Here is a 490,412-nt window from a genome sequence, read left to right as displayed (position 1 = left end):
ACTAAAATTGGTTAGGCAGTTATTGTGATACTCCGAAGAATGAGGCCCGGCATGGCCAGGTTAAGGGTGCGACTCGTAATATCAGGTTCGCATCTGTGCCAACATTTCAGTGGCCGAAATGTACATCTTTAATGTAGTGTGCTTCTAACTTTTCGATCTAAGCGATAGTTCGTAAGTATCAGTCAGTAGGCTTAAGTATACATGCAAGGCTTGCAAGCACTATCGCAGAATCTACCTACGTCTTGTACGTAGTGTAAGATTAAGTAAAATTTTCATCACAACAGATTGAACAGAGCATGAAATTCGAAAATATTACTCAAGCGTAAACTAATGTGATCTAGATCTGGCAGGCCATTTGTAGCTTGTAGCTGCATCAATCTTATGTGTATATTGTGCGGTTTTCCTACGCCATTTGTTCTTATGCATGTATAGCCGGTTTTATTGTCGAACGCCCTCTTCTTAGCTGCCGAGGCACTAACCATAGTGTACGTTTAGTGTACAGTTAACGCACGTTCGGGCCGCTCAAATCCAGACGCGCCTTACCCCCCATCCGCTCCCTTTAGTCTGAGCCTCGATTTTACAACAGGGTTCATTAGACCTGTGTTTGTGGCCTCATTAATCCATGAAATTTCAGATTATCACCGCCCTCTAATAAAGGGCTGGAGCTTTATGGTAAGAACAATATATTCTCTTATCATAGATAGTAAAATATTGTATTTTCTTGTATAATTAGAACACAAGAGGAGCGATTTCAACGGCCTGAAGCCTCTACTCGAATTGTATTGCTAGTCTTTATTAAGGTGTTTTTATTTAATAGACGTGCTTATAGACATTTATATCACAACGTGTTTGCCTTTAGATGAGCTTTAACAGGAACATAATATATTTGTGATTGTTTAAGTACTTTTCGAGAAACTTGCAATTACTTGCCAACACAAGTAACTAGCACACATTATTGTCTCAGCGATGCCCAGGCAGTCAATCGGCTCGGCTGTCACTGTGAGGTTCGTGCGTTCGATTAAAATACATTGTACAGTTCAGTCCTACTTCCATTCTGTTCTATCTCTTTTCTTCGTTGTACGTTACAGTTTTCCAATAAAGACTGCCTTTTGAGTCATCTGGGAAACAGATTCCAATTATGACAAGCAAGCGTCTGAAACTTTCCGATATTAGACAGTTCTGCAAGCCAGTTACTAGTACTACAAGTGACAATGCAGATGCAGATAATCCAACAACCTTAAACAAAGGAACAGAAACTTGCCATACAGAGAAAATACCACGTTCATCAGAGGACGAGTCTGAAAATGCTTGTGCAACTATTGCACATTATGAACCACCAGATAGTTGTGAAACAAGTTTGTGCAGTAATGAAAAAATCTGACACTCCACAGATACAGTGTGGAAAATCATGTCATCCAGACGCATAACTAATACCACGACAGAAAGCAACATCTCAAAATATGAACTTCCAGGGCAAGTGGTTTGATGAGTTCCCATGGCTGCACTTCGACAATCAGACTCAAAAGTCATATGCTTTCATTGTGCTAAAGCGGAAAATAGAGGCCTTTTATATAGAAATTGAGAGGCCAGTGGAGTATATCTTCATATCCACCGGTTTTGCAACTGGAAAAAGGCAAAACAGGTATTCGACGAACACCAATCTTCCTCTCAGCACAGATTCTCTATATCACCAGAAGGTTCACTTGATGTAACTCCAGTGACTGTCCAGCTACATGATGGAAAAAAAAGCAGCAGGCAGGAATGCATAAGTCTAGCCACAAATATTCAGAAGTTTACGTTTCTTACTGTGTCAAGATTTAGCATTACGTGGACATACTGAAACGGTGGGGAACTTCCTGCAGTTCGAAGCTCCTGGAAGAGGAAGATCCTGAATTGACGGCCTACTTGTCAAAGAAAACCACATTCGCATCACCCCAGGCTAGGAATGAAATAATGGAGATGTTCAGCCATTAAATACTGAGGAACATAGCACACGAAGTGCAGCAAAGTAAAATCTTTGCATTAATGGTTGATGACACTCAAGATGTTACAGGTGCCGAACAGGAAGCAATATGTGTACGATACGTAGATGAGAACCTTGACGTCCATGAGACATTTCTTGGTTTTGTACAGTGTTTCCAATACAACTGGTGAAACAATATCCTCGACTATACTTGATATACTGACTAGACCAATTTACTCAGGATTAAGAGCACAATTATACCAACGTACAGGATACAGGAAATAAAAAAGAGAAGCAACCATCAGCTTTGTTTTTTCACTGTGGAGCACACAAGGCTAATTTAATAATGCAACATGCAGTTGAAGCTTGTGAATGTGTTCGAAATTCTATCCAGTGGGTACATGAACTTGGTGTCTTGCTTCAGAGGGTCAGGCAGATACAAGACAATCTTTGAAAATATTGTATCGTCAAACAGCCACAATGGTCCAGTTAAATACATCCGCCCACTATAACCAACACACTGGTTGTGCCGCCTTTCTGCAATTACATGTGCTAATGATCACTACAGTGACATTGTTGTTCTTTATTTGAATTAGCAAATGAAAAATCAGATGTCTGCTGGACAGATTTGACAAAGGAAAGACAGTTTAGGATTGTTCATGGCTCAGCATCCATCGCTGCATTAGAGGAACTAAACCATGCATTCAAAGCAAAATCAGCGACAGTATCTGGCATGATTGAAGCATCTGCAATGACAGTTGAGCAATTGCGGGTATTGTGAACAGAGGAAAATTACAAGATATTTGATGAAGCTGAGAAAAAGGTAACTTCCCTAGATCTGGTGCCTATTGAACTACCATGCATTTCGCAGACTCCCAGAAGGATCACAGGTGATGGCTCAGCACACCATTCTGCAACAGCTAGAGAATTTGTGGACACAGTCATAGAACATCTAACCACTAGATTCAATGCAGACAACAATGACTTGAGGCAGTTTCTGGCACTTGCGAAGATGATCACATCTGGCAAGATTAACAACTCGGTTATAAACTTCTCCCCAGAAATCTCTGCACAACAGCTCGAGTTTCAGTTGCCCATGTTTAAAGGAACAGGAAAAGCAGTAACTCTGAAAGGTACGAATGATGTTTTCTGTAAAACGCATAAAACAAGCCAGCAGATGTTTAGTGAAGTGTTTCTTCTCATAAATATTTTGCTTGTATGTCCAGTATCCAGCTGTGAAAGTGAACGCAGCTTTTCTGCATTAAGACTGTTGAAGACGTGGTTAAGGTCAACTATGTCTCAGTGCCGCCTCAACCATGTGACAGTCTGTCACACTCACAAAGATGAGGTCGACAAGATAAATATAGAAGAGCTTATGAAAGAATTCATAAACAGATCATCACGAAGAAGGTCTACGTTTGGGAACATATAGACTAGAGGACTAAATGAATCTTACTTCAATGAAAAGTATGAATAATTATGTGCTACATTGTATTAATGTGTAATTTTCAAGAGTTCGCAAAGATATTTTAATTAGCTTTATCAAACAACATGAACAATTTTTCAGTAGATATAAAGTTACGAAGGGTAATTACTAATTTTATTAATATTTGAAAATGTAATTCATGCAATGAAATTTACTAGTAACCTCGTCAAGTATAATGGCCATCTTATATAATGTGCAGTGTGTAGGAATACATTTATGTGGCAGTTAATTTGTGATACATTTGTCTTTATTCTATTAACATTTTGAAAACTGTTCATAACACCTCACCTTTACAAACCTACATGGAAACCTTGAAATATCGTGGCAACAACACTACTCTGTGACTGCATGTTTACAGCTTTCAGGTTCACGTAATTAGTTTGTTTGTTTGTTTGTTTTTTGGAATTTCGCACAAAGCTACTCTGAGGGCTACCTGTGCTAGCCGTCCCTAATTTAGCAGTGTAAGACTAGAGGGAAGGCAGCTAGTCATCACCATCCACCGCCAACTCTTGGGCTACTCTTTTACCAACGAATAGTGGGATTGACCGTAATATTATAACGCCCCACGGCTGGGAGGGCGAGCATGTTTAGCGCGACGCGGGCGCGAACCCGCGACCCTCGGATTACGAGTCGCACACCTTACGCGCTTGGCCATGCCGGGCCCTCACGTAATTAGAGATCACCTATTTGCAAAATGAACAGTCCACATAAGTGGTTGCAAAAATCATCCCCCCCCCCCCCCCATCGGGTGTAAAAAATCTACGCCCCTGATGTTAACCGTTTATTCCAGAAGAACATGAACCTTATATTACTACCAGAGGATCAGAGATTATGCTCGGTTTCCTTGCACGTTTCCTGATCCCTTTCAAGGCCATATCGATGTAATTACTTAAAGTAATATTTAATATGTCGAACACTCTTTCTCTTTATTCATTGCAAGCGAAAGTTTTGCATATTGTAAACTCTTAAAATTATATAATTACATATTCATCTTTAGTTTTAGTTTGCTTTGAGAGCGTTACACACATATATATATGTATATAAAAACTCTTTTTCAGCGTTTTCGCAGTTAATATAACTGATGATAAAGGGTATATCTACCAAAAGCTGACTTCAATCTATGTCCATTTCTTACGTATTTATCAACTGGAGAGAGGCACCTAGGATTATTTCTATTATGTATACAGTAGCGGTATGATTCAGAAAAGAATTCATTTTTATGCTAATATTTCGCAAAATAATTTCACAACACAGTGTTTGTAGACTTTCATATTTGTGTAAGAAATCTGATGATGTGGATATCAGTAATTTGCAAGAAATTTTGTTTTTATTGTTTATGTGCGTCGGTGTTATGCCTGTCCATATCGGCATGTTTGTTATATTATAAGATATTTATATGTTTTATGCATTTTCACTATGTTTACAGCTGTTTTTCTACCGTTTTTGCGTGTGAAACTCTTGGGGTAGTTCGAGCGTTGTCAAACTTTCGTGTTTTTTATTTAATTAGTTTGTTTTGTGAATTTCGCACAAAGCTACTCGAGGGCTATCTGTGCTAGCCGTCCTTAATTTACCAGTGTAAGACTAGAAGGAAGACAGCTAGTCATCACCACCCACCGCCAACTCTTGGGCTGCTCTTTTACCAAAGAATAATGGGATTGACCGTCACATTATAACGCCCCCACGGCTGAAACGGCGAGCATGTTTGGTGCGACCGGGATTCGAACCCGCGACCCTCAGATTACGAGTCGAACGCTTTAACCCACCTGGCCATGCCGGGCCTTTCTTTAATTATGTGTGCGTTAACCCACGCCCGTTTTGCATTATATTTTAGACCTAAGAATTTTTCCGATGTTGCACTTTGGAGAATTGTACCGTTCAAGCATTGTTTTGTGGGTTTTGTGTGTGTGTGATGAGTTTGAACATCACTTACTTATTACGCCCGGCATGGATAAATGGTTAGAGAGCTCGAATCGTAACTTAAAGCCTGCATTACACCAAACATGTTCGTTCTTTCAGCCGCGGTGACAGTCAAACTCACTATTCGCTGATAAAAGAGTAGCCCAAGAGTTGGCAATGGGTGATGATAACTAGCTACCTTCCCTTTAGTCTTACACTGCTAAATTAGGGATGGCTAGTGCAGATAGCTCTCATGTAGCCTTGCGTGGTATTAAAAAAAATAACTACTTATTTACTTTTTGGTGTGTTTTTTGGCAGTATTTAACTATTCTATTTAATTGAAGTTGGAGATTTGTAGCTGCTATTCATAGAGCTGAAGTATTTTTCCAAATTACTGTATCATCAGCGAATTAAGTTTTTGTGATTCACATCATTAAGGAACATGTTCACAAGTGACAAATCGAAGGAGATTATTTATTCACTTCAAAAGATGCTGATAAGATCTTATTTAAAATATTTTATTCAGTTTTTGCCATCATATTTAAGACAAGGTTTTGAGCTATTTTAAAGTTGAAGTGGTTATTGTATGAAGGTTTGTTGAAATCTTTTTTGACGTGTTAACATTGGGGAGTAGAAGGTCCACTAAGGGGGGCTTATTGCCTTCCAGGGGGCTATCAAAATAGTAGAAAATATGCACGTAATTCTTCAAATGAATATGAAACATTTAAGGAAATATCAACCACACTCTTACCTCACTATTATTTGTGCGTGTTACCATACTAGAAATTACTGTTGTATGGAGAAGATCGCATAACATTTTTTTCTCAGGGCTTATGATGAGTCTTGGCAGTCATGAGGAAAAGAAAGACTGGTGAAGGAGAAAAGACACGGGTTATGTTTTTAGGTTATTAATAGTTTGAAATTAGTAAATGTAGATGACATTGAAAAAGTAAATGGACAGATATTTTTCCACTTGAGGCCATACAATTTTCCTAACACAATAGTCAAATATAGTATTTTGTATTTGAATACTACAACACTAAAGGAATTTGAGGCGCTGTAAGTAATTGATTTTGTAGATTAAGTTTGGTTTGTCTGTTTTGAATTTCGCTCAAAGCTACACGAAAGCTATCTACGCTACCCGTCCCTAATTTAGCAGTGTAAGACTAGAGAAAAGGCAGCTAGTCATCACCACCCAGCTTCAAATCTTGGGCTACTCTTTTAGCAACAAATAGTGGGATTGACCGTCACATAATAACGTCCCAAGACTGAAAGGGCTAGCAAGTTTGGTGCGACGGGATTCGAACCCACGACCCTCAGATTACGAGTCGAACTCCTTCACCCACCTGGCCATGTAGAAGAGGGAAGGAATACTTTGTTTTGTTAATCCAGTTGTGAAGTAAATGAACCAGACCGTGTGGCCCTTTGATGAAAAAAAAGAAAGAATGAGTTAAAACCATAAATGTAACCATGTTAAACAATAGTATAACGAATTTTATTTGTGCACATGTTTGACTTGTTTTCAATACATATATTTTTATAAAACAAGTAGAATGTGTGCTGTCCGTTTATTGTTGAAATTTATCGTCAATAAACATACCTTTTGTAAAGTTTTCTAAGTATTTTGTACAGGCGTGAACAAAAGTTATAACATTTGTGGGATTAGAGTGCGTCATTTCTTCTCACTGCAACAGTTTAAATTATTTTCGTAAGGCTTCGGGTGGTTCGGCATTAAAGTTGAGGGCTTATAACTTTAAATGGCCTGGCATGGCCAAGCGTGTTAAGGCGTGCGACTCGTAATCTGAGGGTCGCGGGTTCGCATCCCAGTCGCATCAAACATGCCCGCCCTTTCAGCCGTGGGTGCGTTATAATGTGACGGTAAATCCCATTATTCTTTGGTTAAAGAGCAGCCCAAGAGTTGGCGGTGGGTGGTGATGACTAGCTTCCTTCCCTCTAGTCTTACACTGCTAAATTAGAGACGGCTAGCACAGATAGCCCTCGAGTAGCTTTGTGCGAAATTCAAAACAAACAAACAATTATAACTTTAAAAATAGGATTTTCGTACTAAGTTGACTGTAAACAACCTATTATATAGCTTGGCCCTCAGTAATCTTTTCTTAAATATAAAATAATTATGGCAAGTGAGAAGGTGAAAGACAATAACTGAACTAAATTTGTTTGTGATTTGGAGATTTAAGATTTGTAAAGTGTAGTGACATAGTTAAGGTTCGTTTACTGCGAGATTTGTTCACTATACTATATAAATTTTCAACACATTTTAAATACAGGTTAACTTTAAAATTTTACTATGTATTTTACAGCAAGATTTCAGCAAAACTTGGATTGGACTGACCATACACTGATCTTGGTAAGCATACTACTATTACGACAACTAGTTCTAGTTGTAACACGTTTTGTTTTGTTAGAGTTAGGCTTAACGTAGAATTCTAGGACCTTCGTTTATATAATTAAGTTATAGTAAATCCGTCTGTGACTTTTTTATGTGTAATTAGAAATTACTGTTATGTATACAAGATTAGTAAAATGTATGGCTGAGTATAAACTATATAAAAGTTACAACTTAAATTGTATGTAAATAAAACATTCAAGAGCTATGACATATATAGAAAATTTAAATATAAAATGCATTATTTAACTAGGAGACTTCATTATCAAGAAGCCGCTACTTTATCTGTACTATTTAAATCTATACATAATACATACGGGAATATATTAAATATAAACTAGAATAATTCATCCTGTTACGTTAAATAAATATGAGGTTTACAAGAAATAAGAATGCAAGCTTTAATGAAATTTTGGGACTTGGGGAAAAATGAGAGAACCATAAGCACTGATACTTATGATACAGGTATGTATTAAGGTACCATTGCTGTTCTAAAAAATTATGGTGAATCAGCTTAAAATTTGTAAGTATACTACATTGGTAATTTAATAATTGGCAACTGTTTCATATTTCATGTGTATCGAGACTCAAGAAGTTAGTGTTTTGCTTGTTTCCAAATGCAAAATGTTCTATTTTGTTGTAGCAGTGTAAACATTGTGGCTGAGGAAATTAGTCTAAAATTAAACAGAAACTTCTTTGACCAAAAAACACTCAAAACTATAAATGCTGCAACGATTCAGACATGATGTAGTGAACAAGATATAATTGAAGATACTGTTATTCATAAGGGACTTTAAAGTTCCCTAAAATTAATAGTGGTTCCATTGTATCCACAATGGGCTTTATAAACATTTAATCCTGTTAGTCTTTGAATTATTTTGTGATATATATTTTTGGTCTTGTGTTAATTTGTACCCACATTGGTGTATAACTAAAGGGAAAATTGCAAATATTTATTTCATATAGTAGAAATATTTTCATTTAATCAATTTTTTATTTAGTTGTTTTTTTGCAGTGCAGACGCAAAGAATCCATAAATTTGTCTAATGCACCAGAAAAGTTTATCTTTTTCTTTCTGTGACTTTTTAAGATTGCTGAAGAACTTTACATGGCTGATGACATTGAAATTATTAGAAACCTCATGCATTATATTGCATGTATTATAATTAAAACCCATCTACCATTTATTTGCCCAACTCTCTAAATGACGTTAATAATTTTGTATTTCAACAGCATTCTCTTCACATCTAGCAACACTAAAGACCTTAATATCATCAACAAAATTAGTTAATTTATTGACCATTTTTTCAACTATGTCACTTGTAATTTAAAAAGAGCAAAGGTTCTAAGACTGATGAACCTTGAGGTATTCCACTTGTGACATTAATTCAGTATGAATGAACTCCATTTGTGACAACCCTCTTCTTACCTCCATCTCTCCACTCTTTTATCAAATTCTCTTACTTATCATCCAAACCTATGGAAATATTTTTTATGCAAGCCTTTGATGTGACACTTTGTCAAATGCTTTCTGTAAAGCCAGATACATCAAATCTATGCTTTTATCCTCATCTACATAAGCAATTTTTAAAGAAGGTCAAAAAATCTGTAAGGCAAGATTTTCACTCATGGAAACCATCTTCACTATCCAATAAAATTCTAAACTTTGTTAAATGACTACCAAGTATCTTTTAACAAACTTTAGAAAACTTGTTCCTACAACTAATGTTAAACTAATAGGTCGTTAATTACTGGAACAATTTGTATCACCTTTCTTAAACATAGGAGTTACATCAGCTATCTTGCAGTCCTCTGGTACCATTATTCAAGCAATGACAATAAAAAATAGAAGCAAGTGGCTCACATACTCAGTCTTTTACTTTGTTTTAAGCCATTGGGAAAATATTATCTTGCCTAGGAGTTTTATCAATCTTTAAACTTCCCAGTTTTTTTCATAACTTAAAATTTTTTTTATTGTTATACTTCTGAAGAATATCTTTACTCTTAATAATAAGTTCTGATATACAATTTCAAACATAGTTTATTCTGACATACTAGGAAACAAAAGGGAATGTTTCTAAGCTATCAACATATGTTATTATGTTCTGTACTTAAGCATCTGTAATTATAGTACTAATCTTTCTATATTCCTCCCATCCAACAAATAACTTTTTCAGTATACTTAATGAGAGAGTCACGTTCGTTTAAAACAGCTATTGGCTCAAATCTCTTAGAGATTGTTACCTTTTAAGGGTTTTTTTTAAAAATAATTTTTTATAGTATTTATGTTATAGTATAATGTATTTATGAAGATTTTAAAATTGCATTACAATCTGTTTTTATAACTAGCCTGCTGTAGCTGTTGGAAATGTAGGACAGCTAACTGTAGACTTGCTTCTCTCAACTTTGGAGGTAGAGCTGGTGGGTCGTCTCCATTCTACAGCATTTCTCCCTCTAGTGGGACCAGATCCATTTTATGCAGAACCAAAAGGAATTGTCACTTCTTGTCAAGGTTTGTGGACATCCTAGCTTCAAGAATATACACTTATAATACAGGTTTATTATTCAGAAGGGTTGATTATTATTCTGCAGTAATATCATTTTGGTATAACTGACTTGTGCTGAATCTTATTAATTACATTTGCTATGTGACAGTGTGTAATTTGACACAAAATTAATGTGAAGGTATTAGTTACATAAACAAATTTGGGAAAATTATACAAGTTATGATTCTTGTACTAAGTTATATCACTAAATTTTTATAGACTTATTAAAGTTTAAAATGATTGCAGAATTAAAAAAATAACATTGTTTTAATTTTATACTTTTGGTTTGGCAAATTCCTAACTAATGTAATGAAATACAAGTAACTTTCTACTGAAAGAAATAGTGGAGAATCTCTCTCTGTTGTAAGTCATAGATATGTGCTTTCACCATCACTTTTTGTTTTATCATTTCTAGGAATTTAAACATTTCTCATCTACTCATTATAAGTATTATAAAAAGCAAAAATTTAATTAACTTCCATAATGTGCAGAAGGTTTATTACTTATCTGTTGTTATATTTTTGCTGTAAAATAAACATGAATAATATATTAATTGGAATATTCCTTAAGGTAATAGTGAACTGCTCTAGTGTATTTAGCACATTAGTTTTACTTTAAGCTATTATTACATATACTTACAATTAATTGCATATAATAGTTCCTTATATAATATGACATTTGGTTGGTAGTTTAGGTATGTTAATTTTATGATTACTTTTTTTATCAAATTAATTCCTGTTATAGCTTTTTTAATTAAAACTTGTTTTAATTGAGCTTTGTATTTTTAGAGGCTCATTGTGTTCATACCAAATGTATTAAAAACTAGGCACAAAATTAAGGTCTATACTATGTAAAAACTACACTGACAAACACATAACACCAACATAATTTATAAAATACAATGCAACATCTGCCACGACTTCTATATTGGAGAAATAAGTAGAAAAATGGAAACCAGATTCAAAGAACACAAAAAGTCACCTTCACACATTTTCGAACACTGCAAATCAAGTAAACAAAACATAACCATAGAAAACACCCAAATACTAAATAAAGGAACAAACATAAAGAAATGCAAAATTAAAGAAGCCTTACTTATACAACAACTCAAGCCCAAAATAAACCAATACAAAGGAATGCTTTTATACCTAATATTAATAAATATATCCAACATCTGAGCATGCCCTCTACATTCCTACACTCAATTATACCGCCTTTAAATGTGTGATCAGCTATCGGTCAGTAACCCTTTCTTTCTTTGTGAACCTGATGATGACCAAAGAAGGTCGAAACGTTGTTCGATCCTCTACATAGAGTTTTCTCTACTCATACCAGCCTTTTTTACATATATAATTAACTGTACACTTGATAATATTCTTCATTTTTGCTTTATGCTCAATTTAGCTTTTGTTTTACGACTTTAATTTTCAACATAAATTTCAAAGGACAATAATTTATATTTTGGTACTTATAGTGTAATATCATACAATACTTTAGGTCATGTTTCTATTGTGGTTTATGGAGGCTCATTGTAGTCATTGTTCATCCTCTTGAATGCTGTCTAATGTTGTAGATGACCACATTCTTGACCATTTGTCAACTGCCTGCTATGATTTATAGCATGTGATGTCTATACCATTGTATTTTATTAAAAAATATAATTAGTGAGTAAAATGGTTTTAAATTTGACAAGAATGTTTCTAAAATTACACCTTGAGGTGATTGCTGTATGTGGTGAGAGGACCTCTTGGGGAAGGTTCTATATTTTTTGTTTACCCTCTCTAGGATCTGAACATTTACCTGCACGTTTGTTGTGTGTGGCAACACGTGAAGAGGAGGAGAGGTTCCTTATGGTTGAGAGGTCCAACCCAACAGATCACTTTGGTCTTGAATTCCTTTAAACAGGTGGCTGTGGAGTGGCCACCCAGAGTCAGTTGGCTGGTCATGTTGGACTAGGGTCAACTGAATACCAATATTGGATGTCCTAAGCACGTGTTGTGGACATTGCATGTGATGATGGTGTTTGGGTATGGTGCTCGTGAGTTCCTAGCATTGCTGCAGAGTTCTTGTTTGGCATTGTAGTGCATCCCCGTAAGGATGGTGAGGTCAGTGAATACTGAATCTTTCTGTTTTCATTATGAATCTTCCAAATTCTCAAAAAAACAGCTGATTGGTAAATGATTGTGTGTTGAAGATAAATTTATACCTCATTCTGCACTTGTACCTCATTTGCTCTTACTGTATTCTTGGTCAGACAAACATAGGACAAATGTCTCTCTCTTTCTTTTTTTTCTTTTATTAAGAAGGGATTAGAGGCTTGCTAGCTCTCCAAACTCAGTAAAGAAGGTATATTCTGGGGACATCTTGGTAAAAACATCTACTCCAATCCACCTCTTGAATTTGTAGGCCATTGTGGATATATTCATTGAGATTACTCCCCATACCATTTTAAGTTCCTCATGAGGAGTTATTGTTGAGAGGGATTTGAAGAACTTTCCTCAGATGGAGATTTTAGCTGGTTTCTCCAACCAAAGAGTTTCTGCAGCAAGACATATCTCTACTCATAAAATGGTATTATGCTGCCTGCCATTGTTCTAGTTTTGGCATATACATTATCATGTTAACTTGCTGCTGTCAAGGCAGGCTGTTTGAACTGTAAAGTGTGGCCATATATTGCCAACCATCTTAGATGTTTCCAATGTAAGCAGTTTGGTCACTTGAAGACATCTAGTCTTGCTTCTGTGATGTGTGCTCTTTGCAGTGGCAAAAGACCATGATGCCTACAAGTGTGAACTGGACCTTACTATTGATCTTGTCATAAGCGAGTGGAGGAGAAAGAGAAAGTGTTAAAAAACACTTAACAGCATCTTTTATCTGGATGTTTGAAAGTTTTTTTGTTTTGTTTTTCCCAATTCCATCACATACATATACTGCTTTACCATGTTTCACTGCTACATTGGGAGTTCAGACAGTGCTTTCTGTACTTCCATCAGTCTTTTTCTCACTTACTATTACCATTGTTTAGATGTCTAATCTATAAATACTTCCTACATCCTCTTCCACCACACTTATATTTCTCTCCCTGAATTGATCTTTCCTTCCTTAGGTTTTTTCATCGCTTGGAAGGTTAACTGTACTTCTTTCCTAGTGACCTTCCTTCTGCTTCTTGTCTGTTGAACCATTCAGATCTGGATCAACTCCTGTGTATTGTTGGGTTGTTTGATATGCTTTATCACAGACCTCTTCCTTTTTGAGTCTCTCCCTTTGCCTGTCTATATCCTGGGTCTCATCATTCCTTTACTAGATTGATCCATCAACTTCTCCTGTTGACATGTTTGTCTCAAGTTGTGGGTGCTCTCGCACTATTTCACATTTCTTATAATTTAGTTTGTCGTCTTTTTCATTCTTTTTCACTGAATCTAGGACAAGCTTCTGCAGGTGGAAATGTGAACTCTGTTTACATATTCTTTTCTTTCTCTACTTATTGTGTCTATTATATCTTCTAATGGTTTTTAGCATCCACAGGTTAAGATTTTTGTATCATCCTACAGTCTTTGAGAAGAATATATATTTCTTCTCTTTCAGAACCCCTTGTCATTCATAGGATTCCCCAGGTGAATGTTGGATACTTACCTAAAATCTTCATTGAGCCAGGATAGTGGAAAGTGTTTATATCATTTGCTCTGCCTCTACATGTGCTTACCATGAAGTGGAATGTACTGCAAGACCACATGTTTGTATGTGTGTATTTATGTATCTTTACTTGTTTATCTGATCAAGACTGTACTTATTTCCTGGACTATAACATAAAAAGTTAGTACAAGAGGAATGTTCTGCTCACATCTCTGGCTTGTACTAGCTGGTTTTGAAAATAGCTTTGTGGTTGCCCATTGCACCATTTTTGGTAAAATATTTTTCCAGACAGAGAGACTGATGGGGATCTGGACACTTGTTTGTGCTGAAAACAATATAATATGTCATTTGGTAGATTGAAACTTTGGCTTTCTTCTGGTTTTAAATAATATAACATTAATCATCAGAGGAACTATTGGCAATTTCAGAAAGAGAGGATGTGATTGGTGGGTGTGGCAGGAGGAGTCTCATTTTATAGTTTGACTCTGAAACCAAATACAATTAGAGGCTATAAAAGTTACACCTTACCTGAGTGATAACAATGTATATTGAATAACTTACATTAAGTTCTAGATTTCTGGAGGAGTGGTAGATACATTACAAAAGAGGGAAGACATAGATAACAAACATTGAAGTTTTCATACTTCTGTTGAATTATTTTATTAATGATGTCAATAAGTTTGGTATCAAATTGTAGAGTATAATTCAAATGTTAGCATTGTGTGCTAGTTAGTTTTAAAAGTAAATATTAAAAACAAAATCCTAAATATTGATTTTTGTGTGCCATATTTTTTGTGAAGGAAACTTTTTCTCATATGATTGTGATGTCCAAGTGTAAAGTCTTTAGGTTCTTGTGAACTAGAAACCCAAATTATCAATATTGACAAGCTAGAATGTGAAATAAGAAGCTCCTATAATTTCTGTTTACTAAAGTGTGATTATATTTAGTGAATCTTGTATAGTGGCCCTGCCTGTCTCTTCCACTTTTGGAAGTTCTTGCTTACATACACCTACTTCATGCAGAATTTCTCTCATGTTGGTTTCTTGTACTATTCCAGATGTGTGTTTTCCAAAGGGCTAAGAGGAAGTGTTGTTCAAAGAACAATAGTTTTTAAAGTGAAATAAAGCTTAATTAGTAAGTCTGATAAATCACAGCAGGATTCTGTAATATTGGTTGAGTAACTTAGAATTTTGTATTTCAAAATGCTTGTATAAAACCCAAGACATTTCTTTTACATCTCCATGTATGAAATTTGTCAAGGATTAGCATACAAGGTACAGCAAGTGGGTACAAATTTATTTACAATCATAAGTAGTAAAGATTGTTGTTTTCTACATTTTTTTATTTGCTGTTCTATGTTTTAATAAAACTTAAAGCTTAAGAATTTATATGCAAGTAGTATTAATTTTTATATGTATGTACTGTATTATAATCAAATGTGTGTATTTTAGAATCCACTAGAATAAAGCAAAGTGTTTGTAAATGCAAGTATTATACTACTGGATATGGTAAGATGGGATGCATGTATGTCATGCTTGCGACTTTTCTCATGTTAGTCATTCACAGTTGAGAAATCGATAAAATAATAAGTGTAAATAGATATACAGTCTTATAAGATTTAAGCTGTTTAGATTAAACATTTATGGTTTCATGTTATAATTTGTAGCCATTCTAAAATGAAAAAAAGCATAATTTAAATCTTGTTTCCTGATGGTTATGAGGTTAGTCATTTTGACCAAACTCACACAAAGACAAGACAGAGAAAATAGCAAATAAAATGTGAAGTTCTTCTTTAAAAACAATATAATATTTATCTGAATTTTATTCGTGAGGATATAAAGATTTTAATATTAAAATCAAAATTACTTTACATGTTGGATAGATAACATTTGAAAAGAAAGTATGCATGATCAAATCTTTAATTAAAGAGCTTTAAAACTTAATTAAAACAATGATATTTTTGTATGAAAGTCTTTTTATATTTAATGATAATATACCAAATTTCATGATGATATGCTTGCTGTATTAAAAGGTATAAGAACTGTATCAAACACAAGATGATTGAGGTTGGTCCCTGTAACTGAACTAGTAGTGAATGGGTTAATGATTCTTAATATCTGTAGAACTGAGGTACTGGTTGGATATACAACTTAAATTTAGTCCCATTTGTCATTTATTCACTAAAGGTGTGGCAGCACAGAAATATGATACAAATATTGTATACAGTGTTGAATACTACATATTGTCTTCATTTCTTATATCAAAAATATTACCTGCAAAGTTATGTAATGAATTAACAATAACAATTAAACAAATATTAACTTTTTTAAATTTTACTTCTATTCCCAACTGCCATTTAATTCAAACCTGAGAATTTGAAAGTGCACTCTAAAGTATGAAGTACTTCAGTGAGACAGTGTTTGTAATATAGGTAATAAATTAAAGACAACTTTTAACAAACCATTGGTAATCTTTTTGTACCTGTATAGGTAGCATATGATGGCATCAATATAAAGATACATATTTTATCAACTACTTACAAGATATGCACCCCTAGTAATTACTGCTATAAACATGGAGTTACATAGCCTAAAAATGGGAGTTGAATTGTTTAAACTTAGAGTAAAAATTATTTTATGGCTAAGCACATTTGAATATCTGAAGTATAGAATATTACACTTCAAATGAGAAAGCCAGATGTCTGTTGGAGATACTTAAATATATATTAAATTTGAATAAATGTATATTAATCATTTTTTAATGGTATGTTATAGCATATATGCATGTAATGAATGGTAGAGTTCTTGTCATCAGAAGCTGCACATTCACTCAGATAAATCACAAGTATGTTATGACACTATATTACATTTCATACATTTACATTTATTTATTATCCTTAGTATAGAAAATGAGTCATTAAAATATTTATGTTAGGTTTTCCAGGTACTATATTATGCTTCTTATAGATTGTACCAAATTTTCTTAGCTTTTTTATTATACTGTAAAATGGCTACAGCTGAGGAATGATAGTAAATGGTAGTGCTTAAAATAAGTAACTACGTAAGTTTGTTTTCAGGCTAGTTCTATGATGTTATTTCCAAGACATAAGAAGTCACTTAATCTGAGGTATCCCATTTTCTTGATTGACTACTGTTCTACAGTATATGAGCTGAAACAATTTAGATAAGAAAGTAACATTGGTTAAGTTAACATGCATTGAACTGAGAACTTTTGTTTTATGTTGCATTTTGGGAGGATTCCATTTATCAATATAATATACCATGTTTCTCAGAAATTAATGTAATATTGTTAATGAAGGACTGCTAGCAAATGATTGCTAATAACCAGAAAGCTTAATTACATCATTATCCTACATAATTTAGAACCTGTTTCAAATTTTGTGGGCTTTTATTGTTACAATAGGTGTTTTATAATATTTCTAAATTACCGAATCTTCTGTTTATTTTGTCAACAGTCTACCACTGCCTTGCACACAAACTTGTCATCGTACAACAAAGAGCACCTATAGCAATGGTGAGTTTAAAACTTGAAATCTTGTAGATTTTTTCTGATATTTTACATACACATACTAAGCTTGAAAATCTTAACTTGAGGAAAATATTTTATATGTAGTTTCTCCCCAATAAAACATTGTTTTTATGTCTATCACTTGTGCTCCTATACTTCCACTAGCTGAGTTAACTTAAACTCAGCAGTATTAACTACAGACATTACCATTTTTAAAATTTGAAAATCAGTTTTAAGAATGCAGTTTTTAAAAGCTATTTATTAAGAAAGTACCTATTTGTAGTTTTTTTTAAAACAACAACTAAACCTGAACTTTATTATCATAGTTTATCCCTTGTTAAAGTTTAGTAGGATATACTGCTACTCAATGTATCACTGGGCACATTAATCAGTTGAAAGATTAGTACAGTGCTCTGGACAATTTTATTTGATTACAGAGCAATAAACTAGAAAATTGGACTTTTCTTGTTATGCCAGCCTGTCATACCTTCTCCTTCTGAAACTGCCACTAGTTCTCTTTGATTTTTAATACTATACTAATTATAACCAATATAAAACCTGCTTTAATTTATCAAATGACATTTCATTTCATTTTTTGGTCTGTGATGTTTAACTCTCTTCACATGGGATCAGTCAATTTGACCAATCATATGACCTTTTTGTACAAGTATGGTTTTTATAGATTTGATACTACTAACTTTTAATATAGTTGGCAGTATTTCAGTAAATGTTATTAGTATTACATTTAAAAAAAAGTGTATAGTTTGTAGTGAAGAAAAAAGATTTGTCCTTGAATATATCAAGTATTTGTTTTGAATAGTCCATTTTCTCTAAAGCCTCCTAAATACATTTCTAATGTTTTTTTTAACACTTTATATTTGATCTCTTTATTTTCTGTACCCTCTAATTTCCTCTATCACAGTTTTTCTGGCTTTTTAGCTGTATGATAACAGTCATTATAAATTTCTCCAAGCTAACTGTTGTGATTCTTGTGAAAGTTAAGTTGAATTGACTATTCTGTGTTCAGAACACATTATGCCATGTTTCATTTGATAAATGAAAACCTTGATTTCTATTGGCTACAGCTAATGTATAATTAAATGTAAGAGAGAATATTAACAAATAATGAAACAGGATGATAGGTTAGTGTGGCAGCAGGGTTCTGAATTTGTATGTGATAGTTCTGCAATCAAACAAAATTGAAGGCTATAAAAATTGTTTGTCTTAGTAATGATGATTCTATGGTGAGTAATTTATGTTTATTTTTATAGTTTCCAGAGAATGAGGGTGGATAAAATAGATATAAGAAGAGACTTAGAGAAAATATGCGACATGACACATTGAGTAAACTTCATGGGTTTATTAAATATTACTTTATGAAATTAAAAACTTGTGGTTTTAATCATGATGTTAGAAAAGAATGTAGGTTCAAAAAGACTTGATAGAAATGAAATAGAAAACCCTGTGACCCAAAGCTATGCTATACTAATTGGTATAACAATATAAAAAAAGTAGTTAAAATTTTGGATGCAAGACACTGAAATCTTGTGTCATGGTGCAGTAAATGATACCCAGGATGAGAAGGTTAACATGATAGTAATTATAATCAATAGAAAGTCAAAGTTTTAATCTGTTAAATTACATATTACATTATTTTCTGTACTTTATTCCCACGGGAAACATATCAACGAGGTTAGCTGAATTATCAGCTCTTATCACATAGTTTCATTGGCAAAAATGTTTGAAATTTATTTAGGAGATTTTAGAGATCATGCTAATGAAATAAAATATGATAATTTTTAGATGATGAAAATATTTTTAATCTTAACATGAAAATCGCTTTACACTTGGAGCAGTCGACTCTATGACTCAATATATTCAGTGAGAAATGTTTAGTGAAAATGTTTCATTCATAATTATAATTTTTTTTAACAAGAAATTGAATGTGTGATGAAAACTTGAGAAATTCTGCAAAAATACATAGAACATATTAGAAGTTATAGTATAAAAGCTATACTTTTAAGATCAATTTGAGGTTATGAACATGGCTAATTCAGCCGAGCCTGTAGCAAGAAAGTTTTTAACTTTTTTATTATACTAACAGTATCCAAACAGGAAGGTTGGCATGGTGTCACTCCTATTTGCTTTGTTGTTGCACTTAAAATGTTTAACCTAAGTGCATGCAACTTGTTACATTTTAGTATATTATATATAGTTTCTGCTTGGATATTTCTTCCATAATTTGTTATAGTATTTGTATCATATTTTAGTTTGTGAATTATCAGAAACTTTATTGAAATTCTGATTTTAAAAACAATAAAAGTATTTTCTTTTATTTTACAATTTCTAATTTTTTTGTTTGCTTAAAATCAAGTAAATGTATCCAGTAGAATTTTTCAATAAAACTGTAAATATGTAAGTATTGTTCTAATAATAACATAACTTTCTTGTCTGTTAATACATTTTATAAGCACGTGTGTACAAAGAAAGTTATTGAAAAATCTAAAAGAAATAAAATTCAATTATTTCATGTTCAGAAAATTCCATTTTGTATAAATGCAGTTAGATTTATATAAATCTTTTATTTTTATCATTTATATTTGTTAATTATCTTTATATATCGAATGTTGAAACAGTTAAGGAGCTGTAAAATTGACATGAAACACCAATGATCAGTAAGAGCATAAACTGGTTATAAACATAACTTTCACTTGTGACCTAGGCTTACACTGATATAAGTGATATTTTGGTCAATCTCAGTTGCTTTGTAGTAAGTATCATTTTTATTTTTCATTAACTAAGGTGTTTATATGTGTTCTACTTAAGTAATAATAAATTTAAATTATTATTACAAATAAAAATACCTTTCATGTTATCTGAGTAGTTTGTTGTTGCATAGCTTCTGTACTGTATTAACTAACCCTAAATATCCTTAACTTATTTATTCTTCTGTAAATAATACAAAGAGAATATCCTGAATGAAAATGTAATTAAAACAAACATTATTAAAATCTCAGGTTCATTGCTTATTTCAAAGTTTTTTATAAAATTTTGCATTAGTCTTTGTTCTCCACTACAAACAACTCAACTGTTTGTTTTTTGTGAAACCATATTAATAAATACCTAAGTGTTATTTACTTTATAGCAACAAAAAACAAGAATGTTTTTTGTCTAATCATATTTAGGCAATGGTTCTATCTTGTATGGTGGTTAAGATTCATTAGTTACTGTCCAACCCATTTGTTGTGGTACCATAAAAGTTTTCTTTAAAATAACCATTGTAGGGAATTTTAAGTCGTGTGAGAAATAAAACCTTGGATACATTTATTTATAAAAGATGCCAGGGTTTGAGTAAATCTAAACCCGTACATTGAGTTGGATATGAAAAGTTTCAAAAGAAATGTGTAAGGGCTCATTTACAGATGATACAAATGGGATCTGCACTGAGATCAAATTTCATACATTATCTGATTTTTGCAATTTACCATAAATCAATTTTGCAAAATGACAAAACATTAATTCCTATATATTCTGAAGTGAAGAAGTTTATTATTGGAAGCTAGCTGCCTTCTCATCATAATAGGGTTAATCAAGTTTATTCTAATTTAAATTTTGATTACTCGGTTGTTTTAAGTAACAGTAATTGAATCTCCTAGGTAATAAATTAATTTAGTTAATTGTCCAGCTGTATCTGTCTTTAATGTTTATTGTTTTTATTTAGCATTAACGTAGTTATCTTGTCATAGTCGCCAAAGTAGCTGACTGTACCTGAATTTAAGATGCATATGCAGAAGAAAATAATGAAATAAGATTATGTTGACTCAAGGAAAAGTTATCAATAAGATTACATGTCCTAATGAATTGTTTTTTTTATTTATATAATCCATGCAATATATTCACTTTCATTTTCGTAACTAAAGAAATATAAGTGGACCATGCATTCCTGATCAAGAAAGCCAACAAAGAAATGAAATTCCTTGGGAACGGGGAATTTAATATTTTGATCCCTGAAATCAGTTTACAGTTCACAAGTACTGGATCATCTTGCTGCCAGACATATAACCAATTTGATCTTTTTATGAAATAGATCTGTACACTTCATTGTTTAATTTATCATTTATCACTTGTATGTTTATTGTATAAAGACAACCTCATATTTATACAATGAAATCCATAACTTTCACATTTCATTGGCATGAAATCTAATTACTGATGTATATTCTGTAATCTCGCCCATCTTACACACTTGATATACACAAATTATTTTTTGTTTACAATATAAATGTTATGTTTAGTGTTTGGAAAAATTCTGTAACAATTAGTCATTCATTTCCATAATTTGATAATATATTGTAAGAAATAAGTTGTTTATGTGCATTTATGTAATTTACATACAGTATATTGAGTAAGCTCACTCTTCTTATGCAATGGATAAGCACATTTTATTTTCAATGAAGTGTTTGGTGATTGAAAGACATTTTTGTAGTTATTTGTATTAAAAATTTGCACATGTAAGAAATTAGCTACTTTTACAATTGACATTGTATACATCTGGTAATACTCTCATTTATCCAATACACATTTAGTGTATTTTATCATACATATACTTGATGTATGAAAGACTGATGGTTCTATATTTGCATAATTCAGGATCCATTTACAAAATAACTTGATTGTTATTGTACATTTTTATGAAACATTTGATTTTTAGTAATCTAAGAGCACCAAACTCCTTGATATGCAGGACTGCACACAAAAGCATGTCACAGTCTCAACACATGTCAGGGGTTCTTTGCTGTTTAATTTATTATCTTGTGGCATGAGAGCAAACATGATGTCTCTGAAAATGTTTGGGGCACATTCCTTTGCTGGAGTTAGGTTCATAAAATGTCCTTTAACTGATCTAGATTCTTCCTGATGTACAACATGGCCTAGTGATGTAACAAAGTTAAGCAAAGCTTGTTTCTTACCAGTTGTTAGTAAGTAAATGTTGAATGCATTTAATATTGACATCTAGGATATGAAGAAAAAAACTTTGATGTACCACCTTTAAGTTTTTCAAACACACAGTATGCAACTAAATAGCATATCACTCATTGACACTTCTCATTTTGTTTATGTATTTTAACATGAATGTGGGCTTCTTCACTTCTTTACCAGGTTAGTGTGACCTCTCACTGTCAATCATATTATCTTGATGGACAGTAGAAAGCATATGCACAGCTCTGAAATAAATGCCATTATAGTTATGAGATACTACTTCACTATTTTTCATGCTTAGTCTTGTCATGAATTTACAATTTGTCTGCACTGTTCCACATACATCTGTATTCTGTTTTCATAAATAATGAAACACTTTCGGGCTACTATACAATTATCACTGTATGATATGTCTTTTACCAGGATGACCTGGAAGCATTGTCTTCATTATGTAACCAGAGATGCCAAGTTCTTCATCTTGTTCTGTCTTAACCTGTTTCCCAGGATGAATAATAAAATCAAGAATATAATCACTTTCTACATTACACAGAACACAGTTTTTCACACCCAAAATAATGCTATTTTAAAGGAACCTATTACTTGAAACATAGCCTTACTTTCTATAGCATTAGGTTCTCATGAACATAATAAATCTTGAATGGACTGAATTTCCTTTGGAAGTTCCCATGGATATCTTAAAGCATTAGCCTTGGTTTTTGCAGTTTATCATCACCTAAAGGCTGGGTAATGTTGGTGAAATGTAGCAAATGTAACACTTTAAAAAAAGTGATCCCTAAACACAAGTTCCATGAATTAATTTTATATCAAATATTTAATTTGTGATCCAATAATGATTTGTTCTCTGCTTCTTGTTATGAGGCATTATCATTATTATACACAAAAGACTATACATTTCACCCATCTCTTGTGAGAAGTTTTTGGGAGTGTTGCCTTCAAAATATTATAAGAGTGATTTGTTTCATTCACTGTTACATTTATCAATTTATTGTCAGAAATCTTGAAGAATCCTAATTCTTCTGAACTATCAGTAAGAGAACAGTTAATTATGAAACTCAAGTTTATTCTTTTACATAAACGTTTGTTGACTTGAATTTGCTGGCAACCCACATTCATGTCTCTGCCCGTGATACGATATAGCAGTGCTGTTTATGCTTTTCTCTGTTGGATGTAGGTTCATCATCTAGCCAATTATCTTTAGCTAGAGAGCTAGCATTCTCTTGATTCATTGCCTCTTAATCACTCACTCACTTTCAGTATCTTCTAAGCTATACGAGTCAAGTGCATTAAGTATATTTGTAGGGTAAATAGGGTTGCTACTTACAAATGTAGTAAAGGTTGGTGTGTAGTTGTTGTATATTTCACTTAGGCATTTTTTTTTATTACTGAAGGGCTAAGTAGGAAACTATATATTAACACTAGGTGGGATACTAATAAATACTTTTCAACTCATTTTGTTCCTGTATGTTACACACAGCAATTTCTCAATAAGAATGGAAACTTTGTCCCAGTCACAGTGTGAAGGGGTGGTAACACTGGGAAATGTATGTCCCACCTGCAGTTAATGAGTTAATCCAGGACTCCAAGTAAAGAAAGTGACAGTTTTTATACTCTGTAATTAAAAGTCTATTTACATGGGCTATTTCAAAACTTACGTAGTTTTAGGCACTACTCAGCTGAAAGTTTTAAAACTTTTCCAAGCAAACATACCCAGGTCTTTATTGGTTATCACAACAGGTAAATCCTGTGAAACTCTGTTTAAAAAGTGAGTTTCAATATTTATGTTTTAGGCAAATATTCAGTATTTTTTTACTTTTTTTTTACCTTACATTTGTCTGTTTTCTAATGTAATACAGAAGAAGAAACTTTCCAAGAGCTTTCTAAGGGCTAATTATTCTTTCTTTGTTTATTCTAAGGAAGGTCTGTCTTCTCAAAGTACTTAATTGACTTGTTTTGTGATTCATATGTATTTTTATTATTTTCTTAGTATAACCATTAATTTTAACATGTTTAATAATTATGGAAATTTTATAATTTGATTAACATTGAAAATTAATAGTAAACATTTCATAAGACTAAAACAATACCAACAGGTATTGTTTTTTTCATTTCTTTTACTGGTTTACTTATGTTTCTTTGTGTGTGTAGTGAATTCTTGTAGTGATTTATAACTAAGTTGGGACATTTACATTTATTCTTTTGAGACAAGTCCTAAGACAAGGGTCATATCAAAGATATTATTACCTCGGAAATCATTTCTAAAATTCTTTTGCGATATTAAAATAATTTCACATAATTTATACTGAAAGGGAGAAGATAGGCTACTACTGTAGTCGATGTGGTTGCAAAATTAATGGTACATATAGTTAAAATGAAGTTGGATGTTTTATATATTTATAAAATTGGGTATATTTTATGTTAATATGAGCAGAACATAAATGTATTTCTGTTTTAGCCAGTGGTATATTACATTACAGATAAATTAACTTGCTACTCATCACAGTACAGAAGTTAGTATTTCTGTGTGAGTGAAATAAGGTGTGATTAACCTGAATTTAATTTAGAATCCTTTAGGACAACAGGTACTACAACATTTGGCTTATTTTATACATTTGCATAGTATTTCATTTTAAGAGACGTATATAATAAATTATCAGAAATTAAAAAAGGCTTTATAAATTTACTTTAACAATTCCAAATTTTTAAAAAATATATACAGTATTTTGTACAATTGCAATGTATACTTTTCATATCATATTAAAATTTCTGAATTTGTATAAACATCTGAAAAATAAAGATCTCTCTTCTTTTTTAGTTGTGAAGCAGTATATAATTGAAATGATATTCTGTAAAAAATAACTGTAATTAAGTGTGATAAATATGTCTTTAGTATGATATATGAAATAATCTGTGGGATATGGTTCATCTAGAACAGGGGGTAGATAAAATATGACCTGTAGGCCAAATCTAGATCATCTGACTTTTTTGTCCTACCTGTCATAACACCTGGAAATTGTAGAAAGAACATAATGGAATTTTTATTCATTTGATGTTAAAGTAATTTAATTAATGTAGTAGAAATCTGCAACTCATGATAAGTTATCAAAATTCTGGGAGTTGTCTACCAGCAAACATTATCGCTCATCCTTGATATAGAATAAAAAAAAGTGTATATAAATAAGATATTTTGGTAATACACTAAACATTATTACAAGTTATGGAAAAATTTGCAGAACCGAAGAAGAGAATTCAGGACCTCTCTCATCCAGTGGATACAGGAACATTATTTCAAACAAGTGATCCTTCTCTCCAGTTGTTTTGCACATTTTCGGACAGATAAAGATTTATTGCAGTAAGTGATATTTTGAAAGATAAAATTAATAGAAAGCTAAAAAAAAATTGTATCATGTATTGCATGTGTGAACATTATATTTTTAGTTTGTACTACAAGTATACTTAAATGAAGATTTTTGTCAAAGCTCACTTCTTCACAAGAAAAATTTTATGAAATTCTCCTAATTGAAGAGTGTTTAGCATCACATGATTTTGCAACAGGTCACTGGTCAAAGGCCATGTCATCTCGTTTGTTGATTAGCATCTAAAATTTTATCAAACTAGTATTTTATGAATTTATGTCAGTGACTTTGAAATCAAATTGTAGATTATAATTCAAACTTTAATATTATATATGAGTTAATTTCTTAATTTGAAAATATTAAAATAACACATCCAAATATAGATTTTAGTAATTCGTATAGTATGTGGAATGCAGCATTGTTTAAAATGAGATATTTGTTATGTCAAAATACTAAGTCTATAGTTTTATATAAATTAGAAACTCAAATTACGAATATTATCAAACTGGAATATAAAATAAGAACTTTCCTTTTTATTTTGCTGATATATGGCTTATATGCTGAATCAAACACAGTGGTCCCATTCACCTCTTCCCATTTTTGGAAATGGTCTCTTATACACACTTACTTCAGTATATGGCTTAAATAACCAATCAACAGCTTAGAACATCCCCAGAGTGGCATTTTCAGCAATTTTAATCTTTGAAAAGCTACCACATTCTTTTGATCCCAGATTTCAGTGAGGTAGGTTGTGTCTTTAGTCTGCTCAAACTTTCATATTTCTTATGAAAATCTAAATACATTTTAGTTACTAAGCTTAATAAATTATAGCAGAATTCTATGGTATGAATGTAGCTATTTATGATTTTTTAGTTGTTCAACGTTATATATAAAAACTGAAAGAAAAATTTGTTTGATATCTTCCATGTGCAAAATTTTAAAAGACTTAGCAAACTATGTCCACAACAACTGATTAGAATATGTTCTAGTGAGAAGAGAAAATTGTTTACTTTGCTTCTTGATTTATTGTTATATATTATTAGGAAAATATCTTTAATAATTTATTTGTAAATTGTAATAAGTTATATATGATGCATAATAATTGAAATGTGACTGTATATTACAAAATATTAGTCCACTAAAACTCAGTCATTACTGGGAAGGCTAAAGGTCAGTTTTATATTACAGGACACGTAACATGAGTTCACATGTACTGCATCAGTGCAAGTCATGTAATGTTAATTAGGCATGGCTGGAAGGTCAGCATAATCAAAAATAATAAATATATATGTAAATATATAGCTTTATGAGACTTTAGCTAATTAGACTAAACGTTTGTATTTTCATGTCCTTTTAATCAAGTAGTGAAAAAATTCAGTTGTTGATCTTTACAAATAATAACAAAGAGTTCAAATTGCTTTTACTAATCAAAGCTGACTTGTATGTACTAATGCAATACAGTTTATAACATTTTTATTACTATCTTCTGCATTAATACAGTTTTAAATATGCATTGAAATAGTAGTGTGATAACTTCTAACCAGAGCAAGTTATGTACTTAGAGTGAAACTAAAACAACTGGCAATCAGTATAGCTATTTAAATATACTTTCCTTGTACATCTACTTATAAAATCATAATGCATTGTTTTATTAGCTGGGCACTGTTGCTGTTATTACTCTTTTCTACCATCATCCCAATGTATCATAAGATTCATCCATCTTAGGAGATTTAGTTTAGTTAAAATACATAGTAAGTTATCAATGCAAAACAGTCTATTAAGTTGTCAAAAAATAAATGTCATTTTTGAACTGCAAAGTTTGAAAAGTATAAACCAGTGTTGTAAAACATGCTTTAATCAAAGTAAGCACTATTTGCTTCAACACACTTTTGCTAATGTGTAATGATGCTGTTTATGTCCCTGCTGTAGAAATCAGAGTTTCTATGGTCAGTGAACTCCCTGAAGGCTTCTTCTGCAGCTTCCTGGTTTATTGTTCAAAAAGTTGTCAAAATGCTTAAAAAAATAATAAATTTGTTGGAGAAAGGTCTGAGGAATAAGGTGGATGAAGCAGAATCTTGATTCCTAATTTGTTCAATTTTTGGAGCATCATCCTTGACAGATCTCATAATGCTGATTTTTTTATCTTCAGCCAGCTCATGCAGAATCCAACTTTTTCATATTTTCAATCACACTCAGATGATTGGCAACTATTGATTTGCTTGTGCCTGGCTTTTCTACAAGCTCACGTACTGTTGAGTAAGGGTCTGTCTCAATTGCTTCCTTTAATGTGTTTTTATCTAAGGATGGCTTCCTTCTACAATGTTCATGGTCTTCAAGACTCATCTCCATGTCAAAACTTTTGGAAACAACACTGAACTGTATGTTCAGTAACAGATCCATGGTCGAATGCCTGGTTGATGTTCCATGTAGTTTCAGTAGCTTTTTTGTCCAAGTTTGAAGTCGTAGAGGAAAATCAGATGAAAGTCCTTCTTGTCCATGATGCCTTGGGGGTTGCAAAACTTAGTCTGAGTAGAGTTGAAACAGCAAACAATTAAGACACCTTGTAAAAGACAAATGAATTAAACCAACCAACCAACAATAGTTACTCAATATTCAGCTTCTAAATGTCATTGTGAGCATTCTGACATTTATTTCTGGACAACCTAATATATGATAAAAGTGTAATAATAAACAAGATTGTAAAAAAATGACTAGTACTGCCAATGAAAATAATGATAAAAAATATAGCATGACTTAAGTGGGGAAAACAGAAATGCTAGTTGTCAACTAAAACTACTGTTATTGTATCATTGGTATAATTTGTCTTAATGAGGTTTGTTATGTATGAAAATTCTGATTTGAAAAATGCAGATTTGCATCTTGTGGACTAAAATTATTTCCCATTGGAATATACTGTAAATGTTAGAATATATGCTGGCCAAAATGTACAAGTGTATCATGAAGTAAAAAAATATGGTCTGCAATAATTCGTATAATGTGAAACATGGTGATTTCAAATGTGGTACCTTACCTTGCTTCTTTTGTTCAGTGCTACTCTCCATACGTGCAATTTCCTCCACTTGTCGCTAGCCTTGAAACTTCCACTTCATTGTGGTTCTAATACATCTTGACATGCAAATTAGCATGTGCCAACCCTCCATCAATAAGTACATGACAAGCTTTCTTGATACAGGTTACTTCTCCTATATTGTATCTAGAGGGATGCACTGAATAAGAGGAGCTGTAATTTGAGAGGAGATAAGTGCCCACTGTAACTTTATATGCAATGTAGGAAGATATTAACTTTTGTGAATGGCATTGTTATAAAAAGGTTCTTTGTTCACTGGTACAGAGTGCTAATTTAACAATTGTTGGTGAAAGGCTTTATCAGTTTGTCAGTGGAAAGACTGGTTTAAAAGTTACTGTGATCAAATGCTTCTATTGCTATAGCTTCAAATTCTTTTAATACTCTCTTTACTTATATTTGCTGAAATAACTGATGATAACAGATTGGTTAATACTTCTTTTCTCTTTGATACTATTGCATTGTATTTTTTAGTGTTATGTATTTCAGGACATTATCAGATTTGAAAAATTCATAGTTAATGTAATTTTAGAGCTGGAAATAACCCTATTATTTATCAAAAGTGCTTTATATACTTTGGAGTCCAAAGTACTTTAAATACAACATTGTTTGTAATCAAATGTGCACCAAACTCTGATAAACCTGAGATGTTTTTATTTGTGATACTTTTTATATTGGTTTGAACATGGTTATAAACCTTTTTACTTGAAGATCATAATGTTTCCAGATTAAACCCCAAATCTTCACATAAAGTTACAAGAAACATTTTTACAAATAAAAATAACATTGTTAGCTGCATTATCTTTGAAAGAGGTAACTTATCTACAATGTAAATAGTAGAAATGGTCAATAACCTTTCTCTTAATCATGGCATGTTCATTGTTTTTAATAGTTAATTATTTTAAGCATATTTATACTGTTATTGAATGTCTTGAAGGTTATCATTGTTATGTGCTGAGTTCCTAATTAAGATTACTGAGACAATTGTGATGATAATAACATTATCATATGTAGTTATGGGTTTATATTGTTATTATATTCTTTGTAATATGATCATTGATTTATAGACATTTTTTATGTTTAATAATAATTTTATATGCATTCACTATCTATCTCAAATAATTACTTCCTTAATCGTATTCAGGATTCCATTAAAATTTCTGTGCACTCCTGATTTAACTGATTCTGTGGGCTCCTACCTACATAGAAGTCTTGGATGGAGATCATTGGAAAGAAGAGACCCCTTTACTTACAGTGAAGATTCAGCTGGTGTTCTTCACATGCCTGGATCTGGAATAACAAGAAGTTTGTTTGAAGAATGGTGTGTATGAAGAGCTTATAATAGGCTGAGAGAAATTAGATTTGTAAATAGAATTATTTTTATCTGTGCTCTAGCAAATGACTAATGTGTGTGTAATTTCAAATAACTAATCTGATAAATAACTGCTGACACACCTTTGACAAACAAATTAACTTAATGTGGACATCCATGTTCAACCTTCAAAACCTTTATTTTCATCCTCTTTTTTTTTCTACAATATTTGTTCAAAATGGGTAAAAATCTTTTATAACCTATAACTTTGAAGGTAAATATATAATTATATTCAATAATATTGTTACGTAGTCTTTGGTACTGTATTCTGGGTGTTACCATAACTATCCAATACAGGTGTTTTGAAATATAATGCATTTGTGGAATTTTGATCTGAATAAATAATTCAGACTTCATTATCAGATTTTATGTCATATAAAATCTAAAGGGAAAAATTAAAGTGTTGACCTATTGTGACACAGAAGAGTAATGAACAGATTTTTTAATATTTGAAATTGAAACTTAAGTTATGTTAGGAGTTGAATTATTAACTATGTTTTGATGTCAATATTATTGACAAGAACTAATAATAAAGTTGTTTAATAAAATTTAGATGTAATCCTTTAGAAAGGTCATGACATGCACACTTTCATTCATCTGTGTATATAGCATTAAAAATTACTTCTAGTATTGTTAATGATAACTACATTCACAGGGAAAAGCTTTGTAGCAAGTTTCTAAATGTAAAAATTGTCTTTGTTAGTGTTGCTTGCAATAAGATAAGTTAATGATACATCACATTAAGTTACAAAAAGTTCTTCTCATTCAGATTAACAGAAATGTAAAATAAAATAGCAAACATAAATTTCATTTGTTTGTTTTTTCATATTCTCCTATTTTTGTCTGTAATCAACATAAATGTTAGATCTGTTGGTTTCTAATGCAATTCAAATTGAAAGATAAGATAATTTTATATTACAAAGTTGACATTACATCTTCCTTAATGGTGAAATAACTGAATCAGCAACATAATTAAACCTAGTGTACTAAATCAGTAAGTATTAGAATTCAGGGGGAGAGAGGCAGAATTTAAATTGATTCTGTTTCCCTCAAAATAATTCTATATGCTTTATAAGTTTAGACACAAATAGCCTAGATACACCTGTTTATCATTAAGTTAAGCATTCTTCAATTTTATTTCAATATGCTAATTAATATAATTTATTAATGTAATTAAACTGAGTTTTGATGTTCAAAAATAACTGAAAAAAAAGCATGATACAGAATATTTTACAAATAAGTTGGCTACATACATATTTATTGACATTTAATTCATGAAATGATAAATTATTACTGTTAGATATACATTACTTTTATGTTTAAAGTGATAGTTATGATACAGGTGTTTTATATAACACAAGTGTTAAATTTAGTTATTTGTAGAAGCAATAGTTTTATTGTAGATCTCTTTATGCATTATGTGTTGTGTAGTTCAAGTTACAAACTGGTGATTGTTATTATTACATTATTCTACTAGAACCTCCTTTGTTTCTTTCAGTTTTAATCTCATGTTATTGCATCAGAAAGTAAGGTAGTGTGCACATACCAGCTTGTGTGTCTAAGAGAGAAATGGTGCTATGGTGAAGATTTTTCAGGGTATATGGATCACATGACACAAAAACTGTTGTATATGTATTTTTTTTAAAGATCTTCTTTGAAACAAAGTAATTAAAACTCGCATATTGGGAGTAGATCTGACACTTAATTGGTTATTTTTCCTTGATCATTTTGTAATACTTAAAAACTGAAATAAAACCACTTGCTCATTTGTTGAATATAAAGTCTAAACTGGTAGCTGTCTCACTTGTATCCTACTTCTTCCCTTAGCAGTTTTATTCATAACAATGTAAACATATGCCATAGCTTCTCCCATGCTGTGACAGTGTCAGTCTGTCGATAACAATCTCAGTTCTGTCTGTTGAATGAGGTTTTCACAACTCTTCTCATGACCTGGATAGCATTGCTTGTGGTAAGCATAAACAGATGAGCAGGAACATTTCTCAACATGTCTCTCTTCTCAGGCAATTGCTTTTGTAAAATCATTTTTTATAGTTTTGTTAACTTACATCACACTTCTCAGTACAAATTATTACTCAACAGTTGAAGCATTTTGAAATGCTGCAAAATGCTTCAGTTGCTCATTTGTTGCAGTTGGAGCCACAAACTTCTCCTATTCATTTCTAGTCCTGATTCTTATTTAATTGTACCAGTTTTCTTTCCAGGTGTTTCTCCTTTTGTTGTTTTATTGAACAATAGTGGTCATTTTGCCATCAGTACTTGTGACTAACCAGAGGGTTTTGAGCAAGGAGGAGCTTGCCTATGTTTTATTGTTACTTTTTGGTGGTCTTTTACAGCAGTTCCATAAGTTCTTTGGATTTTATCAGAGTGACTTGTCTCACTATTTCTTTCTCAACCTCCTTTGTCACTGATATTCTTTTTTCCCACAACTTGACCGTGCTACCAGCTTGCATCTGTCTGAGATGGTACAAGATTTTTTTTTCTCTGTAGGACATTCCACCTGTTCCATCATCATTCTCATGCTTTTATTCCAGGCTGTTTGTTGCCCATGTGCCAATCTTGAGATTTGTGGCCTGAACTAGGATTATCCTGCCTCTTTCTAATTTTCAACCTGTCCTAATTTTACCTTGGAATTGTTTCTCACGCTTAGGTGGGTTTTACTCCAAGTTTATTGATGACAAAGAGAAAAGTCATGAATGATTATTTGTATGTCCTGATATTTAGTTACTTGCTGCTCTTTCTTCTGCTTCTCTGTTTCACAAACTGCCCTTTGGACTTTTTCAAACCTGCATGTTTTTTGGCCATTACAAGTATTTGTTTATCATTTATATGCTCAGGGTTGCACTTTCCTCTTTTTTGGGTCAGTTGGTTACTGTTTGCTTGTTCCAAACATGAATCCATCTGTGTAACCCTTATCAGCTGCTTCTGGAGGTGGCTATAATGATTTGTTATTCAAGTAGGAAAAATTCTTACTGCAACCTATATAATATCTTGTGCATTTGGATGTTTTTCATTCTCTACACACATTTCAGTTGGGTCCACTCTTCTACTCTTGAACTTTGGTGGACTTTCTCTTTGATTACTGATGGTGAAGCTCTGTTGCTTTTGAGGATGTGATTTTCCACTGTGACCCTTACCCCCTTAGGTCAGGCTCATATGCGAGCTCTTTTGTTGGCTTTTCATGACCAGTATAATTTCATATGGGTCCAACTCTTCCTTTTATCTTGTCATAAATCAGTATTGGTGGTTAGATGCAACTCACTTGTCATTGAGTGTCTTGCTTTCCTCCTCCACATTCAGTTTTCCACATTTCAGGGACACATCTCTTTGAGGATTGGTAGGGGGTGTGGATTGATCCAAGTGGAAGATTTGGGGTTTATGGTCTGCAGCTGAGAGGTCTCATGCTATCAACATCCCAGAGCTTTTTGCTGTAGTTCATATTTTGGCTAATTTTCTTTACTTGACCAGAAATCACATGGTAATGATCCATTACAACTTTTTTTCAATGGTTACTTATCTTAATCATTAGAGTGGCATCTGTTCTCCATCTTTTGTATTTATAAGTTATATCTTATTTTTGGGCCCATGCTAAATATATCTATCATTGTGTGATATGTTTTGGGTGATTTTGCTCTTGTTATGGATTGGATTCCTGTACAGACAACATTTATTTGATGGAATGGTCTTTCAATCCTTTTGTTTTCCAGTGGCTTTGACTAAGTGGGATACTCCTCAAATTGAGGCTTTTGCAATATCCCTTAATTACACATTGTTTTGGATTTGGTCCCTGTTTTTGTCTTCTTGATTGGACCTACAAATTTGTTATCCTCACATTCTTCTTCAGGTGATTTCACTGATCTATGATACTACATGTGCTAAGTTTTTCTGGTGGTTTTTTCCTGATTGTCTCAGCTGTGGTTTCTGTGACTTCACCAGCTACAACTTCCATTTTCACTATCTTTTCCTCTGTCTCCATCCAATTTTGCCACCTTTATTCACTAGTGTTTCAAGCAGCTCTTCCCATCTGCACATGTGGTTTTTGCCTGGCATAGTCAGGTGGTTAGGATGCTTAATTCACAATCTGATGGTCACAGGTTTAAATCCCTACCACACTAAACATCCTCACCCTTTTAGCCATGGGGCTTCATAATGTGATGGCCAATCTAACTATTTGTTGTTAAAAGAGTAGCTCAGTAGTTGGCAGTGATGCCTAGCTGTCTTCCCTTTAGTCTTACACAACTAAATTAGGGAACCCTGGCACAGATAGCCTTCGTATAGCTTTGTTTTGTGAATTTTGCACAAACAAACATATCTGGTTTTTCCTCTGGTCAATGGCATAGTGATTTGATTTCTGATAGTTAGCCTCTTTTTCAGGCCTGTTTGCTTTGTTCTTTCTACATGGAAGTTTGTCTTCTGTTTTGGTTTTTTGGAAGGTTTTGTCCCAAATATTCTTAGGCAGGTTTTTTTTGCCTGTGGATTTGTTTCTAAATTTGTGGGTTCATGGGTTTTTGGTCCTACACCTGATTACTCTTTCCTGTGCATTTTCCTTCATTCTCCCATATGCTGTTCTTAGTCATGTTTCATTTATCATCCTATGTTTGTTTCTCTATCTCTTTTGGCTTGTGAGACCTTTGGATGCCTCTGTCCTTGGGTCTTCTGTTTATGTGTTTTGTTATATTGGAATGGTTTCTCTGTCCCATACCTTTGTGATATCCCTCTCCAGTCTTGCAGGTGTTTCTTGCCACCCAATCTGACACCTTGCCTGTGGATAAGTTCTTTCTAAATTTGTCATTGTTTGGATCCTGCCCTGTGGCAAGTGGTGCCTGACTAGATGTGGTTCAATTGTGCAAATCTGTATTGTCAACTCTTGTCAACTTGCATATTTTAATACAAAGCATAACAGAAATGGTTAGCTATCCTCTTCTACTTTACCCATGTATTTCATGGGGATATAGTCATGGAAGGGCAAATTTATAAAGCAGTTGTATCATGAGAAACCTACAAGCAATCTTGTGGAATACTCCATCTTTACAGTGTGTTGAATAATTTGATGTGATCTGCTTTAAAAATAGGGTTTCAGAGTCACCCATTGCAGTCTCAGGTTTTGTGATTTTTCCTCCAGACTTTTTTGTGCTTTCTTCCCCATTTTCTTCTGATAGAGTTTGAGAATCTTTACCACTTTCCAGTTCTAAGCTTCTGTGGTGGTGGTATGTGAAGGCATCATATTGAATGGAGTAGTGAAATACAAACAAATAAATAGCAATATTATGATATATTTTGTTCAGTTAAAAATAGCATGGTGTTCTGCTGGTTTAAATGATGTGATATCCTTCAGTATGAAACATCAAAACAAATGGGAGAGAGAAATAAAAATTGCAGTTCACTCCTTCTGTTAGGATTGCTCATCCTATATTCTTGTGGATGTCAGTTCACAGTGGCCAGGCTTTGGATTTAGAGTAGAACTGATCAAGATGAGTCCTCACACATGTATTTCTACTTCATCAGTGTTGTGGTTCTTGATGGAGGTAATTGTGGATTTTTATGGTTCTTTGCATTCTGCTATGCTTCAATGTTTCATATTCAAAGGCAAAGGATTTTAATTCACTTGGAGTTGTTCCAGTCAGTTTCACTTTTGAAGGAGATGGTGTAAATTATGTAGACATGTTTTGAGCACCAGATATCAGGCTCCCAGATCAAACTGTCAAGTTATCGTATTGACATGTGTCCTGTTTGTGAGTTAGGGGCTACTAAATTTTCTCCAGTACCATGAACTTGAGGGTAAGATAGTATGATCTTTTTTTCTATCCCAGTCAGATGGCTGGGTTTTGGATTGTAGTTGACTTGTCACTGATATAATCTTTTTCTTACACCCATATGGATTTTGATACCCAGTGGCTAGGCTTTGGATTGTAGTTGATTTACTGACAGTATAATCCTCATCCTACTCATGCATAGATGTAATTGTCTTGACATGTATAGTTTATCTCTCCCAAACTACTGCACTCTTAGGGATATATCTTTTTCATTTTACCTACTTTTATAATTTCTGAGATTGAATTTCATAAATATTGCATGGTTCAGATCATTTTATGGCTCTAGATTTCTCTGTTTTCCACCCATGCGTGCAAAATTTTTCTATGATTGGTGAAGAGTATACTTGGTTTAGAAGTGATGCAGTTTCCATCAACAGGTCTTTAGAATCTGACTATCTCATTTTAAGGAGTGTCCTTTGGACACTTTCATAGGATGTTTCTTTTTTTCCATTGCACTGGTCCTTCCACTTTTTCAGTGTGGGATTCTAGTTAGTTATGTGAAAGGAGGTAATGTACTGATGAGAAGTTATACTTTTTCTATGCTGAAAATGTATTTTTGATTGGTATTTACCACTGCTCTCACTCCTTTCCACCTTTCCTCTCTATTGAAAACCAGTACTTCCATCTGACAATACTCAGTGATAGTTTGGTAAAATTTAATATTGGGAATATTGTGCCTCATGAGAGCATGTCACACTGTTATTCTCTTATTGTTGAAGAGTTGAGACATAATGATTTGCATGAGATATGCATTGGAATCAGTTGATTTCAATGGAATGGAGGTAGAAGGCTTATGGCATGCATAAAAGTTTCTTTGAGTGTAGAGGGTACTACTGAACAAGAATAACTACTTATATGAGAGGAAGTAAGTGATTATTGAAAAAAAATAACAACCTTTGAAAGTTAAATCTTCTAAAACATCATTGGTTTGATTTTAAGGGCATTGTATAATAAATACTTTTTACTAGTTAAAAAAATTAATAAATTGCTTTGCTGCAATTTATTAAATGTTTAATTTTTCAACTATAAGATCAATATGAAATAATGCATAAATTTAACAAGCTTTAATATTTTATCTATGTAACTGCTAAAATTGTTTGATAGGGCAGTGGAAGTCTGTACATATGGAAAGATGCTAATTTACATTTGTGAAATATATTTTTATTAATAGAACTTTTTTTTAAGTCTACATGACACACAATGAGTTTGTGTATCAAATACTGACATATACTTTGTTTCTATTCAGTGGTAGGCCTGGAATGTCATGGTGGCTAGTGTGCTTGATTCATAATCTATGGGTAATCCTGTCACCAAAAATGCTCTCCTTTTTAGTCATATGGTGTCATAATGTTATGGTCAATCCCACTATTTGTGGGGGAGGAATAGTGAGAGCTGACAGTTGGTGGTGTTTACTAGGTGCCTTTCCCTAATTTAGTGCTTCAAAATTAGGATGACTAGTGCATGTTGCCCTGAAATAGCTTTTTTTTATAATTTAACAAACAAAATCCTTAGTATATGTATTAATTAAGTTTTCATTACTCTGATTAATAAAACAAATAAGGTTATAAATGTATCTATAAGCTACTTACTATTGTGACTATTATTTTCTATAATGAACTTGTGTATATATATATATTAAAACAATAAATTTTTAAGCCATAAACAAAACACATTAACATGAAACAAAATACACTGCATATTTTAAAAAAGAATTCTAGGGTACAAGCCAAAACGTGGGATTATCTAATGTATCCGAGGTTTTGGAGGTGACTGCAGAAGTAGAATCCACATTGTGGTGGGGATACACTGTCTATCAGTCTTAACCTCCAATTTGCTAGTTTTGCATAAAAAATTTAGAAATTAGGAGAGTGGGATTTGGGTGCCTAAGCCCACAATGTCCCACATCTATATCACCCTTCATTGCCTGCAGACAGTTGTGGAAAAGTGACTGCTCTCAGAAGTTAAAATAAGAAAAAGATGAAAAATAAAAAAAAGAAAATAAGGTACTACCATTTGGGAGTAAGTAAGATAAAACACCTCTTGAAGGTAGCATTCCTGCCCCCAATGTGGTGGAGGCACTAATTAACACGACATAATAAAGCAATAGTCTACTGTGACTGTCTTGCTTTTATATGCGCATATAAAAACTAGTGAATTGGAAGTTAAGTCTTGATAGATGGTGTATCCCCACAGCAATGTGGGTCCTATGTCCTCAGCCACCTCGAAAATCTAGGATACATTTTATAATTCCACTTTGTAGTTTGTATTTTAGAATCTTTTTTAAAAATATGCAGCTATTTTGTTTCATGTTAATGTGTTCTGTTTATGGCTTAAAAATTATGGTTATAATATAATTATTCAGAGGTTGGAATTTGCTCTTTTTTAATGCAGTCCTTCCTCATGATTTTGTTTATTCATTTATACATTTGGATGTAATTATTTATTTCACTAGTGTGTGTGTGTATGTGTGTGTGTCATGTTAACAGTAGTAGTATATTTTAAACTTACTGAAAGTATTAATGACCTTTTATTAATATTAATTTAAAAGTATTAGTTTTTAAGGTTTTGAATAAGGCTTTTATAATATAAGTTAGTTTGCCTTTCTTTTTGTGTTTTGTCTCTAGTTTAAAAGGAAAGCTTGATGTCAATTTGTTAAACTAAAAAATATCAATAATACTCCTACTGTTATTTCAATGTTTTATAACAAAAGTAAATAATACTTCTATATAAAAAAAAAGGGGATGTTAAGTACAAGTGTGTCTGTGTTATTGTCTACACACACATATATATACATAGAGAGAGGTAACAACTTTGTTTAATTCTGTACTGCTGTTACAGGAAATAAGTACCTCTTAAGTTATGTAGATGAAAATATTTTCTTTTGTGTGTGTTTCAGTCTTGCACTTTCTCCCTGTATCTATGTGGTAGTTTTTTGTGATATGCACAGCTTCTGAAAAATTTAACAAATTTACTTCAGTCAGGTTTGATCTTTTGTTCTTAGTTTGATATGTATTATAGGCTTAACAATTAGATGTAGTACATGTAATTGAAACCATGTCTTATGTTTATTATGGATACATATGTCTAAGTAATATAGTCTAAATGACCTATAAATAATAGGGAAAAGTGACTTAATGTCATTTTAAATTAGTTGAAATATGTTAGTCAAACTTGACGTTATTCCACTTTGAATATCAAAAAACTAGCTTGATTACCCATGGTGCCAGTGTTCACTTGGGGTGCCAGCAGTTGGTAGGAATGACAGTGCATGGTGGCTATGAACAATTTGCAGCCTTGTACAGTAATCTCTGTTAAATTCTTTTTTTTTCTTGACAAAAGACAAAGACAAGACATTTAATTAGCTGTTGGTGAGCAACATGCATGGGTAGTGTGCTGATTAATGGTAATTATGCTATATATTACTTTGTAATTCAGTATTTCATAAAAAACAATTAGATCTGTGTGTGACTTATTTGTGATATCATATCTCTACCCTGCATGGTTGTAAACATACAGCACCACTTTGAGGACATTTTTCTAAGTTTTTCTCGATTTCTTTCCACAAAAACCCCCTCAAGGTGGATTCCTGTATGTGGTGAGGGGACTTCCCAGTGAAGGTTCTGTTCTTTCAGATTACTTCTTCTGGGATCTAACCATCCACCCATGATTTTGCTGTGTATGGCAACCTGTGAAGGGGAGGAGGAGAGGATTCTGGTGGTTGAGGTGTCTGACTCCAGCACACCACTTTGTTTTGCCTTGAATTCCTGTAGATGAGTGACCTTGGGATGGGCCCCTCCCAGAATCAGTCAGCTGGTCCACTTGGGCTAGGGTCAACCTTGTACCAGTGTTGGACATTCTTAACAGGTGTTGTGGACATTGTGTCTGATACTGGTGTTTGGGTATAGTATTCATAAAACCCTGGCTTTGATGCAGTGTCCTTGTTTGGCATTGTAGGGCTGGTGGATGGGGTCAGGGGGCACTGAAATGTAGTGCCTTTATTTTGGATTCCACCATTCATGAATAAATAAATAAAGATGAAAAAATAGATAATGGGAAAATGATCATGCATGGATGACTCTGCTGTACAATTAACATTGCAGTCAGATTCTGCACCTTGATTTCTAATTATCCATTCTTTATATGAAAAATCCTTAGGGCAGATGTCCCCCTTTCCCATTCAAAAGGGATGAGAGGGGCTTATTGACTCTTCTAAGTCAGTAAAGAAGTTGTGCTCTGGAGACATTTAGTGGAAACATCTTCACCACAACATACCATACTCCTCCTAAAATCAAGGGTCATTGGAGATATACCCTTAGAGGTTTCTCCCCATGCAATTTTGAATTCTTCCAAAGGAGTTATAGTTAAGAAGGATTTAAAGAACATTCCTGATTCAGATATCTTTACTTGTTTCTCTAGCCAAGGCATGAATGCAGTGTGCTGAATCTCCACAAGCAAATATGGAATTATTATAGTGCCTATGAATGTTATTATATCAAAGCTTACATCACCACATCCTCCTGCCACAGTCAATGCAGGTTTCTGAACTGTAAGGTACAGCCATACATTCCTAACCCTCTCAGATGTTTCTAGTGTCAATGGTTTAGTTACTCAAAAACATCATGTAATGATTCATTAATATGTGCTCGTTGTGGCAGCAAAGACCACAATGCTTACCAGGGCACACTAGAACATTGCTGTGTTAACTGTAGTGGTACACAATCCTTTTATTCTATTTCTTACCCTAAATGAGAGGAGGAGAAAGAGGTGCAATGCTTGAAGACTATAAATAATATCTCCTACCCAGAGGCTCAGAAATTATTGTCCTCAACTCCATCTTGGACATATGCTGCTACACTCTGTTCCATTGCCACAGTGGGAGTATAGGCAGATTTCTCTATGTCTCCAGCAGAGTCATTTGCAAAATGTCTGAAGAATATTTTGCCCTCCATGATTAAAAGAGAGTTGATGAATCTATGTTTATTTCCATCTCTGTCCCTACCACTTCTTTCAGTGACTGCATAGTCCCACATCCTATGGCTTTGAGTTAGATGTTTCTTCATGTTCATCTTCTTCTGCAGCCCTGAGAAGTAAACAACCAATTATATGTGCCCTCAGTCACTGGAATCTTTGTCCAAGACAGAGACCTTCTTACTCAACTCAGGGCAGGATTCATGGAGGTCAATAGATTTTCATCCAATAAAGAAAAAAAAATGTAGTTGAAAACAGAAGGACTCCTCACCATGTTCTCCTCCATGTAAATAAAAATGGCCACCCTGTCCAGTGAAACTGTCTAGGTTTTTGTTCAAATATAGATGACATTAAGGATTTGATTGTATGTTACCATCCCATGTATCTCTCCTTACAGGAAACATTTCTGAAACCTACCTTTGGTAATCACCCTTTGGCAGTTTTCTTTGTACAGAAATAACAGGTTGTGTGATGGACGAGTGCATGGTGGGATAGCACTGCTGGTTGATCAGCATGTGTCTACCCTGTCTTTGCCACTTGATACACCCTTGGAGGCTGTAACCATGCATGCTTCCTTGGGTTATACCATCATTGTTTGTTTTCTCTGCCTAGCTCTTGAAGAGACCTGTGATCAGTCAGACCTTGATACCCTCATTGAGCAGTTACCATCTCCCTTTTTAATTCTGGGGTGGTGCTGATGTTGATGGGAGGGGTCATGCAATAGAGCATATGCTCTTGGATCACAACCTATCTCTCTTCCATACTGGTTCTTATACTTATTTTCATTCCTAGTCAGTCTTTTACTGCTATTGATTTTTCTATCTGCTCCCATTCACTTTCCTTTTACTTTTATTGGAGGGTTGACAGGAACCCATGGAGCAGTGATCATTTTCTATCATTTTGAGAGAGATTGGTCATGGTCAGTACCACCCGACCCTCATGCCTTGATGGAAGTTGGGCCAGACCAACTGGACCTCTTTCACTGTTTTCTCAGAATTTGATCCTACCATCATCTGTAAACTCTCAATAAATGACTGTGTGGCAGCAGTGACTGATTGTATTGTCCAGGTAGTTGCTTAGTGTATTCCTAAAATTTTGACATGTTTCCCACAGTATCCTTATCCTTGATGGAATCCTTCCTGCCACATGGCAAGGAAAGCTCAAAATGGACTTGGGATACCTATAGTAGGTATCCCAAACTTTTAAAGACTTTTAAAGCTTTCAAAGCAGGTTTGTGCACATGCTGGTAAGTCTGAATTCAAAGCCAGAAGGAATCTTTGATTAAATACACTTCCAACATCTCTTTTATCACCATTTCCAAATCCATATGAGACAAGATACAAAAGGTTAGTGGACAGTATACTTCTGCTCCCCTTTTGATCTTCATTTCTGATGGTCAAGAAGTTGCTGATGGCCAGAGCATCACCAGTACTCTCGACAAAAGCTTCTATCATGCATCTAGCACTTCTGTTTCATCCCCACCTTCTTAGCAATCAAGACACGAGCAGATAATTGCCTCTTCTTTTGAGCTGATCATCTCTAGTACTATAATCACCCCTTCATGCTGGTGGAACTCAAGCTTGCTCTTTATTGGTCTGGCAGTACCTCAGTCGGACCAGATGATATTGATTGCAAAATGCTGCACCATCTCTCTCCTGCCTCTCTTGCAATTATTCTGGTTGATTTTAACTGGATCTGGCAGGAGAATATTTTTTCCTGATGCTTGGCACCATGCTATTGCACTTTCTTTTCCTAAGCCTGGGAAGATTCCCAAGATTCTTTTGAACTGCTGTCTAATTGCTTTGATGAGCTGTTCTGTAAGATCTTGAAGAGGATGGGTAATGCTTGTCTTGTTTTTTTGTATGGTTCCTCAAATCAAACAACCTTTTCTAACCCACTTGTGGGTTCCAGTGAGAGTGCTTCACCAGGAACCACCTGATTTGGCTTGAAACATTAATCAGGGAAGCCTTTCTCAAGTGGCAGCATCTTGTTTCTGTATTTTTTGACCTTGAGAAAGCTTATGATACAACATGTAGGTATGGCATCTTGTAAGAGCTCCACTCCTATTGGTTACATGGCTATTTACTCATTTTTATTAAACATTTTTTAATAAACCGACGATTCAAAGTCCACGTGGGTTTGACACTTTTCTGTTCTTTACCACAGGAACTTGAAGTCCCTCAGGGCTGTGTCTTGGATGGTATACTTTTCATTGTAAAGATTAATGTCATCAGTGGACAAGTTCCCCCTATAGTTGTAAATGGTCTGTATGTCAATGACTTCCACACTTCATGTTAGCTGTTGAGCATAAGGTTTATTAAACAGCAGCTACAGACTGACTTCTTCGATTACTTACTGCAGTGGACCACAGCAAACAGTTTTACCTATTCTTGCTCCAAAACTGTTTGCGTGTACCCTTGTTGCCAACAAGGTATCCATCCAGATCCTGAGATCCGTCTTGGAGAAGTTTTGTTTCCTGTGGTCCCTGAGACAATATTCTTGGAGCTTATCTTTTACTGTAAGGTGATCTTTATTCCATACATCAAGCAACTACATGTCAAGTGTACAAGGTCACTGAATATCTTCTGTGTCCTCTCTTCCACCTCTTGAGGAGCAGGTCATTGTTCTTTGCTATAAACCTGTCGTGCCTTTATTTGTTCAAAACTAGACTGTGTGTGTTTGGTTTATGGCTTTCTTAGGATTTCGAACTTGAACATGTTGGACTCTGTTTGCCATCAGGGGCCTTCTGCACTTCTTCAGTCCAGAGTTTGTACACTGAGTCTCAAGAACCTCCTCTGTACCTTTGCCGTTTGCAACTGTCTTTATTCTATGCTTCAAAACCTCGATCTTTACCACACCATGCCACCTGGATTGTGTTTTCCTTTCTCACTGGGCCATGCTTTTTCAGAATAGGCCATCTGCCATTGTTCCTTTTGGCCTTTGTATCCAGATGCAGTTCGATGAATTGTGTCTGTCCTTGTATAACATAGCTGCATTCTCTCATATATCATTTCTCTTGCCTTGGATTACATAGAAGCTATGCAGTACACAAACTGTATATTGGCTCTCTTTTGACCCTAGAATCGCTTCACATTAGTTCTCCTTCTGTTTTTGTCGATAGTCAAAACCAATTAACTCATTTCTCTCTATCATCTACTTCTATCCAATTTTTCTGGCCATGTCAGTATTCCCAGGAGCAAGCTTGTTGACATTGCAGCTAAGTGTGTCTGTCTTTCATTTTATCACTATCATGTCTGTCCCATATATGGACTACAGTCCTATATTCAGATCAAATCTTCTATTGCTCTTTGGTTGTCTTGTTCCTGTAAGTATTGAAAGGAGGAAGTTGTTCTGGCTGGGCTACGCATTAGTCACAGTTTCTTTTATCTGGTACTGTTGCTCCAATGTCCACACATTTTACTGTCATGTCATCATTAGCGAATGATGGCACCATTTTAAACATATTTTTACCATGGGTTCACCCTTGATGTTGGGCAGTGTCATTGGCGATCGTGACACTGTCAACCTCAGTTTTGTTTTTAAATTTTTATGGGCCATTGATCTTTTTAACTCTATTTAAGATTTTTATTTGAAAATTAGACTGTTTTGTTTAAGCATGATTTCTTTTTACATATTTCAACAATTTTACTTGTTAACCCTTTTACCGGTTGTTTGGTGCAGATAGTCCAGTTGCTTTGTGCCAGTAATGCAAAAGAGCCAACCAGCCAGCCACAATTGACAGGTTTTTGCTTGAATACTCAGTAGATACTTGAAGAAAATCATAATACAGAATAGTTTCTGATTCTGTTCATCCCCATATGACTGTGTAAAAGTTGAATTTGCATGTGACCTCTTCACCGTCATTTTGCTTTACTATGTATAGCAATTCAGCTGCCCAATTTTTTTCTGTAAATTTGAATGGAGCAAAATTAATTCTCCATGACAGAAAACACAGGTGAAATCAGAAAATTGTGACCCCTCTTGCCAACCTATGTGCACAAAGGATAAAAATTTGGTGAAGTTGGGGGTTGCATATCATGTAATAAACAAGTTTTTGCAGTATCATACAACTAGACAGGAGTATTCATTATTGTATAATGGTGGGTACTTATGTTTTATTTTGGTTTATCTGGTTCTCTGAGTGTAGCACAAAATCTTTAATTATTCATTGCACTGAATGCTGCCCAATGGTATGAGTTTCTGGTTGTAGGTTGGAATGTGTAGTTCACGTACATAATGTACCAGTAGATGCTTCATACTTTCAATTCTGGGAAGGTTACAAAAGTGATAGGCAATCTCACTGTTCAGAAAAGAGTAGCATTGTAAATGGCTAGTAGTACTTCTAACTGGTTGCCCAACTTTTATATCTTGAATCTCTTACAGCTTTTGTACTAAGATTCTTCATTCTTACCTTCCTTAGATATTTATTGACATGCTTCAGTACACATATCTTTCACCTTAGTGATGTGTCTTCCATTTCTTCCAGTTAAATCAAAGTGGAGAATAATGTACTTTTGCTTGTGGCTGACATTAATTTAAATCATTATAAGTTTGAGGAAACAGACAACAACAAGAATTAAAAGTGTCAAGCAGTTTAACTCTTTCCATACAGGTACCTTTATCTCACAGGTCATGTGGTTTTTGTGAGTTACATTCAAAATTTAAACTGCTTTATTATCAAGGTACACAAATAAACTTGACATAAAACATAGCTAATAACTCAAATTTTAATATTATTTAACATTAAGCTCTTAATTTTATATGAGTTTAAGAAAAGCTCAATTTCTATTATGTGTAAATTGTGACATTCACTCTCTCGGTCTTTCCTCTCATTTAATGTTTTGACCATCCATCTAAGAATTACAGAATTTAATGTACATTACTTATCATAATATTCAGGCAAAGCTTTCAGTCAATTTTATTTTATTACTGAGCCATGAACTAGAAAATCAAATCCCTTTTACCATGTCGACCTGTCACATCCCCTCTCTCTCACACAAATTGTCAGTAGCTCTGTTTCTCATTTAATACTGTATATATAACCAATAGAAAACCAAAGTTTTAGTCTGTCAAATGACATTTTATTTGATATTTTCTGTACAGAGAATTGTATACTTTGCTCAAACTTTATTTTTATGGCAGACACATCAGTAAGTTTAGCTGCATTTTTACCCTTTTGCGAAGGGTCACAGGTCAAATGCCATGAAATTGCATTTGTTGACTTTCAAAAATTTATTAAACTATTTTATGAATATATGTGAGTAAATTTGGAATCAAATTGTAGATTGTGATTCAAAAGTAACACATCCAAATATAGATTTTAGTGATTTGTGTGGTATATGATGTGAATAACCAATCAACAGCTTAGAATATCCCCAGAGTGGTACTCTCAGCAATTTTAATCTTTGAAATGCTATCACATTCTTTTGATCCCAGATTTCAGTGAGGTAGGTTGTGTCTTTAGTCTGCTCAAACTTTCATATTTCTTATGAAAATCTAAATACTTTTTAGTTACTAAGCTTAATAAATTATAGTGGAATCCTGTGGTATGAATGTAGTTATTCATGATTTTTAGTTGTTCAACTGGATATATAAATCCTAAAAAAAATTTTTGTTTGATGTCTTCCATGTGTGAAATTTTAAAAGGCTTAGCAGTCTATGTTCAGCAACAACTGAGTACAAGATAGTAGCGAAAAGAGATAATTGTTTGCTTTACTCTTTATTTATTGTTGAATATATTAAGAAAAGTAAATTTCATAACTTGTTTCTACATAATACTCATCTAGATACATATATCATTTATAATAATTTAAATGTTACTGTATGATACAAAATACTAGTCCACTGAAACACAACCAAAACTTGGTCAGTTTTATATTATTGGATACGGTAACATGAGTGCACGTGCACTGCATCAGTGCAAGTTATGTAGTGTTATGTTAGCATGACTAGAAGGTTAATATAATAAAATTCAATAGTACATTAGTATAAGAAAAGTAGAACTACATTTTATTGACAGTCAACTGTGGTTTCTGTTTTCCATGTGTATTCTTTATTTATTATTATAAAATTACAAAAAAAAATGTTGGTCTTCATTAGATAAGATACAATTGAAATTAGGTAGTTTCCATTATGTTATTGAATAAAGGCTGAAGGCTGCTTGGGCATTACATAAGAGAGAAATATTCTCACATCATTATCTGTGGCTGTCTAGCTTTTGTCTGAATCTGCTTGCAAATTCAAAAGTAAGCAATCAGACAGAAACAAACAAGCAAATCATGAAGTCTTACTGGAAGAAATATTTTTCCCAAATAAGAACTTAAACTTATCTAAATTAAAAACTGGGAAAGTGTAAATTGCCTTAAATTCATTTAAGACCAAGGAATATTTCATAACTGCTGCAAAAATATAGTTGATGATCAAGTTTATTGGGTACAAAACAGGTAGAGTGTTAAGTCTGTTGCAACAAGCAACAGAAGAGAAAGAAATCAACCACAGTTTGAATTGAAAGTTAAGAACAAAATCTGTACACTGTGAGCAGTAGTTGACTAAAGCTAGTGCAAATCATGAAGAAGAAATTAATGAAAATAAACAAACTAAGTGTAAGTGAAATTAGTAAAATGGTGACTCAAAATTATATTAAATGAGAGGTAGGGTGGTGATTCAGTATGTTGTTGATAGTGACTGTTAGTAGTATAAATCATTTATGTTTACTACAGCTGTTAAAAAGTGACAAAAAAGTGAAGTTAAAACCAAAGCAGAATATTCTAGAAAAGAAAGCAACAAATCCCACTGTTATAATTAATTTTGCCGAGCCATGTAATTTTATGTAGAGCAAATGTCTTTAATAAAGAACTTACCAGTGATAAATAGTTGTCTAACATTGACATTGTTTATTACATATACTAGCAATATTCTTGGATTTTGATCTATTAAATAGTAAACAACAAATACAAATTTGTAAGTAAATAATTTTGGAATTTTTATTGAAGATTAATTTATCTAACAAGATATTTGAAATGAAAAACATAAGAATGAGGATAAAACTAATTATCAATCTTCATTTGAAAGATGAAGAGAAAAAAAATGCTTTGATTGAGGTTCCAGTGAACATTGTTTTATCATATTCAATATGTATGTTTTGATAAAATTGTCATTCTCCCTCACTCACAGGAAACACATACACTTAGTACATTTTTTTTCAGTATGCTGACGTGTGACATTTTTCTGCACAACATTGGTCAGTAATTTGCATAATCAGTCTTAATAAAGTTAATTTTTCTGCTTTATTGTTGACAGTACATTTACCATTAATTCAAATGGTAGACTATGCATTTCTTAAAAGTAAAATAATCAGTTTTCCCAATTTAGTGTATTTTATATTTGTCTTTTGTAAATTGGAAGGTTCTTTTGCACACAGTATGGGCTAGCAGGCTCATGTTTGAATCTTTATCTGCTTCAACAGTTTTTTTCTGTCAGTTACAACATTTTTCAGGGTAGCAAGGTAACAAATAAATAAAACACTAACAGATGTTGTGTTAACTTATTAAAAGAAACTTGGGTTAAAGTTTTGTACATCTTTAGTTTTTTCCCTTTTTATAAAGCTCAACAAAGAAAGTGCGTTTGGTGGTCCTCTTATTATATTGCTCAGAAGGAGACAATGTTCCTGATGCATTTACCATGGCAGACCAGCTAAACAGCTGGCTTCAACTGGTAAGTTTTATTCTTTTTTAAATAGATGCTTTACAGTAACAACAGCAACAAATTGACAAAATTATTTATTGCACTTCCATGGACTGGTTTTCAGAATGACAAAAACAAAAAAAGAAAGTCTCTTCTCTGTTTTTAAGACTAAAATAGTCATAACATAAAACTTAATATCAAAGCAGATTTTTTAATTTATAACTTTAAATAACAAGAATTACAAAAACACCAACAACAAATGTATTATTTATTAGTACAATGTATTTCATACATACTGTGTTTTTTTTATATTTTGTTGGTAATAACTAATCATATTTCTAAAAATAAAACTAGGAACTTGTTATACTACTTTCATAGCCATTTCAATTCTTTATTGCCAGTGACTGATTTCTTCACATGAAATATTTTCTTACAGATGTTTGCTTTCTTGCAGAGAGAACTATTATAATAATTATTTTAATGATAAAATACAGGAAAACTTAGTTTTGGTAATTTTAATACATTTGAAGAAAAAGCAGTTCAAAATATACTTCAATTTTTTTTCCAAATATAGATTTATTTTAAGAATATTTTCATTTCTAAAAGTGTGTATTGTTAACAATTTGAGGAAGTCCATTTCTGTGTTATAGACTGAATTTAATCTGCTAGGCTTTCAGTAAAACATCAGCATGAACAGAAGTTTGTCAGTCCTGTAATAAGTGAATAGAAAATATTATATGTAGTGACATGGTCTTTCATAGATCTGCAACAAGTATGGCATAGTAACATGACAGTCTGTGAATTTGAGAGTCCCATAGTTACAAAATAGCACTCCACAATTTGTGTGTCTAAGTGCATTTTAAGGACATTTGTCAATTTCCATTATTCAGTCAGAGTTTCCCAAGAGTGAGCAATGGATGTCATTAACTACCTGTCTTCCTTCTAGTCCAGTGGTTCTTGAATCCTTTTTTCTTTCATGAACTACATGAATCAGGGTGGGTTTGGCAGTCTACAAGGTAGTGTAATTTAATGAAATAAACACATATAAGTCACTATTATATGACCCACAGATTTAGTTTTATATCTTTTAATGTAACATTGTAGGCCTGTTTATGAGAGAGAAGTTCTGTGATGTTAGATGTAATGTTCATCAGTGTTTAAAACTGATGAAAATACCAGCTTGCAAATGCTATCAGAAAATGAATTGCTTTGTCTGAGTTCTGTGTACTCTCCACTTCTTTTAATCCAACATTCTAGTAGTGGATACATTTTTTTAAATTCTGATTTTAAAATTTCATCAGAAGAAAACTCTCACAAGTGCTTTTCTTCTTTCACTGATAAACCAGCAGGCAATTCATAATTTTACAATGTGTGGAAACTCTGAAGTAAAGAATACATTTTCCCAATTTTATTCATGGCCTATATAATGTATAATTTTAGACTTGCTCACTTAATTCATAGATAATCTTCCTGTTTATATATATATTAATTTTTAATGACTCAAGTTTCAGCCTTATTTCCTGAACTACAATATTCCTATAATTATGAAACATTTTTACAGGCTACCTGGAGAGAGATCACAAACCACTAGTGGTTTATGCAAGCAACAGCTTGGGAATCTCTTTTCTAGCCAGTCAGCTTAAAATTATTGACAGCTCACACAGATAAACCCCTGGTGTAATTTGTACAAATATCAAAAACAAACAGTGATAAATTCAGTAGGTGTAAAATATTGTCTAATTAGGAACAGAAGTACAATAATAACATATTTATTCCATTCTCTTTTTGCCACCCACTAACCCTATGGGTGGTCTGTTTGATCCAGTTTGCAGTCTCAATGTGTCTACATTTTTCTTGCATATTCTTCTTGACATTTTCTTGTTTTCTTCATTCTGTGTATCATATTCTATCTTCAAATTGTATGCTCATCCCTTCAAACAAAATGATGGCCCATTTTTAATATATTTGTATCATGATGGCCTTCACCCAACATCTTCACAGCCTGAGGATGTCATTCTTTTTCTTGAAAAAGTGGCTTATATTGGCCTATTCTTTTGTGGTATTCTCTGCTCACACCTACCTTCTATTGAAGGAGGCTACTCTGTTATGGTAGCTATACAAAATATCAAAGTCCTTTCTTATACCACTCAATATTTGGTATTTCTGGACATTTTCTGCATCTCTTGTCTCAGCTGAGTTCATCCTTTCTTTGTCTACAAGCTACAAAGTATCTGGTCACTAGGATTTGGACTTCTTCTGCATTAGATATTCTTTTGCTTTTGTGACCTCTGTCTTCTCTAAAGTCCCTCATTCACCCTAAAGGACTCGTAACTTTTCCTTCAGTGGTCCTTGCAGATTCAAAGAATTGTTTCTCAGGTTCTGTTGCCATTTTTTGTGAACTTGTCCTCTGCTCTCATGGTGACTTGACTCTGCCCATGTTACTTTTTGTGTTGCCTTACCAACTTCCAAACCAGGTCTTTCTCATTACTGAGATGCATCTCTGGATGATGACATGACTTATGACATTTTGATATGAGGTAGATGTTCACTCCATATCAATGTACTTGAACTCCTTGTGGCTTGCTGGGCATGTTTTCGTTTCTGCCCTTTCTGGTAGAGCAGTAGGCCACAATCTTCTCCAACATATCCATGGTTGTTTCTTACTTCTACTGTTAAATGGGCACTCATTGTAGAACGTTTGCTTTTTGGCATTGTGCCCATTCTTCTGGAGTCATTCACATTGGATTTATCTTGTTTGTCATGTGTCTAAAGCTATTTACCTTGTAGAGGACCACCTCTATAATCTGGACTGCTGTTGACCCACAGAATACTCTTTCATCTCCAGGTTTTTTTGCTGTTGGATGATATATCCCTCTTAGATATGTCTTGTCAACATTTTTGACTCCACTCTCTCTTTCAATCTACTCTTCCTCATCCTTTGACTGTCTGTTGAAGTTCTCAGCTAAAGTTGGTCTCATCTTTTTCTGTAAGCTTACCCTTCTCTTCTTAGTTCTTCCTTCAGTACTTGAATTAATATGCAACACTCCTTTTTGAATTGTACAGTCTCACATGTTTGTTTCTTCTTCTTCTTCATTTGGTATTCACATATCATCTTCACATGACTAATACCATCAGTTATTTGTCTTTGCCATTACTGTTTATCAGTTGGCATTTTCCATTGCATTTTGCTTTTCCTGGTACCATAATGTGTGTTCTTTCCCTATCATTTCTAATTTCTTCTGATCCTCCTCCTTGCCTGACTACTGTTACTGCCTGGGTTCCTTATATGGTTTTTCACACACACATGCAAGTGCTTTCTTTCAGCCATTGACTTATTGCTCTTTGTACTACCTTTTTTCTCATGTCTTATTTTCTTTGTTGTCATCATCATTCAGTTGTCTGCACTACTGTGTGAAAGTGATAGAACAAAGTCAAAATTTTATTTCAGGCTACTTTCAAAGAACAATGGTAAATCACAGGTGAAACAACAAAATTTTAATTTTCATATTTAATACAACAGAAACTTGCGAGTCCATCTTTCACTTTAATAACTGTAATCAGTCTTTCAGGTATTGCTGCAATATATTTAAACAAAGTATTCTTTGGAATTTTACTCCATATGTCTCATATACCCTCCCATAAATTTTCTTTAGAAGTATCTGTTGATTTGTCAAGTGTTTGTTCTAACAAATTCCAGATCTGCTAAACTGGGTTGAGATCTTGACTCTGTAGGGACAATTGCATCATTTGAATTACTCCAACAGCTTTTTTATTAGTATAGTAATTCCAGCATAGGTTGGATTAGTGTTTGGGGTCATTAGCTTCTTGATAGGAGCTATGTATTGAGGTATCTTTCACATTTGTTCTACCAGAGTACAAACCCACACTTTAAACCAAATATTTCAAACTTGGACTTACCTGTCCATAACACCCTTTTCCAATCATCAACAGTCCAGTTTTTGTATTTTCTAGTAACTTTCAGTTTCATGACAATATATGGAGATCAAAGTAAAAGTTTTGTTTTTAACTGCTACACAACCAAATATTCCATTCTTATTGAATGTTTTTGATATACCATAGATCTGGACTCCTTTGTGTCATTTGGTACATGGTCTTTTAACTTACACCTGAGATTAGAGGCAGTCTTCCTTCTGTTTCAAAGGCTGCATAAATGATAATACCTAACATTAGTAATATCCATTAAATTTTTGTTCTGTTTCTTTTTTTTCTATTTTTAAATTTCTATCTCACAATATGGGGTGTACTTGACAGTATTTGGGGAGCATTATAAGTCTGCAGCAATTTGTCAGAGGGTCCAACTAACATTATGTAAAGCTTTTATGTGAACTCTCTGCTCTACTGACAATTCTCAACTTTTTGGGCTGTGGTACCAAAACTGTTAAACACTTTTTTTTTAATTTTTAAATCAAGGTTTATTTGAGGAGTGCTATTAAATTGATTTATTGTAGCATATAATACCATGTACTAGCTTCTTTCTATATAGTGAAGATTTTGCATGTAATATAATAACAGTTATTTCATATCCTAAATTTGGTCAACACATTCATTCAAGCCAAAGCTCTTTTAACATGTTATTGGTACAAGTGTAGAGGAATTCTAAAGAATAAAAATTTTCACCTTGACTCATTCTGCTGCCAAAAGGTATCAGTAAAGAATTATCATAGTGTTGAATTTAAATTCGGTAATGCCATGGAAGAATTATTCTCATAAAATGGAAACAAAATTCTAAAATATTATCTTGTTTTAATACTTTTGCACAGTACTATATGCTATTGATGCATCTTGTGTTCTCTTCCAACATGCTTATATACTCCTCTGTCTGGGCTGGTCTTTCCTTCATCAGACAGCTGCCACTTGGAGGTTAACTGTCCTTTTTCTTTTCTCTCATCTCTTTGATTTTCAAACCTTTTTCAGCTCCCATTTTTGGTTTAGGCTATTCAGTGTTGCTTATCATGGAAGAAGCCTTTGGGGTCCCTGTCACTATTTGTTCCAACTTTGGGACTCTTTGGAAGGACCTCTCTCCTTCTACCCTTATAGTATGGATTTATTGTCTCCTCTGGTTAGTATTTTATCTATGGATGTAGATGCTTGCAAGCTGTTTCACATTTCTTAACATTCAGTTTGTTGTCTCGCTTGTTCTTTCTTCTCCTCTTCTTCTTCTTCTCTGGCTGTTTCAGCTTCTGCAGGATTTCAATTTCCGCTGGCACCATACTGGAATTTAAATGGGTACATATGTTTCCTTATTCAGTTTTCTACCTTTTTTTTTTCAATAAAATGATCCTTCCAGGAACCTGATGTTGCCTACCAGGGTATGCTTACTTTCCAAAATCCACATCAAGCCTGGGTAAAGGCAAGATCTCAAACTATCCAACCTGGCAGTACCCATTGCAAGATAAGGTGTCCCACAAATCACTCTGAGGTATTCTCATGGTAAGAAAATTTACTCAGTTATCTAATAGAGACCATTTCTTTGGGTTGTAGTGGAAAGAGCCAAAGAAGTGACTGCCCATTTTTGTGGCTTGTGTTTGCTGCCTTTTAAAAATGGCGATTTATTACAAGCACCCATTACTCTGTCTCCAGTGAAAGACTTCTGGATGATGATCTGGGCACTTTTCTTGGTCTTCCCAGCATGAGTTCCCCTCTTTTCTTCAAGTGGAGCATGGGAGACTGGCCAATAACCAGTTCTTATCTTTTGGAGTGGTGAACCTTGGAGGATCTGCACTGGTAGGGCTTAGCACCATATGGTGAGAAGTTGGATAGTAGTGACACTGTCATGCACTACAAGTTATTCCTTACAATTTTAACACACAACTGTTGTGGCTTCCTGCAGCAAAAGTCTGTTTAGCATAATTGAGGTGAGCACACTCTTTCTAGTCACACTACACATACTGGCTGAGTGCTTATGAGCAAGTGCTGGATAGTCATATTTTCATTGTGCCCATCTCACCAACACTTGAAGTTCATTTGCTGCTCTCCCATCTCTCTACCTTATATTATGGGTGAAGGGTAAACCCTATTCAAAACAATGTGATCTTCAACAGGTATGCCTCTTTGGAGTTCTGTGCTGTTAGGTATCACACTCCATGGGATTTTCCTTTAGGCCTTTTCTAAAGGGACCTTGGCTACGTAAAATTTGACAATAGATCACTCCCCTCTAGCATTTTTATGTGTAGTAATTGATTATTGTCTTGAAAGTTAACATTTTCCTAATATGAAATTGTATTTTCAATAAATGCTTCTCTCCACATTCTCTTTTGTTCTTCTCTTCCAGTGCACATTTTTTTGAGTTGTCTTTTCAAAGAATAATATTGTCATAAGTAGCAAAATTTCTCAAACATGCGACATAAAAATTCATGTTGTCAATTCATCTCAACAACTTATTACAATAAATTACTCCTTGGTAAAATTCATTTTGTTGATAATAATTTATCCATACATTTTTTTAAAAAAGTATAAAATTGCTCTGAATGATTTATCAATAAGTCACATTATAAATCTGTTTTGTTGTTTCTTTAGTTTTTACCAACCTTATTGTTGTGAGTTATCTAGGCCCAGATTTGAGATAAATCTAAAAGAGGTAACACCTAAACAAAATTTCAAATGTAATAAGAATATACCAAAATGATACAAATGTTGGAGGTGTCCTGCACTGTATAAAATTTAAAAAATTCAAGAGACAATTAAAATGGTATAGAAAAAATATATACAATTTAAAAACAACATTGGTACCTGATTAACAGCTACAAAACATTGTTTTAATTTTTTATTCCATTTTAACTAATTTTTTATTTTTAAAATGGGTATGAGGGTGTAGAGTTGTGTTAATAGTTTAAGTTTCCATTTTGTTGATAAACAATTCACATAATTCAACTGACAGAGGACTGCTCATGGTTAGGCTCTCTGTTTGTTCACAAGTTTTAATATGACATGTGCACCATATTTATAGTGCAAAGTGGAACAAGGTATTCAAAACTTCCAGCCTTGAGTTTGTAATGCAATTTGTCAGAATTTTTTGATATAATTTCTAGAGCTAAGTTTATTGCTTCATCTGTCAGTATCATTGTGTACATGAAGTCTTCTTAAAAACTTTACATTTTATGATGATTGTTAATGCTTTGTTGAAAACACTTTGGAATTTCAAGATGTCATTAACCTTGTGTTAATTGTTGTTGTGCAATGGTTTGATAAAAGAAAAAAAAAGACAAACAAGGAATTATTCAAGATCATGATCATAGCTATCCTAAGTTTAAAGGATGGTATTTATTTTTTTGTGGATCTTCAAAGCACCAAACAAATATAGGATAATTGCATTGGTGACTCTTAAGTTGTATCTATTCTGTGATGTCATTGTTCACTATAAACTTTAAAAGTAGGCTATTTAGTTGTATTCTGTAGCATTTTTGAAAGTTTCTTGAATAGTTTATGAATTTGATTGAATCTTTTAAATGTTTTATGTGAAAATGTTTTTGTAATATTCTGTTTTCACAATTATGGTTTTATCCTCCTTTGTCAACCTTTTATGTGATAATTTGTGAACTATTCTGAAATTCTTTAAAGACTCATATTTGGTGTTTTATTATGTTTAGTTTAATTCTTTTGTTTTTAAGCAGGTAACCTTCAGTTCAATACAATATTCCATGAATGAAATTGTTTAGGTTTTAATTGTCATTTAATATTTTAGAAAACCACACTCTGTTATTCTTGACTCGAAATGTCTTTGTAGTTTCATTGTTGTGTACTTGATGATCTTTGTTTGTTTCATTAATTTCAATACATAAGGAGCTCTTGTTTGTTTTCATCATTGTAAGTTTTTCTTTGACTGTTGGGTGGACTAATTTTCTTGTTAGATTTTTTATTCTGAATTTGATTTCAAAATCAGAACCATTTTTGTGTGATATTGCATAATATAAACCTTTGTGTAGAATTTCTTCTTGCATTGGTTGTAAGATTGTTTGATAAATTTATTTGTGCCTTAGTTTTTTATGTTGTCACACTTGATGACTCTTGAAAGCATGCATTGGTCACTTGACATAGTGTTGAAAGTTAGAAGGCTATGTATTCTTGTATATTCTTTTTCAAATTATTAATATCTGTACTTTTGTCATATTGTTGCAGTTAGAATCTTTTCTGTTTCTCTGAGTATGAATGATTTTTTATCCTATGACATATATTTTCCACTTTCATGTAAAAATTTTGATTACTTTTTTCTATATTATTTCCTGTTTTAAATTATAAGAAACATCATGGAAGTATCAGAATGCAATGTGGGAAGGTATGGAGAATCTAGTGATTTCACTTAGTATGGTGAAATATCTATTGAAGAAGAGTTATGAAGTAAAAGAGGACAAAAGCAAAGATAGCTTACAAAATAAAATACTAAGAAAAGTGAAACTGAACAGAAGAATGTTTTTTGTTTCAAGAACAGTAGCTATTATTGTTTTGAATCAAGGAAACAGTGCTTCTCATACTAGTGAATCTTGTATGCTAGTCTTTATGCTAAAAAAATCTTATGAAGGTCCTTACAAGGAGGGGGGCCACTTCCCCAGAAAACGAGAAGCATAATTCTTTCTTTATTCATTCAGTGTATATATATATATATATGACTTTACAAGTTTTTTTATTCACTTCACAACTTATTACAGATAATTTTCAATTCTAATGAAAGTTGACATGTTTGTCAGCAGTTTTACTTAAAATTTCTAGATATCTATCCTGTAGCTAAGTATTGTAAAACATCACTACCATGGTGACTTCTTGGATATTGGATATGGCAATATGGTATTGCTCACATCTCCTGATCTTTGACACAGTGTGAACAAGGTCAACCTGTTTCCACTAGCTTGTAAAAGCTAGTAACAGGTTATCAAAGAGAATGTCATAGTCTTGCAGATATGTCATGACACAGCATGGCTTGGGTCAACCAAACTTTTCTGTTATTGTGTACATGTAGCTGTAAATCTGCAGTTGGGCTTAAATTAACTACACAAATATTAAACCCATCAAATCTGACTGTGGGAGCTTGCCTCTTCTCTTGATTGTAATGGCAAAACCTTTGAAGGCACATTGATTTTTTACTTTGCCTCCTCCCTGAAAAATGTTTTGTGGATGCCTATGCCTCCTATCACATTTTGATTTTTTAAACATGTCACTAATTCTCTTTATAATTGCTGCTTTCCTTTATCAGGCCTGACAGTTATGATCTTATTACTCATTCAACTTACAGTTTCATTCTTTGTTATTGCTGAGTCATCTCAACTAGTTAAAATTATTTTAACCCACTTGAAGCTTAATTACAAAGCTAGTTAAACTGTGAGAGTTATAGGTCATTGTATTTTTTATTTGTGTGTGTTATTTTACACTTGCTGGAGTACCCATCCTTTGAACAGAAGTTATGTAAATTCATCATTAATGAAAAGGGTATCTTAGGACTTCAAAAGTTGCTTCTTTTGTACTTAATTTTAAAAAATGCACATAAAAACTGCAAAACACTAAGTGTGAAACCAGTTTTGCAGGCTGATTATTTTATGTTGATGATATCACTGCATCTTTAGACAATGTGATTAGGTCAATTACTTTTCAGTTATGTAATTTTGGTGATTTCTGTTTGATAGATAACATGATTAGCTCCATTAATTTTTGATTATCTTATGTGGATGATATCTATTTAAACTAAAGGACTCAACAAATCTTTATGTCAAATTTGATGAAGATGTACTTAAAGGAAGTGAGGTGGTGGTGTAAAACAAACAAAAAAAAAAGAACACCCATAAAACTGCTGAAAGCAAAGCTGAAAATCTGTATGTATCTTCCCACAGACCTAATTAACCTACGTAACACATTTGGTGAGGATCCATTCACACACTGTGAAGTAGTTGCATGGATAGACAACAGACCTATTAATCCTATATAGATTCTAAATTAAGTAAAAAATACTTAAAGGCATGCATATGTTGGGAGTGTAGATCATTTAATTTGATCATACAGTTTTGTTAATTAATCATTTGTTTACACAAAATTACCCAGTTGCGATAATTGATTTTGCCTTGCTTAAAGTGTGTCTGTAAAGCAATAAATTTAAATAGCTAGCAGATTTGAAAATATTAGCTTTGGTTGTAAAAGTAAATAGTGTATAATTGTCTGATACAATATGCAGTTATTCTGTAAAGACAGAAAAGGGACAACTAAGATTATTTTGTTGAGGAGATGTGTATGCAGTTAGTGTTAAGGTTGAAATAAGTTTTACAGAAAAAATAATAGGAGGCTCTAAAGGTTATGGAAGTGAACTTTGACAACTGATGAAAAAAGTAGTTTTATGTATAACATAATATTCATCTTGAATTTATTCAAGAGTTAAGAGTAAGGCTGATTTTGTAAATTCACAAGAAAATATCTTAATTTTTTTCTTTCTACAATATATATTAAATGGTTACTGCAGGTTTCCCAGATTGTAGAAGAAGAAACTTAATAAATTCAGAATTATGTATTAATATTTTAGTGCAGGCTTAGTCTAATAAGCTGAGTCCATGTATATAGGGTTAATAATTAAAGAACAAGTGGGGCAGTGTTTGCTATTACATGTATATTATTTGAAAACCTCTTTTTCCAAAATTGCTTTATACATTTAAATATAGTAAATGTATGGAATGTAGTAGGCTTATCAAGTAAATGATTTGCTTGATTTTTTTCAGCTACTATTATTTTTTACTTTGTAATATTATTGAACAGATGTTAAATCTGATAGATGGTATGTTTGTACCCCATTTATTATGTGTATGTTTTACCAATGGAATTTTTAAAACACATCATTCTGTACTGTGTATGGTTCAAATTGTTTGTGAATCCATTGTTAAAAGAGTCCTAATAATGCATTAATCATGTAAGAAATGTAAACAAAATATCAATATTGCAATTAGTTTCTCTAATTTATTTGGTCTGTCGTAGGTACTTTTTGTAGGTAAAAGGTAATGCACTCAGCTGTTTTGTATTTCTTTCTGTACTGAGTGCCATAATAGGCAGAAACATGAAATTATTCAGTATGATGTAGTATATGGATTGCACCCTGCAGGGAATGGTGTAAAATAAAAAAGTAATTTGAGATTTAAATAAAAACTATTTCTTATTTTTTGCAAAGGTAAACTGAGATCTTCATTGTTGTGTCCTGCTAATTTTCTTTCTTTATTGTTCTGGTAAAGCTTAAATGTATTATAGTGTGTTTATAGTAATGAAAGTTTTGATTATACTGTTACACTATTCTCCTTTCAGCCACATAACATTTGGATTATTAATTTTATGTTAACTGTAAATATTTGAAAAAGATGCTATTTAATAGAAGCTTTTTATATAAGAAAAGAGTTTGTTATGATTATACCACATATTTTTGTTTTCTGGAACTCATTTATTTGTGCCTCTTGCTGGTACAGTGGTAAGTCTATGGATTTGCAACACTAAAATCAGGGGTTTGATTCCCTTTGGTGGGCTCAGCAGATAGTTCAATGTGGCTTTGCTAAAAGAAAACACACATGTTTATTTGTATGTTGTTTTTTTACTTTTCAGATTCCTGGAAATGATTCTGAAAAAGGAAAAAGCTGGAAGGTGCCTGCTTCTTGGAACCTTATGTTTGGAAATCATCCTCCTAAAAATATTTATTAGAAGTAACATCATTTTAAATGGTAGAACTTCTTGTACACAATTATTTGACACTGGGTAGCTTGAATGTTTTATGTCTTTACAATTTTCCTGGTTAACTATTGAAGCACCTTCTTTTTATAAGATTTTTCTAAGGAACTGTATGGCAAATTTTTATTTAATCAGTGGTTGTAATCTTTTATAAATTGACCTGAAACTGTTTCATTTCTTTACGCTGTGTGCTCAGATTAAATTATTATTAATTAGGAATTAATCTGCTTTATCATGGTGGTTATGATATTGCTTTTATATCATAATAATAATAATATTTTAAAGACTTTATGATACATAAAATCCTCCAATAAATTATACATATAGATAACTACCACCATGATAAAGCAGATTAAATTATTATTAATTAGGAATTAATCTGCTTCATCATGGTGGTAGTTATCTATATGTATGATTTATTGGAGGATTTTATGTATCATAAAGTCTTTAAAATACATTATTTAGGTTAAATAAAACTACTTTTGTCAAACTTTGTTATTAGGACTTTTTTAGACTGTGAAAAGTAATTTTGGCAGAAGCTTCTGGGGATTTTACATATTGTAGTTAAAATGCAACACATTAGTACTCTTTACTATGAAGATGTTGAATTAATCTTATCTAAGTTGAAGCACGTGTAATTAATTTTTACACTGCATTTCAAGATAATTTGAGTGCAGTAATTAGTTTCTTCTCCTTAGGTAATAATATGACACCAGGTGTTCTGGTTGCAGAAGTATGTAATTAACTTCACTAGTCATAACTTGCATTAAAAATCTTCATTTTTATTTTTCTGTCACTTTCTTTCTGCTGTCTTTGTTTATGACATCTGTGTTTGATAGTGGTTCATTTGGCATTCGTTGTTATGAAATATTATATTATTCTTATGAGGATGTTTACAAATGCATGTTTACAACAGTTTGACATAACGATACTTCATGAGATATAAAGTAGAGCAGTAGCTTCCAACTATGAACCATCTACTAAAACATTTGTTTTGAGAACCCCTTTAATTTGGGTTAATATAAAAATATTCACTTAAAATTACCAGCAACAATATTTACAAAACATACCATCCACTGACATTATAGCTATTTTTTGATCTCCAGGGTTTCCATTTTTTGCCTATCTAAGTATTGAAAATTATTTATTTATTTATTTTAGACTTGACAGTAGTTTTGGTTTTAAAGACCTTAGGGATATCCCTAAGGCAAACCAGGGGTGCTCAGAAACTTTTGTTTCTCTTCAGCCCCACACATGAGTTAGGTGTGATGTGTCGTGTAGGGGGGAATATCAATTTTATTGTTATGTGTCAGGATGTGACTATGATATTTGGTTGGTGAGGAACAGGAGAACCAGGATGATAGGCTTTAGTCGGAGAGTTGGATCACGAGCAGGAAGATCAAGGCTGCAGCGGGTCTTGCATTTTTTCTTGGGACCAGTAACGTAGAGAGAGGCAAGAGTAGTGGTGAAGGGAGAGAGTGGTAGAAGGGTAGCTATAGAGAGTAAGAAAAGTTGAAGGGTGGAGAACAGTGCATGAGAGTGAGGGAATAGAGAAGTGTAGGGATAGACGGACCTTTCAGGGCCTAGTTGCCTGGGATCTGTAGATCCAATGGCAAAACATTTTGGTGTGGGGGGAAACCGGAGTACCCGGAGAAAACCACTTTCACTGGGTGGGCGCCGAAAAATCTACCCACCCAGTACCCAACCTGAAATATAAAAGAAGTGTTAATGGCATGTATACACTTGGTTAGTTAGCATTGGTCACTATGGTTAATGGTCCAATTTAAGGGCGAAGTATACTTAGTCCAGGTAAGAGGGGTATCTGCTATTTGAAATAATTGTCGTGTTTGGCAGTTTCCGTTATAAGCTTTGGTATAATAGTTTTTGGAGAGTTTGATAAATCGGTCCTTAATTGGTGATAGTTGGGTTAGGGAGTTGAGGTAGCTTGGGGGAATGTAGTTGGGAAGATGGTAGGCAATTTTAATGACCCGGTTTTGCAAGTTTTGTAGTAGTGAATATTGTTTTTCAGACATGTTACAAGTGGTTGGGTTACCATATTCGAAAAGAGGTCTTATGAATGCTTTATATATGGTGATTATGGTTTTGGGGGAACATCCTTTGTTGGGTCCACTGATGCGTTTCAAGAAAAAAGATTCTATTGCTTGCTCGTTTGGCGATTTCCTGAAAGTGTGGGGTCCAGGAAAGATTGTTAGTTAGAGTAAGACCTAGAAAGGTTACAGATTTTGTGAAAAGAATGTCAGTGTTATTCAGGTTGAGTTTAATATTTTGGAATTTTTTCTTATACTTGTTGACTTTTCTATGGAAGGTTATAGCTTGAGATTTTGAGGGGTTTAAAATGACACGCCATTTATTACACCATTTGGATACTGCATTCAGGGATGCTTGAACACGTGAGGCTGCAGTATGGGGATTACATGAGGTGCTCCAAATGGTGATATCGTCTGCATATTGTGAGATGAGGGTTGAGTTAAGTGAGGGAAAAGGTATGTCATTAACGTATATATTATATAATAGTGGGCTGAGTACTGAACCTTGGGGGACGTCTGCATTAAAACTGAAAGGGTGTGAGATGGAGTTGTTTATCTTGATACTTGCTTTACGATTGATGAGGAAGCTGGATATCCAGCAAATTAGGATAGGAGGGATGCCGATGGTTAAGGTTTTATGGCGAAGGCCATCATGCCAGACTGAGTCAAATGCTTTTTGGACATCAAGAAAAGTAGCGACAGTTGTTTGTTTCCTATTGAATCCTTTGAATATTGATTCTGTGAGACGTGCGAGGTGATCAGTGGTTTGTCTGTTTTCCTACCAGAATTTTGATTTTCCTGATTAGGTTGTTGGTTTCGAGATAGCAATTAATCCTATTGGTTATAGTTTTTTCCATAAGTTTCCCCAGTGTGTTCAGGAGACTGATCGGCCTGTAATTACTTGGAATAGTAAGATCTTTGTCTTTTTTCGGTATAACTCTAATTAAAGCGGATTTCCATATGTTGGGGTAGTATCCTGAGAGTAGAGAAAGATTGAAGACTGAGACAAGGTGCTTAAGGTTAGTGTCGGAAAGGTTTTTAAGAACTTGGTTACTAATGCAGTCGGGTCCAGGAGCTTTGTTTTTGATTTTCTTAAGAATAAGTTTGATTTCCGTTATTGTTATGGGTCGAGTGTAGTAAGAGTGGGGATGATTGTCTGATTTGAGAGTGATGGGAAAATGGGGGGAGAACAAAGTTGGGTTTGATTTCACTGTTTGGGTAGTTCGAAGATAATGAGGTTGATCGAAGGATGCGATATTAGGGGTGACAAAGGTGTTTGTGAAATACTGGGCGAAGAGTTTAGCTTTGTCGGGGTCGGAGGTTGCTGAGATATTGTTGTATATGATGTTGGGGTAATTGTTGGAGGGTTGGGTGTTAGTAATGGCTTTGATTTTCCTCCAGAATAAGGATGGGTTTGGGTATGATTTTTCAATAGAATTACATAGATTGTTCCAGTTTTCGGTTTGGAGGGTTTTTATCAGGGCTTTAATCTTGTTGTTGGTGCTGTTGATTTGGGTTTTTATGGCTGGATTACGAGAGGATATGAACTGTCGTCGTGAGATCGGCGTCTTTGATTATTGCCTGGTGTATGTCGGGGTTGATTTTCCAGGAGTTGGGATTGTTATTGTATGTTGCAGTAGGTGTGGTATTTAACATGGCTTTTTGGATGGTATTGGTAATTTGAGCTGCATAATCTTCTATATCTGTTTCACACACGGCGGTTGTTTTAACTGAAGGTAACTGTTTTTCGATAAGTTGGTTAAGTTGGTTCCAGTTGGCACAGGTGTAGTCGGTCAGTGGTGGGCGTCGTTAGTTTTCGTGAGGTGTTGGGATAAATTTGTATATAAATTGGGTAATGGTCGCTACCAATGTCATGGAAGACTTGGGAGTTGGTTAAAAATCTAGACTGACTGCTGGGGGCTATTACTAAGTCGAGGATGTCTTCGTTTCCATTGATATGCGTGTGGGTGGTTTGGTTGTTGTTTAGGGTGACAAGATTATTATGTTCTATAAATTGGTGTAAAATGGTTCCGTTTGGTTGGTTGTTTGGCAGTTAAAATCGGTATGTTTACTATTGAGATCGCCAATTATAATGGAGTTTGGAAAGGAATCGTGAATTTGCTGTTGTGTGGTGGTATCGGGTTTTGTTTGTGGGGAGACGTACATAGCGATTAGTGTAATGGGGTAGATAAGGTTTGAATCTGGCAAATGATAAATTAGTTATCGGAGGTATAGTTTAGTTTAGGGAAGGAGATTACTAAGGAGTTGAGGTAAAGTATTGCAATACCTCGCTTATTGTGGTTAACAGGTGAGTGTTTTATGTTGTAGCCGGGAAGACTAAATTTAGTGTTAACTTTTAGAAGGGTTTCATTTAAAAATAGGATATCTGTTTTTGTTTTGGTAAGTAATTGGAATATTTCATATTTTTTATGGTTTAGACCTCCGTGAACGTTAATGTGCATTAAGTTAACCATTTTTAGGAAAGGAAGTAGAAGAAAGGTGAGGGAGTACTTACCAATTTATTCGGTGGAGTCTTGGGGGGTTCCATAGTGTCTTCCGCTGTTTCTCCTGAGATATTCAAGCTGGATCCCCATTTGTACAGGGTTGAGAACATTGTTGGTTTCTAGATATTTGCAAGTACTCTTCCAGGCTTGTGTACCAAGTTGATCCACAGTGAAGGTACCATCAAATAGGTTGGATAAGATATCGGTGACGATTACTGACACAGCTTGTAAAACGTCTAAAAACTGTCTTGGTGAATAACTCACCTTGTTACTGCTTGATCCATGGGTTGCCTCAGCGTAGGTTTTTTTGGTTGTGCGGTTGGGTGCTGGAGTGGGTTGTTGGTTACTTCTAAGTGGTAGAGTGTCCGTTTGTGTGTGAGCCACTGGTGTGGCAAAACGGATTGATTTTTTGGTATTGGTAGGGATGTATGATGTAACAGGAGTTGGTCGTTGCATGTTGAGGATAGCTTGGAATGTGGGGCAGCCCCGGTAGGATGAAGCATGAGGTCCTTTGCAGTTCGCGCTTCGGGTGGCTTCTCTCTCATTTGGGCATGCAGTGACTGGATGAGGTCCACTGCATCTGACGCAGCGGACAAGCGATCTGCATGCATTCGCGGTGTGACCGAAGTGTTGGCACTTGAAACACTGTAAGACTCTTGGGGCAGTGTTTCTTACTTCTTCGACTTGATGGTGGTTATAATACAATATGATTCCTGAGGAGAGAACTTTCTCGGCCGTTTTTTCATTGGGGATACTAATTTTTATTAGAGGTGTTGGAAGGCCAGTTTTGGGTGACTTGATGCGGATGTGTTTGTTGACTTCGATACCTTGTGTTTCTAATTCTTCCTTAACTTCATCCAAGGTTATATCAAAGGGAACACTACGGATGATGACTTCTTTTCCTGGAAGCTGATTACCCGGAATACGCGTTGAGATGTTGGCACCTTTAAAGGCATTATTAGGCCATGGCTTGAGAATTGTTCCGTAGCTATGGGGATCGGCACATTTGATAATAACCCCTCCTCTTGGGAGCTGTCTTAATTCTTTGAAGATAACATGGGGGAACAGTTTTTAAGTTCATTGGCAATTTCGGGAGTTCTTGTTGTGGCTGGGATTCCCTCGATGATTATGGCTGGTGGCAGCTTTGGTTGGACCTGAGTGTTGATAGATAGGGGTGGATTGGTTATGTTCTTCACAGGGGACGAGGTTTGTTGATATTTGGGCTTGGATGGTTTTACATGTATATCGGCTACTTCTAGAACAGTAGTATTGTCTTGGAGGGAAGTACATGAATTGTTATCACTAGAGTCTGAGATTAGCATGTTGTCCGATTCAGGCTCGCTGAACGAACAACAATCTGTGGCGTCTTGAAGGAGGTTAAGCTGCTCAGAACTTGATAGAGCTTCACTGGTTGACCTGGTAACTCTTTTCCTGGTCATCTTGCGTTTGTAGTGGGTAGATCTTCAAATATGGTATTGGTAAACCTTAAGGTGCTTGGACCTGGTTAGTTATACCAATACCTACCTGTAGTCACATAGGCCAAAGAACCTTAGCTAGTATTACTAAAGGAAAAAATCGCTCGGTAAAACGCAGTGACTGAAAAACATGTCTGATTATCTCGGTGTCCGTCTCTCTATCAGTATTGAAAATTCTTTCTCCAGTCTTTATGTACCCCACTCAAATGCTTTAGCAAAATTCTAATTAGTAGATTTCTCCACCAGCTTCAGTATGCTAGGAACTGTATATAAGTACTTCATCTAATCACTTTTAATTGGCACAGGTTTTTGTCAACAGAAGTTTTGTAACTATTTACTCTTTACATTGTACATTTGAACATGGTTGGCATATCTACATTTATCTTTTCATTTATGATTATACATTATTTAATAAAAGAAAAAGCTCACTGACATGTATGGAATTACTGAGTTTATGTTTCTGCTACTGGCATCAACCAGACCTCTTTTCTTCACCTCTGCAATATGGTATTTGTCATCATCTAGGTGAGGGGTCACTCTCTCAGTCGATGCTGTTTGTAATATGATCTGTTGCAAGATGGAGACATACATGCAGACTTAGGCAGCTGTGGCAAATGACCTAGGCACAACTAGCGAGAATGTAGACTTATTTTTGGCTCCTTTTACTTTTTCTTCTTAGTGCTTGGATTAAATGATTATGTCGGAGCTGATTTGCCTCATCTTGGTGGTGGTAATTATTTTTAGCAGCTACTTCCACCCTTTCTTGTCAGTTGGTTACTAAAGTTTGTGATGTTTTGGGAGACTCTTCTGTTATGTTTGACTTTACTCTTTCCTTGTTAGCAGAAAGGATGGTGACTACTTGGTTTCTCCTTCCTCCTCATGATATTACTCTTCATGCTGGGAGATTTGCTACTCATTTACTGACAGGAGAGCTATGTCTTGTCCCCCATGTTTACAAGATCAGCATACATTGGCTGTTTTACTACTACAAGGAGGCCTATTTAGATTCTCAATAGATGAACTCCCTTTTGGACCTGTGGGGGTCTAGACTGGAACTTGTGATCACTTTAAACAAGTCACAGTTTTCTCATATTTGCCTTACTTTCATGATTGTTCTGATTTATTTATCTTCAATCCAACTTTTGTTTGAAGCTTAACAATGTTCTCCTCAGCAGTTTGAGGATTAGTTGAGGATTCTGCTAATGTCTACCTTAATCAGATTTTCCATTTTTTCTTTTGTTTCCTAATCAAAGTGTGTGTCTGTCTCTCTGCCTGTCTATATATATATATATATATATATAACATTATGGTCTGATAGTCTTAATCAACAAAAGGGATGTAGGTTCTATGACCTCTTAATTCCATCTCTGAGTTACAGAACCTTGGCTGATCTATACTGATAGATACTTGTATTTTATTCTACCTTTTCTGTATGGTTCATGCCTGCACCAGTCCCTCCACCTTCTTTATTAATGTGGATTATTGCTATTGTATTAGCATAGATGGTATGTTTTGGAAGTTAACATATTCTTAAATTGAAAATGTATTTCCAGTAATACTTCTGCTGACATTCTCCCACTCCACATTCCAACTAAAAGCTGGTTTATACCTTGAAAAAGTGAGTACATTATTGGGATGAGGTACTTATGTAGAGGGTGCAGTCAAGTTGGTGGAGTAATTTGCCTAAGGCATTTTTGTGGGGTATATAAATAATAACCAAACATTCTTTATCTTTAGATGGGCAAAGTTTGGAAACCTTGGAGATTAAGAAAGAGCTATAACTGTAGTGTCAATGGAGGTAAGTATTACTGAAAATACATTTTCAATTTTGGAAAATGTTAACATTTAAATTTTTTGCATTATTCCAAATATTTTCTTTCTACTCAGTTACTGCTTTATGTTTATTAAATTAGCACAGATGTGTTTGTATAACTTTAAATTTTAGGATCATTATTGCTAAAATTAACTGTGTAAACATGTTGTTTTTTTTTGGGGGGGGCAGTCAAAGTTTAATGTTAGATGTATAAAAGGCTTTGAAAGTGGATGAAGAAAAGAAGAGTTAATGTTACAAGGCAGGTATTTAATGTCCAAAGCTTTTTCACATAAAGATATAGTAAAAAAAATTAGCAAAAATATAACTTTTTTCTAAAAGCAGATGATACTTACAATTAATTTGTAATCAAAAGTTGATTAATAGCTGACTCTTGAAAGCTGTTTTCAATCCCTAATAACCTATTATTTCAGTAAAATTCTCTTGCTTCCTCATGGTCAGTTGATTAGCTGAGTTGATGTTGATTTTGCCAAAGGGATTGTGGTTTGACTTTTCATCTGAAATTGTCATAAAATATTCCCTGAATGTTGCACATTGATTTCTAAGGTGCTCAGTGATATTAGTTTTCATACATTGATTGAACTGCAGCTCATTTCCTGTCAGAAAATCATGAAGGAAACTGAATCACTCAGCTTATTTTTTTCTAAACACATCTCTATGAAGTAATGTTTTTTATCATCGACTTGACTCTGTTTTGGACATTGAAAACTATTCCAATGAAGTTTTGATGAGATAAATTTATGCCAAATGAAAACCACTCAACATTGGTGTGTGTAATTAGAGTAGCATGCAGGCTGTTTATTTCTTCACACAATGACTGAAATAACCAACAGTTGGTTATTAAGCATGCACTTTGCTTTAAGAACTTGTCTGTGAACATTGCAATCAATAAGTCTAACAGGCATTGTGCAGTGTTTTTGATACAAGCAACAAGTCTGGCATTCTTTCCATCATTGATTTAGCCCCATTGATACAAATAGCATAACAGTGAAACTAACTGATTTGATTTTCTTTAAAATATATATTTTTAATTAATAATATTCTCTCCAGTTGTATGTTCCATTAACCCTTTTGCAACTGTTTTCTGCTATTTGCTGGAGCCCAAGTAGAGAATATGTGTGCAACAATACATATGGTAACTCTGAGATTTCTTAATGTATCCTCACAAAAACTGATAAAACATTTTTTGAAGATTCTAAGTATCTTCTACACATCTACCTGGTGATGACAACATAGTACCAGTTTTAAAATAACTGTTTTGGATTATAATATAGAATAAGTTATTTCTAATGATTACAAACATGTGTGTGAAATAAATACATGTGGCTGGTAAATTTCAAAGCTATATATAGAACGTGAGTGTGACACCTGTCAGAGGTCAGATAAATCCTTAGTTTCAGCTGAATTCACCCAAAGAACTTTGGAACATAGGTGTAAATAGGGCAGTTAAATGTACTTATTGTATAGACATACATCTACAGGACTGGAGTTCTCTGATTTGAGAAAAAGAATGCAAATGTTGCAATTTTTTCACAGCTTGAGGGTCACATGACGTAAAACTGAAGTTGAATTATTTTTTTAAGGTTTCTTTTGAAACAAAGGAATTAAAACTTATATAACAATAATTTCAAATTATACTTTCTATGTTAATTTCAATGATACCCATTGATAGTAAAGTTTAATCAGATTTTAAATGTAACTTAATATTTTGTTGCTATTTAACTCTTTAGCAAGAGGTACCCCTTTAAATCTCTTTCCATGTAAATCCTTATCTTATTCTACCATACATACAAATGTATATTGTATAAATACTAGCAAAATGACTGAGAAACACTGATAGACTCATCCCACTATAAGGTACGATATGGACTTGTTACTTTCTAAGGATCTGCTATCCACATATCAGATGTATCACAAATTTTCCAGGATATTGTATTACTGGAAAAAGAAACTGTGTTAATTTCTTCTCAGCATTTTTAATCAACTAAGTCTCTTTGCATATGGAACAATCAAGTTCTCTGCTTTGTTTGGGCTTCCACTGCATTTTCAAATTAGTATCTTACTCAATACAATATTTCAAGTGAATTTATGCTACCATGACTAGCAACTGACACAAAGGAAGCAAAAGTGCTTTAACTCAACCAATTTTTACTTGAAAAAGTCTGTTAGCTTATTGTTTTGCATGGAAGGTTTGTTTTCTAGGAGGTACCAAAGACACAAAAGATCCATACAGATATAAGCACTTCATGACAACCCATCATAGTTTTCTGTGATCTTGATAATCAGTATAAGTAAAACCAGTTTTTTTGTAACGACAAGGAACCCACTTGAAGTAAAATGTATTCTCAAGACTGCTGGTATAGGTATTAGCACTTTAATTAAAATAAAGTACAGAAAAATGTTTCGACCTTCTTAGGTCATCATCAGGTTAAAAAAGAGAGCATTTGCAAGATGATTGCAAATTGCATCTTTGATGACCACCATTCTGTGGTAATTTGGTGTACTTCATATTTAATTCAACACTTGCTACTGGATGTTTGTTTTGTTTCTCAAGGACAACCCTTTTGACACTTCCTATTTTTAACCAATAATCCATTATTAGACTTTAATATTTGTAAATTAACAATAGGTGTTAGTACTTAATAACTGAATAATGTTTATCACATGAGAAATTTATGCACCAAAATACTAAGGAACCACTTATATTTACAACAGTTCACATTAACAAACTAATGGAGGCTAATATAACTGCAATGAAAGTAGTGCACATGCTCTGATTTTGCTGTTTTTACACAGCTGATGCTGTCAACGACATGATAGTAGAGAAAGAAACAAATGCTGTCAACTGCAAGAATAAATGTTACTGAAGCAAAAGAAGCATGATATTTTATGCTCTTCAAAATTTTCTGTTAATTTTTAAAGTACCTGAAAAGTTCTACCATTACTTATTTCTTTTTTACAAACCCTTAGAGGTTCATGAAACATAAGATGATATTCATTGAAATACAGGGTGTTTGGAAAGTCACTGTGCACTTATATATTTATTAACAGTCATGTTTTCATATGGAATACAGGAGGTAAATATGAATGACAGTTATAAACAATGTTGAAAATTACCCCCGTTGGCATCAATACAAGCCTGGATCCTTATTTTGTTTTTAAACACTGCTATCAATTTCTGGATTGAAATAGACTGAATAGACATATGATTACAAAACTGCACAGTGACTTTCCAAATACCCTGTAGAATAAATTGACTCAATTTGGTTTTGTTAAAATCCAGTTGTGTGAAGAACCAGCAAACAATTAAGTTTAACTTTTAAATTTTAAATCACTTTTTGTCCAAGGACTTCATTATGGATGTTGTGTTTGGATATAAAATCATTTAAGTTTATAAACTTTTCTCAATGCTTTTTGTTTTTCAAAGTAATCCATGATAGTACATACACACACAGACTCACTAGTAGCACAACAGTATGTCTTTGACTTGCAGCACAAGAAACCAGGTTTTTGATACTCATGGTGGGCAGGGCAGAGATAGTACATACACACACAGACTCACTAGTTGCACAACAGTATGTCTTTGACTTGCAGCACAAGAAACCAGGTTTTTGATACTCATGGTGGGCAGGGCAGAGATAGCCCAGTGTGTAGCTTTGTGCATAACTACAAACAAACAAAAATACACATTAATAAAATAACTTTCTTCAGACTTTTTACCACTATAAGCTCACAGGGTTTTTACTGAAGTCCAAAACAGTCCTGTCTCATTACCATTAAATTTTGTCCTTTGATGGTGCCTAATGTTTATGGATGAGAGAGTGAGGCAGATGCTGCACAACACTCCAATACTTTAATCCAACTCATGTCTAAGTCATCTTCATCAACATTCTTCTCACACCTAATACCTGGGAAACTTGCCCAATACAAACATGCAGCATGTAAAGCAATAGGAAGAAACCATTGAAACCCACCAGCCCTCCTTGTTGTCTAGTGAAATGAGGGCAAGACAGACTTGGGCTGAACAGAACATTCAAATTAATTGATGATAATGAAGATTATCCTTTTGAGTCATGAAAAACAAACCAACAAGTTATATCTCTTGCCTCTCCAGCATTTTAATATTCAACAGGAGTTCATTAACAGGAGTTATTCAATTTAATGAATAACGTCACAAAAAATTTTCCACTGAGTGTGAATTTTTCCCATTTGGTGAAGCCACTGGCACTATCCATTATGTTAAAGAAAAAAGAAAATCTAAATCTCATTGAGGATCGAATCACACTAGCCTTTTGAAAAGTCTCTGTAGAAGTATTCCACATGTAAGCAGTACACAAAGTTACATTTTATCAATTCATATTAAGTGATAAAGTTGTTAATGTAAGTACCAATAAGCTAGCTTGATCTAGAGGTGTTAGTTTATGACATATATATATATATATATATTGTTTTTTCATTTAAATTTATAATTAACTGACATGTTTTGTTTATTTCTTGAGTGTAACTAGTACTAATGGAAATATAAAGTAGGTTACTAAACTCGAAGATTGGTTGTCTGTTCATGTAGTGACAGAGAAGTTATGCATTTTATCTTGTAGTGATAATAGTTTTGTGTTTTTCTTCAAATATTTAATATGCATACATTTTTATATTTCATTTAGTTTTCCAAACATAAGTGTTTTTCTCTTATATTAAACAAGTAAAAAAATTTTATTTCTCTAATAAAACAAATAGATGGAACAAAAACCAACTATTCTATAAATTGAGTTCATTTTGTAAAAATATTAATAAGAAGTTCAAAACAATTACTTTGTTATACAGTTTTACAGCATAAGAGCATGAAAACTTAAAAATAGAATAATGAGATAAAAACAGAGGTTGGATGTGAAATTTAAAATAATTCTGAAGTTGTTGTTTATCAAAATATGTAGCAAAACACAAAACATAAAAGTGATCCAGCATTAATTTTGGATAAGCATTATAATAAACAGCAAGAACATTATAGGAAATGAAAACAAAACAAAACATACATGCAACCTGTTAGTTTTTAAAAAATATCCTTCATAAAAGGAAGACTGAAAGTTTACAAAATTTTTATTTCTTGTACAACTACCATTATTTATTTTCTTACATAGTCTGATATTTGTTTTGTATTTAAGACATTCATTATTTCTCCTTACATGAACTCTAGTATTTTATTCCAGTATTAACATGCAATCAAATAGCCACATAAATATGTGCTGCTAAATTAGTTATAGAAACCTTTAAAAGATAATTGTAAACCTAGTTTTTATACATAAAAAGAACAAATTTAATACCATCTTTACTGTAAAATCACTGAAACTGCATGTATATGTAATATGTTTGAATTTAAATAAAAATAAAGAATTATTATTCATTGAATATTGAAGACTTTCTGAATTTTAGGTGATTATTTAAAAGTCATATTATTGGAATAGTTGTTTGTAACTTTAAACCCAAAACATTTTTGTACAAGTCCACTGACATTTGTAATTGTGAATAATAATTACATAGATATACACTTTAGAAAGAAAATGCAGCTTGGTTTATTTCATGGTAATGTTCTGCAGGATATTCTTTTGTTTGTAGACAACATTTTGATTATGTAGTCATACCTTCATCAGTACTATTGCTTTTGAATTTCAGACAACCTTGTTATCAGACAAAAGTGTTAGATATACTAGACTGTTTCATTTAAGTTTAATATAGAAGTTCTGATTTAGATAGTTATAAATCATGAGTGTAAAATTTAGCATTTTAGGAAATTATAATATTTTTTGCATTTTGCTTACTTAACTGTTTATGAATCATTTGTTCAGTTGTGAATTCATGTTATGTTACATAAACTTTCAGAATTTTCCTTGTCAAATATAGTGTGTATTGTTACATAATGTCTCATAGTTGACATGTATATAGGGAACCAGATTAGTGAAAATATAAGTAACTTAAACTGTTAGTTTAGGCATAATGGACAACATCTAAAGTGAATTTCACAACTTGTATGTACTAACAGAGGAGAATTTGTGTTGTCAAAGGGTGTTCTAAAGTAGTTGAACTTACCAATGTTGACTCTGTGAAAAACAAAAAAAAACTTTAAAGTTCTGGATATGGTTGTGTTAATTAATAGTGTAACAAATTTTTGTATATATGTTTAAACTTTTTTGAATATATTATTTTAAAACAAGTGGATTGTGTGCTGTCTGTTCATTGTTGAAATTTATCACCAACAAGCCACAGATACCTACTGTAAATAATTTGGCTCCACAAAAAAATAATGAAAAATATGGGAAGATTTGTACACACTTTTATAATGTTAAATTTTCTACATTTAAATTAAGAAATTTTATAAAATGCTTTTCAGAGATATAATAATCATTTATTCTAGCAGCAGCTTTGTGGAATTTGCCTTTCACAAATAACAAGATCATATCTCAATTTTGTATGGTCTTAGTGTTAATGTTTTTTTGTAGCTAAACAATCTTTAATAATGTTCTTTCAAATTACTTTGGTAAGTTGTCTTTTAAAGTAGAATAATTTGAAATTTTCTAGGTTACAGACAACTGTTCAAGCACAACAAAACTAGGCTTCATTGTGTAAAACCATGTGCACAGACATACTATTGTAAATTTTAAGAAATGTAATAAACTTAATACTTGTATAAAATATTGCATTTGTCAACTTCTTTCAGTAGAATGCTTAAAAATTATATTTAAACTTCAGTTAAAAGCTAAACAAAATAGTAAATAAAAGCACATACAAAGTGTTTATTTATGAAATAAATATTTCAAATATGAAGTAAAATATTTTCTGCTGCTTTGTAATTTATTTTCTATCTATTTATATATATATTACCTTAATATTAATTTTCTTGTTTATCAATAAATTAACATTGACAAAAAAGGTTAAATGTTTGCTTAAGTTATTTTTTCAATTGCCTTTCTGTTACTAAATATTTGATGTGCTTCATTTTGTTGGTGTTAATAAAACTGTAGACCCTTAGTATGTTCTTTCATGATTTATGTTGCCCTTGTCAAATGTTTTGATTTTTTTTTCAATTGTATTGATGAATTACAACAATTATAATAGACAAAGTTGGTATTTTTGCAGCCCTTGATGTTTGCATTGATTCATCTCCTTTATAAATATTTGGAGGCAATTTCTCACCATACATTACCACATTAGATTGAATAGTTATAGCTATAGAACCAGTATAATATTGATCAACATACTTCAAGGTTTCCCATCAGTTTATCCTTTAACTTATGGACTGGTTTCTTGGTTTAAGTAAGAAGCTCAATATATTGTATTAAGGCCAAGTTACTTTGGTTTTAAAATGTCTGATTACAGCTTTGTTGTTCTTAGACCTGGTTGGGCTTTGTAACTCATTCTTATGATATTTCTCCATGATTTATTGTTATTTGTTGATTCATCACAGTCTTGGTTGTAATGGTCTCTTTTATCTGACATCTTTTGGAAAGACTTGTCATTCTCTGTAGTTATTTGTCTGCAGTTATTGGTATTACATACTTTTAAGGTACAGTTGAAATGACTATTGTCTTATAGTTTACTTATTCCATTTTATGTAATTAGTTGTTTAGTGATTTTTTTATTTCTTCTGTATCACAATCAGAGCAATAGTAAATTACAAATAAGTTCTCTTATTCCATTTTTAATATCTAATGAAGCTTGAGGTTGGGATGTTTGGGTGTGTATGGAGAGAGATATGGCTGTTTTGATCCTTGTAAATACATATTAATTTTCCAGATGTTTTATTCTATTATTGGTGATTTTTCTTCTATCTTGTTAACTTTGTTGTTATATTTTTAATGTTGCTTATAAATGTCTTTTTTGTACTTCTAATTTTTGGGCTATCATCTGTTTTTGTTTTTTGTTTTATACCTCCAATAGATTAGTTGGACTTTTCTACAATTAAATTTTTTCTTGTAATGAGCTCTTGTGTAAATCTTACATCTTTTATTTATATGAAATTATCTGTTTCTTACTTTTGTTTCCAGTTTTATTTTTTCTTTCTTTATTATGTCTTTTTATCATGGTCAACATTCCACTGTCTTGCTACTTTTATATATTTCCAATTACACATTGAGCACATTTCTTGATCTTCAAGTCTAGTATTGGTTGTTTTATTTCTGTACAAAAAAAGTGGGTGTTTTTAATATTTTTATCACTAGGTGGGTTCTTTGTTATTATTTCGTTAAAAAATGTAAAATCTGGTTCATTTAAAAATAGCAAAGCTTAATGTTTTCCATCTAAAAGCAGAAAAAACTTATACAGCTTTAAAAGTTTATAATCATTAAGTGGTAGAGGTAACTCACAAGTAAAACTAAACAGTCACTTATTTGTTAAATTTTCTGATGTACCTACAGCACAACTCAAAACTGGCTAATACACTCAGTAATCAAGTACTTGTATATGGTAACAGATTAACTAATCACTGTTTTGTTAAATGGGCAACAAAATCTCTGGTACTATCCAGTTTTCTTGCACTACATCTTTAGAAAATTAGGAATGTTGCATTAAATCTAGATAGGCAGTTTCCAGATATTACACATCACTGTCAAACCAAAACTCCCTCTAAACATTAAAATTGCAGAAAAGTATAATATTTCCATTTTGATCTATATTTTAACAGATAAAAGTACAATACCAGTAGGATTTTGTGGAGATCTTGAGCTTTAAAATGTTAAAAAGCTCAAGTATTCCTCAAAACAAATGTTGCTCATTCTTTTGGCAAATAGAGCCTTTGACTGAGCTGCTGCAACTGATTTATTTTATATTTATGTTATTTAGATCTGTAGTTCACTTTAAAATAGATTTTTAGCTGATTGCTAAATTCTTAATGAAGCATTGCATTTGAGATATAGGAAACAAACACCAATAAAGCACATAAATAGTGATCAGTCAATGTTGTAGAATTAAAATATTTTTCTAAATAAACTCTGCCATATATTATTAGAATGGATTTTTTAAAGTAATGTTAAGCTCTCTTAGGGTTAAAATTAAATTTTATTATTTTTTTAATTAAATTTGATTTTGTAGATGGAGTAAACAGTACATCAGTAATCATTACTTAGTGCATATTTTATAACTGATATATTAAGTTTTCATTAATAACAACCATTATTTTGACGTTAAATCATTTCATACTGAAAATAATATGTATTATTAGAATTAAAATACAGTGTCAAAAGCAAAATGTTTATTTTTATTTTAAGATAGTTTTAAACAGTATTACTTTTTATTATTTATTTTGCAGTATAGTTGTTATGATTTTTGTAATGTGAATTAGAAACATTTTCATTTTGTTTAAACCACGTTTTTTAAAACTGTTACAGAGTATTTTGACTAGTTATGTAGAAAGCTAAATATGACTTTAATGTGTATATTTTCAGAATAACTGTAATTTTGAACTTAATAATTTTTCTGCATAAATATGCTAAATGTAGTATCAAACAAATTAGAATTAAAGTTATATTTCATTATTTTCATGATATCTATCTTTAGTTTTTAAAAAAAATATTAATATCTTATACTTTTATAATATTCTAGAATTTCAAATGTTTATTCAATTTTTAAAATTATTCTAGGTATTTGTGAATATTTCTTCCTTCTTAAGAATTTAGTTAGGTTTAGGTTTCCTTTCAGGCAGGCCGGATGTAAGGCGTCAGTTATATGCACAGTAGCTTTGTGATGAAAACAGAAGTATCAGATAGCAACAGCAGTTGAACAAAAAGAGTCAACTGTCAAATATGTTTACATTATCAGTACTTAAACAGTCAGTGTCTAAATCCAGTTATTTCCTGTTCTAAGCATAGATATGGGTCTATCTAGCCAACAGGAAGCTAGTAGTTTCCACTTCCAGGACGTGGATGGTGCCCCAGCGGCCTCACTCTATATATTGCTTGAACCACACTTGTTGCTACATGACTGCTTTAAATACTTATTGTTTGTAGTATTTCTTCAGCATGAATTAAATTATTTTTTTTAAGAACAATGTTACACATTTTACCAGCATATTTGTATTTTTTTTTATGCTGTTCATTTGTTGTAGGTAAGTGTTGATCATTAAATTTTTCTAAAAAGCTTTTATGTTTATTAATGTTTTTTTAACTGACTTGGAAATGTTTTCAGACTATTATGCATTACTGAAGTTAAAATTGTATAAAAAGTTGGTAACATTCCAGGCTTAAAGGTTATTGTTGTAATGAAATGTTTGCCAAATGCTGTTTTATATAAAGATACAGTAATAAAATCGTATTAGTAAATGTATTTTCAGCACTGTTTATATATATATATGTATATATATATGCAGCATAGAAAAGGAAACATACTAGAAACCTCGTACTATTATCACCAAAATTATGTAATTATTAATAACACTTGAGTAACAGTTATTTTGACACAACTAGTTTCAAAATTTGAAAGAAAGATTTATCTTTTTAATATTTTTTATTAATCTAGTGATATTTCTCTTGAAAATAAGAGTCACATTACACAAAATTTGTATGTAGTAAACAGGATTGTAATAGCATAACAGTATACCTCGTGGTTTTTGAGTGTGCAGATTTACAACACAAAAAATTGGATATCCCCGCACATGGCAAATGAAGTAATGTTAATCTGATAGACAGCATTGTGCTTAACAACATTCAAAGCATAACAACATGCCTATGTATGATTAAAGTTTATGATGAAAAGTCAGCTCACTGTTAAAGTAAAAACTTTTTTAAAAAATAAAATGGTAACCCACAGAATTATTGGTTTCAAGTTTGTATAAAAACAACTACTGAAGAATTTGTTTTGAAACGTGTTCTTGGATTAAGATCAGAATGGATGAGATAATAAGTTGATAAAGTTTTATACATATTGTTTAAGAAATTTTGTTGGTTAGAACTTGAGAAAATTAACATGCATTCCATCAGTATGTCATCAAATGATGTAAACAACCATACCAGAATCTTCTCTTGCCAAACAAGGAACCATTAAGATTTTGAAATTTATTTTTTATGATTGAAGATGCAAGATAAACATATTAAATAATTTAAAATTGGTTTCTATCATTGTACTTTGTTGTAAAGGTTTTTTCATATTAAATAAATAATCCAAATTCTTAATGATCTCCATAATAGCTCTCTTGTTTGAGAATTAAAATTTAACTGTTTCTTATCTTAAATCATATCAGTAACAATCATACTTTAAAATAATGTTCTGAAAGAAAAATAACTTACTGTACATGTTCATTTTTAAAGTATAAAGACAAAAATACAATAGAACACTGAGCAAAGTTTTATTTATATTTAGAACTTCCACATTACAATACAGTTGTTTGAATTAACACTAGTTAAATTAAAAATTGATATAGAGAATGCACATACAAGTTGTAATTAATCAATTTGTTGAAAACAGCTTTCCAATGACTCAGAAGCGAGTCTGATGGTAAGGCTTACATTGTTCAAAAAATAGATTCTGATACATATAGTAGGAAGAAAACAGATATTTAGCTGCATGGCTTTATGCTTAATGAAAGCAGTCTAAAACAAAACTATTTAGTGATTAGTTTGAAGTTGTATGTAATATTTTATATATTTAATTCAGATTTTAATCCTCATGTCTACTTCCTGGAACATGTGAATAAAACAGTCTTTCAATTTTGCATGTGTACAAAATCTAGTATATACAAAATATAACCTTGTAATTTATCTCCCTCCATACTGTTACCCAATAATTGTTTTTTTGTTGTGTGTGTAGGTCAATTTGATTCCAATTTTACTCTACAAAATGTTTGGGGGCGGCTTCCATCTGAGACATCTCGTTCTTTAATTCAGTGTGTAAGTAGTAATGGACAACCAGGAAAAATTAAATTTGGAAGAAGTATAGATGTTGGAGAGGTAAATTTTAATGTTTTTTTACAACTTGTGTATTGAATTTCATTAAATGATCCTTTTATTGACCAAATTCTTAATGATCGTAACAACAATTTCCACTAGATGAATTTTGTTTGTGAACCAGTGTTCCAACCTTGCATAATATTACTTTAAACCATTTCCATAAAGAGCAAATAAAGTTTGCTTTTGGATTGCACTACTCACAGGCAAAAATGGTTAGTAATATTTTACTTTTTACAGAAATATTGACTTTGGAGTTCACATTTATTTTGTGTTTTGGTAAAAACTTGTTCTTTCATGCTATAAAAGTTAGAATTAATACAGATTAGTAGTTTAAGTGCAAAAAAGGTTCAATGACTCACCTCTCTGTTTCCACTCAGCTTCCTCTAGACATAGCTAATCTTGATGTAGAGTTTTCTCTTAAGCCTATTATTGAGCATAGAAGCCTTATTGATAACATTCTCATGAGCAATCTTACAGATAAATTTGATTATATAAATTGTTAACATGTATGTTTTTTTATAAATCATAGTGTTATTTGACTTTTTTTTCATATAACACTGTAACTATCCTTTATATATGTATTTAAAGGATTCCTTGATACTTGTGTAGAGCTGTATAATACAAACAATTTTTGTTGTTGTACATGTAAAAACTATTACATTAATACTTCACTTATTCGTTAATCTGTGATTATCACTATTCATATGTTTTCTTATCATGTTTTGATAAGCATATAAGTTAATTTAAACTCTTTATAAACTTGTATGTTACTGAAGCTGTTGCAAGCTCTTTTAGTTCATTCTAAGGCTTCATTAATTATGTGTGTATGTGATGTGTAATTTTGTTTTGGATTATCATGTTGCAATTGTACCAGCAATTTCTTCCCACTTTCTTCTTTATTTCTCGTGTGTGTTGTATTTATCTACTGGGTACAACATCCATTATTGCCTGAACTTGAATTTATTTTAATTTTCCACGTGTATGAGTAGAAATTAAGATAAAGAGGTTTAAATTGGTCAGTAAGATCTGACTGCAGCTACATTCTTTATAAGTTTTATTTAAAAATAATGGATTTTGAAAACTTTTGGTGAATATATGGTGTAAAGATATTGTTGACCCATTGATTGTGACACAGTAAACATATACAAAATTGTTTGCAAGTCATATACCATATACTTAGTACACTTGCATTCATTTGCTTGAGGCAAATCAACAGTCAATGGATTAATAGCAGGAAGATATTAAAGAAAAAAATTTTAAAAACCATAGCAGCAAGTAGTTTAAATGTTTTGTTCAACACCACTTTATCTGTATTCATGCTATATCTTATTTCTGGAGAGAAAACGTTTTGGCTTCACTGCATTGCATATCAAGTTATGTCTTTATTGTAAACATGTAGACTGACAGGGATAGGATTCGACTATACATCTCTTATTCAACGTTGGGAAAACATTTCTTTCCAGTCTCTTACTGATTATCATTTCTTTTTAAATCACAATCCTTTGTCAGTAAGTAAGGTGTCAGCTCCTCTCTTGCCCCATTCTTTGAAGTGGTGAACTTCACCAATTCTTTACAATCTAAACTTATAATGGACATAGCATGTGATATTATAATTACGTACTGAAAGTTATGGCCTTTGTTCACATTGCCAGAACAATAGAGAAGATCAGTTACATATATCTCTTACATCATCAGTACATTAAATAATTATCATTACAATATTACATTTTCTGGTTCTGACTTAGCTTATCAGAATGATATCAAAACAAATGGTACATTGCATTCTGAACTTCTTAGCGAAGTTGATTTTTGCAAGATTCTATATCTGATTTGACTTTTTGGCGTTCATCACACACACACACACACATACACCTGTTTTGGGAACAGATAGTTTCACAAGGTAACTTTAGATAATATGATAATTATGGAAAATACCAATTTGTTTTGTGTCATCCTCTCACTGTTTCTGTTTAATGTGTATATTTAATTGAGAATGGTAAGTGGTAATAAGTACAGGGTTAATTCCAATTGCCTTAAATGTTTTTCCCATAAAATGATAGATAGATTACCCATTGTTATAGACTAAAGCCATGGGAATACCATATTTACAAACAAACTCATTCACTAGTTTTTTTCACAACACATTGGGTGATAATATATATGTAAAAACAGCTGGTTGGGTTGAGAAATTTTTTATGTGGAGGCGTGAACAACGTTGAACAAGGTCGAAACTTTGTTCATTGTTCGCTCCTCCACATAAAAAATTTATCAACCCAAACCAGCCCGTTTTTACATATATATTTCTCTACAAGTGGGTTTTCTTGTCATCACTGAGTGATGATATGCTGTAAGGGGTACAATTCAACCCACCAACTAAAACTGTTAGTCACAACCAGTAAATGTTTCTAGTATTAGACTTGGGATAGTGTTATATTGTCACCACCTAGAATCTTGTCAAGTTCAGATGCATTAGTACTATCCTTTAAACTTTATGGTCTGGCACACATGACACTAAAACTAGAAGATAATAATAATGTTTGAGTTATGGTTGACATACTAGGATCCTGTTCAAAGGCAACGTTGCAATAAAATATATTTAGCAGCTCTGCACCAGCTCTGCACATATTTGGGCTTCATGGTTGTTTTGACAGTATAACTCCATTTTCTGAGAGGCTCACTGTACCTCATGGTCCATTTAAACCATCACTTGATGACTTTTATTTCACCTGCTTGTAAGATAGCTCTTGTTGGTATACACCATCCATCAAAAACACCTCTGGTCTCTCTTGGTTAGTCTACGACAATTTTAACCAGAGCTGGAGTTCGAATTCTTTAATTTGAAAAGATCTAGGAGTCCTGTACAAATCACTCTATTTGATCTCAGACTCACTAGACTCTATATCATCTTGAAGACTGTCAGTTATCTGTACTACCACTTGTACTAAAGTTGATTTTCAGAAACAGTGATAATCCAACCAATCATAACATGCTCTCCACAATACACCAGGACACTATAAAACACCAACAACACCTACATACACACTGGCTTGAAGATGAAAGGTAGAAGACTTTCGAAACTTTGTTCTCTACACTTGTGTCTCCACAACAGGCAGTTTCTGTCCATTCTACAAAGTTTCAACATGCAACATTACAGCAATCCCACCCATGAGCAAGAAAAGGCATTATCTCTAGAAAGTGAAAAAGAAATAAAGGCAACTAGAATAAATTGAACTTTGCAGCTTTCTTGAATGTGTTATGTGAAATCTGCATATATGCACTATAAGTACACTATGAGAAAAATATGTTATATTTGTATGCTACATGATTGCCCCTTTTTTTTCAGTGATTTTAAACAGTTTAAATTCACTAGAGGAAGGGAGTTCCAGCCTGAAATGTTGTGAATATTAAAACATCTGTTTCACATTAGCCATTTTTTGTTGTATAAATTGTTTCATATTTACATTACCATTATTTATTAAAAATCGATAAAACATTTGTTAGAAGATTCTAGAAATTCATAATTACTGACATTTAACAAGTAACAGTAGTTTATTAATGTTTTTAAAATAATACATTTCAAGAACTTAAAGTTTGAAACAAATTTGAAGTTATAATTAAATCTCTTCAATTACCAAATTAACTCATTAACAAATTACAGTGGAACCCCTCCAAGTGGCCACTCCTCAGATTCGGTAACCCCTTGAAGGGGGTCATTCAATCACAGTCCCTTTTTTTGCTTACATAATCCCTAATTATGTACAGTGGAACCCCTCTAATCAGGCCAGTTTGTCTCAGTCCCAAAGGTGGCTGCTTTAGAGGGGTTCCACTGTACTTGAAAAGTGTACTTTCCGCAAAGTAGAAAGTTTTTGCCATCTGTAAGTCGATTTTAATGGAAGTGGTAGCCTCTCTAGCTATAACAATGAATATAGATGATACAGCACTCTGATAAAATGAGTCAATGCAATTTTCTCCCCACCTTTTCTTTTTTAAACCCAATATTATGGCTTGTGAATAGTTTTATTACTTAAAAAATTAGTTAGTAATTGCAGCTTGTGGTGTATTAGTTCACTTTGTTGATGAAAAACTAGTTTTTCACCATATCTTTTGATTTAAAATCAAGCTACATAAGAGTTAAGGGTAAATATGTGGTAGGCAGCTACCACATTTTAAAATCTATAATGTGTATTCACATGTTAGAAACAGTATATATTTTTTATTTACTGCCCTTTATTTCTGAACCATGAAAGTTGTTGAAAGTAGTGCTAAGTTTAGTTTTAGGAAGTATTTTCTATAACATGTTAGTTGTGGATAGTATATTTACTCTTATATGAGGTGGCTGTAGCTAGAATAGTCTGGTTTATGTGGCATGTGAAAGAAACTTTAAGATTTCAAAAGGAATACCCTAGACTCTGTAAAATTTGGGGATTCAGAATCTCACAGTGGACAGAATACTGGTTGACAATTGAGTAGCTTTGCACAAAATAAACAGACTTTTTGATTTGCAGAGTAAATATCTACTATAAATTTTTTTTTTATAATTTGTTTTCATTTATTGTTCTGCTACCAGATGTGAGTCTCAGTTTCAGTGACTTTCATTTTACTAACAGTAACTTTTGGTTAAAGTTCCACTTCAGGTTTAATTTACCATTAGTCTGAAATGAATGCATTATTTTTATAAATTTGAATACTTTTGTTAACTTCTGTATTTTGTAAGTCAATGTGTGACATGTTTATTCATCACAGCATTTCTTTTTAAATATTGAACCACTGTTAATAAAACAGTTTTAATTTTATTTTATATTAAGTGCCACCACACTTAAGTTGGTGAAAAAATACTACAGTTTTTTTTTTCTGCACACTGAGTTCCCCAGTCTATAAGATATTAAATAATTCAGGCATTTGTATTCTTTATATCATTAGTTTTGGAATATAAAATAATATTTGACTAAAATCCCTCTGCATTGAACCTGTTAGTTTTGAAGATTTGCCTATTGTGTGTGTACATATTAATTGGATAGCTTACGTTACTAAAAATTATCTTTCTAATTGTACTAAGAAGATTAAAATTTTCCTCAGTTAACTGGTAAAGATAGCTCACTTATTGCTGCCTTTTATTGGACTGGCTTGATTTGTATAGTGCCAGTCTTGGTATACCAGTTTATTTACTTTCCATTTAAAACCTTATACATTGTTGCTTAATCCCAAGTACCTTGTATTTCCTGCACATCCAAACTAATGTGAAAGTTGAAGAAATGTAAGGAAAATTGAATATATTTCTTGTTGTAGTGCTATAGTTTTAGTAGTGTTGTGCTATATTCTAATCAGCTAATTATCCTGAAAGCAATGAGATAAGTCCTGATTGAATTTATGAGAATAAAATAGACATACTGCAAAATACAAATGAATAGTTTTTATTACAACAAAATTACAGTGTGTGTGTACTTGCTTAGACATTTCACTATTGCTTATACTTGTTCATATGTTTTTCTCTCAACTGTACCATTCCATATCATATACCACATTGTTCAAATCTAATGTTGCTTACTTAAGTGGTAAAGTCAGTTTACCTAGAATAACTAGCACTAATTATGTAGCTGTTCACTTTTAAGTCAAATGTAAAGAAAATTGTAACCCCAACGTGTATTATCTCAGCTATTGTTAGAGGATGAAGGTGTTTATTTTCTTGCACAATGTGCATCATTTTAGCCTAACCATCCATTGACAGAACACGTGTTATTTTTCCAGAAAATGAAAATAATAAATGTACTTTGAAGAAAACCAACTTAAATTTCTTTTACATGTGTTATGTGAAAACTGCATATACACAGGATAACTCTATATTGAATTATAGGGGTAGAAAATGTAATGTGTGATTATATAGCACCATATTCATTTTTTCTTTCATTTTAGGGATTGAAATTACCTAAATTTACCCAGCAGTTCCTTCAGGGTGCTCCAGTACATGCTCGTATTCTTTTCATGCCTGGTGGAGATGAATTATCACGATTTGGAGCTTTTCACTGTGAAGTCACTAATGGTGGGGTAAAAACCAAAATAACAACATTAAAATTACCTCCAGAAAACATTGGTGAGCAAAAGTCACTGGAATACACATATTAGACTGCAAGATTAAACTTAGTTGTTCAATCTTGTAGAATAAATCCATTTGTTAGAAAATAGGGAATGAAGTAATAAAATGCACTTAAATGATGTACATGCAAATCTATGTAACTCCAACTCAAAGGCTTAATTAAAAAATGCAAGTGGTCAAATATTACTCCATGTTACAGGCTTCCCCATATATTATAGTGATAAATTTTTATAATGGGAGTATTTTTATGCCTGAGTTAATATTATTTTTGAAAAGTTTAGACTAAGGGAAAAAAATTAAGTCTCTTGCATTTTCATATTTTACATTTAATTAAACAGAAAAAAACAGTATATTGTTGGATAAATGTTGTATGTATGCTTAAAGTTCAAATTGTTCTATTTATTTAAAAAAATTTTACATGAACAGCTGAATTTGAACCAGAAGAACCTTACATTGTGGCAAATCAAGGAGATGATGTATATTTTGCAATGAAAAAAGTAATAACCAAGAATCTACCACTTAGATGGCGTCATAATGGTGGAAACATAATTGAAAAGTGGAATGATCAATTAAATGTCAGTATTCCATCTGTCACAGTTACTGATGCTGGTATTTATGAATGCTATTATGAAGGCAGGAGAAATGAACATGTTCATGGAATTTTAAGACTTATTGTTCGAGGTAATTGCTTGTTTTGAATGAGTTAACTTATTTGCTTATTAAAGTTAAACCTCAGGTTGATAATATTTATATGAATGTGAATGTTATACTTAGTATAATATACTCTTCAAAACAAGAAACGCAAAAGGGTTAGTTTTGTTATTTTAAAGAGAAATATATGTAATAACGTTACAAGCTCAGAGTATGTGATGTTACACGTGTTAAGGCATTGATTGTCAGACCAAAATGACAATAAAAGTTGTGCACTTTGAAAACGGAGGAAAACATTGGATTTTTCCCCAAAACGCATGCGTGTCCAATAAATTTGTTTGAGAGATCTGCAAGTGCAACATGTGCAAAATCCCCTATAAAAGTGACGGGTTCTTGGTTTCCATAGCTCAGTGTTAAGCCACCGACAAGCAATACAGTTACGCCAAGACTGACTGAAGCACAACGCAACAACGTCATTGGTCGCTTGGAAGCAGGCAAATCTTGATCAGATGTTGCCAGAGCTGTGAATGTCCACCCAAGCACCATCACAAGGCTATGGAAGTATTACCAACAACATGGATCAACTCGTGACCGTCCACGATCTGGCAGACCTCGTTTTACCATGCTCGCACAAGATCGCAATATCCAGTTACGTACGTCACCTTCGGGATAGGACCACCACTGCGACGTCTACTGCCTCAACCATACCAGGGCTGCATAGGTTTTCCGATCAGACTGTATGCAACCGTCGACGAGATTCTTAGGCCCCATGTGCAACCCATCATGGTGAACGTCAACGACGTTTTTTCAACATGACAACGTCCGTTCTCACACCGCCCGACTCACCACTGTCTTCTTGAGACACCACAACATCAACGTTCTTCCCTGGCCCTCCAGATCACCAGATTTAAACCCCATCGAACATCTTTGGGACAAGTTGGACCGACGTCTGTGGCTGCGACAACCTCAACCGCAGACTCTACCTCAGCTTGCAGCAGTTTTGCAGGCTGAGTGGACAGCCATTCCACAGGATGTGATTCATCATCTCATCACTTCCATGGGCAGGAGATGACAAGCAGTTATTGATGCTCACGGGGGACATACTCGTTATTGACGTTGAGTGACGTTAAACTTCACCTGGTGAGCGTGGACTTCACCTTTGCAGACTTTGGATGTTCAGCAGTGAATGTGCAAAGTTTCACACATGTCATACAGAACTACCCAGAATAAACTTGTTAACAATTTGTCTCATATTTTGGCTTTTGCGTTTGTTTTTTTGATGAGTATATAATTATATTAATATTTTTAATGTAGTGTAACAAATATAAATTGTGGTTTCATTCTGTATTTGTAAACATTTGTTCATATCAAATTTTCTGGATCTAATTTAAAATTTATTGCAAATATCAGTATTTAAATCTTAATTAAAGTTATACTAGCATTTGATGCAGATAGAGCAACTGGAAAAAATTAAAATATTTTATGCTATGAGAAGTAATTTCTAAGCATAGGCCACTTTGTTTATTTGAGGCTTCTGTCTATGAGTGAGCAACCTCTCTCTGATATGGAGACTTTGTTCATCATTGGATTTGTCAAGATTTTAAAATAGTATGAATGGAGAATTATGCAAAATCCACATGAGGCATATTCAAATATTCACTACTTAATTGAGGGATTTCAAGTTTGCATATCTTCCCATACTAGTTAACAGTTTTCTTTTAGAAAACTCAGTATATTTTTCCTTCCAACAGGCATAAGTAAATTTATAAACCAAATTAGATAACATTTTTCCCTAGAAATACAGTCCTTAAATCTAAAACAATTGTAGGCAACAAGTAGGATTTAAAACATATTGCAGTTGTGTTTTAGGATAAACCATATAAAGTATATTTTGTAATTGACTTTTAACAGTTAAAGAATATTTATACACATGTGCAAGGTAACAACAGCAGAGTATTTTGGAACTTAACATAGTTAGATGGTTTACTGAAACTTAACATAGTTAGATGGTTTACTGAAACTTAACATAGTTAGATGGTTTACTGAAACTTAACATAGTTAGATGGTTTACTGAAACGTAACATATTTAGATGGTTTACTGAAACTTAACATATTTAGATGGTTTACTGAAACTTACCATATTTAGATGGTTTACTGAAACTTAACATAGTTAGATGGTTTACTGAAACTTAACATAGTTAGATGGTTTACTGAAACTTAACATAGTTAGATGGTTTACTGAAACTTAACATATTTAGATGGTTTACTGAAACTTAACATAGTTAGATGGTTTACTGAAACTTAACATAGTTAGATGGTTTACTGAAACTTAACATATTTAGATGGTTTACTGAAACTTAACATAGTTAGATGGTTTACTGAAACTTAACATAGTTAGATGGTTTACTGAAACTTAACATATTTAGATGGTTTACTGAAACTTAACATAGTTAGATGGTTTACTGAAACTTAACATAGTTAGATGGTTTACTGAAACTTAACATATTTAGATGGTTTACTGAAACTTAACATATTTAGATGGTTTACTGAAACTTAACATATTTAGATGGTTTACTGAAACTTAACATAGTTAGATGGTTTACTGAAACTTAACATATTTAGATGGTTTACTGAAACTTAACATAGTTAGATGGTTTACTGAAACTTAACATATTTAGATGGTTTACTGAAACTTAACATAGTTAGATGGTTTACTGAAACTTAACATAGTTAGATGGTTTACTGAAACTTAACATATTTAGATGGTTTACTGAAACTTAACATATTTAGATGGTTTACTGAAACTTAACATATTTAGATGGTTTACTGAAACTTAACATATTTAGATGGTTTACTGAAACTTAACATAGTTAGATGGTTTACTGAAACTTAACATAGTTAGATGGTTTACTGAAACTTAACATAGTTAGATGGTTTACTGAAACTTAACATATTTAGATGGTTTAGTGAAACTTAACATATTTAGATGGTTTACTGAAACTTAACATATTTAGATGGTTTACTGAAACTTAACATATTTAGATGGTTTACTGAAACTTACCATATTTAGATGGTTTACTGAAACTTAACATAGTTAGATGGTTTACTGAAACTTAACATAGTTAGATGGTTTACTGAAACTTAACATATTTAGATGGTTTACTGAAACTTAACATATTTAGATGGTTTACTGAAACTTAACATAGTTAGATGGTTTACTGAAACTTAACATATTTAGATGGTTTACTGAAACTTAACATAGTTAGATGGTTTACTGAAACTTAACATATTTAGATGGTTTACTGAAACTTAACATAGTTAGATGGTTTACTGAAACTTAACATAGTTAGATGGTTTACTGAAACTTAACATATTTAGATGGTTTACTGAAACTTAACATATTTAGATGGTTTACTGAAACTTAACATATTTAGATGGTTTACTGAAACTTAACATATTTAGATGGTTTACTGAAACTTAACATATTTAGATGGTTTACTGAAACTTAACATAGTTAGATGGTTTACTGAAACTTAACATATTTAGATGGTTTAGTGAAGCTTAACATTTAGATGGTTTACTGAAACTTAACATATTTAGATGGTTTACTGAAACTTAACATATTTAGATGGTTTACTGAAACTTAACATATTTAGATGGTTTACTGAAACTTAACATAGTTAGATGGTTTACTGAAACTTAACATAGTTAGATGGTTTACTGAAACTTAACATAGTTAGATGGTTTACTGAAACTTAACATATTTAGATGGTTTAGTGAAACTTAACATATTTAGATGGTTTACTGAAACTTAACATAGTTAGATGGTTTACTGAAACTTAACATATTTAGATGGTTTGCTGAAACTTAACATAGTTAGATGGTTTACTGAAACTTAACATATTTAGATGGTTTAGTGAAACTTAACATATTTAGATGGTTTACTGAACCTTTACTTATTCAAATAGCAACAAAGTAGTCCATCATTAGTATAAATAGGAAAACCACTTTTCCGTTATAATCTTTGATGTTATCAAATTCTTTATGGAAAGCTTCTTATAGGTAGGTATTTTATATACATGATGGAACAAAAGTTTCAACAAGTTTCCTTTAAACATATTTGGTACAAAATTTCTGAAATTAGAGTTCAAACCATTAAATGTTTCTTATGGTATGCTTCACTTTGAAAGTGAACATTATTTTTGTAAATCAGAATGTTCAGAAAAGAAAGTTTATGATCGTGTAGATATTTGACAATGAATTTTATGCTGTTATGTTTGCTATTCAAGTACTCCAGAAATTGAGAAGCTTCATCAGAATTTCTGAAGATGGTAAGCATGTTATCCACTTTCTGCAGCAGCAGAGTGATTTAAATGATTGCAGGCAGTCTTATTACTACTGTTTTTCATAATAGCACTTGAAAAGATTTGTCATTGTAGCACCATCAGTATGATAAAAAAATTGCTTTGAAGAAGAAAATAAAATTATTATGTAGAAAAGCCCATCAACTTCAATTGTCTTATTTTTTTTTTGTTATTAAATATCAGATCAGCACTTAGCTGTATTAACTTTCTTAATGGCATAGTTGTCATACTGTTTCCCTTCAGAATGTTTCCGTAACTGATATTAATTGGAAAACTTATTTCTAGCTTGAAAAAAATAATCAAAACATCATCGACAAAATAATATACAAAACCATAGTTTCTAAGGTGATTTTTTTTTCAAAATTATTTCATTATATTGTCACCTTCACATTTTTCTGATTATTTATCTTCTAGTGTCATGTTTGTGTACAGTAACTAAATGTCAAAAGAGGCTTAACAAATATTGCTATCAAACTTTGTCCTATTTTGCTAGAAAATTTGAGATTGTTGGAATGCATTTATTGTTAGTGAGAGTTTTCTAAAATTTAACTAAAAACCTGCTAAAGCATGATTATAAGTTTAAATGTTAGAAACTGTTGATTGCAATGGACATCCTTTTCTATGAATTTTAAGACCACTATTTAAAACTCCTGAATGACTACCTGATGGTCTAATGTTTAAATATTGTTTTCAATTTACAGCAACATTGTTTCTTCTCAGTTTAAATAGTACCTTTGTAACTCTGCTTTTATTGTATCAGTAAGATGAAGCTTCAGAAGTATGGTTGAATCACTTAAGTTATCTTCAACTTATTTTAAATATTTTTGTTCAAAATTGCAATACTATGTCCTTTATCAGGTTTAGAAATAATAGAACCATTATTTTGTACTTAAATTATTCAAAGTTTTCAATTCCTTTAAATTTAAATTCAGAATTATTTTATTTTTAAATTATAATTGTTAAAAGACAACATATCTATAATATTAATTTATGTTCTAATAATACTGAATGATTGACCAGAACAAGACCAGTTGACTGATGTGACATTAATTGCAAAAATTGTTTAAATTGTAAAAAATAATCTTCAAGCCTTGGAATACTAAATTTAATCTATTGACAGTGGTTGCTGTAAATGCATACAGAGTTTTTGCAAGCCATACACTATGTATATTGTGCACACACATTTGACTACTGGAGACAGATCATTCCCTATATGTTAAATCAGCAATTAATGGATTAAACTTTGAGCTAATACTTTCTTTTCAGTGTCATTCAAAATGTATTTTAGATAATTGAAAATAACATGAGACTGTTCTGTAAATACATTTGTACCCTGTTGTCACATTATTTTGGATAACTAACATCTATTATTTGTTTTCTATTGAAATATTTAAAATGTATAAAAATCAAAACATCTACTTGGTTTTACTAATCATTCAGATGCTTATATTAATTATCAAGTTAAAGATTTGAAAAAAAATTTTCTTTTGGTTCATTTAAAAATACAAAAGTTCATTTTGTGTTTTGATACTGTTTGGGATAACAAAAAGTGTGGCACAGAAACTTTAAAGTTAATGAATTATTGTCAAATTTTTACATTCATCCAAAAATGGGTGTAAATTTAGCTTCAGAAGATTTTATGTCATTTATCTTCATTCTTAACCAGGGTTGGAATAGGTTTGTCATGTCATTGTCAAATGATACCAGCAATTTGTCTACTTTTAAAAATACTCAAAAGTGATATCAATTTTAAAAATAGATGAAACAATAGCACATAGTGACATTAATACTAGGTGCTATTGAAGACAACAATAATATTCTATCACTAATAATTGTATCCTGCTATGAATCTATATGTGTTCTAGAACTAAGCAAAAAATATCTATATCACAAGCAGTTTATTTATTTCTTTAATTTTTACTACATGTAATGCTAATTAGAATAGTGTAACGAGTGATGGTATATTGTAAGAAGTTAGAATAGGATATTATATGTACATATATCTTATCAATTTAGTATCTGTCCTTGCTCATATTTATATAAGTTTTGAGAAATATTAATTGAATTTCATAAAAGGTTGTCCATCAGGAAAATATGGTCAGCTATGTGACCAAGATTGTCCTCCTTGTTATAATGGTGGAATTTGCCATGACAGGTGGGGAGTGTGTGTTTGTCCTCCTGGCTTCACAGGATCACATTGTGAAAAAGGTAAATGTGTTTTATATTGTATAGTTTTTTTTTCCAAAGTCTCTCTTTCTTTTTTTTTTTACACAGTTGTTTATTGAAGTTAAGGGGCTCTTTTTATCCTTCACCCTTTAACTTAGAAAGTAATTTACTAATTACAATAAAAGTATACATGATAAAAAATACTGAAAATATAGATTTTGTGAGCACAAACTCTAAAAAATTTAAACCTGTCTTTCAAACTCGTTTATTAGTTGTTAAAGTCTTCAAACAGTTAACCAAAAAACCATTTGCAACATGATTATAAGTTCAATGTGTTATTTTTCCTAGTTATCTTTGGAAATAATTGGATTTTTATAAAAATAATAGTGTAATAATACATAATTATAGGACTGATAAATGAAAACCTTTGCATTTAATGACCATTTCCATTGCATTAATTCATTATTTACTTCTGGCAGTGAGGCTTTTCAGGCTTGTGTATGAATACTGTTTTTTTTCACATGGCGAATGTCTGGCCAGGTTACTATTTTGAGTGGACATAATTTGAATTTGATGTGTGATCTACTGATATGATAACTCCCTCTTCATATAAGATTAGCTAATCTCATTCATTGCTGTCCCTTACATGCAAACTTTTTATTTATACATGCCATGAGCCTTCTGCTCACCCTTATTTGAATCAAGTGATTCCAGTGTGTGTCTCATCACACATCACCACACCACCAATAGAAGCATAGAACACTCGTGTAACACGTGACTCTCTCTATACATCTTTACTGATTTATCACTTCTTGTTTGAAAGCACTTGGACTTTTTTTTTCTTACTGTTACAAGTTCCAAGTCTTTGGTTCTTCATTTCCATTGTATATTTTCTACCCTTTGTGGTTATTTATAATGGCTTTTATTCACATTCCTTCATGGACTGTTCCTGTCTTATTTCTATAAGAGTTTGATTGTCTACTATTTGGTATTCTATCAGATGTTGCATCATGCTTCTTGGTCTATCATTTGCCACTTAGTTTGCCAGTTTTGGAAGGATAAGATATTTTACAGTTTTATTGTTAATATTATTATCTGTAATTATTTGAATTCCATAACCTACACTTGTATTATTTAATACCAAGTTACATTACAATTCATAATTAGTCTATTATTTTTCGTATATACCATTCAATTAGGCTTAACATGATACATCTCTCCATTAGTTTAATTATATTATTTCTTTAATTTTATATCATCATTTGATTAATCATCTTTTTCTTCACTTAGTTTTGGTGGAAACCTTCAAATGGGGCCCACCCATACTTCTCTCAGTACTGAGCTTATTTATTTAGTTTTGTTATTCTTTTCATTCCTAGGTTACCCTTTATACTGTATAGTTTGATTAGGCTTAACTAGTTTTTCATTCCTTTTTATTTCACTGCAGTTCTAGCTTAGATTTCCTTGTTAATTCTGCTCACTATCTTGTTTGATTCACTTTCATACTATCTTATGTATTGGTTTGCCCATGATTTTATTGATGGGTTAAAATTTATTTCATTTCCAGTTTTTTTCACCACTTTATCATATGAGATTCCTTCCCCACACTGTTTTCTTCTTATTTTGATATGGTGACTAATTCATTTTGTTTTTATTATTGTTTATTCTCTTACAGTTACTTTTGTTTCATCTCTACTTTATAACTATTACCATTCATTTCATTTAGGTTAAACTTTATCTTCTTTATTATTAATTTTGTTTAGTTTATAATTTATTCTTCTTACCATTAATTAGTTTATTGGTTTCCTGCAGTTTTATGGACAGGTTTATATATATTATGGTTTCAGATTTTTTTCTTGAATCTATCATCATCAGGAATGCATCCCCTACACCATTTTCTTCCCATTTTCACTACATTAATTATTTAATTTTAATTTTCTCTATAGTTTATATACTTTATAGAATTACTTTCATTTTGTCTCTACTTTATGCATCTTACCATTAATTTTGTTTCATTTATAATTTATTATTTGCACCAGTAATTTAAATTACTGGAAGTAGAGTGTACCATATCTATTTCCATTATTGCTCACCTTGCCCATCTTATGGCTGTCCTAAAATTCTTAGTTCTCCATGACTTTATCATGGAATGCCTTCCATACTTCTATTGCAATACCTGTTTCACCTACTTTGCAGATTTTCAACTATGTTTTGCAGGATATTATCTTCATGTCTTCTGTGCTGTTCCTTTTGTCTCTTTTTGTGTTTGGGTACTTACAAGCAATAACTTTTACAGACTTTAATATTTTTCCAACTTTGGTTTGTTCCCTCCTCATATAGCTTTTTTGCTGCTTTTGAGTTATTTTAGAATGTAACACTGCTGTTTGTTTTCCTTTCTATTATTAATAGGGTTTTGTTTGTTTTCCTTTCTATTATTAATAGGGTTTTATGGTTTTTTCCTTTTTCTTTTCTTGTCTGTTTTTGGGGATGTTGTTCCTGTGGGTGGTATCTGTTTGCACTTCATGTCTTTTCACATATAAGATGTGAGCTTCTGGGCTTCCTCGCACAATATTCATTTTCTTCTATATGATATTTCAAGTACTCTTATTTGGATTGCAGTTTGTCTTTCTTATTCTGACACATTCTATCCATCAGAGTGGTATCTTGATTATCTTATTTTCTGGTTGCTTTGTCTTTCATATAGATCTCTCTATTACATCTTTTAACCTCTGTATAGTGTCCAGTATCTCCTCCTCTAACTAGGGCTGTTGATTCCTGCAGTTGGGATTGGTCCCACAGGCTTCTGTATGCCTCTTTCCTTTATTCCCTTACTTCCCAATTTTCTTCTTTTTCCATCTTTAACCTCATCTTTTCTCTGGTATCTTGACTTCATTGGTCATTGAGAGAGCTACAACATCTACATTTGTCTCCTGTTATCTACTCTTTATCATGGTTTCTTCCTCATTTGGTTTTCATCTACCACCTGTGACAATTTTTCATATTTCTGAGTGACTTTAACTTGTTAAGTTCTTATTCATTATTTCTTTCTTTTCAGGGGCTCTTGCTCCATTATTACTATTTGGTTTCTGCTTTGTGTCAAGTAGTGCCTGACCAGATATCCTTCAACTAAAATCTGCACTGTACAGCAGTGTTGAATTGTGCTCTCTTCCATGGCTTTGCAGTGGTAATCATTGAGATGGGATGTTTCACAATAATGTTTAAAGATGAATAACCTTGCAGTGGTTTGCTTTATAAACATGCCCTTTCTGGACCATACCACCCATGGACTGCATGGATAAAGCAGAAGGGGATAGATGCCCATCTATAACATGTCTTGATTGCATAAATTGGTATAATCTGCTTTTTAAAATAGGGTTTCAGGGTCACTTATTACACTGTCTTTATTGATGATTTTTCTCCAGATTATCCACTGCATATTCATCACCTTTCTTTTAGTGAAGTGTGTGAGTCCTTACAACTTTCTGTTTTCAAGTCTCTGGGATGGTGGGCTGTGTGAGGCACTCTCCTGAATTGGTTCCATAAACGTTTCACTATAACCATTCAGTTGAGAGTAGGGCAGTGGTGTTTTACTGATTTATTTGAGACATGGCTTTAACAGGAGATTAGCTATTGAAAATACACTTTACCCCTTCGATTGTGAGCCCTGATTCTTATATACCATTCAATTAAGCTTAACATGATATATCTTTCCATAAGTTTAATTATGTTATTTCCTTAATGTTATATCATAATTTCTATCTTATTTCATTAATAATCTACTGCTCATTTAATTATTGAAATTAATTACTCAATTAATTCACTGTTAAGGGAGTTGATTGCATGAGTTAAAATCATTTCTTTAGTGGATGTCAAGTTTCTGGATTGATAGCTCAGAGTTAATCCTTGTCTTCTACCTGGGAACTGGAGTGGTTCTAATATTCCCCAGTTTTTGGGTTTTAGATGAAGACAGTATGGTTCTAATTCTGCCCTCCAGATGTCAGTACCCTGTGAGTATGATTTTGATGTAATTGACTTACCAAGTATGGTCCATCTCATCCTAGCCATTCTTCATATCTTTTTATGCACCTTTCTCTTTGTGTTACTGAGTTCCATTATTTTGCCCTGGTTAGGGTCACTTTCCTACCACATTCTCTCCAACTTGGATGTTCTCTCATTTTCTGCCCTGATATCTTACGCAAACGTGAAGAGTATAATTGGCTCAGAAGTGGTATGGTTCTCCTCTCAGATCTGACTCCTATCTACAGAGGTATCCTTTGGGCACTTTCAGAAGGTAATGCTGTTCTTCCCTCACATTAGTCCTTCCTCCAAAACAAGGTGGGATTCTAGATAATCTTATGAGAGGAAGAAAGTACTGTATCTAAAGTTATAATTTTTCTACACTTCCAGTGCTTCCATTTTTTGCCAGAGTTGGAAGTAATAGTTTGGCAGATGCAAATAGAGGAAGTTGCATGCATCAAGTGAGTGTACTGTGCTTCTATTAGTGGAAAAGTGCTGCATGATGATTTACATGAAAGAAACATTGGAATCACTTGATTCCAGTAGAGGGAAGCAGAAGGCTTGTGTCATATGTAAATAAAAAGTTTACATTATTGAGGGCAGTACTGAACAACAATAGGAAGGAGGGTGAGTTATCTTTACTCCTTATCATGTAGTTAATAGGGTTTTTAAAACAATGATTTTTAGAAAAGAAACACCTATCGATATGTACTTGAATTGATCATCAGCTCATCGTAAATCTCAAAAATAGAAATTATAAAAAAAATTACCTGCTGTTCCAAAACCTAATTTCAATTCAAAAAAGAGCTACTTAGTACATTATCTGGAAAATGTATTAATTAAGAGGAATGATTTTTCTGTTAGTATCAATAAAAAATACTTTAGTTATGTTGACAGAAAAAGAAAGAGAAAATTTACCCTAATAACTTAGTTTATTGTGTAATTTCTTATCTATGTGGCTTATCAAATATGATAAAAAGAATGTAGAAAGAAATAATATATACATACATATACACTTCCAATTGAAGGTAAATTTATTTTTTTAACCAGGAAAAAATTGAATATAATCTTAACAAATGGAATTTACCAACTGCTGTTGAGATAATGTGGTTTACAGTGTAGAATGTATGGGCTATAATAATTTCTATATAAGGGAGACTGTTAAGATTTTAAGTACTAAACAAGCAGAACATGAAAAAGTTTCACCATGTCTCAATATTGTAAAGGTACAAAACATTGTAGTACAAATAAAATTGTTAAAATTATTTGTTGGAAGCCTAATATTAATAATGTAAAATAAAATAACACATTTTAATAAAGAAATACAAACTTTCAATGAATGAAACACAAAGAGTAGGTTAGTACTTATCCTAAGCTCAATGTTATGTTTGTAGTGTCACTTACTGGATGTATTTAACTGTTGTGTATAACAGAGCTCAGTATCTGATGGTGCCATATTAGCTGTAATGATGCATTGTTTTTAAATTATATATTTGTTCTATCTCATTTTAGCTGTTTTCAGAACTTGAAAATATTGTGATAGTAAGTGCACATGGCAAGGCAGTTTGGGAAAGTGTGATAGTAATTTGACCATGCATGCTGATAACTAGATTCTTTGTTTACATAAAGCCATTCCTCTTTGAAAGGTTTTTTTCACTGTATTCTAAGTGCAGCTGTAAAGCAATAAGTAAAAATTGATCCTGAGATCTGAAAAATATCAGCTTTGGCAGTAGAATAGATGGTGTATAATTGTTTGTTTCAATATGAAGTCATTCTAGAAAGAAGAAAAAGAGGTAACTGTTTTTTTTACCCTATATTGATTATTTCACTACAGTTAGTGTTACTGTTAGGGTATAAAAAATCACAGACGAACTATAAAGATGTTTAACTGAATTATACTTTTTATATTACTCAGTAGGTTATTTAAATGAAATGAAAACTTAAAGATAAAAAAGTGATTTTTCTTAACATAAAAAACCTTTCAGTACATTTGTTTGTCACACTTTCCAAGTTGGTGACCAGATCTGGTTTGGTTGCATTAGTTATTTGACAGTGTATATGCATTGTTTTCTTGCTCCTTCTTAGCCATCAGTCAAAACAGATAGACTTGTTCATTCTGATGCTCAGCAAGATATTTAGGTCAAGTTATCATTGGCAAAGTCTGTGACGTATAAATCATGGTAGGACCAAAATAACCTTGCCAATTTGCTGTAAATTAGTGCCAGGATGTTAGGGTGGTTGATTAATCCTCAGTATGGTTTAAGCTTAATGTGGTGTAAGTAGAAATGCCCATATGAAGTGTAGACATCAATGCTGGAAATGCAGACTTTTTTCTTCTTCAGATTTTTGTGATTTGTGAAAACCAACATATGATAAGCTTTTCCATGCAGATGACACAAATCATTAACTTAGTGGCACTTCTCATCTGAACTTGAAGTTGGTCAGTGCAATTTAGTGGAGTGCATAGTTGGACCACTTAAGTTCATAATATCCATTGGTCTTCCTGCCCCAGGGATTAGCTGTTCCAAAAAGTTACCAGCCTGAAACATATTCAAAAGGGATCTAGATTTTTCCTTTACCATATCTTTGAATATCAGGAACAAACTTTGCTTGGATTCACCAATATGGACTTTTGGTGTTGACTAAAACCACTTTTTGTAAGGTTTTGGACAGTGTGTGTGTGTCACTAGATATATTCAGAAACCTCAACTCTTGGATGAGTAGTTGGGCCTTTGTTCAAGAAGACAAAACAACTGGTTGTTCTCATCAGCTCATCCCTAATCTCTTTATCACCCCATGTTTCTTCATGATCCACAGACACCATGGTAGAATACATTCTGACTCAGAGAAACAACTGCCATATGGTTTGTAATCTTTTCTCATTGGTACCCACTGTCTCACCTGTTGGAGAAACAACTGTGACAGGTACTTCAACTACTATCAGCATGCCTAAACTTCTTTTTTGCTCTTAGGGATCACAATGAGAGCTGGACTTGTGTTAATTTCACTTGAGAGAACTTTTTCTACATTTTAAATTCTGTCTTGTAGCAATCTCTCTTTAGTTACAAATGATTTCTTTTATTAGTGAGCACTTTTACTTAGAAAATCCCATTCCTTAAATCAAAAACTTTTCTTTAAATTCAGTAACATAAGTAAGAGTAATACACATGCTAACAGAGAGATAATTCCACAATAAAATCGTGGAGTTGCAGTACCAAATTTTATTTTTCTTACCTATTGGGTGATATTTACTGATATGCAAAAGGAAGGCTTCCATGATTTTCTCAGGCTCTTTTATTTCTTGGAAAGAGTATTTAATAGGTTTGCTTATTAACGGAAGGATTAAAAAGATAAATTATGAAGTAATACTGAATTTAACTAAATGTGTCGAGTTTAAGTGAATAAATAAACAAACTAGACACACTGTGTGATGAAAATTGAAAACATTTATTATTTATTCAGAGACAAAAATACCTTCATTAAATTTGTCAACTGAACAACTGGCTTTTATTCTCTCAATATGTCTTACCATTGGTCAACTTGCTTAACATACCATGCATGAATGTTTAAATCTAACATATCTTACTTAACAGAAAACTTGACAAACATTAAATATACCTATAGTGATTAGTACTTGCCATATGTCTGGTTATTCTCACTCACTATAGAGAATGCCATAACATTGAGATATCATCTAAATTGTTATTGGAGGACACTGCTCTCAACATTCTTGCACAATGTGCATCATTACAGCTAAACATTCCATGAAAGAACAGGTATTGTTTTCAGAGGATTTTGAAAGAGCAAAAGAATCTAAAATGAAATAAATTTAACATCCTTCTGCACCATATGTTATTTAAGTACTGTATAGATTCAGAATAAAGTTAGGAATTTGAGACATTCTACAGTAAGATAAGAATGTAAGAGACTCATGTTATGTCTGCATATCATACCTTATCTGCAAATCCCTCTTCATTTTGTTGCAGAACTATAATAAATGTCATTTCTTACACAATAAACAAGGTAATTTCATTTCAAAACTAAAATATTCTGAATGTTATTTTTTATACAGTACTGGAAGTTATAATAATTCTTGGCCTGTTAAAAGCTTTCAATCTTCTTTAACATTTTGATTTAATAAGCAAAGCAGAAAATCATGAGAATTAATTTGCTCAGTTATACTTTATTAGCCATAAGCAGTTTCTTTATAATGTATAATGTAGTGTGACCTAAGTAATATACAAATTTTCTCAGAATGTTACTAATATACTGTAATTTAATTTTTGTTATTGTTTCTGTAATTGAATGTAGTCAAGAACATTCTTGACATTGGAAAATAAACTGTAAAATTACTGATTTCTTTTATTTACATTTCATTATATCAGCAAAGATTTATGTAATAGTTTTTTAAATCTTATATAAATAGAAGAATATGGTATAATTTTAATGCTAAAAATAAAATAGATAGGTATTGAATTATAGAAAGAAAAGCTATGTTGTTATGCCCTGGCAGGTTTATCAGCAGTTGGTTCAATAAATGAGATGAACTACATGTAGTGTAGAATTCTTGAAAGCACTTAGGTACATTAACCTTCAAAATTTATTGTGACAATGGTATTCTCTTAAATATACTGATTTCAATTAGGCAAGAATATTAAGTTATAAAATTCATTACTGAGTTAACCTGAACTAAATTAAAGGAAAATTAACACATATTTCATATTAAAAAAAGAAAAATTTAATTACTGTACACAAGTCAACAAAATAAAACAGAAAAATTTAATAAAAATATGAACACAAGATCTTATAATAATACTTCTTTCTTTAAGAACAAAACTTAGCTGAACAAGACTGAAAGAATAAAAGTCTATATACTTATTTAATCTACATGACCTGGAATTCTATTAACAAAAAATTAGGAAGCCAGTGTCTTGAAGTAGCAGAGTCTTTAAGTATGTCAAAACTTTTGCATACTTGATACAACCAGAAAACCCATTAGAACAAACCTGATGTAATTTAACTGGCATAAATTATGGGAGAATCGAGGTACACAAAAAATAGGATTCACTCATAACAATGTTGGAGTAGCGTAATAATATGGCTTAACACTCCTATGAAAAGTGGGGCCTAATGGGCCTAATAGGCCCCACTTTTTGTAGGAATGTTAAGTTACAAGCTGTCTGTTGTCATATGTGCTAGTAATTATAAGTGTTAACAATTTTGAATAACAAGAAATATTCTTTTTTCTAAACTAAAAGAGAAAGAGGCATTTTTTATGTTTCACACATAGCATCATATTATTAATTATTACTTGTGATTAGCTAAATTAAAAAATACCATATTTTATACCAAAAAAATTTTTTTTTCATTTCTTAGTATTTCAAAAACCATAATCATAAATTATATATTTATTTAGATCAGCATTAAATTAAGATTTTATTTATCTACAATAATTATTCAAATTACTTTGTGCACAGGACTACCCATAAAGAAATTTACAACAAATCTTATCCCAACTATGGTAAACACAGTGTGGCATCTTGTTACGGGTGAAGATACATGAACACAGAGATCAGTGGAAAAGCCATCAATGTGTCCCAGACAACATTACACAATATAATCCTCTACACTTTAACTATGTAAACATTAAATCCTCATGTGTTTTCTTTAAATATTGTATCGTATTCAACATGTTATTGAAATGGCTATTCTCATTACACTTTTGCTCTTTTCACTTAGCATGTGGTGGTAATCTATTTGGAGCTGAATGCTCGAAGATTTGCACATCAGGACAGCATGTAGATAGGGGTTGTGCCATTCATCTCTTCTGTAAACCAGACCCTTACGGTTGCTCCTGTGCTCCTGGCTACAAGGGGCCTATATGTGCTACAGGTAACACATATTGAAAACAAAAAGTACATCATTTGCAATATTTGGTTAGCGCTAGTTAATATAGTTTGTCTGCTTGTTCTCAATTTATTAGAAAAATCTATCTGATTTTATATATATATTGACAAACTGAATATTTCATATATTCTTGTAATACGGTTTCCTTTCCTTTTTTTTTTTAAAGAGGTATTGTAGTAAAATTAAAAATTATGATGTGTGATAATTGGGCATGCTATTTCAACAAATGTATATTTTTATGTCATAAATTCTAGATTTTACTATTCTCTCTCTCTCTCTCTGTGTAATATTCTAGTCAGTGTAACAATGTGTTAAATTTAGAAGAAAAAAAACATCAAATAAGAATGAAAGAGGAAGATGTATTAGAATGAGATTAATGGTTATATAAATTTTATGTTGATGTCTCTGTCATGCCAAGCTCAAGCTACAGACAAGACTGGCTCTCCTTTGTTCCTTATTCATGATTATCCTGGATGATGTATAAGTGTCAGACATCTAGACAGATAATATTTTAGCTGCCTAAACTAGTAATAATTAATAAATATATGCTTTAAAATAATCTTAAGGCTAATTGGTGGGAATCATACCAGCTCCATAGCTCTTAATTTCCTTCATTTCCCAGCATGACTAAAACCTTAATTTTATGTGTGAGGCTAAAAAGGAACAACTGTTTTGAAGCACTACTCATCAAACAAGCTCCTTTGAGACTTGTGTGATTTAACACCTTAATTATTGACAAGGCGAGATAGGTGAATCTGTAATATTATTAAATATATTACAGATTTTCTTTTCACAAAAAGTACACTTTAAAATATCTTTTACTCGTTCATTCTTTGCCAGATATTTCAGTTTAAAATAACCAGAGGTGTTCAGAAATCAATCAGTTCTTCTCCACCCAAAATCTCTTCTGTATTGTAGAAGCCTAATGCAGTCCTTGATTGGCCACAATTTTTGCTGTGTACTGCAGTTTCGCTTATTCAAGTCTAATCAGCACAACTTTGTGAAAAAGGAAATAATTCCATAACATATGTATACATATACTAGTAAATATCATGTCAAAATTGGTGGAGCAAGTGCTACTATGCCAACCCCTAGAGTATACCCTAATCTCACACTTTATAGCTAATGAAATAAATAAATTTTGCAAAATCGACAAACAGGCAGAAAAGTGCAGTTGAAGCAGTCAAACATTGGTAAATGCCTTTGTAAGCCAATCTGAATTAAATCATTCATAAATTTCTGGTGTACTTATCAAATAATTAGTGATGAAAATCAGTTAGATTAACAACTTCTAATATAAAGGAAAGCTATGTGTTTTGGTAACACTATGTTCCAACTGTAGCTTTTATGTCATGTTGCTTAGCAACAAAAGTATAACCTAATGTAGTTGTTAGTCTGTGTACTGAAAGTATAAAATGAAGTGTATAAACAACAAAACTGGAAAAATATTTGTTGATTTTTAATTTAGAGTTTCCATTGATTAAAGAGGTTTTTTATATAAACATTTGTGATTTAACAGAAAATAGTGTAATTCAGAAATGATTTAAGTTTAAAATCACTATAACATCCCATAATAGTTAGGAATCATTATATAACATCCCATAATAGTTAAAAACCACAATAACATTCTATAACAGTTTAAAAACCAATCTATAATATTCCATAATGATTAAAACTACTCTATAGCATACTATAATAGATAAAACACTATAATATCCCATAATATTTAAAAAATCACTGTAATTCATGTGATAGTTAAAAATACCCTATAACATTGGATAATAGTTTTTGCTAAACCTTGATTATATTGTAGATCATTATTAAAAAAGGAAACATTAAAACATTTATTAGAATATAATATTATATAATAGTTAAAAACTACTCTATGACATTTAAAAATAATTTCCTCAACCCATACCAGCCGTTTTTAAGTGTATATATTTTTCTCTACAAGTGGGTTTTCTTATAATCAAATAGGAGCATGTAAGTGTTCTGGACTGTATAACATCCCATAATAATTTTTTTAGGCAACAATATATATATATATATATTACATTATGTAATACAAATTTTGTTCCTGGATAGTATGTGTTATTTCTTAATTGCTTATGTTGTAAAAGTACAGAAAATGGCCATTATTCCCTTCAAACTTTGTTTTTGTAACCTGGATACTGAAATTTAGAAATTAACCTATTTTCTATGTAAAAATGGGTAAATTTGCACATTTTCATTTACAAAAGGTATGAATAAAACAACATATAAATCAAGATTTACATGTATTTACACTAAAGTTATACAAAAATGTTTAGAAGTGAATAGTTTTTCAAGATTTACAACTGTAATGTAAATCACTTTCACATATCAGCCTCCAAATATAGTCTCACATCATGTTTTCATTGTAAGTTCCCACGTCACAAAAGCAAAGTTTGAAGAGAGAAATATGTCTTTTCTATTTACTTTAGGCATAAGCAATTGGGAAATAACACTTTCTGCCCAGGAACAAGAAAAAGTAAAAATTTTGTTACATAATGTTATTGAACATTAAAAAAAAAAAAGAGCATGAAAGTGTTCTTGACAGAATGACAAAGAGAATAAGGGTGTTTATAGAATAATTAGTGGTAAAACTTAGTTAGATTAACAACTTTTAATATGTTGTAAACAACTTGATTTAGAAGTGATTTAAGTTTCAACTTGAATTGATATTTTTGCTTTCATGATAACTTTTATTTACTTGGCTCAAGACTACGTAACCTCACACTACAGCTCTACTTTAGACTTATTATACCAAGACTCACTGCACTTATAAGATTTTATGGCACCCCCTAACATTAATCCCTTGCATTCCATTCGTGAAATCATAATGGGCAGGCAGTAATCAGACTATTCTATCTGAATGAATATATTTTGGCTTTTATGTCTTCTTCTATCTTGAGAAATGATACATGGCATGACACACATTTGCTTTTATATAGGATATATATATAACACATATACATAACCATTAAACAGTCGATATGCTGTATAGTGTAGAATAATGAATTTGATGCATTTCCATAATATTCATACACAGTGTTTTCAATTTTACCTTTAATTGAAAGAATAAAATAGATTCTTTGAGTCATGTTTTGAAATTATTGAAAAAGTATAAATACATGAAATTATGATGCTGTTTCTTATGACAGAATGTAAACCTGGTTGGTATGGAGCAGACTGCAAGCAACCATGTCACTGTGCTAATGGCTCAAAGGCTTGTAATAGGATTACAGGGCAGTGTAATGGTAGTTGTAGCAATGGGTGGATTGGAGAATCGTGTCAGATAAGAGGTAAGACCTGTTATGCACTATGATAATAATATCACTTTAAAATATAGATACTTTGAGTACTGGCAGCTTATTTCTTTGCACAATGTTTCATTTTTACTTTGCAAAATTTCATTGTATACTAATCTCCACCCTTTCCCATCTGTCTCATCTGTGAATGATTTTGTACCCATTACCTAGGTTTGTTGTATGGTTTTTTTAACATGTTATGTTTCTGGGTTTACTTCAGTTGAATTGAGCTATTAAATGTGTAATATGTTGTTTACTTATAATTTTGTATTTGTAATAATTTTGCCATCCTATGATTTTTGAGGGTACATTTGTGACTGATGTTTTACTTTTTGTTCATAGTGTTTTATTATGTTATTGCTTTTTTTTTTGTGGTATTTAGAGATTGAGTACATGATATTAAAATGGTTTTGGACCCTCATTACATTGTTTTACTTCATATTCTTAAATCTTTTCAACCTCTGAATACTATGCATCTTTACAATAGCCTTATAATGTAGTTTTCATTGTAAAGGCTCTGTCATGATGTTACCATGTGCAAAGCCTATTGGTTAGATATACATAAATGTTCATTTTAAATTTAATATGAGGGTACTATTTAGTTTATAGTGTGTGAGCATTAAAGTAAGTTGTTTTTTGAAGTGATAGTTATTGGAAATTTGCTTGCTTAACTATTTACAAATGATTTGTTGCATGGTTCAGTTGTGAACTGGTATCATGCTAATCATACCTTCATTTTTTCTTTTACATTGAGCATTGTTCTAAATGTATTATAGTTTGTAGACATTTATAAGCCTCAGTCCAACATTTTTACGTAAATATACTTGACCAAGTAGGTTAGTGAGAGATATGGTCAAATAGATCTACATTTTGTTTGTAAGTTAAGTGGTAAAGAGTGTTTAGTGGCAATTTTTAAAGCATAAATTTCACAGATTGTGTTGTAATGACAAAGTAGAGAAGATTAATTCTTGTCAGGTGTATTATAAAGTAACTGAACCAACTTGTGTGGACTTTTGATAAAAGAGAATTATTTAAAGCTCTGTGTACTACTGTGTAACAAACATTTATATATATGTTTGACTTGTTTTGAACATATGTGATTATAAAACAAGTGGATTGTGTGCTGTCCATTTATCATGGAAATTTATCATCAACAATTCACAGATGTCTACTGTGAAGAATCTGGCTTACAAAACCAGACATCATTATATCCCTCTGTATTTTTTCCATAACCCTATGTAACACAAATTTTGTTCCTGGATAGTATGTGTTATTTCTTAATTGATTGCTTATGTTGTAAAAGTACAGAAAATGGCCATTATTCCCTTCAAACTTTGCTTTTGTGACCTGGATAATGAAATTTAGAAATCAACCTATTTTTCTGTGTAAAAATGGGCAAATTTGCACATTTTCATTCACATAAGGTCTGAATAAAACAGCATATGAATCAAGATTTACATGTATTTATACTAAAGTTATACAAAAATGTTTAGAATTGAGTAGTTTTTCAAGATTTGCGACTGTAATATAAATCACTTTTACGTATCAGCCTCCAAATATAGTCTACCATCATGTTTTCATTATATGCTTCTTGATAGTGGCGTTTAATGTCCAGTATATCTTGGTGGAAGCATTTGTCTTCTTCCTTTGAGTATGCTCCCATATCCTCCTTGAATTTATCAAAATGAGCATCAAAGATATGGACTTTCAGGGATATCCTGCAGTCCATTTTGCTGTAGTTCTTCACCAGAGCCTCAACCAGTTCCACATAATTTTCAGCTTTGTGATTGCCCAAGAAGCTCCAAACCATTGCGACAAAGCTGCCCCAAACTTTTTTCCTTCCTACTGAGCTTCTTGGGGAACTTAGTGCACTCTAGGATCTTCTTTATTTGTGGTTCAACGAAGACATCAGCTTTGACCTTTGCCTTAGACAGCTTAGGAAGAAGTCTCGAAGGTACTTGGAGGCTGCAGACTCCTTATCAAGAGTTATGGCAAATTGTTTCATAAGACCCAATTTTATGTGCAGTGGTGGGAAAAACACCTTCTGGAGGTCTATGAGTGGCTCACCTTGACATTGTGCCTTTCCACAGAGAACTCAGTCCATTATGGGCAGTGCTTCCTGTTGTAGTGCACTACAGTGTCCCTGCTGTCCCAAAGGCAAAGATAATAAGGAAACTTGGTAGAGCCTCCTTTGAGACCCATCAGGATTGCCACCATTTTGAAGTCTCTGATAACCTCCCAGCCATACTCATCATACTTCAAGGCTTCTAGCAAGGTCTTGTAGCTGTAGTATTTCTTTCTGTGGTGCACCCAATGAGCCAAGGGAAGAGGCAGATACTTATTCCCCTTATGGAGCAGCACAGCTTTGAGGCTTCTGGATAAGCTATCAATGAAGAGGTGCCACTTGTTTGGGTTATAGGCAATTCCAGTTGCCTCGCACCGACACGATACATTGTAGCAGAAGCAGAGCCCATCTTGACGAGTGAAGAAGCTTGAAAAAAAAGCTTGACCAATTATTTAACTGCCAGGGTTTCTTTCCTTTGCCTGTCTAAACATTAATGTCATTTTTTCTCATTTGCTCTAGTCTTTTATTCCCCACTTAAATGCTCTTGGTACTATCTATTTTGTCAGTGGTACTGCATATAAGCACCTCCTTCACGTAATATTGGCACTTTTTTCGTGACAAAGCAGTAATCCCTACCATTACTGGTTCTCAACGTTCATTTGCTCCTATAGCTTGTCATTGTTCTACCTCAGGTGTTTCACTCCCAACATCAACCTCCTGGTCCATTGGTATCCATAATAGATTTTACCCTTATCCACAATGTTCTTCTACTCAGAAGAAAGGCCACTAGTGGTAGCAGTGACTACAGTATGCAGTTGTGGTTTGTGGAGGCTCTGTTACAATAATGTCTGAATGTGTGAAAAACCTTTACCATATTTTCATCCATATTCAGGTACTTGCATTAAAATTAGTCATTCAGTTCTTCACGAGGTGAATTTCTGTACATGGTGAGGGGATCTTCCAGAGTAGGTTCTGTAAATTCAGTTTACTTCCTTTTGAATCTGAACATTCATCTATGTGTTTGCTGTGTGTGGTGAACCATCAAGTGTAGAAGATGATCCTGGTGCTTGAGGTGTCCAACTCAAACACACCACTTTGGCCATGATTCCCTCTACACAAGCAGCCTTGGAGTTGCCCCAGCAAGATCAATTGGTTGGTTCACTTGGGCAAGGTCAACTAAGTACTAGTATTGGACACTCTTAAGAGGTGTTGTGGACATTGTGTCTGTTGCTGGTGTTTGGGTACAGTGCTCATAAAACCCTGGTGATGCTTTAATGTTCTTGTTTGACATTGCAGTGCATCCCCTCATAGGGATCTGTGGTGGGTGGAAACAGTAAAAATATTTTTAGTTTATTATAGATACCCCCATTCATGAGCAAAAAATAAAAATGAAAAACAGAATAAAAAACATTATCAGAAAATGACCACGTATGGATGAATTTGTTATACAGTCAACACTCAACACCTTGATATCTCATTGTGCATTCATTGTGTGAGAAATCTTTGGGGCAGATGTTTCCCTTTTTCATTCAAAAGAGATTATTAGAGTGGCTTGCTGGCTACCCCAAGTCACTAAAGAAGCTATGCTTAAGAGACGTCTTGGTGGAAACATCATCACCACTGGTAGGTCAGATGTCAGAGCCAGAAGGAATCTTAGATTAAATACACAGTTACCATCTCTTCTACCACCAGTTCCAAAGTCATATGGGACAAGATTTAGAAAATTAGTGGCAGCATACTTCCACCCCCTTTTCATCTTGATGGCCAGGAAGTTGCTGATACATCACTGATACTCTCAGCGAAAGCTTCTCTCATATATCTAACACTTCTGCATCATCCCACACCTTCTTAGTCATCACGACTTAGACAGAGCAATTGCCTCTTTCCTTTCAGGCTGATTGTCTCCATGACTATAATTTTTCCTTTACACTTGTAGAACTCAAGCTTGCTCTTCATTGGTCTGGCATTAGGTCTGTCGTACATGATGATATTCACTACAAGATGCTGCACTCTCTCTTTTTCTGCCTCTCTTGCTACTTTTCTCTTTGTTTTTAATTGGATCTGACAGGAGAATGCTTTTCCTGATGCTGACACAGGACTATCATCCTCCCTTTTTCCAAGCCCAGGAGGGATCCCAAGATTTCTTCAAACTGTAATTCAATTGCTTTAACAAGCTGTCTCTGCAAGATCTTAGAAAGGATGGTAATGCTCATCTTGCTTGGTTCTTTGAATCAAATGATCTCTTCTTGCTCACCCAGTATGGGTTTTGATGACTTAACCCCACCATGGACCTCTGATTCAACTTGAAATGTCAATCATGGAAACCTTTCTCATGCAACAACATCTTGTTTCTGGTTTGTTTTTTGCCTTTAGAAAGCTTTTGATACTACACACAGATATTGCATTTTGTGAGACCTCCACTCATATTGGTGACATGGCTATTTGCTTATTTTTATTAAAATGTTTTGTAATAGACCAGCAATTCCAAGTTTGTGCAGTTCAGCATCTTCTCATTCTTTCCCACAATAATTTGAACTCCTTCAGGGCTGTCTTGAGTGTCAAACTTTATGTCATAAATATTAATGTCATTTTTGGACAACTCCTCCCCAGTTACTGAAATAGACCACAGCAATTGGTTTTACCTTTCCTCTCTCTAACACCATCTGCATGCACTTTTGTCACCCCAATCCAAAGCTCCATCTCTGTGAAATTTTGCTTCCCATGGTCTTGAAGGCAAAGTTTTTAGGCTTATATTTAACTGTAAGCTGACTTTCATTCCACATATCAACCAGCTATGTGTCAAGTGTACAAGGGTACTGAACATCTTCCATGTCCTCTCTTCCACCTCTTGGGGAGTGGGTAGCTATTCTATGCTCCAGATCTATTATACCCTCATTCAATTGAAACTGGACAATGGGTCTCTGGTCTATGGCTTTGCCACAACCTTTGATTTGAAGATGTTGGACCCCATTCAACATATGGGGCTTCAGCTCTGCAAGGAGGCTTTCCTTACTTCTCCAATCCAAAGTTTTTACACTGAGTCTCTCAAACCTCCTCTATACCTCTGTTGTTTGCAACTGTCTTTACTATATGCTTCAACCTTAGATCCTTACCACAGCATTCTACCTGGAGTTATGTTTTCCTTCTTCAATGGACTGTTTTTTTAAGAATAAATGGTCTGCCATTGTTCCTTTTGGCATTCATATCCAGGTGCAGTTGGCTGAATTGGGTCTGTCCTTGGATGATGTTGCTGTCTTTACTGGTCAGCTCATCCCACCATGGCTTATTACCATCCCCACCTATGACTTTTTTTTGCTGAACATCTTTCAACCTATCCTTTCATTTCCATTTATATGGATGGCTCCAAATCAGGTAGCTGTGTGGACTTTGCTATGGTTTTTTGTGGTTTGGTGGTTGCACCTCTACAATTTCTGTGTTCACTACCAAGTTGTATGTCATTATTCTTGTCCTGGATCATGTAGAAGCTATGAAGTATGCCAGTTGCTCTATTTACACTGATTCTCTTAGCTCTGTAGTGGTTCTGGAATTGCTTCATGTTATTTCTCACCCTGTTCTCTGTGATATTCAAAACTCACTGGCCCATTTCTCTTTATTATCTACTTCTATCCAGTTTTCTGGATACCAGGCCAAGTTGGTATTTATAGGAACAAGCTTCCTGACACTGAATTCATGTCTGTCTGCTATGGTGCTATCACTGCCATACCATTTTCCATATGTAGACTACAGCCCTGTATTCAAGGCTCAGCTCCATGCCAGTTGGCAGTCAATTTGGATAACATACATTACCAGATAAAACCTTCTATTGGACTTTGGCCATCTTTCTCAGTAAGGAATGGAAGGAGAAAGTTGTCTTAACTAGGCTATGTATTGGTCACAGTTTTTAAACTCATTTTCATTTATCTGGGACTGATGCACCAATGTGTGGTCTGTGTAACACTCAAGTCACAATTGCCCACATTTGGCAGTCATGTCATCATTACATCTATGAGTGACATCACCATTTTATACGTTTTAATCATGTGTATACCCCTAATATTGGACAGTGTCATTGGCAATGGTGACACTAGCTACTTTACAAATGTTTTTAAGTTTTTAAAAACCATTGGCATTTTTAATTCTACTTAAATTTTTATCCATTGGCCCACAGTTTTTATTTTAACTTATTTTTCCTTTAAACTTTGTAATACGTTCACTGTTATTTCATTTTTTGCTCCACTTGTTTGGCACAGATAGCCTAGTTACTTTGCACCATAAAACACCAAGTAACAACAGCAGTCATTCAATTCACATCACCATTATCCACCCTACTTTTAGTGTTTCTGTCTCTTGCAAATCAAGGGTATCAAGAGTTTTGTTGGTCAAGGAGACAGTGAAGAGAGTTGTTCCAGTTCTTCTAGGGTTTATTCCCATCTGTTTGTTGTGCATGAAAAGATATTAGATTAGTGTTCAGCCATCAATCTTTCTCATACAAATAAATTCATAGACCCTTCAAAATTTACAATGGAGTTATCCCTAACCCTCTGGTAATATTTTTTTCCATGTCTGTGGATGACCAAGTTCTATGTTGCTGCACATTCCCATAATGGAGTTGACTTGCCACTATTTGCAATATATTGTTTATTTGGGTGTCTTTTTCAGCATGTATCTTGGACAGGCTCAACTGTCTCCCATTTAGTTCCACATTATGAAACAGAAAGTCTAAGTATTACTCACATTTCCTTTTTTCCACTGCATGAATGGTTCTTTCTTTTTTGGGTTTATGGGCATCACTTGAATCTGTCATTCCTTTGGGAAGTGCACTTCAAACCCTTTCAGTGGTCTCTGTATTACCAATGGATCATGAACAGTGATCCACTATTTTTTTTTAGTCACCTTCGCTTCTCTACATAGAGCTTTCTCTACCCATACCAGCCGTTTTTACATATATATATTTTAGTCACCTTATTCAGGATCAAAATCTTTTATCTCGAGTGCAGTTAGTTTGGGCAATAATACACTCAATTTTTCTCTGCTGATACCTCATACTTAGATCTGTCTTTTCATGGATGCCTTGCTTCAGGGATTAAGTGCATGTCTTAGCAGTTAAGAATTCTAGGGCTTATGGGTGGACAACAAAACTTCTTTCTACGTCAGTATTTTAGAACTTCTTGCTGTTCAAAGGATAATGTCTCAAGGTCTGGAATTATTAAGGATCAAAGTTGTCATGCTTCACTATGACAGTTCTGTGGTGTTGTCAAGGGGCTACTCAATCCAGGTATGTTTGCTTTTGAACTTTGGACCTCCTATATTGAGCTCAATTACATTATATGATTGTACTAGCTTGACATATTCTGGGGATGATGAATTTGGTGGTGGATTAATTGTCTCAATCCATTCAGATTCTCCCAACAGAATGGGTGCTTCATCAAGGAGTTTTTCCATTGCATTTCCTCTCAGTTCAAGACACAGATGATTGATGTATTTGCCATTCATTGGAACACTTAGCTACTGGTATTTAGGTCTTTGTTACCTCACTTTAGGGCTTTGGTAACTGGTGCATTCCATAAGGACTGGAATGTATTGCATCTGTATGTCTATATACCAATTCAACTGTTACCCAGAGCCTGAGCAGTGAATTGTTCATCCCATGTTGCATTCTGTTGGTAGCACTAGGTTGGCAGGCTTAAACTGTGTTTTGTATTCTGAGGTACCTACACTAGTGTCCACCTTTTCCACTTTCCCTTTGGCCTTCTCTGTTGAGGGAACCATGAAACAATATCTTCCACCCATCCATATTAGATCTTATACTTTATGTGTGGCGTTTATGCAGTCTTTTGCATGGCATTTGGGTTTAATTTTAAGATAGCCTAATTTTTTTACAGGATTCCACCCTGTAGCAAGTATTTCCTGGTCACTTGTACTTTTATCAAACCACATCCATAGTGGTTACTATGGAACACCTAAAGACGTACTGGTTGGTATTACTGTGCTGTACTGAATCATTACTTATGGACTATCATCAGTAAAGCATAAGGTAATTCTGCTCATCCCTGCTGAACAGTGGATTGAATAAATTGGGTTCAGTTTGCTTTTACAAATATGGTAAACATGGTTCACCTATTCCACTATTTCAAGAGCATTGTTCCTCAGGACTTCCCAGTGTGCATCACCCCCTCCATACTGCATATTCTACTAATGTAACTAAGAGTTCTTACCACAACATGTTTTTTTAGTCGCTGGGACAGAGTTTATTCCTCCAGAGTGTTTGAGTGACTTTTATCCACTTTTGGAGAAGAGAGTGAGGTTGGGAGCTCACCTTCACAGGATACTAAATGTCTCTACCAAATGTAAGTAGGACAGACATCAACCTACTTGTAATACCAGCAGCTCAGATTTTATGCCCATCTGTCCATTTGTGTTGAAGGTGACCCTTCTTGTTGATCAATATCAGTTCAGTATGTTGTTCATGAAAAGATAGCAAAATGTTTTTATCTTTAACTCATCTGAGAAAAGTAGACACTTCTGATTGGAAATACTGTCTGCTATTTACTGAACATCTTTCAAACCATCCTTTCATTCCTATTTATACAGATGGTTTGAAATCAGGTAACTGCGTGGGCTCTGCCATGGTTTATTGTGGTTTGGTGGTTGCGTGTAGAATCCCTCTACAGCTTCTGTGTTCACTGCTGAACTGTATACCATTTCTCTTGCCTTGGATCACATAGAAGCTAAGCAGTACTTAAACTGCACAATTTATACTGACTCACTTAGCTCTCTACTGGCCCTGGAATCACTTCACGTTGGTTCACACCCTGTTCTTGCCAATCTTCAAAACTGACTGGCCCATTTCTCTTTAACATCTACTTCTATTCAGTTTGATATTTGTGGAAATGAGCTTGCCGACACTGCAGCCAAGTCTATCTGCTCTGGCACTATCACTGCTGTGCCTGTCCTATTCATGGACTATGGTCTTGTATTCAAGGCTCAGCTCTTTGCCAGCTGGCAGTCGACTTGGAGTGAGCAATGCAAAAACAAGCTTTTCCAAATGAAACCCTATATTGGACTTTGGCCGTCTTGTTACCATAAGGATCGGAAAGAGGAAGTTGTTCTAACTAGACTACGCATTGGTCACAGTTTTTTAACTCATCGTTTTCTTTTATCTGGAAATGATTCACCAGTGTGTAGTTTGTGTAACACTCAGATCCCAACATGCCACATTTTGCTTTCTTGTTATTGTTATGATTCACAGCGATGGCACCATTTTAAGCATGTTCTCTCCCAAGGTTTTTCCATAATGTTAGACAGTGTCATTGGTGATGGTGACACTGTCCACATTGATAATGTTTTTAGTTTTTTAAAGGCCATTAATCTTTTTAATGCCACTTAAGGTTTTTAATTTATACTTTTATAAATAAAAAAATCACAGTTCATCTAGTTCAATTTGAGATTAGAAACTGACTGTAACATTAAGTAACTCTGGAAAGGCCAACTTCAGGTGACTGACAGTGGTTTTTGTACTTATATGTTAGTCTTCCTGGCGAGTTATGATTATTACAGTCCTTTACAACTTGAATTAGTGTAGTTTTTCTCTTGACATTGTAGACTAGATGTAAACATTGGTTTTATGCTATTTATTTATTTAATTTTTAACTTTGTTTTGTTTTACCTTAATTTCCTTTTATGAATTTTACTAAATTTACCTTTTCCTTTTTTACTGGATGTTTGGCACAGTTAGCCTAGCTGCTTTGTGCCATAAAACACTAAATCAACAAACTAACCAACCAGTCTAGTATCACATAAGAAATAGACACAAATATACTAGAAATTAGGAGAGCTCGATGTGGGTGCTGAAGCCCACAATGTCCCATATTTATATCAACCTTCACTGCCTGCAGACAGTTGTGGGAAGGTAACTGCTCTTCCAAGTTAAAATGATAAGAAAAAGATAAACACAAAAAGATCAAAATAAGGAAATAAGGTACTACTACTTGGGGGTAAGTAAGATGATATTACCTTTTGAAGTTAGCATTCCCTCCCCTAGTATGGTAGAGACACTAATTAACACGACATTGAACCACATCAATATACTAAGTTTACTGTGACTGTTGTGCTTTTATATGAGGCTCAAGGTGTACATCTGCATAAAGTTGTGCCAAGTTTTTAAATGACCTTATTTTTAACTAAAATTAATTATTAGTAAGTTTTTGTAAAATTTCTCTGATTTTTGTTTCTGTGTATTTATTTAGTACATTTTATATTTATTACGGAATAGCTTAATAGTTTTATCTAAAAGTTTTTTATTAAATCCATTAACTATTAATTTTTGTATTAGTATTTGAACATTATTAGTAAAATATTATAATTTATTACAAATTTTACAATATCTGAATATCTACAAAGTTATAATGTTTTTAACAGATGGCTATGGCATATTACTATGTAAGGAGGGTAAACCATAAATTTGAAAGACAGAATCTGTTCTTTTGTCAAAAATATTTATATTGATATCATTTTTATTGAGTACTTTAATTTCTAAATGTAAACAATGTGTATTTGTATTAGAAATTGAAAATACTTCAATTTCTAATTCTCCTGGATAAATGGTGTCAGTAACATTATACATTTGAGAATTACTTGTACTAATTAAATCATCTATATATATCTGTAAGGTAAAGTAAAAATATCTGGATTTGCAGAGTTTACAAGAAATATATTTTCATAATAGTAGAAATAAAAATTCACTATACAAGTTGAATAGTTAACTCCCAGTGGGACCTCAGCTACATGATTGGATCCTGGCCAATAGTGGTTGTGGATTATTACATCAAATTCAACCTGCAATACATGACTTAAGTTTCAAGTGAAGAGCATACTGGTTCTGGATGTAGTATAGCTTTCTGACTAGGGTGCTAATTTTCTCTTGGTATGTCCATGATCTATGCAGATGCATTTTGAATGGATAATGTTATCACTGGCTCCTCCACATCATCATTCTGGAATTCTATCTGTAGTGTGAGGAGAGTTAAGTGTGTTTTAAAAGTTAACAATTTCTTAAATTAGAAATGGATTTCCAGCAATGCTTACCTCAACTCACACCCTTCCTCCTCACTAAAAGCCAGCATAAGAGACTGAGGATTGGGCCAGTTTGAACAAAGTGACAATATTATCTGAAGGAGGTGCTTATATACAGTAACAAGATAGATGGAGAGCACATTGATGTAGGTGGAGAGTGCCACAAGACAGATACTGTCAAGGACAATTAAATGGGGTGAAACTGGAGCAAACAAGAAAAAAATAAAATAATTGCTTAAGTGGGCAAAAGAAAGAAACCCTAGCAGTCACGTAATAGCTGTAGTGTGAAGGCAGTGAAGGGTGATATAGATGTAAGACATTGTGTGCTTGAGCACTCATATTTTGCTGTCCTAACTTTTATCTCTTTTAATGAACATACTATTTTTACGTGTTTCTTTATGTGAGATTGGAAAACAAAGGTCAAGACTGATAGATAGTGTATTCCCACAGCAATGTGAGTTCTACCTCTTTTCTCACCTCCAAAACCCATGGTACATTTTATATCATATATAATAGCTTATACCCTAGGAATTCTTTTAATTTAAGCAGCAGTCTTAAGTTATTCTTCTTTGAGCTTGTTTTGTTCATTAAAATATTATATATGTATATGTGTGTGTATTCAAAACAATAGGTCTAACAGAATGTGGTATTTCCTGGCTCACAAATTTATCTCATACCAGTCAGTACTTGCTAGCTGGACATTATGAAATTGAATCACAAAATATTTCTTTCCAAACTGTGACCAAGTTAATTATACATGAAGAGATGGTATGCAAATGCACAAGTCCATTACACTAATTCAAAACACATTATAATACAAAATAAAATACAAGGGCAAGCAACTTTCAAGTCAATATGTTTAACTGGTAAGAGATATGTGAAAAATCTTTATTAGATTCTCTTACCAGTTCAGTCTACTCCTCCTCATGTTACACTAAGTGTGATATAAGCTAAACATATAACACCACCAAGTTCTGTTGAAATAAGAAAAAAATGCATAAACTACAAATTTAATCAAATCTCAACTCTGTTGAAAGCTAAGACCTACTATTATCCAAAGCATGCTAAAAGCATGTTTGTTGAAAGTAAATGTTAAATTTATATAAAAGTTAAAAAGAAAATTCACTAGCATTACTGAAAGTAACACCGATAAATTATGAAAAGTATAAATCTAACCTTCTTACAAGTCTGCTTACTTTTAGCAAAACTTGGCTTTAATTCAAAAACACTAACATTAAACAAATTAAGACTTCCTCATAGATCTATGTTCTTTCAGCAGCCTATGCATTTACAGCATACTGGCAAACTATTGCTCCCACGATGTTACCGGTTCAGTGGTTAGGATACTTTACTCACAATTTGTGGGTCAGAGGTTTGAATCCAACTCACCAATCATTCACACCCTGTTAGTCACAAGGGTGTTATAATGGTCATTCCAGCAATTCATTTGCTAAAATAGGAACAACTATTAGAGATAGCCCTCGAGAAGCTTTGCACAAAATTTAAAAAAAACAAAGTTTTAAATGTTATCTTTTTTTGTATGAGAAAAATTGATAAGAACCAGTTTGTAAATTCAAGTGTCATGTGCACTAGATAAAGGGTAAATTTCAATAATGTACTTGAACACATCAGTGTGTCCAAAATGTGAAAAATGAAAAAACACAGAAATTGAAAAAACATTTGCTTGTAAGCTAAGTGGGGTAATAAATCTAATGTATGGTACAGTTATATATCATACTACAAGATAAACTTTCTGTGTGGCCTTTTAGAATATCAATCCAGATTACCAGGTTCACAACCTAATGATCTTATAAAATATTGATCCTGTGCCAATATATTTTCCAACTTTTACAGATATCTCTACGACTTTGTTTAATTTTTGTAGGATGTACATGTAATTTCTTAAATTTATTAGTATCCTTTAAAAAATGTTCAGTCTCAAAATTATAATCAGAGTTGTTAAAGTAACCATTTTTGTTGCTGACATAAATTAAGACTAGAGTGATGGGGGGAAGTTAAAGGGGGTTAATTCAGCTTAAATAATTTTGTTAAGGGGCTGAGAAGGAGGCTATAGAATTTTAATATTTAAGTTAGGCTTAAAAAGAAGAGCAATGCATCTAGTGGGGGCAGAATGGAGAACAGAGAAAATTTTATAACCAGGGAGGATGAAAGAATGATTGCTACTTAACAGGGTTTCATTAATGGAGATGATATCAGTGTATTACAGAGGTCAAAAAGTTCATATTTCTTAAAATAAAGGTCACCTTGGATATTTGTATGTAGAAAAGAAACCATTATACTTACCTGGGGTGGCCTTGGTCCTTCTTGTTTCAATTCAGTGATGTATAGTGTATGGATCTGGGTTTTTGATATCTAGGAAAAACTTGGAAGATTGGACTATTCAGGAAAATACTTTGTATGTCGACTCGAATCGTTTTTTGAGCACCATGGTAGCAACATCAGCTACAAAAGTAGCCAGCTGCTCAAGAAAGGCATCATTGAGACCTCTGGGATTATTTGGAGTAGCCTTCAAGGTTTGTTGTACTCCAGTCCTGTTGACTTTTGGGCTTTGTGATTTCAGGGCTGCTACATAGTCGACATGCTGCACCTGGACTGGATTGGTATTGGTTGCAGGAAGGCTGGGGAAATCACTAGAAGGTTCAGCTGAGGGTGCTGGTTTACCGAGCTTCAAGTTTTTCAGTTCTAATACTTGTTGATATTTGGGGCAGCCATGGTAGGGTGCAGCATGATTACCATTACAGTTGCTGCAAGTGGTTTCCAGATGGGGCTTATGGCAGTTACTTACGTGATGAAGACCTCCACAATGAACACACCGTGGAGAAGCTTTACAAGCAGTACGAGTATGACCAAAACGTTGACAGTTGTAACACAGGAGGACAGCATTCACTTACCAGGTTTTAGCTGTCTCGACAGGGTATTTAGCAAACCAGAGAGTTATACCATTACCAACAAGGCTGTTGGCTATAACTTGATCTTCAAGAGCAAGTTTTACAAGAGGGGCAGGGAGGACGGTCTTTAAAGATTTAATCCTTTCTACACTGAGTGCATAAATATTGGTGGCAACAAGTTCAAGTTTTACTCCATTTGTGGTAATGTCTAAAGGGATGCCACGTACAACCACATAAAACTTATTCTGAGGAGCACCAGGAACATGCATCGAGATTTTGGATCCTTTGAATGGGGATCCGGGTCATGGAGATAATAATTTGGCATAGTGTCTTGGATGAGAATACTTTGACTATACCCTCCTTTGGGAGTCTTCTTATTTCTGTGAATTGAATGTCTGGAAAGGTTTTTAAAATCTCTTGAGCAATGTCGGGCTGGAGGTAAGAAGCTGGAACATCTTCAATGATGATAACAGGGGGAGTTTTAGGATTGGCAGACCTGACTGGGGACTTGTTTGTTGGTGACTGGATGGGTTGACGAGTAGGTGATGTCTCACAGACTTCTGGTGGTTCAGTCTTACTAGGAGTGGAGGGGACTGAGGCTGGATGACGAGGTGATGAAGAAGTGGCCTGGGGCTTGTTAAAGTCTACAGGAATGGGATTGTCCGTGGAAGATAATGACAAGTTTAGACTATGGTCTGCAGAGATTTCTTAGCAGCCAGGTGGCATATACACAGTCTTTGTACCACTGAAAACGGTGGAACAGCTGCATTGTTCGTCTGGAGACGTTTTTACTGCTTCATAGCACTAGTCGAAGTCCTAATAAGGACTGTTTGTCAAGAGTTAAAACAAAGCAAAAGTCACACTACATCTAGGAAGCTAAAGAAGAGACATCTACTTAGCTTGAGTGATCAACAAAGAATCAACATTATCTTATTACCTTTTGTGTAGCTCTTTATACTTTCTATTATACCCCTTTTAACTTTTTTTTTGTAGTATCACACTACTATATGACTTTTATCAGCTTGGTGTTTTGCTCTGCCTTATAACCTTCTATTTTTATTTAATATATTGTTACTTACTTTACAACATATTTATGATGTATTATTCTGTATTACCATTCACTTTGTTTTCCTCTAATGTTCTTAGGGTATTGTTTTGTAATCTGTTGAGTGTTCTGACCAGTTTCTCCATCTTCCATTACCCAAATAAATAAAAATGTACTTGTTTTTTTCAGTTGCTTTGTACAACTTATTCAAGTTGAAGTTTTACTTTGTCAGAATGACATATTTTTTTCTTTCAGTAAAAAATATTACTTAATTGTAATTTGAGTCGTGGTATTCCAAGACTAAATAGATCAATGTTATACATAAAGACACATGTTCAGTTGAAGACGTTATTTGTTTGTTATTTTTTATATTTCAGTGTGGGAACTCAGTATGCAGAATGATGACTAACACTAGAAATCTGTTATATATAGCTGTAATTGTTTCCTCAAAAAATAGATTAGAGAATATTAATAGTTGTCTGCTTGTGGGTGTCCCCTTCCAAAGTTTTTATGAAATTTTACACTGGTTGTGATTGCAGTATAATATTATAATTAATTTATTCCTTAATGTTGTGGCTTATTTTGATACTAGGTTTCTGTATCAATTTATTATTTCCAGATCCATCAGTGCCTTTTCTACCAAACATAACATCAATTAATTGCCCTGTTGGTAAGTTTGGAGTAATATGTGATCAAGAATGTCACTGCAGGGATAATGAAGCCTGTGACAGCTTAAGTGGTACTTGCCCTGGAGAGTGTGAAAATGGATGGGGAGGGTCTTCATGTGATGGTATGTAACAAAAGTTATACAGTCTAGGATAGAGTAGATTCTCTTACCATTTATAAACCTACAAAGACTACTTGTCCACTATTGAAACAGAAATGACATATCAACCAAGTTGTTTTAGAATAGTATAATAATAAAGAATTATAGGCTATTAGTAATCCAAAAATTACACCTGGGAAAACAATTTTATATTGCCTAGTTCTGCTATTTTACCATATTACATATGGTGCAAGGCATTAAATTTACATCTTTCACTGGAACTGTACTTATTATATTCCATTTGTAGTCTCCTGTATAACCCAACTTCTTTATAATTTTTCTCATACATTTCAACTAATTTTGCATTATCAGTGTTAGACTGTTAACATGTACAGTTTTGCTTTTTGGAATTATAATGAGGATTGCAGCATGTTTTAGATCATACTGATATTTCATAAGTACTTTTCATGTTAAATGTGAATCCAAGTAGTTTTAGGTATACTTGACTTTCCATTTTATTTTTGTGCAAAAAATATGATGTTTGAAATACTACTGAAACAATTTTAGATTTTCTTTTGTAAAGTCAGTTTCAAACTGTTAAATAGCAGCATGTTACCTTTGGAAATTCCCATACTTCTTCAGGTGTAATGAAGGCAACAGTATCTGAAGTGGAATCTGACTGTACGGTTGAAGACGTATATGCATGAACTTCATCATTGTGATGATTTGTATGACTGGGACCTCGGTCTGACTGTGTGGATGAGAAAGGTTGTGCATGAACTTCATCATAGTTGGAATAAAGTGGATCTGCTTGACTGAGACCTGGTACTGACTGATCACTCCTCACATTCTTTGGTAATGATGTAGCAGAAGCTGTCACAGGTGAACCTGGTTCTGCCGCATCTTGAGTATTGTTATTGTAATACATTTGTCAGGGCTTCATGCCATCCAGCTGTTTGCCTCAGCAATAAACTATGTTTTAATCGGGCCAAAAAGAGACCAATATTGTGGCTGGGTTTCATGATTTGTGTGTGGAGACAGTGTGATAACATGTACTCCATGGTCCTTTTCATACTTCAGAAGACCAGCAAACAAATGACTTTCATGATTATCATTGACTCGAATGACAGGATGTTCCTTGGAAGAAGACTGTGTGTAACAAAATGTTTCATAACTTTTATGAATAGGTCACTGTTTATCCAACCAGACTCAGACACCAATCCTTAGGATTCTTCATGAGCTCCAGTAAGGAAAATGCATTTGTTGTTTTTCCTAGGAAATAACAGAGCTGGGGACAGTGTATAATGTATTACAGTTGTATAAATGATAGCACAAACTGTCACACGCTCACCTCATTCATGCAGTGTCACTTGGCCCAGTTGTTTCTGGCCTTTACTGCTTACAACCTTTGGAACATTTTGCATTGTGGAGATTTGTCCAGCTTATTCTATCAACAATGTTCTTATCATTTATAGTTGTTTCCAAAAAGAAAATGAATAAAGCAAATGCATGTATCAATGAAGTTGTATCAGTAGAATGGATTGTCTGTACATTAAAACAAGTAAACCAATCCTTTCTGGCCATCTTCGTCAGAGCCAGTTCAAAAGCTAGTTGTCTCATTTTGATACGAGTAAGAATACAAAGCATCATTAATGCAGCTGTTAGGTATTCTGCAATATTTTTTCTTCATTTTCATTGAACACTTGACTTTGAGTGTAGTTGAGTGCCAGTCTGGTATTTGGATTACTGTTGTATTTCTTCAGATATCTTGCAACTAAACTTTTTTATACTCCTTTATTTTGTTGTACTTGTATTGATTTGCCTTTATCAACAGTATTCACTACTTCCAGCATGGTATCATGTGGTACAAGTCCCATGCCAATTTTTCTTTTATGATATTCTGGCATTTTTAAGCTTTTTTGAAACAATAAATTAAAGGTACTAGTGAGAAATTGGACACTTTGTCCCAGTTCTCTCTCAGCTATAATCTCTCACAAAATGTTTAGCAGTTTTTTTGTACTTGGAAGTAATTAAAAAATATTCAGGTATTTTACTAACGTTTGATATGTACTTAGCTTTGTTAGTAGACAACAGTAGTTACTCTGTTATCTTAGTCATGAGAAGACATAGTATACCTCCTGAAAATTAACTTTTAACAGGTGAATAATAACGTCTTGATTGCAACACTTATTTCATGCATGTGATTGCCACATTTCTTCTCATAAAATGGATAATCTAAAGGCATGTGCAATCATATAATCTTTTATTTAATTGGTCAATAAACCTGTGAATTGGAGCAGGTGTCACAGCTTTCCCATATAAATATGCACTGAAAATGTAATTTGAAATTCTGATATGGTATATTACCTCTGCTTGAATAAATAGCTATCCTCATTCAATACTGCCCTTTCTATGCAAATAAAAAAACTTTACTCATGCCACAAGCCTTCTACCTCCCCTCAATTGGAATTCCAATGCATCTCTCATGCAAATTATTATGCATCAACCCTCCATCAAAAAGAGTGTGACATGGGACTCTTTATGTTCAATTCTATAGAATTGTCATTTTTTGTTTGATAGTATTCATGTTAGGTAGTTTTTCTTTTGGTGCTCTTCATTTGAATTGTGATTATAATAGTATAATTTCTTCATTATTATTTTTTATTTGTGTAGAAGACATCCATTGACTTAATTTCCCAGTCTTTATTTTTTTTCTCACACATTTTACATCCAATACTTTTTGTTTGATTTACATATTTCTACAATGAATTCTGAGGTTCAAGTTCCCATTTTGGATGTTATACTTCTAGCACTATATTCACAGGCTAGAGGTAGAGGAGACATGTCATTGGATTTCTCTGTTATCCATTATGAGGTTCAATGATATATGAGTCAACTTTCTTCTCCTGAGCTTGTCATACTAATACTCCTGAACTAGCCAAGTTTCTATGAGCCAATGAAGATTTGATAACCTTTTTAAACTATTGGATTATGCCATATTTTTCCCTGTTCCTCCTGTTGAATGAGCTAGGCCTAATATGACATTTTTGACATGATTTCTCAGGTATGTTATGTTTTATTAAATTTCCCAATTTACCATGATTTTTTCTGTATTACCTCCATTTTGGCTCGTGCTTTAAACACGTGGTTTCACTGTAGTTGGAATTTTCTGGATTATGATGTGCCCTTGCTACAGGTACATTTTCTGCTTCTTTCTATCTCTTTGTATTTATGTACATTTTCGTTGGTGATATGTTTTTGATCATGTATCTGAAAATGTAGCCATTTTCAAGCACCAGAATTCAGTAAAACTTTGACTAGTATTTTTCTTTTATTAATGTTCATTGTTTTGATTCAACTCTATTGCAAGTGATGCCTGACCAGGTATTATTTTGCTGTTCAAATTCACACTATAATTAACCTGTTGCCATCATTCATGCTTCTGTGAGATTATGACAATGTAAGTTATCTTTTAATATATACACTTCTTATTTTTGAGGGGCATGTCTCCTTTTTTTTCTTTATAGATCCTACTCTGTGGTAAGTGGTGCATGTCCAGGTATATTTAAACTAATGAAAGCTTAACACTAAGGCCATAATGACTTAACAGTTATAATTCCATGGCTATGCAAGGCACATTGAAGATGTGGAGGTGTTTCACAATATTATTTGTAGGTTTATTCTCACTATAGAATTGTTCTATAAATTTGTCTATCCTGGACCATACCAACCTATGGACTACATGGGTAAAGCAGAAGGGAATAGCAACCCCTTCCTGCTATACTTTGTATTGAATAAACTGTATGGTTTTCTTTTTACAATAAGGTTTTGTTGTCACCCATTACACTGTCTTAGATGTTGTTGCTCCTCTGGATTGTTAACCCATTTTACTCCCTTTTTTTTTCTAGTGGAGTGTGAGAGTCCTTACTACTTCTCAATTCTAAGGTGCTGGGGTGGTGGAATGATTTAATGAAATGTGAACAAAATATAGAAATAATTATAAAACTATTCAGTTAAGGGAAGGGTGGTGATGTTTTGCTGGTGTTGATGGCATGATATCTTCCAGTATCAAAAAGAAAGGGGAATGAGACATGAAAATTGCAGTTCACCCTTTCCACATGGATGTCAGTTTACAATGGTCAGGCTTTTGGATTGGAGTAGAACCAGTCAACACAAGTTCTCATACATGTATCTCAGATGTTTATATTCATCCCTCATTTATACTCCATCAGTGTTATGGGTCATGATGGAGGTAATTGTAACTTGTCATAGTCCTTTCTCTTCTGTTACCCTTCAGTGCTTCTTATTCCTAGGATGTGAATGCACTTGGGGTGGGTTCTGGTCAATTTCACATCTGAAGGAGATAGTTTATATTATGTAGACATCCCTTTAATACTGGATAATCTGAGAGTTTGGCATGCTGGGACAGATAGTTAGGGTGCTCAACTCATAATCTGAGGATTGCAGGTTCGAATTCCAGTCACATCAAACATGCTTGCCCTTTCAGTTGTTGGGGCATTATGATGTGATGATTAATCCCATTTTTTTGGTAAAAGAGTAGCCCAAGAATTGGCATTGGGTGGTGATGACTAGCTGCTTTTCCTCTGGCCATACACTACTGAAGTAGGAATGGCTAATGGAGATAGCCTTTGTGTAGCTTTGCATGAAATTAAAAAAAATGAAACAGCATATCACATTCACATGTGCTCTGTTCATGAGTCAGAGGAGGGGTACTAGATTACCTCCAGTCTCATGAACTTGAGGTGAAGACAGCATGATTCTCTTTCCCATCCCTGCCAGATGACTAGGTTTTGGATTGTAATTGATTTACCAGTGGTATGAACCTTGTCATATCCCTGTGTTGATGTTATTTTCTAGCAACATGGGCTTGGATGCAGTTCATTTGCTATGTACAGTCTGTTTTGCCCTAGTCACTGTATCCTTAGGGGCACATCCCTTTCATTTATATTTTCTGGGATTGAGTTTCATAAATATTGCATAGTTCAGATCACTTTCTGACCAGAGTTCTCTCCCAGTTGGATGTGCTTTTTTGTTTCTGCCCATATATGCTATATCTTTATACAAAAGTATTGCAATTCCACACATCAGATCTTGGAATCTGACTGTCTCATTCCAAAGAGTGACCTTCAGAAACTTTTATAGTAATGCACCATACCAAACGTTATAATTTTCCTAAATTGTAAGTGTATTTCTGATAGCTACTTACTTCCACTCACACTGTATCCCCACTGAAAACCAGTGCTTCAGCCTTCAGCCAACACCTGAAGTTATAGTTTTGCAGAATTAAATAGAAGGAGTCAGGTGCATCATGAAAGTATGTCTCACTCTCATAGGAGAAGGGTTGACAATAATTTGCTTGAGATATGCATTAGAATTCATCAATTTCAATGGAGAGTACATAGGAGGCTTGTGGTATGAATAAAAAAGGTTGTGCATATTGAGGACAGCATTAAACGAGAATAGCTATTTATGTGAGAAGAGATAAGTACCTACTGGAAATAGATATTTAGTGTAGGAATATTATAACATTAGATCTAGACTACATGATTGTGAGTTTAGCCATGAAGGGCATATAGTAATGATTTTTATAGTGAAGCTATCACGTCATGTATAATTACAAATTACAGAATAGAAATGAAATAATTTATCTTGTCAGTTAGTTTCTAAAGTAACTGAACCGGTTCTTGTGGACTTTGAAAAAAAGAGACAATTATTTAAAGCTCTAGATACAACTGTAATAACCAACAGTGTAACAAACATTTGTATACACTTTTGATTTGGTTTAATATATTACTTTAAAACATGTTGATTGTATTGCTGTTTGTTTATTGTTGAAATTTAACATAATATAATGTTTGGGGATGACAAAGGACTTATTGGTCCATCTCAGCTGCTCCACCATCTAAGCTAATGTAAAACTGTTGAATAACTAAAAATAAATTTAAAGCCAGTCCTTGCCATTCATATATCTATCAAATTTACTGCCTCCACAACATTCAAAGGCAACCCATTCTACAGGGCAACCACCCTGTTTGAAAAATAAGATTGCCTTAGCTGAAGATAGTTTCTACCTTGCCAAAATCTATATTTCTATTCCCTAATTTTTTAGTTCTCCTGTTAAATATGAAAAATGCTGATGCATCAACATTATCAATTCCTTTTACCATCTCAAACCCTTCAATCAGATCCACTCTAAATATCCTTTTTTAAAATAAAACATTTTTAAGGATCTTAATCTCTCCTCATATGACAACCTCTCCATCCAGGTGCCATTTTATTAATGTTCTTCTGAACCCTTTCCACCAATTCAGTTTCTTCCCTATAGAAAGGAGCCCAGGACTGAACACATACTCCAAAAGTGGCCCAGCCAGTTTCCTGTACAATTAAATTATGATGTCTTTAGACTTGTATTCTGTGTTTTTGTAAATACAACTAGATACAACTTAAAGTCATGTTTGCACTACCACTAGCAACAGCATACTGCTTGGATGGCCTAAGAAACTGATCAACCATTACACCAAGTCATTTTCTTTTATATGCTGTTAAAAGTATTCCAATCTAAATTATAATGTCCTATGTGCAGCATTTTGCATTTATCATGATTAAAACCCATTTGCCATTTATTTGCCCAGCTCACTAAGTGATTTAACTTCTTTGGTAAAGCAGCAACATCCTTTTCACAGCCAACAACACTTAAAACTTTGATATCATCAGCAACTTTAGGTGATTTACTGAAATTCCTTCATCTATGTCATTAATGTAAATCAAAAAAAGCAAGGGTGCCAAGACTGAGCCCCAAGGAACACTATTTACAACATTCATCCAGTTTGACTGAACTCTATTTATAACAACCCTCTACTTTCTACCATCAAGCCACTCTTCTATCCAATAAGTTAACTCCTGCACCTTCAGAGATAAGTTTCTTCACAAGCCTTTTATGTGGCATTTTGTCAGACGTTTCCTGAAAATCCAGATATACCAAATCTACACATATAACCTCATCTGTATATGCTGTAACATTTTCAAACATATTGAAAGATCTGTTAGGCAAGATTTTAATTTTTAACCATGTTAAATGACATTGCAAAATATCTTTTATCAGACTTTTCAAAATTTTTCCCACAACTGATGTAATATTAATGGGCAATAATTACTAGACAAGTATTATATACCTTGAAGATAGATAGGACATAAATTTCCAGTCTGTTAGTACTAGTCCACCATTCAAGGACTTACAAAAAATTGTGACAAGTGCCTCACATATCCTATCCTTGACCTCCTTTAAAACCCTTGGAGAAATGTTATGTAGACCAGGAACCTTATAATTCTTTAAACTTCCCAGTTTTTTTTTAATAACTTCAGAATTTGTCTTGTTCAAAGTAGTTTTCATATAAATTGCTCAAAATGATGAATACTGCTTAAGTCTTCATAAGTAAAATCTAATGAAAAATCAGAATTTAATAAAATCTAGTCATTTCATGATTATCATATATTAGCTTTCCCCTATCATTTCTCAAGGGTCCTATCTCAATCCCAACAATGTCTTTACCTCTGATGCACTTTGAAAAATCCTTACAGTTAATGTTTACATTTTTTGACAATCTTTTCTCATAAATCCTTTTTTTAATGCCCTAATTTCCTGTTTGATCAACTTTCTTGATCTTTTTATAATCTGCTAAACCTCTTGTCATACAAATGAATTTAAATTTCTCAAATTTTTTATCCATTTCTTTGATTTTATCTAAATCTACTATAATACTAGTCAATTAATTATGGAAATATCTATATGTCTTCAAATTTCCCAATATTTTTGTGGGAATGCTAAATGAATGGGTGTAAAAGATTAAAATGTTCAAAAAATATTATGTTTATATGATTGAAAAAACTATTTTATATTTTAATACAGATAATTTACCATTAATAAATTTATCACTCAAAATTTTTATATAAATCTTTTTTTTTACTTTATTAGTATTCTAATCGAGGAGAGGAAATGTGAGAGAAAACTTTAATATCAGGCTTTTAATAAAGCCTTAAAATGAAATTTCAAGCCAAAAACCTAAAATTGTACTGGAATAGAATATTATCAAAGACTAGTAGAAAACTATAGAAATTGTGAAGAATATAATATAGAGCACATATAGTATACACTTTTACTTGTACAGAATTGAGGATAGACAAGTGCAAAAAAATACTAATTTAAACTTAAAACTGGAAAACTTAACATAAAAGTGCTAGGTGTGTGCACTTAGCAATTATACTTTATAGAGTTTTATTAATCTACTAAGACTTTAAGGTTGGCTACATTTTTCCACAAAAGCCTGCAAAAAAGTTAAAATGTGTAAATCTAATGTTTCTCAAATCATAAGCATAATTTTAGAAACATTTCTTCATATAATACATAATAATATATTGCATCAAGCACTTATTTTCATGCAAATCATTATTAATGTTTACATTGCCAGTTAACTTTGAATTATTTACACAAACCTGTTTCATTTGTTAATACAGTGAAACTGAATTTCGACTTATGAATTTTCAGCATTGAAGACTTACATCAGATTGGTGGTATATATGCAGGACTGTTTTTTTTAATTAAATGAGCAGTTTTATTTCAAATGAATAATATACCAAGTGTATTCTAATTTAATTTTTTTCAGGTATTAAAGTCAAGGAGTTTATAGAACTTATTCTGTAACTATGTAATGTAAATTTTGTCTACTTATAATAAATATTTGTAAATTTCACATATGAATGAAATATGCAATAATAAGAAACTTTCTTTTCATATTAAAAATGCTTAAATACTTATACAAAGAAAATATATCTTGAATTTTGTAATTTGTTTATAATTTTTGATATAATTTTTATACAGGAAATGATTTTTTGGTTAACACAGAAAATATTTCTTATTTTTTTTATATTTATAACTACAGTACAAAGAAACATTAAGTTACTCAAGAACAACTTACTTTCTTCCAGAATGTGTAGAAGGACGGTTTGGAGATCACTGTGACAACACATGTCATTGTGAAGGAGGACATATAAATTGTGACAAGAATGGATTTTGTGTTCGAGGTTGTATGGCTGGGTGGACTGGATTTACTTGTCAGCAGGGTTAGTGTCTAGGCAAAGAATAATAATTATATCATTTCCTCTTTTAAGCTGTTTTTAACTTTTATTGATATACATGAAATAAATAAATAAATCAAATACACTTTTATCTATTAACACATTACAACTTGGGGTAATTTATGTATTTCTGATTAAAAACTAAATTTTTTAAATCTCATTATAAACTAATATTTAGTTTCCATAACACAGAAGTTTTTCTTAACTACAAGTAAATTTATATTCATTAAAACATATAATTTTAGTTGCTTCAGTTTTCTAATTTTGGATTAAAATAACATTCTCCAAATATTTTTGTTTATGACTAATTATCTTACCAAGAAAATACATAGAATATTTCAATTAATCTGTTTTAAGCAAAGTGTTTTTTAATTCAACAACTTTTCAGTCAAATGTGAAAATGTTTGAACAATGACAGTGCATCATTTATTTATCGTGTATGTTAAACACAGATTCTGAAACAAAACAATCCAACTTTATGCAATCTAAATTAAGCTATCTAGAAACAGCAATGAATCTAACCACAAATTTAGCTTGATTAACTTAAAATTGTATATTGTAAATTAAATATTTAAAAACATTAGAGCTGATATAAATTAGAATTAAATACAGTAAACAATATATCTAAAAAAATATTGTAAATGTAGGGCATTAAATGGTTTATTATAAGTAAGGCACCCACAGATATTGGACCTCAGTGAATGAGAATTAACTTCCTTAGCAAATTATTTAAAATTAGACATGAAAATAACAAAACATTGAAGATCTAATGCTTGAAAATAATCTCTTGCACACTAAAATTGTAGCACATTAGATTTACAGGGTCTGTTTTGCTGTTGTTATTTATTATGGATAATCCCAAACATATTTTGAAATATATGGATTTGCTCGTCATTGTTTTCACAGTGTTAAGGTTCATGTGAAAAAACTGCTGAAATATATGTTTAAAATTCAAATTTCTAAACTTCATCATTTAGAATGTAACCTGGGAAGATTTGGACCAAACTGTGCATACTCTTGCCACTGTAACAATGGTGCTAAATTTTGTGACACTGTCACTGGAAACTGCAAAGGAGACTGTGAAGCAGGATATAAAGGCAAAAACTGTCAAACACGTAAGTATATATCAATATAATTTAACTTTAAAGAACAAAGACTATTATCACATTTGCCCAGAGGAGGTTTGCTGAAGTCAAAGTTACCAGAATATGTGTTTTGAGCTTACCTATAGCCCCTGCACCCAACAAAAAGTGCTTACTGCAATAGCTGGTTCACTTCTTTAATACTATAGTGTGTATACCCATAACTTGCAAAATACAAGAATACAACCCCTCAATGTTTTGTCTAGCCTATCTCAACCTCCTAAGTGGGAACAAGTTAGTATCACCCATGAATTTATTAAAAGATAAATTTAACTTTGTTCTTGTGGTACCTCAAACAAGCATGCAAATTGCTGTGTGATCTTTCTGTTTTGACAATTAAGGATTTTTTTTCAAACTGTGAAACATTTAAGAAAATAAATGTTTACAGTTCATTGATTTTTATATTTTGTTGGCATTTTTTGCTACATAGATATCTAATCATTGGAAAATATTTGCCATCATCATTAGTAATCAGATATGAACTTTGATGTAGGTATCAATTTAGATTATGAATATAATAAATTTGATAAACAAAAAAGAGACTTATGTGTGAGAATAAAATCATGCCTTTTTTTGTTTTAAGGAAGCTTTAAAATGTTTGCAAAATCTTAAACCCTTTCAAAAAGTTGTCTTTCTTTCATGAAGAGTATGTCATAACTACATGTTTCTACCTTTATACTCCCTTCATGTGGATTACTCTATGTTGTGAGGGAACCTTCCAGAGAAAGTTATGTACTCTCAGTTTAACTTCCTCTGGGATCTGAATATCAACCCACATATAGGATAGGATCCTAGTTGTTGAGGGGTCCACCCCAACAACATTTTGGTCTTGAATTCCTGTAGATTGGCAGATTTGGGGTGCTCCTCCAGTGTCAATTGGCTGGTTGTGTTGGATTAGGGTCAACTGAGTACCAGTATTGGACATTCTCAATTAGTGTTGTGGACATTGTGTCTGATATTGCTGTTTGGTTATTTTGCTCATGAATCCCTGGCGTTACTGTAGTGTTCTTGCTTGGTAATATAGTGTATCCCCTCACAGGGCCTCATAGTGGATGGGGTCAGAGGATACTGAATTTTTCTTCTCCTATGTTATGGATCTCCCAATTCCCAATTAAATACAGCTTACTGATAAACTACCACATCTTGAAGATTTTGAACAGCAGTCTTCAACTTCTTCAACATCTGTACCTCATTTTCTCATACTACAATCTTTAACAGACAAATTGTTTGGGCAAATGTCTCCTTTTTTAATTCAAAAGAGACTAAAGGGGCTTCCTGATTCTCCTAAGTCAGTCAAGAAACTATATTCTAGGGACATCTTGGTGAAAACACCCACCCCAAAACACAGTGAGTACCTCTTGCATTCAAAAGCCATTGAGGGTACTCCACATGAATTTGTCATGAGGAGTTATTGTTGAGAGGAATTTGAAGAACATCCAAAATCAGAGGTTCTTGCTGGTTTCTCCATCCAAGAAGTTTCTAAAGGGACTTGTATTTCCACTTGCTACGACAGATTTATGGTACTTACCAATGTTCAAATTTTGACATTTACATCACCACATCCTCCTGTTACTGTCAAGGCAGCTAATCTTAATTATAAGAAAACTATATGTTTCCAGTGTCAGTGGTTTGGTTACTTGAAGACATCATGTCATGGTTCCTTCACATGTGCTCATTGCAGTGGCAAGGACCATGATGCCTACAAGTGTGAACTTGGACCTTCATTATGTTAATTGTAATAGCTCTCACTCTTCATACTTTTGTTCTTGTCCCAGGAGGGTGGAGGAAAGAGTAGTACAGCATTTGAAAATGTTTCACAACATTTCTTATCATGAAGCTTGAAAGTTTTGTCTTCATCTTCAATTCAGACACATGCTGCTTCACTACATTCCACTATTTCAGTGGGAGTGCAGACAGATCTTTCTATGCCTTGTACAGGGTCGTTTTTAAACCACAGTCAGTTTTTTGCCCTTTTTGGATAAATGTATTGATGAGTCTGCATCTACTCCTGTCTCTGTTCCCACCAGTGATAACTCAAGTCCACTTCCTTCAGCCCCAGCTTCTGGCTTATGGTGAGGTCCATCTTTTTCTGCCACAAACAGTTATTTGTTCTTGACCTCAGTCTCTGGAATCTACATGTATTGACAGAGATCTGTTCACTTGATCCTGGGCAGAATCTATGGAGGTCTATAAACCTCCTTCTAAAAAGAAAAAATGGTGTGGTCATAAACTGAAGGGTTCTCCACCCAGTTCTTCTTTACCTAGATAAAAAATGGCTACATTGATACAGTGGAACTGTCGAGGTTTCCATTCTAATCTAGATTACATTAAGGCTTTGATTGATTACTATCTTCCTGTGTGCCTTTCCTTACAGAAAATATTTATGAAAACTATCTATACAGTCACTTTATGGTAGTTTTCTTTATACCATAATGACAGGTTATGTGTTTGACGAATGTGCGGAGGGGTGGCAATTTTGGTTGACCAGTATGTGCCCACCATGTCTTTGTCACTTGATACACTGTTGGAGGTTGTTGCTATCTGTGTTTCTTGGGGTCATACCATCACTGTTTGTTCTCTCTACTTGTCTCTTGGAGAGACCTATGATCAGTCAGACCTTGATGATCTCTGAACAGTTGCTGTCTACCTTTTTAATCCTGTGGGATTTTAATGGACATAATACCCTTTGAGGTGGTGTTAATATTGATGGAAGGGGTTGTTCTGTAGAGAGTATGCTCTTTGATCACAACTTTTCTCTCTTAAGTACTGGTTCTTATACTTTTTCATGCACTTAGTCAGTCTTTTATTGCTATTCATCTCTCTATCTGCTTCCCTTCACTTTTCGTGAAGGGCTGACAGTGATTATTTTCTTATCATTTTGAGGGAGACTGGCCTTGGTTAATGCCACCCAACCCACATCCATCAATGGAAACTAGACCAGGCAATTTCTTTTGGAACTTGATCCTGCTGTCATTTGTATGCCATCAGTAGATGACTGCATGTCATCAATGATTGATCATATTGTCCAGGATGCTGCTCAATCTATTCCTAACCCTTCAGCATGTTTCTCATGGTATCTTCATCCATGGTAGAGTCCTGCCTGCCAGCGAAGTATTCTTTCTTTATTATAGATCCCCAAATAAAAATTTAAATAAAATAGTAAAAAAACAATCCATAGATAAATGACCACATCTTGAAGATTCTGATGAGCAATCTTCAACCTCTATAATACCTGTACCTCATTTTCTTATACTACATACTCTTTCAGACAAATATTTAGGGCAAATGTCTCCCTTTTTTATTCAGAAGAGACAAGAGGGACTTGCTGGCTCTCCAAAGTCAGCAAAGAAGCTTTGATCTGGTGACATTGGTGGAATCATCCACATCTCAACACAATGAACTCCTCTTGCATTCTAAATGATTGGGGATATACCTATTGAGGTTACACCTCATGTTACTTTGAATTCATCATGAGGAATTATTGTTGAGAGGGTTTTGAAGAACATCTACAAAGTCAGAGATCCTTGCTGATTTCTCCACCCAAGGAGTTTCTGCAGTGAGGTGCATCTTCACTTGCAAAGATGGAATTATGATGATGACTGATATCCTAATTTTAACATTTACATCACCACATCCACCTGCCACCATCAAGGCAGGTTATCTTAATTGCCAGGTACAGCCATATATTCCACACCCACTCATATGTTTCTAATGTCATCAGATTGGTCACTGAAAGACATCATGTCGTGATTCCTTGGTGTGTGCTCATTGCAGTGGCGAGGATCATGATGCCTATGAGTGTGAAATGGACCCTCATTGCATCAATTACAATGGCTCTCACCAATCCTACTTTTGTTCTTGTGCTAAATGGTTGGAAGTAAAATAGGTGTAGCATTTGAAAACTATTGAAAACAATTCTTGCCTGAGGCTTGAAAGTTGCTGTCCACCATTTTACCTCGAACATGTCCTGTTGCACTTTGTTCCACTACTACAGTGGGAGTGCAGTCGGATTTCTCCATGACTCTGAAAGAATCATTCTCAAACCATATGAAAAGTTTTTTGACCACCATGGTTAAGAAAGTTGATAAATCAATGTCAACATTCATCTCTGTCCCTAACATTCTTTCCAGCAAACCCCAAGGTCCACTTCCTTTGGTTCCAGGTACGGGCATTTCCTCAGGTACATCTTCTTTTTCAGCCCCAAGATGCAAAATGATCAGAGACCTGCCAAATCAACCCAGGGCAGGATACATAGTGATTGATAGACCTCCCTTGAATAAAGAAAATAAAGAAAACAGACGTGGTTGAAAACAGAAGGTCTCTCCATTCAGTTCATTTACACATAAGTAAAAATGGCCACTTTGATACAGTGGAACTTTCATGGTTTACTTTCTAATCTGGATGACATCAAAGCACTGATTGATTCTTACCATCCTGTATGTCTTTCCTTACAAGAAACAGTTCTGAAACCTGCCATTACAGTCAGTTTTTTGCAGTTTTCATTGTCCAAAAATGACAGTTTGTGTGATAGCTAGTTCATTGAGGATGGCACTGTTGATAGATCAGCATGGCCCACCCTGTCTTTGCCACTTGACACACCCTTGGAGGCTGTAGTCATCCATGTTTCCTGGGGTTGTACCATCACTGTCTGTTTTTCTATCTGTCACCTGAAGAGACCTGTAGTCAATCAGACTTTGATGTCCTCATTGAATAGTTACCATCTCCCTTTTTAATCCTGGGGGACTTTAATGGACATATTTCTTTCTGGGGAGATGCTGATATTGAGGGGAGGAGTTGATCTTTAGAGCATATGCTCTAAGATCACAACCTTTCTCTCTTCAATACTGGTTCTTATACTTATTTTTATGCATCTAATCAGTCTTTTACTGCTATTTATCTCTCAATTTGCTTCCCTTCTCTATTCTCCCACTTTTCATGTAGGATTGACAGTAACTCACAAGGCAGTGATCATTTTCTTATCATTTTGAGAGAGAATGGCCATGGTTGATGCCACCTGACTCGCTTGCCCTGGGGTTAGCTGAATCAAACCAACGAACCCTCTTGCACTGCTCTCATGGAACTTGATCCTGCCATCATATGTAAGCCATCGATAAATGGCTATGTGGCAGCAGTGTCTGACTGTATCATCCAGGCAGCTGCTCACTGTATTCCTAAAACCTTGACACATTTTCCATCATCAGTATCCTCATCTGTGGTGGAATCCTGCCTGCCACATGATATTGAAGGCTCAAATATGGGCCTGTGATACCTTTCTTAGATATCCCACACTCTCAAACTGCATCTCTTTCCAGCAGGCCTGTGCACATGCTTGGCAGGTAAGATGTCAAAGCCAGAAGGAATCTTGGATTAAATTCACAACTGGCATCTCTTCTACCATCAGTTCCAAAGTCATATGAGACAACATTTGAAAGGTCAGTGGGCAGTATAACTCTGTCCCCTTTTGATCTTGCTCTCTGATGGCCAGGAAGTAGATGATGTTCAGATCATTGCCGATTCTCTCAGTGAAAGCTGTTGCCAGATATCTATCACTTCTACTTCAACCTCCACCTTCTTCTCTGTCAAGACTTGGGCAGAGCAATCACCTCTTTCCTTTTGGGCTGATCATCTATATGACTATAATCGCTCCTATACACTGGTAGATCTCAAACTGGCCCTTCATCAGTCTGACAGTATATTGGTCAGACCTGATGATATACACTATGAGATGCCACACCATCTATCTACTGCTTCTCTTGCTATTTTTCTGCTTGTTTTTAACCAGATCTGACAGGAGAATGTTTTTCCTAATGCATGGTGGCAGGCTTTTGTCCTACCTTTCTCTAAGCCTGGGAAGGATCCAAAGATTCCTTCAAACTACTACCCAATTGCTTTAATGATCTATCCCTGTAAGACCTTAGAGAGGAAGGTTAATGCTCTTATCTTTTTTGATTCCTCAAAATCGAACAACCTCCTATCACCCACCCAGGGTGGGTTCCAACAACAGAGTTCCACCATGGACCACCTAATTCAACTTGAAACATCAATCAGAGAAGCCTTTCTCAAATAACAACATCATGTATCAATATTCATTGACCATGAGAAAGCTTATGATACTACATGACCTCCACTTATGTGGCCATTTGCCCATTTTTGCTCCATATTCTCTCTTCCACCTCTTGGGGAGAGGATTGATAGTTTATGCTCCAGATTGATCATACCCTCATTCAATCATAACTGGACTATGGGTCTTTGGTCTGTGGCTCTGACAGGACCTTGGCCTCGAAAATGCTGGACCTTGTTCATCATCAAGGACTTCAGCTCTGCACTGGGATTTTTCATACTTCCCAAGTTCAGAGGTTTACACAGTCTCATGATCCTCTTTTATTCCTTCACTGTTTCAACTGTCTTTACTGTATGTTTCAAAACTTCAATCCTTACCACAGCATTCCACCTGGGGATGTGTTTTACTTCCTTAGTAGTCCATATATTTTTAGAACAGACAATCTGCCATTGTTAATTTTGGTTTTCATATCCAGGTGCATTTTGATGAATTGGGTCTGTCCTTGGATAACAATGCTGTATCCATTGGTCAGCCCATCCTACCATGGCTTCTTACCATCCCCAAATGTATCGTTTCTTTAAGTCATCTGAGAAAAGCAGATACTCCAGATTGGAAGTATCGTCTTTTATATGCTGAACATCTTTTTAACCATCCCTCCATTCCCATTTATACAGGTGACTCTGTGGGCTCTGCTATGGTTTACTGTGGTTCAGTGGTTGTGCACAGAATGTCCTCTACAGTTTTTATGTTCACTGCTGAACTGTATGCTGTTTCTTTTGCCCTGGATCACATAGAAGCTAAGCACTACTCAAATTATACTATTTATACTAACTTGCTTAGTTCTTTACTGGCCCTGGAATCATTTCACATTAGTTCTCACCCTGTTTTTCCTGAAATTAAAAACTTACTGGCCCATTGCTCTTTAACATCTACTTCTATCCAATTCTTCTGGATACCAAGCCGTACTGGTATTCATGTGAACGAGCTCACTGATACTGCGGCTATGTCTGTGTGCTCTGGCACTATTACTGCTATGCCTGTTCCATATATGGACTATGGTCCTATGTTCAAGGCATGGCTCCATGCCAGTTGGCACTTGACTTGGAGTGAGCAATGTGAATACAACCTTTTCCAAATAAAACCCTCTATTAGACTTTGGCCATTTTGTTTCCATAATGATCGGAAAGAGGAAGTTGTCCTAACTAGACTATGCATTGGTCACAGTTTTTTAACTCATCGTTTTCTTTTATCTGGAACTGATGCATCAATGTGTGGTCTGTGTGACACTCAAGTCACCATAGTCTACATTTTACTATCATGCTATCTTAACAGCTCTCAATGATGGCACCATTGGCCTTTTAAGCACTATTTAAATTTTTAATTCATAAATTACACAATTTTTATAACATGATTCCTCTTTATGAATTAAAGTAAAGTTAGTTTCATACGAAATTAGAATATGGTCGTGACATCAAGTAATTCAAAACCAGGATTGAAAAGACCATCTTCAGGTGATTGACACTGATGTTTGAACTTAACCATTAATCATACTGGGGAGCTAAAATAATTAAAATTATGCTACAGAAACTCTTTTAAAACTTATATTACTTTACTTTCTCTTACTGCTGTAAACTAGATTTAAAAATTGAATTTAACACTATTTAAGTTTTTAATTCAAAAATTAAACTTTGTTTTTACCTTGATTCCATTATAAGAATTTTACTTTTAATTTTTATACCAGTTGTTAGTTGTAGATAACCTAGTTGCTTTGCACCATAAAACACCAAACTATCGACCAACCTATCCCTCTGACTATGATCACTCCTTTACACTGGTGGAATTCAAGTTTGCTCTTCATTGGTCTGGTAGTACATTGGTTAGACCTGATGATATTCACTATGAGATGCAATGCCATATCTCTCCTCCCTCTTTTGCTACTCTTCTGGTTGTTTTTAATTGTATCTGGCAGGAGAATACTTTTCCTGATGCTTGGCACTTTTACCAAGCCCAAGAAAGATCTCAAGATTCCTTCAATACCATACAATTGCTTTAACAAGCTGTCTCTGTAAGATCTTAGAAAGGATGGTTAATGTTCATCTTGTTTGGTTCCTCAAATCAAACAACTTCCTCTCCCTCACTCAGTATTGGTTCTGATGACACCTTCCACCTTGGCCCACCTGCTTTGACTAGAAACATTGATCATAGAAGCCTTTCAAAAGTGACATCTTGTTTCTGTTTTCTTTGACTTTAAGATATCTTACAATACTACATGGATGTATAGCATTTTGTGAGATCTCCATTCATATGGGTTGCATGGCCATTTACTCAGTTTTTATCAAAACATTTTAAATGGACCAGTGATTCCAAGTCCATGTGGGCTCAACACTTTCATGTTCTTTTCCACAGGAACTTAGAGAGTCCCTCAGAGCTGTATCTTGAGTGATACATATTTCAGTGTGAAGATAAATGTCATCAATGCACAACTTCCTCCTACCATGAACTCTACGTCAATGACTTTCACATCTCATGTCAGTCATCAAGCAGGAGGTTTAATGAGCAGCAGCCTCAGACTGCCCTCAATTGTTTGTTTAAGCAAGTCATAGCAAATGGTTTTCTTCTTCTTTCTCTAAAACTTTGCATGCACTTTTCCTGCCAATGGGATATTCACCCAATTCTGAGCTGCTTTTCTCTTATGTTGTTCTTCCTGAGTCCAAATTCTTGGAGTTTATCTTTGATCATAAGTTGACCTTCATTCCACACATTAAGCAGCTATGCACTAAATGTACAAAGGAACTGAATATCCTTCATGTTCTCACTTCCTCTTCTTGGGGAACTAATTAGTGTTCTATGCTTAGGATCTGTCATGTAATCATTTGATCCAAACTGTACTATGGGTTTCTGGGTCTATGGTTCTGTCAGGACCTTAGCCTTGAAGGTGTTGGATTTTGATCACCATATGGGGCTTTCTGCATTTCTCCAGTGACATAGTCTTATGCAAAGTCTCAAGAACCTCTTTTTCACCTCTGCTGCTTGCAACTTTCTGTACCACATGCTTCAAAAATTCAATATTTACCACAGTATCACACCTGGAGTTGTGTCTTCCATCCTCAGTGGGCTATACTTTTTCAGAATAGATGGTCTGTCATTGCTACTTTTGCCTTCATGTCCAGTTGCAGCTGGCTGAATTGGGTCTGTCCTTGAATGATGTTGCTATCTCCACTGGTCATTTTATCCCACCGTGGCTTGTTACCATCCCATTCCTGTGACCTCTCTCTCTGAGTCATCTGAGGAATGTGAATACTCTTGATTGGAAGTACCATCTTCTATTTGCCAAACATCTTTTGAACATCTTTCCATTCTCATTTGTATGGATGGTTCAGAATCAGGTGACTCTGTGGGCTCTGCCATGGTTTGTTGGTTGCACACAGAATCCCCTCTACACTTTTTGTGTTAATTGCTGAGTTGTATGTCATTTCTCTTGCTCTAGATCATGTAAAAGTTGTGCAGTACACCAGTTGTATGATTTATACTGACTCACTTTGCTCTCTACTGGTCCTTGCATCTTTTCACCTTCTTTCTCACCCTATTTTCATTGGTATTTAAAACTGACTGGCCTATTTTACTTTACCTTCTGTTTCTAGCCAGTTTTTATAGATACCAGTCCATGTCAGTATTTGTGGGAATGAGCTTGCTGACACTGGAAGCTATGTCCATCTGCACTGCTGTCACTGTTGTATATATGGACTACTGTCCTGTAGTCATGGCTCAGTTCCATGCCAGTTGGTAGTCAACTTGGAGCTTTTATCTGGAACTGATACAACAATGTATGGCCTTTGTGACAATCAAGTCACAATAGCCCATCTTTTATTCTCATGCTATATTTACTACTCTGAACAATGGCACCATTTCAGACATGGTTTTTCCATGAATTTACCCCTCATGCTGGAAAGTGTCATTGGCAATGTTGACAATGTGAACCTTATTCATGTTTTTAAGTTTGTAAGAGTGATTGGCCTTTTTAATTCTATTTAAGTTTTTACCTACTTTTTGAAATTTCTTTAGTTTTACCTTGATTAATTTTTACAATTTACAATAATTTTACTTTTATGTTGTTTTTTCTGGTTGCTTGGCATAGGTAACTCAGTTGCTTTGTACTAATAAGTACCAACCCACCAATCAACCAACCAATCTGATATCAGAGATATTCTTTGAATTAGAGAACCTACAACTCTACACTGGAACTGTCTGAGTATTACTAGCAATATATAGTGTCTGTACCACTGACGTAACACTAACACTCCCTCTTTTCCTTCAGTTCTCCTATCGTGCAACATTTTGATAGTCTTCTGTTTTAGAAAACTCAGGACCTCTAATTCCATAACAAGTTGGTTTCCATGCTTATAAACTGATAAATATCTTTTCCAGAAGTTGTTTACAAATGTACTGCACTATATTCTTCAATCCATAATGTTTTCATTTCATGATATTGTAAAACAAGCTCTACATAAGTCAAAGATGCTTACTTCTTGTTATTAAAGAAGATGTTTCTCTACAAGTGAAATTGTCACCATTCTTATGTTGTTATTACCCTGACAAAAGCAGTTTTCATAACAACAAGATGTTGTATATCAGACATTATGCAAATAAATAAGCTCTCACTACAAGACATGCAAATCAATCTATATGTTTATTCACCTAGATAATTGTTAAAGATTATAAGAAGCATCTGTAATGATAGGAAGCTTGCTCTATTAGTCACACTGCTTGAATTTCACTATCATCTGTATCAAAAATGAATGTATTACCTTGTTAAGATAAACCAACACCAGCTGTATGTACATCAGTTATATGCTGATCATAAAAACAAATTTCAACTTGTGATTTTTTATTATTATTATACTTCTATTTTCCAAGTATCATTGAAATAACAACCAGTTATTTTGAGCAATTTTTTTTTTCTTGTAGTATGTCCTAGTACCAGCTATGGAATTAACTGTAGTAAAAATTGTACATGCGAAAATGGTGGCCATTGTAATCGAATGAATGGAAGTTGTACATGTGAGGGGAGATGGAGAGGAAAAATATGTACAGAAAGTAAGTCTTGTATGCTCTTTTAATTGTCATTAAACCTATCCAGTAAAGTTTATTAATTAATGTAATTTGGAGTTTACTCTTAGACATTCTAGAGAATGGTCCCTAAACCCATAAAAAGGTAACTTAGAGACTAAAGAAAAACATATAAAATATATTGGTATGTAACTGTTTTGATATTTGTGCAGTTATTCAAAATTTTAACTTTTCATTTAATGTAACAAAGAAGTAAAGAAACAATTCTGTAAAGAAAAGTAGAAACATTTTGGTTAATTTTAATCCATTTTATATATGTAACTCTTGCAGCAATATTGAAACATAAATGATAATGAAAGTGATTAAATCTTTCTAGATTAGACATAAAAATAAATGAATTTGGTTTAGATATTCCACAGATTGTTGCAGCTTCTGATGAGGAAGTAAACACTGGGCAGTCTAAATATATTTCTTGTACAGCTGATGCCATTCCTCCTCCTTCTGTGCAAATCAATTCAAGGTATGTTCTATACGATAATTACATACTTTTCTAGAGTATTTTTACTTCCGTAGTTTTTTTTACTGAACATAAATTATTTTAAGTTCAAATTGAGTTACTTCTACAGATAGGAGACAGTTTTTGGTAATTAAACATAGTTTTTAAGAAACCATTAGAAAGTTTTATGAAGCAGAAATCTGTGAAATCATTGAAATTTGGTTTCAAATCTTTTGATCTGTAGTGTCATAGAGTAAAAATGAACACAAGGAATGACTAATAACTACTGTTGATAAAAAAACTCATCAAAACAGTTTTCTTATTTTTTGTACCAGAAATTATTTTATTCTTTTTCATTACTAGTATGTGTTATTTGTAATTTGATGAAAGGCATGATTTCTATTACTAATTAAGACAATGCTTTTTTTTAAAACTACATTTGTATACTTTAATGAAACTGTTCAGTTAGCTTATGATGTAGCATTAGTTGCTTTAATATTTGTTATTATCCAGGATAAAGGAAAAGTCATAAATTGTGTATTATATACAAGTTATATAATTTGTCTTTTCTCATTCCTTTACCTTTTCCTTGTTCAAGAAACAGTTAATATATACATATATATATATATATATACTGATCTTTTTTGATAGCCAGTTATCTAGTATAAATTCTAAAGTTCAGGAACTTGACAAGAACCAGTATCAAGCTGTAGTCAAAGTTACTGTTTCAAAGGCTGGTTATGTGGATTTTTTATGCATTGCAAGTAATGACTATGGATTTGTTGAAAAGAGTTTTACCTTGCATGTCATTGGTGAGTGTACTTTATTACCTTAGTATTTGGTAACATATATTTATCTAAAGCATTAAAGGTATATTTTATGATACAAAAATAAAAATAGTACACCTTGAAAAATTGTCTTTACTTATATTTTCTGTATACTTATTGGAAGTGAGGAAAATTCTTGATGATGAGAAACCCACTTAAAATAAAAATGTATCTATACAACTGCTGATTAGTACATACTCGGTCAAAAAGTATTTTAATAGTCTACAAGCCATATAATACAATGTTAATATGTAATACCTTCTTACAGATTTACTGTTGCACACACATTTAACACCTGATAATGCAAAGTGGTTTAACCTATTATACATAATTTAATACCATTTATATGAACCAGAACTTTAGTAAATGATTTCTTTGGTTTGAGAGACAAATTACTTGCTATTCTCTGTGTCATAATTGACAACTGACAAAAAAGAATCTAAATAAGACCTTTTACTTAGAATACTGACATAAAATTTTTAATTTATTGACCATACTCTTCTGATAAGAAAGTAAATTATGAAGTATTAATTACTCTAATGATTTCTTTGTGTTATGTTCTTTTGGATAAATGGGTACATGAAGTAAAGAGTGTGAACAAAATATTGGTTGATTGTACACCTACACAGCAAAGCAACTGTTACATAGTTAAGGATGCCATTAAACTTCCAAAGCTAGAAACTGTTTTAGTTTCCCTTGTATGAATCACCATATATATTCCACTTATGAACTGAACTTCAATGAAATATGTGATATTGTGATACAAATAGAACAAGAAATATACATTTGGAAAAAGTCTTGAAAGTAAAGAAATGAAATAAGCACTTGTGAATAAAGTACACAAAATCTCATTTTAACTCTTCATTAAATATCTGAAATTATCTTTGCCACTTAAACTTGCTCTTTTTTAAAATACAAGATCTCCATTCTACCTATATTATTATATCTTCATGATCATCAGTATGAAAACAGTTTTGTGGCAAAAAAAGAACAATGAGAAAGTTGAGATAAACATTTTCTAAACAGTGGAAAATATATACTAAGAAACATAAATATGAGAATATAACAGTGCAACTTGGTCCTTTTGCTTGTTCCTGCTCTATCAACATTTTCTAGATTGGTGTGACAGTTCAGATGTCTGTTTAACTTTTCATGTATGACTATAGTTTTGATTGTACATTGTTGCTTTATCAGTTGAAGTTTAATCTTACAATTTTTTTTCAGTGTTGCATTTGTTTTCAGTTGTTTCTAAAATTTTGCATTCACCTAAATGTTTGTTTTCTAATTCTACCTTTTTAATATGAAATTGAGAATTAAAGTGGTGGATGTTGGTATTCTTACTATAGGCAACAACTAACATGGCATGACTTCCTAGGATATGGGATCAACTTTATCTGCTGAGAAAGTCAAACCTTATTTTTGGCCAACAGTTTCTTTTACTTGACCATATTTCTGATGAGGCCTACCATAACAAGGAAGAAAATTTGGATTCATTTTCTATTTACTGACATCTTCCTTTCTTGGCCCACCAAGACTCTACACCCATTCAGGACATTTCATTCCCCCCCCCACTCTCTTTCTACAATTTGTTAGTCAGGTATATCATGTTTTAGGTGCAACTCTCTTGACTATGATTCTGCCCCTGGCTTACTGGGTGAAAGTCTGATTATTAAGTTTTCCACCTTCTCCTGACATTAGTGTGTTTTCTCACAGATTTTTCTTGTCAGTTACAATTGGGTATAAGAATGCCCCATCCCCCTAATTTGTTGGATCAATATGCCTTAACTTATCACTGCTGGAGTTTCCTGACCTTACTTTTATGATACTTTTCCTACCTGCAATTAATGTTTGAGCTTTTTGTTAATGTTTGGCAATCTTCTTTAAGCCACCATGGATTGTTTATCAACCTCTGCTCTTTGCCTCAATATCTGGTTGCTTTGCTGTTGGAACTTGTTAGAGTGTTATGTTTCAATGAAAGAGGTTCATCTCCCTCTTACTTCTTTATGAGATCTCCAACAAGCTTGTTTGCTATGTGATTTCATCTTGGGGTTGGCTGGATTCTCGAGAACCACTGATTAAATTAGATAGATTACATTCTTCCTTATCCTCTCTAGCCACATGTTTGTCTCCAACTCTCATTACCTCTGGAATCTACCTAATTTAGTTTCTCTGCCTCCTCCTTTTACACCCCATTCTTTACCTTCCTGTCTTTTTTTGGGGGGATTCTTCCTCTTTTAGTTGTTTTAACAAGGCTGTTGAAGACTGACTATGCAAAGAAGTTATTGAACAGGTGGTTGCCACTCATCAGAAATGTTATTCTTATCGCTTTGTTGTCCTGAAATAGATGGGCAATTTGAGTACAGTTACAGATCAGTCCTGGCTGAATTCCTTTCTGGAGCCTTCCAAATTTCTCTATGGAGTCCTATCTCTTGCTTTGATAGGTGTTTTCCCTGGTGCTCTGGGTGACCAAATTTGATGTGATGGATGCAAATCTTCAGATTCCCATTGCTTCAGAGTCACATCATTTTTTGTGGCATGTCCATGAAGGTCAAGTGTTCCAGTTCAGGACACAGCTGTTCAGTTTCTCTTCAACTCCTTATGTATTTTGATGAGTGGTTTATTCATTTGTTCATCATGTTCACATGCTGGGTCTTCATATTTATTATATAGATGATTGACTTCTGCTTGCCTATTCCCATTCACAGTCAGTGAATCATACACATTTGCTTCTACAGGAATACACAGAACAAGTTTGAAAAGTGTTTTATTATTCTCAGTCAGTACCTGCTTCATTTGGGCGTTCTTCAATTCACGCTTCAGTTGGACTCAGCCTTCTCCTCTTTTTTTTTTGGATAAGAAATAAACAGTCACAAAGGCCCCTACCTCTTCTTCTTTTCATGGCTCAAGAGGTTCTATCTTTATGTGGGATAAAGGCTTCTTTATCTGTTGTACAATCTTTTTTTTAAGACTTATTTCCTTCTCGCCTGTGGACACTATTGTTTCTATAATTATACTATTAATGTTTCTATTACCCTTTAGAATACATATTATGTGATCCTTTACCTTCCCAAATCCTTCCTGTCTAAGATCTATGGAGCCTTGAAAGGTGGTTTGTCATTTTTACCCTTTTACTTACCTTCAGTTTCCCACAAGTACTTTCATTTCATCCATATAGGTTTCTGTATCCAGTTAGATCTTCAGGATGTTATATGATTCACACTATCTCCTTTGAAGGTTCACATTCCCAACATTTTATTTCTTGCAACCCTTCTCTTTCCTGTGATTTATTTCCATTAACTGTTACTAATTGGATTTGGAAACCCATCAGGACAGTATAAAATACTTGTTTGTGGAAGGTCACCACCTCCACAGTGTCTCTTCAGATTAAATTTGTTACATTGTTATTTTTTAGCTGCTTGCCTCCACCTCCTTTTAGAATAAATCATCCAGACTGGTATATAGACAACTCACAATACATTCTTCACTGATTATCTGCACAATCTGGCTTTCTCTTCCTCTGATGGATATGACCTTCCTCTCTTTATTATTCTACACACATCTGTTTGCTTTTAACTGGGGTAAGTCTGCTCATTTCTTTTTTTTTTATGTTTTATTTTCAGCTTTTCTAAGCTCTTTCATGGAATGTATCTACTGGTGGAAGTGGTTTCTTTTCAGATATGTTTGGTCTTAAACCTGCACTAAATGTAATAATTATATAAGACTTGTTAGTAAGATGGGATATTTCTGTGCATTTCAAATGGTGAATGTGTATTATAATTATACCTTTAGTGTACAATCACTCATAGACTTTATGACCAAAGCAGGAGAGGAATTCTGCCAGTCCTGCTGATCCTTTGATTCCTTAATCAATTTGGTATGCTTTTCAAAATATGCAATCAGTAATCCATTACACTGTCCAAACTTTTCACCTTCGTTTTTTCTTGGATTGGAACAGGACCTCAGTTCTCAATTGCTGACGTGGTAGATCATGGAGGCTTCTTCCTGATTATTACTATAATTATGCTCAATTATCCATTCAGGAGAAGAAGGCAAAGCTGGTTTCCTACTGGGATTGCCCCAGATGTTTTCAGCCTGGATAGACCTCACTCAATAAAGTCAGTGATGAAGTATTACTTGGGGTCAACATACATAGAATCTGCTTTATAATTTTGAGTTCAGAATAATAATACCCCATTTCTATGGTTGTTTGCAGTAAATATTTCTCTTTTCATTAATTCCAGTTGCAGAAGTTCTAGTTTCTTTACTTCTTCTATTACTGAGTTTTAGAACATTCATCCGCCATGTAATACTGGCAACGGGACATATCAAGTACAGTTGGACCAGTATTGCTTGCCCTTCTTGTAATTTCAGATACAGACGTTTCTGTCTTCCATTTATGGTTGAATGTGCTATGATTTTGCCTGTAATATTAGTTACAGCTATCTGTATTGTTATGGTGGAGTCAAAGCAATGCCAAGACCCTGTAATTCTGAGTTTGGCTTGTCATACTTCTTGCTCCTACAGCTGTTTTAAGAATTTGTCTGATTATGACTTTTGCTCACTTTATTTTCATAATTTTGATTATGTGATATATAGCACTCTGTTTAGTTTTGGTTGTGGTATGTTTCACATGCCCTAGAGGTATTGTTACATTTATTTTTATATAATTCTGTATTGTTACAGCTCGCACCTTCTTAATATTACTTTCTTAATTCCTGGACAAAAAGCATATTGTATTGTATTATTTTTATATAATTCTGTATTGTTACAGCTCGCACCTTCTTAATATTACTTTCTTAATTCCTGGACAAAGAGCATATTGTATTCCAGAAGTAGTGCAGTACTTTATAGATGTGCTTCATTTACATCTCTGAGTACACCCATTCATTCTGGGCAGTTACTTTTACCTTGGTTTGTCCTTTGTGCACCTACACTAGTTACCCACCTTTGCAATGTAGAATTCTAGCCTTTGTGTGATGAGAGACAAGTTTGTATTTTCTGTAGATATTTACCTCCTTTCACACAAATCCTTTTCTTCCTCCCAACTGAATCTGGCATTTTTATTGTAGTACCTGCCAATTCTCAAAAGTGGAGATGAGTAAGAATGCAGTTAGTTGCACCATTATAGGTGGCACAATACTCTTGATGAAGAGTAGTCACATGATATGTACATGTTCAGAAATAATGCAAAACTGTTGGGATATAAAGACTGTTGTACTATTTACTAAATTTTTTTAGCAATACTTAAAGAATTTTCAACAGTCAAGATAGCCTTTGTGAGACAGGAGATAAGTACCTATCATAAATTCATTTTCATTGTAAGAAAATGTCAACTTATATTTAAATTTACATTATAGAAACTAACAAATGTATTGTAATGTATTAGGTAATTTTATGCATTATATGGTTCCAGCAAAGCATCAAACAAGTTTTACTTGAAGCTAAATAAGAAAATTTATTTTTAGCAAAATTACATGGATTCTATACAGAGGGTTGGGTGTATTGTAATAATATGAGTAATTATAAATAAACCACCAAATCATTTGGCAACCACAGCATATATAACATTCCAGAGGAATGGCATGCATCAGAAAAATATTTCAACACTCATTGGCATTTGATAGTCATTGTTATGGCATTGAAAATTTATTTTTTACAGGTTTTTTAACAGCCATATAAAAGACTTTCAGGTTATAAAAATGTGTTCAGATTGAGGTCTTAGATTTACAAGACAGGAATATCCCTTGTACTTTATGGCATTTGATAACAAAGGAATGATGGTAAACTTAGAGCACCAGAACCATCCAGAAAGACACTTACAACAAATCTTATTCAACCCAATGTAAGCAAAAGCAATGCCATGTGAAACAATGGTCAGTAACAAAAAGCCTGTTTGTGTCCCAGGCAACAATATGCAACATAATTAGGAAGGTCTTTGACTGGAAAAGAGACACAAATCATATATCTTCAGCAGCTGAAGAATAAAATATACTACTCCATATAAAAACATACAGGTCAAGTTGCAGGATTCATAACTTGTGAATTTTTATGCATTTGGATTGTTGAAATGAGCACTTGGAAATTGTCATTCTTGTGCTCTGGAAAAGCAGACAGGGAAAAGGAGTTATTTTTATTCTCAATAATGGGCATTTTGTAAAGAAAGTTTCACAGTTTCTATTATAATAACAAAATACAAGAGAATAATTTTTTTGTCAGAGGATGTTTTAAAGTAATTGAACCTACCTGTATGAACATTGGCGTAAAGGAAAGAATTGTTTAAAGCTCTGGATACAAGTGTGTTAATCAATAGTGTAATGAATTTTTGTACACATGTTTGACCTGTTTTGATATATTATTTTAAAACAAGTGAATTTTGTCAGTGATGATGAGAAAACTCACTTGTAGAGAAAAATATGTGTGTAAAAATGGCAGCTTTGGGTTGAGAAAATTTTTTTCTTTGTGAACCTGATGATGATCGAAGAAGGTCGAAACACTATTCACTCTTCTACGTAAAAAAAAAGAATGTGATATAACTATTGAAAATATAAATTGTATACTTTTTACTGTTTGTAGTTCTAAAAATTTTGAAAGGTTTCACATAAACAGAATATTTTTCAGCAGTTAGCATGCTCAACAGCAATTTATTTTAACATGATTTTTTACTTTTTTTTTACATATGAAACAAGTATTAAACAGGCAATAACTATGTGATTGCCTTTTAGCACAATTAACTATGGCTGAGCTGGTGAGAACCTTTCAGGTGTTGAATGCACAATTGTAAATTAAGTTTCAAAATTAGTAAATAGAATACTTTCTTCTTCATTTCAACAATTCCTTAGTCAGAAATATTTTAGAGTTAGTATTTTGTCACTTTATAACATTTAATTAGTGTAATCTTTAAAGAAAAATGAAAATAATGTGGCAGTAGCATCCACAAAATAGAAGGACAGCACATCCTGCACATGTAGCAGGTCCCATAACTACATGCACATGAAAGTAGCTTCATTCTTATTCTCAATGCTGTCTTTAATGAACATGATTCTTTAAATTTAAACTCAATTTTGTGAGATTTGTAAAAATGCTAATTTAATTTTACAATGTTAACATTCTTCAGTTTCCTTTTAGTTTGATTTAACTAAATAACTATAATAATTTTTTTTTATCTGGAGAACTGCTGCAATGATCATGAATTCTTAAGTGGCAGTGACTTCTACCTCCTCTAAAGGTGTGATGTTTCTAACACTACTCCTACTTTGTCTGTGACCACTAGAAGCTCTTTGATTGTGAAAAATATTATGGTCATACTTCATTGTGTCATGGATCAGTTGATGCCCTCTTATGTCTTTACTTTTGAGAATGTGTTCTTTTTTCAAATTTTTGTTGATTTTTATTACTCAAGTTTTTTCATTACTTTCTCTTTCTCTCATGTTTTATATTCTTTCCTGTTACTTGCAACATGACTCCCATACTGAAAAGTATTTGGTTTTCCTTCTTCCCTAGGCATATTGACATGTTCTTGGATAAATTTTATTCCTACTTTAACTCCAGAATTCCTTTGTCATGGGTTATGGCTATTTCCATTTTTCAATCTTGGATTTACTTCTGCTCATTTTGGAGACTTTATCTCTTATTTCCAATAACATTCTTTAATGCTCAACCTTTCATTACCAATCTTCTTTATTTATCCTCTCTTCATTTCCCATATTATGATTCTAGTAGTTTTCTGAGACTCTATGGTTGGTCATTTTCAATACCTTGGCCAGGAATTTTTCCTTCTTACTTAGTTTCTCTGCTATTGGGACTATCTGGGACATGACTCTCTTCACCTCTCTTCTACAATTTCTCATCTCTCAGCAGCTTCTTTCTGTTCCCTTTTTCTTTTAAGTTTGTTGCATATCATGACAATGACTCCCTTCCTTTGTACCCAGTTGATTCAAGCCCTGTGTGAAGACTTTCGGACCTGTGTTGCAACCAACTGGTGGACCCTTCAAGTCTGTACATGTGTTTTTCTCTTTGCTTCTCACCTCTTCCTGTTTTGTCTGTCTACTTTTACTGGTCCTTTTCTTTCTAGTTCAGGCTCTCAACATCTTGCACATTTTGGGATTACAATACAGGATCTTTGTATGTGTGAGCCAAGAAGAGATTAGTTTGCCTCTCTCAAAGGTTTTATTTATATCCTTTTGTCACCCACAGAAAAACCAGACACTGGTGTCCAGTCATTGACTTTTCCATTCTTAACCACACCTTATGGTTCCTTGTTTCAAGGTGGCAGGGTTTCTTTCTCTGCATTAGTCCTTTTCCTCTGAATTTTAGATGGCCAATGTCAATGTCTGGATGCATTTCTCCATATTCTAATTGTTCCATCCTTGCATCATTTTTTTTCTTTCATTCACTAGGATTAGGTGCATCAATTTTAAGTTTTCCTCTTCATCATTGATTTAGCTTATTATGTCTTTAACAGAGGCATGGAAGCTTTAAATCCCAATTTTCATAGTCTTGGATTTTGTTTCCATTATTATATGGATGACTGGTTTCTTCTTGCATCATCTTGAGAAGCCTCTTTTGAGGCTAAGTCAATTCTCCTCCAAGTGATGATTTGTTTTGATTTGCTGGTCATGTTTTGCAAATAATTCCTAACTCTGACTTAATAATTATTCTATCTAGAAATGTTTTCTATTTCTAGACCCAGTTGGGCTTAGCTTTCTCCCATTCATCTGTAGAACATGGAACATCTAGTTTCCTCGACTCTTGCCTTTCATACACTTCCCATGCAAAAAGTTGTATCCTTTATGAGGGCTCTCACTTCTCTGGAACATTTTGTTCCTCTTGGTCAGACTTAAATCTGGCATAATCAGTGGATTTTGAAAGGCCAATGAAAATTCTCCTAATGTTCTCTGCTCTCTTTTGGGGTACTTCTACTATCTTTTTGTGAAGATCTGTTTTGGTGGCTGGATCATGCCAATACTATGATCAGTATTCCCTTGTCACCTCCCTCTCTATCCAGAATTTCACCTTTACATTGATGTTTTTCTAACAGGTTGGGGTGTGTCTCTAAATGTCTTTTTCTAAGTCTAAGGACTATTTAGTAAGTTTGTTCTTAGTTTTAAGCAGTATTATTAAGTGTTTACACTGTGATAAGAGTGAAAATTTAGGAATATTGGTGAACCTCCCCTCTAGTCCAGAAAGAGTTAAAAAGATAAGAAATTTATAAAGTTTAAGGCTAACATTCATGAATATTAATGCAAAGGAAAACCAACATATACCTTAATGTGCATTACACCTTGATTCAATGAAGTATAATATTGTTATTACAGTTAATATGTTCATTTAGTAAATTTTGAGAGGTTAAGAGTGTAAATTTGCATAAAATATATACTTATATCAAAATGCAATTTGTTTTTTATTTCATGAAAAATGAGAAGAAATTGCCATTTTATATTGTAGTGACTCTAAAACCTATAATATACACAATAGAAAAATTAGTTAGCAAGTAAAACTTGATTAAAAGTTTGTTTACTTTCATTAATTATTTACCTTTCTAGACCCTCCTGTGCTCAGAAGTAAGCCAAAAGTACTTGATGTGAATGCCACATCTGTTGCAGTTAGTTGGCCTCCATGGGAATTTGGAAAAGATGATGGTGGAATAAAATCAGATAGAGTTGATTATATAGTAACTATACCTTTCTTTTTAAATTTATTGTGATAATTTTCTTTGTTAATCTTGTAAGATGCAGTCGTTTGAAATAATAACTAGATTAAATTGAAAATAAATACTGTCAGAATGATAAACACAATCTCATGAAAAGGTAAGTTCAATCTCTCTTAGAACAAGTTTTAGAATATTAAAGTAATTTTTGTCAGAACAAATAACAATATCTACATTAAAATTTCATATAGTAAATATTTATTAAGCTCATAAATTAACTACCAGTAGTAAATACAGTGTATGATGTTTGTATGGCCATTTATCAAAAGTAAAATTTAACTTGAATTGCTATATTTAATTGCTAAATAGATACACAAAGCATAATTACTATAAAAATCCATTATTTGCATAGTAGTATATATATATACATAATTCCATGTTTTTATTGTTTCCTTCAAAGGCTATCTAAAGCATTCTAAGTGGAGATGCAGTTCTCAGGTGTTTAGTTTCATATTTAAACTATTTCTTTTGGCATTACTTCTTTCTGTCCATTGATACTCTGAAAAGCTGCAGTATCACATAATTCCTAGATACTATATGTAAAAGTGTCTACATCATTTATTTCAACAGTTTTTGTTGTTTTCCTAGTGCAAAGGAAAACACTGAAAACTTTATACCATGCCTTTAGTATGCTAGTGTTGCAAAATTATAGTTACAAATCCTTTGCATCTACTTATTCAACTTTGTTCATTTTTTGTTCTTCTGTTAAAATCATCCTTCTGTCATTTTTCCTCTTGAAGTCTTTTTACAGCATTGGCTGCTAGTAACACTTGTTTAGAATTAATTACCAACACTTATGTAATTCATTAATTTATTTCTGTATTGAACTCTCTCTAACATTATTATAACAAATCTGGAAGATCAAGAGTTGATTTTTCTAAGTGTTTACATTCTATTTTTCAGTTATGTCTTATCTAGATTAGGAAATCGTGCAACATGTTAAAGTTTTTTTATATTCACAATGCTCAAATAATTTTTTCAATTCTTAAATGTTTTGAATTTTAGTTATTATTTTTTAAGATAAATCATTTGTGAATTACACTACTTTATTAGGTAGTTTATCATAAAAAACAGAAACACAGTTGCATAAACTGGACTCGTGGCAACCAGGACTAACTGCTACTGTCTCAAACTTAATGCCTGATACAGAATATGAAGTGGCTGTTAGGTGTCGACGACAAGGTCGTGGAGGGGATGGAAAGCCTAGTCCAAGTATTTCTGTTCGTACGTTATGTGGAAGTAAGTTGTTCCATAAGTGTGGATTAATCTCTGTCCATTTCATAAAGATATCATTTCATCTGTGTCTGCTTATGTGCTTGTATAAAAATCAGGATTTCTGTATTGGTGTGTGTTTGTTCTTAAAAATATATTCCTTTTGGGCATTTTTATTCTCAACTGAATTTTTTTTTATCTTCTATACTTAATGTTTTATCTTTTCAAACAAACTGTTATTTTTGTTCATTTTAGTTGATTTCCCTGCTCATCTTCCAATCAAGTGTTAAAGCTTTTTATTTTTAGCCTTTTGAATAATTTTCTTCATTACTCTTTAATTTTTATAGAATGTCTTTTTATACAAGTGAAATATAGTTACTGACATCATGATATGTCTAAAAGAGAAATGTTTAGATCACGAGACTATCCAACTATTTTCACCCTTTTTAATCCATCAATTTTAGACAAATAGAACAGAGGCAATAATAAGAATATTTTAGGGTTAGTTTTGTTAGAAGGTGTTAAAGTTTTTGTATTTCTCATATTTGAAGCTCTTTTTTTTTCTTTATTTAGATAAAATTGTGTATTAATGCTTTATTGAATTTTTGTCTGCTTATGAATATAAAGTTTTTATACTGTTCTTTAGAACCAAATCCCAATGGAATCCCTCAAGATTTTCATGCTGTGGTGATCAATACTACATCCACTCAACTCCTTTGGAATGTAGGTAGTTAAACTTGTTTGAAATTAAACTCATGTGAAAGTTTAATATTTGAATTCAAATTAATATGTTATTAATTATTTAAAGACATGGGAAAATCTGACTTAGATATTATGTCATTGAATATTATGTAGGTGAAAAGTAGAGTAGTTGAATTTATGTGAAAAATAAACTCATTTGAAAATTAGGTATATCAATCATGGAAGGTAGACTTAAAGTTAATGTGAAATACTGGTGATTGGTCCCATTTTAAAGATAGTTTTCTATAGTACTATATGTAATTAGATTACTTGGAAGAGCAAGAAATGTAATATAACTTATTTAAAAATGACAGGTGAAATCATATAGGTTATATGCTTACCTCATCTAGAAAATAGGTATTTAAACTTGGGGGAGAATAAGGAGCTCAGCTTCTGCACAAGTTAGGAGACTGAATCTAAATGTAATGTATAATTGAATCTCAGGTGAAAGATTGGTTATCAAACACATGTTTAAACAAGTAGTTAATCTTTGATAGATTGTTTAGGTAGAGTACTCATGATGACCACACTGGAATGAGTGGCAACTGCCTGTTGTAGAAAAAATATAAATGTTTTGAAGGTTTTCTTGAAGACAAAAGATAGAAAACTTTGAAAAACATCATTCTGTACACTTGTGCTTTTTGTACAACAGGCAGTGTACCCAAGTATTTAAAACTCGTGATAATTCCAAGTTCTTTGTTTCAGTTTAAAAGTAAATATATTCAAAGTAATTTATCTTGCATTTTTTCAAAATCATTATTTTCTATTTTAGTATGTCAGTTTTATGGGCTGCAATTCTATACAGTTGCTGTATGCAACTTTTTGGCAATTCATTTCAACAATAAATGAACAGCACACAGTCTTCTCAAATGTAGATACAAATATTCCTTACACTGTTGAATCTAGAGCTTTAAATAATTCTCTTTCTCAACAAAGGTCCACAAGGACTGGTTCATTTACTTTAGAACCTAATTAACAAGATTAATATTTCTTTGCTACTTTATAATCACAATATAATCAGTTATAAATTTATTCACATTACTCTGTAGGTAACCACTGTAGTATCCACAGCTTTACATAAGTCTCTTTTATGTTAAAAGTCTACACAGACAGATTCAGTTACTTTACAAAACAAATGACAAGATAAATTATTGTTTTCTACTTTTTTTATTATAATACAATCTGTGATAATTTCACTTTAAAATTACTTTTTTCTGCTATTTATGGCTAAAATCACAGTTATGTTGTCTAGATCTATCTCACTATATTGAACAGTATTTTTGATGGGTATTTATACTCAACAGAGACCTAGAACATTTCACAAAGTACAAGATAACATACTTTCTTTCATCTCTGTTATTACAATGCAAACTGTAAAACCCACATTAGGAATTGCCTGTTATGATTAAATTTGCATGCAGTAAAACTTCAATTTCACATTTACTAATCTACTTGCTAAACTTGGTTACTTATGTATATATGCATATATTGCTCAACTGAGGCCAATAACTTTCTACAAATTATGAGATGTTGTGATATAACAATATTTAATGAAAGAACAAAAAAAACTTAGAAGGTTCAAGTAACAGGATATCAATTCATGACAGAACTACACAAGAAATGATTCATAAACAGTTATGTATATAAACATACAATACATTATTGCTTCCAAAAAAACTAAATCCAACACTTACACTTCATAATTATCTAAGTCATAACTCTTACAATAAATTTAAGTGAAACAGTCATAAATATTTAACAATAAGCCCTCTTTAAGACAAATATTTAATTTTTTTTCTTATAAACAAAATTTGTTCTCAATTCTTGTACAAAGTTTACTCATACAGTCTCCACTAACATTTGCAGCTTCCTTGATGGTCTCAATGTGGAACCAATAGTTATGGAAATACAACACCCACCTCTTTATCATCACATTGTTGATTTTACAACCCTGTATGTATTTAAAGTGCTAATGGTCTCTCTGGTTGATGAAATCTCTCCAGTAAAGAGAGTTCTGGAACTTCCAGATGACTAGATACTTTTGTTTGATCAAAGAGTAATTCTTCTAACGGCTCAACAGCTTTTTTACTGACACCTGATGTATCAGAGTGATAAATAGTTTTTTGAAGTCTAGCATCCTAAGGCCTGATGAACTTTCTAATACATTCTTCAACTTCTCTTCTGGAATTCCATCTCCTGTGGTTGTTTCCACTTCAGATTGTTTGGTTGACCTGTCTTGGTTATTTCAGTCATTGTTGAAGCAACTTCAGCATAGTTTGGGATGAACTTCCTATAGTATCCCACTGACCCCCAGAAGGATCTAGCTTACTGCTTGATCACTGGAGCTTGGCCTTCTATTAGGGTTAGCTTCTCCTCTTCCAACTCTATCTGTTGGTTGCCTAGCTTGTGTCCAACAAAGTCCAGCACAGAATAACCAATGTAGAACTTAAATTGTCTGATGATCAAGCTTGTTTCCCTTATCCACCCAAACAGCTCTCTGAGTTTCATCAGATGGTCTTTCTGTCTGGCTGTATGGATCAGAATGTCATCTACATAATGATTGATATAAAAGGTTTTGTGCAACATCTTTCTCATCATGCACATAAATGTTTCTGCTGAGTTGACTAATCCAAATGGCATGCTCTTGAACCAGTAGCATCTATCTTACTAAGGCTGTCTTCTCTTTAGATAATGTCTCCATTGGGATCTGTCAATAACCCTTACTAAGGTAAATCTTTGAAATAAACTTGGCATCATATAGTTTTGTCATAACAGCCTGTGAGTTAGGAACCAAACTTCTCCTAGAGGTTTGGCTTCTGGATATCTATACAGAAGCAGTTTCAGCCATCCCTCTTTTTTATAGTTATGACTGGTGAACAGTAGGCTGACTTTTAAGGCTCTGTGATTCCATCTTGTGACATTATCTTGGATTCTTGCTTAATAAAATCTCTTATAGTATAGAGTATTTAGCAGGGCTTCACTTTCATAGGATTCCTGGCTGTAGTCCTAATTTTCTGTTGCAAAAGGTCTATCTTACATGATCTCTCTATAAAGATATCAGCATACTGGCACAACAGACCTTTTGAATTTTTAGGTCCTTTTCCAGTTTGTCTTATTCTCCACTTTCTCCCTAGCACTGTCCCTGTTTCTGTAGTGAAGGGTGTTTCTCCTTTGCTTCCTCTAGTTTCCATAGAACTACATTTGGGATGTCACTTTTGAGACTTACAGGAATTTGATGTCTTGCTTACTCTTCTCTTTATGGGATCTTGTGTCAACTGGAGGTGCCTCATTGATCTTCTTGCAAAGATCTCCCATATAACATGGAGTATCCATCTTCATGCTATGGGAAACTTTCTCACTGTTCCTTCAGTCAGCACATAAAGATGTACATTGACCATTCATCTGGTCATCAGATACTAGATTTGTTCTCACTGCTGCATTAATGCAGTCAGTATCTTGTAGGACCTTTAATTTCTTATCCCCAACATACACTACAAGGCCAAAAGTATGTGGACACCCCTTCTAATTAATGGGTTTGGCTATTCAAGCCACACCCATTGCTAACAGGTACATAAACTCAAGCATACAGCCATGTGGTTTCCATAGACAAACATTGACAGCATAATGGGTCGTACTCAAGAGCTCAGTGACTTTCAACATGTCACTATCATAGAATGCCACCTGTCCAAAAAATCAGTTAATCAAATTTCTGCCCTGCTAAAGCTGTCCTGGTCAACTGTAAGTGCTGTTATTGTGAAGTAGAAATGTCTAGAAACAACAACAGCTGAGTCACGAAGTATGATAGGCCACACTCAAAGAACAAGTTTTGTGGAGGAGGAATAATGGTCTGGGGCTGTTTTTCATGGCTTGGATTAGGCTCTTTAGTTCCAGCAAAAGGAAATATTAATGCTACAGCATACAATGACATTCTAGAGAATTGTGTGCTTCCAATATTGTGGCAACAGCTTGGGGAAGGCCCTTTTTTGTTTCAGTATGACAATGCTCCCTGCACAAAGAGAGGTCCATAAAGACATGGTTTGCTAAGGTTAGAGTGGAAGAACTTGACTGGCCTGCACAGAGCTCTGATCTCACCCCATCAAACACCTTTGGGATGAATTGGAATGCCAACTGTGAGCCAGGCCTTCTCAACTGACATCGGTGTCTGACCTCACTGGTGCTCTTATGGCTGAATAGGAGTGAATCCCTACAACTATGTTCCAAAGTCTAGTGAAAAACCTTCCCAGAAGAATGAAGGCTGTTATAGCAGCAAAGGGGAAATCCAACTCCATATTAATGCACATGGTTTTGGAATAAGATGTTCAACAAGCACATACGGGTGTGATGGTAAGGTGTCCACATATTTTTGGCCATGTAATGTAGCTTTCACCTGCTAGCATGTTCTGATTTGTTGGCACCTCTTGGTCTTTATCACATGCTACAATCACTACTATTGTTTTTTACCCATTTATTAAATTAAACTGATCGTGAGTCATGTACTGTTAAATCACTGAGTAAATACTGTTTTTTTTTGTGGCAAGAATCTGTTACGTTGTGCATATCCTGTTTTTTCTGGAAGTAGCATGCATGGCTATATTCAATCTTTTCTAGTTTCATACCAGTACCATTTTTGCAGGTAGTTCCAAGTGCTTAATGTTTAGATTTTACATGTTGCTTGTTGGTAACAGATTTTAACTCATTCACAGTGTGTCCCATTTTATAACATATATAGCATCTTTTCTCACTTTTATCTATTGAGTTCTTGTGATCTTTGATGAGATTATGTTTCTGATTTAAACTTTAAATGGTTATTCGTGGACTTGCTAGTTATACTTTCCCAGTTGGCTTCTATACACTGTCCTGTTAGTTTCATTATCATTCACACTTTTTTTGTTACCTTTCCATTAGGAACAGTGACATGTCAGTGGAACACATGATCATGGAACTGTTCATGTATTAAAGGACCTGCCAGTCCCTCAAAATTATTTTTACACTTGGCCATGTCAATCCATTTAATAAAGTATCATCATAGATGTGTTACAAACTGAAATACAGTCTCTCCTGTGTCAGATTTCACTTTTCTGGATTTCCAACAAAAATCTTCGTCAGTAAGTTCATAGCATTTCAACAAGGCCTCATCTAACTTTTCATAATCCATGGAATCTTCTAATGTCAGAACAGCATACACTAGTAGGCCTTTTCATGTGGGAAGGGAACTCAGACAAACTGCCCAGTCACTTTTGTACCATTTCTGATTTTAGGAAGGTCTTTAATATCACTTCAGCAAAGCATCTGTTCATGTTTTTGTTAATCAAATGAGGGCAGCTTGGGTTGGATGTCCTTGACCCCATTGTCATTCTTGGGTCTTTCATCTTTGTGTCAGGTGAGCTTGGTGACATCAGTATGTCCTGCTAAACTCTCAGCTCTCTTCTTTTCCTCATTCTCATTTTGTATTCTTGCTCTCTCTATTTCCACTTCCTCTTTTTTCTTCTTTTAGTCATTCTTCCTCTCTTTTCTGCCTGTGCTTTTATCTCTCTAGGTCTTGTTGTTGTTTAACAAACTCTTGTAGATCATTCATCCTTTTCTATTCATCTATCAAAGTCAGTCAACGTGGTTATATAGTGTGGTTGTGAAGTTTTCAATATGTTTTACATCAATACAGCTGTGTGTATATAGACCTATTTCATGGTTGTTTACATTTCTTATACTGCTGCTTACCACTGTTTAATCCTGGCTGCTTTGCCAATTGCCATTTTATGGCTCACATTATTTTACCGTAGGTGTTTATTACTTCTTGGCAATAAATTTTAAAATCTACTTCTTTTAAAATAACATATTAAAACTAGTCAAACATAGATACAAATTTTTGCTATGTAGGTAATTACTACAGTTGAACCTATAGCTTTAAATAATTCTTTTTTTCATCAAAGGTCAACACAGACTGTATTAGTTACTTTAGAACCCAAAAGACAACTTATTTTTTTCTCTCTTTTGGTATCACAATACAGTTTAACATGGCAATTTATTGAAGAGGTACTTTGGTAGGGAAGAAGACTGAACAGGTGCAGATATTGAAGCCCAGAGGGACATTTCATGGGGAGCTGTCACAGATACAGAACCAGAATTCAGTGACTTTTTCATAAGAGATGTAGACATACTAGATTTTAGGCTACAAGATAGAAATTAGATATACAAAGATTGATATCAGCAAATAATTAACTGGCAAGCAGACAAAAGAGTGGCAAGATCTATTATGTCAGTATGCAGCTTCACAGATAAATCAGGTAAGAAAAACCTTGTGTAACATAGGATTGTGACCATGACAAATGAGCCAGTCAAGATGAAGCCATACCAGATGTTCCAAACAATGAGAGACCTGACCAAGCAGAAAACCAGAGTAATGATAAAAGCTGGAATAAATGAGCCTTTGAATTCAGCCTATTATTCACCAGTTGCAATCTTGAAGAACAGGTATAGATCAGACTTCTGGAAGCTGTAACTTGTGATGAAGTTCAACTTTACACCTCTGGGCAACCTAGTGGGTATCATTACAAAATTAGATGTGACCAATTCTTTTCCAAGATTGACCTCAGTAAAGGTTATTGGAGACAAGATGTAAAGAGAAGACAGCTTTAGTGACCCAAGACAGATGTTGCCACTTTAAGAGAATAACATTTTGGTTATTCAATTTAGCAGCAAAATTGAACTGCATGATGAAGAAGATGTTGCAAAACTACACCAACATCAATCATTATGTGGATGAAATTCGGACTTGCACAGCCAGATGGGAAGACCACATGAAGAAACTTAGAAGAGCTGTTCAGGTGAATGAAGGCAGCAGACCTGACCATCAAGTGCTAATCTGTATACATCATATTTACCATCCAGAAGTTACAAATCTACATCTATGGGAAGGAGTTCATCATCTAGACAGACCCTCAGACCATGCATATGTTCAGAAGAGCAAAGTTGTCAATGCTATGATCCTGAGGTGTGCATTGTATCTCCAGAACTACGAGTTCTGCACTGAAGCTACCAAGGGGCCTGCAAATGTTGATACATACTATACGAGTAGATTTCATGATTATGAGTCGAGTGCCTTAATCACCTGGGCATGCATGTGAATTAGTCATAATAGGCAATTTCTAAACTGAGTTTCTCAGCTTATATTGTAAGAATAGAGAAAAAGAACATTTCTTTTTAAAAGGTGTTCTAAAGTAATTGAACTCACCTGTCTGAACTTTGATGAAAAAGGAACAATTATTTAAAATTCTGGATCCAACTGTGATATCCAATAGTGTCACAAGTTTTTGTACGTACATTTCACATGTTTTGAATACATTATTTTAAAACAAGTGGATCTGTGTGCTGTCCATTTATTAATGAAATTTATCATCAAGAAGTCATAGACATCTGTAAATAATCTTGGTTACCCATAAAACTGACAGAATATACTTTTTCTTTTTCAGGTAGTCACATTTACATAAAATATTTGATAAGTGTAAACATTAACAAAATTGATTCTTTGAATTGTTATTCTTCATTTTAGATAAATGTACATGTATCATGAATAATTGGTATACAAGCTTGCATCGTATGACGCTTTCCTTTACATACATTGTTTTTAATTTCTAAATTTTTATATAGTAGTTTTAAGTTATACTAGCTTATGCAAGATTCTGTTTGTTTCAGCACTTAGAAATTAACCAAAATAGATGATGCACAATGTCCTAAAATTTTATGAATTATGGATGAGCATAACATAGAAGTCCACAATTTGTATGATTTCATTAGAATTTGAAATTACTAAATGAAAATTTTCTACATTTAATAATTGTGTTTCCCTTTTCAATGAGATCTCAGTATACATAATTTCACCAACTTCAAACACTTTGACTACTGGCCTGTTTTAGAAATAAACAACTATGAAGGTTTTTACTAATTTTTATGCAGCATTGAAGATTTCTATAAACAAAAGACTTAAATTATGCCAAGTGTTAATTTGGCAAAGAAGAGGAATTTAATATTTCATATAACTTTTTTGTAATATGATTTATATAGAAATTTTGATATTTAAACTTTCACATTTAATATGTTGTATTTTTTTTCATGATAGCAAATCTCTGTTTAATGCTAATAAATTTAATGTATTTTAATTTTCTAACCATTCTGTGTAAAACTGTTTATTCTTAATTTTACAAAATTATTATAATCAATATATGTTATACTCTTAGAAGGATATATATCAAGAAAAGAAAAACCAAGTGAATCAATGTTTTTAAATTTTTAATCACTTGCATATGTAACTGAATTATTTTTATACAACCAGCTTATGTATTTTTTAGAAATTGAACTAAAATTGATAAACATTAGTTTTACTAGTCTTTAGTGGAGATTAAATTATGATATGCTGAAAAAAATAATGAAAAGTTTTAATTTTTCTGTACAATACTATAATGTTACTGTTTTACTTATTAGCCTCCTTTGCTGTCAGATTTGCAATGCCACCTGTTGGCTTATAGACTTCGGTTTTGGAAGACATTAGATAAACTCTCAGTTCAACAAGTTGAGATCAACAGTTCTGAAGAAAGTTTTATAATTACCAACCTTACTGCCTATTCTAACTATACACTTCAGATGTACCCACTGACATCTAGTGGTTTAGGATCTTACTCTGCATCTCTAAATATCACCACACCAGAATCAGGTAAGGTGAACAATATTTACGTTATGCTCTGATATTTGCAGAAGTGAAATTTATGTTTTTTTACTGCTTACTAGGAATTTACAAATATGTGTTTGTATCAAAAATGCTACTTGTAATTCTTTTTCCATGCACAGGTAAGTTATTATAATTATTCTATTTTGAAATAAATTAATGGTGTCCTATTTCTAATATTTCAGTACCTGGTCCAGTTCAGAATCTTAGCTATCATCATTTACCTGATCCATACAGCCTACTGGTAACTTGGAATGTTCCACGTGAAATTCATGGCAAGCTTAAAAACTACCTGATCAACTATAATTTCATTGGTGTAAGAGATTGTGGAACGTTTATAGATGATACTCACTCAAATAATCTTACAACCTTGACCACTCAAAACAAACAGGTATTCATGCTCATTGTTGTCTTTAGACAGATTGTTAACAAATTTGTGATTTTTTCTACTCATGCAGGTTTTATTAATGTAAACAATATTTAACTCTAACCAATAATGCTTAGCAGCTTGAGGAAAAACAAAAAGAAAAGCACGTATATGATTAGTTTTTGTAAGTTGTTGAATAAGCATACATCTTTATGTATCTCTGTATCTAGTTTAAAATTAATTTGGCAAATACAGATAAGTGAAATGCATTTGGCCAACTCGGTCTGTCAGTGATGCATTAACTGAAATACTGTTGTCAAGTATTGTATCATATTAAAAGGAAGCACATATAGTAATTCATAATTTTACTCATATTTTGAACATACATTAACTAAATATTTTATTAATTTCAGTAGTTAGGTTATAAATTTAATTTAACCCTAATAGGTTAAGTAAGAGGTTGAAGCTGCATAACCTTTAATTTAAATTATCAACTATTTTAAGATAAAACTTGAAACATGGTGCAAACTCTTTATAAATCATGTTCCTTTTCAGTATATTTTTTAGTGTTTTCTATTCTGTTCTAATGCGAAATTTATTGTCCACTCTGTATTAGGGGTTGTTAGTTGCATTTCAAGAAAGTACTTACACATACAAATTTTGTTATCAGAATGTTGCACAATTTTAAATACAACCTTACAAAACTGCAAGTTATGATCCCAAAGTTAATGCCAAGAGATTGGGTTTTGTATTTTAAAAAAATATTTCTCAAGAAACATGTCTTTCTCAAATTAAGCAGCATTTATTTTCAAGATGCACTAAAACTTGAACAAACAAAAGAAAAATCTTGTGTTGTTCTTAGCTGTAACCTGGAAGAAAACTTGTTTTAAATAGTTAATGCATTTGCGGTGACAAATCCAGGCAGGGGAATGAAATGGTTGGCTGATGCCTCTGCCATTATGACCCAAAAGTGTTCCATTCCTCAGTTTTGGCCCCCTGATAGTACAGCTGTATATCTCCAGATCTACAACGCTAAAATTAGGGGTTTGATTTTTCTCAGTGGGCTCAGCAGATAGCCTGATGTGGCTTTGCTATAAGACAAAATACACAAAAAACATCCTCAGTTTTTAAAAAAAACTGTCAATGATTACTAAAAGATACATTTGATTTCACACTTTTCTTGCTGCAAGTTATTAGATAGAAAAATATTTCAGCTTTAAAATTAATGGATCTTGGGGAAATATTTATCTTTATAGTAAAACAAATAACTATGAAATGCTATTAAGTTTTGTCAGGTTTCTATAGTGGTGCAGTTATTTATAATAGATATCTGTGACTTATTGTCAAGAAATTTCAATGCTTAAGACATAACACAGTCTAGTTGTTTTAAAATAACATATTCAAAATAAATTATTAAACATATGTACAAAAATTCATGACACTTACTATTAGTTATCATAGTTGTATCCAGAGTTTTAAATAATTGTATCTTTTTTTAGTTTGTGTCTAGTTTGTGTATATCTTGGTCTTTCACTAATTTTCTTTTACTTTTACTTTTACTAAGTTACATAACTTGTAATAACATTGTGAGTAATATATATATATATATATATACTGCCTGACTGAATCCTAGAAGTTTCTACAAACTGTGAGATATTATGATGTAACAATACTCACTTAAAGTAATGAGAAAAATTCATCAGGTTTGAATAATAGAATATCAATTCTCAATAACTGAAATACACAACAAATGGTTCTTAAACAGTTATGCAAGCAAACCTGCCATAAATCATTACTTCAGGAAATATTAAACTTAACACTCATGACTTATAACTATTTAAACCACAATTCTCACACTAAATTCAAATGAAACAACTGTGTACATCTGACAAGAGTTTATATGCAAGTATTTATTGTTTAACTTTTTATTTAAAAGTCTTTATAAGACTAATTGAATAGGAATAAAAGAGGATCTCTGTGCTTGTTATATTTTTTACTGTATCTGTACAGAGGTGTAACCTGTTGTTCCCAGTCTGTCTAACACTTCTCCTCCACCTCCTCCAATAAAAGGCTTGAAAAGTAACCTTTTTGTTGTCAGTGACCCCTGTTCTTTTAATGTTCTTTACATATCACTGTTTGAAACAGCACCTGCTCTAAGACATGTATTCTCAAGGTACATTGACTGCAAGCTGCTTTTAGGAATAATAACATTCTGGTGGTAAACTACCTAAAGAAACAGTCTCATATACAAACGTAATTTAAATAACATTGTTTGAAAAATATAACATTCTGATTGATATAAATTCTTTGCATACACACTATACATACATCTACAAAAAAGTGATTGTGATCTTTTGTTATGTGGGTGTTGCTTCAGCAGCTTTTGTATTTTGTAATCTACAAGTGAAATATTTCCTAAGAATACAGGTTAAAGTAAACCTTTTCAACTAATTCCTTATTAGAACTTTATAGTACAAGTATTTTTTTAAACTAATATTCATTGTAAAACTATTTTGATTACTTGCTTTTTAATTATTAATCAATTATTTACTTCACAACTACATGTTTTAATAAAGTGTTGTTCTAAAAAAGAACTGTATAAAATATACTGCTCTTAATACTATTGATGCTCATTTGTCTAAAATATAAAACCTAATACAAGAACTTCTTTTCAGGTAATAAAAGAGGATATTTTTGTATAAATATTTTAAAAAAGAAAACTATGATGAATATAATGGTTATATCTTTCTTCTAAATGTATAATGTCATTGACAAATATATTTTCCTAAGGACTGAACCATATGTGTTTCTGCTTGCCAGTTAGTAACCTACATTTATTTTGAGGTCAGATTTTTATGTAAGAAATGTTTATGTTTTTACTTTTGTAAAAGTTCAGCAAATAGCATATTGTAAAAGTCAGAAATGCAAATTATAGATTTTGGAGTTAATGATACTTATGATAATGTAAATTAACTAGTCTTTTGAAAGCTAATTTTAAACCATTGTTGAACCACTGTGAAACATTTTTTAATTGTTTCTATGCATTTATATAGCCTAAAATTATTATATTATGAATTGTTTTATATACCTTTATATAAACCTCAGGCCATAATTCATATATGTGTTAATTTATGTTTTTTTATATATTTGCTAAGTAAGATTCTAATGAGATCTGGTCCCATAGTGACAGATGATAGAACATGACACATGCACTTGGCACCTGTGTCTATCTTACCTTTTCTTAGCTAGCACCAAGTTCTTGTTATTAGATATCATATTTACTAACTCATACACCAGAAGTTTCCCCTAACTTGTTCAAACAATGACCATAAACATGGTATCCTAGAAGCATACTTGGAAAACATTGTATAAGAAAATGGTACTGGCTATCTATATTTGTAAAAGCAGATTAAATTTCCATCATGATTTTTGATAAATTTAAAAGTCATATAAATCGTGTGTGTGTGTGTGCATGTTTATTATAAACCACTGTATGTGAGAGTGAGTTTAATTATTCTCCAAAGAAGTTCAAACTAGGGAGAGCTTTAAAAAACAGTCAAACCAGTGATAGGCTTCAATGAAGGTTATGAGATACAAATGGAGATTTCACACAATCTAACAGTTGTAAAGTCTAATTTTAACTGTAGTAAACAAACTAAGACTTGACAAATACCTAAGGAATTAAGATAAGAAGTAAAATTATAATAAGTATAAAAATTAGTTATTCACACCCTTCCACTCTCCATGGTAGCCAAGATTGTTTTAATCAGTGATGTCGAGAAACCCACTTGTTGAGAAATTTATATGCAAAAACGGCTCGTTTGGGTTGAGAAAATATTTTTGGATTTGTTTCTGCCCCTTACATTTTCTTTTGGGTAGTCAGAGCTTTTATTTGCCATCTTCATGCTCTGTGTCTTCAATTCTACCATTATATGGACAATTGGCTTCTTCTAACTTATTCCAAGCTGGAGTAATTCAGCCGTACTTCTCAGCTTCTTCATTTGCTAGCTCAGGTGGCCTGGTTAAACAAAATGAAAAAGCCCTTCTTCCATCCTACCTAATATCTTGTCCATTTAAGTCTCCTTTTTTATATTCATCTCAATCAGGCACAATCCTGTCCTCTACAACTTTGTGCCATGGAATTGTTAGTTTGCCATGCCCTTTATCCCACTCTTTTTGCTTACCACTTTTAGAGATTCCCTCTGATTCCCTTGTGCACATATATGATTTCTACAGTGGGTTTGTCATGATAAAATGGAATTTTGCTTGTGATCTCTTGGCAGCTCCCTTTACTCTTCCTCATACCCTGTTTGATGATCTGCTTTGGTAGTTAGAAAAAACTTGTGTTGGCAGGCGTCTCATTACCTTCTCTTCGTCTATCTTTACATGTGCTTTATGGACACATCCCTTTAGAAATGGGATGTATGGATCACTCACCAAGATGTTTTGAATCTTTGGACTGTCATTGAGAAATCTTTTCATATCAATATCTTTGATCTTCTTATGGTCCACTGAGCTTTGAATCTCTTTCTTTCTCTTGCCAGACAGTACATTTCGATGGCTCATTCCAACAGTTCTGTAATAGTAACAGGTGTCAATCACTAAAGGGGCACCCAGTGAAAATTTCTCTGTTTATGTACATTGGATCATGTATACTGGGCTCATAAGCACCACATTTATCTCATTGTCTGTCACTTTTCTGGTGCTTTCAACCTTGCAGGGGGTCTTCTTTCTCATTCTCACAAAATTTATCCATTGAAGTGGTCTTTAGATCCTCTCATATTCCAGTGGCTTTGCAGTCCATGGAGTTTTCCACACACAGATGCATTTGCCATAGCCCTCAATCACAAATTACACCTCTTTTGTCCCTCATATCTCATCCATATACTCTGGCAGCATTGCCTCCATCCACGATTGGTACCCCAAGTACCTTTATTTCTGTCCTCCTATCCAATGACTTCATCTGATTTTCTCTCTTATCTTTATCTGTACCTCTCTAAGATAAGTCCTTCTTATCACTCCCTATTGGCCAGTTCAACTGTGGTTTCCATGATTACACCAACTGCAAGTTTTCCCTCCAGTACCCCTTTCCCTGTCTCCATTGCTTCTTCATCAACCTCAATCACTGGTTCTACCTCCTTGCCATTCATGTCCTCTATCATCACACCTGGCTTTGACCAATCCTTGATGATTAAATCAGGTTTCTCCTGTCAAGTCAAGTAGCTTTCCTTTTAACTAATTTTATATGTCATTCTTCAGTGAAGGTTTGGTACAAATGGAAAGTGTTCCATAGGTGCAACAGTACTCATTGGCTTATGTGGCTGAGTTTCTCTCATGGCTTTTCAAATGGGTGTCTTCAGTTTCCTTGCCCTCAGGATATCAGGCTTTTTATCCCATACCTATCATTTTTTTTGATACCACTGAGTTTTTGCTTCTCCAGTCTTTACCATGTTAATGTGTTCCTTTTGGATTCATTGTTCTCACACATAACATAGTCTTCTGGATTGAGATATTAATGTGGTTCTCCATCCCCTCAATTTACCTCCATTTGAACCTATTTCCTTCTGTCTCATGATGTTTGATCATTCTCTTAAAACATATTTCCTTCTCCTCTTACCCTGTGGATGCCACAGATCTGATTTATACATTATTTTCATTTCAGGGGTCCTTGTTTCATTTATTCTTTATATGGAGCCCACTCTATGGTGAGTGGTGCCTGACTGGTATTCTTGAATTAGAAATCTGCACTGTACAGCCATGTTGATTCTCACCTTAACGTCTAAAACTTTACAATGGCCATCATTGAAATAAGGTTTCTTTACAAAATCTGTTATAGATGAATAACTTTGCATTGTAATTGCTTCATAAACTTACCCAATCCAGACCATTCTATCCATAGACTGCATGGGTAAAGCTGCCCATTTGTGCCATGTCTTAAATTGAATAAATAAATTAATATGGTCTGCTTTTTTTAAAATATGGTTTCATAGTCACCCACTGCACTGTCCTGGGTGATGATGTTCCTCTAGATGCTCCAATGTGTTCTCCCTTCTTCTAGAAGAGTGTTGGAGTCTTTACCTCTTGCCAGTTCCAAGCTGCTCAGGTGATTTACTATGGAGGCAACCTCCTCAACAAATTCCACTCAAAGATGGCTCTAGCCATTCAGTGCAGAGTAAGAGATGATGTTGTGCAGGTGTAGATAACATGATATCTTTCACTATGCACTAAGGAGTGAGATATCAAGTTGCAGTTCACCCTTCTCATTCTTCCTGATGTGGTTTTCAGAACCATCATGGTTGAGTTTTGAATTTAGAGTTGAAACAATCAACATAAGGTCTCATACATGTTTATGGTTGTCTATATTCCTCTCTCAATCATACTTCTTCTGTGTTGTGAGTCACAGAGGAGGTAGAGGAAATTGTTTCAGTTCTGGGATATTGCTATCCCTCAATGTTATCTGAGAATGTTATTGTTTGTGGATAGTTCCAGTTGATTTTGCCATTGATGGAGTTCATTTATATATAAGAGACCTTCTTTTGATACCAGATGTCAGATCCATGAATAGATATATCATAGCTAACATGTGTCATGCTCTAGAGTGAGAGTGGTTCCAGCTTTCCTCTTATCTCATGAACTTCAGGTGAAGATGATATGCTCCTTTTATGGTTGTTGATTCCCAGTGGCATAGATTTTAGATGTAGTTGACTTACTGAGTATTGTTCATTGTACCCTAGCCACTACACACCTAAAGTCACATCCATTGATTTACCCACTTTCATGGTTTGTGGGATTAAACTACATATATATTTCAGGGTTAGGATCACTATTTTGCCTCAGTTCTCTCCTACTTGGTTGTACTCCTCTCTTTTTCTGCCCTTGTCTACCTCTCACTTCATAGATAGGCAAAAAGTATACCTGGTTAGAAATGGTGTGGTTTCCCTCATCAGATCTTTGGATATAACTTTCTCATTTCCAGAGGCATTATTCAGATGCCTTTAAAGGGTGCTTCAGTCATTCCTTCACACTGCTCCCTCCACATAGTGAATGTGGGATTCTTGCTAATTTTGTGAGAGGAAGAAAGTATTGTATCAGAAGTTATAATTTTCCTATACTGAAATTGTATTTTCAATAGGTACTTTCTTCTTCTCACACTTCCTACCCGTTCTTCCACTTTTCTCCAGTTCTTAGCTTCGAAGTGATAGTCTGATATAGGTGTATAGAGGGAGCACATGCTTCACATGAGTATGTCATGCTCCTGTTGTTTGAGAAGTAACACATGATTATTTGCATGAGAGATATATTGGGATCATTTTGTTCCTATAGGGAGGAGAAAAAGGCTTGTAGCATGCAAAAAGAAAAATGTTTCCACATATAGAGCAACACTGGATGAGAATAGCTAGACCTGGTGGTTTGGGTGATTGATTTGCAATCTGAGGGCAGTGGGCTTAGATCTCATCTACAAACATGCTTCTTCTTTTGGTCATGAGGGAATTACATTGTGATGGTCAATCCTGCTTATTGTTGACAAAGAGTAGCTCAAGAGCTGGTGGTAGGTAGTGCTGACTAGCTGTCTCCCCTCTAGTCTATTACTTGAAAATTAGTTATGGTGAGTACAGGTAGTCCTCAATTAGCTCTGCACAAAATCTATAAAGTACAAAGAAATATCACATTTCTTTTTTCAAAGTGATCAATAATGGGCATTTTTGCTTATATAGTTCAAGGACACATGGAACATCTTTTGAATGTAAAGGAACTAAATGTACATCAGGTTTGATATTTCTCATAAAATGAACTTTAAGAACTTATAACATTAATGACTAGTGTAACAGTATTATGTAGTGTCATTTAATATCTGCTTATAGATCACTATTTTGGGTCTTCGATCTTTCTCCAACTATTATATCACTGTCCATGCTAGTACAGCAGCTGGCTTTGGGAATGTAAAGGAATTGTATGCTGTCACTAAAGAAACAGGTTAGTTAAATCTTATTTTCTTTATGTTTACTATACAATGTTAAATATTGAAGAATATACTAATTAGTAAGAAGTCTTTAATGGTAAATAAAGTAGGACTTGTGAAGAAATAATTCTTTGTCTCCAGTTAACTTGAACAGTTTTAAGGAATCTTGTTTGTACCCAACAGTTGAAGCATATACATATATCTCACTATAATATGATTCAGACAGATAATGTTTTAACTGATTTCATATGAAAAATCTTGACTGGTAGCTTGTGAAGTCATCAGCATAAAATTTGGTTTTTGAAAACTAGGGCAAAGCTTAGTTGAAGAACTTGTAATACCCTAAAATACCACTGGATTACATGTTAGTGTACTCTTAAAAATTATTGAATTAGGTAGAAGTACTAAGTAGAGATATGTTACTGATAATAAGATCAAGAGACAATTGTCATACTAACATTTTATTTCCAACTTATTTGTTTAATAAAAAAAATGTGCATTATAAAACTACTAGTATATAAGGAAAACCTCATGAGCTGGGCCAAATACCCAGTTACCACAGAATAGGAAAAAAATTTATATGGTGACTTAGTAAACTTTTTTCAACTCCACTCATGTAACACATCGACTTGTTATGTACTACATATATCTTTAACTTATTGAATATTACTGACCTATATACCTAGATCAGAATTTCCAACTAACAGGCTTATTGGAAACAACTTACAAATTAATAAACCAATTTTCTCATAAATCAGTGAACTACTATGTTTCACTAGGTTAGCATTATAAAAACTATGTACAAAAATCAAGTAAGTTTGGAATTATAAATGTTTACAGACCATACAATAAATAAAATAATTATATCAAACTATTTAGAGTGTGAATAAAATACAACAACAACAGAATAACTGACGTATGATATTAATATTATAAATCCAGAATTATGTTATGAGTGGAGAGCATCAGGTTCAATGTATAGACCATTCTTTCATTTTCTCATTAAAATTAATGATATTGTTAAGAACATAATTATTAAATTAATATTTTTTTATTTTAATATTGAACTCTTGGTTATTTCTAGCTGTACTGAATATTTTGGGTTATGACAGAATGACTTGGGTTAATTGTTAAGTTAGAAAAATACCCAGCCAATGATCTTTAATTACAATAAGCACAAGATAATGCATTTGGGTTATAATAATTCGAATCACATATTTAATATATACTCTTCAAAACAAGAAAAGCAAAAGGGATATTTTTGTTATTTTAAAGAGAAATATGTGTAATAACGTTACAAGTTCAGAGTATGTGATGTTACACGTGTTAAGGCACTGAGTGTCAGACCAAAATGACAATAAAAGTTGTGTACTTTGAAAACGGAGGAAAACATTGGATTTTTTGCCAAAACGCATGCGTGTACAATAAATTTGTTTGAGAGATCTGCATGTTCTGCAAGTGCAACATGTGCAAAATCCCTATAAAAGTGACAGGTTCTCGGTTTCCATAGCTCAGTGTTAAGCCACCGACACGCAATACATTTACGCCAAGACTGACTGAAGCACAATGCAACAACGCCATTGGTTGCTTGGAAGCAGGCGAATCTCGATCAGATGTTGCCAGAGCTGTGAATGTCCACCCAAGCACCATCACAAGGCTATGGAAGCGTTACCAACAACATGGATCAACTCGTGATCGTCCATGATCTGGCAGACATCGTGTGACCACGCCCGCACAAGATCGCAACATCTGGTTACGTCACCTTCGGGATAGGACCACCACTGTGACGTCTACTGTCTCAATCATACCAGGGCTGCGTAGGATTTCCGATCAGACCATACACAACCATCGACGAGATTCTTAGGCCCCATGTGCAACTCATCATGGTGAACGTCAACGATGTTTATCAACATGACAATGCCCATCCTCACACAGCCCGACTCACCACTGTCTTCTTGAGACACCACAACATCAATGTTCTTCCCTGAACCTCCAGATCACCAGATTTAAACCTCATCGAACATCTTTGGGACAAGTTGGACCAACATCTGCGACGGCAACAACCTCAACCGCAGACTCTACCTCAGCTTGCAGCAGCTTTGCAGGCTGAGTGGACAGCCATTCCACAGGATGTGATTCATCATCTTATCGCTTTCATGGGCAGGAGATGCCAAGCAGTTATTGATGCTCACGGGGGCATACTCGTTATTGATGTTAAACTTCACCTGGTGAGCGTGGACTTCGCCTTTGCAGACTTTGGATGTTCAGCAGTGAATGTGCAAAGTTTCACACATATAGAACTACCCAGAATAAACTTGTTAACAATTTGTCTCCCATTTTGCCTTTTGCGTTTCTTTTTTTGAAGAGTATATATTGTACCATACTCAATAACATAAATAAAAAAGGTACTTATCTTAGTGGTGGATAAGCCATTTAAGCCACAAAGGCAACACTCAGTTTTTATTAATCAAACTACGAAAAATTTATAGACATACAGTAATTACACATCAAAAACAACTATGGATAAGAATTTTACATCATTCAGCAGATTTCTAGCTTTTAATGTTCATCACTGAGATTCTTGATAATACAGGGAGAAAGTTTTGAGTTAGTAATACTTTATTAACTATTTAATTTTTCCAATAAAACATTTTCAGAGTTAAGCTTTCATAAGCAAATTCTACCATACCTCAGTTCTGCACTACAATTACATATTCTTTATGTTTATTATCTTGTATATAATTTTGCAGTCTATTTTTTTGACTTTACAAAAATCATATTTACAAGGATTTTTCAGACCAAAATATTCATTGAGAATTTGCAAGTTATTTTAATTTAAAAATGAAATGAATTTTAAAACATGACATGGTTTGGAAAAGAACTAGAAACTACATTTGTTTTAGTAGTGAAGTCAAAACAGAAAAAACTTTCTTAAAAATGTTAGTTTAACAAGAAGAGCTCTCTGATTTCAGAGAAGAAAATATTTTTTTAGGGACAGGTTTAAATCTCTAACTTATGGCCTGGCGTGGCCAGGTGGGTAAAGCACTCGACTCGTAATCCGAAGGGTAGGCGTGGCCAGGTGGGTAAAGCACTCAACTCCTAATCCGAAGGGTAGGCGTGGCCAGGTGGGTAAAGCACTCAACTCGTAATCTGAGGCTTATGGGTTCAAATTCCTGTCACACCAAACATTCTCGCTCTTTCATCCATGGGAGCATTATAATGTGATGGTCAATCATACTATTCATTGGTAAAAGAGTAGCCCAAGAATTGGCAGTAGATAGTGATGACTAGCTACCTTCCCTCTAGTCTTACACTGCTAAATTAGGAACAGCTATTGCAAATATGTTTAAAAGAAAATAAGTGGCCAACTTATTATTGAAGCATGCAAGGTTATTCTTGGAATTGATAATATTTCTTTTTTGCAGTATTATAAAAACAATGAGACAAGAGGGACACAAGTTTAAGACTGAACAATTTGCTAATACAAAAAAGTAGGGTTCTTAAGTACTAACTTAAGCATATCTTTCAATGACAGATTTTTTAACTTGTGACTTGAAAATATTTTAGGAGAATGGGATTCTTAACACATCATAAAGAAAAGGTTTATGACTGGTAGCATAAACAGATCTTTGAATGATAGTGTTATTAACTCATAGCATTGTGGTACAGGATGGTTCCATGTGTTTCTTCCCCTACTTAATTAATATGTTAATTCTTTGAAATTTCTTTTTTCTATTTCAATTGAGTTTGGACAAAGAAAATTGCTGAAGTATATACATCTGACTTATCTAATTCAATCTCTATCTTGGATCTAGCTTTTCAACTGAAATTAACTGTATTTTCTTGCATGAAGATAGTTTACAACATAGGAGAGTAGAAAGCTGTCATTTTGTTCATAAATTTGGTAATGGCCCATGGCTGCCAGATTTTGTGTTTGAATCATAGTGGGTGAAGGCCTTATATATGATTAGTGTTTTGTGAACCACCTGGCATAGTTATTACTTGTTGTGTTACTACATAAAGAAAGATTTTTTTCTCCTGTAACTTAAATGTTAGTAGACTTTAAGTCTAACTGAACCATAATACAGGGAAGATATAATGTAGGCTTTATTATAACTTTTAACTTTGTTTTTATTTTAGATATTACCTTATCTTACTGTGTGAGACCTTTTTGTTTTTCTATACATACACTTTGGTAGTATCTTAGTTAGATTTTATAAAAAACAATTGTTCCTTTCATTATGTATGATGATAAATGAATGAAGTATTGCATATACGATGTTTTAAGGCCTACTGTTGTGTAATCTGTTAAAAAAGGTTGATTTGGACAATATCATTGAATCTTAAATTATTAAAGATTATTATTAAATTATTCTTTTTCTCATACTGTTCTGTCAGGGGTTAAAAATTTGCTTTATCTTTACACTGCTGCACAAAAAGTTCAAAGAGAAGGATAACAGAAAAGCTATTAATTGTGAAAAAGAATGAAGATAATGTTGGGTTGTAGTGATGTTAGTAGTAGTGGTAGAATAGGGTTGAAGGTTAAGTGGGAAAGTAACTAAAATTAGATTTGGAAAAGTAAGTTTTGGAAGACATAAACAATTTACTAAAACATCAGCCAAAAGGAGGCATGTGTGTGTCTGAGAGTACCTAGAGAATGGGATGATGTTAGGTCCTGGAATTTCTTTGACAAGTTCTCCTCAGAAGATTAAGGTTTTCTGACTTATGGTTTGAGAATATCTCACAAAAATAGTTAAGAAAAAAAATAGGTCTAAGCAAAATAAGGTGTTTAACTTTTAACTTGAACTGATGTCAGGAAACAATGTTTGATGTTTGGCTTGAATATATCATGATAACAAAATTTCTTGAATTCAATAATTTAAAGAAATCTTTAGAATAAAATATTTTGATTCATAGTCTAAATCTTATGAAAGGTTTTTGTTAGGAAATAGCCCCTGTAATATGTAAAACAGACACTTTTGATAAGATGATGGTTTTTAATTCAAAAATTTCTTTTTTGGACACAGCACCATCTGGTGTTCCTCAGAACATTCGAGTTATGACAGTAGATAAAAATGTACTGGAATTTCACTGGGATTCCATACCTTGTGATCAATCTAATGGGAAGATTATTAATTATGAATATGCTCTTCATCACATCCCTCACTTCAGATCAAACAAAACTAGAAAAAAAAGGTCAATGATAAGAATATCCAAAACAAATGGTAAGCTAAATATTTATTTTTCTTTTTTAATAAAAGAAAGGTTTCATTTCTGTTTACTATGTATAAAATATTAAAGTTAATGGCTATATGATTTATCTATCTTGCATTATTGACCAGTTATGGTTCATTAATCTTTTCATTTCTGTACAGTTAAACAATACGAAATAATTTATGTACTTTAAAATCTCCAACACAACTGGAAAACATCTATGAGAGCATTCAGTTTATTTCCATAATTTCCTGTATGTTTTTGAGTTGTATACATTCTTCACATCTTGTTATGTTTATATTTTTCAAGTAAGTATTTATTATTCAAATTGAATTCAAAATGAATAGTCTTATCTTTATTATAAACAAAATAATTTTTTTTAATTGAGATTTCTGTGTTGAGTTTAATAACATTTTTAATTATCAGAAACTTGTTCCTATTAATAAGCACATTATAAATAACAACACAAATAGAATATTTGTGTTATTATATTTATCAGTTAATTTTATTGCATTTATAAGAATAACACAAACAAACTGTTGGTCTGTCATTGTTATGTCTAAATTAGCTAATGTAATCAACAAATGATAATTGATTACATGTATATTAAGTAACTAAAATGATGACCCCAGATCATGTTATGTACATGTATTGTATATATACATATTTCATTTGTTTTTTGTAGAGAGATAGAAAATCATTTTTTCTTTTCATTATCTGATCTTTTACACTAAAAGGTTTTTACTGTCAAAGTGTGCTTGGCACCAAAGTAAAAAGTAAGAAATATGGTGTTCAGCTCATTATAGCCTCACTGAACACTTTGTAGAAAACAAAAAAGTCAAAAATGAATGCTTCTCAATTATTTTAGTCAGACAGACTCATATAATTCACTAGCTTAATATTGCTTTATCTGGAGGTGAGTAAGCACTATATCATCATAATGTTTTCTGGTATGTCTTACAAAATGTGTCAAAAATTGAATTATTTTGCAGAAAATGTTAAGAATGATCTGAACAACATTCAATATGTGATTTCAAAAATATCAAGATGTTAGATTTTCATGAACTGTTTAAGTTCAATTAGAGAATTATGATTTAGACAGTTTATATAGCATAGGAGTAATATTTTGTTGTTTTTAGAAGTGATATTGTATGTGAGGTTTGTTTACATAACTATTTGCAAATGATATGTTGTGTAGTCCAAGTTTTATAAATTAGCAATTGTTTACAATAGTGAGATTGCTGTGTCATGTTGCTAAAACTTCCCAAGTTTCTCATTGATTTAACTGAGTATTATTGCATCACAATATCTAGCATTGCATGGAATGTTCTAGACTTTCATCAGGGTATAAATATTCATCAAAAGAATCATTATTGGGTTCTAGTTATATACTGTATGATCCTGAGTATAGAGATATAGAATGTACATTGACAATTTTTAAAGTAAAATTATCACAGATGGTATTGTAATAACAAGAATAGAAAAATAATAATATGTCTTGTTAATTCTGTTTTAAAATAATTGAACCAACTTGTGTGGACTTTGATGAATCAGAGACAATTATCTAAAACTGGACACACCTGTGGTAACCAATAAGGTTATAAACATTTCTATACATGTTTGATTTGTTTTAAATATATTATTTTGAAACAAGCAGACCATTATGCTATCTGTTTATAGTTGAAATTTATTACTTACATGTCACAGACACCTACTATAAAGAATCTAGCCTTGAAAACATGACTCTTGGAATATTAAAATTTGTATGCAGTTATGGAATAGTTTTTATTCTAAGTTAAAGTCAAATGGGAAGATGCAAGATCTTTAACAGTAACACTAATAGGGCTATTCATATGCTGATACTCTACTAACTCTTAAGCATTATCAATGATGCAATCTCTTATAGTAATGTATAAGTCCTGTCGTGTTTAACTCATGACACATGTATTTACTCCTAATACTTAAACTGTTTTGCAGCACCCAAACTTAATCTCTAGTACTAGTACTTTCAACATTTTCCTTAAACTGACTTTTATTAAGAATGTGTAAACAACATATAATAAACTTTTTTCTAAGTTTCCTCCTGCTGCCATGAACATATAAATTCATTATTATTACAACTAGCTTACACTCAAAAATATTATATAATATATTGTTATTTATTTTAAATACTTTTTTCTTACTGAGAACATATAGCCTTACTAATTTTAAATTTTGACACAAGCATATTAATATCAACAAAGAGTTTCTGAAAAATGTGATATACACATATAGTAAAATTTATATGCATATATATGTTTTAAGATAAATAAACAAAGTGTTTGATATTTTATTTACCGAGTAGAATAATGCAGTTAACTGAGTATGGGGTTAATTAAATATAATTGCTAAAATATTCATGAAAATTAATTACAAGAAACTTGTTATTTATTTGAGTTTAGGTACCTTCTGCCAGTGTTTTTATCCATGTTTATGATATTATGTCTCCTTTACAATATTTTTATCCTTAAAAATGTTAATTTTTATAATTATATTTTTAACCATAAAAATGTTAATTTTTATAATTATAAAATAAAATGAATGTTTTTTCTCTTTCAATTTTGTAGAAACTACTGCACATCTAACAGAACTTGTGCCTTTTGAAACCTATACTTTTGCTGTTCGAGGATATACTAAAGTTGGTGCTGGACCTTTCTCAAAAAAAATATTTCAGAAAACTGCAGATGATGGTGAGTTTCAAATCTCATCTATAAAATATTAATATATTTCATTTGCCTATAAATCATTCAAATAACACAAAATTATTTTATTAAATCCTTCTGGTTACTCGTAAACTACAAATAAATCTACATTCAAACTATTCACAAGCTTCTATCTCCAGATATATTATGGTGATTTTACAAATAAAAGACAGCAAAATTACTTTGTTATATCAGAAGGAAGTCAGTGATAAAAGTTAGTATTTATGCATTAATGCAATAATTTGAGTACATCTTGGAATGAATTTCAACAGTAAGCTCTCAAGTATTTCACAAGAAATAAGAGACACTAGTGTTACATATTGTAATTAATCTTGGATGAATCTTTGATATATTATATTATGTACATTATATATTATGATTTCAAATAAATAGAAACTGGAATTTCATTTTAGAAGTTAATTGAATATCAATATATATCAATTTTATGAAATTTACCAACAAGATTGATACACACAATTTTCTTTCTTAACGCAAATATATTTTAATATACAAACAACAATACAAATTATAATAATGGTTATTACAAATAATGATTTATATACAAAGGTTTTGCAAACTTACAGCAATATTAAGTTCTCTATCCATTCTGGAACTGAATACTTTGTCAATGGTTTATGAAGTGCAAATTACTTTCACGTTGATATACAGATACACTTCACTTGATGGTAATGCTAGCTAGCTGTATTCTTCACACGTGAGTTTTTCCCAATGAAAATATCTGATGTCTTCATAGAAATACTAACGTCTGAAGTTAATTCACTGAAGTTTGTAATGTTCGAAATCTGTAAATGTTCCTGATTAAATTATGTAGTTTTCTGATTAATAAGTGTTAATCATAATTATAGCTTCCAAGGCTTATAGTATACTAACTGTAGTGGCCCAGCAATTTTCTTTAACTGTGTCCTGGCATATCAGTTTATAAATTTTAAGCCAGCATTTGCAAAAGTTCACTTGTCAACAATACCTGAAGATATGCTAGTGTCTTTTGTAAAATATATGTTGTTGATTCTCACACTCGAAAAGTTTAGATATTAGGCAGGACTAGCACAATACATATCCAACATATAACACATATATTTTAATATACAAACAACAATACAAATTATAATAATGGTTATTACAATTTATATACAAAAGTTTTGCAAACTTACTGACAATAGTGAGTCTAATATCTGATCTGGAACTGCCCTTGGATGTTAACAAGTTTAAGTTTTATTTTGGTTGAGGTTGAATTATTGTTCCCTTTTTCATCTTAAAATAATATTAAATTCTTTACACTAGTATCTTATATCTGTATCAGTATTAATTTACAAAAGTTACAGAACTTAAATATAGTCAGTTTGACAATGTTTATTGTGGCTTATACATGCACAACATGACCTTTACCATGGAGACAAAATGACAACTGTTGTGTAAGCCATTCATATGAACTGTGATGCACATAAAGTCACACTATTGTCATTATTGAACAAAGTGAGAATGTACAAGTTCTCCCAAGTTTCCATTGTTTTACTGATGTGTTAAGTAATGTCATGCTTTAGATGTATATGCTACTCTCAGATGTTCTACAAAATCATCATACTGTGAAGACAGAAATTATAAATGTGATTATGTGAGCTGAAAATGCCTTAACTTATTATTGAGCTATTATCTTGTTTGAGTTTTATTCTAGTTTCCAAGTTATTGATAGTGAAAATCACCTTTATGTGCTGGATGTTACATCCTAATTTATTGTTGTTTCATCACCTTGGTTAAGCTTTATTTTGGTTTTAATATTATGTTTTCTGTAGTGTATGATAATTTTTAATTCATTGTTGTTGTTTCACATTCTTAGATCTTTGTTTTAGGTGTTTTTTAGGTTACATATATGTCTGTGATATGTGTTATACTTTAATTTATTTTTTTACCTTATTATAGCTGAAATTTACATTTTAAGATAAAAACTGTGATACCACTATTGTTTTTCAGTTCCACCAGCACCATCAGTGATACTTATTGAAAAAAGCAATCAACACATTACACTGAGAATAAAACCACCTAATCCAACACATGGAGTGATTCTACAGTATAATTTATCATATTCGACTGCAGACAATCAATCTTATCACTCAAGGTTTGTCTTGATTAACAGCATCGACCAAAATGACAATAGCACTGATGTCAGCAAAATTTATCAGCTGCAAAATTTGCTACCATATACCAAATATTTGATCAAGGTAAATAAAAGATTAATATTGTCATGATACTGATTTAAAGTGAAATATATCCACAGAATGAAGATAAACAAAAGTATATATCATTGTTGTTATTGAAATGTGAAAATTTTATGCTAGATGTAGTTACAATATGTAAAGCATCCAGTAAGCAGTTCATTCATTTTATATAAAATAATCACATACCAGAATTACATTAATTTTTCTACACAATATCTTGCCTTCTCTCACAAATAGCTTTATTGACTTATACTGCCCTCTATCAGTGCAAACTTACCTCACCACAAGACTTTATACTTTTATTTATCCTCATATAAGCTAACATATCTACATACTAACATCCAAATAATTACGCAGCAACCCACCACAATAGGAGTGTTACACTAACCTATTGTAACTAACACCATCTCTAATCTTGTAGCTGTTAATCACTTCTCTCTTGGCAGTTGTATTGAATAGATGTGTTTTCACTCATAGTTTGATTAACTTATCCAGAATTTTTTTAATTTTTTTGCTTCAATGATATTTTTGTTTGCTGTTTTGATTATCTTTTTTGGAGAATTATGAATTATTTTATTCATCTTCATTTCTCATTCAATTTCAAGAGTTACTTCACTTCCTCATGTACAATTCTAGATGCTGCCACTTGTTGTGATGTCTTCTGTCAAGGTGTTTACTCTGCTTTTCAAGATAGGGTGTTATGTATACCCATGGCACTATTTCCACTCCTATAGTCCATAGAACTACATAATACATTATTTCCTTCCTTCTTTTCGTAGAGTATGGGGTTCTTTGCCTCTTACCACTTCTGAATTATGCTGGAATGGTGGAAAATGAAAGCCTGTCCTTCTGAGTATGCACAATACCACTCAGATGATGGTAGGGTGGTAGCATTCTACCATTGTAAATGGCATGATGCCCTTCCTACCAAAGTCCTAATATATATTTCCAAATACCACCAAGTATTTTGGATTTCAATTCATGGATATTGAGTGTTGGTTAGAATCAAACCAGACACATAAGTTCTTAGATGTTTTTAGATGGTTACCTTCTTCTTACTGTAGACTGAATGATCAGTTGTTGGTGGATAATAGACATGAATTCTTGCATGTATAAGTTTGGTTATCTTTCTACCACAGACTGGATGAAACATCCCCCTTTCTACTGGCTAATGGATGTATATTCCTGATGGATATGGAGTGTTTGTGTTGGATGTGGATTATTAATACAAAAGCTATTCTTTCATACCAGTATCTGTTTTTGAGGTGAAAGATAGAGGGCTCTCTTCCCACCATGGAACTGAACTACAAATGTTGCCAGATGTTGGTTGAGGCTGAATTTCTAGTTATGGTGTCTTGTGCCCTAGCCACTCTATGCTGATGGAAGTTCCAATATTTCTGTAACTTTTCTTAGGGTCCATTCATTGTTTCTGCCCTTTTGACAACACATTACTAAGAGGCAAAGAGTAAGCCTGACTCAGAAGTGACAGGATTTCCCATGGGTATGTCACTTTTAGCTCTTTATCACATCCAATGGTTTTTCTTTGGTCGATTCCTCCAATTGTTCAATGTAAGATTTTAGCTTTTAGCAAAAAGATGTAAAAAATTATACTGGAAATTAATATTTTCTTAAACTGAAAACGTGTTTCTAATAGATACTTATATCTCACATTTCTAACCCATCCATCCTCCTCCTGGTATGATCTGACCAATCTCAAAGTGGTTATCAGCTGCAAGATTACAGAGTGTGTGTTAGTTTTGATAGATGTAGTGTTGCACCCTGTTGATGGAGAGTTGTTGCATAATCATTTGCCTGTTAATATGCAGATATATCACATTAACATATGTGAGGGTAAGTAGGAGAGTCAAGGCTACTTGTGAACACAAATTTCTGCTGATTGGAGACAGTACAAGTTAAGTGAGTAATAGTTAGTATAAATATATTTTCAACTTAAGAAAATGTTAAATTTTATTGCACTGATAATTAAGTCTTTTAGAAACTGAGTTTTCTTTAGTTTTCCTCAAATTCCTGTTTTAACTATAAAAGTTTAAATTTCATCTTGAAAATAAAGAAATTCTTATATCTGTTTTAAAAATTAGAATACAACTTTAGAAAGACAATTTACTAAACTGTGAGAAATTATGTTACAAATGACTTCAAATAATTTTACAAAACTAGACAAAGAATTCCTGAGCGTGAATTTGTATATAATCACAGGGAATAAGTGTAAAATGTTACAAAACTTTGTAAAATGTAGAATTAATAGCTACATCAAGAGCCACCAAGAATAATAATTTTGTGGCCTCTGTAGGATATAACTGTATTATAACCTTCCTCAATTTAATTTTTTATTTTATGTTGTTTCTTTTTATAAAGGCTCAAGCATCTACCAGAGTTGGCTGGGGTTACTGGAGTGAAACTGCTACTATTCTTACTGAGGAGAGCTGTAAGTAGATAAAAACTGATTTTTTGTCTACAATGTATTTTTGGTACAAGCAACTCATGGGTGTGAATTATTTATGTAGTAGGGTTCTTTCCAAACAATGACTGGAAGATCTAACACTTGCAAAAGAATGTCCTGCAAAGTAATTATATCTGTATTTTTTACCTTTAACAAGTTCTTCTTAACCTTGTTTTATCTGATTCATCAGAGAAAATATTCAATATTTTGTGTTCTTCATTAATTAGACTTTGTGTATAGTTCATTAAATCTTTCACTATGTATAGATCAAAGTTCATATGTCACGAATTTCTAGAGAATTACATTCAAAATTTAATTACAAAACCTTATTGTCATTATATACAAATAAGCTTGGTATGAAAACATAGCTGATATACCACATTTTAATATTATGCAAGTTTTAAGTCCTTAATTTTATATGAAAATATATTTAAAAATCCTCAGTCTCTATTTTGGGAATAGTGACATTTGTTCTCAAAGTCTGCCTTCTACTCTAATTTATTTACCACTCCTCACAGAAGTATGGACCTTAGTGCAAGTTACTTATCATAATATAGATAGCACTAAGACAAAACATAATTTTTATAACTTTACATCAGTGGTTCCCAAACGGTGGGGTGTGCCACACTGGTATGGCATGAGAGGATGGCAGGCATGGCAAGGAGATTCAAAGACAATCAAAGATTTAGAGACATTTTCAAAAAATTCCTGTGCCAAAAATGAATATGAATTTTTTTATTTGCAGTTAATAGATATATATTTTTCGAAAGTGAGAGCAAGATCATTAGGATGAGGATGATCTGAGGATGAAGTGAGGATGAAGATGATCTGAGCCCATGTTGTGACCCAAAATCATCATCTTCAAAACTATGCCAGCAAGTTGAATAAAGTGCTGAAGAAGGCTTGTCAAATTTGACACCAGTAGCAGGCACAAGCAAACTTCTAAAAAAGAAAGTTTGTCAACAGTATATGGATAGCTATCTGAGTCTTGGTTTCACATGAACTGGAAATAAAAATGCACCTCAGTTTCTGTGTTTCAACTGTGGTGAGAAGCTTTCCAATGTTGTCAAAACATGGAAATCTAGTAAACAAAGATGTTCAATATTTTGAAAGACTTTTGGAACAGCAGATTCCAATGACCATATTTTGAAAAACGAATCTCAGTCTCAGATAAGATGCAGATTGTATCTTACCAAGTGCCTGAATTGATCGCTCAACAGACAAAACCACATACAATAGCTGAAAAAGTGATTCTGCCTAGCAGTTGCTTGATTGTGAAAACTTTGTTTGGTGATGATGCTGAGCAAGAAGTTGTGAAAACTCCTTTGTCTGATAATTCGCAGAAGAACAGTTTGTATGTCAGCTAATATTGAGAAGCATGTTTTCGACAGCATGAAGAATTCTAAATTTGCCATTGAAGTTGATGAATTGAGCAACATTAGTGGAAAAGCACAGTTGCTTACTTATGTCAGATTCATTTCCAATGACGAAATAATCACACAGTTTTTATGTTGCAAGGAACTTGAAAAACATACCAGAGAACAAGATATTTTGCAAACATTGTCTGAATATTTGAAAAAATTTGAGATTTCATGGGATTCTTGTGTTGGAATTTGTACAGATGGAGCCCCATCTATGATAGGGAATGTAAGAAGCTTGGTGTCACTCATCAAACAGAAAAATCCAGATGTAATATAAACTCACTGTTTTTTTTACACACAGAGGCATTAGTCATCAAGACCCTTGTAGCCAATTTGAAGTTGATTCTATATCAGGCTGTGCACATTGTGAACTTTATCAAAACAAAACTGCTAAAGGTACAGTTATTTGCTCAACTCTGCAAAGACATGGAATCAAAACACCAATGCCTAATTCTGCACACCGAGGTTCACTGGCTATCTCGCAGAAAAGTTTTAAATCGGGTGTTGGAACTGAAGAACGAGTAAAGAGCATTTTTGGAACAAAAATGGAACCCATTGTACCACCATCTGGATGAGAATGACTGCTGTGCAAAGCTGGCATATCAATTTTTAGATATTTTGTATAAGATCATCAGTTGGTTTTGTTTATTTTATTTTACTTTATGACTTCATTACATAATATTTCTTAAAGTCTAATTTCTGGTTTGTAGAACTGTATCTTCTTTTGATTTTGTAAACCAGTTTGAAAGTTTTACTTTTTTAGAATATGAAGACTTTTGACATTTTTAATGCATGATCAGATCATTATTCATCTTTATGTATTTTAGTGCCTGGACCTCCTACCCAGATTAAACTGGTATCGAAAACTAACAGTAGCTTAAAAATTTCATGGGCACCACCTGATAAACCAAATGGCATGATTATAATGTATCAGGTGAGTTTACACTATTTTATAGTATGTAATGCCCTGACTTGGGTAACTATTTCATTTATAGTTTACTTGTGTATGTAAGACACCCTCATTAGTAATGAACTTTTTAGGGTGTTGCCTTATATTGTATTACTGTGAGATGCTATTATTTATAGCAGGCACTTAATGGTTTTCTTCGTTTATAATAAGTTACTTGTAATAGTCTTGTTAGGATCCTGCTTCTAATTGTTTGGTTTTGTATTCATTGAGTACTTTTAAGAATTAATCACTTATAATAAAATTTAAAAATTTTTCTCAAGTGTTAGACCTATTTCTTAAAATCAATACTTTTAACAAATTCACTGGTGAAGTTGTTTTTTTCAATGTTTGCAAAGTTGGCTGCTATGTGCAGTTTCTTATAAAGGTAGATATTATAAACAATAAATACTTCTACAACATTGGCAGTGTTAGCATCAAAAATATGAAGGGGCGAGCCAGTTTTTTGGGGACAAAATAGGGCATCTTATGCTCATATGTAATTTTAGAGAGACTCATTATTTATACCAAAGTTTTGGCATACTAAATTAAACTGAACCAACATAAGGTTTCAAAATTGCTGTCTTTATAACCTTGTAAAATTTGATAAAAGAACAATAAATATGAGTGAGATATGCTGCAAACTCCTTGACAGCTCAATGTGTTGTACCTGTACACTCATTTATTTTCCTAGCTTGTCTCATTTCCATTTGTATTATCTTCTAGATTCAGTATATAATGGGCTGAAAGATGTTTAATGTTCTCAAAATCAAGGAATTTTCCCAACTTGGAGTCAATTAATGATAAGGAACAGAATATTTGGAGATGTTCCCAACTGAATTGTTTGTTTAGTTCCCCAAGAATAGTGTCAGTGTTTGGAAACAAGGTCGCTCATTTTATGTCATAGGTATCTCATATAACGTCTCACTTCCTAAGTGTGATTAGAACTACAAAATCATCCATGTTAGAGGTTGTGGAACTGTGTAACTGATGCCATTAGCAACATTTCAGGTTATTTCTGGTACTGATGTCACAAGAATGTTGAAAATAATTTCCAGCTTCCTCACCTTATATGTAAGTTTGCAGCTCTGCTAGAATACTCTCAATGAAATCTGTTGCTTTTAAATGACCTAACTTGGAAATTTGCAGATACCTGATACTGCTTTTGCTTCATATATGATGTCACTCAGAAATAGCACACAGTATATGAACATCTGGTCAAGTTGCACCAAAATGGACTCGTGTTTAATACGTGGTTTCAACTGTTGTCACTTTTGTTAACATGCCATAGAAATTTAATACAACAGTCAAACCTTTGTACAATTGCACTTAAAGCATGCACCTAAGAAACCCATCATGTTTCCAACATTGTTCTAAATTCTACAAGCTTTTCATTTGGATACATATCTTATTTTCTTTGGAAAACAATCCACTGTGTGTGAACATTAGAACCATCTAAAAAATTCTGAAGCATTGAGAAAAACTCAGCCGCAGTGGTGACAGAGCTCACATTTTGTACAATGATCAAGTTAAGATGATAAACAAAACAGTGAATTCAGATGACTTGAGGTATGATTTCTTGATGATGAGAAACCCACTTGAAATAAAAATATGTCTCAGAATGGCTGGTATAAGTATTTTGACCTTCCTAGGTTAACCTTCAGGTTAACAAAGAGAGTTTTCAACTGACTATTGCCAGACACATGTCTTAGGGATGAGAGTATAAATAGGTATGGGATTGTAAGGGGCATTACAGTTGGGTGTTAAGTTACTAATTATTATAGGCATAAAGGTGTTTCTTTATGTTAGTTTAGTTTTGGTTTTAGTTGTTGTATAAGTAGGGCTTCTTTGATTTTGCATTTGTTTATATTTTTTTCCCTACTTAGTACCTAGGTGTTTTCTATAGTTATGTTGTGTTTTTTTCATATGCCATGTTCAAAAACATGTGAAGGTGTGTTTTTCTGTTCCTTGAATCTAGTTTCCATTTTTCTGCTTGTTGCTCCAATATAGAAGTCGTGGCAGATGCTGCATTGTATTTTATAAATTATGTTGGTGTTATGTGTTTGTCAGTGTAGTTTTCACATAGTATATCAACAAATTTTCTCCAAAAACCATTGAAAAAATTATATGCACATACATAGACCAACAACAAACAAATAACAATAAATCCCAAGATACAACAAACTACAAATCCTTACACTGCTGCATACCATATGTTCCCTGACATCAGCAAAAAAATAACCAACATTGAAAAAAACTCATAACAAAACACGACATTCCAGTAAACACCAAATCTATTCAATCTAGCTTGAACAGTTCAGAGCTTCTCTTATTTATTCTTTTATTTCTTCCAAAATTATTTCATTGAGAATATCACAAATTATATCTGGTACATTGTAGTGTGTATATCTGGCATTTTAGGTTTTTCACACAGTTGGTGATTTACGATTTGGAAATAAGTCTTTAAGAAGTTTAATATTTCCAAACGTTTCCTTTATTTTTAGCTGTGTATCTTTCATGATGACCTCTCTGAGCTACATTTTAGACATCTGTAAGTCTTAACTTATCTGCATGTATTTTGATGTATTCCCCTTTTTTTCTTTTCACAATCATCTAGTAAGCTTCATTAACATTGTTGGTTACTGTTTTCTTAGAAAACTTTGATTCTAAATCAGCATTATATTTGCATGCAGTGTTCAAATATGCATCATTATGCTTTTTTTTGTAAAACTTATTGTATTTTGGAGATTCACCCATGCAGTTTTTTCCATGTATTGATCCCTTCAGGCACAAAAGCTTGCTCACCTTGATATTTTGCACCTGTAGTAAAATATCAGTAGATGTGGAATATTCAAACAAAGGATATGTGTTATACCATTCAGGTATGAATTTTCATCAGTAAGTCTTTGGAAAGCAGAAGGGCTCATTAAGACCAAGTTGAAATGATCTATTGTCAGGTATTTGGGATATGTCACTAGACTACCTAGTCCAAAAGTTGGCCTAGGCAGAGTTGCTTTTTCACTGCTGCTGCTTATCTCAGGTAATTCTCCAATGTTAGCAGGTTTGCCAAATATACTTTCATATTCTTGATAAGAGGTATCCACAGCACATTTTTGGTTTGATATTCTATCCTCTATTGGGTCTTCATGTATGACTATTTCATCTTCAGTCCTTCAGTACTTCTTGCTTGGTCCACCTATCTTTTTGATAAATTCATCTTCCTGGGAATCCTGTGATTTATATGGGCTTATGGAAAATTTTCTGACATCCATCTTCTCAATAGTAAGACTTAATGTGTCTACATATGTATGTAGAACTCCAACTTAATTTAATAATTAACAACTGCAAAATATATTGTTTAAAGATGTCTGTAACCTCTTGATCTAAAGACTGTATTTATCAGCATTTTTCAGGAAGGCAGGCCTAGATCTATTTTTAATTCTTTAGCAGGAGACAATGTAATATTGTCATCACTCAAACAAAGCAAAATACTTATAACCTTCAATATGAAGTAGTTACAAAGTTATAAAATATAAAATCAGACCACTCTTGCCATAGACACTTGTCAGTCCTTCCTTCCATAAACTACCAATAGGTAATTTTAATCATATATTATGTGTAACAAATAGAAAGCTGGCATCTTCCACCTTTGAAATGGCATATTATTTTATTTTTTTCTCAATAGACAGTGTAAAGATTCAGTTTCAGTTTTACTTTTGTTCCGACAGAAAAAATATCAACCACCTTTGCTTAATTTCTAATGACATTTGTGACATAGTTAGAAAGCGAGAAAAATTTTGCTAGTTATGAGACATATTCTGAGACATTTTGACAGTTATGAGACATTATTATTATTTATTCTGTCAAGAATTATTTAATTAAATAAATAATTATTTAGTGCAGTAGTATCCTAAAATGTGGAGTTAAAGAAAATACCAATTATTATAAGATATATCTGGTTGACTTCCAGTATGCAAGAGAAAAAAAACTCTCATAGAAAAATTGTGCATATGTGAACATATTCCATTTCCTGTATGTATGTAAAATTAAAATTTGGGGAGCAAGAAAAAAAATTGATGGGTTAATGCCCTCCTTGCCCCCATAGTGCCAATACTGTTCTACAACGTTTATTAACATGGTCAATATATTTTAGTAATTATATTTTTCAAACGTTTCCTTAGTATTATAAACTTACTAGAGGGTTTGCTACTCTTTGAAGTAAGTATAATTTGCTGTAATCTGTAGTAAAGTTATTGGTTGTGCTGCTATTTGATATTTATTGGAGATACTGTCCTTTGAAGTAAGCCTAAGGTGCTGTAATCACTAGTAAAGTTATGGGTAGTGCTGTTGCTATTGTATTCATATGCTTCAGCCTATAAATTTGTGCTATTTATAGTACACCTGTATTGCACATTCATATACAGAATAATGTGGGGCATGTTTTCTGTAGAATGTATTTCATGCAAGGTGTGCATTAGAAGTCTTAATGTATGGTTGTTTGACAGGAACATGTATATTTATACATTTAAGTATAACATCAGAAAATACTTCTAATATGGTGCTATGTTACAATAATAACTTGATAGAATGATGAATCTATATTTTGCCTTTTTCTCAAATATGTAAGGTTTGAAATTGTTGATTTTTAATCACTTGGACAGGTTAAGTGTCAACCCATCACTACAGCTGATCCACAGTATCAGTTAAAGAAATTAATACTTCACTCCACCAAGGTCAATGATACAAGAAGATCATATGAAATTACAGATCTTCATCATAGCACTGCATATCAGTTCCAGGTGCGGGCATTTACTCAAGCTGGTTATGGACAAGAAGCTGAAGCAGTCTACTGGACAGAATTTGCTGGTAATTATTTTTGCCCAACAGGATAATAATAATAGGATTCTCTAATTAACACAAGTTTATTTTACTTTGGTACTTTTTAACAGAGTTTTGTGCAGTATAAAAGTATACCTGTATACTGTAGTTAGTCTCGTTTATGGAGATAAAATTCATCATCTAAATGTTAAAACATTTTCTACATAAGAATTTTAAGGTCTTTAGACAACAATCTTAATATCTTTGTACCTGTCTGGCAATAATGACTGGCAACCTAATGTTTGTTCCACTACTTGTTTCTACCAGGTCACATTTTGATACTTATTGTGTGTATGGCAGGGTGGTCACTAATCTGACCAATTTACAGAATATAAAAAGGGGTAAGAAAGTCAGGGAAAATATTCGTTTTTTCACCACCTTTTATCTCTGAACTTGTGCATGCACCCAAATTATGTTGCTTAGCTGTACCAGTTATTAATACATTTTCAAACAATCTTGTTTAGTCACTTTATTTTATTCTACCTGGTCATAATCACCTAATTAATTATATGTGTCACAAGTTATATCAAAGGTTCTTTTATAAATAAAAGGCACTAATTTATTGTCTATTTCAAGTTGCAATGTCCTTCTTTAAAAATCTTTTTCTCTAACAAGACAATATGAAGAAAGTTTGTTTTAGAGATTCTTTGTTACTTTTATTGGAACTGTTGATAATTTGATAGAACTATGAATTAAAATTGAAATTATGTGTGTGTGTGGGAGTCTGAAATTTCAGAATTTTTAAATGAAAATAAATGAAAGTATGTAGCCACCTAGTAAAGTCCCTGATGTAACTAGGAACTGTAGAAATATTAACGTAGGACACATCCAAATATCTTGTATTGTAATTGTAAGAATAATTTTTTAAAGGTTATGAAGTTCAGAAGAATTACAAGTATGTGTTTAGGAATAAAATAAACTTTATTGTGCAGTGTTCATTTTTAACTGTTTGATTGCATAGCTGTTATTTTATCTACATATGTCTTATGTTTGTATTCTTTTTACAGAAATTGATGCACCTCCAAAAGTAATTATTTTGAATGACTATGTGACTGAAAATAGTGTGCCTATTATTTTCACACCAACAGACCATATAGGAGTGAAGTAAGACATTGGCATAAGTTTTTATGACAGCTAGTACCTTAAGCTAATAACTGAGTTAACTTATATAGACTATATGCTTTATATTATCACAGTAAACTTCATAAAGGCTAGAAATGTTTTCAAAATGTTTTGTAACAGCAAATCTAAAAATGAATCATAAGAGCTTGTTCTAATGGTCAGATATATTTGTAAAATGATACAATATATTTTGACTGAAAAGTTCAGAGCAATTATTTTAAAACTCTACTACTTGTTTTCATTTTTAGAATTTTCTTTAAATTTAGCCAGTCATTTTTAAACATAATGAATTAATTTAATTTAGAATATTGTATACTACTGTACAATAGTGTGAATCTCTACTTTGTTATAAGGATAAAAACCTATTTAATGTTGTTGTGGTTCTTCTAGACCTTACTACTAGATATAAAAGTACAAATAGTAAATTTTCGGAAATTAATTTCATTAAAACATCAAGGTGAACAACATACAGATGGAACACTTATAGATTACAAAGCAAGTTTAATATTAATATAAGGACATTATTTCTTACTAAAATTTAAATTAAATAAAACTATCGTAGTCCCAAAATGAGACTACCTGCTCTCATCCAAAACTATCTTGATCCTTGTCTACCCTCTAAGCATTGTTAAAAGCTTTTGCCACAGCACCCCAGTTTTTGTACCCCAGATAGTTTGAGCCATTTCAGAACATGTACTGATTATATGACTACTCTTCACTGATTGTACTGTGCCATATATACTAGTACATCTATCCTTCTATATTATTCTCTGAAGGATGGTAAGTCCCATATCAGCTGTTGAATCTGTGATAGTCACCAGATAGTGCCTGTTGTTTATTTTTTTCTTTGCTGCTTGCTTGCTTTTCATCCATAATCACAGTTTGTTTGTTAATGTATGTGTCAGTAATGTGCGTGGGTATTTATGTATGTAAATATGCACTAGTTTTTTTTGTGTTTTTTTTCGTTTTTTTACACATGGCTTAACCTATTATTCAATCATGAGTGGGGCAAGGAGAAAGTAAATTTCTAAGCACCCCCTATTCGATTCTGGCCCAGAGCTCCAGCTAAGTGCCAATTAAATCTTAAACTGAAATACCTGCCATGTGTTCTCTCTCTCTATTATTCTAGAACAGTCGTTACTTCCTTGATTGCATTCTAATATGTAGACATGTGTTTTAACTTGCTTTCCATGTGACTACAAAATTTTGATTGTGCTTGATCCCAAATTGATATCAGTATCAATTACAACTTCAAGTTTCAATTTCTATTTTTTCTGCTTGTTTATTTTAGAAATATTTCTGTTTTCTGGATTCAAAATTTGTTTTTATGAATTTGGTATTTAATCCTACTGCTAGGGGTATCGTTTACTACACATGAAACAACGTTTCAGTGTCTTACATTCAAAATTTTATTAAATTACTTTTTATTTATGCTATACCACTTCAAATAGTGTAAAATATTAGCTAATAATCCATATTTCAATAGTATATAACTTCTTAATTCTACAAGGCAATATTTCACAAAATAAATCCATAAATTTTCTCTAGTGTGACATGTGTGACACATTTTCTCATAGCAAGTCACTTTCCCTATTTTATCCACCACCTTTCAAAACGGTACAAAATTAAATGTAAATTACTCTCTATAAAATCGTCATTGTCAGTCATGTCTGCTAACTTCTTCAAAAAGTTAACTGAATGGGAATTTTCTGTCATGGTTGGAGAAATTCATTCTTAATCCCACTTAATATCTTATTTCATGGGTTTTTTTTCTTTAATCTCCATCTTTGTAGTCCCAGTCTTCTTCCCTTCAGCTTGAGGATATGATGCAGTCTCAATAGCTTTACCTTCTCTTTTTTTCAATGTGCAAGAGGTCCTCTTTTTTTTTAGGGATATGTACTTCCTAAGAAGCTCTCATTCTCTTAGGTTGTGCTCACATGCATTTCCTTCAATGGATGCTTCTTGACCAGTGTAATTTCTGCAATCTCTTGCACCATTCCATCACCCTTCCACCCTTCAATTAAAGCTGACCTTGTTTGATAGCTTGGTGGGGGTTCTCATATCTCCATCTTGAGTGGAGACTTATTTATTTACCAATTTTTCTTTGGTGGATTGGAGGCTTTACTTAATTCCCAAAAAATTTCTGACTGGTAATCCATCAAGAAAGCTACCCTCCATTTTCAACATCATCAAACTTTTGTCAGGTTCTGAATCATTTCCTTCTGCTTCTTGGGGAGGTGGTTGTGGCTATTTTCTGACTGTTCCACTGTTATTGGGTATATTACCAAGTGAAGGGGGAACTGAATCCAGATTTCTATATATCCAGATGTTGACTCTTTTTTTACTGGGTGAATGACTACCACAGGGTAATCTTGGTGTGTAAATTTCCCAGCATTATGAATCTGATGGCAGATCCCTTATCTCAACTCACCCACATTCTTCCCATGAAGTAGTCTTTTTTTCCATTGGTATTTTGGTGGGTGTGTTCTCTACTGGGAACACCACATATAGATATGTTTGTGACTCCAAACATAGGAACACCAAAATTTCTTCCTTTTATTCCCTGGTTTCAGACCCCTCAGCCATGGGAGTAGGTGTAGAGGTCTTTATGAATATGCCTATTCTCTGATCAAACTCCTCTTCAGGGTTTTCCCTTATCCAGACCACTCATTATTGTGTTCTGCTAATTGCTCCAAATTGGCCTCCTCAAACATTTTTCTCTCTGCTCTGGCCCTTATTGGAGTAACAAACATCCCATGTCCTTACCTCTGTTCCAGTCTCTTCTTCAACAACATAGTTTACTCTGATGTTACCAAACTCTATCCTCATGTGTGGCTTTTGTTCAGTCCCTTGCCTCTACTTGAAAGCTCAACCTTGGTAGAGCATTTTAATTTCTTATTCCATTCATCTTTTTCCTTGTCTCTGTACCAGAAGCAATGGTCTACCTTCAAGCCTTAGTTCATCTACTGTGGCTTCCTCCCCTACCTTTGGTGCCTTATCTTTCTCAGATCTTCATCTAATTGCTTTATCAGGGTTGGTCTGATCAGACGTTTCTATTTGTAGGACTGCCCTGTTGAATACCTTCTGAATTTCCCATTTCTAGAAAGCTTTATTGTCCTCTGTTTTTATTCTTTCCTTTGTGTTCCTTTTGTCTTATCCATTCTCCTCGTCCTTTTGTTTTACCTTATTGGATTTCAGTTTTGTCATTTGTTCCCTGTCCCATTCTCCATTTTAACCCATTGCTATATATTCCTTCTACCATCTTTCTCTTAACTTCTCTTCCTGCCCATACTTTTCTATGGTCATTGTCATTCTGATATTTATGCCATTCATGTTTTCTGTATCATTTACCATTCATCTTAGGTTATCCTCTATCCTTATTGGGCCTTCCTTCCCTAGATATTTGCTGCTTGGCTTTGTGGTTTAGCCTTCTCTCCTATTTCCTCACTTTCCCACTGTACTCTCTTTCAATTCCAGATCAACTTCTTTGTCCAGTATGTTTCCTGATATGTTATGTAGCTTGTACTCTCCTTTTATTTTGTTGTTACCATCTGTTTGTTTTGAGGATTCCCTCTGTGTCTTGTAATATGTTTTCTGTTGCATTCATTGATTGGGTTTATCAACTCAATTAACTGGCATAATCTAACTTGTCCGTGGAAAGTCATTATCTGTATAATGTTTCTTGACACCCAATTTGTTGTCTAAATCTTTAGCAACTTGCTTTTTCTGACCTTTGGAGGTGATTGTTCAGGCTGCTATTTGGACAACTCATTACACATTAACTGCATTAACTGGCTGTGTTTTGCTTAAACAGATATAGTCTTTCTCATGTGGTGATCCTATACACATCTCACTGTTGATATAGGGTGTTTATGTTAGACCACTGACAACTTTGTCCAGTGGTATGCATATGTATATTTTTTATTCAATATTACTTGTTTCACTTATATTGGGCCATCATTCATGGATCTCATGAGTAAAACACACATGGATTTTTGCTCATCCACACTGACCAGGAATTCCTTCATTTGGGGTCTATCTGCTTTTCAAAATAGGTAATTGCAGACTCCCCTTCCATTGTCTCTGGTGTATCATTCCTCTTGATTCCCCAAAATGCATTTCCCCCTCTTCTCTTTTAGTGGAGCACAAAAGTCTCTTCCATTTCTGTTCCAGTCACTGTGCTTTCTTATAGCAAAGCCACATCGGGCTATCTCCTGAGCTCACCGAGGGGAATCAAACACCTGATTTTAGCGTTGTAAATCCATAGACTTACCACTGTACTAGCGGGGGACATCCAGTCACTGAAGTGGAGGACTGTGGAGGTTTCATACTGATTAGGTTTTCAAAAAATAAAATTAAACTTTTTAGCCCATGTGTATCTCTTTGGCACTAAGAGAGGTGTAGTTGTTATAATCATTATAGTACCAAACAGTGAATTATACAGTAATATTCAGTATCCAAGGCACTTCCACTGGGTGTTTTTGTCCAAACAGACTACACTTGATCTTATCCTATGCATCCAAGTGGAAAAGCACCTGTTGATGTCTATATGTTATGTAAGGCACTTCCACTGGATGGTTTTTCACTTGGGTATACTGCACATGTTGATATCTGTATCTTATGCAGAGCACTTTCATTGGATGTTTTTGGAATAATCTGATGCATCCCAAGATGTTTCATTTGCATGTTTTTTGCCTGGGTGGACTACACTAGACATATTCAAATATATTTCATGATCTTTAAATCCTAGCCATGTATTATTATTTCATTTTTTTCTAGAGCACATTTACTGGCATCACTATGTTTAGTACTTTGTTTCTTACAGTGGTTTGTTATGAGGTAGATTTGAACAGAGGACTAGTTATGATGGAACTTGTGATCACACTCATAATAGTAATTTTTTTCATTCATAATCCTCCATACCAAAGGCACTTCTCCTGGATGTTTCTGCCTGTATAGACTGCACCTGGCATAATTTGATGTAACTCAAGACATTTCCTTCAGCACAGTCTTATTAGAGAAAGTGGTTAGATAAACACAAGCCTTTTCATTTTTGTAAATACCGTATTAACTTATCCCATGATTTTCCAGCACTTCCTACAGTGATTCAGTGCTGCACATCTGTTTAATGACTTCAGCTATACCTGTCAATTTATTTCTGCCCTAGTTGTTTTACTGTATTGATTGCTGACTGAAGAGCATACCTGTACCAGAAATTGTGTTGTACCCCACTGGTGTGCTTTCTTTTCATATCTTAGCACACCCATTTCTTCAGTGTGATGACTTTACAGTTGATTTGAAAGTGATGTGTCTTCTCTGGCCTCTCTGCCTTGGCAATCTAAGATTCTAGCTTTAAGTGAGAGAATGTAGTACTGTTTGGGAAATTAAGATTTTCTTACTCTAAAAATTTATTTTGAATAGGTACTTACCTCCCTTCACCCACTTTACACCTTTTATCACTGTTGAAACACCAATATTATGGTTTGTGCCTGAAAAAATTCTTGAAAGTGAGGACTGTTTTAGAATATTAGAGGAAGATAGTTGCACTAGTATAGATGGTGCAGAACAATTTGTGGAGAGTAGTCATATGACCATAACATTTTCTGAAATGGTTAGAAAGTGCAGAACAATTTGTGGAGAGTAGTCATATGACCATAACATTTTCTGAAATGGTTAGAAACTGATGTATGCATTTTTTTTTTGCAGTACTTAGAAGGCAAACTAGGATTGAAGTAGCTTTGGGTGAGAAGAGGTTTCTAGCTATTTGAAATACAATTTCAAAATATGAAAATGTTAAAATTTGCAGCTTATAGATCATTTAAAAACTAATTTTTAATACTTCACTACTTAGATACTCATGATGTTATAAAAACACATAGGTCCAAGAAGTCTTGATAAAAATGAAATAGAAACCGTATAACCCGAGTGCTTTCAAAAGGTGGACCTTTCTTCTTCAGGGACAAACTGGGAGTCTCTCAGGTTATAAGATTTGTATTCCGTTTTTATCACTACTTAGATAAATGTCTTTTAACTGAGCTTCTAGGAAGAAGAGACTTGATGCACCTCTTTGCTTTCTTTATTATACATATATAGGCCTCAACAAATTCTGGGCACCAGATTACCATAGCAACTAAAATTTCATTGTGTCATCTAGTATATTTTCTCCCTTTTAATTCATGCATTGGGCTGTACAAAATAGAACTCAAATTTAGAACAACTCTGAATTATTGGAAATTCAAAAGTATTTTTACATTTTTGAGGCCTAAATCAAACTTTGTTTCAAGGGTTTTAGTGGCATTTTCAGCACTTCTTAATGTTATTTTTTCTCTCCATACAATCAATCAGTGCTCTTGTTTAGACCCACATAGGACCAAAGGCAGTCATTTCAGGCAATATTGTAAAGTTATTTTTAATGTTATGTGATAATTAGTATGTATTCATTGCTTTGAAAGTAAATAAATATAGATTGGTACCTTGATTGTCTGTGCTGCTCCATGAAGATCAAAATATTAATGGATAGGAAAAACAGCAGATAATCGAGACACTACTGTATCTCTCTAGTTTTCCTATTGTGTAATCTGAATACAATTTTTAAATATATTTAAGTTCTTTGTTTTACATTATAATCTCTTTCCTGTTGTTCAATCACATTGTCATGAAAATTATAAAAGTCATCACAACTGTAATCATAAAGCCAAGTGTCAGTTAGTCATTCTTGATTTTTTTCATATTTTGTAAGTTATGCAAGTTGTCATCCATTTTAGCTGAATTTAATTATTAACATAAGCATAAATAGCTCCTAAATTTTGGCACTTTTCCTGCTATAGACACAGAAATGCATTTGCACCCTATCAATGCATGTAAAAAAATAACTTAAAAATTAGTGCAAACCTATGCTTAAGAATTGTTACAAAAGACCTTTTATTAAAATAAACTTAGGATACCAATTATCTGTAGGAAATAAGACAATGCATAATTGGGTGACATGACAGCACAACCTGAACATACATCTGTGGTTAAAGGACACGCATCATGCAGCATACAACAGCAGATAACAACTGGAGTAGAGTAAAGTCTTCAAGAAATCTTAACATGGGTTTTTGTTTACTATATTTTTAATCACTAATCAGATAATGTTAACCAAACCACAAATATTTGTATTCCTGTCTTAACAACCAGAAATAAAAGAGGCTAGACTAGGCTTGATTCAGTGACTCAATTTGAATGCATGTGAAAAACCCTGGATATCATGCAACACCTAAACTTGTGCAATCAGAATTAATTTTTGAACAACAATTTTTTCCAAAACATGTAAATTATTGTCCATAATTGTATCTCAGAATGGCTGGTATGGGTACTAGCACTTTTAATGATAAGGAGAGAACAATGTTTCGACCTTCATAGGTTAACTTCAGGTTAAGGTAAAAATAGTTTGAATCTGACCATTGATGGACACATGTCTTAGGGATGAGAGTATAAAAGGAGTGGGATTGTAGGGGCGATGCAGGTGGATGTTAAGTTATTATATGGTATAGGTATAAAGGTGTTTCTTTGTACTGGTTTAATTTTGGTTTTAGTTGCTGTATATGTAGGGCTTCTTTGATTTTGCTTTTGAATCTAGTTTGCATTTTTCTTCTTGTTTCTCCAACATAGAAGTTGTGGCAGTTGTTGCTTTGTATTTTATAAGTAATGTTGGTGTTGTATTTGTCAGTATAGTTTTTACGTAATATGGACTTTCGTTTTGTACCTGGTTTTTGAATAAATTTGGTGTTTACTGGAATTTTGTGTTGTGTTATAAGTTTTTTCTAAATATTGGTTATTTTTTTGCTGATATCGGGAATATATGGTATGCAGTATATTAAAGTTTTATAGTTTGTTGTTTCTTGGTATTTATTATTGTTTGTTTGTTGTTGATCTAGGTGTGTGTGTGAGTATAATTTTTTCAACGATTTTTGGAAGAAATTTGTTGGTGTTGATGAAGTGTTGCTTTATTTTGTTGATTTCATTGGGTGAGCATAATTTTGTGGCCATGTTTATTTGGTTTCTTAATATGTTTAGTTTCTGTTTTGTTGCATATGCTAAGTCCCAGAGAATGTATAGTCCAATATGTGCAAATTTTTCTGTGGATTTCTCTTTTGAATTATGTATTCTTTCTTGTGATCTTGAGGTCAAGAAATGTTATTTGGTTGTTTTTTTTCCTGTTCTCAGGTGAACTTAATGTTGGGGTGTATTGAGTTAATGTGATTGAAAAACTAAGTGTATGTTCTGAAGATGTGAATCCAGCAATTGTATTATCAACATACCTGTACCAGTATAGTGGTGGGTGTAAGGCTGAATTGATCGCTTGTGATTCAGTCTGTGTCGTAAAAATGTTGGCTAGAACTGGTGACATGGGATTTTCCATACTTAGGCCATTTATTTGAAGGTAGTTTTGGTTATTGAACATAAAGTTAGTTTTGGTGGTAGTGAATTCTATAAGGGTTGCTAATTGGTTGCTGGAAATGTGTATCAATGGGTTTGAGTCTTGGATATAAAGTTTTAAAGCTATCTTGCAGGCCTCAGTTGTTGGGACTCCTGTGAAGAGGGAGATTGCATCAAAACTGGCCATTAAGGCTTTATGATTTAGTCGATTAAGAATATCTTTAAAGTTAAAAGGGTCTATGAAAAAGGAACTGGCTAATGTTACATATTTATAAAATGCTTATGCTATATATTTACCAAGGTTGTAGTTAAATTATTCATAGGTCAACATTATACAGTCAAGGCATACACACACACACACATATATATATATATATACACAGAGATACCAACCATTACGATTTTAGCATAATCGTTACGATTTTGGTGTATACATTACGACTATATGCTCATACAGACAAATATTACGACTTGTTGCAACTACCAAATTGATAAATTGTTCCCCCAGGGCTTGAAAGGGGTGAAAGGAAAATTTCTAGTGAGATACAAATAAATTTTGATAATAAAAGACAATCCAAATGGCTAATTGCAATAATCATGTTTGTGCTTGAAATAATAAAAAATATTTGTATCTCCGATGTGTACCAATAGTTTGAATGCGGTGCTTCTCCATACTGGGTACATTGGGGAATCTATAGTTACGTCATCAGTGCTTGTCAGCCAATCAGCGTTCGCATAGATGGGTATTTCTCGTTTTCTAAGTAGCATAGAAACACCAATGCGATCGTTCATAAGTTGGAAAAAAAGAGGCATTGTTCACCAGATTGTGTTGTTTCTGGCAAATCTAAAAGGACTAAAACTGTGAATCAAAAATTTAGGAAAGAGTATAGTGCAAAATATCCAGTCATTACATCAAAAGTCAGTGAGAGTCATGCGTTTTGTACAGTTTGTCACATCGATTTTTCTGTGGCACATGGCGGTATAAATGATTGTTCCAGACATACAAAATCAGCATCTTACCAAAAACAATCTGGACGAAGACAAAAACGATGTAGATAACGACACTTATGATTAATAATTCAGAATATGAAACCATAAATGCAGAAGTGATGTTCACGCAATTCGTCATTGCTCATAATTTATCCCTAGCTGTAGCCAATCATGCAGGACATCTATTCAGAAAAATGTTCCCAGACTGTGATATAGCAAAAAAATATGGCTGTGCTAGAACCAAAACTACAGCCATTGTACAAATGTTGGGTTGTGAAGATGACAAAATCATTTCAAGCATACTTACTAACAGTGTTTACAGTTTAGCCACAGATGGATCCTCAGACATGGATGACTCAAAACTGTATCCAGTCATAAATGAGCAATCTCTAGTAGTAATAAATAATAATAGTTATAAAAATAATATAATAATAAACAGCTTAGAGACATTGGTCAGGCCTAGTAGCTGCAAATGATAAAGGGCTCTATCTACAATCATTATGCTCAGTCATTTGAAATAGTTGGCATCTCTGTATATATAGTGGAACTATTTGTGGGACTTTTGTCTTCTTTATGTAGTGCTTATATATACAATATAGGTGTGATTTTTATTAGTACAGCTTGGTGCCTTATGCATCACATTTCTATATAAATAATATAGTGTAACTCTTGAGGACAGCTATGTGTATGAGTGCCTACATTATATTAACATTCATATGTAGAGTATGGCTGTCAGCAGCTTATTTTCCTGCATTATTTGTTAAACAATCATATGTTCAGTATAGCTGTCATTAGCACACCCTCTTGCATTACCTGTTAAATATTCATACATTTAGTGTAATTATTACTAATACATCTGGCTGCTTTTTATACACTGTCATTCAAAAGTTTGGAAGTAGACATTTTTTCTCAGGAATTAAAATATACAAAGTTATGAAAAATTATTGGTTATAACAGCATTAAAGACTTAATACAATTAGACTTGTCTTATGGTTAGGACAAACAAAGTTGTATGAATGTATTGTCTCATTTGTGTTAAGTATGTGTTGTCAAAGGTTTCACTTGTCAAGCAGTTTTGTCTCTCATGAATTATAAGTCTAAGATTAGTGATAGTAAGTGAAGACAAATATAATGGAGTTTATCAGCTTTGTCTGTGAAATTTTATAAGCTATGAATAGTTTTAGTATAACTTACTTAGAATATCTCACTAGAAGTGAGCAATGATGTTGTCATTTATATAGCTATCTATATATGTATGTGACTGAAATAATACATACAATAATTTCATCTGTTCTGGTGAACTACAAGATCTTAATGTGTGGAGTAGTGATTGAAGCATATATGAAATGTGGCATTATTTAATGAATGGCAGCACAAACAAAAAGCCATAAAAAATTTCACTTTTTGGGTATTCAAGGCAGTTAGAAAGAAAACTATTTTTTAAAAACAGGACATAATTTTAAATAAACTCTCCTTACAACACGAATCAACTTTCACTCGGACTGCATGTGAAAGTTTGATTATATTTTTATTGATGCTATTTTTAAATATAATACTAAAAAATTTGGAGTTCTTAAAAGAACTTTTTTTTTCAGTAAATGGTAGCATCTTTAATATATGAAAACATTACAGTTTATATGAGTAAAAGTTAAAAAAAGTGATATCTCTGTGCATTGAATCATTCTGATGTAATATGTTGGATATGACCTAAGAGCACAGACAAATACTTTTTCCCCTGTAGTACTTCCCAGAAGTATTGTGGAAACTGTGCACATTTTATAATTTATAAAATTACATATGATACTATGATTATTATTTACTGGCTTAAACACAGCCATCCTTATAGGGTATAATTTTTTTAAAAATATAATATAACAGCAAAGCTGCTTTTCTTATGTATTACAAAACTCATTTAAATACATAATATAGCGTTTATCTATTAAATAATCTGTTACACACTCACAAGTACAGTTGTTATTAGTATATTTCTAATTTATGCTTTACTAAATTGTATGTATTGTATAATTGTTAAAAGTTAAAGTATTTTATTTGTTTAATATACAGGGTGGCCCGTAAGCCCCAACCCATCCATATGTTATTATAACGATGTTATAATACTAATGATGAGTTGAAAGCAGCTGTTATCACAGCATTTGGAACAATAACCCCTGCTATGTTGAGGAAAATGTCTCACAGAACATGGTATTGCATAATATTATACAGTGAGAATGAGAGACAGCACACAGATACACTGGATACATAAGATATATGGATGGATAAGGACTTACGTGCCACCCTGTACATTAAAGCACTGTAGTGTAACTGACATAGCATAAAAGAAGGAACTTACTGAGATAATAGGTTGGTTGAATAACTTGACTGTTGTTGTTGTTAAACTATTTACATGGGAGAGTAATTTCAGTTTATACTCTTTAATAAGGATATATCCCATTGCTTTCAGAGTTAATCAGTATATTTACTGACATTACATGGATTTTTCCAATAGAAAATATCAGATAATTGTTGAGAAAGCTGACAATAAAGCTGGTGTTGATGAGAGAAAACTTCAGGATTATAAAGGCAGCATGGAAAACAATATTAGTTATTACATAACAGCAGAGTTGGATGCAAGTGAAGTTTCCAAACATCGTAGGTTTTATTTTGTTGTTGGAGATGAAAAACTCTATGGAAGGTTTATGAACATGGCTTTGAAGGCTGGTGAAAGGTACAACATCAGAATACGTACAATTTCCCAGTTTGACATGGTAATTTGCTTAAATACATTTTCATTTTGCTATCTTTCTGTTATGATATAGTATTTTGAAAAATCCTAGTTCAGTATCTGTAAAAATATTATTATCATTATTTGTATAAAAGGCTATTGTTGTACATTTTCACAATACTTTTCATAAATAAAAAATGTAAAAAATGCATTCTTTGAAATTGTGTAAAAATGCACTTAATATAAAACTGTGTTACATATATTTCTACAATATCATAAAGAATAAAATAAATTGTTTTTGAAGTCTCTTTTGAATGTTCTTGAATAATATCTTAATTCTGTTTGGTACTTTCCTCTTTTCACAAGATTAGCTTTTCCCATTTTGTGCTACCTTCTGTATGCAAACTTTTTATAATGCATGCCAAAAGTCTTCTGCATCCCTATATTGGAATCAAAGATTCCAAAATATTTCGTATGCAAACAATCACATCATCTCTCCAGCAACAGAATAGCACTACTGTTACATAACACATATGACTCTCTCTATGTGTTACTACTGAACTGTCACTTCTCATTTTGCACTATTTATGTTTAGATGTCTTTCTTTTTATTTAGAGTGATTTTACTTTATTTCAAGAATTGTTCCACTTTAATTTTGAAAACGTTTGCTTTACCCCTGTTTTATTAGTAAATATTTTTCTTGTTTGTTTAGTATCAAGCATGAATTCTGAAATTCAGAACATCCCATTTGCCTAATGTCATAATTTAGGCCATAGATGGTGTGGATACATTGGGGACTTTATCAACACTTATTTGCAGAGAGATTTAGCAGTATATTGGACAACTTTCATTACCCACGTTTGTTCCATGCCCTTCAATCCTGGCCAAGTTTATAAAGATTTTGATCATTTGGTGTTCTCAAATGCTATTTGAGGATTCTATCTGCCCTCATCAACTTTTTTGGAATTTGTATCTCAGATATCTGTTGTTACAAATTTTCCTAGCTGAGTGATGGTGTTAGTATGTTTTGTCCTCCATAGATTTTAGATCATTCTGCTGCCTTATCATAGGGCAGACTGTCCATGTCTGGACCAAAAATTGTTGAGGTTTGGTGTTGCCCATTTTGAAGGGGTTGTTCATCTTCCCAATGACCAGTATTCCTGTTGTATCTTGACTACTCTTTCTAACATACCTCTTCTTGAACCATCTCTTGTAAGAGGCTCTTTGCAGAAACCCTGATGTGTGTTTTTGAACATCATCTCCCTCCTCAGTTCCATATTGATCCATCTGCCATCTTTGACTGTAACTCTGCAAATTTGATTTCTTTGTTGTTGGGACCCTTTGGTTCTTGTTGCCATTTTGCTGTAGACCAGTTTGCTGGCTTCTTATCTATAGGACCTCTGGATGGCCCACTTTTTGAGGGACGTTATGTTTGACACAATTCTGGAGCCTATTTACTCAAGGGTTGTTTTGGTCCAACAACAATCCACCGTTTTTTACCTGGTGACTCATTTATTTCTGTTAAAGTTGATCATGGTACTAATTTCTGTCTACCAACCCTCCTCTTCCAAGTCTTTGACCATTTGTCATTGTTTATGACAATACATTGCCTGCCAACAATGGTTCTAGTGACTACCCAGTGGGTTTGGGTCTGCTAGGAGAAGTCTGTTAGCCTTTGTTCATTAGGTGAACCTGTTCATCTCCATTGTTTGTGTTCTGGTAATCATGTTGAATTGGCTATTCTTTTCTTACCCTTCTTTTCTTATCTAGTATACCTATTTTTTACCTTCTCTTCTATCTGAAGTGGTACAAGACTTCCTCACATCACAGGCTATCATACTTGCTTCATGCAGTTTTGGGGAGTGGGGGTACTCTCGCCTGTTTGTGTTTCCTTAAAACACTGAAAACTGGAAGGCAATCATTGATGTGTTCTGTCTCAATTGATATGTTCATACTCCATAATTCACCATGGAATCCTATTTCTTCTTGAGATGGTTTTTATCCAGGTCTTTGGATGACCACGATGAAGAACTCTAATGCCTACCTGCATATTTCCATATCACAACATATTTGTCCTTTCCTTCAGTTTGTGCATTGTGGGTTGTTTACTGCTTTCACATCCCACTCTTTGTGCAGACTTTGATGGTGTACATTTTGTAGCAAGTAGTGTGAACTTTCACTTTACATTTTAAAGTTCTGGGGTTGAGTTTCAATTTTATATAGATGACTGGCTTTTCTTGCTGCTTCAGAAAAAAAGTTAGCATATCATACTTGTCAGCTCCTTATTGAAACTGCTCAGGTTGACTGGTTATTTACATGGGAGAAGTCCTTCCTTCATCCTAATCAGTACCCAGTTCATTTGGGTTTTTTATCAACACCCATCTCAGTGGAGCCCAATCTTTTTCAACTCCATGCTATGTGACTAGCTATTTAGAATGCCCTGTCTGTTCCTTCAATTTTTGACTCATGATGTTCTCTTGTTTTGGGGGATGTGGTCAGGCTCATATGTGATCTCTTCAATGGGCCCTCCATGATCAAATGAACCTTGCTCTGGATCCCTTGGGGTTTTCCTTCCTTCCTACATTATGGTTGATCTTTAATGGTCGTTAAACAAGGCTCATCCATTGGAAGGTTCTGCTTTCTCCTCCATGTCCATATTTACATCTATTCATGGATGCATCCTTTCAAAGCTAGGGTGCATGGATGAACCACCAATTGCTTTTGGGTCATTGATCCATGGATGAACATTCTCTTCATATCAGCGTCCTTGAACTTGATGTTCATCAGGCTATTGATCATTTTTTCCTATCTCCAGGGTCAGTTGGTCATTATCCACTCTAACTATTTTACAGTGATGACTAATACCAATCACCAAGGGGACATCTGTTTGAGATTCCTGTGTTTTCTCACCATGGATCTTTTCTTTTGGGTGCATAATCATCACATTTGTTTGACATGTTGCATACCAGGTGCTTTCAACTTCATGGCAGATCTTCTTTCTTTACCAGACAGGGTTTATCCATTGATATGGCCCCATCATCCCCTAGTTTCTTGGTGTTTTTGTGATCATATCTATGCATTTTCCACCCTCACCCACCAGTTCCCCTTGTTTTGAATGCTAGTTCCCCACCCTCAAGCTTTGGCTATAGATGCTTTCAAAACAGGATTGATCATACAATATATTTTATGTGTATCCTCGTATTGTTAACTTCATTGGGTAGTCTCCCTCATACATTTTATACTGTGCACAATACTTCTGATTGCCCCTTACTGCCCCACTAAATTGTATTTTTTTTTCACTTTCTTCAGTTATGGTTGTTTCATTCCATTCCTCTCCTCTTATTCCCTGATCTTCTTCTTCAACCACAGTTGCTGGTTCTCCATCCTGCACTTCACATTCTTTACCTTCATGTCTGGCTGTTGTTTAGTGCCAGAGAAAGAGATCCAGTTTTTCACATCAGTTGGTGTTTCATTTAGTTTATTCCATTTGTCCTTCATTGGTGATTGTGGGCCAGTGGAAGTGGAATGTTTTCACACCTGACCCCCGACTCAGGAGGGTTCCAACTTCTTGTCTGGTGATTCCTCTAATCTCCTTTTTTCTTCTGTGGCTTTCTAAGAACAGGTCTTTAGTCTGCTCAGTATCTGTGTATCAGGCAGCCCTGTTCCATACCTACCATTTTTCTTTTTACCACAGGACCTTTCTTTTCCCTATCCTTACTCTCTTGCTCCATTTTTTTCTGGATACATCAACCACATAGAAGTCTGGTGCTTCCAGACTGTAACATTAATATTACACACTATTCCCTTACTTGACCTCTGTTTGACCCCATTATTTCTTGTTCTTTGTTTTTCCTATTCTTCAAAGCATATTTCCTTCTCCTCTTGGCCTGTGGGTGTCATTGGTCATATATATTCACTGTCAATGTTACTGTCTTCTCCTTTATCCAGATAGTTCATTCCTTCTCCAAAACTCGGTGGCTTGTGAGGGTAACTCCTGCTTCATGTCCATTTCCCTTCCTTTTATCTCTGATCTCTATCCTTGTCCTGATCCAGATAGATGTCTATGCCTATTGCATGACCATTGTTATATTGCTCAGATAGCTTCCTTAAAGGGTTCATATTTCTGTCTATTTTTTTACCTGAGCAACTCTCTTCTTCCAAGAAATTTTTTCTTTTTACTCTTACCAGTTGGATTCTTTGTTTAATCCAATTGACTTATTCCTCTTTACCCCCTTTCCAATGTACATTGTTCCTTGTTATGTCTAGCACATCCACCTTGCTTCTCATTCTCACTCATCCTTTGAATGAGATGCTGCAGTTGGACATGTGAACCACCCATCAAATGTTCATTACACATTATCTCCATTGCATAATTGGGTCTGTATGCTCCAGGTATCACCTACTATCTGTGATTATACTTCACACTTTACTAGGGGTATGACATTAGGCATCTCTTTGTTAATGCTTTCTTTTATTTCAAGGGCCCTTACTTTGAATTATATCTCCTGGATTCTGCTCTGTGGCAAGTGGTGCCTGACCATGTATTCTTTCTTATATACAAATCTGTACTGTATGCCATGTTGATTTATACACTCTTTCCATGGCTCAGCACACTTTCAGATGAGGGGTTTTGCAAGATTACTGAAGGGTTAACAACCTAATGATACATGCTTCATAAATATGCCCATCCCAGATCATACCATTCATGGAAAGCATGGGTAAATCTGAAGGTCATAGTTGCCTATCCTTGCCATGCCTTGATTAAAAATGTGTATGATTTGCTTTTCACAGTAGGGTTTTGTGATCACCCATTGCACTGTCCCAGGTTTAGCATACCCATAAGACTCTCCAACACTCTTTTCTCCCCTTTCTTCCAGTGGAGTGTGAAAGTCTTTACCACTTTCCAGTTCTAAGCTGCTAGGGTGGTTGATCATGAAGGCATCCTGCTAGATGGATTCCACATATTTGGCTATATCCTTTTAGTTCAGATTGGAGTGTTGGTGTTATTCTGGAGTAGAAGGTTTATCATCCTCTGGATTTAATGATATATACAACAGAGCAAGATGTCTCAGTGCAATTCACTCTTTCAATTGGATGTCCTTATCTTATCCTCATTCAGAAGTCAGTACCCCATGGGCTGGTTTTGGATATTGAGCAAACCAGTCAAAGTAAGTCCTCACACAGGTTTGGCATTGTCTAATTTCTTCCCTCTGTATTATAGGTCACAATGGGTATATATGGGTTGTTTCTGTCTGTCCTGGGCACTCACTCATTCTCTCTTGATATTATTGACCTTTGGATGTTTCAGACAAGTCTCATGATCACAGGAGTTGATTGGATGTGTTGGATTTCCATTGAATACTGAATGACATTCTCATGGATCCTTGGCTCTATGTCATTCCTGTGTCATGCTATGGAGTCATTTGTTTTGTCACATCCCCAATTTTAGAGTTTGAAGTGAAGACTGTATGATCATCATCCTACCCTCATGAGGAGGTGTTTGATGTAATTGACTTACCAAGTATGGTACACTGTTCCCTAACCATTCTAAACCATAGGATGTATCCTCTTTTACCCATTTTCAGTCTGTGGACTGGAGTTATTTATCTGATTTGGATCACTTTCCTGACTTATCATCTGCCACTTGGATGCTCTCACTTCCTTTTCTGACATGTGTATCCATTTCTGTTCATGGCAAAGAGATATTTGTTTCAAAAGTGGTGTGTTACCCCACCTCAGATCTTTTGATCAGTTTCTATCATCTACAGAGGTATCCTTCAGAAACACCTGTTCCTCCTCCCTTTCAATGTGTGATTCTAGTTACTCTTGTGAGAGGAGGGAATTATTGCATTAGAAGTTATAATTTTCCAATACTGAACATTTATTTTTGATGGATACTTCCCACACTTCTACACCCACTATCCAGTGCTTACATCTTCTGTCAAACATCCAAATGATAGTAGTGGTACATATTTATAATTATAATATTTCATTAGGTTAACCTGATAAAATGTTGTAGTCATAAATATTATACTCTGTGTAACCAACAATAATCTAGTTTTAAATTTTACATATCAGGGTAATTCCTTTGATTGTTTATAATCCATTTTTTGTTTTCTTTATTAGTAAAAGTAAATATATACTTGAGTTTTTGTTTACAGGAAGAGAAATCAAGATCAGCTATATCATTTCCACAGTCCTCTATTAAGGGTGGGTCTACCTGCTTTGTTTTCTTACTAAATGAAATAATAGAGCACTAGTTATCAACATCTCTAAAAAACGTAATTTAGAATTTTTAGATTTTATATTGCATTAAAGCATTTATTTAGAAAATTATGTTTTCATTTATAATTTGTTTCCTGTTTGTGTTGCTAGTTGGAGGCTCTGAAATACAGAAGAATGAAAGAAATATACTCGGAATGCCTTGGCTGTATTTTATGTTCATAATGTTAGGGGTGTTTGTCTTTTTAGCAGTAGCAATCCTATTCCTTGGCTTGTTCTTCAGTAGACACAAGTGAGCCTTTTTTGTTATTATGCTTTTAATACTTTAATAAAGATAGTTTAAGAAATTGAGCATACTCAACTTCAGTCGAGTTTACCGTTTCTTAGTGAATTAGTTTGAATCCTAAACAAAATAGACATAATTCTAGAATTTTTAAAATATAAGATTTAAGGCAAATGAGTTAATAATATGAATAGTACACTGTAATGTGGTCTTACACGAACAATATTTTGTCATTAACATACTATGATGTGTCATGATGTATATAATTTGTAACCTTGTGGCTATTTCTTGTTCTACTAGCTTCTTATGTTTCAGTCTGTAAGCCATTCTTAAAAATTTTGCTAATGAAAAATATGTCATAAATTTAGAAAGCACTGTACATGTAATTTGTATTTTTGAAATGCAGCTATTTCAATGAAATGTGTCAGTTATGAAAAATTGTTTTTTAGGAAAAGTGTGCAGTGTAAAAAAATAACCAATGGCTTTGCCCAACCTGAAATATCTGATGCAATGACCTGGTCTGTAGCTTACAAAGTACCTGAATGTCAAGCAACAGACAGCCCTCTAGTGGAATCTTCTCAGCCTATCATACTTAGCAAATCATGTGGTAAATATGTTAGAGAATTGCTCTCAGCTTACATTATAAGAGTCACAGCTTATAGTATACAAGAAGTTGAATACTATTATCAAATCACATGCATACTCCTTTCTAAATTGTTATCAAGAGATATAAATAATTTTATTAAAAGTTACTAAAAAGTATAATGTTTCTGCAGCTGAGTTTGGCATATAGAAAAAAATAATATTTGATATTCCTTTTTACAAACATTACGATAAAATATATAACAGAAAGACATGGGATTTAACCATTTAATGGTATTAAGTATAAATTTCTAAAAACTGCATTATTTTTAAGCACTTTAAAGTATCTAGAAAGTCTCATTCTTATGTTTTTCTATTCTTAGATCAAGAGATTAAATTTGTTAGAGCTTTTAGTTTAAATTTCAAACCCGTAACATAGTAGGTAAAATATAAAAAAATAGATTTGAATATAAATAAGTGTGAAATATGTTTCAAAATGCTAAGATTATTTGCACATGTAAAATGAATTATTCTATAATTTTATTCAACTACCTTTGATTGTCGCATAAAAATATTAATTATAACTTCACATTCTAACCATCTATTTTCAGAGGAACTGGATAACCAAATACCTTTGGTGAATAAAATTATACACTTTTTTTAAAAATATTGCCTTGTGGGTACATATATAGGTTGTTAATTAGTACAATCCTACTTGAAACAAAGAATAGGAGATATAATTTTTATATTTATTTTATGTAGAAAAATATGCAAAATGAAAAACAACGAGTTGAATACTCATTATGTAGCAAAATCATTTAGTTTCACTTATTTCATGAGTTTTATATGTTTTTATTTCATTCAAAATTTAATTTTTTATTTTCATAAAAGGTTCACTTACAAAACATGGCAAAAGAAAATTAGTCCACAGCTCTACATCAGTTCCTGTGGGAAAGCTTCCAGATTATATCTTCAAAAAAAAAACTAGTGTTACATCGACATTTTCTGATGAGTTTAATGTATGTATTAAATCTGAGGCAGTTTTTATTTCAACCAAACTGGTTTATTTCTTATTTCTAGTTACCTATGTCATATACAATTTTATATATATTTGCTGTGAATACTGTAGTAGAAGGTAAGTGAAATTAAACAGCTATGAGTCTGTGCTGGATATACAAGACTGTTCTGCTTAAGAGTAATTAAGTAGTTTACTTAATGATTTAAAATTTAATTATTATTTAATTTTCTTAGCAAGAGTGTAAAAAGTTAATTATTTTAAAAGTGATAGTTATGACAGATCTTGTTACATATCTCTGAGTTGTTGTAAATGTAGTTTAATTGTTGTACTAGGCTTTTGTAATATTGTTGACATCATATTACTTGAAACTTCTGATTATCTCTTTTATATTTAATATTGTTTTTCCTAAAGGGCTAGAGATTTCTAGATTTTTCTGTTGTGTGTTATAAATATGTGGAGATACAGAATGCAAAAAAGAATTCAATTAGTGAGAGATGCAGATCTAGACTGTAAGTTCAACCATAAAGAGTGTATAGTGATGACTTTTAAAGTGTTATAACTGCAGATTGTATTTTAACATCAGGGATAAAGAATAATAATTTGTCTTGTCAGAAAGTGTTATAAAGTAATTGAACCAGTCTGTGTGGATTTTGACAAAAAAGGAAACAAGTACTTAATGCTCTGGATACAACTGCGATAAGAAATTTTGTTGAGAACAATTGTTAAACGGACAATTAATGGTATCTCATCGTCTTTCTGTATTTTACCAACTTTTTGTTTTATAATTATAATAAATTTTGTGCTTCTTGAATATTTTTATGACATAATTGCAATCAATTAAAAGATAATATTGAATGTGAATGGTTAGGGTTTGATCCTTTGGTCAAGTTTTTTTACAAAAATGATAGATTTTTTTACAAGTTTTGAAAATCCAAGAGTCACATTTTCATTTGGTTATCTGTAGTGAATAATCGAGCAAGTACCAAATTCAACCAAAGACTTTGTAATTTTTAACATAGATAAAGGCAAGAAAAATTAGCACAAATTGCTTTACATAATGGTGTGTTAATTAAAAATATATATCAATATTTTTTAAGGGTGTGGTTTTAAAAATATTTCACTATAACTAAAAGTTTAAAGTCTAACATGAAAACATTTCAAGTAAAACATTGCCAAAAAATGAATAAAACAGTTGTGCATTGTGTTAGAACCGTCAGCAATGGACCAGTTCAAAGATGTTATAAAAAACAAGTGGAGCAAAAGGAAAACATAAGCTTAACTTTTCTCATGTGAACATAATCAAACATGTCAGTTTTGTTCAAAATTACAACCCAAAGTTTTAATACTAACACAGTTCAAAAGTACTATTGTAATGAGAGTTTGGTTAATTTATTTTACTTTTGTAATATTATGCATCAAAAGTAAAAGGAATACCATTTGATTGTCTCATAAAACTTGTATCATTGAAACCTAATTGGTGGTGTTATATAGTTAAATTAAGAGGATGAAGAACTGAAAATTTATTTTATAACTTTATTATTTTCCAAAATAAACTTATTTTGTCCAGTACTGAAATATTGATTACAATTTTATTATCAAACTAAACCAATACTTTTCTTTTGCTATCATTCATGGAAACAAAATTGTTGATGATTTAGACTCAGACTTTTGAATGGTATTGTAACTGTAAGAATTCTTTTTGTCTGATGAAGCTTAATATAATATGAAATAAAAATAAATCATAAATTACTGCAGAAAGTGAAATATCTATAAAATATTTCTTTCTGTTTAATACTGTTTAATATTTTGATTCACAAATGGTTTTGTAGTCGCTCTTAGCAGGACAAACGTCACAATGGAGTGAAGCAAAAAAGACAGAAAATATAAAGAAGAATCAGTATGGCAACCTTCTTCCATGTAAGTAAAGTTTTTTAATTCTAGTTTTTATAAATATGTCTTCAATTATGACATAGAGTTAAACAAAATAAGTTATATTTTTGTCAGAATTTCATATACCTTATAGATATAGTTTCAATGTTTTAGTGCATTTTTTTCTATTATATCAATTTAGCTTGTTTTTGTTCTTTCAGATGATCATTGTCGTGTAATCCTTGAGCCCTTACAAGGGGTAACCTCTTCAGACTATATTAATGCAAGTTACATTGGTGTAAGTTAATTCAGATTTTTCATGATAAATAAAATGTGGTTGTAACATTCAAGCATTTCAGTAAAAGTGTTAGACACCTTTTGATAATACAGAACTATCTACTGATTAAAATAACTAGAATATACAATAAGAATCATTAGATTAATAAAGAACTACTAAAGACATATTTTATTGTTTCTTAATGTTCAATACTTGAAAAACCTACTTAAGAAATTAAAATGCAGATAGAATATAGGAATTACTTTATGCTACTAGATGTAGTTCTGCTACAAGACTTGTGTTAGAAATCTGTAAATTTCTTTTAAAAAATTTTCATAAACTATCTATTTAGTCAGTTACAAAGTTTATAGAAAACTAAAAGAAAATACTTTTTAACTGTCAGAAATTTTGAATAAAAGGCTTCTCTTACTTTATTGCTACTAATTAGTATACTATTAGAGTTCTGTATAAACTGTTTGGAAAAAAACAGTGAATTGACTAAAGTAATACATGTTTATCTTGTATTATAAAATTATTGAGTATTTACTTATTAGCATTTAGTAAGTTGCATAAATGGCTGCATGTTTTATGAAGTAGGTGTGTAACAAAGTGTTTATAATGAATTTTTTACACAAATGTATTTCATGTGCTATCGAACAAATTGTTATAAACTGGAGTAAGATATTAGCAAAAAGAAAAAAAACAGTGACTATCTCTTACAATTACATCACTTGTAATTCAGAACCATCAGTTACTTTAATTCTCTGAAATAAAATGAATCTAATTGTCCATATTTCAACATTTTTACAGAGTTGATTGTAAAGTTAATTGATCACTTTATTTTCAATGTATATGAGCAAAGTTGATATCAAAAAACAGTTTAAAATCAATTTTTGATATAAGTTTTAGTTTTCAAATTTCAAAAAGAAATATTTAAAAAATTCTCAGTTTTCACTCCTCCATCACTTGATATTTTTTTCCTGAAAATTGACCATTTTAGATTTTCTTTCAAACCTGTATGGTCTTCTGAGTTTGCTATGGATAGAGTTAAGCCTTAATGTAAATGTATAGCCTTCAAGCTTCTTGAGATGTAAACAAGAGAGTTAAACCCACATGTTATACCCTCCTGTCTTTCAAAAAAATCTGTTATTCTCTTTTATATTTACTATTAGATTAATTATAGCTAATAGAATATAAAGATTTTAATTTACTGAATTCTTTAGGTCTAACTGATTCTGGTGACAAGTTTTGAATTATTAGGCCTCACTTACATGGTGTACTATTATGCCAATTGGCATGACTAATTAACATAACTTGTTTAACCCTTAATTAGAAAACTAGTTAGATTATAGTAGTTTCAGGCATTTCATATTTTGTGCCTGATAATATTTTGTGTTCTAAGTTGCATATTTAAATAAATAATCTGACGATGGCCAAAGAAGGTTGAAACATTGTTCGCTCCTCAAGAATTTTCTCAACCTAAATCAGCCATTTTTACATATATATATTGTATATCATTAATTCTAATGGGCCAGGTAACAATATTTAAGTAGAAAGTTTTGCTATATCTTTTTTTGTTTTGTTAGATGCATTTATAATGTTTAACTAACAGCATCTCAGTACATCTGCCTGATTATAGATAACTCTCACTTGTTATTACCAACCAGATATTTTTCATTTGGAAAAACTTTCAGCTTTCACTTATCAGATCAATTATACATGTGAAGGTAAAGACATATCAGTTCTTGGGTATTGAGTCACAGCTAACCATATCTGTTTGTTTATGTACTTCTTTATGTCAGCTGATAAAATTTAGTTATGTTCATCTTGTTTTTGCATATTTATTATATATAATGGGAAATGTATGTTTAATTAGGGACAGATATCAGGGATGAATTAACAGATCTGTTAGGTTTTAATGAAGAGGATGGATTCTTTACAGTAGGTGTCTGTAACTTGTTTACAATAAATTTCAGCAATACAGTCCACTTGTTTTAAAATAATATATCAAAACAAGTTAAATGTTCATACAAATGTTCATAACACTGTTGGTTTTCACATTTCCATCCAGAGTTTTAAGTAATTGTATCTTTTTTTTTCTCAAATTCCATACGTGCTGGTTCTATTACTTTAAAACACAATTAATAAGCTAAGTTATTCTTCTCAGTCCTTTTATTATAATACAGTCTGTGATAATTTCACTTTAAGAATACTTGCATCTGTTATTTATGTCTAAAATCACAATTACTTAGTCTAGATCTGTCTTACTATATTTAACTACATTTTGATGGGTTTTTATACCCAACAGAGACCTAAAACATTCCACAAAGTACAAGATATTATGATGCAGTAATACATGATTAAAACAACAAGGAAAACTTAGAGGGTTCTGTTAATATGAAACAATAATACAACAATCATCAGTTCACTACAACTGAACCATAATGATGACCATCACTCATCCAATTGTAAGGTATTTAAAACTGCTAAAGAAATCTTAACATCACTCTTCACTAGTGAAATGCTGTTATTTTGTTGTGCTCATAATGTTTTTAATTTCTTTTTTTTCAGGGTTACAACAGTACAAAGGAGTATATTGTATCACAAGGTATAGTTGTAATATAATTTTTTAATAATTCGATTTTTTTTTCATTTACTATTTATTTAGTATACTGTTTTTCATCTGCTTCAATCAAAAACTTTTATAATTCCTAATTAATTTCAAATGTAATTACATAACTACCTATGTTATGAACACATATTTGCTTTTGAGTTGTTGTTTTTTTCATGTACAGTACACAAAATGTTGATTTTCAGTAGTGTGTTGCTGTTGTTTCCTATAAGCATAAATTTTAGTACCTTAGTAAATAATACTATTTTTTAGTTACCCAAACAAAAAGGGAAACATCCAGGTGTGTGGTTAATATTTTTAATAATATATATAAAAGCAAATATCATTCAGTAGCTTTTTACTATATATTCACTGTATCATAATACAATAAAAGTTGTCATGTTTTTTTTTCACATTTAGTATTTGAATTATCAGCCATACGTTTGAATAATTTTTTCCAGGCACATTGTGCTACTATATTTAGAATAAAATACACAGTAACTAAAATTGTTTGACACAATGAGTAGTAATATCTTTATTATTAGTTACAGCTGACTAGTTTTGGTAAACAATCTATTTTTACTTCATTATATTTAGAAATAAATGTGAATTTTAATACTGAGAAGAAATTTATTATATCTATGTATTTTAGGTCCAAAAGAAAACACTTCTTTGGACTTTTGGAGGATGGTGTGGCAGGAAAATACTTCTATTATTGTCATGGTGACTGGGTTAATTGAAAATGGCAAAGTATGTTCTTCTTTTTGTATATGTTTTCTGTTTGTGTTTCAAGTTATGATACTTAAAACTTGTAGAAGCTCTTGAACTTGAAGACTATGCAGCTGCTTTGCATTGGTTTAAGAGTAATTGATACATACTATTAAAAACAATGCTTTACCATTCTGTTAATATGTGGTTAAACTGTGAGATGACACAAAATATGGTCTGTAAATTTATAAGGATTTTAGCACAATTAAGAATGAAGTTTTTCCCATTTTTAATACAGTCAACTGATACTTTGTTTTCAAATAATATTATTTAATTTATTCAACTCTAAAGCTGTATACATTTGGACTACATCTTGTTGAAGTTACAAAATTTAAACTTATTTACTTATGGAAAAAATTTGATTGAAAGCAAACACTAACAATTTCATGTGCAATACATCATAAATGTACTTTTAAATAAATGTAATTACTTTTAAATTTATCTTTAACTGTAACTTCTTTTAAGTTTAATTTTGTATCTAAAGCTAAAAATGCATCTGAAAATATTGTATAAATTAAAAATATTGAATAAGTTGTATGAATGATACATAGTATGTAGTGGAACAAGAGTATTTTAAGAAATTAATGTCTTATTACCATTAAATGTTTAATAATAGTAAAAGTAACTCTTGTAGCTTTAAGAAGTATAAAACTTGTTACTATCTTTCAGAGAAAGTGTGCCAAATATTGGCCTGATGACAGTATTCAGTATGGAGATTTACAGGTATTGCTAATTCATAAAGAGATGTGTATGAATTTCATAATACGCACTATCTTGCTGAGAAAGGTGAGTTTAACATGTTGCACCTTGTTAATGTGTGTGATTCACCAATTAATCTGTTCTCTTTTATTTTTAAAATATTCTTTCTAAGTAAAATTATCTAAATGCATAAACAACTGTTAGAGTGTATTCCATCTTAGGTTAATTGGCCCATTTAGCTTGTTAAATTTTGGGCAAATTCACACAAACCAGTGATATTATATGTGAGGTAAAACAAGCCTGAAGTCATTGAAGAAGTGAATGGAGAACAAATCTTGTATACAAGTCTTTTATCAACATTGAGATATCACAAATATCAGTAGTTTAGCATATCTTATTTTTCTGATATATTTTACATACATAATGTGTAGCCATAGCTAAGACTTACACAAGATGTGCAAGATAACCTGGTGTGTGTGTAACAGTGTGTATCAGTAAAATTATGCTATTCTAGGTAGCTATGAAGCAAATGTTTTAAACCTTGAGTTTGGTGCATAAATATTCAAAATTTGTCAAGATATAACAAAAAAGTACCATGGGTAAAATATTCATACCCATAATAGAAAAATTAATGTTGTGAGACCAGTTCTGAAACTTTAATATTTATATTTTGACAGATTTTAGCAGTCCTAACCAACATGACATTTTTGTAATGTTTAATAAAACATTGTTAAATGCAACCATTTGAGAAAATTAGCTTATATTACTCAATATTGAACATGCCTTCTTAAATTCATTTGAGTAAAAATAAAACAGTATTTAATTCAAAATGTACTGATTGTGAACTGCAATAATTAATTATATAAATAGCTTTATAATTTATACATAAAATGTATATTTTGAATTTGAGACTAAATACTAGTAAAATGTGTGAATTTCTCTTGAATAACTATGCAAAGTAATGTTTATTACGCTCTTACTAATACAGTGAGTTGAGCCTGCTAGGAGGAACCTAGCCCATGCCATCACACTCATAACTATTCTAAATGTGTTATTTTATAACAGTCCCTAAGGAGAAAGATAATTTGCAGATGTTCATAGAACTGACAAACAAGTATCAAATGGGTCTACAAGGTACATGTATATAAAATATATAATTAAATGGTAATTGTTGTGAAAACATGTAGCACAATATTGTGCTTTATTGTGTACATAAATGTATTTGTCATGTTTTGACAGCAATTTAACTTTTACCACTGTATATTTATTTAACTTTCACATTAGTTTGTAATCAAATAATTACAAAAGACAAAACCTTCACTTACCAACAGTTCTATCTCTAACATGTATGAAAGGCTACGAACTAGTCCATAGATTGTAATGATTTTGAAGGCATGTATTTAGACATGTCAGTTTCACCAGCAACAAAAATTGTGTATTTGTTAAACTTTTAAATGAACTTGTGACTTTACTGCTACGACAAGAAAAACCTTCACTTATGGAGTAAATTGATCTATAATATTATACATGGCTACTGATTATTCTAATTTATGTTACATGACTTCAGCTTTTGATGAAATAAAATAAAACTATCTGCACTTTGCTGTTAACCTCCATAATTTGACATGAGTTGATTGAGTGCTACTGCATATCTATTTCACATGCCTCTCTATTAGCTGGGAATTTTATGATATTATAATTGGCTGAATATTTACACTGTAAATAAATATTTTTTAATAGAAAACTATCATAGTTAACAGCTGCTTCACACTTGATTAACAACTATACAGGTATAAAATACTTAACCCAGCAAATAACTAACATTGAACAAAAAAAAAAGAACAACAACTCAACTGAAAAATTACTTCTTACAGTATTGATCAACCTGGTAGAATATCAGTTGATCAACCTGGTAGAATATCAACACCAATACAGTTACATCACATTTTATGATGAGTGTCAAGATCTTCTAATATTAAAGTAAATTTGTGAACACCTTGTCCAAAGATGGTTATATTATTTTTGTTCATAATCATAGCTATTTCAATCAGCTCTTTATTACTAAATTTTCCTGGTTAAGAATGGTTTGTAATTTGTAGTTGCACAAAATAGCTTTATAAAAGGGATAACAATGTGTGTAACAAGTATAAATGGTTGGAGGTCCTGAATAAGGTCATAAATCATATTGTGCATTATAATCAGATGAAATCAATTCTAACTCGACAGTGAAACCATATATAAAGGCACTACATGTAGGCATTTGTCAGAGAAAACATCAGTTGATTATTGTGTAATCTGTAATGAATGCCTGCATCCATCTCTAGATATGTGATAAACTGCAAATCAAAATCATGCATAAACATATTTCTTTTGCAGTGGAATCCTACAGATTTCTACACTTGTCACAATGATTCCCCACTGCAATTCTCAAAATATATTTCAATAGTGAAGAAGGATATCTTAAATGCTATTCTAACATTTCTCTGTTTCCTGTTTTAGTCAGTATGCTCATTTTATTTCAGTTAAGAACTGAAGAGTGTGGATACATGTGCAGATACTGAAGATTAAATATTGTGCTTGTAACAATATGCATGGAATAGAATTTCCAAGCTCTATCTCTCCATACCAGGGGTAGCCAAACTGAGGCTCACAAGCCACATGTGGCTCTCTGACATATAATGTGCACCTCACAGAAATATGTTGGCTGAGGTCCATTTTGTATGACAATTAATATAAAAGGTAAATAAAATATTTTCAAGCTTTATAATCATTTACTGGGCATAAACTGAGAGTCTACTGGATTAAGACGTACATTTATTGTTCATGGTGAGTAAATATACTTAAGAATTTAAATCCTAATTTTAATGGTAGATTTGAGTCAGGGATTAAAGAAATTTTGGATCAGCAAAGATTACAGAGGAATTGTTCTGGAGAATCAGTAATTGTATAAGCCAGTGCTGACAATGTTAGTTTTAGTGGCTTACGACTGCACGATTGTGGTATGTGTGGCTGTGTTGCAGGTAGTAAAATTAGTGAAGTGTTAGTGTGACACTGTAGAGTTTGGTTGCATTGTGCATGTTGGAGCTTATTGTTTCTTTTCACTGTAATTTTTTAGAAGTGTCTGTGAAAATTTTGTGAAGGAAGATGGTGTCATCTAATTATAAGATGCAAAAGTATGAAGATGAAAACAGAAATTTTAAGCTAGAGTGGGACAAAGATTTTGCATTCACCATTAAAGGAGGTAAATCTTTGTGTCTTATCTGCAATGTGTTACTCAATCATTACAAAGCCAGTAACTTGAAACGCCACTATGAAACAGATCACAAAACTTTTCTCTGATTATTTACCAAAATCAGAATTACGGAAAAACAAGTTAACTGTGTCAAAATCATCACTAAATAGCCAGCAGACAATGTTCAATAAAGAAGTCGATACAACAACTGAAGGAAATTTTGTTATATCATGGAACGTTGCTCGTACTAAATGCCTATATTTTTGATGGTGAATTTGTTAAGAAGAATATAGCTGAAGTTGTTGCAATGTTAGATCCAAATAATACAAAACTTCAGTGACTTATAGCACAAACACCACCTTCATGCTACACTACAAAGAGATGTATCTCTCAGATCAGTGCTGATGTTACAGGCAAATGTAAAATGTTGTAAAGAATTCTCTTACATTCAACTTAGCTGTTGACAAATCTACAGACATACAAGACAATCCACAACTGGCAGTATTTTTTCATTATGTTTCCTCTGATGTAACTGTGAAAGAAGAGATGTTGGACTTAGTGGCACTAAATGAACAACTCGTGATGTTGACATTAAAAGTGCACTTGACAGAGCCTTAACAAATGCTGATTTTCCACTGGATATACTTACTAGTGTTGCAAGAGATAGAGTACCTGCAATGGTGGGGAAAAATGTAGGATTAATTGCACTTGTGAAATTGATCCTAGTTTTACAGAGTTTCTCCCTGTTCATTGCATTATTCATCATGAACACCTGGCAGCCAGATACTTCAAGTATAAAAATGTTATGAAATTTGTTCTTGAAATTGTCAATTTCATACACTTAAATGGGAAGACCCAGCGACTGTAGCTTGTAGATAAACCCAGTGATGTCTCTTTCTACTGCATTGTGAAGTCGTTGTTAACCAGCAATGTCTTAAATAGGTTTGTAGATCTGTTGGAACCTATTATTACTTTTCTTGAAGAAGAGAAAAGATTCTATCCTCAACTGAGAAATGATGAATGGGTGTAAGATCTAATGTTCCTTACTGATATAATGAATCATCAATTTGGCACTTCAAGGGAAGGATAAGATTGTTTCTGATCTTACTTGGGCAGTTTTCAGATTTCAGAATAAAATAAGACTTTTTCAAAGAGACATATTGTCAAGAAACTTCAGTTACTTTTTCAATCTCAAAAGGAAAGTAAATATTGGGTTAAGGAATAATTCGTGAGCGTTTTTTCAAGTTAAACAAATATATTCATAAATGAAACGCTTTCGCAAAATATTTCATGTCATTTGGTAGATAATTTTTTGCTCTAATAGATGGTGTGTTTGATTTTCATATGTCTTCAATTTTTGCTTTCATTTTCAGCTCATTAAATGGACTGTCAAGTGGACAAAATCGAGCATTTTTTGACACCATCTGCTTTTCGCATTTAATTTCTTGCAATTTCGTTTAAAATAATGCATACTATATACCTAGGTATTACATGAAATAAAGTATCATAATAAATGTTTTGGGTGTAATGTGTTCATGCATTGAAGTATTGTATAGTCTTGCATGTAATGCTTGAATGAAATTATTTAAAAACGCTCACGAATTATTCCTCAACCTAATACATTACCTGATATTGAAATAACAGACCACAAACTGGAAGAATACAAAGATAAATTACAAAGACTGCTTTATAATTTCCCATACAGGTTTGAGGACTTGCAAAAGCTGAAGCTCTGCTTCACCTTTCTTGTAAATCCATTCATAGTTGATGTGATCAGTGATGGTTGTCCAATATTTGAACCTCTGGTGACAGAATCATCTGCTGTGGAAATGGAACTAATAGAACTACAGGAGGACCTGGGTCTAAAGGTGATCCATAAATCCCATTCTACAACTAAGTTCTAGAAGTAAGTTCCAGAAATATCCTGAACTGAAGAAAACCAGTGTGCAACTCATCTAAATTTTCAGCACAACATACTGCTGTGAATCACTGTACTCTGTAATGAAGTTTGTGAAGTCGAAGCATCGTACAATCTTTACAAATCAACACCTGATTGAGCTAATTCACACAGCCTTGATAACATATCAGCTGGAATTTCAATGCCTCACAACTGAGATGGAAACTCACAAGACCTCTACTAGCAGTAAATAGCCTGATAATTGTATCGGTGACTGTTTGCGTCAGAAAAGTATTATGATAAGACTAAAATTTTTTAAGGTGGTATTTGATTAAAATATCTTTAATTTTATTGTTTTACATATTTTCCTCCAGGTTTTGACCAAATATTTTTAATGATATTTATTTGTCTTAATAAATATCTGGTCAAAACTTTGTATTAGTTTCAGTAATCACAAAGTACATATATATACACCAAATATTTTCAAAATCCTGGCTGATTATTGTTTCTATTATATTGAGCATATTCAATACGGTAATGAAATGCAAATTTGCATATTTTTCTTAGATGTTTCCATAGTTCACTAGCATATTAAATACGCTCAATATAGTAGAAACAATAATCAGCCAGGATTTTGAAAACATTTGGTATATATATGTGTACTTTGTGATTATTGAATCTAATACAAATTAACATTTTATAAACTACATACATGAATAACTATTATTACATACATGTATTTCTTAATATATAAAAATTTATTTTATAAAATGTGCATGTAACAATAAAAACGTGTGTAATATTTGTTCATGTCTTGTGGCTCTCAAACATCTGAAGTTTATCATATGTGGCTCTTACATTAAGCAAGTTTGGCCACCCCTGCTCTATACAGTGGTGTAACTAGGTCTTAGAAGGTCCTGTGACAAACGTTTTGTTTCCCTCCCAGTGAAACATTTTCCATGCTTTGATCTTTTTTTCCCTTAATTTCAATATTACATATTCCAGATATTGAAGCTTTCTTGATATCCTGAGTTCTTGAGAAGTTGCCCCACATTTTACTTCATTATTTGCTGTACATTCTATATATCCTTCCATAATGCTTGATTTATATTCTTGGTTTCCAAACTTATATTCCAAAGTACTTTAAACAACCATGTTTTCCAAAATTATTTGTTTCTTAGGAAAGAAAGATTATATTTTTTTACAGAACAGAGAAACAAGAAGAGTTCATCATTATCAGGTTTTAGATTGGCCTGCTAATGGAATTCCTTCAAATACTGCATCACTGATCATGTTACAACACAGAATTCGAACAGATAATCCTAATAACAAAAGCCCAATTATTGTTCATTGCAGGTAAGATTAAAATACTTTCTAAAATATTTATTTTAGTTACTTATGACAGTATGATATGTTTATTGGTTGTTAAATGTCTGTAGTATATAAAAATTAAGCAATACTAATTGTATCTAGATTATCCAAAAATTTATTATAAGATTGTTCCATGTTAAAAATAACATAAGAGTTTTATTGTTGTAAAACATCTTTTTTTGAGTTTCATTGCATTATCAAATTCTAAAGAATGATATAAACTTTTTGTATGTGCATATGTTTCAGTGCAGGTATAGGAAGATCTGGAACTTTTATTGCAATTGATGCATTACGGCACCAAGCAAATGAAGAATCTCAAGTTGATGTGTTCAGTTTTGTGAACAAGATGAGAATGCAAAGGATAAACATGGTGCCAACTTTGGTAAGCATATGAAATGTTTACAATTGTAATTCATACTTGCTTTTCCAAATGTGAAACCTAATTTGGATTGTTTTCCATGTGTATTCTTAACGTTACATCTGATTGTTATCTAAAAAGATATAGTTACTGAACTCAATATTTCCATGATTTATAAGCAGTTTTGGTGCTATATATTTTATAGTCTCAAGCTGAAAATATATTTGTAACATGTCTCTCATATTAACTATAACACTTCAAAATATGTAAAATCATGTTGCAGTTTTCTGAAACAGTGTCAACTAATATATAACTGTATCACTTCCTTGTTATTTCATATAAATGTCAGATTTTAACTTCTTGAATATTCTTTCTCTTATTTTTAGAAACAGTATACTTTCATTTACGAAGCTCTTTCAGAAGCAGTCTTATGTGGTGATACAATGGTGATGGCTGACCAACTTCATATGTATGTTCAACGCATATGTTCCCAGCAACCAAATACAGACATGTCAGAAATAAAGCAGCAGTTTGAGGTACTGTTTAAGCTAAATGATATCCTTAAAGCTGTTAATATTGTCTGAATAACAAAATGTTGTCAAGAGTTGTGAAGGTACAATACTCATAAAGTGTAAATCCATGTTGGTGGAATAATACCAAAATTTTTGGGTGATTTATTTTCAAATGAAATCTGCTAGTTTTTTGTTCCAGTAGTTAACAAGTAACTTAAGTATGCTACAAATAATGCAAAATTATATGTTGATGTTTACTAATAAAACTGTTAAAACATGTTTTAAATAGTTCAGTTTGCTCACCACATTGGCATTAGCTCACATTTGTAAGTTTGTGGAAGGTATCATTATGTGGTAAACTGTCAACAATTTCCACCCCTAAATCTGTCAGAAAAAAAGTGTTTAAAGTATGTTTGACTTATTCATTGTTCTGAAGCAAAGGGTAGTTTTTTTAGATCATATGTAAAAGAGTAAGAACATAAAAATAGTCTTACATATGTCACTTAAAGATTTATGGTTCTGTTATTATTTTACTTGTAATTTCTAAATTTTCATAAACGGTAACACATTACTTTCAAACATTTATGAAACAACATATATCTTTCTGACATAAACAAGGAAATTGAAAAATAATATGTAAGAGTTGTCAGGCCAAATCTTTTGTTTTAATGAACTAAGTGTTCAACAAGCTGTTTGTAATATTTTCAGCATGTTAATCTTTCTTGGTCAAAGAGATTGGTTTTCAACATCAACTATAGTACTGGAATACTGTATCATTAATAAAGCTATAAATTAAAATTTAAGTTGTTTTTTTTGCAAGACAATAAAACAGTATGTATCAGCCCCAGCAAAGAGTGATGCACCAAATCAAATTCCTCATTTTTACTGTTTGTTTGTTTTTTTGGACGTGTAATATGTATATCCTGATTTGTTAAATAATGAAATATCACTGTAATCCTAGAAGTTAAGATCTACAATTTTAGCAAGAAAAACAGTAAATATTTCCTTCATAAATTTTTAGACTTTGTCCAAAATCCAACAGAAGATTAGCATAAGCCAGTTCTCTGATGCTTTGAATGATATAAATATTTCCAAGAACAGAGATCCAATGATAGTTCCTTGTAAGTACCATAAATAGTGTTTATATACTTATACAAGTAAATTTAAAACCATAGACAATGTTATCAAATAGTCTTAAATAATAGAAATTTATCCTAGGACAATTATACAGAAGTTGAGCACATTATATTAAAATTATTTTGAAGTCTTACCATGATGTTACATTTCATGTTGTTGTGTCTGACCATGCTCTATCTGATGATCATACACCTTGACAATAGTCTAGCAGCTTAGGTTTCATTATAAGGCTTTCTTGTCCTAAGTACACCCTTATTCCTGTTTGCTTTCCATAATTTATCTGGTGTTGAAGATGATAGTTTTTCAGTGTCCATTTCAATGGTCTGTTTTCATAGAAATTCATAGGTGTTGCATTCTTCAACTTGACCAGTATGTTTTCATATCAAACAACATGAATACTCATTGCATTCTCCAGCTGCTTGAGATATGTGATGTTTGAATAGACATGTTGTGGAAGCAGCTTGTGTACATATTGCATGTATAACTTGTTCAAATGTAAATCCTTCTTGGTTATGTTGTATAATGTTTCCTTAAAAACATAAATGGCCTTTGCTACTGGTCTTTGTGTTTATGGGTTCTCATCTGTTACAAAAAATTCACACTTTTCATATCATGGCTAGGTTATGATTTATTGCATGTCTCATTTTGGATGGTCATTACTTACCCAAGCATATTCATATTTCTTTGTTTCCTGATGCCATTATGTGTAAGGAATATTTCTATCATGAAAACTATAAATGACAATCTTTATGATCTCAACATATGAAAATTTTACATTGGAAAATGTTATAGAATACTTTTCTCAAAAGTGATGAATATTTGGTGAAATTGCATTACCTCCAAAATGCCAAAAAATGTTCAAATGTAATTCTGATATAATTTTCTCATGAATTATGTTTCAAGGGTTGGTATGGCAAATAATTATTTGCAATTAACTTCAAATATGACATAAGTATTTACAGTTTTTGCCTTACTTTTATTCTTTTCTTTATAAATAGAATAATTACTGTAATTGTAATTCCTAATTTTAAGTAGCTTTTCAATTTAGTTAATCCTCATAAAGATACAAGTTAAGTTACTGGAAATTTTAATTGTCCTTTTTTTTTATGTGTAATGGAAATAATTATAGAACACACAAGCAATATGTGTGCAGAGTCACAACAAACAAGTTAATCTGTTAATGGTGTGAAGCATTATTGCAGAAAATAAGTTATACAAGACACTAGTGTGTCATATGCGAGCTCTATATTTTATCCAAGGTATTACACCATGTTTACCATGTCAACATATAATTTATCAATTTATAATTGTGAAGTATTATACCAAACAATCTGTTCTTTATTCTTTGAATGTGTTTTGAACTTAATTTTCATATAAACCCAAATAACTTCAAGAATGTTTATATTGGAACTTTGTGCAGGTCAAACTGTAGTTGTGTGTGTTCTGTTTTTGTTTTTTTTTTGGAATGCAATGCTTCTGATACAATTACTTAGGCATTGGATTCAACTTTATCTGGTGAGGAGGTTCAGACTTTAATATGAAGGATGTTTACATCCCTACATTCAGCTGGCAATTTCCTTCTCATTTACAATCCAACAATGTTTTTGTCGATGAATACAATCAGAGAAACAAAAGATGGAGCCACTTTTTCTGGCACCTTCTTATTTTTGTCTGCCACACTATGCACCTTTTTCTTTTTTATATATACAGCTGGTTAACCAGTTATGTGGTATATTACATGTTTCTCTCCTTCTAGCTTGCAGAATCGTTGATTGGATGTTTATGACATTAATGTTACCAGAATCCTCTACCATTTCTTGTATGTTGTCACATATACACTCTGGTTCTCCCTCTCTAAGACCCCTGTTGGCCAGGAAGATTGCTTGGCTTTCACACACATTTGTTTACCTTCCATCTGAACTCATATTTCAATCCTGATTGGCTTCCTTATCAGGTTCACTCTCTGTGACATTGTGTGTTATGTGCTGTCCTCTTGTGGAGTTCACATTTCTGTCCTTTTATTTTCTGGAACCCTTCCTTTTCTGGTGATCTATTTCCTGTCACTAACTAGTTGGATTCTTTGACTTCTCAGGCTGGCATATTCAGTCTTATCAATGGAAGTTGTCGTCTCCTCAGTGTTTTTTCTCATAAAATTCATCATATCACCACATCTTTTGTTACTTGTATTCACTGTCCATTAAAAAAATTATTCAGGCTGAACGTGGCTGTACTTCTTCATTACTCGTTATCTGCACTATTTGGCTGTATCTTTTATAGATGGATATAGTTTTCCTCCCATAGTGATTCCACATATGTCTGTTCACTTCTAACTTGAGTATGTATTATCACATTTTATTCATATTTAATTTTCAGAGAGCCTCTCATTGGATCCTACTCTGCTGCAAGTATTGCCTGGTCAGTTGTGCTTTTACTCAAACCTGCATTATATACTGGTAGAACTACACTGAACAAAAATATAAATGCCCCATGTGAAATATTGGTGTCACATGAAGAGTATCACCCAAAGTTAGTGTATACTCCTTCTACTTGTACAAAATGGATATTTCTCTTGATTAGTGTCCCAAATTTGAGTCTACCACTGCCTGTGAGCATTTTCTCAGTGATGTGTTAATGTCACTGAGTGCATGGGTGTGGCATATCCAGACGCTGCTCAAACAGAATGAGCAGTACTCGGACACTCCTTATACTGGAGACAATAAAAGACCACCCCGAAATGTCAAATTTTGACAAAAGCAGAAATGCCTTAGATGACTCAGGTCATGCGGGAATGTGCCATTGGCATGTTGGAAGCAGGAATGTCCACCAGAGCAGTTGCTGTGCAACTGAATGTTCACTATCGGATGATAGGATGTTTGAGAATTCGTTTTCAACAGACGGGCAGTACTGCAAATCGACCTCATCCACGTTGGCCACGTGTGATCACCCCAGCACAGGATTGCCACATCTGGCTTGTTCACATGGAGGTGGTGGTGTTATGGTGTGGGCAGGCATCGTGTATGGGCAAAGAACACAATTGCACTTCATTGAGGGGAACTGGAATGGGCAACGATATCGGGACGAGATCCTCAACCCAATTGTAGTGCCGTTTGTCCGGCAGCATAATGTCACCTTCCAACATGACAACGCCCGACCACATGCTGCCAGGATCTGCACCCAGTTCCTTGAAACTGAGCACATTCCATTTCTGGACTGGCCTGTGTATTCGCCAGACATGTTGCCCATAGAGCATCTTTGGGATGTTCTGGTTCAACGTGTTTGTGATCGTGTTCCAGTTCTGGATAATGTGCGTCAGCTCCATGTGGCACTCCAGCAAGAATGGAATAACATCCCACAGGCCACCATAGACAACCTGGTGAACTCCATGCAAAGGAGATGTGCTGCTCTGACAGAAGCAAATGGTGGACACACAAGATACTGAACAGTGAATTTCTTCAGCCTGACCCCTACCATGTTTGAAGGAGTAACAGTCCTGTTCATGTGCCAATATCAAGATGTAACGGACAGTGATTTGAAGATTATTCAATAACAAAATGAATTGTGGTTGATTTCATATATTACATGTCCCTAATGTTAATAAAAACTCAAAAGTCTGACATGGGGCATTTATATTTTTGTTCAGTGTATTATGCTCATTGTAGAAAAGGAGTGTGTTTCACAAGCCTTCTAGTGAAATGCCAAGTGGTATATGCTTATGTGTCTTAAGGTATCTGTATATTTAACTCAGTGGTGGACTATCATTCATGAATTATCTATTGTAAAGTAAATGGAGATTTCTAGCCATCCTTGGAGACCCTTCAATTGCATAAATTGTAAACTGTTTGCTTTTCAAAATAGGAAATCATGGACATGAATTACAGTGTGACAATCCTTCATACTTTCCAACACGTTTGTACCCTGTTTTTTCTCCAAGTGGAGAAAAGGAATCTTACCACTCAGCAGTACCCATTCACTGGTATGGTGGACAAGGGGACATCACCCTATTCCCACAGTTTAATGTAGTAGAGGGTTCACTTCTCATTAATTCTTGTTGCAGGATGCTTCTTTTCCTTACACCTACAGTGGAGTTGGGAAACTTTGTCTGCCTTGTAATACTGGAAACAGGACATACATAGATACACCATTTCTATGGTGTGAAAAATGTTCCACATCCTCCTTGTAATTATGTGTACAAGTTATATCTTCCCTGCATTTATGGTTGAGTGAGTTACAGTTTTTGCTCTTAATACAAGTTCTCATGATTGATTTGAGGCAATTGTAATTCTGGTTGCTTCATACAGTTGGAATTGGAATGAATATATCACATAGTCCACATGCCCTAGCCACACTGTTTATGATACTATAATTTGTTTTATTCTGGGTGATGCTCAGCCTCCTAATGTCAAAGACAAGTTATGGAGCATTGTTTGTTTGCTTGAAGTTCTGTAGATACATATCCAAGGCTAGTTGTTTCTCTCCATAGTTATATTTTGACGAACTATCCATGGACTTACTATTTCTGATCCTGTTGGTATCAAGTTCTTGTTTCATAGAAAGCTGGCTGTTTTTTGGTCTTGTTTGTGCAGTGGAGGGCAGTTCAAACTCACACCATGTTTTATCACTATGGATTGCATTTCTCAGAATGAATTTAGCTTGTGTACATTCTTTTATTACACGATTGTTGCGTTTCTTTCCATTTTAAGTGGTGAAGAGCATATGTGTTTAAGAAGTAGTGCAGTTCCCTAGATGTATAATTTGGTTTTCTCTCAGAGTATACCAGTTATTTTTCCTAACCACTTTCCATTTGGTTTCATTGTTAGGTGCCTACACCAACCTCTTCACTTTTTCAATGTGGTGTTCCAGCTTTGTAAGATGGCATAAAAATTAACAATTTCTTAAACCAAAAATCTATTGCTGATAGTTACTTGCCTCTTTTTACATACTTCCCAACCTTCCTCCCCACTGCCAGTTTTATTCATTTTAGATCCTGCCAATTCTAACAAGTGGGAATTGAGTGGAAACATCAGATTGAGCTAGCTGTGCCAATGTAGGTGACACAATGCTATTGGTGGAGGGTGGTCACATGCTACATACATGTTCAAAAGTGGTGTATAATTTCTGGAGTATATAAACTGGAGTGCTGAGCTTAGTGTTAGAGGAGCTAAGCACCAATTGGAAATACATTTTCAGTGATAGAAAATGTTAACTTTCAAAAAATAAAATGAGTGACAATCCCATATTATTTGCCTTTTATATGATTTATATAGATATATATATATCCATACTTACTATTGTTACTATTAGTGGAAGTCATATCTTATAAAGTTTTAAGTTAAAGTTGTGATACAATTTATATAGATAAATTTCTTTAGCTTATATGAACCAGTTTTGAACAAGGTTGAATTTCCTGTAAATTTCTAAGTTAGATAAGTGATTTTTTAAATAGTTGTTTGTTTCTCAGGAAATATGTTGTCATTGTTTTTTTTAAATAGCAAATAAGTCACGTATACGATTGTTGACACCAGTAGCAGAATCGAGAAGTGATTATGTCAATGCAGTTGCTGTGGATGTAAGTATTCTTTTAACAAAGAGAAACTGTAGATAAACAAATACCAAAAGTTAATCACACTTTATATGGACAGTTAGTATCCATAAAAAAAAAGGTTTTTCCAACCATTCAACATTCAGAAGCCACCAAGATAGACTTGTATAGTTGGAATGTTATAAAAATCTTTCATAATGTACATATATGAAAAGAAGCCCAAACAAAAATAAGAACAGGTTGCACTAATCAAAAGGATCCCCAGGGTACAGGCTATAATATAGGATATAAGATTGCACCATAGGTTTTGAAGGTGACTGAATAAGTAGGACCCACAATGTGATGGGGATGAACCAACTATCAGTCTTAGCATCCACTCACCAGTTTCACATGAAAAATAATTAAATAATCAAAGGAATAGAAATATAAGTTAGGAGAGTGAGATGTGGATGCCCAAGCCCACAATGTTCCACATCTGCATTGCCCTTCACTGCCAGCAGGTGGTTGTGGGAAGGTCACTTCTCTTCAAAGTAAAAAAAGAATAAAATAAAAAATAAATAATTAAGAAAAGTAATAAGGTGTTACCTCTTGGGGGTAAATAAGTCAAATAAACTTACGTCCTGAAATTGGCATTCCAGCTAAAAGCAATTTAATATGGGGAACTGGGGATGCTACTCATAAAATTTATACTTGTTAAACAAATCAAGTATGTAAAAGTGGGGGTACTGTGTGATGCCTCTGTCCAGCACAACACATAAGAATATGCTTGTTAAAAGTAATTTCTACTTGCATGCCAACACTACTGCATCAGCATTTTTCTCGTATCATACACACTATGCATGTACTATGCGCACCAACCAATTAGCACGTGCAAATCGTACGTGTGTTTAACTTACAAGTGTCTTGCTGCTGCAATTTTCAAAATGTCTCCAAGCGATATTCTTGGATTGCATTCATTTAAATAATCTTTTCAAGTAAGTACAGAACTATAACAAGACAAAATCAAAGTTCATATGAAAAAATCCCCATGATTTTGAGTTGCTTGTGGCTGTGAGCTGCTGTTTAGTTTGCTTATACCTCCCACTGTCTATAAGATAAACAGCAATTGTTTTATAAGCTGAACTAATCTGATTAACTTTTGATCTCATCTTATGAATGAGTAAACTCTCTTTTAATGAAGGCTGTGGACATCATTGGCATTTGGTAAAATCTTAAACTGATTTGAATGGATTGCTATATCATATTCAATTATGGTATACTTAAATACACTGAATCATTATTTAGATAACATAAGTATATGAATATGTGACGTACATCATCTGTAGACTTAAACTTATTTAACAAGGGTATTTTATAATATTTATTTACCTGATAAATCAGTATGGAAAATATTTGTACCAATTAAGAACAAAATAACAAATAACATAACAACATGTATCATATTATACAGAGAGCATTTCATGAAAATGGTTTGCACTGGCTTGTACCTTGGTAAAATATAGCATAGATAAATTATCTTTATGTTCAATGATGAAATAATGTATATAACACAACTATGGATTGTTTTGCATACTTTAGTGATTTTTATATGATGTATGCATTTATCCAATTTATTTCACCTTTTGATCACTAGATGGATATGAAATAAATACATTTTTAGGAAGATCTAAAAAATTAGTTGTAATGTTGAGAAATTATGTAATGTAATATACTAAAAAGATAATTAAATAAGGAAAAGTTACACTATAGGATGTAAATAAAGTTGTGAAAAACCACTTTAGGTATATTCCTTTATATTTATTTTAGGTATACAAAACCATTATGGTCTGTTCAATAATTTGTGCCTTCATAATTATACTTTTTTTATTCATCTTCACTTCTGATTGCCATTATACACATTAAATATGTTTAGCTTAGAATATGAAGACTGTTTATGCATGCTTTAAATCTTGTCAAACTGTATATTAATTTTTGTTTCAGGGCTACAAACGTAAGAGTGCCTTCTTAGTGACTCAAATGCCTCTTAAGCACACTGTTGTGGACTTTTGGCGACTGATTTATGACATGCAATCTCCGATGATCATTATGCTCAATGATCATAATCAATCTGAAAATCCTTTAGTAAGTAGTACTTATTGTAATGTATTTAATATTCTTTTAATATCGATGTTTATTTCAATTTAATATATATTTAGAAATGTATGTAACTTGTGTTGATAAAAGTGTATTGAGCAAGTATCACCTATTCTCTAAATTTGTAGAAGATTCTCACATCTAAGAATCAACAATATATATTTTACATAGTTGCCTAGTGAACTTTCAAGAATTTCACCTAAAGATTATGAATTGACACATCAAGAGACAGTAATAGAATACTGTCTGATCACTACAGTTAGTATGCTATGAGACTTAGAAGCTATAATTGCGATAAATGCTTATTAATCAGAAAACTAGAGATATTAAACCAGGAACATTTATAGATTTTGAACATTACAAACCATTCAACTTCATAGAATTAACTTCACACATTAGTATTTCTATCCCTCGGTGTGGATTCCTGTATGTGGTGCGGGGACCTCCCAGAGAAGGTTCTGGTTTTTCAGGTTACCTCCTTTGGACGTTAAATGTTCGCCCAAGTGCTTGCCATACATGGTGACACATGAAAGGGAAGAGAGGATTCTTTGGCTTTGATTTCATGTAAATGGACAGCCTTGAGGTAGCCACCCAGGGTCAGTTGGCTGGTCCACTTGTGCAAAAGTCAACAAAGTACCAGTGTTGGACGTTCTCAACAGATATTGTGGACATTGTATCTGATGCTGGTGTTTGGGAATAGTGCTAATAAAACCATGGCATTGCTGGAATATCCTTGTTTTGCATTGTAGTATATCCCTCATAGGGATCCATGGTGGGTAGGGTCAGTGGGTATCAAAATATATTTTCTTTATTATTGATCCCCAAAATAAAAATAAAATAGTGAAAAAACAGACCATAGGCTAAATGATAATGTCTTAAAAATTCTGAGCAGCAAACTTCAACCTCTTCAATTCATGTACCTCATTTTCTGACACTACATTCTCTTTCACACAAATCTTTAGGGCAAACCTCTTTCTTTTTTATTCAAAAGGGACTAAAGGAGCTTGCTGGCTCTCCCAAGTCAATGAAAGAGCTTCGTTCTGGTGACATATTGTTGTAAAAATCCACTCCTAAACACAGTGAACTCCTCTTCCATTCAAAGGCCATTGGGGTTACTCCCCATGTTACTTTGAAGTTGTCAGGAGGAATTATTGTTGAGAGGGTTTTCAAGAACATTTACCAAGTCAGAGATCCTTGTTGATTTCTCCACCCAAGGAGTTTCTGCAGTGAGGTGCATCTCCATTCACAAAGATGGAATTATGATGCTAACCAATGTCCTAATTTTAACATATACATCACCATGTCCACCTTCCACCATCAAGGCAGGTTATCTTAATTGCAAGGTATGGCAATATATTCCAAACCCTCTCAGATGTTTCTAACATCATTAGTTTGATCACTGAAAGACATAATGTTGCAGTTCCTTGATGTGTGCTTATTGCTGTGGTTCTTTGAGTGTGAAATAGACCCTCATTGTGTTAAATGTAGTAGCTCTCACCCATCTTACTTTCATTCATGAACTAGTTGGGTGGGAGAAAACAGTTCACATTATTTTTTACTCTGAAGCTTGATAGTTACTGTCCACCATTCCTTCTTGGACATATACTACCATACTTCATTCCACTGCTACAGTGGGAGTGTAAATGGATCTCTTCATGCCTCCGATAGAATCATTCTCAAACCATGTGAAAAGTCTTTTTCCCTCAGTGGTTAAGAAAATTGATGAATCAACACCCATCTCTGTCCCAACCATTCCATCCAGCAGATCTCTGGATCCACTTCCTTTGGTTCCAGATTTGGGTGTTTCTTTGTTCCATCTTCTTTTCTTCTCTGGCTCTGAGATATAGAACGATCATTTTCTCATGCTCTCATTCGTTGGAATCTTCTTCCAATGACAGAGACCTGCCAAATCGACCCAAGGCAGGAATCATGGAGGTTGATAAACCTTGTTCAAATAAAAAAAAGACGTGGTTGAAAACAGAAGGGCTCTCCACCTAATTTGTCTATATTTGTACAGAAAAGACAGGTTATGTGATGGACAAGTGCATGGAGGGGTGGCACAGCACTGCTGGTTAATCAGTATGTGCCCACCCTGTGTTTGCCACTTGACATACCTTTGCAGGCTATAGCCATTTGTGTCTCCTATTTTACTTTTTAAGGAGAGAACTATGGAGGTGCTGATATTGGTGAGAGAGATCGCTCTGTAGAGCATATGCTTTCAGATCATAACCTTCAGTATTGGTTATTATACTTATTTTCCTACACCTACTCGGTCTTTTACTGCTATTGATCTCTCCATTTGCCCCCTTCACTATTCTCCCACTTTTCATGGAGGATTAACAGTAATCAACAGGGTAGTGATAATTTTCCTGTCATTTTGAGAGAGACTGTCTGTGGTTGATGGCACCCAACCCTCATGCCCCGATGCATGCTAGACCATGTCAACTGGCCCTCTTTCACTACTTTCACAGAAATTGATTCTGCCACCATCTGTAAGTCATTGATATTCATGACCACATGGCAGCAGTGACTAACTCTATTATTTAGGCAGCTGCTCAGTGTATTTCTAAAACCTCAACACGTTTTCCATGGTATACTAGTCTGTGGTGGAATCCTGCCTGCCACATGGCACAGAAGGTTCAAAAATGGGCCTGGGATACCATTCGTAGGAATCCCGCACCTTCGACCCACATCATTTTTCAGCAAGTTCGTGCACATGCTTGGCAGGTAAGGTGTCAAAACCTGAAAGAATCTTGGATTAAGTTCACAACCAGCATCTCTTCTACTGCCAGTTCCAAAGTCATATTGGACAAGATTGAAAAGGTCAGTGAGCAGTATAACTCTGTCCCCCTTTTGATTTTGCTCTCTGATAGCCAGGAAGTAGCTGATATTAGGAGCATTGCCAGTACTCTCAGTGAAAGCTGTTGCCAGATGTATAGCACTTCTGCTTCATCCTCCACCTTCTTAGCCATCACAACTAGGGCAGAACGATTACCTCTTTCCTTTTGGGCTGATCATCTCTATGACTATAATCACTCCTTTACACTGGTGGAGCTCAAACTGGCTCTTCAGCATTCTAGTAGTACATTGGTCAGATCTGATGATATACACTAAGAGATGCTGTATCATTTCTTTCCTGCTTCTTTTGCTATTCTTCTGGTTGTTTTTAACTGTATCCGGCAGGAGAATGTTTTTCCTGATGCATAGCACCATGCTGTTGTTCTACCTTTCTCTAAGCCTGTAAAGGATCCCAAAATTCCTTGAAACTACTGTCCAGTTGCTTTCACGAGCTGTCTCTGTAAGACCTTAGAGAGAATGGTTAATATTAATCTTGTTTGGTTCCTTGAATCAAACAACCTCCTCTTGCCCACCCAGCAGGTGTTCCAACAACAATACTCCATTGTGGTCTGCCTGATTCTACTTGAAATGTCAATCAGAGAAGACTTTCTCAAGCAACAACATTTTGTCTCAGTATTCTTTGACCTTGAGAAGGCTTTTAATACTAAGTGGAGGTATGGCATTTTGAACTAGGAATCATTGCCTATTAAAACAATTTTAATAAAAGTGGGCAAATGACCACACAACCCATATAAATGGCCATTTGCTCACTTTTATTAAAAATGTTTTAATGGGCAGGCGATTCCAAGTTCATGTGGGTTTGACACATTCCCATTCTTTTCTACAGTCCCTCAGGGCTGTGTCTTGAATGCCACACTTTTCAGTATAAAATTAATGCCATCACTTGACAACTCTCTCTTACTTTTGCAAATGGGCTCTGTGTTGATGACTTCAACATATTGTGTCAGTTGGCAAACATGAGGTATATTGAGTGGCTGGCAACTACAGACTGCCCTCAGTTGTTTACTGCAGTGGACCACAGCAGATAGTTTTAACTTTTTTCTCTCTAAAACTGTTTAAATGCACTTTTTCTGCTAATGAGGTATTTATCCCAATCCCAAACTCTATATTGGTGAAGTTGTGCTTCCCATGGTCCTTGAGACAAAGTTTTTTGGGCTTGTCTCTGAATGTAAGCTGACATTTACACCACATATCAAGCAGCTATGAATCAAGTGTACAAGGACACTGAACAACCTCCATGTCTTCTCTTCAACCTCTTGGGGATCAGATCGATGTTCTATGCTGAAAATATATTGTGCTCTCATTTGATTGAAACTGGACTATGAGTCTCTGGTCTATGGCTCTGCCAGGATCTCAACCTTAAGGATGCTGGACTGTATGCCATTTCTCTTGCCCTGGATCACATAGAAACTAAGCAATATTCAAATTGTACTATTTTTAATGACTCACTTAGCTCTCTATTAGCCCTGGTATTGCTTCGTGTTTGTTCTCACCGATATTCAAAACCGACTGGCCAATTTTGTTTTAACGTCTATTTCTATCCAGTTCTTCTGGATACCAGACAAATTTGGTATTTGCACAAACAAGCTCACTGATACAGCAGCTAAGTCTCTCTGCTCTAGTGCTATCACTGTTGTGCATATTTCAGACATGGACTATGGTCCTATATTCAAGGCTCGACTTCACATCAGTTGGCAGTTGACTTGGAGTGAGCAATGTCAAAACAAGTTTTTCAGATAAAACTCTCTGTTGAACTTTGGTCATCTTGTTTTCATAAGGATCAGAAAGAAGAAGTTGTCCTAACTAGACTACACATTGGTCACAGTTTTTTAACTCATCATTTTCTTTTATATGATACTGATGCATCAATGTGTGGTCTGTGTGACACATAGGTCACAATAGTCCACATTTTACTGTCATGCCATTTTAGACATGTTTTGTCCACAGCTTCACCTTAACATTGTCATTGTCATTGATGGTGACACTGTCCAACTTACAAATGCTTTTAGTTTTCCAAAGGCCATTGGCTTTTTCAATGCTATTTGAGTTATTTATTCAAAAAATTGGATTTTTTTAACATTATTCCTTTTTACAAATTTTCATAATTCTACTTTATTTTCCTTTTTTTTTTACTGGTTGTTTGGCACAGATAGCATAGCTGCCATGTGCCATAAAACACTAAACAACCAACTTAGTATTAAGCTTGTAAACTGCATTAGGCTAAACAAGAATAGAGCTGATGAAACTTTGTAGAATAGACAGCAACTGCCTGTCGTGAAAACACAAGTGTAGAGGACGACATTTTAAAAGTCATCTGCTTTTTGCCTGATTTGAAGATGAAAGAAGGCTTCTGAAACATCGTCCTCTGCACTTGTTTATCCACAACAGGTAGTTGCCGTCCAGTTTACAAAGTTTCATCATGAATACTCTGCCTAAACAACCTATCAAAGAAGAATAGAGCTAGCTAGTGTTTTCATCATGTGAAGTGTATATGTATATTAACATAAAATTAATCTGCTTGTTGTGGATGTGGATTGTTGATAAAATTTTAAATTCCAAACCAGATAGGAAACTGAATATTGTTTGTGGGTTTGTAAAATATTTTTATACAAATAATTATTTATATATCTTGATATTCTATTAACCTTTAAATTTAAATTACCAGTTATTGAAAATCATGATATGTGATATAATAAATCAGAGACTCATTTGGGATAAATTATAATATATAACATTATTTATAACAACTTAAATTTATTATTTCATCCAGCATGTTATGAAAATGAATTTTCTCATTTTTGAGCAAATACCACTTAAAAGGTGCCACAATATGCAGTCTGAAATTGTGTTAGCTAATAATTCATGAAAATATATTTGTATTGTATGTGAATGGAGATGCATTCTTATGTGTAAAGTAAGGAATTTTTGAAGAAATTCTTAAACATAACCAATACAGTTCTTCTTCTTGTTTATAAGCAAGAAGTTCTTAAGAATACCTCATTTGGTGTGTATGAAAACAACTCTTTGAGATATGTTACTATTATGTGTGTGTAACGAGTCTTTTAAGGCAGTCTTTTAATGAGTAGGCAGTTTTTGAAGATATATTCTTGTGTTACCTGACAAAAATATTTTTAAAGATGAATTTCTTTATCTGCATGATAAATACATCTAGTCATAAAGTATTTTGTTAATTGAGCCTAAGCAATTAACTGTTGAATCAGAGTATGTTTTGTGAAACTAAGTCAGTGAGTGTATTTTCTAGGAGAGTAAAAATTTCTAATCAATGATGACGAGAACACCCACTTGTGGAGAAAAAAAAATATGTAAAAACGGCTGGTTTGGGTTGCATAAACAATTTTTCTCAACTCAAACCAGCAGAGTAAAATTTCTGATATTTTCTAACTAAAATCCTTAGATGAAAAATTGCAATTAAATTTGTAGAAAATTATTTTTTATTTGAATATAGATGTTCATTGAATATGTTTTCTGTATATAAGTAATTATTGATAATACGTGTCATCAGAAATATTATTAAACTTGTATATTATTATGCAAAATAGATCTTTTTTTTGTAATTACTAACATTGGAATCAAATTAATGTTTGAAACAGCAGTTGCAATCTTGTAAAAATCATGAAACACTATAGCATTATATGATTATTATTTAACCCTTTCAAAGGTATTTCTTTTGTCCTTAACAAAATTCAAAACTATATTGTACTAGTTAATGCTTATTTGCTAGTATATGTAGTCATATGAAGTAAAACACTCTTGCTCTATACTTTCATAATTTGATTTCATAAATAATAAGTATGTTTCATTATATAAGACTTATTCCTAAAATATGCATTTTTACTTCATAGGATGTTGGGCAATACTGGCCTAATGAAGATTGTTCAACCTTTGGACCTTTTGAAGTGCAAATTATGAAATATGAAGATCAGGGTACAGTTGTAATTCGAAAAATGAAACTAATAAACAACAACCAGGTAAATTTCACCTGTGTTTTGAATTGGCAGATATTTTATGATATATGAGTTAACTATATGGTGACATTGTTACTCATTTTAACTGTTATGTTCTTGTATTTGCATTCTCTAAATGTAAAATGTTGAAAACATTTGCAATAGCTTATGTATATACTCTTTTTATTGTTCTTCATTTGCTTGCTTGGATGTTTTCCTTGTGCTTTGGAAATTAACTTATGAAACAGTATATGAACATTGCATTTTGAGTGCTACTTCTGCACTTATATTCCTTGAGGTTCATAAATTTTTATATTGCTTCTGTCTTGCATGAATATGAATGCATATTTGGTTAATCATAGTAGATTTTTTATACACACACACACACATGGATATCATTATTTTATGATGATGATGACCGAAGAATTGTTCACGTTGTACTGGGTGTCGCTGTTGTTGTTAAAATTTTATTTAAAATATTTTTAGATCATTCAAATGAAGTATTTTTCTTTATTTGTCTTATGAACTGGTTTCATTTCTTCATGTTTTGACACCAGTTATATTCTCATTTAGTGAACAATAAGAAAAATATGTATCAAAACGTGTTATAGACAACCAAACATGTACTGGTCAATCCTTAAAATAGATTGTAAGTTTATGACTTTAAAGCCAACTTTAACATTCCATTAAAGTATGAAAAATAGAACAGTAGCCAATAGTTTTGTTAGTTGTTTATAAATCAAAATATTAACAATATTTCCACTCATCTACTATTTAATGAAACCATTCATTTAATCCAGTGTGGATATAATTCCCTTCAATTTGTAAATAAATTATATCTTCCAGAAGTGAAAATTTATGTAGGTGTAGAAATTATTTATTATAACAAATAACAAATATGAAGAATTTAATTCTGGTAAAAAATAATTTGATCTTAGTTAATTTGAACATATGTTAAATCAAATTTAGTTGCCACTGTAATAAGTTTTGTTTTAAGGTATTGATAATAAACCAGCAATGCTTTGAAGATATGGTTCTAGCAAAACAACAAACAAAACTTACTAATAATGTTGACAACGAGTTTTACAATTGAATGGCAAACAATAAATAATTTTATGTTAGAATAACTGAAATATATATCAATTTCGTTTATGTAAAAATTATTCTATAAACATTTTGTAAAAGAAAATGGTGTAATTCTTTTCTTCATCACTACGTACAACATAATGTTAGTTTATAGTGATAGAAAAGCTCCACTATCAAACTCAGTTCCAAATACACCATTTAAAAATGGTTTGATGTGCTACTGTTTGTTCATAAAGGTTATAGACCTTGCTTTCAAATGAAACAAATTGTTGAAGAATGTATAGATAATAATTACTGTTAACGTACAATTTGGGACATAAAAATCATAATTTTAGCAAATTTATTTGTGATTATTGTGAAGGTAGTAGTCTGATTAAAAATTCTTATTAAATCATTTTGGCATGTAATAAGCACATTGTTGTTTTTGTATTAGCCCAGTAAAGAGCCACTCAAAATTATTCAGCTTCAGTATATGGATTGGGACCAGGAAGAAGTATTACCTGCTAATGCTACCTCTGTGTTAGCACTGTTGAACCATGTTGAAAGGTGGTACCGAAAAACAGATGGAGGTCCAATCACTGTACACTGCATGTAGGTTTTCTTACTTTTCTCTCTTTATCCCTGAACATATCAAGAGCACTGGAGTTTTATTATGTACTTTAATATTTGAAACTCACTGTTCTTTCATGCTCATGTTTTAAATTTATGAATTCTGGACTTTACAAAATGAAAACTAAGGAAATGTGAAAGAGAAATCAATTTGAAAAATTCACTTCTGTCATTATTGCTGCTGTAAAAAAACACTTTTTTGTTTATAGTTAAGCACAAAGCTCCACAAAGGACTGTGTGCTCTTGCTACCAAGGGTATTGAAACCCACTTTCTAGTGTTGTAAGTCCACAGACATTCCATTGTGCCACTTAAGTAACTACAAAGTCACACCAAATGTTTGCTACCCCTTTTCTAAATAAGGTTTTAATACTTCTGTGTTTCTTTCAATTTTATTTGAAAGTTGCTTAAGTAAACACATATAACTTCATTTCATTCTAATTGTACCTGTGACCTGGTTCACTGATTTGCCATTAATTGAGTTCTCCTACAGAAAAGATAGCTTATGATGTCCCAAAACAGACAGCTTTCTTTTCTGTCAGTAAATCTGATAATGGTCCATAGTGCTCCTGCCCTTGCACTAAGTCATAGTATGAAAGAGCTCACTAAAATTTCACTTCATCTTTCTCTCTCTTGCCAGTCTTACATACTCTTCACAGACATACTGTCTGTTGTTGTTGGGTTGTTTTTTTTTTTTCAGGATATTTGACTTATCTCTGTTGTATATTTTTATAATAAATAATGTAGTAGATGTGAATTTTTTGTGTTTTGACTCTTTCTTCAAGATAAACTCAGTCACAGCTAACAGAGTAATAGACTTCTACTCTTTTACTTTATATTAATTGGACAACCAATTTGTGCACCCTTCTCTTTCTTTGTGGTAAAACCATGCACTGCTGTATATGATAATATCTAGATAACAATTAAAGCTTTAACTGAAGAGTACTGATAATGTCAAGGAGTTTAAGTTTGTCAACTAGTTACATTATAGAATTAACTCTGTTGTTACTGTAAGCATTAGATATTGTTGATGTTGTTCTTTTGACATGTTTCTATATATTTGATTGATGTTGTGAATAATATTTTTATCGAATTTTAATTTATTTTTTAAATTTTACTATTTTCTGTAATTTAGAAATTAAAATATATTGTCTTGTTACCAGGAATGGTGCAAGTAGATGTGGCCTGTTTTGTGCCATCAGTTCTATTTGTGATCAAATAAAAAGAGAACAGCTTGTAGACGTCTTCCAAGTAGTCAGATGGATTCAAAACAACCGACCAGAATTTATTTCTTGTATGGTTAGTACATGATCACTGGTTTTCTTTTTACCAAAATAAACTATAAGAAATGGTTGTATTATAAAGAAGAAATATATTCTATTGCTAATCATTTTATTTTGTTTGTATTGGGTTCTGCTTTATTTTTCTTTGTATTTGATTTACAACTGAAATAAGTTGTATAAGGTCTTACTGTGAAACAAAACTTGAACAGTAGTTTAATAGTTTTTATGAATCTTCTGTTCAATTAACTAATTATCTACTGATGTACATTACATTAAGAATGGATCTACTAAGTAACACAGTATAAAGCATTACTGGTCAAATCTAGTTTTAATTAATGATGTACATAACACTATTAGTTAGTTGATTTGATGTGCATTTGTTAGTTAATGATGTATAACGTTATCAGCTGGCTGACGTATGTGCAAGTTATGAATATTACTTTATTATCCAGTTAACATATTAGCTAGCAATGCATGCCATCTTATCATTCATTAAATGTGCTTTAAGTTTGTAATATTAAACTTTAAGTTTGTGGTGTGCACCATAATATTTTTCAATTAAAATATGATCTGATAATTAGATAAGATTGTTTCTGATCTTGTTGATATTTATTGTAGTTGCTCAACTTCTAGGCAGGCAATATACACAATATTATGACTTAGTTGACTCATTAGCCAGTAATATGTATCAGGTTATCATCCACTTCATTTGTCAGCTAATGATTTACATTGTGTTATTATTCAAGTGGATTATAGATAGCCTAATTAAATATGTCATATTATCATATAAATGCTTTACAAATGATGAATGAAAATTTGGTTCATTAGTAAAATTTTGCTTCAGTATATACCCAACTTTCTTTAAATTTAATTTAACTTAATCTATAACAGAGCACTATTATGCAGACAGAAACACAAGTTTAAGCTTCAGTTCTCCTGGAGTACATACACAGTTGAGTCTAAGGTGATATACTTTGAAGTTGAACAATTGTAGGAAAACATTATGTATCGATAAAAATATAACTGCTCTTTCATCATTGGGTATATATTAGTAACAGTATAAAAAACAAACAATGTATTCATCAGAAAATATTATTTGTAGAGTGTCCTTTTAAGGAATTGCATGTGCAAAGTAACTAAATTGTTTATGATTATTATGTGTTATTTTAATTTCAATAAGTTAGTAGTATTCTTATCTTACTTGAAGTATAGTAACAGAAGACTTCCTAGTATTCTTATTGTAACAATTGTTTCATGACAAATAGTAACTTGGTTTTTCTTTGTTTTCAGGAACAGTACAAGTTTTGTTATGAAGTGGCACTGGAATTTGTGGACTCATTTTCTGTTTATGGAAAGTTTCAACCCTCCAGTTAAATACAAATGTAGCTTCGTACTTGGTCATTTTCTTAGACAAATCTACCATAATTTAGATTTGCAATTGGACATATACACACGTGTACAAAACTTTGTTGAGCAATGTTACTGTTTCTTAGTCTTCCTTTACTCCCAGCCTTTAGAGTGAATATTTTATTGTATTATTGATATAAAAGATTTTTAGACCTACTAATACTTTACTACTCATATTAATGCACTGTAAATCATTTATAATTATGTTGATGCCACTGCTTATTAGATGAAGTCATATCGTTTCACTGTTTATACAAACTAATGTAAATCACAGAGTGAAACTTAGTGTTTGTTATTATTAATAGTAGAGCTTTTCAATTCATAAAAATAAACTATAGCTATAGGTTTATTTAAGGATTTGCCATATTAGTAGGTTGAAACAATTATTTTTTATGATCAACTTTATATCAAGGCTTCAACCTAATATTAATTCACTTTTAATATTCTGTCTAGTCCTTTACACAACTATCAAAATGGAAGCTTTATGTCTAAATTACATAAATGTCAGACAAAATAGTCTCTTTTGAAAACAATGTTTAACAGTTCTGAATATATTTTCATTAATACACACACACATAGTAATGCATATTAATGACAGTATACAAAACACACATTAGAAGTTGCTATTTGATAGTGCATTAGTGTTTAAAGGAGTAATGTTTATAACATAAAATAGATAAGAAAATACTTAAGGCAGTAACAAAGAAGAAAAAACAGAGGAATTGTTTGGGTGCTGCAAAACAAAATTACCACGTTTCTTGAGAAATTGTAGTATAATAAAATACTTTTATCTAAAAATATGAAAAATTAGTAGTAAAATCTGTAGTCAGATTCAGTATCCATTAAATAAGTTGACTGATGAATATTTTGATGTATAAAAGATGTTTGAAATTCCTAAAAGACTTAGTACATTCTTCTGTAGAAATAAGTAATTAAGACATGCAATTTTATGAGAATTTATACATGGTATATGAAATAAATTAAAACAAGATGCTATTACAAATACATATATTATTAATAAAAGTTTATATCAATGACTTTATCAAAATATTGACACCAATAAATTTTGATGATTCACATTAGACTGATGAAGGTATAAGCATAAGAAATAAATACAACCATGTACTATGAGGTAATTCATTTAATGAAAATTAACAAATTAAGTTAAAATTTGATATTGAAAATACACAAAGTGAAAATGACTGGGTGTGGCCAAGTGGTCAGTTTTACTATGCTGCAGATTTCAGGGTCCATGTTTTCAATGCATAGTATGCCACTTTAACCATTTTACATTTTTAGTTGTTGGTGCATTATGAAACTGACAGTCAATCTATCTGTTTATTTCAAAATACCTGTATCAGCAGCAGGTGTTGTACACTGGTTGTCCTCCTTTAATCATCAGTTCTAAATTATGGATGACAGTAGCTGAACCACAGGATGTCTGACCTGATTATTTTGCAGATGTTTTGATAAGATATCATTCAAGTGGAAAAATGCTGACCAAACCTTAAAAGTAACAACCAGTATTACCATTTTAGACAAGGAACTGATTTCTGTCACTCTTTCATGACTTTTCTTTTGTGCATTCTAATTATTTATGAGTTATTTAAAAAGATGTTTCAGTTGCTATTTCTTTGTTTAAGAGCATGTATGAAATTATTTTTATATTCGTAGATGCAAAATTTATATGTTTGAACCAAGTTAATCTGATTCTTTACAGATTTAGAAGCTAAATTACTATATTTTCCTACACTAAATATTCCTGGTTTGAGTCCTGGAATCTAAAATGAAAGTTACAAGAGTATTATTGGTTTCTGAAATTGCTTAACTCATCAATTTACAACTTTATTGTGGAGTCACTGGACATAATGAAAAATTGTCTCTGGTGGGAATCAGTATTTTAAAATTTTAACTAATATTTGTGGATCTGAAAAGGATTATTCTACTCTTTTTATCCCATTTTAATGGATCTCAGATCTTTCTACTCTTATGTGTGATAAAGTTTCTATTGTGTCTTGAATAGCATATACTCTGAGTATAAGTTGGTAATCAAGTATCTGCTGTTATTAATGTAAAATTTGAAACTAAGGGCAAAATTTCACTATAAATTTGCCTCTTAAATTTATCTAAGAAACATACTGTTGTAACTCATCTTTATAATTTATGGGTCAGATGTGACCTTGTGGTTAGCATATATTTGGTTGTGGATAGAAATGTCCAGGGTTTGAAACATATTGCCACTGAATAGACTCTGCACTTTCAGCTATGGGAATGTTATAAAAGATGTAGTCAGTTTCATTATTTCAAAAAACCAGACAAAGCCCTTGTGGCAATGGGTGCTGCTGGCTGTCTTCTATTTGATTGGTATTTCAAAATTAGATATGTTTTCACCTAAACCATATAAGTCTCTGACCTGAATGCTTATCTTATGTACTGATTTTATCATTCCTGTTCATATTTCCAAATTAATGTCTTTTTCTGCTTAGTAACCACACTTCATTTGATTGATACAAAAGCATGGAACTTAAATTTCAACATCTCTTCATTGATTGTGTTATAACTGCACAAAAACCAACTGGATTAAATGGTTTACTCCCTAGAAAAAATGTTATACAGAGTAATAAAAGCCTGTAAATTATTTAAATAATCATTACCTTTGGTTCAAGGACTTCCTTTATCAAATATACCTGATTGTTCCATTTAATTCTGTGGTTCTGTAAACTTTGTAAACAATTATCACCTTGTAGGTACACTTTCTGAGGCCATGTTGATCTTAAAGTCAATAGAACAATATTGTGGTTGAGATGAAAACATTATCTTAAAATATAGCAAGAACCTGGAGATAGATGTCTGTATTCTTGATCCATCTTTTAGACTGAGATGTGTTTTTGTCAGAGGGATATCCCAGCTGTGTATGCTTTATCTTTATGGTTTATTTTTGGCATAGGATAGTAAAGAAAGAGTATTAAAATACTTATGGTAAGGATGTGGTGATCAGATATAGTAGCCTACATTATTTTCTAAGTTTAATTAATTGTTGTTAAATAATTTTATTATATGTTTGTAACAAGACTCTAATTACTAATTAATTTTAGTCCTATGTTTCAGCTGTTTATCTGTTGCTGTCTTCAAGAAATTCCTCAGAAGGATTGTTTGTGAGGTGGTAATAGCTGGGATTTGAATTTTCTTCGTGCTCTAAGATGTGGCTCAGTTATGTTGACAGTACACTTGTACTATGACTACAAAGTATAAATAAGATCCAAGAATTCATGAAAGACTTGAACAGACTAATATCCTAGAACAAACTGACTTCACAATAGAAGTAAAAAATAAGTTCCTATTCTTGAACATGATGGTTACCAAGACATATACCACATACAGTTACAGGAAACTCATAAATATAAGTAAATACAGTAACTATAAATCAAATCCATCACAACAGTGTAAAGGAATATATTATAGATACCCTATAACTTTAGAAAATGAACACAATTTCTAACATTAAATAAATTGAGAAGAAGGAAAAAACAACAAAAAACTATAATCCTTTTTAATAACAGATACTCAGTACATTTGATAATGAACAACATGAAGATAAACACAAAGAATGGACAGGAATAAAAATAAACATAAAATCACATTCTTTTATGTTAGAATTGGTACACTTCAAACAACCTAAAAATCCAACAGAGAAGAAACACATCATTTGCAACACCTCCTATGAACGTGAATTCCAATACATCAGAGGTAAAAAAAAGATCAATAAAAGTTGGAATTCAGGAACAATACAAATGTGCAAGAACCAGTAATATCAATATTTTTTCTTCCATAGCTTATTGTGCAAAAAATAAAAAAACAGCATTGCAAATGAAATTGAAGAAATTAACTTCATAGAAAAAGTTATTGAAAATGATGATGACAAGTTTTACCCCAGCCTCCAAGAAAAAAAAAAAGAGAAAAAAATCCCAGTCTTAAGAACAAGACTAACACAACAACAATTTCTTTTTGTCCCTAAATTAGTTGAGAACCTTAAGAGGTTATACCAAATGTTTAACATAAGAGTTTGTTTTAAATATGCCAAACTCCTTTAAAACACTCTAATGAAACTGAATATAATCAGTTAAAGAGTTAGAGCAAAAAGAAAACTAATATACAAAAATACTGTGTTCATACGTAAATACATATCTTAAATAAACAGCTCAAAGCATATAACAAAGATTAAAATAACATAAATATGCAGCTATAAATACACATCCAAGGAAATTAGCTTTGTTAAAACATAATTGAAACAAACCATATCATAAATTAGAAGTAATATCAAATTATGCCCCTCCGCTAGTACAGCGGTACGTCTCCGGATTTACAACGCTAAAATCAGGGGTTCGATTCCCCTCGGTGGGCTGAGAAAAGGCCCTCCTAGTTGGGGGTTATGCAGTAGACTAACAACCTACTCACTTAAAATCTAGTCTGTTCGTGTAACCGCAAGTGTTTGTGGCCCTATGTTCCTTACGGAACTTAGTGGTACATTTGATTTTTTTTAATATCAAATTATGGACACAGTTCACCAAATAAAAATCAGAAAAAATAAAGAATCCCTTTATATCAAATTATACCAACCTATATTAATTGAGATCACAACTTTGGCATCAAGTTCCTCTGGACAATATCACCAAACTGTACAAAATGAGTGATGGGTGCAATCAACACCACCAGCTATGCCGACTCAGAGAGAACTCTAGGATTAGCCAATACAAACCAATAAAATGATACTACACAGTTAACAACTTTGACGTTGACCTCAATATGGCGTCAGTAAAAAACGCCAAAACGTTGTCTCATTTCCAGAAACAGACAGAAGTAGTCCATTAAAACCAGAGTACACTACAGTATTTCACATCCTTTAAATCAACATCTGCACAGGCTTTCTTGGAACAATTGCTGAAATGTCAGTATTGAAACTGGATGAATATTGAAGAATATGGCAAAACAACCTTCAGAGAAATTCAGCTGTTTTCTGGGTTAATTGGCAGAAAGAAGAAATGCTAAGGTTCTGTGTAAATATTAGGCAGGTGAACATAGCACTGTTGTTTATACTTTTGTGTTTTCAGTACGAGTCTGAGGAAATACCATTGTGTGACTGGGAGGCTACTGCTGTCGGATAAATTTAAAAAGCCTGCCTGCCCTAATTTGAAGGTCTACGACTGTCTGGACACAGAAGTTTATAGAGATCTTTAAAGGGAACTTCATATGTTTAAAAGTTGTTGTTTTTTTTGAGAGATTTACAGTTCGTATGAATTTTGAAAAAGCTCTCATCCACATAAATACACAAAATGATTGTTTTGCAACAAAAGGATTATTTTCACTTGTATTTTACATTGTGTACAATCTTTTTTGTTCAAATACTCAATCGGCATAAGAGAATTGCTCAACAATATATATCTCCTGATCGAATCTTTTATTCTGTGACATCTGTCTCATCACTGATAATACAAAAAGTGTTATTCGAGTTTAAAAACGTGGAATTATAGATTTGAACGAACAGTCTGAATGAACGTTGCTTTCATTATATGTTACGGACGTCTTGAAACACAAAGTGAAAAAAAACAAAAACATTTTAAGGTCTCATCTCGTATGTTTACATGTGTAAATTGTATATTAAATGTGTTTAATGTTACAGATAGTTTATAAATAATCCCCTGTTAGTGCTGCGGCAAGTCTATGGATTTAAAACACCAAAATCACGAGTTCGATTCCTTTCGGTGGATTCGGCAGATAGCCTGATGTTGTTTTACTATAAGAAAACACACACTCACGGCTTATAAATAACAACTGCGTGGTATATTTACAACAATTATTTTATAAATGAAAATTACTTTTGTGTTTGTTTCATAATTAAATTTCACATTAGTTTTAGCAATTACTTGATCGTCAGTTTGAATATTCGTACTGAAAACCTAGAAGTTAGAACTTACAATAGATATCACGCTGATGTTACTGTACCTTGAATATTACATGCCGTTAATAATAATGTACTTTATATACTCTTCAAAAAAGATCGTTAACAAGTTTATTCAGTTCTGAATATGCCACCTGAACATCAAAGTCTGCAAAGCATCCACGCTCACTAACGTCACTCAACGTCAATTATGCCCCGTGAGCATCAATAACTGCTTGCCCTGCCCATGGAAGCGATGAGATGACGAATCACATCCTGTGGAATGGCTGTCCACTCAGCCTGCAAAGCTGCTGCAAGCTGAGGTAGAGTCTGCAGCTGAGGTTGTCGCCGTTGCAGACGTCGGTCCAACACGTCCCAAAGATGTTCGATGGGGTTTAAATCTGGTGATCTGGAGGGCTAGGGAAGAATGTTGATGTTGTGGTGTCTCAAGAAGACAGTGGTGAGTCGGGCTGTGTGAGGATGGGCGTTGTCATGTTGAAAAACGTCGTTGACGTTCACCATAATGAATTGCACATGGGGCCTAAGAATCTCGTCGACGTATCGCTGAGCCGTAAGATTGTGTAAAAGGTCTGTTCTGGCATTGTAGGCGATGGCAGCCCACATCATGACGCTGCAACCACCAAATCTGTCAACATCCTGCACACAGTTTGCTGCAAAACGTTCACGTCGGCGACGGTAAACACGGGTCCTTCCATCCTGCCTATGAAGCATAAAACGTGATTCATCGCTGAACCAAACATGCCTCCATCGTCGATGAGGCCATACCCGATGTGCCCGAGTCCCCTGCAGCCGTGCTTGTCGATGCTGCTGGGTGAAAATGACGCCTCTGACTGGACGTCGAGGTCGGATTCCTGCATCTCGTAGATGGTTGCATACGGTCTGATCGGAAATCCTACGCAGCCCTGGTATGGTTGAGGCAGTAGACGTCGCAGTGGTGGTCCTATCCCGAAGGTGACGTAACCGGATGTAGCGATCTTGTGCGAGCGTGGTCACACGAGGTCTGCCAGATCGTGGACGGTCACGAGTTGATCCATGTTGTTGGTGACGATTCCATAGCCTTGTGATGGTGATTGAGTGGACATTCACAGCTTTGGGAACATCTGATCGAGATTATCCTGCTTCCAAGCGACCACTGGCGTTGTTGCGTTGTGCTTCAGTCAGTCTTGGCGTAACTGTATTGCGTGTCGGTGGCTTAACCCTGAGCTATGGAAACCGAGAACCAGTCACTTTTATTGGAATTTTGTACGTGTTACACTTGCAGAACATGCAGATCTCTCAAACAAATTTATTGGACACGAATGCGTTTTGGCGAAAAATCCGATGTTTTCCTCCGTTTTCAAAGTGCATAACTTTTATTGTCATTTTGGTCTGACAATCAGTGCCTTAACACGTGTAACATCACATACTCTGAGCTTGTAACGTTATTACATATATTTCTCTTTAAAATAACAAAAATATCCCTTTTGTGTTTCTTGTTTTGAGGAGTATATCTATGTACTACTCACCACTAAATCTGGTAAGTTTCTTATGTACCCATTTCCACCTACTACTGGACAAACTGGTGGATAAAGTGTTAATTTTAAATTAAAACCGTTTATTTATGTTAAAGTATGATTAGTGCTATATTTTTCCATTTGAGATAAAATTCGACGTTACACGGTCACAGACGTAGTTTGAAAAGGGCTGCACTCGTGTGCGAATGACGCACGCAGTGACTGCATGATGTAGGAACAAGTTTTTCTATTTACTGGACCGTATTCAACTAAAGAATTAACGTTGGTTTTGTCCAACACTCAGGAAGGAAGACACAAGTCAGTGTGTACCTGATCCTCTCAGGTCACATGACCAAATAAAACAATATATGTCTGGGAAAAATCCTTGTTTTGATTCTTTTCAGGTAGAAATATTCAGCAGAGTGGATAGCATTAGTAGACGAAGAATAAGTAAGAAACTTTATTATTAACAAATACAAAGGTGTTCATTTATATTTATTTTAATCAATCCTTTATCTTTATACATAGAACGAATTTCAATACTTAACTCAAGCCTAAAAATTACTAGTAAGCTGGAATATCCGTTGTGAATAGAATAAACAAATATTTTACTGTATTTCAGCATAAATACTTGTTGAACTTCTACCATCGATTTTTATTGTTGAACAAAGATTGGGGAAATTAAATATTTTGACATATTAAGGAAAACTTTAAGTGGTTCTAGAATCAAAAAGTAGGTAAATCGTGTGAATAAACTTGTGTAAGCCTGCTCTAAAGGTGCATGACGTTCGGAATAAAACATTTACCATTTTTAGTTCTGAAGAACAGTAATAAGCATATACAGTAAAACATGTAAACAAATAATTGTATAGTAATTTCATTTTCCATACTCCATTTATAAAATTTTGGCTACAAAAATATTGCTTTGTTTGACAATTGCTGGGACATCGTAAGTATGATATTTTGAACAAATGACTCTAATTTGATATCGTTCTGTTGGAGCAATATTATGAAATGTTTTCAGTCGTAGAAAAAACTATTCTGTCAGGATGGTATTATCGCAATAATCATACTAGCTTATGTACATTTTCTTATGATTTATAAAGTACACTGGTTATTGCGATGTTTTTTCACCTACCAAAATTGTGTTTAGATTGATTAGCATTTAAATATACCGATGGTAGGGTGACAATCATACATTTTCATTTTCCATTTTAAAAAGGCTCTGCATGGCCGGGTAGGTTAATGTATTCGACTCGTAATCTGAGGGTCGCGGGTTCGAATCCCCGTCACACCGAACATACTTGCTCTTTCAGCCATATGGGCGTTATGATGTTATGGTCAATTCCATTATTCGTTGGTAAAAGAGTAGCCCAAGAATTGGCGATTGGTGGTGATGACTAGTTGCCTTCCCTCTAGTCATATAATGCAAAATTAGGGACGGCTAGCGCAGATAGCCCTCGTGTAGCTTTGCACGAAATAACAAAATAAACAAACAATTCCATTTTAAATGCTGATAAAATAATCATCATAAATTTCGGCTCTTATTACAATACCTTTGACTTATACTGAATGGAAATAATTACTGATAGACTCATTTGTATTATTGATTCATGTATGTATAAATTTAACAATAAGTCGCACTACGTTTGTTTAGAACTGCAAATATTGACTAAAAACACCATTGAAAGCTTAAGTTGGACAGTTGAAAATTTTTAAATGAATAGTTTTATCACTGTTTCTGACAATTTTGATTTACACTTCTTTCTTTCAACTGTTGCTCTAGATAAAAATATGAAAACTAGTAAATAATATGGAGTAAAAATAAATATAGAAAAGCTCGTGACTTTCATTTTTATAAATATTATGAAACTGTCAACTTCTAATATAGTCCTATTCAAGACTTTGTACTATTATGTCGTTGTTAGCAAACCTCCGTCTCCTGACACCATTTCAATTCATTCATCGACTGTTGCATCAGCGTGACATGAAACCCAAATACGATGATCGTTTTTTGTAAGAGACAAACACATCTGTGAGCAAAGTTCGATAAATATTGTGCGTAAAAACTGCACATCTAGCGTTATTACTAAATACTACTCATAACCACAAGTAAACATGAAGGACGAAAATGTTCCAGTTCAAAATAATTTCATTATTGAAATATAAAACTTGATATAAACACTTATTTGAAAACATTTAATAAACGACTTATTTATAACTAGGATGGCCAAGAGTAGTCATTATTGACTTCTATTAGTTTTTTTTTCATTTTCTTTTAACGTGTAAAGATATTTTGCATTTAGTTACGCTAATAAATTTAAAAACAAACAAACAAAGCTGTTGTTCATCGTGAAAACTGTTTTGCTTATTTGAATTTTATTTAGTCTTATGCTATATGCGTTAGAAAAGTAGAAACACTAACTGCAATGAATAATTTATGTTTACGGTTTTTGATTCTTAAAAGCAAATATATGTTGTTAGTTTTTCGGAGCTATCAGAGTACAGAAAACTTATGTTTACGTTTTTGATTCTCAATAACAAAGATATGATGTTGCTTTTTCGGTGGGGTCAGGGTACTGACCCCAGTTGGGAAATCTGCACTACGGGCCTGTTTTAACCCGTAGGATATATTTGTTGGTATGATTACTTAAAGTTGTTTGATACTTATGCATTTGTTAGTGCAAATATGTGAACAAAAGCAATGATCATCTCTTTCATTTTGTTCTCCATCACAAAATGTATTATTTCCTGTTCAATATTCAAAATGGCGACATGAGACGGTCTTTCTTGTTTAGGCCCAGCATATCCAGGTAGGTTAAGGCGTTCGACTCGTCATCTGAGGGTCGCGGGTTTGAATTCCAGTCGCGTCAAACTTGCTTGCCCTTTCAGCCATGGGGGCGTTATAATGTCACAATCAATCCCACTATTCGTTGGTAAAAGAGTAGCCCAAGAGTTGTCGGTGGGTGGAGAAGACTAGCTGCCTTCCCTCTAGTCGTAAACTGCTAAATTAAACTCCAGATAGCTCTCGTGTAGCTTTGCGCGAAATTCCAAAACAAACAAACTTTCTTGTTTAATGGAAGAAAGTAAGTTTTGATTCGACGTAAAGCAGAGACTAATCTTTCAGCAGAACAGGATGTGGCTAGAACAGTGCTGTATGTTTGTTCCAACTTAGAATAAGTTGGAAGGAGTTGTGAGATGTCATTCTCATAAATCCATTTTGACAAATTATATCCCGAAGATAAATGTGATTTTTTTCTTGATAGAGAAGACCAAGCACTATATTTCTTTCTAAAAATAATTGATTCTCATTCAGTCTATATAGGTCACAAAGTAATGAGACATTATTCGTAGCATCTTTTGTTGCTGGTTGCATTATGACAAAAAAATCGCAAAGAATATTTTGATTATTTTCATCGAAACGAGATTAAATTGGTTATTTATAAGCTTGAACAGTGGGAAGGAAAATGGCGTCTCTTGCATGAGAGGTTGGACTATCAACATCTGCAGTAGCAGATGCAAATCTAGCTTCTAAGGCATATTCTGTCGGTATTCAGCGGGTGAGAAATGGTCAGTTCTTTGTAACTGATATTTTATTTTTCCTTAATCATTTTTTATGTCTTTCATCAAATCTGTGGCTTCATTTCATAGCTTCGAGAAATTTTCGTTTGTCTTTAATGATTTAAAGTTGTTGATTGTCGGATCAGCAGATTTTCTCGCCAAAAAGACATCCATTTTGTTTTAGGATTGAAGGTAAGTTAACAAAGATGAACCTTCACTTAAAGGTTTTTTTGCCAAGACTAGGAGGGTGAAGATGAATTCTAAATCACAGATTGAAACTAAAAGGCCTTTATCCGTGGCGGAAGTTTCAAACAATTTTAAAAAGTGCGAGAATTCTAGCTTCAATGCGTTTCTTCAAGGTCGCTACTGCGGCATGTCTTAAGGCCCAGCGTGTTTCACTCTAAGAACTGAAGTACAATGACTTTCTCTCCGACGTTTTTGAATTTCCTGAAAAATTGGGTGACGCTTGGAACTTCCCTCGACAAAAGAATAAATTGATTGTATTGAGTGTTTGTCAGTGATTGAGTTTTTTTTAGAAATTTTTAAACAGCAAGATTAGGCAAGTGACCAAAACAATGGGTATAAATTGATTTTGGAGTCACAGGTTTAATGAGACTTTGAATCCCAGTATGTTCACCTTTCATGTTATTGGCGCCGTTGTATCCTTGGACAACTACTAAAGAAAGATCGAGACTTGTTGCACTAAAGTTTATTTAATAAATTCAGAAAGGGCTTGGGCTTTCGCTGATTTCTTCAAGAAGAAGCCTAAAAACTTTTCTTTAATCACTCCTTTTGAAACGTAGCGAAAGCAGAGAGAAAGTTGCTCGTCGTGACTCACATCCATGGTTTCGTCTCTGATGACGGAATAAAAACCATTGGATTTTACTTCATCGGTTGTTAATTTTCTCACGTTCATTGCAACAAGATTCAAAATTTCATTTTGAGTATTCCAACTCAAACATTGTTTATGTCTGCCAACAAGCTCCGTGAACTTTTCCTTAAACCATGGAAGATCATTATTCCACAGAAATTTCCTCGATTTACAATAAAAAATCATATATATTAAGACGATCTTCACGGTCACTCCTAATGGCAATGCTTTGCTTAGCAAGAAAAATGAGTGTTTCTATCACTTTTCAAAGATAAAGTCTGTTCAGTTGTACTTCATTTTCCTTTTGTTTTTGACTTGAACTAGTACAGAGTCTGACCAATTTCTGTTGCTTTTGAACGGATCCATGCCATCATTGAATTTTGATGGCTTACACTTGTAGCGTGATTTTGCAATATTTCAGGTTTTAACCATTTAACAAATGTGAATGTCTTACAAGATTTTGGAGCAAACTTCTCACAAGGATAACAGTTTGCAGAATCAGAATCTTGGTGATAAGATACCCAAAGGAATTCTTTATACCACTTAGCTTGGAATGATTGGCGAATCTCGTAGATAATCCGATATGGGAACTCAGAAAGTGGTGGTTGTTGTAGACCAGCAAATTCAAAATCACTAACTTTTTCTGCCGACTGTTCTTTCTGAGTACTTTCATTTTGATCATCTTCTGAATCGTCACTGGACGAGTCAGAATTTACTATGAGAGGTTCTGCCTCTTCCAAAAAAGTTTCTTTCTGAAAATCGCGTGCCTCATTTGAAAGAGTGATTTCTGCTTTTGTCAAAACTAAGTCAGTCAAACTGATTTCTTGAGAGTTTGAATCAGTCTTTACTTCTACTGACTGTTCATTAGTTTTGATTTCCATCACGAGTGATGATGTAGATGAAGAGGAACAAAACAAACTTTCATATTTTCTTTTGCGATTCTGATACGATTTCAAGAAGTTTGGACCTCTACCGGTGTTTAACATATCGCTGTGACAGCTTTGAATATGTCTGTTTCTATAGTCATTGTCCACGACTTTTTCACATTCTAAGCATTTGACTTTGTGATGACAACTTACATGTCTTTTGTTTCCCAGCATCTTTGTACTTATTACGAAAAATACCTAAAACTGGAAAAGGTAAAAACTGATTAGTCCAAAGGGGAAAAATAATCAATGAAATGAAAATGACCAGTGTATTCTTAAAAAAAAAATTATATTCATTATCCAAATGATAGCCTGACCTCCCATGCCCTGGTCAGGCTAAAATACGAAAAAAAATGGCTAAAAATTAATGTTTTAAATTTTATTAAATTATTCACAAAATATAAATACCTTTTATATTAAAATTAACATTTAATAATATAGTTAAGAGAAAAAGATATTTTATTATGCATGCGCTTCGCTCCGACAGTAGGGAAATGAGTGAAGAAAAAACAAAAGTGAAACCTTAATCTTGATATTCTTACGGTGATTTTTTCTGTTTCTCTGTCCGATCCATATTTCTTCCCTATTCCTTCCGTATTTAGGGCCAGCATGGGCAGGAGGGTTAAGGTGTTCGTCTCGTAATCTAAGGGACACAGGTGCTACTCCCCATCGCACGAAACATGCTCGCTCTTTCAGCCGTGGGGGCGTTATAATGTAACGGTCAATCCCAATATTCGTTGGTAAAATAGTAGCCCAAGAGTTGGCGGTGGGTGGTGATGACTAGCTGCCTTCCCTCCAGTCTTACACTGCTAAATTAGGAACGGCTAGCGCAAATAGCCCTCGAGTAGCTTTGCGCGAGATTCAAAAACAAACAAACAAACCTTCCTTATTTTCTTTCTTTCTTTTATTCTTCTTCAATCTCCCTTCAAGAGCGTATGATTTTTCTCCTAAGTGGCGGTCAAAGGACATCTCATGCCCGCAGGGCATGGGTTAATATGTTGTTATGTAATCACACCTACAGATATAGTTTAATTTGTTTGGTGTATACGCATACGAAAAATTTTTTTTTTTTCTTTACTCTACCAATTAATTTGATTGCAGTTAAAAAACATTCTTAGATATATTGGTACTGACCTACCATATGATTCAGTGCTTATGCTTCCCACGAATATTTCACCCAGTGGTACAACGATATGTCTGCCAACTCACGCTACTAGAAACCTAGTTTCGATATCTATGGTGGGCAGAGCACCGATAATCTATTGTATAGCTTTGTGCTCAGTTTTATACAAACAAACACCCATGAATATAACGAAATAGTCTATTTCTAATTATGAAATGCCCGAGCGAGGCTTAATGTTATTGGACTAAGGATTATTTTTCTTTTGTTTTGTTACTACAAATTTTTGTGTATGCATTTCAAGTAATTACCCTCAACTAATATTTCCTTACTATTCAGATAAGTGCAGTCATTTTAATGCTCATGATCGAGGCAAGACAAGTACAATTATAGATATCAATACTATCATATTATGAAGAAAAAAATAACATAATTTTTCATACTTGAAATAATATATTGTAAAATTATAGGTTTAGTTTTTACAAAGAAACCACATGCATACTGTGTTTGCGTAAGTTTCTAAATATTGTTTCTGATTTTAAATTATAAAGTAGTTGAGTATTTTGATTAGTTGAGAGAGTGAGTTATTATACTTGGACTCAGCAGATCGTCTGATGAGGCTCTGCTATAAGAAACCACACAGATTGATTATACTAATTAAATGGAGGGGCGAAAAAGCGTCTAGGTTTTATTTTGTACAACGTATTTTAAAAATCTGGTGCGGCCCGGCATGGCCAAGCGAGTTAAGGCGTGCGACTCACTATTTGTTGTTTAAAGAGTAGCCCAATAGTTGGCAATGAGTGGTGATGACTAGCTGCCTTCCCTCTAGTCTTACACTGCTAAATTAGGGACGGCTAGCGCAGATAGCCATCGAATAAGCTGTGCGCGAAATTAAAAAGAAACCATACTGTTTTGCACCGTATTATATAATATAAGGTAGACATTTGAGTTCATTGATTTAAGTTTCATATCATAACGTTGAACAGGAGAGGAGTATATTTTATATTTATGTCAAAGCTGCTAAGCCTCGTTGTCTCCGTCCTTAATTTTGAACTAGTAATCAAAGGAAAACTAGCCAGTCGCCACTTCCCTATTACAATGCAGGCTAAGGAAATGGCTGTCACTCTTATGACAACTTAAAGTGTGGGGGACTATTGTTGTGCTATAGTATGGATTCAAACTTGGCTCGCCACCTCCGAAATACAGAGCTCTATCCATTATTAACTGGCGCCATAGGATTATATAGATATAAACAAACACCACAGCCTTCTGACGTAATTTCGCGAAAAGTCTAAATCATATTATTTAATAATGATAAAATTACAAATAACAAAAACAATTATTCAGTGAAATACTCGTATTTCAGACTTGTTGAGTACTTTTAGACAAACCCATAAGTTTATGTCATTATTATTCGACAAATCAAAAACATACATGTTATCTATTGAAAATAAACGAATCAGTAACGTATAAACAAGAAAGATATTTACATTAAAAAAAGATTAAAAACTGGCTTTGCATGACTCGAAACTACAAATAGTTTTTTTAAAAAAACAACGAATGGCTAACGTTAAAATAAAACCATTTGGTTGACACGTCGAATTTCTACTTGAGATTCGTTTCAAGTAGAATCACAAGAAGTTGAATTCTATAACTGTTGATGTATGATGCAATAGCAGTCATATGACAATTTGACAAACATGTAGGTGCAACAAGCTGTTATGATAATAAGGAAGGTCAGCAAACTTCGCTGTTGAAAAGAGTATCACGCAATTCATTGATGGTGTCGTATTACTATAGCTTTATTTCAAGTTATTTTGAAGTTATACACATAATATTATTAGTAAACATGTTAGCCTACTTCAACTGTCCTGGCACAACGCCAAGTTGGCAGTAGTTCAAGATCATTTGTCATTTTTCTCAAAACAAAAATTACACACGAATGTTTACTAATATTCAGAGACGATCGATTATGGTTACGTCCTTAGTGGAAGGTATTGATTGCATAAACTGTGTGCATGTTTACTTTATTTCAGAAAAACATTTCGTAAGGTGGTTATGGTGTCGACTCGCGATCTGCAGGTTTGAATCTCAGTCATCGGATGTGCTCTCCTTAATAGCCGTGGAGGCATCATAATATGATGATAAATCCTACTATTTAATGACAAAAGTGTAGTCTAAGAATTGGTGGTATTGACCAGCTGCTTTCCCTTTAGTTTATTATTTATAAGTTAGGAGCGGTTAGCCCAAGTAGCCCTGAAGTAGCTTTACACGAAATTCAAAAGTCAACCAACCAATTAATCAATCAAAAATAAAAGGAACTTCATAAAATTTACTATAAAATTAAAACTGACTCTTTTAAAACGATGCTTGTACATGTCAATATAAACTTTATAATATATATGTTACAGCATATATGCTACATTAATTAGATAACCGATTCTTTGTTTGCGTTCTGTTCATTTAAATTCTGCATTTTTATGATATGTATCTGAAAATCTTAATTTGTAACCCAAGCTTAATGTTAAGCTTAGTTTCTATACAGATAGCAACTGAGCACTGCACTTATATTTAGTTCCGTTGTGGTGTATTCTGTCATTGGACGAGTTATTTTAGATCATATGATAATAATAATGGAAGGCCCATAGTAAGTTCCGATAACAAATTAATTAATTTTATCATTAAACGTGCACTCCTCCAGTGGCACAGTGAAAAATGAATACATGATAAAAAGGTACCATATCTATACCAATAACAAATGTAACATTTGTATTAATAGAAAGTGTATTATAATACTTATTAAACAATAAGTCATTAATTATTAAGTTTTTAGCTTTCCTCCTATTCATTATTTTTCAGAACGTATGTAAAGCGCTGACTTATTTATAAATGTAACTGAAGTATTATACCACTTTATTCGCATTTGCAGAACAAAAATATAATCTACTGTAAATTTAAAATAAAACAGAAAGCAGATAACTCAAAGTAGAAGAGAAGATCGTATTATGTGTTCAACAAATACTTAAATGTGAAAGTGATCTAAAATTATTTTCGTAGAGAGGCACATTATTGTTTGATATAGAGATATTTGACACAACTGTAGCATCGACTTTTCTAAGGCGAAAACGTCATGGCACATTTCGAATCCTCTAGTTGTCAATGTATGTCCTATACATTGACGTTATATAAAATTATATATGATGTCACAGGCCACCACAATAATGATATGTATTTCAGGACGGCTGGTATGGGTATTAACACTTTTACTAATAAAGATGAGAACAATGTTTCGACCTACTTAGGTCATCTTGTGGCTGCAGATTTTATTAGTAAAAGTGTTATTACCCATACCAGCCATCCTGAAATACATTTCTGCTTCAAGTGGGTTTCTCGTCATCACGAACAATAATGATATGTTCTAAGTTTTCTAGAATTGAATGTATATATATACAATGATTTCATACAATTTACACGCAATAATGTCATCTGTCGGTGTATTTCGTGTAACAACGACTTCGAAAAATTATTGGATTTACTTTGTCGACGTACTGATATGTTGATACGTCACTGACCAGGCCAGCAATATGCAGATACAGAACTGTCTCGCTAAGGAATTAGAGCTTTTCCATTCTGTCTCTCGGTGGGTCAGCAGTAACTTTACGTACATATAACTTTAAAATCTGGAATTCAATTCCTTGCAGTGCAGGTAGCCAATTATGTAGCTTTGCATTAAGAAATTCGTTAAATAATGACCATATTTTCCACTTACAGAATATGCAGACCTTGGACAACAAGCAACTTTAAGAGACATTTCAGCAGTAATGATAACTGACCATGTAATACATAATGGTTATGCTAGTGGACGGACTTCACAATTGAATCTTTAGCATCTCCGAGTAGAGAAAATAAAGGATTCAGAACAAACATTGGCATTTCTTGCCATTAGCAAGTCAGAGCAAATTTATCACATATAGAATACTGTATTGCACAAGCACGTAATCTTTGGTTAAAGTGTGTGTATGTGTATGGTTCAGCTATTATAAACCAGCTCTGTGTACTCATTAATCTAAGATGCTCTCGGGAAAGAAAAGCTATCCACAATATAGAAGATTGCATACTACAACGGTTTCTTCCACACTTGTACTTAGCGAGCGAAAAATCGGATGTTTTGGCAACATATGCACTAAGACATTGAATCAGCCTAAACAATGTATTTCGTGGGATGAACAGTAGAAAATTGGTGTAAACAGGATAAACTCCAGTCGAGAGTTTTAGGTTCTCAATTAAAAGGAATGACCCCGAATATGGCTGTTTTTCACTAATGAACTGAATGAGGTAACTGGTATGTACTTGGTCATACTGTTTAATCAATCATCCTTTGGTGTTTACACTAACACACTCCATCACTAATATATTGGTGGAATAAAGGATATTAAAATTTAGTGCAGCTGTAAAAAAAATCACCAACAAATGAGCTAACTTCATCAGACAGTTATTTGCAAAGTAAGTTAAGTAAAATGTTGGACTAGTTAAGACGTATCATCATCAGTTTGGTGGATGTTTGAAAGAATATGTAATACAGACTATCAAGTGTATGCTTACGAGCTTTGTTAATTCTGACTGGTATAAAAATGTGCAATGAACTTAATCATGTTCAGTACTAAGGTGTTTTCTACTCCTTTAGTTAATGTGTAAAATATTTTAAAAATCGTTGTATTTTTCACTTAAGTAAGTTACTCACCTTTCCCTTTTCCTTAAATGTACAATAAGTTATTGTGTTTGTAATTGTCTTTTTTCTGTATTTTATGTGGGACAAATACACTTTAACATGGTGATAGAAACAGTTGTTTTTCCTGTAGACGAATCAGATAATAGCTTTGCACATGGTACGCTAAAAACACGTGGATTGAATGCTGAACATGATTCTGGAAGGAAATTTGACTTTATGTTAAGTTTTGTTTTCACATATAAGGCCAGGATTATTTTGGATGCTTCAGGTTATAGCAGTCTTTCATAATACAGGTCTATGTTGACTCTACTTTTAAGCTTTTCACATTTAAAGCTGCAAAGAATGATCAGAGTTATCGTGGAATTAAAAAAAATGTCTTAAGCTCCAAATTTTACTTAAATTTTACTTTATTTTAGTTTTGCTAATTTTGGCTAATTTTCAGTTAGCTCTTATCTTGCTTAGCCTTACAGGAGAATTTGCATTTGAATTGGTAAAATAAACTATTAAATATTTCCCATACACTTCTTACCAGTGACGTTTGACCTTTTGTTTGTTAAATATTATATCATATTGTGTTGTATTTTTCTATTTATGTCTTTCTCATCTTGTTCAAGAATTTAATCGCATTAGGGCAAAAGTAATGTCTGTAGCTTGGTATCCTTAAACCTCCAGTTAGTGGGTTGTAACTGGTTACTCTGAGGTGAATTTATGAGCTGAAAAAAATACCATAGAATAGAAAATAAAATAAAGTTTGGTTATGTGACCAAAGAATATCACAGTTGCAGAGTTCCTGTCTTGGAAGGTGTAGGGTCAGGTTCATTGATATTTCAGTGAGTATTCCAAAGTGACTGAACAGGTAGAAATGACATTTTCTACAGCATATGGAGCATGCAATCTAGGATATAACCAATTAGGGACAAAAACAGGGCAGTCTTTTATGTGGGTGGTCAAATTTGTAGGAAGCTCTGCAAAGATTCCTGACAGTCATCACACTGCATTTGTGAGAAAAGGAGAGGAAACAAAGACCCAGCCGTCCCATGATTTAGAAGATACGTACAAGTGGCAGGTGAAATTTACTAATGTGAACTACATAGCGAGTGCTCATAGATGATGAGGATAAAGGGTGGTGTATAAGAGCCTCACCCTGAGAAGAGAGTTGCCATGGCAATCACAGGTTAGAGCAACTAGGGTTCTGGTAGGATACAAGGAAGAGATGTTATCCACATCTTACTTTTCAAAAGCCTCGGAATAAGAGCTAACACTTACCCAGGTGTCAGCTTTAAGATCTTGCAGACTTGATTGCACCTCTATCATACCAAACCGTTGAGATCTACACTGAAACCACGCCATTTCATGGCAGAGGCGAGGCACACCTCATTCCAATGGATGAGAGAGAAGCCAGTAAAAGGATGGTCAGTACCCTATATCAATTTTCAATGTACATAAGGTAGTGCTATGCTTAAAACTGCATGGCTCAGGACTTAATTTAGCAAGTTCACAGTTGCAATTGTCAGCCAAGATACCTTCAAACCTCCTAAGCACTTAGTTGAGATGAAACGTTAATAGTTAGGAGAGTTGCTAAATAGCACATTTACTGATTGAAAGGAATGGTGTTCATTACTTTCCAAGCTATCAAGTTGTAATGGTCTAAATAAATAAACAACTACTACTACCATGTTAGAATTTATGAAGACTACTACAGAAATCCAAAATAAAACGTTCAAACAATTGAAAAATAAAGTATCTCACCAAAAATACAGTTATAAATATGTGTATGGCTAAATCTTGATACTAATGTTAATGAACAATACAACGTAAATATCAAAATTTATAATTATTTTAATAAATAAAGGAATCAAGATAAAAGAATCACAAGAAAAAAACATGATTCCAAAATAACACTATTCTATATTTAAACAACTACAAGGTTAAGAACAATAATCCAGTCATAATTAGCAGTACTACTTTAATTGTATCTCATGAACTAACTTGTTGAAATTCATGGCAGGGTTTTTATTCAGTCATTAGACCACGAGATTAAATCTCTTGTAAATAGTTATGACCATAACATAATCGTTTGTAACAATAATAGCATCTGTACGTTTCTGCTTGGCAAAACTGTTGTCAGTTTTATAATGCGTCCACACTTATTCAAAATCAATGTAATCAGCTAGAAGTTAGCACTTTAATGTAACTAAAACACTTATAGGTAAATTAAATGACAGAAGGAATAATAAACGAACAGTAAACAAAACTGATAAATAAAATTCGATATCTTGCAAAGTGATGTTCACCTTATGTGATTTTTCACTGACATGCTTGATAGGACAGTTGTTTGGTCAACATTTTGGATATTATCTCACCTAAGTGGAAAGGTATTGTTAAAATTAATGCTAATTTGATAGTGACTGTGAAGATCTCAGGCATTTTATTTAAGCGTAATATATTTTTTTCGTCTTAGAAAGTTCTTATCTAGTGTTTTATAGAAAAGTAAAGCTTTTTCTTTAATGGCGTTGACAGCTACCCTCCACTTGTTGCATCATTTTGCAATATTTTCTAAAGGTTATTGTAATCTGTTGACTGGGAGTGTGTATATATGATTGTAAAAAAGCTCCAGACAAGAATGTCATCAATATATTAAGAAACATGTGTCAATGGTTTAATGTTTTAGATAAGTCATTCATGTATAATATTGACTGTGAAAGTCTCAGGACTGTTGCCTTTGGGTCGCCTGCACTAAACTTGAAAGTCTCAGATACTGCATTATTCATACAAACCTTGGATTACCTGTTGTGCAGGAAGCTTTAAATCGAAAATTTTAAAGTATGTGGGATGTTGTATACATCATAGCTTATGTCTGAAGCAGTTGCACAGTAGATATAGTTGATGATTTTCTTAACATCTAAGAAAACCGTGACAGTAACATGATTGCGTTAAATCTCAGGTGGAGTTTTTTTATTAAAGTAATTAAGTGGTCTGCTGTTTGTCTGCTTTGTGGATTGCATTTTAAATGTATGAGATGTAATTTTTGCCTTCGTGCTGATATAATCTTTTCTACGAGTATTTCCATGTAAGTATGTAGCATGAGGGTTCTAAAGTCACGTGGGGTACGACCGTTAGAAATCAGGTTTCGACATCCGTGGTTGGCAGAGCACAGATAGCGCATTGTATAACTTTGTTCTTAATTCTAAACAAACAATACTTATAGCTGATTTCCATTGTGTCAGACAGTAAGTGGGTTGAAGACATAAGTTCTATAAGTGTTGTAGATGTAACAACATGCATTCTTTAAGACTAAATTGTTTATTTTGTCATTCCCAGGGGAGATACTTTTCGACTTCTTAAAAATGTATTTTGATTTTCATTTTTGATAGAGGCTTAGAAATATTGCTGTGAGTCATTATTTTTGCCATGTAAACAAAGTGAAGAAATTTGTATCAAATTCTTGAAAGTTATCTGTGGTATACATATTATCTACTTCATAGTAGTTTGCAAACAAATTTCTCCCTCCGAGATTTTGGATACTGTAACATCCTTGTGGGTAGTGCCGTATTGACTAGTGTTTTCTACACAGATACTTCTAACTTTTCCCCAGAACAGGAATGACTATAATTTGCCTCTATTTTGCTAGAAACAAAACTTATATTGGCTATAGTTTTGAATTTCCTTATTAATTATTGTACTGACCTGTGTTGTTATTACTTTTTTTGGGGGGGGGGGGTATTTGCTGATAAAGAGCTTCAGGGTCTAAAAGCACGTGTTTATAAGTTTCTATGTAATCATATTCATTATTGAATGAGTTAGTATATTTCCGGGGTGAGTTTCCATGAATTTAAGAGCAAGTAATGTAAAGTAAAGTAGTTCTTATAAAGTAGTCAGCTATTTTAGTGATATATTTACCAATTTCGTCTTCTGAAGAGATTGGTAAAAATTTTGGATTGTGGGTTGATCAGTCTATTTGGCTTAGCATGGCAAAGTGGTTAAGGCGCTCGACTCGTAATCTGAGGGTCGTGTGTTTGAATCCACGTCCAACCAGACATACTCGCCCTTTCAGCCGTGGGGGCATGACAGTGGTAAAAGAGTAGCCCAAGAATTGGCGGCAGGTGGCAATGACAAGCTGCCTTCCCTTTAGTCATACATCGCTAAATTAGTGATGGCTAGAACAGATAGCCCTCGTGTAGTTTTGTGCGAATTCAAAAAACAAACAAATAATCAGTCTATTTTTTTGTTATTACAAAATTTCCTAGGGGGATACGTGTGTGTATGTTTTTTTTATAACAAAGCCACATCGGGCTATCTGCTGAGTCCGCCGAGGGGGAATCGAACCCCTAATTTTAGCGTTGTAAATCTGTAGACTTATCGCTGTACTAGCGGGGTACTCCTAGGATGATAAATATGTTGTATCGGTTCGTAGTTGTAGTTAAATTGAAACTGGATTGAGGTCTTATCTAATATATTTATGTGCTTGAAAATTACTTAATAGGTGTAGTAGTGAAGGAATGGCAAAAGGTGAGTGTAAAATGTCCACAGAGCTGTTATGTATGTGTTGGGGTATTGTCTTTAATAACAAATTATTATTAATTAATTGTAACAGGGCTTTCCCATTAGTAGTTGTCAGTCTGCAGCTCAAATTGATGTGTTTCAAATTAAGGTTCCCTATGATAATAACGTGGTTGTTTATATGTAATACAAACTGGGTGAAAGTTATGTCATGTAGACCTAAAAGTGGTATGTATAAGGTTAGTGGTGTGAGAATGAAAATTTTGGAACTTTACTGTTACATAGAATGTGTTTGGGCTGTTTGTTTTATTACTTTAAGGTTGCTTTTTTTAATAAGAAGGTAATTCTTGTTTTACACAGTGTTTTAGGTTTGGATATTAAGTTGTAACCTGGTAGGAAAAATTCATTGAGTTATTTAATTTCATTTCCTTAGTTGAAATAAGACTGGCATTAATATTATGGTACTAATTCAGTAGTTCACATTTGTTACTGTGTAAATCTACCTTGAATATTAACATGAAATACAATTAAGATTTATTATATCTGTCAGATATAAAAGGCTTTTTAGTGTATTTTTTATTATTAATCAATTTATTTTGTGTTTATAATTTAATGCTATAGAAATGTTTAGAAGGCCTAAGTGATAGACGTATAAATAGCTGTAACCAGATGAGTGAGAAGAGAATAAATGTAAAGTAACGTGAAAGAGAAGTTTGGTCACGAAAAAGTTAGAAAACGCAATGTTAATCATCATGGGATTAAATGCTTAATTGTTGGTATGTCAGAGTTAGATTAACAGATTGAAAGAGATAATACTTTTTTTTTGTCTGGTAAAAGGGTGTGTGGTCTTTCACAAAAGGAAGATGATTATGGGAAGTTTGAGAAAGGCATGGCCAGGTGGATTAAGGCGTTCGACTCGTAATCTGAGGGTCGCGGATTCGAATCCCCGTCGTACGAAACATGCTCACCATTTTAGTCGTAGGGGCGTCACAATGTTATGGTCAATCACACTATTCGTTGGTAAAAAGAGTAGCCCAAGAGTTGGCGGTGGGTGTTGATGACTAGTTGCATTCCATATAGTCTTACACTGCTAAATTAGGGACGGCTAGCTCAGATAGCCCTCGTGTAGCTTTGCGCGAAATTCAAAACAAACAATCGAAAAAGCAGACAATTATTGGAAGTTTTGAATACAACTGCGGTAACGCATGTGATAGTGTAAGCGAATTATAAGCGAATATTAATAGAATAAAATAGAGAGATATAGTTTGGTTTGTCGTCTGAATACTAAAGCAAAATAATTGGCTTAAGTCAACTTTTCACAGCAAGAGGAGAACTGTATAGTGTTTAAGATACAATTATGATCACCATTACGTGAATAATTTTGGACGTATGTTTATCTTATTTCGAATATATATATACATTATTTAGCAATCAAGTGGATGCATACTGCTACTTTATTATCGAACTTTTAGCCAACTAGTCACAGACACCTAGTGTAAAAGAATCCTTAATGCATGTACATCAGTATATTTATATTACTATGTATATTACAAAAACGTAAGTGTCTGATAGTATCAGAAATTTACCAGAGGCAATTACACACAGGATGGTTAGGACTATTTGTAACTCTGTTTAATATGTAATCACACATATCTTTGGGACCTTGTCCTCATAAGGGCAGATGGAAAGATTTTGCTTCACAGGCCTGTTGGAGAAAAGTTGCTGTGTTCTTGGTGGTCTTCTTGTCACTGACGTTGATGAAAAAGGTTTTCCATGGGAAGAGCTTTGGTTTTCCATCTAGTGAAAGTCAGCAGACTGCACTGGATAGCTTCATGATCAGAGTGCTGTTCCAGGATATTAGCAACGATGAGGTATCAAAGTTGATACTCTATGGCTCAAATTGCAAAGGGGCTTGTAGATACGTCGCTAGTATTCATGGAGTTTCTTATTATTCTACAGTTGTTGGCGAATCGAAGGAACCTGGACATGGTAAGAGGCAGCACGTGGACCTCCACAGTTGATACAGGTGGTGTCTTTACATTCTTTTAGGCATTCAACTACAGCATGACTGGCTGAACATTTTTAGATGGAAATAATTCTTGATTATGTTCTAGAGTGTTACCTGATGTGCTTTGGACATGAAAGCTTCACAATAAAGGCTTTTGCAATAGGAACTATGTTGTAAAGCTATTGTTAAGGTGCAAATTGTTAGACAGACATGACCATTTAAATTAACGTAGGCTGGATCAACATGGTGAGGTTTCAAAATTATTTTAATTTATATTCAACCCTTTGTATCATATTATTTCTTTATAGGTTCTGATAAGTTGCCCACTGACTAATGTTAACCATTAATCTTTGTGTAAGTGGATTTTAACTTATTACAAGATGTCACATTTTGCTTACTATAATTTAGGTATGACTTGTCACAGATCTCCTTCTGGATGGTTCTGAGTGCACAAAATAATCCATAGTCTTTTGTTTTCCAATGTCATCAAGAAATACACTTTTGTAAATTCTAAATCTCAATGTAAATACATCATCATGTTATAAATGTATGAAAATAATCAGTACTAGTGACATCAATCTGATTTTAGCAATATATAAGAGAGACGAAATTCTTCACTTTAGTGGTTGTCTTATTTTATACCAGCTTGATTAATCACTGGTTTAGAGTTTGCCTGATTATCTTTTACTGTGAAAGATTATATGTTGTATTACTTTGGAGAGGAATACTTTGACTTTACCAAGACTACAGAGAAACACCTAAGCTTGAAAGTGAGTCGAAAGAGGTATATCTACTGATAGTTGAGATTTCCAAAATGCAGGCTCTCTCAGAAGTTACTAATCTCTTTTCTTTATAGTTTTGGAGTCAATATATTAAACTAACAACACTGGTATAACACTCACTCTCACAGTGCCTACCAATGACAGTAGAAACACTTCCTAACTCAAGCGTGCTGGGTGAACAGTATGTGTAGCCAAGTCATTCAACTGAGTGGTTCCAGCAAAACCACAGCTTCTCTGTTCAAAGTTTTACTGTAACCAGGTTGCATCTCAATTACATTGCAGTCACTACTGGATGAACCAGTACATACCCAAACCAAGTAAAAAATTTCCAGAATGTGAAAGTGTTTGTATGATACATAACATTCAAATGGACTACTGGGTGGTGAGTTCAGGGTGAAGCATAAATACAATATAGAGTAAACAATTAGAATATTTCATTAAATAAAGAAAAATGCAACTAAGACCTCATATCACCTCTAGAATTACTCAGATGTGCAAACAAGTTTCTCTGAAAATGTCAACACTGCTTTAATACTCCACATTCTCTGACCAATTATAATATGTATCCCAATAATCTGGGATAATTGTAATGTAATTGTTTTATATTTAGGATAATATTGTATATAATACTTTAAAAACATGTACATAATATCACTGACCAGGTATCGACAAATCTCGGTCGCCAATGGCGACTAAACATTTCGTAGTGACAATTGTTTAACTTCAACAGATTAAGATCGGGCGTTACTAATTTTTAGAAAGACATTATATCACTTCAATGGTGAAAAACTCATATGTGATCAGCGAAGAGCTAGCAACCGTCTCCTTAAGTAAATTGTGCCTATATCAATTCAAAATTAATTCGCTCATCATGAACTCTCGGTAAGATATCGAGTAGTTCGGATCAGAAAGAAGACGCTATATCGTTTGTAAGTTTGTAAAACTTCTATATATAAATCATTATTTGTAATAACTATTATTATAAATTGTATTATTGTTTGTGTATTGAAATATATTTGCATTACGAAAGAATACTGTGTGTATCAATCTTGTTGGCAAATATCATAAATCTGATACATATCAACATTTAATTAACTTCTAAATTAAAATTATAATTTAACTCGGTTTCAGGCTATTTGAAATCGTAATACATACAATAATAGAATGATATTGTTGTTGTTTTTGAATTAAGCACAAAGCTACACAATGGGCTATCTGTGCACTGCTCACCACGGGTATCGAAACCTGGATTTTAGCGTTGTAAGTTCACAGACATACCGCTGAGCCACTGGGGGGGGCTAATAGAATGAAACCTCGTCCGAGATAAATTATAATACGTAACAAGTGTTAACATATATTTTTTGTAGTATAACCACACAATTGGGTTTTTTTTTTTGAATTTCGCGCAAAGCTACTCGAGGGCTATCTGCGCTAGCCGTCCCTACTTTAGCAGTGTAAGACTGGAGAGAAGGCAGCTAGTCATCACCACCCACTGCCAACTCTTGGGCTACTCTTTTACCAACGAATAGTGGGATTGACCGTGACTTTATAACGCCCCCACGGCTGAAAGGGCGAGCATGTTTGGTGCGACGGGAATGCAAACCCGCGACCCTCAGATTACAAGTCGCACGCCTTGACCCACCTGGCCATGCCGGGCCCCACACAATTGACTCAAAATATATTGCATTGTCAGACTTGGTTCCTAAGCTTTTGGGCTGGCTCCTAGATCTAAAAATATTCTCCTCAAGAGGCACAGAAGTATGTTTGCTTACTATCAACGCTAGAAACCGGGTTTCAATACCTGTGATGGGCAGAGCAGAGATAGCCCATTGTGCAGCTTTGTGCTTAACTGCAAATATTTGTCGAGGCCTGTGCTACAGAAAGTAACAACCAGGACTAAATCTGTATGCAACTAAGATCGGACTTTTCATGTTTTTAGTTATAATGTAAGTTTTTTAAAAAAAAGTTTACAACTTGAACAATTTAGTAAAGTTACGTATGTAAATAAGAGAATGAGATATACGATATCAGGGTACCATAATTTTAAACAATTTCCTGCGTATAAAACATGCAATTGTTTCAGGAATAATTAAAAATTAATATTTTCCTTTCAACTTAATACATTAATTTCAAAAAGGTGGGAAATGGATAGTGTGAAGAACAGAAGAGAAAGCTAAAAAAAGGAAAGTTTGCGATATGAAAGGAGGGATTTTGATCATATACGTTTAGATATGGACTAACCGTAGAATATACAGAACTAAGTATAATAATATCAGCACTATAAGGAAGATTACTTTAAATTATGTGGTAGGTAACTGTAACACCACTGGCTGAAAGATGAGAGGAAATGAATGTGAGAAATAAAGATCAGAGAAATATGCACACTCGAAAGTGTTACTTAAAATATGGCCACGTCGCAATATGTTAGCCTTATCTGGTACACAGTAGGTGTACCATTAAGATTCACATCTTTAACAACTATTTCAACCATAACTGGTACCCTTGGGAGGTTCTCAGTTCCATTCCAGATTTCGATGCCCATGGTGGGCAGAGAACAGATAGCCTATTGTGTAGTTTAATTTCAAACAAACTTTATTTAATTCCCAGAATTCAGAGAATATACCCTTTATCAATAAAATATCCAAGTGGATAATAAGTATCTTCTTATGAACAACTGGAAACATTCAGACTAGCCCTCTTTTATTGTAAAAACAATACCGAGCTTTCGGGAAACGTATAGAAAAGAACTACAGCTAGGAATTATTATTACATTTAATTCAGCTCTATGATTTAAACATAAAAATGTGCTCAAAAAGAATATTATCAAGATATTAGACAAACTAAAGATCGTTCAAACTTACTGTGATTTATGAAGTCAGTTTAATATGTATATAATTTTTATGAATTTTAATACTAGAAATAAATCACCTTATAACCTAATAATTGATATTTTTTCTTTAATCGGACACTGGCCGTTTTGCTTTACAGCTTCTTCAAGAGCATTCCACTAAAACACAAACCATAAATGACAGTACAAAGTTTCAACTGGCTCGAGTGAGAGGTCCTAATTGAAACTATAGCGTACACATCTAGAGTATACATAGGCCAGGTGGTTAGAGCGCTCGACTCGCAATTTGCGGATCATTTAATATACTGCAGCATTTATTTTACTCAGCACTTCACTATATGCTAAGCACTATAATGCTTAATAATAATAGTAAAGTAGCAACGTAAAAAGTCGAAACAGTTTTGTTTTTTTTTTGTATTTAGCGTGAATGTATTTTTGCCATAGAAAAAGTAATTCGTATAATAGTTATATTATTTTGTAAAACTACGTGTTTTACTATTACATTGCACAGATGCCCACGAAGGCATGATGGAAGAATTATTGCAAAAAATAATAAAAAAAAGTTTTGAAGATTTCAAAGACCCAAACACTCGGTCGCTTTCGCATAGTTGACTGTTCTTCTTAAGGAGTAACAAGAGTAAAGATTAACAGTGTGGAGTAATAAACATGAAAAACATATACAAGTCACGTGAGCAGGAAGTGTTTGTCGAGGTGGCCATGAAAGGAAGGTGGAATTAATTAAATATCGTGTATCTGGAGTGGAATGATTCAGTTATGATGTCAGAAGGATGCGAAGTGGAGCTGCGTACAATTTAATAGAGCAGTCTGAGTACCAGTTTTCTTTGTAGATATTATATCGTCAATGGGTAAATTTATAGTTATGTTAAACAGAAATAGTTGAACTTCATTACAATCTAACAGTGAGACAGTTTATAATTTGTATTTGTTAATTTTGGGGACTTCTGTTACTTTCTGAGGTTAAAAATGAATTTGTCCCGATTTCTGAAAAGAAACTTTCCAACATGTGTGTGTTTTGTAGTCGTATGTTTCTTCATTCAGAGGATACATGGTAAGTTAATCTTATTAACTGGTAGCGTTGCTTTTCAGCAACGGTATCAATACTGCTAAAAGCAGTAATACTACTTGTAGTAATAGTAATACTAATAGTAGTAGCCGTAAAAAGTCTGCTATTTGAAAATGTTAAGTTGTTTGAGTATTGCGTTAGTCAAATGCTAATAATAACATATTATTGATTAATAACGTCATATTTATGATTTCCTTTCATAGCTTTGTTAACCAATTATTACTATATTTACTATTCGTGGTATTGAAATAAAAGTAAAATTGGAAAGAACAAGGGCACAATACTATAAATTAAATTAATTTATGAAGTAAACTTCTGCATGATTTTGTCTGTGGATGGTTTTCACATCCAAAGTACAACAAATGTGATTGGTGTAATTACAGAGAAATTCTGAATAATGCAGTTTTGATAGATATAGATGATCGTTCTTGCTGCAAGTTGTAGATTCCATTTACATTTTTGTATACACATTCTTTTTTTTTTGTAAGAAATTATGAGAAAACAGTTTTAGATTAAATCCAAAGTTGTTTGTTTTTAAACGTTTTGATTATGACAAAGTTGGTCTATTATGTTTACATGTATTGATATAGCTTATAGATGTAAGATACACTGCAAATAACGATATAATTATACATGTTTGAGGGCTATAGTAGACAAAGGTCGAGTTGTTTTCTCAAAGAACTGTAAACAAGCATGTCAAGAAAACGTTTTCAACCAAGGAAAACAACTGATGAGTATGAAAGCAGATAGTGCCCTATTCTATATATTAATGAACCAGAAGAAAGCAGATAGTGCCCTATTCTATATATTACTGAACCAGAAGAAAACAGGTAGTGCCCTATTCTATATATTACTGAACCATAAGAAAGCAGATAGTGCCCTATTCTATATATTACTGAACCATAAGAAAGCAGATAGTGCCCTATTCTATATATTACTGAACCAGAAGAACGCAGGTATTGCCCTATTCTATATATTACTGAACCACAACAAAGCAAGTAGAGCCCTATTCTATATATTACTGAACCACAGGGTGAAATGCATACTTGTCAGTTGTTACTCCTGACTTCTAAAATAATTAGTGTTTAATTTCGTTTTACATCATCATTTTTACAAAACTGTTAGAATTGTCCTAGTCCTTTACCTAAAATGGGCGTAATGGTTAACGAGGTTAACGGACCAATCTGAAATTGATAACTGCTGCGCGTATGTATCATGTCGAGTGGTTGATTATTGCTCGCCTGATAACCAATGAAATGAGTTATCACATACAATCAAGTTTGTGCCATTTCATTCTGAAAAAAAATAATCTAGATCTCAGTAAAGATTAAGAAAGAAAGTGGTTCGATATCTAACTATCCATCATTCATCAAAAGAACGTAAACTGATAAAATATCAAGATGCTGCAAAATATAATAATATTATGTAATACTAAGTTTAATACAAAATGGACAACGAAGTACCTATGCATCATGCTTGATCGTTCAGTCATAATTATTTCAGATCAGATGCACAATATGTAACAATTCTCCAGCTGCAAACACCAAGAACTATGTTATGTTGAACGACACGTTAGCTTAGAAGTTAGACCATAAAATATGCGAAATTAGTTTTCAGAAGGAAAGGGGTTCCGAGGTCCCCCTACCCTACAAGGGTTTGCTCCTGAACCCTGGCTTTTTAATTTTCTCACTTATTCATGGGTATTAAAGGTTGATAGTTATAAAACTATGTATGCTGTACTATTATCAGTAGAGAAGCCGTAATGCTTTGAAAATTCATTTAATAAAGTTGAAAATGTTGGAGAGTAAATATGGTTTTAAATTTCATTAGGGAAGCTCATTAATATTATGCCATTCGTTGCAGAAGTTTCCCTTATAGAGATAAGGATGAAGGTGTGAATTTGATATACCTAAATTTCCAGAAAGCAGTTGACTAAGTGCTGCATAAAATTATTATTATAGCATACAAGTTAAATTGAAATCGAGAGGGAATCCTCAGTAGCAGCGGTATTTAAATTCTTTTAGGCAAGATTAGAACAAATTAATTGCTATTAGCTACATTTTTGTGCGTCAAAAATACAAAGCATGGGGCACGCATATACCCAATTTAAGTTTATTACTCATCAGGATTTCACTAGTGTATCTTCAAAATGAACTTATTTTAGACAAGATCAGCGTAAATTGATCTTTGAGACCTTTGGCATGATGAAATGCTGAGTACAAAACTGTAATTAGATCTCATATCTGGCAAGAGATGACAGAACTAGGAGATGAAAGTTTGTACTTTAATTAAAAAACAACAACAAACGCGGAACTGTTCGATGAACCTTTGCGCAGCGTTTAAAGCGTTGGGTGGAAGAAAGAAGATGATTATAAACGGAATTTAAGAAAGTGGATGAATGCCATAAGGGAGAAAGCTCATGGCTGTGTTAGCACATTTAATTTTGTTTGATATACATCAATGATCAGTGTGATATTAACCTAATGTGCGAATACTAGGTTTGATAATGCAAGTTATCACGATAATATCATTTTAAAATACTGAGCTTTCAGTTTCACGTCGATTAGATAATTAACGTCTTTTATTTTTAATAGTATTCGATAATAATTTTAGCGTTTTTATTTTTAAATTATGAGCAGAAATTTTGCACGCATCTAATTTTTATTTACACATTCCTATATGAATTCATTATAAATATTTTATTATACTTCATACATTTTATATTACCATATTTAAAGGTATTGTCCAATTAAAAATGGCCGTGCATGAAAAAAAACGTTATGACGTGCACGCGCTAATATGATGATAAAAAAGTGATGGAATTACGAACTTCATTTGACTTTCTATTCAATGTATATCGTACATTTCATTATAATCTTAAAAATAGTTTCTCATATTTATCTTTAATGGTTTGGAATTTTTTATTCAGTTTAATCAGTTATAATAATAATATACAGAAATGAATGTGCGGTTCCTTAGGCCATTACTTGGTTTGGCTGGATGTTGTCTTTTGTTGTGATAAATAACACAAAAATCCTAACCTTCACACATTTTATTTATAACATAATATAATATTATGTGTAAAAACGGCTGTTATGAGTTGAGAAAATTTTTATGTAGAGGAGCGAACAACGTTTCGCCCTTCTTCGGTCATCGTCAGGTTCACAAAGAAAGAAAGGTAACTGACCGATAGCTGACCACATGTTTGAAGGGGGTTGTGTAATTCAGTGTAGGAATGTATAGGGCGTGCTTAGATGTTTGATTTTAGAACGGATTTTGCGAACTCCATGTAGTGGCTGCTTCCAGCAAGTGCTGAACATCGTCTGGAGAAACAGATGAAGACAGAAAACAGGTCAGTTTGGCTTTTGGTAATAAAGCACCAGGCATTACTGTCGGCATTCCATTGTTGACATAGATAGGTAAGGTCGTCCATGGAGGAAGCTGGAAAAACTTCCGCCACGTCGGAGGAATTCTGTTTTCCTCGGGTCAACGGTGACATCGGGTTCGTAGCTGTCTATGAAGGTGATAATTTGTCGAAGAGTAAAAATCTGGTTGTAAACCGTCAAAATTTACGGGAGAAAAGGTTGGTTAGTCAATGAAAAGTTGGAAGTCACGGGAAACATTTTGGCAGCTAATAATTCGTACGGTTAAACAGCTTGGTTAAGACTTGGAATGAAAAAGCTCAAAAAATGCTGTTAGACAAGGTTGTTAAGCAGTTTAAAATTTCGCACGTGGAGGATATGAAACAAACTTTTTGTAAGGTTTTATTATATACACACACACACCTGAATAACTATACAGAGACCATATAATTCCGATATACTTTATTAAGCTTAGCAAGTAAGATATATTTAACTTTAAAAAATATGAAACTTCGAGCAGCCTAAAGACACAACCTACCTTCTTGAAGTCTTGAGTCGTAGGAACGTGGTAGCTTTTTCACAGATTAAAATGCTGAGAAAACCACCCGAGAGACATCCTAAGCTATTGATTGGTTATTCACATGCCATATATTGAAGTATGTGTATATAAGGGGCCGTTTTTAAAATAGAAAGAAGTGAACGGAACCACTTTGTTTGATTCAGTACATAATCCATATCTCAGCAAAATAAACCGATATGACGTTCTTATTTTATATTCTAGCGTGTTAATATTGATAATTTAAGTTTTTAATTTGTACAAAACTAGAGGTTTAGTATTTTGATCGCACAGATACCCAACTTAAAACAGTGCTGCATTCAAAATGATTTTTGTTGTTTGTTGTTGTTTGAATTAGGCACAAAGCTACACAATGGGCTATCTGTGCTCTGCCCACCACGGGTATCGAAACGCGGATTTTAGCGTTGTAAGTCCGCAGACATACCGTTGAGCCACTGGGGGGGGGGCATTCAAAATGAAGAGAAACTCACCTGCTGTAAAAATCTACCTTAAAATGGCTGGTATGGGTATTAAAACGTTTATTAAAATAAAGTATAGAACAATGTTTCTACCTTCTTCGGTCGTCTTCAGGTTGATTTATTGTCAGTTTCAGTAACGAAGTTCAGTCAGATAATTGACTATTCTCATGTGGGACTTGGATAGTTCAAGTAATCAAAAATAATAATAATAACTGAAAATGCTAATTTTGATTAGTTATGACACTAATAAATTGAGTTGAACAACTCTGAATTAATGTAAAATAACTAATGACAAATGATAATAGCAATTTATCTTTTACACAGTTAGAATAATCAAAAACACTAATAATTTGAAAAATAATTTTGATTAGTTGATTATTTTTGTGATATTAATTGATTTAATTGTAATTTCTATTAATTATTTACTTTATGTGGCACTGATCAATGTAGTTTACTCAAATATAATCAAGCTACTTATCCAGAATTAGTGTCTAGGTGATTGTTGTAAACCCATATATTTCTGGAGGTTCTAGTGGCAGTAGATTTGTTAACTGTCCTCAGTTTCTTATGATCTAGTTGTAAAAAATGATGAATTAAGCAAAACAGAAAATAATTTGAACAGTCAAAAGTTATACAACTATAGAAGTATCACTAGGTACTTAAAAGATTTGTGATACAGGCTTTGATCATGGCTTTCTATTCTGTTTTATCAAGACACCAACTTTGGATGAGATAATAAAGTAAGAAGACAAATAATAATAGTTTGAAATTCTCAAACAGCACAAACAGTCAGTCAATATTTTAAAACCTTGAGGAAACTTAACAAAATTTATTCTGGACTGAAACTGTTATTTTTTAGGTCTTAACAGCAAAGTAGTTCCTGATGGTTGAAAAACTGTCACTTGGATGCCTGATTCCAAAAAGAAAAATATACATTTTTATTTCCATTGTTGGCATGATTTACTTAACATGTGAAAGCATTTAATGCTTAAATATAACTAGCAAATTTTAACATGCTTTTAGGAGTTTTTCCCTTTCTTTTTGGAATGTGGGCACCCAGGATAATTTTAATGTCTTAACTTTCAGAAAGCTTGTGTTTAGAGAATTAGTGGAAGTGTTAGCTTTTTGGATTATAGGATTTTCAAATTTGTACATAGTACTATGTGTATGACATTGGGAACAGCTAACATTTTTGATATTCAAATGAACCTTCACAGTGTAAGACAATGGGTCAAGATGTTGAATACTAGTTATTTCTAGTATTCAGTGGTATAAAGTTGTGCATTTGATCTTTTAAAAATTTGGTATGATGTGTTTCTTCTGTTAAAGGATCATTGACTTTGAAGAAGAAAATTATCTGCTTGTATTAACTTCTAGAGCCCATAATAATAAGGAAAGTTTTTGGCTCTTGTGAAACCATAACTTGAATTGATTATGTTTATAGATTTTTTTTTAATGTTAGATAGAATGCAAAGACTAATCTGTTGGAAATATACCTAATTCAAATCATGTTTATAATCTGAAATTCATCATTTTTCAACCAAGAAATGAGAGCTCAATTTATTTATCATAAAGTATTTTAAAAGGAATTTAAATGGCTTAGATGAATTAAGGTAAGTTTGTATTACAACAATTATATATTTATTAAATTATTAATAAGTAATATATTTTACATTATTTGCTTATTTATTAAAATTAAATATTGATCAACCTTTTTCAGGTCAATGTTCACCAAACCAGTTTATGTGTACCAATCATAGGTGCATTCCAATGACTTGGCACTGTGATGAAGATGATGATTGTGGAGACAATTCTGATGAAATAAACTGTTGTAAGCTAAAAATTTCTATCGTTCAAATCTTTAGAGGAAATTTTTTGAATGTGTGTATAAGATACACAGTATGTAATTATGAGATTGGTTTGAATGAGACTGAACTCAGATTTATGTGATGAATAAGGTAAGTATGTTAAGATATAAATAGCAACTGGTATCTGTGTATTAGCAATAACACTGTGCATCAGCTTTCTGAGTCTTATTTTATGAATAAAAACACACAATAGTGTTTTGTGTGGCAAAAACAACCTTCAGGATGCACTGTGTGTTATTGACAGGAGTGATTGTTTAGAAATTTTCCACTTTTTATAGCTTTGATTGTATTAATCCAAACTATCACAAATTTTCAGTGGATATGCTCTACTTTATCTTATTTAACACACAAAATTTCAAGACAATCTCTTAAGAAATACAGAAGGTATAAGATCTCCAATTGATATAATTTCTTTCTATTTTTCTTCACATTGAAAGTGTAGAAACATTATTTGATAAAAAGATATTTTAAACTTACTCTAAGTATAGGCCACAGATGCAAAGTTATCCAACAACAAATCACTTAATTTTGATCAAACCCTTTGCACATGTCTATGTAAAAATGTTACAAGCTATTGGTTGGAAATTTTTACTATAGTTTCTCCTAAGAGTAAAGATAAACCATTTTAGATTTTTGATATCCAGATTAAAGGCAGCTGATTTAGAGCAGCAATACTGTAAGGTGAAAGCATGTGTAGATATGTAAATATTGGTTTATGCTAAGTAAACTAGATGATCAATTTCTAGCTCAAGTTTTCAAAACAATCACAAAGGTGGATGGTTATTATTCATGGTCAACTTTTAAGCCCAAATTTCCTAAATTTTATGTAATTCTCCTAATTAAAGAGCATTTAGTGTTACATAATATTAGCTTAAGCAATTAGCATAAATAATGATGTTTAATTCAACCATACTAAGTGCATGCAAGAAACTGTTGAACTAATTTCCATGGCATTACTATAAAGGAAGTTATATATTAATACAGTTTTAGAGAGCAAAAGCTACCACCATATGTTTTAAAGAACATGGTTGACTCTGTAAAGTAAGATCTGTTACAAATAATAAAGATGTAATCCTAAGGGTAATGTCAGTTACTTATCAATTATTTTCTTACTTGCTGTGGTTTGTTGGTTTGTATTGACATAAAAGTCATGATATCTAATGAAAAACATCTCAGTTGTGGAAAATGGTTTTACCCACCATTACTTCTGTTTTCATACTGGATGTTGTTGCACTGTATACCTTGCTGTTTTTGTAACAGCAAATAACACTAGAATCTTAGAAAAAATAAAAGCATAAAAAAATGGTTTTGAATTTGTGTCTAACATGATGTTTGATGTGTATCAAGAACATACATACATAGAGACAAAGACACAACTTGGTAAATGCATTGAAAATACCATATAAAATCAAAAATACACACACACACATTTCATAAATTATCAGTTTTAAAAACATTTAATATTTATACTCTATACTAAAGTGAACAACCAAAAACAAAAACTGAAAACAGGATGACTTTAATTTTTGTAAAATTCTACTTGGAATAACTGTATAAAGAATACAAGTTACAATAATGTGAAATGGACATATTGTAAATAAGATAATTACAATGTTAGGTCATCAAAAGTGACCCTAACTTTTGCCAAGTTGCTCAGGGGAACAGAATACCAATTATCGAGTAAAAGCTACTCTATGAGTGGTATCTAGCATGTTAGAGCTGGTAGTGTGTACGGAGGTAACATAAATGCTTTTATATAAATTTGTGTTTTTGTGAGCTAGTGTAGTATATTTTGCAAATTGATGCTGCGAAAGAAATATAACTTGATAACAACATAAGCACACAGATCCTGTGAAAAGTATCACATTTGATGAAGCATATGTTAACTTAAGTGTCTCTTAAAAGACCAGTCGTACATTATATTACTGAAATGATAAGAACAGTGAGGAAGTATGCAAAATAATTAATTCACAATCTTTAGTAATAGGATATTGGTATACCTTTGGCAACAGTCACATTTTAGACTCTGCTACTAATATTCTGTACAAGTGTTTTGGTACAATCAGGCATAGTATTGTGCCATTTCTCTTTGATAAGAAGTGCCACATCAGTATCAGATTGTGATCTACAAACTCTGGCTTTCATGACACATTTCAAAACATCCTGGGATGATCAACTGAGTGGGGGATCTGGGATGGTCATTGCACTCTTTAAATGTTGTTGTCCTGTTAGTGTGACAAGTCTCACACTAGAGCCTGTGCTTGTAGAGCTCTGAAAATAGTATGGTGCTAAAGAACCCAGCTCACAGTATGAAAAATAGCTCCAAACCATTATGCTTCCTCCACCTTTCTTCACTGTAACAACTTGTTCATATACTTAGTGTTTGGCTACTTAATGATCAGATTTTGATGTAAACAACATATATTTCTGTAGTCTGATTTGTAATCCCTGGCTAATGGAAAGCATTAAATCTGTATTGGGCAGTTTCCATTAAATTTTGGATATGCTGTTTTTGATTCCAGTGCATTAATTAACATTTTTGCCTGATGAATTTAATATCAGATATGCAGTTACTCTATACCACACGATTTAAGCTTCTGACCTGATTTGTCAATAATTTTGACTTGCTATTGCAATTTCAGCATTAGTATAACCTGTTGTTTTCTGTTTCCTTACTTTTTCAATCAGCTTCATTGATGAAATGATACAAAAATTACATCTTTTATGAAAAGTAGCTTTGTAGCCACCAGATGAAATACTGAATAACATCAGATATTGTAATGTTCTGTGTATAAGAAGTGATGTACTAGGCTACATGAGGGCTATCTGCACTAGCTGTCCCTAATTTAGCAGTGTAAGACGAGAGGGAAGGCATCACCACCCACTGTCAACTCTTGGGCTACTCTTTTACCAATGAAGAGTGGGATTGACCATCATATTATAATGTCCCCATGACTGAAAGGGCAAGCATGTTTGGTGTGATGGGGATTTGAATACACGATCCTCGGATTACGAGTTGAGTGCCTTAACCACCTGGCCATGCCAGGTCCATGCGGATTGTATCTTTAATTAACAGTAGTGGTTTAGCCATTTTAATATTATTGCTATATTTGTTTTTATATTAACAGATATGCTAAGGGTGAAAGGCTATGGCATAAATAAGCTTTTGTTATTTTTGTTTTCACTGGACTATACTTTGTATACTATTGCTGAAGTTCAGGTTTTTGAGCCAAGAAGTTTTAGGCTGTGGAAGGGTTTTAAATTTAACCATAGGTAATAGAAAGAAAAAAAAAAAGTTGTGCATTAGATTTTTGTATACATTTTAAAATTTACATCAAATGTTTACTTTCATAAAAACAAATTGTATTATACTATTATCTATAAACTATTATTACTGTCAGAGTAATTTCCCATGAGTTGTATTTTTAAATATACCTTATTGTACTGGTAATGAGTAAGTACATGTTTTTGTCAAATGTCAAAAAAAAAAAAGTAGGAACTAATTAAATCTAATCCAATGGACAACTGGTTGAAGTTACATCTCTAAATTACTCACCAGAAACATTCCTGGATAATAAGTACCTTAAATAGAAATACAGCGAGTGCAAGATGATTTCATATGAATTTCAACTCCAAATCTCTTATAATATTTACTTTTGTTATCATTAATGTGATACCATAATTTGTTTGTTTGGTTTGCTATATTTTACGAACTTATTCTGAGAACATTAGTAATGCTTGAGAGAAAGGTTTGTTATGAAATTTACAACAATATTCATTAAATAATACTGTGGAAATCATCAGTATTACATGTACATTTAAAAATATTTAAGTTTCAGGTACATGTATCAACATTAAAAGACTTTATAGTCAAGTCACCTCAACTGGTACTGTGAATACACAGATTGTATTGCACTTTCAGTGAAACAGATCTGGCACTATAAATTCACAAACTTTATTAAAATATATTGTCATTATATAAGTATTCATTAGTCAATATCTCATGGACCATTGTTTTGTTTTTATTGTTTATTGTATGGTCTTAGAATATATACTTATATGTAAATGTTTGTTTCACTACTTCATAAAAAGTTGTGGTATAATGAAATAATATACTGATTTGAGATGAAACAAGAAAACTCTGCTTCAGGTAGACATTGACTGATGGCCCAACCAAATATACACACGTCCCAAGCATTCATTATATTTTATTATCATACATCATTTTAAGACACATATGCCTGCATATGTGTGCAAATGTGCAGATTCCTACATATGTGCTTGTATTAATAAAGTGAGAACTATCACAAGAAGTTAAAACTACCTTGGTAATCTTGAAATCTGCATTTCATATGATAAATGTACACTATGAATATGATGTTGCATAAAATGAATGAACCAAGTTACAAAATCCATACAGATAAACTCTGTGAAAAGTTAAAATAGATATATTTTTGTGTTTTGAGCTGGTGTGTACACACACATGAAAAAGATGCCAAGTAATATTCATTTTTAAATGCATTAGATTAAGAATATATACAGTTTGCATTCTTAAAAGTTCTAAATTGAGATTAAATTTGTATTAAAAATGTAATGTTTGATATAGATGTTACTATGTATAAGTTTATTAGACATATTTCATTATTTGCATCTTTAAACCTTGAGAATAGTGAAACTCAACTTGCAGAAATTTTGCTAACACAGAAGTTAGAGCAAAGGAAAGAGCTGTTAAAATAGAAGGTTTTAATCTGTGAATATTTGAAACTGTACATTAAGAATCTTTGTTTTTATAAACTGTTAAACTGATTTTCATTACAAATTAATTGTAGTAGTTATGTTTTTCTTTCTATAATTATCACAGCCAACTTATATTAATGTATGATTAACTGATTGGGACTATTTCTTATTAACTTTGTGAAACAATTTTATTTTCCTAATCAGAATTTCAAAATTTTTAGGCTATAAACAGTTTATATTTTTACTCAGAGGGTATACAGAGCTGTTGATTCTGTGGAATTTAATGAACATTAGGTGTGCAAGGTTTATTCCTTTGTCTTCTTGTAGATGTAAGAACCTGTTCAGCAACAGAAATGAAATGTGACAACCAAAAGTGTGTTCCAATCAAATGGCAATGTGACAAAGAAAATGACTGTGGAGACATGTCTGATGAAAATCAATATCTTTGTAGTAAGTCTTTCTTGTTTACTTACATTAATTTAACAATAAAATTCTTCACTGTAAGTTAAACATTTCATGCCTCTTGTTATGTCTTGAGCTTAAAAAATCTGAAACATAGTAATGGTAAGTAGTTAAAAACAGTAGATTTTAAATTAGAAAACTGAAAATCTGTCATTAACAATTTTTGATGCCACACTTGGGTACATTAAAACAAACAACTTGAAAAGAGAGCATGTCTGGTGAAACTTAAATTTCCCATAAGTGATATTTCTTTAATTCAATACAACTGAAATGTTCAGCCTTGATCTTCCAGCAAGGCATTTATGCAAATCTAAATAGTTATCTCTTAGTGTTTATAATCATTTTCTCTCTGTTTAAAGACAATTGTGTTCTAATCTAATTGCAGAATTTAAGTGGTTTTAAAGTATCTCACATTGTATGAATTGAAATTATTGCATTTTAGTAAAATTAAGTTCAGAAACACTAGCACAGGTAGCCCTCATGTAGCTTTGCATGAAATTCAAAACAAACCAACAATCAGGAACACTACTGATTTTTCTGCAATAAGCCTTAAAAAAATCTCTCATCCCTGCACATATACCTGTATTGAATCAACCTGTGGTGCAATGATCATAATACCGTAGTTTTCCACAAATAGGAAGATTGCACAACTGCCAAATGCTGTAATTAATACCTATAAGCACTAGAACATGATTAGAGGCTCAGTCTTTCCTTAGTACTGTCTGTGTTCAAATTATTTTTTCCTGTGTTCTTTTAGTTTCTAGTCACCTTTTTCTGCTGCCTTTCTTTATCCAGTGCTACATTTTGTGTTTCCTCATTACATTTTTGTTTACTCTAACCACCACATTTCAATTTTATACTAATTTCAACAACGTATACCAAACCCAACTAGAAAAAAAACAACGCATGTTGAGGTCGAAATGATTTTTTTCAGTCATTTTATCCAACTCATTCAGTGGCAACTGGAGAAAACTTATCTATTCATGGAACTGATGTTCAATTTTTATTCTCTTAGGTCACTTAATACTGCAGTTGCTTGCATATAACAGGTCTCAAATTTCACTACATGGTGAGGTACTATCAGAGTCATGGATAACTTAGAATATCCTAACCCTATGGAACTGTGTCTTTGTGAGCTGTGTTGAACAGTGATGTAGCAACAAGTTTATTAATGATGTTCTTTCAATTGTGCATAATATAGTTGGTTCCATTCTGCCTACTTTTTCTTCAGTTCAAGTCTCTCATAGTTCTGTTTCATTACTTACTCTAGTGCTTGCCTTGTCTAAGTATGATTTTGGCCATCTCTGCTACTTCCAGCCTTTGATTTTAGCTTTCCTTTTCCTGATGAGGAACTGTTTATTATGCTCATAAATCAGGTGCATGTAATTCTATATGCTCTCTATATTCATTTATGACTAGTTGTTTTTAACTTCGTGATTCTTATTTTGTCCCAACTCCATTTTCTTCACTTTTCTTGTCCTACTTGCCTTTGTTTCTCCTTTGCTATGGTCTCAAGTTATGGCCAATTTATATTTCTTGATATCCAATCTCTTGCATCTTTTCTGTCTGCTTGGGATGCTCTTTTTCTCCTTTTATGTCTTTTTATTTTCAGATATCTGTTCCTTATTTTCATCTCTGCCCATTGCTTTATCTCTACAGCTCTTTGTTATGAGCTTGTTGGTTTTGATAGAGACATCTATTATTTTTTAGTTGCCACTTTGTCATCTGTATCTTCTTCTATATTTTTATTTTGAACTGGTTTCCTTGTCTTCTGGAAGTCCTCTGTCTCCTCTCTCTTTTGTGTGTCTGCATCCCTTCTTCTTATACTTGTTATCTTTGTCTTGTCCCTTTTCTCACAGACCAAGTTTTTGGGGTTGTTCCAGAATCCTTGGAATCAAAAATAAGGCTGTTCTCTGTTAATATTCCATTATGTCCTTGATTTCCTGACCTACTACTCCATATATGCTTCTGTCTGCTATTCATTCCTTGGTGATAGGGCTGTCTGTCTGTCCTAGTCTTGACAGCTTTTGGTCATTGCTACCTCCATTTTTCTCCCATTCAGTATATTTTCCACCATAGTTTTCTTTGTTTCTCATGTAGCGTGGGCTCAACCCTCTTTCTTGCATCTTCATGCTATGGTGATCTTGGTATACAAAGCATTTTCTATCATGTTCTTTCTGTGTAAGATTTCCTGTTGTTTTTGGGAACTCTTGTTTTTCTATTAGTTCTTATCATTCTTGGTTTTGTGTATACCTATACTTTTCATTGAGCTCTAGAGGTTTAGTGGAATATATCCTGCCACCCACTTTTTTGTCTTCATGTCTCTACCTTTCTCTTCATGTCTCTCTTTATCATTGTTGCTTGATTGTTTCAACACCAACATGGGGTATTTTGCTCCCAAACACACATCCACTTTTTTTATAATTCTTTGAGCTCTTTGAGTTTCTAACTTCATGTTTCTTGTTTTATTTATTTGTTAAGACATATCTTCTTTTTCTCCTTCCTTGTGGTAATCATCATTTGGTGGAGATTTTAAAGCTGGTGTGTGATTTACATCTAACACATTCATCTCCCATTATTTGCATTACTGAGCAAATTTTATGTGCCTCTGATTTTTCCTGTTGAGTTTTCAGTGATCTCCACGTTATTCATGCATTTTATGTGTGTGTGTGCACTCATTTTAGCACATTATAAAAAGATCGCAAAAAAACTCAAAACAAAGGAAAAGGCAGTAACATGAAGTACTAACCATTACATTACTTATATTTGGTGTCAATGGATCCAACGAAGTCACTGTTGTTGCTTCATAGAAAATAATTACCTAAAATAAGCATTGAGCAGAAGAGAATAAAAAGCATTAATCCCACCTGCCCCTGCTAAGTGGTCATTATTAAGACAGAGTTTTCTGCAACACTGATTTGGCAGTGTATCTATACAACTGTCATGGCCACTTCTAAAAAAACAGAAAACAGCAACAAAAAACAGACATCTGTCCTTATATCTGGCTTATGCTTACTGTCTTTAATTATATTAACCCATTGCATTCTATATTAGTAGGTACTCAACAGTGTTAACTGCTATGTTAAACAAATTCTTTTATCACAATGTAAAGTATATAACTGTTATACTTCTTGAAAGCAATCGTTACAAGCACTGAACTTACTTAGCTTAATTCAGTTGTTGCAACTCATCTGGAATTCATATAATTTATCTTCCAGTAACTATTGTTTTTCATGCAATTTTCTCAGAAGAGTTAGCAAGTATATCTGAAAAAACCTGCTTGTATTTCAATAACGTAACATGTTCAAAATATACAAATTTGGGTTTTTATACTTGGCATATGAACAGGAATTACCTATAAACTTGTGAAGCATGGCTTTAAAAGTAAAATCTGTAAAGCAGGTGCAAGCCTATGTTGTCTTAACCAGTACTTTGCAAAGTTGAATGCCTAGTGATCAGCACTTACTAAGTATGAAATTAGTGTTGTAATTACCGTAATAATAAGTGATAGGCCAGAAAAGCACTCCAGGAATATTCATGATTACATTTGAGTATGTTATTATAAACAGTTACTACTTAGATTTTAGTGTCCATGATATTTTTACAGTGTGAGAAAATTTAAATTAAGAATTTATTTGGTTTATTTGTACTTAAGCACAAAATGACACAATGGGCAATCTGTGCTCTGCTCATCATGGGTATTGACACCCAGTTTCTAGTTTTGTAAGTCTGCAGATATACTGCTGTGCCACTGAGTAACATAAACTAATAAGATGTTATGCATTTTCTTGTGTTCACCTGCTAGCCAATGTTTTATTTAGTTTTTATTTTAATATAAATATATTAACTCCATTATTTTAAACTGAAATATTATTAAACTTGGTGATTCATAAGTAGCAGGCTTGCATTCAGCAAAGAAATTTTGTTCCTGCACATACTGAATGATCTCCTCTCATTTCTTGTTTTAATAGATATTTCATTCACATATCTAGGATCAAAAATCTATCATGAAAGTTAACTTCAGTAAAATCCAATGTTAATGCTTTTGCACTTGCAGGAATTCTTGGAAACATGCAGTTTTCTGTTGAAGCTTTTATAATGTAATGTACAATGTTACAGTTGTAACAGCTATTTAGTTAAATCTACACATATTTTAAGTCTACTGTTGCCAGCTAAATGATTGTTTTCAAAGTATTTTCTGTCACTGATGGTATGTGGCATGTGATTGGCATACATACTGTATTTTGTTTCTTCTAGCAACTAGTCTAAGAGATATTTTTATTTATCTGTTAATTTGCAGAACTCTTTTTAGTTGATTGTATTTTCATTCATTATATGTTGATGTAGTTTTGTTATAATCATTGATGTTCTGTAAGATTATAGATGGTGTTTTTTGATAGCAGTATCTATAAACTTGAGTTTCTTTAAATATCATTTTCTACCTCATTTTATAAATTTTTTTCATCATTGAAGGTTAAGTTTAACCTTCCTTTCACAATGCAGTGTTGCTTGCCCATATAAATTATGTAAGTTATGATTTGTGTAAGCACTTACAAGATACACTACATGGCCAAAAGTATGTGGACACCCCTTCTAATTAGTAGGTTTAGCTATTTCATTCACACCAATTGCTAACAGGTGCATAAAATCAAGCATACAGCCATGCAATCTCCATAGACAAACATTGGCAGTAGAATGGGTCACACTGAAGTGCTCAGCAACTTTCAACATGGCACAGTCATAGGATGTCACCTTTCCAACAAGTCAGTTTGTCAAATTTCTGCCCCAGACAACTTAAAGTGGTGTTATGGTGAAGTGGAAATGTCTAGGAGCAACAACAGTTCAGCCACAAAGCGATAGACTGCAAAAGCTCAGAGAATGAGACTGCCGAGTCCTGAAACATGTAATGGGTAAAAATCATCTGTTCACAATTGCAACATTAACTACCGACTTCCAAACTGCCTGTGGAAGCAACATCAGCACAAGAACTGTTTGTTGGGAGCTTCATGAAATGGGTTTCCCTGGCCGAGCAGCCATACACAAGCCAAAGATTACTGTGCAATTGTCAGCTACAGTTGTGTAAAGCACATTGCCATTGGACTATGGAGTAGTGGAAATGCGTTTTCTGGGGTGATGAATCATGCTTCACTATCTGGCAGTCTGATAGATGAATCTGGGTTTGGTTCATGCCAGGAGAACGATACTTGCCTGAATGCATAGTGCCAACTGTAAAGTTTTGTGGAGGAGGAATAATGGTCTGGGGGCTGTTTTTTATGGTTTGGGCTAGATTATTTAGTTCCAGTGAAGGAAAATCTTTATGTTACAGCATGTGATGACATTCTAGAGAATTTTATGTTTTGAACTTTGTGCCAACAGTTTGGGGAAGACCCTTTTGTTGTTTCAGCATGACAATGCCCCCATGCACAAAGTGAGGTCCATAAAGACATGGTTTGCTTAGGTTGGTGTGGAAGAGCTTGACTGGCTTGCACAGAGCTCTGACCTCAACCCCATCAAACACCTTTGGGATGAATTGGAATGGTGACTGTAAGCCATGCCTTCTTGCCCAACATCAGTGCCTAACCTCCTTAATGCTTTTGTGGCTGAATAGGAGCAAATCCCCACAGCCATGTTCCAGAATCTAGTGAAAAGCCTCCCCAGAAGAATGGAGGCAATTATAGCAGCAAAGGGGGGACCAACTCCATATTAATTTCCATGGTTTTGGAATGAGATGTTCAACAAGCACGTAGGGGTGTGGTGGTCGGGTGTTCACATACTTTTGGCCATGTAGTGTAGTAATGTGCAAAATAAAGTTTTTCCAAAGATTATCTTTTGATAATATAAAAGTGACAAATGTTGCAGATAACATGAACATACTTCGAAAGAATAATGCAGAAAATGTTTTTCCAGAATACAACAAATTATTTTTTAAGTTTAAATATTAAGCATAGTGTAGCAAAGTAATGATTCTCAATATATCTTTCTGATCTATTAATATTACACACATTTTCCACCAGAAATAGAAGAAATTTTAAAAAGTTAGTATGCTAACCATGACTTTTATTTAAATATTCAACTCATTTGAGCAGAGTTTATTGGTATTATAGGCAATAAAACATGTGGACCTGATCAATTCTCATGTGAAATGCCTGAGGAAGTTTGTATACCTGAAAAGTGGAGATGTGATGGCCATATGGACTGCCCAGATGGTTCTGATGAAAAAGAAGATTGTTGTAAGCTGCTGACTAATTTTGCATTTACTTATTTTTAGACTGGAAAAGTATTTACCAATATGCTTATACAACTGACATACTGATACACTGTAGTAAGCAGTTTGAAAAGTCATACTAAGATAAAAGAACTTGTGTCATTATATAATTATTATGTTCCAAATTTTAGTTTTAAAGTCAATTTTAAACTGCAGTAAAATACTCTGAGAATTTCTATAGCAGAGGAATAATGCTAATTTAGAAATGTTTACTCACCTCTTTACACAACAAAAAACTATTGTTTCATGCCATTTATGCCAAGGTTTTTGCTTGCATCACAAACCTTGAATGAATTTCAAACCAAAATAAGTATAACTGTGCGCTACACTAGTCTTAGATGCAATTAACATTCCGCTACAGTCCCTTCACTCACAAGATTATATATTGTTGGTTAATGCTGCCCTCTATATGCGAATTCTTTTATGCATCCCATAAGCCTTCTGTCCTGCCAATTGAAATTGAATTATTACAACATGTCTCTCATGGAAATCACCATATGTCGCTTTTCCCAAATAGCAGAGTAACATACTCATGTGATGTAGTGATTTTCCCTAAATGCCTCTAGTGAACTATTACGTCTGTTTTGTTAGCACTTGTTCTTGGATGTGTTACTCCATATGTTTCAGGTTTCATGTTCATCTTTAGTATACACATAAAGTTGTTTTCATTTATATTATTCCAAGTTTTTCAAACTGTTTCTTCTCTTTAATCCTTAAACAGCAGGAATGTTGTAGATAGGAGCATCAATTGTTGACAGAACTGTTTAAAGGTTACTTTAAATCTAGTTTATTGTAGTTGCATTGTTATTTATACTTTCAATTTTTGATTGAATGTTCTTCATTATGAATTCCAAAGCTCATGCTACCACTTAAGGAGTCACACCAACAACTAGCTTTATTTTACAGGCCTTAGATGTAGAAGATTTATCAGAGTTTAGTTGCCAGTAGGCTCAGTGTTACATGTATCTCAGAATTGCTGGTGAGGATATTAACACTTTTATTTATAAGCAGAGAACAACGTTTAGGCCTTCCTAGGTCATCTTCAGGTTAACAAAAAGACACACATTTTAAGGATGAGTGTATAAATGGGTACGGGATTGTAGGAGACGTTGCAGTTGGACGTTAGGTTATTAATTAGTATAGGTATAAAGTTATTCCTTTATATTGTCCCTCAGTGTGGATTCCTGTACGTGGTGAGGGGACCTCCCAGGGAAGGTTCTGTTCTTTCAGATGACCTCTTCTGGGATCTAAACATTCACCCATATGTTTGCCGTGCATGGTGATTCGTGAAGAGGAGGAGAGGATTCTGGTGGTTGAGGGGTTAAACACACCACTTTGGCCTTGAATTCCTATAGATGGGGTGGCTTCCCTAGGGTCATTCGGCTGGTTCACTTGGGCTAGGGTCAACCAAGTACCAGTGTTTGATGTTCTTAACAAGTGTTGTGGACATTGTGTCTGATGCTAGTGTTTGGTTATAGTGCTTATGAAACCCTGGCATTGCTGCAGTGTCCTTGTTTGGCTTTGTAGTGCATCCCCTCATAAAGCTCTATGGTGGGTAGGGTCAGTGGATACTGAAATTTAGCTTCTTTATAGATACTCCTCTTTCTAAGAAGATAAATTAGAATGAAAAAAATTGAAGAAACAAATCATTGGAAAATGACCATTTGTGTACGACTCTGTTGTACATTCAATATTACAGCCAGATTCCATACCTTGATTTCTTAGTATCCATTCTGCAACTGAGAAATGCTTGGGGCAAATGTCTTCAGTCTTCATTCATGTAAAATATAATGTTGCACATCTATATGGTCATATTTTACATTTTCCTAACTTAGGTTAGATACAAAAATATTGTCTGGCTAAAGTTACACCATTCTGACTTATGTATAAATACATACATACATATATATTGAGCTGCTTCATGATGGAATAATCCATTGCTTCATTGCATATCATGGATAATAACTTTTCCATATTGAGAGACTTTTCCAATTTTTTGTATTTCAATCTTATCATTTGCATATGGGAATTTTCCATACTTTTTATTCATTCTGTATATTGCACCTATGTCCAGTCCTATTTCTTTTTATCATGGTATTACCAAATAAGTATAGTTAGTGTAAGGCCAGCAAGGTTTGGCAATGATATGACAGGTCCTAAACAGAATACTCAGTTTGTCAAGGATCATGATAGTTGTACTTGTCATTATTCTTTCAACTGGAATAGTTCCCAATTAAACTTGGTTGACTTGAACAGCATTGTAATAGCATTCGTTTTACCATGCATTTTTAACCCTCTAACCTGTGAGAAAGGCATCTATTGACAAAAAGTTAATCTGACTAAAAATATTTCTCTTGTGTAGAAAAGAACATTAGTTTACTCTGGGAATGATATCAGAGACATATTTTGAAGTTGGGGTTAGAAAGCCTTTATGCATGAAAGTAATGACATTTCCTGCGTGATATTGCAGTTTGCTCTTTAGTCCTTTTTCTCTTTTACTCTGGTTCTTTAGTATTTTCCATGGAATGCCATATGATGATCAATTTTACTAAATTAATGTACAATTTTTTAATGTAACACTTTATATTTTCCCTAACACTAACTGTATAGACTCTTTCAGTTTGACCTGTCTTGTGACTAAAAGTAACAATATATTGTAACAGACATCACACTTTGTTAACCTTTCAACCAAAGCTTAAACAATTAAAATCTCTCAGTTATTTAGACCATTGCTTTACTATTTTATAGCCTAACAAGAAATGTAATTAGTACAACTATGAAAGCTTTGCATCAAATTATAAGCTGGTGCAATGAAGTTACAACACACTTAAATTTGAAACAGATGCTTCTACTCAAGTGTGTTGTTGGATATTCTTTTTATTTAATTTTTCTTATCTAAGGTGATAAACTTATTTTTTACATTTAATTTAGATTTATAAAACGTATACATAAAAGCAAGAAATTTAGTATTTACTTGAGACTTGTACTTTTTGTCATGAGTGTTGACAAAACTTAACCTTACTTTTCAGAGGAATTTTTGTTAGTATATTGTTTAATGTTTATGTATTTCAGTTATGCAGTTTAGAAGAGAAAATAATAATACACACAAAATAGACAATGTCCTAAAACTATTTTAATTTTATTGTTTTTTTTACTAAGCTATAATTTATTTACAATAATTTCTTTCACTGATTGATGTGATCTTGTGGATAGTTAGAAGGAAATTGATGCAAAAGTAGCTCATGTGATGTTTAGAATACATTTAGCCTTTTAATGGATTTAGAAATTTTAAAATCTCCTCTTTTCATTGGTTATAAATAATCCAGGAGTAAGAATCAAAGAGAATTATTTACATTTGATGAGTTAAGTGGTACAAGTTTCTGGTTTATATCTTTATAAAGTAATAAGATTGGTGGTTATAAGTATTGCATAGTATTTTATCAAAGTGTAAACTACAAATTTGTATGAAAATTTAAACTAAAAGATAATTTTCACCATCATTGTGGCTCAGTCACTCACATACATTCATAGGCACCTCTCTTACCCTTACCAGTACCCCTTTATTCAAATGGGTTGTGCCTCTGGATATCTGTTCCCTTTCCAGGGGCTATTCATCACACGAGCAGTTTATCCATATCACCATATCGCAAGCTGCTCATCAATTTAATTCTTCATTTTCTGTCTCATTTATCTGGTCATCATGTTAAGATTCATTCAAAAAACTCTTTTCTTTAATCAGTTGACAAGGTACCCTCTTTTAGGACTCCTGTTTTATAAATCTAGGCTTTCTAATTTAGACACTTGACCACTAGTATTCAATTGTTAGCCTGTCATGTTGCAGAAGGTTTGAACTTGGTGATGGATTGACTGACTCTCTTAGACTGAATCTTTTCCACTGAGTTGTCTTTCAATCATCTAGTTTTTAAGTGGATATGTTCCCACTCTGGCAGCTTTTGCAGTTCTTTTTGATATTGAATTTCTACTTTATTGGTTAACAGCTCTGGAATCTGCAGCTCTGGCTGTTGGTTTTCTGAGTTAGGGATAGACTAGTTTGTTTCTGTATGTTTGTCAAAGTTTTTGAGTCTCTCCAATGACTGTTTTCCTTTTCTTTATGGTCTTTACATCTTTTGAGCCTTTCTCTTTGACCATCTGGTTCCTTTTCCAGACTTGAATATCTGTTTAGTTATGAGGGTTCTCATGTGCCCCACATTCAAATGTGGGTTACCTTTTCCTTATGCCTTGTTCCTCTTAACACAAGGTTATTTCTTCTTGTCACTAATGAAAAATGTTGCTCTAAAATTGTTTGTCATGGTCCTATTATACACTGTATCATAGGTATAGGTTACTTTTACAACCAGACTATTTCTTCTTCTTCAATACTTAGGCTACCTGGGATTGTGATCAGATTTTTTTTCTTCAGTTATCCCTTCCCTTTCTCTTCTGTAAAATCATAATTTCCTAATTGTCTTCTCTGTTTTGTTAGGACAGTTTGGTGTTATCCTTTTTATCCTGGTCCTTCACAATAATCAACATAATTTCTGCTTATCATAAGATTTCTCTCTCTCTCTCATATATTTATCTCCTTCCATTTTGGCTGAGGTTAACAAGCCATCTGACCTGTTCATTCTTCCATAGGAGATTATGCCTTTTGCCATTTTACCTTTTGTCAAATTCAACATCTCAATGCTTCCTTTGTCTTTAGCTGTTAACGTTCTCTAAATAAAATTTTGAAGGATGGGATGTTGACAGCCTCAGACACATTTGTGACTCATTAGTTACAACACAATACAGTTTCACCTGCCTCAGAGTTCATCTTCTTCCATTCACTACAATGTAGGTTTTCTAGAGGTGCTATGGAGGTGAGTTGTTGCTTGTTTCTTTTTCTTTTAAATCTACCACACCATCATTATTTCTACACGAATACATACTGGTGACAATGACAAAACTGGCTAGTTTTGCTTCCCAGGGAATACTTCTCTATAATAAAATCCACATTAAGTGGAAGGTAGTTGGAAGTGTTATGCCAACCTACCTATCCTCAGTCAGATCCTGTTGCTAAGATAAGGTTTTCCTGCTTTGAAGGCTGCAATTGAGACAAAGACAACAAATAAAATGACGTCACCAGGTGTGATTCTGCCCTTCAAAAATTGCAGAAGTCTGTTAATGTAAACATGTCTTATACATGATATGCAATAAAGCAATGGATTGTGCCATCATGGAGCAGCTTAATATGTATGTATACATATGTCAGGATAGTGGGACTCCAGTTAGGCAATATTTTTATATCTGGCATATGCTGTCCTTCTTTGTAGTAATCCATTGCACAATTTGTCAGTGTGGGGCCTTATACAGATGAGAGAAAATTCTTGTTTGGTTTACACATCTTGTGTTTTTGCCTGTGCAAATTCCGTTTTTCCCATTTTATTCTACCACAGTAATAAGGGAAAACCCTTGCTTTCCAAGTCCCAAGCTGCTCCTTTGGGGTTTTGTAAATCTACTAGTATGAGTACGGGGCACATACACTAAGAGATAAACTTTTCCCTGTCATTATTCCAGCTAGGCAGGTCTTATGTTCTATTTTGGATGCATGTCTGGAATGATTAATTCCTGTACCTATTTATTGTGGTAAATATTCCATATACATACTTCTTGACTTACAATTCTAGCCACACTACAAATATGTGTTCTGCTGACCCCCTGAGATGAACAGGTTGGCTGAGTAACATTTACCTTTTAGTCACTCTTGCAACACTTTAGAACTACGTAGGATATTTTTTGACATTACCTTTTGCTGTAGCACTTCTCTTGTAACAGCATGTCTTCTTTCTACTCCATGTCTAGAGTACTTATTAATTTTAGTCGAGTGAGCATAGGGATTTGCAAGTCAAGAAAATAATGTAGACATTATTTTAAGCTTAGTTTGTTTCCCTGTTATTTTAGAGTCCCTAGTTGCAGGTTTGCAAATATAATATTTACATTTTAATTCAGTTTGTCACTGTATTTTCTGATGATCCAGAATTCCTGATTTCTCCAAGCCCGTTCCCTTGGCTGTGGTTTCGCTAGATAGTAGATAGGGACAGTGGGAATCTCGTTAATCCATTCATGCGCTTTACTAATTAGATGACGAGGCATTTGAAATACCCTTTTTTCAAGCTAACAATTTTTAGTTATCTTGTTTCTTAAGTTTGTTTTTTTTATATTTATATATAGAGAATACATTTAAGCTACTTTAGTTGAATGTTAAATGGTTTTCAACAGTTTACTACAGAATTGATTTTTACGTCAAATTATTATTTACTGAGTCAAGAGATTTTACATAAACACATGTATAAGGAAAAGAATGAAAATCATTAGAATGATTCACTACTCAGTAGAGTAGAGAAATCAACTATGATTTTCTATTGTTATAAAACTCATAATTCACTGAAATAGTCACAGAAAACAACGTTGAGGCAAAGAACAATAGAAAACTTGAGAAAGAATGAAGAATACAAGTTCAAGAAATAATGAATCTTCAGCATAGCAATTTCAAATTAATGTGCTATATTTTGCACAACTTCTTTTCCAATTAATTCTAATTAGTAAAACACGATATTTTTTCAGCTGTAGAAAGTGAAGGGCTTATGCTTCAAGCAAAAAAATGAAGATGCTTGAAGTAATTTTAAAACTGCCATATGACATATTCAGTATTGCATTCATTACTACTGTCCAGGCTTAAGTAAAATGTTCATAGTCAGTTTCTTTGTAGTGACTTGTAAAACTCTAATCAGTAATAATAAGGCTGGAGACACAATTTTACACATTGTTTACTGTAATAAAACAAAGCATTTCTCACTAGTGAAATGGTGTTTAAATGGCTTCAAATAGCTTGTTTTGGTAATGAAAAAGAACAGAAAATTTTAGAGGATGTAATTTTTTGACTTTCAAGAATAGACTTAAAAATAGCCTTGCAACTTTCACAAGAGTTTGTTTAGTAGCTTTGCATAGATTTTGATGCAGCTAAAATAGCCATTTATGTTGTAGGCTTCAGTGCTTGAATAAATTTGAAAAGAAACTTGGTCAATAAGAATAAAAAAAAAACTGATACATCTCTTCTTCTCTTTAAAGAATCAACACAAAAATAATCCTATGACATGTGTATGCTATTTTTAGTAGGTTTGATCAGATTTGAATAAAATGTTTATAGCCGTTTTTTTTGCTAGGCGTGCAAAATAAGAATAATATGAAGAACAAATGATTGAATTTTGAATAGCAATCTAATTCAATGTTTTTGCTATTAGCAATATTTTAGCAGCCTTAGCCATTGAGATGGAAGGTTTTGAGAGTTATTCCAAGAACAAGTTTGCTTTTTAAGGTGGTTTTTGCCCATGTATTCTCTAAGAAATTTTATGAAATTCCTGTTATGGTGCATGATAAATTATTTGATGTAATAAAATATTTAATACATTAATTAAAAAGTGAAAATAATATAGTTTTTAATAGATTTTAAGTATTTGTGAAAATTTTAAATGATTGTTTCCATTAATATTGAACTACTTACTTGGAAACACAAGTATGACATTGTAAAGATTCTTTGGTTTTATTTATGCTGGTTATATATAAATATTTTTAAGGAAAAAAATATTCTGTATCCTACCCATTTTAATGTTGCAGGAGGCTAATAATTTAGCACAATAGTTGTTATGCAGACAGATGTTAAGCTTTAACAGAAGTTCATTTCATATAATGGTATTCATATTATATGATAGTTTGAAAATAACAGTATTTATAGTTTAAAGTTGCACAAGTGAATGGAAGGGTTGTTATGGAATGTTTTTGTTTTATTCTCAAAATACATAAAGAAAATTTTGCTGTTGTGTGAAATAACTTGTTTTCAATTCTCAAAACCCATGTATGGAAACATCAAAAAACTTGTATGTAATGAGTACAGTAAGAGGTTGTGATGTGAACAGATGGGGTTACTGATGTATTATCAATATCAATTACAATTTTAAATGTACATTATTACATTTATTCAATTTTAGCTCTAGTTCAAAGATTGGTTCTGAGTTGGGTTTTTTTTTCAAGTATAAACTTTTAGTTTATAGGTCCGTTATCTTTTAACAGATTTGAGATCTAATTACACTACTATCCACTACTTCTCAAAGGGTTGTTAAGGAATGAATACCTATTCCCTTATGTATTCTGTGTTGGTGTGTTTGACTTCTTCAACCCTTTTCTATTAATCTTGGTAGGGATGTGCTTTTAACTGATGTGCACCTACACAAAACATATCTACAGGACCTCCTTATGGTCACTTTTTTATGTAAGATAGTTTTGCAGATCTTCACAACTGTTTGGAGTCTAGGATGGAGGCCAACACTCCTCCCTTATATCCTAGATTTCTCGTCTGTTGCAGCCTTTATCTGCTTCTTTTTCCATTTCTCTCATTCTGCACCTTTTCCTGTTTTTTCTCACCTGGGTTTCAGCATCTAGCCATCATATTACTCCTCGCTGGATACCTCACTACTAATGGTATATGTGACTATCCCACAGGTTGTGAAAAGGTCTGAGTATGGTAGGCCAAGCTGTGCATCTATGAAAGGATTTGACCTTGGATCATTAATGTTTCAGGTATTATTAGAAGGTTTTTCCCTTGAATTTTTAAAACCTTTGAATCCTACATCTTGCTAGAATCTCTCCAAAGTGGTTCAGAGATTTCTTCTCAAGGATGCTATAGAACCTGTCAGTCACCCTTTTCCAGGATTCTATTCCAAATTGTTTGTCACTTCCAAGATGACCATGGAATGTATCTTGTTATAAATCTTTTGCAACTTAACCATCTTCTAGATCTTTCTGAACATTTGTTAGGCATTTACTCTTGGGCTTTGAATGATAAAAGTAGACATCATGGATGCATACATTTACATCCTGATTTTTCCAAACTCCAGACATTACTTTTATTTTGACACAAGGGTCAAGATTATTAATTCTGCATTTTGTCATCTGGTCTGACATCTGCATCCTACATATTCTGTGGGGTGGTCAGAGATGAAGACAGTTGAGATCATCCACATGGACTGTAAGGCAAACAACTACTGCCACCTGGTTTTGCACTAACATTGACTCACCAATTGTGGTCTGATTTGATACACACATTTGACACTTATGTGTGGTTGTGATTCTTTTCTTTCAAGAATATATCTTGTTCCACTTTCTTTCATTCTACATTTTCTTGTTGAACAATGTATTTTAATGAAAATGATGTAGTTTTAGTTAAACTTTAAGGTCAAACATTAAGACACCAAAATACACACACAATCTTATATAATTCTCTGTTTTGTTCTGTTTCTGAATAAATGCAGCTGTAAAATTATTTTCTTATTTTTTGTATCAAATTAGTATATTCTGTCCACATCAAAAATATAAAGTTTGAAAATTATAAGAGTGAAAGTTAACTTTATGACACAGTTTTTTTCCATATCAATTGTGACTGAAAGATGCTTAAGAGTTATACATACTGAATAAAATAATTTTGTTTTTTCTAATAATATTTCAAAATATTACTCAAGTCTTTGGAAGTATCTTTACATTTCAAAGTCAACCTTTTAAGTGATTTTGAACTGTACTTGGATTTTTTTGCTTCTTAATGTATTTTAAGATTTGTATGTATTTATCCAGACCAGATAAATTGTACATCACAAGAATTTACTTGCCACAATAAGAAGTGTATTGCTAAACAATGGGTCTGTGACCAAGATAATGACTGTGGAGATGGCAGTGACGAAATGAACTGTTGTAAGTCAAAGATTATTGAACCAGATACTCTGTAGATGGAAAAATATATACCAAAGTCTTTAAGTATGCAATAAAGGTTGTTAATTATAGTAAGCAAATGTGTTTTTAATGCAAATGAATATTGTTATAGTTACAAAAATATAATATATATATAGTAAGTATGTGTGTTTAAGTTGAAGTTTAAACTACTTAGGTTTATCATATTTAACCTATTTTCTTCAGTAGGTTTTACAAAATATTTTAATTTATAAATAACTGTAGAATGCTTTGCTGAACCTGACACTTTGTTTTATACCTTTGGTAGTGTGGTTTTATTACACTGAAATTATAAATTTAAACAGATATCCATCATGTATGAATACATCAATAATAAAATTCACTCAGTTCTAGCTTCTTTTTTCATTAGTTTGTTACAGAATGTTTTTCTTTTCAGCAAATGTAACCTGTTCTTCAACAGAGTTTATGTGTGATAATATGAAGTGTATACCAAACCAGTGGCACTGTGATGGTGAAGAGGATTGTGAAAATAATTCTGATGAGAAGAACTGCTCCTCTGGAAACTTTCCATCACCTTGTAACTCTAGAGAATTCATGTGTGCTAACCGAAAGGATTGCATTCTTAATTCCTGGCATTGTGATGGTGGTATTGACTGCCCTGATAAATCAGATGAGACAAACTGTAAGTTTGGTATTCATCTGGTATAGTAGTAATGTAAAGTTAGGGAACTGAATTTATGTAATTGAAATTGGTGCATGTCTAAAATCAAAGGTATGTGTATTAACGATATATTGTTTGGTTTTATGACAAAGTATCACAAACATGTAGAATTTAATAAACTGAATTATATATGTAATTTCATTTAACCTTAAATACGTTTATGTTGCCACAGAAAAAAATGTTTCTAACTAAAAATTTGAAGTTACATTTCCAAACAGATCTGTATCTAGTACTATTACTGTAATTAGAAATGTAATTGATATCGTTTGACCAAATGCCATATACCTGGTTAAGTCCTTTAACTAAATAACCTTATATTTGGCTGTCATATAGTTGAGTAAGACAGTTTCATTAGTTTCATGGAACACTATATACTATTTATAGGACATGTGGATGAATATAAAGTAAATATGACCTTTTTTGAAAAGGTAAACAATATACAAACTGAGTAAAGATGCAACAGTATTATTTAACAAAGGTGAATATTCATATATTAGTTGGCTCTAAGCAACAGTCTGTAATATTCTACTATAGAGAAAATTTGTGAAAAATCATTATTTTTTGGGAGTTTCTCAAAGCTTCTTTAAGTCTCAACCTCTAATATACCTTGAAATATATATTTAAGCTCTAAGATGTTAGTAGATGTTGCCTGAATAATATTTAATAAACAAGTCATAAGAAGACGTAATTTGCATCTTACACATTGATCTTTGAGACTTTTAATGGCTGATCAGTATAAGTAAGATGATGAGTGATTCAGTTATATCCTCTATATCACCTAATTATTATAAGTTATTTAAAATAAAAAACAACTCCTTTTAGGGATTACTCTGAAGTAGTTGGTGATTTTAAAGTAGGGTGCAAATTGTAAAAAAAAAGGCCTGCTTAGCTAACCAGTTTGTTATTTATTCTAAATTATCAGTTGAAGCTCATTCAAGGAAAATAGTCGACCTTGATGGTGGGTTCTGCATATTTTGTCAGAGTGCCTTTATCTTCAATTCAGGTTGACACCTCCTCTTTTCTTGTCTTCAGTTCTTTGTCCTACTCCAAGAAATTATATCTATCTGAGGCTGTGAGAAACTTTTTTCTTAAGGAGGCCATTGAACCAGTGTTTTTTGTTCAGCTGGAATTTTCATTTTTGTCCCCAAGAAATCTGGTGATCAGAGACTCATCATTGATCTCTGTTGCCCCAAACGTTTCTGAATCCTTCTTGTTTTACTCTGGAGTCAATTCTGTCCTTCATTGGGTTTTCACTTCAGGTCTTTGGATAACTAAGTGTGATGTAGTGGATGGACACCTTCAGGTTCCTATCTCCCTAACCTCATGTCATTTTCTTTGGTTCCTCCACAAAGGACCTGTTTTACAGTTATAGGTTTTTTTAGTTTGGGCTTGCCTCAACTTCTTATGCATTTTATCAGGTAGATAAGACCTATGCTCGAGAGCCTCATCATTATATGGACAATTGGCTTCTTCTGGCTCCTTCCTGTTTGGCGTCTTCTGATCACACCTCAGATGGTTGGATTGTTAATCAAAGTGGAGAAGTATATGCTTTCCCATACATAGTACCTAGTTCACTGGGGAATTTTCTTCAATTTCCATTTCAGTCAGACCCAGCCTTTTTCACTCCTTCTTTGGGATATGGAGAAGTTGGCCATTGAGACCTTATTATCTTATTCTCTTCTAACTTAAAAGGTTCTATCTCTTTTGAGGATTAGGCTTCCTTGCAATTTTGTATACTCCTTGGTCGTAGTCACATGTATTCTCTCCAGTGGGAACTATACAATCAATGGAATTAATGATTTAATTGAATCAATCAGCTGTCTTTCCTTCAGACTGACCTTGCTTGGTGGTCAGACAGAGACAGTACTATGGCTAGTGTTCCTCTCATACCTCCTTCTAGACCTGCATCATTTTACAAATGCTTCTCTTATGGCTTGGAGTGCACATCTTGATTCCTAGGAGATTTCCAGGAGTTATTCATAGGCTGAATTTGAGCTTCATGTCAACATTCTTGAGCTATTAGCTGATCATCGAGCTATGTTACATTTCCACTATCTTCTAAGGGAATGATGGTTTAGTATATTCTGATAACTCTACAGTGTTCTCATACAGTACAAATAAAGGGATATAAAGTCCTGGTCCTTTTGTTTTGGACTCTGAATTTCCTATTCTGGGCCAATGAGCACTGAATGTGTTTCTTGTTTTGCCATATTCTTAGTGCTTTGAATCATGTTTCAGGTCAATTATTGTGCCAACACAAAGTCATATACATAAAGTGGTCCTTAGATCCTCAAGTTTTCTGGTGGTTATGCTCCATTTTGAGAAACACAGATGAATTTACCACCTAGCTGAATAACATTTTTTTGATCTTCAGTTCTTCATCTTGAGTCTTTGTGGTAGATACCTCTGAGGTGTTCATATTTATGTTTTCCCACCTATAAATTTCCTCTCCAAAGAACCTCCTTTCTTAAATCAACTCTTTATTACCGTTTTTATTCGTTTATAAGACGATTCGCTTATAAGACGGGTTTCAACTTCACCTGAGAAATTGTTGATATTCTGTTTAGACTCGTTTATAAGACGAAGGAAGGAAAGCAGGTAACGAGAGAAAAGTGAAAAAAATGGAAATTAATAGAAACCTAATTTTGGGTTTCGTATACGATATTTCGATTTCAGATTAGAAGGAGAAAAATAGAAGAGATAGAAAAGTGAAAATAGAATTGGATTGCCAAGGTAGCAGCCAAGTGTTCGGGAAGAAACCGACAAGATGCTAAAAGATGTGTCTTTATTGATTCTTCTTCGTTAGCACTGTGGATGCATTGTGCTTACCGGTATGACGTTATAGGGAAAAACGAAGTCCCGCGCGCCCTTCAACGAACGATGCGCTGACTCACAATCACAGATCTAATAATAACAAGATAGCTCACTTCCCTATTTTCACTGTCTGAAATATCTGCACAGTTCTGAGTGAACTAAATTTATTTTCTATGTCTGTAGACCTCGCCTATAAGACGGGCGCCCCCAATTTGAGCCCGAAATCTCGAGGAAAAATCCCCGTTTTATAAGCGAGTAAACACGGTAAGTTTCATGGTGGCTGCATTTTGACTGGCTTAGTCTTGATTCCCTCTCATTAGGCCTTTATAAATGTCACCTGGCTTTATTTGTGGCTTTTGTTAGGTCCCTTACAAGAAGACAGGGTCTGGCACTGCACATTGCTTCTCAACTTTCCCTCTCAGTTTGATCTTCCACATTGTCCATTTCTCAACAATGTTGGACTACTTTTCATCTTTGATCTCTCTATGATGTGGTTTCTACCACTCACATCCTTCCATTCTTCACCTAAATCTTCAGTCAGTATCTTTCCTCTTCAACAGTTTATGGATGAAAAGCAGCCTAGTCTAACCCATTTAATTTTACTAGATTCTGTTCTCTTCTCCCAAACTTTTCATGTTCTTTATCTTCACAATGCACCTGATATGGATTTAATGTCATCTTCTTTGCCCTTTCTGAACCTAACATTCAACCTTTGGTTTCATGTTCCCTGTATAATATTTCTCTGAAGACCTATTTTCTTCTAGCTTGTGTTCATTGCAGTTCTGATCTTTGTATGATAGATGTGTCATGCACCTTTAATCAGAGTACATATATTATGCTGTATTCTTTCCCAAAACCTCAGCTATCTCTGAGAGTGATTCTGCTTTTGCACTTATCTCCATCCCATCCATTTCTTATATTTATTGCAGGTCAGATCTAGATTGCCTCCTGTGTTCTATGCAAGCTTTGTGGTGCTGTGTAGTTCATACTGCTTTCTTTCATGGTTTCCATTTGTTTATTCCTTGGAATCTTTCTGTGTCACAACCTTTCCATCATTACCTTTATGGATTGAGTTTGTCAGCTTATTAAGTAGTTAAGTGGCTTATTTTCCCTCACTTTGGAAGGGTGTCATCATTATCATGTCTTTTCTCCTCAGTTTATATATCTTACAATATCTCTAATGGCTTATTTTCATCATTCTTTCGAGGAGTCACCATGCTGGAATGTGGAATATTCCTCATGCCTTTGTCATGCATTATCTACAGCATCTGACTGTGTTCTTCTCTTATAAATATCATCTTTCTCTTGTGGAATTTTACAAATACCAGTTTGACTATAACTTGGGCAAGTTTTTCTGTTGTGTTTCTTTCATGGAGTTTCTTTTGCTTTGACATACATTTATATCCTGCTCAGTGGTGTTTCTTGGTCAAGTGTGTTCTCCTATTAACCTGCAAGAAATACTTATAAGGTTGAGACGTGGCATTATGCAAGATCATTAGTGGCTTACATAGTGGTATATGTATCTTTTTTTGTACATAGAATTCTGATAAGTACACAGCAGACTGTCATGAATGAAGCACAAGGGGATTGTTGTCTATTTCTGTTGCTTTTTTGATTGAATAAATCAGTAGTGAAATGATTTTAAAGATGGTATTTTGTGATCACCCCTTTCTCAAGTGGGAGATTCTACCAGACACCCCAGTGACGTTTAACCCTCCCTTCCTTGTGTGAAGTGTGTGAGTTATAGCTATTTACCAGTTTGTAGTTACCAGAGAGATGGATCATGGAAGCTTTCTCATGAGTGTAAAATACACATCATAACGTTAATATCACTTCACTCAATTGAGAAAAAGGCAAAGTTGAGAACCCTCCTAACCCTCCTTCTTTCTGCTCCTTGAGTTGTACTTGCAGGTGTGTTGATGTTAGTGTAGGCTGGAACATAAAATGTTGTATCCTCTTTCTAATATCAGGTTCATGTAGCAAATGCTCTGTTCCTACAGTTGAAACCAGTAGATGCCCAGTAATTCTTGTTGAAGAATGTTTCATTTTCTTTCTCCATGATTGTGCTAAGGGGTCTTTATCTCCCATATAATACTGGTTGTGAGCATACAATGTCCATTTCGTACAGCTGAGAAGGTGTTCCTCATCTTCCTTATTATACTGGGTGCACAGTATTTATTCCTTGCTCTTATGATTGAGTTAGAATTTTTATTTTCTGCTTGTTATACCAGTTAGAGGATGATTACCCATTATTACAGTTGAGTTGAGGCTTACATACAGCCCTGTAAGTCTGGATTTTGAATATTTTACTTCTTTACTTCTGTGCTTGATTTGGAAGTTTTTCCAGCAAATGTCATTTGCCTGCTTTTTCATCATCATTTTGGTTGTTTGCAGTACAGCACTCTGCTTACTTACAGGTAGTGTTGATGTATAACTTACAAATGGTCCTAGCTACCTCACATTGTATATCCTGATTTTGATCTTGCATGAGGTCCTCCATCTTGTAATATTAAAGATGAGATGTTGAACCTTGTCCGTATGATTGGGGCTGAGTAAATATCTAGCAATGCGTAGGTGAATGCCTCCCTCTTCATAATTCTGAGAACTGGCCATTGGCTTTCCATTTTGTCTGTGCAGGTTGGTCACAAGACTTATTCTACCAGGTGTGGTTGAGTGTGGAAGGAAACTCATGTTGATTTTTTACACACAAGACATTGTTTTCTGAGGTCATTTTATTACTAGGCCAGGCTTCAGGATATTACACTTCTTTTAAGATGCAATCCCCACGTGTATGCTTCCATTTCTTAACAGTGCACATCTGATAAATTCTACATGGACACTTTACACTGGGAGTCTTGTGTTTTCTCCTAGACCAATTCTTCCACCTACTCAATGTGGAACTGTAGCTATTATGTGAGAGGAAGTATGTATTTTATTAGAAGTTATAATTTTCTTGCACTAAAAATGTTTTCTGATAGATACTTATGTTCTCTCACACACCTCAAAATTCTGGTATTCAGTTTTTTACCTAGTCTCAAATGGGAGGTTCACATAAAGTAGTACAGAGAGAGCCAGGTATTCTAGGAGTGTGTTGCATTCCTGTTGGTGGGGTTGTCACATCCTCTCTGCATGCTAAATCAGTAGCTCAAAACTGTGGGCTATAAAAGCTAGTGCATCATGTGATAAAATTACTTTTCATTAAGTTAGAGGGCAGTGTAAAAATTGAGAAAAGCTATTATGTGAAAAGAGGTAAATATCTATCAGAAATCTGTTTTCAGTGTAAGAATATGGTAACTTTAAGAAAAAATTAATTCCAACAGATGCAACATAACAACTGCTGGTCAGTTTCAAATGACAATACAGTTTTCCTAACATCATTTGTCAGGTTATGTTCAACAATAAAAGTTACTGGGCTGCATAACATATAATTTGCACATTCTTCTCTTAAAGCTACATATTTTCATGGTTGTCATATGGGTGATGCAATAGGGAAAATGTTGGAAACTCTAATAAATGCATGGGAAACCTTAAACAAAAATATTAATCTAATAAAATATAATAAAACAAGTATTATGCAAAAGTTCTGATGATGCTGAATTATAAAAATTCTTTGTAACTGTGTAATACTACATAGAATTTCATGTAACTTTAGGCAGGTAAGAAGCATATTAATATCAGCAAAAGATCAGTTATTGTTCATTGTAACTGCATATTACTATATTTTTTTTCAAGATTTATAACATTCACTGATATCCTTTTGCAGTAAATATATAACCATATAGTTTTGCTTTAGTGTTGTAAAATATGACAGATTTATCAATAATCTCCAGTATTCTTGGCCATGGAACTACTGAAACATTACAAACGGTTTACAACCAAGTTAAAGTTAACAAGGTTTAATTTTATTATTTGACAATGTCAAACCTCTTTGATACAGAAAAATTGAACTAACTTAGTCACAACTCACTCATCATTTGTCTGAATAAAAGATTTGTTTTAACATGAAAAATGGAATACAATCTGCTTTTATCTTAACAGTTACAACTGAGTTAGTTGGGTTGAATTTTCTTTTGCACAAGATTTTCTAAAGTGGTGTAATATCATTTATCAATATCTGTAAAATAAGAATATTTTTTTCTTTCATTGACATTTAGGTTTTACTACCTGAACTCATTTAAATGTCTTCCTTGATTTTTAACAGAATCTTTAAACATACATGTAAAAAATACCTTAATATACTGGAATCACTGTAAAACCTTACCTCTAGAAAACCTTATTTTTATTGCAATAATTTGTTTTTATCAAATTAATACCAACGTGCTTCCTTAAGTAATTGGAATAATATTAAAAAGTGGTAAAGTGTAAATGGTTATAATGTATCTTTATAATAAATTATCCTAATTGCCTTTACTTATAATAGTACATGTGTAATAGTTATATAGAGATTTTTATTGGAAAATCTTTTAGCATCGAGTGTATGAAACTATAACAACTTCAAGCTCATTGTATTACTATATACTGTGACAGAAAGTTCATAGTTGGAAGCCCTTTTATTTTTCTTAACATAATCTGTTAGTTAATTAAGGTTCACTTTTCCATCATTTTGAAAAAAATACTGTTGTATTATTTTTTTTAGTTAGGTATGTAAAGAAACTACCTCCTTTAATATTTACACCAATGTAAATTATTAAATGCAGTTTTTTTTCTGCATTTACTAACCATAGCTTTAATTCCATACAGAAAATTATTGAAATATTTTTTGTGTATTCATTTGAAGTATCACAAATTAAATCAAACAGAAAGTGCCTTCCTTATAAGTAAAACAAAATATTTTCCAGTTTTTACTGTATAAATTTTGTACAATTTACTTTTTGAACTTGAGAGGCTACACTAGTGCAGGTTTGGTCCTATTTTTTAGTTTTATCATTGAAAAGTAACACATGCATTAATTTCGTACCATTAAGGATATTAAGAAAATTTAAATTCTGTAAAAAATGTTAATTAACAGTATGCAGAGTAAAGTGTTTGTTGATGTTGGTTCACATTTTACAAAGATTTAAAGTTAACTTCAAATAACTACAAAATAAATTCAATTTCTTTCTTTTTTAAAACACTATGGAACGCAATGTTTATTTTTTTATTTTAAAGGTACCGTCACTTGTCAACCTGACCAGTTCCAGTGCAAAAATTATCAATGTATTCCTGGACATCTTCAGTGTAATGGGGAAAAGGAATGTTCAGATGAATCTGATGAAGAAAATTGTCCAGGTTAGTTCTAAGTCAAGTTTCAGGTTTTGAGTATAGTTTGAAAACTGTGTAAGGTACTATAACACTTTTTAACTTACTGAAGAAATATTTAACTAGTTATTATCTACTGATAAAAAGACATAACAGCATCTGTATATAAGAAAAATATAATGGACATGAAAGATTGCAAAATCTACTTATTTTTCACAAAATAATTTCAGCAGACAGAAAATATTCTTTTAGATTTCATAGTGTAAGTACTACAGATGGGTAGGCTAGTCATTTTCATAAATCTTGGTAAATTCCATTAAAAATAGTTTGGAAATTTAGTTTGCTCTTAAATCTGAGTACAATACCTAATAATTTGACATGATCTCCTATTAGAAAGTATTTCTGGAATATGCATGTGTTCTTTCTTCATCAAACCATATTAATTCACATATGCATAGAAAATAATATTAAACTAAGTGTTGTTTAAACGAAAATTATGCCAAAATAATCCAGTGACTGCTGAGTTTCTGAACAGGGTACATACAGTTTGCCTTCAGCTGTTGAATGTAAGTATGCTGTATACAGTGTATAGCACATAAAATTCCATACACATTTAAAGGGTTAATTGTAACATTGATATTAGTTAAAGTACAATCCACCTTTATTAGGTTAAACCATACTTTAATCTTTCAATCACACATTTAATGCACATCACTGTGTAAAGTCTGTTTTTTATAGTTGTATACAAGAACCTTGTTTTAGTATAATATAGTTTCTGATTTTTATGTAAAATGATATTGATTTATAAGTGTGAGATCCTACAAAACTTTTTTGATGAATTAAGTCTTAAGTTTGGTAACATCACTGATAAGTGTTTTCAACCATAAACTCAATAATATTTTAACAAGTCTAATGTATATAGCATGTTTAGAGTGGAAAATGAATAATAATTAATCACTGAATATTTATAAATGTGAAAGTAGTTAATAATTTAACCCAGGATTCTGTTGAAATTAATGTTTTGTCATTTATCTTCTACATCTTAAGCAGATACGTTTCTATTCACATTAAACACTGAGATGTGTTGTTATAACTGACACAGGAAACAGTTGACAAAATGGCTTATGATCAAAACCATTTTCTTAAAGCTAGAAGCGAGAGGCCATCCAGGTGTTTCAGCTACCAAATATATAATGTTTTATCCATTCATCCGTTGAATATATATTTATGTACTAATGTTTTGTTTACTGGCATATCATTGATCCATAGTAATATAATAGTAAACAATAAATAATATCAAATCCTACAATGTTTGACTTACTTGTAAGTTAAGCTTGAAATTATACATTATTTATTAAGCATTACTATTAGGCATACTAAGAAAGCTAGATTAAGTGGTGACAGGTAGTTGTGATTGCCATTGGCCTTTTCCATTGAAAAATGTACGTTTAAAGCTGTGTTGCTATGATATAAGTGATTTTTATGTTTCATATAAATCTACAGTTTTGTAACGTTTTGTTAACATATTCTTTCAGATTGTTTTTCCATAAATAATTTTTAACCAAAAAAAGTTTATTATTATTATAAACACCATAATTATTATTTTGTATATAACTTAATCAATGCATGTGTGTAGGTATTGCTTAAACTGCAGGTAACAGATAGTATTCATTTGTATTTTGTTATTTATTAATTCCAATGTTTGATCCAGGTCTCCTATGTTCTTAATTGGGCTCTGCCTATAAATGACCTATTCTGGCTGTAGATATTCATGTATTTATGTTAGAAAATTTGAGACAGAGTTACTTGGTATTATTTTAATACAAAAATATTGTTATTTGGTAAACAGATGAAAATTGATAATTATATTTAATATTAAGGAGTAAAATATTAAATTTCAAAACTGTATGTAAGTTAAATAGATCACCTGTCTTCACCTCCTCTTAATGACTTTATGGGGTTGTCTAGCTGTAAAATTTTGTCTTAATTTAATGTATTGAGATAATTTAGGTGATAGGATTAAAGCCTTGAAATGTACTTAGTTTTTTATAAAAGATGTTGCATAACAATATATTGTGAGACAACATGGGACATATTGGTCATTCTTGGTTGTTCCTTTCTCTAAACTGAATTAAAATTATTAGTAAATACTTTTTCAAATATTAAAGCCAGTCTTTTTCATTCATATATTTATCAAGTTTTTTCTTAAACTCGCTTAAATTTACTGCCTTTACAATATCTAAAGGCCAACCACCCTGTTAGAAAAATGAAACTGTTTTAGCTGAAAATAATTCCTACTTTGCCAAAATTTATATTTGTGTTTCCTAGTTCTATTATTTTAACTCTTAAATATGAAAAGATGATCCATCAACTCTATCAATTCCATTTAAATCTTAAACACTTCAATCATATCCACTCTAACGTTTATTTTTTTCTCAAGAGAAATTAATTTGAAAGATTTTAGCTGATTCTCATATGACAACCCCTTCATCCTAGGTACTATTCTAGTAACTCTTCTCTGACATTTTCCAACAGTTTAATGTATTTCTTAATATAAAGAGCCCAAGACTGAACACATTATTCCAAATGTGGCCTAATCAGTGACCTGTACAATAACATTTTTCTCTTTAGGCTTGTATTTCTGTAAACATAATCTAAAATCACAGTTGCATTACTACTAGCAATAGCATATTGCTTGGATGGCTTTAGTGACTGAGAGACTATTTACATCAAAAATCCCTTTTTTTCATGTTAAGACGATTCCCATGAAAATTATACTTATAATTCAAATTATGATACACCAAATGAATTACTTTGTATTTATTATAATTAAAACCTATCTGTTATTTATTTGTCCCACTCACTAAGTGATTTAAATCGTTTTCTAAATCAGCAGCATCTTCACAGCTAGCAACACTAATGTAAGTAATTTATTAACAGTTTCCATCAGTTTATAGACATTAAGGCAAAGTTCTAGAAATTTCAGTTGGCTCAACAATATGCTAGTGCTTTTGTGTTATAACACATATTGTTGATTCTTACACTCAAGAATGTTCTACAAATTTAAGAAATAGGTGGGAATTTCACAGTATTCATGTAACAATATAAGTTACATGGATTTATAAATACAAGTTTAACTTATACAAATATCAATATTAAAATAAATATATAACAGTAAATCTAAATTAATAGCTAGCCTTAGATAATCTTAACCAAGATATTATATATACATATACATTGCAACAATACATTAAAGAGAATACATTGTCAAAGAATTATAAAACTTTAATAAACATGACAGTATACAACACAATCAATGCAAATGACTCATTGATCATAAAATTATATGAAGTTGTATCAGCACAATTGCTATCGACCCTTTTGACATGGATTATCATCAAATCATTGTAGTGGCAATTCATCTAGGTCAAGGATGATGGTCCTCCAGAGATGGTTAATGAAGCCAAACCTTGCTGCACTGGTCTTCTGGCAGTGAGGGCTAGTCAGTTCAGAGGAAAGGAGAGGTTTTAGTAGTAGCTGGCATCGTTTCCTCTTCTTTGGCTTCTCTTCAAAATTTTGTCTTCTTAACGACTGAAAGAATTCTGCTCCCTGATGGATAAGGGGTCTCCAGGTGGTTTGGTCATGAGTGAATGTTTTCAAGTTGTTAACACTAATGTTGCAGCTCTTGAGTGTTGTCTTCAGGCCATCCTTGAACTGCTTTTTCTGTCCTCCTCTCATTCATTTCCCATTTTCAGTTGACCATACAGAAGTTGTTTTGGGAGTTGGCTGTCACTCATTCAAAACATGTGGTCTGTCCATAGGATGTGGTTCTTGATGATGGTGACTTCAATGCTGCTGATTTTGGCTTCTTTGAGGATGCTGAGGTTGGTTCTGTATTCCTCCCATTGTATCTTCAAGATACTCCAGAGGCACCTTTGGTGGAAGCATTCCAGCTGGTTCAGATGTTGATGATATGTGACCCATGTTTCAGATCCATTCAGGAGGGTGGGGATAACAACTGCCTTGTATACGAGTATCTTGGTGGCTGTCCTAATGTCTCAATCCAGATTTTGCTTAGGATGTCTTCAACAAGCTGGTGTGGGATGTTCTGGAACATAGCATCTTTGTCGGCATTTGAGTGGCAATTGAAGATCTCTTCGAAATGCTCCCTCCATCATCAGTTGATCTCCTTATCAGTCTTAGGGAGAGTGGTCCAATCTCGACTATGCAGTGGAGCTCTATTACTTTACACTTGGAAGACACCTGTGCATGAGTTGATTTAACATGTGAATAATTTTGCACACCAAAAGACACAACAGTCAAGAAGTTGAGTCCAATGGCAAGGAAACCAAGATGATTGGAACTTGATGAATTTCTGTAGCTCTTGTCTGCCCTTTCTACCATTGAGGGTTCCAGGTATGGTCCTCTTTCTGTCAGGATTGGCTGTTGGGGACTTGGGGTTAGATCGCTCTTTGTCAGGAACCCTAACAGGTGTGCAAGGCTCCTGACTGCATTGCTCTCAGGATTACTGGCATGTGCAAGCCCTCTCACCCTGACAAGGTGATGATTGAACTAGAGGGCATCAACTCATACTCTTTTACTGTTAAATTTCAGTTTAACAGTATTCTGCTTTTGCCTTTCATTCGGTTTAAAAACATCAATGGGCTACGATTAGTGGAAATGACAATGACACATTGAAATGTTCTAAAGTTGACACTAATGCCAATATTTATTTTCCAGTGGAATAATTCTTATGGTGACATTAAAAAAAATTAGAAAAATAACAAAGAGGGTGTTTGATACCTCTGTCACCTGATTACAATGGAATAGCACCAACAACACAGTCACTGGCATCAACAGCTAATGGTACAGGTTTATCAAAGTGCACAATAAACATTCGACCTTTCAAAAATCAGATTTGCATGTTTCTGGGAACATGAACTTCTTATTTTTATTAAATACGTTTGTTAGTAGTACAATGATGTCAGCAAACCTTTTACAAAACGTCTTGTAATATCCAGCCATTCCCAAAAATCTCATCAAACTTTACTTGCTTGTAGGAGTTGGATAATTCAAAATACAATCAATTTTAGCTTAAATTGGAGAAACTTGAGTGTGGCTTATTATATGACCTAAGTAAACAACATTGGATTTACAGAAATCACTTTTTGTCAAATTTTCAGGGAGATCGGTTTTCTTAAGTTCTCTCAAAATCACCACAAAATGCACATAAGTGTTCTGTCTAGTTGTCTCTGAAAATTACAGTATTGTCAACACAAATTCCAGCATTTGATAAATTGTTGAGAGACTGATTTATCATTCACTGAAAAGTTGCTTGAAAACTTTTAATCCCAAACAACATTACATTGTACTGGTATAATCCATTAGGAGTAACAAAAGCAGAGAATTCTTTTGCTTTGTCAGTTAGAGGAACAGCCCAGTACCCCTTCAGCAGGACATATTATGTGATATATCTGGCTCTTCCAATTTTATCACTACAATTATCCATTCTTTGAATGGGGTAGGAATCTTTCTGTCAAAGCATTTATTTTGTAAAAATATGTAAAGAATGAAACTGAACCATCAGATTTAGGAGCCAGAAAATAAGGCAAAGACCAATAATTCTTTACTGATTTCTATAATGTATATAAGATATTTTTAAGCATTTTATCAGCCTTAATGGAATTTACCTGATGTGAATGCTGTTTCATAGAAGAAGCATCACCTATAACTCATCATGAACAGCAATGTTGGTTTGATTAGGAACGTTTGGAAACATACATTTATATTCAAACAATAAACTAGTTTGTTAATTTTTCTATAAAAAAGGGAAATAATCGAGTTTGCCCAGAATTACTCAGTTTGATGTTCCATTCATTTCCAATATTTTCATTACAAGTGTCTGAGTCAAAGAGTCTTTGGTATGATGAGAATACTTAATGGCTAAAATATTTTCAGATGCATCTCAGATGTATTAGGGATTCAACATATTGATATGACACAGCTAGGTAGCCTGTGAACAATCAGTTATTTTTACAACATACTTTGTCTGACTGACTATCCAATAAACTTCATAAGGACCATGGCACTTAGCTTTTAGTGGATGTCCCATAGTAGGTAACAATACTAAGCCCATATCATCTTGATCAGAAAACCTTGATAATGAACATGATAAAATATCATTGACACAGATAAATATGAATTGAATTATGATTTGAATTTGGAAGGATTCAGATTCCAGAAGAGCCTTCAGTTTATTGTTTCGGATTACCCTTTCAAATAGCCTAAAACCGAGTTAAATTAATTTATAAGTTAATTAAATTTTAAGATGTATGAAGTTTATGATATTTACTGGCAAAATTGATACACGAAGTATTGTTTCTTGATACAAATATATTTTAATATGCAATATATCATAACACTTATTAAAAATAATGATTTATGTACAAGCATTACAAACCTGCAAACAATATTGAGTCTTATATCTGATTTTGAACTGTTTTAATATCTTATCAAAGGTTCACAATGAAAAAATACATACAGAGTTTATACAGACACAATTCACTTAACAGGGAGTTAGCTGTGGGACCCCATAATTATAAGGAAACTCAGAAGTAGCACTGGGGACCCTTCTATGTGTTGGGCCTGTTGCCCATTCAGTTAGACTACTTGTGCCTGAAATCCTACTTCTATTTTCCACAGTCTATATTTCTCTTTATCTATTGTCCTTGCTTTAATTAGGATAGCCTCCAACTTACAAACTGAACATAAAAATTGTACATTCATTTTTAGTTTCCTTATAAGTTATTTGCCAATCCTGAGTTCCCACATAAAACCCACTCACTGATTGCATCCAACAAACTGAAAATGCTCAATTCGTACATTAATCGTAACAAATGTATTTATGCTTATAGTCCAAAAATAAGTACTCAATATCAAATAACAATAGCTTATTGTTAACAATGTTACAATTAAGCCTTGTGCTTAAGAACCATTATTATTTTTTATCACTAGTTTGTCTTCATCAATAAAGGAATATATTTCATTTATATAAAATTTAATAATTTATTAGAACAATAACGTAATGTCAATAATAAAATATATTTAGCCCTAGTTATATTATTATTAAAAATAAGTAAAACTTATAAGGTGAATTTAAACTAATGGATCTCAGTTCAAGTAAATAGGTTAATTCTTAAAACACCAAGAGACAATAAACTAGTTTTTTGTATTGTATTTATCCTTTTTTATGATCTAACAGAAAGTTGAAATATACCTAAACCTAAAATCCTGTTACACATACAAAGTCTGTTGTAACGTTGTAGTCAATTTTATGCCACTAAACTGTATCATAAAACTTTGACTGATTTACTTTTATTTTTTATCCTTAAAATATATTGTTATTATTGTGTTTCTTTTTCACCAAAATTACTACAAATTGTAATAATTAATAACTTAGAAATTATAGCAGCTTAACTTTTCAAAGTTTTCCTTACTGGGATAGCTTTAAGTCTTCAGATTTACAAAGCAAAAATCAGGGGTTCTATTCCCCTAGATGAACACAGCAGATAGCATATGTGGCTTTGCTATAAGAAAAACACATACTTTTCAATGTCCTCCCTCTTTAGTCGTGCCTTCTCAAATTCATGAAGTATTTTGAATGGGTAAAATATTGTATGTACAAGTACTGTATTTGATGTGCTTAGAAATTTCTTTTTGTTTAAAACAAGTATTGTAAATAGTAATTAGTAACAATAAAAGTAATTTATTTGTTTCTTCTTATAGAAACTCAAAAAAATGTGTGACCCAGAAACACAGTTTGATTGTGGCCAGAATCGCTGTATTCCTATAAATTTGGTCTGTAATAAACGAAATGATTGTGGAAACTGGGAAGATGAACCAATTCATATGTGCAGTAAGCATGTGCAATAAATCATGGAAATATATCATTAGCATTAATGAATAGTGAAATTGAAATGAAAATATTTTTCTGTAATTACAGGTTTTACTATTTCTGTCTGAATTTAACTGAGCAATTTATAAAATTAAAACAATTTTCACATGTTTATATAACAACTGAAAATCATGTTATTCTCTAGGTGATATAGATATGTAAAAATAGCATACATAAATGGTTATACAGTTAAATTAATAATTGTTTGTGATACTGTTTAATATACTGTATATATGTTTTGGAAGATCTTAGGCATGAAGACCTCCAAGTTGGTTAATGACATTGTAACAAATTGAAATCTAAAACATTTGCTCTAATCACAACTTTCATCCAGAATTTATTAATTAATGTTTTGCAAGTGATATTTTATGCTTTAACCAGATAAATTTTCATTCATATTTTACTGTGAAAAGTTAGGATGTTAGGAAATCATGTAGATTCAAAAAAATTAACAAAGATAAAAAATATAAGAAACCATTTTACCAGAGTGCTTTCATAAATTAGACCATTTAAAAATTCTTGGGTTATAAGACTTCTTATTTTGTTGTTACACTTTGAGACGTACATGTTATTATAAGTAAAGCAAGAAATATTCAACTGAGTTGCATGTTATCATAAAACATGTTTCTTTAACTCAAAGTGAAAAGTCACCAAAATGTTTAACTATGAAACATCTTTTTCTGTTAGAAATTTTATTTAGAGTGTTTATTTTTTCAGTCCTATAACTTATAAAAAAATAAAATTTACAGATAAATTTGGATTTAACATTTCTATTAAACTGAACTTAATCTCTCTTTGTATTAATGAAATATAATTGTTATTATTAAGTTGAGCTAATTATTAAAAAGTACCAAGTTTTTAAAATTAATTTGAGTGTTTAAGAACTAAGGATATATACAAGTGTTATTTTAATGGATTGCTTATTTGTCTTCTTTTATGTTCTTTTAAGGATGGGTAGAAATATTTTTATTGAACTACAAATAATTTTCCTGTTTACCTGTAGATAAGAATGAATGTGAAGAGAATAATGGAGGCTGTTCTCAGAACTGTGTTAACATGGTTACTGGTTTTCATTGTTCCTGCTTTGAAGGCTATGAACTTGTAGACAATAAAACATGTAAAGGTAAATTCATATCAGTATAAATCATGTAATAATATGAATACATAATTGTTTTTAAATCGTGTATATTAAAATTTCTTGACTACTTGACATTTTATTTTTTTCTATTTTAATTAGATATCAATGAATGTGAGATATTGGGTTTCTGTTCACAAGGATGTAGCAATACCAAAGGCAGTTATAAGTGTGATTGTATGAAAGGTTATTCATTGGAACCAAATAACCATCATCACTGTAGAGCTTCAGGTGAGTATAATTGTAAATGCTTAACTCAAGTATAAAATCAAGCAACTTTTGTTTTTTACTTGAATCATCTTGGTATTTTTAAACCTATAGGTGTAAAAATGTTTCTCAGTATCCTTTTGTAATTTTGAAAATATGTTAATTTGTTTTTATTTTAACTGAAAGTCCTTTAGTATCTCTTAAATGATAAATATACTTTTGTCCCCTAGTAGCTCAATGGTGATCTGTAGACTTAACATTAAAAATCAGGTTTCAATACTGATGCTGGGAACAGCACAGGTAGGTAGTCCATTGTGTAGTTTTTGTGCTCAACAGCAAATAATCAAATTTTGATTTGTATTATTTTTCACATGTATTTTCTATATTTCATCTTTACCTCCAAGAAAAAAAAAACGCCTGAAAAGTTTCCCCTCAAAATCCAATGCTGAAAGCTTAAGTTGTGAAAATCAACCAAATGAATTTATTTCCTTGGAATGTTCACAATATTTAATTTTACTACATCTAATAGTTGTTTTTTTATTTTTCATATATAACTAATTGTTAAAATTTTAATCATATTTGCTATAAGTTGATATATTCTATATATTCTTGATTTCCAATGATGATTATACATCATATGTACTTTAAACTCAGTACAATATGTATGTTGTAAAATATGGATATTTATTTGCAGTAGGAATAGCTTTTTTATGCTCTCCACGTTTGCTACTACCATTTAATATATTAAAGTACATTATTTCAGTACAGTTAAATGTGACTGTGTTAAAATCACCCAGTTTGAGAGCTCTATGAATCCAAGTTATGAGTATTTTTATTATATGACCTACTGCTGTGTTGTTCATTAAAACTGCTAGTGTTAAAATACTCCAAGCTTCAGATTCAGTGGGATTAACTGTGGCCCAGTGGTTAGTGTGCCATACTTTGAGGCCATGAATGTATTTTAAGACCGACTGTCAGAACTGTTAGGTGAATGCAATCAATTACTGAACCTAATTATTAATCAATTATCAAATTCCACTGACAGCTCAGCTCTGTTGTTAATCCTGCACTTCCTGAAGAAGACATGTTTCTATGGGCCGGAGCATCATAATTTTAATTACTTAAAAAAGAAAAAGAGAACTTTTCCACTATAAATCGGTTTACAGTACAAAATTTAACCACCAAGTGAGATCCCTGTCTTGTAATACTCAAGTATCTGTACATGTTTTTTCTGTTAATTATTACTTTTTATACCTTTAATAAAAACATGGTTAAAATTGTTGAGATATCTTTTAATCAATTTTTTTGGCCACTTCACTGTTACAGCAGTGTTAATTCCATTTGCACAACACTTTTTCTATTTCTTAAAATTTTAATATGTTGCTGTTTTTCTTATATAGTTTCAATGCCACTCTAATTTGTTGTTTATGGTAGAATTATGTTGTTCTGTGACATTGTGCTCATTCACCTTTTAGTGAATTGTAAAATAACTTGCATGACATTTTTACATCTGTTGCTGTTAGTTATGTTATTTATTCGTCTTGATATTAGTACCTGGAATACACACACTTATTTGGGAGTTCTTGAGCATTCATTGCTTTGAGTATACTGCAATAGATGGCAACAGTTTGTTGTAAAAAACACAACTAGTGAGGATGACATTTCAAAGTGTTCTATCTTTTGCCTTCAGGAAAGAATTTTGAAACATTATCTTTTATATTTATGTTTTCTCACTACAAGCTTTTGCTTTCCTATATTGTATACTTATCGTGAATACTTTATTGAACAGTCTATCATAGAATTCACGGCTTTCATTTTTAACAGGGAGTGAAGTCTCATATAAAAGTGAAGGTATAGCTATTCATATATGCAAAAACGAGCCGTTTTTGCATATATATTTCTCTACAAGTGGGTTTTCTCGACATCACTGATTATAGCTATTTACGTTTTTTGTTTATAAAAGAATTTAGTGCTTGTATTATTTAGTTTATTTTGTGATTTAATATTTAATGATTGTTTTGCTTTTAAGATGAAGCTAGTTAGCTAGCTATAATGGGTGATATTTAAATATTGAGTTTTACAGTTCAATAGAGATAAGGAAAATAATTTGTCTCATCATTGGGTATTATTAAGTAACTGAACCCTCCTGTGTTAACTTTGGTGAAAAGGAGACTGTTATCTAAACATTCATATACGAATGTGGTAACCCACAGTGGTAACATAAGTAAATTATTCACTAATAGGAGTAGAGGAGAAGTTTCGTCTTTTCAATCGGATTCTAAAGTAATTGAATCAGCCTGACTGGACTTTTGACAAGAAAAGAGAATTACCTAAAGTTTTAGGTAAAACAGTGACTTCTTATACTGTAACGATTTTTGTACATACGTCAACTTGTTTTGAATATATATTAATTTAAAACAAATGGATTGTGTGCTGTTAATTTATTGTTCGAATTTATTGCCAAAAAAGTCACAGAGATCTACTGTAGAAAAATCCTAGCCCAACTCACTCATATATAGAAAAACCTGATATTTGGTGAGCCAGCCAGGATTATACAGTGGTAAACGTAGATGAATGAAGATGTGAACAACAGTGTAAATAAATAAGCCTAATTGTAGTGGTGGCAAAAACAGTGTAAGAATAGCAATCACTGTAACAATAACAATAAAAGAATCAAAAACAATGTCAAGAGATTTTGTTAAGTGTATAGAAAGAGGTGAATGTTTTGGATGAAAAGATAGTGATCTATGAAAGTTTGTTAAAAGACAACAAGAACAAGAGAGAAGAGTAGTAACAGAAGAGAAAGGAGGAGAGAGAGAGAAGAGAGGAAGAAAGAATAAAACAAGTAAAGGTAATAGAGAGAGAAAGAAAGAAACGTAATCCACTTAGGTTCATTTAATTACCTTAGAATACAAAAGATAACACAGATATTTTCTCTACACATCTCTGTCTCCTTTTGTCAAAGTCCACAAAGACAGGTTCAATTACTTTAGAATACCCTTTGATAAAACAATTTATTTTCCTTATCCTATAAAACTGTGGAACTCATTTTAAAATATCACCCATTATAACTAGCCAGCTAACTTCACCTTTTCCAACTTTTTATGAATATATTTCACTCGTTTGATCACCTGCGTTTATATATTGCCCAAACTGAGAAAGAAGAAAACGTAAAGGAGAGGTTAGACCTAGAGAAGAAAAGAGCAAAAACTAAGACTGCCAAGCATACCCAATATAAGAAAAAGCACTTAAGAATGATAGTGGGATCTTGGCCAGTCAACCCAAGATGCCCAAATATGATATAGAGAAAGATGACATGGATGCTTTCTTGAAGATATACGAATTATTTGCCCAAAGTTATAATTGAGACAAAGGCAAGTGACCAGTCTGTCTCATTTCATTTTTCACATGAAAAGACCTACAAGTATATGTAGACATAAAGTCAGAAGCTGCTTTGGACTATGACAAAATAAAAGTAGCATTGCTGAAGTGCTATGAACTTACCTTCTGTTTTCATTTGAAGTTTGAAGAAGTCAAAACTAATGCTGGAGAAATTGTATTTCAGTTTGTGGCTTGTCCATGGTGATACTTCAAAAGATGGATTGACATGGCCAAATGTGACAATAGTTTTGAAGGACTGCCTGACCTACTAATACATGAACAGTTCATAATTACTTGCTTAACTGACATATCACTCTTCCAGAAGAAGAGAGCATCAAAAAACGTGAATGAGGTGATCAAGCTGGCAGAACAGTATACGGAATCCTATGAAGTTAGCATAATGGGCAAATCTACGAATATCCACTAGAAGTCAAAACCAGTGTTGGTTGACCAAGAGCAGAAGTCTAACAAAGGTGAAAGGAGACTAATAAACGAAAGAGAAGAGGTGTAAAATTTGTTGTAAAATAGGGCACACTGAAAAGAAGTGCATGTCCATTACCAACAAGCAACAGTAGAAATCCTCAACATAAAGCAGCTGGAGCTATTTACAAAGATAGTGCTGGTAATAAACAAGAAAATAGTGACTGTCATCACAGATGCAGCTGCCATAAGAAAAATTGAATCAAGAAAGTGCATCAGATTTACCACAAGAAGGAAGTGCCGTTTCCATAATTGATGAGTGTATGGCCATGGTTGGTTAAAGTTAGCAAATGTAATAATAGTACCAGCAAGGTTCATAGCATGTTACAGATATTGAGAGGTGCTAGGAATATACTGTATGCTTTTTTAATCCCAACAATTTTAAGACATGCTCTGCGTGATATAAACTGTTTTCATGAGGTTCTAAATGAGGTTCTTCCAATCATTACAGCCATGAGATACCAATGCTACACTGCAGGATGAGAATAGACAACAGCTAAATAATAAACACTATTTTTGCTTGGGGAGTAAAACAACCAATGCCTTTCTTGTTTTTTCTTGTTATTTAGTGTGTTTTAATGTAATGGAAGAGGAGAAGTGTCTGTTTTGATAATCTACTGGGAAAGTAACATTTTCTTCTTGAATCCATCCTTTGAGAATATAATTTACTTTATCTATATTCTATAATGGGAAATTCTATTCACCAGGATCTTGACTATCAAATTTATATGAGTTGTTAAGATCATCTGATTTTAATGTATTAACATTAACCGAATCTTTCTTATTTTGTGTAGACACTTCATCAGGTGTATTTGCCAGAGCATTATTATATACACAGTGAAAGGATGTGCTTTGAGAATATTTTTCCCTAGGCCAAACCATTTTCCTGCATCTCTGTTTTTATTCTCAATTGCACCTTGACACTGATTTACTTTTTTTCCATTTTTAAATGTTTCAGCAGTGAACCACGTAACTGTTCTTTGTGTTCTTCCAAATTCTCAAGCATTTGTTTTTGGCATAACACAATTCAAATTTTTTTGCCTTTGTCACGTTCTCTTCACTCCTAGGCATTTCTGTGATGGGTATAATCTTATTATTTGTCACTAACCACAGGCAATTCACTATACAACACGTACTGTTACAAATTCATCCAATCTTCTGTTTGTTTTTTCTGTGTGAAACAAATTTGCACTCTGATTGAAATTGATAATTGTATACTCAATGTACAAAGAAATATAAAACATCATTTAATAGATGAATACCTCTGCTTCCTATAGGTTATAGGTAATATATAACTAAAAGTAGGAGAGAACTATTAACAAATCCTGAAATTATATTTTTTTATATCTCACGTGAAATTTAATAATTTATTTCAGCAGTCTTTTTTAACTTCATTCACATGGGATAGACCATAAATGCACAAAAGTGATACAAAAAATAGGCACATTTATTTTTGTAAAAAGCTTGTCTATAGGCCTTAATGTATAGAGGTAATCCTCTTCTACCTGTTCAATAACTTGTCTTTAAACACTTGTAGAAAACGTTCTGATGAGATTAAAATACTTGATACTTAGGATTTAGTCTTTATACTTGTACAATAATATTTTGTGAATCTACTTGACACTTCTGACTTAATGTTTTACTGGCTATTCAATGACAACTTGAATATTTTGCACAAAAGTGTTGTTTTCAGGCCAGTAAGAAAAGATATTTATTATAAATTGTTTTACTTCTCTTACTGTAATTTCTGGAACATTTATTAATGTTAACATCTTGGTACATTATCTTCGATGGCCTCTATTTCCATGAACATTCGAAGTAAATTACAAACAATAGTTAATAAATGTTAATGTTTTATAGCAAAATGTACTTTGCAGGGCACTTAGATGTATATGTTGATGCATCAATTATTTTTATGGGGAAAGTGATTAAAAGAGGTATTTTATGAATATAAATGTATTTTATTTGTATTATAACAGAAGGACGAGTTGCATTGCTTTTTAGCAATCGAAGGGATATTCGGAAGATTGACGTAGAAAGCTTGGAGTATAATTCTGTTCTTAGTGACCTTAAAAATACCATTGCAATTGATTATATATTTCACACTAAGACCCTGTTATGGTCAGATGTGGAAGAGGGATGTATTAAAAGGTAAAAAAACAAACAAACTAGGAAACATTTATGAGATAATACATATATTAGCATGCCAATTTGTATAAACTAGTTGGATCTTTTCATATTTATCAAAGCTTTGAATTTGCAATTTCCTCAATAGGTGGTAGATCTAAATTTTTAAAATGTGTGAAAGAGAATCTAATGTATTTTTCTCAAAATATTTTGCTGTTTTATTTAATCTTTTTTTTAGTAATTGTTTAATTTCAGTGTAATACACAAGGTTTCGTCTATACAATGTAGCTGCTAAAATTAAGATTCATTACAAAATAATTTATTGTAATGGAATATTCTTGATAAGTGATGAGTTTTATGTAGTCTACATATATCTAACTTTCTAAGGATTCCCTTTTTCTTCCTGGATTTTAGTGCACCTATTGATACAGGTAAACCAATAACAACAATTGTAACAGAAGGTGTCATTACTCCAGATGGAATAGCAGTAGACTGGATTTACAAACACATTTATTGGACAGATGCAGGAAAAAATACTATTGAAGTAACAAATATGCAGGGAACCTTGAGGAAAACTCTTATTTATGAGGGTCTTGGTGAACCTAGAGCTATTGTAGTGGATCCTTTAGATGGGTAAGTGCATTTAAATTAACTATTAGTAGTCAAGTTCTGTTAAGCTTTGCAGATGACTTACTTCAATTTTGAGTTTATTAAATATTATTTTATGTTCCTTTTAGGTTGAAATAAATTTAAGGGTAGAGTTATTAAATAGGTTATTAGATGTGCTGTCTCTTGTTAGCAAAGTTGCATTATAAAATTCTTCTAGTCTGTTGTTTAATGGGTGGTATGTAAGGAATAATGGAACTGTGTTGGTATGTTATTGTCATTTCAGTGAAACACAGCTCATGATTTATGAAAACTGAGTGTGTCAAGTTTAGGCTTATCAGTGATTTTATTGTGATGATTCTGTTGTTTAAATAATCAGTCTTGTTATTGGCTTTATGGCTGAAGTCAGCACTGTCATAACATAGATGTCACAAACACAGGAATTATTCTTTGACAATAGAATGTTTGACTTCAGAAAGATGGAAGGAATTGAAGTTTAAATAGGAGTGATTTTGTTATCAAATAATACAATTTAATCTTTTACTTTTGTAAATAAGGGTAATATTATTGTGATGATTTGTATGGAAGATTAATGTTTTAGTGGTACAAATTGGAGCAATAAGAAAACAAAATTAAAAGAAAGCATATGAAAAAAGTTTATGCAAATGAAATATGAAACTGTAAGTTGAAAATAAATATTTTTATATGCTTAGCATGAAAATCATCTTTCACTCAGAGTGACTCAAGGCTTCAGCAATTCACAGCAAATCTTTTGCAAAATTAACTATTTAAAAACCTATTTTTTTACAACAAACTGATAATGTTTACTAAAAACTTGCAAAATTTAATGATATTGCACATAGTAAATTCAGTTATGATATGTATAATTTAATAGTTCCAAGGTTGATCAAATTAATTTTTTATTTATGTAGTGTAATTTGAAAATGATACTTTATCTTCCTATATAACTCAAATAAATCTTATTCACAAGTTTTGTAAAAAGTTATTATGAGTTGATCTTTGTAAATAAGGGCAAGCATTTTGTGTTGATTTTTTTTTACCAAATGTTTGTTTTGGCTGAGAAATATTCTTTCATTCATAAATAGTTGCAAATGTATGTAATTTTTGTCATTAAACAATATATTGTCAAAAGATACGCTAAAATTGTTGAAATGTATAAAGATTGACTATATTATATTTAAAATATTTTTGAGCCAAACACTTTGGTACAGTATGTGTCACCATCTTCAGTCATACTCTATTTGATGAGTTACTATAAATATCTATTTTCATTCATGATGGAATTTTATGATCTGTATTTTTCTAAGTTACCATGTTATTTTAAAGCTTTTTTTATTATTTATCAGCAATCTTCTGCTAAAAAAATGTACATCATGATATGGATAAGTATTTATTACCCAGTCAATCTATTTCTAGGAGTGAAATATTCAACATAAAAGTACCTGCATTTGGTACAGAAATGTTTTTTAATGTTCATTTAGGAAAACATACACATACCTGTTACTGCTTCTATCTTCCAAACATAAGTTCATCACAAAAATTGTTGCACCTTGTTTTGGCCTATAAAGTACCAATGGTACCATTATTAATTTCTATTGTGAAACAGTTTCATTTTACTTATTTCTAGAATATATATGTATATATTTTCCAGTTTTGTAATTTAGTAAAGATTCTTGATTCTGCCTAATCAGGTCCTTGACATTCAAAAATGTATCTTTGTTTGTTAAAGGATGAATAGATTTCTTTCAAACAGTTTTACTGTATATTGATTACTAGTAATGTCATACAAATGTTGTTAATTAGTAATTTTATATTTGTTATAGTGGCACTTGTACAAATAGTAACACTTACCCACACTACTAATAAGGATGAAACTTATATTATTTCAGTGTTTTCAAATATTCATTTTCATTATCTATATATACAGGTATGTTTGAACTCACTAGTGGTTTGATCTTATCATTACAGAAACACAATATCTATAAAGGTTGTAACAGTGGCATATCATTACAGAAACACAAGCTAGTTTCATATTTATGTAGATTAGTGTGGTACCTGTACTGTGAGCAGAAGTTATGTAAGTTCATGATTAAAGAAGGTTATCTTAAGATATGAAAAGTCATTTCCTTTATATAGAATTAAAAAAACCCAACCCAAAACACAAAATGTGAAACTGTAAATATGAATGTATCTCTCATGGACCCAACAGATCTTCATGCCAGATTTGGTGAAGATCCATCAATAGGGGTGAAGTGGTGCTTTAAAAAACCCTGCAAAATCACTTGTAAAAATCATAAAATGCAAAATTTAAAATTCATGTATATTTTCCCATGGACCTAATAAACCTTCATACCAATTTTGGTAAAGATCCATCCACACCCTGCAAAAGTTTTACATGGGCATACAACAGACAGCATTATTATATTATATGGTGCCAGTGCATTAGATCTGTGTGTGATGTTTCATGATTTCATATCAGTATCCTGAGAATGGAGAAAAATAAAGTTCTCGTGATAGGAAACAGAGGCGAAATGGGAAAATTGTGACCCCTATTTCAGATTTACATGTACACAGGATAAAAATTTTGCAAAGTTGGTGGTTGCCCATTGTGTAATAAAAAGGTTTTTCCAGTATCATTCAATGAAGAGTTCTATTATAGTATGATAATAAGACCAATATGTTATTACGAAAACACAAGTGAGCTTTCTATTTATATAAATGGTGAGATCAACATAACATTATGAAAAGATGGTTGATTTTTGTATTTATATAAATAGCAAGATTATCATGTGATTATGAAAACATAAGTCAGCTTTGTATCTCTATAGATGGTGAGATCAATATATCATTATGAAAACACAAATGATTTTTTACATTTTTATACATGTAATGAGATTGGATAATTTTACAAAAACTCAAGAGAATTTCATGTCCAACTATAAGGATAATCTATTATGTGTGTTTTAACATCCATCACCTAGAGTTGGTTGGCTAAGTTACTATAATATTTATGTATGATAAATGGGGACTGTCTGACAGTGTACACGGGCTACTCTTTTAGGGTTTTTGCCCAAGAAGGGGAATAAAAAATTCTGAAATATAGTTACAGATTTTTAGCTTACCTCATTCATTGTTGGTTGACTCATTTGCTGTTCAATGATCTACATTTACTGTTTTGTTTTAGGATATTTGCCTCAAGTTGAGAATAAAAAAACATTCTGAAATAGGAAACATTTCAACTTTTTTATGAACTTTTAGCTTTCAGTTTAAATACACAAGAAGTTAGTAAGTTAAAGGTGTCAATTATTATTGCCTTCCTCAAAACAGAATATGCAATTAGCATTAAATAAGGTCATTAGGAATTTAAGAATGAAAGAAAGATGGAAGAGGAACATAATCTCACATTCTCCTTTACGCAATCTGCTTCTTCAATGGGTACTTTCAGCTAGTTTATATAAACAGTGAGATCAGAGTATTGTTATGAAAACACAAATGAATTGCATACAGGGTCTTCATATGGTATGTTTCAGTCCACTAAAAATAAAAGTGACAACTTGAATGAAAATGAAAAAAACAGTACATCTAACACCAACTCCATAAACAAAATGCTCCATTTTTGCAAAAAGGACTGAAATCAAATTAAAAAATAAATACTTCTACTTCTGAAACAGTACTAACCCCTCTCATCCAAAGCTATCTCAACCTTCTTTTACGCTCTGAGCATTGCTAAAATTTTCAACAGTACAAAATCTTTTATGCTATTATATTTTTTGCATCATTGCAACAAAATGTGCTGATCGTGTGACTATGCTCCATCAACCATGCTGCACCAACTGTGTTAGTGCAGGTGGTTTTGTATACAATTGTAGCACAATCTTCTCTTTCTTGATTGCCAATCTAGAGTATAGATGTGTGTTTTAACCCATTCTGTATGTGAATACACAGCTTTGATTGTGCTTGAACACCAGTTAATATCGGTTTCAATTTCTTATGTTTGATTTCTATTCTCATTACTCATTTGTTTTTCCTGAATTATACTTCGTTCATATGAATTTGAAATTTAATATAGCAGATGATAATATCCCCATTATTAATAAACAATGGTTCTCACACTAGTCCCTAGGTCTCAGGGTCAATGATGGCTGCTGGTGAGGCACAGGCTTTAGTTTGCACAGAGTTTCTGTCTTTTGTTTCACTGGCAATTTTTTCCTTTCAAATTACAATTTGTGTGCAGAGGGTTAGCACTACTGTGTAGAAAGGTTCTTTCTATTGCATTTTCCACTTGCTACCATTCCTCCTAGTAATCTTATTTTTCTAGATCTGTGGTAAGTTTTTAGTGTGTACCTTTTACTCCCTATAGCTATACCCATGTTCATTGAGTTTATGTTAGCTCATTGGATGGATCCAATCTCTGCACTCAATAATGTATGTACTCATGTCTTCTATGCTTAGTATTGGATAAGTTTGAATTTTGTACTTCTTTTACCGTATAGGTTACTTTAGTTTAAAATTTGCATTTGGAGTTTTTTTCTTTTTGTAATTTTGTTTAAAATTTAAAATTTTTTTCACTGTTTAGGTCTTTTTTTCTTTATTACTAGTCACATCTAATTGGGTTTGGTTTGAGCCAAACTTTGTTTTTTTTTTTAACAGGGTTCCTTTCTTTTCTCATATTATTTAGGGTAGGTTTTATTTTCATGTTCTTTGTCTTATAAGTTCTATATTTAAAGATTATTTATCTTTCCAGTTCCTTTAGTGGTTTTGTATTTTAGGTGATACTTATTATTTTATATTTCAGATCAGTTTTCGTAGTTTTACAGATTTGTTATTTCTATGCACCTTGTAGAATCTACATATTTTTTGTTAGTTCTGAACAGTTTCTTTAAATTCATAAGTTTATGTGTTTTTTAGTCTATACTATGTGACAATTCTATTATTTACATTGATTCTGTCTGAGGGTTTCTGACTTCTGTTTTGCTACCTCTCTACTCACTTCCCAGATCTCTTTCACTCTTTCTCAAGGTGATATCTTGTCCAATCATCTTGCCAAGTCTGTTTGTGTCCTACTACACAAAGGAGCTATTGAACAGGTAATGCCTGCTCAATCAAGAGTTTACTCCAGTTTTTTTTTGTCTCCAGATGTGCAGGACTTGAGTCTTCTCAATGATCTGTATTGGCTGTATATTTATTTCGAGATGCCTCTCTTTACTATTGAGTCATACTGCTCACTTTTGTGGGTTTTTCTGTGCCAGTGTCACGTTATTTTTTTAAGAGTTCTTCTATGAAAGTTTTGCTTTCCAGTTCTGGGTACTACCAGTCTGGCTATCTTTAGCTCCATGCACGTCTTGTGAAGTGGTATACTCAAAATAACATCATCTTCACTTGCTGGGTTTTTGGACTCCCCACTTAATGTATGACAGACTACTGTTGCCCCTTCCCATACCTGGTCAGTCCTTCACATCTGTCTCCTTTTTTTGAGAAGCTTTTGGGTTGGGTTTCTTTTCAGGTTAAAGAAGTCCTTTTTTTACTCCCTCACAATATCTTATGTATTTCAGGGTTCTATTTACTTCCTTTCTTGGTTGAATTTAGTCTTCTCTACTACAGCTTCAGGATATTGAACAAGCATACCTTCTCCTTTCTCTCTCTCTTTTGTGGATCTGGGTTTCTTTGGAAGCAATCATTCCCTTGGGTTGGACACACATGAATTCCCTTCATTGGATACTTCTTGATTAGTGGAATTTCTCTCATAATCCCTCAGACTATATCATTTTCCTTAATTCCCCAGAGTTTTGGGGTCAGTCGAGGAAGTTGCTTTCCATATCCTTATCCTGGAATCTTTGGTAGTTCACTGGGTTATGTATCCTCTCCTCTCATTCTTTCAGGGAAGGGTGTTTATGGTTCCTTCTGACAATTCCACTCTCATTATCTTTATTACCAAGCAAGGGGTAACCAAGTACAATCTGTCTGTTCAGACTCAATTTTGTGGATTAGGCCTATGATCATGACATGACTATTCTGGCATGCCTATTCCTTGAACTATGAATCTTATATTCAATCTCTTTTTCATGTCCCACTAGGTTTTCCACAGTGTGTTCTCTTCATCCTTACATTTTCTTTGGGTGTGTTCTGCATAAATGTATGTGTTTCCCATTCACTGGTATGACAAATTTCCTTTCATTTTGGTTTTCAGTTCTTCAGTTATGGGGATGAATACTATCAGTCAAGATTCAAGGGGTCTTTACTTATATATCTGCCCTTCAACCTGGGTTTTCTCTTATTTTCTCTTATCTTTATCATTCCTTGTTCAAGTGGGTGCTCCACATTTGCCACTCAGGCATGGTTCCCTCTGCTCTGGCCCTTACTAGAGTAACAAACCTTGCTATTTTCTCTGTCTTATCTGATCATCCATCAACCATGATCAGACATTTTTCATCCCAATATCAACACACTTCATCTTTTTGTATGAATTTTATCTGTTTGTGTGTCTCAGTTCAGTACCTCACCTCTTGTATTGCATGTTTCCTTATCTCTACCATTCACCTGACCTCTTTGTTTATGTACCAGAATCATAGTTCTTGCTTCTGTCTTTGGTCTATTCTTCATGGCTTATATCCCTTCTGTACTTCTGATTCTCGCCTGCTCCAGTTCCTCCTCTGTTGTTTGTTCAGAGTTGGATGTTTCAACTTTTCCTCTTTATAGAGCTGCCCTGTTGAATACTCTCAGTTCTTCCACTTCCAGAAAGCTTTCTCTTTCCTATTTTTTGCCATTTATTTTAACTGGTTCACCAGTCATGTTCCTTTGTTCTGCTGGATTTGTATCTCAATATTATTTTTCATATCCTGTCTGGTTATCCCATTGAACACACTGCAAATTATTCCTTGTACCATTTTTTTCTTAAGTTCTATCATCCTGGAATGCATTCATTATTATTTCAATATTTATTCTATCTATTACTTACCACACCTTGTATGTTATTCATTATCAAAATCAGGCAATTGTACCCTAGACTTTGGCTGCCCAGGGAGTGTATTTTGCTTTTTTACCTATTTTCTTATCTTCCTTTTTCCACCTGTATTCTTATTCAGATCCAGATTATCTGTTTTGTCCATTTTGTTCTCTGCTATGTTATTTAGCTTGTACTGCCTCTTTTTATTGTTCTCATTCCTGTCTAATTGTTCCATAGCATTCCTTCATTTTCTGAAATCCTTCACCAACTCATAGATTGGGTTCATCAACTCATGACTGGCATATTTTGACATGTATTTTGCAGGTTGTCATCTACATAGTTTTCTTCACACTAAATTCATTTTCCATCTAAGTCTTAGCTTCTCGACACTACTGTCTGTTGGAGGAGATCATTCATGCTGGTATGTAAACAACTTCCAATACATTTGTCACTCTTTTTCTGCACAAAATAACTGTGTCATCTTCAGGAAGATATTGGCTTCCTCCTGTGGCAATTCTACAGATGTCTGTTCTCCTTTAACAGGAGTAAATCGTCATATTATTATTTTTTATCTTGCTGATCTATATCATATTTTAGAATCCCACCTGATGGCAGGTGCTGCTTGGTCAGATATGTTGAATTTTATATCTTTATACTATATCTATATACTTCTATAGTGGTCAGTGTGGAAGTAGGATGTTACTGTAAAACAACCATTTGCTTATCCAGTAGTGTATCTATATATATCACATTCTTTTTATCAAAATGTATATATGTACATATACTGAGAATGATTGCTCATAGACTTCATAAGTAAAGTAGATAGGGATTTTTGCTCATTCCTACTGATCCATGATTCTTACAATCCAGGGCTTTCTGTTTCTCAAAATAAGGAAATACAGACATCCATTGCACTGTTTCTGGTGGATTGTTATTCCAGACTCCTCAACACATATTTTACCTCCTCTTTCTTCTAGTAGAGCAAGGGGGTACTTGTCATTTTCAGTTCTCAGTCTTTGGGGTGTTGTACTGTAGATGTTTCCTCATGAGTGAGATTTGTATGATAAAACAACCTCATAGTCAAATATACTCACTCAGTGAATGAGGGCTGTTGTTGGTACACTTCATATTATACACTATTATATTATATTATTAATCCAAGGTCTGGATGTTTTTGTCCAGCTTGACAGCATTTGTTGATCATGACAAATACTATTAAGGTAAGACAATTCCACTGTGTATTTTTTTGCCAAATTGGACCTCATTTATTGTACTCAGTACTGATGTAAATTGCTTTGCTTGGATGTTTTTGCCTGGGCAGACTGCACTTGCTGATCTAACATTTCCTACATACTAAATATGAAACAGAAAAATACTATGCAAGGTGCTTGCACTGGATATTTTCTGCCCAGTTTTACTACACTTAACATCCTCTAACATATACTAAGGTACTTTCCCCAGATGTTTTGCTTGGGCTGTGATCACATTTGGCTATCTTTATATCAATCCAAGGTGCTTCTTGTGGAGGTTGTTTTCCCAGACAGACCACACTTATTGATCTTACATACTGAAGCAAGGTGCTTCCATGTTGTTTTTGTCTTTGGACCACCCTTGGTATAATACATTGTATCACATGGCACTTCCCCTGGATGTTTTCTGCCAAGGCAGACCATACTTGGCCTATTCTACCAGTATGGTTGATGGAAAGTAGTCATATAATGAACACATGTTGCTGTGATAATGCAAAACATAAAGAGGTATATAAGACTGGTGCACTGTGGAAAATTTTAATAATGCTTAGAGGGCAAAGGAGGGTTGAAATAGCTTTGGGCAAGAAGAGATAAGCATATATGAGAAATACATTTTCAGTGTTAGAAAATTTTAACTTTCTACAAATGGCGATACTATCAATTAAATAGAAGTTTATAGATTCATTTAGTTTGTCTATAAGTAAAGCACTCTTCTACTAAAGTTTAACAAAACACAATTATATTGAACCTTTTTTTGGCTAGATGGATGTTTTGGACTGACTGGGGTACTTCAGCCAAAATTGAAAGGGCTGGCTTAGATGGATTTCATCGAAAAGATATTGTGACTTCTGATATACAGTGGCCAAATGGACTGGCTATAGGTATGCTAATTTTATGACAGTTAGCCTGAATTTGTTTTACAGAACAGAAATGTTAATTTAGTTATTCATATACACTAAGAACATGGAAACCACTAAAATGTGTGTTTTTAGTTGTGTTATAATTGAGGCTGCTTTCTTTTGTGTACATGAATTTATAATGATTCTGTAAGATGGAGATGAAATTAATGAACATAACAGTTTTTGGAAGTACCTGCTACTTGCAAAAATTCTTAGTAAAATGTATTATTTTGTGTCTGTTTTACAGATTTTCTGTCTAGAAAAATTTACTGGGTTGATGCCAAACTTCATACACTAGGGAGTACAGACTACAATGGTGATAACCAGCAGACTGTGTTGTCTTCACCTGTTGTCCTAAGGCATCCTTTTTCTGTGGATGTTTTTGAAGTAAGGCCATTTTTAAACAATAATTTAAGTACCTTGCATTTTTACTATAGTTTCAATATCCTTTTGATGTTTAGAATGAAAGATTTTACAAGTGTATGTTCTGTTATCTGTATTTTCTCCTGCAGGATTGGGTATATTGGACAGACTGGGAATCTGAAGCCATTCACAAGGTTAACAAATTTACTGGTAAAGAAAAGAGTAACATAGCTATTGGTGTTATCTCTCCCATGGATGTTCATGTTTATCACAAATATAAACAACCCATTGGTAAGCAATATACAAATTATATTACTATTCACTGCTAGTAATGTTTTTTTTTGTGTGTGTCAATGTATAGGATGCTATAAAGACTGTTAATGTGTTGTCAAACAAGATGTAGATCATGGCTAATTATTAAACACTATTAGATATATCCTGTTAGGAAACATACATTTGAATTTGTTATTTACGGGAAGTGCTTTGTGTCACTGAGTAGAACTTTTTGTCATACATTAGGTGAGAATTACTGTGGAATTCAAAATGGATATTGCTCCCATCTCTGCTTACCATCACCTAATCTGACCTCAATTTCTGCAAAATTCAGATGTGCATGTCCTGACAACATGGAGCTTCAGAGTGACCAAAGAACCTGTATTATCAAAGGTAATAATCTCTTATGTCTTGTTATGGAAAACTAATTTTATATATAGGCTGTGTTAAAACTTAAATAAGTAATGGGTAAGAAAAACTATTCTTCCCTTATCTTGTAAGCAGTGCTAAAATTCAAAAAGTTGAGAGTATTGATAGTAAGAAAAACTTTTTTTTCAGCATACAAAAAGTGTTAAAGCTTAAATCAATAATATTGTTATCTACACTATATATAGTATGAAAAATGAAACCGACCTATCATGTAGATTTTGTACATTTTGTTATAAATAAATTTTAATGGATTGTTAGAAACTGACATGCAAAATTATGAAATGAAAAATTGTATGTGTTTGGAAAAGACAACATGAATCAAATATGAGTTAAATCTACTTTATGGATAATGTATTGTCATGTATTGTAAGTTTATACAATTAATGTTTCAAATGAATGTTTCTACCTTAAAGTTTATTGATGAGGTTTTATTTTCTACTAATATTTATTAAACTGCAAGTTTAATTTGGTCAAATTGATAAATAATTTGGAAGGAAAACCTATTCTAAAATATAGTGTTATAATAATTAGAATAATTTAAATTGAAAACTTACCAAGACCTCTTTGTTTCTCAGTTAGTAATATTTAGGCAAAATCTTGCTTATTTCTTTAAAAAAAAAATCACTGTTGTTTCAGAACCATCTTCTACAATCACTACTATCACAAATACTATAACTACTCAACAATCAAGAAAATCTTCTTCTATATATAAAATTTCAACTTCAGGTAAGAACGATAGTTTATACAGTCTGGATTATTGTTTTCAGTAACAATAATATTAGTTTTAGTCAGTAAGTGCCCAGAAAAAAATCAAAACTACCTTTATAGCATTGCACTTATAGCAGTAAGATACAACAACAACAATGTTTCTTTATATAGCACTTATCAACTCTATTTTCCAGTTATTTGTAAAAACTAAGAAAAATAAAGAGCTTTGCATATAACACAAAGTAAACTCAAACCATTGACTACAGAATAAGCAAAGTAAAATGCACCAGCAGAGCAACAAAACACATATTACATTACCCATCCTGTACCTTGATTTGTTTCATGAATGCATTTCTGGAAAGAACTTAATTTGGGTCAGATGTGGTCAAACTTGAAACTTAATTTGGTCAAATAATTTGAAATTGAAAAGAACAGTCTAAAAATTGTTACACATGTTAATGATTAAGTTTGTTTATAATAATTAATTTAAAAAATTACACAAAATGAAATGTACACTATATACATTTTGATACAGATAGAAACTCATTTAACAGCATAATCAAAGAAAAGGGTCTTGACATACTGGTAAATAAGCCACTCAAGGCATTGAGACAGTGTTATATTGTAAAGCTAATGGGATGTTAGGATGTATTTATTTACATTAATGCATGGTCTCCAATTCCATTCTTTAGCAGCTGCAGTTGATGGACAGCCTAACATTGCAAAATACTTTTATAAAATGCTAACTCCTAGAAAATTATTTATATTATGTTAAATGTGCAATGGTGCTAGCTGAATTCTGCAGAATTTCCACTCTCTATAACTTGTGTCTAGCTCTTTATTCAGGCTTTGTGATACACCCTGCTTAATTATTTACATCAGGTCCAATATTTCACCCACTTGCACTAAGTTTCAGTAACATTAAGTATTGAAGTACCAAATAAATTCTAAAAATTTCCTATGGACATTTCTTTTACTTTGTCCAATGCTTTCTCATTTGATTGGTTACAAAATTTGCATTTATTGGCTACCTTGAAATTGCTTTGTTTTGCTTTTATTTAAGTAAAATTCCATTTAGTTGATTTGGTAATAAATTGGTTTTAATTGGAAATTATTGGTGAAAAACTTAACAATAAAAGCAGTTTTAATTATCAAGTCAAATCACGTGAATCAACCTCTGGATCCACATTTAGGGTATGCTAATTTACTTTCATGATAAGATTTATATCTCCTTATCTTTCTAAGTATTGACCTCTGTATCTTTATTCCAACATGTAGGTTGCTAGTTGAAGAAGATACTACTTCGTCTTCTTGGAGATAAAAATCATTTCATCATTGATATTTCATTTTTGAGTTTCATGGTGTATCATTCATAACTGATTATATCAATCCACCATTACGTCCACTTTCAATAAGTTCCAGTGACTTGATGCTTTATTACCAGATAAAATTTAAAAACTTGTTTAGGATACATCTTTATTTTGTTTTGTGAGATGCTTTTTCATTTGAGTAGCACTGTTGGCATAAATGTGGTTACAAAATATGTACCTACTGTATACTTTGAAACTGACTGACTTCTTGAAATATTTGTAAATCCCACTCAGTGGTTTGGACATTAATTTTCACTCTGTAATAAAACTCAATGTTAAAAAAATGAAAATCCTTTCAAAAATTAATTGTTAAACACATTGGCTTACAGATCAAATTTATTTTGAAATAAATGTTCATTCTATTTTTGATATAATTATCAACCAGCCACCTTTCTAGATATTCTAACCAGTTCTTATAATGAGTATGTAACCAAACCATCCTTGTTTTTAAAGTATTATTAAAGATGTCTCCTTTCTATGCAGCTTATCACAGTTCAGTCATCATTAAACTTCTCCCCTCTTTCTATTTCAGAATAATAAACTTACAAGAAACTTGTTTAATGATAGAGATAACTTTGAAGAACAAAATAATGCTAGAAACTGCTATAATTTCTGTCACACACACAAACATACCCACCCATGCACATTCAGGCTAAGGGTTAGGTCTATAGTAAATTCTAGAGATATCTCAGTACAAGTATGAAATATTGTAACTAAACTGGTGTGCAGACTATATTATACTTCTTTAAAGTAAGAAACATGTTGAAAAAATAACTACGAAGTACCCTAGAGTGATCATAAATATTTCACATTTTCAACTCTGTTGGATAATAAAAAGGAAAAGAAAAAAAAAAGAAAATTGAGAAGTAAGTTACACATCACAATAAATTGGTTTTAACTGGACAATCTTGAGGAACTTGTATCCTGTTATCTGTAGGCTAGCTTAAACTGTATAATAATCAGAAGTTAAGATTGTGATTTTGCATAGAATGATACAAAAGTATTTATAATAATAATGTGACAATAGAAAAGTTTTCAGTGAAAGTTTTTCAGATTTATGACACATGCTCAATTATTCATTTAATATTTAACACAAGAAACATTTACAAATGAAATCAATTAACTTACAGGTCTATGTCCAATTCTAAAAATCGCTGTTATGGCTCATTTCAAACTTATTTCTTTTATTAATATTTTCTCTCTGTTATTTTGAACAGTTGTACCTGTTGGTCTTCCTGAACTGACCACAAAATCACAACTAGTAACCTTAGACCCCTTTCTAGCAGTCACTGGTAATAGTAGTAGCAAGCACCTGTATGAAGTCACATCCTCAGAAGTTGACACTGGTAGAATAGCTGGCATTATTATTGGTGTTTTAGGAGGACTGCTGATCCTTGTTACTTTGGTAAGAAACAAGGAAAGAATAGTTTTCTATTAATTTACTCTTAGTTATATTTATGTCACTTTTAAAGAATAGGTCATTATTTTGAATATTTATCAAGCATTTATGAACTGTAATAATGAAGGAAAAATAAAAAAAAATCACAAATAGGACACAGAATAATAATTTTTAGTAAAAAAGTTGTCAAAGAAAACAGTTACTGTGGTAAGTATAAATATCTGTTTATCTTACATAATTGTTAAAAGTTGTTAAATCAGATAAGAGTAGACTGAAATAAATATATAAATACATTTATTTGAATATTGTATTAAAAACCACTTGGAAAATGTTTTTTTCTTTAAACAGATTATTCTTCTAGTCTACAAACAGTATATCCACAGAAATATGCAAATTATGAATTTTGTCAATCCAGTGTATAAGAAAACAACAGAAGATCTACTAAGTTTAGAAAAACATCAGTATCATTCTTCAATATCATTCATTTCTGTGAGTAATAAGTTTATATGTTTTGTGAAAGTAAACATCAAGAGTAAAATTTGAATAGAGAGATTAGGTTAAAAACAACAGTGGTATGTAACTGTGTTTTAATGAGTAGAAGAAAAGGTAATAAACAAACACTTTTATGTTTGTTCATCAGGTGAGAACTCTATGAGAACTGATTATTAAACTGTTTCTATTGTGACTTTTCTTCAAATCTAATGAATCTTTTAACGGTGAATAGATTTTAAAAATTGTGCAAATCTTTTATTTCTTGGCTAACATAATATGAGTGTGTTAAAGACATTTTGATTTTAATTTAAAAGCTTTGTATGACTGTGATTTGCAAAGTTCAAGAGAAATTTAATTGCTTTCTGTAATTTCAGTGCAATTATAATGTCATTGAATCTTTATCATTGAATTAGACCTTGTTAATAAAAGCTGACTGTATTTGAAGAAACAGTTATATGATTAAACTTGTTTTTGTGTGTGTTTCATACCTTTCAGGGCCTGGAGTCACTAACTTCACCAAGTACTAATGACTTTGTATAACCCTTGCTCAGGCTACTTCAAGCACTGCTGGCAGTTTGACTAAAGGGAATCAGTGTTATTAATATATTTGGAATAGCTTTGAATTTATTTAAAACAATAACATGTGTATTTTGTGTTGTTATTGAACTTGTGGATTATACATTTATGGGAACAATAAAATGTGCATTTTTGGGAGTATTAACTCACAAGATGGTGAGGACAATTTAAGGAATCCTGCATGACTTCACTCATTGTTACATTCCTGTGACTGAAGACAGATGTTATGTTCTTCCAGAAAGATTTCAACCTCTATAGCACTTGAAGACAAATTATCACAGCAACATTGTAGAAGATAAAACCTGTATATTTTGGCAGGAAGAAACCATTGACGGAGTGCATTGTGATTAGGTAATTGTCACACACTCAGAGGAAAATAAGGGAGGTTCAGTCCTTATTATGATGATGAGGTTTTTTTTACATTTTGAATGTAGTTTATGCACAAAATAAATTCTAAATGATTATCATCTATTTTATTTTTACTATGATTGAAGTCTAAACTGATTGCACATCTAGAGGAAATGAAGTGAGGTGAAAAACTATACAATCTGTAACTAGATCATGTACATTATATCAATGAAACGTGTGTGAGAGGTGTTATTGTACCTCTTTCCATGCTTGTACCTTAAAGATGAATATTCTGAATTCCTTGCTATTTAGACAGCTGGTGTTACTATCTTGTATTGTAGCTTCTCCACATCTTGTAGTGTGTGACATTTTGTATAAATTACTATTGTGTAGCTTAAAATAGCAGTTTGTGCCATTTTTTTCAGTTTTTTATTTATTTTTTTCATTAATCTATATGATATTTTTAAAGTAACAAAATGTAGCTGAAGGGAACATTGATATATTTTCAAGATTATGGTTAAATTACAGTGAATATTTTCTGGAAAGGGAATTTTCACAAATAAATATCACAGAATGCATAGCTTAAAGATACAGTAACACTTGAGAAGGGTACCCTTTCATCAGGATGGTTGATTGAGAAACTAATAATAAAGGAAACTTTAAAGATTGATGTAAATTTGCTTAAATAGCTGGGAAATAAAAGTATTTACAAAGGAGAGTTACATTTTTAACAGTGTGAATAGCTGTGGTTAATTGTTTTAAATAAATATGACAAATCACAATATGAAATAATTTTATTCCCAACGTTTTCCCATATCAGTTTTACTAAGTTTCACCTCCTTAAAAATCCTAAATTGAAATATGACGCTAAATAAAATATTATTTTAAATAATACAATGGTTCAATGTTTTTTATTAGAGTGTGATGAAATTAATCCTTTAATAAAGCTGATACAGGGAAAGTTTGGGAACCAAAATGTTTTGTCAAGTGATCTGTAAAATTTATTAACATTTTAGAGTATATACTGTTAATTAGCTTGCATTACCATTATTGAAAGATATTCATTTTATGTATTCTATAGTTGTTGTCATAACTGTTGGTAAATATGTTATGGCTGAATCATTATGGTGTGTTAACAGCACTAAAAAATTTTACAACCAGTTAGGATATTTTAAATTATTTTTGCAAAATAATAGGAAAAAAAAGTAAGGTTTCTATTTTTGTTGGATGCATTTTTTACTTTATCTTCTTTATTTAAAAAAATCATATATCAAATTTTATTACTTATAAGAAAAATAATATAAATTTATTAATTGTTCTATCATACATAGTTTTGTTTATTATATTTATATATTTTTATTCCCATGTTTTAGTTTTGTTTATTCATGTGAATAATTAGATTCTAATCTCGACTAGTTTGAGAATGGCCAATATATTTGTAAGCCAAGAATTTTAAAACCCGGGTGGCTGGCCCAGTCGGCAACTATATAAGATCACCATATTCTGTGACAGGAATTCGAACTCACCACTGTGAGATTGCAAGTCGAGTGCCCTGACAAATGCACAATAAATATATAGTAATTTATAAAGAAAAATTGTGAGTCTATCAAGCTTTTCCATTATGTGTTTAACCGTTTGATTCTGATCAGTTTGCATAAAATTCATATAGTTAGAAACTGTAAAAGATTTTGCTTTACCTGGGAAAGTAACTAAATTGAAATAATTTCGTGTAAACTCATTTTATAATCCCTAAGTTTTGTGCACACAGTTTTCTCCTGACAAAATAAATTGATAATGGAAATATAATCTTTAATTTCAGGTAAATTTCTAATGAAATAAAATATTCTATAGAAATTACCGTTAAAAAATTATAAATGTATCTCCTTATTTTCTTTGTGTATATTTTTGCTACAGACGTGTTTACACAAATTTTTTAATAGTGTTTTTCACATTTGTCTGGAGTTTGAGAAAAAACGTATAAGTTGAATTTTTAAATATATTTATATCTATATAATTTTTCAAGGTTTTGAACTGGAGTTGATTACATGAATGATAAATCTATCAGAACTGAATGCTTGTTGCTTGAATTCATTTAACTTAAGTACTGTTCACCAGTGAAATATTTTAAGCTGCTTCACCTAATTTTTGAAGTATCGTAGGAGAAATGGGAATTTTTGTTTTAGCAATGTGTTTGGTTTGGAAAAATATATATAAAATGGATTTCCAGTGAGAAAGTTAATGTGTAAGACGATTAGACTACAATGTCATTATAAATGGAATTTTTTATATACGTTATCGTAATATTCAATTACAAATTATGTACATTATGTTTCATTCATCAAAGAGTTTCTTTTTAAGTTTACTATTATTCTGCAGTTTCTATGAATTTTATAAAATTTTTATGATCCGCATACAAAACTTCATTGTCGTCAATGTATAGTTATTTATACATAGTCACTTTAATTACTTTTCCTTAAAATTGTAGCTTCAACTTACATTTTGGTTTAAGAAAGTAATAACGATTATAATATACTTCTAGTCATGGGGTATGTTATAAATATAGCGATAGGTTTTAATATTAATATTATATACGAAATCATAAATATTTTATTTTCTTGTATTATTCTTGTTCACCCTGTTAGTCAAGAAAAATATTATTGTAAAAGTTTCTACATGTACTTTTAATAAAAATAATTAATATTGTGAAGTATATCCTGTATTTCCTTAACGCATTGTAATGGACATAGTCTTACATGATGTAGAACTGAAGTATTTCCAAGCAACATTAAATGATATAGTACCCCAAAAGCCGTGTAGAGTGGACTGTCAAGTTAGTGAATAATAACGTACGAATGAGTAGGAAATACTTATTACGCGCTTGTTAAATATACGAGACCGCTTAATGTAAGCGTTATTATTGAATTTATTTTGTGATTTAATAGTTAATAATTATTTAGTTTCATAACAAGGGAACTAAAGGCAATTATTTTAAAGGCGATAGTTATGACAAGTTCGGTTGCGTATCTCGGTAAGTCGTACGGTTTGTCTAATTCAATTGTTGTAGTATTTTTGGCGCCAAGTTACTTGATTCTTTGGTATTTTTATCGTTACCATAAATGACTACTGTTCAATTATAACGTCGCGTAGTTTATAGGAAGTTCTAGGTCTCAGTGAGTAACATATAAATATTGGTCATCAAGCGAGCAAAAGCAAGTAAACCAAAAAATCAGTTAGAAAAAAGTAAACGTAAGTTAGCTAGCCAGTGATAAATTAGTTATAATGAGCAATATTTTAAAGTGACTTTCACAGTTTAATAGAAATAAAGAGAAGAATTTGTCTTGTCAAAGGATGTTTTAAAATAACTGAACCTGCATCTGTGGGCTGATGAAATGACACTATTAGTTAAAGTTCGAGATACAACTTTGGTAACCTATGGAGTAACGTAATTGAATCTATCTTACATTGTATAATAAGAAATAAACTAGAGAAAAATAGTTCATCTTGTCTGTTGGATTCTAAATTTTTCGAACTACATTTTACACGGTGGGGGTAGTCTACATATCAATCGGCATTTTCATTTTCGAACCAGCATCTCAGTACATTCTTGTTCTTTGTTATCAAGCACAACCTCAGCATATTCAAAGATAACGTTTGTTTTATTATTGCAAAGAACTAAGCTACAGAATGGGCTATTTGTCTGTGTCAATTAGATTATCAAAATAACTCAAATGAAGATTTCACCGTACCTCCTCGTATTCTTATGAGATACAGGTATCGTAGAAATACTTTTGGATCACGTAATAATGATAGGATATTACTAAACGTATTTAAAGTCTAGATTATCGCATTTAGCATTTAACTTCATCACAGTTCTTGAAATTAGTGGTTTGATGAATAAAGAGAGTTGTGGCGACATCTGTGATGTATTAATATATATTATGCATTAAAATATTTGTATTCACGAACGATTATGTGTTTATTAGAAAGACTAATTTTACAGTTTTTGTTTATTTCCTGAGTTAATTCTGTAAATATTACATTTAGATGTTCAACACACGTACAAGCATATACACCGACACAAAACGATAGTCACCTCAAATTTTTAAGAACGTAAAAAACAGCTTTGAAATCGTATCTCAAGGCTGCTGGTATGGGTATCAAAACTTTTATTAAAATAAAGTAGAGAACATCGTTTCGACCTTCTTAGATCATTTTTATTTCAAGTGGGTTTATCGTTATCACGAATTAGCTTTGAAATCAATATAATTTTTTAATCTTAATAATCATTGAATTTTTTAAACAAAATTCAGGAATGTTATGAAGATATTTCTTTTTTGATGTAACTTCTTTACAAAAAACAGTTTATAAGTCACTTTAAGATCATTTACTAAGTAACAATGTGTTATCTCAGAACTAAAATATAGATGCGTTTGGTTTTTGAAGTTAAGCTCAAAGTTACGCAAAGCATTGTAGGTTTGCAGACATGCCGCTGTGCCACTGGAGAAACTATTTAGGTGCAATACGTTTTTTTTGTGAGAAAGATCCATTTTTGTTAATGTTAGTAATGTTTCTGACAACTGACAGCAGATGACACTCGTAATTACAAAACAGCATTACTTAAATTGTATTTATTTGTTTAACTTTTCAACATTGTGATTATACTATGTAAGAAATTTTTTACCTTTTTTTTTGTTCCTTGGCTGAAAGTGTTATTTCCCAATTGCTTATGCCTAGAGTAAATGGAAAATACCTATTTTTCCTTCAAACTTTGCTTTTGTGACCTGAGTAGTGCAACTTTCAAATGTACCCATTTTCTAGAACATTCCAGGTTGATTCAGTGCTGATTAGCTATTTGAGAATTTTCTCAAACTTAAAAGAATTTTCAATAACTTTCTAGAAAGTTGTAGAACTTGAAAGTCGCAAGTCAGAGGAAGGGTCACCGACGTTTTCACGCTTCTTCACTCGTCAAGATGGGCTCTGCTTCTCTATCCAGTCTGTGCGAGGCGACTGAAATTGCCTGTAACCCGAACGAGTGGCGCCTCTTCATTGATAGCTCATTCGGAAGCCTCAAAGCTGTGCTGCTCTATAACGGGAATACGTATCCATCTCTTCTTCTGGCTCATTAGGTGCAAATCAAAGAGGAATACGACAGCGTCAAGATCTTGCTAGAAGCCTTGAAGTATGATGAGTATGGCTGGGAGGTTATTGGAGACTTTAAAATGGTGGCATTCCTGATGGGTCTCCAAGGAGGCTTTACTAAGTTTCCCTGTTATCTTTGCCTTTGGGACAGCAGGGACACCGCATCGCAATACAAAGGAAGCACTGGCTACAACGGACCGAGTTCTCTGGGGGGACACACTGTCAAGTATGAGCTGCTAGTGTACCTCCAGAAGGTGTTGTTCCCACCATTGCACATAAAATTGGGTCTTATGAAATAATTTGTCACAGCTCTTGATAAGGAGTGTGCAGCTTTCAAGTACCTTCGAGACTTCTTCCCTAGGTTGTCTGAGGCAAAGGTCAAAGCTGGTGTCTTCGTTGGACCACAAATAAAGAAGATGCTGGAGTGCACAGAATTTCCCAAAAAGTTCAGTAGGAAGAAAAAAAAGCTTGGGGTAGATTTGTCGCAGTGGTTCGGGGCTTCTTGAGCAATCACAAGGCCAAAACTTATGTGGAAGTGGTTGAGGCTATAGTGAAGAACTATAGCAAAATGGGCTGCAGTATGTCCCTCAAAGTCCATATCTTTGACCTCATCTTGATAAATTCAAGGAGAACATGGGAGCATACTCAGAGAAGCAAGGCGAGCGCTTCCATCAAGATATACTGGATTTTTAACGCCACTACCAAGAAGCGTATAACGAAACCACGATGAGAGACTATATTTTGGGGCTGACACGTAAAAGTTATTTACATTACAGTCGCAAATCTGGAAAAACTACTATCTTATAAAAGTTTGTGTTCATTTTTGTATAACTTTAGTATAAATACATGTAAATCTTGACTCATATGTTGTTTTATTCAGACCTTATGTAAATGAAAATGTGCAAATTTGCCCGTTTTTACATTGTTTTTATTTGTTTGTTTTTGAATTTCGCTCAAAGGTACTCGAGGGCTATCTGTGCTATCCCTAATTTAGCAGTGTAAGACTAGAGTGAAGGCAGCTAGTCATCACCACCCACCGCCAACTCTTGGGGTACTCTTTTACCAACGAATAGTGGGCTTGACCGTACTATTATAACGCCCCCAAGGCTTGGAGGGCGAGCATGTTTGGTGCGACCGGGATTCGAACCCGCGACCCTCGGATTACGAGTCGAACGCCTTAACACGCTTGGCCATGCCGGGCCCCCTTTTTACATAGAAAATAGATTAATTTCTAAATTTCAATATCCAGGTCACAAAAGCAAAGTTTGAAGGGAATAATGGCCATTTTCTGTACCTTTACAACATAAGCAATTAAGAAATAACACATACTATCCAAGAACAAAATTTGTGTTACATAGTGTTATTGAAGCATATTTCAGTTTTAAAAGCATTGTATTTATGGAATAAATGTAGTTTCCTTAGACGTGAATATTACAATAAAAAAGAAAAAGATGGATACACAGTATATTTTAATTTTGCTTGGATAAGTATTTAATAAATGTTAAAAATATACTAGAAGCAGTTATTTTTTCTCAGTGAAAAAGCAACATCAACATAATCATTCACTTTGATCACATAATTTATATCGATTTTATATATTTCAAACTGAAGTTTACATTTTAATTTTCAGAAAACATCAGTTGAGCTCCAGTTAACAAATTTATATTCACAGGCATTTATGCAACAAATGGACACCTTCAACCTTTCACCTTTTCTGTCAAAAAATAATGTTAGACTCTACTGGAAATTTTCTAACCAACAAAACTGACGCAAAGTCCAAATTTAGCCAATAAAAATACGTTCTATTTCAATATTTTTGAATAAATATTTGTATTAACACAAGCGAAATATGAGGTTAGCAATAACAACAAAATTACAACTAATTTGCTGTAATCTTTATGAACATAGTAAAAATAACTTAATACAAACTTTAGAAATTTAATGCGTGCTTATAATTAAATTTAAGTACTGTATGTATGAACAAAGATATTCAGTTATCAGTGAATTATTTTTACTTAACCTCAAAATTCCAATCATCAGAAATTATTAAGCTGTATCATTTGTTCTGCTTGTTTCTTTGTTTTGGAATTTCGCACAAAGCTACTCGAGGGCTATCTGTGCTAGCCGTCCCTAATTTAGCAGTGTAAGACTAGAGGGAAGGCAGCTAGTCATCACAACCAATCCCCAACTCTCGGGCTACTCTTTTACCAACGAATAGTGTGATTGATCGTAACATTATAACGCCCCCACGGCTGAGAGGGCGAGCATGTTTGGCGCGACCGGGATGCGAACCTGCGACCCTCAGATTACGAGTCGCACGCCTGAACACGCTTGGCCATGCCGGGCCACGTCATATAAAACAATGGAATATGATCCATTCGAGGAAAACCTTCATCTGTTTTTTCCGTAACGTCTCATAAAAACCTGGTTATATCAATTAAAGACTGAGAAAGAACTTTACTATGTTACTTATCCTCCTTATACAACTAATTTGTTTTTTAGTCGTTTATATACTCTTCAAAAAAAGAAACGCAAAAGGCAAAATTTGAGACATATTGTTAACAAGTTTATTCCGGGTAGTTCTGTATGACATGTGTGAAACTTCGCACATTCACTGCTGAACATCCAAAGTCTGCAAAGGCGAAGTCCACGCTCACTAGGTGAAGTTTAACGTCACTCAACGTCAATAACGAGTATGTCCCCCGTGAGCATCAATAACTGCTTGGCATCTCCTGCCCATGGAAGCGATGAGATGACGAATCACATCCTGTGGAATGACTGTCCACTCAGCCTGCAAAGCTGCTACAAGCTGAGGTAGAGTCTGCGGTTGAGGTTGTCGCCGTCGCAGACGTCGGTCCAACTCGTCCCAAAGATGTTCGATGGGATTTAAATCTGGTGATCTGGAGGGCCAGGGAAGAACGTTGATGTTGTGATGTCTCAAGAAGACAGTGGTGAGTCGGGCTGTGTGAGGACGGGCGTTGTCATGTTGAAAAACGTCGTTGACCCTCACCATGATGGGCTGTACATGGGCCTAAGAATCTCGTCGACGGTTGCGTACGGTCTGATCGGAAATCCTACGCAGCCCTGGTATGGTTGAGGCAGTAGACGTCGCAGTGGTGGTCCTATCCCGAAGGTGACGTAACCGTAACCGAATGTAGCGATCTTGTGCGGGCGTGGTCACACGAGGTCTGCCAGATCGTAAACGGTCACAAGTTGATCCATGTTGTTGGTGACGATTCCATAGCCTTGTGATGGTGCTTTGATGGACATTCACAGCTCTGGCAACATCTGATCGAGATTCGCCTGCTTCCAAGCGACGAATGGCGTTGTTGCGTTGTGCTTCAGTATACTGTTGCTATTTAAATTTAGACGTGTTATGATGATTCCAATTTTAAACATGCAGAAGTTGTATTTGGTAACAAATATTTTGCCCACAGTTATAATAAAGTTGCTTCATTATTTAAATCAGTGTTCATAATCCTTCGACTGTTAACATCGCTTCTTACCTTCTATATTAATGTTATTTTATTTCCGTGATTTCATAGTTACTTCCTAAAAATTATTTTCTTCAAGTTTTAAGAAATAATTAAATAGACTTCTTTCAGTAACTATTGTGTATCAAGCGTTATCTCGATTTGTTTTCAATTAACAACACCCTCACAACATTGTCAAACGAGTGAAATTTATCAGATAATTATATAATTAGAGGTACATTAGATACAATTAATATACAAGTTTACTTGCTAAATATTTCTTACATCCGGTTCTACTACTTCCAACTATTAAGAAAGGTACTTATTCCATCACAATCATTATTTTTAACACGCATTTAAATATTTAAATACATAAACAGTGTCACGTAGTACAATAATATTTTATGAAGCACAAAGCTCAGTTAAGATTTTCTGAACCTGTTTGCAAGCTCACTTATTTAATCGAATATTATGAAATTCTTCTTACCACAGAAATAATTATATTATAATAAATTAAAATTTCTCTAAAATATATATTTACCATAAACTATGGTAAAATTAGTTTTAAAAATACTAAATATCCCAAGAACGTTTAAAATAAAATTACACATTTACATATTTAAACAATTACGCAGAAGGATACCAATGAGAACATGAAAGACACAACATAATCTGTACTTCTTTTTCACACAATTTTACCCTTTCTGAGAGAATAAGAGAAGTAATGATATATTTTTATTTAAATATCACGGCCCGCCATGGCCAGGTGGGTAAGGCACTCGAATCCGAAGATCGCAGGTTCAAATACCCGTCACACCAAACATGCTCGCCCTTTTGGCCGTAGGGGCGTTATAATGTGACGGTTAATCCCACTATTCGTTGGTAAAAGAGTAGCCCAAGAAATGGCTGTGGGTGGTGATGACTAGTTGCCTTCCCTCTAGTCTTACACTGCTAAATTAGGGACGGATAGCACAGATAGCCCTCGTGTAGCTTTGCGCGAAATTCAAAACAAACTTTAATACCTCAACACCCTTATACATCCTTTCTATTTCTTTTCAAAGTTTTTTATCATATTTGATTGGCCAGGAACATAAGGAATATTACAGTGAACCAAATTATCTGCATGATTTTTATCTTTTTTTCTATCAACTTATCAGTTCTTAAGTTCATATATTAAAATTTATCTCTTTGGCAAGCTACATGTATTATTTATCACAACTACAAATTCAGTCACTGTAACAGCTGATATTTGAATCCATCAACTCAGTTATCTGACTGGTTCAGTTATCAAATCTGTTTAATATACAAGGTTATTTAGTGTAAGAATTATTACTTAGTTCATTTAGTGATAACAAACAAACGTAAAGTAAAATTAAAAAATGATAACTTAGCGAAAGTAAAGATAGACTGCTTGATTGGTAATTTAGCAGTAATGGACAATAATTTACAGTGAGTTTCAAAGTTTAACAGAAACAAAGAGAATAATTTGTCTTGTCAAAGGTTTGCTAAAGTAACTGAATACATCTCTGTGGACTCTGACGAGAAAGAGACAGTTATTTGCAATTCTGAATACAACTGTATAGTGAGTAACAGAGTAGGGAAAAATGGTTCACCTTGTCAGTTGGATTCTAAAGTAACTGAATCAGCCTGCGTGGACAAGAAAAGAGAATTATTAAGAGTTTGAGATACAATTGTAATATTCTATGCAGTCAAAATATTTATAGATACGTTTAACTTGTTTTGAATATATTATTATGAATTATTATCCAGTGGACTGGATGCTGTGTGTTTATGCTTCGAATTTATCGCCAACAAGTCACAGGCACCTTCTGTAAAAACTTTCCAGCCCATACATAAAATTCAGATGAAATATAACAATTTCAATCACTGTGACTCTATAATTAATTCTGCTCTTCTTCCACCCACCCAAATGAATCATTACAGACCATAATTTCATCCGTTTAGCATCAGAAAATAGGCTTCACCTGATTTACTAACAAAGTGGACAATTTAACAAAAACGCAACGTTTTGGTCACTACGAAACTATATGCTAAAACTTATTTATTTAACTGCCCCCATGAATACCAACATAACATAGCAATGCACACTTCTAGAGTCCCAGTTCTACCATAAGTACAGATTTACTCACTCAAATCTATTAGAACAAATTGTAGCACTTTTTCTGTTTTTAAAAAGTGATATATATTAAAGTCCACTTATTTTAGTACTCATTTTAGTCAATTATATAAAATATAAGTTCGCCATTTTAATTAATAATACATCTATTGTTAAGCTTCAAATCAGTAAATTAGGACAAACCAGTGATTAACACTCTATTTCGCAGTTAGCCCCAGCACTCACCCTACTTTGCGATGCCTATCTGTATTTACCACTTTAAGGTAATTAATTAATTATCTTAACTTGCGTGTAAAAGTAAAAAGGAGTATCTGTGAACCACTCTATACCTGCTATATTCACTACAAACAAGGCTTAGTCAAACTATGTGCGAGTCAGTAAGTTTGCTTGTCTTCATAAGAGGGTCAAGGGACAACAGAGTCAATGGGAAGAACACTACATTAGTAATTATTAATAAGAGCTTCCGAATAAAATTAAAGAAGAATGTTTAATAATATATGAACATCAGGAATACCATGGCTGTTCAGTCCAGCTGAAATACCACAGTGTTTGCGCAATATAACGCAAATCGCTTAACAGCGTCTTTTACGGTGTTAAGAATAATTTTTCATGAATTTTATTTATATTACAGCACATACAAATTAAGGCAAAGGTTTTTAACATTACATTATTCATATTCATATATAAGGTTCCATATTACCCAGATGGCATAAAAAATTGAGATCTAACCACTCAATTCCCTGTTTGTAATCTTTAACATAATTTACTATTTTCCCCACTATGATAATAGGTATTAAATGTATTCAATCTTTCATTCAACTCGATATTTATCAAACATTAGAAGGTAGAATATAACACCAATCTAATCCAGTTGCAACAATCTACTCATCTTGGATGCAATAGCACGAACGAAAAGTTTGTTCTTTTAACAATTGAACTATTTTTCAAAATATTGCAGTTTCATCGCAATAAAAATATATATTAAAATCAGCAATTCAGATGAATTTTTAAATCATTTAAATGAAGATAACACTGTGTTAAAACCTTCTTATTCGATCACTTGAAATAGAAATCTGGACAGCTAATTCAGTCTCTCGGTCACCTATATCAGCAAATCATTGAAACACAAAACCTTGGGCCCGGCAAGTGGGTTAAAGCATTCGACTCGCAATTCGAGGGTCGCGAGTTCGAATACCCGTCACACTAAACATGCCCGCCCTTTCAGCCATGGAGCCGTTATAATGTGATGGTCAATCCCAAAGGGTAGCCCAAGAGTTGGCGGTGGGTGGTGATGACTAGCTTCATGATGCCTTCACTCTAATCTTACACTACTAAATTAGGGACAGCTAGCGCAGATAGCTCTCAAGTAGCTTTGCGCAAAATTCAAAACAAACAAAACCTTGACGCTACTTAAAGTACGCCCTCTCAGTCAGTTATTAAAAAGCATTAGCTTAAAAACACTGTCATTTTAGATGGTCAAATGCTTGTTATTTTTATCTGTTTAGCTATCGAACTCATATTTTAGCGTATAAATCCCTCAAACTTGCTGCTGAACCAGTGAGGGTCAACATTAAAATACATATTTGTTGTAAAAAATGAGTAACAGGACACGAGATTTAAATTTAATCACTGACATAAGCATTAAGCTTTTTGAAGCCCTGAAATGGACCTGAGTCTGATGTTATACTTTTACTCTGGCCCAAAGCTTTAAAAAAAAAAACAAAAAACAAAAAAAACAACAACCTAAAGACAGACGCTATAATCGTTCGGGAGGGAGGAAGAGGTCAAATATACCTGACCCTCCTGGGTATTTAACAACATCAATACCCAAATACCCACACAGTGAAACTTAAGCCTTTTGGACAGCGGATTTCTTTCTACATATACACCTATGAACACACAAGTGTTTTGAAGCTACGTGAAGAAAACTATTAAAATACATCTACACAAGCAAATACTAACAAGATATTCAGAAACTGTAGCCTCTATTGTTACTCACCCAAGTTATACTTGTTAGTAACTATTATTTGTACGTTCTTACTTAATATTTCACTTGAACTTTTCTCCGATAATCCTTTAATCATCATTTCCGAAAAAAACAATCTTCAAGGTATACACATTTGAGATTGAAAATAGCTTCGACAACAAAAATACAAACTGATGACATAAACAAAAGTAATCACCAGAACTTTCAGAAGTATTTACATTGTTGCTTACTATAATACAAAAAATACTATCTTAGAAAGTTTCTTACAGTAAATTTTAATACTGAAATTTTCCATAAATTTTAGGCCTAACCTGAACATTTAATTGTTTATTTATTAAACCTACTTCAATACTTCTATTTCATGGTAAATTTGCTATTATTATGTGGGCAGCTGTAAGTACTTATTTTATTTCTAATATATTCTTAAAGTATTATAATGATTGATTTATATGTGAGCCTTCATTCATGTAATATGTGTGTAAGTGATTTATTTTTGTTCGGAAGCTAATAATAACGGCGCCTATGATTTTGTGGTAACAAAAAGGGAGATCAAATTAGCATGGTCGCAACTACAAGAACACTGAAATCCTTTATTTGGTTGTGTTTTGTCTTACTTCACATACATCCGTGTGTATGTATGTGTGAAATTGTAAGTTATAGTTTAAAACCCAAACTTTACTTTAACAAACTATACATATTAACAGAGCCTAGTAACTGAAAGCCTCCATGGTTATCAGAGCTCTTTCGACATAATACACATGCAACAAGAATACATTTGATAAGCACCTGGCGCTCTACACGTATACTTCCATAGTTCTTTGTTTTATAACTCCATATGGTGGTGAAACGGCCTTGATAAATTATTCATATGTGAAATGTTATCAAACATTGCCTCTCAAAAATATACATTTGAAGAGCTTGCCAAACAACAACCTAGGATTCTATATTAAGGTTATAGGAACAGCGAGCGTACGTAACAAATATCCTACATCTAAAAACTCGGTATACGTTTGAGACTAAGACACTACTCCAAATGAACCCAAGTGAGCAAGGCTTGCCACAATGTAAGTAATATTATAATTGTTTATAAATGCTTGGTTTGTCTGTAATGTAAACAGTATTTTTCGTTTATTTGTTATATAATGTTTTGTAGATGCGTATAGCCAAGGTAACAGTTTCTTTAAACACTTGTCCTTATTTTTGGAAACAATATGTTTTCTGCCTCTGAACGATTTTAAACAAATATAACATTACTATATGTTGCAGTATGATTGTTAATGAATTTTGTTTGAAGATATAACAGTAAAACAACAACATAAAACCAGTAAGAACTTACAACTCTGTCATTTAACCAAACTTTAACCAAACCCTGTTTCAACGTGACTACTGAACATGAACATGAAACACGAGATTGTTACTCGTTACTAAGGTTTTACAATTCAAGATCTTTCACAGGTTTTTGTAGTCTCTCTCCTTAGATTACATTTATATACGTTGCTTTGTTCTTCTTCTGTTCATATAACTTGGCAGAAAGTTTGAAATGTACTAAGCTGGTCAGGAACTTAAGCTATAAAACACATATAGTTTATTATGTATTGCTGCACATTTATGATATACTCGTTTTCGAAAGAAAAAATTATTTTCTTCTGTAGTATGTACAGAAAACCTAACATTAGTTAATATTTTTTCCTTGCTTTTTTATCATTAACTTTAAAATTTGTACATGTTTGAATAAAAAAAAGGATGAATAATTGAATTATTACATATAACAAGTTTGATTTCCACTCTACAGCGTTCTTTACAGTGGCACTTACGTTACAAGATGGTATTTGTTTTTCTGTGAACTTTAGAAATTCATCGAGTCATAACACTAATAGCAAACATTATATAAGTTTTAAATGTTTTTTAGTCAGAGGTTCCGAATGAGGAACTGATAATATTATCAAGCTATAGGATAATAGATAACAATATGTAACACAAATTTTGCTCCTGGATAGTATGTATATTTCTTAATTGCTTATGTTGTAAAAGTTCAGAAAATGGCCATTATTCACTTCAAACTTTGCTTTTGTGACCTGGATAATGAAATCTAGAAATTAACCTATTTTCTATGTAAAAATGGGCAAATTTGCACATTTTCATTCACATAAGGTCTGAATAAAGCAATACATGAATCAAGGTTTACATGTATTTATACTAAAGTTATATAAAAATGAAGAAAAATGTTTAGAAATGAGTAATATTTTGAGATTTGCGACTGTAATGTAAATCATTTTCACGTATCAGCCCCCAAATTTAGTCTCCTATCATGTTTTTGTTTTACGCTCCTCGATAGCGGCGTTCAAAGTCCAGTATATCTTGGTGGAAGCGTTTGCCTTGCTCCTCTGAGTATACTCCCATGCTCTCCTTGAACTTATCAAGATGAGCGTTAAGGATATGGACTTTCAGGGTCATCCTGCAGTCCATTTTGCCGTAGTTCTTTACTAGAGCCTCGACCAGTTCCACATAAGTTTCGGCCTTGTGATTGACCAAGAAGCACCAAACCACTGAGACAAAGCTGCCTCAAGCTTTTTTTTTTTTACTTCCAACTGAGATTCTTGGGAAATTCTGTACACTCCAGCATCTTATTTATTTGTGGATTAAGGAAGGCACCAGTTTTGACTTTAGCCTCAGACAGCTTAGGGAATAAGTCTCGAAGGTACTTGAAGGCTGCAGACTCCTTATCAAGAGCTGTGACAAAGTGTTTCATAAGACCCAATTTTGTGTGTAATGGTGGGAACAACACCTTCTGGAGCTCCACTAGTGGATCACGCTTGACATTGTGCCTCTCACACAGAACTCGATCTGTTGTAGCCAGTGCTTCGTGTTGTAGTGCGTTGCGGTGTCCCTGCTGTCCCAAAGACAAAGATAACAGGGAAACTTGGTAAAGTCTCTCTGGAGACTCATGAGGATTGCCACCATTTTGAAGTCTTCGATAACCTCCCAGCAATACTCATCATACTTTAAAGGCTTCTAGCAAGGTCTTGTCGCTATTGTCTTCCTGTTAGAGGTGCACCGAATGAGCCAAAGGAAGATACGGATATTTATTCCTGTTATGGAGCAATACAGTCTTGAGGCTTCTGGATGAGCTATCAATGAAGAGGCGCTACTCGTTCGGGTTACAGGCAATTCCAATTGCCTCGCACAGACTGGATACAAGAGGCCATCTTGACGAGTAAAGAAGCTTGAAAGATGTCGGTGACGCTTCCTCTAACTTGCGACTTGCACATTTTCATCTAATAAATCCCACTCCTTGAGCCTAAATGTCAAGAGCTCGACATTTGACTTTGTTAGGCCAAGATCTCTGATCAAGTCATTGAGGTCTTTTTGGTTGGAGTAGTATGGGTTTCTCTCACCAGCTGCACCTCTGAAATTGTAATCTGTATTTTCAACGTCTACCTCCTCTTCTGATTTGCTGCTCTCTTCTGAGGATGGCTGCTTTCTCTCTGACGGAGTAGGTACAGGGAGCTCAGGGCAGTGTGGCACTGGGGTCAATGGATGATGGAAGGTTTGAATACACGATAGCAGGTGCATTCTTGTCAGCCCGACGTTTGGACCATGCAGAAGTAGCAATTGCTTGAGTGATCAGTGGGCTCGCGCCAAGTTATTGGAATAGCGAACTTCATGGCTCTCTTTTTCCTCTGTCTACCACCCTGCAAAAGAGCAAAATAAAACTTTTTTAATGAAGAATAAATTTATTTCACCAACAGCTAATGGGTAAGAGGTTCATGCAAAATATTTTATATGTGATATTTTTATATATTATTGGAAATTTAAAAAATAATTAAAATATATTTAAATTTAAAAAGTCTAAAATTTGTATAATATAAAATCTAGTATTCAAGCAAGTAAAAATTGTCCGTCTTACCTTCTAGAGTTTTTTTGCAGTGCTCGCAGGTAAAATGAGGTGTCCAGGGTTTGTCTTGATCCCCGACAGGCATACCGAAATATGCCTTGTAGGCTTCACACATTTTAGCAGATGCTGTCAGAGAGTACCTTTTCGCTTTTGTCTTAATAAATTGGCTACATGCATAATAGAATGCGTCTGGAGAATGCTTGCAGCTTCTTGATACCATCTCTGATAAAATAAGATAGATGCATGTGTTCACTTAGGCAGCTAGAACTAAACTGAAGTGGTGAGTGGTGAGCCCCTGTATATAACTTACTATGGAAAGTTCTAGAATGTTCTTGGAAATTCTTGTCAGTTCGAGAAAATTCTCTATCAGCTGCTCAGCACTGAATCTACCTGGAATGTTCTGGAATATGGGTAAATTTGAACATATCATTACCCAGGTCACAAAAACAAAGTCTGAAGAGAAAATAGGTCTTTTCCATTTACTTTAGGCATAAGCAATTGAAATAACACTTTCTGTCCAGGAACAAGGAAAAGTAAAAATTTGTTATATAGTGTTATCCAGATTCCAAGAGACTGCCTTTCAAGATAAAAATAGTCACTTTTTGCTTTATTTATTTGTTTTTACTCTGTTAATAATACAGATTTATACTTCCAGGTGTAATCTTTACCAGTGTACCCATATGTATTTCAACCAGGGCTACAGACTTTTTCGCGAAGGCTAGCACAATAATGTTAATATTTTCGATCATATTATGCTAGTGTTCGTGGGTAAGAATGAGGCTCTTAACAGCCATGGAAACAAATTCATCGACTTCACTTTATATTTAAAAAGAGCTTGAAGGAGAAAGTATAGAAAGTAGAATTGTTAATTCCCTGTATATAAGAGATAATTTGTTTTTATATGAGATGAAGCCTTATAATAAATAAATTAGTTAAATAAATATAATACTGTTTTCGACGAGTTTTTGCTTTAACGGTAGGAGAGTTTTAAGAATACTATACATATGTTACATCTGATTTTGTTCTACTTCCATATTCAGTAATTAACATTTAAACTTGTCCTGTGCCTTACAACTAAGGATTTATCTTCAAATAAATTTCACAGTTTTGAAATTAAAGATTATTAATCGTAGGCACCCACACAACGGACTTTCAAATAGAATGATAACATTCTAGGTTACACATATAGATCTATTGGTAAATAATATTTTAAAGATAAAATAATCGTTCTATTAAAACTGCACTGTTGAATGATTCGACCAAAAATGATACATGCTGTTTCATGAGATACTTTTATTTTATCCAATTGCACAGGCCTGGCATGCCCTAGCGCGTTAAGGCGTGCGCTTCGTAATCTGAGGGTCGCGGGTTCGCGCCCGAGTCGCGCCAAACATGCTCGCCCTCCCAGCCGTGGGGGCGTTATAATGTGATGGTCAATCCCACTATTCGTTGGTAAAAGAGTAGCCCAAGAGTTGGCGGTGGGTGGTGATAACCAGCTGCCTTCCCTCTAGTCTTACACTGCTAATTTAGGGACGGCTAGTACAGATAGCCCTCGAGTAGCTTTGTGCAAAAAACAAACAAACAAATCCAATTTCACGTTGTGTGTGAAGTTCTTTGACATTTGGTAAATGCAGCAGAAAAATATTTCGAATTGTAGTTTAACAAACTAAAGAGAATGTAGACGTTGAAAGCAATTTGATAATTTTTCATAGATGTATTTTTAGCTTCCAAAGAGCCAAGATTTCTATCTGCCTTTGTTCCTTTGTTGTTTTCTTCTATACAATATATGTTCTTCTCACGAAGGAAAAGAGTAATAGATGTAACACAGAACGTTGGTAAGAATGCCATTAGCAATGTCCTTCAATGGTAGTTCAGGCAATATCGTGAAGGTTTCACTTACTTTTAAATGAGAATGACCAGTCATGTAGTGAGTGCTAGTCCCTCAAGGTAAATAAGGTGTTGCTTGTGAACCCAAAAAAAATGCTGGACATAGACAATCCGGTACATAAATTTAACTTGAATCGTTGGAGAAAGAAAACTCATCAGAAGCAATCGTCCCATGTTAATAAAACAAACACGCTGTGTTTGTGAACTTTAAATATTGTTAAATATTGGAAGCAATCGTCCCATGTTAATAAAACAAACACGCTGTGTTTGTGAACTTTAAATATTGTTAAATATTGGAAGCAATCGTCCCATGTTAATAAAACAAACACGCCGTGTTTGTGAACTTTAAATATTGTTTGCTTATAGTCTGCGTTCTGTCCAACCTTTATATTCCATTGTCATGGGTCATTTACTCAAAGGCATAGTATTATTTCTTAATCGGTATGTTGACCGAATATCTTCTTATTAATTGGAACCAACCCACTGCTCTATAAAGTTAATTAAATTTTACTTGATAATGTCATATTAGTATTATTATGTGTCTCCTTTCTTTACCTTTAGTTAATCTAATAACTGTGTGTATGTATGTGTTATCTTTAACTTTCAGCTTGACACTTTAGTCCAAGTTCATGCAGTTCAAACAGAAGTTTATCTCTGGCGCATCACTCTCGAAGTTACAGCGCACGTGCGAGGCGCAATTCTAACGCGCTTTAGTGAGCATTATGTTAAGTCAGTTGTGGAGTATATTGTCATGCAGTTTATAATACTATTGGCTTAATTAACAGGCTAAGTTTGAAAGCATTCATTATGTGGGTTCACAGGAACGTCAGGGGAGTAATGTGATTGAAATCCCAATTAAGTGGTTAATTGGAATAAGGAGAGAGAAGATGCAACCTAGAACCTTGCCAAACAGATACTTGGCTTGTATCTAGGTTATATACAATCCAGAATAATTCTTAATGTTGTACAAGATACCATTGTAGTTCAGAATGGACATATACTTGCGCAAAAGCAATCCTTCCAGCTCTGACCAATTGTCATGTTTCTCTTGAATGATTGTTTACTTAAAGTAATGCTTCGGATCCATTGACAGAGAGTAAACACTGCAGACCGGGTTCCTATATCTATATCTGAAACTGTTCTCCAGCCAGGATTGCGAACGAACACGAACTCCATCTTCCTTTCTGATACAAGTTAAGCATAATCTGAATGAACAAGTATGATCAAGTTTGATTTCGCAAATAAATCCAGAATTATATTCGTGTTTTATAACACTACGACTAAATGTATAGGAATATTATTTCTAACCTAAGAAATAATTCATGAACTACAATTCATATTTCGTTTTCCAGAAGTGATATTCAGATAAAACATTAAGTCACAAGTGATAAAGTTTAAAAACTATTAGATCGCACAACTCAAATATATCCAAATCCTGTTGGGAATTTAGATGGAAATAATTTTATGTTCGGCGTTTCATAGTCAGACAGTCAAAATATTAAACATATGGAGGATTGAACATATTTTCTCTCAAGCATAATTAAAAATCAAACCTACTTTAAAAACGCAGCAGATGTTCCGTTTTATTTAGTTTTGAATGAAAAAGTGACCATGTAAAGACTGAGTCACACAATCCAATTCACCTCAGTTATCAAAACTAAAAGTCACTCCTTCATTAACACTACCACCATAGTAAAACAGTACGTCTGAGGACTTATAACGCTAAAAAAATGGGTTTTCATACTTGTGATAAGCACATTACAGAGAACCCATTTTGAAGCTTTGTGATCAAAATCAAATAACTAAATAAATCACCAAAATGAAAACAACGAATCCACGACTTTCTTCACTTTGTGTGGGGTAAATTTTATAACCAGTCTGAATATTTTTCTCAGTGAGAAATCACAAACTTATGAATATTCAATTTAAGAACAAACTTTATATATTCTTAACTTACATTATGAAATCAGAGAACCCTTCTTATTTTATATCTAAACTAATCATAGCAGTTTCTTGTCAAATGTATCACATCTTAATACTTTAAGCCCCCCGTTCTTTAAAATACGTGCTATCATATATGTCACAGACATGTACATAATTAAATATGCACAAACTGGATTAAACATGTAATGAAAAGCACATCCTGGATTTTATTACCTTATATTATCATACATTGACTAATCGAGGTATACTAGAATTGTATGACTTTCCCATTCAGCAGGTAGTCTGGTTTCCATAGCAACCATCTTAACCGTGCCTTATGACTTTAAGCGCCACTTCAAAGACTTAGAAATAATCCAACTTAAACAATATAACAAAACATAAATTAGTGCACTTATACCAACCAGTTTATCAGGTGCACCTATTGTCACCTACGCTAGCATTTTAATTACTCATGAGGTTAGGATTTCAAAGCCCTTTCAGCTTATTTGTCAGAATTCCTGCTTATCATTATCACCTGATTACAAATGTAGCTTCATCTAAGATTTTCATAACAATATCAGTTTATATAGCTAAATATCTAAAGAGTTTTACTTTATGTACCAAACAGAAATTCTGCTAAGACTAATAAGATAGATCGAGTGATTATTGTAAAATATTTCACCAACGACTCTCAAGAAAATATTACTTGACGATTTAGAAAGAAAGATTCGCAAATCCTTTTAGCTGTTAACATTTCAACCAAGTAACTCCCAAACAGTAAAATAATCACAAAATATGTATCTCAAGACGGCTGTTATGGGTATTAAAATAAAGTAGAGAACAACGTTTCGACCTTCTTAGGTCATCTTCAGGTTAACAAAGAGAGTTTGCAATTGACCGTTGCCGGGCGCCTGTCTTAGGTACGAGAGTGTAACCGGGTACGGGATTCTAGGGGGCGTTGCAGTATATGCTAGGTTACTAATTGGTATTCGTAAAAAGATGTTTCTCTATATTGGATTAATTTTGTTTTGACTTCTTGTATAAGTAGGACTTCTTTGATTTTGCGTTTGTTTGTATCTGGGTGTTTTCTATGGTTATGTTGTATTTACGTGATTTACAGTGTTCAAAAACGTGAGAAGGTGTTTTTTGTGTGTTCTATGAATTTGGTTTCCATTTTTCCGCTTCTTTCTCCAATATAGAAGTCGTGGTAGTTGTTGCATTGTATATTATAAATAACGTTTTTGTTGTGTTTGTTGGTGTAGTTTTTACATAGTATGGACTTCCGTTTTGTACCTGGGTTTTGAATAATTTTGGTGTTTATTGAAATAATGTGTTTTATTATAAATTTTTCTAAATATTGGTTATTTTTTTGCTGATATCGGGAATATATGGTATGCAGCAGTATATTAAAATTTTATAGTTTGTTGTTTCTTGGGATTTATTATTGTTTGTTTGTTGTTGATCTAGGTGTGTGTGTATAATTTTTTCAACGATTATTGGAGGAAATTTGTTGCTGTTGATGAAGTGTTGTTTTATTTTGATGATTCCATTGTTAATTTTATCGGGTGAGCATAATTTTGTGGCCATGTTTATTTGTTTTTTTAAAATGTTTAGTTTCTGTTTCGTTTCATGTACTGAGTCCCAGAGGATGTATAGACCAGTATGTGTGATGTTACTGTGGATTTCTCTTTTGAATTGTTTATCGTTTCTTGTGATCTTGAGTTGAGGAATACTATTTGGTTAATTTTTCGTGTTCACAGGTGAACTTAATGTTGGGGTGTATGGAGTTAACGTGATTGAAAAATCTAAGTTTGTGTTCTGTAGATGTGAATCCAGGAATTATATTGTCAACATATTCGTACCAGTACAGTGGTGGGTGTAACGCTGAATTGATCGCTTAAGATTCAATCTGTGTCATGAAAATGTTGGATAGAGCTGGTTACAGGGGATCGCCCATACTTAAGCCATTTATTTGTAGGTAGTTTGATCATTGAACATAAAGTTAGTTTTGGTGGTAGTGAATTCTGTAAGAGTTGCTAAATGGATGTTGGGGATGTGTATCAATGGGTTGGGGGGTCTTGGATATAAAGTTCTTGAATTTTAAATATCCAGTTCTATATTATTACCACTATGGAAGACTGCTACTCCTTTGCATGAGATTTCAATGCGTATTTGAGGCCAATATGAAGAAGCCCCTCAGTACAACTTCATACACCTTGGGAAGAGACGCAGATAGTTTCATGTGCTCGGTTTTTTTGGAATGTTTGGTTTCAGAAATTTTTGTTTTCAGCTAAGATAACTGACACCTATTGGAATGTATTTACAGTTATTGGTAATATCTTTTAGTTAAACCAATTCACACCAATTTTGCTCCCATTTATTCCTCAAAGAGAACTCATCGTTTCTTTGTTCCAAAATCAGAAGCAATTTATGGGCAACAACTACCTAATCAGCTGATTGAAAGAATGCACGGTGTAGAATGAGAGGAAAGCGTATTAAAAACTTAAGTCGTTATTCGTACAACTGTTAGATGAAGATGCTTAAGATCCGACTGAAAAATTTCACTCCATTTTTCTTCTGCGTGGTTTTCAACCTGTAGATTATTCTTCAATAGTCAGTCTTAATCTGGATGGAGGTTAGGCACCCATCAGAGAGAAGCCACAAAGTACTAGACTTAAGATCCCCCGGTGGGACAGCAATAAGTCTTCGAATTTACCACGGTAAAGTCAGAGAGTCGCTTCCCCTCAGTAGATAGAACAGATAGCCCGATGAAGCTTTGTTATACGAAAACACACACTAGACTTATGTGATGAAAACTTTAATTACTTGTATTTTCATATAGATGTCGCAACTGTATTGTTCTCTTTTAGTGAACTCTTAGTCAGCATTATTATTACCATTTATTTATTCAGATAAGACCTTTATCGAATGCAACGGACAAAAATTAATTGTATTAAGTTACTTACCTTTTGAATGTAAATAAGATGATATTATAAGTAAGGAACAAATAAGTTAATATAACCAGCACAATCGTAATACATAGAGGATGTAGCCTCATATAACATTCTTCAACAAAAAATAAACCAAAAATAAATAAACTTCCCTGCTTACGTCTGTCACTTTCACATTCCATAAAAACACAAACTGGTTACTATTTTTTTTTCTTGTAAATACTCCACTTTTTAAATTAAAAACATAATTCTACAATTATCGTATTCTATCAAACCACAGTTTTCGCACTCACAGAAAGTACAGCATCGGTTATGTGAATTCAGAACAACTGCACCGTGTAAACCACCTCTCACAAGCTTTACATACACGTATACATTTACATATTAGCTGATACAAATAATTACTTGTAAAGTACTTATGTTCATTGATTTTTTTCCTTTTTCTAGCGTCGGTTTGATTATAACACTGAAATTACCCTATTAGCGTACTATGTGCTAAACCTAGTTAGAAAAACAGATGATGTTTGAAACAAACTTAACAGAGGTTTTGATTTTAAAATATATCAGTTTTATAATTTTTGAGATACCATTTATTATCTATTTTCTTTATACTATATGCTAAAATCGTATGAAATAAAACTTCTGCTTAATTCGAATTAAGCATTATGGTCCAGAAAAATAAGACATCCTGTGTATATATAATTATGATATGAATTTCACCGATATTTTTCTTCGGTTATATTTGTTACGTAAAAAGTTTAAAAATGAACACAAATACAAACGGAGTTAGTAGTTATCAACTGTTGTTCTTGTTTGTGTTTTTGTTCGTGTTTTTTTGTAATTAGCATATAAAATGGATTCAAAATAACTGGTGTTTTCTAGAAAACCGATCTCATGCCAAGTAGTCATTTCAGAAACGCTAACTGGAGGTTCATAGATTATGATGTACGGGATTTGTTTGTGTTTCTCTCCAAACTTTTCCTGAATTCGTTGTGAAGAGTGAGTGAAAAACTGTTGTAGCACAACACCGACAAAATTTGAGTTAATACAACAAAAATGTGAACTGAAAGAACATTCGCATTAATAAAAAAATAAACACATACAATGTACAAACAACATTTATTAACGTCTTTACAAACAAATACAATGTGAATCATGGCATTGAAGTACTGTCTTCTACAATATCTGTGTATCAAATTTTGCTCAGGTTATCTTTCCATTGACTGACTTATGTTAAAAACCAAGTAGTGTAGAACAGATCAATCCTTACGCAATAGGAAACGTCGGACGTACCATGAAAAGTAGCCAGCTAACCGTTCTTATAAAATATACTTCATGCCTTCAATTCCAAAGATGATCCACTCAGCCATTGAAGAGCTTTGCTGTTGTTGTCCTGCTTGTACAATATTATCTCAAATGGAACACTTATTGTCTACAAGAGAACAACGAAATAATAAGGGTAACTAAAAAAACCTAATTCTTCTGTATATATTCAAACTTCTTTTTAGCTGAAATGAAACAAAAATTTTGAAACTTCCTTTCTTGAAAAATAAGATAAAAACGTAATATATGTTTGTACGTTACACCTAAACTCTCTGACTTCATAATTTACTCTATGTATTGAAATCTTACTGAAAGTTCCACCTGTTTCTTTTTTTTAATAGTCTAAAACAATGAATTGCGTATATTATTAATAGGCAACATACATAGGTTTATCCATATTATTTAGGTGGTTCTCAAACACATTAGAAATTATTATGAGGTATAACATGGTGCTTTATGATACAAATGACTGGAACAAACCGAAGATCTCTTTTTGTATAGGTTGTTATACTATTGTCGTCAAAACACCTTTCACACCCTCTTACCACACCTATTCAAAGTTCGCCCACTTTATTATTATTATTATACTGTAGTAATTTTGACTAAGATGTCTTGATTTCTGTCTTTGGATGCAGCAAAATATCGACTTAGTGATATAACAAAATCTTCTCTTGTCATTTTAGACTCATTACATACCGAGAAACGAATTTTATTGACTTTAACATATGTTTGTTTGAAGTTAAGCACAATGAGCTACCTGTACTTTTCTTAACTGGGGTATGAAAATCTGATTTCTAGCAATGTAAGTCCATATACATACCGCTGTGACTTTAACATATGACGAATTGGAGCTAAGACATGGAGAAACCTAGGAATATTGGCATCTGAAAAGCTCTTCATTAATACATTATAAAATGTTTCTAATGTTCCACTAATCTCCCTTGAAGTATAGGAAATAAAAATATATATTTTCTTCATCTTCTTTCCGTCAGGTGTTACACATAAACCATAGTATGTCTACTTCCAGCCTGCACACCTAAACACTTCAAGATATGTCTTTCAAACCTAGAGTTTGAATTATTTAGGTTATTTATATTAACCTAACGATAGGTTAATTACAGCCCAAAATATATGCAGAGATAAGAACTGTTTATGTTGCCAATATCACTCAACAGATGGCACGACTTGTAAAGTTAATCTTATCAAATTCGACATGTTTTGAAACAAGTTTGTTTTTAATTTCGCGTAAAGCTATACGAGGGCTATCTGCGCTAGCCGTCCCTACTTTAGCAATGTAAGACTAGAGGGGAAAGCAGCTAGCCATCACCACCCACCGCCAACTCTTCTACCAATGAATAGTGAGATTGACCGTATCATTACAACGCCCCACGGCTGAAAGGGCGAGCATGTTTGGTGTGACGGAGATTCGAATCCGCGACCCTTCGATTACAAGTCGAGTGCCTTAGCCACTTGGCACTGCTAGGCCGTTTGAAACAAATAAGTTGTATGATTATTTATATTAAGCATTTATTATTGAGAAGTTTCTGCTGGTGTTGAAAGTTTTTATTTCAGCGATTTCTTGATAGTTTGACTGAATAAAAATTTGAATAGCAAACACAAAAAGACGTTTTGTTGAATCAGTCAGCGCATATTGTTGTTTATGCGTGAATAATAATTACATTACAAATATTCTTCTATTTTAAACACAAATATCTGTCATTTAAGATGTAATCTTGACCATGTGTTAGAATAACAAACACTAATCACCTGACACCTTAGTGTCTAACTGTTGAAAGGTTTTATAGCTGATGGAGTAACATTGACTGTAGAAGAACAAAGTATAGTCATAATTATTTTCCTGTGGTATTTCCTATTTTCAATTTAACAAGCCTTTACAGGCATAATGAATTAGATCATCCTCAGTAATGATGGAAATGACTTGGTGTTATTCAAATTGTACAATACTACCTCACTGTAGCAGTTGCTGTTTTGCTATAGTATGAATGCACGTTTTTTTTCCTCATGCTATATAACTCTAATAAAACTGCTTCACTTCAAAATGACTAAAGTCTGAACTTACAAGAGCTGTGTATGGTAACACAGAAGTAGTGGATAGTTCTTTCGTCACTGTGTTAAATGACTACTCACAGTTAGCAGTCTAAATATCACTTATCTATGTAAGAAAATAGTTTTACAAAAATCGTATCAAAAGTACAGATTATGCACAGCTTTAATCAGATTCACTAATCCATCTTAAATTTACCTGTTAGGAGCCACAGAATAACACGAAGTTCACTAGAAAATATTTTATGGAGGAAAATCTGAAGTTCCTTAACATCAATTACGTTTGAAGCAAAGAACAAGTTTGCACACAGTGCATTACCCAATGAAACAATATTTATTTTAGGAAAATACAGTCAAAGTTTAGAATAAGTATATTACGTGGTAGCTGCTGTACTGGAGAACTATCAATGTGTTTAAAGTGAACTAATTTCTGTTATCAATTACGTTAATTACAGAATCATAAAATATCTTCAAGTTTGTGAAAAAAAACATTATATATTGGTAATGATAACTGCATTCTTCTCGAGACCAATGTGCTGTCCACATGACTAATGACTACTCTTTCTTCAAAATAAGTCATGCTGTACTGAAACTGGTGTTGTAATGTTGGATTAGTTTTTAATGACCGACAAAACAGAGCAATAATATGTTTTGAAAAATTTGAAAAAAAACATTTAAAAAATAAAATATTGTATTAGTTTAAGGTACAATATATATCGCTAATGTGTAAAGCTGCTAATTGTTTGTCTTTCTCGTTATGTTACCTTTTCCATGGTTAGGCATAAAAACAATAAACAGAACTTGGGACTAAACCACTGTAGTGGTTAAAATATTAAAAGAATGAATGGATACTTTTAAATCAGAGATAATGTTCTATTAAGTCATCCAACAATGAAACGTGTAGATGAATTGTCAGACGTATCTCCCTCCAGTTATCTTTACTTAAAATAGGTTATTATTTTTTCTCTCACTTATATAAACCTGAAATGGCGACCAGTTCGCTAACTGTGGTTGGCGAATTAGAATCCCTACACCGAATATATTCGCCTTTTCATTCCTATAGGCATTATTACGTGATGGTTAATCCCACCATTCGATTACAGTTGACGGTTGATTGAGTAGCGCTGCTTTTTCTCTAATCTGTTACTTTTAATTTAAGAAAGGATAGCGTAGACGGCCCTCAAAACACTTTCAACGAAATTCCAAACAAACAAATTCTTACTCTTATAAACTCCAACTTCTTCTGTTTTTTTGAACATGTATTGTTAAATTTCAATCTTATTTGTCATTCATTTTCATTTTTGTTGTTCTTCATACGTTTCCACAACAAACATAGTTCGTATATCATCTATACTCTATAGTGTATATATTGTCTAGTTTACATAAAACTGTCTGTATATATTTTGTGCACACATTGCATACTTTACATACAAAACTGTGGTTGAACACATTTTACGTGTGATCTTCAGTGTAGATATTATTACATATCACTTATGACGTAATTTGTAGATTTTGATAGCCGTGTCTTTATTAGGTCATGTGCTAATTTAGCTATATGTATTACTTCATTGCAAGAGTCAGCTGAGGATGTTATCTAATGTTTCACATAATAGCTTTATACATTAAAAACTATCCTGAGTATCAGAATGAACAAACATTTGTTGTGTACAAACCAGCATTGAAAACAAAAATTTAAGATTTTCCGAAAGTCCATAGAAAACCCAATAACATTACACTTAATTATGTCTTCTTATAAGTCGTTAAACGACAGTTTTGGTCGTTTTGGTAACTACTTTAACTGGATTTTGGAACCTTATGTTTCCAAAAGAAACATCCAATTAATAAACACTTCACAACTCCTACAACGTCTACATAGTTTAGACAGTAAAGTGATTGTGTCGATGTTGTAAACCTGTTTCCTCCAACCCCTTGTTATAAGACAATACCATTTATTTCAAACATTAGTTCACAAGACCAAAAAAAAAAGACAATCGATATAAAACAACACTTAATTAATATGTTAAAACTAGTCACAATTATTTACTTTCAATACAGAGATTTGTGATTCCTTCAGTTACACGTATTTGTTATGGGAAATCATTAACAGGTACAATAGCCACACTATGTTCACATAGAACATTCAAGTGTTTAAATATAATTTGTTTTTGATCCCATAATATGAAAAAATGGATAATTTGAAAATGAAATAATCCAGATGATGGTTAACACTCTGAAAATAAAGATAATTTAATTGATTCTGGAATTACTGACGAAAAGAGAATGGTGCGTGACTGGAAAATGTGAAACGAGAATTTAATGAAAATTGGAAGTTGAAATTTTCAGTGATTGAAGTAAATAATAAACCAGTGTGTCTTTTGTGTAACAAAGTTTTTAGGAATAATAAATTATACAACCTTAAGAAACACGTTAACAATTTTTCCAACGAATTTGATGCAAAATTTTTAGTTGATAGAAAAAATCGTACGAATAAAATTAGCTGTCTAAAAGCACAACTTCACGAACAAAAAGGAAGCCTAAAAAGATTTTTATGATTGGTAGAACTAGTTACGTTAGTTAGCTATAAAGTAGCTTGGATTCTAGCTCAAAAAAATAAATCATTTTCTGATGCTGAACTAGTAAAAGAAATATTGAGTGTGGTCATTGAAACTCTGTTGGAGAATTACGATTCAAAATTAAAAGATGATATTCTTCAAAAGCTAAATAATTCGCAAATAAGTCGAAGAACAATTGTCCCCAGAATGTTAGAATTAGCCAAAGACATAGAAAATCAGTTGCTTGAACAACTAAAAGAGTGTTTGTATTATTCTTTTGCATTAGATGAGCCAACAAATGTTAGTGACACTGCATGGTTGATATTGTAACTTCAGATCTTCAAGTGAGGGAAGAAATGTTTGGCCTTTGTGGATTACGAGATTGAACATGTGGAAAAAATATCTTTGAAATGTTTTTGAAAAAAGATTCAATCTGAATTTTAAAAAAACTGGTTTCTGTCAAAACAGAGGGTGCTCCTGCCATGACTGGGGCGAAATTAGGATGTTTCTCCTTTGAAGCAGCATTTAACTGAAACTAGTGGGAAGTCCATGCTGCCTCCTTTCCATTGCATTATGCATCAGGAAAATTTATGTACTTAGATGTCTAAAAGTGATGAATTGAAGAATTTGATGGACATTGTTGTAAAAATTGTGAATTATATTAGAAGTAGCAGCTCTCTCATCCTCCACAGTTTGTTGAGTATTTGAAGAAAAGCAGTGACTGTACTTTTGATGATCTTACTGATTTTGCAAATGTAAGATGGTTAAGTAGAGAAAAAGTCTTGGAACAATTTACTTCCTTATTTCCACAAATAAAAGAGTATCTTGTTGAAAATGGTGATATTAAATATTTCCCTGAAATTGAAACTTTGTCATTGCAGTGTGATTTGCACTTTCTGTGCACATTGATGACTCACTTGAATAATTTGAATACGAAGCTTCAGGGAAGAGGTAAAATAATAAGCTAGTAATCACAGTTTATTCATGAATTTCAATTAAAGCAAAACCTCCTTGCGGAACAATTACAAAAGAATGAGTTAACACATTTAAAAAGTTGAATAGTTTTCTAGAAAATAATAAGGACTATGACTTCTCTGATGCTAACGATGATCTCTAGGTAAACTGGATCAAAAATCTATCTCAAAAATTTGAATCATGTTTCTCCGATTTTAAAAATTTGAAATTGATATTTGAATTTTTGCATGATCCATTTCAATTTGACTTCAGAAATTTCAGTTAGGAAATTACATCTTTTTTTTGTCTTCGGATAAGTGTGAATTTAAAGACGAGATGCTTACCCTGCAAAGTGTAGAACACATTAAAAGTTACAAAAATGTTCTATCCGAGAGATGTGGCTCACTATTCTAATAAATGAGAGTTTTCCAAATTTTAGATAGCAATTCCAAAATTATTTTCCATGTTTGGATCCACATGGGTGTGTGAGTCAACACTTTCTACGCTAGATTTTCTCAAGTCTACATACAGATCTTGGCTTACTTAGAGGCAAAGCTAAGATGCTCATTGAGCATATATATCAAGTCAAATTTCACGAAACTTGTTGATGAAAATCCCCATCAACTTTCACATTGAAGGTTGGTTGAAATGCAATTATTTTGATTAAACTAACATCTTTCTTTTTTTTTTCTTAAATAGTGTGGCCAACGTTGTTTTCATTAGCCACAGTTGTGGCCACTATAAAAATAAGTTGCTCACCCCTAACCCAGAGGTTAACTTGCCTATACTGTCAATTCCAAAATTTATGACTCGCGTCTTTATGTCGCAAAAGTCCGTTCCCTGCTCTAGGGCCAACAATTTTGTAAAAGAATGACGGTCAAACGATTAGAGATGGGTCCTTTTGACCTACTGACTTCCCCCTAATACAGTGGTTCCCAAACCTTTTCAGCTTGTTACCCAATTTAACATGCCACATTAAGCACGTTACCCCTTTCACAAAATGTTTTCAACATTGATATATATGGCTAAATTAAACTAGAGATATATTGCACTTTATTTATTTACAATTTATTTATATAATTTATTTACACTGAATTACACTTTTAATTATTGTATTTGATCATTGTGCATTTCTAATGAATATTGCCAAAGATGTCAAGAACATCAGTGGGATGGATGGAGTTGCATACTTGAAGCTAGTTTAGGAATTCTTGGCTTTGTGGTTGAAAGTGCCAGCCTGGCATCGTTTGCAACATTCAAGCGAGTCCTTTTTTTTGTTTTCATCCCCAGCACGGTTGAGAACCCCTTCTCGCATAGATACGTTGTTGAGAATGATACCAACAACTTCAAGGCTCTCTTGGACAGAGTTGGCGAGTCAGCTAGTTGTGAAATCCAAAAGGAATCTGCATTTTGGTTTTGGAATTTGACTTTCAAGGCTTCATTTGCTCGCATTGTGATCCACTCCTCCTTTGCAGGGAAATCATCATCATGAATGGCCTCATCAGGTACAGAAAAGGGATGAATGATCCACTGAAGACTGGCTGTTTTAAGGGTCACTCTCTGGAAAGTAGTGCTGCATGCTTGTTTCAAGCCCCTTCAAATGGTCGCTCATCTCTTTGTTGATGGTCTGTAAAAATGATCCAGTGTCATAACTATTCTCCTCAACAAAGTGGTCTAGGGTGGGAAACTGAGCGATCACTCCTTTCTCCAAGCGTCGAATCCAGAGTCTCAGTTTTCCCAGAAATGCAGTCACAGTGTGGTGGGCATCAATGACAGTCGTGTTTTGGCCCTGGAGTTTCAGATTATCACTGTTCAGCTCCGCAAATATGTCAGCCAAGTAACAAAGTCGAGCAAGCCACTCCTTATCAGTGAACTTGGTAGCAAAAGGAGATTCTTCTTGTTTCAGAAATTCCTGAAGAGCCGTTCGAGCTCAATGACTCGACGTACAACCTTGCCTCGTGACAACCAGCGAACATCGGTGTGGTAGAGCAGAACTTGATACTGCTCTCCCATTTCCTTGCACAGCTCCCTGAATATGCGCGAATTCACATCCCTGGACTTGATGAAATTGACGATTTTCAACACATCTTCAAACATTAATTTCAGATTACCAGGCAGACTTTTTGATCCAAGAGAGTACCGATGAATGATGCAATGATCTACAGAAATTTCTGGATTCACAGCTTGTATGAGGCCCCGTAATCCACGATTACGACCCATCATCGACGGTGCTCCATCGACGGAGACCTAGATTAAAAAAGAAAAACTATTACAGATTGCGTCAGTTAGTCATTCTTACTTATCTTTTGCGTTATAATTATATGGTTTTAATTTAATTTAATTTATTTTGGTACTTTAGTATTTCAGTACGACAGGCACGATACTTTTTTGTGAGTTATGTATAAAATATTAGCTACACTACAGCTACTTGTACAATAAATAAAACTATATGACTATATGCCATGTAATTCATTGTATTTATACTAATCTAGACTTTATATAAACATCTCTCCTACCTGTTGAACGCTGTTCCAATCCAATCCATTCGTGGTAAAGAAACTGTTGATGATATTGAAGATATCTTCTCCCTTCGTGGTTGTCAGCAGATCTTCGCATAATAGGAACTCTTCTTTGATCTTGTCCTGGTGGACGTAACGAACGAACCCAAGGAGAACAGCACAACTGGCTACGTCACACGATTCATCAAATTGCAAGGAGAATTTGCTATATGAGCTTTCCTTGATCTCTGTTGTAACTTGGGACAGAATATCTGATGCCATGTCATCGACTCGTCGGCGGATTGTGTTGTTTGATAGAGATATGACACTCGCTTGATCCTCCCCACATACCTTGCTTACCATCTCGTATGCACAAGGCATAATCAGAGTCTCTGCAATGGTGTGGCATTTTGTTGTTCGGCAACTTTATATGCAACAAAGTAAGATGCTTCGACCGCAGCTTGAAGCTTTTGGGCTTGAATTCAGATAAACCGAACTGGATATTCTTCAGTGCTACAGCCCGGCGCTGAAAATAAGCCTGATCCTCATTTTGAAGATTTGGATGGCACTTCTGGAGGTGAGCTGAGAGTTTTGATGGCTTGAGGCTTTCATTTGTCAACACTTTGTGACATACTACACATTGTGGCCGATCCTCTCCACCAGAAGGTAAATTCACAAAGCCATAGCGAAGAAAGGCGTCAGAGTAGGTGCGCTTTTTAGACATTTTATTGTTTAATCTGCAGAAAAAGAAAAAGAAAAACTGCATAAAAAGTGTGAACAATGTGAACTTATTTATTTTTTCATGGCATTCTAGATAGCATTAAAAGAACTTATTCAGCATAGGAATGATGTAATAGTAGGTAAATACTAACTATACTGCACAGGGCAGTACACATACATACCAGGTTTTGTCTACCTCGGCTGATGCTCACATAGAAACTGACAGTGTGAAATAGAGGCAACCTCAGGCAGTGAGTGACGCGTACTGGACACGTCGATGAGTCATCAGGGTTACTGAGTGACTTGTGTTCTGAAGCATACTTGTCAAAATACTTTTAGGTTACCACACACTTAGATACATATTTTTTCTTTTCTACTACTGTATATTAGTTTTTGATGTTTAATGTTATTTGGTTTAACTTTATTACATACTTAAAATAGGTTTAATTTACAAATTTACATACTAAGACTAAGTTAACATTAATCCTAATACCAGCTACCTCAATGTTTTCTTGATTTTCAGAATTTTAACTTTTTTTCTGTCACCCCTCCATTACCCCGATAAATTGTTAAATTACCACGGGGTAATTTACCCCCAGTTTGGGAACCACTGCCCTAATATATCAGTTCACAATAAGAGCCGGCTATGCACAGATAATTCTTGACTAATTTTACACAAAAGTTTGAAACAACGTTCCACACTTATCTAAGTATGATTGGTGGAAGATGCTTTGAGAAAATATCACAAAGCGTTCCTCAAAAATGGTCCGTCTTGGTCAGGTGGTTAGAGCACTCGACTCGCAATCTGAGTAACGCGGGTTAGAATCCACGTCACATCGAATATGCTCACCCTTTCAATCGTGGGTGCGTTATAATGTAGCAATCAATCTCACTATGGTTAACAAAAGAGTAGCCCAAAGTTGGCAGTGGGTAGTGGTGACCAACTGCTTTCATTCTAGTTCTTTTACTGCTAAATTAGTGCAGGTAGCCTTAGTGTAGCTTTAAGTGAAATTCAAAACGAATATTCCTTAAAATATATTTCCGACAGATTCATTGTAAATTGAAGAATTTGATATTAATTCTAGAAGTTTCAGATCTTCTCAATACACACCAGATACCCTTAAAAAATTAAAGTTTTGTACAATAAACAATTTCCGCTATGTAGAGTAAAATATTGTTTTAAAATAAATTACTTTCAAGTAAACGCACAACATGGTTAGGAGTTTATGATTCATTATCTCTATGATGGGCAAAGACACAGGATGAAATAATAAATGGATTTTAAGTTACTGTGGTGGGTTATTATGGACTGCAATGCAGAATTTTTATTATTGGCGAAGATTAGGCTTGGCATAAGTTAATAGTTAATAGAATTAATAGTTTTGATAAGGCGTCACATGTAAACATTGTAATTGTGTGACAATGAGAAGAGGTATAGGAATATTAATTATAATTAAGATAACATGTGCCAGTAAAGTCGTCGTAGCGAAAGAAGATGAGTTGTTAATTAAAATACTGTTGGTTATGTCTTTATTATTATTCTATTTCGCATGAGTCTCTGATTTACTACGTTACGTACTACTATTTCTAGTAACGGAATTTTAATTTAAGCATAGTAGTTAATTAAATGTTAATATATATTAAATCTAGGTTATTTGCCAACACGATTGATAAACATAATTTCCTTTTTACCATAAATATATTTAACTAATAGTTATTCTAAGTGATGGTTTATATACAAGTTTTTACAAACTTACAGACAATACTGAATCTTATATCTGGTCTAGAACTAAATATTTTATGGACGATCCCAGTCCACGACGAGCAAATTAATTCTGAGTTGATATTGTCGCACCTTGCTTTAGCTAAAGACGTCTTTCTTGGCTAGACCCAATCCCTTACAAGCAGATTCCTTCCAGCGAAGATATTTAATATCCTCGTAGAAACACTAACGTACGAAGTATTTCACCGAAGTTAGAAATCTATAAGTGTTCCTGGTCAAAATCTGTATTTTTCCGATGAAATATAGATGTTAATCACAATTATAGCTTCCTATGCCTACAGAATACTGACTGCAGCTCCCCAGTAATATATTCTTTCCACTTGTATTGGCGTATTACTTTTATACAAATCACGCGAGTTTCTACTATGTTCGCACGGCAGTACTGATCTCGCGCGTTTTCGTAAAGGAATATTGTTGCTTCTCGCTTTCAAGAAGTCTCTACAAGTTTCGGGAACAAGCGAGACTTGCGCAACACACACTCAAAAGATCGTCACATTAATAAACGTATAACGATAAATTTGTTACACTTAAAATAAGCGAAGTGTGATGTAACAGTTACCGTAGATTTTAGGACAAATTCTGGTTTTAAGTTTTGATGAGGAATGTAAAAATTTTAGTGATTGGAAAATATAATTGGTGAATTAAAATGAAATATGTTTTGATGCAGGCTAGAAAGAGTAACATAATAAATAGTTCAGCAAATGGGTGAAAGAGATGTAAAATAGTCTGGATATAAGAAGTAACAACAGGCAAAGATAAAAAGTGTATAAGATAAACTAGGGTTATGTTTTGTAGAATACAAATGTTGAAGTATTAAATTAGCAGACATGATCGATATGAACTGCGATATAAAAGCTTGAAGTACAATGTAGAAATTAAGAGTATTAAGTAAAAGATTAATATATGTTTCAGTATTGAATTAAAATAAAAATATAACGTGAGATATGACACAGAAATGAGGTCGTGGGTTAAAGGTAAAGATCAGTTGAGATGCAGTATGAGTTACAGTACTAGTCAAAAACAGAAAATGAATATGAGACATATATTAAATAAATGTATAGTATAATGGGTTAGAGCGAAAATTCATTATAGAAGCTATATTGATAGGTTGGAATTGAGTACAAGAGCTCAGCTTTAATAGAAAATAATGCAGAACGTATTAAACTATACTAATTCATTTGTAGCATTTGATGAATTCCAAGAATGATACTAAAGAATCACCTTTTATTTACTATTGGATGGAATCACACTTGTGTAAAAATGCATTTGAACATTTCTAATAAGACGACTCTCGATGGCTGAGCCACACACTTGTAGGTATTGCACATTAAAAATCAAAATTCGATAATTGCGTCAAGCATAGAGCAAATAGTCTGTTACGTAACTCTGCGCTTAATATAAACATATAAGCAAACCATCCTGATCTGGTATGGAATCTTTTTTATATGCTTTCAGTTGTAATTTGGAAAAACAACAATACAGAATTAACCATAGCAACTTTAGCATAAAGTACCAGTTATCTAGTCATTCTTCAAGTATGACTCTAAAATTAGATTTATACTAGTTCAGATTTTGTAACAAAGAGTGTTAAAACCCATACCTACAAGATAGTAATCCAAGTAATTTTTTATTAGAGCCACCATCAATAAGGCGGTACTTATGATTATCACAAATCTCCACCAGCACCAGCATAGTTCCAACACCGTTCTAGTTTATTCACCAGCATGTCTTAAACGTAAAGTCACACCTATATCTGTATTCAAACGTAAAGTCACACCCGTATCCATATTTAATTATTAGCATTTCCTTTATCCGAAATAAGACTCCTATGAAACTTTCCAAAAATATATTCTGAGTCTGTCCACAACTTCAAACAAAATGGCGTAAACAGAGCCACTGTTAATTTTTAGCCCTGCCCTAAATCTCAAATTACAACTATTTAAAACTTTCAGTATCACAAGTATCGAAATACATATTTATTTAGAAGCAAAATCAGTATAGATCTCTTCTGAAGTCACTGATGTAAAGAAAAGAACGTTTACTAACGTTGTTGGAAACTAATTTTTCTCCTGTACATGTATACACATCTACATTTGGAATAATTTCAATATAGAACTTTCAGTATCATTATCTAAACTCAGACACACTTGTATCCAGAATCTACTTTCATTTTTTGGAATATCACAAACTTAGTTAGTAATAACTCTAGTAACTTGAAAATCAGGAATGTAATAAGTATAAACTGTAGTAACACGCAAATCATAATATTAGAGTTGTATGATTATGTCGGCAGGAATTCTTCTATGGAAGGTGTTTGTGACTTAATGGCGATAAATTCAAAAATAAGAGAACAGCACACAATCAACGTCTTTTAATTAATGGGTTTTCAAAACAAGTCAAACATGTGTACAAACTTTGTTTATACTATAGGATATCGAAGTTATAATTAAATTTTAAAATAATTCTCTTTTTTTTTTTTGTCAAAATTCCACTCAGTTTGATTCAGTTATTTTAGAATCCAACAGATTTATATTGCTTTGTTTCTTACTGTACAAGCTGTGATACACTCACGTTACTCAGTGTTTTACCACAGTTCTACCTCGAACTTTACATAATTGTCACTTGTTGTTAAATTCTAGACAGATGACTTCAATTACTTTAGAATACCCTTTGACAAGACAGAGTATTCTCCTTATCTCTGAAAAACTGTAATATTCACTCTAAAATGCCGCCCATTACGGTTAATCACTCACGTGCTGACTTACTTCACGTTTTTTAACATTTTTTACTGGACTTTTACTTCACTTTTGCTCGCTTGGTTACCTATATATATATATATATACACATATATCGTTCACTGAGACTTGGGATTTTCTACAATCCACGTGACGCAGTGATTTAAAAATAATCAGTTAAAGTAACAAGAAAAATACCGTAGATTCGAGTAATGTGACGACAATAATATTAGTAAAACCTAGACAACAGTATAATTGTGTTTATGTTTGTTTTGAATTTCGCGCAAAGCTACTCAAGGGCTATCTGTACTAACCGTCCCTAATTTATCAGTGTAAGACTAGAGAAAAGGCAGCTAGTCATCACCACCCACCGCCAACTCTAGGGCTACTCTTTTACCAACGAATAGTGGAATTGAACGTCACTTTATAACGCCCCCACGGCTGAAAGGACGACCATATTTGGTGCGACGGGATTCGAAATCGCGACCCTCAGATTACGAGTAAAACGCCTTAACCCATCTGGCCGTACCAGGCCCAGTGTGATTGAAAACACAACGTTCGACTTTTATAAAGTTACGTAAAAAAATTGTCACTACTAATACTTTTAAAACAATCTATCTTCCACACTTCTGTCATGAAAACAAAATAACTGATCATTAGATATCAAGTCACAAAATAAACTAAATAATAACTTACACTAAACATTATTGTATATTCAACAATAAGGCTCACTTCAAGAACAATTTTTGCGAAATGTTTTCACTGTATACGAAGAATGTTCTTAGCTCATATATTACATTTTCTCGTAATCTATAATAACGTTTACAGTTTTTTTGTTGTTCTCTCCTCTTGTAGGGCCTCGAGTAGGACTTCACCTTGAGAGGATTCCATGTCTTTGTCTTAATCTTGTATTGCCTGAGGTCTCTCTTTCCTACTCTACCTGTAAACTGGAACAGTAGATGTTGTACTTCCTTCTTCTTCTTGTCAGTCAAAATTTTACTTAAACTAATGCCCTTGTATGTCTCACCTCCTCGTAAATAAAATATTTGTCTTCTATAACGAAGACATTGTATTCAGGTTCGGCTTCTATGGCAGTTATACCTACCATGTATACCTGTACCAAGCTGCATTCATAACGTCTTTTCTCCTCTTGAAGTACATCTTCAACATATTGGCATGGTAGTATTTGATTGTCCCATTTATTTTCACCCTGTTATGCATTCTATTGACCACTTCCTGTATTGAAAAAAGGTTCTTTCCACTGCTGAGTGAACTTGTTGTTGGCTGTGAGTAGCAGAACTAAGACCTTTTGACCGACTTCGAAATGTCGATTTTTGGTCTTCTTGTTATGAGGGTTTTTCTGACTGCCTTTGATGTGTTTGACTTCCTCAGTAGAACTGATTTGCTAGGTCTGGTTCAATACTCCTTCTGATCCACTGATTTGTCTTTTTCTCAACTTTCTATCGTGCATTGCTTCAAGGTTTCTGCAGAGTGGGGTCCTTCTTCTACACACTTTTTTTAGCTTTCTAGAACTGCATTCAGGATGTCACTCTTTGATACTTGCAAGGACTTGATTGTTTGCTTTATCTTCTTCCCTTAAGCTCTTACAGTGACTGCAGATGCCATGTCAGTCTTCTTTCTGTCTAGTTCATTTACATTTTTATTGTCCGTTATGGTTCAATTATCAAGTCATATATTGGTGCCTTCATATACATGGTCTCATGGTCTTCTACATAACATGGAGTACCCACCTTTACTTTACTATGCGAATCTTTCCCAGTGTTCCATCAATTAGCACATCCCTGTCTGTCGTCTGGTCATCAGATATTAGAATGGTTCTCATTGCAACACTACTGCATACAGTGTCTCATAGAACCTTCACTTTCTTGCCCATTTCTTGTCCATCGGCACTTCATTATTGTGGTGAATCTGACAGCAGCATCCAGGGTGACAGCCAATCTTTTCTTGTTTCTTGCCAGTAATGTGTTTATTGGAACTCCAGCTGTTTTATGTTGAGATTTCTGCTGTTGATTGTTGATGATGGACTTACACTTATTTTCAGAATGCTCTATTTTTTAAACAAATATAGATAGCATCTATTCATCCGTTTGCCTGTTAATCTCCTGTCACTTTTTGTAGGCTCCTAGGTTTGACTTCGAGTGGAAATTCTTGGACTTGCTAGTTATACTTGAGATTTCATATGTTGTTCTGCCAGCTTGATAATCTTGTCCACGTCTTTTGGTGCTTTCTCATTAGAAACAATAGCATGTCAGTTGAGCACGTGCTTATGAACTTTTCACGTATTAACAGATCTACCAGTTCCTCAAAACAGTTTTCACACATGGCCAGTCAGTCCATCTTGTGAAGTATCACCGTAGCTGTGCCAAAAACTGGAATACAGTTTTCCAGTGTCAGGTTTGAGTTCTGTCACCTTTCGACGAAATCCTTATTCAGTAAGTTCACAGCGTTTCAGTAAGGATACATTTAGTATGTATTCCGACTTAATGTCTGGATACACTTACAGGCCTTTTCCTGTAAGAAATGGGCTGATACACACCGCCCTGTCGCTTTTGTCCCGCTTTAATTTTGGGCTAATCTTACATATCTCTCCAAGAAGGAATCCATGCCGTCCATTTGTTCATCAGATTTGGGCAGCTTGTGTAAACAGGATCTGACCCTATTGTCATCCTTCGGTTCTTTCTGTCGGATGACCTTTGCGATCTCAATTTGTGCTTTATTCTTTCTATTTCTAGTCATTCCTTTATCTCTTTTTCTTATTTCCTAATATGTGCCCTTATCCTTTCTCTCTCTCTCTATTTTTAGTCTGCCCCCTTTTTTATATTTTTTTCTTCTATTCTCTCTCTAGTTCTTGTTGTGGTTTAACCACCTCTCATACGCCACTGTCTTTTAAACCAAGATACTCACTTCTTTCTATCCATCTATCAAAATCTGTTGACAAAGTTATATAACGTGATTGCAATCTCTGCTCTGTCCGGCTATTTTCGCCACCAGTACAGTTGTGTGTATATAGCCTACTTATTTCCGCTGTCGATCGCATATATATCTATTGCTCTTTACCGCTGTATAATCGTGGCTGGCTCACTAAATGTCAGATTTCTGTGTATATGTGGACAGGAATTCTTCTACAGTAAGTGTTTATGACTTGTTGACGACAAGTTTGAACAATAAACGAACAGCACATAATCCACCTCTTTTGAATGTATGTTATTATAAAAGATTAAGAGCACATATGAAACAGAAGTTACAGTATTGAATTAGCATGAAAGGGTTATGTGATGTGGGACATACATAGTAGTAAGGTCATGGGTTAGAGGAAAAAGATAAGTTGAAATGCATTTAGTTAGTTTGAATTCTAGTAGACTGAAGATCATGGATATAGTTAGCAAGAACACCAGTAATTTTCAGATCATGAATACAGTTAGTAAGAAGGCGAGCAATTTGTTGATCATAGATATAATTAGTAAGAATAGGGACATCTGAAATATCATTTATTTAGTTAGTGTGTGTGTGTTTGTATTTTTCTTATAGCAAAGCTACATTGGCCTACCTGCTGAGCCCAACGAGGGGAATCGAACCTCTGATTTTAGCGTTGTTAATCCGTAGACTTACCGCTGTACTAGCGGGGGCTATTTAGTTAGTAAAAACAATAACAAGTGGAAGATCAATGATTTTAATAGAATGAATAATGAAAAATTATTAATTTACATATTAGGACGCTTGTAATCTAAATGTAATGATTTTAGTTCGTATAAGAGCAAATAACAGAAAGACCGTGGATTTAGTTAGTAAGAACGCTAGTAATTTTAAGTTCATGAATTTTTGGTAATTAAGACGATTGAAACTTAAAAATTATGGATTTACTTAGTAAAAATGCTAGTAACGTAAAACTCATGTAACTGGAATATTATGGATATAGTTAGTAAAAACTCTTGATTTACTTACTAAGAATTCTAGTAACTGGGAAATCATAGGTTTAGTTATTAAAAAACGCTACTAACTGGTAGGTCATAGATTTACTTAGTACGTGCGCAAATAACTGAAAAATCATGGTTTAAGCTAGTAAGTGCACTAGCAACTAGAAAACCGTGGTTTCACCAAGTAAGAATCCTATTAACTGGAAGATGGTGGACTTAGTCAGTAGGAACGCTGGTAAATCATAGATTTAATTAGTAAAAACACCAGTAACTTAAATATGCTGAATATCGTGAGCAAGAACGTTAGTACCTGGAGAATCTTATATTTACTTATCAGGATCTCTTATAACTACAATATCATGTAATTCGTTCAAAATATCAAAGATTTCATTAGCAATAAAGTTAGTAACTGGAAGATCATGGGTTTAATTAGTGAGAACGCTCATAAGTTGAAAACCATGGATTTCATTTTTCACAAAACTGGTAGCTTCAAAATAATGAATTTAGTTAGTGTTAAACTAGAACACCAGTAACACCATCGTGGACTCACTAAGGTTACTAGTTATTTAGTTAGTGTTAAACTAGAACACCAGTAACACCATCGTGGACTCACTAAGGTTACTAGTTATTTAGTTAGTGTTAAACTAGAACACCAGTAACACCATCGTGGACTCACTAAGGTTACTAGTTATTTAGTTAGTGTTAAACTAGAACACCAGTAACAAAATCGTGGACTCACTAAGGTTACTAGTTATTTAGTTAGTGTTAAACTAGAGCACCAGTAACAAAATCGTGGACTCAATGAGTTTAGTTAGTGTTAAGCTAGAACACCAGTAACACCATCGTGGACTCACTAAGGTTACTAGTTATTTAGTTAGTGTTAAACTAGAGCACCAGTAACAAAATCGTGGACTCAATGAGTTTAGTTAGTGTTAAGCTAGAACACCAGTAACACCATCGTGGACTCACTAAGGTTACTAGTTATTTAGTTAGTGTTAAACTAGAACACCAGTAACAAAATCGTGGACTCAATGAGTTTAGTTAGTGTTAAGCTAGAACACCAGTAACACCATCGTGGACTCACTAAGGTTACTAGTTATTTAGTTAGTGTTAAACTAGAACACCAGTAACAAAATCGTGGACTCAATGAGTTTAGTTAGTGTTAAGCTAGAACACCAGTAACACCATCGTGGACTCACTAAGGTTACTAGTTATTTAGTTAGTGTTAAACTAGAACACCAGTAACACCATCGTGGACTCACTAAGGTTACTAGTTATTTAGTTAGTGTTAAACTAGAACACGAGTAACAAAATCGTGGACTCAATGAGTTTAGTTAGTGTTAAGCTAGAACACCAGTAACACCATCGTGGACTCACTAAGGTTACTAGTTATTTAGTTAGTGTTAAACTAGAACACCAGTAACAAAATCGTGGACTCAATGAGTTTAGTTAGTGTTAAATTAGAACACCAGTAACAAAATCGTGGACTCACTAAGGTTACTAGTTATTTAGTTAGTGAGAACTCTAGTAAGTAGAAGATCATGGATTTTTTTAGTAAGAGCATCAGGAACTGGATGTAATTAGTAAGAATATTAGTTATCAGAAAATCATAGATGAATGATAGTGATTGGAAGATCAATGAATTGGATAGTAGTAACGTTTGTTAACTAAAGTTAATGAATTTACATGGTAAGAGAGTTAATAATTGGAAAATCGTGGATTTAGTTAGTAAGTACATCAGAAACTAAAAAAAAAAATCATAATTTCGGTAGTGAAAACGCTTGAAACCTATAATCGTGAATTTACTAAGTAAAAACATTATTAACACAAAATCACATATTTTGTTAGATCTCCAGTAACTGGAATGTGATGGATATAATTAGTAAAAAAGCTAGTAATTGCAAAATATTAATTTATTTACTGAAATCTCCAGTGACGAGAATATCATGGATTTAGTTAATAAAATCGCTAATATGTTTGGAGTGAGGGGGGATTTGAACCCGCGACTTTCAGATGACCAGTAGAGCGTCTTAACCACTTCGCTATGTCGGGCCTAGAACAGTATAAATTTAATTTGTAAGAACACCGTTAAGTGTAAGATCATGGATAAAATTAGTAAGAACTCTAGTAACTAGAAGATCATTTAGTTAACTAGTGATAACAGATATAATTCAAATATCTTTTATTTAGTTAGTGTGAACGGTAATATTGAGAATATTATGAATGTTTTAGTAAGCACACTGGAGGAGCGTGGAGTGTGGTAGTAATTGTAACATTATATGTTTATTTAGGAAGAGCTCTATTAACTGGACAATCATCGATTAGATTAGCAATAACGTTGGTAAGTAGAAGATTATGAATTTATTTAGAAAGAACGCTAGTAGTTGGAAGATCAGTAAGTTAGTTAATAAGGACACAGGTATCTCGAAATTATTGATTTATTTAGTAAGAACGTTAGCAACTAGAATGCCATGAGTTTAATTATTAAGAAAGCTGGTAACTGTAGAATTATGGATATAACTAGTAAGCACGCTAGAAACTGAAAGATCGTTGATTGAGTTAGTGAGTGCGCTAGAAATTAGAACATCAGCTATTAAGTTATTAAGATCACTAGTAACTGAAAGATTGTGGATTAGATTAGTAATAGCGTGAATAATAATATCATAAATATAGTTAGTAAGAACTATGTAGCATTTGGAAATACATGACATACTTTCTAATTTCTCTTGTGTAACGGACTTGTTATTATATATTTATTTTAGTATTGACGTTTTATTTAAATATATATTTAGAGATGGGTGTAACTTATACTGATAAATGTGTATTGCGAAGTTCCCGCCTATTCACTAAATTTGAGAAGATGCTAGAACGTAAGAATTGACAGTGTACTATCCGTGTATGTAAAATGCTAGTGATTGCCAATATTGTTGCTAACTGAACTTTCGAGAACCTCGCCTTAAAGTTTATAAATCGACACGTGAAAAGACATTTTACATCTTGGTTTGCAACAGTTAGTATGCTATAAACCTCGAAAGCTATATCTGTGATAAACGCTTAGTAATCAGAAAACTACAGATATTTGACCAGAAACTTTGATACATTTAGAACATTACAAACCGTTTACCTTCACTGAATTAACTTCAAACGTTAGTATTTCTACGAATACATTGCATAACTTTAGTGAAAAAAACTTACATGTGAAGGGATAGCTAGCTACCTGTTAAATGTACTCTAATGATATCAACTCGAAAATAATTAGCTCATTGTGTTTGTTTTTATTTTTAATTGAGCAAAAAGTGACACAAAGCGCTATCTGTACTATCGCTCATCATGAACCGTTACAAAATATTCAATTCTACACCAAATAAAAGACTCAATATTGTTTGTAATTTGTAAAAATTTTGTATATAAATCATTTTTATAATAATTATTTGTAATAACCGTAATTATAAATTGTATTATTTTTTTGTAAATTAAAATATATTTATGTTCAGAAAGAAAATTTTTAGTATCAACTTAGTTGGCAAATACAACTTTGACACATATGGACATGTAATTAATTTCTAAATCAATAAAACTGAACTCGGTTCAGACTATCATTAATTGTAATGTACAGCATAATAAACTAGGGGCTTTTCTGAGATAAATCATAAAATGTGACACGTAATTAGATGATCGTAGATTACGTTAGTAAGAAACCCGAGCAATGGAAAGGTCGTGTATTTAGATTGTTTAAAACGCTAATTACTGGAAGATCACTTATTTAGTCTGAACGCTTATAAGTGGAAGATAATGGTTTTATCATTAAGAATGCTAGCCATTGGAAAATCGTAGATTTAATTTGTAAATACGAGTTTAATGTAGAAGACTAAATGTAAAATAAAAAAGAAACGTATTAAATCTATAGTACATAAACTCAGAGTAACATAGAAAGAAGCAAACTTAGTTACAATGAATGTGAAGGAAGTAATATTACACTGAACAGATAATTTAAAAGTAATAATTCCATAACATATCGCAGCTTGCTTCTCTGGCGGAACTTGGAATGAAATGTTCTCAAAAGATAATTACTAAATCCACCAGCAAGACTTTCAGTTTCTTTCAGAGCCTGTCTAAAATAATGTACACTTTTTAAGCTAATTATCACACCTGTGAGAGAGAATAATGGATTAAAACCGTTTCCACGGATGACCTGTATATGTGATATGAGAAGTTGATAATAGGTATCCGTGTTCTTATAAAGAGCAAGGAAAAAATTAAGAATTATGCGTTTATTTATACATACTAATTATACAGTGTAGCTAAATCTACGACACTAACATTTAGTCTAGAGTCTTTCGAAGACCTTAATAGTCTGACATCAGTTTAATTTTCTTTTCTCAGATACACAAAAAGAATGTTCAAAATCCATTTCATCCTTTTTTTCCACACTGTATTTACTAAACTAGGCATTTCCAGTCTTTGTTTATTTTCACTCCTAAGCATTAAGGAAAAGAAAATACAAGACCTTGACAGGAAATAAGATTGGCAAGTTGAAATGAGTTTTATGGTCCTATTTAAATATATCCCCTTCAGTATCTTTTCATACATCTCATATTAAAATGCACTGAAATGTGTATCATTCTCGTCATAAGTCACTTTTGTTACTTCATTGGCCCGGTATGGCCAAGTGTGTTAAGGCGTTTGTCTCGTAATCTGAGGGACGCGGGTTCGAATTCCGGTCTTACCAAACATGCTCACCCTTTCAGCCGTGGGGGCGTTATAATGTTACAGTCAATCACACTATTCGTTGGTAAAAGAGTAGCCCAAGAGTTGGCGGTGGGTGGTGATGACTAGCTGCCTTTTCTCTAGTCTTACACTGCTAAATTAGGGACGGCTAGCGCAGATAGCCCTCGAGTAACTTTGCGCGAAATTCAAAATGGCAAATCGCGAAATCGTTACTTCATTTGTATTTCAAGATTTTGAGGCAAAATTATTCTCAATTAATTCCACCATTAGATCAAACGCTTATAACATATAAATATCGCTCCCCGCTAGTACAGCGGTAAGTCTCCGGATTTACAACGCTAAAATCAGGGGCTCGATTCCTCTCGGTGGGTTCAGTATGTAGCCTGATTTGGCTTTGCTATAAGAAAAATACACACACACGTATAAATATACATTTCTACTTTCTTTCTACATTGTCGCAAAATAAGGGCACCATAATACCTGATTCGTTGAAATAAGGATTAGCATAACTCTTTGCAGCGAAGAAGGAAGTTAAACTTTTTTTTTGGTAGTAGATACCTATGTCTGTTAAGGACACGTTCCTATAGGAACTAAGATTAAGTTTTCTGAGCAAACTTCTTATATCAAGACAAATTCACAAGGACACAATATACATAGTTAACGTGACTATACTTTGCGGTTCAAAAGTTGTGTTTTCTTTCTTTTTTTTCGTTGTCACACTTTAAATGATGTCTACAAGAGAATAAACTATATACATATATATATATATATATATTAAACAGGATTCCTTAACAAAACTACTGCATGCACGTGCAGTGATACTTCCGGTCTGGTGTGTACTAGAATAAGTCAACATTCTCTCCACATGACATATTAGACAAGCTGTCTGTTTTTCATTAACTATATCTAGTAGTCATTGAGTCTTAGCACAGTGATTTTATTGATGAAATCTCTTAGTCATGCCAGATTGTAAGAGATGTGGTAGTGACTAATTTGTGTTATATAATATCTTACTTCAACTTAGACTTAAGCATCTCAACGTTGCATTTTGACATCTTCAAAACAACCGATTAAGCGTTTTGTCCTGACAATTCAAAGTGCTTCTTAAGCACGCTCAAAAGTGAGTAAGAAATGTTAATATTTTTTTCTAACTTCTTGTTTGTACGAAAGACAGCTCTAGTTGGTATAAATTGGTTCAATATACTTTACTAAAAATTGCATACGTCAACTGTTGGAAATTCACATCAGTTTGATTTTGTGTCTGCTTAGAAGCCAGCCCATCTTAGAAAGTGACGCAAATACTTGTGCAAACTGGTTGGGGTTTCTCTCCTCTACAGATGTTTATTGGAACAGTCTGTGAAATAGTCATCATTACATTCTAGTCTAACATGGTTGTATATATTTAGTCAAAACTTGGACAGCAAATCTGTACTAACTTTGGGTTTGTCAGATACAGACGTTACAAAGAAAGATTTTCATCATCCCAGGAGTCAGTTAAAGCCACAATAACATTATTAGCTGATCACTAAGTGAAATTCTAACGACACGTTTTCACCGTGAGAAAAACAAACAAAAACATTTTGTTTCATTTTCTCAGGTTTTTCTTTCTTTTGCAATCAAGCTAGATTTTTTTTTCTTTCAGAATATTTTCGGAATATGCGTTTTGCTAATATTTTCAAACTTGTTAACTGAATAACAGTGTATTTGAAAATCAAACGAGGTACTTTTGTACTAATGCAAACTTAGTCCAAAGTATTTTCTAATCTTTATTTTTACATTAGTGCATTACAGTTTATATGAGGTACCACAAGTGTAAATTCACTGAAATTAATATTTTTGCTACTCTCACGGATTTGTATTAATATCTTATTATATTTAATACTCAGTAAATTACTCGATTTTTCGACTTTTCAATGATGTAAGTGCTCTCTTTCTTTTAATAGCCGTTACATCATGTTCTTCCTCATCATCGAGTATTACATTTCCTTATACTTTGTGAATGGGATTATATCTCAGTTGCTAATATAATTCCAATTGTTTCAGTTTGTTTTTTCTTGTTGTATACCATCGGTTATATGATCGATTAGGGTCTGTAAATATATATCAAACCAGGGACTGTCTTTTGTAAGAATCCATGATTCTTTATTACTTACTTTTGTATTATACTTCCTGTTCAGAAAATTATCGTCTAAATCTAAACTAGTAATTTTGGGAACTATTATGACTAAAAAATATATGCATTGTCTTCCAAGTTTTTCATTAAATAAGTTCCAAGAAAAAAATATAACAGGTTTAGAGGCCATCTAATATGGCTGTGGATTATGGAGGTCACGTCCGCACAGACAATGAGATTAACATCAAAGTAACCAAGAAGTTGTTTTCTGGTCTCAAGAACATTTTTCATTGTCTCCAAGGATCACAAAGATTACTAACGTTCCGTTGCTCATCTGTCAACCTGTTTATTATTGATATAATACAAGATCTCATATTGTTCTCAACGATACTCTCATTTCTATGTGACTGTCGTGAAAGTTGTATGATAGATAAATTCTCTAAAATTACATCGAACTTAAAATTACATGTATATTTGCTGAATGTAAACCAACAGGTATTATCGTTGAAAAACCTGTCGTCTACTTCTTCCTTTTCTTGTCAAATTCAGGTTCACCAAAATGTGAAGTGGTCAGTAACACGTTTCATTTCATTCAAACTCACTCCAAACATGCTCGTTGTTTCAGCCGTGGGGGCGTTATAATGTTTCGATCAATCCCACTATTCATTGGTAAAAGAGTAGCCTAAGAGTTGGGGTGTGATAATGACTAGCTACCTTCACTCTATTGTTATACTGCTAAATTAGGGACGACTGGCGCAAATAGCCCTCGTGTAGTTTTGCGCGAAATTCAAAAACAATTATTTCATTACAGGCGTTAAAGAATCAGTTGGCCGAGACATGAGTCAAAACTTGAATCATTTTATCACAGATCAAATACAATTATTTTCAATATAATATATAAAAATAGGTTTTAAAAGCACTATTGGATAATTTTTATTTTATTTATATAACAAAAACGTGTTAAACTTCTAATTAATGAAGATAATTTTATCGATGCTTTTAAGATTAAAAACAAATTAGCTGAACAAGTTATGACTAGTATATTTTGAAGGCTTTGAGAAGCACTATCATTTCATCCTTTTTCATTTTGCGAATTACTGTCTTTGTTACCAAACAATATAAAATCCAACTGACTTTAAATGTTCTTTTACTATTTCAATGAAAGCTGATATAAAATGAATAGCTATCATGTTTATAAAATGTTACATTTACTAATAAATAAAGTCAGATTATTTATTTTTCCCAAAAGTAACGTTTTTCAATCTTCATGCAAGAATGTTACAAGCATAATTGTTTTTGAACAACGTGATTTAATAAACCTTTTAAAATGTTTAAACAGTAAATTTTATAAAATTTTACTCAAGTTCAAACATAAGATTATTCGTAACGCTTATTCAAGTTTATCAAAGACAGTTTAATGGGATATATTTTTTCTTTGATACAATTTACTTCAATTACATCTTTTGGGAACGAATGAAGACTTTCTTCTTAGCGCATGCGTGGTAGCTGTCAATGAGTATTTAAATTACCTGTATCTAACTGAGCTTTCATTTCAACCGTATAATATTCAGAGTGGTTGGATAAATAATCTAATCTGAAACTTTTTGTCCTATTTCTATAGGTATGTGGCATATGTTTCACGAGGAACAACTAACCTTTTAAAATGGATGCTATTTTTCTTAATTATTCTAACTGCAGATCTTGCAGATAAATGTTAAATATGACGAACAGTGATGTTTACAAAACAGTCGCATGAATATGATCAAAATTAATAAATAATGGTAAACTTTCAAATTGATACTTTCATCATAAACATGGTGTCAGAAAGCTATTCATAATTAATGTTTCTGTATATTTATTGGCTAACCAAAATATATCAAGTAGTGATAATGTACACGTATAAAGCCAATAAAAAATAACGAGCGGAATTTTACTAGATTTGACAAATGTGTATTGTTCCGTATCATTTCCGCTAACTTACTGGTTAAGTGTTTTGTATATAAAATACTTCATATTTTCTATGAACTTCAACATTTGGAGAGAAAATTGCATTTTTTATTTGCTTGATGATAGATAAAAGAAAACAATTAATCAATTTTAGATTTCATTGCCCTGTTCGTGTAGGTATGCCTCATATCTAGTTTCACCCAGAACAACTAATCTCTTACAAATGTTATTCCACTTATGGCTTTTGCAGAAATAGGTTAAAGAGAATTAGAAATAATCTAGTTAGTACATTAACAGGAATCACGAAGAATGACCAATTAAAAATAAATGGTAATTTGGCAATAACCACAACACATTATTATAAAATTTATGTAAATAACTTGTACAATGCACTATTATTTTCATAAATAAAGTGATGTATCTGCCTTATTCTATCGTAAGTTCATCACTGTGAGATTACGAAATATTGTTCCGCATGGTCTATGTTACGCTTCACAATTCAGCCAAATTTGTTTGTTACTTTTCAAACTTTTAAGGTTTTATAAAAACCGGTGCAGCCTATAGTTATTTCGTCTTTGTGCTGACCAAGCCATAGTTACAAAATTTAACAGACTTTCTGCATGCTTGGGATCACTATCTTACTGTAACATGAATCCCTACTCTGTGCTGACTAAGTAGTTACAAAATTTAGCAGACTTCCTGCATGCTTGGGATCACTATCTTACTGTAACATGAATCCCTACTCTGTGCTGACCAAGCCATAGTTACAAAATTTAATAGATTTCCTGCATGCTTGGGAGTACTATCTTACTCTAACATGAATCCCTACTCTGCGGTTATTGATCCTGAGCGAATGATATTATATATAACACTATGGTTGCAGCTGTCAATATATGACACATGTTGAGTAATTTTCTATTATTATTCGATATTGTTCTGAGAAAATGCTTCATTTTAGATCAGAAGCCATTTTGTGTATCTGATCCAATAAAATAGTTTATGCATCCAAGTATATAGATGACGGATTTGGGTAGAGTGGACCTTTTTGTTTGTTTGTTTGTTTGTTTTTGAATTTCGCACAAAGCTACTTGAGGGCTATCTGTGCTAGCCGTCCCTAATTTAGCAGTGTAAGACTAGAGGGAAGGCAGCTAGTCATCACCACCCACCGCCAACTCTTGGGTTACTCTTTTACCAACGAATAGTGGGATTGACCGTCACTTTATGACGCCCCCACGGCTGAAAGGGCGAGCATGTTTGGCGCGACGGGGATGCGAACCCGCGACCCTCAGATTACGAGTCGCACGCCTTAACACGCTTGGCCATACCGGGCCGAACCTTTCTGACCACTTTACAACTTGCAATGGATTAAACTGAGGTGTTAGTGTTTCTGAAAGATATTTTCCAATATGACTTCCATCAGAATCATGATATCATATATTTTACCACAATATTTGTTCTAGATGAAAATTTGAAGTGATTTTTAACTCTAATTAATTGTGTTTAACTTCAGTGACCATTAATTTGCAGAACTGAAAAAAAAATTCAAATTATAAAGATTTTATTTCAAAATGACTGTAAGGCAAAAATTTAGTATTTTCTATCAAACTTCATCTCAATGTACATTTATCAATGATACCCGTGTCAATAAATAATTATATAACTACCGTTTAAAAGCATTTTCTTTAAGACTATCTAGTATTGTTTCACAGTGTAAGGCTCTCATTTCATTTCACAATGATAAGCGTACTTGAATATTTTCTCTGGAAGTCATCAAGTGGCATCAATACTACTTTATATTTTCATTTTTCAGGTGTACTTGTTCAAACATGACTTTTCGCTTCGCAGTTCTATGAATAACAACATGACGGATTTTGCGATTAAATAATTATCTCAAATACATGTTACACTGTCTTTGGTATAAGGTTTGTGTTAAAGACACATCTGGTTATTTCCTGCACAATACCACAGCTCTCAGATACTCCAAATAAATGATAACTTACGTCAGTCATTTAATAATTTATTCCTCACTAATATTTAGTGGACGCCACAATACTAATTAAGAAGTAATGGTTAAAAATAATTAATAGATAAGAGAATATAAATATTTGAGCTTACCGGAAGAATAATTTAACACCTTAAAATCATGCTTTTGTTTTTCCTATTTTTTTTTTAGATTGAGCCGAAAGATAGATGAAAAGAAACCACCAACTTTAAAGCTTTCCTTAAAAACGACGTTAAAGCCAATAAACTTCAACATGTGTATAATACACCAAAAATATACAACAGAAAGTATAACAATGTATAACTAAATTGAAAGTTACGTTGCATCAGATATCTCTGATGTTCACGATCATCTAGAGGGCGGCATTGTGCTACCACAAAACGAAGATACTATGTATTCTATACCAGTGCTAAAAGTGATAGTCACGTCAACCAGAGATGAAAAATGTTATATCCCTGTTTTCGGAACGTACAATTGAATAGCTATCCTGCTCATCAACATTACCTTTTGACTCGTCAGAGTGACGTTTTGTCGACAGAAATCACATAAAATTGTGCAGAGAATGATAAATGTGTGAAAATATACTAGTAAAAGCTAAAGCAAGGGGTGACAATGAAATTTTAGTCAGTAGTAATCGTACACCAGCAGCTGTTAAATATCACAGTAGTTGTTATACTTCATATGTCAGTGATCATAATCTAAAATACACATCAGTTGATGGTGAAAACTTAAAAGATGTACATGCAAATTTATTCACTACTTTGGTTACTGAGCAGTTGAATACAGGAAGAAATATGACATGGTGACCGTAGTGACTATACATAGACAATATCAAAGTGAGAGAGGTTGTGATGGATCTTCTTACACAACGCAGAAACTAAAGCTTTTTTTAAGGAAGATGTAGTCTTTCATCAGCCATATGATTGGAAACCTTATCTAGTTTGTTTTATCTCAGATCACTGACAAAGTAGCATAAGACACTATTACTAAAAACCTGTATTGGTTATTGAGGTGGATAATAACTACAGAACCTGATGCAACAAATACGAAACAAACATGTAAAAGATACTCCAATGAGGCTAGTTAGCGACACATTCTTTGCCTGGAACAGGACATTCTGCATTGTGGAACACATAATCGCGTGTAAACTCCAAAGTATATACGTTTAGCTATGACTATTCTATATCTCACGTGCTCCAAACAGTTGATACTAATACTCAATAGGATATAACACGGCTCTTTATATGACGAAGTTGAGGTAATTGACACGTCTTTAGCTGTGAGAACCTGTGTATATCCGAGCACCTAGGTTCAGTTTTCTCATCTGATATCACGTTTGGGCTATTTATTCAAATGACTGCTGATAACGTTGATCACAATGAAAAGATACATTGCGAATCACCATATTCTTGTTATACAATTAAAACTGGATTCATGTGTAAAGAACATCCTTCACCATCTTTGCTCTAAAGTCTGAGGTTTTCTCAGCGTTATGTTTCTATTATGTCATGTTAGCATTTGTTTTTAAGACTACATCCTTTATACGTGTACCTTGTTGTCCTGGAGTTAACATATATATGTTTCAGCTTGAATAAAAATATTTATGAAATATTACACTTTGCAACTTAATCCAGCTCACTTTAAAGAGTTGTTGTAAATTATATGCGAATATAATATACTATATAACATGCAGTTTAAGGATAACAAGAAACCTGTTGATACATTAGGCACTCAAACCTTTAAATTAAACTTTTATAAAACTTCGGTATCAGTTCTTATTATTCAAATGTTTATTAAGTCTTCGCTTTAACTCTATTAATTTTACTGCATTTGCCACATCCGATGGAAACCTATTCCAAAAGTTGACCATCCTGATAGAAAATGAGAGCTTATACCTGTAATGATAAAGGTTATATTTGTTTCCCGTAATTCTACCATTCTCACTATTAAGCATACAATATTCTTTTAACTTGTATTCATTATTTCTGTACATACAATTTAAAATCAAATTTTTGCCTTATCACTAGCAACGGCACACTGCTTGAGTGGCTTGAGAGATTCATCAAACAAAACAACAAGATAGCACTATTACGCACAACGTTAAATATTTACTCCTAATTCAAACTTTGATATCCCTCACGCATTAATATGCATTTCTTTTAATTAAATGCCATCTGCCATTTATTCGCTAAGCTCACAAAATAGTCCAAAATATTTTTGTTTTTATAAAGCAGCAGCGTTCTTCTCACAGCTAACAACATCCAAAATCTTAAATACCATCAGGAACTATTCCTTTGTCTTTGTACTTAATATAAGGTGCAAAGTGCAAAGGTCCTAACACAGAGCACTGACGTAGAACACTTGCGACATTAATTCAGTTTGAATGTTTTTTTTTTTTTCATACAGCCACTTTTGTATAGAATGAGCTAACATTTCTCTCACATCTATAGAAAACATTTGTTTTAATAAGCTTTCATATGGCACCTTCTCGAATACTTTCTAAAAATGCACACTTTTAACCTCATAAATATAAGCAATAATCACTTCGAAGGATCTTGAAAGATTAGTAAGGCAAGGTTTTCCCTTAGTGAAACCATGTTGACTACTGGGAAATTTTAAACTTTATTATATTACTTTTTAGTCATCTTTAATTAGAATCTGAAAATCCTTTTATTATTCTTATGTACCATTAAGCCTATAACCACCGGGAAAATGTTTATAACTTTTGAAAGAAGGACTAACATTACATTATCTAACTTCCATCCCTCTGGCATCTGAACACTATACAAAGGCTTACAGAATATTATAAAATGACTCATGTACCTAATCCTTAAACACCTTCAAAGTGGGCTTCTTTGATTTTGCGTTTGTTCACATTTGTTTCCCTACTTAGTATCTGGGAGTTTTCCATGGTTATGTTGTATTTATTTGATTTGCAGTGTTCAAAACGTGTGATGGTGTTCTTTGAATCTAGTTTCCATTTTTCTGCTTTTTTCTTCAATGTACAAATCGTAGTAATTGTGATATTGTATTTTATAAATAATGTTGGTGTTGTGTTTGTCAGTGAAGTTTTTTCACAGTATGGACTTTAGTTTTGTACCTAGTTTTTAAATAAGTTTGGTGTTTGCTGGAATGTTGTGTTTTGGTATAATTTTTTTTCTCCAAATGTTGGTTATTTTTTCGCTGATGTCTGGAACATACGGTATGCAGCCGTATAAGGTTTTGTAGTTTATTGTGTTTTCAACGCCCCCTACAACTCGTTCCCGTTTATACTATCGTCCCAAAGACATGTGTCCGTTGCCGGACACATGCAAACCCTCTTTGTTAACCTGAAGATGACCTAGAAAGGTCGAAAGGTTGTTCTCTGCTTATCAACAGATCTGTTAATACCCATACCAGCAGTTCTGAGATAAATATTTATTTCAGTTGAGTTTCTCGTCATCAAGAATCTCCGTTTCAGTTGTATGTCAATACGATTTGGATATTTTCAAATAACTTCTTAATTCATCCAACCTGGATCCACGTTTTAGTTCGCTCAAATTAAACCATCACATTTAAAACCACGTCTGGAATATTTCAAGCACGTTTCCTTGCTACTTCATTTTACTTTACATGTAAAGTTACATTCTCCATGTTGACTCTTGTGGTCTCGGATCACGTTGAGTCCAGTGACTGGTCTGGTCCAGGAACCTAGAGTTCAAAAATAGTGTTAAATGTATTCTTTTGTTTAAATGACACAATTCAGATCTTTACAGAATGACTCTTTTTTCGTTTTTTTATAAATACCACAAAAAACATTATATCTACATGTTACATTAGCCTTGTGTGAAATAACGAAAGATTTACATCATTTAGAATTTTGCTCTACAAAAAAAATATTCTTTCTTAGAAAGTGGTGTAACTTAGTTTCTCAACAAAACGTTTCCACATGCCATTAATGCACTGTCAAAAGACCACGAACAAATTATACAAATGCAAAAAACATTGACCATAATGTAGTGGATTGGATTTGTTATATTCAGTAATTTTACTCATTATGAGAGTATTCAGTTACAACAGACCTTTCTGTAAAAGATTTACTTATATAACAGATGTACAACTTCCCACCTCATTGTTAATGTTAAAACACATTATTCTAAACAATCATATCTTGACTCTTTAACCTGCATTAATTGTCGCAGCAGATACCATGATGGTTATGAGTGTCAGTTAGAATTACAATATATCAGATACCATGATGGCTATGAGTGTCAGTTAGAACTACCATATAATAGATACCATGATGGCTATGAGTGTCAGTTAGAACAACAATACATAAGATACCATGATGGCTATGAGTGTCAGTTAGAACTACAATACATCAGATACCATGATGGCTATGAATGTCAGTTAAAACTACAATATAACAGATACCATGATGGCTATGAGTGTCAGTTAGAACTACCATATAACAGATACCATGATGGCTATGAGCGTCAGTTATACCTACCATAAAACAGATACCATGAGGGCTGTGATTGTCAGTTAGAACTACCATATAACAGATACCATGATGGTTATGAGTGTCAATTAGAACTACAATACATCAGATTCCATGATGGCTATGAGTGTCAGCTAGAACTACAGTACATCAGATACCATGATGGCTATGAGTGTCAGTTAAAACTACAATTCATCAGATACCATGATGGCTATGAGTGTCAGTTAGAACTACCATATAACAGATACCATGATGGCTATGTGTGTCATTTAGAACTACCATATAACAGATACCAGGATGGCTATGACTGTCAGTTAAAACTACCATATAACAGATACCATGATGGCTATGAGCGTCAGTTATAACTACCATATAACAGATACCATGATGGCTATGAGCGTCAGTTATAACTGCAATATATCAGATACCATGATAGCTATGAGTGTCAGATAGAACACAATATGACAGATACCATGATGGCTATGAGCGTCCGTTGGAACTACAATGAATCAGATACCATGATGGCTTAGAGTGTCAGTTAGAACTACAATATAATAGATACCATGATGGCTATGTGTGTCATTTAGAACTGCAATATATCAGATACCATGATGGCTATGAGTGTCAATTAGAACAACAATACATCGGATACCATGATGGCTATGAGTGTCAGTTAGAACTACAATACATCAGATACGATGATGGCTATGAGTGTCAGTTAGAACTACCAAAAAACAGATACCATGATGGTTATGAGTGACAGTTAGAACTACAATACATCAGATTCCATGATGGCTATGAGTGTCAGTTAGAACTACCAAATAACAGATACCATGAGGAATATGAGTGTCAGTTAGATCTACAATGCATCAGATACCATGATGGCTATGACCGTCAGTTAGAACTACAATGAATCAGATCCCATGACGGCTTTGAGTGTCAGTTAGAACTACCATATAACAGATACCATGATGGCTTTGAGTGTCATTTAGAACTGCAATATATCAGATACTATGATGGCTATGAGTGTCAGTTAGAACTACAATACATCAGATACCATGATGGCTATGAGTGTCAGTTAGAACTACCATATAACACATACCATGATGGCTTTGAGTGTCAATTAGAACTACCATATAACAGATACCATGATGGCTATGAGTGTCAGTTAGAACTACAATACATTAGATACTATGATGGCTATGAGTGTCAGTTAGAACTACCATATAAAAGATACCATGAATGCTATGATTGTCAGTTAGAACTACCATATAACAGATACCATGATGGTTATGAGTGTCAATTAGAACTACAATACATCAGATTCCATGATGGCTATGAGTGTCAGTTAGAACTACAGTACATCAGATACCATGATGGCTATGAGCATCAGTTATAACTACCATAAAACAGATACCATGATGGCTATGACCGTCAGTTAGAACTACAATGAAACAGATACCATGACGGCTTTGAGTGTCAGTTAGAACAACCATATAACAGATACCATGAGGGCTATGATATTCAGTTAGAACTACCATATAACAGATACCATGATGGCTATGAGTGTCTGTAAGAACTACCATATAACAGATACCATGATGGCTATGAGTGTCAGTTAGAACTACCATATAACAGATACCATGATGGCTATGAGTGTCTGTAAGAACTACCATATAACAGATACCATGATGGTAATGAGTGTCAGTTAGAACTACAATATATCAGATACAATGATTGCTGTTAATGTCAGTTAGAACTACAATATATCAGATACCATGATGGCTATGAGTGTCAGTTAGAACTACAATTCATCAGATACCATGATGGCTATGAGTGTCAGTTAGAACTACCATATAACAGATACCATGATGATATGAGCGCAGGTATAAATACAATATAACAGATACCATGATGGCTCTGTGTATCATTTAGAACTGCAATATAATAGATACCATGATGGCTATGTGTGTCATTTAGAACTGCAATATATCAGATACCATGATAGCTATGAGTGTCAGATAGAACACAATATGACAGATACCATGATGGCTAAGAGTGTCAGTTAGAACTACAATACATCGGATACCATGATGGCTATGAGTGTCAGTAAGAACTACCATATAACAGATACAATGATGGCTATGAGTGTCAGTATGAACTACCATATAACAGATACCATGATGGCTATGAGCGTCAGTTATAACTACCATAAAACAGATACCATGATGGCTATGAGCGTCCGTTGGAACTACAATGAATCAGATACCATGATGGCTTAGAGTGTCAGTTAGAACTACAATATAATAGATACCATGATGGCTTTGAGTGTCATTTAGAACTGAAATATATCAGATACTATGATGGCTATGAGTGTCAGTTAGAACTACAATACATCAGATACCATGATGGCTATGAGTGTCAGTTAGAACTACCATATAACACATACCATGATGGCTTTAAGTGTCAATTAGAACTACCATATAACAGATACCATGATGGCTATGACCGTCAGTTAGAACTACAATGAATCAGATACCATGACGGCTTTGAGTGTCAGTTAGAACTACAATACATCAGATACAATGGAGGCTATGAGTGTCAGTTAGAACTATCATATAACAGATACCATGAGGGCTATGATATTTAGTTAGAACTACCATATAACTGATACCATGATGGTTATGAGTGTCAGTTAGAACTACAATTCATCAGATACCATGATGGCTATGAGTGTCAGTTAGAACTACCATATAACAGATACCATGATGGCTATGAGCGCAGGTATAACTACCATATAACAGGTACCGTGATGACTATGTGTGTCATTTAGAACTCCAATATAATAGATACCATGATGGCTATGTGTGTCATTTAGAACTGCAATATATCAGATACCATGATAGCTATGAGTATCAGTTAGAACAACAATATGACAGATACCATGATGGCTATGAGTGTCAGTTAGAACTACAATACATCGGATACCATGATGGCTATGAGTGTCTGTAAGAACTACCATATAACAGATACCATAATGGCTATGAGCGTCAGTTATAACTACCATAAAACAGATACCATGATGGCTATGAGCGTCCGTTGGAACTACAATGAATTAGATACCATGATGGCTTAGAGTGTCAGTTAGAACTACAATATAATAGATACCATGATGGCTATGAGTGTCAGTTAGAACTACAATACATCAGATTCCATGATGGCTATGAGTGTCAGTTAGAACAACAATACATCGGATACCATGAATGCTATGATTGTCAGATAGAACTACCATATAACAGATATCATGATGGTTATGAGTGTCAGTTAGAACTACAATACATCAGATACAATGATGGCTATTAGTGTCAGTTAGAACTACAATACATCAGATTCCATGATGGCTATGAGCGTCAGTTATAACTACCATAAAACAGATATCATGATGGCTATGAGCGTCAGTTAGAACTACGATGAATCAGATACCATGACGGCTTTGAGTGTCAATTAGAACTACCATTTAACAGATACCATGATGGCTATGAGTGTCAGTTAGAACTACAATACATCAGATACCATGATGGCTATGAGTGTCATTTAGAACTATTATACAACAGATACCATGAATGCTATGATTGTCAGTTAGAACTACCATATAACAGATACCATGATGGCTATGAGCGTCAGTTAGAACTACAATACATCAAATACAATGATGGTTATTAGTGTCACTTAGAACTACAATACATCAGATTCCATGATGGCTATGAGTTTCAGTTAGAACAACAATACATTGGATACCATGATGGCTATGAGTTTCAGTTTGAACTACAATATATTAGATACTATGACGGCTATGAGTGTTAGTTAGAACTACAATATGACAGATACCATGATGGCTATGAGTGTCAGTTAGAACTACAGTACATCGGATACCATGATGGCTATGTGTGTCAGTTAGAACTACCATATAACAGATACCATGATGGCTATGAGTGTCAGTTAGAACTACAATATGACAGATACCACGATGGCTATGTGTGTCAGTTAGAACTACAGTACATCAGATACCATGATGGCTATGAGTGTCAGTTAGAACTACAATACATCAGATACCATGATGGCTATGAGCGTCAGTTATAACTGCAATATATCAGATACCATGATAGCTATGAGTGTCAGATAGAACACAATATGACAGATACCATGATGGCTATGAGCGTCCGTTGGAACTACAATGAATCAGATACCATGATGGCTTAGAGTGTCAGTTAGAACTACAATATAATAGATACCATGATGGCTATGTATGTCATTTAGAACTGCAATATATCAGATACCATGATGGCTATGAGTGTCAATTAGAACAACAATACATCGGATACCATGATGGCTATGAGTGTCAGTTAGAACTACAATACATCAGATACGATGATGGCTATGAGTGTCAGTTAGAACTACCAAAAACAGATACCATGATGGTTATGAGTGACAGTTAGAACTACAATACATCAGATTCCATGATGGCTATGAGTGTCAGTTAGAACTACCAAATAACAGATACCATGAGGAATATGAGTGTCAGTTAGATCTACAATGCATCAGATACCATGATGGCTATGACCGTCAGTTAGAACTACAATGAATCAGATCCCATGACGGCTTTGAGTGTCAGTTAGAACTACCATATAACATATACCATGATGGCTTTGAGTGTCATTTAGAACTGCAATATATCAGATACTATGATGGCTATTAGTGTCAGTTAGAACTACAATACATCAGATACCATGATGGCTATGAGTGTCAGTTAGAACTACCATATAACACATACCATGATGGCTTTGAGTGTCAATTAGAACTACCATATAACAGATACCATGATGGCTATGAGTGTCAGTTAGAACTACAATACATTAGATACTATGATGGCTATGAGTGTCAGTTAGAACTACCATATAAAAGATACCATGAATGCTATGATTGTCAGTTAGAACTACCATATAACAGATACCATGATGGTTATGAGTGTCAATTAGAACTACAATACATCAGATTCCATGATGGCTATGAGTGTCAGTTAGAACTACAGTACATCAGATACCATGATGGCTATGAGCATCAGTTATAACTACCATAAAACAGATACCATGATGGCTATGACCGTCAGTTAGAACTACAATGAAACAGATGCCATGACGGCTTTGAGTTTCAGTTAGAACTACCATATAACAGATACCATGAGGGCTATGATATTCAGTTAGAACTACCATATAACACATACCATGATGGCTATGAGTGTCTGTAAGAACTACCATATAACAGATACCATGATGGCTATGAGCGTCAGTTAGAACTACCATATAACAGATACCATGATGGCTATGAGTGTCTGTAAGAACTACCATATAACAGATACCATGATGGTAATGAGAGTCAGTTAGAACTACAATATATCAGATACAATGATTGCTGTTAATGTCAGTTAGAACTACAATATATCAGATACCATGATGGCTATGAGTGTCAGTTAGAACTACAATTCATCAGATACCATGATGGCTATGAGTGTCAGTTAGAACTACCATATAACAGATACCATGATGATATGAGCGCAGGTATAAATACAATATAACAGATACCATGATGGCTCTGTGTATCATTTAGAACTGCAATATAATAGATACCATGATGGCTATGTGTGTCATTTAGAACTGCAATATATCAGATACCATGATAGCTATGAGTGTCAGATAGAACACAATATGACAGATACCATGATGGCTATGAGTGTCAGTAAGAACTACCATATAACAGATACAATGATGGCTATGAGTGTCAGTATGAACTACCATATAACAGATACCATGATGGCTATGAGCGTCAGTTAGAACTACCATAAAACAGATACCATGATGGCTATGAGCGTCCGTTGGAACTACAATGAATCAGATACCATGATGGCTTAGAGTGTCAGTTAGAACTACAATATAATAGATACCATAATGGCTTTGAGTGTCATTTAGAACTGAAATATATCAGATACTATGATGGCTATGAGTGTCAGTTAGAACTACAATACATCAGATACCATGATGGCTATGAGTGTCAGTTAGAACTACCATATAACACATACCATGATGGCTTTAAGTGTCAATTAGAACTACCATATAACAGATACCATGATGGCTATGACCGTCAGTTAGAACTACAATGAATCAGATACCATGACGGCTTTGAGTGTCAGTTAGAACTACAATACATCAGATACAATGGAGGCTATGAGTGTCAGTTAGAACTATCATATAACAGATACCATGAGGGCTATGATATTTAGTTAGAACTACCATATAACAGATACCATGATGGTTATGAGTGTCAGTTAGAACTACAATTCATCAGATACCATGATGGCTATGAGTGTCAGTTAGAACTACCATATAACAGATACCATGATGGCTATGAGCGCAGGTATAACTACCATATAACAGGTACCATGATGGCTATGTGTGTCTTTTAGAACTCCAATATAATAGATACCATGATGGCTATGTGTGTCATTTAGAACTGCAATATATCAGATACCATGATAGCTATGAGTATCAGTTAGAACAACAATATGACAGATACCATGATGGCTAAGAGTGTCAGTTAGAACTACAATACATCGGATACCATGATGGCTATCAGTGTCTGTAAGAACTACCATATAACAGATACCATAATGGCTATGAGCGTCAGTTATAACTACCATAAAACAGATACCATGATGGCTATGAGCGTCCGTTGGAACTACAATGAATTAGATACCATGATGGCTTAGAGTGTCAGTTAGAACTACAATATAATAGATACCATGATGGCTATGAGTGTCAGTTAGAACTACAATACATCAGATTCCATGATGGCTATGAGTGTCAGTTAGAACAACAATACATCGGATACCATGAATGCTATGATTGTCAGATAGAACTACCATATAACAGATATCATGATGGTTATGAGTGTCAGTTAGAACTACAATACATCAGATACAATGATGGCTATTAGTGTCAGTTAGAACTACAATACATCAGATTCCATGATGGCTATGAGCGTCAGTTATAACTACCATAAAACAGATATCATGATGGCTATGAGCGTCAGTTAGAACTACGATGAATCAGATACCATGACGGCTTTGAGTGTCAATTAGAACTACCATATAACAGATACCATGATGGCTATGAGTGTCAGTTAGAACTACAATACATCAGATACCATGATGGCTATGAGTGTCAGTTAGAACTATTATACAACAGATACCATGAATGCTATGATTGTCAGTTAGAACTACCATATAACAGATACCATGATGGCTATGAGTGTCAGTTAGAACTACAATACATCAAATACAATGATGGCTATTAGTGTCAGTTAGAACTACAATACATCAGATTCCATGATGGCTATGAGTTTCAGTTAGAACAACAATACATTGGATACCATGATGGCTATGAGTTTCAGTTTGAACTACAATATATTAGATACTATGATGGCTATGAGTGTCAGTTAGAACTACAATATGACAGATACCATGATGGCTATGAGTGTCAGTTAGAACTACAATACATCGGATACCATGATGGCTATGAGTGTCAGTTAGAACTACCATATAACAGATACCATGATGGCTATGAGTGTCAGTTAGAACTACAATATAACAGATACCATGATGGCTATGAGTGTCAGTTAGAACTACAATACATCAGATACCATGATGGCTATGAGTGTCAGTTAGAACTACAATACATCAGATACCATGATGGCTATGAGTGTCAGTTAGAACTACCATATAACAGATACCATGATGGTTATAAGTGTCAGTTAGAACTACAATACATCAGATTCCATGATGGCTATGAGTGTCAGTTAGAACTACCATATAACAGATACCATGAGGGCTATGAATGTCAGTTAGATCTACAATACATCAGATACCATGATGGCTATTACCGTCAGTTAGGACTACAATGAATCAGATCCCATGACGGCTTTGAGTGTCAGTTAGAACTACCATATAACACATACCATGATGGCTTTGAGTTTCATTTAGAACTGCAATGTATCAGATACTATGATGGCTATGAGTGTCAGTTAGAACTACAATACATCAGATACCACGATGGCTATGAGTGTCAGTTAGAACTACCATATAACACATACCATGATGGTTTTGAGTGTCAATTAGAACTACCATATAACAGATACCATGATGGCTATGAGTGTCAGTTAGAACTGCAATACATTAGATACCATGATGGCTATGAGTGTCAGTTAGAACTACTATATAAAAGATACCAAGAATGCTAAGATTGTCAGTTAGAACTACCATATAATAGATATCATGATGGTTATGAGTGTCAGTTAGAACTACAATACATCAGATTCCATGATGGCTATGAGTGTCAGTTAGAACTACCATATAACAGATACCATGAGGGCTATGAGTGTCAGTTAGATCTACAATACATCAGATACCATGATGGCTATTACCGTCAGTTAGAACTACAATGAATCAGATCCCATGACGGCTTTGAGTGTCAGTTAGAACTACCATATAACACATACCATGATGGCTTTGAGTGTCATTTAGAACTGCAATATATCAGATACTATGATGGCTATGAGTGTCAGTTAGAACTACAATACATCAGATACCATGATGGCTTTGACTGTCAGTTAGAACTACCATATAACACGTACCATGATGGCTTTGAGTGTCAATTAGAACTACCATATAACAGATACCATGATGGCTATGAGTGTCAGTTAGAACTACAATACATCAGATACCATGATGGCTATGAGTGTCAGTTAGAACTACAATACATTAGATACCATGATGGCTATGAGTGTCAGTTAGAACTACAATACATCAGATACCATGATGGCTATGAGCGTCAGTTAGAACTACCATATAATAGATACCATGATGGCTATGAGCGTCAGTTAGAACTACAATGAATCAGATACCATGATGGCTTTGAGTGTCAGTTAGAACTACCATATACCAGATACCATGATGGCTATGAGTGTCAGTTAGAACTACAATACATCAGATACCATGATGGCTATGAGTGTCAGTTAGAACTACCATATAACAGATACCATGATGGCTATGAGTGTCAGTTATAACTACCATAAAACAGATACCATGATGGCTATGAGCGTCAGTTAGAACTACAATGAATCAGATACCATTACGGCTTTGAGTGTCAGTTAGAACTACAATATAACAGATACCATGATAACTATGAGTGTCATTTAGAACTACAATATATCAGATACCATGATGGCTATGAGTGTCAGTTAGAACAACAATATATTGGATACCATGATGGCTATGAGTGTCAGTTAGAACTACAATATATTAGATACCATGATGGCTATGAGTGTCAGTTAGAACTACAATATGACAGATACCATGATGACTATGAGTGTCAGTTAGAACTACAATACATCAGATACCATGATGGCTATGAGTGTCAGTTAGAACTACAATATGACAGATACCATGATGGCTATGAGTGTGAGTTAGAACTACAATACATCAGATACCATGATGGCTATGAGTGTCAGTTAGAACTACCATATAACAGATACCATGATGGCTATGAGTGTCAGTTAGAACTACAATACATCAGATACCATGATGGCTATGAGTGTCAGTTAGAACTACCATATAACAGATACCATGATGGCTATGAGTGTCAGTTAGAACTACAATACATCAGATACCATGATGGCTATGAGTGTCAGTTAGAACTACCATAAAACAGATACCATGATGGCTATGAGCGTCAGTTAGAACTACAATGAATCAGATACCATGATGGCTTTGAGTGTCAGTTAGAACTACCATATAACAGATACCATGATGGCTATGAGTGTCAGTTAGAACTACAATACATCAGATACCATGATCGCTATGAGTGTCAGTTAGAACTACCATATAACAGATACCATGAATGCTATGATTGTCAGTTAGAACTACCATATAACAGATACCATGATGGTTATGAGTGTCAGTTAGAACTACAATACATCAGATACCATGATGGCTATGAGTGTCAGTTAGAACTACAATACATCAGATACCATGATGGCTATGAGTGTCAGTTAGAACTACCATATAACATATACCATGAGGGCTATGAGTGTCAGTTAGAACTACAATACATCAGATACCATGATCGCTCTCAGCGTCAGTTACAACTACCATATAACAGATACCATGATGGCTATGAGTGTCAGTTAGAACTACCATAAAACAGATACCATGATGGCTATGAGTGTCAGTTAGAACTACAATATAATCAGATACCATGACGGCTTTGAGTGTCAATTAGAACTACCATATAACAGGTACCATGATGGCTATGAGTATCAGTTAGAACTACAATACATCAGATACCATGATGGCTATGAGTGTCAGTTAGAACTACCATATAACAGATACCATGAATGCTATGATTGTCAGTTAGAACTACCATATAACAGATACCATGATGGCTATGAGTGTCAGTTAGAACTACAATACATCAGATACAATGATGGCTATGAGTGTCAGTTAGAACTACAATACATCAGATTCCATGATGGCTATGAGTTTCAGTTAGAACAACAATACATTGGATACCATGATGGCTATGAGTTTCAGTTTGAACTACAATATATTAGATACTATGACGGCTATGAGTGTTAGTTAGAACAACAATATGACAGATACCATGATGGCTATGAGTGTCAGTTAGAACTACAATACATCGGATACCATGATGGCTATGTGTGTCAGTTAGAACTACCATATAACAGATACCATGATGGCTATGAGTGTCAGTGAGCAGTACAATATATCAGATACCATGATGGCTATGAGTGTCAGTTAGAACTACAATATGACAGATACCATGATGGCTATGAGTGTCAGTTAGAACTACAATACATCAGATACCATGATGGCTATGAGTGTCAGTTAGAACTACAATACATCAGATACCATGATGGCTATGAGTGTCAGTTAGAACTACAATACATCAGATACCATGATGGCTATGAGTGTCAGTTAGAACTACCATATAACAGATACCATGATGGTTATAAGTGTCAGTTAGAACTACAATACATAAGATTCCATGATGGCTATGAGTGTCAGTTAGAACTACCATATAACAGATACCATGAGGACTATGAATGTCAGTTAGATCTACAATACATCAGATACCATGATGGCTATTACCGTCAGTTAGGACTACAATGAATCAGATCCCATGACGGCTTTGAGTGTCAGTTAGAACTACCATATAACACATACCATGATGGCTTTGAGTGTCATTTAGAACTGCAATATATCAGATACTATGATGGCTATGAGTGTCAGTTAGAACTACAATACATCAGATACCACGATGGCTATGAGTGTCAGTTAGAACTACCATATAACACGTACCATGATGGCTTTGAGTGTCAATTAGAACTACTATATAACAGATACCATGATGGCTATGAGTGTCAGTTAGAACTACAATATATTAGATACCATGATGGCTATGAGTGTCAGTTAGAACTGCAATACATTAGATACCATGATGGCTATGAGTGTCAGTTAGAACTACCATATAACAGATACCATGATGCTATGAGTGTCAGTTAGAACTACCATATAATAGATATCATGATGGTTATGAGTGTCAGTTAGAACTACAATACATCAGATTCCATGATGGCTATGAGTGTCAGTTAGAACTACCATATAACAGATACCATGAGGGCTATGAGTGTCAGTTAGATCTACAATACATCAGATACCATGATGGCTATTACCGTCAGTTAGAACTACAATGAATCAGATCCCATGACGGCTTTGAGTGTCAGTTAGAACTACCATATAACACATACCATGATGGCTTTGAGTGTCATTTAGAACTGCAATATATCAGATACTATGATGGCTATGAGTGTCAGTTAGAACTACAATACATCAGATACCATGATGGCTATGACTGTCAGTTAGAACTACCATATAACACGTACCATGATGGCTTTGAGTGTCAATTAGAACTACCATATAACAGATACCATGATGGCTATGAGTGTCAGTTAGAACTACAATATATTAGATACCATGATGGCTATGAGTGTCAGTTAGAACTACAATACATTAGATACCATGATGGCTATGAGTGTCAGTTAGAACTACAATACATCAGATACCATGATGGCTATGAGTGTCAGTTAGAACTACCATATAACAGATACCATGAATGCTATGATTGTCAGTTATAACTACCATAAAACAGAGACCATGATGGCTATGAGCGTCAGTTAGAACTACAATGAATCAGATACCATGACGGCTTTGAGTGTCAGTTAGAACTACAATATAACAGATACCATGATAACTATGGGTGTCATTTAGAACTGCGATATATCAGATACCATGATGGCTATGAGTGTCAGTTAGAACAACAATATATTCGATACCATGATGGCTATGAGTGTCAGTTAGAACTACAATATATTAGATACCATGATGGCTATGAGTGTCAGTTAGAACTACAATATGACAGATACCATGATGACTATGAGTGTCAGTTAGAACTACAATACATCGGATACCATGATGGCTATGAGTGTCAGTTAGAACTACAATATGACAGATACCATGATGGCTATGAGTGTCAGTTAGAACTACAATACATCAGATACCATGATGGCTATGAGTGTCAGTTAGAACTACCATATAACAGATACAATGATGGTCATGAGTGTCAGTTACAACTACAATACATCAGATTCCATGATGGCTATGAATGTCAGTTAGAACTACCATATAACAGATACCATGAGGGCTATGAGTGTCAGTTAGAACTACAATACATCAGATTCCATGATGGCTATGAGCGTCAATTATAAGTACCATAAAACAGATATCATGATGGCTATGAGCGTCAGTTAGAACTACGATGAATCAGATACCATGACGGCTTTGAGTGTCAGTTAGAACTACAATATAACAGATACCATGATGGCTATGAGTGTCAGTTAGAACTACAATACATCAGATACCATGATGGCTATGAGTGTCAGTTAGAACTACCATATAACAGATACCATGAATGCTATGATTGTCAGTTAGAACTACCATATAACAGATACCATGATGGTTATGAGTGTCAGTTAGAACTACAATACATCAAATACAATGATGGCTATTAGTGTCAGTTAGAACTACAATACATCAGATTCCATGATGGCTATGAGTGTCAGTTAGAACTACCATATAACATATACCATGAGGGCTATGAGTGTCAGTTAGATCTACAATACATCAGATACCATGATCGCTCTCAGCGTCAGTTACAACTACCATATAACAGATACCATGATGGCTATGAGCGTCAGTTATAACTACCATAAAATAGATACCATGATGGCTATGAGCGTCAGGTAGAACTACAATGAATCAGATACCATGACGGCTTTGAGTGTCAGTTAGAACTACAACATAACAGATACCATGATGGCTATGAGTGTCAGTTAGAACTACAATATATCAGATACCATGATGGCTATGAGTGTCAGTTAGAACAACAATACATTGGATACCATGATGGCTATGAGTGTCAGTTAGAACTACAATATATTAGATACCATGATGGGTATGAGTGTCAGTTAGAACTACAATATGACAGATACCATGATGGCTATGAGTGTCAGTTAGAACTACAATACATCGGATACCATGATGGCTATAAGTGTCAGTTAGAACTACAATACATCAGATACAATGGAGGCTATGAGTGTCAGTTAGAACTACCATATAACAGATACCATGAGGGCTATGATATTCAGTTAGAACTACCATATAACACACACCATGATGGCTTTGAGTGTCATTTAGAACTACAATATATCAGATACCATGATGGCTATGAGTGTCAGTTAGAACTACCATATATCAGATACCATGATGGCTATGAGTGTCAGTTAGAACTACCATATAACAGATACCATGATGGCTATGAGTGTCAGTTAGAACTACCATATAACAGATACCATGATGGCTATGAGTGTCAGTTAGAACTACAATACATTAGATACCATGATGGCTATGAGTGTCAGTTAGAACTACCATATAACAGATACCATGATGGCTATGAGTGTCAGTTAGAACTACCATATAACAGATACCATGATGGCTATGAGTGTCAGTTAGAACTACAATACATCAGATACCATGATGGCTATGAGTGTCAGTTAGAACTACAATACATCAGATACCATGATGGCTATGAGCATCAGTTAGAACTACCATATAACAGATACCATGATGGCTATGAGTGTCAGTTAGAACTACAATATATCAGATACCATGATGGCTATGAGTGTCAGTTAGAACTACAATACATCAGATACCATGATGGCTATGAGTGTCAGTTAGAACTACCATATAACAGATACCATGATGGCTATGAGTGTCAGTTAGAACTACCATATAACAGATACCATGATGGCTATGAGTGTCAGTTAGAACTACCATATAACAGATACCATGATGGCTATGAGTGTCAGTTAGAACTACCATATAACAGATACCATGATGGCTATGAGTGTCAGTTAGAACTACCATATAACAGATACCATGATGGCTATGAGTGTCAGTTAGAACTACAATATATCAGATACCATGATGGCTATGAGTGTCAGTTAGAACTATAATATATCAGATACCATGATGGCTATGAGTGTCAGTTAGAACTACAATTAATCAGATACCATGATGGCTATGAGTGTCAGTTAGAACTACCATATAACAGATACCATGATGGCTATGAGTGTCAGGTAGAACTACAATATAACAGATACCATGATGGCTATGAGTGTCAGTTAGAACTACAATATAATTGATACCATGATGGCTATGAGTGTCATTTAGAACTACAATATATCAGATACCATGATGGCTATGAGTGTCAGTTAGAACTACAATATGACAGATACCATGATGGCTATGAGTGTCAGTTAGAACTACAATATATCAGATACTATGATGGCTATGAGTGTCAGTTAGAACTACAATACATCAGATACCATGATGGTTATGAGTGTCAGTTATAACTACCATATAACAGATACCATGATGGTTATGAGTGTCAGTTAGAACTACAATTCATCAGATACCATGATGGCTATGAGTGTCAGTTAGAACTACCATATAACAGATACCATGATGGCTATGAGTGTCAGTTAGAACTACCATATAACAGATACCATGATGGCTATGAGTGTCAGTTAGAACTACAATATAATAGATACCATGATGGCTATGAGTGTCAGTTAGAACTACAATATATCAGATACCATGATGGCTATGAGTGTCAGTTAGAACTACAATATGACAGATACCATGATGGCTAAGAGTGTCAGTTAGAACTACAATACATTAGATACCATGATGGCTTTGAGTGTCAGTTAGAACTACAATACATCGGATACCATGATGGCTATGAGTGTCAGTTAGAACTACAATATAACAGATACCATGATGGCTATGAGTGTCAGTTAGAACTACAATACATCAGATTCCATGATGGCTATGAGTGTCAGTTAGAACTACCATATAACAGATACCATGATGGCTATGAGTGTCAGTTAGAACTACAATACATCAGATACCATGATGGCTATGAGTGTCAGTTAGAACTACCATAAAACAGATACCATGATGGCTATGAGTGTCAGTTAGAACTACCATATAATCAGATACCATGACGGCTTTGAGTGTCAATTAGAACTACCATATAACAGATACCATGATGGCTATGAGTGTCAGTTAGAACTACAATACATCAGATACCATGATGGCTATGAGTGTCAGTTAGAACTACCATATAACAGATACCATGAAGGCTATGAGTGTCAGTTAGAACTACCATATAACAGATACCATGATGGCTATGAGTGTCAGTTAGAACTACAATACATCAGATACCATGATGGCTATGAGTGTCAGTTAGAACTACAATACATCAGATACCATGATGGCTATGAGTGTCAGTTAGAACTACCATATAACATATACCATGAGGGCTATGAGTGTCAGTTAGATCTACAATACATCAGATACCATGATCGCTCTCAGCGTCAGTTACAACTACCATATAACAGATACCATGATGGCTATGAGCGTCAGTTAGAACTACAATACATCAGATACCATGATGGCTATGAGTGTCAGTTAGAACTACAATATAACAGATACCATGATGGCTATGAGTGTCAGTTAGAACTACAATATATCAGATACCATGATGGCTATGAGTGTCAGTTAGAACTACAATACATCAGATACCATGATGGCTATGAGTGTCAGTTAGAACTACAATATATTAGATACCATGATGGCTATGAGTGTCAGTTAGAACTACAATATGAACAGATACCATGATGGCTATGAGTGTCAGTTAGAACTACAATACATCAGATACCATGATGGCTATGAGTGTCAGTTAGAACTACAATACATCAGATACAATGGAGGCTATGAGTGTCAGTTAGAACTACCATATAACAGATACCATGAGGGCTATGATATTCAGTTAGAACTACCATATAACAGATACCATGATGGCTTTGAGTGTCATTTAGAACTGCAATATATCAGATACTATGATGGCTATGAGTGTCAGTTAGAACTACAATACATCAGATACCATGATGGCTATGAGTGTCAGTTAGAACTACCATATAACACATACCATGATGGCTTTGAGTGTCAGAGAACTACCATATAACAGATACCATGATGGCTATGAGTGTCAGTTAGAACTACAATACATTAGATACTATGATGGCTATGAGTGTCAGTTAGAACTACCATATAAAAGATACCATGAATGCTATGATTGTCAGTTAGAACTACCATATAACAGATACAATGATGGTTATGAGTGTCAATTAGAACTACAATACATATGATTCCATGATGGCTATGAGTGTCAGTTAGAACTACAGTACATCAGATACCATGATGGCTATGAGCATCAGTTATAACTACCATAAAACAGATACCATGATGGCTATGACCGTCAGTTAGAACTACAATGAATCAGATACCATGACGGCTTTGAGTGTCAGTTAGAACTACAATATGACAGATACCATGAGGGCTTTAATATTCAGTTAGAACTACCATATAACAGATACCATGATGGCTATGAGTGTCTGTAAGAACTACCATATAACAGATACCATGATGGCTATGAGCGTCTGTTAGAACTACCATATAACAGATACCATGATGGCTATGAGTGTCTGTAAGAACTACCATATAACAGATACCATGATGGTAATGAGTGTCAGTTAAAACTACAATATATCAGATTCAATGATGGCTATTAATGTCAGTTAGAACTATAATATATCAGATACCATGAGGGCTATGAGTGTCAGTTAGAACTACCATATAACAGATACCATGATGGCTATGAGCGCAGATATAAATACAATATAACAGATACCATGATGGCTCTGTGTATCATTTAGAACTGCAATATAATAGATACCATGATGGCTATGTGTGTCATTTAGAACTGCAATATATCAGATACCATGATAGCTATGAGTGTCAGATAGAACACAATATGACAGATACCATGATGGCTAAGAGTGTCAGTTAGAACTACAATACATCGGATACCATGATGGCTATGAGTGTCAGTAAGAACTACCATATAACAGATACAATGATGGCTATGAGTGTCAGTATGAACTACCATATAACAGATACCATGATGGCTATGAGCGTCCGTTGGAACTACAATGAATCAGATACCATGATGGCTTAGAGTGTCAGTTAGAACTACAATATAATAGATACCGTGATGGCTATGTGTGTCATTTAGAACTGCAATATATCAGATACCATGATGGCTATGAGTGTCAGTTAGAACAACAATACATCGGATACCATGATGGCTACGAGTGTCAGTTAGATCTACAATACATCAGATACCATGATGGTTATGAGTGTCAGTTAGAACTACAATACATCAGATTCCATGATGGCTATGAGTGTCAGTTAGAACTACCAAATAACAGATACCATGAGGGATATATGTGTCAGTTAGATCTACAATGCATCAAATACCATGATGGCTATGACCGTCACTTAGAACTACAATGAATCAGATCCCATGATGGCTTTGACTGTCAGTTATAAATACCATATAACAAATACCATGATGGCTTTGAGTATTATTTAGAACTGAAATATATCAGATACTATGATGGCTATGTGTGTCAGTTAGAACTACAATACATCAGATACCATGATGGCTATGAGTGTCAGTTAGAACTACCATATAACACATACCATGATGGCTTTAAGTGTCAATTAGAACTACCATATAACAAATACCATGATGGCTATGACCGTCAGTTAGAACTACAATGAATCAGATACCATGATGGCTATGAGTGTCAGTTAGAACTACCATATAACAGATACCATGATGGCTATGAGCGCAGATATAAATACAATATAACAGATACCATGATGGCTCTGTGTATCATTTAGAACTGCAATATAATAGATACCATGATGGCTATGTGTGTCATTTAGAACTGCAATATATCAGATACCATGATAGCTATGAGTGTCAGTTAGAACTACCATATAACAGATACCATGAGGGCTATGAGATTCAGTTAGAACTACCATATAACAGATACCATGATGGTTATGAGTGTCAGTTAGAACTACAATTCTTCAGATTCCATGATGGCTATGAGTGTCAGTTAGAACTACCATATAACAGATACCATGATGGCTATGAGCGCAGGTATAACTACCATATAACAGGTACCATGATGGCTATGTGTGTCATTTAGAACTCCTATATAATAGATACCATGATGGCTATGTGTGTCATTTAGAACTGCAATATATCAGATACCATGATAGCTATGAGTATCAGTTAGAACAACAATATGACAGATACCATGATGGCTAAGAGTGTCAGTTAGAACTACAATACATCGGATACCATGATGGCTATGAGTGTCTGTAAGAACTACCATGTAACAGATACCATGATGGCTATGAGCGTCAGTTATAAATACCATAAAACAGATACCATGATGGCTATGAGCGTCCGTTGGAACTACAATGAATCAGATATTATGATTGCTTAGAGTGTCAGTTAGAACTACAATATAATAGATACCATGATGGCTATGAGTGTCAGTTAGAACTACAATACATCAGATTCCATGATGGCTATGAGTGTCAGTTAGAACAACAATATATCGGACACCATGAATGCTATGATTGTCAGATAGAACTACCATATAACAGATATCATGATGGTTATGAGTGTCAGTTAGAACTACAATACATCAGATACAATGATGGCTAGTAGTGTCAGTTAGAACTACAATACATCAGATTCCATGATGGCTATGAGTTTCAGTTAGAACAACAATACATTGGATACCATGATGGCTATGAGTTTCAGTTTGAACTACAATATATTAGATACTATGATGGCTATGAGTGTCAGTTAGAACTACAATATGACATATACCATGATGGCTATGAGTGTCAGTTAGAACTACAATACATCGGATACCATGATGGCTATGAGTGTCAGTTAGAACTACCATATAACAGATACCATGATGGCTATGAGTGTCAGTGAGAAGTACAATATATCAGATACCATGATGGCTATGAGTGTCAGTTAGAACTACAATATGACAGATACCATGATGGCTATGAGTGTCAGTTAGAACTACAATACATCAGATACCATGATGGCTATGAGTGTCAGTTAGAACTACCATATAACAGAGACCATGATGGTTATAAGTGTCAGTTAGAACTACAATACATGAGATTCCCTGATGGCTATGAGTGTCAGTTAGAACTACCATATAACAGATACCATGATGGCTATTACCGTCAGTTATCAGATACCATGATGGCTAATACAATACATCAGATCCCATGACGACTTTGAGTGTCAGTTAGAACTACCATATAACACATACCATGATGGCTTTGAGTGTCATTTAGAACTGCAATATATCAGATACTATGATGGCTATGAGTGTCAGTTAGAACTACCATATAACACATACCATGATGGCTTTGAGTGTCAATTAGAACTACCATACAACAGATACCATGATGGCTATGAGTGTCAGTTTGAACTACAATACATTAGATACCATGATGGCTATGAGTGTCAGTTAGAACTACCATATAATAGATATCATGATGGTTATGAGTGTCAGTTAGAACTACAATACATCAGATTCCATGATGGCTATGAGTGTCAGTTAGAACTACCATATAACAGATACCATGAGGGCTATGAGTGTCAGTTAGATCTACAATACATCAGATACCATGATGGCTATTACCGTCAGTTAGAACTACGGCTTTGAGTGTCAGTTAGAAGTACCATATAACACATGCCATGATGGCTTTGAGTGTCATTTAGAACTGCAATATATCAGATACTATGATGGCTATGAGTGTCAGTTAGAACTACAATACATCAGATACCATGATGGCTATGACTGTCAGTTAGAACTACCATATAACACTTACCATGATGGCTTTGAGTGTCAATTAGAACTACCATATAACAGATACCATGATGGTTATTAGTGTCAGTTAGAACTACAATTCATCAGATACCATGATGGCTATGAGTGTCAGTTAGAACTACCATATAACAGATACCATGATGGCTATGAGCGCAGGTATAACTACCATATAACAGGTACCATGATGGCTATGTGTGTCATTTAGAACTCCAATATAATAGATACCATGATGGCTATGTGTGTCATTTAGAACTGCAATATATCAGATACCATGATAGCTATGAGTATCAGTTAGAACAACAATATGACAGATACCATGATGGCTAAGAGTGTCAGTTAGAACTACAATACATCGGATACCATGATGGCTATGAGTGTCTGTAAGAACTACCATATAACAGATACCATGATGGCTATGAGCGTCAGTTATAAATACCATAAAACAGATACCATGATGGCTATGAGCGTCCGTTGGAACTACAATGAATCAGATACCATGATGGCTTAGAGTGGCATTTAGAACTACAATATAATAGATACCATGATGGCTATGAGTGTCAGTTAGAACTACAATACATCAGATTCCATGATGGCTATGAGTGTCAGTTAGAACAACAATATATCGGACACCATGAATGCTATGATTGTCAGATAGAACTACCATATAACAGATATCATGATGGTTATGAGTGTCAGTTAGAACTACAATACATCAGATACAATGATGGCTATTAGTGTCAGTTAGAACTACAATACATCAGATTCCATGATGGCTATGAGTTTCAGTTAGAACAACAATACATTGGATACCATGATGGCTATGAGTTTCAGTTTGAACTACAATATATTAGATACTATGATGGCTATGAGTGTTAGTTAGAACTACAATATGACATATACCATGATGGCTATGAGTGTCAGTTAGAACTACAATACATCAGATACCATGATGGCTATGAGTGTCAGTTAGAACTACCATATAACAGATACCATGATGGCTATGAGTGTCAGTTAGAACTACAATATATCAGATACCATGATGGCTATGAGTGTCAGTTAGAACTACAATATGACAGATACCATGATGGCTATGAGTGTCAGTTAGAACTACCTTATAACAGATACCATGATGGTTATAAGTGTCAGTTAGAACTACAATACATGAGATTCCATGATGGCTATGAGTGTCAGTTAGAACTACGATATAACAGACACCATGAGGGCTATGAATGTCAGTGAGATCTACAATACATCAGATACCATGATGGCTATTACCGTCAGTTAGGACTACAATGAATCAGATCCCATGACGGCTTTGAGTGTCAGTTAGAACTACCATATAACACATACCATGATGGCTTTGAGTGTCATTTAGAACTGCAATATATCAGATACTATGATGGCTATGAGTGTCAGTTAGAACTACCATATAACACATACCATGATGGCTTTGAGTATCAATTAGAACTACCATATAACAGATACCATGATGGCTATGAGTGTCAGTTAGAACTACAATATAATAGATACCATGATGGCTATGAGTGTCAGTTAGAACTACAATACATCAGATTCCATGATGGCTATGAGTGACAGTTTGAACAACAATATATCGGACGCCATGAATGCTATGATTGTCAGATAGAACTATCTTATAACATATATAATGATGGTTATGAGTGTCAGTTAGAACTACAATACATCAGATACAATGATGGCTATTAGTGTCAGTTAGAACTACAATACATCAGATTCCATGATGGCTATGAGTTTCAGTTAGAATAACAATACATTGGATACCATGATGGCTATGAGTTTCAGTTTGAACTACAATATATTAGATACTATGATGGCTATGAGTGTTAGTTAGAACTACAATATGACATATACCATGATGGCTATGAGTGTCAGTTAGAACTACAATACATCGGATACCATGATGGCTATGAGTGTCAGTTAGAACTACCATATAACAGATACCATGATGGCTATATACCATGATGGCTATGAGTGTCAGTTAGAACTACAATACATCAGATTCCATGATGGCTATGAGTGTCAGTTAGAACTACATATACATGATACCATGATGGCTATGAGTTTCAGTTAGAACTACAATATATTAGATACCATGATGGCTATGAGTGTCAGTTAGAACTACAATATGACATATACCATGATGGCTATGAGTGTCAGTTAGAACTACAATACATCGGATACCATGATGGCTATGAGTGTCAGTTAGAACTACCATATAACAGATACCATGATGGCTATGAGTGTCAGTGAGAAGTACAATATATCAGATACCATGATGGCTATGAGTGTCAGTTAGAACTTCAATATGACAGATACCATGATGGCTATGAGTGTCAGTTAGAACTACAATACATCAGATACCATGATGGCTATGAGTGTCAGTTAGAACTACCATATAACAGATACCATGATGGTTATAAGTGTCAGTTAGAACTACAATACATGAGATTCCATGATGGCTATGAGTGTCAGTTAGAACTACCATATAACAGATACCATGAGGGCTATGAATGTCAGTTAGATCTACAATACATCAGATACCATGATGGCTATTACCGTCAGTTAGGACTACAATGAATCAGATCCCATGACGGCTTTGAGTGTCAGTTAGAACTACCATATAACACATACCATGATGGCTTTGAGTGTCATTTAGAACTGCAATATATCAGATACTATGATGGCTATGAGTGTCAGTTAGAACTACCATATAACACATACCATGATGGCTTTGAGTGTCAATTAGAACTACCATATAACAGATACCATGATGGTTATGAGTGTCAGTTAGAACTACAATACATTAGATACCATGATGGCTATGAGTGTCAGTTAGAACTACCATATAATAGATATCATGATGGTTATGAGTGTCAGTTAGAACTACAATACATCAGATTCCATGATGGCTATGAGTGTCAGTTAGAACTACCATATAACAGATACCATGAGGGCTATGAGTGTCAGTTAGATCTACAATACATCAGATACCATGATGGCTATTACCGTCAGTTAGAACTACAATGAATCAGATCCCATGACGGCTTTGAGTGTCAGTTAGAACTACCATATAACACATACCATGATGGCTTTGAGTGTCATTTAGAACTGCAATATATCAGATACTATGATGGCTATGAGTGTCAGTTAGAACTACAATACATCAGATACCATGATGGCTATGACTGTCAGTTAGAACTACCATATAACACGTACCATGATGGCTTTGAGTGTCAATTAGAACTACCATATAACAGATACCATGATGGTTATGAGTGTCAGTTAGAACTACAATTCATCAGATACCATGATGGCTATGAGTGTCAGTTAGAACTACCATATAACAGATACCTTGATGGCTATGAGCGCAGGTATAACTACCATATAACAGGTACCATGATGGCTATGTGTGTCATTTAGAACTCCAATATAATAGATACCATGATGGCTATGTGTGTCATTTAGAACTGCAATATATCAGATACCATGATAGCTATGAGTATCAGTTAGAACAACAATATGACAGATACCATGATGGCTAAGAGTGTCAGTTAGAACTACAATACATCGGATACCATGATGGCTATGAGTGTCTGTAAGAACTACCATATAACAGATACCATGATGGCTATGAGCGTCAGTTATAAATACCATAAAACAGACACCATGATGGCTATGAGCGTCCGTTGGAACTACAATGAATCAGATACCATGATGGCTTAGAGTGTCAGTTAGAACTACAATATAATAGATACCATGATGGCTATGAGTGTCAGTTAGAACTACAATACATCAGATTCCATGATGGCTATGAGTGTCAGTTAGAACAACAATATATCGGACACCATGAATGCTATGATTGTCAGATAGAACTACCATATAACAGATATCATGATGGTTATGAGTGTCAGTTAGAACTACAATACATCAGATACAATGATGGCTATTTGTGTCAGTTAGAACTACAATACATCAGATTCCATGATGGCTATGAGTTTCAGTTAGAACAACAATACATTGGATACCATGATCGCTATGAGTTTCAGTTAGAACTACAATACATCGGATACCATGATGGCTATGAGTGTCAGTTAGAACTACCATATAACAGATACCATGATGGCTATGAGTGTCAGTTAGAACTACAATATATCAGATACCATGATGGCTATGAGTGTCAGTTAGAACTACAATATGACAGATACCATGATGGCTATGAGTGTCAGTTAGAACTACTATACATCAGATACCATGATGGCTATGAGTGTCAGTTAGAACTACCTTATAACAGATACCATGATGGTTATAAGTGTCAGTTAGAACTACAATACATGAGATTCCATGATGGCTATGAGTGTCAGTTAGAACTACGATATAACAGACACCATGAGGGCTATGAATGTCAGTGAGATCTACAATACATCAGATACCATGATGGCTATTACCGTCAGTTAGGACTACAATGAATCAGATCCCATGACGGCTTTGAGTGTCAGTTAGAACTACCATATAACACATACCATGATGGCTTTGAGTGTCATTTAGAACTACAATATATCAGATACCATGATGGCTATGAGTGTCAGTTAGAACTACCATATAACAGATACCATGATGGCTTTGAGTGTCAATTAGAACTACCATATAACAGATACCATGATGGCTATGAGTGTCAGTTAGAACTACAATATAATAGATACCATGATGGCTATGAGTGTCAGTTAGAACTACAATACATCAGATACCATGATGGCTATGAGTGTCAGTTAGAACAACAATATATCGGACACCATGAATGCTATGATTGTCAGATAGAACTACCATATAACAGGTACCATGATGGCTATGTGTGTCATTTAGAACTCCAATATAATAGATACCATGATGGCTATGTGTGTCATTTAGAACTGCAATATATCAGATACCATGATAGCTATGAGTATCAGTTAGAACAACAATATGACAGATACCATGATGGCTAAGAGTGTCAGTTAGAACTACAATACATCGGATACCATGATGGCTATGAGTGTCTGTAAGAACTACCATATAACAGATACCATGATGGCTATGAGCGTCAGTTATAAATACCATAAAACAGACACCATGATGGCTATGAGGGTCCGTTTGTACTACAATGAATCAGATACCATGATGGCTTAGAGTGTCAGTTAGAACTACAATATAATAGATACCATGATGGCTATGAGTGTCAGTTAGAACTACAATACATCAGATTCCATGATGGCTATTAGTGTCAGTTAGAACTACAATACATCAGATTCCATGATGGCTATGAGTGTCAGTTAGAACTACAATACATTGGATACCATGATGGCTATGAGTGTCAGTTAGAACTACAATATATTAGATACCATGATGGCTATGAGTGTCAGTTAGAACTACAATATGACAGATACCATGATGGCTATGAGTGTCAGTTAGAACTACAATACATCGGATACCATGATGGCTATGAGTGTCAGTTAGAACTACCATATAACAGATACCATGATGGCTATGAGTGTCAGTTAGAACTACAATATATCAGATACCATGATGGCTATGAGTGTCAGTTAGAACTACAATATGACAGATACCATGATGGCTATGAGTGTCAGTTAGAACTACAATACATCAGATACCATGATGGCTATGAGTGTCAGTTAGAACTACCATATAACAGATACCATGATGGTTATAAGTGTCAGTTAGAACTACAATACATGAGATTCCATGATGGCTATGAGTGTCAGTTAGAACTACCATATAACAGATACCATGAGGGCTATGAATGTCAGTTAGATCTACAATACATCAGATACCATGATGGCTATTACCGTCAGTTAGGACTACAATGAATCAGATCCCATGACGGCTTTGAGTGTCAGTTAGAACTACCATATAACACATACCATGATGGCTTTGAGTGTCATTTAGAACTGCAATATATCAGATACTATGATGGCTATGAGTGTCAGTTAGAACTACCATATAACACATACCATGATGGCTTTGAGTGTCAATTAGAACTACCATATAACAGATACCATGATGGCTATGAGTGTCAGTTAGAACTACAATACATTAGATACCATGATGGGTATGAGTGTCAGTTAGAACTACCATATAATAGATATCATGATGGTTATGAGTGTCAGTTAGAACTACAATACATTAGATACCATGATGGGTATGAGTGTCAGTTAAAACTACCATATAACAGATACCATGATGGCTATGAGCGTCAGTTATAACTACCATATAACAGATACCATGATGGCTATGAGCGTCAGTTATAACTACCATAAAACAGATACCATGATGGCTATGAGCGTCAGTTAGAACTACAATGAATCAGATACCATGATGGCTTTGAGTGTCTGTTAGAACTACAATATAATAGATACCGTGATGGCTATGTGTGTCATATAGAACTGCAATATATCAGATACCATGATGGCTATGAGTGTCAGTTAGAACAACAATACATCGGATACCATGATGGCTATGAGTGTCAGTTAGAACTACAATTCATCAGATACCATGATGGATATGATTGTCAGTTAGAACTACCATATAACAGATACCATAATGGCTATTAGTGTCAGTTAGTACTACCATATAACATATACCATGATGGCTATGAGCGTCAGTTAGAACTACAATGAATCAGATACCATGATGGCTTTGAGTGTCTGTTAGAACTACAATATAATAGATACCGTGAGGGCTATGAGTGTCAGTTAGATCTACAATACATCAGATACCATGATGGCTATTACCGTCAGTTAGAACTACAATGAATCAGATCCAATGACGGCTTTGAGTGTCAGTTAGAACTACCATATAACACATACCATGATGGCTTTGAGTGTCATTTAGAACTGCAATATATCAGATACTATGATGGCTATGAGTGTCAGTTAGAACTACAATACATCAGATACCATGATGGCTATGACTGTCAGTTAGAACTACCATATAACACGTACCATGATGGCTTTGAGTGTCAATTAGAACTACCATATAACAGATACCATGATGGCTATGAGTGTCAGTTAGAACTACAATACATTAGATACCATGATGGCTATGAGTGTCAGTTAGAACTACAATACATTAGATACCATGATGGCTATGAGTGTCAGTTAGAACTACAATACATCAGATTCCATGATGGCTATGAGCTTCAGTTAGAACTACCATAAAAGAGATATCATGATGGCTCTGAGCGTCAGTTAGAACTACGATGAATCAGATACCATGACGGCTTTGATTGTCAATTAGAACTACCATATAACTAGATACCATGATGGCTATGAGTGTCAGTTAGAACTACAATACATCAGATACCATGATGGCTATGAGTGTCAGTTAGAACTACCATATAACAGATACCATGAATGCTATGATTGTCAGTTATAACTACCATAAAACAGATACCATGATGGCTATGAGCGTCAGTTAGAACTACAATGAATCAGATACCATGACGGCTTTGAGTGTCAGTTAGAACTACAATATAACAGATACCATGATAACTATGTGTGTCATTTAGAACTGCGATATATCAGATACCATGATGGCTATGAGTGTCAGTTAGAACAATAATATATTGGATACCATGATGGCTATGAGTGTCAGTTAGAACTACAATACATCGGATACCATGATGGCTATGAGTGTCAGTTAGAACTACCATATAACAGGTACCATGATGGCTTTGAGTGTCTGTTAGAACTACAATATAATAGATACCATGATGGCTATGTGTATCATTTAGAACTGCAATATATCAGATACCATGATGGCTATGAGTGTCAGTTAGAACAACAATACATCGGATACCATGATGGCTGTGAGTGACAGGTAGAACTACAGTACATCAGATACCATGATGGCTATGAGTGTCAATTAGAACTACCATATAACAGATACCATGATGGCTATGAGTGTCAGTTAAAACTACCATATAACAGATACCATGATGGCTATGAGCGTCAGTTATAACTACCATATAACAGATACCATGATGGCTATGAGCGTCAGTTATAACTACCATAAAACAGATACCATGATGGCTATGAGCGTCAGTTAGAACTACAATGAATCAGATACCATGATGGCTTTGAGTGTCTGTTAGAACTACAATATAATAGATACCGTGATGGCTATGTGTGTCATATAGAACTGCAATATATCAGATACCATGATGGCTATGAGTGTCAGTTAGAACAACAATACATCGGATACCATGATGGCTATGAGTGTCAGTTAGAACTACAATTCATCAGATACCATGATGGATATGATTGTCAGTTAGAACTACCATATAACAGATACCATAATGGCTATTAGTGTCAGTTAGTACTACCATATAACATATACCATGATGGCTATGAGCGTCAGTTAGAACTACAATGAATCAGATACCATGATGGCTTTGAGTGTCTGTTAGAACTACAATATAATAGATACCGTGATGGCTATGTGTGTCATATAGAACTACAATATATCAGATACCATGATGGCTATGAGTGTCAGTTAGAACTACAATACATCGGATACCATGATGGCTATGAGTGTCAGTTAGAACTACAATTCATCAGATACCATGATGGCTATGAGTGTCAGTTAGAACTACCATATAACAGATACCATAATGGCTATGAGAGTCAGTTAGTACTACCATATAACATATACCATGATGGCTATGAGCGTCAGTTATAACTACCATATAACAGATACCATGATGGCTATGAGCGTCAGTTATAACTACCATAAAACAGATACCATGATGGCTATGAGCGTTAGTTAGAACTACAATGAATCAGATACCATGATGGCTTTGAGTGTCTGTTAGAACTACAATATAATAGATACCATGATGGCTATGTGTGTCATTTAGAACTGCAATATTTTAGATACCATGATGGCTATGAGTATCAGTTAGAACAACAATACATCGGATACTATGATGGCTGTGAGTGTCAGGTAGAACTACAGTACATGAGATACCATGATGGCTATGAGTGTCAATTAGAACTACCATATAGCAGATACCATGATGGCTATGAGTGTCAGTTAGAACTACAATACATCGGATACCATGATGTCTATGAGCGTCAGTTAGAACTACAATGAATCAGATACCATGACGGCTTTGAGTGTCAGTTAGAACTACAATATAACAGATACCATGATAACTATGTGTGTCATGTAGAACTGCAATATATCAGATACCATGATGGCTATGAGTGTCAGTTAGAACAACAATACATTGGATACCATGATGGCTATGAGTGTCAGTTAGAACTACAATATGTTAGATGCCATGATGGCTATGAGTGTCAGTTGGAACTACAATATGACAGATACCATGATGGCTATGAGTGTCAGTTGGAACTGCATTACATCGGATACCATGATGGCTATGAGTGTCAGTTAGAAGTACAATATATCAAATACCATGATGGCTATGAGTGTCAGTTAGAACTACAATATAACAGATACCATGATGACTATGAGTGTCAGTTAGAACTACAATACATCAGATACCATGATGGCTATGAGTGTCAGTTAGAACTACAATACATCAGATACCATGATGGATATGAGTGTCAGTTAGAACTACCATATAACAGGGACCATGATGGCTATGAGTGTCAGTTAGAACTACCATATAACACATACCATGATGGCTTTGAGTATCATTTAGAACTGTAATATATCAGATACTATGATGGCTATGAGTGTCAGTTAGAACTACAATATATGAATTGTTTTGATTCCCATGCTTTTTACTTTAAAGTGATGTTTAAAACTGGTCAAGGAGGAAGTGGCACACAAGACTTATATTCTTTTTAACGTTCCATACCTTTAAGGAAACTAAAATAACACTTTGTTCTAAGCGATACCATGCTTCTGCATCTGTCCTGTTGCCACGTTGGGATGTTTGAAGGTGTCTTTATTCTGTACAGAGTTTTCCTTAAAACAGCTGTAAATTGTAAGTAATGATTTATCAATATTTAACCAAAATTTACTTTTACTATCTAAGTAATGATGTGTTGATATTTAACCAACGGTTAGCTTTACTACTTAAACAACTGTTTATATTTAAGAAACTATTCAGGTTTACTAGCTAAATGACAGGTTTTTAATGTTTAGAAAATGATTAAGTTTTACTATCTCAATAATTAATTTTTAAGATTGAAACAACGAAACTGCTTTCTACGTAAATAAACGTATGCTAATATTTTCAATTGTTTCTGATTTTTATGTTAAGAATGTTTTGTTAGCATGTAAAACAACAGTTGTGCTGACTACGTAAATGTGTGTATGTTTCATTTTACGAGAACTACAGCGGGTTTTCTGCTGAAGCAAGCGATGAGAATCGAACCCCTGTACCGTCGGAGAATTACAACGAGATTAACAGTGTGTTAATACATAAACAACAATTCAGTTTTTCTATTTTAGAAATTGTTTGTCAGTATTTGAATCAACAATTTGATGTTGCTAAGGGCGCAATGGTTTGCTTCTAGTCAAAACTTACGTCTTACTACGTTTACTAATATATAAACAATAGTTTAGTGTTTCTGAGTAAATATATTTCCATCAATGATGAAATAACAGTTGTGCCTCACAAGACATATAATAATTTCTTGCTAATTAATTAAATAGCGCTCCTAACTTCTTATATAAGTACTACTTTGTTCGTTATTTTAGTGCAATGACGTTTTCCTTCGCAAATAATGGGTTGTTATCTCAACAGTTCAGTTTCACTAGAGATAGGGTAATATGGTAAGTTGTGTTATGCAAATACAGTAATTATAGAACAGTTTATAAGAGACAACATTTTTAAACATCGAGTTGTAGGCTAGAAAGTTTTATTAATTATGCTAGTTATTAAAGTCCAGAAATAATGCTTTATAATTTTTTTGTGTTTCGATCATTCAGCCAGTAATTCTTGAACTCTAATCATTTATAATATATATTTGAATTCCTTATGTAAACAGTATGTATTTTCAATTCTCAACAGTTATTCTAGTTTAATGAGCATGATGTTAAACGTTTCAAGAAGGTTTAATTAACCTGTAAGCTTGGTCTGATGTTAAAACGTCTCTCGAAGAAACGACAACGCAGGCACAGTTAGGTGCACAATAATATGAATGAGAGTTCAGATTTTAGGGGTAGTAAAAAAACGAAAAAGACCACATAGGTCAGAAATGTGCTTTTTATTATAGCAAAGCCACATCAGGCTATCTGCTATGTCCACTAAGGGAAATCGAACCCTAATTTTAGCATTGAAAATCCAAAGACTTAGGGTTGGCCCAGCAGGAGGCTGTCATAAATATACTACATTCGAAAATTAACTTTCTTCCGAAACAAAATTGTTTATCGGAGCAAAAATGCTGACAGATAGATACACTAGCTTAAAGAATAATAAAAACAGGAGAGACAGAGTGGTATATATTTGACTAAATGCATTTACATGTATATAAGTAATTATATATAAAATAAATATCAATATTTATTAAGTTTCAATTCCAAAAAGTAAAACCATTAAGAACCAGATGTAAACATGAGGGGTACTTTTAACTTTACTGCTGTATCCTGTTGAAGTCATAGTTCTTTCTGCATATTCAAAGTCTAGCAATAATCCCAAACACTTTAGTGTAATGGGAGGACTATTAAATACATGAAAATAAACGATATAAGAAATGAGGAACGACAGAGAGGCTACAAATCTGTTATGAGGGTTGATCTAAACAATTCAAATAAAAATCTAAATTTTTTTAATTCAGTACAGTTGTCTAGAATTAAGGTGTGTAAATGTTTTTCTGATGGCAAAGCCACATCGGACTATTTGCTGTGCCAACCGAGAGGAATCGAATCCCTGACTTTAAAGTTGTAAATCTAAAGACTTACCGCTGCCCCACGGGGGGACGAGAGATTAGATGCCAACAAATGAAATTAATGAAGTCCTATTTAGAGCTGAAAAGACTTAATCACTATACATGCTAAAATAGCGACAGTAACATAAGTATTTAAATGACAAATTAGTTGTATAAAATCAACGAGTGTAAAAATTTATTTAAGAAATAAAAAAAGCTTGCTACTACAAACAACATGACTTTGTCTTTTACCATCTAGATGTAAGCGCTTTTTTGTAAACATTTATGTCATGTTTACAAGAGAATGACAATGACAACGGTGTTGGAATCGAAACTAAAATCTTGGTGTGTTTTATTTACATTTAGAGTAAATATACTTAAATTCACAGTTTTTTTAAAATACTTGTGTGTTGTTCGACGTGATTGTTCGAAGACATCAAGCGTTAAAAAGCTATCATTCAAAGGCCTGCTGTGGAATTCACAACTGTGTGTCTTTCTCATCAATCTTTCAAACACTGCGTCACAGAGACAGAGAAAGTGGCTTCGGGTTAACTTCAGTCTGCTGGAGTAGCAACACTATATATTTTTTTTTCAGTTTTACTTCGTGACAAATATCAACCGCTTCACCACCCAGCAGTAGGCTGCCTGTGTTCGAAGTCAATGAGTCGTTGTGTAAGAATGGTATGCAGCGGTTTGCTTTCTGTAAAGGTTTCCTTGTTTCTTGAATAGCAATTTGTTGCATTCAAAGCCACACGTGGGCCTTCACAACTAACATACTTGCCATGCCTCATGCCTTACTACGAGGCATTACTTGCCCTAACGCAATACGCACATGTTTAGACTCCAAAAGGAAGCCATTCTATGTACGAGGGTGAAGAGGTAATTAATAACCTGCCTGTGAAATTTAGGAAACATATGAGACGAAATAAGGAGTTCTCTATATAATGTTTCAGCTTAGCGTGTCAACTCATTAGGCAACTAAGCGGAAAGTCACAAAGACGACTAGTTTAAGTGACGTTATTGGCCGCTTGGTAGAAAGTGATTTCATTATTATTGAGTTCATCATGAAGCCAAAGCTAATCAGTTTTAGTTTTGAGAAAATGAAGAGGGGAATGATGGGGAAGTAAGACATGGATGATAGCTATGTTAAAAGCTGTCAAAACTTTGATGCCTTTATTCAAAGGGCTATTGTTGGTTAAGAGCTTACAGATTTCAAAAAGGGACCCTCTCAAGATTATAAGGCAGAGTATGTTTACTTCTGTCCACGTCACTTCAGATACACATGCTGCCTCACCACAGGTGGGAGAAGATGTTCGAAATGCTAATAAACATTTCGTAGAAGTTTTAATAACTCTGTTCTCTGTTGCAAAAGCCCATTCTTTATACAGAGATATCGTATTCTGATTGGTCTCATGTTTATGGCTCGTATGTTAAACCAAGAAAGAAGGATAAACGGGTTTAAAGTAGAACGAAAACTGAGAAAAGTATTTACTTACAAAATTGATACAATGTAAATAGGTGCAACAACTTCCTTTCAACATACTACAGTTACATCACTGTACCAAATACATGCGAACTGTGTATCACAACAACTAAATAAAGGGCTCAACCAGTTTTAATGTCACAATGAGAACAAAGGTGATGACCAAGTATTAATACTGTTTGAATGTACATAAATCAGAACTGAGTAGAACTGGTGCAAATTAAAAGTATTCTAGTTTAAACAAGAGTTACAGATTAGAAATATGTATAGACTTTTATATATCAGAATTATAGAAAATATCTTTGTCACAAGTAAGCACAAATACATGATAGTTGCATAACAACTATCATTCGCCGAACGAAGATCAAGCAGATCATAAATACACCGTTTCAGTAATGAGTCTAGTAGTCCTAGAATGAAATATAGAGCACATCTAGATGTATCATATTGTGAACAACTAAATCATTAAAAGGAAAATTAGGATTAGGTAAAATAAAAGTTTAAGGTAGACGTACCACGTTTGTAATAAATATTTTTAATTTGGTGATGTATTTGGTACACATACACATATAGGTAGAATATAAAAACAACCTTGGAACCCTCTCAAATTAATGACATACCATCACAACAAGGCGTAGCTGTAATCAGACATAACATTTTCCTTTTAGACCATTGATATAGACTTAGTCCAGACATTTTGTACCTCAATGTTTTAGCTTCTGCTTAAAAACATGTTTGACAATATTATAAATTAAGTCCTTAATACAGTCCATCGAAGGCACATTTCTGTCAGAGTGATTTCTCTTAGTCTTAATCTAATCACAAAATACCTACAAAACAATGGATACTAGAGTTTCAAAGCACTCTATACTCACCTTACTCTAGGTGTTGGAACCGTGTTATCTTATAAGAGTTATCTTGCCACACGTAGCCTCATCAAGTTGCCACAAGGACATTTAGTCGGATATAGTTTATAGCCATATTCAGGACTTACGTCATTATCAGGCATAATAAAAAACAAGATCAAATGAATTTTCTAATTACTTGATATAAGAACAATAATCATAGAGATCGCCGGTGTCAAATATTATTATATCTAGAAATACTATCAGCGGAGTTATTACGTAAACGCGTGTACAGATTTTGTTCGTGCATCAAATATAGTTCTCAACCATTGAAGTTTTTAGCATACACTTTTATCAAATTTAAATTATTTGGTTGATTGTCCAAGATTTCAAAATTAAATTTGAATCTTGAGATACAAAGTATCACATATATATATTTTATATATATATATTTGCTATACCTTTATATAGATGGAAATTTTCTAGTTCTAGACAAGTCAATGTGTATTAACTCGATATTATTATGTGTATAGTTTCACTCACATTTTTCTTATTTAACTCTTAGGCTATTGGGTGGAAAGGATCACGATTACTTCTTATTTTAATTCTTGGTTGGCCTGGCATGGCCAAGCGCGTAAGGCGTGCGACTCGTAATCCGAGGGTCGCGGGTTCGCGCACGCGTCGCGCTGAATATGCTCGCCCTCCCAGCCGTGGGGGCGTATAAGGTGACGGTCAATCCCACTCTTCGTTGGTAAAAGAGTAGCACAAGAGTTGGCGGTGGGTGGTGATGACTAGCTGCCTTCCCTCTAGTCTTACACTGCAAAATTAGGGACGGCTAGCACAGATAGCCCTCGAGTAGCTTTGTGCGAAATTCCCAAACAAACAAATTTTTATGTTTACTTTCGATTAGAAAGCACACAAACTTAAACAATATCGTGCAGACTCTGATATTCACAGATCATTCTTATATTATTGGTTGTCTTCTAACTATGAATTTTCACTTTAAGTTATTAGGTCAGTTTGGCTTAAATTTCGCACAAAGCTACACGAGAGCTATCTGTTCTAGCCGTCCCTAATTTAGCAGTGTAAGACTAGAGGGAAGGCAGCTAGTCATCACCACCCACCGCCAACTCTTGTGCTACTCTTTTACCAACGAATAGTGGAATTGACTACAACATTATAACGCTCCTATGACTGAAAGGACGAGCATATTTGGTGCGACGGGATTCGAACTCGCGACCCTCGGATTACGAGTCGAGTGCCTTAACCACCTGGCCATGCTGAGCTTATTAGGACAGTGTGTCAAGTTTATTGTATAATTATCCAATTTTATTAATTAAAGACAATCAAAGGCTAAGTCTGCATTAGGTAGGTCATAAAGTGGAAAGAATCAAAGGTTATCTTATATTAACACCAGATTATTAAATAAATATTCTGAAATATTAACTTATGTTTATTTGAGTCTATTACTTTTGGTTATAAAGTAAACGAGCTCATAGTGTCTTATATTAATCTTAGGTGATTAGGTTCACAGGTTTTATATATAAAAGTGGACAAGTTAAATGACTGCTATTAGACATTTGTACTTGCATTAACTGTAAAATATTTATTCGCATCGATTAATCATTACATTAACTTTAGTTTATCAGATAAAGATGTTAACAGCCTATATTTTTATTACTCCTTGACAAAATTACAAAGTATTAGTTTTAGATTAAAGGAGGTTAAGGACGTTATATTGAAATGAATTTAGAGTCTCACCACGTATTGCATTTCATATAGGAACATGTTTTAATAAGACTATGCATCTACACGAAGATTAGATTTCCATGTGTCCATTTCAACTGTCCAGTCTCATAGAAAACCATGATACTGAATCCAATGATTTGACTAGTATGTTTTTATATGGAATAATATAGGTTCCTGTTTCATTTTCTAGCTACTTGAGGAAGTAAATTATTAAACAAATATGTCATTACACCAGTTTGTGTACACGTTGTTTGCATTGCTGTTGTTTCGGAAATCCTTCTTAATTATCTTACACATTGTTGCCGAGAGACGTAAACAATTTTTGCTACTGATTGTTGTGTTGGCGAATTCAAAATGATGGCATGGAGTATGATTTCATACTGGTCTCATTCTTCACTGTTCTGGCACCCCAAATTGATCCAAGTTAATTTGTTTTCCTATGCTATTGAATATAAGAGGTATTCCTATCTTAACAATTCTAAATCTCTTATCTAGAGATGAATTTATTACATGAGTGTGTAAGCATTTTCCATTGCTAAACCTGCTAAACATCCTCTTGAAAGCAATTAATTTTTGGTGATATCACACTATCTACAAAACAGTTTCAAAAAGTAATTATGTTTTGCATTATATTCCACAGTAACTTTATATTGTAACAAACTACTCTGAATGGAGGTAAGGTAAATCTTAAATGTACATCTAAACATATACGTACAGACCCTTCAGTGTTTATTATTATTATTTCATGATCGTGCCCGAACCTATTAACAACTCAACAATCCTTTAAACTAGTATTGAGAGCTAGACAGATATAATGTTCAATAAAGTTGCTGCAATTCCAGCTCTTTTAGTCATCTTCATCAGGAATACACCCAATGATTTTCAGGTTTGGCATGAAATTCGTGAACATTTGGACTTGTGAAAGTTGAAATATAGTGTGTTATTTTGAAGTCTAAATACTCTGTTAAGCGAGTTTTTCACATCCACTGACTTCCTTTTAATATTTCTGTCAGTTAGCTCTACATCATTGAACATTTTGCTCTAAAATACGAATATTCTGTTACAGGTAGTAATTTAATTTTTTATCCACATATACGTCTTCTCATTTATTATTGCGCTATCGACTGATTAGAAATAAATTACATATGTGGCAAATATGTTGACTATAATTTTATTGTTTGCATATGTTTCAAAGCTCATCATTGAATCTATATTTAGGTAAAATACGTTTTTTGTGCGAATTCTTCTTATGTAATTCATGTACACCTTCCCACCTGACTGTCAATGTCAAAACACATATTTTAAGACATATTTTCTTGTTTTTTTTTAACCTGTTATAGTAACAGGGAACGCGGTAGCCACGAACATCAGTTAGAACATAATATGTACTTCTACACTTTGTTCTATAACCATGTTGGAATGTAAACAGATATAATCTTTCTCCAAACAATTGAGCGTTCTTTTGATCTTCATTGACAAATAAGGGAATAAGTTCACTTATACTCCAATATCTTTTCTAAACTGACATCAAGGAATGATGAGGACTAGTCCTACTAGACCTGATGTGTGAGACCATTGTTTGTTTTTAAATCTAATCCATTTATGTTGACATGCACTCTAAGATATATGTCTATGAAGATTGATAGAGCTTCTTAAGTGATCAAAAACTAGAACATAAAATTTATCCTCCCACATCCTCTCATCAATCTAGGTGAAAGTGATCACATTGTTAGAGTGTAAATGTTGGGGTTTTCTTACAAATACTTATATTATCAAAGCATTCATTGAATTTTATCGCTTTGTAAGTATCTATTTACAGACAAGTTGTCTGAAAATTATTGGTATTGTTAAAGTTCAAAACTTTCATTGCTCTGACAGGATAGTTTTTGTGTTATATATAAACTGGTGGAGAAGTAAGGTTACTTCTCTAGTTATATTGGCAGACGACACTCTCTCCATCTGTCAAAAGGTGATGTAATAAATAATGAAAACTTTGATAATTTTATCTAGCAGCTCCCATCCCTTTTAATCATATAGAAAGAGCAAAATGGCCACGGTCCACTTATGTTGGAATCGCATGTCCAGGTGATTAAGGCGCTTGATTTGCATTCTTAGAGCCACGAATTCAAATTCCTGTCCCACCAAACATGTTCGCCCTTTCAGCCGCGTGTGCGTTATAATATGATGATGAATTCGTAGGTAAAATAGTGCACCAAAACTTGGCAGTAAATGGTGATGACTAGTTGCCTTGCTTTAAATTTTTCTTTGCTAAAATAGGTACAGTTAACACACATTTCTCTCGTGTAGCTTTGTTGAACTTCAAAACAAATCTACAAGCACCTACACTTACCATCCTTAAAACCTCAATATATTTTCTACAATATCCTTGTTCATTATTAACACCTGACTGCAAAAGATTATGACAGGTTCAAAAGCTTTCATTGGGCATTATTCAAACATATATCCCATTCTTATCAATTGTTTAACCATGACATGTTAAAGACAATTTAAAGGTATTCTCCAACAACCCTGAAAAGGTAAATGAGAGCTAGGCATCCTATCATATTTGAATCTTGCAGACTAGTGGCCAAGAAGTGTATGATTTACAAGGAATTTTACAACTCTTGGAAAGCGCTTATTCCACTACACAAGTTTTTGAATGTTTTCTTACATTTTTGATAATCATAGCACAGGTCAAAACAAACCTACCTCTTTTGATTGTACACAACCATTGACTCAGTTACACGAGTCAGGAAATATGTCAAACGCAGTGTGTTTTATTCATTACACTATGTTATGACATCTTTTTCTCTATCCTATCCTCTCAATCTTTTTGTTGTTATTTCTCATAAGATGTGGCAAAGGGAGGAATTTTCTAGTTTGTAGCGTGACATTACTGTCAAGATGTTTGCTATGTCTGAAAAACATCTCAAGACTCTTTCTACTTATAGATTTACTAATTAGTTGGCTATGTAACGTTTTGGAAAGAATTATTATTGTCTTGTTTGGTTTGTAGAATAAGATAACCTCCTCTCCATCAGTTAGTGTGTAGTGGTTTCCACAGATAATGACTGAATATAGACTTCCTGATTCGACTGGAAACATCAATAAGGGAAAAAAATATATTTTGTACTCTGGCCATCACAGGTATCAAAACTTAATTTTCAGTATTATAATCTCATACACTTAGTGCTCTCCCACTATGGGATTTTTATCTATCTCTTTAATCTTGATATGGCTTATTGACACACGTGAAGATTTGTTATTTTATAATACTTCCATTTTTATGATTTGCATGTTTATTTACTAATATTTATTCGTGACTTTTCAGCAAACATATGAGATCAGCACTATCCAAATCTTTCGGGCTGGAGTCTTGATCATCTCAGAAATACGTTTTGAATGAAATATTCTTTTATGCATCACTACCAATTACGAAAAAAATTTAGTTCCTCAGTTGCAATAAGCCTCTCTGCCAGATTTCATATTGATCATCAAATATGAGATGTAATGAGCAATTGTTTTGAAATATCATCACCAAACTGTGTTAGTGAACTGTTGTAAATTGTTATAAAACGTTTCGAACACATTAATACTGCTTATGAAATATTGTGTCGTTAATTATTTTTAGTCAGTGTTCAAACTCCTGTAGTAGCTGAGACAAAGTTCTTGGGGCTTCTTTTTAATGAGCATCTTCTGTATTAATGGGGAACTAATAAATGACATGTTCAAGACCCGCCATGCTCTTACTTGATGTAAGATGGATTAGAGGTATTTGTTCTACGTCTCAGACAAAAACTCTGTATTGAAGGTGTAGAAACCTGTGAATATTCAAATGCCCCAGTTTTGCACAGAATGTTTTCATAATTCTTCAGTCCAGAATTTTTATATACAATATTATATGAAACCCTAGTTATGCAGTGGCATTAGAAACTTTAATTGTCCTTTGCTGGAAATCTCATTTTGATAGTATGATTTGAGGCTGTTATTACGCTATTTTATACTTAATGGTTATCTATCTCTATCTTTTACTTTCATGTCCAGGCAAAGTTGATTAAGAAAGATTTGTAATTGAATGGAATTTGTGAATATGAAATAAAAATTTAAAATAATAACTTATCTTGAGCAATCATTTCAATTGAATCCTTATGGATGTTTCAAAATAAGAAGACTTGTTAGTCTACTGCAGCTCTTTAGTTATTCACGAGATCTACTCTAAAGATTGTGTTCATCAGAACGTTCCCTGCAATCTCACTTAGATTGTTTGAAAGTTAAATGATGCTTTGATTTAACAATCTAAATTGAATAACTTGGCTCTTTGAAATCGTTTGGATCGCTTAACATCTTTTCTTACCCAGGTCTCTTGAATATGCAGAAATTATTTGCTTATTTCGCTGTCTATTACCTTTAATAATTTTGCTTTCCCGTATTCCTGGTCATATTGTAATCTGGAATGTGACTTCCATTTCTTATATCTGTAGATGAGATATTTTGTTTTACTGCAAGAAATCCCAACTGAATGTCTTGCTGCATTCATCAATAATATTGTATTATAGCATTATATTACTGCAATATTTATATCCGAATTACAGAATTTTTTTCTAAAGCTCATGGGCCACATTAGTGATGCAAAGCCTGCTCTTATGATAAACTCTCCCTCATATATAAGATTGGAAGTATTTAACAAATATTACAGCTTCTGTCAGTTCTGCTGTCTTTGTTGTTCAGTTATTGCATTAAGAAGTGATAATGTAGCTCATGAAAGTTATCTATTCTTTCTTTGTGATAAAACAGCTATGATTCCACAGCCATTAGATTATTTTTGCTTAAGCGAACGATTGCTTTTATTTTTACAAGAATATATTCGGCTGTGTATGAAACTCTGATCAACATGCTGAGCTGTGAAATAAAAGTTCGTGGGTATAAGCCACTGAATATGTTCACCTTTTTGTCTCTAGGTACATTATTAAAGTACCAGTTATTCCTGCTTCTTGGTTAAGATAAGCCATGCTGATGGTAGGTACTGCTGACTAGCTGCTGTGCTTTTGATAGCAATTATATATTAAGGATAGCTTAGCCTGATCGTACGGGATGACTGATCTTGCCATTGAAATTGCCATTTAGGTTGAATACACCGTTTTTAAAAGATATTTCTTACAATAGTCTGTCCAATTATGACATGGCTCTATTTGAGGTAAAGTACATAACTTGCAGCTATATCAGAAGCATTTATTCTAATATAACACTAAACCGAAAAAAAATAATTATTTTTTATTTTAGCCTTTTGTTTATTAAGCATAAAGCTAAACAAATATCAAACAGATATCAAAACCAGGATTTTTATAAACTTAGTTTATAAGTTATCAGACTTGTCACAAAGCCATTAAGGAACTATGTTTTATGTGTAACTTGGTGACAGTAGTTTATTGGTTTATGCTTGGCTGTATCACTTGATACATTGTATCTGTGAAACACATTTTCATGAAATTCTACTTCTGTGCTCGTTGAAGCATACTCTTCTAGTTTCCATTCAAACCTGACCTTCTTTATCAATAACACTTGTGGACGTTTAATGCAAGCTCCATTAGTTGGTCAAAAATGGATGGCTTATATGCAAGTTCCAAATGACTTATATAATCTCTTCCAAGCACTGAAAATACCCTTATATTTATTTATGTATAGAAGCTCATTGTTTTAATACAACAGTAAATTGGTTTACAACATACCAGTATTGGTTAGAAATATGAGTATGCTTTTTACATAAAATTTCTGTACGCTGATATATTTATGTTGGTCAACTGACTAGAATCTAAAGTTTGCTTTTAGTTTCAAGATCAGATTTTCTGTACCTAGTTGTTAGATCCAACATTTTGAACCATTTAAAACGCTTTAGAGTATTAAGACCCTCCTCTGCAAATACATTTTTACTAATTATAATGTTCATCTGCCTGAAGTTAATAAATTCATTTTGTTTAATGTTCCTTCTTTTATTTTTGCTATACTTAATTTTGAATATTATGCAGTTTTATAACATGTGCTTTCAAACCCGTCCGTTTTAACTCCAAGGAAACCAGGAATTCATTTTTATATTGTAGTTCACTACAAGTGTTTAAATGGTTTTGAGCTAAGTTTGTGCTACTCAGCTGGCTATCAGAATTTAAGAAAATATTAAGATACTCTGCCAGTGACTTGGTGAGATCGTTCTATTAATTTTCTTCAAGACTATAAGCAAAATTATTTACCACTCACCCCTAATGTTTTGGAAGCTGCGATAATTTTCAGAAGTGGTATTATTAAATAAGTACTAGCTACATTACTAACTTCATGTGATTCTTTATCAAACTGTGCGCTTACTTTACTACTCATTGGTAGTTTACGAGCTAACTGTTTATAATTAGACATCATAACTAGCACATATTTGTTTCTAGTAAATATTGTAATCCTTCCTTTTCAGTCTAGCTTCATGACCAAACAACAACACTATTTTCCACCTATAGCTTCTATTACTGCATTCACATAAAATTACACTTGTTTATTCCCAGAAAATGCTATTTCTCCATTAAATGAAATCATACTATTTTTCTTCTAATTAAACTCTGGTAATATAATGTTGATTTGTTTTAATTTATTGATTTACAATGATCTGACCAATGAGCTGCAGTTTATAAACGGACCCATTCTTGATATTATTATGCTTGAGCCGAGGCCAAACATAAATATTTCTGCACTACAAGAAATATTACCAACAGGGATGTAAGACTCAACTGCACTTTTGATCCCAATCTTGTCTTCAGTTGCAAACTCTACTTTAGTAATCACCAGCCTATTTGGTTCATATTTAATAATACTTAAAAATCTGAAGTTTCAACAAACTCTAATAAATTCTTTTTCCAACAAACACTACACTTTATATTTATACAAAAATGTACAAATTTGTACTTGTGCCAGTACATTTAGAATTAGCCACAACCTTATCTAATGCTGTATTTTTAGTTCTTTTCCAGGTCAGCTTATAAGACAGCTATAATACTATTGTCTTTGACTCTATGGGTGTTCAATGATACAATAGTGAACCTGTTGCTATCTTTTTACATTAGCAAGCTAGAAAATTCAAGTTTTCATTGTATTTATTTGATTAGCTCTAATACCATAGGTTTGATTCCCCGTGGTGGCTACAATAGGAAGCCAAATGTAGCTCTACTCTAACACAAACCACAAAGCTCCTTGCATATCCAAAACAAGCATTACAAGGTTACTTAATATGTGGTTAAAGTCTTATTCTTGTTTACTAACAGATGCAACAAATGGTATATAATGCATTCTTTATCTTGATATATATTTTGGCTAAATTGATGTACTATATTGTTGTTCAAGTAATTGCGCTGCCTGACTCTTTTCTTCACTATCTGAAGTGTGAAGTATTATAGCAAGTAAATCTACACTTTCTAGGCTTCTACCAATAGAATGCGTTATTTTCATTGCCTGAATCATTTCCTTTACAACAACCACTTATGCTGCTGTTATTAGGGACAATTTTCAGATCTTAGGGCCACGGCTCGACATGGTCAGGTGGTTAAGGCACTCGACTCTTAATCTGAGGGGCACGGCTTCGTATACCTGTCACACCAAACATGCTCACTCTTTCAGCCGTGGGGCGTTATAATGTAACAGTCAATCCTACTATTCCTTGGTAAAAGAGTAGCCCAAGAGTTGGTGGTGGGTGATGATGACAAGCTGCCTTGTCTTTAGTCTTACACTGCTAAATTAGAAACAGCTAGAGCAGATAACCCCCGTGTAGCTTCGCGTGAAGTTCAAAGCAAACCTTCGTGTAGGTTTGCACGAAATTCAAAAATAAACAAACACTTCGGTAAAAATGTATCTTTTAATTGTTGTTGACGTCTGAGACCATACTATGTCTCCAGATATAGCCCAGTAGTCAGGATGGCGATAATAGTATGATGACAATTGAGGCATATTAAAAAGACTTCCCCATGTGGCCCAGAACATTTTAATTTTTTTTAAGGCTCCTCACTGGTGGTTTTCTCTGTATACTTAACTCTCCAGGGTGTGGGTATTTAGGTTTCGCTTGAGGGGTCAGTAGAAAAAGAGAGAATCTTCAAAGTATATAGTTAACTGCAGGAAAATACAACTTGTCTGCTGTTTGTGGATGGAAGAGGAAATATTTGGTTGCTGTAAATTAGATAAAGGCTATTGATAAAAAAAATACGCTGCAGGAAATGGCACCAGAACTTAAAGAAGAAATTAATTTTTTAATGCAAAGGATACAGTATTTAATACATTTTAGGTAGTTAAAAACATTAATTATAATAATAATAGTGGTAGACATAATTATAAAGAACATATTTGATCCATTAGCTTCTGAACTTAAAAATGGAAATATAATAAAAGGGACAATTAGAGGTGGGAACGTAAGGTAGTTATCGTTATTACAGATTATTTATTATATTATTTTGATAGGAATGCCTTGGGGTAAACAGGTAGAAAATAATATACTATCTTGAGGCTTGGCTGGAAGATATAATAGAACAAGTGATATATGTAAAAGTCCCAGTATTGCTAAAGTTATATGTTGTTTAATGGTGCATTGAGTGTTGAAAAAAGGGGTAGAATTAGCTTTTAATGTAAAATTTGAGATTAAATGAAGTTAAATCTATTTAGGTTTCTGTTAGTGATTACAAGGGAAAAGTCTTTTAGTTTGAGTTTCTTGCAGACCACCAGATGGAGTTAATGAAATTAAAGAGAATTTCTTTAGTAAGATAAAGAATGAGCCGTATAGTTTTGGAAACCTTTGTGTCAAATTGTGAGGGAGACACGTTTTAGGAATTGTTCAGGATGAGTTTCTTCAAGATTTGGTTAGGAAACCTATCAGACACAAAGCTATTTTAGATTTATTGTTATATTTTAATAAAGACATGGTTGATATCGTGAAGATTAGACAATTCCTGATTGCCTGTGATCATTGTACAATTAGACTTGATGTTTTGCTGCATATAGAAATGAGAAAAACCAAATTATGGTTTCAAATTTAGAAAAAGTTAGGTGAATAACATGCTGTGAGTTAAGCAACTGAATTAGTTGGATATACAGATTAAATGTGGAAAATGTTTCAAAATAAATATCGAAATGTTTAATTTAGGAATGTTTCTTACAAAATAAAATGTGGTAGATATAAGAAGTTTAACTTGACTGCAATAATGAGAGATTTAAAAGATTAGAGAAGATCAAAATAATTGGCTAAACGGGAAACAAGGAAATAAAAAAACTATACATGAAAAAAGTTTGACCGTAAAAGTGGGAATTAATATAAGGATAACTGTTAGAATGAGAATAGGGTCTTTGGGGGATACTGAAGAAGTGGGAGGGTTATTAAATACTACTTTTTCTTTGGGTTTTAATTAATTTCTCATCCTGAATAGTTTTTAACTGGTTTGTTTGCTTTGAATTTCGTACTGAGCTTCACGGCGACTATCTGCGTTAGTTGTCCCAACTTGAAAGACAAAAGGGGAAGCAACTAGTCAACAACACCAGCCGTTAACGCTTTGATTACTCTTGTACCAACGAATGTTTGGTGTGAGGGGGATTTTAGCCCTCGATCCTCAAATTGCAAGTCGAGTGCCCTAACCACCTGGCCATGGCGGGCATTTTTTTTTAAATTTAAAACAAGATGACCACATTAATTCTGAGCTTGTTATGAAAAACATGGGAAGCTTAAAAAATGTTAAAGCTCCCAGTCCAGAAAATATTTACCAAAGAATTCTGAAATAATTCAAGTATTGGTATGGAAACTACTTACTAATGTTTTTTTTAAGTCATTGGATAATGAGCAGTGCGAAAAGATTGGCTATGTCATTTCCTTACAGAAGGGAAGTGATAATAATTGTTCCAGTAATCATAAACCTATTATTCTTATATCAGTACTGGGAAAAAGTTTGTGAAAGTCTGATAAAAAGTTATTTGTGTGGCTATTCAACGAAATTAAACATTTTTTTAGACAGTAAGCATGCTGTACTACACTTTTGACATTCTTTGAAGAGGTTACTGCTTATGTAGATTAGGGAACATGTGTGTATTTTGTATTTCTCGATTTTAAGAAAGAATTTGACAAGACATCACTTTAAAGGCTATCTCTTTAGGTGTAGAGGAAAGTTTGGATACTTGGATAGTGCTCAGATTTTAGAACGTTTGCTCTTTTTCTTTATATTAATAATATAGTTCAAGGAATGGTTTATACATTATTCAAATTTCCCGATGGGGCTAATATTTGGAGTACTTGCTGGGTGTGAATAGTATATGCTACTGCTTTACAAAAAAATTGGGATTATTTTGTGAGTTAGGCAAAACAGAAATGATTGGTAACTTTTAATTATGGTACTTACAAGGTAATGCATGTGAGATATCACAATTTGAATCATTGCTATCAATCTGATGGGAGCAGCTTTAACAATATTACGAAAAAAAATACTTTAATGTTCAGGTTCATGATCTTATTAAGTTGCTAGTAACAGGGTAAATATGATTTTAGATTGTATCTATAGAAATATTTTAAAAAAATTAAAGAGATTATAATTTCGTTTTGCACGTCATTTATTATTTCATATTTGAAGTACTGTGTCCAGTCTTGGGTTAAAAAAATGGGAAATTGATAGTATTTTTTCATATTTGGTGAAAAAGCTTAACTTTATGCAATAATTAATAGTTAGGATCAGTGTTTTGAATTTCGCGCAAAGTTTCATGTGGGCTATCTGCGTTAGCCGTCCATAATTTAGTAAATTACTAAATTATTCGTAGAATAATTGATCAAGAAATCTACTAGACACAATTTTAGACACCTAGACACCTATTTTAGATTTATTGTTAGCTTTCGATATAGGTACAGTTGATACGGTAGAGATTGGAGGAACTTCTGAGTGCCAGGAATATCGGCATATAATACAGCCAACATGTCGTTCCACTTCTGGCGCCCCCCAGTGGCTCAGCGGTATGTCTGCGGACTTACAACGCTAAAAATCGTGTTTCGATCCCCGTGGTGGGCAGAGTACAGATAGCCCACTGTGAAGCTTTGTGGTTAACTCAAAACAATAACCACTTTCGGCACAGCTTTCTATATATCAATTGTAAGATGTTTATATGACATAATTTAGTCATAATATTATAGAAGTTTCATATAATTACTCCTTTGCCAAATTTCAAAGATAATAGATAACAAAATACAATAGGTACCGTGATTTTAAATGGCGTAGAACGTCTTATAAGCTAAAATAAATGTACGTTTTTTGTGACCCAGCTCATCTGATTATTTGTAGTATTAAGAGAAAGGCCTAATGTGGCAGGACGACTAACAGGTGAAACGTGGTTGAATAGTATTATATACTTTTGATACTAAAAATCTGTAAAAATTAATTTATTTCTGAACAACAATTCCAGCTGATACAAGCGTCACTTACTAGAACAAAGTATCCATTAATCTTATATTTATAACAGGATTGTCCTGTTAATCTTATTTACCAATAAGTTGGAAGGAACATTCCTTCAGCTCTGTCTATTAAACAATTATGAACTAACATCGATTTAGCATGTCAATCAATCATAAAACAAAACAGCATCGTTCCATTGTTAAGCCTGCTTTACAGCAGAGAGGACTTCCTAAACCTACATTTGTTTAAGTTTCGTCTCACCACAAGAAAGTCCTACAAGTTAGTTGGAAGTTACTACTAAAAAAAGTTTAAATTAATGAAGGATACAAAATATCATTATATAGCTAACAATCAACATTTAAAAATTGAAAGACATTGTGGTCGCCTGCAATAAATCTGATTTTTTTTACCCTATATAACTTCCCACTATCATCATGTTCTTACAGTTAAAATTTGCTAAACCTATTTCTTTTGTGATATCAAAATTCTTCAGAAATTAGCTCCTATAGACGGCGTTTCTGACAACCTTTTCATCCATTGGCAGTATGCCTGAATGTCAAATCTGTATGAAATCGCTATTAAAGTATTGTATTTACTTTAGATTAATAATTTACCATGGCCTTTCTTCGGCTTTGTAATATTGTTTATTAAACATTATGCATTCTGTTTCTATTTGTTTGTCTTTTAATCAATCCTGTTTCTAATATTACTAATCACTCTCATCCCGACACTAGTTTTTCACTAATCTAACTAGACAGCGTGGCTACAACGTGTGATGAAAGAGGACATCTGGTCGATCATTTGTCCTAAAAGGAGGAACAGGCGGTGTAACGTGAAGTGGGAAGCCCAGAAGAACTGAGTGCAGTTGTATGATCAACAAGGATGAAAAAATTATTTTTGTAAAATCGAAAACTTGCTATCTTGTTCTCTATTTCCATCTTACATGCTTCCTGGTCCCACCCAAACAACAAATATATTTAATGAAATTTTATTGTGTTTTACATGATTAATAACCAAAATTAACATTTTATATTCATTAGTATTATAAAGAAGAATTTTACTAAAGTGACAATTAAACATTGAATAATAACGTTAAATTATTAGATATACTTGATTGTGTAATTCTCCTATCCCTAGTACTTACTAACAAATGTGTCTGATCGAGTTATTAATAACTAATAAACTAGTTATCTACTATTACGTATAATAATGAGATTTACCATTTTTAGATTGTGAACTTTTTCGAATTATGGATTCTGTGGTTTAAGCTACACCAGCCGAGGCTTAAAAACGAAAATTACTTCATTCAACACACTCATAGAATTTATCCATTGTTTTTTTTTTTCGAAATTTTAAAGACTTAAACTTCCAACTAGAGGAAAGTGACAAGCAATAAACCTCGATAATTTTTGTTTGCAATTTTTTATTATTCTAAATATAATGAAATCAGTTTTTAAGCACAAAATTAAGTACAAAAAGATTACAATAACTGATGTATCATGTACGTCAATATCTGTGACAAAAATACATCAAAATCTCACACCTTATGTATTCAGAATTCAGACAATTAAAACATAACTGTGGCATATGCAATAACCATTTCTTTATAATAGAACATAATTTTAAATAAAAGTACTCTCTTCACAAAAAGAACATTAATTTCACTAGAACTGTACATGATACTTTGATTGGTTGATTATATATGTAGCACTGAGAAACTGGAGTTCTTTAAAAAAAAACTATTTTTTCAGTAAAAGGTAGTACTTTGAATGTATCAAAACATTACATTTTATATCAGTAAAATGTATGAAACTTTAAGCTTTTACATTAAGTCATTTTAATGTAATCAGTTGTGTTGGACAAAAAACATAATCCGAACATTTTTTCCGTGCAGTACTTCTCAGAAAAATGTTTAGAAACTATTCACCTTTTCTAACTTTTTCTTTCAGTGGGTTATGAAAACTATGATTGGTAGTTACTAGCACAAACATCCGCCCTTTGGGAAGCATTTCTACTAGTATTATTAATTATTATACTCATTTAAGATAGGCCTGCCATGGCCTAGCGCGTTAAGGCGTGCGCTTCGTAATCTGAGGGTCGCGGGTTCGCGCCCGAGTCGCGCCAAACATGCTCCCCCTCCCAGCCGTGGGGGCGTTATAATGTGACTGTCAATCCCACTTTTCGTTGGTAAAAGAGTAGCCCAAGAGTTGGCGGTGGATGGTGATGACTAGCTGCCTTCCCTCTAGTCTTACACTACTAAATTAGAGACGGCTAGGACAGATAGCCCTCCAGTAGCTTTGTGCGAAATTCAAAAACAAACAAACAAAATCCTTTAAGATAACTGAATAAAAAGTGTGTTTTGAATTAAAGCACCAAATCTATCAGGATAATCTTAAGATGTCAAATCAGTTTAAACTTAGTAAAACTGAAGGGATTTAAGTATCACATGAAAAGACATTGTATTTATCCAGAGACATACAAAGAAGTAAAATAATTGTGTTGCATGTGTGGAGAATGTTGAGACAAGATTCTGATGGTCTTAAGTTTTCTTCCGACATTGGTTGCCTTATATGCTCTTGATCTAAATAAACTCTGATATTCAAAATTTGTATTTCTAAGGTATATACTTACATTATTACAGTGAACAAGTAAACGTCAAGAGAACGCACAAACAAAATCCACAAGAGTAACAGGGAAACATATTAAAGGCATACATATATAAAGAAGCTATTATTTTTTAGTATTTAACCACATTTTTATTCAACCGGAGAATTTTTAATTTTCAAGAAGTTTTTTCCTCTGATATTTTAAGCGTAATAATTTATGACTGAGCTCTTATTCTTTCAATAAGTAAAAACTGTTTTGCAACTGAGACATTTTGTAGTTTTGTACACACATGGATCATCTAAGACTTTTATTCATATGTACAAAAAACCACTCTTTGTACTATTTTTATATTTAAAAAAACAAATGTGTTCATAATAAGATTAACAAATCCAAAACAACAAATTTTATCACTTTCACAAATCACATGTTGTTTCAAATGCCAAGGTAAAGATATATAGCATTTACTAAATCGCAGGTAAGTGCTACACTCAAGGATATTCTCGAGTTGCACTTACATTTTTCACCTGAAATTAAAAATAACACAAGCCAGTAATGATGGTGAATCATTTATTATATTTCCTTTCTAGAGTGATTATCCAAACTACTTGAAACTTATGAAGTGTGAATATGTATTACTTTAATACAAATTAACTTTAAACAACTCACAGCTATGAAAATGCTAAAATATAAACTGAATTAAAAATTTAAAAATCACTTTAAATTTGTTTGCTTGTTTGTTTCTTGGAATTTCGCGCAAAGATACACGAGGGCTATCTGCGCTAGCCGTTTCTAATTTTGCAGTGTAAGACAAGAGGGAAAGCAGCTAGTCATCACCACCCACAGATAACTCTTGGGCTACTCTTTTCACCAACGAATAATTGGAATGACAGTGACATTATAACGCCCCCATGCTGAAAGGGCGAGCATGTGGTGCGACGGGGATTTGAACTCGCAACCTTCGGATCACGAGTCGAACGCCTTAACCCACCTGACCATGTCGGGGTATCACGTCAAACTCACTTTACGAAGTTTAGCTATTAACTTAAAACATGATATTTGATAAAACGACAAAACACAGCCATGAAAATGTAGAGTAGAATTTAGAGTAAAATTGATTAACTATGTATCATTATGTTGTATTAAAACTTGATCAGACACAAGTATTTGCTCTGACAAAGTACATACCAAACAAAAACATTACTGTAAAAATGTGTCCATTTCTTTTACGTTCGTATAAGAGAAAGAACAAACATATCAGAAAAGAATGAAACGTTTACTCTTTTTCTCTAATCAATGCTAGTGTCGTGGTTTTTGATTAATAAATTGTCTTATACATTTTGTATATGCCACCAGTGGTTCAGCGGTAAGTCTAAGAGTTGACACCACTGCTAACCGAGTTTCAATAATTATGGTGAGCACAATACAGACAGAACATTGTGTAGCTTTGCCATTGACGACAAAGAAACAAAACAAATTATTTTTAATATTATGTTTGTTTTCTTATAACAAACGACTGCCCACTCCAAATGGTTTGACGTTCGAAGTATGGTTTACTATACAGAAGTGTAGATTACAAATACAATCATTAATCTTAATGTAAAGTTAGTTAATTAGAATGTATGACCTTTTGGTCTCTTTCATATTCTTAGTCAGGAGTACTTATAAAGCAGTCACCGTCGGAGCTCACTTGAAACTTTTCAAAGTTGCAAAGAGTTTGTTGTTTCCATGTCAGAAATACAGCATTTCTACAGTCATGTTTTCTGCCCTAAGTTAACCTACTTTGACTCAGGTATCATTTACTTAAATTAGATAATTCTCGGCAAGATACGTTTTTTTTGTTGTTTTTTTTATAATTCATATTACTAGGTTCGATGTAGCGCTTTTGTCGTTTAGATAATGGTGTTGCATAGCGTCAAAGTTAATTTGTTTACGTGACCACAGAAATACAACTTGAAGACAAAATGTGTTCTTCATGTTGAGATTTTGAAGTAAATCCAAGGACTTAAACCTAGAAGACGAAAGAACTGTTTGCAAATGTCACTTTCACTACTTTTTCACCAAACTGATCGGGTTCACTGAAATACGGGGCAGGCCTTGTTTGCTTTCACAGCTGTGAAAAGTCTAAGCGGTAACTTTGACTGGAATTTGATGCCTAGTATTTGGTTTGTTTGTCAGACCACCTCCTAGTGAAGTTTGGTATAACTTTGACAAGATGTTCTAGAACAGCGACAGAATGTGCGCTGTGCTGAAACTGTAGACCTACGATAGCGATTTTTTACCATTATGAAATTCTATACAAATTAATCATAATAAATTCTCTTTACTTAGATAGTCACCTATTACTTGAAACAAAATATTTTCAAAGCAGCTCTTCTTGCTTGTTCAAACGAAGATTTAGTTTCTATAACGTAACTTTTAACGACTGGATTAACACTTAAGAACACGATATGAGTTACGATTTGAGTGGCGTGTATATTTTGAAAGAAAATACCAGTCGCTAAGGTGAAGTTTGGAATGGCATAAAAATGCTTTCCTCGTCTTTCTGTTATACTTTGAACCATAGAAAGCTGGCAAAAATCTGTAGGGGGAATTTCATTTTCAACACCGCCAATTTTTCAGCAGCAATTTTATATGCGTATTACACTATCGTTTAGAATTCAGTTCCTGCGGAAGGCACAATTCAGGAAGTTCATTAACCAGAATTACAACATAGTAAAACTAACAATTTGTGTGGAAATTATGTGAAATATAGCATTTAATTGACCCCTGATTTTACCTATCTATGTTCAGAAATTAGCTAGCCTTGATAAAAAGAAAGTGAAATTTAATATTCATGGCAAAGTCAGTAAATAGTATTATTTATATTTCAACAGTTACCCTGAAAACATGGCTTGCTTGGACTTTTCTTAAGCTCAAAGCTATACAATAGGCTATTTTTGTTCTATGCTCACCACACATATAAACACCCAATTTTTAGCGTAGTAAGTTCGTACCCTTACACTAAGCCACTGAAATGGGATAAGTTGGAATAACTGTCACATATAAACACCCAATTTTTAGCGTAGTAAGCTCGTACCCTTACACTAAGCCACTGAAATGGGATAAGTTGGAATAACTGTCACATATAAACACCCAATTTTTAGCGTAGTAAGCTCGTACCCTTACACTAAGCCACTGAAATGGGATAAGTTGGAATAACTGTCGCATATTAACTCTCATACAACTGAAAGAGCTAGCGTGTTCAGCGTCTGGATTCGAACCCACGAACTACAGACCGCGAGTCGAGCTCCGTAATCACTTGGCCATTCGAAGCGAAAACATAGAATCTTATACACAAAGGACAGAAGAACAAATATAGAGTAAAAACTAGAATATGGAAACGCTAAAGATATCCTGATGATAGATCGATAATACTAAGAAATTATCTAAGGTAAAAAAAAAAAAAACTATTACAAAACAACTTTGATAGCCCACGATTTTTGGGAAGTTAGGTCTTTCTTGTTTCAAAGGTAAATTGGAAAAATCTAAGTTTTGAAAGATGGGTGTAGTCTAACGTTTAGTATCTGAGGATACAGAGATAGAGGTCCAAAACTGAGTTAGCGACACGTCGCTGAAAATACACTGAACATTAAAGTATGTGTGCCTTACATTTACAAAATGACAGTCAATCTTTTTCTTGTTTAAGAAAATCCAAGTAAGCATTGGTTGTCCTCTCTCTTCTCAGTAATGTTATATTATGGACAATTATGCCTGAAGTTTTGTGTCTCTTACTTGAACGTTCAACCCAATGGAATCGAAATCCAGTTTCTGGTGTTGTAAGTCCGCAGACAAGCCTCTGTGCCACTGGGTGAGGAGGGGGCCTTTTAAAAGGTCTCTTTCCCTACTTCATTAAGAGAAACTGTCTTTCCCCACTTAATTGCTAATGGTAAGCATTAGTTATGACATTCAGCAACTATTTAGTAGAAGCACACAGGTTTCCTAATAATTTTTATTGCCAGTGACATTCATATACAAAACTTGTGAATATATGTTTCATTTGATATACGATGTATTCCTATCCTCTGTATATACCAGTGACATTCATATACAAAACTTGTGAATATATGTTTCATTTGATATACGATGTATTCCTATCCTCTGTATATACCAGTGACATTCATATACAAAACTTGTGAATATATGTTTCATTTGATATACGATGTATTCCTATCCTCTGTATATAGTTTATCTTCTACCACAATACTTCTCCACCTACTCTTACCATCATGGCATTCGACTCATAAACTGAGGATCGCGGTTTCGAATCCCTATACACCAAACATGCTGGCCCTTTCAGTCCGGGGGGCGTTTTAAGTTACGGTCAATCCCACTATTCATTGGTAAAAGAGTAGCCCAAGAGTTGGCGGTGGGTGGTGATGACTAGCTGCCTTCCCTCTAGTTTTACGCTTCTAAATTAGAGACGGCTAGAACAGATAGCCCTCGTGTAGCTTTGCGCGAAATTCAAAACAAACCAATCAGCATAGATAGGTTTGCGTTGTTTATGTGTTTTTTACGCTTCGTTTTTAGTTTAGAGTAACTGTAAAAATGTAAATTAAAATTAATATTATTAATAGAATAATGCTATTTAAAAGTGTCTGGTAAAACTATACCAGTACTGACAGTGGAGGATAAACGTCTTGTGACGTTGCAAAAGAAAAAGATAAACCAATAGTATTATGGCGGGAACAATAAGCTGATAAATCTTTTTATTTATTATATATATAATTATAAATATATAAATTATTAATTAATAAATATATTTTATTTAATATATCTTTGAGTATAGCTAAAAAAAAAAGAAAATTCAGAGTGTAGTTTTGAAAAATAAATAATGAAAATAAGTTTCAAAATGTTAGACAAACCACATAAACGTATTATTTCTTAATGTATGGATAATTATGACTTCTGATTTCCTTCAGAATATTTTCCTGAGTCCACTAAACGTTATACAGTTTACAAAACGTTTTTACAATATCCTAGGACAATGTGAAATTACTTGATTTTACCAGGCTAGTTTACTTTTTATATGTATTTTAAAACATCGTAGTTTTCGACTAATATACATATTAATAACTAATTTTAGAGATACGTTTGTAAACCCACTTACTTAGCAAAATAACAAAATTTATATTTTCTTTACATACAGTGTTTCAAAAAAGTGCAAATATAAATACTTTTAATATATTTTATGTGAAGTGTCTAAATTAGAAATACCCTTTCCACCATAGAATTTGTCTTTCTAATGCACTTAACTGGACAGGAGACCTTTACATGTCCCTCAGTTGTGTACAACAATTTTAAGTTTGTTAAACTGTCGATTAATTGTTTTCTACTTTGACATGTTACACTTTATATTTTTCGTTGATTTTGTGTATTCTTTCAAAACTATTCGTTTCTCAAAACGTTTGATAATTGGAATTTATAACGGCTTAGATATGAAAAACTAAAATCAATTTGATGTAATCCCCTTTGTATGTTATTGGTAAAAAAAACAACACACACACACACAAAATTAATTAATTGTGATTTTACATCTTTACAATCCATGGTTTTCTTTTCAACAAGTGCAACACCTGGTTTTTTGCGATACTACTTTGAAAGTATTATTTTCAGGACATCATCGGTGTCTGGGGTCAGGAACATGATACATCTCCCAAGAGCATACCTTAGAGGTCCGACGACTATAATTGCCACTCCTTTCGATCAATTTCTTTATTTCAAAGAGAATGTCGCCATTTTAACAAACAGGGTGAACAATATCTCGTTTGGGCTCAATCGTACCAACATTGATGGTAGCATCAAGGAGCCATGGTTCTTACCATGTATTGTTAACGGTATTACCATTCCGTATGTTACCACTGTTTCAGATTCCCAACATACATAAGCGTGAAGCACGCCTCATTTGTAAAAACAGTATTGTCCTACATCTTAGTTTACCGGACATACTCTTAATAAATTGCAGTTGAGATGTTGTGTGCAATTCTACAAACAGAACGTATCTCATGTGGTGCATTTAATAAAGACTAGTTTAAAAATATCTTTCCATTTTCTTCTGAATCTGTGAATATTACATTCATTCTCGTATCCTGTGTCCTTCGATTATGGTTACGTTCAGTTCATTTACTTAATCGGACAACTCGTTTGTTAGTGGAGTTATGTTCAATTCTCTTAGGCAGTCAGGCAGCACATAGGTCAACGGGGTTTATTTTCAATTCACTTAATCAATCTTGCGACACGTAAGTCAATAGGGTTACGTTCAATTCACTAATTAGACCGAGTCAGTGGGGTCATAAAAATTATTCTAATATTTGTTTTCTCTCCACCAGATGTTGTTCGATTAAAACAGCCCATAAACTGAAAGGCTAGGTGTTGACTAGGTGTTTACCCTCTGTTCCATCACACCAAAAGTAGGGACGACTAGCACAGGTTGTCCTCAAGTAGCTTTGCACAACATTTAACGACAAATTAGATTAATAAAAGCCAACTAATCACAGAAGACTTTTCCAAATTTATCCTAAAATGACGTTAGCGGAAAGTGAAAAGGTTTCTAAACAAATGGTACGAGTTTTAGATACCTAAACAAAGCAGACCATCATCCATCATAGGTGAAGACAGCTGCTATGTATCTGTCGATTGTCAGTGATGTCGAGAAACTCACTTGCTGAGAAATTTATATACAAAAACGGCTCGTTTGGGTTGAGAAAATATTTTACATAGAAGAACGAACAACGTTTCGACCTACTTCGGTCATCGTCAGGTTCACACAAAAAAAAAAAAAACCTGACGATGTGAACCTGACGATGACCGAAGAAGGTCGAAACGTTGTTCGTTCTTCTATGTAAAATATTTTCTCAACCCAAACGAGCCGTTTTTGCATATAAATATCTGTCGATTGATTTAAGTGTTGCACGATCAACTGAACGATTTCAACTCTTGTGCGTATTTTTCGAATTAATGTTTTTCTTTCTCCGCCAGATATTTCGCGTTCTAAATTCATATGTAAAATGTCTTGAGTTATTTTAATTGAAGCTTTTAAATATAGGTAAGAGGTAAATACTTTTCGAGGTATTTAATCCAGCTCTGTAGGTATTTTAAGAAATAAATGAGAAAATATAGTTTAAAAACATGATCTTATAATTGCAGAGTAGAAACTCATTAGTCTCGTTAACGAAAAACAACAAGAAATTAAATTTTTTGTCATTCCACATAAAGCATTTAATAACTAAAATTTTCTAATTAAACCATATATTACAAACCTGCAAAAATATAAACAACACATTGACCAATTTGATCTGTTTATTTATTTACTTTTAAATTAAAGAGCTAAAATATTTACAATTTAAAAATGTTCCTTATTGATAGAGATGCATAGTTATGGAATGTAACTTGACATAGAATTTGGAATTAGAAATATGTAACTTTAAACAAGAACATTCGTATTTTCCTGTTTCACCTTGGACTGTCTGTTATAATTTACGAAAACTAAAAACAAACTGTTATAAAGTTCAGTTTTACAAACTGAGAATTCATTACATGAAAGTAAAAAAATCACAATGTTAACAAAACAAAGATTTGTAATTTGACGGCCATATGTATTGATTAGACAGGTTAACCATTTAATAAACTGAAAATAATTAACCTCGTTCATTAATTGCAAACAAATATGAAGCCTTGTCTATCATTCGATTCACAATTTCTCACTGAGTTTTAAATCAGCAGCATAAATGTTACAAAAAACGTTCAAACCTATATAAATATTGGTCCACAGAAATAACACAATGTCAATTACAAACACACGTGTCATGAAGGTCTGAGACTGATTTTGTCGTTAAAAACTACAAATTGTCTTGAACAGTTGTTCTATAGATCACATTATTTTTTATGACCTTTAAGCTTGACTTGATGACAACGTTGTTCGATATAGAACGATTATGATACTCTGTTGAAAGCTGAGAGACAGTTGTAGATACGTCAGTAGGACTACGCTTCTGTCACGGGCAGTCGTAACATGTTTCTCATTCACAAACAGCGTTACAATATTCCGTCTGTTTTCTTCATTGACTCATATAAATTAACGCTGAACCACTCCTACTCTTAAGGTTATTACATGGACGTGAGAAAAACTCGCACTTAAAAAATCACATGTCTATTATTTCTTACATAAAATAACTTTTACGACTATTATAGAATATAATCACAGTTTTGAAACTAAACTGATGACTGAACAGATTTGACCAAATATTTTCATTTACTTGCTTTGATTCAGTTAAAATAGAGATATAAGCTGTTTATTTTGTGGCATAGAGTTACAAATGAACTGTTTATGCGTACCCACCACAGGATTGAAACCTGCACTTCAGCGTTACGAACTTTCAAACTAATCACGGAAACACCGAAATGAATACAGAAATGCAAATAACACTAAAATGTAACACTCTCCCTTAACTTTATTTCATATTTTACTGTGTTTATTTAAAAATATATAAAGATGGGGGCGTAACATATAGTATGTATTTAAAGTTCGAATTGTTAGGCTTAACATGAATACAATATTCAAGCTATTAGATGGTTGCAAGTAGGTTGGGAGTAACGGCTGGAAAAGGAAAAATGAATGAAGCTGAATATATGGTGGAAGCATGGTATTCAAGAATAGTGCAGTAATATTTGAAGATGGAGCCAAATAATTTTAAGATTTGAATATAGTTAGTACTTTACAAAGTTTACACTATGTATCTGTTTTCTTTTCCTAATAGGAGAAGGTTTGTCATTAATCGATGTATCTATTTCTCAACTGGTCTATCAGTTCTCCCTGGCTAGTATATCAACTTCTTCAGGTCTCTGGCATGGCCAAGCGCGTAAGGCGTGCGACTCGTAATCCGAGGGTCGCGGGTTCGCGCCCGAGTTGCGCTAAACATGCTCGCCCTCCCAGCCGTGGGGGCGTATAATGTGACTGTCAATCCCACTATTCGTTGGTAAGAGAGTAGCCCAAGAGTTGGCGGTGGGTGGTGATGACTAGCTGCCTTCCCTCTAGTCTTACACTGCTAAATTAGGGACGGCTAGCACAGATAGCCCTCGAGTAGCTTTGTGCGAAATTCCAAAAAACAAACAAACAAAACAAACTCTTCGTTTGTCGTGGAAGCAATTTCTTTGCTAGATATCTCAGATAAGAGATAAAATGATAGGTAAGTGGTTAGTTACATCAGTAATGTAATGTATGTTGTTAGTCAACTTTGCTTTTCATATTTTGCTTAGTTTTGGTATTTGGTGGCGAACAAAGGTCCTAGTTTTGTGAGAATTATTTTCCAATATTTTAAAAATTATTCTGAAGTATATTATTTCTAGCTTTAACTTTTACGATTTATGCATGTTAAAATTTTAATTTGTTGATAAGATAATCGAGACTCAAGATATTAGGCTTAACTTGACAATGATAGAACAAACTTATATTCGGAATGTTATGTTTACATTGGCTTTGACCTCTTTAAGACGATTGAAGGTTTAAGATTCAACTTAAGTGTGAAACATGATATCTAATTAAGGTTCCATATCTTAGGTTCAACGTGGGCGTGATATTTATACTTCAAGATGGTTGCAAATGTTAGGTTCAACTCGAATTCTATTCAGTGTTTTATCATATTCGGATAATACTCAGTTTTCACTTAGTTGTGACAAAATATGAAGTATTGACAATAGATATTAGACTACCTTTCGGCAGAATATTTGTAAAAACAAGTCTGAGAATTTAGGCTTAGGCCAGTATGAAACTTCTAAATCTTTGAGGTGTGATTTAGTGAAAGGAGAGACATATCTTCCGATACTATGTATAAATATGTCATGCTTTCTTATGCTGCATTTGATTTTCTCAGCCACAACCTTTGTTGGAAGAAGTTGGGTTGTATATTTATATCAATAAATCCACAACTGGAGTAACGCAGGGATATATTTCTAAAAACATTTGCAATGATTAAGAGTGACTTTTTCGAAGATAATGTCAAAGTTCACTATACGTTTAAGTTATAAAATGTTTTCCTTTTCTGAATATCAGCAATAAAATAATTTTTCTGGCATAATTATTTAAAAGAGACTTGCAGTTGACATCATTTTTCACAATACTTGACCTATGTTTCACTGCAGTCTTTATGTCATTTTACGAGACTTGATAGACATGGTTAAAAACATATCTTTTTTTGTAATAACAGCAGGCTTTAATATGAGATTTAGAACCAGTTTTCTAAATTATTTACTTTACTGTATCAGACTCGTTAGGACGTTCAACAGTAGATTTTAATATAGAATTCATCATCGGTCTCCTAAGTTAAATGTTTTACTTCCTAGGGTTCCGACAAATATATTTTCTTGTAGTTAGGATAATAAGTACAAATTTATCACTAAAATGGCCAGTGATAAATTTTATTGACTGCAGAATACCAAGCAAAAGACTGACCAGTAACAGACCATATCTTGTACCTACAATAGATCCAGAAAAGTCCAATAAAACTAAGATAAAAATTGTGTAGTTATCTACCTAATAATCTAACTTCGAGAGTAAAATGTATAAAGAAATACGAATATCCTTTCACCTTACAGATGGTTATGAAACAGTTCAATTAAACAACATAGAATATAGGGGGAGTTGGGTCTTGCCCTCATGGCTGTGACCAGACCTCTCAGACAATAGTTTACTCCAGCTTTCTATTCATGGCTTAACTTGATTCACATTACATATATAATACTTGAAATCCATTGTTCCTACTTTCTAAGATGTTTACACTATTACAACATGATTCACAGAAACAAATATATTTTACCATCAATTAAGCAATGCTGCATCAGATATTATCCTTGACAAGAAATTGTCTTTAATAAATATTTTATCTAAAGATAAATCAAATTGTGACATGAAATATTAGTGCAAAGTCACCAGTAGCTTTTAGTTTACAACGAATGTAATTATGTAGTTACTGAACAACTACTTTTGTTTCTGCAACTTAGGAACACTGTGTAATTATCTTTATAATTCTGTCTTGTTATCTCTACTTTCGTGGCGAGATAGATAATAGTAAAGGCTGAGAAGCCTCAAAACTTCCCATTAACTTTCTCGCTGTGAATACAGAAAATTCTGGACGACTGCTCACCGCGGCTTTTTATATTCTACACTTTCCTTTGACTTTTGTTTTATTTATTTATTGCATTGAAAAAGATAATTCACCTCTCCACCTTCGAATCTGCTACTGCTGGGTCACGAAACGAACAATACCTTTGAATGCTATAGAGGTAATCAAGTTTCAAGTTGTAATTAGGTTCGAAAATGTATTCACTTTATTAGAGAAATTAAGTTTCAAACATGCAAACTACGTACTATCTGTTCTTCGTTCGCTCTACTGTATCACATCAGCATCAGGAACGGTTATCAAAGATCATCCTCATGCTGCCTTGCACGAAGTTAAATAAACTGTTCAGCGAACATCGCTGAATCAGAGAATTTCGTACGATAATGTTAACGAAGAAAAAAGAACATTATATAACATAATAATTCTATTACAATTTTCTTTCGAATAAAATGCATTTTCATGCACTAAACTGATTGTGCAACGAAAACAAGACAATATGTTAATAAGCCAATAAATTTAACCGTTTTAAGATACATACCGTTCTAAGTTTAGATAAATAAATGCTGTGTTAAACACGATAATTTTGTTTATTTCCACATTTACTCTTAAAGGTATTTAATGCCTTATATACATTTTATGAAAAAAATACCAACTTTTGTATATTATATTAACTTTAGATGTTAAGTATAATAAATGTTGTGTAAAACTGTAAACAGTTATACAGTTCATACATATATTATGTAAGACCAAACTATAGTTATAATAATATATTGATAATGGTCGAACAATACTTCAGGTACTATAAAGACCTTTGGTTCATACATTCGCTTTCTCCGTTCTTTTATGGTTTAAAACGGTATTCATGAAGACGTTATATTGGGTTTATTTGAATTCCGTTAGTATGTCAAAAAGGATGTAATTTAATTGTAAGTGAAATAACGTAAAACGACCGCTCACTTGCTATTTACTTCAGAAAAGCAGTGATCTGAGTGAAGAAGTCGCACTCTTTTTATCATTATTAAACCTCAATAAACATAAAAAGTAATTCAAAATAATCCTTACCATAATACGCTTCACACATTATCCACCATTTACCACTGTATTGCAAACAAATATTACTACAATATTCATAGTATTGCATTAATAGCACTACCTTCACTGCTACATAAATATTTAAGAATGTACTTTAGCAAAATAACCATTGAAATAACCATTTTACACTAAAAATAACCATTGAAATAACCATTTTACACTAAAAAAGCATGTTAAAGATCTTTTTATAATCGAAATGGTCTCCGAGTCTGGGTTTGTTTTTAAATTTTGCGCAACAATACACGAGAGCTATCTGCGCTAGCCGTCCCTAATTTAGCAGTGTAAGACTAGAAGGAAGGCAGTTAGTCATTACTACCCACCGCCAACTCTTGGGCTACGCTTTTACCAACGAATAGTTCGATTGATTTGCACCCTCAGATTATGAGTATAGTGCCTTACCCACCTGTCCATGCCAGGTCCCGAGTCTAGGTTAAGAAAATATTAGGGCCCGGCATAGCCAGGTGCGTAAAAGCGTTCGACTCGTAATCCGAGGGTCGCGAGTTCGAATCCTGGTCGCATCAAACATGCTCACCCTTTTAGCCGTGGAGACGTTATAATGTGACGGTCAATCCCACTATCCATTGGTAAAAGAGTAGCCCAAAAATTGACGGTGGGTGATAATGACTAGCTGTCTTCCCTCTAGTCTTACACTGCTAAATTAGGGACGACTAGCGCAGATAGCCCTTGAGTAGCTTTGTGCGAAATTCAAAATAACAAAGAACAAGAAAATATTTCCAACATACTAACAACTTACTATTGGCATTAAACTGCACAAGTCAGTGTAAATAGACGTAACTATAATTTTAGTGAATAAATTATACATATTTTAGTTACACGTTATAAAATAATTTAAATCGTAGCTATTGTAATATAAACTACCAAGAGAAGTTTGAAAGTAATTTGCATAAAAGTAAAAAAATCTCGATTTCTAGACATATTAATAATTAGATTTTTTATAATAGTAATGCAACATTTTTTGTAATAAAAGATAATAAGATACAATTACTGACTACGAAAGAAATATTAGCAATCAATACAAGCAGTTTCACTAGTTAAGTTCGAAACAGAGCTGCACGTAATTTTACACAAATATAGTGCAGCATAGATGCATCATACCACAATATCTATGTCAGAATGTTGTCATGATAAAACATGCATCATACCACAATATCTATGTCAGAATGTTCTCATGGTAAAACATGCATCATACCACAATATCTATGTCAGAATGTTGTCATGGTAAAACATGTATTATTCCACACAATTTATGTTAGAATGTTGTCATGGTAAAACATGTATCATACCACATTATCTATGTTGTAGTGTTGTTATGTTAAACATGTATCATACCACACAATCTATGTCAGAATGTTGTCATGGTAAAACATGTATCATACCACACTATCTATGTTGTAGTGTTGTTATGTTAAACATGTATCATACCACACAATCTATGTCAGAATGTTGTCATGGTAAAACATGTATCATACCACACTATCTATGTTGTAGTGTAGTTATGTTAAACATGTATCATACCACACAATCTATGTCAGAATGTTGTCATGGTAAAACATGTATCATACCACACTATCTATGTTGTAGTGTTGTTATGTTAAACATGTATCATACCACACAATCTATGTCAGAATGTTGTCATGGTAAAACATGCATCATACCACACTATCTATGTTGTAGTGTTGTTATGTTAAACATGCATCATACCACACAATCTATGTTATAATGTTGTCATGGTAAAACATGCATCATACCACAATATCTATGTCAGAATGTTGTCATGGTAAAACATGTATTATTCCACACAATTTATGTTAGAATGTTGTCATGGTAAAACATGTATCATACCACACAATCTATGTTAGAATGTTGTCATGGTAAAAACATGTACAGCCAGGTTTTTCCGCTTTGTTACTTGGACAAATTTAAATTTATCATCTGCAGTGGCTCACTGTAATATTCCATGCAATTAATCTGTGGTCAATTGTGAATCCATGTACATATATTGCTATCTTTGAAATAAATATTTATATATTTTGTTTCCACAGAAAGAGCTTATGTAAGCCAAAATCATTATTTGACAAAACATGTATCAAATATGTAAGTGTGATCGCTTGTAATTGGCGAACCGCTAAATTAGCTGTCACCAAACCATTTACCCTCAGAGGGCAGGGGAGTGACACAGAGGAATGAATCTAAGGGTCCCATGTCTTTTCATCGAGTTGATGCACCAATGTCTTCTAAATGTTGGTTTACACATTTTCCTGGAAACACCACACCGCCAGATAAATCCAGACAACGCAAGTTGATATCTATGCAAATTTGAAAAAAATAATAATAGTAATTTTTATAATACGTATACACATACGTATATACATAAATGTTAATATATATATATATAAACGTCAATATGCGTGTGTATGTGGCTTTTATACGTGTCCATATTTCTGATCAATCAGCCCCAAAGTTTACATAGTGATATAAGATGACATGAAGAATATCATGGATAGGTGGATGGTGGATCTCATCTAATTTCATATTTAGTTTCCGAAAACTACCATATAAGCACACTTGACACAGTGATAGAGAGTAGCATGAGAAGGGTTAAACCCCGTCATATAAGACACAGTGATAGAGAGTAGCATGAGAAGGGTTAAACCCCGTCATATAATTTCATATTGATAGAATTCTTGAAAACAATACGTCTTTATTTCCAGTATTGTGCATAAATGCATCTTTATTGTACGTTTAATGTTTAATTGTACAGAAGTACAATTTCCTATCCTTTTTAAAAACGAGATTTTACTTCACTCATCCAACGTACGGGTGCTCCAGCTAGTATTTAATATTTCCATATTGACAAAGATTTACTGTAAGTAATTTTGTCTAAGTAGAAAACATTTGCACTACTTCAAAATCTAATGCTAAAAAAAAATCTTAGATTATCATAGTAAATTTATGTGTTTTCTCACTAAAATATTAAAAGTTGTATATAAACAAATATATTTTCATTCAATGATCAAAAAACGTTGCTTAAACTAGAGTTGTGGAGTCTTATGTTACTACTCCAGTCGTTTTCTTCATTATCATGAAAGTATATGACTTCGACAATATTCGCTCCAATGTAATCTAAGATTTTATTTGGAATATATGGACGATCACATTACACTTCTGTTCTGTTCTCGGTATTTATTAAATTGTTTTCGTAGAATAGCTATGCTTTTTTTCTGCCTTCTGTGTTTATTGATTTAGTTTTGTAGAACTGTTATGATATTCGTCTTCTGTCTCTGTCGATTATGAATGTTTTTTTAGTATAGAACTTTTATACTTTTATTTTTATAGTCTATTTATTTTGAATGAGGTTGAATAGAGCTGTTATTTTGCCGTTTCTCTGTTCGTTTTGTGACTGCAGGAGCGACTGTTTAATGTTCTTATGTTTTATCTCTATCACCTGTGTTGACTGTAAGAGTGGAGTTATGTTTTCCTGTACCTTTTATATTTACTGAGAGAACGATTAAGTACAAAGTTTATTGAATTTTTATTTCCCCACCTGTGTTTGGTGGTTATAGTGTTAGTTATACTATGGACTCCTTTCAGTACTTGTGTCTCTTAGCCATATTGGTTGGTTAGAACTCCTACTATACGATATCGTCAGTGCCTGTGCTAAATGGCTATATTTATTGGTCAAAACTGTTAAAATGCTTCACTTTTTAGTTTTTAGGTGATTATGTTAAGTTGTTTCTTGGAATTGTTACCATTCTCTTTACTTTTAGAATATATACCAAGAGATTATGCTGTTTGTCTGAACTGCTACAACGCTTTACCTGTAGATTATATATGCTAGGCTATTATGTTTGTTAGTTGGAATTGCTTTACTTTTACATCTATGCTAGACGATTGTGTTTGCTGGTTGCAATGTTAAGTTGGCAAGATCTCAGGCTTGGAAGTTTTGTTAGAAACGTTACTATGATATATACGTTTCAGAATAATCACTACCTTCTCCTTTTATGACCTATGCTTTAAAAATTGTATTATGCTCTATTATTAGTGTGTGTATATATGAACATTAGTACTGTTAATATATTGTTAATTTACTATCCGCGTTTATAGACTGTGTCTATATATATATATATATATATATATATATATATTATCATCTATAAAGTTTTATTTTCGGTGTTGTTGTTTAATAAACGTATCAGCCTTTAACTTTTATTCAATATTTATAGTTTAGTCTTTTATTGTTTTATAGCTTGAACTTTTCATTTAATTAGGCTAAACGGGACAAATTTTGTATAGAGTGTAATTACTTTTGATAGCTTACAGCTATAATTACAGTTACATGTCAGATGTGAGTAATAATGATGGTGGCAGATTACTCTATACAGAAAGAAGTACCTTAATAATGTTAAAGTTAAATGTACAACAACAAAGGATAAATTTGTATAGAAAACGATTGTGAAATAGATACTACAACACCATATAGTTGCGAGAATAAGATCATTGAACACTAATACAGGTGACATAAAACGGAAAGACAGGTGATAAATGATATAATTTTGTAGAAAGTTATGGAAATTATTAAATATTGTGTCAATAAGGTAAAAACAGTACAGAACATATTTTTTTCAAGGTTAACAGCAATGTAAACCTACATAAAGCCAAGAGGTATGTTAGTGTGAACATTCAACCAGAAAGAGTGATAGTAATAATTAAAGTGGTAAAAGAAACGTACATCGTTTATGAAAGGAAGCTGGAGTTCTATTCTTCGACTTACATAAAGAAACACCCACTTGAGCCACCCATCCTTTTTATTAACAGACCCACCGCTATCATCTGTCGGTAAAAGTTACGTCTTCATTTGGAATATAATCACGTGACAAAACGAAGTCTATTAGGTAGAACGACTGACCTTACGAATTATTCACACCTCAGCCTCTCTCCCGACTTTCTGTTCTTTATCATTGCAGGAAGTGGCAGTGCTTAAGCCTAATCTACTAGTAAGGTTACAATACATTCATCCCCTGTGCCAGGACCGGAAAATATAATGTCAAACAGAGGTTAACAACGGGATCTAACCTCTTTTTGTCCACTCTCCCCCCTCAAACACGTTTGCTGTGAATGGTAAGGAAATATATTTCAGGTTAAGAGACTGAGGTGACGTTTTACAAATCGTGAGGAGTCATTCAGTTGAGGTGGTGATTATTAGGCTTCTTGCGTGTCCGCTTCAACTATTTAAGTTCTCTCGCGTCTTAGCAACAACTAGGAAAGTTTAGAGACGTACTTCGTATATATTTTGCGATCTAATTTCTTTGAAGAACCTGCACCTGAGTAGTGAAAGAAAAGAACTTAGTTAGAAAGGAACGAGGAAGATAGTAAGGAGAAGCGAAAATCATTTGTTGGCGTAGATTGCCTTTCAATCAATGAACTAAGCACCAAATTCTAGAACTGATTTTTCTTTCTTGATATGGCCACTACAACACAGATTTTGAGCTTAACAAAATCAGGAACTTATTTTTTAAAAGTGTTATGTTAGGCTTAGAAAATTAAGATGCTGAAGGTTATTAGAAATAAATGTTATCATTTTTGGGGGCAAGATTCAACAAATTAACAACAAAAAATTACTTATTCTAAAGTAGAAGCAACGGATAGCAATGTAAACCTACATAATGCAAAGAGGTATGTTAGGGTGAACCTTCAACGAGGAAGAGGGACAGTAAAAATTAAAGTGGTGACAGAAACGTGCATCATTTATGAAAGGAAGCTGAAGTTCTATTCTTCGACTTACATAAAGAAACACCCACTTGAGCCACCCATGCTTTTTATTGAAAAATTAAATAGTTATGTTATCTTCAGCGCTTCAAAGATTAAGTGGCGTGGACGTATTTAGTTGTGGTAAATAAACAAAAATTACAGCCGGTGTATTAGCAGTGTGCACCGGTGTATTGTACTTTAAAGTAATATAAAAATCATTTATTTTTTTTCCAATAATGTAATGACAAACGTTTGAAGTATTCATTACTCGTTATGGTAACAGATAAACAAAAATGCATCATGTTTCCCAACAAAAAATAATTTGTATTTTAATAGCTATATTTTGACGTAAGCGTACAGTTAGCACTTATTTTTTTTGTAAGATGCATACAAAAATACTGTGAGTCCCAACAACTGAATTAAAAAGAATTTTTTTGTATTAGAACTCATACGTCTTCTCAGTCTAAGATAATTAATATTTTACATTTTTCTTTGAGAGAAATTATTTTGTTGATGTCTCTATATGATTAATTTTCAACGTGCTCTTGTTTTTCAATCTCTACATGAGATAGGTATGATACCACATGTCTTCAAGAAGAAAGAAATGTAACGTAACAATATAACAATAGGTATGATACCATATGTCTTCAAGAAGAAAGAAATGTAACGTAACAATATAACAATAGGTATGATACCATATGTCTTCAAGTAGAAAGAAATGTAACGTAACAATATAACAATAGGTATGATACCATATGTCTTCAAGTAGAAATAAATGTAACGTAACAAAATGAATAATATAATTAGAATTCTCTGTACCATCTGTGAAAATAGTCTGAAGTTATTTCAGTGTAGTGTTCTAATACTGAAATACGAACGATTAAACGATACTTATGTTCATAAGACAGCTTCTGTCAGCTTTCTAGTAGGTTAAATGATGTTTAAATTAGTGACGTTCATGCATGGCAATAGGTGTTAAAGGTTCTATGTTGCTAGCGACGATGAAAGAGTTCGCTCAAGCTCTTTCTAAAATACACGAGCATATTCAGTTGTGGTGACATGCTTTCTACGCTCTGAAGCAATCAGCAAGAGATCTTTTAAACCTTAAGGAAGAGAATATAAGTAAGATTTTCTAACTTAAATGTTAAAACAATTACAAGTTTCTTACACACCTATAATATTCTGTATTTGGTCCTAATGCTTGTTGAAACTGTGACGTCTTTACGTACAAAACAATTTTAGTTTCAATTTTGTGGTTTGTTAAAATATGAAACGAATTTTTTTCAGCACTGTGCATAGTGAAAGTTACCACTGCTTCTTAAAATGCAAACTTACACGTGTTAAAGTGTGTTTGTTTATATAGTTGAACAGATGTTTATCATTAGAAACTGGATCTCTAAACCAGTTTCAACTTGTTTAATTCCAATTTAAAAAATTAAATAGTTATGTTATCTCCAGTGCTTGAAAGATTAAGTGGCATGGACGTATTTAGTTGTGGTAAAATTATTATATTTAACGGATATGTTTAGTCGCAGTGAAAAAATTAAATGGCAAAAATATATTTACTCATGGTAGAAGAATTAAGTAGCATGGATGCATTTATTAGCTGTAAGATAATTAAGCAGTATGCAATTAAGTAATAAGGGTGCATTTATTCGTCTTTTTAGAAATAATTATTAATGATGTATTTAGTTGTGGTATAAGTACTCAGAAATAAGGATGTATTTTGTTAACAGAAAAAGTGAAATTGAAAACTCAGATACAAAGAGTACATGATAAAAACAAATTCAGTTTTATAAACAGAATATTTCCGTTAGTTACTTAGAAGTAAGAATGAGTGTATGATCGTGCGAATAAAACTATTAAATAGATAGAATGTGTTTATTTGTAGTACAAAGAAATAACTGTCTGAAGACTCACTTTTATAGTACAAAGGGTAAGCGAGGAAAGATTTCAGTAGTAAGTATATACATCTTTGTGAAAGAACAAGTAGGTACTAACGTTATATCTTGTCACGGCTTAACGATTAGGTATTCAGGTTGTATTTGGTCATTATAGAGTACCGCAGTATTACAAATGTATTTGTTATAAAAGAAACATTAAATACGTATACAGTGTATATGGTCGTAAGAAGGGTGAATTATTAAATACTTGTAACATGTATATGATCGTAAGAAGGGTGAATTATTAAATGCTTGTAACATGTATATGATCGTAAGAAGGGTGAATTATTAAATGCTTGTAACATGTATATGATCGTAAGAAGGATGAATTATTAAATACTTGTAACATGTATATGATCGTAAGAAGGGTGAATTATTAAATACTTGTAACATGTATATGATCGTAAGAAGGGTGAATTATTAAATGCTTGTAACATGTATATGATCGTAAGAAGGATGAATTATTAAATACTTGTAACATGTATATGATCGTAAGAAGGGTGAATTATTAAATACTTGTAACATGTATATGATCGTAAGAAGGGTGAATTATTAAATACTTGTAACATGTATATGATCGTAAGAAGGATGAATTATTAAATACTTGTAACATGTATATGATCGTAAGAAGGATGAATTATTAAATACTTGTAACATGTATATGATCGTAAGAAGGATGAATTATTAAATACTTGTAACATGTGTGTGGTCGTAATAAGGATGAATTATTTTGTTGTATTTGATCATAATTAACTGTTTTAGTAGTTTTAGGAAAATTGGACAGAGAGAACAAAAACAGGAAAACGTAACAAGACGTGACAGACAAATTAATGTTGTAGTAATTAGATAACTTGATTTGTTAAAGTGACTTACTAGTATTGCGCTTTTCTTTTCATAACTTTACATGATTGTACTTCGTATTTTCTATTAACCGTATCAACATATTTAAAATATCTGCTTTTTTTCTTATTTCAGTTACAACTTCAATCACGAAAACAATACACATGTAACAAACTATATAAAAATTTTAATATAGGTATAAATATTTTTTTATGGTTTTAGACACGTTGTAGAGACAATTAACCCGTTTAATATTTATCTTGCATTTGTTCGCCATAGGCGGATTAAACAAAGCAAAACGCTGGGATTTCAACCCTTTCAATTTTATCAGCTTACAACAGGTAGAGAAATTTGACTGGCTTTGCATCTATCCTGTCGTTGTGAAGGTGACCTATGACCTGGAGAGCTGCTTGAACAAGTGACTACCTTGTTCTAACCCTAAATCGAACAAGTTTTGTATTAGCTTCTACAGACAAACAGTTAAGATATGAATATATTTAATCGCCCCAGAACTATTGTTGGTAAACATTTAGGAAGGACGGAATTTGATGTAACAGATGGAAAAACTGGAAATAATGAATTTTCCAATTATAAAATGGTGCACTCATAAATATTGTAACTTACAGAGGTTAGAAATTTCGTAAGAATGAAGTCTGTTATAAAAGAAGGGATAAATTGGGACTTATGTATTTTGTCGGTGTAGATATCGCATTGTCGTAAATGCTTCAAGTAAAGAGATATAGATTAAATTATGAAGTTGATTTTGGTTGTTTGATTGATATGCACTTCTTGAGTCAGGAAACGTATTTGGTAATAATACACTTCTTCGGGGTAAGTGTAGTCGAATGTAAAACAGCATTTTACTGCTACGGAATTGTTACGTATGTATGTGTCAGTGTTTTTCTTATAGCAAAGGCACACTGGGCTATCTTCTGTGCTCACCGAGGGGAATTTAACCCCTGATTTTAGAATTGTAAATCCGAAGACTTACCGCTGTCCCAGCAGATTGTTAAGTAATAAAGCGTTATTTAGATGCTACAGAAGGATCAGTTCAGTGTGATATGATTGGTTGTCAGGGGCTAAATGGAAGTTTTTGTTTGAGACAAAAGAACTTGTTCTACAGCAGGTTAGCGGTAAGTTTAGGAACTTACATACTGGGTTCCATTCCTCGTGACGGACAGCTTACAGATAGCCTACTTTATAGATTTACGTTAAAACAAATAAATAAATAAAGAATAACTAAGTTGTATGAGAATGTATTTTGTTTCGTTACAATAGCTGTGTAATAAAAATATATTTGGTTGTGGTAAAATCCTTAAATATATAATATGTATTTGGTTGTCATAGATGGATTAGATATAAAAATGTATTTGCTTATGGTAAACGTTTTGTTTAGTAGCTTTTAAGCACAAAACTACACAATGGTTTAGCTGTATTCTGCTCACCGCAGATATCGAAACCTAATTTTTACACCTTAAGCCAGAGTCTTACCGCTGAGCCATGAGCTGGCTGTGATAAAATGTTTAAACACAAAGTGCGTATTTAGTTGTCCCTTAAACGAACAATAGACAAGTGTGTATAAGGTTATGATAGAAAGAATATTTTATTTTATTTTACTTTGTAAATAATAAACTTAGACGTGCACTCTAACAGAATTTCATCTATGATATGTTGAATTAAAACAGTAACTGACTAAACAGCTAAGTCAAGAAATAAAAGTGATGATTTATATATGAAGAATCAAAGTTAATAACTAATAATATTTTAAAGGAAGGTTAAACTTGCGTTAGCGACACACGGGATGCAAGGTTAAAGCCTCTCCAATTGTGAGATACTGTCCAGAAAGAGAACAACAAGTGAGAACTGATGCCGCCAAAAGGCTTTGTCTATCTCTTTGAAGTCATAACCAGGTTAACTGCTACTTTTATTAGTATATTCAGCACCCTCGTTTAGCGCACAAACCTGCTAATCGCTAGTTTCACCCAGTCCCTTAACTTATGAGAACCAAAACAGAAAATAGACATAGATGGTAACTAGAGACGCACACCAATAGGTTTAAGTAACAAGTATCCAAAAACACGAGTAAATAATGTCCCCTGTCGGGAAAATTAATCAATGAACTTTTGTAAACAAAAACAAATGATAGTTAAAATTAGGAAACTTTAATTAAAATAATACAAGTAAACTCACACATGCTTTAAAGTATCCAAGAGAAAATGGAGTTAAAGAAAGCTTGTGATAGATCTATTGCACACTACAAAACATATCCAAAAGTTTTACCTAATTTAGAGATAAAGAGTCTATTAATTCTCTACTGTAAAGAGACCTTTAACTCAGCAGTGACAAAAACTTGCCAATTTTCCAGTCTCGGAATACCAAAAAGCTACTGAGGGCTATCTGTGCTAGCCGTCCCTAATTTAGCAGTGTAAGACTAGAGGGAAGGCAGCTAGTCATCACCACCCACCGCCAACTTCTACTCTTTACCAACGGTGGGATTGACCGTCACATTATACACCCCACGGCTGGGAGGATGTTTAGCGCGACGCGGGCGCGAACCCGCGACCCTCGGATTACGAGTCACACGCCTTACGCGCTAGGCCATGCCGGGCCCAGTCTCGGAATACCTTGAAACACTCGTGATTTCTTGGTTATACCCTGGAGGGATTCTAAAAACCCTTTATCTTTTCTTCTATTTTTACATGAATTATAGTCATTTACGTTTGAATAAAAACCCTATAATTCAATAGTTTTCGGGGGCAAACTGAAAGTCATTTAGATTTTCAATCTGCGAAAGACGCACGGGTACGCTGTGCCTCCACCAACGTGAACCCAACAAAATAAACGCTGCGCCTGACGCTGATGCCTGTGCTGTAATTAAAATAACTTTTCAGAATAACAATAGGTGCTAGTACGCCTAAATACTATTTTCATACTTAGCACAATACACTTCGATAGTTGAGTAATTTATGTAAGTATAATATTGGCCTATATTAGCATAGGTAAATTTAGTATGAAGCAAAAACAAAAAGGGGGAAAAAATTTTGTTGTCCTCACCCTCAAACCAACAGGTACAAACAGCGCAAAGGGTATAAATAGGTAGAAAGTCCCTGGTGGAGAATAAATGATTCACATACCAATAAAGCTACATTGCATATCAGAAGAGTTCAGGAAGGTAAGTTTGACGTTTTGATATTTGGTATTATAAATTCACTTTCTATGACTTAAACTTTAGGCCTGGCATGGCCAAGCGCGTAAGGCGTGCGACTCGTAATCCGAGGGTCGCGGGTTCGCGACCGCGTCGCGCTAAACATGCTCGCCCTCCCAGCCGTGGGGCTGTATAATGTGACGGTCAATCCCACTATTCGTTGGTAAAAGAGTAGCCCAAGAGTTGGCGGTGGGTGGTGATGACTATCTGCCTTCCTGTCTTACACTGCTAAATTAGGGACGGCTAGCACAGATAGCCCTCGAGTAGCTTTGTGCGAAATTCCAAAAAACAACAAACAAACAAACTTAAACTTTGAAAATTAAAGTAAAACGGTGAAACAACATCAAACACTTTAAATTATTCGGAATTAATCTATAACATTTTGACTATACTACGTATTATATCTGTCTGTTTGTCGTTTGAACGTTTTCAGTAAAGTTTTATGCAAAGTATTTTTCTAAGAATGTCTCTTACTTCGTATAACTTTTCCCAAGATCTATATAAACAAATCAATAGTAAGTAAACATGTCGCGTAAAATAAACATGCAAACTAAATTCTAAATATAACAACTAAAACAAAAGAAATCAAGTTCATGGCTAGACACTTCACAGTGAATATATAATAGTTGTAACCTTATGGCGTCCATGCAAACACAGTCGAAATTTCAATCACACAAAACTTGTAAATCGATGTTTCTTTAAGAATCACTTTTACAACGAAAACACAGTAAATATCAAAAAATATAAATAAGCAAATATCCGTCTTAAACATTCACAAGAATTCGAGAAATTATAAAGAACTATCTGTTGAAGCATTTCTTTATATTATAAAGGACTATCTGTTGAAACATTTATTCCTACAAAATTATTCAGTTAACGTTTTTGGTTCTTGTCTTAATAATTTCGCGAATACTGTTTCAGCAGTAAACTTACTCATATTTCCAGTTAACAGCAAATATCTTGATAATAATAATATACATAAGTCTCTTGTAACTATATAACTGTATGTGTGTTTTCTTTTACCAAAGCCACATTGGACTATCTGCTGAGTCCACCGAAGGGAATTGAACCTTATATAACTGATAGGAGATATCTCTCTATCGCACAGGGAATAGACAAATCTTATAAAAGACAGCTTGTATCAGATAAGAAATTAAGCTATAACGAGCCGTACCTACACAATAACCAGGAGAATGTTTTGTCGTGACCATGCTGTCATTAACTCAACTGTTTGGATACAGCTGTAAGTATTTATTTGTAATTAAATAATATACTAACTATACGGAAAATACACAAATTTCATCATGTTTGGTGTTATATCTTTATATACACACAACTTATTTGTTATTTCTTGATCATATAGCCAAGAATAAAAAAATTTGAACAAATCAATAATATTTACACAATTAGTTGGATAAAAATATCGTAGCTGCCAGGAAACCGACATGTGGTGTCGAAAAATTATCTGAGGACAGCCATAGATATTATAATGTGATGTAGCGTAATTATTTGTGGATAACAAAATGATATAGCGAAATTATCCGCATATCAAGGTCGGTCCATTGGACCGATCCCACACTGGAACAGTAGTGTGACGACAAGGTGTATTTTTCATGAAAGTGACAAGCATTTAGTGAATAGCTCAAGTCTGTTTTACAACATAAATTAAGTGTGCTAATAAAGTTTGGTGCTAAAAACATGACTGTGGACTGACGTAGTCTGTTTTACCCAGACGTTTACAAATCATAGTGTTAAAAGTTGTTCATGTGAATAATGAACAAGCACGTAAGGCGTGCGACTCGTAATCCGAGGGTCGCGGGTACGCGCCCGCGTCGCGCTAAACATGCTCGCCCTCCCAGCCGTGGGGGTGTATAATGTGACGGTCAATCCCACTATTCGTTGGTAAAAGAGTAGCCCAAGAGTTGGCGGTGGGTGGTGATGACTAGCTGCCTTCCCTCTAGTCTTACACTGCTAAATTAGGGACGGCTAGCACAGATAGCCCTCGAGTAGCTTTGTGCGAAATTCCCAAAACAAACAAACAAACGCATAGGATTATCGGGGGACAATTACGTGACGTTAATTACCGGATTACCAGTACTTGATGTACGGCAACTACTTTGTAAACAAACAGGAAAACGTGATATAAAGCATTTACAGTACGTACAAGTTAGATGCTTAAGTCACGTTTGATATGTTACTGAGATACTCTGGCAGAACTAACAATACTTTAACGAGATAAATGGATAGGTGTATAAAAACCATTGAAATAGCACCATAAAAAGGAATAATATAAACTATAATAATTGGCCATCTAAACAGTCTTTTATTGAAATTATCTTTACTGCGGAACTGTTACAAAAACTGTTAAACAATGACTTACCAGGAAAAGAGATTTTTGTTCGTCACTTGAATTATGTAGAAAATAATACAAGATTGGTTGAACTCTTTGCATAAGCTTTGAAACTATGAATATAGAAGTAGGCGTGACTTACAATATGAGACACGGGACAGGTTCAGCCTATCACAAGTCACGTGATTATATCGAAACCTTATTGGTTAACAAAGTAATATCACTTCTTCAGTCAAAACTCTTATGTTTACGGGGCACTTTCTAATTTGTGACCGTGTCTAGTGCTAACCAGAAACTTATTCTGACAGAACCAATCGCACTTCATTCATATTTTACTGAATTTTTACTCCTCTGTAAAGTTTATATTACTAGTCCAACTACCTTTCTTATTTAGCCTTTCGTAACTTCGTCCGCTGTCCAGCCCAATGTAGGAAGACATGTATCAGAATTTGACCTGTGCTATGTAGTGACAGGCAGGATGGAAACTTTACAACAGACGACTGTAAACCTGAAAAAGGCCGCTGATCATATGGTGATTGACCAAGACAACAGTGGCTGTATAGATTATGAAAATGGCCTCATTACACATACGCCTTCAGACAACCATGATATGGACATTAGAACAAATTACCAAATATGTCATAAAACAAACGAGAGCTACATGGGTGTAATAACAACATATAAGCAAGACGACACTACAATAGCTAACGGTACTAAACAACTGACTACAACTCAAGATTCAACCTATCAAAATAAGTCAAACTCTCGCCTGGTAAAACCACCATATTCGTACATCGCATTGATAACAATGGCTATTCTACAGTCACCTGAGAAAAGTTAACCCTGAGCGGTATCTGTGAGTTTATCAGAAACAGGTTTCCGTTTTACCGCGAAAAGTATCCTATGTGGCAAAATAGTATCCGTCACAATTTATCCTTAAACGATTGTTTTATCAAGATTCCTCGAGAACCAGGGAACCCTGGCAAGGGTAACTACTGGTCACTTGACCCAGCCAGTGAAGACATGTTTGACAATGGCAGTTTTCTCCGCCGACGAAAGCGGTACAAACGCCACCAGCCCGATCTTTTCAAAGACCCGTGTGCATTCTTTGCTTCAATGGATTCGTACCGGAATTACAACGGCCTTTTACATCCGACCATATTGTCGGCGTCCCTCGTCAGCCGATACCCGTTTCTCTCGCCTTTGCCGCAGCCCGTTCCTCTCCTCACGTCGAGAAATCTTCCCCGAGCGCCTGTGCCCCTAATTAATTTAAACTTTCTATCAAGCCTGGAAGAACCAGCAGCGATTTCTAGCTCACTTCCTCTGCGGCTACAGACAACTTCTCCAAATACAACTATTGAAGACATCTCAACAAGCTACTTGTCTAACATCGAAAAGTCCAAGGACTTCTCAATCGAAAGTATAATTGAACCCAGACAAAATACTTTCAAACTGGAGGAATCATCGGAAAAATCGATAACTAACTTCTTTGTCCCACGACTGGCCAGATCTTGCTTGTGTCCCAGATTAGACATAGCTACCTTTCGTCATCTGCCCTCCTGCGGAAACTTGCGCACTCTCTCGGCGCTGTCCGCCTGGCCCCGGTGACTTAGGCCTTTATTTTAATACATTTATTATTAATATGTTAAGTTGCCGAGTTGCTTTGTAGGACAGTTATTGTAATTAACTAAACTAATATAAAGTTAAGTAAAATTTGATACCGTATACTTATTATTATACTCCTTGAAACTACTTTTATGGTGCATGTTTATCTTGCCTGAACAGTGGTTGTTATTGTACCAACCCATAACGGGTCATCTGAGAGGCGGTCATAAGCTACAGAAGATGTTATTGTAACTCCTACTTTACGTACTTATCACTCTACAAAGAAATACGTGCAGAAAGTATGTTTCGTTGTTTATACAATACGAACTTAAGTTCATAAAGGCTAGTAACCTGGATTTCCTGAATCATCTTTGGACGTAACGTGTTGATACACACAGGCAGGTATGACAAGGAGCCTGAAATCTAGATTCTTTATGTATATATATATATAGTTTATAACAATGAAGATGTAGTGTACGTAGGTTTTATGCTAAACAAATTTGTTATACTATATTTTGAAAAAGGGACAAATTACTACGTCATTGATAAACGAAAGAAGTATTGAAAATTAAATAATTGATTGAACTGATTTATATAAGACACTGTAGCAAGTAGATGTATAATTTCATATTCAGCTGAAGCAAGTTTAATGTTTTGTTGATTTAATTATTGAAATTCTTCAAAATTAAGTTAAATCTAATGGCTAAAAATCTGGGTAGTGTTCAGTTATATCTAGTTACTAAAGATCCGAATAATTTTCAGTTGGATTTAATTACTATAGACCATGGTAGCGTTCGGTTAGATCTAGTGACCAAAAATCCTGGTAGTGTTCAGTTAAATCCAATGACGAAAAACTGGGTAGAGTCCAATTAGATCTAATTACTAAAAATCCTGGTAGTGTCCAGCTAGATCTAATGACTAAAGAACCGTGTTGTGTTACTAATTGCTGAGGATTCTGGCAGTGTTCAGTTAAGTTCTTATGATTTTGTTTAATGTTACGTTTGGTTGTAACAAATCTATCACTTTAATGTCGTAAATAGCAGCAGTTTCAGTAAAATGAAATGATTGAAGTTCCTTATTGTATTTAATTAAATGAAATAAATACACTATCAGAAAGAAATAAAAGTATATGAATATATTACTTTCTTGTTTAAAAAGAGATACATTTTAAAAATCATTATAAAATCATTTTGCAATTTTGTAAAATCAATTTCAAGTATTTTTACGTTAATTGTGGGCAAAATATTTTGTGTGAGTAGGGGCGTTTTAATATCTGTGTTATTAAACACAAGCAGGCAAACCCTTTATTTGAAGACGCAAAGTATTCTATTAACTTATTATATATGTACGTGTTTCCAATAAACCAAAGATGTCACAGTTGTAAGTTTCAATATGAATGAGATAATATAAAACGTTTAAGTTTCAACATGATAAAGCTTGTAAGACTATAATGTAAGTGTAAGGTTCAACATGATAAATTCAGTAAATTTTTATCTTTACTGTAAGTTTCAGTAGAAGGTCAATAGACTATACAGTAATTTTTTGTTTTGACACAAACAGGACAGATGTTATTACATGTGAAAATTTAGAAATAAGTTTCAAAAATGGTACATTTGATAAAGGTTGAAATATAACATTTTATGATATTACTCTTATTCAAACAAGCATGTTGTACATTACAGTTACCGATATTGGGTTTATAAAACACACTAAATTATTCACACATAAAAAGAGTTTTATGTATTTTTATTACGGATGCTTAACAACACGTAACTTAAACAAACGACGAAAGTGTCGTCAGTATTACAAAGAATCTCTCCAACTACTTGAAAGTACCCCAAGTATTTTACACAGAAAATGAGTGATCTTGCATAATTTTATATTGGTTCTTTGGATTGATTACCATGAGTGAAAAAAATTAAAATTATTCAATATGATTCAATATGTGTACCCAGCCGGTGATGAATGGGTTAATTGTCTAGTGTATCTGAATCGTTAAATCTTTGAATTTCTTGTTCAGTTTTAGTACTTTTTTGGTGTTAAAGATAAACTCTACGTATATTCATAAACCAGTTTTATTTATCCGTTTTTCAGAAAACTTCTCAAACGACCTCGAGTTATTTGTTTTGGGTATTAACAAAAACAAACAACAAACTTCTGAAGAACGTGGTATCACAGTGACATCTATATATCCAAACTTTTAGTGTTTTATGCGATGAGATTTTTAAGTCGTTTTTTATTGAATTTCTTGCAAAGCTACTCGAGGGCTATCTTCGCCAGCAATTCATAAGTTGGAAGAGGTATGAGAGAGGAAAGACACCCATTCAACACTACCATCTTCCTACTAGTTGGCTACTCTAATCTAGTAATGCCATTTGATTGTAATGCGTCCTAAATTGCGAAGCGCGAATTTATTTTTGGTAATAACGGACTGTAAACCAAGAAATCTCGAATCACTAGTCTTGCAGGTTAAGCGCAAGGTCGCTCTCGGCAAAGATTCTTAAAAACATTATTTCGAAAAGATATCCATTGAAAGAGGCCTGTCAAGTTATCCATCATCTCTTGTCGCATTTATTAATTAATTCAATCAAGGTTTTCAGCGGTAATTATCCTGATGGCATTTTCTTATTATGTCTGTGAAAACTATTTTGATAAGGTAAAATTTTGACTGCTTTTAAAACTTAATTATATTCCCAAATAAATATCTTTATAACGCATGATTTTCTTATTGTCTTATTTTGTTCTGGACAACAAAATTTCGCTGCAAAAAATATTTTTACAGTAGAATGTTAGAAGAAACTAAATTTTGAAATATTTTATTGTATACGTATGAACTTACGTATATGTTCTTTTTACTATAAGTAAACTTCTTAAGCATTAACATTTTCTCCAGTAAATTGTACATATATTTACTGGATACACTACAAATATCGTAATCATTGTCTAATAACAATTATACTGTGCTTTAAAGAAACTAGCAATTTTGAGCTAAATATAATGTTTTTATCTTATTTAATCTTAACTATTCTCGTTGTTTGTTCGGTTCAAAAGAAGTTTAGGCTTATGCTGTAATGTCAAAACACAGTTCAAATAATATAATTTGCAATTAGGTCAATTGAGAACAATTTTCTACAAGTTATAGAAAATATTATAGAATTTAAATTTTTCAGAATTTTAGAACATTAAGTAAATAAATATTAAGTGAATTACTTCAAATTAAAATTTTACTTAAGAAAATTAATTGAAATTACTTTTTAATAATTATTAATTTTCGGTTTCTATTCAGAAACTCAATTTTTTATGTGTACATAGAAATAAGGGTCACTTGAATACATAAGGTATAAATATTTTCCTTACCTGGTTACAGTATTTCCTAAAATAATAATATGCACCTGTATCGTCAAACATAATATATATCATATGATTTATATCAGAGAGAACACCACTAACGGTAAGATTTAATATTTGAATAGGATTACATATAACTTTAAACTTTAAAGGCTAGTTTCAAAGATATGACCCAAAAGTGTAACTTTCTTGTGATAAAACGACTAAAAATGTGAACAACAAATCATTTTGCAACAATCTTTCTGAATTAAAAAGTAATTAAAAACGTAAGTTACCAGTAAAAATTCATGATAGCAGTAAACAATTCGAAAATTTTGAATAAGAGTTTTTATTCTAAGAGTAAACGAACAGCCTACGTAGTACATGAAAAACGTAAGCGTTTAATATGAAGTTTAGTGCTCTTTAATGGTCAGGTGTGTTTACTCTGTCCAGAAGATAAAATGTTCACATTAATTAATAAATGTTAAACAGATGAAGAAAATATTTTTAATTCCACTGAAATTAAAATGTGTATTGAAGCTGTATATTCCTTTTGTAATATACCTTTGGAAAACATTTTGAAATATCTCTTACTTAAGACTTTCTATACGCCATTTATTATACGATAACAAGAAACTGTTGACGTCAGGTTTAATAAAAAAAATTACAAGAAATACATAAGATGTGAAATTATTTTTTTCACGTTCTATTAAAATTTCGTGTACATTTATTACTGTCTTACTGATTAAACATCTCGACTCGGAATATATTCCTGTGCATGATACGCATAAAAGGGAGAAACCTATAGAATTATAACCACACAAATGAATTACTCCGTTTTCAGACAAATCACATATGGTTTCATTCAGCTCAAATTGAAAACAGATGATTGTGTTTCAGGTCACAACATCTAATCTAATATTCACTGTTTGTATCCAGTTAAATAGAAGTAGTTCCACATAAAGCAACAATATATATAAAAGATTAAGTTGATAATCAATGACATACGATTCATGTCATTATATTCCACTGGGTTTTACTTACCAACTAAGTTACAGAAATTACAAATATTATATGTACCGTCTTTATCTTACCAGTGACAACATTTAAGAATGTGGTTTAAAGGGTAGGTAATAGTTATCCAGACTAATAAAACAAACTAAATAAATTGTATTTTTATTTAATTTAGAAATACATCAATTCTTAGACCTAAAGTTTTATAATATTATAGTAACGATCTTAATTATATATTTAAAAACAGCTAGTATGGATAGAGAAAGCACTAATATAGGAGCGAACAACGTTTCGACCTTCTTCGGTCATCGTCAGGTTCACACAGGTTCACAAAGAAAGAAAGGGTTACTGACCGGTAGCTGACCACGTATTTGAAAGGGATTGTGTAATTAAGTGTAGGAATGTAGAGGGCGTGCTTAGATGTTTGATACATTTATTAATACAGGTATAAAGGTGTTCCTTTGTATTGGTTTATTTTAGGTTGAGTTGTTGTATAAGTAAGGTTTCTTTAATTTTGCGTTTGTTTATGTTTGTTTCTATGTTTAGTGTTTGGGTGTTTTCTATGGTTATGTTGTGTTTATTTGATTTGAAGTGTTCGAAAACGTGTGAAGGTGACTTTTTGTGTTCTTTGAATCTAGTTTCCATTTTTCTGCTTGTTTCTCCAATATAGAAGTCGTGGCAGTTATCACATTGTATTTTATAAATAATGTTGGTTTGGTGTTTGTCAGTGTAGTTTTTACATAGTATAGACCTCAGTTTTGTGCCTGGTTTTTGAATAAATTTGTTATTAACTGGAATGTTATATTTTGTTACTAGTTTTTGCCAAATGTTGGTTATTTTTTCTTCTGATGTCGGGAATATATTGTATGCAACCGTATATGGTTTCGTGATTTTTTAAATCGTAGGGTATACTTACTTTTGTTAGTCGATTTTGCTTTTTGTTTAGGTGTGTGCGTATTATGTTTTCTACGGTTTGTGGAGGAAACTTATTGATGTTGATGAAGCATTGTTTTATTTTGTCTAATTCATCGTTAATTTTATCTGGTGAGCAGAGTTTTATGGCTGTGTTTATTTGGTTTCTTAGTATGTTGAGTAAATACATAGCATGGGCATTCTCCAAACATGTAACATCAGCCAGCTCATTCATTAAAGACTCTTTTAATTTCAAGTCTAACATTAATCAACTTAATCATAAAGCTTTAATGGCCAGTTTCAATGTCATATCCCTCTTTACGGAAGTCCCAACCTCTAAAGCCTGGGTGAACCTGACGATGACCGAAGAAGGTCGAAACGTTGTTCGCTCCTCTATTAGTGCTTTCTCTACCCATACTAGCCGTTTTTAAATATATAATTTTCTCTACAAGTGGGTTTTCTCGTTATCATGGATTATAGTAACGATCTGATCAGACTATTTATTAGTGTTAATTAATGATAAACATATTTTTATTTATTTGTAATTAATAAAACGAAAACCATTCGCTGCTTTACTCACTACTATTATAAAAAATCCAGTTTAAAGCTATTTAAATATGTTTACAAATTTATAACGCGAATAATAACAAGGAAACTTTATTCGTAAAACTCTTTCAAATATTTATTTTATTTTAGTCAAAACAAAGTGTTCTACTCCAAACTAGAATAAGGAAGAGGAAAAAATATCACATATATAATTATTTACATAGTAGCTTTACAATATCTATTTCAGTCATGGAAAACAACAGAAATATTTTCAAGGGAAGCAAAGCGTGTATATGGGAGATCAGCTTTTACAATTTAAGTCAATAGACTAAAACAATATTTGTCATGTGTGCTTAAACACAAATTTACACTTCTAATAAAAATTACAGAAAAAAAAAACATTTATTTTAACCATGATGCTAAAGTTACATCATAATACATGCAGTTTTTTTTTTATGTGAGGAGGAAAAATGCCCCTTTAGTCCATTTCTGCCTATGATTTCAATGTAAAGTTTTAACAATGTATATTTTGCTTGTTTTTCATAAACAATTTTAAACCATGAATTTATACAAGATTCAAATTAAATTTCACAATTGCATTTACGAGTAAAATCTGAAAAGTCGATATCAGTGTATTTGTAAGCCAGGTCATTCACATTTCACATCGTAATGTTACATGTATATTAAAATTCGTGACAAAATAACATGACGAATTTCCGCTGTGGAAAAAATGATTTCTAAAAAAAAAAAAAAACATACGCTAGAACTCTTATTTTAAGTAATCTGTTTCACATATTTTAACTTTGAATTAACAGCATAACGTTAAGTATGAAAACAATTATTTCAAGTAAAGTTTTATAGAAACAAACAAATCTTTTACTACATGAATGGTACTTTAAAATAAATTACGTGATTCAAGTTATGAGGCAGATCGAAAACAACTTCCATTACGCCATATATACAAAACAATAGACAAATGTATCTTTATTTCATTGCGTAAGTTAATTACTTGTTCGTCACTAAAACTATTTTACCATCTCTTATATGGTTTATAATTTGCTTACTTTCTTTTAAAAGTAAAAGAACCTCGGCAATAAAAAATTAAGTGTTAGAAAATATACACTTACGTTAACATTCTTGTGCGTTTGACGTATTGAAAATATTCACTTCTTATTTTCAACATGGTGATTAAAAACAAATTATATTTTCAATGACAATATTGAGAATCTATTGTAAATCACTAAATAAAGAGTATTGTTTATTTTTGGGAATTCGCGCAAAGCTACACCAGGGCTATCTGCGCTAGCCGTCCCTAATTTTACGGTGTAAGACTAGAGGGAAAGCAGTTGGTCATCACCATCCACCGCCAACTCTACTCTTTTACCAACGAACAGTGTGATTGACCGTCACATTATAACCCCCCACGGCTAAAAGGGGGAGCATGTTTGGTACGACGGGGATTCGAACCCGCGACCCTCAGATTACGAGTCGAACGCCTTAACCCACCTGGCCATGCCGAGCCTAAATAAAGAGTAACATTTATTATAAATCCTTAAGAAACTAGATTAATGTTTACATTACAATAATCTAATATCTAGCTTTTCATAAAGTATTTAGAGCTTATAACGCCATTATATTTTCTATTGCTCTAATTCAACATTAATTTGAAATTAACACCATTATCATACAACTACAATAATAATAATTTCTGGTCTGAGCTGATGTGTCGAAATAATGATTTATTAAACTTTAGTTTAAATTTTGTCACTCTTCATGCCTACATATCCATCGATGAGTATTTGGAACCGCGTTGTGGTTAAAACGTCAGTGACTTATAAACTACGAAAGATATACACATTGGTCAAATACTATTAGAATAATTCTGTACCTATACCTTGTACAGTTAAACCTAAAAACAACATCAGAGCCTGCACTCTTATTTAAAAATGAACCTAAGCTACAAATTAGTATAATCTTTGTAAACGACTACAAGTAATTGTTTTTCACACAGTAACTTATGGTGACAATGAGGGTCATTAAGATTGCTATTGTTTTTGAACAAGTATACATAATGAGATATTTACGTTCTGTCCATCATGAGGAATCATATTCTAATTTTAGTGTTTTAAATCCACAAAATTACTTCCAGTCTACCTGGTGATAGTTCTTATGGTATTCTTTGTAAGTTTACAATGTTTTTACTACATTCATAAACCATACTATGTTCAATAATAGTACAGGAACATGTGTTTTTCTTGAAGCTTTCTCGACATTATTAACATACTTAAAATACTATACGTAACCTTAGATTCTAAAAGTTCGAAATTTCATTATATAAATCACGCTCGTACTCGACATACTAGTGAAAACTTTCATGAAGAGATTCTTTTTATAAACTTACATTCAAGTTGTTATATTCTAATGTATAGAGAAAAGTAACTTGGTGATTTGTTACTATTGAAAAATAAGTAGGATCACATTTACTCAACACACTGATGCAGAACAACCTAAAACATGGACATATGATCGATAGTATAATTGTTAGACAATATTTACCACTTTCGGTTATTAGAGCAAAGAGCGGATTAGTTGAGAAGAACTTATCATCAGTCTGGTTGTGCAAGATATTAGAAAAATGGGAAATGAGAGTCACTTCATGTTATAACTTGTGACCT

At 33.2% G+C, this 490,412-nt stretch overlaps 4 protein-coding genes, 2 long non-coding RNA genes and 1 pseudogene across 8 annotated transcripts; 5 read left to right on the top strand and 2 right to left on the bottom strand.

Annotated features, from left to right (window-relative positions):
- The first annotated feature begins 7,328 nt into the window (after positions 1–7,328).
- On the top strand, positions 7,329–61,235 carry LOC143240326 (proteasome assembly chaperone 2-like). 2 transcript variants are annotated; one of them, XM_076482579.1, is made up of 7 exons: positions 7,329–7,713; positions 10,102–10,264; positions 17,408–17,466; positions 25,692–25,810; positions 30,044–30,220; positions 48,675–48,783; positions 60,328–61,235. In XM_076482579.1, the coding sequence occupies exons 1-7, from the start codon at positions 7,654–7,656 to the stop codon at positions 60,421–60,423; spliced, it is 783 nt and encodes a 260-aa protein (XP_076338694.1). In that variant the 5' UTR covers positions 7,329–7,653; the 3' UTR covers positions 60,424–61,235. The 2 variants fall into 2 exon arrangements, with proteins under 2 accessions (XP_076338694.1, XP_076338703.1); XM_076482588.1 differs by lacking the exon at positions 7,329–7,713 and adding an exon at positions 7,768–8,217.
- A 3,305-nt stretch (positions 61,236–64,540) lies between these two features.
- LOC143240322 (uncharacterized) lies at positions 64,541–74,514 on the top strand. Its single transcript, XR_013021716.1, has 2 exons — positions 64,541–71,814; positions 71,916–74,514. It is a non-coding gene; the product is annotated as an uncharacterized LOC143240322 (long non-coding RNA).
- Positions 74,515–78,069: 3,555 nt separating this feature from the next.
- Positions 78,070–249,824, top strand: LOC143240317 (receptor-type tyrosine-protein phosphatase S-like; annotated as a pseudogene). Its single transcript, XR_013021713.1, has 46 exons — positions 78,070–78,398; positions 80,096–80,235; positions 86,146–86,323; positions 86,753–87,007; positions 93,418–93,549; positions 103,264–103,416; positions 106,614–106,754; positions 122,471–122,641; positions 131,621–131,755; positions 132,748–132,885; positions 143,939–144,067; positions 144,449–144,560; positions 145,188–145,348; positions 154,906–155,033; positions 156,123–156,308; positions 156,928–157,004; positions 165,498–165,726; positions 165,924–166,129; positions 173,968–174,079; positions 179,093–179,290; positions 181,886–182,008; positions 184,010–184,257; positions 186,631–186,700; positions 188,964–189,070; positions 193,744–193,948; positions 194,968–195,064; positions 207,000–207,258; positions 213,377–213,425; positions 213,591–213,729; positions 214,170–214,327; positions 215,194–215,321; positions 217,150–217,237; positions 217,411–217,487; positions 220,038–220,074; positions 220,730–220,827; positions 221,515–221,631; positions 227,881–228,029; positions 228,291–228,426; positions 228,789–228,938; positions 229,936–230,035; positions 235,541–235,617; positions 237,571–237,711; positions 244,446–244,571; positions 246,067–246,224; positions 247,404–247,539; positions 248,814–249,824. The product of XR_013021713.1 is annotated as a receptor-type tyrosine-protein phosphatase S-like (transcript).
- A 28,543-nt stretch (positions 249,825–278,367) lies between these two features.
- LOC143240308 (very low-density lipoprotein receptor-like) lies at positions 278,368–348,749 on the top strand. The gene is made up of 21 exons (XM_076482538.1): positions 278,368–278,793; positions 284,926–285,036; positions 290,138–290,260; positions 296,377–296,502; positions 306,198–306,314; positions 306,748–306,993; positions 314,995–315,108; positions 318,050–318,069; positions 322,870–322,999; positions 324,042–324,161; positions 324,276–324,404; positions 330,221–330,392; positions 330,783–331,001; positions 339,951–340,069; positions 340,335–340,474; positions 340,600–340,741; positions 340,970–341,116; positions 341,789–341,878; positions 344,448–344,635; positions 344,978–345,118; positions 345,617–348,749. Exons 1-21 carry the CDS (start codon positions 278,709–278,711, stop codon positions 345,659–345,661), a joined length of 2,724 nt encoding a protein of 907 aa, XP_076338653.1. The 5' UTR covers positions 278,368–278,708; the 3' UTR covers positions 345,662–348,749.
- LOC143240311 (uncharacterized) lies at positions 281,846–282,805 on the bottom strand. The gene is made up of 2 exons (XR_013021708.1): positions 282,709–282,805; positions 281,846–282,322 (listed from the first exon to the last, which is right to left on the bottom strand). It is a non-coding gene; the product is annotated as an uncharacterized LOC143240311 (long non-coding RNA).
- Positions 348,750–378,232: 29,483 nt separating the features above from the next.
- On the bottom strand, positions 378,233–379,210 carry LOC143236828 (zinc finger BED domain-containing protein 5-like). The gene is made up of 2 exons (XM_076475435.1): positions 378,847–379,210; positions 378,233–378,577 (listed from the first exon to the last, which is right to left on the bottom strand). The coding sequence occupies exons 1-2, from the start codon at positions 379,207–379,209 to the stop codon at positions 378,233–378,235; spliced, it is 708 nt and encodes a 235-aa protein (XP_076331550.1). The 5' UTR covers position 379,210.
- A 100,577-nt stretch (positions 379,211–479,787) lies between these two features.
- On the top strand, positions 479,788–485,943 carry LOC143240302 (uncharacterized). Its single transcript, XM_076482527.1, has 2 exons — positions 479,788–482,340; positions 484,033–485,943. The coding sequence occupies exon 1, from the start codon at positions 481,237–481,239 to the stop codon at positions 481,939–481,941; it is 705 nt and encodes a 234-aa protein (XP_076338642.1). The 5' UTR covers positions 479,788–481,236; the 3' UTR covers positions 481,942–482,340; positions 484,033–485,943.
- The last annotated feature ends 4,469 nt before the right edge of the window (positions 485,944–490,412 follow it).

This window comes from Tachypleus tridentatus, chromosome 2 (assembly GCF_004210375.1).
Source record: "Tachypleus tridentatus isolate NWPU-2018 chromosome 2, ASM421037v1, whole genome shotgun sequence".
NCBI lineage: Eukaryota > Metazoa > Arthropoda > Merostomata > Xiphosura > Limulidae > Tachypleus > Tachypleus tridentatus.
Note: the sequence above shows the minus strand (reverse complement) of the source record. Positions and strands in the feature narration are given on the sequence as shown.

Excerpts from the sequence above, each read along its gene's own strand:
- LOC143240326 (XM_076482579.1), top strand. The coding sequence starts at position 7,654 with ATGTATTTTACAGCAAGATTTCAGCAAAACTTGGATTGGACTGACCAT. Across the intron at positions 7,714-10,101 it reads CTGACCATACACTGATCTTG|CCTGCTGTAGCTGTTGGAAA; the intron begins GTAAGCATACTA and ends TTTTATAACTAG. Across the intron at positions 10,265-17,407 it reads AATTGTCACTTCTTGTCAAG|TCTACCACTGCCTTGCACAC; the intron begins GTTTGTGGACAT and ends TTTTGTCAACAG.
- LOC143240302 (XM_076482527.1), top strand. The coding sequence starts at position 481,237 with ATGTGGCAAAATAGTATCCGTCACAATTTATCCTTAAACGATTGTTTT.
- LOC143240308 (XM_076482538.1), top strand. The coding sequence starts at position 278,709 with ATGAATTTGTCCCGATTTCTGAAAAGAAACTTTCCAACATGTGTGTGT. Across the intron at positions 306,315-306,747 it reads CAGTGACGAAATGAACTGTT|CAAATGTAACCTGTTCTTCA; the intron begins GTAAGTCAAAGA and ends TTTTCTTTTCAG. Across the intron at positions 345,119-345,616 it reads CTTCAATATCATTCATTTCT|GGCCTGGAGTCACTAACTTC; the intron begins GTGAGTAATAAG and ends CATACCTTTCAG.
- LOC143236828 (XM_076475435.1), bottom strand. The coding sequence starts at position 379,209 with ATGCCTTGTGCATACGAGATGGTAAGCAAGGTATGTGGGGAGGATCAA. Across the intron at positions 378,578-378,846 it reads ATTGGAACAGCGTTCAACAG|GTCTCCGTCGATGGAGCACC; the intron begins GTAGGAGAGATG and ends TTTTTAATCTAG.